This window comes from Oratosquilla oratoria, chromosome 8 (genome assembly GCF_046742065.1).
Source record: "Oratosquilla oratoria isolate Oo_2021 chromosome 8, ASM4674206v1, whole genome shotgun sequence".
Lineage (NCBI taxonomy): Eukaryota > Metazoa > Arthropoda > Malacostraca > Stomatopoda > Squillidae > Oratosquilla > Oratosquilla oratoria.
Window position 1 is genome coordinate 17,313,628 of NC_134784.1, and position 413,269 is coordinate 17,726,896.

The 413,269-nt window shown below is 38.3% G+C and overlaps 3 protein-coding genes across 4 annotated transcripts; 2 read left to right on the top strand and 1 right to left on the bottom strand.

Annotated features, from left to right (window-relative positions):
• The first annotated feature begins 73,402 nt into the window (after positions 1–73,402).
• On the top strand, positions 73,403–362,737 carry LOC143027613 (protein prune homolog 2-like). The gene is made up of 13 exons (XM_076188976.1): positions 73,403–73,449; positions 109,349–109,706; positions 123,778–123,937; positions 142,724–142,891; positions 152,441–152,659; positions 174,650–174,700; positions 177,970–178,091; positions 189,176–189,315; positions 254,197–254,302; positions 284,654–284,766; positions 316,212–316,310; positions 327,725–327,812; positions 362,449–362,737. Exons 1-12 carry the CDS (start codon positions 73,418–73,420, stop codon positions 327,759–327,761), a joined length of 1,605 nt encoding a protein of 534 aa, XP_076045091.1. The 5' UTR covers positions 73,403–73,417; the 3' UTR covers positions 327,762–327,812; positions 362,449–362,737.
• Positions 333,102–341,453, bottom strand: LOC143027605 (uncharacterized). 2 transcript variants are annotated; one of them, XR_012966617.1, is made up of 2 exons: positions 333,406–341,453; positions 333,102–333,249 (listed from the first exon to the last, which is right to left on the bottom strand). XR_012966617.1 is itself a non-coding variant. In XM_076188962.1 (2 exons), the coding sequence occupies exon 2, from the start codon at positions 340,048–340,050 to the stop codon at positions 333,808–333,810; it is 6,243 nt and encodes a 2,080-aa protein (XP_076045077.1). In that variant the 5' UTR covers positions 340,051–340,958; positions 341,115–341,453; the 3' UTR covers positions 333,102–333,807. The 2 variants fall into 2 exon arrangements, 1 of the variants encoding a protein (XP_076045077.1); XM_076188962.1 differs by having other exon boundaries at positions 333,102–340,958; positions 341,115–341,453.
• Positions 362,738–385,854: 23,117 nt separating the features above from the next.
• On the top strand, positions 385,855–392,012 carry LOC143027311 (uncharacterized). The gene is made up of 2 exons (XM_076188581.1): positions 385,855–391,086; positions 391,956–392,012. The coding sequence occupies exons 1-2, from the start codon at positions 385,855–385,857 to the stop codon at positions 392,010–392,012; spliced, it is 5,289 nt and encodes a 1,762-aa protein (XP_076044696.1).
• The last annotated feature ends 21,257 nt before the right edge of the window (positions 392,013–413,269 follow it).

Sequence of the window (413,269 nt, forward strand, 5' to 3'; positions counted from 1 at the left end):
GCCCAAGATATCTCTTTATCAGTTTCATCTTCATTTCCTTCACCTTCAGACACAAGGAGAGCTGGCAACTTGCAACTTCGTCTCTTACTACTTTCAGCTGGTGACATAGGAACATTCCCACACTAATAATATGTAGACATCATCCATGGTTTCTTCCCAGAAGGATCTGTGGGAGGGCCCAAGGAATATTGCCAGTTGCTATGGGGCTGTGGATTTCCAGTCAGTAAAACTTGAAGCAACAACTGAGTTGAATTGATCTTTTAAAGGAAGAAGGAAGTAGTATATGACTAAGATTCCCCCCAAAAGATTTGTATCATACTACAGGTACTCAATCTGAAAACTGAAAAGCTCCAAAATCTGAATGTTTTTTTGTGGAGGGTGGAGAGCATCATAATGATTTTCATTTGGTGGGAAAATAAAGTGATAGCCCCAGAATTTGAATGCCCCAAAACTCGAATAACTTGGAATTCAAACGAAAAATTCAAGAAATTTTGCCCCCCTCCCTCCCCCCAAAATAGATAGATAAAATAAAATAAAAATTCAAATGAATTCTCAACTGCTCCAGAAGTTGCTTGCATGTGTTTGTATTTGCATTGTTCCTCCACCCATGCTGTCTGAGTGCTCAGTTTCATTCTTAAAGTGATAGTGAGGGCATCTGTGTTTTCTTGTGTTATTTTGTGGTATTTTCTTGGAATTTGAATGGGCTTATAGAATGAATTATATTCAAATTCCCAGGCACCACTATAGTCAACCTGACCTGACACCAACATTTGGGTAATGTGACTATGCTTGGCAGGTAGGCTGCTACTTACTGCCAAACATGAAATGTATACAGGAAAGAACCAACACTGTATGTATCTACTGTTCATTTTATTTGTTACCTTTTCTTGCAATTTTCTGTATAGTTTACTGTGAAAATATCAAAAAGAATTTCAGATACCCTTATGAGTAAGAGTAAGAAAAAAGGAAGCATTTATCATTATCAATGGAGTTAATGCAGAAACTTGATTGTGGTGTGTCTGTGAGGCATCTTCCTGAAGAATATGGTGTTGGAACTACCACTGTGTTTGGTTTGAAGAAACAGAAAGACAAGTTACTCGAGTTTTATAGTGACAGTGATGACCATAAACTAATGAAAAGTAGGAAAACACTACATAGCTAAAAGAAATAAAGATTTGACTGTGTTATGGTTGAATGGATTCGGCATTGCAGGAGGGAACATATGCCACTGAATGGTATGTTAGTCATGAAACAAGCTAGAATTTATCATCAATAAATTGAGGGCAAGCATCAATATTCAAAAGGTTGACTGTGGAAATTTAAGAAGCGTCATGGTGTAAAATATCTGAATATCTGTGGAGAAAAAGCGTCTGTTGATCATGAAGCAGATGAAAATTACATTGATGTATTTGCCAAGTTAATAGCTGATAAAAACCTTTCTGAACAAATTTACAATGTTGATGAAATGGCTTTGTACTGGTACTACCTTCCCAGGAAAGCATTAATAATGGTAGATGTGACAGCATCCACAGGCTTTAAAGGTTCATCATACAAGGTGAAGTTAGCAGTGCTAGGGAAAAGCTATTGTCTGAGATGTATGAAAGGTATACATAATTTACGTGTTCATTATAATGCAAGCAAGAAAGTATGGATAACCCAAGAAATGTTTTCAGACTTGTTCAAGAACCACTTTGTACCAGCAATAATAGCTCATTGCAGGTAAGATGGACCAGAAGAAAACTGAAAAATTCTTTTGCTCCTGGAGAACTGCTCCACATATTGCCTTGCCGAACTTCTAGTGAAAAGTAATATTTTTGGTATTTACTTGCCTGTTGATTTGAGATCTTCAACTTTAGGAGAGAGTCAGGGAGGGTAGTGATTTTTGTCCCAACGCAACAAAGGCAATGCAAAGCACTAATTTTGCCAATCTGTCAAAGCCAGATGAAAATAATTGCAAATTGAATAGATAGGAGGAATGCAAAGCTATTCAGGGTCACAATAGAGGCAAAACATTGCTAATTTCAACTTCAGAAGAGAGACAGGGAAGGAAAATAGTAGCCTTTGTCTCTGAAGTCACTCATGATAGAAAACACATGAAGATCAAATTTAATTTCTAGTTTGGTTACATCACAAGTTGTCTTTAATTGCTGTATCTACACTAATAATGATTTCAAAGGCTTCACAACCAAAAAGGTAAGTTCATTGAAAACATTAATCAATATAGTACAGAGAGTGAATTTGAAAAAGAAGATAAGTCACAACTTGGATACACTACCATGGAGGTAAGTGAAATTCTTACAGAGTTGAAAATACAACCACTCCTCATTTAACGATGACAATTCGGACCAGCGTCGCCGTCGTTAACCGAATTGGTTGTTAAGCGAAAGTGTATACATATACGTACATGTACTGTATGTACAATGTCCAGCAATACCTGTATCTTTATTTTCGTGTATTTTCCCTCTTTTATACAGTACATTAAAGCTTTATTTACTGTTTTGATAGTACAGAAAGCCCTCAAATAAAGTGGTGGTTAGGTTCCTGAAATTACCATGTGTGACCAAATCCGCGTATGCTGACATTCCATATTAAATAATGGGGTATTTTTTTAGTTTCGACCATGGGCGCAATATAGCAATAGAAAATTAATTATTGATTTTGTAAATTTGTATCAACGTAATATGCAATTTTGTGGGCGGAAATGAAAATAAAAAATACCTTGCTACAAGCAAATATGCTAATGAACGAAGTTGGTAGCATAGGATCGGGACGCCATCTTGTCTGTCAATTGACGGCCTCGATACTTCCGACAGTACCTCGCCAGGTACATTTTCTTGAAGGAATGTTACGGAGCAGAGATACATGCATTCCTTCAAGCTGCAAGAACTTTGTATACCCCACAAGCTGAGAGAGTGGTTGAAAAGCCTGCCAACGTCTCTCACGACGATGACAGCGAGGACGAGCCGGATGACATTTAATTTGCAGGTAATGATTTATTACACACAGGTTAGGTTAGTTTAGTTTAGGTTAGACGAATTTATCATCCTTTCATTTCTTCGACGTTGGCATCTATCATAACAAACATGGCGTACCATTCGTCTGACACGACTTCGTTACTTACGAAATCTGTTTTAGCACCTTTTTTGTTTTTTATTTCTGCTCACAAAATTGCATATTACGTTGATACATTATAATTTACAAAATTAATAATTAATTTTCTATTGCTATATTGCGCCCATGGTCGAAACTAAAAATTTACCAATAATGGTATATACTGTACCCCAGGTAGTTTTTGCAGCTTGCAGGATGGTAATGTAGACCTAAGCTTCAGAACACTTTACCTCACAGCTAATATCCACCGTACAAGTTCATTTATAACATCATACAAATTTGCCTCAGCCAACTTATCGTACACGACGTCGTAACTTCGGGAGATTTACGTTAAACGAATATTGGTCTGTCATAAAGCCCGTTGTTACTCCGTGTTGTTGTTAACCAAGTAGGTCGTTAAACGAGGAGTGGTTGTATTTAGAAACTTAATTTCCTCACATGAGGCTAGATTGCACAGTCTAAAGAAAAAACTTGAGCAAGAGAAGGAACCAAACCTGGCTTAAAAAACAGAGATTGATGAATTGAGAAGGGAAGATGAAACTTCGATGAATGAAAAAATCTTAACACTAGAGGAAAAAGAGGATAGGTCAACAACAAATGAGGATAAGAGAAATAGAGTAACCTTTAAAGAGATCATGGAGCAGCAGGAATGAGATAGCCCAGAAGAATACAACACCCCATGAAAGTTACATCAAGAAAGAGAAATGCAAATGATTAGGGAAATTACATCAACAACTCTAGGTTAAGCAAGTATAAGAGAATTTGTGCATGTCCAATGAAATAAAAGTTCAAGTCACAAGCCATATGCCCCATCTGGGGTATTGGCTGCATGTTGTTGTGGCAAAGTAGCATGCAGTTGATACTTTAGGGTCTATATGGGGTACCCCTACGGACCAGAGCCATACATCATTTTGTCTGTGATAGAGGAGGACTCTGCTCACAGAGAAATAATGACACTTTTATTATACCGCTACTGTCCCTCCATTATGCTGTCCCCCAACCCCTTGTTGCTGTCCTGTACCATTTCTCTGAATATTCATTTCCTTGTTTCGCCTACCCTGTGGTGAGGGATAGAATACTACTACCAAGTATTCCCACTTGGATTGTAAGAGGCGAGAAAAATGGGACGGGGATTGGGACTAAGCATCCTTCTCCCTGTAGCCCCACAGGGGACATTCCTAAAAAAAGTAAAGGCATAAGAGGGTCCAGGAGTCTTCCAACCAGCACCCTAAGGTTTGAGTCTTTTAATGTGTGTGGATGTGGTACAGATGAGAGTAAAAGGGAAGAGATAGATAATATGTTTGTGAGAAGAAAGATGAATGTGTTGGCTTTAAGTGAAACTAAGTTGAGAGGGAAGAGTGAGTGTGAGTTTGGGAGTGTAGTTGGGAGGTTCTCAGGAGTGAAGAGAGGGCAAGGGAGGGAAGGGGTGGCTATACTAGTAAGTGAAGAGATAGGTAAACATGTAGTGGAAGAAGGTTTCTTCAAGGTTAATGTGGATTAAGGTGAAACTAGGAAAGGAGATGTGGGTTTTTGTAAGTGCATATGGGCCTGGTAGTGAGAAGAGTATAGAAGAAAGGGAGGCTTTTTGGATAGATTTAAATGAGTGCATAGAGGGATTAGGGAGTAACGTCAATGTGATAGTATTGGGAGACCTTAATGCTAGGGTAGGAAATGAACCAGTAGACGTGGTTGGGAAATGTGGAGTTCCAGGAAAGAATTGTAGTGGAGAGTTGATGGTAGAAATGTATCTAGAGAGTTGATGATAGCAAATACAGTGTTTCAGAAGAAATTCAAGTATAAGTACACATGGGAGAGGGTGGTGGATGGAAGGGTGGTAGATAGAGCATTAGTGGACTATGTAGTGGTAGATAGGAGTATAATAGGAAGAGTTAAGGATGTACATGTTGTAAGGGGAGAGAGTGGGAGAATATCAGATAATTTTTTGGTAGATGGTAAGTTGAGAGTGGAGGATAGATGGAGAAAGAGGAAAAGGACAAAAGGTAGGGAGGTGCTTAGAGTGAACTCCTTAAATGAGAAGGAAAAGGAGAAGGAGTACAAGAAGCTGAGAGAGGAGTGGGAGGGAGTGAAGGATAGAGTAGAACTAGGAGTGGAGGAGGAATGGGGATAGTTCAAGGAGGGAGTCACATGGTGTGCAAAGATGGTGTATGGAACAAGGACAGGAGGAAGTAGAAGGAAGGGTAGTGAGTGATGGGATGAGGAAGCAAAGAAGGTTGTAGAAGGGAAGAAGCGACCTTTCACAGATTGGTTACAAAATAGGACGAGGGAGTCATATGAGAGGTACAAACAAAAGAGAAGAGAAGTAAAGCACAAAATAAAGGAGGCAAAGAGGAGAGCAGATGTGAAATGGAGTAAGAGTAAGACAGAAAATTTTGAAAGTAATAAAAAGATGTTTTGGAAAGAAATTAAGAGAGGAAGAAGAGGCAAATCAAGTAGAGAAGAAAAGGTAAAAGGTGCAGATGGAGAGATGATAATGGAAGAGAAGGCAGTGAGAGGAAGGTGGGCAGAGTATTTTAGGGAGTTGCTAAATGTGAAAGAGGATAGGGAGGGAAAGGTAGTTGCAGTGGGAAGCACTAAGAAAATGACCGTGATGAGTGAGGAAAATGGAGGAGAAATAAGGAAGGATGAAGTGAAGGCAGTTGTTAAGATGATGAGAGCAGGTAAGGCACCTGGTCTGGATGGATGTCATGCAGAATATCTGAAAATAGGAGGTGGACTGGCTGGTGAGGCTATCTAATGTTTGTTTAAGAGAGGGTAGAGTGCCGGATGACAGGAGGAGTGCCTATATAGTTCCAATTTACAAGGGAAAAGGGGACAGGTGTGAGTGTAGTTGGGAAGGCTTATGGGAGGATCTTGATTGAGAGGATTGGGAGAGGAACAGAGGGAGTAATTGGTGAGGAACAGTGTGGATTTGGATGGGTGGGGGTTGTGTGGATCAGATTATTGTGGTAAGACAGATATGTGAGAGGGCTGTAGGAAAAGGTAAGGATGTTTTTTTGGCTTTTATGGATCTGGAGGGGGCTTGTGACAGGGAGGCACTATGGGGGTGTCACATCACACCGGGTTCATACTCGTGATGTGACATATTCATTCCTGGAGCATGACTACACTGTGTTTTGCAACCCCTCGGCATGACCTATAACACGGACCAAATATGGAGCGGCGTAAGTCCGACGGTTGTGAAGACGGCGTCCCCTCTCTTGACCACCTTAGCCCTATGGGGTGAGAATGAACAATGACTCCTTGTCCGCTAAGACTGTTGACCTAGAACGCGCGCGAAAGCTCTTGTAGGCAAGCGGCGGAGTGGTACGAAACCAATGCCGCCCGCTAGCTGAGGTCAAGGGGCGCATTAACTAAGAAGAATGAGACGAATTAGCGCCTCCCCTCCTTTTCTACCTCACTGTCTTGTAGGTTAAGGTATAAGCTAGGGAATTATTGTAAACCCTCTCCATGCATAAATAAAGGAAGTAATGGATGTGTGGAGTTGGGTAGATAGGGATAGGAATATATGTATTAAGATAAGTTGGTACTTGGGCAATAGCACCTGTGTTGTGCGGCTGGGGTATAAATTGGGGGGTGCAGATACCCACGCTGCTCCCTCCGCACTCGACCTCTGCACATTGTCGGTACTTTGTAAGTAAGAGATATTCTCACTAGTTGTGTTAGTAAATATTTCAGTGATTTTGTATATCTTCTTTCTTTATCCTGGCGTGTTGGATGTATCTATAAAGGGGCGATTCTTCTCTGAGACTCTGGATTGTATGAATTACTCAAACTCTGTTTTAGAGTTTGATGTAACACACAAAAACTGAGCTTAGGGCATGACGGGGTTTTGCAGATGTGTGGGATAGGAGGAAAGCTTTTGGGAGCTGTCAAGAGTTTTTACAAGAGTAGTAGAGCTTGAGTCAGGATTAGAAATGGAGAGAATGAGTGGTTTGAGGTAAAGGTGGGACTTCGTCAGGGATGTGTTATGGTGCCCTGGCTGTTGAACTTATACATGGATGAGGTGGTGTGAGAGGTAAATGCAAAGGTAGTGGGTCAGGGATTGGAGATGGTTAAAGAAAATGGAGAAAAGTGGGAGGTGAGCCAGCTGTTGTTTGCAGACGACACTGCACTTGTAGCAGGATCAGAGGAGGGATTGAGGAAATTAGTGACAGAGTTTGGGAGAGTGTGTGAAAGAAAGAAGTTAAAGATATATGTGGGTAAAAGTAAGGTGATGAGATGTACAAGGGGGAAAGTGGCAGCAGACTGGAAGTGAGCATTAAGGGAGAGAGACTGGAGGAAGTGGATAATTTTAGATACATGGGTGCAAATGTGGCAGGAAAGGGAGGAGGAGATGGAGGTAGAATGTAGATTGAGAGAATCGAGTAAATGCCTTGGTGGATTAAAAAGTGTAATGAGAAATAGACATTTTGGAATGGATGCTAAGAGAAGATTGTATGAAGGAGTGATTGTGCCAACAGCACTGTATGGGGCAGAAACATGGAACATAGGAGAGGAAGAGAGAAGGAGTTTGAATGTATTTGGGATGAGGTGTCTGAGAAGTATGATAGGGATTACTAGGCTGGATAGAGTGAGAAATGAGGAGAACAGGGGTGGTAAGGGAGTTGGGAGATAAGGTGGATGAAAGAGTATTGGGATGGTTTGGACACATGGAAAGAATGAGCAAAGACAGAATATTAAAAGAGGTGTGGAGGGACTGAACATGAGGGGGCGACCTAGGATGAGATGGATGGATGGGGTAAAAGTGGCTTTGGGGAAGAGGGGAATGTCTTTTGAGGAAGGACAGGAGAGGACAGAAGATGAGTGAATGGAGAATGGTTGTATATGGATGATGTTGTGATGCATGAGGTGGAATGGGTGGGGGATGAGGTAGTATGTGTGAGAAAAATTTGTCACAGCCCAAAGGGATTTCTCCCCGTCTTCTCCTTTTCTGCATGGGAGGACGGAGAGGGGGGGGGGGGTCAATTTAATGAAGCGGCCTTACTGTGGATGTGCTGTGTCTTGTGACACTGGTTCTGACCCAGGGCACTGGACAAGATGCAGGGATGACCCTCATCCAGGAGGTGCCAAGATAAGAGGGAGGGTAGAGGGTGGAGGGGAGTGGAGTGTATTAGGGATGGAATAGGTGGGAATGATTGTCTTTGTTTTTTTTGGCTACTTCCCTTGTAAAGGGGAAAAAGTCTTTGGTATATGAATGTATGTGTATGCAAGCCATGGCATAAGAAGTAATCAGCAAGTCTTAGAAACTGGCACGAGAAGAAAAATTAAAAAATACTTGGATTAGGAAAGATGCTAACAAAGACATAAAAGCTCTTAGAGAAAGCCAAAGCCAAAAATGATAAAAGGACAAAAAAGAAAAAGGGCAGTTTTTGTTTTGGTTTTTGTAAGCACTACAAGGAAATTTAGAATAGCAAATGCTATTGTTGATGATTTACAAGCTAGATTGGAGATAAATGACTACTTAAGGATAAACGAGCACCATCTTGAAGCCATTCCCAGCTTGCTCCTTGTGCATTAAGGATAAAAGACAATTTACTGGGGGGGATCACTGTTAATTGTACCCCTGCATGGTATGCGTACAGTGTATTTACCTAGTTGTATTTACCTAGTTGTATTTTGCGGGAAGGGGAGCTATGCTCGTGATGTCCCGCCTTTGTATCTTGCAGTGTCTAGTTTGTTTTTAAACTCATGAATGGTTTTTGCGCATACTATTCCATTGTCCAGTTTGTTCCAAGTGTCCAAAACTCTATGAGGAAAACTGTTTTTCTTCAGTTCTCTTCTATAGCTATGTTTTTTTATTTTCTTTCCATGTCCTCTTGTGTTTCTTTTGTCCCAGTTAAGTAAGCTCTCACTATCGAGTACCTCTGTGCCTTTCATGATTCTGTAGATGGTCAATAGGTCACCTCTCTCTCTTCTTTGCTCCAGTGTCGGTAACTCCAGTTTAGCCAATCTCTCTTCGTATGATAGGTTTGCAAGTGCAGGTGCCATTTTTGTAGCTGCTCTTTGGATTCTTTCTATTTTCTTTATATTCTTTTTGGTACTGGGGGACCACAATGTCGCTGCATACTCTAATCTAGGCCTTATCAATGTAACCAATATTTTTTTCATCATGTCTTCGTCCAAGTATGTAAACGCCACTTTTATTGATCTTAGCAAGTTGTAAGTCTCCCCGACAACTTTGTTAATCTGTATATCATAGGACAAGTCGTTCGTGATAATTACTCCCAAATCTTTTTCGGATCCTACTTTCTTTACTTCTTTGGTTTCAATTGTATATTTTCCTGATATTCTGTTTTTGCTTTTTCCAAACTCCATTATGCTACACTTCTTAGTATTAAAGTCCACTTCCCATTTCTGACTCCAGTTCCATACCCTATTTAGGTCTTCTTGCAGTGCTTCACAGTCCTCATCAGTTTCTATTTTCCTTAGCAGTTTGGCGTCATCGGCAAAGAAGCTCATGTAGCAGTTCACGTCCTCATCCATGTCATTCATATAGATAGCAAACATTATTGGTGCCAGCACAGATCCTTGCGGTACTCCACTGATCACCTCTTTCCAGTCTGAATATTTTTCTCTGACTGACTCATATGACTGACTGACTGACTCATATGTGTGGCTACGAAAATAATAATAGATAAATTCATGGTTGAAGCACTGGCAAGTGTATCCCTCACAGGATCTAATGTAGTGAGGTGTACATGCTATGAAGAATGATACAGAATCAAAGACAATCTATTGGGGGAAGCCAAAAGTTAAATGCACAAATTATTTTTTTACAGTTAGTGATCGGATAAATGTGGTGGTACCTTGGCTTCTCCAAGCCTTGCTTGTCCTTTAACCCTTGCAGGATCTCTATGCAGTGAGGTATACATGCTGTGAAGAATGATACAGAATCAAAGACAGTATATTGGGGGAAGCTAAAAGTTGTTGTTGTTGTTGTCGTTCCCTAGACTGTCTGTCCGAGCAGTCCCGTCTCCCCAAGGAATGCTACAGCCAAAACTCGGTTTTCCCACAAATCCTTTATAGAGTGTATGTTGTGTTGTTTGCGTGCATGATTGTGTATAATGCAGTCTTCCATTATGTGTTGTATGGTATGGGGTGAAGTGTTACATCCTGGGCAGCTGTTCACAATGCAGTCATCCAGCCTCTTCTGGTAGCTTAGAAGTGCTGGGTGGTGGCCGCACCACAGTCTGGCCAAGTGGACTCTGTCCTTTCATGGGAGATAGGATTCAGAAGGGTGGATATCAGGGGGTCTGGCATGCAGCAGTGTGTTGTCTTTCAGTGTGTTAATGGAGCGGTGATGGTTATGATTATGAATATGTTTCCGGAGGCTGGTATTTGGTGCTTGTGGAGGAAGAGAAGAGAGTATTTGTGTGAATACAGGTCTTTGGGTGTTGTTTTAATGTTTCTTGGTGTGTGTGGGTGTTCTGCTATGTAGTGTAGCGGGTGTGATGTGTTTGTGGTGGCTGCGGCAAGTGTTTGTGTGCCTCTCATGTCGAGGTGGTCCTTGACTTTGAGGACTTTTGTTTCATGGTGTAAATGGTCTGTTGGTGTTGTATTTGTGCAGCCTGTAATTGTTTTTAGGGCTTTGTTTTGTATGATTTGAAGGGTGTTGTGGTGTGTCTCACTGAGATTAGGAGCCCATGCAGGACTCGCATAATTCAACACTGAGTGTATGCATTGTTTGTATATTGTTATATTAGTTTCTTTGTTTTGTCCCAATGTCGTTCCAGTGATTGACTTAAGTGCGTTAAGTCTAGGTGTGCATTTGTTTTTTATGTTTGTGATGTGTTGTTTGAAAGACATGGATGTATCGTATGTTATACCAAGAATTTTTGGTGTGTTTGTGTGTGGTATTAGAGTGTTATTGATGTAGATATGTGGTACGTATCTGTGTTCTTTTTTCCATTTGGTGAGAAGTATTGCTGTAGATTTGGTTGGAGCTATTTTGAGTCTGTTTGTGATGAACCATGTGTTGAGTGTATCAAAATATTTCTGCAGTTTTGTCTGTGTTACGATGTGTGCGTGTGTTTGTTATGTCGTCTGCGTAGGAAGAGATTTGTATTTCTGAGTTGTCTGGTGTGGGTAAGTCATGCATGTATAGATTAAATAGTGTGGGGGATAGAACTGAGCCCTGTGGTACTCCATTCTTAATGTTTCTGATGTGCGATGATTGGCCATTATATGACACGTAAGCATTCCTACCTGCCAGATAATTGGCCAGCCATCTTTTGGTGTTATTGTGCATGTCTGTGTTATATATTTTATTTGTTAGGTTGTGGCGGGGGATAGCATCAAAAGCTTTACTAATGTCTAATGTTATGAGAAATGTTCTGTGGTGGGGCCTATCTGAATTGATGCTATCTAAAATTCTTTGTGTGAGGTTTATCAGAAGAGTGTTTGTGGAGAGTAGTGGACTAAAACCGTGTTGTGAGTCAGCAAGGGGAATATGTGGTGTGACAAGTTTAAGTATTAGGCGTTCAATGACTTTAGAGGGGGTGCAGAGAAGTGTGATTGGGCGGTGCGATGTTGGGATTGTTGGGTCTTTGTTCGGTTTTGGAATGGTGATTATTTTACCATGCTTCCAGATGTCAGGTATAGTGTTGTGTGAACAGCTGTAGTTTGCAATGTTTGTGAGTGCGTGTATACCTTGTGGTCCAATGTGTTTTAGGTGGATGTTGCTTATGTTATCAGGGCCACAGGCAGATGAGTGCTTGAGATTATGTATTATGAGTTTTGTCTGACTGTCTATGAAGGGTGTATAGTCTGAGTCTGTGGGGAAGTCTTTCTTATGTCGAATGGTGCATCGGTCGTCAGGGTGAGAAGTGAGATGGCTTGTCTGTGCAAAATGACGTATGAGTGCGTTTGCTTGTTGTCTGTTTGAGGGTAGATTATCTGTTGTTGTGATTATTGCTGTGTGAGAGCGTGTAGTGTTACTGTTGGATAGTGTAATGCTGTTGAGTGTTTTGTACAATTTGCTGGTGTTTGTTTTGTGATCAAGTGCATTGATAAAGTTTTGCCAATTTTGTGTTTTTTGTTCGTGTATTTTATTAGCAATCACAGTGTTTAGTGTTTGTATTTGGTCTGCTATGTTTTGAGGGATAGGTGTGGGGGTATCGTGTTTAAGTGTGTCACATTGTCTGATGAGGTCTTGGATTTCTGGTGTGAAGTTGGGGTTGTGTGATTTTCTGTTGCCTCTAGGGATGTATCTCTTGTCTGCGTTTTGTATGATTGTATTAAAAGTGTGCACAGCATTGTTTATGTTTGTGATTGGTGTACTGTTAAGTGTTTCAAAATGTTGTTCTGTCTCTTTAGTAAAAGCTTCCCAGTTAGCTCTCTTGTAATTGGTGTATGTGTGTCTGTGGCCAACTGGGGTGCATCTTGTTTTGGTGGTGATGATGATTGGAAGGTGGTCAGAACCAAGGGTTCCGACCACTCTCCATGATGGTGTTGGGGTTAGGCAGTGGGAGCAGAAGGTGATATCAGGAGAGGAGGGAGTGTAGAGGGCTTGGTGTGGGATATGTGTATGATTATGTGTGTTGTTCATGATAGTCAATGTGTCAAACTGAGTCTGTATATCAAGCTCTCTGTCTGTGTCAGGGTTGTCGACATACCAGGCAGACGACTTGGCGTTGAAGTCACCACCCATGATCAGGTTGGGGATTGAGGCTAGTTGGCTAAATTGAGGCCTGAAGGTGTTTGGAACTGTGGGGGATGATTGTGGGGGAATGTACATGTTAACTATTGTCAGTGTTGATTTGTTGCCTGTGCGCCAAAAGTTAAATGCACATGTTATTTTTTTACAGTTAATGATAGGGAAAAAATGTGGTGGTACCTTGGCTTCTCCAAGCCTTGCTTGTCCTTTACCATGGCACTATCACCAGTGGACTACAAGAGGGTGGTCTTAGGCTTGGAGGAACAGAAAATAATGAAAAAGGTTGATGAGGGATGGTCGAGCTCATGCATTATGTGTGAGTAAGATGTGTCAAACCTTGCCTGACATCAAGAAATCCTGCGACAAGCTGTTGCATTACATAGCTGACTTTGGCAAGAAAACCAAATGGAATAGCAATCAGAAGGTCATCTTCAAGCCATCGTTTGCTGAAGTCAACCAATCAACATTAGTCTGGCTTCATCAGCAGCACCCCACCGACCGCTCAGTACTTTGTTGTGGTGGTGGGGCTCGAGTGTTGCAATGATGAACTGGGTGATGGCGGTGGGATGATGTACATCCCGGCAGGTCCAACCATACCGCCAAGGCCAGGTCTGAGCTTCCAGACCAAAACTGAACCACTATTTACCCTCCTGCTCATTTTATTTCTTCTCTCCTTGGGCTATCAGGAACATTAGTGATGACTATTGCAGGAAATACGATCAAGTTTTGAATATCAATTGGAACTGACACCATCACCCTCTGGCAGACCCCATTGGGTGCAGACACTGTCTGTTAAAAGTCGGTCTCCATCGATCTGGTTATAAACCCCTTATATTTGCGGGTAATGGGGGCTGCCAGGCAATGGAGACAATGGTGGGAGGGGGTTTTAACCCCACTGACCAGTGAGCGTCCGCCTTAAGAGAGGCAGCCCCTCTTCAATAGACGACTGGTCCCCGCTAAAGCCCCTTCCCATATTGAGCCGCATGGGATAGGAGGACTAACATCCTCCAATAAGGGGTGGATTCCCTAGGACTCGCAACTTCATTACAAAACAACCCTAGACCTCCTGTTGACGACTCTACTGACATGGAAGTGAACAATGGTACCGGCACATCGGGTTCAAGTATAATAACCCTAGAACCTTATTCTTTTCTTGATAATAAAGCTAAGAATCCTCAGGACAGATAGAAAGACAGAGAAACAAATGTTAGGAATGAAAAGTTTAGAAAGATGGAATTAATACCAGGAGTATATGAAACCGTAAATTATGAAAAATATTAGCTCTTCCCTGTGGTGGGGGAAAAGAATACTGCCACCAAGTATTTCCACTTGGATCGTAAGAGGCAAGAAGAAAGGGACGGGGATTGGGACTAGGCATCTTCTCCTTGTAGCCCCACAGGGGACATTCCTAAACAAAAAAGCAAAGGCATAAGAGGGTCTGGGAGTTTTCGGACCATCACCCGAAGGTTTGGGTCTTTTAATGTGCGTGGATGTGGTACAGATGAGAGTAAAAGGGAAGAGATAGGTAGTATGTTTGTGAGAAGAAAGATGGATGTGTTGGCTTTGAGTGAAACTAGTTGAAAGGGAAGGGCGAGTGTAAGTGGGAGGTTATCAGGAGTGAAGAGAGGGAGAGGGAGGGAAGGGGTAGCTATACTAGTAAGTGAAGAGATAGGTAAACGTGTAGTGGAGTGGAAGGAGGTTTCCTCAAGGATAATGTGGATGAAGGTGAAACTGGGAAAGGAGATGTGGGTCTTTGTAAGTGCTTATGGGCCTGGCAGTGAGAAGAGTGTAGAAGAAAGGGAGGCTTTTTGGATAGATTTAAATGAGTGCATAGAGGATTTAGGGAGAAATGTCAATGTAATAGTACTGGGAGACCTTAATGCTAGGGTAGGAAATGATCCAATTGATGGAGTGGTTGGGAAATGTGGAGTTCCAGGAAAGAATCGTAGTGGAGAGTTGATGGTGGAGATGTGTCTAGAAAGAGAGTTGATGATAGCAAATACAGTGTTTCGGAAGAAAGTCAAGCATAAGTACACATGGGAGAGGGTGGTGGATGGAAGGGTGTAGATAGAGCATTAATGGATTATGTAGTGGTAAATAGGATTATGATAGGAAGAGTTAAGGATGTTCATGTGCTAAGGGGAGAGGGTGGGGGAATATCAGATCATTTTTTGGTGGAAGGTAAGTTAAGAGTGGAGGATAGATGGAGAAAGAGGAAAGGGACAAAAGGTAGGGAGCTGCTTAGAGTGAACTCTTTAAATGAAAAGGAAAAGGAGGAGTACAAGAAGAAGCTGAAGGAGGAGTGGGAGGGAGTGAAGGATAGAGTAGAGATAGGTGTGGAGGAGGAATGGGGATGGTTCAAGGAGGGAGTCACATGGTGTGCAAAGATGGTGTGTGGAACAAGGACAGGAGGAAATAGAAGGAAGGGTAGTGAATGGTGGGATGAGGAAACAAGGTTGTAGAAGAGAAGAAGCGTGCTTTCTCAGATTGGTTACAAAATAGGACGAGGGAGTCATATGAGAGGTACAAAGAAAAGAAAAGAGAAGTGAAGAAAAAGGTAAAGGAGGCAAAGAGGAGAGCAGATGTGAAATGGGGTAAGAGTATGACAGAAAATTTTGAAAGTAATAAAAAGATGTTTTGGAAAGAAATTAAGAGAGGAAGAGGAGGCAAATCAAGTAGAGAAGAAAAGGTAAAAGGTGCAGATGGAGAGATGATAATAGAAGAGAAGGCAGTAAGGGGAAGATGGGCAGAATATTTTAGGGAGTTGCTAAATGTGAAAGAGGATAGGGAGGGAAAGATAGCTGCAGTGGGAAATGTTAAGAAAATGACCCTGATGAGTGAGGAAAATGGAGGAGAAATAAGGAAGAATGACGTGAAGGCAGGTGTTACATACATATACCAAGGCTTTTTCCCCCTTCCAAGGGAGGTAGCCACAAAAAGAAAGGCATAAAAACACTCCCACCCATTTCATCCCTAAAAACACTCCACACCCCTCCCACCCTTCCTCTCATCTGAGCACCTCCTGGATGACGGGTCATCCCTGAACCCTGCCCACCGCCCTGGGTCAGAAGCAGTGTCGCAAGACACAGTACATCCACAGCAAGGCCGCTTCATTTAATCGGCGACCCCCCCTCTCCGTCCCCCCTTGCATATAAGGAGAGGACGGGGAGAAATCCCTTCGGGCTGCGTCAAAATTTACTCACACATACTACCCCACCCCCCACCCCCCGCCTATTCCTCCTCATGTCGTCACAACATCATCCATATACAACCATTCTCCACTCACCTCTGTCTTCCGTCCTCTCCCTTCCTTCCTCAACAGACATTCCCCTCTTCCCCAAAGCCCCCTTCACCCCATCCATCCACCTCATCCTAGGACGTCCCCTCATGTTCACTCCCTCCACATCTGCCTTCCATACCTCTTTTACTAGTCTTTCGTCACTCATTCTTTCCATGTGTCCAAACCATCCTAATATTCTTTCATCAACCCTCTCTCCCAAATCCTTTTTCACCCCTGTTCTCCTCCTCACCTCCTCATTTCTCACTCTATCTAGCCTAGTAACCCCCACCATACTTCTCAGACACCTCATCTCAAACACATTCAAACTCCTTCTCTCTTCTTCTCTTATGTTCCACGTTTCTGCCCCATACAGTGCTGTTGGCACAATCACTCCTTCATACAGTCTCCTCTTCGCATCCATTCCCAAATGTCTATTTCTCATTACACTCTTTAAACCACCAAGGCATTTACTCGCTTCTCTCAATCTACATTCTACCTCCACCTTCACTCCACCTTTTCCTGCTACACTTGCACCCAAGTATCTAAAACTATCCACTTCCTCCAGTCGCTCTCCCTTAATGTTCACTTCCAGTCTACTGCCACTTTCACCCCTTGTACATCTCATCACCTTACTTTTACCCACATTTATCTTTAGCTTTCTTCTATCACATACTCTCCCAAACTCTGCCACCAGCTTCCTCAATCCCTCCTCTGACCCTGCCACAAGCGCAGTGTCGTCCGCAAACAACAGCTGGCTCACCTCCCACTTTTCTCCATTTTCTTTAACCATCTCCAATCCCTGACTCACCACCCTAGCATTCACCTCTCGCACCACCCCATCCATGTATAAGTTGAACAGCCAGGGCGACATAACGCATCCTTGACGAAGTCCCACCTTTACTTCAAACCACTCACTCTCTCCATTTCCAATCCTAACACATGCTCTACTACTCACATAAAAACTCTTGACAGCTCCCAAAAGCTTTCCTCCTATCCCATAAATCTGCATAACCTCCCACAGTGCCTTTCTGTCTACCCTATCATAAGCCTTTTCCAGATCCATAAAAGCCCAAAAAACATCTTTCCCCTTTCCTATAGCTTTTTCACATATCTGTCTTACCACAAAGATCTGATCTACACAACCTCTACCCGTCCTAAATCCACACTGTTCCTCACCAATTACTCCTTCTGTTCCTCTCCTAATCCTCTCAATTAAGATTCTCCCATAAGCCTTCCCTACTACACTCAACAGGCTAATCCCTCTGAAATTACTACATTCACACTTGTCCCCTTTTCCCTTGTAAAGAGGAACTATACAGGCACTACTCCAGTCCTCCGGTACTTTACCCTCTCTCCAGCAAACATTAAATAATCTCACCAACCAGTCCACCATCACTGAACCTCCCTTTTTCAGACATTCTGCATGACATCCATCCAGACCAGGTGCCTTACCTGCTTTCATCATCTTTACAACTGCCTTCACCTCATCCTTCCTTATTTCTCCTCCGTTCTCCTCACTCATCACTCTCATTTTCTTCGTATTTCCCACTGCAGCTATCTTTCCTTCCCTATCCTCCTTCACAGGTGTTAAGATGATGGCAGGTGTTAAGATGATGAAAGCAGGTAAGGCACCTGGTCTGGATGGATGCCATGCAGAATGTCTAAAAAAAAAAAAAAAAGGAGGTACAGTGATGGTGGACTGCCTGGTGAGGTTATTTAATGTTTGTTTAAGAGAGGGTAGAGTGCCAGAGGACTGGAGGAGTGCCTGTATAGTTCCACTTTACAAGGGAAAAGGGGACAAGTGTGAATGTAGTAGTTTCAGAGGGATTAGCTTGTTAAGTGTAGTTGGGAAGGCTTATGGGAGGATCTTGATTGAGAGGATTAGGAGAGGAACAGAGGGAGTAATTGGTGAGGAACAGTGTGGATTTAGGACGGGTAGAGGTTGTGTAGATCAAATTTTTGTGGTAAGACAGCTATGTGAGAAAGCTATAGGAAAGGGGAAGGATGTTTTTTGGGCTTTTATGGATCTGGAAAAGGCTTACAACAGGGTAGACAGAAAGGCACCGTGGGAGGCTTTGCGGATATACAGGATAGGAGGTAAGCTTCTAGGAGCTGTCAAGAGTTTTTATGAGAGTAGTAGAGCTTGTGTTAGGATTAGAAATGGAGAGAGTGAGTGGTTCAAGGTAAAGGTGGGACTTCGTCAAGGATGCGTTATGTCGCCCTGGCTGTTCAACTTATACATGGATGGGGTAGTACGAGAGGTAAATGCAAGGGTAGTGGGCCAGGGCTTGGAGATGGTTAAAGAAAATGGAGAAAAGTGGGAGGTGAGCCAGCTGTTGTTTGCAGATGGCACTGCACTTGTGGCAGGATCGGAGGGGGGACTGAGGAAGTTGGTGACAGAGTTTGGAAGAGTGTGCGATAGAAGAAAGCTGAAGATAAATGTGGGTAAAAATAAGGTGATGAGATGTTTAAGGGATGAAAGTGGTAGTACACTGGAAGTGAGCATTAAGGGAGAGCAACTGGAGGAAGTGGATAGTTTTAGATACTTGGGTGCAAATGTGGCAGGAAAAGGTGGAGTGAAGGTGGAGGTAGAATGTAGATTGAGAGAATCGAGTAAATGCCTTGGTGGATTAAAAAGTGTAATGAGGAATAGACATTTGGGAATGGATGCTAAGAGGAGACTGTATGAAGGAGTGATTGTGCCAACAGCACTGTATGGGGCAGAAACATGGAACATAAGAGAGGAAGAGAGAAAGAGTTTGAATGTGTTTGAGATGAGGTGTCTGAGAAGTATGATGGGGGTTACTAGGCTAGATAGAGTGAGAAATGAGGAGGTGAGGAGGAGAACAGGGGTGGAAAAGGAGTTGGGAGATAGGGTTGATGAAAGAGTATTAGGATGGTTTGGACACTGGAAAGAATGATTTAAGAAAGACTAGTAAAAGAGGTATGGAAGGCAGATGTGGAGGGAGTGAACATGAAGGGACGTCCTAGGATGAGGTGGATGGATGGGGTGAAGGGGGCTTTGGGGAAGAGGGGAATGTCTGTTGAGGAAGGACAGGAGAGGACAGAAGACAGAGGTGAATGGAGAATGGTTGTATATGGATGATGTTGTGATGCATGAGGTGGAATGGGCGGGGGATGGGGGGTGAGGTAGTATGTGTGAGCAAATTTTGATGCAGCCCGAAGGGATTTCTCCCCGTCTTCTCCTTTTATGCATGGGGGGACGGAGAGGGGGGGGTCGCCGATTTAATGAAGCGGCCTTGCTGTGGATGTGCTGTGTCTTGCGACACTGCTTCTGACCCAGGGCAGTGGAGAAGGTGCAGGGATGACCCGTCATTCGGGAGGTGCTAAGATAAGAGGGAGGGTGGAGGGGTGTGGAGTGTATTCAGGGATGGAATGGGTGGGAATGATTTTATGCCTTTTCCTTTTTGGCTACCTCCCTTGTAAGGGGGAAAAAGCCTTGGTATATGTATGTATGTACTTTATACTTGAATTTGAAGAAGGAAAATATGAGAGTCTAAATGTTTTCAGAGCAAATAGAATTTTTTTTAATATCTGTGGCAGTCAGCCCAAAATTCGCCCACAAGGAAATGGAAGTCAATTGATCGAAACCTCATCGCCTGAACAAAGTGAAAAACTCAAAACTATCTCAAGTTTAGATGGTCTTAATGTTAAATGCTTTTCCCATCCAGTTTTTAACCAAAGCAGAGGTGTAGTATATGCACCAGAATTATCACACATTGAAGAAAATTAAATAGAAAAAGAGTTAAAAAATCAAGGAGTAATAAAAGTTGTAAGAATGCAAAAGAAGATTGGCAAACAGCTAGTACCTCTAGGAACAATAATTTTAACCTTCAATCAATGTAGATTACCAAATGCTATATCAGCTGGTTGGTTGTCTCTTAAAGTAAAGCCATATATACCATCTCATTGTCAAATGTTTGGACACTCAAAACAAAAATGTAAAAGTAGAATTAATGAAAAACCTGCAGTATGCTTAAACTGTGGTAAAGAAATGCATGGCAATTGTAATGAAGCTCCATCATATGTTAACTGCAGAGAACAACATCCTTCATCCTCCAAGAGCTGTGTTAAATTTATCTTTGAAAAGGAAGTTCAAGCCATCTGAACCCTCAGGAAAATTACTTTTAAAGAAGCTAGGAATAAGGCCTTGAATAAACAAATTAGACCAGGGGAACTTTTTTCAATGATTCTGAAAAGAAATCAACCCAATTCAGCAAATGAAAAAATTTCTAACACCAAACCAGAAAAATCTGTGAAAACAGTAAAACCAAATGAACAAAAGAGCACAACTTCAGATGTAAAAATATCAGAAAAGCAAGAGAGTAAAGAACAAAATAAAGTCACTGCCCATCATTCAAGAAATGTAATGGAAAACTTTAAACAGATCACCAAGGAATCCACCCACCAAAAAGAAACAACAAGATCTGAAATGAATAATGAAATTAAAACTGAAAAGAGAGAGAGAGAACTCCAGAACAAAATTCTATTGAAAGAATTCTTAAAAAATCCAATAATGTAGCTAACAAAAACTCAACTTTAACTACAAATAGAAATATAACCAAGATATAAAGATAAAACATAAACAGCCACCATGAATAACAAACTCACCCTACTACAATAAAATTGTCAAGGCTTGAGAGCTAAGTACGAATCTTTAGAAATACCAATAAAGGAAAATTTTCCCATCTGCATCTCGTTACAAGAAATAATGCTTAGACAAGATAGAATATGCCCCAAAGAATATCTCTTTTATCGTAATGAACATCAAACAGATGAAGGAAGACATGGTGGAAGTGTGCTACTGATAAGACTAAATATTACACACACAAAAATTCCTTTACAAACATATTTACAAGCTGTAGCTATACAAATATTTACAAAAAAGAAATATACAATTTGTTCAATCTACCTGCCTCCAGACATTATAAATGACCAAAATCTCAAACAAGACCTTGACAACCTGATTAATCAACTTCCTCATCCATTTTTACTCCTCAGAGATTTAAATAGTAGACATCCAATGTGGGGTGACATAAAACCAAATCCTAGGGGAAATTTGATTTTTTTCTTACATTGAAGAAAAAGAACTTAGTATTATGAATACAGGAGCACCTACTCACTTTCATATTCAAACTGTCACGAAATCTAGGCTCTGTATTTGAGTTGGTACGTCGAATCGAGACTATGATTCGAGTAGTTCCTGCAATCCAGAAGTTTAGATTCGAGCACAGCCTCGTTTTGGATATTTCTTCTCTACACGGGGATAAGTAAAGATTACGATGGAACAAAAATATATTATTTTGAGCACAGTACAAGTATAAATTATCTCTTACCAAAATGGAGTATGAGTACAGGGAGCGGCGCTGGAACGGGAGTGGGCCTAAGGACCACTGCTCCCTTCTTATATACACAGACCGCATGGCACCGGTGCCATGGCACAGGTGCCGACATGTAATTTTAATTAACTTATCTTATTTCTACTTTGCCCAACTTCACATCTATCATCATCTTTCTTTATTTTCTGTGTGGAGAGGGCTCACAAGTTTCTACCTAAAATCTTAATTCTACACTACACTGTGAGCAGAAATATATTGGCTCTACGTTGCCATCTTGTTTTGGCGAGCGTGCCCCTTAACCTCGGTCGGTGGGAGGCACCGGTTTCTCGTATTCCTCCGCTGCAGGTCCATTGGCACCTTCGCGCGCACTTCTAGTTGCTAACGTCTTTGCGCACAAGGGGACTATTGTTTCTTTTGGATCCGGGCTCCTTCGCTACAGGTCCGTGAGTACCCTTATGCTCATTAATCACCGTAGGAGGGTCGCGCTTGCACAACGGTTCATTGTTTATGTCGCGTCCTAGGGTTGCGTCGCTCCAAGTATGGGCCTGTGGTATGTGGGGCACGGCAGGGAGGTGCGTAGCCACATACGTAGCACGATACTGCCATGGTCGAGGTATCGTGAACATGAACTATGACCGTGACATGGTCGAGGTATCGTGAACATGAACTATGACCATGACAAAACTGAAACACTTACTTGTATCGATTTATCTATCTGTTTACCTGAGTGCTATTTGGATTTCTCTTGGGAAACCATGGACGACTGTTTAGGAAGTGACCATTTTCCAATCACCATTAATATAGTAGACAAAATAGGTGTACCAAGGTCTCCACAATGGATGATGAATAAAGTAAACTGTGCTCTCTTTACATCTTTAACCTTTATAGAAACTGATGCCGAAAACTTCCCCACAGTGGATGAAGCTCTAGATATTTTGAACAAGGTCATTATGAGTGCTAGTGACAAATCAGTTCCCCACACTAATGGGCAATTTAGCAGAAAACCTGTCCCCTGGTGGAATACCCAATGCCGTTTAACACATAAAGTAATGAGAGCTGCATTCACCCACTATTGATGACATCCTTGTCAATTCTATTTGATTTGTTATAAAAAAGCAAGAGCTAGAGTCCGATATCAGGTAAAACAGGTTAAGCCTATGTTTCTAAAATAAACTGGAGAACTAGCCTCATGAAAGTTTGGACTAAAGTAAGAAAAATATCTGGAAAATACATCCCTACACCATCACCAGTCATACAACTTAATAATCAAACACTTCATAGCCCAGATGACGTAAGTGAAGGCTTTGCAGACCATTTCGCAAATATCTCTTCAAAAAATTAATCTTATAACCTGCCATTCAGCATGAAAGAACTTCTATCTGCTTTATCTTCATGTAATGACTCCTCTTCAGGCAATGATGAAACAACTTACTCTATGATCAAGCACCTCACTGTGGAGACTAAATTTTTTTTACTAGGTATAGTAAGTAGAATATGGAATGGAAAGTCATTCCCTAATATCTGGAACATAGCAATAATATTGGCTTTCTTAAAACCAGGAAAAGGTTATAAAATCATGACCAACTATTGTCCTATAGCACTCACATCTTGTATATGTAAATTAATGGAGAAAATAGTAAATGTACGCCTAGTCTGGTATTTAGAGAAAAATTAACTTTTTAACCCCACACAGAGTGGATTTCGTACGACGCGATTGTGCACAGATGCATTGATAAGATTGGACATCAATTTGCGAGGCTTTTGCTAATAAGAAACACCACATCTTGGTCTTCTTTGATTTAGAAAAAGCTTACGATACCACTTGGAGATTTGGCATCTTGAAAGTTATTCACAAAATTGGACTTGGAGGAGAACTTCCCATTTTTATTAAATCTTTTTTTCAATAACCGAAGGTTCAAGGTCAAAATTGGTAATACAATTTCCTCAGTTCATGTTCAAGAAGAAGGAGTGCCACAGGGCAGTGTTTTAAGCGTAACACTGTTTGCATTATCAATAAATGGCATAAGTTCTATAATCCCATGTGAAGTAATGCATACCCTATTTGCTGATGACTTGTCCATCTCTTTTGCAGCTTCATGAATGGTAATTGCTGAAAGAAAGATACAATTAACTATTAATAGAATAGCAGATTGGGCTTCAAAATGTGGACTCAAGTTTTCAGCTTCAAAAACAGTAGTGATGCATTTCTGCCGAATAAAAAGGTCTGCATCCTGATCCTGACTTGTATTTATATGGACAAAGAATATATTGAAAAGATGAAACACAGTTCTTAGGACTGATTCTTGATAAAACATTAACTTGGATCCCACACATTAAGAATCTAAAGGTAAAATACTCACAAGCTCTTAATTTAATAAAAGTACTCTCTCACACCTCATGGGGAGCTGACAGGAAACATCTGATGATCCTCTATAAAGCACTAGTTGCCTCTAAACTGGCTTATGGATGTGAATTGTATTCATCGGCAACAAAAATGGCACTATCTATTTTGAATTCCATACATAATAGTGGAGTAAGATTAGTCTCAGGAGCTTTTAAATCATCCCCAATACCCAGTTTGTTGGTGGGTGCAAGTGAATTGCCTCTGGACCTTTACCGCCAGTCACTGCTGGTTCGATACTGGCATAGAATCCAGAGAATACCTAAATCTCTTGTATGTGAAGTTGTTTCTAATCAAAAATACTATAAATTTTATCTTGATCATCCCAGATTCCCTAAGCCTTTTGGATATTGAGTTTCAAAATTTTTTGAGGAATTAGAGATCCCGAAAATTAACATTTTACCAGTTAAATACTCAATGGTGCCCCCATGGAAGTTTCCATCTATAGAATTTTGTAAATGTATATTCAGTTCAAAGAAAGAAATGTCCACAGAGATGATGCAACTAACCTTCCTAGAACACATGGAAATTCATGAAAAATCCATTCCAATTTTTACTGATGGCTCCAAGTCCAGTGCAGGCGCTGGATTTGGAGTTGTCTTTCCAAGTCTTACTCAGAGTGTAAGTTTACATGAACAGGCCTATATCTTTACAGCAGAATTGTACGCAATCTTAACTGCACTCAAAGAAATCACTATGCACAACAGAAATAGTTTTATAATTTACAGTGACTCAGAGAGGGTGCTACAGGCAATAGTTCACTTTAACTCAAATCACCCACTGCTAATAGAAATATCAGAATGGTTGTATTTAATAGAAAAAAAGAGGCAAAAACATAACATTTTGTTGGGTCCCTGCTCATGTAGGAGTTAGTGGGAATGAGAAAGTGGATGTCTTAGCAAAACATGCAGCTAGAGTTACTCCCAGGAACAGCCTCACTCTACCAGTCAGAGATATTTATCCTGTCATTCAGTCAAGACTCCAGGAAGTCTGGAACTTTAACTGGGAACTAGAAAACCAGAAAATGAAGGACATAGCTATCACCTCTTGCCCTTGGAAATATTCAGATTTACCGGAAATAGATTCAATTTGGAAGTAGGTAGAAACAACTTTGCCAACCGTGTAGTTAATGAATGGAATAAACTTACTGCACAGGTAGTGTAATGTAGTTCAGTTCGAAGCTTTAAGAATCGTTTAGATAAACACCTTAGCAAGATGCTGTAATGATTATAATTTATTTTATATTATTTGTTTTTGTTTTGTTATCATTTGTCTGTGATTTTCATTTATTATTAGTTATATGTCAATGCATTATTATTTACTTTTTACCTGTTTGTTTATTATTTAACTATACCTATGCATTTATTTATGTATTTTATTTGTTATTTACATTATTACAGTTTTTATTTGTTATTTCATTTTTATGATTTCTTTTTGCATCCGACATAGATATGGACCAAAAGGTCTCCTGTCAGCATGCTCCGCCTTTGTAATCCTTTGAAAAAGAAGTTATATTATCCAGATTAAGAATCGGTCACACTAGACTGACGCACAGCTTCCTAATGAACAGAGTACCTGAACCAATTTGTAATGATTTCATTGTCCCATTGACAATCAAACATATTTTAGTAGAATGCCCAAGTCTAATGGCGGCTAGAGAACATTACTTTTACCATTGTAAAAATAATAATGGCAGATATACTTTGATTAAGATTTTAGGAGCTGAGTGTGATGTAGATCTCCTTTTTAATTTTCTTAAAGAAATTTGCATTCTTGATAAGATTTAGAATGCCAAGTTTTAAATTTCATTTATATATTTTCTCAACTTTAATGCAGCATTAGTTAAAACCTTTTAAATACAGCGTATCAGTTCAAATGATAACTAATTTATAAATTAAGTATAAAAGTTTGAATATATATCTCAGTTAAAATGTTCATTGTTTTTAAGGTATAGTACCTACTCTCTATAACAATATAGAAATAATTTTTTTAATCTAATTAATAGTGGCATCAATGACCATAGATGTTCTGATGCCAAATAATCCCCAATAAATAAATGAAAATAAATCTGCAGCAGCAGTTGTCTGGTAGGCTTATGCAAGGCTCTGAGTTGAAGGATGCTGCTGAGAAGTTTGCTCATCTCCAGAGTCACCCTAAGTTCAAGGCTTCTGAAGGTTGACTCCTCTGTTTCAAGCTTCGCTAAGGTCTTACAAATCAAAAGAATCATGACAAAGCTTTAGACACAAATGAAGAGGGAATAGAGGAATTTCATAAGCAAGAAGGAAAATCTCTCACTCAAATCCACAAAGCTGATTAAATTGGCCTCTTTTACCACTCGGTACACATTAACACCTTGGTCGAGGAAGAAAACAGTGTGCCTGGCCACAAGCTGTCCAATGATCATGTGTCTGCCATTGAATTGGTTCCTGATAATGGTTGTATTCGGGTCCTGTATTTGCCTCCAAATACTACCATTTTGATCCAACCAATGGACCAAGGTGTCATTGTGACAACCAAGAGGCAATAACAGTGGAGGATTTTGGATGAGGTTGTGGTGTCCAAGGATGAGCAAGAGAAGGCGCAGGGAAAAGATACATGAAGCCAAGGGACCAGGGAGAACCTGAAACTTGTAGGAAGAGTAAGGATACTTTTCCAGGCAGTGACAGTATTTTTTATTCCTTATTGAGGCAATTGGGGCCAGCTTAGGAGATAGCATTTCTGGCACTCTTATCAGTGCTTCTTGCAGGGTGGGGCGACTCCTTGTGAACTAGAAAAAGGTGGATGTGGTGCCGATTCCCAAACTCAAAGACACAACTACAGGCCCATTTCCCTCATGTCCTGCATTAGCAAGAATGCTGAACATATGGTTCTCAATCACCCCCTGTGGTGGATGATACTTCCATCACTATATATATATATATATATATATGGATTTACAAATGGATTTCCAGTGACTGACTTTGTGGCAATCCTTCTTGGCCTGGTCAGTAGCCAACCTGCTATTTTAGTGTTTCTGGACTTGGGAAAAAAAATTGAGTTAGCGAATGCTTCTGTTATTCTCTCATTCTTGACTAGCAAGGGGGGTCTAAGGTAAGCTCCTGTCCTAAGTTTCAGAATACCTCACAGACACGAAGCACAAATGCACTCCCAGGGACACCTATCTTCATACTACAGGATGGAAACTGGGAGCCCATAGGGAGACATTTTTAGACCTACCTTCTTTAACATGCTCGGGGAGAACCTGGTTCTCTTCAACTCAGGGAATATGTTTGTCTCCTCTGTTATACAGATGATCTATGCAGGGTATGATTCATATGTTGAAAAATGAAAAGAAATGGACGGTGCAGCTACCAGAGATTTAGTAACCAAGAAAAGCAACAACATGAAGAGCTCCTAAAGAGGAGGAAAAGGCAACCATCTCGAAGCCTGACTGGTCCAATCTGATACAAAATGATCACTTCATAAGGTCCTGATGTAAACACGAATCTAAAAGGAATGCAACATCAAGTATGTGTAGTAGCAATATACTGCAATAGAAATAATTTGTAGCAATAGCCAAAATAAAAATATAGGTACGCTGGTATGGAAGAGGGTTATTGAAAGGATTTGAATATGGTCAGCAAATACATTGCACACATATGTACTTGCATGCAAAAATATACAAATCTACACTAAGGTGAATTTCATCCAGGACATTTTGAGTTCACTGGAAAAAATATAGTGATTCATGTAAAAAAAAAAAAAAAAAAAGGCCATGGTCTTCCCTCCGCGGTGTCTCGCTTGAACTGAGCTGTTCCCTTGAAGCAGAACTGAATAATGTGTGGGTGACACTACCCGGCCAAGTTGCTGGTTAGTCATCTTTGGAGCCTGACAGGGTCCATCTTAGGCTGGTAAAATGCATGTGCATTTCTTCAAAGAAGCTTTGTGTGAGTCACACAGCTGGGCCCACAAACTATTTCTGGGGGGGTGGGGCCTTTTGGGTCAGGACTACACCTTACACACACACATGTATTTACCTAGTTGTATTTTATGGGATGAGAGCTATGCTCATAATGACCTGTTTTTCTATCTCTCCATATCCAGTTTATTCCTAAAATCGTGTATAGTTTTGGCATTCACAGTTTCTCTGTTCAATTTGTTCCAGACAGCAATCACTCTATGTGGGAAGCTATTCTTTTTCAGGTCTCTTTTATAAGTGTCCTTCTTAGTTTCTTTTCATGACCTCTTGTTTCTCTTATGTCCCACTTTAATAAGTCATCTCTATCGAGGATTTCCATCCCTTTCATAATTCTGTAAATGGTCAATAAATCACCTTTTTCTCTTCTCTGTTCCAGTGTTGACAGATGTAGTTTCTCCAATCTTTGTTCATATGTCAGATTTGCCAGTGTAGGTGCCATTTTTGTCACTGCTCTTTGGACTCTTTCTAATTTTCTTACATTCTTCTTTGTGCTGGGTGCCCATAATGTTGTGGCATATTCTAGTTTAGGTCTTATCAGTGTAACCACTATTTTTTTAACCATCTCTTCATCTATGTAGTCGAAGGCCACTTTCATTGATCTTAGTAAGTTAGTATTTACCTAGTTGTATTATACGGGAAGGGAGCTATGCTCGTGGTGACCCGTCTTTGTATCTTTCAGCATCAAGTTTTTTCTTAAAATCTTGAATAGTATTTGCACACACTGTTTCTTTATCTAAGTTATTCCATATATCCAGCACTTTGTGTGGGAAGCTATTCTTTGTCTGATCTCTTCTGTAGTTGTCCTTTTTGAGTTTCTTTTCTTGACCTCTTTTTTTCCATTGTCATTTTTTAGTAAATCTTTTCTGTCAAGAATTTCCATTCCTTTCATGATTCTAAATATAGTCAGCAGATCACCTCTTTCTCTTCTTTGCTCTAGTGCTGGTAGTTCTAATTTCGATAATCTATGTTCGTATGTTAATTTGGAAAGAGCTGGTGCCAACTTTGTTGTTGCTCTCTGTATTCTTTCTAGTTTCCTTATATTCTTTTTAGTACTGGGTGTCCATAGTGTTGCTGCATATTCCAGTTTTGGTCTAATCAATGTGACTAATATTTTTTTAATAATTTCTTCATCCAAGTATTCAAATGCCACTTTCATTGACCTTAGTAGGTTGTAGGTTTCACCAACTATTTTGTTTATATGTCTATCCGGTGTCATGTCTTTGCTGATTATCACTCCAAGGTCCCTTTCCGAGTGCACTTTTTTTATTTCTTTTTCACCAATTTTGTAATTTTTTGAAATTCTGTTTTTGCTTTTTCCAAACTCCATTATGCTACACTTCTTGATATTGAAGTTCACTTCCCACTTTTGAGTCCATTTCCAGATTTTGTCCAGGTCTGATTGTAATGAGTCACAGTCCTCTTCTGTTGATACTTTCTTTAATATTTTTGTGTCATCTGCGAAGAAATTCATATAACCTTCAAATCCACCCATGTTGTTTATGTATATGGCAAACATGATTGGAGACAGCACTGACCCTTGTGGAACACCACTTATCATTTCTTCCCATTTTGAGTATTTGTCTCTAATTACTACCCTCATTTTTCTCCCAGTCAGGAAATCTTTCATCCATTCTAATAAATTACCTGCAATGCCACCTATTGATTCTAATTTTCCTATTAATTTCTTGTGTGGTACTTTGTCAAATGCCTTTTGTAGATCTAGATAGGTACAGTCTGCCCATCCATCTTTCTCATCTATTATATCTATTAGTCTTGAATAGAATCAGATTAGGTTTGTTGTACATGATCTTCCTTGTCTAAATCCAAAAAGCCTCAGGTTTAGTATAGATTTTTCCTCCAGATGTTTAACCCATCTACTTTTGATCACTTTTTTACATTTTTTAGCTACTGTGCTTGTTAGGGAGACCAGTCTGTAATTAGTTGGATTTTCCTTGTTTCCTCCTTTATATATTGGTACAATTTTTTGCATTTTTCCAGTCTTGTGGTACTTTTCCTTCTTTGAGCAAGCATTTGATTATAGTGTGTATTTTATCTGTTAATTCCTCTACGCATTCCTTCAGTATCCAATTTGCAATTCCATCTGGACCATGCGATTTTCTAACATCAAGGTTTTTTATTTGGTCACTGATTTCCTTCTTTGTTACAATTATTTCCTTCATGGGGGGGGGGGGTTTTCTGTCTCTATTCCCTCACAGTTAGGTGTGTTCTCAATTGTGAATACCAATTTGAAGTGGTTACTCATAACTTCTGCCATTTCTTGTTCTTCTGTGTATTCATGAGTTCCTTGGCGCAGTTTTTCTATTTTTTGTTTGTTTTTTAGTTTACCATTCACATATCTATAAAATAGTTTCAGTTGTTGCTTGCATTTTTCTATTATTTCCTTTTCATAATTTCTCTTTTCTTCTCTGCGTATTTTTACATAATCATTTCTTAGTTTGATGTATGTTTGCCATTTGCTCTTTTTTTTCCCATTTATTCCAGGCTTTGTCTCTTTCATCCTTGGCTTCACTACATTTTTTGTTGTACCAGTTCTTTATGTATATACTTTCTGGCTTTTGTTGTGGAACATATTTGATCACACCCTCATTAGAAATTTCTTTTAGCTTCCATCCTTGTTTCTTCATTTAGGAATTTTTCCCAGTTTGCATTGCAAAAGAGTTTTTTAAGTATTTACCTTTTGTATTTACCTAGTTGTATTTTGCGGGAAGGGGAGCTATGCTCGTGTTGTCCCGCCTTTGTATCTTGCAGTGTCTAGTTTGTTTTTAAACTCATGAATGGTTTTTGCGCATACTATTTCATTGTCCAGTTTGTTCCAAGTGTCCAAAACTCTATGAGGAAAACTGTTTTTCTTCAGTTCTCTTCTATAGCTATGTTTTTTTATTTTCTTTCCATGTCCTCTTGTGTTTCTTTTGTCCCAGTTAAGTAAGTTCTCACTATCGAGTACCTCTGTGCCTTTCATGATTCTGTAGATGGTCAATAGGTCACCTCTCTCTCTTCTTTGCTCCAGTGTCGGTAACTCCAGTTTAGCCAATCTCTCTTCGTATGATAGGTTTGCAAGTGCAGGTGCCATTTTTGTAGCTGCTCTTTGGATTCTTTCTATTTTCTTTATATTCTTTTTGGTACTGGGGGACCACAATGTCGCTGCATACTCTAATCTAGGCCTTATCAATGTAACCAATATTTTTTTCATCATGTCTTCGTCCAAGTATGTAAACGCCACTTTTATTGATCTTAGCAAATTGTAAGTCTCCCCGACAATTTTGTTAATCTGTATATCATAGGACAGGTCGTTCGTGATAATTACTCCCAAATCTTTTTCGGATCCTACTTTCTTTACTTCTTTGGTTCCAATTGTATATTTTCCTGATATTCTGTTTTTGCTTTTTCCAAACTCCATTATGCTACACTTCTTAGTATTAAAGTCCACTTCCCATTTCTGACTCCAGTTCCATACCCTATTTAGGTCTTCTTGCAGTGCTTCACAGTCCTCATCAGTTTCTATTTTCCTTAGCAGTTTGGCGTCATCGGCAAAGAAGCTCATGTAGCAGTTCACGTCCTCATCCATGTCATTCATATAGATAGCAAACATTATTGGTGCCAGCACAGATCCTTGCGGTACTCCACTGATCACCTCTTTCCAGTCTGAATATTTTTCTCTGAGCACTACTCTCATCTTTCTACCAGTCAGAAAGTCCTCTATCCATTTTAGTAGGTTTCCCTGTATTCCTCCTATGTGTTCCAGTTTTTTTAGTAGTTTTCTGTGTGGTACTTTGTCAAAGGCTTTTTGCAAGTCTAGGAATGCACAATCAGCCCATCCATTTCTTTCTTGCACTATGTCTATTAGTCTTGAGTAAAAGCATATTAAGTTTGTGGAGCATGATCTTCCTTGTCTGAATCCGAATTGTCTTGGGTTTAATATGTCATTGTCTTCCAGATGTTTTACCCATCTATTCTTGATTATTTTCTCACAAATTTTGGCAATGGTGCTTGTTAGTGATACTGGCCTATAGTTGGTGGGTTCTTCTTTGTTTCCTCCTTTGTGTATTGGTACAATGTTAGCGTTTTTCCAGTCCTCGGGTATCTTTCCTTCTTTGAGTGAGCTGTTTATTAAGATGTGTATTTTGTCTGTTAGTTCTTCTTTGCACTCCTTTAGAATCCAATTTGCAATACCGTCCGGGCCATGTGATTTTCTGACATCCAGCCTTGATAAATGTTCTGATATTTCCTTTAGTGATGCTGTAAACTCATATATATATGTGTGTGTGTGTGCGACTTAATAATAATGGGGAAATAGAGAAGTAAACGAATAAAACAAGTAAATAAAGAAATAAACAAAACAATGATAAAAACAGCAGTTGATTTTATAGCTAAGCAGGTAATGATTGTCATTTTCAAGATATGAAAATAAATTCAACAAAATCAGAAGTGATGACAATAAAAATTTACACAATTCTCAACAGTCAAGAAGTGTCCCAATTTGATGAAATATTTAGGTGCGCAAATTCATGCAGAGCAGAACTAATCATGAACTGACAGTCAAAATTAAGAAATTCTCCTGAAACTTTGGTCTACTTTCCCTACTTTTTGGAAACTTACCATATTTGACACACACACACAAAGTGCAGTATAATTGAATTTGGAAAAAGCAAGAAGAGAATAACAGGACTGTATAAAATTGATGGAAAATAAGTGAAGAAAGTAAATTCTGAAAGGGACCTAGGAGTAATCATCACCAAAGACATGTCTCCAGATAAACATATAGATAAAATAGTTGGAGAAACATACAATTTGTTGAGATCAATAAAGGTGGCCTTTGAATACCTGGATAAGGAAAGGATCAACAAAATATTACAAACACTGATAAGGCCAAAACTGGAATATGCAGCTCTGATATGGTCACCCAGTACAAAAAAGAATATAAGAAAATTAGAAAGAATACAAAGAGCAACGACAAAGTTGGTCCCAATACTTTCAAACCTGACATATGAACAAAGAGTGGCTGAACTGGAATTGCCAACCCTGGAACAAAGAAGAGAATGAGGGGACCTACTAACCATCTACAGAATTATGAAAGGAAAAGAATGCCTTGATAGAGAGGACTTATTAAAGTGGGACAGAGGAAAAACAAGAGGACATGCAATGAAACTTAAAAAAGATAACTACAGAAGAGACCTGAAAAAGAACAGCTTCCCACATAGAGTGATAGATATATGGAACAAAATGGATGAAGAAATAGTGTGTGCAAACACAATACAAAAATTTAAGAACAAACTTGATCTTGCAAGATATAAAGACGGGTCACCACAAGCATAGCTCCCCTTCCCTTATAATACAACTAGGTATAACTAGGTAAATACACACACACAGACAAGGAATATCATGTACCACTAATTGAATTTGTTTCTATTCAAGATTGATAGATATATTGCAAGAAAGGGATGGTTGGGCGGACTGTGCTTTCCTGGACTTACAAAAGGCATTTGATAAGGTACCACACAGAAAATTGCCATATAAACTGGAAACAATAGGAGGCATACATGGAAAACTATTGAATTGGATGGAGGACTTCCTACATGGAAGAAAAATGAGAGTGGTGCTCAGAGACAAATATTCAAAATGGGAAGAAATGAGTAGTGGCATCCCACAGGGGTCAGTACTAGTTCCGATAATGTTTGCTATATATGTAAATGACATGGACAAAGGCATTGAAAGTTACATGAACTGCTTTGTGGATGACGCAAAATTATTAAAGAGAATAAACTCTGAAATAGACTGTGACTCATTACAGAGTGATCTGAACAAAGTCTCAGAGTGGAGCAAGAGATGGGAGGTAGAATTCAACATCAAGAAGTGCAGTATCATTGAATTTGGAAAAAGCAAGAAGAGAATATCAAGACAGTATAAAGTTGATGGAAAAGAAGTAAAGAAAGTAAATTCTGAAAGGGACCTAGGAGTAATCATCACCAGACATGTCACCAGATATACATATCAATAAAATAGTCGGAGAAACATACAATTTGTTGAGATCAACAAAGGCGGCCTGATTAAGAAATTTACCTGATTAAGAAAATATTACAAACACTGATAAGGCCAAAACTGGAATATGCAGTGCTGATATGGTCACCCAGTACAAAAAAAGAATATAAGAAAATTAGAAAGAATACAAAGAGCAACAACAAAAATGGCCCCAATGCTTTCAAACCTGACATATGAACAAAGACTGGCTGAACTGGAATTGTCAACCCTGGAACAAAGAAGAGAATGAGGAGACCTACTAACCATCTACAGAATTATGAAAGGTAAGGAACGCCTTGATAGAGAGAACTTATTAAAGTGGGACAGTGGAAAAAACAAGAGGACATGCAATGAAATTCAAAAAGGATAACTACAGAAGAGACCTGAAAAAGAACAGCTTCCCACACAGAGTGATAGATATATGGAACAAATTGGATGAAAAATAGTGTGTGCAAACACAGTACAAGAATTTAAGAACAAACTTGATCTTGCAAGATACAAAAATGGGTCACCACGAGCATAGCTCCCCTTCCCATATAATACAACTAGGTAAATACATATATATATATATATATATATATATATATATACAGTATATGTGTGTGTGTATTTACCTAGTTGTATTTTACTGGAAGGGGAGCTATGCTCGGGGTGTTATGTCTCCATATCTTGTTTTATCTAGACTGTTTTTAAATTCATGTATTGTTTTTGCACACACCACATTCTCATTTAACCTGTTCCAAACATCTGTTATCCTGTGGGGAAAGCTGTTCTTTTTCAGGTCTCTTCTATAATGTCTTTCATGATTTTCTTTCCATGTCCTCTTGTATCTCTACTATCCCATTTTCTTAGATCCTCTCTATCAATAATTTCCATGCCTTTCATGATTCTATAAATAGTTATTAAGTCTCCTCTCCTCTTTGTTCCAATGTCTGTAGCTCAAGTTTTGCCAGCCTCTCCTCATATGATAGTTCTGAGAGCATTGGTGCCAATTTCATAAATGCTCTTTGTATTCTTTCAAGTTTTGTTATACATTTTTTTGTACTTGGTGACCACATCGTTGCTGCATACTTCAATTTTGGTCTTATCAAAGTGACTAGTATTTTCTTCACCATTTCTTTGTCCAGATATGTAAATGCCACATTGATTGATCATATTAGATTCTAAGTTTCTCCAAAAATTTTGTTTGCATGTTTCTCAGGGGACATATCATTCACAATAATGACTCCTATGTCCTTCTCTTTTTCCACTTTTTTTAATTTCTTCCTCTCCCAATGTATATGATCCCACTATACTCTTTGTTCTTCTTCCAAATTCCATTATACTACACTTCTTAATGTTGAATTCCATCTCCCACTTCATACTCCATTTCCATACTTTATTGAGATCACTACTGCAGAGACTCACATTATTCTTTGGTGTTCACTTTTTTCAACATTTTTGCATCATCTGTGAAGCTCATATAACTTTCAATTCCTTCATCCATATCATTAATATATATAGCAAACATTATTGGGGCCAAAACTGCTCCTTGTGGAACTCCATTAATCACCTCATCCCAATTGGAATGTTTGTCTCTTATCACCACTTTCATTTTCCTTTCATGCAAGAAGTCTTTCATCCACTTAAGTAGTTTGCCCTGTATTCCTCCTACAGTTTCTAATTTCTTTAGCAATTTGTTATGTGGCACCTTATCAAAAGCTTTTTTCAGGTCTAGAAAGGCACAATCAGCCCATCCATCGCTTTCCTGTATTATATCTATTAGTCTTGAATAGAAACACATCAAGTTTGTTGAGAGAAAAATATTCTTGTTGGAAAGAGGTGATCAGTGGAGTTCCGCAAGTATCTGTATTGCCTCCATTAAAGTTTGCTATTTATGTGAATGACATGGATGATGATGTGCAATGTTACATGAGCTTCTTTGCAGACGATGCTAAATTTTTAAGGAAAGTAGAAATTAAAAAGGATTGCGAATCACTACAGAAAGACCTGAATAAGGTATGGAACTCTAGTCAGAAATGGGAAGTGGACTTCAATATCAACAAGTGTAGCATAATGGAGTTTGGAAAAAGTAAAAATAGAATATCAGGACAATATAAAATTGAAACTAAGGAGGTAAAGAAAGTGTGATCCTAAAAAGATTTGGGTGTAATTATCTCAAACTACTTGTCCTATGATAAACAGATAAACAAAATTGTTGGAGAATCCTCTAACTTGCTAAGATCAATAAAAGTCACACTGATAAGGCCTAGACTAGAATATGCGGCAACATTGTGGTCACCCAGTACCAAAAAGAATATAAAAGAAAATAGGAAGTATCCAGAGAGCAGCCACAAAAATGGTCCCTGCACTTGCAAACTTGTCATATGAGGAGAGACTGGCTAAACTGGATTTCCTGACTCTGGAGCAAAGAAGACAGAGAGGCAACCTACTGACTATCTACAGAATCATGAAAGGCACAGAAATAATCAATAGAGAGGACTTGTTAAACTGGGACAATAGAAATACATGAGGAAATGGAAAGAAAATTAAAAAGAATATAGTTATAGAAGAGATCTGAAGAAAATCAGTTTTCCAAATAGAGTGGTGGACACTTGGAACAAACTGGACAAAAAAATAGTGTGTGCAAACACCATTAATGAGTTTAAGAGCAAACTACACACTGCGAGATACAAAGGCGGGACACCACGAGCGTAGCTCCCCTTCCCGTAAAATACAACTAGGTAAATAGATAAATACATGATCTTCCTTGTCCAAATCCAAACTGCCTTGGATTTAGTACATTGTTTTTTTCCAAATACTTTTTACCCATCTAATTTTGATCATTCTTTCACAAATTTTAGCTACTGTACATGTAAGAGAGACTGGTCTATAGTTTGTAGGGTTTTCTTTGTTACCTCCCTTATATATTAGTACTATATTTGCTCTTTTACAATCTTCTGGAACTTTTCCTTCCTTCAATGAACTGCTTATTAGACTATGTATTTTGTCTCTTAGTTCATTCCTGCATTCTCTCAAAATCCAGTTTGCAATTTCATCTGGACCATACGATTTTCTGACATCGAGATTACTCAAGTGATTCATTGTCATTCTTTGTTACTTCTATTTCTTTCATAGGAGGGACTTTCCCCTCCCACTCGACATCTCTTAGTTGTATGTTCTCCCTCGTAAACACTGACTTAAAATGCTTGTTCATAATTTCTGCCATTTCTATTTCCTCTGTGTATTCTATTCCCTCTTGTCGTAGTTTCACTAATTCTTGTTTGTTTTTCAGTTTGTTGTTTACAAATCTATAAAATAGTTTTGGTTGATCTTAACATTTTTCTTTGACATCCTTTTCATATTTTCTCTTTTCTTCTCTATGCACTTGTACATATTCATATATTCATTTCTATAATCAGTATATATATATATATATATATATATATATATATATATATATATATATATATGTCTTTCCTCCATTTTATCCAAGCTTTATCCCTTTTATCTTTTAACTCGCTACATCTTTTGTTGTACCAACATTTTACATATCCTTTTTCTTGTTTTTGTCTTGGAACATACTTTTCCACTCCTTATAATTTTTTGTCAAGATTTTCCATTTCTCTACTGTTGTTTCCTCTTTCCCAGTCTGCTTTTTGAAAAAAAAAAATATATATATATATATAATTTTATAAAAATTTGTTTTTCCATACATCATTCTTCCCTTTCTATATATATATTTTTTTTTCATGTATTTTTCTTCATTTAGTTCCAGTTCAACTAATATGTGGTCACTTTTACTTAGTGGTGTCTTACATTCAATCTTGTCCACTATTTCAGGTTCTGATGTGATTATTAGGTCTAGTCTCGATGGCTCTTCCTCATTTCTATACCTTGTATTCTCTTGTATTCATTATGTCATTGTATGTTCTATAATCATATCAAGTAGTACATTTCCCCATAGGTTGTCTCCACCCTTCACTGTCATCTCTACCCAGCAGATTTCTTTACAATTAAAGTCACCCATTATAACTATTCTTCCTCCATCTTCTATTATCTTATTTAGTATTATCCTTGTGTCTTCTAACATATTCTTGTGTTTTCTTCACTTGAAGCCGTTTTAGGAGGCACATAATTTACCACAAACTTCCTACTCTTCCCATCCCTGTCCTCTATTTCTATCATAATCATTTCCACTCTATTCTTTCCATATGTAACATTCCTCACATTTATATCCTTCTTAGTCAGGAACATAACTCCACCACCTTGTTTTACTTCTCTGTTTCTAATCCAATAATTATATGCACCATGTCCTACACTGTTGGGTGGTAGTGGACCTTTCAATTTTGTCTCCACAATTCCCATTATGTCAGGTTCTTTTTCCTTCAGGTAATCATTCACTTCATTCAAGCCTGTTATTAATCCATCTATATATGTGAAGGACACTTAATTTTCTGTTACCTCCGTCCAGTTTTCTGTTTCCCTTTGCTATGAACCATTTCCTCACTTTCATATCCACTACTCTCCAATAGAATTTCTCTTTGTCTGACTGTTCTGTTCTCGTTTTTTTTTTTTTTCTTAGCTTCGATTCTTTTTGTTTTCTCTTCCAGTCTTTCCTCATTATTCATTTTTTTTTTATCCATACCGGTTTGTACTGATCACTTTCTGCTAGTTTTCCTGTTTTTGATAAGACATTCTCTGCTGTCGTTTGTGACATGAATTTAACCTAAATTGGTCTGGTCTTGCCTATACTGTATTTCCCCAGCCTATATATTTCTCCAATTTTTTTTTCTTATTTCCTGTTCACCTTCTTGAAGTATTTTTAATACCTTGTTCACTCTTTCCTTCTCGTTTCTTACTCTTGTGGTCCTAATTGGATTATGCTTCTCTTCCATTCTTAATATAATTATACATTTCTTTTTATCTGCTAAGTCTCTTACTATAATCTCCTCTCTCATCACTGTGTCCTTATTGTGTTCATTTGTTGTTTCACTATATCTCTAAATTAAATTTTGCTATCCTCCTGAACCTTTTTCCAACCACTTACCTCTTTTGCTATAGACTCTTTATTCTCTTTGTTATTCCTCTTTAATTCCTCATTCTCATCCTTTACTTTTTAACTGCCTTTTTATTTTTTCTATTTCTTTATTTGGGTTTTGGTTCTCCTTCTTTAGTTCCTCAAACTTATCAACTCTTTGTGTAATTGTGTAAGTGCAAGTTGGCTCAACCTAACCTCCCATGATTCGTTTATTTTTGTTAGTTTTTCCTCTAGACTTGCTAATCGGGGGAGGTTGTCATCTCCTCCCTTATTAAGTCCATAGAAATAATTATCTCCACTTTCTATTGCGCTGCTCTTATCTACATTTCTAATTCTACTGCCTTTACTGACTTGTTCTACTTCATCTGTGTCGTCTGTACATATCTTGTTTACATTCCATCTGACGTCCGGGGCCCGTTCGTCCCCTTCCTCATTTTCTTCCATTTTCCTCAATAATCTCTCCCTTTCTCCTTTTTTTCCACCTGCCCACTACACCACGAGCTTTCTCCTTCCCTACTAATACAACACAGGTACTCCCTCGTCGCTGAAATCCACGAAAATTGCGGGGTTTTTTTTTTCCGGAGTTCCAATCATCGCCGTCAATCCGACGTGTGTGTGTGTGTCACGCCCTAGCGTGATTGTGAAAATGATATTGTAATACCATGTAATATTATATGTATACATATAACATATGTGATTAGAATAAATTGAAATTATATGATATTATGGTTAATGCATATTTATAAGTAGTAGTATGCAGGGATGCCGTTTTGTGGGAATTTCCCACAAATTTGTGGGAGAAATTTGCTCACATGGGATGTTTTGTGGGAGGACTTAAACACCTTAATATTTGTGGGATTTTTTGGTGGATATTTTGCATTTTTGTTGGAGGTCTCATGGGAATTTTGTTTTTTGTGGAATTATTACGGGGCTATCAAGTAAATGTTAAAATGATAGCAATAATAATAGTGCAAAAGTACATACACAGCTAAATAAGGCAAGACACCCCGTCAATTTTCAAATATGTATCAGCCAAGTATCAACAGAAACGGTTATAGCTGGCCCGGGCCTTGCGGTGGGGGGTTGGGGTGGCATTGGTGTTCTCATAAATTCGTATTTCGTAAGCAGTGTTGCCACTCCTTGTGTTTTCCTTTTAGATCTAGTATTTTTTGCTTTGATCTTGGAGTCTTGTAGTTTTTTTTTTCTGAAAACACCACAAATCTTGTAGTTTTTTATTAACCAAGATAAAAATGTGACAAGTGACCTAAATTTGTAGATGAATAGGCACTGGTAAAGAATTTAAGACTACCGAATACCGATTATGTTCTGGCTAAGTCTATCCTAATACGAAAAACATCATATTTAATCTTTATTGCTTAATGTCTAGTTATATGATGTATGTATACGTACAGAACCTATAGAGGTAAAGAAGGAGAACGTTTTGCACGTCTCACGGGATCGCAAGCGTGATTTCACATGGAGCGTGTGAGAGCGGACAGTGGAGAGTAGGACCCAAGATCTAAGACTATAAGGTCTAACCACTTCCGACCGAATTTCGAGGGAGTTGGCGCAGCGGGCCCGTGAACGTCACCTGGCTGTTCAAAGTGGGGTTCTCGGGTCCTATAGCTGTCAGTTGAAGCTGGTCCGTCGTTCGGGAATGTTGTTGCCTTCGCTCGCACCGCTCCACGCAATTAGTTATATTCTGACAAATATTATATAAAATATATATATAAATATATATAAAATATTATAGTTCCTGTCTATATATATGAATATATAATATATATGATATATAATATATATATATATATATATATATATAATATATATAATATATATATATATATATATATATATATATATATATATATAATATAAAATATTATAGTTCCTGTCTTCCTTGGCGTTTCACAGTTTTCTTCAGTGTTTCACAAAGAGAAAACGGACCCAGCCTAATGACGTCAGAAGCTGCGCACAATAATTCAAACGGTCTGACCTGTATATTTAGACCTTGAGTAGGACCAACGTACAAAAACAAATTACGAAATTTGAATTGAGTGCGCTGTAAGTCTCGGACGTATACAGTTTACATAAGTAGGTGGACAGGAACAATTAATTGTCAGGACAGTCAGTCTATAGTCCACAGGATTGGTTTTCGTCAACATCCCGGACTTTTTTTTTTTTTAGAGACACACACATGGTTCTCTAATAGCCCAAATAGGATAAACAAATATACAGAGTTGTATAAAGTTCTTGAGGATCGTGTACCCAAGAAAGTGCCTGGGTTAGCTAGCACACGTTGGTTGTCCCGTTTGGAGGCAATCGGTGTTATCCTCGGTCAATGGGACTCCCTAAAACTGCATTTTGAAATGTGAGAAACAAGTGAGCGTTGCTACACAGCAAAACAACTAATCCAAGCATACAATGATCCTCATAATAATTTGTACCGTTTATACGTTCGGAAAGTACTTAAGGAGGTGGTGAGAGTCAACACACTTTTCCAAGGGCAAAATGTTGAGGTAGCTAAACTTACTGAAGACCTGATCGATATGTATCGTAATATTATGCATATGGTGGTAGAATCAGGTCACTTATCAAAACGTGCCAAAGAAGATCTCCCTTCTTTAAAATTTCAGAATTATATTTTGCCCTTGAATGCTATCAATTTTGGTTAAGAATTCACATTTGCAGACTCTTGTAAATTAACCAATAAACAGTTGATTAACGTCAAAGAGAAATGTAAAGAGTTTGTACTTGAGTTGATTAATCAAGTGCAGCTCCGCCTGCCAGATAATGTTGACACCCTACTTTTACAGAAATTGCATCCTCGTGTAGCCACTTCTCAAATCAAGGGTTCTATTGCAACTATTGCTTCCAGGTACAGATCTATAGTCAGAGATATAGATGAACTAGAAAATGAATGGGGTGTACTTAACCTTGAGCAATGGCCAAAATCATGTTTGGAAAGCAGTGTTGCATTTTGGGCAGAGGTATATGAAAAACTAGATTCTGCAGGTAACCGGAAGTTCCCTAATATTTCTGCCTTTGCCGTGGCATTATTGTCTTTGCCTTTCTCAAATGCAAATGTGGAAAGGGTATTTTCGGTTATAAACATCGTGCACTCAAAAGTAAGGAACAAATTTAGTGTACGATCTGTTGAGGCTATTTTGCAAATTAGGTATGGCTTGTCTCCTCAGGGTTCATCTTGTGTTGACTTTATTCCCACTGAAGACTTGTTAAAGAACTTGTTTGCTAAGGCTGAAGAAAAAACACGAGAAAATCAAGACATTGTTTATTTGGAAGTAGACATAGAAAAAATTGTATTTTGAAAACCATTTTTTTTAATAATTTCAATGCAGTTTTAGAAGAAATCATCAAAACTTAATTTCAATTTAAAAGACAATACTTTATTTTTATTCTGAATTTTATCTTTCATACAAAAGTAAACTTTAAGTTACTGTAACTTCCAACCTATCATGTTTAAACTGCTTACCGTTGTTTTTGTGTAGAATTTGATTACATATATGTTGCAATGAACTTATTTGTGTTTATAATAATTCCTTTTTTTGTGGGAAAAATGTGGGAATTCAGATTTCCTTGTGGGAATTTTGTGGGGAAAACTCACTCATTTGTGGGAACCGGCATAGATCACAGTGGCAACACTGGTAGTATGTACAGACGCAGCAAACGTAGAGAAGTACGTTTTACACGTCTCACGGGACCGCGGACGTGAGTCGCCTAGAGGTGTGAAAACGGAAGGAGTATGAATACGTTTCAAACAAAATCACGTAACGTCCCAAACGTATTCTTTTCATGACATCACACGGTCGCTACAATATGAACAGACACCGTATGGCGTGCAAGGGAGTAGATCTGTAGTTCCTTCTATAACGGTTTCTTGCCGATCGTGGTCGAAATTCCTTGCACAACAGAAATCGTTGTGATTTCTTCTGCATCGGCTCCTAGCCGATCGTGGTCGACTGTATGTGACAGATATCCCCCGTCACCTTTCAAATATCTACTCTCCTAGTAGATCGTTGACCCCTTTGGCAGTGGACTCCCCGTTTGTGACTGAAATCTCCGTCACCTTTCAAATATCGATCATCATCGCATCGTAAGTAGGTAATTGTCCTACCTTCTCCAATCTAAAGTGTAACTAAAGATGTATGTATGTATATGTGTACACACACACACACACACACACACACACATATATATATATATATATATATATATATATATATATATATATATATATATATATAAGCCATCCTAAATCCACTGCTAAACAAAGGCCTCCTTCATAGCACTCCATGATTCACACGACTGCGCCAACCACTGCCACGTCACTCCTGCAAACTTCTCAAACTCGTCTCAGCAGATCAAAGTCTTGGACATTAAACAGCATGAAGAAAATGAAGATCTACACTTACAACGTAAGCACTCTCTCAGAAGACCACAGGCTGGAGAGTTTAGTGTAAAAACTAGACAACATCAAGTGGGACATCGTAGGACTGAGCCAAGTCCGAAGAGCAGAAGAAAAGCTGGTACAATTATAAGATGGTCACCACCTGTTCTACTATAGAGGTAAGGGCAAAGATGGATGTATTGGAGTTGGATTCTTGATAAATCGAGAGGTTGCTGGTAGCATAGTCAAGTTTAGTAGTTTATCAGATAGGGTAGCTTGGATTGTGATTAGGCTGTGTAAAAGGTACACTCTAAAAATAGTTCAAGTTTATGCACCAACTTCACAGAGTTCAGACGATGAAAATGAGTCCTATGATTTAAGTCAGGTCATGGATAAAAAATAAGTACACGTTGGTAATAGGCGACTTTAATGCTATAGTGGGGAAGAAGATGGGAGACGAGTCGTGCATTGGAAAGTTTTGAGTAGGTGAAAGAAATGACAGAAGCGAGATGTTAATAAATTTTGAAGAGAACTGCAACATGAGGATAAGGAACAATTTCTTCCAAAATCGTGTAGGTCGTAAATGGACCTGGAGTAGTCCAAATGGAACAACAGAGAACGAAGTAGACTTCATACTAGGAGATGAGAGCAAAAGCGTTAGCAATGTTACAGTCACAAAGTCAAGATAGGCAGTGACCATAGAATGGTAGGTTGCACAACTAAATTCAATTTCAGAGAAGAGAGAAATAAACTAGTTTCAAGAAAGAAAAATAAGTTGCAAAAGTTAAGGATTATAAGAAAATTTAGTTAGAAATTAAAGATAGTTTCAAAGCTCTAAGAACTAAGGAGGAGACCGTCGAATATATGAATTTGAATTTAGTGAATATCATTAGGGAATCGGCAGAGAAAGTAGGAAGTACAAAAAGTATTAGAGAAAACAAATGCACCAAAGCTACAAATGACCTAATTACAAGAAGGACCATACAGGTTAAAAGCAGGAGAGACGAAATAGAAAGAGTAGAACTAAACAAGCTTATCAACAAAAGTCAGAGATCAGAGAAATGAAAGAGAAACATGAATTAAATAGAGGAAACTATTCGGAAAGGTATTAAAGGGACCGAGAAGAGACATGCTTTAGGAAGACGGCAAATGATATGTTTGGAATTAGAAATGGAGAAATCATTAAATGCAGTGACACAATGGTAAAAAGAGTAGAAGAATTTTACCAAGAGCTCTGCCCATTGAAGAACATAGTTGAGTCTGTAAAAGACGTTAGTAATGTACCAGAGAAGGAAGAAGTAGAATTTGCTCTAAAAATATATATGAAACGAGGAAAAGCACCTGGGGAAGATGGTATATCGATAGATCTCTTGAAAGACGCAGGAAAAGAAGTTCATATTAAGTTAGCTCAGTTGTACACCCAGTGCTTGCGTCAAGAAAGAGTTCCTAAATTGTGGTGCAATGCTATAGTGATTTTGCTTCATAAAAAGAAGACCAGAAGGACCTTGGTAACTATCGACCGATTAGCTTGCTATCAAGTGTATATAAAGTATTCTCCAAGATCCTTAGAAATAGACTATGTCAAGTTTTAGATGGAAACCAACCGAGAGAACAGGCAGGCTTTAGGAGCGGATATTCGACTCTAGACCATTTGCAGGAGATGGACCAACTAATTAAGAAAACGACAGAATATAATATACCTCTGTGTTTAGCTTTTGTAGATTACGAGAAGGCCTTTGACTTGGTAGAACAAATAGCAATACTAAACTCGTTACGCGAGCAGGGTACAAACGGACAGATCGCAAGAGTTTTAGAAAAGATTTATGCGAAAGGTACCGCTATAATTTGACTACATAAAGATACAGAAAAGATCAAGATCGAGAAAGAAGTACGCCAAGACGATACAATTTCACCCACATTATTTACAGCTTGCTTGGAAGATATTTTCCGAAGGTTGAATTGTGAAAAGAAAGGTTTGAACCACCTAAGATTTGCGGATGACATTCTTATTTCAGGAAGTGAAGAAGGCTAGCAATACATGCTGAGTGATCTTAACAAGGAAAGTCTCAAAATAGGTTTAAAAATGAATAAGAGTAAAACCAAAGTAATGTTCAACACGAAAGTTCAAAGTAAAGATATTATAATTGATGGTGAGAGTCTTGAAGAAGTTGAGAAGTATAATTATTTAGGCCAGATGGTGAAAGTGACCAAAGATAATGATAATGAAATAAAAAGACGCATTGCAATTGGTTGGAAAGTGTTTGGTAAGCATAATAAAATGCTGAGAGGTTCTCTACCTTTATGTTTGAAACGTAAATTTTACAATCAATGCATTCTGCCAGCAATAATCTACGGTTGTGAGACCTGGAAACTGACGAAGGCGATGGAAACAAAGCTAAGGACTGCACAGAGAATGAAGAGATCAATGATGGGAATAACGCTGAGAGACCGAAAGAGAGCAATTTGGGTGAGAGAGTAGACTAGAGTGAAAGATATTGTGGAGGCGGTAAAGGAAAGGTAGTGGAATTGGGTAGGTAAGTTAGTGCGAACGACTAATGAGCGATGGATCAAGTGTGTTACTGAGTGGACGCCGCGAGATAGGAAGCGTGGAAGAGGGAGACCAGACAGGTGGAGAGACGATACACACACACACACACACACACACACACACACACACACACACACACACACACACACACACACACACACACACACACACACACACACATATATATATATATATATATATATATATATATATATATATATATATATATATATATATATATATATATATATAATGCACACCCGTTGCCGATCTTCGGAAATCAGTATAGTGAATTTTCAGTTGAAGTGTTATCCTCTCCACTTCTCACAATTCCTCAAGTGATATGTTTCTTGTTTAAAAAAAGTGTTTAATAGAGCAGATCATTGATATAATTTTAATGCATGGATAAGATTTTATAATAAAAAAAAAATTAAATGTTCACGATTTTCCTCCTCCCTCTAATTTGATATAGAACCTGAAAATGTGTCACGTTATTCTGGTTAATTTAGGGAAATAATACTAAAGTAAATAAGCTTTCAATTCTCCTGTACAGAAATGAGGCATGGCCTATCACAATTACACGCTCCAAGATACAGGCGACTGCGTGTGTCACAAGACGACATAGCAATGATATCAGGAATGAGTTAAACATCGAAGACCTCAATAATATTATTAGGAGAAGCCATATAAGATGGGATGGCCATCTCAGATGAATGGATTATCATAGGAGGCCTGTGAGGTTTTTTTTTTTTTTTTTTTAATTAATTCAACTAACAAAAGAAGGCTGGGGAAGACCGGGAAAAATATGTGTCTGATAACCATGGGGACACCAAGGACGGAAGTTGAAGAGAATGGAACCATCATAGACAGAAACAGATAGAGAAGGCTTACTAGGCTACGCTGTAAGGCTACATCTGGATACTGTGAGCACTGAGCATAACATAGTTGATATTCTTACAATGTTAGTTAGAGGGGAGAGGGAGGGAGGGGAGAATTCGGGGTTTAGTGGAAGGAAGTGAGAGTTATGACAGATGTGGGGCAGACCCACTTGCTCGGTTAGTTTATAGTCTTTTGGACTTTTTTTTTCAATGTCATTCGTTTGGTTTTCTCGTGTATTTTGTTTACTCCTCGTAATGGAGTCGAGGGCGAAGTAACATTCAATTCCTGTCGCAATCCTTCACTTTATCTCTGTACCCATCATGTTTCTTCCAACGCTATAACTTGATGTCAACTATGTCATAAATTAGATGAACAGTTTCATTCAAAACAAAATATGTTAAATTCGCTCTTATTTCCAACACTGGGTCTCATCGAGGTTGTGTTCTCTCGCCACTGTTATACTACATACAAATTACTTTATTATATTTCTTATTGTCCCACCATAGAATATCTTTATGCTACTGTTCTTGTAGGAACTATCAGAAATAATGATCTAACTTATTTGCCTCAAGTAGATTATTTTGCAAAGTGGTGTGACAATAACTCTATTTTGATAAGAAAGTGGTAAATGATCTCGGAGAAGAGTTATCCAGAACCTGTTGTTAGACAATAGTAGAAGAGATTGTCTAGGCTTACTTAGTAACTTGGAGTTGACTGGTAAAGCAAAAAAATTTTTTTACAGTAAATGCGAACAACTGTTATGTGCCTTCTCCGTATCTTAAGAAACATAAACTATCTCATTGTTATATAAATATGTGAGAATCTCTCTTGTATTTCTCAATGACTGGCAAAGATAGGACAAAATTTGGAAGGTTGTTAAAGCTGTATGTAAAAATGCTACTGACGTAACACCATGATGAATTGTGCAGAAAATATACATTGGTACTACAAATTCATAACACTATGAAGGATAATGGTCACCCACTACAAGCTAACTGATCTCTAAGACGAGGAAGCAAGGTATAACCAAATACATACCAAGATCTAAGAATATGTATATTTAGACCTTGATACATACAAGATTGAAGAAGAAAAAAATCGTACCGAACTGCATTAAATCATTTTTATTTGTTTGCCATGGTGTTTATGAATAACTATAGAAGTGCATAATGCAGTGATTTGTGATTATTAAATAAGGCTATATTACTATATTCTTGTAATTTCAGTACAATACTCGTTGTGTTATGTGATATCAGTCTGACAATAATATTGTTTTACCATTAGACTGAGAAGTACCATGTGTCTATCATATATGTATTGTATACCTTTTATTCTTAATTCTGATTAGTACACAACAATTTATATCACTTGCCAGTGTTGATGAATAACAAATAAGGTGTTATAGTTATTTAATATTGCGAACACCCTAACCTGACCCATAATATATCAGAACTATGCAACTATATTTTTCGTTGTTGCTGTATTGCTATAACTAAACACATGAGAGAATTATAGTATATAGAAATGTATTAAATGCTCAAGAGAAGTAACTTTGCTTAGTTCTAACAATGGTTAGAACAATGCTTAGTTCTAACAATGGTTAGAACTAAGGTTCGGGTGTCGATATGTATTCATGTGTATTTATGCATTTATAAAATCATTAGTCTAGTTCACTTCGGCAACAAAACTACTGTGGCTATTGCATCCCGTATTTTATTTCTTATATATCCAAAATTGTCCACCGGTTGAGTTCTTAGGGTAATCGACCCGATGAATCACCACGTGCGCTCTTTATTCACAGTCGATGAAACAAATGTGATTCAACATTGTTTTGGATCACGTGCTGGTCTCGTGATTAATTTTATTACCTTTCTGAGTGAGAGCTTAGAGTTCATGTGAATGTTGATCTGCAGAAATTACTGGGAAATAAAATTAACAAAACAAAACCCAATTGCTTATTAGGACATCATTATGGAACCCTGAAAATTTCTTAATGGACGAGTAGGTTATGTCTTACTTTATCTTTATTTGAAAAACTGTACATCATATATTTTCTTGGACCTCGTGTCAATCTGTAGCGTATTGTTTTTCCAATTAATATTTTAGGAAATATTTCCGTTGAGACAATGAAATATCTCTCCCTATTTTCAATGTCTCTTAGCAAGTATACACGCATGAGCGCGTAAATATTATTGCCGCTGATCTTATGCACATTTATGAAATTTAACAATTATAACACCATACACGGTTAAATACATACATATATATTATGCCTAATCATGCTATCCGCTTTGTTGAATGTCATATACATTACATTCTCGATAAGTGTCTGATCATTCGAACCGAATGAGATCAAATACATAGATTTATGTACTAGGAAATAGTAGTTTTAATTTTAGCATGGCCTCGATCAAGTGTAAGTCTGTAGTGAGTTTGAAGTCTTAAACTATTTTGATTGGTTGGTATTTTGTAGAATATTTTCATATATCTTTGTCGAATGTGTCCTGAGTCTTTAGCACATTGAACGAAACAAAGTGAAAATGATCAATACATTCCATTTTCTGCTGGGACGAACGCTTTTCTTTTCGTAGCCTCGTTTGGCGTGTTCACTTCTCTCGAGACTAAGATTAGTTCGAATTATATAATAGTGCAGACGCTGTTTGCTTATTCTAAATCAAATCACTTATAGCTGACGTTAGTAAACAGTTTTTTATATAACTTACATTAATTGCCTGCATGGAATACACTGTAATAACAGATTCCAGCGGCAGTCGATTATATCAACAACCAGAATTACTTGCGTTTTTTGATACCATATGTTGCGATACTTGTTATATCTCTCCCCCTCTCCCTTTCTTTTTTATTCTTTGTTTAAAATGAATCAACTAAAGGACCGTCTTGCATTTAGTTTTTTATTTTTATTTTCTAACTGGTAACTAATACGTCTCTGGCACTGCGCATGTGCGCTCGAATGCGTATGAGTCTTCCTTGGCCTGCAGGTCAGTTTTGGAATTGGTGAGCTCCAGAAAGGATTTGTTTATCTAAAAAATATGTCATAGCGATGTTAGGTTTATCTTGAGCATAGCTTGGCGTTTGCACCTGTGCAATGCATACGGAAGTTGTTCAGTTATGCCGAAATGTATTGTTTTTCGCTGTGTCAAAGAAACTGAAATCATCCACTAGAATAGAGATGTGTTCGTGAATATTAGGTGCAATACTTTCGAGACACCACTCCTTACTGCAACATCATTCATTCTACATTTACAAGTGATCAGTTATCTTTCCATGAGTAATATTTACCACACATGAACAAATGTCACCGCCGGTAGGCTAACAGGAGTGTTGATTAACAACTCGCCAAGGAAGCCATTGACTGAATCAGAGTTAAAGGCAGTAGTTGGTTTCTTCGTGACTGTCACCATTCCAGATTTGAATGGTATATGATGTGGTGAGTATTTTGAAACAAACAAGTAAGCAAGCAAACAAGTAGGCAATTTAAATAAGAGATACCATGTTCACTGTCAATAGCTGTGTCCAGAAATGGATATAATTCACTAGTTACCCCTGGCATGAACTTGTACTTAGTCAAAGATTTGTTTCTAACTTTTTGGACCCACGAACGCAACGGTAATATTTTTAGATACTCAATTAGCACAAATGAGCCAATTTAATTAATTTATAAGATTATAATGCATAGGTCAGGAGTGACATGATTACTCACACGAAGAACGTGATAAAAGGAGAGGAAATCAAGTAGAGGGAATTGATTATTATATTGAACAAATGGAAGTACGAATCAGCATTCCATTCATCAGCCACGAATCATACGCCATAGGGCGTTTCCCCGCGTACGTGTGTGTGTGGGTTTGTGGGGAAGGGGGGTAACCTAGTTTTGCATGGGGTTGGCTTGGGTTATATCATCATCTTGTTCCACAACTACACTTCCTTGAAAAGTTATACTTCTTGATATCTGTTCTTTCTTCTCGTACCACTCATTCTTTTCTATCGACTTTCTCGGAACGTGTTTCCAGTTTGAATGTCATTATCATCTTGCCTCATGTTCTTATTCCAGGGTGGAAAGTCTTTTTTCAATATTTCCTCGTATATCATGTAGTTTAGACACGGATCATCTTGGTTGCCGCATTTTGTATTCTCTCAAGTTGTCGTACATCTTTCTGTAAATATGGTGGCCACATCACCAATACATATTCCAGTATGGGCGTAGCAAGCTTCCAATAATTTTCTTCATCAAGTCCTCATTCATGTAGTGAAATGCCACTACAGATTGTAGGTCTCTCCAGTTATTTTCCTAACGTGAGTTTCAGGTGATAGTCTTTGATTTTGATATCAAGAACCTTTTCCTCCATTGCTTTTGATATTCTTTTTTTATTTTGAAATCAACCTTCAGTCTTTTCTTACTGTGGCCCATTTTCCAATATTTTGCATTTCTGTGTGTATGTTTAACTAGTTCAGGGCCTCAAACTTTTTAGACCATTGGCCCCTTCATGTAAATCAACCAAATACATAAATGGATAAAATAAACAAATGATTATACAAATAAATTAATCAATACACAAAAAAGTGAATAAGCAGTTTCTCTGTGCGTTGGTGAAAGGGAGCTGCATACCTAATTTTCTACATGCATCAATAAGGGAAACTGCGTACGAAGCCCTGCAAAACTGTTGCTCTGTACTCCCATCCCCTGTGAATATCTATCGTGTTATAAAAAGTAAACAAATAGGAAAATGTTTACTATGAAATCTTAATAAATGTACAAAATTGTTGGAGATGTGGGTGGAGCAGGAAACTGCTCGAAAGTACGGTTAGAAAACCCCCTCCGAATTGTTTAGTTAGGTATCTATTGAACCCCCCGGGGTTGATCGACCCCTTCGATCGTGGCGTCGACTCCTAATGGTCGATATCGACCACTGCGGAGACCCTTGCCCAATTGTTGTATACAGGAAAGGAGCAACTACCATTGGGACCTGTATCTTATTCTCGTATCATCATTCATGTTTGTGTGTTATTGCTGTAGAATCTGTAGAGTTGTTTCCAGGCCGTGCATCGTCGTGTGATCGACGCTCGTAACCGTCTCCATCAGTCTGTCATTCACACAACAGATGTACAGTAGTTCTGTATTATCGTCAAATCATCCAAATCATAACACACGCCGAATAAGTGTGTCTTTAGTGTTTTCCTGCAGTTTTAAACATGTTAGGAAGTCTTGACCAGGGCTGGCAAGTTATTTTATAGTCGTGGTGTACATTTTGCAGACCCGAAGACCAAGTAACAAATTGTATCTTGGTTCATCAAATTTGTGCACTATAACACTGTGTCGTAGGGTCAGGTCCGAGTCAATATGGAACCGCTTTAATAGTTCACCTATATATTTTGATTTATAAATTTTTTAGCGTTTGATATGTTTGAACACAAACTTTGTATTGTATTCTTGCTTTGGGAACCAATGTAGGTCAGTGAGAGTCTGTTTTTCTCTCTCGGTTAAACCTTTTGATTAGTCTTGCTGCTCTATTCGCAACTAATTGCATTTTCTCAGTAGATAATTGGGTAGATCACAATATAAGGAGCTGCAGTAGTCAAATCTAGTAATAACATAACTATATATATTAGCATTTTTTGTAGTTTCATCAAGATATTTTCTCACTAAGGCTATTTCTCAACTGGTAACCAGATATTCTCACATTTTTGTTTATTTGTTCTTAGGTCCTGTACAAAATTTGTTATTTGCACCGTCTTACTATTAATATTTAATTGAGAAACGTCGAGTCTCCACCTATAACCCTACAATTAAAAAATCAGTTTTATCAACATTTAATTTCAGTTGTTTCATCCGCATCCATCCACTTACGTCCATTAGTATCTCACTTAGTTTCTCTTCAATATAGCTTACATTTCCCATTGGCATATAAGATTTATCTGCAAAAAATTTGAAAGTAATCCCATGTTTGTCAAGAAGATATGATAGAAAGCGCATATGGAAAATAGGATGGGTCCTAGTAGGGTACACTACCTTAGGGGAACACCTCTTTCTAATGTCTTTACTTCAAAAAATTATCTTCCTGTTTGCACACAATAGGTTCTCTCTTGTAAATCACTCCTCAAGTAACACGGTGCATCACCGTCTATGCCTGTTGATCTAGTAGTAAACTGTGTACAGCAGCTGTATCGAATGCAGTACTTAGATCTGACAAAAAGACACCACACTTTCCCTCGTTCATTAATACCAATAAATCATTACAGAACACATATCCGTTCCAGTAGAATAGTCTTCTGTATGCTGATTGATTTTCACATAGTACATTCATTGAATGCATATATTCAAATAATTTATCCAAAATCACATTTTACTTTAGATGAAAGTGATAAATTAGAAATAGGTTTATAAGAACACACACACTGGGTATCCAAAGTGCCCTTTATTATGGGCTTTACAACAGCTCTTCTTTCTGTGGCTGAAAAGATATTTTCAATCGACATAGATATTAACAATTTCATTGAAATTTCCACTGTGTACTATATCATATTGGAAACGGGTCGTTTTCACAATATGTATAATTCACTCGTTTTGTAATTGACTTAACCATGCTAATTGAAAAGGTAGTAGTTTGGAATTCTGATTGCAAAGATTCCAACAGTATTTCTAATTCTCTTGTCAAAGAAGTCTAAAAAAATATCCAATGTTTCATCAGTAAACCCTTCCGGTAATCTATTTTTCATTTGACTGCCCGTTAAATTGTCCAATATCGCGTATACTTCTTTATTTTGTACTCTCTTCATTTGTCTATTGTCTGTAACACCTTTTCCTTTTTACTATGAGGAGCGTCCCTTTTTTTCGCATCTTGATATTCCCTTCTAACATCATTCGTTCTTAGTCTGCGACAATTTTTTTTTTTTGTTTTTTTTCTCTCTCGCTTTTTCCCTTCTTTACTCGTCTGTCATTATTGAGCCGTGGGGCACTATCAACAATAAATAGTATTTTCCACTATGGGACACATCTTGTATTTTTGTTGCATATGATTAAATAATCTAGTAAAACATATTACACATACCTTGTATTTCCTCTGTTCATGATCACAATAAATAGTTCCGGTTTGAAACTTCTCAATCTATATTTATTTGATTATTATTTTCAGTTTTAATTCTTTCACAAACGGGATGACAAATGTTTCTAGCTTATACACCGGTAACAAATGACAAAATTCCTCAGCATGTACCTCTTGTGCTAGGTCACGATCTTTATCAGTGACCTAGGGGAACACCTACAGATGTGATTTATTAACCATATTCTTAAAATTAAATTAATCCAGTGTGTCAATTAATTCCATCACTATTATTGATTAAAGACACTACAAGTCAAAGTATTCACACTCACAGTATCTATTGACTCCAAATATATCCTAATCATTAATGAAAATAATTATGCTTTGATTTGGAGGTCTATACACCACAATGAAAACACTTTCTGTTACTAATTTCACAGCTTACTTGTATCTGTTCAAACCTTTCATATTTCACGGTAGGACACTTTTTAATATTTTTTTTAATTAAATTTAAAGAGAAGTCCCTACTCCCTCCCCCCACCTCTTTTGTCAAGTCGAGGATTGTGTAAAAATGTATGTTATTGGAATTGTCTCTTTAATTTTTGCAGGATCATAATCTTCGGTTAAGGCCAGTAGGTCAAAACTCTCTTCATATATTAAATTCCTAGTTAATGTTGTCTTATCACCCACTGATTGAATCTTCATTAAACCATATTTTATTTTCAATAAATGTCGAACAACATTTGTCACCAACTGAATTGGTTACTTCAGGCTGATTAAATCGTACACAATTTATACATTTTTTTCTCTTGCTTAACAATATTTCAAATCATGATTTTCACTCCATTTAGGACTGTCGCACATCGCAATTTTTCTTGTCATTACAGTCTGATTGTGTATGTCCAAATCTCAGACAAGAACACACACCATTCCAATTTTGCTTTGCCATAGTTCTTATGTATCCTTTCTCTGCCTTGTGGATAGCATTTTACTATATCATGCCGTGTACAACTGGCTGCTGGTTTACTGAAGGATTACAAAGGATTGCAAAGGCGGAGCATGCCGACAGGAGACCTTTTGGTCCATATCTAGGTCGGATGCGAAAAAAATCATCATATTAATAAATTAATAAATAAAAACTATAATCATGTGAATAACAAATAAAAAACATGAATAAATGCATAGGTATAGTTAGATAATAAACAAGCAGGTAAATAGTAAATAATGATAAATTAACATATAACTAATAATAAATGAAAATCAAACAGACAGTTGATAACAAAAATATATATATATAAAATAAATTATAATCATTACAGCATCTTGCTTATGTGTTTATCTAAATGATTTTTAAAGCTTCGAACTGAACTACATTGCACTACCTGTGCAGGAAGTTTATTCCATTCATGAACTACACGGTTGGCAAAGTTGTTTCTACCTACTTCCAAATTGAATCTATTTCCGGACAGTTTGAGATCATTGTTTCTTGTCTGATTCTCATTCAATGTGAAAATTTTGTCACTTTTGGTGTCAATTCCCTTTAGAATTTTAAAGACCTGTATCAAGTCACCTCTGAGTCTACGCTTTTGTAGGGAAAACAGATTCATATGTTTTAGTCGATTTTCGTATGATTTCTTTTTTATATTTGGAATCAGTTTTGTGGCTCGCCGTTGTACTTTTTCCAGTCTGTCAATGTCTTTAATGAGATTCGGTGACTATACGGAAACAGCATATTCCAAATGTGGACGAACTAACGATTTATATAGCTTGTTAATGAGTGATGGACTTTTGAAGTCAAAAGATTGCGCAATCAGTCCTAGAATCTTATTTGCTTTCTCAGAGGCTGAAATACACTGTTTGGATGATTTGAGATCGTTACTGATAATTACGCCGAGATCTTTTTCACTATCCACTTTTGTTAACGAATTTCCAAATAACTTGTAATCATACTTACTGTTATTTTTACCTATGTGCATTACCATGCATTTACTTGTGTTAAATTTCATCAGCCACTTTTCAGACCATTGTTGTAATTTATTTAAATCTTCTTGAATATCTAATTGATTTAAGTGATAATTTGCCATTCCGCACAGTTTTGTATCATCAACAAATTTGGAAACAGTAGATTTTAGTCCATGGTCTATATTATTTATGTATATTATGAATAGCAGTGGCCCAAGAACGGAACCCTGAGCAAATCCACTTGCAACATTTTTCCATCTAGAAGTTTTTCCATTTAAAACAACTCTCTATTTTCGATCATTCAACCAATAGTCCAACTTAATAGGGTACCACTTATCCCGTGCGAAGCTAATTTAGTAAGTACTCTTTCATGTGGGACGGTATCAAAAGCTTTTGCAAAGTCTAGATATATTAAATCTATATTGTTTCTTTTGTCATAATTCGAGATAACTGTGTTGTAGAATTCGAGTAAGTTAGTCACGCAAGAACGTTTCCGTCTGAAACCATGCTGGCTATCATTTATCAAACGGTTACTTTCTAAATGATGTTCGATAGCATCTCTGATGATAGTTTCCATTATTTTTCCTTCGATTGAAGTCAAACTTATAGGCCTATAGTTATTTTTTTTTTGTCACCTTTTTTGAATATGGGAGTAAAGTTAGCTAGCTTCCATTCTCTTGGGACATCTCCGGATATGATGGGTTTCTTGAAAATAATTTCTAATGGAACAACAATCTCATTTTTCATTTACTTTAAGATTCTTGGATGCCAACCGTCAGGCCCTGGTGTTTTATTAACTTTGAGTGTATCTATACACCTTTTAATTTTTTCTTTTGTTATATTTACCGTAGTAAGTTTACCCTAGACTTTTCACAGGTTTCAGTTTGGAGTTCACTTTGAGGTGTTTCGTTTACGAAATCCGAGCTAAAATAATTGTTTAAAATATTACACATTCCTTCATTTGAATATTCAAGTTGACCGTCAGCAGATAATAGTGGACCCATGTGATTCCTAACAACCTTTTTATCTCTAACTATAGAATTCTTTGGGATTCTCTTTGTATTTATCATCGATGTTAATTTCGTGTTGTCGTTTTTTTTATTGTCTTTTTTAAATCTCTCTGTATTGATACATAACTTTCATAGTCATTAGATGCACCCGAGCACTTATATTTCTTATAAGCCTGTCTCTTTTTAGCAATACTTTTTTCAGTTTCTTTGTCGAGCCACTTTGGGCGAGCCTGATTTGGGGGACGTCTGTCCTTAAAAGAAATGTAAGTATGAATCATCTTAGCGAGCGTATTATGAAATATTTCCCACATCTGATCTACAGGTCTTTCGCTTAATTTTGCCTCCCAATCTGTAAGCTGAAGCTCTTGACGTAGTCCTATGAACTGAGCTTTACTGAAATCGGGTATTTTAGAAACACAAGTATCTATTCCAAGTTTTTTTTAGGATTTTGAATCTAACTAAGTTGTAATCGCTATTTGCAACAGTTTCACCGACTTCTACATCAGTCACCATGCTTTCGCGGCTAGTGATCAATAGATCGAGTAAGTTTCCATATCTTGTGGGCTTTTTTACATGCTGAATTAAGTAATTGTCACCGAGAAAATCAATCAAGCGACTCATAGAATATGGCCATGTTCAAGGGTCATTCAATGTCAGTAAAATTGAAATGCTATTAGTAGTTGATTATTCTCATCATTTATGGGTTGTATGTATTAATTTCTATCAATCAGTGTTTCAATAATTGTGACTATTACCTTGTGGACATAATTTATTTTTATTCAGTTTATTTACTGCCTTTGCCGTTACCTCTACACTCTCCAATTGCGCTGCCACCTTTCTAATTTCATAATTAAGATTCAAGATCATTTTCCTAGATTATGTAAAGTTAGTCATTAATAAGAACACCTTTTAATGCCCGGGATATCTCATTCTTTTTGTCGATCAACTTCTAATTCTCTTCTGAAGGTTCAAGTATTATTAATTTCCTCTTTTTTTTTTCAACCCCTGACCACGTGCGCAGATCACCCGGTCAAAGCCTGACTGGGTTGACGCATGCCACCTCTTCCACGGATTCACTCACCCTTGTTAGTTCAGATTTCACTGCCTTATCACTCTTGGTATCCATTTTCCTTGCTTCGAATCCTTGGTGCATTATTTCTTTTAGTTCTTTCAAGTAATTTTTATTACAGACCCAGTCAACCTTTTTATGTTATCATCTTTTTATTCCACTTAAAACGGCTTATTTAATGTGAGCCTAACGTTCACAGTTAATTCATCCAATCCAGGTATGGTATTAACTGAGATTGTTTTCACAAACGTAAAAATCATTTTCGCTATCGTCACAATTTCCGCCATGAACAGCGCTAATTTAACACGAACGATTTAGACACCAAGTCATAGGGTATGTATCAACACTTCTTCCCTGTTATTGGCAAGTAGGCGGATAAATACAAGAAAAGAGTAAAAATAGAACAAGGTTTGTGGAGCCCTTTCCAGCACGTCCACTCACGAACAAAGTCTGTGCATCTTTTATTGTAATATACAGGAAAGTAGCAACGTTCGTGATGTCCTGTCACTAGATCTTAGCTATCATATTTGGCTACAAAGTGTGTGTGTATGATGATGAACGTGCGCGCACGTAACGGTGGTTCTGGAGTATGACTAGATAAGGAGTTTCAGTTTTGATATGTACAACAGTCAACACCTCAGTAAGCAAAAATAACTATATGAAATCTGGGTTGGTACAATTATCTTGAATAATTAATTATGTGTCGAACTTGTCTTCAAATAACACTTGAATAACTCAGTAATGTAACCAATCAGCCAGTCTGGGGATGCATTCCCTATCACTCTTGGATCCATCCCTGCGTGTAGCATTTACATAATTGTATTTACCTAATTGTATACAGAAAAAGAGCAAAACTTTTTGGATACCGTCTCCTACTCTCCAATTTTTTTTATACCTAGCCAATTCATGAACAGTTCCAACTTAGTCTATATCTTTGATTTCCAATTAATTATCATGTTTGAATTTGAATTCATGTGTCCATGAGTATTTGCTGATTTGTATTTACCTAATTAGTATACATATACAGGATTGGAACTACGATCATTCGGTTACGGCAGTGTTCTCAACCTTTTTCCCGTTACGTACCCCGAGTCATCAGACCTCCCTTAACCTGACAGTGAATATAGGATGGTAATATATTAAGACTAATTAGATATACAATGGAGCCACTATGGGTATCATAGGATTACAAAGGAGGAGCATACCCAAAGAAGATTTTTTGTTCCATGACTAGGTCGGATGCGAAAAAATTATAATGATAAATAAATAGACAAATAAGTAAAATCATAATAATATTAATAATGATAAATAGAATAAATAGGTAAAGTTAAATAATAAACAAACAGGTAAATAGTAAATGAAAAAATTACAGTTAAATAATGATTTATAATCAAGCAAATAATAAACAGACAAATAATAAATAAATAAAATAAATGGCAGTCATTACAGCATCTTGCTTAGCTGTTTATCTAAACGAAATTTAAAGCTTCGAACTGAACTACATTGCACTGCATTAACAGGAAGTTTGTTCCATTCATTAACTACACGGCGAAGTTGTTTCAATTTAAATATATTTCCTGACAATTTGAGACCATTATTTTTTGTCGGATTCTCATTCAATGTGAAAATTTTGTCACTTTTGATGTCAATTCCCTTTAGATCAGCCCTGTGCAACCTGCGGCCCAAGGGCCGCATGACCTTGGGCCGCAGGTTGCAAAGGTTTTCATTGCGGCCCTTTCTCCTAAAAATAAATAAGAGAGAGAGAGAGTTACCAACTAGAGCCCACCGAAAGTTTGACTAAATTCATATTCTTGTGTACCAATTTCACCATATTTTTTCTATTTCGTTCACTAAGGTACAGATTTTAATTATATTAAAACAGAAAATAACATATTACTTGATATTGATGAGTTGGTGTCCCAAATGCAACATCAACCATCTCACTAGGGTAGCCTTTCATTTGCAAATTAATGGTCAGGAAAATGTCTTTGTTTGATCATTCTTATGTTAATGATCCCAGTTAACCAATATTAAGTAATTATTTATGTTTGTACATTATAATAATAAGTTACGGTAGTCTCTTATTTGCTCATTTATAGTTAGGAAAATACATTTATTTCGGACAATTCTTATTTTTGTGATCCCAATTTAAATAAAATCAGTAACAAACTAATTATCTATCTTTATCAGTATAATCTCACATATTATGTCTTTGATCGTAGTAAATAACATGAAACAGTAAGGTTATGTGGCCCTCCATACCAACAGAGTTGTGACTAGTGGCCCTTTGAGAAAAAAGGTTGCACACCCCTGCTTTAGAATCTTAAATATTTGTAACAAATCACCTCTGAGTCTAAGCATTTTTAGGGAAAACAGATTCATACGTTTTAGTCGATTTTCGCATAATTTATTTTTTATGTTTGGAATCAGTTTTGTGGGTCGTCGTTGTACTTTTTCCAATCTGTCAATGTCTTTAATGAGATTTGGTGACCATACGGAAACAACGTATTCCAAATGTGGACGAATTAACTATTTATATAGCTAGCCAACGATTTATATAAAATGCAGCAGTTAAGCATTTAACATAAAAATGTAGAATGTTCTCTCTCCAGATTTAGATATTTAAAGGTAAGCTGAGAAGGTTTCAGATTTCTTTATTTTTTATTATATGCATGAAAATATAACTTAGAAGTTGGAACACTAAAATTCACGTTTCTAGCATTTTATAATTTTGATTTTGTGTGATAGAGAAACTCTGTTCATAGAGAAATTATGACACTTTTATACTACGACTATCCCTCCGTTATGCTGTCCCCCAACCCCTTGTTACTGTCCTGTACCATTTCTCTGAATATTCATTTCCTTTTTTCGCCTACCCTGTGATGGGGGAAGAGAATGCTACCACCAAGTCTTTCCACTTGAGTCGTAAAAGGCGACAAAAAAACGGGACGGAGGATGGGATTAGGAGTCCTACAACCTGAAGCCCCAAAAGGGGACATTCCTATAAAAAAAAAAAAAAAAAAAGTAAAGGCAGAGGGTCTAGAAGTTTTTCAACCAGTACCCTAAGGTTTGGGTCTTTTAATGTGCGTTGATGTGGTACATATGAGAGTAAAAGGGAAGAGATAGGCAGTATGTTTGTGAGAAGAAAGATGGATGTGTTAGCTTTGAGTGAAACTAAAATGAAAGGAAAGGGCAACTGTGAGTTTGGGAGTGTAGCTGGGAGGTACTAGGGGTGAAGAGGGGACGAGGGAGAGAAAGGGTGGCTATACTAGTAAGTGAAGAGATAAGTAAGCGGGTAGTGGAGTGGAAGGATGTGTCATCAAGGTTGATGTGGATGAAGGTGAAGCTGGGAAGGGAGATGTGGGTTTTTGTAAGTGCGTATGGGCCTGGTAGTGAGAAGAGCGTAGAGGAAAGGGAGGCTTTTTGGGTATATATGAGTGCATAGAGGGGTTAGGGAGAAATGTCAATGTAGTTGTATTGGGAGGCCTTAATTCTAGGGTAGGAAATGAACCAATAGATGGAGTGATTCGGAAGTATGGAGTTCCAGGTAAAAATCGTAGTGGAGAATTGATGGAGATGTGTCTTGAAAGAAAGTTGATGATAGCAAATACACTATTTAGGAAGAAAGTCAAGCAAAAGTACACATGGGAGAGGGTGGATGGAAGGGTGGCAGATAGAGCGTTAATGGACTATGTAGTGGTGACCAGGAGTATGGTAGGAAGAGTTAAGGATGTACATGTTCTAAGGGGAGAGAGTGGGGGAATATCAGATCATTTTCTGGTGGAAGGTAAATTGAGAGTGGAGAATAGATGGAGAAAGAGGAAAAGGTCAGAAGGTAGGGAGGTACTTAGAGTGAACTGCTAAAATGAGAAGAAGAAAAAAAGGAGAATGAGTATAAGAAGCTGAGAGAGGAGTGGGAGGGAGTAAAGGATAGAGTAGAACTAGGAGTGGAGGAGGAATGGGGATGGTTCAAAGAGGGTGTCCTAAGGTGTGCAAAGATGGTATGTGGAACAAGGAGGACGGGAGGATATAGAAGGAAGGGTAGTGAGCGGTGAGATGAGGAAGAAAAGAAAGGTGAGGAAGAGAAGAAGCAGGCATTCATAGATTGGCTGCAAATTAGGACGAGGGAATCGTATGAGAGGTGCAAAGTAAAGAGAAAGGAAGTTAAGCATAAGATAAAAGAAGCAAAGAGGAGAGCAGATGTGAAATGGGGTAAGAGTATGACAGAAACTTTTGAAAGTAATAAAAAGATGTTTTGGAAGGAAATTAAAAGAGAAAGAGGAGGCAAATCAAGTAGAGAAGAAAAGGTAAAAGGTGCAGATGGAGAGACGATGATGAAAGAGAAGGCAGTGAGAGGAAGGTGGGCAGAGTATTTTAGGGAGTTGCTAAATGTGAAGGAGGACAGGGAAGGAAAGGTAGTTGCAGTGGGAAGAGCTAAGAAAATGACCATGATGAGTGAGGAAAACGGAGGAGAAATAGGGAAGGATGAAGTGAAAGTGGCTGAAGATGATGAGAGCAGGTAAGGCACCTGGGTTGGATGGATGCCATGCAGAATGTCTGAAGAAAGGAGGTACTGTTATGGTGGACTGGCTGGTGAGGTTATTTAATGTTTGGTGGAGAGAGGGTAGAGTGCCAGAGGACTGGAGGAGTGCCTGTATAGTTCCGCTTTACAAAGGAAAGGGGGACAAGTGTGAGTGTAGTAGTTTCAGAGGGATCAGCTTGTTGAGTGTAGTGGAGAAGGCTTATGGGAGGGTCTTGATTGAGAGGATTAGGAGAGGAACAGAGGTAGTAATTGGTGAGGAATAGTGTGGGTTTAGGACAGGTAGGGGCTGTGTAGATCAGATTTTTGTGGTAAGACAGATATGTGAGAAAGCTATAGGAAAAGGTAAGGATATTTTTTTTTTTTTGCTTTTATGGATCTGGAAAAGGCTTATAACAGGGTAGACAGGAAGGCACTGTGGGAGGTACTGCGGATATATGGGATAGGAGGAAAGCTGTAAAGAGCAGTCAAGAGTTTTTACGAGAGTAGTAGAATTTGTGTTAGGATTAGAAATGGAGAGAGTGAATGGTTTGAGGTAAAGGTGGGACTTCGTCAGGGATGTGTTATGTCGCCCTGGCTGTTCAATCTTTACATGGATGGGGTGGTGCGAGAGGTAAATGCAAGGGTAGTGGGTCAGGGGTTGGAGATGATTAAAGAAAATGGAGAAAAGTGGGAGGTGAGCCAGTTGTTGTTTGCTGACGACACTGCGCTTGTAGCAGGATCAGAGGAGGGATTGAGGAAGTTAGTGACAGAGTTTGAGAAGGTGTGTGAAAGAAGGAAGCTGAAGATAAATGTGGGCAAAAGTAAGGTGATGAGATGTACAAGGGGAGAGAGTGACAGCAGGCTGGAAGTGAGCATTAAGAGTGAGAGACTGGAGGAAGTGGATAGTTTTAGATACTTGTGTGCGAATGTGGCAGGAAAGGGAGGAGTGGGGGTGGAGGTAGAATGTAGATTGAGAGAAGCAAGTAAATGCCTTGGTGGATTAAAAAGTGTAATGAGAAATAGACATCTGGTAATGGATGCTAAGAGGAGGTTATATGAAGGAGTGATTGTGCCAACAGCACTGTATGGGGCAGAAACATGGAACATGAGAGAGGAAGAGAGAAGGAGTTTGTGTTTGAGATGAAATGTCTGAGAAGTATGATAGGGGCTACTAGGCTAGATAGAGTGAGAAATGAGGAGGTGAGGAGGAGAACAGGGGTGAAAAGGGAGCTGGGAGATGGGTTGATGAAAGAGTATTAGGATGGTTTGGACACATGGAAAGAATGAGTGAAGAAAGATTAGTAAAAGAGGTGTGGAAGGAGTGAATATGAGGGGGCATCCTAGGATGAGATGGATGGATGGGGTGAAAGGGGCATTACAAAAGAGAGGATTGTCTGTGGAGGAAGGACGGGAGAGGACAGAAGATAGGGGTGAATGGAGAGGGGTTGTGTATAGATGATGCTGTGATGCATGAGGGGGAGTGGGTGGGGGTGAGGAAGTATGTATGAGAAAAAATATGACGCAGCCCAAAGGAATTTCTCCCCGTCTTCTCCTTTTCTGCATGGGGTGACGGAGAGGTGGGGTCGCCGAATTAATTAAGCTGCCTTGCTGTGGACGTGCTGTGTCTTGCGACACTGCATCTGACCCAGGGCAGTGGACAGGATGCAGGGATGACCCGTCATCCATGAGGTGCCAAGATAAGAGGAAGGGAGGAGGGTGGAGGGGAGTGGAATATGTAGGAAATGGAATGGGTGGGAGTGGTTTCTATGCCTTTTTCTTTTTGGCTACCCCCCGTGTAGGGGGAGAAAGCCTTTGGTATATGTATGATTTTATCCAAATATTATGATCTTAAAAGTGGTACCAGACGAACTTGTCAATGTCGTAGTTACATTTTCCACCGCTAGGGCAACTGATGACGTCAATATTGCCAGCGCGCAGCGAGCAACACGATGGGGATTTCAGATCGAGTGAAGAAGATTTATGGGATGTGGATGCCCTCTCGTGTTCCAGTGTGGGCACGGTACAAGGATACATGTACGAACCAATTCGGATATCCAAACAAGACTCAACCGACGAAGAATATGTCGAGAGAGAGGAATCCTCAGAGGATGAACGCCCAGAACGAACAGGAAATAAGGACTGGTGAGTTCGTTGGAATGCATTACTGCATAAATGCACACCAATCACACACCACACCAGACCCATGATTTCGTTGTTTTGTCATGAGACGTGCGGATGAAGGTTTGAAGGCATGAAATAGGTCTAATACCTAGCAGACGTTGATGGACCTGGCCCTATCTATCAGACCCCAGCATGCCCAGCAGGTCTGGTTTTGATTTTTTGTTGGAAAAACATCCACACGACCACCAAGATGACCACGTCCACAGTGCATGGAAGGCCTATGAACAAGAAGAAATTTGATTAAATTTTCTAATATGCTAACCTCCTTGCATGCACTATAGACGTGGTCATCTTGGTGGTCGTGTGGATGCTTTTCCAACAAAATCAAATCAAAACCAGTCCTGCTGGGCATGCTGGGGTCTGATAGATAGGGCCAGGGCCATCAACGTCTGCTAGGTATTAGACCTATTTCATGGCTTCAAACCTTCATCCGCACGTCTCATGACAAAACAACGAAATCATGGGTCTGGTGTGGTGTGTGATTGGTGGTGTTCATTTATGCAGTAATACACTCCAACGAACTCACCAGTCCGTATTTCCTGTTCGTTCTGGGCGTTCATCCTCTGAGGATTCCTCTCTCTCGACATATTCTTCGTCGGTTGAGTCTTGTTTGGATATCCGAATTGGTTCGTACATGTATCCTTGTACCGTGCCCACACTGGAACACGAGAGGGCATCCACATCCCATAAATCTTCTTCACTCGATCTGAAATCCCCATCGTGTTGCTCGCTGCGCGCTGGCAATATTGACGTCATCAGTTGCCCTAGCGGTGGAAAATGTAACTACGACATTGACAAGTTCGTCTGTTACCAGGCAGTTTTAAGATCAAAATATTTGAATAAAATCAAGGCTATAAAATGCTAGAAACGTGCATTTTAGTGTTCTAATTTCTTCCAAGTTATATTTTAATGCATGAAATAAAAAAATAAAGAAATAAAAAACCTTCTCAGTTGACCTTTAAGTAATCTTTCGCTAGTCATCTAATTACCCCCCCCCCCCCCAGGAAACCGTCCCGCGAACCCCTGGCTTATAGTGAAATATTCATATGTACATTTTTTCAACAACTGAACTTCATTCATCCACACTGCTGCGTTATTACATAAAATTAAAGACAAATCCGTTATATGTTAAACTTTATTTCATTCACATTTGGATGATGCATGCTAGAATTAGAAATTATAATGTCAATTACAGCTACATCTCTCTAAATTGGTTGCCATGTCTCATTGTTATTTCATGTATAAAAGCTACGCTGAAAAGGAAAATGAACTCCATCTACTACATAATATCAAAAGTGATGCAAATTGTAATGCCTCAGTGTTCACAATTCCGCCATTGATGGGAAGACAAATATAAATCTGAATTTATTTTATTATAGTTATAAAACTTTACACTCGTTTAATCTAAAATTGCTATTGGTGCCGAATGTCTTGCAATAAAAAGTATTGTGATCAAATGTCGCTCAAGGGGCCGTCTCTTGTTTCTCCGCTTAAACATTGCCTTGAATTGATTGCTGTTGACCACGAATATTTAATGTATATATATTTTTATTCAAATTGAAGACCTATGGTGGGAAGTAACGTTTCCTAACCAGTTTTAAGCAACATATCTTCTTTGAATTTTTATGACCCCGTGTTCTTTTCATACCAGCAAAGCCTCTCTGTGTGTGTGCGCGACACAATTATCATTTCGCCTCTCCTCACTTATCACTCAGGGTCGTCCCATTCCTATGTCAGGTAGCAATTTACATTATCTCTCGTCCATTATTCTACGTGATTTTCCGGCGATAGCTTATAGTTGATTTAAATTATAAAATTCTGTTATTTTTTTTTTTTTTTTGTAATTCGTCTATCATCTTATAACTCCCTGTTTGCAACTCTCTTGTTTGCTTTGCCCCATTTGCAAGATTTTGCTTTTTATTGCATTGGATTTCATGTCCCACTGTTGACAACATCTGTATCCTCATCTGGTGTTGAGTAAATACATAACAGAACTTAAGGCGGCGACACCAAACTCGATGTAACTTCTTTTTCTTTTATTAAAAAAGGTTTACTGGTTCACAATTTCTTCTATGGTTTTACACAATGTCAATCACTTCTTGGTTCTATACCACAATGCACTATTTAATGTCTCTGTACGTATCATCGGACTGACTGCCCTGCTCTCTGGTGCATCTACTTTTTGTTCAACGGAAGTGCTGACACAGTAAAAATAGGAGGTGCTGGTAAATGTATTAATATGGGTTTTAATGGGAATGTTTGGTTTCCCGCAAATAAACTATCATGTTCTTAATTACTAGCTATATGTTATTTACAGTATATAATATTTCCAGGGGGGAAGGGTTCATTATTATTTGGTTGTCGTGTGTTTTGTGAGTTAGAGGTTGACTGCACTTATGAGTGTGTTCGTGTGTGTGTGTGTATCGGTTGCTTGTGGTGGTGCTGGTGACACAGGCAGGAAGTGCTTGGTCGGCAGCCGCCCAGTCAGCGAGAGTGGTGCCGGACAGTCGGGTAGATGTGCTTGGTGGTGGACCAGTGAGTGAGTGAGGGAGTGAGTGAGTGATATTACTCATCATGTATATGGTGGCGTATACACATCCATAAAAAATCTAGGTCTTATTGCAGTAACTTGCGATCCCCCCCCCTTCCCATTCTACTCTTTTTATGATCTTGTCATCATCAGCAAATAAGTGGGTTGTAGGAAAGAGGCCAAAAGCAAAGTATGGGATCCAATGTTTCGCCCAACAGGGCTTCTTCAGAAATAACACAGTAGACAAACATGTGACTCCTTATTTAGCCCGAGCTTGCGGGGAGAAACGAACATGAAATTGGTGTAAACACAACTTGCGAAAATTACTTGTAACTTCGTTATCAGAAGTATTAAAGGTTTATTTATTGTAAAAAATCCATTGTTTTGATTGATATTATAAATGATAGAAACAAAAGTAGATTCAAAACATCTACGTTTCATAGTATGGCTTTCATAGTCAGATGTTTGTCTACTATGTTATTTCTAAAGAAGCCCTGCTGGGCGAAACGATATACCGGATTCCCATACAATGCGTTTGGCCTGTCGTACAGTGCTGTTGCAGTCGTTGCTGCTTTTTACTCGAGTGAATCTATACTTTTTCCATTAATCATATCGCTGATATAGATACAGGAATTTTGTCTGAGGGCTTTTTATTATGAGACATTGATCTAAAGAATATTCGCATACGGAACATAGGTCAAAGGAATATTCGTCTAAGGATTACAAAGGAGCATACCGACAGGAGACCTTTTGGTCCATAATTAGGTCGAATGCGAAAAAAATATAATAATGATAGATAAATAGATAAATAAAAATTATAATGATATAAATGATAATAAAATAAAAAAGAAAATTGATAAAATTATTATATAAATGATAATAAGATAAATAGGTAAAGTTAATAAACAAACAGGTAAATAGTAAATAATAATAAATTGACATAACTAATAATAAATGATGAGCAAGTAATAAACAGACAAATGACGAACAAATCAAATAATATAAAATAAATGGCAGTCATCACAGCATCTTGCTTAGGTGTTTATATAAACGAATCTTGAAGCTTTGAACTGAACTACATTGTACTGCCTCAGCAGGAAGTTTGTTCCATTCATTAACTACAAGGGTGGCGAAGTTGTTTTTTCCCACTTCCAATTTAGATATATTTCCTGACAGTTTGAGACCATTATTTTTTGTCGGATTCTCATTCGGTGTGAAAATTTTGTCACTTTTGACGTAAATTTCCTTTAGAATCCTGAAGACCTGTATCAGGTGACCCCCCGAGTCTACGCTTTTTTAGGGAAAACAGATTCATATGTTTTATTTGATTTTCGTATGGTTTATTTTTTATATTTGGAATCAGTTTTGTAGTTTGCCGTTGTACTTTTTTCCAATCTGTTGGCATATTCCAAATGTGGACGAACTAACGATTTATATAGCTTGTTAATTGTCAAAGGAATATTCGTCTACGGAACAGTGGCCTAATGAATATTCGGATACGGGACACTGATCGAAGTAATATTCTTTACGGAATATTGATCTACGGAACATTGGTTAAGAAACATTTGTAAACATGGTTTCAAGAATGTTCACCTAATGAAAAATGGGCAAAGGACTTTGTCAAAAGTTATTTGGTCCAATTTAAAAATAATATATCAAATACTTTTATGCATAGATATTTCTAAAGTATGTTTGTGTATGTTTATCTGATATAACAAAACAGCTATACATATTCAAACATCTCGAGTTTAATCTGAAAGTTTTGAATCCAGAATAATAAAAAATGAATGATACCATTACCAATTAAATCAAGTGAAAACAGCATTGGCATTCATTAACATTACCGGATCATAATACAGTGAAACTTATTAATTAGCAATACAAAGTGACATTTACAGTATTACTAATGAGAAATGTATGCTCTCCCTCGAAAGGAAGTCTGACGCACTTTGTAGAGACGTTCTTGCAGAACTTTACATTTCCTTTTTGTGGCATTGCCAGGTTATTTTATAATGACAATACTCATTTAGCAATCCCAAGTTGCATTCACCTTTAGCACTATCATGATTAATGAGAAATGTCTTAAGCAATACCCCAACGTGAAGTCTGAACGCACGTTGTCCAGATGATTTTGCAGTTTATCAAGTCCATTTCTTTTTTCGAGGGTGATCTCTGGCCATTTGGAAAATTCTTGTTTCAGTATAGGCTTACACCTTGCGGCGGTCCGGAACAGTTCAAATATTAATTCGGGAGGCGGTCGGTGTCCACGTCGTGTGCTACTCGTGAGTGGCGGTACCCGGCAGGGTTGCCAGATTGGCTTTATTGGCGCCAGATTTTGCAATAGGACCTTTCGCAGTCAGGCTCGTAGATTCTCATTAGCGCTAGAATGTTCAATTGTCTCGGATTTCACGAGGCAAAGGGGTGACTTAGATATTTTGGAAACTGATATTTAAAAAAGATACGCCATAAATTGCTGCATAAATGTATTTAAAATTAAAAACATGACTCTTAATGTAATAATTTTTACTCACTGGTGTGTGATAAGGCTTTGTTAATTTAATGATAAGGTAAAACTAAAAATACGTAATTATTTTTACTGAAGTAACTATGAGCAGTAAAAATAAGAGGATGTTGATTTCGGTTTGTGCATTTTATCTGAGTGTCGAAAAATAATGGATATCACTGTCACGTCCTGTATATGAAGATAATCAGTGAGATAAAAAAAAATAACGACATTTTTGTAAAGAATAGCCTCATAGATCTGCTGGGAACTATTTTCAAACAAATATGACTAATTTTACGTGTGCTGTGGCAAACTCCACGTCAGATTCAAGAAAAAATAAGAGAAAGACAAAGTTTATCGTACCGAAAAAATTAAGTCTTCGATGCAAAATTATATTTTCGATACATTACATGGATTTACGTATTGCTTGGTGCATTCAAATGAAAGTATATATCAGTATACATCCATTGAAGTCGGTAGAAAATTACAAATTGCTTGGCTTGATACAATTATAGGCTGTTTTGCGAATATTATCTGTAATTATAAATAGAGGCTCAAACAGTGCTATATGCCGTTTGCAATCATGAAATTAATTGACTTAAATTTCAAACACAATAATGTACAACGATACACCTCTGTAAGCTTATAAAACTTGCCCCAAAAAGTATTTATTTTCCGGCAAGAATGACAAAATCTGGCGGTGTCTGGTATCAATTTGCTCAATGCGAAAGGTCCCATTCTGGCTTATTTTAAAGCAGTTTGGCGTGGGAAAAATTATTTGGCGTTTTGGTCTTTTCTTGGCTTATTCTGTAGCTTGGGACAGTATTTTTTTTTTACACATTTCTTTATTAAGTAGACAATACTTTTTCTGTTTGGTCTTTTTATGCATATTTACTTTGTTTTGGCTTCTTTTCCCAATTTAGTAGGCAATAAACATTTTTTGCTTGTTTGGTCAACAGTGTTGACCAAAGTTATTGCGATGAAGCTTTGAATTTAGCACAATTGCAGTGACCAGTAGGCCTAATTCTAATAGTTCGTGGTAACACGTGTTTGGGTGTGCGTGCATACGTGAAGCTCGCTCATGGTTTATTGCTTTGTATTTAGTTGTATTAGAGTGGTATTTAGTTAAACTTTTGCAAAATCTATAATAAATTGGAATGTATCATGTACATTTTCTGTGTTATTGCATTAAAAACAATTTTGAGTGTATGATTTTACTATTTGACAGCCATTTTAAACATTAAGCCGAGCGGGACTGACGTTGTGTTTACGGATGATTTAGATTAGTTTTCTTGTGCTTATTTTCTTTGCAACAGTTGATACTTAGTGCACAATGCCTTTGACGTGATAGAAATATAAATGTTATTGTGAAGATACCAATATATCAGTATTTATGCATTGCAAGCAATGTACATGCTTCAAATTAGTGATTCGATTTTAATTTATAGTTGGTCTCCAATCGTGAAAGTGAACATTATGATTATGGAGTGTTTGTACACGAGATTAGAAAACTGTACATGTGAAATGTTCTTTTCAGTATTGTAGTTGTACTTTATAAATTATGTGATACTGATTCTTTTTTGTGGTGTATGTAGATACTTAAGCAACGCCATGTCATCGAAGAAATGGAAAAACCTCTTATGATAGTAACAGGAAATATAACCGCAAATGGGAGAAAACATTTGTGTAGCTTAAAAAAAGCTAGTGATGGCACTGACTCAGCTTACTGCAAATTATGCCATTGTAACATTTCTTCAAGATTGAGTAATTTGCAAAACCATGAAAAGTCTGAAAAACATTAAAAAAAAAGTACCAGTGAAAGGATAGATAAAATGCAACTGAATATCACAACTGTACCAAATCAGAAAAAAGATATAGGTGACAAGATTAAAGCTGCAGAGCTGAAGTTGGCTGTAAGTACAACTTGCCATAGTGTAATGTGCAGCTGACCACAACAGTGAAATAATTGCTGAATTTGGACAAGGTAGTACACTAGAGCACATTAAATTGCATAGAACAAAATATTCATGTTTGATAAGAAATGTTATTCTGCTCTAAAAGCTGAACTAATTAGTTAGTGATTTTCAAAACAAGAAATATGCCCTGATTGTGGATGAGTCTACAGATGTTTCCATACATAAACAACTGAGTATTTTGATTAGATTCTTCAGTGATGTGACAAAGGAAATTGTGACTGGATAGTTAGGTTTATTTCCAATAGTTGATGCTACAGGTGAAAATCTATTCAATTTAATTGATGATGAAATTAAAAATTGTGGTCAGAATCTTGGAAACTGCATTAGGTTTGCATCTGATGGTGCATCTAATACGGTTGAATGCAATAACTCTTTATGGTCTAGGCTTAGAAATGCATCTCCTTCCTGCATACAGCTCAAATGCACATGCCATTCTCTAGCACTATGTGTTCAGTATGCACTGGACAAGCTACCTGGAAATGTTGGCTACATGTTGACAGAAGTACCTAACTGGATTCGTAATAGTGGGTTACGATGAGAAGCATACAAAGAGTTGTTTCAGATAATGAATACGGTTCCAGATTCACAGCCAGCACAGACTGCTCCTCTCCCATTTGAAAAGCCTTCTTCTATTTGATGGCTTGTTCGTGGAAAGGTTTTATTTAACATATTGATGAACTGGAAAGAACATAAGCCATATTTCTTTTGTGTAAACCTTGGCAATGCTACAGTTGGTGCAAAGTTTAAAGTAAGGCAACTTAAAGAAATGTTCATGGACCAAAAAAAAAAAACCAATTATACTTTCAGTTTGCTACACCAATTGTGCAGGAGTTTGAGAGACTGAATTCTTTTTTTTTTTTTTTTTTTTTTTTTTTTTTTTCTTTCTTCAAAAAACAAAAGCTGACCCTCATGACCTCTACAAACAAATCTTTTTACACGAAAAGAGTCTTCAAAGCAGATTATTTGATGACAAAGGGCATAAAAGAAACCTTGAGCAGGTTGATTTTGGTATTAAATTTTTGGTGGAATGTGAAAAATATCTAAAGCAGAAAAACAACAGCACTGAGGCTTGTTTAGAAGTAAAAATTGTTAAAGAAAGATGCATGTCAATGCTAGAAGCTCTCAATCAGTTTACACATAGACTTCCTTCAGCAAAAAATACCTTCAAAAGTTTATCAAACCTGAGCCCTGCTATCATTCTAAACCAATTTTCAAGACCAGCCTTTTCAAAAATGCCTTCCATTCATATAGCAGGAGAAAAAACAAGTATCATTGAAGAACAATATCGAAAACTTCCTTTTGTAAATTGGAAAGAAGCTCCTTTCAATACAAATGGAGTACTTTCAGACACTGAACAATTCTGGGTAGGTGTTCTTGAACATCAGTCATTTAAAGAGCTAGCCACCTTTGCTCTTAGCTGTCTAATAACTCCAGTCAGTAATGTTGTATTTGTAAGAATTCTTTCACTTGTAGCATCTGTTAAAACAAAGGCTCGAAACAGAATGCAGCTAGATCTTCTTGATGGAATTATGTGAGTAAGAGCAAAGTTATTGCTCGGTGGCAAATGCTGCAGACACTTCCAAGCATCTCGAGAAATGCTAAAAAAACTTCATATCTGAGAAGGTTTCTGGAAATCTCTACTCCTGAAAGTGAAAAGGATGTGGATGATCTTAATCTGGAACTTTTTCTATGAGGTATGGATAATATTAAAGTTTACATGTGTTGGCATTTTTTTTTCTTTTTTGTGTGTGTTCTTTAGCATGGTTTGGCATATTTTTTGCTTTTTTTTTTCAATGCTTTTTGGTTTACAGTTAAATTTTCATCTGGCAACCCTGGTACCCGGAGAAGATCAGGAAGAAAGAGAGCGTCCCTACCTTGACACACCCTGGACAGCGCCAGGAGGGGTAGGGTGGGGGTGCCTTCAGGAAGATGAGAGTTGCTTCAGAAGGGAATACAGTGAGGTAAAAATATTATGATAGACAAGGAATGAATGGAACTGAACTGGACAATAGGACTGTGCATTTGTAAGAGAAGATCCATGGACAGACAAGAATAGAAATACATTTTAGGTGGAACGAGGATGTGAAACACGTTGGGAAAGAAAATAATGAAACTTTAAAATAATGCCTGTAGATATGAACAGAGGGAACCAATAAAGCCTATGTACAAGAGCGGAATCGTGCAAAAAAAAAAAAAAAAAAAGAACATCTGAGAAATTAACTTGGGAGGGACTAGGTAGTGAGCTGAACAGAATGACCAGGGCACCAAGTGATCTTGGGCTGGTGGAGTCTCATAAAGGTGTGAATAACTCCATACCAACCAGCATGAAGTCATCAAGTAGTAGAGAACTGGTAAACTCGGAACACTTCCAGACAAAAAGTACGTATCACATTTCAATGTTTCATGTTAGGTAATAGGATACGCATGCTAAACACCTGTTCAACAAATCTGCTACAGCTTGGTGTGTTCCAAACACTTCGTAGAGCTTCAGACTGTTCGATAATAAGTGGGAGTGTGAAAAACAATAGCAAACTACAAAATATAAGAAATGGTAATATGAAATATAAAGTATTGAATATGAAATACAAAAATAACAAACTACAAAATAAGCAGGATAAAGTTATTGCAAAACCATAATGTAAGAAGGGCAATAAAGCAACATTGGTAAATATGAAATTCGAATATTATGTATATATTTGTGTGTGTGTGTGTGTGTATATATATATATATATATATATATATAATGTATATATATATATATACATGTATATATATATACACTATATATGTATATATATAATATATATATATAATATATATATATATACACATGTATATATACATATATATATATACACACGTATATATACATATATATACACACGTATATATACATATATATACACACGTATATATACATATATATATATATATATATATATATATATGTATTTACCTAGTTGTACCTAGTTGTATTTTACGGGAAGGGGAGCTATGCTCGTGGTGTCCTGTTTTCATATCTCGTTTTATCTAAACTATTTTTAGATTCATGTATTGTTTTTGCACACACCACTTTCTCATCTAACTTGTTCCAACTGTCTATTACTCTGTGAGGAAAGCTGTTCTTTTTCAGGTCTCTTCTATAGCTGTCTTTTTTTATTTTTTTTTTCCATGTCCTCTTGTATTTCTGTCATCCCATTTTATCAGATTCTCTCTATCAGTAATTTCTATGCCTTTCATGATTCTGTAAATAGCTATCAAATCTCCTCTCTCTCTTCTTTGCTCTAGTGTCTGTAGTTCAAGTTTTGCTAGTCTCTCTTCATATGATAGTTTTGAGAGTGTTGGTGCCAATTTTGTAATTGCTCTTTGTATTCTTTCAATTTTTTTTTTTATACATTTTTTTGTACTGGGTGACCATATCGTTGCTGCATATTCCAATCTTGGTCTTATCAGGGTGATTAGAATTTTCTTTACCATTTCTTCATCCAGGTATGTAAATGCAACTTTGATTGTTCTTATTAAATCATAGGTTTCTCCAAAAATCTTATTTATATGTTTCTCAGGTGACATATTATTCATAACAATGACTCCCAGGTCCTTTTCATTTTCTACTTTTTTTATTCCTTCTTCTCCCAATTTATATGATCCTGTTATTCTGTTTTTGCTTTTTCCAAATTCCATTATACTACACTTCTTTGTATTGAACTCCATCTCCCACTTTCTACTCCATTCCTGCACTTTATTTAGATCTCTCTGTAGTGATTCACAATCTTCTTCCGTGTTCACTTTTTTCAATAGTTTTGCATCATCTGCAAAGAAGCTCATATAGCTTTCAATTCCTTCATCCATATCATTAATATATATAGCAAACATTATTGGGGCCAGAACTGTTCCTTGTGGAACACCGCTTATTACTTCATCCCATTGTGAGTGTTGGTCTCTTATCACTACTCTCATTTTTCTTTCTTGCAAAAAGTCTTCCATCCAATTTAGCAGTTTGCCCTGTATTCCTCCTTCAGTTTCTAATTTCTTAAGCAACTTCTTATGTGGTACTTTGTCAAAAGCTTTTTTTAGGTCTAGAAATGCACAATCAGCCCATCCATCTCTTTCTTGTATTATATCTATTAGCCTTGAATAGAAACATATTAAATTGGTGACGCATGATCGTCCTTGTCTGAATCCAAATTGTCTTGGATTTAGCACGTTGTTTTTTCTAAATATTTTACCCATCTATTTTTGACAATTCTTTCACAAATTTTTGCTATTGTACTTGTTAGAGAGACTGGCCTATAGTTGTTAGGGTCTTCTTTATTTCCCCCTTTATATATAGGTACTATATTTGCTTTTTTCCAATCTTCTGGAACTTTACCTTCTTTCAAGGAACTGTTTATTATGCTATGTATTATGTCTGCCAGTTCATTCCTGCATTCTTTCAGAATCCAGTTTGCTATTTCATCTGGTCCATGCGATTTTCTGACATCAAGATTACTCAAGTGTTTCAATATTTCATTCTTTGTTACTTCTATTTCTTTCATAGTGGGGACTTTCTCTTTCCATTCAATCTCTTCAGGTTGTATGTTCTCCCTTGTAAACACAGATTTAAAATGTTTGTTCATAATTTCCACCATTTCAATTTCCTCTGTGTATTCAACTCCTCCTTGTCTTAATTTCTCCAAATCTTGTTTGTTTTTCAGTTTGTTGTTTACAAATCTGTAAAATAGTTTTGGTTGATCTTTACATTTTTCTATGACATCTTTTTCATATTTTCTCTTTTCCTCTCTGCACGCTTGTACATATTCATTTCTATAACAAGTATATATTTTCCATTTTTCTGGTCTTTTGTTTTTCTTCCATTTGGCCCAAGCTTTGTCTCTTTTGTCTTTTATCTCCCTACAACTTTTATTGTACCAGCACTTTACATATTCTTTTTCTTGTTTTTTCTTGGGACATACTTTTCTACTCCTTTTTTATAGATTTTTGTCAAAATATTCCATTTCTCTTCTACTGTTGTATCTTCTTTGTGTATTCTTTCCCAGTTTTCATTTTGGAAGAGTGTGTGTGTGTGTATTTACCTAGTTTTACCTAGTTGTATTTTACGGGAAGGGGAGCTATGCTCGTGGGGTCCCGTCTTCATATCTCATTTTATCTAAACTATTTTTAAATTCATGTATTGTTTTTGCACACACCACTTTCTCATCTAATTTGTTCCAACTGTTTATTACTCTGTGAGGAAAGCTGTTCTTTTTCAAGTCTCTTCTATAGCTATCTTTTTTTATTTTCTTTCCATGTCCTCTTGTATTTCTGTTATCCCATTTTATCAGATTCTCTCTATCAGTAATTTCTATGCCTTTCATGATTCTGTAAATAGCTATCAAATCTCCTCTCTCTCTTCTTTGCTCTAGTGTCTGTAGTTCAAGTTTTTCTAGTCTCTCTTCATATGATAGTTTTGAGAGCGTGTGTGTGTATACTTACATATACCAAGGCTTTTTCCCCCTTACAAGGGAGGTAACCAAAAAGGAAAAGCCATAAAATCATTCCCACCCATTCCATCCCTGAATACACAATGCCCCCCTCCACCCTCCCTCTTATCTTAGCACCTCCTGGGTGACGGGTCTTCCCTGCACCTTGTCCACTGCCCTGGTTCAGAAACAATGTCGCAAGACACAGCACATCCACAGCAAGGCCGCTTCATTAAATCGGCGACACCCCCCTCTCTGTCCCCCCCATGCATAAAAGGAGAAGACGGGGAGAAATCCCTTCGGGCTGCGTCAAATTTTGCTCACACATACTACCTCACCCCCATCCCTCGCCCATTCCACCCCATGCATATGTGTATATATATATATATATATATATATATATATATATATATATATATATATATATATATCAAGGACTATTATACAGGACGTGCACACCCAGATTCCTGGCTCCACTAGCGGAGGCCAGTCCAGTGTGTTACGAGCAGTGGTGTAAGGTTGTGTCGCTGCGTCTTTCGCACGCAGCTACATTTAGAAGTGGATAGTGTTTGTTTACATATGTTCTTGCTGATTTTGTTTGGTTCTTCATAGGTTCTTTCTTGCTGATTTTGTGTATTCAAAATGCCGAATAAGTGTGGTGTTGTGAACTGCAATGGTAATTATAACAAAGATCACAGGTGCCGAGTGTTTCAACTGCCAAAAGACCATTATGAAAGACAGAAGTGGCTTGATGTGCTGCCACCACGTTAGAACTTTGTTGTTGATTCTGACCAATTTTTCACTTGCGAGAAACACTGGGGTGCTAACCCTCCTTTCAAATTGCCTGGTGGTTCTACACAACCTGCGATCCCTCCCAGTGTCTTCAATGTGCCTGCTTCATGTCTGCCATCTTCAAAACCTGTAGTTCACCCGGCGAAGGCCAAAGACAAGCAACTGAGGCATTTTCTTCAGAAAGATACGATTACTTCATTTGATGCTTTATGACCTGAACGTGACCTACAGAAGCAGTACAAGAACTTAATTATTTCAAGATCGGAAGAAAGGTTAGTGTGTCTGTTCATGGCAGAAAATTTCAGTGAGTGCAGCCTGTCTGTGATTGTCGAAAACAGACCCATGTTGTGTAGCCCACTGATCTGCCATGCATTCAAGAAGGGCATTAGTGTACCACTGGGTAAGACACTTCATCCCAACAATGGTTTGAGGTTGTATGGTCAGTTCGCCGAAGCTGTGCGCCTAGCAATTAACTATGACATCCCGTTTGACAAAATGATTGAGATTGTTGTCACTCTTCTTCAAATCCACACGTCAGCCTGTGTGAACACCGAGAATGAGAAGCTGGTATTTTTGACATGTCATTTGGAACTGTTATCACAGAAACAGTTTTCCATGAATGATTATTGTTTTGCTCTTGAATCATACCCCAAGTGTAGTTATGAACAGCTCAGAGACTTTTTGGTGCTGCCAAGCAAACGCAAGCTGCAGTACATCACTTCATCTATTGACAAGGATCAGGTGATGAGAGAAACATTTGCCAAAGTGAAGACACTGCACCAGAAGAATGTATTTCTCTTGATAGATGAAGTACAGATTCTGCCATCTGTTGCATTTTCGGGTGGGGTTCTGAGTGGCATGGCAGTGAACAAGCCAGACTGCAAGGCCACTTCTATGCTATATATTATGATAAAGTCGCCTCACAGAGGACCTAGTATTATGATTTCTGTGACACCCGTCCACAAGCTCACAGCAGCATACTAGCTTGAGTGTGTGAAGGAGGCGGCAGCTGCTGTTGAGAGGGCAGGTGGGCGTGTCATCGGGTCTATCACAGACAACCACAAGATAAACCAGTAGTACTGTAAGCTGTTTGATTTTCTGGGTGATTGCCGTGCCACAGCCAAGCTTCCTCTTGACAAAGAGTGTGTCTGGTTTCTTCTTTTTGACACAGTGTTTCTTCTGAAGTGCATCCGCAACAACTGGATCAGTGAGAAGTGCCAGAAGATCAGTCTTGACAATAAAACAGCATCATTTGCTGATGTCAAGGAACTGTATGAGTCAGAGAAAGGCAGTATTCTGAAGACAACTCCCCTCACAAAATTTGCTGTCAACCCATCACGACTTCAACTACAAAATGTGCAGCATGTCTTGAAGGTCTTCAATGAAAAGGTTGTGGCTTCATTGAAGCTCAGAGGATGTCATGACAATGATAAATTCATCCAAATCACCCTCAACTGGTGGAATTTAGTGAATTTATCTGGGAAGGGGCAAGATCAGCGTATGAACGATCCATATCGAGCTGTTCAGGATCCCCAGTCAACCAGCCTGCAGACTTTCCTGTTGATTTTCCAAGAGGCTTCTTCAGGACATGGAGCAAATCGAATCAAATGTTTCACACATGACACCCAGAATGCACTAGTGCAGACTATGCAGGGACTGATTGCCATTTGCCTCTACTTGTTCAGAAACGCTAACTTCCATTATGTCCTGCTGCATGAGATCCAGAGTGACCAGCTTGAGGGGGAGTTCTCAGTCTACTGTCAATCAACTGGTGCAAACTCTTTCATGACCACTGGGGATGTGTTCTCCGCATGGAAGCAGTGCCTCACGAGATATGCTGTCATAAACCTCCAGTCCATCGATGTTACCCTGTGTCGAAGGAACATACCTGCTTGGGGACTGCAATTGACCTAGAGGATACAGCCTCTATTGAGAGGTGCACCACAGATGTGACACTGACTGTGAATGAAGAGATCAGTGCGGCTTATGTGGTGGGGGTGGCTTGAGACGAAGTGCACGGACGATGTGGTCTTCAGCGCCGAGGAACCTCTAGTAACCAGTGACTTTACGGACTTTATTGAGACAGTATCCAGAGGTTCCCGGACAACTCCACATGTGTGCACCTTTGACCTTGTCAGATGTGGACTGTGTTTCATCAAGGAAGTCCGTCACCATTCCTGCTGCCAGAATAGACTGATGGAGATCTTGTCGACACTGGCCAGCTTCAGTGGGATTGACATCGACTGTCCCAAGATGTTCAGTTGTCTGGCAAATGTTCTTCTAAATGGACTCCACAACCTAGAGAAAGACCAGCAGAAGAATGCAGTCCTTCTCCAGACCTCTGTAAAGAAGACCCGGCTCGCTGCAGTCTGGTTAGCTTTTGCTTCAATGTCTATTTATTTGTGTGAATGTTTGTTTGTTTGCAATCACAAAGGTTTAACTATAATCCATTTTGTAAAATGGAAAAATAACAGCAACTTGGGTTCCTTTGAAGTGCCCACTAACCTCATACAATAATACATGTTAAGTCCAGATAAAATTGGTATTTCAAAGCATAACAGTGACTTAAAAATAATTTCTTATTTCACTATAAAAGTTTATATTAACTTATACTGCATTGAATAAGTCAATAGTTGATATATTTGTCCTATATACAATGTTAGGCTTCTAGTTTTGATATATTTGTCCAATATAAAATGTTAGGTTACAAAGAAAGCAATGGCCTCCGCTGTACAATAGTAGTCCTTGATATATATATATATATATATATATATATATATATATATATATATATATATATATATATATATATACATATATATATATATATATATATGTATATATATACATATAATACATGCGCGTGAGGGGAGATAAAAAAAATCGTGGAATACTGTCATTGCTTGAACTCAAGCAGGTGAGGGCAAGAAAAATCATGTTAGGGTTTGCATCACCCAGACCTTAGCTCACTGTCACTTACTTGCAACCAGTTATGCACCGACTGGTACAGACTGAGGATTCTTCTAAAAACTTGCATTCGTGAACTGTGGGCCATGGAAATTAGCCATTTGATGGTGATGATGATCTAAAGAAAACAACTGTTCACAAAGTGGATTCAGTGATTCTGGGAAGACAGAAATATTATTAAATTACTGATGCTGTGAGAAATCTTATTGAAGAATAACAGGTAATCGAATAGTTGTGGGCATGGATATATCGTGTGATTCAGCAAGATAAATTTTGCATGAAGATCTATGACTGAGCAAGCTTTCTGTGCGATGGGTCCCAAAACTTGTGCCCAAACCACCTGGTTCTTCGAACTGATCTTTCATTGGCGATTCAGAGCAAAATTGAGGCTGATGAAGAGCTGTTTTTATGTCGAATTATTACAGGCTATGAAACCTGGATCTATCAGTATGATCCCGAAAGTAAACTGCAGCTCAATGGGTTCTGCATGGATCATATGAACACATAAAGTTAAAATCTGAGACGTCAGTTTAGAAAGTAATGGCCACCATGTTCTGGGATTCGAAGGAGTGATGTTGGTGGACTTACTTAAAAAAAAAAATGCTCACAGACCTTACTATGCAGGAATTTTAAGGAAACTAAAGGTGGCATTGGTTAAAAACAATGAGGAAAGTTGCATGGTGGAATTCTTTTTCACCATGGCAAGGCACCAGCACATTTGCAAGATTTGCGAAGGATGTGATTTGAGAGTTCCGGTAGGAAGTGTTACCTCACCCGCCTTACAATCCAGATCTCGCCCCCATCAGACTTCTTCCTCTTCCCAAAGCTTGAAGAATAGCTAAAAGGAGCCTACTTTGAAAACATGGATGAAGCTTAAAAAAAAAAAGTCCAGAGAGGACTGCTGAGTTCTTCAGAGAAGGCTTACATATGTGGATTTTTTCTTGAGAAGTGTATTGACCATGATGGTAACAGCATTGAAAAATAAGTGCCTTATACTTGTTCAGTTCAGTTGAATATATATTAGATTCCATGAATTTTTTCATTTAGCCTCATGAGTATATATATTATATATATATATATATATATATATATATATTGAAACCTTCTGACATGTTGACGTAAGTGGAGTAGGAAACACAGGAGTCACAGGCCCACAACTTATCTATATGTGTGTGTGTGTATTTACCTAGTTGTATTTTATGGGAAGGGGGAGCTATGCTCGTGGTGTCCCGTCTTCATATCTCATTTTATCTAGACTGTTTATAAATTCATGTATTGTTTTTGCACACACCACTTTCTCGTCTAATTTGTTCCAAATGTCTATCTGTGGGGAAAGCTGTTCTTTTTCAGATCTCTTCTATAACTGTCTTGATTTTCTTTCCATGTCCTCTTGTATTTCTATCATCCCATTTTATTAGATCCTCTCTATCAATAGTTTCTATGCCTTTCATGATTCTATAGATAGCTATCAAGTCTCCTCTCTCTCTTCTTTGCTCTAATGTCCGTAGCTCAAGTTTTGCTAGTCTCTCTTCATATGATAGTTCTGAGAGTGTTGGTGCCAATTTTGTAATAGCTCTTTGTATTCTTTCAAGTTTCGTTATGCATTTGTACTTGGTGACCACATAGTTGCTGCATATTCCAATCTTGGTCTTATCAGGGTGATTAGAATTTTCTTCACCATTTCTTCATCCAGGTATGTAAATGCCACTTTGATTGTTCTTATTAAATTATAAGTTTCTCCAATTTTTTTTTTTTTATATGTTTCTCATGGGACATAATATTCATAATAATGACTCCCAGGTCCTTCTCTCATTTTCTACTTCTTTAATTTCTTCCTCTTCCAATTCATATGATCCCACTATTCTTTTTTTGCTTCTTCCAAATTCCATTACACTACACTTCTTAATATTGAATTCCATCTCCCACTTCCTTCTCCATTTCCGTTCTTTATTGAGATCACTCTGTAGCGACTCACTATCTTCTACAGTGTTCACTTTTTTAAGCAATTTTGCATTGTCCGCAAAGAAGCTCATATATCTTTAAATTCCTTTATCCATATCATTAATATATATAGCAAACATTATTGGGGCCAGAACTGTTCCTTGTGAAACTTCACCAATCACTTCATCCCAATTAGTGTTTGTCTCTTATCTCCACTCATTTTTCTTTCATCCAAGAAGTCTTCCATCCACTTCAGCAGTTTGCCCTGTATTCTTCCCGCTGTTTCTAATTTCTGTAGCAATTTCTCATGTGGCACCTTATCGAAAGCTTTTTTCAGGTCTAGAAATGCACAATCAGCCCATCCATCTCTTTCTTGTATTACATATATTAGCCTTGAATAGAAACACATTTAGTTTGTGACGCATTATTGTCCTTGTCTAAATCCAAATTGCCTTGGATTTAGTATGTCTTTTTTTTTTTCCAAATGCCTTACCCATCTACTTTTGATAATTCTTTCACAAATTTTAGCTATCATACTTGTAAGAGAGACCAGCCTATAGTTAGTAGGGGCTTCCTTGTTTCCCCCTTTATATATTGATACTATATTTGCTCTTTTCCAATCTTCTGGAACTTTTCCTTTTTTCCATTTTATCCAAGCTTTATCCCTTTTGCCTTTTAACTCCCTACATCTTTTGTTGTACGAACATTTTACATATCCTTTTTCTTATTTTTGTCTTGGAACATACTTTTCCACTCCTTTATAAATTTTTTGTCAAAATATTCCATTTCTCTTCTGTTGTTTCCTCCCAGTGTATCCTTTCCCAGTCTGCTTTTTGAAAGAATTCTCTTATTTCATCAAAATTTGTTTTTCCATACATCAATCTTCCCTTTCTATATTCCTTTTTTCCATGTATTTTTCCTCAGTTCCAGTTCAACGAATATGTGGTCACTTTTACTTATTGGCATCTTATACAACCACTCCTCGTTTAACGACCTACTCCGTTAACGACAACGCAGAGTAACGACGGGATTTATGACAGACCAATATTCGTTTAACGTAAATCTCCCGAAGTTACTACGTCGTGTACGATAAGTTGGCTGAGGCAAATTTGTATGATGTTATAAATGAACTTGTACGGTGGATATTAGCTGTGAAGCTGTGTTCTGAAGCTTAGGTCTACATTACCATCCTGCAAGCTGGAAAAACTACCTGGGGTACAGTATATACCGGTATTGGTAAATTTTTTGTTTCGACCATGGGCGCAATATAGCAATAGAAAATTAATTATTAAATTTGTAAATTATAATGTATCAACGTAATATGCAATTTTGTGAGCGGAAATAAAAAAAAATATTTCGTAAGTAACGAAGTCGTGTCGGACGAATGGAACGCCATGTTTGTTATGATAGATGCCGACGTCGAAGAAATGAAAGGATGATAAATTCGTCTAACCTAAACTAAACTAACCTAACCTGTGTTTGATAAATCATTACCTGCAAATTAAATGTCATCCGGCTCGTCCTCGTTGTCGTCGTGAGAGACGTTGGCGGGCTTTTCAACCACTCTCTCAGCTTGCGGGGTATACAAAGTTCTTGCAGCTTGAAGGAATGCATGTATCTCCGCTCCATAACATTCCTTCAAGAAAATGTACCTGGCGAGGTACTATCGGAAGTACCGAGGCCGTCAATTGACAGACGACAAGATGGCGTCCCGATCCTATGCTACCGACTTCGTTCATTAGCATATTTGCTTGTAGCAAGGTATTTTTTATTTTCATTTCCGCCCACAAAATTGCATATTACGTTGATACATTTTAATTTACAAAATTAATCATTAATTTTCTATTGCTATATTGCGCCCATGGTCGAAACTAAAAAATACCCCGGTATTTAATATGGAATGTCAACATACGCGGATTTGGTCATACACAGTAATTTCAGGAACCTAACCACCACATTGAGGGCTTTCTGTACTATCAAAACAGTAAATAAAGCTTTAATGTACTGTATAAAAGAGGGAAAATACATGAAAATAAAGATACGTGTATTGCTGGACATTGTACATACAGTACATGTACGTATATGTATACACTTTCGCTTAACGACCAATTCGGTTAACGACGGCGACGCTGGTCCCAATTGTCGTCGTTAAACGAGGAGTGGTTCTATTCAATCTTGTCCACTATTTCGGGTTCTGATATGGTTTTTAGGTCCAGTCTCGATGGTTCTTCCTCATTTCTATACCTAGTATTCTCTTGTATCCATTGTGTCATTGTATGCTCTATAATCATATCAAGTAGTACATTTCCCCATAGGTTGTCTCCACCCTTCACTGTCATCTCTTCCCAGCAGATTCCTTTACAATTAAAGTCACCCATTATAATTATTCTTCCTCCATCTTCCTTTATGTTATTTAGTGTTATCCTTGTGTTTTCTAACATATTTTGTGTTCTCTCTCTTCCCATGAAGCCGTTTTAGGAGGCACATGATTTACTACAACCTTCCTGCTCTTCCCATCCCTGTCCTCCACTTCCATCATAATCATCTCTATTCTTTCCATATGTGACATTCCTCACATTTATATCCTTCTTAGTCAGGAACATAACTCCACCCCCCTTGTTTTAACTCTGTTTCTAATCCAATAATTTTATGTACCATGTCCTAAACTGTTGGGTGGTAGTGGACCTTTCAATTTGGTCTCTGCAATTCCCATTATGTCTGTTTTTTTTTCCTTCAGGTAATCATTCAGTTCATTTAAGCCTGTTATTAAGCCATCTATGTGTAAGACACTTAATTTTCTGCTACTCCCATTGTGTTTTCTGTTTTCTTTCCGTTTTTCTCAGCTATGAACCATTTCTTTTCATATCCACTATCCAATAGAATATCTCTTTTTCTGACTCTATTCTTTTCTTGTTTTTTCCTTAGCTTCGATTCTTTTTGTTTTCTCATCCTCTCTTTCCTCTTTATTCATTTTTTTTATTTTTATCCATACCTGTTTATATTTCAAGATCATTGTCTGCCAGATTCCCTGATTTGCTAAGATATTCTCTGCTGTCGTTTGTGACATGAACATGATCTTAATTGGTCTGGTCTTATCTGTATTGTATTTCCATTTTCTATATATTTCTTCAATTTCTTTCCCTGTTGTCCATCCTCTTGAACTACTACTAATATCTTGTTTACCTTTTCCTTCTCCTCTTTTACTCTTGTTGTCCCATTTGGATTATGCTTCTCTTCCATCCCTAGTATAATTATACATTTCTTTTTGTCCGTTAAGTCTCTTACTATATTCTCCTTCTCTCTCATCACTTTAATAACTGTGTCCTTTATTTGTTCTTTCATCTGTTGTGTCTCTATATCTCTAAATACAATTTTGTTGTTGTCTTGGACGTTTCTCCAACCCTGTGCTTCTTTTGCTATGGACTCTATTCTCTTTATTCTTCTTTAATTCCTCATTCTCATCTTTTACTTCTTTTAACTGTCTTTTTAATTCTTCTATGTCTTTAGTTATGTTTTGATTCTCCTTTAGTTCTTTGAGTTTATCAACTCTTTGGCTAACTAGTGTTTGGTTAAACCCAACCTCCCATGCTTCGCTTTTTTTTTTTTTTTTTTTTTCCCTAGATTTACTAGTCGGGGGAGGTTGTCACCTCACTCATTAAATCCATAAAAGCATTTATCTTCTCTTTCCATTGAGCTGCTATTATCTATATTTGTGCTTTTGACACCTCTGCTTCCTTGTTCTTCCTTGTCTGTGTGTTCTGCACCTTCTAACATCCGGGGCCCGTTCGTCCCTTTCTGCATTTCCTTCCATTTTCCTCAGTAATCCCTCTCTCCTATTTCTTCACCTTCCCACTACACCACGAGCTTTCCCCTTCCCTACTAATACAACAAAGGTACTCCCTCATTGTTTAGATTGATGAAACTTGAATTTTTCCTAGGGTTCCAAACTTCGTTGTCACTTCGACCGACGTGTGTGTGTGTGTTTATACACCTATATCTTTCCCCCCTTATAAGGGAGGTAGCCAAGTCAAAGGCAAGTACCTGCATCCATCCATTCCACTCCCCTCCACCACCCTTTCCTTTCTCTCATATTAGCTCCTCATGGATGATGGGTCATCCCTGTACCTTGTCCACTGCCCTGGGTCATAGGCAATATAGCAAAATACAGTACATCCACAGCAAGGTCGCTTCATTTAATCGGCGAACCCCCCTCTTCGTTCCCTTCGGGGTGTGCCAAAATATAATTAGCACATAAGCAACCCCTTCCCCCGCCCCACCCTTCCTTGGATAACATTATCATTTATACATAGCCATTTTCCACTTATCCCTATCTCCTACCCTCTCCCTTCCTTGCTCAACAGACATTACCCTCTTGATCAGCACCCCCTTCACCCCATCCATCCATCCACATCCTCGATCGTTCCCTCAAATTCACTCCCTCTACCTTCCACACCTCTTTTACTAATATTTCTTCGTTTATTCTTTCCATGTGTCCAAACCATCCCAATACTCTTTCATCAGCCCTATCTGTCATCTCCTTTTCCACACTTGCTCTCCTTGATTCTCACTCTATCCAACCTAGTACCCTCTACCATACTTCTCAGACATTTCATCTCAAACACATTCAAACATATACTCTCAGCCTCTCTTAAATTACAAGTCTCTGCCTCCATACAAAGCTGTCAGCACGATCACCCATTCATACAATCTCCTCTTTGCATCCAAGGCATTTACTTGCTCATCTCAATCTACAATTTGCCCCTTCCTCTACTCCTCCCTCTCCCACCACATTCACACCCAAGTATCTAAAACTATCCACTTCCTCCAGCCACGATATGCCCCAACACTCCAAGCACATATGGGAAAGGTGACAGTTTCGGCCTCCACTACACACTTCCTAGCGTAGACTCCTAATTCCCTTTATTCTTTTCTTTTAATTTTGGTGTGCTCATTTCTGTCTTGACTATAAATTTCTTTTCTCTCATTTCATCTTATTCTTAATGTACTCCAAGCTTCATCTCTTTCTTTGTATTTCCTATTAAGCCAGCCCTTTCTTTGCACTGGTTTTGCCTTTATTTTTAAGACAATATTTTCCACCCCTGAGTTTTAGTTATGTAGAAAAATGTCCCCACCCCTTTCTCAGTTAATTCCCTCCAGTCAGGGTCTTCTAAGATTTTCTTAGGCCAATGATTTTTCCCCAAAAATGTATCTTCCTTGTTTGTGGGGCTTGTCTCTGGGTTCACTGGAATTCAGACCTGGTGAGCTCAGTTTTACAAGAAGGGCATTCATAATTTGAATTTATTACCTCTGGCCTTGTCTTTAGTAATAGATGCAGTCTTGAGGGAATATCAATGTAATCCCCCCTCCCCCAATAATCAGAACATTGATTTCGTTTTTATTTGTATTTTACTTATTTTTGTTTATTAAGGTTAGGTAGCATAAGTTCGGCTCGAGCTTCTATAAATGCGTGTGGACAGGGAGTTATTTGGAAGGAATTGCATAATCAAAATTCTCTGTACTCGTGAACATGTTTATTTCCTAAGCATTCTCCCTTCCTGCGATGAGACACATATGTCAGATCGACTGTATGCATCTCGCACACATTCCTAACCTGTACATGCACCATGAAACATATGATTATACAATAATCATGTCATAATACATTACCACCCTATACATATCTAGAGATACTGATTGATATTTTCAACCTATAATTGATCACTCTCCCCCAAAACAAACTTATACTAAATTATTCTATTTTCCTGGACTTTGCATTCCATCAATCATAAAATCTAGCAGTAGGGTACCTAAGGATTATACTATTGTGAGGGGTTCAGGACAGACATTAATGGGTATTGAATGATAAAAAAATTAAGCTAGATTGGTAAATGTTTTTGAGTTAGATAATCAGGAGAATGACCATGCATTACTGACAAAATTGTTAGTACAGTTTAATGAAGTATTTACAGAAGGTGAAGGGACGATAGTTTCATAGATGATATTTTGGTAGCAAGCAAACGAATGTCTTGACCTCTCAATTCAACCCTATGCTACAAAGGATTGCATACCCTTGATACTTAGCATCACAAAATATTACATCATATAATACTGCCGTACATAACACCCCTCCTGTATTGTCTCATATTGGTGAGACTGTGGGTAATCCTAAGGGATTTGTTGACATATTCGGAGATCACTTTGCTAGTGTTTCCAAGAAATATCGTAATTCACATATAGCACAACCAACGTCGCCAATCTCGGGGAGGTTACTTTGCTTCCATTAGAGGCCAATCTTATAACGTCTCCTTTTCCATCTCGGAAATAAAGATGGCTCCACCACAGTGCAGTGATTCATCACCAGGTCTTGGTGACACCGCATATTTTTTTTTTTCGCCACATGTCCGATAGAGCATGTTCCTTTTTATTAGACCTATTTACCTTTATTTGGAATACCAGTGATTTTCTCTGCTCTTAGGGGTGTTGCTATAATCATCTCCATCCCAAAACCTGGAAAAGACCATCAGTGAGCAACCAATTGTCGCTTCATTTCCTAACCTCTTGCATTTGTAAGTTGCTGGAAAAGATGGCAAGTTTCAGGCTTTTATGTACTTAGAGAGGCAATTACTTGTCGCCTGTTCAATATGGTTTTCGAAATTTTTTGTCTACCTCTGATGCTCTTTTGTCTCAAGAATATTCTATTTGTGAAGCATTCGCAAGTAAATAGCACTACATTACTTTTTTTTTTGAGAGAGAGAGAGAGCAAGAAAACATATGACACGACTTGATGCCACAGCATTTTCTTACCCTATTTGACTTCTCGGTCTCCGTGACTGATTTTCAAAAGTGGAGAAAAGACAAAAAACAAAGCAAATGACAAATTTATATAAACTATAGAAATGAGTATGTTAAGGTGATAAGAGAGGAAAAAAGGAACCATGAGAAGGATATTATAGATAAATGCAAAGATCAACCCAAGCTATTCTATCGGTATGTGAATGGTAAACTTAAAATCAAACAGGAAATGGTGAAACTACGCCAAAGAAATATAGAATACATAGAAGAATTAGAGATGGCCGAAGTCATGAACAACCACTTTAAATCTGTCTTCACCAGAGATAAAATACAAAATTGGGACGTAGATAATAACAAGCAATCTCCCCACATGAGTGAGTTTACAACATCACAAAAAGAAATATCAGAACATCTATCAAAACTGGATGTCAGAAAATCACATGGTCCGGATGGTATTGCAAATTGGATTCTAAAGGAATGCAAAGGAGAACTAACGGACAAAATACACATCATAATAAATAGCTCACTCAAAGAAGGAAAGATACCTAATGACTGGAAAAATGCTAATGTTGTACCAATATATAAAGGAGGAAACAAGGAAGAACCCACCAACTATAGGCCAGTATCACTAACAAGCACTATAGCCAAAATTTGAGAATATCATCAAGAATAGATGGGTAAAACATCTGGAAGACAACAACGTATTAAACCCAAGACAATTCGGGTTCAGACAAGGAAGATCATGCACCACAAACTTAATATGCTTCTACTCAAGGCTGATAGACATAGTGCAAGAAAGAAATGGATGGGCTGATTGTGCATTCCTAGACTTGCAAAAAGCCTTTGACAAAGTACCACACAGAAAATTACTAAAAAAAAAACTGGAACACATAGGAGGAATACAAAGGAACCAATTAAAATGGATGGAGGACTTCCTGATTGGTAGAAAGATGAGAGTAGTGCTCAGAGAAAAATATTCAGATTGGAAAGAGGTGATCAGTGGAGTACCGCAAGGATCTGTACTGGCACCAATAATGTTTGCTATCTATATGAATGACATGGACGAGGACGTGAACTGTTACATGTGCTTCTTTGCTGGCGATGCCAAACTGTTAAGGAAAGTAGAAACTGATAAGGACTGTGAAGCACTGCAAGAAGACCTGAATAGGGTATGGAACTGGAGTCAGAAATGGGAAGTGGACTTTAATACTAAGAAGTGTAGCATAATGGAGTTTGGAAAAAGCAAAAACAGAATATCAGGAAAATATACAATTGGAACCAAGGAAGTAAAGAAAGTAGGATCCGAAAAAGATTTGGGAGTAATTATCACAAACGACTTGTCCTATGATAAACAGATTAACAAAATTGTCGGGGAGACTTACAACTTGCTAAGATCAATAAAAGTGGCATTTGCATACTTGGACGAAGACATGATAAAAAAGAATATTGGTTACATTGATAAGGCCTAGACTAGAGTATGCGGCGACATTGTGGTCCCCCAATACCAAAAAGAATATAAAGAAAATAGAAAGAATCCAAAGAGCAGCTACAAAAATGGCACCTGCACTTGCAAACCTATCATATGAGGAGAGATTGGCTAAACTGGAGTTACCGACACTGGAGCTAAGAAGAGAGAGAGGTGACCTACTGACCATCTACAGAATCATGAAAGGCACAGAGATACTTGATAGAGAGGACTTCTTAACTGGGACAAGAGAAACACAAGAGGACATGGAAAGAAAATAGAAAAACATGGGTATAGAAGAGAACTGAAGAAAAACAGTTTTCCACATAGAGTTTTGGACACTTGGAACAAACTGGATAATGAAATAGTATGCGAAACCATAAGCATAGCTCCCCTTCCTGCAAAATACAACTAGGTAAATACACACGCACACAACAGTTTTTCTCATATTTTCTTATGGGTGCGAATTTGGGAAGTTCTCTTAGAAGCTTGTCCACTTGAAGAGGTGTGCCGTAGGGAAGTATACTTAGTTTCACACATTTTTCTGTTACTATAAACAGTGTATTGATGTAGTTCCAGGAGTTCGTGGTAGCTTATATGTCGATGTCTTGTCAATCTCTGCAGCGCAGATGCCATTGAGAAGTTGCAGTTATCAATTAATAGAATTTCTCAGTGGGCTGCAACTTGGGGATTTCATTTCTCGACTTCAAAAAATGTGGTCATACACTTCTGCTGCCTTAGTGGTGTTCACACGGTGTTCACACAAAAGAAGAATCTTTTGTGTGGAGGAAACTCGCTCTCTGGAACTTATATTTGACAGCCTGATTGGGTGCCTTAGTGGTGTTCACACGGTGTTCACACAAAAGAAGAATCTTTTGTGTGGAGGAAACTCGCTCTCTGGAACTTATATTTGACAGCCTGATTGGGTACCTCGTTTGTATATTAAGGCTACCTGTATGAAGGCGCTGTCACTCGTCAAAGTTTTGGCTCATACCCCATAGGGTGCTGACAGACAGACCCTCCTATTTCACCAAACAATTATTCTGTCTAAGAGTATAATTGTGAAGTTTACTCATCTGCTACTGAGGCTCGGTTTCGTGCGTTGAACTCGATGCGTTCTGTACTCCCCCAGTACCTAGCAGCCACGGTTACAATAGTCAATGGAATGGTTAGATTTCAACGACACAGGTGGATTTCGTTCAAGGTCGGAGGATTTGGTTTGGAATCAAAGCCTAAAGGATGCCCAACCGAGGGAGAAAAACTAATGATATATGTTAACAGTATTCGTATTTACCAGGGCTGTGGAGTCAGAACACAAAACCTTCAACTCCGGCTCCTCTATTTTTGGCACCTCCAACTTCGACTCCGACTCCTCTACTTTTGGCACCACCGACTCTGACTCTGACTCTGACTCCTCTTCGTGTAATTAATTGATTATGGCCTACATATTTTATAAAGCCTATACAACACACATACACTCCAATCTTGAGTAGATTTATATCATTATGACTGGTTTATATCAAAGAATAAAGATACCTGTAGTTATAGTGTGGCTTTCCTATGACCTCTTCATTAATACTTTATTACTGAAGTAGAGATCTTTTGAAAGGATATTGAAGAAAATTCAATAAAATAAAGATTATATAATGTACTCATTGATTTAACTACATACAGGTACTGCTTTGTGATTATTGCGATGGACATTACTCTGGTTCTGGAAACGATCTTATTGATACGAGTACAATACAAGATACAGCTGAACATGTTTGAAACATGAAACTTTTTTTTCAACTTTAAACATTCTTATTTCAATAATTCAATGTTAAAAAGTATAGAGGGGGCAAAGAAGGGGAAAGGAGAGAAGAGATAGTATTATTGCATTAGTGTACAGTTGAAATCATAATTATCCAACTGTTTGGCAGCACAGCTGTGGGAGAAACCACCAAACTGATGGAGTGATGGAAACGATGCATATGGAACTTGACAGGAATATTACAGCTCCTGTGACTGTGTGTCAACAGAAAGTGTAAAATGGAGGTGTTTATCTAATTTATTCAAGTAATACTTTGGATGTTTATTGGTCTATGTATAAATTTGAAAGCCAGCGTTGCACAAGGACGTTTTGGGGGTTTAATGGAATGACCATGAATATAAGACGATGAGATTTTTTACATTTTATAAAATTATGTTTTTTATATATAATCTACTTATAAGGAGTGTGCACTGCATAACTCTACAGACTAAACGAAAGCATTATAAAGTGTAAATTTAACTGGAGTCGGAGTCGGTATATTTTTACCGACTCCGACTCTGACTCCAGTGACATCGTAATTGCTTCCGACTCTGACTCCAACTCCAGTGACCGTAATTGCTTCTGACTCCACAACTCCAACTCCACAGCCCTGGTATTTATGACGTTTGAAAAATGTATACATACAACTTATTTAGTAACGAGATAACTTATTCTACGATATAGATTTATGTTGAAATAGACAATTTATGGAATGTATATAGTTGCAACAATTAAACAGTAGTTTGACTACTGTAGTGTAACCGTGGCTAGATTTTTTTTTTTCTTTCTTTACGCGCCAAAACTCGTCTCATCATTTGCTTGGTATCTACACGTTTTGCCATGATGGAGTGGAATACTGAGATTACCCATGTTCTAATAGAGTGAGTGGTTTGAAGTAAAGGTGGGACTTCGTCAAGGATGCGTTATGTCGCCCTGGCTGTTCAACTTATACATGGATGGGGTGGTACGAGAGGTGAATGCTAGGGTAGTGAGTCAGGGATTGGAGATGGTTAAAGAAAATGGAGAAAAGTGGGAGGTGAGCCAGCTGTTGTTTGCGGACGACACTGCGCTTGTGGCAGGGTCAGAGGAGGGATTGAGGAAGCTGGTGGCAGAGTTTGGGAGAGTATGTGATAGAAGAAAGCTAAAGATAAATGTGGGTAAAAGTAAGGTGATGAGATGTACAAGGGGTGAAAGTGGCAGTAGACTGGAAGTGAACATTAAGGGAGAGCGACTGGAGGAAGTGGATAGTTTTAGATACTTGGGTGCAAGTGTAGCAGGAAAAGGTGGAGTGAAGGTGGAGGTAGAATGTAGATTGAGAGAAGCGAGTAAATGCCTTGGTGGTTTAAAGAGTGTAATGAGAAATAGACATTTGGAGTGATTGTGCCAACAGCACTGTATGGGGCAGAAACGTGGAACATAAGAGAAGAAGAGAGAAGGAGTTTGAATGTGTTTGAGATGAGGTGTCTGAGAAGTATGGTGGGGGTTACTAGGCTAGATAGAGTGAGAAATGAGGAGGTGAGGAGGAGAACAGGGGTGAAAAAGGATTTGGGAGAGAGGGTTGATGAAAGAATATTAGGATGGTTTGGACACATGGAAAGAATGAGTGAAGAAAGACTAGTAAAAGAGGTATGGAAGGCAGATGTGGAGGGAGTGAACATGAGGGGACGTCCTAGGATGAGGTGGATGGATGGGGTGAAGGGGGCTTTGGGGAAGAGGGGAATGTCTGTTGAGGAAGGAAGGGAGAGGACGGAAGACAGAGGTGAGTGGAGAATGGTTGTATATGGATGATGTTGTGACTGCATGAGGAGGAATGGGTGGGGGGGTGGGGTAGTATGTGTGAGTAAATTTTGACGCAGCCCGAAGGGATTTCTCCCCGTCCTCTCCTTATATGCAAAGGGGGACGGAGAGGGGGGGTCGCCGATTAAATGAAGCGGCCTTGCTGTGGATGTACTGTGTCTTGCGACACTGCTTCTGACCCAGGGCGGTGGGCAGGGTTCAGGGATGACCCGTCATCCAGGAGGTGCTCAGATGGGGGGGAGGGTGGGAGGGGTGTGGAGTGTATTTAGGGATGAAATGGGTGGGAGTGTTTTTATGCCTTTCCCTTTGTGGCTACCTCCCTTGGAAGGGGGAAAAAGCCTTGGTATATGTATGTATGTATGTAATAGAGAAGATACGACCACAAGAGGCACTTTGAGATATGAGGCATCCTGACTATATTAAGAAATAATGATAATATAATCTGTCACTGGGTCAGCCCTTCAGTACCGTTCTCAGTGGATGACAAACAATGCAAATATCGTCAAATATACAATTTTAGAGATCGTGAGTCGTTTAGAGTTATTTGGAGTAAAATATTTGAGAAACTGGCATAATGTAGGCTCTGCCAATGAGAGTTTCTCATTCTGGATAGAGGATAGAGCATGGTGTAGCTCCTTTTACGTGATTGGTGGGAACATCTTGAAACGTGAAGATTGGACTCGCTTCTAACCACTTGTTCAATGATGAACGAGTGCAAATGTTCGACTTTAAGCATTCCATTAACTAGTGTAACCATACTTTCACTTGTGGATGCAGGTGTCCTTCCATTGGACTTGCGTCCCCAGTCTTTATTGTTGAGGTGCTGGTATCAAGTTCAGCGTCTTCATGAGTCAGTATGTTACTTTTCCGGGATTCACGCTCTTATCTAAATGTGTCTCCCCCAAGTTTCCCTAAACTTTTCGGCTTCAGGGTTGGATCCACTATGGTGACATTAGATGTATCGTACATTTCTGTATGTCCCTATCAATTTCCTAGGGTTAATTACTTGCAATTCCCCCAACATGCCTGTCTGCAGCCCCACCATTCCTAACAAGAACCTGTTATCAGATTATTGGTACCATGCATGATTCCTAGAACACTTCCACACATTCCAACTCCATCCCTATATTTACAGATGGTGCACAGTCTGATGCTGGAATCAGATATGTTGTTCTACTCTATTCGCTCGAGGCGGTAGCCTCCCCGGTGTAGCTTCTGCCTTTACACCAGTTATATGTCATTGTCCTGGCTTTAAGAATTATTTTTACTCTTCCCATTTTATCTTTTACCATTTTAATGACTCTTTTAGAGTTCTCTCTGTTGTGGAACATTTTAGTCCTTCCCTTCGTCCTATTGTTTTATCAGTTCTTGAGTTGCTCAATCTACTCCAGCGTAGAGACTACCACTTTGGGTTTCCCCATTGTAGGATTTTTCACAACCTGAGCAAGGAATCCAATAAACACCAGCTATATTGTCCAGCGTTTTGCCTATGTTTATTCTTGTCCTCGTGAGGTCTTTAATTGCCCTACTGGTCTGGCACACTACTTTCAAGTTGGTGGTTTTTAAAATACAAGACAGGTTGGTGAAAAATCTTAAACTGGGGAAACATCACGCGACCTAAAACCCAGATACGAGAACACCGATACGATGATCCCCATTATGTCACCACCAACGCATGTGTTGCATACAAGAGCAGTAGCAACCACTTGATGAACTGGGAAAATGCAGAACCTCTGGTACATGAAGCTGACAAGAACCGTAGATAATTATTATTATTATTATCATTGGAAGCAGGCATCATACAAGGAACCAACACAAATAAAATAGGGCATGTTCAATATCTTACGGTTCATACCATACCTAATTCCTGTAATACCCATTGCCAACAAAATTGTAAGCTATCCCTAGTTGTTCTCCAAAATTGCCTTTTCCTTCTCATAGTCATTGTCCACCCTCAGTTGACAATTGCTCACCCTTCTTAGTTTCTTCTTCCTTTTGTTCCTCGGTTGTGAGCTTATGTCCTTTACCCAGCCAATAGTTCCATCTTATCCCATTCCCTATTCCCGGACATTTGGTCCATATCTTAACCTCTCTCATGGTGAGAGAGATTGATATCAGATAAATTTACCACATCTTCAGTCAGTGAAAATGTGGTAAATAATGACACTGATATGTCTCATTTGTTACCAAAAAAAAAAGAGTAAATTTTATCTTCAATTAACCCAATAATTTGTTCAGTAAAGTTGTCAATGTACAAGAGTAATACAACTGGAGTGTATAAGTTACCTTGTTTAGATTGCAATGATGTATATTAGGGACAAACGGGTAGAGACCTCACCACTAGGATCAAAGAGCTCAAGAACTCTGTTAAATATGGGCAGGAAAATTCTGCCATATTTCAGCATGTCACCAACAAAAAAAAACATCAAATAAATTGGGACGACACTGAAATAATTTACAAATCTAAATGCAGTTTCAGAAGAAAAATAATAGAATCCTCTTTAATTAATAATTTTCCAAATTATAATATTTCCTATGGCCAATGGTCACCAGATTGTATAACTTCCTTAGCAATAAATAAAATGCTACATTCTACATCAGAAGTGGACAAAATCCACCAATGTCCATGCAACGCCAGACACGTGACCTAAGCCCCCATCCCTTCCTGCTTACCTCACTACTTCTGTATAAATACATGTTGTTCTCCACTCTGTAATTCACATCTGCTGAAGAGGATCACAGTTAGTGATTGAAATATACGGATCTTTTTACTTTTGCTTATTCTTCTCCGAAAGGGGGTCATTAGTATTAATCTACTCTATAATAAGTAGTAGCTTCTGTCTGTCCGTTTATCTCCTAGGGTTTAGGAGATAGACCCCTATAACCATATATATTCTGATACCCTATCACTCCAGGTACTTGGATAACTATATTTCATTTACAAAAAAATATTATTTTGGCTAGGGTTAAAGGGTTATGGTGGGGTAACATGCCACTACTGTAGTGTCCCCGTACCACGATTGGCATTTTGTGAAAAAATTACTATGATTAAACAAATCATTGTATATGTTCATAAATATTATTTATATTTGTGAAATTAATGTTGCCACAAACCATGATAGCCATTGTAGGGAGAAAGCACGTAAATGTAAAATGATTGTATCATTTTACTAAATGTTTAAGTATTGGTTATTTTTATTTTACTTTTTCACGGGCGGTAATATGCTCAAGTATCGAGTGCCTGATGAGCGATGGAGCAAGTGTGTTACTGAGTGGAAGCTGCAAAATGGGAAGTGTGAAAGAGGAAGACCAGACCGAAGGTGGAGAGACAAGATCGAGAAGTTTGCAGGAGTGATGTGGCAGAGGATGGCGTGGTCCTGTGAATCATGGAATGCTATGAAGGAGGCCTTTGTTCAGCAGTGGACTCAGGATGGCTGATTGGTCGAGTGCCTAGTCGACAGTCAACAACTCAGCGCTCTCAGAGGTTATACGTCGCTCTCCGTTCCAGCTCACTCAACGGTGCCCATCGACCTTCGCCGGCCGGTGGCAGCGAGGAGACTTGTCTCCTTTGCTGCTGCTGGTCTGGCACAAAGCTGGCCTCTTCGTTAACGTCAGCAAATGGGTTTACACCAAAGACAAATACACACATTTCCTAAGTTACGTAATTCTCTGTTTTCAGAGTTGTTCTTGGAAGAAAAGAGATACACGCACACCTCGCTGGCTTAGCGGGGGACCTTAATCCAACTCTAATTCAGAGCCCTTAACTCTTTGCCGGCTGTTCGTGGGAGAGGAATTGGGGAGCCCCTCCTGTCAACTGGCCTGCACCCACACCTGACCTCTTCGGTGACGCTGGCGAGCGGGTTTACACTTCTGACATTTACACACAATTTCCAAGTCATGTAATTCTCTGCTTTCAGAGTTGTGCTTGGAAGGAGAAAGATGAAACAACACCCGCCTGCCTTCCCCCCTTGCACCGCCATCGGACCCACTCTCCTGACTATGCTTTGGATATCGCTCGCTCGTTGTTCAAGTCCAACCTGGGGCTAAACAGGAATGCTCATGCCCAACCTGGGGCTAATCAAGGACATGCTACCTAGCTGGGGTTAATCAGCATCTCTACATGCGGGAAGTGAACTCTACTCACTTCCCATAAGATACAAACACACACCTCTCACCTCCCACACACAAATATGTACATGCACTTTTTCTTTGACTAAAATTCGCTTCCTTTCTAACTTTCTCTTATACTACATCTCATTTCAGTTTACCTCCCACTAAAGATTTTTCAGTTTTTCCACCTTTACTACTACGCCTCCTACCATTTTCTCAACTTTTGGTGATTCTAATCCCAGGCGTCAGCGCCGCCTTCCTAGTTCCCTGCCCATTTCTCCCGAGCCACGACCAACAATCACCCCTAATCGCTCACGAAAAAGCGCATTGGCAATAACCCTCTTTTATACACTATCTTTTCATTTTCTTACAGATATTCTTCCCCTCACACAAAAATCGATCCAGTGAAGACAACGAAGAATCGTATAGACTGAACAACTTCACATCAGGCTTAATGACCCCCTTATGGGTCGATAGCCTTAAAAAATATATCTAGTTCAAAGATAATAAAAAATTGGTTCAATTCTTCTCTTACGGCCGAATATTATATTTCCAAGGGGCATCTCCCCCCTCATTGATTTTTTTTCTTACTTAACATATGTGTTACCTTTTCCATTGAGTTATGTTGATACGTGTAACTTTTCTCCACAAATTCTATCATCATTTGCCTGCAGCAACACGCAGGTAATTTGGCTGGTACATATAAACTGTGTTTCTCGCTTTATTGCAGATCGTAATTTTGTTAATAACTTAAATGATATCAACAATAAAAGTTTAAAATTTTGCACACTGTGAGAGTACTCCTAAAAAGGTAAGCCACCAAAATATTTTTCAAATCTATACGATATTTTCTAAGTTATAGGCATTTATGTATTTTGGAGTCATATTCACTGTTTCTCGCTTTATTGCAGGTTTGTGAAAATGCCCAGAAATGTACGATTGACTGCTACTGAAAAGCAAAGGATTGTAGCAGGCCTTGCAGAAGGACTGACTCTTCTGGATTAAGCCAAGGAACTGGGAAGGGACAAGAGAACCTTGGCTTCTTTTGTGGAGAAGCCCAGCACCACACCAAGGAAAGATAAGGGCACCAGAAGAAGCATTTCTCCTCGTGATATGCGAAAAATACGCAGGCAAGTAAATAGGGAACCCAATGGCACCAGCGCCTCCATTTTTGCAAAAGCTGGCGTTGATCCGATGTCCAGAAAGACCAGATGCAGTGTCTTGAATGAGATGGCCAGGAACGTGAAGCCCATTTCCAGACCTCCCTTGAACAGAACTCACAAGGAAAAACGTATTGCGTGGGCAGAAAAATACATGAAAACAAACTTCCAACAGGTCTTATTCACAGATGAAGCCAGAGCCACACTTGATGGTCCGGATGGATGGGCTAAAGTTTGGAGTCCTACTGGAGCTGCTATCCCACATCGGGTTCGTCGCCAACAAGGAGGTGGGGGAGTTATGTTTTGGGTGGGTATCATAGGAGATACATTGGTTGGACCTTTCCGAGTGCCAGAAGGTGTGAAGCTCACAAGCCAAGCATACATATCGTTTTTGGATGAGCATTTGTCCCCTTGGTTGTACGACCTGCCTTTACTTCGTCGACGTCAGCTAATTTCTATGCACGACAATGCTCCATCTCATGCAGCAAAGGCCACGACTTCCTCGCATCTCTGGGCATCAAGGGAGAGACTCTCATGACTTGGCCGCCTTGTTCTCCTGACTTAAACCCGATTGAGCAGCTTTGGTCAATTTTGAAGAGGGAGGTTTATGAGGGAGGACAACAGTTTACCTCAAAAGATGCCCTCTGGAATAAAATTGTTGCCGTTGCTAGTACCATAAAACCTTCTCAAATCAAGAGATTGACTTCATCTGTTGATAGCAGACTGCTGAGGGTAATTTCAAGGAATGGGAGTTATGTTGATAAATGATTTGATTTTGTGGAATATATCTAGTGAATTCTTCCTTACATGTCATTAATTTTGTTACTTATGATTTTATTTATTGTATTAAATAAACCTGTTAAGCTAAATTGGGATTTCAATACCTTTATATTGTATTTTTACAAACCTGCAATAAAGCGAGAAACAGTGAATATGACTCCAAAATACATAAATGCCTATAACTTAGAAAATATCGTATAGATTTGAAAAATATTTTGGTGGCTTACCTTTTTAGGAATATTCTCACAGTGTGCAAAATCTCAAACTTTTATTGATTATATCATTCAAGTTATTAACAAAATTACGATCTGCAATAAAGCGAGAAACACAGTTTAGGTACACCTCACCTTACGTCTTTAATTGGTTCCAGGAGACACGACGTAAGTCGAATTTGCTTACAAGTAGGCTAGGTAGGCCTGGTGTAGCCTAGGCTAAACTGCCAATAGCCATTTTTCAGTACTTTATTTTACTTTTGATTGCATTTTTTATTAAACAAGGTTAATAAAAATCTATTTTAAGTTTCCAAACAGAACATTTATTTATCATTTTGTAATAAAGTATAAAAAAAGTACCTGTACTTATTCATCAATACGTACAATTTGCTGTACTTTATGAATGCATTGTCAATTACATACGGTGAACAAAACAAAAAACAAATAAATAAAAACTAGTTTAAGCTTACAATAATTTTGTAATAAGTGAAAAATTGAATAAAGTATTTTTAATTTACCAATGCAGTACATACATTATGTCGATGTTTACGCGTTGCTATTTCGCGGTGCTGTACTCTATGAATGCATTGTCAATAACATACGGTAAAACAAAACAAAAAACAAAGAAATAAAAACTATTTCAAGCTTACATATAATCATATTGTAATAAGTGAAAAACTTTAATGTATTTTCAGTTTACCAAAACAGTAGATACAATATGTTGATGTTTACGTTGTAGACGTAGATGGCTGGGGATTGTCGACATCAACATCAGCTGATTCTCGTCGTTCGACGCGTAAAAACTGGTCAAGAGTGCCTTGAACCGTCTTCTTCTTTTCTTCAAGGATTAGATTATAAGGAGCAAAAGCTTCATAACAAGCCCCCATTATCTTGGAAAAGCGTTGAGCATTTGGATCCATATCCTCAAACATAGCAAGACCTTTTTCGATGTGTGCAAATGCTTCCTCCATTTTCTTAATGGTGAAGTGGCGTGGCTCAGATTCATCATCCTCTTCTTCTTCTTTCTTTTGTTGCTCCTGAAGTTCCATCAAATCCTTGTTCATCAGTAACTCCTTGTCTTTTTCAAATAAATCTGTGAAATCCTCTTCCTCCAAATTCATATCCAGCTCTTCGCTCATTGTAACCAAATCTTTGTTGACAACAACAGTATCGAAGCCCTTAAACTCGTGCACAAATTGCGGGCATAGCTTTTTCCATACACCATTCATAGCAGTGCTCTGAACATCATTCCATGCTGCTGCTACATTCTGTAAAGCTTTGTAGATGTCATATCCCTTCCAAAAGTCGCGAAGTGTGATAGACTCATCCATTTCAATTGCAGCTATTGCTTGCCGTAGCGTACGCTTCATATAATAACGTTTGAAGATAGCAATTATCCCCTGATCCATTGGCTGGAGAATAGACGTAGTGTTTGGGGGGAGGTATATGACGGTAATGTTGGGGTGAAAATCTGCGATGTTTTGTGGGTGGCCAGGAGCATTATCTAAGATAAGTAAAACCTTAAAAGGAATCCCCTTCTCCTTACAATACTTCTCTGCTGCTGGGACAAAATTATTGAAAAAACAATCTTCGAAAATAACAACAGTGACCCAAGCTTTTGAGTTAGCCATCCATATAACAGGGAGAGATGCTTTGGGTATATTCTTCAGGGCACGGGGGTTGTGTGCATGATAAACAAACAGAGGCTTTAATTTAAAATCTCCTGCACAGTTACCTCCCAACATTATGGTCACACGTTCTTTTGAGACCTTGTAACCTGGAATCGTTTTCTCTTCCTTGGAAACAAATGAACGATCTGGTAATTTCTTCCAATATAATCCTGTTTCGTCTACGTTGAAAATTTGCTCAGGAAGAAACCCGTTTTCTTCGATGATTTTCTTCAGTGTAGCAGGAAATTCCGCTGCTGCTTGTTCATCAGCTGATGCGATTTCACCTTGTCTTTTAAGGAAGTGATAATTTCTCCTGTTTTTATATCTCATAAACCATCCAGGACTTGCTTTGAAATCTACATCTTTCTCATCTGGATATTTTTCCTTTAGGTCCTCAAACAAAGACAACGCTTTTTCCTGAATGAGCTCTTGACTAAGATTCGCATTCTGACGATTCCTCCTATCAACCCAAATCGAAAGAAGATTTTCCATTTCTTCAAATATCTTACCTCTTTTCTTGTTGATGATCGTGTTCTTCATCAATGGGGCTTCAGATGTGACATGTGTTAAAATCTTGTCTTTATTATGCACAATCATTGATACAGTTGTCCGACTTACTCCAAAACATCGTGCAATCGATACAACTTTTTCACCATTACAATGACGTTTTATCATCGCCATTTTCTCCTCCAGTGAAATAGCACGACGCTTAGCACTTTCACTAGAACTTTTCTTAGGAGGCATGGGGGCAAATATTACAGTTACAAGTGAATGTTAATGAGAAAATTTACAAAACTTCAGTAAACAGATAATAATCCAAAAGAATTGCGGGAGTCGAGACGCCGCTTACGGTAAATACGTATTGGAAGTACCGTTGCGATTTCATGTTCTAGTGGACTAGGCCATACTACTTTATGGTATATATTTTAGCAGTTACTGAATCTTTATATAATTTTACATGCTTTTATTCTTATTTATTGTAACATGAATTGCTTGAAATACTTGAAACGTTTTTTGGTGTTTATGCGATTCCATTATTGGCTGACCGACGTAAAGTCAAGTAAAACGACAACTTGAATTTTTTTCCATATTATTTTTGAAAACCGACGTATCTTCGAAAACGACGTAAGTCGAAACGACGTAAGTCGAAACGACGTAAGTCGAAACGACGTAAGTCGAAACGACGTAAGTCGAGGTGTGCCTGTATATATAATGTAGAGGCCACCAAATGATGCTCGAATATTTTTGGTTGTGCTTCCGTTCGGTTTACATATATATACACATATATATTATATATACTACAATAAAGTAGCTTCTGCCTGTCTGTTCATGAACTCTTCCTAGGGTTTTGGAGATAGACCCCCATAACCATATATATTCTGATACCCTATCACTGCAGGTACTTGGATAACTATATTTCATTTCCAAAAAAAATATTATTTTGGCTAGGGTTAAATATTAAAAGGGTATGGTGGGGGTAACACGCCCCTACTGTAGTGTCCCCTTACCACGATTGGCATTTTGAGATAAAAATTACCATATTTTTCGGACCATAAGGCGCGGGCAAAATCCTTAAAATCGGCCAAAATCGGTGGTGCGCCTTATGTGTGGCTTCAGTGCAAAAAAAATGCATGGACAGTGACGTACTATTTTGACAAGTTTTGTAGCTAGCCTGCCGATGGCCTAGCAAAAGTTACAACCAAGTTATAACCAAGATGCATGTATCTTGACAAGAAAATTGCGAAAACATCGACAGTTTTCGAGTCCATGCCAACACATTCATTCACGCTGTCATGACTATGACATGATAGTGTCCACTACACAGACAGCCATTTCGTATTGGGCTAGTCTCGCTCCACTCAGACTGTAGTAATTTGGATATTTTTTTAGTTACGACCATGGGCGCTATAGCAATATAAAATTAATTATTAATTTTGTAAATTAAAATGTATCAACGTAATATGCAATTTTGTGGGCGGAAATGAAAATAAAAAATACCTTGCTACAAGCAAATGTGCTAATGAACGAAGTCGGTAGCATAGGATCGGGATGCCAACGTCTCTCACGACGATGACAACTAGGACGAGCCGGATGACATTTAATTTGCAGGTAATGATTTATTAAACACAGGTTAGGTTAGACGAATTTATCACCCTTTCATTTCTTTGACGTCGGCATCTATCATAACAAACATGGCATACCATTCGTCTGACACGGCTTCGTTACTTACGAAATCTGTTTTAGCACCTTTTTTGTTTTTTATTTCCACTCACAAAATTGCATATTACGTTGATACATTATTATTTACAAAATTAATAATTTTCTATTGCTATATTGCGCCCATGGTCAAAACTAAAAATTTACCTTCAGTTGTAATCTTGTTTTTTAAATGAATAGAGAATTCCGGGAATAAAACTGCTAATGTTGGTTTTATTCCCTACAATTCCCGTAACATGTTTATGTTGTTTTTTAGGGGTGTTGGCAGGGCAGACCGTCCATGGAGGTGGTCTGATTTCAGTGACCAAAATAAAAAAATATATAATTTATTTTTGTAATTTGCTAAATCTCAACCGATTTTTCTCATTCAACAACGAAAATGTTCAGTTCTGAATGCACTCACATATGCATGATTATCCGATGACGAGACCAGTTGCGCCTTATGTAAGGATGGGGAATAACAAATTACGGGTGCGCCTTATGGTACGAAGCTCCTTTTGGTCCGAAAAATACGGTACTATGATTAAACAAACCATTGTATGTGTTCATGAATATTATTTATATTTGTGAAATTAATGTTGCCACAAAATATGATAGCCTTTGTAAGGAGAAAGTATGTAAATGTAAAATGATTATATAATTTTACCAAATGTTTGAATATTGGTTATTTTTATTTTACTTTTTCACTGGCGGTAATGTACTCAAGTTCAAAGATAAAAGAAAAAAAAATTATTCAGTCATTCTATTACAGCTGAATATATTTTATTTCCAAAGGGTGTCTCCCTCTAGTTGATTTTTTTCTTACTTAACATCTTATTTGTGTTACCTTTTCCATTGAATTATATTGATACGTGTAACTTTTCTCCACAAATCCTATCAAAATTAAAATGATCATCAATTGGCCGCAATGACGCACGGGTAATTTGACATGTCCTCTTGTCATATGAGGAGAGATTGTCCAAAATGTAATTACATAGTCTGGAACAAAGATGAGAAAGAGGTGACTTGTTAACCATCTATAGAATCATGAAAGGCGTGGAAGTCCTTGATAGAGAAGACTTCTAAACTGGGATAAAAGAAATACAAGGGGACTTGAAAAGAAACTCAACAAGGACAGTTATAGAAGAGACCTGAAAAAAAAAAAAAATGCTTTCCATACAAAGTGGTGGATGTCTGGAATAAATTGGATGAAACAATAGTGTGTGCAAAAACTATATGCGAATTTAAGAGCAAACTAGACACTGGAAGATACAAAGATGGGACACTATGAGCGTAGCTCCCCTTCCTGTAAGATACAACTAGGTAAATATGCACGGAGCCTAGCAGATAAACCTTATGAGGAAAGAACATAAAAATGTGAATTTAACAGCAAACTAGACACTGCAAGATACATAGATGGGACACATGAGTGTAGCTCCCCTTCCTGTAAGATACAACTAGGTAAATATACACGGAGCCTGGCAGATAAACCATATGAGGAAAGAACATAAAAATGAAAGAGACTACAAGAGACCATAAGGCCTACACCAGGCAGTTCCATGTCTATTACCTACTATCATCCCCATCCATAAAGTTGTCTGTTTCTTAAAACAACTGATAGTGTCAGCACTTACTACATGGTTACTAAGTCTATTCCATTCATTGACCACCGTATTAGTAAGCCAGTTCTTTCCTATTTTTTAAATCTATATTTGTCCAATTTAAATCCATTACTGTCAGCCCTGCCCTGTTGTCTTAATATGATGACCTTGTTTGCATCACCCTTGTTAAAGCCTTTGATCCACTTGAACACCTCTATAGATCACCCCACACTCTGCATCTTTTCAGAGAGTACCAACTTTGAAATATCAAAGAGAATGAGGTGACATGATTACAGTATTCTGGTTACTAAAGGGGATAGATTGCAATGACAGATCTCTTGATTAAAGATTGGAGGGATTTAAGGGATCATAAGAGTAAATCAAGAAAGACCATATGTCAAAAGCATGTGAAGAAATGCAGTTTTCCATATAGATGTATGTGTGGAATAGCTTAGGTGATATAGGCCAAGTTCAAACAATACATGAGTTCAAATCTTAATTTGATAATTGGAAATCAAAGGTAGAGATTAAGTTGGAACCGTACATGGATTTGAGTCTAGGCATGTTAGGAAACTAGAGAATAAGTGACAGGACATAACAAGCGTTAGTTTTTACCTGTATACTCAATCAAATCAGCCATCCTGAGTCCACTGCTGAACAAAGACAGCTTTTATAGCATTCCACAATTCACATGACCATGCCAGCCTCTGCCATATCACTCCTGCAAACTTCTCTATCTTGTCTTTCCACCTGTCTGGTCTCCCTCTTCCACACTTCCCATCTTGTGGCATCCACTCAGTAACACACTTGCTCCATCTCTTATCAGGCGTTTGCACTAACCTGCCCAATTCCACTTTCATTCACTGCCTCCACAATATCTTTCACTCTAGTCTGCTCTCTTTTGGTCTCTCAGTGTTATTCCCGTCATTGATCTTTCCATTCTTCAAGTGCATTCCTTAGTTTTATCTCCATTGCCTTTGTCGGTTTCCAAGTCTCACATCCATAGAATATTGCTGGCAGAATTCATTGATTGTAAACTTTACATTTCAAATATAAAGGTAGAGAACCTCTGCTGATTTTATTATACTTTCCAAACACTTTCCAACCAACAGTAATATGCCTTTTTATTTAATTATAATCTTTGGTCACTTTCACAATCTGGTCTAAATAATTATACTCTTCAACTTCTTCAAGACCCTTACCATCAATTATATCTCTTTTCTTTGAACTTCCATGTTGAACATTACTTTGGTTTTACTCTTATTCATTTATAAACCTACTTTGAGACTTTACTTGTTCAGATCACTTAGCATATCTTGCAAGTCTTCTGCTCTTTCTGAAATAAGAATAATGTCATCCACAATTCTTAAGTGGTGAAAATATTTGCCATTAATTTTCAAACGTTTCTCTTCCTAACTGAACCTTCTAAAAATCTCTTATTTACAGCATGGTTTTTGTGCATACTATTTCATTGTCCAGTTTGTTCCAAGTGTCCACTACTATATGTGGAAAACTGTTTTTCTTCAGTTCTCTTCTGTAGCTATGTTTTTTTTTATTTTCTTTCCATGTCCTCTTGTGTTTATCTTGTCCCAGTTTAGTAAGTCCTCTCTATCGAATATCTCTGTGCCTTTCATCATTCTGTAGATGGTCAGTAGTTCACCTCTCTCTCTTCTTTGCTCCAGCATCAGTAACTCCAGTTTAGCCAATCTCTTCTCATATGATAGGTTTGCAAGTGCAAGTGCCATTTTTGTTGCTGCTCTCTGGATTCTTTCTATTTTCTTTATATTCTTTTTGGTACTGGGTGACCGCAATGTTGCCGCATACTCTAGTCTAGGCCTTATCAATTTAACTAATATTTTTTTATCATGTCTTCGTCCAAGAATTTAAATGCCACTTTTATTGATCTTAGCAAGTTGTAAGCCTCCCCAATAATTTTGTTAATCTGTATACCATAGGATAAGTCGTTTGTGATAATTACCCCCAAATGGCAGCGACATCATAAAAATGATCGGTTTGATGTCGCTGCCATTAGCGTATTCCTCTCATAGTTACAATGGTGATAAGCGTGGAAGGGGTTCGTCCCGGTCCTTACCCCACACCACTGGTGGGCTGGTCCTTGAGTAATACAGGAATTCGGATCGCTGTAATAAGTGATCTTCCTTCCCTCGGGAATCAGTTCGATTCCAGGTTTCAAGGATTTTATAGTCTCTGTGGTGTAGTGGTCTAGGGCGCCGTACAGGTAATTTACGGATAGCCGAGTACAGCGGGTTCAAGCCCCGCATGCAACTGTCATAAAAATTATCGGTTTGATGTCCTGCCATTAGCGTATTTCTCTCATAGTTACAATGGCGATAAGCGTGGAAGGGGTTCGTCCCGGTCCTTACCCCACACCAATGGTGGGGTAATACGCCGTAATAAGTGATCTTCCTTCCCTCGGGAATCAGTTCAATTCCAGGTTTCAAGGATTTTATAGTCTCTGTGGTGTAGTGGTCTAGGGCGCCGTACAGGTAATTTACGGATAGCCGAGTACAGCGGGTTCGAGCCCCGCATGCAACTGTCATATATATATATATATATATATATATATATATATATATATATTTAAGTGGCAATTATATTTGAACTTACAACATGAACGGATAGTTTGTTCCAAACATTTACAGCTTGATTAAAGATTTTTTTCATTCATTGGCATTTGATATTTTGTAGACTTTTTTGGAACCCTTATTTCTTGTGACATTACTTCGGTCCACAATATGATAATCATATATCAAAGGTAAACTTATCAGAAAACTAAATCACAGTTTAGTATTGATTCACTTCTACTAATTCATAATCTCTTCAAATAACCCAGCCATCATGAACCTCAATCTGGAATCCATCAGAATGCTAGGCCACCATGCTACTGATTATATCAGTGAGCATACAATAGATACTTGTATTCTGATGAATCCTGGATCAAAGGTCGCAATGGCCACATTATTTATTTGAAAGATTTCACTGTTATGAGTGACTTGTTCCAGGATAATATCTGGTTTATCCCTGTATTGATGCATTCAAATTATGCACAAATGAACTATTTTATGAAGACACAACCACTCCAACTTTATTCATCTCCATTTGCAGTGAGGTCGGTGATGGGAGAGGCGATCCTTCTAGTGATGAGGTGATGATGGAGGTGTCCGAGGCCAGTAGCAACAGCAGTAACGCTACGCTAGGAGAATACAGTTCGCCACTTTCTCCCGACGTACATACCCAATCACCTCAGCATTTCAGTCAGCAACCTCACCATAGTGCTCAGCAAGAACAACAACACATAGCTCTCGAAGAAGAAATGAATAACTTACATATACAGCAACACCCAGAACAGGCAGCACCACATTCTGCCTTAGACATGTGTACAGCCTCATCTGCTACTACTAATCTTAATTCATCTGCAACCAACCATGTCCGTGATCCACTTAGATTTCCCCGACCTCTGCAGGTAATGTATCTCGAAGTGTATATTTTGTTGCACATACACAATCTTTAACACTTACACAGAAAAAAAGACAGACTGACAGATTGCTTATTGACAGACAAGTTTTACAGACCAGTTAAATTATTAGGACCAATGCCCATCGCCATAAAAAGTAGTCAAGCCAAGATATTTGAAAATCAGAAGTCAGAGGGAAATTGGTAGCAAGTAGTTGTTACTGTATGAACTTTAGTTTGATAGCACTTTTGCCCTTATAGACAACCTTGTGCCACTGTCATGCATTATCTTGTAGTTCATGTGTTGGCTTAGTCAAGGGTATTAATAGTTTGGTTAATATTACTGTTTTCTGCAGGAAGGTGTAGCGAGATGATGGAAGTATAGATGCAAGATGTGTAAATTGGGCAGTCTATTAGTATGTGTGATATTGTGAGGGAGCTTTACATTGGCAAATGGAAGAGCCCTTTCTTGTCATTAGGTGGCCATGTGTGAAGCATTTTTCTTTTTTAGATGTATTAGTTCTGTTTCAAAACATCAGTTATGCTGGTGTGAAGATAGCCGTTGATGGTGTCTAATTTTTTTCATGATTGTGTTGAGTGTTGCTCCTAGTGTTCCTGCCACATGTTTAGTATTATGGATTGAAGAACTAAGTAGAGAGGAGTATAAATTCTTTGCTGATTGCTCTGGTTTGTATCATGAAGTGATTCCATTGGAAAATAATACTGGGGAAAGAGAGAAAGGGAACATGAAAGCAGATGAAGAGACAAAAGCTGGAGAGAGATAGAAGAGGGAGATAAATCTGAAGAGAGAGAGATAGAGCAATGGAATAAATCTGGAGAGAGAGGTTGTTATGGAATATTGTTTATCAGCACTTCTGTCCTTGTGGGCAATCTCTTCCCACATGCTGGCATGTATTATCTTATATTACATACATTGTGATGGGGGGTTGGGAGTATGTATGAGAAATAAATTGACACAGCCCGAAGGGATTTCTCCCTGTCTTCTCCTTTTCTGCATGAGGGGATGGAGAGGGGGGTCACCGATTTAATGAAACGGAGGTGGATAAGCCTTGGCACATGTGCAAAACTTGGTACATTAACGACTTTTTCTGGCCTGTGAAACCCAGAGCTCACACACACACGTCAGACTAGCAGCAAAGATTGGAATTCCAGAAAGAAACACAATTTTCGTGGATTACAACAACGAGGGAGTATCTGTGTTGTATTAGTAGGGAAGGGGAAAGCTCGTGGTGTAGTGGGCAGGTGAGGAAGGAGGAGAAGGGGAGACATTATTGAGGAAAATGGAAGAAAATGAGGAAGGGGATGAACAGGCCCTGGACGTCAGAAGGGGCATCAACAAAAGGCGTGCAGATCACACAGATGAGGTAGAACACGGGAGCAGAGGTATTAAGAGTAGAAATATAGTTAATAGCAGCTCAATGGAAAGGGAAGATAATTATTTTTTTTAATTTAATGAAGGAGATGACAACCTCCCCTGACTAGTAAGTCTAGAGGAGAAACTTAAAAAAATAAATGAAGCATGGGAGGTTAGCTGTAACCAATTAACACTAGTTACACAAAGAGTTGATGAACTGGAAGAACTGAAGAAGGAGAACCAAAACCGAACTAAAGAAATAGAAGAATTAAAAAGACAGTTAAAAGAAGTGAAAGTTGATAATGAGGAATTAAAGAAGAAGAATAAAGAGAATAAAGAGTCCATAACAAAAGAGGTACAGGGTTGGAGAAGAGTCCAAGAGAACAACAAAAATCGAATTTAGAGATATAGTAAAACAATGGATCAAAGAACAAATTAAGGACACATTTATTAAAGTGATGAGGGAGTAGGAGAATACAGGTAGTCGTCGACTTACGACCTATGCGACTTACGACTGATCGACTTTACGACCACGAGATGGTGCAATAATATCTAACATTTAATAGAGTAATAGAATTGCAATGTTATGCCTGGCAGTGCAGTACATTACTCCGCACGCTGCGAGACGCGAGTACGATAGTTTTCGCAGGCTGCCGGCAGCGTCAGCATCCCAACCAGCTAAATATTCTTTCATTTTGTTTGTTTGAAGTAAAATGTTTCTTAATTTTGCATTGCATTTTGTATTTTTGTATGTGTTGCAATTAATAAAATATAACAAACTTTTTATACCTAGGCTAGTTTGTTGCCGATAACAATATGTTAGGTACAGTACTTAAACGAAAAGAATGTGTTTTATTGAAATTAAAAAAATCCTAATTTTGCCTTACATTTTGTATTTTTATGTTTTGCAATTAATAAAATGTAACTATTTTTTTATGCCTAGTCTGTTGTCGATGACAAAATGTTCAGCACAGCATTTTGTATTTTTATGTTTTGCGATTAATAAAATGTAACAGTAAACTTTGTTTATGCCTAGTCTGTTGTCGATAACAATATTTTCGGTACAGTACGTAAACGAAAAGAATGCGTTTCGAAATATTTTTTTCCTAATTTTGCTTTACAATGATTTTAATGTAACCAACAAAAAAGGATTTGTAGGTCAAAGATGACAGGACTTTATTCAGTATGCGTAGGCCACGTTTCCTAACGAAAATGATAAAAAGTTAATGAATATTAAACAACGTAGCTCAAAGATAATAAGATTTTATTCAGTATGCATACATTTCCTAAAGAAAGTCTGATGGTAAAATAATACAAAGGTTAACAAATACAGTATTAAATATCATAGGTCAAAGATGATAGGATTTTATTCAATATGCTTAGGCCTAGGCTACGTTTCCCAAAGAAAATCAGATGAAATTATATAAAGGTTAAAAATACTATACAACATAGTTCAAAGATGCTAAGATTATTTCAGTATGCTAAATATACAATATATATATATATATATATATATATATTATATAAAGGGTAATATATACTGTATATATATATAGACCGACTTGCGTCCAGATCGACTTACGACCTGTCTGTCGGAACCGAACTCGGTCGTAAGTCGACGACTACCTGTATAGGAAGAGACTTAGCAGATATAAAGAAATGTATAATTATATTAGGGATGGAAGAGAAGCATAATCTAAATAGAACTACAAGAGTAAAGGAGAAGGGAAAGTAAACAAGGTATTAAAAGTAGTTCAAGAAGATAAGAAATAGGGAAAGAAATTGAAGAAATATATAGACTTGGGAAATACAGTATAAACAAGACTAGACCAATTAAGGTTAAATTCAGGTCACAAACGACAACAGAGAATGTCTTATCAGAAACAGGAAAACTAGCGGAAAGTGATCAGTACAGACAGGTATGGATAAAAAGAGAGATGAATAAAAAGGAGAGAGAGGAAGAGAAAACAAAAAGAACCGAAGCTAGGGAAAAAATGAGAACAGAACAGAGTCAGACAAAGAGAAATTCTATTGGAGAGTAGTGGATATGAAAGTGAAAAAGGGTTCATAGGAGAGAAAAACAGAAGGGAAACCGAAAACAGGATGGCGGTAACAGAAAATTAAAAGTGTCCTTCACAAATATAGATGGATTGATAACAGGATTGAATGAAGTGAATGATTACCTGATGGAAAAGGAACCTAACATTTTTGGAATTGTGGAGACAAAATTGAAAGGTCCATTACCACCCAACAATGTAGGACATGGTGCATATAATTATTGGATTAGAAACAGAGAAGTAAAACAAGGGGGGTGGAGTTATGTTCTTGACTAGGAAGGATATAAATGTGAGGAATGTTACATATGGAAAGAATAGAGTGGAAATAATCATGATGGAAATAGAGGATAGGGACAAGAAGAGCAGGAAGTTTGTAGTAAATTATGTGCCTCCTAAAACAGCTTTGTGGGAAGAGAGAGAACACAAAAATATATTAGAAGACACAAGGATAACACTAAATAAGATAATGAAAGATGGAGGAAGAATAATTATAATGGGTGACTTGAATTGTAAAGAAATCTGCTGGGAAGAAATGACAGTGAAGGGTGGAGACGGCCTATGGGGAAATATACTACTTGATATGATTATAGAACATAAATGACACAATGGATACAAGAGAATACTAGGTATAGAAATGAAGTGCCATCGAGACTAGACCTAATAATCACATCAGAACCTGAAATAGTGGACAAGATTAAATATAAGACACCACTAAGTAAAAGTGACCAGATATTAGTAGAACTGGAACTAAATGAAGAAAAATACATGAGAAAAAATGAACAATATAGAAAAGGAAGATTGATGTATAGAAAAACAAATTTTGATAAAATGAGAAAATTTGGTCAAAAAGCAGACTGGGAAAGAAAAACAGTAGAAGAGAAATGGAATATTTTGACAACAATTTATAAGAAAGGAGTGGAAAAGTATGTTCCAAAACAAAAACAAGAAAAAGGATACGTAAAATGTTGGTACAACAAAAGATGTAGAGTTAAAAGATAAAAGGGATAAAGCTTGGATAAAATGGAGGAAAGACAAAAAAAAAAAACTGAAAAATGGAAAATATATACTGATTATAGAAATGAATATGTACAAGTGCGCAGAGAAGAAAAGAGAAAACATGAAAAGGATGTCATAGAAAAATGTAAAGATCAACCAAAACTATTTTATAGATTTGTAAACATATACATATACCAAGGTTTTTTCCCCCTTACAAGGGAGGTAGCCAAAAAGGAAAAGGCATAAAATCATTCCCACCCATTCCATCCCTGAATACACTCCACACCCCTCCACCCTCCCTCTCAACTTAGCACCTCCTGGATGACAGGTCATCCCTGCACCTTGTCCACTGCCCTGGGTCAGAAGCAGTGTCACAAGACACAGCACATCCACAGCAAGGCCACTTCATTAAATCGGCGACCCCCCCTCTCCATCCCCCCATGCATAAAGGAGAAGATGGGGAGAAATCCTTTCGGGCTGCGTCAAAATTTGCTCACACATACTACCTCACCCCCTATAATGCATCACAACATTATCCTTATACTACCATTCTCCATTCACCCGTCTTCTGTCCTCTCCCGTCCTTCCTCAACAGACATTCCCCTCTTCCCCAAAGCCCCCTTCACCCCATCCATCCACCTCATCCTAGGACGTCCCTTCATGTTCACTCCCTCCACATCTGCCTTCCATACCTCTTTTACTAGTCTTTCTTCACTCATTCTCTCCATGTGTCCAAACCATCCTAATACTCTTTCATCAATCCTATCTCCCAACCCCCTTTCCACCCCTGTTCTCCTCCTCACCTCCTCATTTCTCACTCTATCCAGCCTAGTAACCCCCATCATACTTCTCAGACACCTCATCTCAAACACATTCAAACTCCTTCTCTCTTCCTCTCTTATGTTCCATGTTTCTGCCCCATATAGTGCTGTTGGCACAATCACTCCTTCATAAAGTTTCCTCTTATCATCCATTCCCAAATGTCTATTCCTCATTACACTTTTTAATCCACCAAGGCATTTACTTAGCGGAAATGGTCCGCTAAGTTGACTATTTTCCGCTAGCTGGCCAGATGCGCGTCTATGGAAATAGCTCAATTTAGCGGGAATGGTAAGCTAAGTTGAGCATTTTCCATCAACTGGCCACATGCGTGTCTCAGAGTCCAATGTTACCAGATGTTACCAGATTGTGGTGGTGGAGTCAAGGAAAAATTTATAATTTAGTATTTTGGAGGTATATAAATATACGTACATACATACATACATATACCAAGGCTTTTTCCCCCTTCCAAGGGAGGTAGCCAAAAAGGGAAAGGCATAAAAACACTCCCACCCATTTCATCCCTAAATACACTCCACACCCCTCCTACCCTTCCTCTCATCTGAGCACCTCCTGGATGACGGGTCATCCCTGCACCCTGCCCACCGCCCTGGGTCAGAAGCAGTGTCGCAAGACACAGTACATCCACAGCGAGGCCGCTTCATTTAATCGGCGACCCCCCCTCTCCGTCCTCCTTTGCATATAAGGCGAGGACGGGGAGAAATCCCTTCGGGCTGCGTCAAAATTTACTCACACATACTACCCCACCCCCCACTTCCCCGCCCATTCCTCCTCATGCAGTCACAACATCATCCATATACAACCATTCTCCACTCACCTCTGTCTTCCGTCCTCTCCCTTCCTTCCTCAACCGACATTCCCCTCTTCCCCAAAGCCCCCTTCACCCCATCCATCCACCTCATGTTCACTCCCTCCACATCTGCCTTCCATACCTCTTTTACTAGTCTTTCTTCACTCATTCTCTCCATGTGTCCAAACCATCCTAATATTCTTTCATCAACCCTATCTCCCAAATCCTTTTTCACCCCTGTTCTCCTCCTCACCTCCTCATTTCTCACCCTATCTAGCCTAGTAACCCCCACCATACTTCTCAGACACCTCATCTCAAACACATTCAAACTCCTTCTCTCTTCTTCTCTTATGTTCCAGTTTGCCCGCGTTTTTCTTAGTGTAAACATAAACATGCTGAAAGCTTCTTCCAAGGAAAAGAGAGTAAGGCTCTCTCTAGCTACTAAGCTGGAAATAATTGAAAAGTTAGAAAAAGGCGAGAACCATGCCAAGCTCATGGAAGAATACAACATTAAAAAGATGCAGATGTACGAAATTAGGAAGAAGAAAGAAGAACTAAAGAAGCTGAATGCAAGCAGAGGTTTGTAGTGTAACGGGCAAGTCTAAGATGCTAAGTCTGAAATCTCAGAAGAAGCCAAAGTTTGAAAAGTTGGACCAGGCTGTCTACAAGTGGTACAAGCAGCAAAGGGCTGAGGGCCTTCCAGTGAGGGATCCAGAGCTGCGCAGTGCAGCTATGATGTTTGCTGAGAGGCTAGAAGTTCCGGACTTTAGTGCTAATGACGACTGACCGTCAAGATTTTCACGTCGGCATGGCATCAGACAGAAGAGGATTTTAGGGGAGAGGTGTAGTGCGGACTACGAAAGTGTGAAGCCCTTCGTCGAGAAAATTCAGAACATTAAGAGGGAAGGTGGCCTTGCTTACTGGCAAATATATAATGCGGACGAGACTGGCCTCCCGCTATGTAGGGAGTCAAATACCGAACCAGAGTTAGCGGAAATAAGCTCAAGCTGGCGGAAAATTCCGCTAAATAGGGGGTCGAAAAAGACCTCCAATTTAGCGGAAAATTCACTTTAGCGGACTGGACCTTGGCTGAATTAGTTCATTAAATCGGGCTTCTACTGTATAGCAAACATGATAGGAGCCAGTACCAACACTTATAGAACACCACCTACCATTTCATCCCATTTTGAGTATTTGTCTCTAATTGCTACCCTCATTTTTCTCTCAGTCAGGAAGTCTTCCATCCATTCTAATAGTTTACCTTTGATGCCACCTATTGATTCTAATTTTCTTATTAATTACTGGTGTGGTACTTTGTCAAATGCTTTTTGTAGATCTAGATAGGCACAGTCTGCCCATCCATCCCTCTCTTTTATTATATCTATTAGTCTTGAGTAGAAGTAGATCAGGTTTGTTGTACATGATCTTCCTTGTCTAAATCCAAATTGGTTTGGGTTTAGTAGATTTTTCTTCCAGGTGTTTAACCCATCTACTTTCGATCGCTTTTTCACATATTTTAGCTACTGTGCTTGTTAAGGAGACTGGTCTGTAGTTAGTTGGATTTTCTTTTTTTCCTCCTTTATATATTGGTACAATGTTTGCATTTTTCCAGTCTTGTGGTACCTTTCCTTCTTTGAGCAAGCATTTGATTATGGCGTGTATTTTATATGTTAATTCTTCCACCCATTCTTTCAGTATCCAATTTCCAATTCCATCTGGACCATGCAATTTTCTGACATCAAGGTGTTTTATTTGGTCACGAACTTCCTTCTTTGTTACAGTTATTTCCTTCATTGGAGAGGATTTCTGTCTCTCAATTCCCTCACAGTTAGGTGTGTTCTCAATTGTGAATACTAATTTGAAGTGATTGTTCATAACTTCTGCCATTTTTTTTTCTTTTGTTTATTCATGACTTCCTTGGCACAGCTTTTCTATTTCTTGCTTGTTTTTTACTTTACCGTTCACATATCTGTAAAATAGTTTCAGTTGTTCCTTGCATGTGTGTTGAATTGTACAAGAAGTAGATAAACAACAAATGTTTTGAATTAGTTCAGATTCAGATATGTTTTGAACTCAAAATGCATTGTGTAGATTATAATATTGGTTGTGTGGTCCACTACTTTTATGTACACCAGAATTTGAGTACACTATAAACTGTATTCAGTTTACCAGCATTTATCCAGGTCTGAGGATATGGGTCTCATCCACCATACCAAAAGAGGAGCAGATGTTAAGTGCCCAAAGTAACATAAAGTACTATATATTCCAGGAATTTGGATGTATGAAGAGATACCTGATTGATTTTAGCTTAGATTTAATATGACCGCTCGCTCGGGATGTCTATATAAAGCAAAACATGAATTCAGATGACCATGACAACAGGATTTACTCTGTCACAGCAGGGTCACTAAACACTACATTTCTCCCCTTTTAATAAACATAACTTATAGTTACACATCCAACCCATCAGGGAGTCTATGGATGCGACTGGAACATCGTATCTCTTTTGTCTGTAGTGGATAATCTTGGTTATTACTTACAAGGTCTTCTCTTGGAGGTTCTACATTAACATTATCTTCAGTCACAGGTGAATCCAATATTGGATTACTAGAAACATCTACTTTAACAGAAGAGTTATCTATGGAAGTATCAATTAAATGGTTACTCTTAGGTTGGCCAAAATCACCCACAAATCTAGGCATAATTTGATCTGCATGTCTTTTCCAAATGATATTTCCCAAACTTTGAACCTTCACCTTATAATTTCTTGAACCAAGCACTTCATCAGTCTTTCCTTCCACCCATGGAAAACCTTTACCAAAATTGTGAACAGACACTTCATCATTCAGCCCATATAAGGGCTCTTCCTCATTAAACTCTTCATCATTCAATCTACTGGAAGACATGTCCTGCACTCTAACAGCTTCTACAGTACCCTTGAAAACTCTGTTAAACGTAACTCCACTGGAGACTTACCAGTTGAAGAACTGATGGTACATACATACATATAACAAGGCTTTTTCCCCCATACAAGGGAGGTAGCCAAAAAGGAAAAGGCATAAAATCATTCCCACCCATTCCATTCCTGAATACACTCCACACCCCTCCACCCTCCCTCTCATCTTATCACCTCCTGGATGACGGGTCATCCCTGCACCTTGTCCACTGCCCTGGGTCAGAAGCAGTGTTGCAAGACACAGCACATCCACAGCAAGGCCGCTTCATTAAAACAGCGACCCCCCCCCCTCTCCGTCCCCCCATGCATAAAAGGAGAAGCCAAGGAGAAATCCCTTCGGGCTGCGTCAAAATTTGCTCACACATACTACCTCACCCCCCATCCCCCCGCCCATTCCACCCCATGCATCACAGCATCATCCATATACAACCATTTTCCATTCACCCCTGTCTTCTGTCCTCTCCTGTCCTTCCTCAACAGACATTCCCCTCTTCCCCAAAGCCCCCTTCACCCCATCCATCCACCTCATTCTAGGACATCCCTTCATGTTCACTCCCTCCACATCTGCCTTCCATACCTCTTTTACTAGTCTTTCTTCACTCATTCTTTCCATGTGTCCAAACCATCCTAATACTCTTTCATCAACCCTATCTCCCAGTTCCCTTTCCACCCCTGTTCTCCTCCTCACCTCCTCATTTCTCACTCTATCCAGCATAGTAACTCCCATCATACTTCTCAGACACCTCATCTCAAACACATTCAAACTCCTCTCTTCCTCTCTTATGTTCCATGTTTCTGCCCCATACAGTGCTGTTGGCACAATCACTCTATAACTAGTATATATTTTCCATTTTTCAGGTCTTTTGTCTTTCTTCCATTTTATCCAAGCTTTATCCCTTTTTTCTTTTAACTCCCTACATCTTTTGTTGTACCAACACTTTACATATCCTTTTTCATGTTTTTGTCTTGGAACATAATTTAACCATAATTGGTCTGGTCTTGTCTATATTGTATTTCCCTAATCTATTTCTTCAATTTCTTTCCCTATTTCTTGTTCATCTTCTTGAACTATTTTTGATACCTTGTATATTTTTTCCTTCTTTACTCTTGTAGTCCTATTTGGATTATGCTTATCTTCCATTCCTAATATAATTATACATTTCTTTTTATTTGCTAAGTCTCTTATTACATTCTCCTCTCTCATCACTTTAATAACTGTGTCCTTAGTTTGTTCTTTCATCTGTTGTTTCACTATATCTCTAAATTCAATTTTGTTATTCTCTTGGACATTTTCCAACCACTTACCTCATTTGCTATGGACTCTTTATTCTCTTTATTATTCCTCTTTAATTTCTCATTCTCATCCTTTACTTCTCTTAACTGTCTTTTTAATTCTTCTATTTCTTTAGTTCGATTTTGATTCTCCTTGTTTAGTTCTTCCAGTTTATCAACTCTTTGTGTAACTAGCACTAGTTGGCTAAACCTAACCTCCCGTGCATAATATTTATTATATTGAACCTGAATAACCATTTTACCTAAAACCTCTATGTTTCTATTATCATAAGCATTAAGGTTTTTGTGACAGGGTTTAATGTTCAAATTCAACTTTTTTACCCACTCTTTGGTCAAAGTCAATACAACAGCACCACTCTCCACTTCTGACGGCATTTCAAACAATACTAGTCCCACAGTCAATCTGAAATAAACTTCATTATAATGAAAAGCACCAACATGTTTTCTCACCATTAACAATTTATCATTAAAATCCTCACCATTCAGAACCATAAAATTTTTCTTGCTCTTGCCTGTAATAATTGAAACTTTATATTCAATTTTCTTTCCATTAATCTAGGAGAAAGAGGTTTCTACTCTTTACATACTCTTTGTAAATTACCCTTTTTATGGCACAAATTACACCTAAGGTAAACCTACTATCATGTGAATATTCATGATGTCTACAAACTTTATTCACCAATTTAACATCAGACTTGTTGTGGGCTCACAAACATAAGCTTTTTCCAAATTGTGATTTTTTCCAAAACTTTAACCAAGGTCATGTTCCTAATATCTGTATCCAAGGATACTAAGTTTGAAAAATTCACTTCATTTTCCATTGCCGTAAACAACTGGTCTCTCATTCTAGAATCAAACTGTTCTGCATATAACTCATTTATAGAGTTATCCTTCCTCTTTTTCCTTTGTTGGAATACCAAAAGGCTCCTGTGATAGGAAGGTTTGATTACATAATGTGCTTTCAACAAAGAAACAAGAATATCATAGGACTTGGGTCTGGTAATTATGGTGCACGCAGATTACCTAGAACATTAATTTTTTTTTTATCTCAATGACACTAAAATAATATTCTTCTTTTTAACATCTTCACTGATAGATAAGCTACCATGATTAGCCTCAAATAGGTTAATCCATAGATCCAAAGTAATTTATGATGGATGAAATGGGTAAATTTTTTATTGATTTACTGCCATTTCTAACAATACAAAGAATGAACCAATATCTCAATGCTTAGGCAATGTTCCAAAACAAACATTTAAATCAAACCTCAAATCTGCATTAAGTTTGGATGATTCAATCACACCTGTGGACTGAGTTATAAATTCAACCACAATAGAGTTTTGTCTAATGCCAGGTTATATTATTGAGCTTAAGGTAGAACCCTGTACTGTAGTGATCATGATCATTAAATGGATGGGGTGGTGCGAGAGGTGAATGCAAGGGTAGTGGATCAGGGGTTGGAGATGATTAAAGAAAATGGAGAAAAGTGGGAGGTGAGCCAGTTGTTGTTTGCTGACAACACTGCGCTTGTAGCAGGATCAGAGGAGGGATTAAGGAAGTTAGTGATAGAGTTTGAGAAGGTGTGTGAAAGAAGGAAGCTGAAGAAAAATGTGGGTAAAAGTAAGGTGATGAGATGTACAAGGGGGGAGAGTGACAGCAGGCTGGAAGTGAGCATTAAGAGTGAAAGACTGGAGGAAGTGGATAGTTTCAGATACTTGGGTGTGAATGTGGCAGGAAAGGGAGGAGTGGGGGTGGAGGTAGAATGTAGATTGAGAGAAGCAAGTAAATGCCTTGGTGGATTGAAAAGTGTAATAAGAAATAGACATCTGGGAATGGATGCTAAGAGGAGGTTATATGAAGGAGTGATTGTGCCAACAGCATTGTTCGGGAAAGAAACATAGAACATGAGAGAGGAAGAGAAAAGGAGTTTGAATGTGTTTGAGATGAAATGTCTGAGAAGTATGATAGGGGTTACTAGGCTAGATAGAGTGAGAAATGAGGAGGTGAGGAGGAGAACAGGGGTGGAAAGGGAACTGGGAGATAGGGTTGATGAAAGGGTATTAGGATGGTTTGGACACATGGAAAGAATGAGTGAAGAAAGATTAGTAAAAGAGGTGTGGAAGGAGTGAATATGAGGGGGCATCCTAGGATGAGATGGATGGATGGGGTGAAAGGGGCATTACAAAATAGAGGAATGTCTGTGGAGGAAGGACGGGAGAGGACAGAAGATAGGGACGGATGGAGAGGGGTTGTGTATAGATGATGGTGTGATGCATGAGGGGGAGTGGGTGGGGGGGGTGAGAGAAAAAAAAATTGATGCAGCCCGAAGGGATTTCTCCCTGTCTTCTCCTTTTCTGTATGAGGGGACGGAGAGGGTGGGTCGCCAATTTAATGAAGTGGCCTTGCTGTGGATGTGCTGTGTCTTGCGATGCTGCTTCTGACCCAGGGCAGTGGACAGGATGCAGGGATGACCCTTCATCCAGGTGCCAAGATGAGAGGGAGGGAGGAGGGTGGAGGGGAGTGGAATATATAGGAAATGGAATGAGTGGGAGTGGTTTCTATGCCCTTTTCTTTTTGGCTACCCTCCATGTAGGGGGAAAAAGCCTTTGATATATGTATGTATGTATCTTTATAGCAGAAATGTGAAAGTATTGCATGCTTAACAATGCACTAAATTAAATTGTATTTTATCTTATTCTAATCCTGGTGGGTTCTCTGAGCAGATAAAATTGTCTAGCATTTGTCAGAAGAAAATCGTGAATGTATGTCATCCTAGGAAAAGGGTGAGCTTATTCAGACAATAAGCCCAAAAAAGTGTGTGGCATTTGTCAGAATGTATCAAAGATAGAGGGAAAAGCTGATATTGAAAGGGAGATAATTATGAAAATGAGGTGAGAGCATGAGACTCTTCTTAAGTGTATAAAATTGATAATATCATAGTATAAAATGCATATTAGAATATTTTTAAATGGGGTTTCAGATTGCTTTCATTATTGAAAGCAACATATAAATCTTATACTGTTCACCACCATGTGATACTGCTGAAGGAAACCTACAATATGCAAAGGGTCAACCCTTTGACAGTCAGGGAATACCTATGCATTGTGTTTTGAATGTTTTCACTGTATTTACCTAGTTGTATTTTGCGGGAAGGGGAGCTATGCTCATGGTGTCCCGCCTTTGTATCTCGCAGTGTCTAGTTTACTTTTAAACTCATGAATGGTTTTTGCGCATACTATTTCATTATCCAGTTTGTTCCAAGTGTCCACTACTCTATATGGAAAACTCTTTTTCTTCAGTTCTCTTCTGTAGCTATGTTTTTTGGTTTTCTTTCCATGTCCTCTTGTGTTTCTCTTGTCCCAGTTTAGTAAGTCCTCTCTATCGAGAATCTCTGTGCCTTTCATGATTCTGTAGATGGTCAGTAGGTCACCTCTCTCTTCTTTGCTCCAGTGTCGGTAACTCCATTTTAGCCAATCTCTCCTCATATGATAGGTTTGCAAGTGCAGGTGCCATTTTTGTTGCTTTCTTTCTATTTTCTTTATATTCTTTTTGGGACTGGGTGACCACAGTGTCACCGCATACTAGTCTAGGCCTTATCAATGTAACCAATATTTTTTTTTATTATGTCTTCGTCCAAGTGTGATTGATTTCTTGTTCAATCTCATACATTAAGTAGTAATTATGGTTTTATTTCATAGACTTACACTTTTTTACATTTTTACACTTGCACAGATATATAGTACAATGTGAATAATATTAAATTACTCTGTCCAGAATGGCATACTGGTTGGTGCAGCACTGGAGAATGGCTCGCTAACTGCACCAGGACCTACAGCTCAAGCTTCAGGGACTGCACACCATAGGCCATTGCCTCTCAGCTTTGCAAATTTGGAATACTGCCTGCCTGACAACGAGGAATACCAACCAGAAACTGGTAAGGTCACTGTGGTGCAGAGAAACAACTGATATGACCATATACTTATGTAGTCATTTCAGTTAGAGAGTATAGAACCAAATGAAAATTGGTCCTTTCCTGTATACTACAATTAAGTAAATTAGATCAACACAGTGAAGAAATCACCCAGCTAATAGTGGATAGTGAGGTTTTGAGTAGGTTTCAGCTCAGGCAGAAATAATGACTGAAAGTTACTAATCTGTTATCACAAAGGAGAGTTTTTTGAAAGCCCAATTGTAGTATATAGGAAAAGAGCAGTGCTCCTTAGGTTCTGTCTCCTATTCTTTAATTTTCTATCATAGCTAGCCTCTAATTCATGTACAGTTCCAATTTAATCTATATTCTTCATTTCCAATTATGATATTTAGATTTGAACTCGTGTATTGTTTAAATCTGAACTATATCACCTTCTAAGCTATTCCACGTATCTATGCATCTATATGGAAAACTGTATTTCTTCACACCCTTTATAAATGTAGTTTTTATTTGCTCCCATGATTTCTTAAAGCCCTCCCATCTTTAATCAAATCTCTTCTGTCTATGCAATCTATACCCTTTAGTGTCCTGAATACTGTAATCATATCACTTTTCTCTTTGATCTTTCAAAGTTGGCACACCCAGTACATTTAGTCTTTCCTCATATAGTTTATATGCCAGGCTGGGGACCAGTTTGGTTGCTGCTGAGAAAGAATTTGGGTTTAGAGGATAGCAATATTGAAGTGAGGGAAATTCTCAATCTTTTGAGATTGTTGAATGTGAGAAAACCTTCCTGATGTGATCTCAAACTGGATATTTAAAGAATGTAGAGAACAACTGGTGGACAAGATTCACAGTCTTATGGCATGTCTATGAGGGATATCGGTATGCTGAAAATTAATTTCTTTTTACAATTTTTCAAAAACTTGTGGGAAAATAATTTGAAGTATGCGCAACATTCTGGTGAAGTAATAGTGCTGTTTGCCATTACAGTATTTACTATTATTTACTGGTACTTCTAAAAAAGTGTCTTGAGTGAACAACGTCCCTGTTTAAAGGGACATAAGGCTAGCTTATATGACATTTACATTTGATGTTTTTGGTCTATAAAATTCTAACCGCCTTGTGGAGCTGGTTTGCCACTTCGCATGGCGGTCCCAAGCCCAGATAAAGGAGGAGGGTTGGGAGGACAGGCTTAGCAAGCCGCTCCCGTAAAAATAGCCATTGCTTAAGAATCTCAGAACCAGCCTCGGAATTGACCAAGAGAACTGGAGGAGGCTGGTTGCTGGCAGGTGTAATGGCCTAACGGGAGATGGGTGAGAAGGGTGAGAAGAAAGTATATTTTACATCTGTCAATATATACTGACAGTGAAATGAAAAGGCAATAAATGTAGTTCAAATGGATATGGTCACAATTAGTAAGATATAGTACCATAAACACTATAGACCCACTTCCAAAAACTAGGTCTAGAAAATAATTCATACTCATGATACTCTGTCAATCCACATGGTATGCTGAAGCAATACCCCTGACAAACATTAAGACAAGGGTATGCCTTTGGAGATACAAAGTGAGAGATGTCAAAGAAAGGGAATATTTGACACAATTTAGCAGGAATTGATAGGATTGTTCAGTCATGGCCTTTGGTATATGTATGTATGCATGTATTGTCTTTTTTAAATCTCTGTATTATTACATAACTTTGATAGTCATTAGGTGTACCCGAGCACTTGTATTTCTTATAAACCTGTCTCCTTTTAGCAATACTTTTTTCAGTTTCTTTGTCAAGCCATTTTAGGTGAGCCTGATTTGGGGGGCATCTGTCCTTAAATTGGATGTAAGTATGAATCATCTTAGTAAGCATATTTTGAAACATTTCCCACATCTGATCTAAAGGTCTTTTGCTTAATTTTGCCTACCAACCTCTAAGCTGAAGCTCCTGACATAGTCCTATGAACTAAGCTTTACTGAAATCAGGTATTTTAGAAACACAAGTATCTATTCTAAAATTTCTTAGCAGTTTGAATCTAAGTTTTGATTGCTATTTGCAATAGTTTCACCAACTTTTACATTGGTTATCATGCTTTCACAGCTAGTTATCAATAGATCGAGTAAGTTTTCATGTCTAGTGGGCTCTTTTACATGCTGAACTAAGTAATTGTCCCCAAGAAAATCTATCAAGCAACTACCTATATGGCCATGTTCTGGGGTCATCCAATCAATGTCAGTAAAATTAAAATCGCCCATTATCAATAAGTCCCAGTTGCAGAAACTAGACAGTTCTTGAAACATTTTGTCATCTGCTAATGATAATGTTTTTAGCCTATATATTACACCTACATTCAATTTTGTCCATTTGTTTGTGTTAATTGTACCCACAAACTATCATATACATCCTGTTTCACTTTCTCTAAAACACAGGCTTGGACATTGCTTTTAATGTACAACAGAATGCCCCCACCTCTCTTGTGGTTTCTCTCCTGATGAAAGTGTTTAAATCCCACAATATTAAATTCAGCTTCAAACTCTCCACCATTTAACCATGTTTTGGTTATTCCTATCATATCGAGATTTTTGCTTTTGACATATGCTTGTATTTCTTGAAATTTGTTCCTAATGCTACAAGCATTAAATTACATGGTTTTAAGAAACTTGTGATTATTGACACATTTTGAGTTTCAACATCATGCCTAACATAATTTTGTTCTTTATTGACACCTTGCTCCATGTTGATATTTGGTCCTTCATTGACATTCAATGCCTCATGGACATTTGCCCCATCACAGACATCTGGTCCCTCATGGACATCTGATCACTTTTGTACACCTTGCCCCCCCTACGTCACTGTGTTCCACACTGGCCTCCCGTCATTCATTGATATTCTGTCCGGCATCCCTTCCTAAAATTATATTCTGTCCTCCAATTATATTATATCCTACCATGATATTTTGTCCACTATTATTACACCAGATCATGATATTTTGTCTTCCACTATTATTACATCCCATCGTGATATTTTGTTCTTCAATATCATTACATCCCATCATGATATTTTGTCCTCCACTATAATTACATCCCATCATGATATTTTGTCCTCCACTGTCATTATATCCCATTGTGATATTTTGCCCTTTGACATTACATTCTAATGTAATATTTCATCCTCTGCCGACATTATATCCTAAAATTTTATTTTATCCTACACAGACGTATTGCTCTACATTATTGCTATATCCTATATACCCTACTCTATTTTCCCCAATACACTCTATTTCCCCTTCCCTTTGAGTTTCTATCTCAAAAAAGGAACTAGTTCATTACAAACTCCCACAATGAGGTTTGTAAGAACATCTTTGCCTCTGTGAGTAAGGTGTATCTTATCAGAAGCATAAAGGTCATGACGCTTGGAAAAGAGATACCAAGGATCAAGAAAGGGGTATCCCAGTTGTGTGCACAATTGTGATATCCTCTCATTGATCCCTATGTCTATACTGTTCAAACATGAGCCAGTGTATATCCTCGGAAAGATCCCACAGACTGCGTGATGGCTTCCACGTTCCTTTATCTCCTGAAGGAGGACCTTGTAATTCCAAACAAGTTCCTCTGGTCTAACCCTACCCACATAGTTACTTCCTGTATGAACAATCATAACTGTGTCCGCCTTTGCTCCCTGATGGTCTGGGTACAATCAGTGATCCTATGGCAGCGGTTGACATCCTTCTGCTGCAGGATGTCATCATAGCATCACACCATGGAGTCCCCCACCACCAAGAACTCATGATTTTCAGCCACCTCATCTTCCATCAGAGCAAAACAATTGGCTAGAGCCAGTGGTTGCTCCTCAAGGCACTTGCTTACTGAACATAGGCTCAACAAATGAGACCCCATGGAGTACCACTCGCTCACAACAGTGGCAGAAGTGGAAGAGGTGGAATGCTCTTTGGGTTGTGGGGAGGATTCACTCTTCTCACAGAATGCACTCTTGAGAAGATAAATTTCCTCCTTGTACATCCTGAGATGGTCCTCCAGGTTCACGCAACCTTCACAAGCCATTTTGCTCCTCCTTCAGCAATACAAACAGCAAAGAGAAAATATAAATCAACAAAAGAAACAAAAGTGGTCACTAACTAAACTAAATACACAAAGCTTACTCTGGTTACCTTATACTATTACTCCTACCTATGGAGTACAGTAACAGACTACTGTTTTGATTCTAAATTACTAGAACACTACACTTTATCTTGTACCTGTAACTGTATAGTGCTATATGTACACAATTACAATAGTGCTATATGTACACAATTACAAAAGCACAATACAATCACTTGTCACTATTCAAAGACATAAACTTCACAGGAAGTAATAAACTTAACAAAATGTATTCGCTAGCTGGTGTCTTGGCAGAAAAGAGTTCTCTAGCTGAGGTCACAGAGCAGGCTGATCTAGCTGAGGTCACTAAGCAGACTGCCTTTCAAACCCTGTCTCTTGTTTAAGATTGGCTTCGCTATGCCTTATCCTTTTTGTAATATTTAGTGACCCTGCTGCAACTGTGTGAATCATATTGTCATGGTCACCTGAGATCATGTTTTGTTTTGTATTTACATCCTGAACGAGAAGTCATACTAAAGATAAGCAAAGGACCTATCAGCTGTTATTTATCAACCTCATATAGTACCCCATAGGCATAATAGTGGCAACAAGAAGAAACAGAGAACTAGACATAGTGCTGGTATAGTGGAAATACAAAAGTGTTTTATGTGACTGAGTTGGGGTAATTGGGGAGTGCATGTGGTTTTCAGGGTGATGCTATGAAGCGTGCCATCTATGTATCAATTTGAAGAATTCAAGAACCAGTGAGGATTGATTGTTGTTGCAATTATGCAGTGTGGTGTGTGACTGAATCATCTGGACTTGATGCAGTTTCAAAGTTTGATTTAAATGTTTGTTTTGGAACAGAGCATATGCATAAATGTATTGGTACACTTTTTGTATTGTTAGTAATGGCAGTAAATCAATTTATCTGTGTCATGGACTAGTCTTTGTATTTGAGTTGATGTATCAAACCCCACCTGCAATTTGATAAATGACTTCAATCCAGTAACTAGCATGTCTAATTTGCCTTTTAAAGGATTTTCAATCTTGACTAGGATAAAAAAAAAAGGGTGTGGTGCAAAAACTAGCTATTTAATATAAATTTTAACTTACACTAAATTAGAGGGTATGAGCAGGGCATGAGTGTGGGAGTCTGAGAGATCATGGCCTGCATCCCTTTATTTTGTATGAGGATGCACAACGCAAGTGCAAATGGGAAGTGCCAATTTGTTATATTTATAAAGCTACTCTATTTCTATTTACCTGGCTTCACAAAATCTATCCACTTTATTTTTGAGTGAAGAAGGTTTACAAATGATCAATTTCTGGTTATCTAGATTAATAGAAGAGCCTATCTATTTATACAAGGACGCTACTTCTTCGTGTCATCATTACCTCCAACCTCAGTCATAAAGAGCCCAAGTTGTGTACTCCTCTGCTGCTGGTTGTAAGTCCTGCAACTGGAACACTTATATAAGGGATAGTCTAATCCCATTTAATATCTTATCATCTAATTTAAGATAACCTACTAGTTGATTGGATTTAACATCTATACACATTTTCATTAAGGGTGGTGAGCAAATATGGATCTTGCTAGGTTGTGGCTTACAGTGCCACACCCGTGTCTCTTTGTATTATTACAACATGTCATGACACACCATGAAACTTGACATATGACACATCATGGAACATGAAAATCTGTCAAAGATTACTTTAGATATATGGATCAACCTATAAAGCTAATCTTGGTAGCTTGTCTATCACTGAAGATGTTAAAAAGAAGAACATTCTTTTAGTGTCATTGGGATAAGAAGTTTTTAATGTTCTAGGTAATCAGTGTGCACCAGAATTACCAGATTCCAAGTTATATTGTTTCTTTGTTAAAAGCACACATGTAGTCAAACTTTCCTATCACAGGAGCCTTTTGGTATTCCAACAAAACAAAAAGACGAAGAGTTTGTACATGAGTTATATGAAGAACTAAAAAAGGTAGTCAGTGAATGTGCATTTAGATCATAGTTTGATTCCAAAGGGAGAGACCAATTGTTTATGGAAGTGGAAAATGAAGTGTATTTTTCAAACTTAGTAGCCTTGGATATATATTAAATCTCTTCAATACGAGTCATATTCTTGGTGCAGCATCAGATGTCTGAGGTATGATGATTGATGCATCACAATACTTGTGCTATAAAATATAAAGTCACTGCTGTATTACTCACTCTCATTCACTGAGTAATAATAAATACAGAAAATGATCAAGCCAATTCACAGAATTCGGGGGTCACTCAGTTACAACTACAAAATAGATATAATCAAGATGCTGCCCAGCATCCTCGCATACCCATTCGTACCTCATGACACCTACATAGGCATCATTGTATGGAAAAGGTTAAACAACATGACCTCGGTTAAAGTCTTAGAAAAAAATCACAATTCGGAAAAAGCTTATGTTAGTGAGTCCACAATGTCACTGTCTGAGAATAAATTGGTGACAAAAGTTTTTAGACATTGTAGATATTCACATAATAGTAGGTTTGTTAAGTTTAGAAACATTAGGTATAATTTGTGCCATAATAAGGGTCATTTACAAAATGTGTGTAAAGAGGAAAAAACAGTTTCTCCTAGGTTTAATCGAAAGAAAAATTAATATAAATCTTCAATTAGTAAAGACAAGAGCAAGAAAAAACATTAAGGTTCTGAATGATGGTGAGGAAATTATTGATGATAAATTGTTAACCACTTCCACACGGTGACGCCTACGTAGGCAGCATGAGGAGCGAGTGGGTACGCGATGATGCCGACGTCGGCATCTTGATTATATTTATTGTAGTCGTACCTATGTAACCTCCATTCTATCTAAACTGGCTTCATCATATTTTCTATAGTTATAAAAATTCACGGGTGAAAGAGAACGAATGATTGAGCACTGACTTTATTTTTTATAATGCGATTATTATGACACAACATCGCACGTCGGGCAGCTAATGCTGCCAGACGTGCGATGTGCCCCGGAGTGAAGAGGTTAATGGTGAAAGAACATGTGGGTGCTCTTTGTCACAATGAAGTTTATTTCAGATTGAATATGAGACTAGTACCATTTGAAGTGCTGTTCGAAATGGACAGTAATGCTGGTGAGTTGACTTATGATAATAGAAACATAGAGGATTTAGGGTAAGTAGCAGAACTGGGTGTGTTATTGCCGCACAGGTAGTGCATTACTGAAAAATCTGGGGTGCATTTCCATCAATGCATATTATATACACATGTATGTATATATATATGCATACAAGAGGACATGGAAAGAAAATAAAAAAACATAGCTATAGAAGAGAACTGAAGAAAAACAGTTTTCCTCATAGAGTTTTGGACACTTGGAACAAACTGGACAATGGAATAGTATGCGCAAAAACCATTCATGAGTTTAAAAACAAACTAGACACTGCAAGATACAAAGGCGGGACATCACGAACATAGCTCCCCTTCCCGCAAAATACAACTAGGTAAATACAACTAGGTAAATACATGTGTATTGGCTGCTTGTTATTGTGGCAAAATAGCATGCCGTTGATACTTTAGGGTCTATATGGGGCGCCCCTACAGACCAGAGCCACACATCATTTTGTCTATGATAGAGGAAAACTCTTCATAGAGAAATGATGACACTTTTATACTACGACTATCCCTCCGTTATGCTGTCCCCCAACCCCTTGCTGCTGTCCTGTACCATTTCTCTGAGTATTCATTTTCTGCTGTGGGGGAATTCCCTGTGGTGGGGGAAAAGAATACTGCCACCAAGTATTTCCACTTGGATCGTAAGAGGCAAGAAGAAAGGGACGGGGAGTGGGACTAGGCATCCTTCTCCTTGTAGCCCCACTGGGGACATTCCTAAACGAAAAAGTAAAGGCATAAGAGGGTCTGGGAGTTTTCCGACCAGCACCCTAAGGTTTGGGTCTTTTAATGTGTGTGGATGTGGTACAGATGAGAGTAAAAGGGAAAAGATAGGTAGTATGTTTATGAGAAGATAGATGGATGTGTTGGCTTTGAGTGAAACTAAGTTGAAAGGGAAGGGTGAGTGTAAGTTTGGGAGTGTAAGTGGGAGGTGGTAAACGTGTAGTGGAGTGGAAGGTTTCCTCAAGGATAATGTGGATGAAGGTGAAACTGGGAATGGAGATGTGGGTCTTTGTAAGTGCATATGGGCCTGGCAGTGAGAAGAGTGTAGAAAAAAGGGAGGCATTTTGGATAGATTTAAATGAGTGCATAGAGGATTTAGGGAGAAATGTCAATGTAATAGTACTGGGAGACCTTAATGCTGGGGTAGGAAATGGTCCAATTGATGGAGTGGTTGGGAAATGTGGAGTTCCAGGAAAGAATCGTAGTGGAGAGTTGATGGTGGAAATGTGTCTAGAAAGAGAGTTGATGATAGCAAATACAGTGTTTCGGAAGAAAGTCAAGCATAAGTACACATGATGGATGGAAGGGTGGTAGATAGAGTGTTGCTGGATTATGTAGTGGTAAATAGGATTATGATAGGAAGAGTTAAGGATGTACATGTGCTAAGGGGAGAGGGTGGGGGAATATCAGATAATTTTTTGGTGGAAGGTAAGTTGAGAGTGGAGGATAGATGGAGAAAGAGGAAAGGGGCAAAAGGTAGGGAGGTGCTTAGAGTGAACTCTTTAAATGAAAAGGAAAAGGAGAAGGAGTACAAGAAGCTGAAGGAGGAGTGGGAGGGAGTGAAGGATAGAGTAGAGCTAAGTGTGGAGGAGGAATGGGGATGGTTCAAGGAGGGAGTCACAAAGTGTGCAAGGATGGTGTGTGGAACAAGAAGGACAGGAGGAAATAGAAAGAAGGGTAGTGAATGGTGGGATGAGGAAACAAAGAAGGTTGTAGAAGAGAAGAAGCAAGCTTTCACAGATTGGTTACAAAATAGGACGAGGGAGTCATATGAGAGGTACAAAGAAAAGAAAAGAGAAGTAAAGCAAAAGGTAAAGGAGGCAAAGAGGAGAGCAGATGTGAAATGGGGTAAGAGTATGACAGAAAATTTTGAAAGTAATAAAAAGATGTTTTGGAAAGAAATTAAGAGAGGAAGAGGAGGTGAATCAAGTAGAGAAGAAAAGGTAAAAGGTGCAAATGGAGAGATGATAATGGAAGAGAAGGCAGTAAGGGGAAGATGGGCAGAATATTTTAGGGAGTTGCTAAATGTGAAGGAGGATAGGGAAGGAAAGATAGTTGCAGTGGGAAATGCTAAGAAAATGAGAGTGATGAGTGAGGAAAATGGAGAAATAAGGATGGATGAAGTGAAGGCAGTTGTTAAGATGATGAAAGCAGGTAAGGCACCTGGTCTGGATGGATGCCATGCAGAATGTCTAAAAAAAGGAGGTACAGTGATGGTGGACTGGCTGGTGAGGTTATTTAATGTTTGCTGGAGAGAAGGTAGAGTACCGGAGGACTGGAGGAGTGCCTGTATAGTTCCACTTTACAAGGGAAAAGGGGACAAGTGTGAATGTAGTAGTTTCAGAGGGATTAGCTTGTTAAGTGTAGTTGGGAAGGCTTATGGGAGGATCTTGATTGAGAGGATTAGGAAAGGAACAGAGGGAGTAATTGGTGAGGAACAGTGTGGATTTAGGACAGGTAAAGGTTATGTAGATCAGATCTTTGTGGTAAGACAAATATGTGAGAAAGCTATAGGAAAGGGGAAGGATGTTTTTTGGGCTTTTATGGATCTGGAAAAGGCTTAGGATAGGGTAGACAGAAAGGCACTGTGGGGGGTACTGCAGATATATGGGATAGGAGGAAAGCTTCTAGGAGCTGTCAAGAGTTTTTATGAGAGTAGTAGAGCTTGTGTCATGATTAGAAATGGAGAGAGTGAATGGTTCGAGGTAAAGGTGGGACTTCGTCAAGGATGCGTTATGTCGCCCTGGCTGTTCAACTTATACATGGATGGGGTAGTGCGAGAGGGAAATGCAAGGGTAGTGGGTCAGGGATTGGAGATGGTTAAAGAAAATGGAGAAAAGTGGGAGGTGAGCCAGCTGTTGTTTGCTGACGACACTGGACTTGTGGCAGGATCGGAGGAGGGACTGAGGAAGTTGGTGACAGAGTTTGGGAGAGTATGTGATAGAAGAAAGCTGAAGATAAATGTGGGTAAAAGTAAGGTGATGAGATGTAGAAGGGGTGAAAGTGGCAGTAGACTGGAAGTGAGCATTAAGGGAGAGCGACTGGAGGAAGTGGATAGTTTTAGATACTTGGGTGCAAATGTGGCAGGAAAAGGTGGAGTGAAGGTGGAGGTAGAATGTAGATTGAGAGAAGCGAGTAAATGCCTTGGTGGATTAAAGAGTGTAATGAGGAGTAGACATTTGGGAATGGATGCTAAGAGGTGACTGTATGAAGGAGTGATTGTGCCAACAGCACTGTATGGGGCAGAAACATGGAACATAAGAGAGGAAGAGAGAAGGAGTTTGAATGTGTTTGAGATGAGGTGTCTGAGAAGTATGATGGGGGTTACTAGGCTAGATAGAGTGAGAAATGAGGAGGTGATGAGGAGAACGGGTGGAAAGGGAGTTGGGAGATAGGGTTGATGAAAGAGTATTAGGATGGTTTGGACACATGGAAAGAATGAGTGAAGAAAGACTAGTAAAAGAGGTATGGAAGGCAGATGTGGAGGGAGTGAAGATGAGGGGACGTCCTAGGATGAGGTGGATGGATGGGGTGAAGGGAGCTTTGGGGAAGAGGGAAAAGTCTGTTGAGGAAGGACGGGAGAGGACAGAAGACAGGGGTGAATGGAGAATGGTTGTTGTATATGGATGATGTTGTGATGCATGAGGTGGAATGGGCGGGGGGATGGGGGGTGAGGTAGTATGTGTGAGCAAAATTTGATGCAGCCCGAAGGGATTTCTCCCCATCTCCTTTTATGCATGGGGGGACGGAGAGGGGGGGTCGCCGATTTAATGAAGCAGCCTTGCTGTGGATGTGCTGTGTCTTGCGACACTGCTTCTGACCCAGGGCAGTGGACAAGGTGCAGGGATGACCCGTCATTCGGGAGGTGCTAAGATAAGAGGGAGGGTGGAGGGGTGTGGAGTGTATTCAGGGATGGAATGGGTGGGAATGATTTTATGCCTTTTCCTTTTTGGCTACCTCCCTTGTAAGGGCGAAAAATTCCTTTTTGGCTACCTCCATTGTAAGGGCGAAAAAGCCTTGGTATATGTATGTATGTATATATATATATATATATATATATATATATACACAATGTGTATATGTATACATATATAGATATTTTTTGGTAAGGCACTACCTGCCCAGTGGTAATGCACCTAGCTCTGCTAAGTAGTAGTTCAGGTCAATATAATAAATATTATTCTGTACAAAAATTTTATGCTGTTGATTCTCATAACACAACTTTATGTGGACGTGGCTTGATGAATGATATGGGTATTTATCTGGCTGGTATAGATGATGAATGTAGAGATAAGAGAATGGATGAGGTAAAGGTGGAAGGCATGATTTTACCTATTTACCTAGTTGTATTATATGGGAAGGGAGCTATTTTCATAGTGACCCATGTTTGTATCCTTCAGCATCAAGTTTGTTCTTAAATTCTTGAATATTATTTGCACACACTGTTGCCTTATCTAATTTATTCCAAATATCCACCACTCTGTGTGGGAAGCTATTCTTTTTCAGATATCTTCTATAACTATCCTTTTTGAGTTTCTTTTCATGTCCTCTTTTTTTTTTCTCTTGTTCCACTTTAGTAAATCATCTCTATCTAGGAATTCTATTCCTTTCATGATTCTGTAAATAGTTGGTAGATCTCCTCTTTCTCTTTTTTGTTCCAAAGTTGGTAGTTCCAATTTGAACAATCTTTGTTTGTATGTCAATTTAGAGAGTGTTGGTGCCATCTTTGTTGCTCTTTGTAGTCTTTCTAATTTCTTTATATTCTTTTTAGTACTGGGTGTCTGTAGTCTGGTAGCATACTCCAATTTTGGTCTTATCAGTGTAACTAATGTTTTCTTGACCATTTCTTCATCCAAATAGTCAAAAACCACTTTCATCAACCTTAGTAAGTGGAAGGTTTCTCCAACTATTTTATTGATATGTTTGTCTGGTGACATGTCTTTGCTGATAATTACTCCTAGGTCTCTTTCCAAGCTCGCTTTTTTGACTTCTTCACCAATTTTATTATTCCTCGATACTCTATTTTTGTTTTTTTTCCAAACTCCATTATACTACATTTCTTGATGTTAAAGTTCACTTCCCACTTTTGACTCCATTTCCAGATTTTATCTAAGTCTCTCTGTAGTGATTCACAATCTTCCTCTATACTTACTTTAGTATTTTTGCATCATCTGCGAAGAAGTTCATATAAAATTCCATACCTTCATCCATGTCATTTATATATATGGCAAACATGATTGGAGCCAATACCGAACCTTGTGGGACACCACTTGTCATTTCTTCCCAGGTCGAGTATTTGTCTCTAATTATTATCCTCATTTTTTCCCAGTCAAGAAAACTTCCATCCATTCCAATAATTTTCCTTTAATACCACCTATTGATTCCATTTTTCTTATTGTTTTTTTTTTGTGTGTGTGGTATTTTCTTGTATTATTTTTATTAGTCTTGAGTAGAAGCAAATAGGGTTTGTGGGTACATGATCTTCCTATCTAAATCCAAATTGTTTTGGATTCAGTATATTTTTTTCTTCCAGATGTTTAACCCATCTAATTTTGATAATTTTTTCACATATTTTTGCTATTGTGCTTGTAATGGAGAGTCTGTAGTTAGTTGGATTTTCCTTGTCCCCTCCTTTACTGGTACAATATTTGCATTTTTCCAGTCCTGTGGTACCTTTCCTTCTTTGAGTGAGTATTTAATTATCTTGTATATTTTGTCCATCAACTCAGCTATGCATTCTTTTAATATCCAGTTTGCAATTCCATCCTGACCATGCAATTTTCTGACATCAAGGTTTTTTTTATTTGGTCTCTGATTTCCTTCTGTGTCACGGTTATTTCTTTCATTGGGGGTATCTTTCTGTATTTCCTCACAGTTTTGTGAACTTTCAATTGTGAATACTGATTTGAAATGTTTGTTCATAATTTCAGCCATTTCTACATCTTTATATTCATAATTCCCTTGGCGCAGTCTTACTATTTCTTGTTTGTCTTTTAGTTTACCATTTACATACCTGTAAAATGGTTTAGGTTATTCCTTGCATTTTTCTATTATGTCCCTTTCATAATTTCTCTTTTCATCTCTGCATATTTTTACATAATCATTTCTTAGTTTGATATATGTATTCCACATACTCTTTTTTTTTTTCCCACCTTTTCCAATTTTTGTCTCTTCTATCTTTAGCCTACTAAAATGGAACAGAAGAAATATGAGAGGACATGAGAAGAAACTTAAAAAAGGCAGTTACAGAAGAGATCTGAAAAAGAATAGCTTCCCACACAGAGTGTTAGATATCTGGAACAAATTGAAAGAGAAAACAGTGAGTGCTAAAACCATACATGACCTTAAGAAAAAACTGGATGTGGAAAGTTACAATAGCAGGTCACTACGAGCATAGCTCTCTTCCCGCAAAATGCAACTAGATAAATACAGCTAGGTAGATACATACATATACCAAAGGCTTTATCTCCTTTACAAGGGAGGTAGCCCAAAAAAACAAAGGCATAAAATCACTCTCACCCATTCCATCCCCTTGTACTCCATTTCCATCCACCCTCTTCCCTCTCTCTTTTCTTGGCTCCTCCTGGATGACTGTTCATCCCTGCATCTCCCTCACTGCTCTGGGTCTGAAGCATTGTCACAAGACACAGGACATTCATAGCAAGGCTGCTTCATAAAATCGGCAATCCCACCTTCTCCATCCCCTCATGCAGAAATCGAGAAGATGGGGAGAAATCTCTTAGGGCATGTCAATTTATTTTTCACACATACTCCCTTACCCACCCACCCACTTCCCCTCATGCATCACAGCATCATCCATACACAACCATTCTCCATCTGCCCCTATCTTCTGTTCTCTCCCATCCTTTCTCAACAGACATTTCTCTCTTTCTCAAAGCCCCTTTTACCCCATCCATCCATCTCATCCTAGGTTGCCCCCTCATGTTCACTCCTTTCACATCTGCCTTACATACCTCTTTTACTAATCTTTCTTCACTCATTCTTTCTGTGTGTCCAAACCATCCCAATACCCTTTCATCAATCCTATCTCCCAACTCCCTTTCTACCCCTGTTCTCCTCACCTCCTCATTTTTTACTCTTTCCAGCCTAGTAACCCCTATCATACTTCTCAGGCACCTCAAACACAATCAAACTCCTCTCTTCCTCTCTTATGTTCCATGTTTCTGCCCCATACAGTGCTGTTGGCATACAATCTCCTCTTATCATCTATTCCCAAATGTCTATTTCTCATTACATTTTTTTTAATCCCCCAATGTACTTGCTTCTCTCAATCTACATCCCACCTCCACTCTTCCCTTTCCCACCACATTTGCACCCAAGTATCTAAAACTATCCACTTCCTCCAGTCTCTCTCCCTTAATACTCACTTCCAGTCTGCTGCTACTTTCTCCCCTTGTACATCTCATCACCTTACTTTTACCCACATTTATCTTCAACTTTCTTCTTCCTCACACCCTCCCAAACTCTGAACCTAACTTTCTCAATCCCTCTGATCCTGCTACAAATGCAGTGTCGTCAGCAAACAACAACTGATTTATCTCCCACTTTTCTCCATTTTCTTTAACCATCTCCAATCCCCAACCTACTACCCTTGCATTTCCCTCTCATATCCTCCCCACCCATGCATAAATTGAACAGCCAAGGCGACATGACACATCCCTGTCGAAATTCCACCTTTACCTCAAACCACTCACACTCTTCTACTCTCATATATCTGTAATACCTCCAACAGTGCCTTCCTGTCTACCCTGTCATAAGCCTTTTCCAAATCCATAAAAGCCCAAAATACATCCTTACCTTTACCTAAAGCTTTCTCACATATCTGTCCTACCACAAAAATCTGATCCACACAACCCCTACCTGCCCTAAACCCACACTGTTCTTCATCAATTACTCCCTCTATTCCTCTCCTAATCATCCTAATCAAGACCTTTCCATAAGCCTACCCAACTACAGTTAACCTCTTCACTCCGGGGCACATCATACGTCTGGCAGCATTAGCTGCCCAACGTGTGATGTTGCGTCATAATAATTGCATTATAAAAAATAGTCAGTGCTCAATCGTTCATTCTCTTTCACCCATGTATTTTGATAACCATAGAAAATTGATGAAACCAGTTTAGAGAGAATGGAAATTACGTAGGTACGACTACAATAAATATAATCAAGATGGCGACGTCGGCATCATCGAGTACCCACTTGCTCCTCATGCCGCCTACGTAGGCGTCACCGTATGGAAGTGGTTAACAAACTGATCCCTCTTAAACTACTACACTCATACTTGTCCCCTTTTCCCATGTGAAGTGGAACTATGCAGGCACTCCTCCAGTCCTCTGGCACTCTACCCTCTCTTAAATAAACATTAAATAACCTCACCAGCCAGTCCACCATCACTGTACCTCTTTTTTTTTTTTTTTAACATTCTGCATGACACCCATCAAACCCAGGTGCCTTACCTGCTTTCATCATCTTAACTGCCTTCACCTCATCTTTCCTTATTTCTCCATTTTCCTCATTCATCACTGTCATTTTCTTAGTGTTTCCCACTGCAACTACCTTTCCTTCCCTACCCTCCTTCACATTTAGCAACTCCCTAAAATACTCTGCCCATCTTCCTCCTACTGTCTTCTCTTCCATTATCACTCCATCTGCATCTTTTACCTTTTCTTCTCTACTTGATTCACCTCTTCCTCTCTTAATTTCTTTCCAAAACATATTTTTATTACATTCAAAATTTTCTGTCATACTCTTACCCCATTTCACATCTCTCCTCTTTGCATCATTTATCTTATGCTTTACTTCTCTTTTCTTTGTACCTCCCATATTATTCTCTCATCCAATTTTGTAACCAATCTACTCACTTCTTTTCTACTATAACCTTCATTGCTTCCTCATCCCACCTCTCACTACCCTTCCTTCTAAATCTTCCCATCCTCCTTGTTCCACACGCCATCTTTGCACACCTTGTTACTCCCTCCTTGAACCATCCCCATTCCTCCTCCACTTATAGTTCTACTCTATCCTTCACTTGCTCCCACTCCTCTCTCTGATTTTTCTTGTACTTCTTTTTTTTTCTCATTTAAGCAGTTCACTTTAAGCACCTCCCTAACTTCTGACCTTTTCCTCTTTCTCCATCTATCCTCCACTCTCAACTTATCTTCCACCAAAAAATTATTTCATATTCTCCCACTCTCTTCTTAGAACATGTACATCCTTAACTCTTTCTACTATACTCCTGGTTACCACTATATATTCCATTAACCACTTCCATATGGTGATGCCTACATAGGCGTCATGAGGAGCAAGTGGGTACGCGATGATGCCGACGTCGGCGTCTTGATTATATTTATTGTAGTCGTACCTACATAATTTCCATTCTCTCTAAACTGGCTTCATCATATTTTCTATGGTTATCAAAATTCACGGGTGAAAGAGAACGAATGATTGAGCACTGACTTTATTTTTTATAATGCGATTATTATGATGCAACATCACACGTCGGGCAGCTAATGCTGCCTGACGTGCATGTGCCCCGGAGTGAAGAGGTTAATGCTCTACCTACCACCCCTCCATCCACTACTGTCTCCCATGTTTACTTATGTTTGACTTTTTTCCTAAACAGAGTATGTAGATTCCTATATAATAATTGAAGAACCATAAATTCTTCCACTGGTAAGTCTCCAATGGAGATAATGTTTAATAGATTTTTTGAGGTTACTGTAGTAGCTGTTAGAGTGCAGGACAGATCTTCCAGTGGATTGAATAACGAAGAGTTTAAGGAAGAGCCCGTGTATGGGCTGAATGATGCAGTATTTTTTCACAATTTTGGTAAAGGTTTTCCATGGATGGAAGGAAAGATTGAAGGAGAACTTAGTTCAAGAAATAAGGTGAAGGTTCAAAGTTTGGGAAATATCATTTAGAAAAGACATACAGATTAAATTATGCTTAGATTTGTGGGTGATTTTGGCCAACCTAAGAGTAACTATTTAATTGGTATTTCCATAGATGACTCTTCTGTTAGAGTAGATGTTTCTAGTAATCCAATGTTGGATTCACCTGTAACTGAAGATAACTCTAATATAGAATGTTCAAGAGAAGACCTTGTAATTAATAACCAAGATTGTTTAGTACAGACAAAGAGATACAATGTTCCTGTCGCATCCGTAGACCACCTGATATGTTGGATTTGTAACTATAAGTTATGTGTTCATTAAAAGGTGAGAAATGTATTGCTTAGTGACCCTGCTGTGGCAGGGTGAATCATGTTGTTATGGTCATCTGAGTTCATGTTTTGTTTTGTATTTACATCCCGACCAAGAGGTCATACTAAAGATTAGCTAAGGACCTATCAACTGTTATTTATCACACACCGTAAATCTCATATAGTACCCCATAGATATAATACCTTTCATCTCTACTTTCCTTGCCTATCCTACTTTCATTTCTACTTCTATTTCGGAATTTCTTTTACCTGTGAAAATCTCTCGATATCTACTATCAACATTGTTCATACTGTCTGATCGGTACATCTTTGCTATGGCGGCAAACACACTTTTGTTTTCTGATTGATGACAATTTGATTTCACTCAATGTACTATTCTTTTGGGATTCAGTTATCTACTTTGACCTATCTTCCATAGTTTCAAATATTTTGCACACACCAATCATATTACCCAGTGAAGAAAGAAAATCCCAGACAGACCACCAATTTATATGCCATGAACCTGGAGTGTTTTTGATAGATTGTCCCAAATCTGGCCACGATTTGAACAATCCTATCAATCCACACCCAGTGTGCCAATTTTCCCATTATATCAGTGAATTTCCCTTTCTCTGGGTTGAAGCAAAGGCAAAGTTTGAAAATATAACTATACTTACAGAATGATACAAGAGGGGAGAATGAGGTTGCAAGAGAGAAATATAGCGTACAACCCTCTTTAATGTGGTACTTCCAGGTGCCAGTGGTGTAGCTGCCGCAATATCCAATTTCTTTTATTAAGTATGTTTAATCTATATATTCCTATTTACCTGTCCTCACACATTACCTCTTTATTCATATAAAGATGGCACACAATTTCTCATAAGCTACCTTTACAACATTGCAAGGAACAGAACTGTTTTAACTAAAGGACCCCTTGTACACATATGCAACTGAACATGGGCTCTCCCATATGACTGTCAAGCAAATAATCGAGGAAACCCAGCAAAATTGATTGATGCCGTAAGGAAAAATTTTATGGGTTTAACTAGGGATTCTCAAGAAATTAGAATGATGTTTGAAACTGAAAAGACTGGTGAAGGCAAAGGACCCCACGAACAGTATAGCAGCCTCATGATGTATTGACTTTATGTTTACTATTTGTTTTGATTTTGCTATGCATTAATATTGTGTATGTATTATGATACTGAATCACGTGCATGTGTAACATATACAGTTTTCATAAATTAGATTTATTCTAATACTTCCATGTCACCCCACCTGACCACTATCACCACCACCTTAGTGGATTTCCCAAGCAGCCCAACAGCTCTCAAATGCTGTGAGGATGAGGGCGTTAGGCTGGCTGAGGGTGAACGGGAAGAGCCACAACCCACAACACCCTTAGAGGAGGACCATTCCATGTACAAGGCTGTTTTGTCACCACCCACTGGTCAAGTCACACTAAGGAAGGGTAAGTTTTGTGCAGTTTGATATTGAAGTTAATTTTCTGTTAGGACATTCAAAGTATGCATATTTGTGCATTTATTACATATAAAAATTATATATGACATAATATATAAAAAGGATGAAAAAATCACACGTACACATTAAGCAATGAACACTGACAGACAGACAGTCAATATGGCTTTAGATCAGGAAGGTCGTGTGTTTGAGTTTGTACTTGAGAGTGATAGATGTGCTGCAAGATTGGGAGGGATGGGTGGACTGTGTGTACCACAACTTATGGAGGGATTTAGATAAAGTACCTTGTAGTCAACTTATGTGGAAACTGGAGAATATTGGAGGAATAAGTGGTGAACTATACTTGAATAGATGATGATGATTTTTTTTTTTTTTTTTTTTTTTTTTTTTTTTATTATTATTATTTTTTTAGGAAAATAATAAAGGATAAGCAGTAATAAGGATAAAAAGTGGAGAGCAGTAACTAGCAGGGTTCCACAAAGTTAAGAAGTAGCACCTATAATGTTTTTTTTATGTGAATGATATGATATGCCAGCATGTTTACAGATGATGCAAAGATTTTAAGAATAGTGAGATAAGATGTTGCAACAAGATCTACACTATTTACATGGGTTAAAAAATGGAAGATAAGTTTTAGTACAAAAAAAAGCAAAATATTGGAAATATGCAAATGCTCAGAAAGACTTTTAAACTATTGATTAGGAAGTGAATTCGCTAAAAAGGCAAAAGAGAAGAAAGGTTTGGGAGTGTTGATAAAAAACAACCTGTCACCAGAATGACACATCAACAAGACTGTGGGAGACACTTGCATTGCTGCAGAACATTGAATTTGCTTTTCAGTCTATGGATGAAGAGATGATGGAGAAATTCGTAGAAATCCTAACCCATCTAAGACTGGAATATGCATCAGTGAAATGGTCCCCCACACAGTGTGAAATATGTAAGCAAAATTGAGAGAATACAAAGGGTAGGAATCAAAGTGGTCCCCAGCATGGCTGATAAGCTGTATGAGGAAATACTCAAAGCATTAGAGCTACCAACATTGACATATTGAAGAGAAAGTGGAGATATGATAACTTTGTTCAGAATAATAAAGGGGCTAGACTATTGTGATAAAAGATTTCTTGATTACTGACAGGATGTCTTTAAGAAATCATGGGAACAAAACAAAAAAGACTAAATGTCAAAAGGATGTGAAGAAATACATTTTCCATATGGATGCATAAGTACATGGAATAGGCTAGAAGACAATATAACCCTGGCTGGATTAATACATGAATCTAAATATGATAATTGGAGAATAAGGAGATATAACTTGTGGTGGGTAGAGGTCTTGGCTGCCAGAATCATTCTTGCTGGTGGTACCTTCTTTCTCCACAACATATATCATCCTCATGCAGGTGAATTAGCACCTGGAGAGATGTTCTTAGCTGGTTATGAGCTCACATCAATTGTTGGGGACTTTCATTCCTTCCAATGACCCAATCCAGCAGTGCTTTTTGTGGAGATACCTGAGGTCACTCCAGGGAATTCACTCACTTCTTGGAAGGGTGACTGGACCTCACTCTCCTCTCTATGAGCATGGGTTAGCATGCCCACTGGATGGTTGACCCAGCTCACTAGTGACCACTACACTATTGTCACTTTAGTCATGGACCTTCTCCCTCTTTCCCTTTCTTATCCACCACCTTGATGCTAGAGCACAGGGAAGGCCATATAGACTCTTTTCCAGGAGGAGTTAAACTGCTGGTACCAGTCTTATGTCCTCCCACAGGACATAGATGACCTCTATTGGAACATCGTCACCACTGTCCAAGCCGCTGTGGATGAGCTGTCTCCAAGATGAAGACAGGCTTCAATCAGTATGCTGACCGGTGGCACTACAATGACATCATATAGGAGTAGAATCACTGAATCAACATATTCCATACATTTCTGCAGTGCCATCCATCCCTTTAGGCAAGGGTTCTTTTGTGCTCTACCATTAGGCATGTTTGGGAGGTCACCCACAGGGTCTGGGAAGAAAGTGGCTGGAATGGTGTCCCAATTTCTCTGCCCAAACCACCGCTAGTGCCCTCTTGAGGGAACTACTGCAAGCAATAGGTGCAGTCTACCCTCCCCTCCATTCATCCACAACCCCATTAACTGGCAGACCTGCTGACACACCAATTTGCAGACTGATCCTCCACTACCCTTCCCTATCAGGCAGGAGCTGTACTTCTTAGACAGGATGGAGAGGACATGATACACATTGCCATGGCTAAAGTTGACCTGACGTACTATCCCTTCACAATCTAGGACTTCTGTTGAGCTTGTAAGAAAAGTAAAGATACTGTTCCGGGTAGTGATGGTATTCCGTATTCCTTCTTGAGGCAAACGTGGTCGACATGGGTGCTGGCAGCACTGGCATTCATCAATGCTTCTTGGGAAGCAGGGTAACTCCCTGAGGGCTGAAAAAGGTGATTTAGTGCTGATTCCCAAGCCCAAGTACCCACACAGCTACAGGCCCCTCTCCCCAACCTGCATTGGCAAAACCGCTTAGCGGATGATTCTCAATTGCCTCCTGTGGTGGATGGAACCCTTCCATCACAATATGTATGGTTTTATAAAGGGAATAGTAGCAACTGAACATGTGGCAACCCTTCTTGGCCTGGTCATTGTCAACCTGCCATTGAGGTGTTTGTATTTGGAAAAGTATTTGAATTAGAGAATGTTTTGGCCATTCTTGCATCTTTGACTACCAAAGGGGGTCCAATACAGACTCCTGCCCTGGATTGCAGACTATCCAGGGCAGGAGTTTTAGGAGTGAACTCATGATAATAAAAAATTATATAATAGAAGTTAAATGTGAAAAATGAAAAATGAAGATTAATGATACTACCAATAGTGAGAACTTAAAAAAAAGAGGTAAATAGCAAAATACAAGAAATGATTGCATTGAAGAAAACAGTATGTAAAAGATTAAGAAATGGAATGAAAACAGAGAAAATGAAGAAATCGCCTTTAAAGAAATAATACAACAACATATACAGGAAAATGCAAAAGACACAATCATTCAAGTAATTAAAGAAAAGGCAAATTGGGTTAGAGATCTAGTATTTACCTAGTTGTATTTTGCGGGAGAAGAGCTATGCTCGTAGGGACCCGCAGTTGTATCTTTCTGCATCCAGTTCTTTCTTAAAGTCGTGTATAGTTTTAGCACTCACTGTTTTCTCTTTCAATTTATTCCATGTATATCATTCTATGTGGAAAGCTATTCTTTTTCAGATCTCTTCTGTAACTGTCCTTAAGTTTCTTCTTGTGTCCCCTTGTATTTCTTCTGTCCCATTTAAGTAGATCATCCCTGTCAAGGATTTCCATCCCTTTCATAATTCTATATATGGATATTAAATCGCCTCTTTCTCTTCTTTGCTCCAGAGTTAATAAGTTTAGTTTGTCCAATCTTTGTTCATATGTCAACATGCTGAGTGTTGATGCCATCTTTGTTAGTGCTCTTTGAATTCTTTCTAGTTTCTTTATGTTTTTTATTGTACTGAGTGTCCATAGTGATGCTGCATACTCTAATTTTGGTCTTATCAGTGTAACTAGGATTTTCTTCACCATTTCCTCGTCCATGTAGTCAAAGGCCACTTTCATTGATCTTATTAAGTTGTAGGTTTCTCCAACTATTTTGTTTACATGTTTGTTTGGTGTTATGTCACTTGAAATGATCACTCCTATGTCTCTTTATGAATTTATTTTTGTAACTTCTTTTGTTCCAATTTTGTATTTACCAGATATTCTATTTTTGCTTTTTCCAAATTCTATTATACTACATTTTTTAATGTTGAAATTCACGTTGTTCATTTTACTCCAATTCCAGACTTTGTCCAGATCTCCCTGAAAAGATTTACAGTCTTCTTCGTTACTCTCTTCAATAGTTTTGCATCATCTGCAAAGAAGTTTATGTAACATTTAATTCCTTCATCTATGTCGTTTATATAAATAAACATTATTGGAGCCAATACAGAGCCTTGGGTAACTCCATTTATCATGTCTACCCATTTTGAGTTCTTTTCTCTAAGTATCACTCATTTTTCTTCCTTTCAAGAAGTCTTCCATCCATTCCAATAATTTTCCTTATATTCCACCTATTAGTTCAAGAGTGAAGTCTTTAAATGAAAAGGAAAAGGAGGAGTACACTCCTTCCTGTATGAACTAGTTACGTTCTTGAAAAAACGTTTGTATATCGAATATACTCAAATTGAGCACTTTTTCCCATATAAATCCATTATATTATATATATAAACCCATTATATTATGCGATGTAATTCACTCTCATTCCTTTGTCACTTTTCTTTAGCACAGACTAGTATCTAGAGATATTGCTTTCCTAGCCCTCTTAGGCTTGTCACCATCCTTAATAGGGCTTCCTGGACACTTAGGAGGCATAATTTCACTTGAAATCATGCTAATAATCCATGATTAACCGAGACCGATTGAGTAGACCGAGCAGTACACAGCGTTGTTTTGAAAACAATAACAAACGTACGTACAGGTACACCTCACCTTACGTCGTTAATTGGTTCCAGGAGACACGACGTAAGTCGAATTTGCTTACAAGTAGGCTAGGTAGGCCTGGTGTAGCCTAGGCTAAACTGCCAATAGCCATTTTTCAGTACTTTATTTTACTTTTGATTGCATTTTTTATTAAACAAGGTTAATAAAAATCTATTTTAAGTTTCCAAACAGAACATTTATTTATCATTTTGTAATAAAGTATAAAAAAGTACCTGTACTTATTCATCAATACGTACAATTTGCTGTACTTTATGAATGCATTGTCAATTACATACGGTGAACAAAACAAAAAACAAATAAATAAAAACTAGTTTAAGCTTACAATAATTTTGTAATAAGTGAAAAATTGAATAAAGTATTTTTAATTTACCAATGCAGTACATACATTATGTCGATGTTTACGCGTTGCTATTTCGCGGTGCTGTACTCTATGAATGCATTGTCAATAACATACGGTAAAACAAAACAAAAAACAAAGAAATAAAAACTATTTCAAGCTTACATATAATCATATTGTAATAAGTGAAAAACTTTAATGTATTTTCAGTTTACCAAAACAGTAGATACAATATGTTGATGTTTACGTTGTAGACGTAGATGGCTGGGGATTGTCGACATCAACATCAGCTGATTCTCGTCGTTCGACGCGTAAAAACTGGTCAAGAGTGCCTTGAACCGTCTTCTTCTTTTCTTCAAGGATTAGATTATAAGGAGCAAAAGCTTCATAACAAGCCCCCATTATCTTGGAAAAGCGTTGAGCATTTGGATCCATATCCTCAAACATAGCAAGACCTTTTTCGATGTGTGCAAATGCTTCCTCCATTTTCTTAATGGTGAAGTGGCGTGGCTCAGATTCATCATCCTCTTCTTCTTCTTTCTTTTGTTGCTCCTGAAGTTCCATCAAATCCTTGTTCATCAGTAACTCCTTGTCTTTTTCAAATAAATCTGTGAAATCCTCTTCCTCCAAATTCATATCCAGCTCTTCGCTCATTGTAACCAAATCTTTGTTGACAACAACAGTATCGAAGCCCTTAAACTCGTGCACAAATTGCGGGCATAGCTTTTTCCATACACCATTCATAGCAGTGCTCTGAACATCATTCCATGCTGCTGCTACATTCTGTAAAGCTTTGTAGATGTCATATCCCTTCCAAAAGTCGCGAAGTGTGATAGACTCATCCATTTCAATTGCAGCTATTGCTTGCAGTAGCGTACGCTTCATATAATAACGTTTGAAGATAGCAATTATCCCCTGATCCATTGGCTGGAGAATAGACGTAGTGTTTGGGGGGAGGTATATGACGGTAATGTTGGGGTGAAAATCTGCGATGTTTTGTGGGTGGCCAGGAGCATTATCTAAGATAAGTAAAACCTTAAAAGGAATCCCCTTCTCCTTACAATACTTCTCTGCTGCTGGGACAAAATTATTGAAAAAACAATCTTCGAAAATAACAACAGTGACCCAAGCTTTTGAGTTAGCCATCCATATAACAGGGAGAGATGCTTTGGGTATATTCTTCAGGGCACGGGGGTTGTGTGCATGATAAACAAACAGAGGCTTTAATTTAAAATCTCCTGCACAGTTACCTCCCAACATTATGGTCACACGTTCTTTTGAGACCTTGTAACCTGGAATCGTTTTCTCTTCCTTGGAAACAAATGAACGATCTGGTAATTTCTTCCAATATAATCCTGTTTCGTCTACGTTGAAAATTTGCTCAGGAAGAAACCCGTTTTCTTCGATGATTTTCTTCAGTGTAGCAGGAAATTCCGCTGCTGCTTGTTCATCAGCTGATGCGATTTCACCTTGTCTTTTAAGGAAGTGATAATTTCTCCTGTTTTTATATCTCATAAACCATCCAGGACTTGCTTTGAAATCTACATCTTTCTCATCTGGATATTTTTCCTTTAGGTCCTCAAACAAAGACAACGCTTTTTCCTGAATGAGCTCTTGACTAAGATTCGCATTCTGACGATTCCTCCTATCAACCCAAATCGAAAGAAGATTTTCCATTTCTTCAAATATCTTACCTCTTTTCTTGTTGATGATCGTGTTCTTCATCAATGGGGCTTCAGATGTGACATGTGTTAAAATCTTGTCTTTATTATGCACAATCATTGATACAGTTGTCCGACTTACTCCAAAACATCGTGCAATCGATACAACTTTTTCACCATTACAATGACGTTTTATCATCGCCATTTTCTCCTCCAGTGAAATAGCACGACGCTTAGCACTTTCACTAGAACTTTTCTTAGGAGGCATGGGGGCAAATATTACAGTTACAAGTGAATGTTAATGAGAAAATTTACAAAACTTCAGTAAACAGATAATAATCCAAAAGAATTGCGGGAGTCGAGACGCCGCTTACGGTAAATACGTATTGGAAGTACCGTTGCAATTTCATGTTCTAGTGGACTAGGCCATACTACTTTATGGTATATATTTTAGCAGTTACTGAATCTTTATATAATTTTACATGCTTTTATTCTTATTTATTGTAACATGAATTGTTTGAAACACTTGAAACGTTTTTTGGTGTTTATGCGATTCCATTATTGGCTGACCGACGTAAAGTAAAGTAAAACGACAACTTGAATTTTTTTCCATATTATTTTTGAAAACCGACGTATCTTCGAAAACGACGTAAGTCGAGGTGTGCCTGTATCTATTTTCACTTTAATTCTTTTTTTACCTGAACATATGGCAGTTTTTTTTAATATTTATGATGTAAAAATAATTTTCTTTTTCATATTTATGATTTAGAAATACAGTAATTTTTTCAACAGGATTTTATTCGTTATGGCGAATTTTTAGTTCGTATTTTGATTTTGGGAACAACATTTTTTTGTTCTTTATAGCGAAAATTCATATATGGAGCGTTCTTAAATCGAGGGAGGAGTGTACAAAAAGAAGCTGAGAGATGAGTGGGAGGGAGTGAAGGATAGAGTAGAGCTAGGAGTGGAGGAGGAATGGGGATGGTTCAAGGAGGGAGTCACAAAGTGTGCAAAGATGGTGTGTGGAACAAAAAGGACAGGAGGAAATAGAAGGAAGGGTAGTGAATGGTGGGATGAGGAAACAAAGAAGGTTGTAGAAGAGAAGAAGCGAGCTTTCACAGATTGGTTACAAAAAAGGATGAGGGAGTCATATGAGAGGTACAAAGAAAAGAAAAGAGAAGTAAAGCAAAAGGTAAAGGAGGCAAAGAGGAGAGCAGATGTGAAATGGGGTAAGAGTATGACAGAAAATTTTGGAAGGTAATAAAAAGATGTTTTGGAAAGATATTAAGAGAGGAAGAGGAGGCGAATCAAGTAGAGAAGAAAAGGTAAAAGGTGCAGATGGAGAGATGATAATGGAAGAGAAGGCAGTAAGGGGAAGATGGGCAGAATATTTTAGGGAGTTGCTAAATGTGAAGGAGGATAGGGAGGGAAAGATAGTTGCAGTGGGAAATGCTAAGAAAATGAGAGTGATGAGTGAGGAAAATGGAGGAGAAATAAGGAAGAAGTGAAGGCAGTTGTTAAGATGATGAAAGCAGGTAAGGCACCTGGTCTGGATGGATGCCATACAGAATGTAAAAAAAAAGGAGGTACAGTGATGGTGGACTGGCTGGTGAAGTTATTTAATGTTTGCTGGAGAGAGGGTAGAGTACCGGAGGACTGGAGGAGTGCCTGTATAGTTCCACTTTACAAGGGAAAAGGGGACAAATGTGAGTGTAGTAGTTTCAGAGGGATTAGCTTGCAATGGGGGGACGGAGGGGGTGGTCGCCGATTTAGTGAAGCGGCCTTGTTGTGGATGTGCTGTGTCTTGCGACATTGCTTCTGACCCAGGGCAGTGGACAAGGTGCAGGGATGACCTGTCATCCAGGAGATGCTCAGATAAGAGGGAGGGTGGAGGGGTGTGGAGTGTATTCAGGGATGGAATGGGTGGAAATGATTTTATGCCTTTCCGTTTTTGGCTACCTCCCTTGTAAGGGGGAAAAAGCCTTGGTATATGATGAATGTAGGAAGGCTTATGGTAGGATCTTGATTGAGAGGATTAGGAGAGGAACAGAGGGAGTAATTGGTGAGGAACAGTGTGGATTTAGAATGGGTAGAGGTTGTGTAGATCAGATATTTGTAGTAAGACATATGTGAGAAAGCTATAGGAAAATGTAAGGATGTTTTTTGGGCTTTTATGGATCTAGAAAAGGCTTATGACAGGGTAGACAGGAAGGCACTGTGGGAGGTTTTGCGGATATACGGGATAGGAGGAAAGCTTCTAGGAGCGGTCAAGAGTTTTTATGAGAGTAGTAGAGCATGTGTCAGGATTAGAACTGGAGAGAGTGAGTGGTTCGAGGTAAAGGTGGGACTTCATCAGGGATGCATTATGTCGCCCTGGCTGTTCAACTTGTACATGGATGGGGTGGTGCGAGAGGTAAATGCAAGGGTAGTGGGTCAGGGATTGAAGATGGTTAAAGAAAATGGAGAAAAGTGGGAGGTGAGCCAGCTGTTTGAGGACGACACTGCACTTGTGGCAGGATTGGAGGAGGGATTGAGGAAGTTGGTGACAGAGTTTGGGAGAGTGTGTGAAAGAAGAAAGTTAAAGATAAATGTGGGTAAAAGTAAGGTGATTAGATGTACAAGGGGTGAAAATGGCAGCAGACTGGAAGTGAGCATTAAGGGAGAGTGACTGGAGGAAGTGGATAGTTTTAGATACTTGGGTGCAAATGTGGCAGGATAAGGTGGAGTGGAGGTGGAGGTAGAATGTAGATTGAGAGAAGCGAGTAAATGCCTTGCAGGATTAAAAAGTGTAATGAGGGAAACTGCTCTTTTTCAGGTCTTCTGTAACTGTCTTTCTTTAGTTTCTTTGCGTGTCCTCTTGTTTCTCTTTTGTCCCATTTTAATAGTTCATCTCTATCATGTGCATGTGTGTGTATGTGTGCATGTAAGCATTAGGTTACCATGTATTTATCATGTTTACATGCTCTTCTCTGCTTTGAAGAACGCCCGTCTACCCTGGAGGGGACAAGGAAAAAACGTCTCACAGTCACAGATGAACTACTTAATGTTGCTGTAGATGATGACCAGCATTCCATCTCCTCCTTGAGTCAGCATTCAGAAGATGAGGATGCACAAATGCTGTCTCACGATGAATTCACGGATATGCTCACACCTGATGATATAGACACACCAGATGAATTGGAGGAGTCCATTATGGAGCGTAAGTTAACTAGGTGATTACACACCTACTCTAGTTAATAATGCTACTTTTTTTTTTTTGGGGGGGGGGGTTTGTCTAGAACAATGGCAAGTTTTCTTATTGCAGAAGTAGGTGAGAGAAGGGATATTGTTGGTATGTCCTTTGATGAGGGTTTAGTATAGTTTAAATTGACTTCAGATGGCCCAAAGTTATTTACAGGTAACCACTCTATAATGCCCACTTGATTACATCGGTCAACAAAAAATGGTCCCAAAATTATACTTGTTTTTCACACATTTTTGCATTTGAATATGTATGCATACAAGCATATGTAGTATATGTGTATATATATATATATATATATATATATATATATATGTGTGTGTGTGTGTAAATAAATGTGTTTGTATATATATATATATATATATAATATGTATATATATATGTAAATAAATGTGTTTATATATGTATGTACATATATATATATATATATATATATATGTAAATAAATGTGTATATATATATATAATATATATATATACAGGTAGTCCTCACTTTACGCGCTAGATGCGTTCCAAAAGGCAGCGCGTAATGTGAATTTCGCGTAATGTGAGGAATTAAACTCACTACTTTGCTGTTACAAGTGTTTCCAATACCATAATCCTTCCTGCAGCTGAGCCACGAGCTAAGCATATAACCTCTGACCTGCCTTGTTGTTGTTGATTTACCACCACATATGGGATCACGGGTTAATTGGCCTTTACGCCTTGATAAGTAGCGTCCCGCTGCTGATCTGCACGCTGTTGTTGTTGTTGTAGCGGCAGCTTATTGCGATTCAAGGATGAATAAATTTCTTTCAAGTTTTTTTCTACATTCATTTTTATTTTACTTTTATGAAAATAAAATTACCCTTGGACAATGAAAAAAATCATGGGTCAGGAAACCATCCCGCAAGCTGAGATGTTGCTCTCACACGTTTCCATACTGACAACAACACAACACTCACCGCTCGCTGTGTACTATTGTAGATTCCTAACTAGGCTTCACCCCCTGACGTGTCACTGCGCGCTATATCGGACTCGGTGTGTGTGTGTGATGTTTGTGGTGAGGCAGGGGCGGCAGGGTCATCGGGAGCGTCCATCTCCGAGTCGGTGCCTGTCTCTGATTCGCTGGTTAGCTGACTTGGTGTGCGTTGTCGGAAGAAGTTTGTGATCGGCTGTTGTTTTGTCTTTTGTTGTTTTTCTTTTAACATAGCATTATAGCAAGCCATGTTCTCCATCACACGTCGTATGATGGTGCTGCTCCTCTCGACATTAGGATCATTCTCCTCTATGACCCTCATTGCATGCATCAACGAGTCCATACACTCAGACAAGTTGGCAGCTGTGAGGGCTCGCTGTGGTCCTGGTGATGCTGCTGCTGCTGCTGCTTCCTCTTTCTCCTCCATCATTTTCACTCTCTCTTTCTCGATGTCAAACAAATCTTCATTGGAGAGCTCTTGTGTGTGAGACTGAAGCAAGTTGTCGATGTCCTCCTCTTCCAAATCCTCGAAGCCAACTTGCTGTGCTAGACGCAGACTTTTAACGTTGGCCTTGGCTACATTGTCGTCTATGCTGTATACTTTGAAGTCGTGGACGAATTGAGGACACAATTTTTTCCAGACTCCATTGCAGCATGATGTTGGCACTTCACTCCACGAATCCTTGATGAAGGTTAGAGCATCTTTTACCGTGAACTACCGCCAATAATCACGGACTGAGATGTTTTGTTGCTCCGTCACTTTCACAAGGTTCGCCAATGTTGAACGTAGATAATACGCCTTGAATGTCGAGATTATCCCTTGGTCACAAGGCTGGATGAGCGAGGTCGTGTTTGGCGGTAAAAACACGATCTTGATGTTGTTGCTGATATCGGCCAGGTATGCTGGGTGACTTGGCGCGTTGTCCACAATCAACAAGATCTTGAAGGGGATGTTTTCTTTGTTGCAGTAGACCTCCAGCTCCCTGTGCAGTTTATTCTTGAAATAATCGCCAAACACTGCCCCAGTCATCCAGCCCTTCGAGTTGGCGTACCAGTACACTGGCAGAAAGGCCTTGTCGTAACCCTGGCCAAAAAAAAAGAAACGTAAGATTTTATACGGTCTAAAAAATTCATTCGCACAATCTTTTGCATAGAAAATGGTAACATGGAATAAGGTTAGTTTTACAACTCTTACCTTGAGGGCTCGAGGATTCTCTGAGTGATACACAAGTGCTGGCTTGAGTTTGTAGTCGCCCTCTGCATTGGCCCCCAACAGCAGCGTTAAGCGGTCCTTAGATGCCTTGAATCCGGGGGCAGAAGCTTCCTCTTTGGAGATGTAGGTGCGGTTGGGTAGTTTCTTCCAATAGAGGCCGGTTTCGTCGATGTTGAACACTTGCTTTGATGAATAATTCCCGTCTTCTATAATTTTCTTGAGCTCTTCTGGGAATTCGGCTGCAGCTCGAGCATCAGCTGAAGAAGCTTCCCCAACCAACTTCAAATTATGAAAACTGTGCCTTTTTTGAAATTTATTAAACCACCCGTTGCTGGCAGAAAAAGGCTTCTTGTCCCCTTCAATGCTGTCATAAATAGACAGCGCCTTCACCTTAATCAGCACCAAGCTAACCGGCACACGAGTCTTATTTTGATGCTCAATCCAAGTTGCAAGCATCTTCTCCATCCTTTCCATCTCCATAGGGCGAGAATATGATGACTTGTTAGCTTGTAGAGGCGTTCCTGATTTGGCAGCTTCACGAATCTTGGTGGAGTTTTGTTTTATGGTCCTCACCGTAGACTCGCTGAGGCCCATTGCCGCCACAATCACATTGTTTCTCTGCCCTTTATCTAACCTGTCCAGAACTTCCAGCTTTTGCTCCAATGTCAATGTCTTCCTTGCTTTCTTCTGCCTACCATCACAGGCTGGAAATGTCGCTGGGCGCTTGGGAGCCATGGTAAACAAGAACACTGATGATTTGATGAACACAGAGATGCTGACACAACGAAGCGTTGGTAAACAATGAGCTTGGTGGCGAGAGGGATGCGGAGGCTGGAATCAGCTAGCGTCACCTAGCGGCTGCCTTACGGAACTAAATCGCAGCCCGCGTATTTTAACTTTCCGGATTTCGCGTTACTCTGAGGAATTTGTGTAATGTGAGGAATACCCCCTAGTTTTGGACACCGCTTTAATGTGAAATCGCGTAATGTGAACCCGCGTAAAACGAGGATTACCTGTATATATATATATGTATACACGTAAATAAATGTGTGTATATATATATATATATATATATATATATGTATATATGAATATATATATATATATTATATATATATGAATATATATATATATATTATATATATATATTATATATATGTATATATATATATATATATATATATATATTAAAATATTTATATATATATATATATATATATATATGAATATATATATATATATATATATATATTAAAATATGTATATATATATATATATATTAAAATATGTATATATATATATATATTTACCTAGATGTATTTTGCGGGAAGGGGAGCTATGCTTGTGGTGTCCTCCCTTTGTATCTCACAGTGTCTAGTTTGCTTTTAAACTCATGAATGGTTTTTACGCATACTATTTCATTGTCCATTTTGTTCCAAGTGTCCACTACTCTATGTGGAAAACTGTTCTTCTTCAGTTCTATTCTGTAGCTATGTTGTTTTTGTTTTCTTTCCATGTCCTCTTGTCCCAGTTTAGTAAGTCCCCTCTATCGAGTATCTCTGTGCCTTTCATGATTCTGTAGATGGTCAGTAGGTCACCTCTCTTCTTTGCTCCAGCATCGGTAACTCCAGTTTAGCCAATCTCTCCTCATATGATAGGTATGCAAGTGCAGGTGTCATTTTTGTTGCTGCTCTCTGAATTCTTTCTATTTTCTTTATATTCTTTATGGTACTGGGTGACCACAAAGTTGCTGCATATTCTAGTCTAGGCGTTATTAATGTAACCAATGTTTTTTTTTTTTATCATGTCTTCGTCCAAGTATGCAAATGCCACTTTTATTGATCTAAGCAAGTTGTATGCCTCCCCGACAATTTTGTTAATCTGTTTGTCATAGGACAAGTCGATTGTGATAATTACCCCCAAATCTTTTTCGGATCCTTCCTTCTTTACCTCCTTGGTTCCAATTGTATATTTTCCTGATATTCTGTTTTTGCTTTTTCCAAACTCCATTATGCTACACTTCTTAGTATTAAAGTCCACTTCCCATTTCTGACTCCAGTTCCATACCTTATTCAGGTCTTCCTGCAGTGCTTGACAGTCCTTATCAGTTTCTACTTTCCTTAACAGTTTGGTGTCGTCTGCAAAGAAGCTCATGTAACATTGCACATCCTCGTCCATGTCATTCACATAAATAGCAAACATTATTGGTGCCAATACAGATCCTTGTGGTACTCCACTGATCACATCTTTCCAATCTGAATATTTTTCTCTGAGCACTACTCTCATCTTTCTACCAGTCAGGAAGTCCTCCATCCATTTTAGTAAGTTCCCTTGTATTCCTCCTATGTGTTCCAGATTTTTTTTAGTAATTTTCTGTGTGGCACTTTGTCAAAAGCTTTTTGCAAGTCTAGGAAGGCACAATTAGCCCATCCATTTCTTTCTTGCACTATGTCTATTAGTCTTGAGTAGAGGCATATTAAGTTTGTGGTGCATGATCTTCCTTGTCTGAACCCAAATTGTCTTGGGTTTATTATGTTGTCTTCCAGATGTTTTACCCATCTATTCTTGATGATTTTCTCACAAATTTTGGCTATAGTTCTTGTTAGACTATAGTTGGTGGGTTCTTCCTTGTTTCCTCCTTTATATATTGGTACAATGTTAGCATTTTTCCAGTCTTTAGGTATCTTTCCTTCTTTGAGTGAGCTATTTATTATGTTGTGTATTTTGTCTGTTAGATCTTCTTTGCACCTTTAGAATCCAATTTGCAATTCCATCCGGGCCATGTGATTTTCTGACGTCAAGGTTTGATAGGTGTTCTGATATTTCTTTTTGTGTTGTAAACTCACTCATGGGAGGACATTGCTTGTTATTATCTTCGTCCCAATTTTGTACTTTCTGGTGAAGACAGATTTAAAGTGATTGTTCATGATTTCGGCCATTTTTAATTTTTCTCTGTATTCTATACTCCCTTGGCATAGTTTCACCATTTCCTGTTTGTTTTTAAGTTTACCATTCACATATTGATAGAATAGTTTGGGTTGCTCTTTGCATTTATCTGTAATATCCTTTTCATGGTTCCTTTCCTCCTCTCCTCTCACTTTAACATACTTATTTCTATAGTTTATATAGATTTGCCATTTACTAGGTTTTTTATCTTTTCTCCACCTTTTCCAAGCTTTGTCCCTTCTGTCTTTTGCCTCACTGCGACTTTTGTTGAACCAACATTTAATGTATATTCTCCCTTTTGTCTTGGTACATGCCTGTTTACCCCTTCATTGTAATTTTCCATCAAGATATTCCATTTCTCTTCCACTTTTGTCTCTTCCATGTAGAATTTTTCCCAGTTTGCATTCCGGAAGAATATCTTTAGTTTTGCAAAGTCCGTTTTGTTGTACATCAATCTTCCTTTCCTATGCTTCTCATTTCTCTCAATGTCTATTTCTTCCTTTAGTACAGTTTTGATGAGTATATGGTCACTCTTTCCAATTAGTGTCTTGTAATGGATTTTGTCCACAATTTCAGGTTCTGTTGTAAATATTAAATCTAGTTTTGACGGCTTCATTGCTTCTGTATCTGGTGTTTTCACTGACCCATTGGGTCATTGTGTATTCCATGGTTATGATCCAGCAGTAAATTACCCCACAAGACGTCTCCTCGCACTGTCATGTTTTCCCAACAAATTTCTTTGCAATTGAAGTCCTCCATAATTACCAGATTACCGCTGCCCATTAGTATCATATTTAATGATTTCCTTGTATCTTCTAGCATTTTTGTATTTTTGTTCTTCCAAGCGTTCATTTTGGGGGGCACATAGGTCACCACAAACTTTCTACTTTTCATATTCTTGTCTTCTACTTTTATCATGATCAGTTCAACATTACCAAGTCTTTCTTGGCCAAGAACATGATTCCTCCTCCCTGTTTCTTGTCCCTGTTTTTTATCCAGTAATTATATAGTCCTTGTCCAATATTGATGGATGGTATTTCACCTCTTAGTTTAGTCTCTACAATTCCCATTATGTCTGGTTTTTCTTCTAGCAGGTAATCATTGAGTTTGTTCAGACCTGAAATTAATCCGTCAATGTTAGTATAGGCCACTTTTAATTTTCTTCTTTCTCCATTTTTTTTCTGTCTTTGGTTTGTTCGTTTTGAGGTGCCATTTCCTCAATCTCATGTCGATTACTCTCCAATGGAATTCCTTGCTTTCTGTCTCCGTTCTCTTCGAGTTTTTTTCCTTTGCTTCTTCTCTTAGTGACTTCTTTTTCTAATTCCTCAGTATTCATTTCTCTTTTTATCCATATCTTATTGTACTTTTCACTTCTTACCAAGTTGCCTACTTTTTCAAATATGTCTTCTACTACCATCTATGACCTTAATTTGATCTTGAGAGGTCGATTTCTATCCTTAGAATAGCGACCGATTCTATATGTCTCGTCCAGGTCTTTACCTGCCCTTGGTCTCTCCCCTGAATTTCATTTAGGATTTCTGCTGCTGTCTCTTTTTCTACTTTTTCTCTCATGTACCTCGCCAATCCCTGTTTTTCTTTTAGTCCATATACCACAATACATTATTTCCTATCTACTGTATCTCTGACCCAGTTAGATTTTTCATTAATCACTTTGATAATTGTGTCTTTTGCATTATCCTGCATTTGCTGTTGGATTAATACATACTTGTTTTTCACACATTTTTGCATTCTAAACGTGTATACATACATACACAAGCAAACCTCCAGACTAACAACACGTAAAATTTGAGCTCCCGAGAAACACATTAAAAGTGGAACATCTCAACAGTGTCACATTAGTAAGATACCTAGGTTTTGTTAAACAGGAAGGGGGTGCTTGTGGACACTCAAGATGGTTAAATTACAGTGTAAATAGTAAGTATTGAAGCAAAATAGAAGAAATGATGACAGGCCAGAGAAGCTGAATAATGACAGAATGTCAAATCATAACATAAACACATACCCAGAGCCATCTATCAGTGCAAGAGAGAAGCATGATATGAGCATCAGGTCACCTCTGGGTACGAGAAGATTCCTTTTAGATAGTTGCAATGAGGGACACTTTTCTGGATTCAGTGGGTATGAAAAAGGAGTTTTTGGTACAATTATAGACATAGGGAGATGAGACTTATGAATCATGGAAGCAAGAGTGTGAATCAAGAAAAAAAACAAAGAAGTGAGTGACTTAAAAGAGTAAATACTGAAATAAAAGAAGAGGTAAGTGCATTAAAAAAAGAACTGGGTGAGTTAAAATGCGAAAATGAAAGGTTGAAAAATAATGATAACACCAGTAGTGAGACCATAAAGAAAGAAGTAAATGAGCAGATAAAAACAATGACCATAAAAACTAGAAAAAACTTAGGAGAGGATGACTTACAACAACTTAGGAAGAAATGGAAGAAAGACCAAGAAAAAGATAAGGTAGTTTTTAAAGAAATATTTTATCAACAAATGCAGGAGAAGGTCGAAGATACAGTCATTAAAATAACTAAAGAAAAAAATATATAGTAAAAGATACAGTAGAAAAAAGTGTATATTAGTATATGGTCTAAAGAAAAAAATAAATTGGTTCCTGAGAGATAAAGAAGAGAAAGAATTGGCAGGAAAAGTTCTAAAAGTCGTACAAGATGAAGAAATAGGAAAGGGAACGAGGAAGTGCACAGAATGGGTAAATATGCAGAAGGAAAAAGTCAGCCCCTAAAGATCAAATTAAGGTCACAAATGGTAGCAGAAGAAATTTGAGCAAAAACAGGAAAATTAGCAAAAAATAAACTCTACAAAAGTAGTATGGATAAAAACAGACAGGAATGATAAGGAAATAGGAAGAGATAAGATGGTGAAGCTAAAGAAAACATGAGAAAAATGGAGACCAAGAAAACACAGTTCTATTGAAGAGTGTTAGACATGAGACTGAAAAAATGGGGGTCATGTTCTTGGTTAAGAAAAACCAAAACACAACAAAATTTACATCTGGAGAGAACAGGGTGGAGATGATCACAGTAAGAGAAGATAGTGACATGAAAAGCAGAAAGTTTGCAGTGATTTATGTGCCCCCAAAACAGGGTCTTGGAGAGAGATTATCCCAAAATGTTAGATGATACAAGACTTTCATTAAATGAGATGCTGAAGGGTGGAAATAATGTGGTGCTTATGGGAGATTTCAACTGCAAAGAAATCTGTTGGAAAGAGATGACAGTGAAAGGTGAAGATCGATGGGGGAAATGTATTACTCCACATGATTATAGAACATACAGTGACACAATGGGTAAAAGAAAACCCTAGATTTAGAAATAATGAAGAATCATTGAGACTAGGTTTACTATTTATGTCAGAACCTGAAATTGTAGACAAAATTGAATACAAGACACTAGTTGCAGAGTGACCATACACTACTTGTGGTAGAACTATAAAAGGAAATATATATAGAGAGAAATGAAGAACACAGAAAAGGAAAATTGATGTATAGTAAAACGGACTTTGAGAAACTTAGGACATTTTTTCTCAAAGTGAGATGGGAAAAATTCTACAGTGAAGAAACAAAAGTGGAAGAAAAATGGATGATTCTTATGAAAATCTATAAAGGAGTGGATGAATATGTCCCAAAGCAAAAACAGGAAAAGTTGTATATTAAGTGCTGGTTTAACAAAAGATGCAGCAAAGTGAAAGAAGAAATAAAGCTTGAAAAAGATGGAAAAAAGTGGCAAATATATATTAAAGGAATATGTAGAAATAGGGAACAAAAAATAAACTGTGAAAAAGACAATAGAAAAATGTAAGGATCAGCCAAAACATAGATATGTAAATGGTAAACTAAAAAGCAAACAGGAAATAATGAACTGTGCCAAGGAAATACGGAATACACAGGAGATATAGAAATGACTGAAGTCATGAGCAAACACATCAAGTTGGTTTTCACTAGAGAAAATATACATCAGGATGAAGGGAAAGAAATGAAATCTCCCCCCATGAGGGAAATAATAGTATCATGGAAAGAAATAATGGACCAAATAATGAAACTGGATGTCAGGAAATTGCACAGCCTGGATGGAATAGCAAACTGGATATTAAAAGAATTAAAAATTAACTAATAGACAAAATATACAAAAGTTGCTCACTCAAAAAAGGAAAAATACCAGAAGATTGGAAAAATGCTGTTATAGTACCAATTTATAAAGGAGGAAACATGAAAGACCCAACAAATTACAGACAGGTTTCCTTTACAAGCACAATAGCCAAAACTTGTGAAAAAGTTATAAAAGGTAGATAGATAAATATCTGGAGAACAATATGCAAAATCCGAAACACTTTGGTTTTAGACAGGGAAGATCATGTACCACAAATTTGATCTGTTTTTACTCAAGACAACTAGATATAATACAGGAAAGGGATGGATGGGCTGATTGTGCTTTCCTAGATCTACAAAAAGCTTTAGATAAAGTCCCGCACAAAAAACTATTAAAGAAATCTGGAAACCTTAGGAGGGATACAAGGTAAACTACTGAAATGGATGGAGGACTTTTTGCATGGAAGAAAAATGAGGCTAGTGCTCAGAGAGAAGAGTTCTACTTGGGAAGAGGTGATTAGTAGAGTTCCAGAAGGATCAGTATTGGCTCCAATAATGTATTTTATTTGTGTAAATGACATGAACAAGGGTGTGAGATATTACATGAGCTTTTTTGCAGATGATGTAAAACTGTTAAAGAAAGAGAGTACTGGAACAGAGTGTGACTCACTACAGAGAGATCTGAACAGGGTTTGGGAATGGAGTCAGAAGTGGGAAGTGGACTTCAACATTAAGAAATGTAGCATAATAAAATTTGGGAATAGTAAAAAAAGGATATCGGGACAATATTAAATTGGTTCAAAGGAAGTAAAGAAAGTGGGATCTGAAAAAGACCTGGGAGTAATCATCACAAAGGATATGTCCCCTGACAAACAGATAAACAAAATTGTCAGCAAAACCTATAACTTGCTAAGGTCAATAAAAATGGCTTATACTTGGATGAAGAAATGGTAAAGAAAATACTAGTCACACTGATAAGGCCAAAGTTGGAGTACACAGCAACACTGGTCACTTAGTACTAAAAAGAATAAAAGGAAAATTGAAAGAATCCAAAGAGCAACCACAAAGACAGCCCCAACACTATCAAAACTGTCATATGAGAAAAGATTGTCAAAACTAGAATTACTGACTGGAACAAAGAAGAGAAAGAGGTGACTTGTTGACCACCTACAGAATTATGAGAGGTATAGAAGTCCTTGATAGAGAAGACTTACTAAATTGGGATAAGAAAAATACAAGAGGACATAAAAGGAAGCTCAGAAAGGACAGTTATAGAAGAGACTTGAAAAAGAACAGCTTTCCCCACAGAATAGTGGATGTATGGAACACATTACACAAAACGTGTGTGCAAAAACAATACTCGAATTTAAGAGCAAATTAGGTATATATATATATATATATATATATGTTTGTATGTTATGTATGTATGTATATGTATATATTATATATTGCATGTATTTACCTACTTGTATTTTACGGAAGGGGGAGCTATGATCATGGTGGCCCATCTCCATATTTTGTTTTATCTATACTGTTTTTAAATTCTTGTATCATATTTGCACACACCACATTCTCATCTAACCTGTTCCAAATGTCTATTATCCTTTGGGGAAAGCTGTTCTTTTTCAGGTCTCTTCTATAATTATCTTTCTTGATTTTCTTTCCATGTCCTCTTGTATCTCTACCATCCCATTTTATTAGATCCTCTCTATCAATAATTTCCATGCCTCTCACGATCCTATAAATAGTTATCAAGTCTCCTCTCTTCTGTGCTCCAATGTCTGTAGCTCAAATTTTGTCAGCCTCTCCTCGTATGATTGTTCTGAGAGCATTGGTGCCAACTTCGTAATTGCTCTTTGTATTCTTTCAAGTTTTGTTATACATCACTGCATACATCACTGCATACTCCAATTTTGGTCTTATCAAATTGACTAGTATTTTCTTCACCATTTCTTCATCCAGGTATGTAAATACCACTTTGATTGATCTTATTAAATTATAAGTTTCTCCAAAAACTTTGTTTATATGTTTCTCAGGGGACATATTATTCATAATAATGACTCCTAGGTCCTTCTCTTTTTTCCTCTTTTTTAATTTCTTTCTCTTCCAGTGTATATGATCCCACTATTCTTTTTTTGCTTCTTCTAAATTCCATTACACTACACTTCTTAATATTGAGTTCCATCTTCCTTTTCCTACTCCATTCCCATACTTTATTGAGATCACTCTGCAGAAACTCACAATCTTCTTCAGTGTTCACATTTTCAAAATTTTTGCATCGTCTGCGAAGAAGCTCATATAACTTTCAATTCCTTCATCCATATATATAGCAAACATTATTGGAGCCAAAACTGTTCCTTGTGGAATTCCACTAATCACTTCATCCCAATTGGAATGTTTGTTTCTTATCACCACTCTCCTTTTCCTTTCATGCAAGAAGTCTTCCATCCACTTAAGTAGTTTGCCCTGTATTCCTCCTGCAGTTTATAATTTCTTTAGCAATTTCTTATGTGGCACCTTATCAAAAGCTTTTTTCAGGTCTAGAAAGGCACAATCTGCCCATCCATCTCTTTCCTGTATGATATGTATTAGTTTTGAATAGAAACACATCAAGTTTGTGACACATGATTTTCCTTGTCTAAATCCAAACTGCCTCTGATACATTGTTTTTTCCAAATGCTTTACCCATCTAATTTTGATAATTCTTTCACAAATTTTTACTGTGGTAGTTGTAAGAGAGACTGGTCTCGATATGATAGGGATAACTGAGACATGGTTAAATGGTACAGTGTTCGAAGCTGAATTTAATATTGCGGGATTTAAACACCTTCATCAGGATAGAAACCACAAGAAAGGTGGGGGTGTTCTGTTGTACGTTAAAAACAATGTTCATGCTTGTGTTTTAGAGAAAGTGAAACAGGATGCATATGATAGTTTGTGGGTTGAGTTAACCCAAACAAATGGAAAAAAAAATGAATATAGGTGTAATATATAGGCCAAAGACATTATCATTAGCAGACGACAAACTGTTATTTCAAGAACTGTCTAGTTTCTGCAACCGGGAGTTATTGATAATGGGTGATTTCAATTTTACTGACATTGACTGGATGACCCTTGAACATGGCCATATAGGTAGTCGCTTGATTGATTTTCTTGGTGACAATTACTTAATTCAGCATTTAAGGGGACCGGCTGGTCAAGAATCGATGAAAATTGGGAAAAAAATTAAAGACTGGGAAAAAAATTCTACATCTGCGTATGGCAAACGATAGTCTGTATGTGGAGTATTTAATCAAAATTCGCCTTATATTCGTAGTTATGGCAAATATACCCCCTCCTCCCCCCAACTCGACCCCATCTCGGCCCTATTATACGTATTGGTCACTACAATATATATATTATTGCAATAAATAACAATAATTTGTAATGATTGAGTGCTATTCCTAGTGACTTCTGGCAACTCTGTCTCTGTACCAGAGGTTATATATAGACCCCAGAATGGGTAGATGCCTTAGAAAGCAATAAACAGTAGACAAAAATGGAGTGATACGCTCCACTGCAAGCCACCATCAATCCTTTTGTCATTTGACAAGCTGTTATACTATTTTTGAGATGCCATGTCCTCGCAAGCAAACCAAACACCTTCAGGAAGCTAGGAAAAGGCAAGAATTACAAAGTAACCAAGCTATGACACCCTAATGTAATAACCTGCCTAAAATGCAGGTGGGGACCAGGAGCCAGAAGACAGAGGATTATATGACTGGACATCAACATATATGACTGAATATGAATAAATTTTATTCTAAATATCATCAACATTCAAGCCTAAAAAGCTAAATAAGGAAATGCCATGATATCCCTTATTTATATTAGTATGTAGGGGTTCAAAGTTAGTGAAAACTTTGACGGCCCGTATCTCAAAACCTAAGTTTTATATCTTCAAACTTCTACTCCTCCATAACTTCTTAATCAATTTCAATGAAAATTCACACATAATATGTCTAAATCTGCCTGATTGATGAAATAGAACGTTTTATTAATATCTGAAAGAGTTAATTTTTGCCAAAAAAAAAATTCCCCTATTTGAAGGGGGACGGGGTGGGAAAAGATATAAAAATTAAAATCCCACAAACTAATTACTTAAACTAAACTTTCTCTCTATTAGTTTGAAGTTCTGGATAAGGTCCTTCCACCATATTAATTTCATTCATGTAGAGCAATTATTATAGGAGGAGTAGTCATTTCAAAATTATCAATTTTTTTGAAAGGGAGATGGGGGGGCAAAACATGAAAGGGTTGCAGATTAGTTTTTTTGGGTTAGGAAAGATGTATATGGTGTCCTTAACTCCTGGCATAAATTTCTGTGCAATAACCCAATTAATAAAGATTTTCATCTTTTGATCAGCCGGTCCCCTTAAAAGAGCCCACAAGATATGGAAACTTACTTGATCTATTGATCACTAGCCGCAAAAGTATGGTAACTGATGTAGAAGTCGGTGAATCTGTTGCAAATAGCGATCACAACTTAGATTCAAACTCCTAAACAATTTTAGAATAGATACTTGTGTTTCTAAAATACCCGATTTCAGTAAAGCTCAGTTCATAGGACTACGTCAGGAGCTTCAGCTTACAGATTGGGAGGCAAAACTAAACGAAAGACCTGTAGATCAGATGTGGGAAATATTTCAAAATATGCTAAGATGATTCATACTTACATTCCTTTTAAGGACAGATGTCCCCCAAATCAGGCTCGCCCAAAGTGGCTCGACAAAGAAACTGAAAAAAGTATTGCTAAAAAGAGACAGGCTTATAAGAAATATAAGTGCTTGGGTGCATCTAATGACTATGAAAGTTATGTATCAATACAGAGAGAATTAAAAAAGACAATAAGAAAAAGAAAACGACAATACAAAATTAACATTGCTGATAAATCCAAAGAGAATCCCAAAGAATTCTATAGTTACATTAGAGATAAAAAGGTTGTTAGGAATCACATTGGTCCACTATTATCTGCTGACGGTCAACTTGAATATTCAAATGAAGGAATGTGTAATATCTTAAACAATTATTTTAGCTCGTAAACGAAACACCTCAAAGTGAATTCCAAACTGAAACCTGTGAAAAGTCTAGGGTAAACTTACTATGGTAAATATAACAAAAGAAAAAATTAAAAGGTGTATAGATAAACTCAAAGTTAATAAAACACCAGGGCCTGACGGTTGGCATCCAAGAATCTTAAAAGAAATGAAAAATGAGATTGTTGTTCCATTAGAAATTATTTTCAAGACAAGCATCCGGACCTGGCTTCGCCAGGTGTGCTTGGCCTACGGCGTACCTCGCTTCGCTCGCGAAGGAGTCTTCAAAATCTCCTAAAGGAGCCTTCAGTCTCCAAAAGGAGTCGTCAAAGTCTCCCGACGTTTTCGTCAAATTCTCTCTCTTTCTCTCTCTCTCTTTCTCTCTCTCTCTCCTTCTCTTTTTCGTTAGGTCAATCATAAAGGCAACAAAATTTCGGAAGGTGGTCATAAAAACGCCAGGAAATTTTCAAAACTGATCAACTTTGTCGTTGGACAAAGATTCTTCATAAAAACACCTACAGCTCACGGTCGACGGTTGTAACCCTTTTGGCCGTATTCTGAAATTAGTGGCGCGATTAATTTTTTTTTATTTAGAAATCCATCATATCTGGAGATGTCCCAAGAGAATGGAAGCTAACTAACTTTACTCCCATATTCAAAAAAGGTGACAAAAAGAAGCCAAATAACTATAGGCCTATAAGTTTGACTTCAATCGTAGGAAAAATAATGGAAACTATCATCAGAGATGCTATCGAACATCATTTAGAAAGTAACCGTTTGATAAATGATAGCCAGCATGGTTTCAGACGGAAACGTTCTTGCGTGACTAACCTACTCGAATTCTACAACACAGTTATCTCGAATTATGACAAAAGAAACAATATAGATTTAATATATCTAGACTTTGCAAAAGCTTTTGATACCGTCCCACACGAAAGACTACTTACTAAATTAGCTTTACACAAAATAAGTGGTAGCCTATTAGGTTGGACTAGTAATTGGTTGAATGGTCGAAAACAGAGAGTTGTTTTAAATGGAAAAACTTCTAGATGGAAAAATGTTACAAGTGGAGTTCCTCATGGTTCTGTTCTTGGGCCACTTCTATTCATAGTATATATAAATGATATAGACCATGGACTAAGATCTACTGTTTCCAAATTTGCTGATGATATAAAACTGTGCGGAGTGGCAAATGATCACTCAAACCAATTAGATATTCAAGAAGATTTAGATAAATTACAGCAATGGTCTGAAAAGTGGCTAATGAAATTTAACACAAGTAAATGCAAGGTAATGCACATAAGTAAAAATAACAGTAAGTACGGTTACAAGTTATTTGGAAATCCGTTAACAAAAGTGGATAGTGAAAAAGATCTCGGCGTAATTATCAGTAACGATCTCAAATCATCCAAGCAGTGTATTTCAGTGTCTGAGAAAGCAAATAAGATTCTAGGACTGATTGCGCTATCTTTTGATTTAAAAAATCCATCACTCATTAACAAGCTATATAAATCGTTAGTTCGTCCACATTTGGAATATGCTGTTTCCGTATGGTCACCGAATCTCATTAAAGACATTGACAGACTGGAAAAAGTACAACGGCGAGTCACAAAACTGATTCCAAATATAAAAAATAAATCATACGAAAATCGACTAAAACATATGAATCTGTTTTCCCTAAAAAAGCGTAAACTCAGAGGTGACTTGATACAGGTCTTTAAGATTTTAAAGGGAATTGACAACATCAAAAGTGACAAAATTTTCACATTGAATGAGAATCAGACAAGAAACAATGGTCTCAAACTGTAAGGAAATAGATTCAATTTGGAAGTAGGTAGAAACAACTTTACCAACCATGTAGTTAATGAATGGAATAAACTTCCTGCACAGGTAGTGCAATGTAGTTCAGTTCGAAGCTTTAAGAATCATTTAGATAAATACCTAAGCAAGATGCTGTAATGATTATAATTTATTTTATATTATTTGTTTTTGTTTTGTTATCATTTGTCTGTCTGATTTTCATTTATTATTAGTTATATGTCAATTTATTATTATTTACCTGTTTGTTTATTATTTAACTATACCTATGCATTTATTTATGTATTTTATTTGTTATTTACATTATTATAATTTTTATTTATTATTTTATTATTATTATTTTTTCCGCATCCGACCTAGATATGGACCAAAAGGTCTCCTGGCAACATGCTCCACCTTTGTAATCCTTTGTAGGGTCTTATTTGTTTCCCCCCTTATATATTGGTACTATATTTGCTCTTTTCCAATCTTTTGGAACTTTTCTTTCCTTCAATGAACTGTTTATTAGTCTATGTATTTTGTCTGTTAGTTCATTCCTGTATTCTCTCAAAATTCAGTTTGCCATTTCATCTGGGCCATGCAATTTTCTAACATTGAGATTACTCAAGTGATTTATTATTTCATTCCTTGATACTTCTATCTCCCACTCAACATCTCTAAGTTGTATGTTCTCTCTCGTAAACAATGATTTAAAATGCTTGTTCATAATTTCTGCCATTTCTATTTCCTCTGTGTATTCTATTCCTCTGTGTCTTAGTTTCACTAATTCTTGTTTGTTTTTCAGTTGTTTACAAATCTATAAAGTAGTTTTGGTTGATCTTTACATTTTTCTATGACATCCTTTTTGTATTTTCTCTTTTCTTCTCTGCACACTTGTACATATTGATTTCTATAAGCAGTATATATTTTCCTTTTTCTCATTTTTTTTTCTTTCCTCCATTTTATCCAAGCTTTATCCCTTTTATCTTTTAACTTGCTACATCTTTTGTTGTACCAACATTTTACATATCCTTTTTCTTGTTTTTGTCTTGGAACATACTTTTCCACTCCTTCCTTATAAATTTTTGTCAAGATTTTCCATTTCTATTCTGTTGTTTCCTCCTTGTATATCCTTTCCCAGTCTGCTTTTTGATCAATTTTTCTCATTTTATCAACATTTGTTTTTCCATATATCATTCTTCCCTTTCCATATTGTTAATTTTTTCCCATGTATTTTTCTTCATTTAGTTCCAGTTCATCTGTTGTTTCACTATATCTCTAAATTCAATTATATTATCCTCCTGAACTTTTTCCCGACCACTTGCCTCTTTTGCTATAGACTCTATTCTCTTTATTATTCCTCTTTAATTCCTCATCCTCATCCTTTACTTCTTTTAACTGTCTTTTTAATTCTATTTATTTAGGTTTTGGTTCTCCTTCTTTAGTTCTTCCAATTTATCAACTCTTTGTGTAATTAGCATGAATTTGGCTAAACCTAACCTTCCAAGATTCATTCATTTTTGTTAGTTTTTCCTCTAGACTGCTAATCAGTGGTGCTTTGAAATTTACTTGTGTAATACTTTATAAGAGTTTATAAAGTCTACATACTCCTTCCACCATCACAATGCCAAGAAACTGCACAAACAGCCCAAACTATTTTTGATACACTTCAGGTGAATTAGCATTTAAATCACAAAAGTACAGTGTTACACTGTTGATTAAAAAGTGTTATGAGCATTATTTTGGGCGTAAAGTGGGTGACCAGGATAAAGATTGGGCCCTCGTATATTTTACCTAGTTGTAAATTTGACGCAGCCTGAAGGGATTTCTCCCCGTCTTCTCCTTTTATGCATGGGGGAACGGAGAGGGGTGTTTGCTGATTTAATGAAGCAGCCTTGCTGTGGATGTGCTGTGACTTGCGACACTGCTTCTGACCCAGGGCAGTGGACAAGGTACAGGGATGACCCGTCATCCAGGAGGTGCTAAGATAAGAGGGAGGGTGGAGGGGAGTGGAGTGAATTTGGGGATGGAATGGTTGGGAATGATTTTATGCCTTTTTCTTTTTGGCTACCTCCCTTGAAAGGGGGAAAAAGCCTTGGTATATGTATGTATGTATTATACAGGAAGGGAGCTATTCTCATGGTGACCTGTCTTTGTATCTTTCAGCATCAAGTTTTTTCTTAAAATCTTGTATAGTGTTTGCACACACTGTTTCTTTATCTAAATTATTCCAGGTACAGCGATGGTGGACTGACTGGTGAGGTTATTTAATGTTTGTTTAAGACAGGGTAGAATGCCAGAGGACTGGAAGAAGGCTGTATAGTTCCACTTTACAATTGAAAAGGGGACAAGTGTGATTATAGTAGTTTCAGAGGGATCAGCTTGTTAAGTGTTGTTGGGAAAGCTTATGGGAGGGCCTTATTGGGAGGACTAGGAGAGGAACAGAGGGAGTAATTGGTGAGGAACAGTGATGGGTTTAGGACAGGTAGAGTTGTGTGGATCAGATTTTTGTGGTAAGACAGATATGTGAGAAAGCTTTAGAAATAGGTAAGGATATTTTTTTAGCGTTTATGGATTTGGAAAAGGTTTATGACAGGGTAGACAGGAAGGCACTGTTGGAGGTATTGCAGATGTATGGGATAGGAGGAAAGCTGTTAAGAGCAGTCAAGAGTTTTTATGAGAGTAGTAGAGCTTGTGTTAGAATCAGAAATGGAGAGAATGCATGGTTTGAGGTAAAGGTGGGACTTCACCAGTAATGTGTTATGCCTTGGCTGTTCAATTTATACATGGATGAGGTGGTGCGAGAGGTAAACACAAGGGTAATGGGTCAGGGATTGGAGATGGTTAAAGAAAATGGAGAAAAGTGGGGCATAAGCCAGTTGTTGTTTGCTGATGACACTGCACTTGTAGCAGTATCAGAGGAGGGATTGAGGAAGATAGTGACAGAGTTTGGGAATGTGTGCAAAAGAAGGAAGTTGAAGGTAAATGTGGGTAAAAGGTGATGAGATGTACAAGGGGAGAATGTGGCAGTAGAATGAAAATGAGTATTAAGGGAGACTAGAAGAAGTGGATAGTTTTAGATAATTGGGTACAAATGTGGTGGGAAAGGGAGGAGTGGAGGTGGAGGTAGAATATAGATTGAGAGAAGCAAATAAATGCCTTGGGGAGATTAAAAAGTGTAATCTGAAATAAACATTTAGGAATGGATGTTAAGAGGAGATTGTATGAAGGAGTGATGATGCCAACAGCACTCTATGGGACAGAAACATGGAACATAAAACAGGAAGAGAGGAGTTTGAATGTATTTACCTTGTATTTACCTAGTTGTATTTTATGAGATGAGTGCTATGCTCGTAGTGATCTGTTCTCGTATCTCTCTGCATCCAGCTTATTCTTAAAATTGTGTATAGTTTTGGCACTCACTGTTTCTCCATTTAATTTGTTCCAGACATCAATCACTGTATGTGGGAAGCTATTCTTTTTCAGGTCTCTTCTGTAGCTTTTCATGTCCTCTTGTTTCTCTTCTGTCCCATTTTAGTAAGTCGTCTCTATAGAGAATTTCCATCCCTTTCATAGTTCTGTAAATGGTCAACAAATCACCTCTTTCTCATCTGTTTCAGTATTGATAGATGTAATTTCTCCAGTCTTTGTTCTTATGTCAAATTTGATAGTGTAGATGCCATTTTTGTCACTGCTCTTTGGATTCTTTCTAATTTTATTATGTTCTTTTTTTGTACTAGGTGCCCATTGTGTTGCAGCATACTCTAGTTTAGGTCTTATTAGTGTAACCACTATTTTCTTTACCATTTGTTCATCCATGTAGTCAAAGGCCACTTTCATTGATCTTAATAAGTTAAAAGTCTCTCCAAATAATTTATTGACATGTTTATCAGGTGTCAAGTCACTTGAGATGATCACTCCCAGTTCCCTTTCTGAATTGACTTTTTTGACTTCATTGTTTCCAATTTTGTATTGACCCAATATTCTATTTTTGCTTTTTCCAAATTCCATTATGCTACATTTCTTAATGTTGAAGTTCATTTCACATCTCTGATTCCGTTCCCATATTTTGTCCAGGTCTTCTTGTGGTGATCTGCAATCTTCTTCTGTTCTTACTCTCTTGAGTAATTTGGCATCGTCAGGAAAGAAGTTCATTAACAATTCACTCCCTCATCCTTATCATTTATATATATGGCAAACATTAAAGGAGCCAATACAGAGCCTTGAATTTTGTGTCTAAGTACCACTCTCATTTTTCTCCCATTTAAGAAATCCTTCATCCATTCCAGTAGCTTAACTTGTATTCCTCCTATTATTTCAATTTTTCTTATTAATTTTTTATGTGGTGCTTTGTCAAATGCCTTCTGCAAGTCCAAGAAGGCGCAATCTGCCCAGCCATCTCTTACTTGTATTATCTCAATTAATCTCGAGTAAAAGCATATTAAGTTTGTAGTACATGATCTTCCACTTCTAAAGCCAAATTGTTTAAGATTTACTATTTTATTTTCTTCCAAGTGTTTGGTTAATTTGTTTCTGATAACTTTTTTGCATATTTTTGCTACTGTACTTGTAAGGGATACTGGTCTGAAGTTTGTAGGATCTTCTTTGTTTTCTCCTCTATATATTGGTACTATGTTTGCATCTTTCCAATCTTGCAGTACCTTTCCTTCTTTGAGTGAAAAGTTTATCTTGTATAATTTGTCTGTCTGTTCATCTATACACTCTTTCAGTATCCAATTTGCAATTCCATCCGATCCATGCGATTTCCTAACATCTAGGTTTTTTATTTTGTCACTTATTTCTTTCTGTGTTACCTTTATTTCTTTCATTTTAGGGGATATTTCTCGTTGTCCATCTTCCCAAATTTGTGAGCTCTCAATTGTAAAAACAGACCTGAAATGTCTGATCATAACTTCTGCCATTTCTTTATCTCCTTCACGCAGTTTTACAATCTTGTATTTATCCTTTAATTTGTTATTTATATATCTGTAAAAGAGTTTGAGATGAGGTGCCTGGGAAGTATGATAGGGGTTACTAGACTGGATAGAAGAAATGAGGTGATGTGGAGAACAGGGGTGGAAAGAGAGTTGGGAGATAGGGTTGATGAAAGAGTATTGGGATGGTTTGGACACATGGAAAGAATGAAGAAAGATTAGTAAAAGAGGTTTGTAAGGCAGAAGACGAAGGGGCGACCAAGAATGAGATGGATGGATGGGGTAAAAGGGGCATTGGGAAAGAGTGGAATGTCTGTTGAGAAAGGACAGGAGAGGACAGAAGATAGGGGTGAATGGAGAATGGTTGTGTATGGATGATGCTATGATGCATGAATGGGAGTGGGTGGGGGATGGTGGGGTGAGGGAGTATGTTTGATAAATAAATTGATGCAGCCTGAAGGAATTTCTCCCCCTCTTCTCCTTTTCTGCATGAGGGGATGGAGAGGGGGGTTGTCAATTTAATGAAGCAGCCTTGCTATGGATATACTGTATCTTGCATCACTGCTTCTGACCCAGGGCAGTGGGCTAGATGTAGGGATGACCCATCTTCCAGGAGGAGCCAAGATAAGAGGGAGATAGGAGGGTGGATGAGAGTGGAGTATGTAGGGATGGAATGGGTGGGAGTGGATTTTATGCCTTGTTTTTTGGCTGCCTCCCTTATAAGGGGGAAAAAGCCTTTGGTATATGTATATACCTTTTGTCCATGTAGTAAGAAGTGTCCCACAAGTTACACAACATATATGAGGAGTCCAGTTTTTATCCTGGTCACCCACTTTACATCCAAATTGATGCTCATAATACTTTATAATCTTTACCTTTACCTTTACCTTTACCATACACCAGGTAGGGCCAGTGCCCTGTCAGTTGTGATGCCTCACGAAACTTCTCCACCAGGTACGATCCTCGTAAAGTTCCTCTTCTTCCACACTCTCTATTGTTGATCCTCTCACTTCAATTGCTTCCCTCACTCCATCTCTCCATCTCTTTCTGGGTCTTCCTACCGGCCTCTTCCCTCTTGGATTCCATCGATAATATTTAGCAGGGTACCTTTCTTGACTCATCCTCATGATGTGTCCATACCATCTCAGTTTACTTCTTTCTACAAATTCTAATATTGATTGGATGTCCAGTTCATCTCTGATATCCTCATCTCTTAAACGATCTCTTCTTGTTACTCCCTTTATTAATCGCAACATTCTCATCTCTGCTGCCTGTATCTTGCTCTTTAATCTCATTGTTAGTGTCCAGGTCTCTGAGCCATATGTTAATACTGGTCTTAGTATCGTTTTATATATGATGACTTTAACTTTTGATGGTATGAGTCTGTCTTTTAGTAGTGGATACATTAATCTTAGATTATTTGTATATTTTTCGATTCTGCTTGTTATTTCTTTCTCCATATAACACCTCTCGTGTATTTGAACTCCCAAGTACTGAAAGTCTTCCACTTGTTTCAATTGTATTCCATCTATTTCTATCTCAATATCATCTCTCTCTCTCGCCACCATCATTACTTTAGTTTTATTTGCATTTATTATCATTCTTGACTTTTTCAATTCTTCATTCCATGCATTTAGGGTATCCTGCAATTTTGTACGAGACTTTGTGATTATCGCAATATCATCTGCATATGCCAATGTAGTTACCTCTCCCCCAAGTCTCAACCTCTTCATGCTCCTGTAAAGGAGATATCACACCACCCTGTCTTACACCCTCAGTTACATCAAACCAGTTATCCTCTCTTAGCTGGGTCCTTACCGCACTGACATTATTTCTGTAAAGACTCTTTATAGCTCTAATTAATGAGGGTTCTATCATATATGTTGGGTCTTCCAAAGTATCCCATATTTCATTCCTTGGTAACCTGTCAAATGCTTTTTCCAGATCTACAAAAGCGATGTACACATGTTGGTCCCACTCCCAGTTCCTTTCTATTATCATCTTCAGTGTGAATATTGCATCCGTTGTTCCTCTCTGGGGTCTAAATCCATATTGTCCTTCTTCCAGCTTGTCCTCAACTATTATTCTTAATCTCTTCTCTAGCACTCTTTCATATATCTTCCCCACTTGTGACAGCAGTGATACTCCTCTATAGTTCCTACATTCGGTGCGATCACCTTTCTTAAATTTTTTACAAATAATTGCCTTTCCCCAATCAGCTGGCACTCTACCTTCATTCCAGGCAACATTAAAAACTCTGGTTAGCCACTTAACTATATCATCATTTCCCTTCAGTAGTTTGACTGGTATACTGTCACTTCCAGGGCTTTTTCCATTTTTCATAGCTTTAATAGCATCTTTAATTTCATTTGTTGTTATTATACTATTTTGTTCTGTTCTCTGAATAACTTCTTCATCTGTTGGTCTCTCCACTTCTGCTGGATTTAGAAGCTCTGAGAAGTATTCCTTCCATCTCTCGTCCTCTTTATAATCAATGTTGTAAAATGAAGCTTTTGTGATTTCAATATTAATTCACTACAAGTGTAGCAAAAAGAGTTGGGGTTGTTTGTGCAGTTTCTCAGCATTGTGATGGTTGATGGAGTATGTAGACTTTGTAAAGTCTAGTAAAACATCACACAAGTATATTTCAAAGCTCCACAAAAACAAATGAATTCTATCCACTCGTATATTTCTGTAACAATAAGGTGATAGTGTTGGCATGTACAGTAGTGACTAAGTATGCTATTAACCTTTTAAGTATGTATTGCCTGCACATTTCTACATGTTACATCATGTTCTACCTCTCTCTGTTGACTCAGACTTATGGATTAAGTTCATAGAAAATGGAAATGTGTATTTTTTTCAGTGATTTGTTTCTACAGTACTACAGCTGATCTCTGTAATGAACAACACATAACATTAAATGACATGAGTGTATTGGATCACAAAAACTATGGGCAATACAAACTTTTGGAGATTTTTATTATTTAGAATCCAAAATGTGAAAAACAAGTGTCATTTTTCTTGGGACATTCTTTGTTGAATAGTGTTATCAGAGAAAATTTTGTGTTTTTAAGCAATCCACAAGACCTGAACAATTAGGAGAGTTTCAAATATGATACTCTTTAAAAAAATTTCAAACCATTGTCCAGGCACACATTGCTGCATTTATCCCTTTTGAATCTCAGGTTACATTTACAATAAATACTGGTATATAACCCATATGGAAATGGATAGGTTGTGCTCTGCAATAATGGCACACATCTTATGCTTTGCAAAAGGAACATCTTTTTAAACCTTGATAGGCCTGCATTAGGCTAAAGATGTAAAAACTCAGAAAAAATAACAGACCATTTAAACTTATGATAAACCAGATTCCCACATCAATTTACCAAATTGCTAAGAAATTAAATGAAAGGCACCCTTTGACTCTGTAATTACAGATGTCTTCTGCTGCACATTTTCTCCATCTCAACATCTCTATCATAGAGGGTGTGATTGCTTCCTTCAATGTCATTAGTCTTTTTGCTAATGTCAGTGTTGACATTCAATGCAATTTACCCAGAAGATCCTCATAAGACATCCTGAAAACAGCACTGAAGAGCTTATTGCATATGTCAATCTCTTACCTTTTACTCTTATACGTACTACAACCACACATATTTAATGAGTCAGTTTTTAGTGTTCTAGTTGAAATTCTCCCATACCTTCTTATGTCATGATTTCTCATGGGATGAGCACACAGACAGCAGGATCCCTGGTTGCATCAGTCCCACGTAGTTGCTATTTATGACATACATGGGAAATATGATAGCAGAATTATGTTCCCCCGTACTACAGGAGTTAGGATGAGGTCGAATCATGGAAATGGTAAAGAAAAATTCAAAAGGAACATCATAAAGGAAGAACATTTGTAGTACAAAAGTACCATAATTCCTCTATGACTAGAAATTTTACTCTAACATGGACAAATGATATGTAGCTCCAGTCCATAGGGGTGCCCTTAAACAATCCCTAAAATATTGACTGCATTTTACTATGTATTCAATACTCTAAAGCAGGTAAAAGTTGCTGGTGATTGTTGGACTTCAATGTTTGCAATATGTTTTTACTTCTTAGATGGCAAATGAAAGGTTCCTCAGCCCTAAGCTGAACAGCCATCCTGTATTGGTGTTTCAATAGTCATTCACTCACTTAGCTCACCCTTTCCCCTCATCCAAAAGGTTTGGGACCCCAGCCATCAGTGGAACCCATGCCAGAGTATTCAGCTACACAGGAGACAACAGAGGATCGATCTTGGCGAGCTGTTGTTATCTCAGGGATTGAAAGACGTATTGACATGAAGGTAAGTTTTGAATTTGTATATGTATTTGATTTTACCTAATTCATTTACTTAATTGTAGTATACAGGAAAGGAGCATTGCTTGTGGAGTCTTGTTCCCTACTTTGAAATTGATCATACCTAGCTTCATATTCTTGTATGATTTCAACTTTTTCTACATCTTTATTTTTCCAATTATCATATTTAATTTTGTGTATGTGTGTTTACCTAATTGTAGTATACAAGAAAAGAGAGTACTAGACCTGAGGCTGAGAAAATGGTTTATAAAAAAGAGGAAATGTAATAGACAGAAAAGGACCAGAAAGGAAAAAATTAAAAATAGCTTACACCAACATAGACTGCATGATTTTAGGACTGAATGAATAAAACAACTATCTGGCATTAGAAAAACCAGACATAATGGGAATTGTAGAAATGAAATAAAAAAAGTCCTCTACCACCAAACACTGCGGGGCAAGGTCTACACAACCATTTGATGAAAAATAGAAAGGAGAAACAGGGTGGAGGAGTAATATTTTTGACTAAGGCTTAAATGTGACCAAGATAACAGAAGGAAAAAACAATGTAGAATTGATTATGATAAAAGTTGATAACTGACATAAAAAGTAGAAAATTTGTAGTAATGTACCCCTCAAAACACAGTCTTGGATGGAGAGTGATCATTCCAAACTATTGGAAGAACAAAGAATATACTAACTGATTTACTGAAAGGAGGAAATATAGTAATAAAGGGGGTATGCGACACCTGGAGTCATTTTCTAAATTATTTAGAGTAAAGAGCTGAAACTTCTCAGGTAAATAGGTATCCATGTTCCCTACATTTTAGGTGAAATAGAATGATGTATGTACATATGTACACATGTACGTATACCAGTAGCGACATTTAAAAGTGCACAGCACCATAATACGTGGACCAATTTGTTTTATATTTTGGCTATGATTAGTCAGTATGCACACCTAGGGCCGGTCATTGAGTAATTGAACAATTTCCTTTATACTTTTGCATACAGGCATTTCAATTTTAATGTCTGGCTAAAATCGTGATTTTTTTTTTTTTTTTTTTTTTTTCTTATTTCCATTATTACTCCGAACTCTTTCATCCTATTCAAAATATTCGAACGATCGGCCCTAGCAGTTACTAAAAGTAATATTCCCTGTAAGTTTCATCTAAATCTGATGTATTTTAGATTTTTTATGATTAAACAAAAGTTTAAAAATATCGAACGGAGATATGGCAACTTGAAATATAAATATATCTGTACCTTGCTTATAGTTTCACCAATTTGACTGATTTTTTCATGGCTTAATTCTTATTATATAATGAGTAAGTACAGTAAAAATCATCAACATATGTTAATTATAAGTACTTTAAATACTGAAAAACTAAAGTATAAGTATATCAAAGTAGTGACGACGCACAGATGACACCATCATATAATTTGCTTTTTTGCACCTTTGGCAGTTTCTTCATATGAAACCTCACTGCTGGGGTCTTCAGGGTATCTGAATCATTGGAAAGAGGTTTATTTTCCAGCAGTGGGCGCCTTCTCTTTCCTCATCAGATTCCCCTCACCAATCTATGTTGGTAGGGCACCCCCTCCAGCATCATATGATGTCCCTTCTTCTCTCTTCTTTCTCTCTTCTTCCTGTATAGCCTTGATCTTTTTCCTCTTGCTTTCTTCTTTGGATTTAATCTTCCAGAGGTGCAGGTGAGGGCGGTGGTGGAGTGAGAGGTGGTGAGGTCTTGGCTAGTCGTCTTTGACTGCTTGCCATCTTCAACTGCTGTTTTTTGTCATTGTGGATGTTCTTTTGTCCTTTTTGCTACCCATGATGACTGTACTAAAGAGTAATATGTACTAGCTAAAGTAATAGATTGCAATGAGAGCTCATGAGACATGCGCACTTTTCCTTTCAGAGCTAGCAGGTAACTGACGCTTAGCTTCGCTCAAAGTTGGCAAAACTTCTCCCTCCACCTTCCTCCCTTCCCCTCCACCATCGTACTGGCCGTTGAAGCACTGGGCGAGCGTAAATTCAATCAAATTTCAACGTTATTCGATGCGCCTGAAGGTCCTAAATGGCATGCCTCTCTCTAGTGTGGGTTGCGCCTTTAACTCTGTCCCTTTAAACCTCACCCAAGACCTTTAAATTGCGCGCGGCTGGAAAATTATTTGTCGGGATTTATTTCTAAGTGGTATACGAACATTTTGAACACAGTTTTGAAAAATGCCATATCTTGACCAAATTCACCCCCCCCAGGTGTCGCATACCCCTTTAACCCGCAAAGTGTTTAGTACGTATATATACGTTCGGGAGGGAAAGTGTTTAGTACGTATATATACGGATCATCTTTTCTTTTACTTCACGGCACCTAAACTTGTAGAAATGGTTCAAGATGTCTTTTCTATTCCTAAATATGATTTTGAAAGCTCACTCTGATTTTTATTGTATTGCTGTGGTCTATTTCATTGAATGTATCCATGACCACGAGTGATTTATTGAAGAAATAGGTATTTTTATAGAAATATATCAGTGGTGTCATGATTACTTATCAATATACTCAAAATCCTGTTTAGTAGATCAGCTATTTTTATATTATTCCAACTTGAATAGCAATTTCAAGGTATTTTGTGTTCATGCGTAGAGTCATCGTCGGTTGTGTTGGCACCCCTGCGGCGTGATAAGCCGGCCATGCATGCTATCCAGACGCGCTGTCACATCTTCCCTGCTCGCACGTGTTATTCTGCACCATGCCCCGGGGCTTGACATCGGCGGAAATAGAGAGTGTTCTCTATGACGATAATGTCACAGTTACAGGATTTTTTTCCCCCATGGCCGTTTATAAATAGGTAAACTTGAAAGTTTAGAGGTACAGGAATTTCCCCCCTATGGCCGTTTATAATAAGGAAACCTGAAAGTTTACAGGCACAGGATTTTTTTCCCCTATGGCCATGGGATGCGTATTTGCGTGTTCAACAGTTTACAAAGGATTACAAAGGCGGAGCATGCCGACAGGAGACCTTTTGGTCCATTACTAGGTCGGATGCGGGAAATATATATATATATATATATATGTATCTGAATAAAAAAAAAACTGGTCGGCAGTTGTAGGTACATTAGCCAATACACTTTTCCCTATGTAAGCATCAATTGCCACATTATCTGTGCTGTGTTTCATTCACATGTGCGTTCATATCATTCACTCATTCATTTCTGCCTCGGAACCTGAGTCCTTAGTTTCCCAGCCGTACGGATTTTCATGGGATATGCTACAGTCCAGAGGTAATACACAATTATCTCTTAGATATACTTGTAAAATTGGGATGTTATGTGAACTGTACAGTAGCAGAGCAATACCAAATTGGTCGGCAGCAAATGCAAAGACACGGAAGCTACATAATAAATGGGAAAATGTGTGGGGTGTGGTCAGCAGGCAGGCGAGAGCGGGCGGGCTGTGGTATGCAGGAGTACCAACATAAAAAACATCAAATTGGTATAATGGCTTATTTGAGCAGCTGTGTACAATTTTGTTGTTGTTGGTGTTAGAAAACATGTTATGCTTGTGCAATGAAGGGATAATATTGTGCTACTTATATACACATACAGAAAATATAGTCTGTACGAGCGCGATAAATTTGGTACTATGATATGACTATAGAAAGGCTAGACAAACAATCCTAAGATATATTTTACAAGAAACTCAAACTAAACAATATATAGTCACGGAAGAAGCATTCAAAGTGTGTCGGAAATAATAAATAAGAAGCGGAGATTGCATAGTACTATTCCACATGTTTCGTCTTACGCAGCACCACTCTAGTATTGCAGCCAGGCGTGAAAGGAATCACAGGAAATGACGGCCTACAGGAAACACTCAGATATCGCATTTATATTGTTGAAATCAGCTATTTTTTTCCAATTTTATTAGACAATAATATTATTTGGCCAAAATCCAACCCCACGTGACCTGTTTCACCCCTATAAAGCAACACTGTATGGGTTAAGGGTGACTTTAAGTCAAAAGAAATATGTTGTGAAGAAATGACAGTGAAGGGTGGAGAAGACCTCTGGGAAAACATACTATTGGATATGACTATTGAATACACAATGACTCAATGGGTAAAGGAAAATACCAGATATAGAAACAATGAGGAACCATTGATACTAAATTTAATACTTCTGTCAGAGCCTAAAATTGTGGACAGAATTGATTACAAAACCCAAATTGGGAACAGTGACCACTTACTAATAGAGTTTGAACTAAAAGAACAAATGGATTCGTGAAGAAATGAGAAACATAGAAAAGGAAGACTAATGTACAATAAAACAGATTTTGAGAAATTCAGAAAATTCTTTGAAAATGCAAATTGGGAAAACTTCTTAAATGAAGAAACAAAGATGGAAGAGAAATGGAATATACTAAAAGAAATTTACAATGAAGGAATAATTATGTACCAAAACAGAAGCAAGAAAGGGTATACATTAAGTGCTGGTACAAAAAAAAATGTAATGAGGCTAAAGATAGAGGAGACAAAGCTTGGAAAAGATGGAGAAAAAAAAAAGACAGAAATACGAGTAAGTGGCAAACATATATCAAACTAAGAAATTATTATGTAAAAACATGCAGAAATGAAAAGAGAAACTATGAAAAGGACATAGTAGAAGAATGCAAGGAACAACCTAAACTATTTTACGGGTATGTAAATGGTAAACTAAAAGACAAACAAGAAATAGTAAGACTGCACCAAGGGAATTATGAATATAAGGTGTAGAAATGCCTGAAATTATGAACAAACATTTCAAATCTGTATTCACAATTGAAAGTTCACAAAACTATGAGGAAATACAGAGAGAAAGATACCCCCATTGAAAGAAATAACTGTGACACAGAAAGGATAGTCATAGAAGAAATATGAAAAAGAATAACTTCCCACACAGAGTGGTGGATATCATGAATAAATTAGATAAGGTAACAGTGTGTGCAAATACTATTCAAGAATTTAAAAACAAACTTGATGCTGAAAGATACAAAGACATGTCAATACAAGCATAGCTCCCTTCCTGTATAATACAACTAGGTAAATACTTATTGGGTCCTGTCTCCTATTCTCCAACTCAATCTATGTCCTTGATTTCCAATTATCATATTTAGATTTGAACTCGTGTATTGTTTGAGCTTGGGCTATATCACTTTCTAAGGTATTCCATATATTTATACATGTATATGGTAAACTGTATTTATTCACATCCTTTAGACATTTAGTCTTTCTTAATTTGTTCCCATGACCTCTTAAAGACTTCCCAACTTTAATGAGGAGATTTTTTCTGTCAATACAATCTATCCCCTTTATTGACATGAAAACCATAATCATATTACCACTTTCCTTTCGATCTTTCAAAGTTGGCAGACCCAGTCCTCTTAGTCTTTCCTTGTATGATTTATCTGCCATGCTGGGGACCAGTTTGGTTGCTGCCCTTTATATTTTTTCAATCCTGCTTATATCCTTCACACTGTGGGAACCATACTACTGACGTATATTCAAGTCTTGTGTGGATCAGTGTTTCATTTAGTTTTTTAATCAACTCTTCAACCTTGTAGTGAAATGCCACTTTAATCTTCTGCAGTAGTCCTTATGTCTCTCCCAGTCTTGCTGATATGTCTGTTAGGTGACAGGATGTCTTGTATGAACACTCCCAAATCTTTCTCCTCCTTTGCTTATGCAGTGCTTTGTATTTTTTTGTATTAAACTTCATTTCCCATTCTTGGCTCCATGCACAAATAGTTTCTAGATCCTTTTGCAATAATCTACTGTCCTCATTTTTCACCCTTCTCTTGATTTTTGTGTCATCTACAAACATCTTTGCATAGCTTGTTATAAATTCCATCATGTCATTGACATAGACAAGAAACAGTATGGTGCAAGTACTAAACCTTGTAGAACTCTGCTCATTACTTTTCTCCATCTTGACATCTTATCCTTTACTACTGTCCTCATGTATCTTTCCTTCAAAAAATCTTTCATCCATTCTAGTAGTTTGACTCTCACTCCTCTAATGTTCTCCAATTTCCACATTAGTTAACTATGAGGTACTTTATCAAATGCCTTCTCTGTATCAAGGTACACATAGTACACCCACCTCTCTATCTCATGCAGGGCATCAATCACTCTCAAGTAAAAGCTTAAAAGGTTTGATACACACAACCTTCCAGATCTGAAGCCAAACTGACTGTCAAAATGTTCATCTCTTCAAGATACTTAGTCCATTGATCTCTCACAATCCTTTCACATGATTTTAGTATTGTGCTGGTCAGTGATACTGACCTATAATTTAATGGTGTCTCCTTGTTTCCACCTTTGTGAGTTGGCACCATGTCTGCCCTTTTCCAATCAAGTGGCATAATGCCTTCTCTCAACAAATGTGTAAAGAGACTGTGAATCTTGTCCATAAGTTGTTCATTACATTCTTTAAGTATCCAGTCTGGGGTAACATGCAATGATCCTAAGAGACTGAGCAGTTCCCTCACTTTTACATTTATATCTTCTAAATCTGGATTTTTGCTTCTCTCCCTTTCCTCCAAAAAATTGCTCTCTTTAGTGAAGACTGATTGGAAATATTCATTCATTATTTCTGCCTGAACTGAGGCCTCTCCAAAGACCTCACCACCCATTATGAACTTGGTGATTATTTTCCTGTGTCTCAATTTACCATTTATAAACCTAAAAGCAGTTTGGTTTAACTTTGAATTTATCTACTAAACCTTGTTCTGTCAAAATTACTTTTTTCTTCCCTCTAAATTCTTGATTTTTGTATAGTAATTTTTAGCTTGTTTATAAGCTTCTTCTTTTCCTCCATTTTTCCCACATGTCCATGGCCTTTTTTGAAATCTCACACTTTTTGATAAACCAGTCCTGTTTCTGCTTCTTCCACTAATCTTTGGCACATGTCTGTTTACTCCCTAGTTGTAAATGTCAAGATTTCCCATTTCCTCCCTATTCCTGTGGTATTCATGAATTCCTCCCAGATTTTTCCTTCAAAGAATTTTCTCAACCCTAAGTAATCTGCTTTCCTAAGATTGAGTTTCCCTTGCCTGTGTGATTAATTTATCGGCTCTATTTCCTCATCCTTTAGTTGAAATTCAATTGTAACATGGTCACTTTTTCCTCTTGGGCATAGTTCAAGGAATTGATGATTTGTGGCTCTGGTTAGTAAAAGATCTAATCTTGTGGGAGTGTCATCTTTTACCCATGTCACTTCCTTTACCCACTGAGTCATTGTGTTCTCCATTGCTATACTCAACAGTGTATTTCCCCAGGAATCTACTTTCCTGCTTGCCATTCCTCCCAGTTAACATAACCACAATTAATATCTGCAATGAGGACTATGTTACCACATACCCATACCAAAGGCTTTTTCCCCCGTACAAGGGAGGTAGCCAAAAAACAAAGGCATAAAATCCACTCCCACCCATTCCATCCCCAGATACTCCACTCCTATTCACCCCCCTCCCTCCCTCCCTCTTATCCTGGCTTCTCCTGGATGATGGGACATCCCTGTATCTCTTCTATGCTCTTGTCTTAGGGGGGAACATATGCCACCATAAGTCTCTTTTATTGTGTCCTTTAGTAGTGATCTTTAGGTGAATTGCTTCAGCCCTGCCTTCTCTCAGATTAGCTTCTTCCATCTTTATGTCACTTCTCACCTCAAACACCACCCTTTTTATCTTCGCTGTCTCATCTCCAGGAGATATATCTGTTGTTCCCTAACTGTATATCAACATTTTTGGGGAGTTTACTCTCAACTAGACACAATCTATTAGGCTCATTTATCTTTATCTCCAACCTAGTTGATAGTAAACCATCAACATTAGCATATGCTAGTCTAAGTTTCTTGTTGTGCTTACTTTGCAATACTGCCCTCTTGTTTTCTTAGAAACCATTTTCTCACCCGACTGATAACTCTTAAAAAAATGCTTTTTCTCTTCTTTGGTCCTATCATTTTTGGCTTTGGCTTCCATTAGCTTTCATGTATTTGTTCATTCCTCTTTGTTAGCATCTTTCCTAATCTAAATATCTAATAAGATTTGTTTTTTCATCTTTTTAATATAATATTGACTATTCCATCTTCCAGGCTATCTCTTTCCTGTTGCTCCATGATCTCTTTAAAGGTTACTCTATTTCTCCTATCCTCATTTGTTGTTGGCCTATCCTCTTTTTCCTCCATGGTGTTTAGATTTTTTCTCTCATCAAAGTTTCATTCTCCCTTCTCAATTTATCAATCCCCATTTTTTGTGCCAGGTTTGTTTCCTTTTCCTGCTCAAGTTTATTCTTCAGATCATGTAATCTAGCTTCATGTGAGGAAATTAAGTCTCTAAATCTTTCCAACTCTGTAAGAATTTCACTTACCTCCAAGGCAGAGTATCCAACTTGAGACTTATCATCTTTTTCAAATTTATTTTCTGTACTATATTGATTTTTTTTTCTAATGGACTAACCTTTTTGAGTGTGAAGCCTTCAAAATCATTCATTATTAGTGTAGATATAGCAATGAAAAATAATGGTTTGTGATGTAAACAAAACTAGAAATTAAATTTGGTTTAGTGTTTTCTATTGTGAGCAACTTTGAAGATGAAGGCCACTATTTTCCTTCCCCTTTTCTCTTCAAAAGTTGAAGTCAGTGACATTTTGGCTTTACTGTGACCCTGAATAGCATTGTTTTCCTCCAATGATCCAATAATTTACAAACTTTTTTACCTCATCAGCTATGCAAAGCCAGTAGAATAGTTTATTACCTCCTTTGTTTTTTGTCACTCCAAAGTGAACAAATGTTGCCTCGTACACCATTTTCATAATCCTCTTCCTGGTCTTCTTAGGGATAATTATTTGTGTAGTGATGTTGCTTTGAGTATTTCTCTTCACCTCCTTCCACTCCTATCCTAGCATTTCTCATATATGGAAACCACTCTTGACCAACTTCTGCATCTTCTACTTTACCTAACTTATCTTCACCTACACAGCAATTACTATTAGCCTTGTCCCCCACTACTTTCTTTTCTGTCTTACTCAGGTTTTGTGTGTCCCTCCTGTTTCCATTTACCTTGGGACAATTTACCAAACTATGACCATACCTCCCACAGGTATAACATCTATTTTGATCTGTTTTACTCCTACTTCTTCCCACACACATTATCTCCTGCCTGATGAACCTATTTCCCATTTTTTGCCTATGTCTCCATCCATTTGGCCTAGCATAACAATCCTGAGTTCTTTGCACGAATTTACCGCAGTTAAAGCACTGAGTTGGCCATCTCCAACTATCTCCTACTTGTGGTCTTGTGTCTATGAGTTGGTATCCCAAACACACTTCTGTTCTCACCCCTAGAGATCTGTTTCATACTTCTAGCTTCATCTACCCTAAATATATAATTTTCCACACAACTTGCTGCCTTCATCAATGTCTAACATTTTTTAGTACATACATATACCAAAGGCTACAGGGGGGGGGGGGTTAGCCAAAAAGAAAAAGGCATAGAAATCACTCCCACCCATTTCATTTCCCATATATTCCACTCCCCTCCACCCTCCTCCCTCCCTCCTATCTTGGGATTTTTTAGTAGAAACATATAACCTAGTGTTGGTATTTAGTGTGTCAAGGAAATGCTCAGTTGCGATTGCCTCCATTATTTTCTCCAAGCTCCTATTTAAGTTCCTAATATCCACATCCAATTGCCTTTCAGGTCCTTACATGCCTAAGTTATGCCCTGGGGCAAAGTGCCACCCCGGGGCAAAGTTCTCAGTGATGCCCCCCTCCCCCATCACCACTTCCCATCTCCACCATTCCTTACAGCCTGTGTTAGCTATTGGCTTGCAAAATTATTTAACGGATTTTAAATTTTGTATTTAATGTCTCTATTGCAGAAAGGATAAGGGAAAAATATTTCATATTGACTTTAATGCAAAATTTGTATATTACTAAAATATTCCAGGCTCCTTTGACCTATTTTATTATAGTTATTTTGCCAGCCTTGTGGGCAGCATGTCCAGACTAGAATTGCCGCCCCCTAAATGTGCCGCCCCAGTGGGTGGGGGATGGGAGGTGAGGGAGTATGTGTGAAAAATAAATTGACACAGCCCGAAGGGATTTCTCCCCATCTTCTCCATTTCTGCATGAGGGGATGGAGAGGGAGGGTCACCAATTTAATGAAGAGGCCTTGCTGTGTATGTGCTGTGTCTTGCGACACTGCTTCTGACCCAGGGCAGTGGTCGAGATGCAGGGATGACCTGTCATCCAGGAGGTGCCAAGATAAGAGGGAGGGAGAGGGATGGATGAGAGTGGAGTATATGGGGATGGAATGGGTGGGAGTGGATTTTATGCCTTTGTTTTTGGTTACCTTCCTTGTAAGGGGGAAAAAGCCTTTGGTATATGTATGTATGGATTTATTTCATTATTATATTTTTTCTTTATCTTAATTGCAATAGTTTTTTCTCTATTTTTGCATGAGTGGACAAGGAGGGGGGGTTGTCATGTAAATGAAATGGTTGATCCTGCTGTAGATGTACTGTATCTTGCTGCATTGCCTCTAACTCAGGCAATGGGCAGGGGCCAGGGATGACCCTTCATCTGCAAGGAGCTAAGAAGAAAGAGAAATTGGTGGTAGATAGGAATGAAATGGGTTGCAATGGATGCATACCTTGGCTGGGTACCTCCCATACAAAGGGGAAGAAACCTCTTGGTGTATAGATAGATGGTATAAAGGAGAGGAGCAATGCTTTTGGGGTACCATCTCCTACTCTCCAATAACTAATCTCAAATTCATGTATGGTTTCAATTTGGTCTACATTCTTATTTTCTAGTTATCATATTTTGATTAGAATTCATGTATTGTTCCAGCTGGGACTATATCACCTAAGCTATTCCAGGTATTTATGCATTTATATGAAAAGCTGTATTTTTTTCCACATCCTTTAGACCTGTAGTCTTTCTTAATTTGTTCTTATGACCTCTTAGCCCTTCTATCCCTGTATGTATATGTGTGTGTGTTACTGTACAGTAATTATAACATGTCACTTGAAGATCTCATTTTGTTTTAGGTAATAGAACCCTACAAGAAGGTACTGTCCCATGGTGGCTATTTGAAGGACAGCCATGAGGCTATCATCGTATTCTCCGCCTGTTTTCTTCCCGACAGATCACGAAAAGACTACGATTATGTTATGGATAGCCTGTTCTTGTGAGTAGCAATATTACGTACACTGCAAAAAGCTTATATTTTGGTCATAGGGACAGCATCTCCTCAGGTAGCAAATCAGATGCTCTTTTATAGTGATTACAGTGAATTACAATGACAAGTAATGTCAACCAAAGATATTTCAATCCAAAATAAGGTCAGCTGTGGAATAATAAACAAATACAATGCTGAGGTCATGCTTTCGGCCTTGAGGCCAAGCATTTCAGGGAAGTACAAGGTCTCTGCCAACCATTATCAGAAGACCTCAACACTGAGGGCGAGTCCTATTGAAGCCTTAATAACATTAGATAATATAGATTTCCATTATTACATCTTTGGCAGTACTGTTGTATGTGTAGCATTCATTGTCAGTGTGATCTTAGATAGTCTTATTGATAAATACAGGTCCTTTTCCATTGTAAGAGAGATTACTGTCATTGAAGTAGTAACTTGGCAAGAATACTTCACATACTACCCTTGAGAAAATTTTACATGACACTTTTGTTTTCAGATATACAGTATCTGTTGTACCCTCCTTGTGCTTGGCCTAGAACTTAAATGTATCTCTAACTTTATACACACACGCACACACATGTCAGATGGTGAAGATTGGAACTCCGTAAAAAAAAAAAAAAAAAATTGTGGATTTCAGCAATGAGGGAGTACTTGTTTTGTATTAGTAGGGAAGGGGAAAGCTCGTGGTGTAGTGGGCAGGTGAAGATAAAGGAGAAGGGGAGGAATTATTAAAAAAAAAAAAAATGGAAGAAAATGAGGAAGGGGAGGAACAGGGACTGGAAGTCAGAAGGGGTGTAAACAAAAGATGCGCAGACGACACAGATGAAGTTGAACAAGTCAGCAAAGGGATCAAAAGTAGAAATATAGATAAGAGCAACTCAATAGAAAGTGGAGATAATTATTTCTATGGATTTAATGAGGGAGGAGATGACAACCTCCCCCAATTAGCAAGTCTAGAGGAAAAACTAACAAAAATGAACGAATCATGGGAGGTTAGGTTTAGCCAACTCACGCTAATTACACAGAGAGTTGATAAATTGGAAGAACTAAAGAAGGAGGACCAAAACCTAAATAAAGAAATAGAAGAATTAAAAAGATATTTAAAGAAGTAAAGGATGAGAATGAGGAATTAAAGAGGAATAATAAAGAAAATAATGAGTCCATAGCAAAAGAGGTAAAGGGTTGGAGAAAAGTTCAGGAGGATAATAAAATTGAATTTAAGATATAGTGACACAACAGATGAAGGAACACACTAAGGACACAAATATTAAAGTGATGAGAGAGAAGGAGAATGTAGTAAGAGACTTAGCAGATAAAAAGAAATGCATAATTATATTAGGAATGGAAGAGAAGCATAATCCAAATAGGACTACAAGAGTAAGAGATGAGAAAGAAAAGGTAAACAATTTATTAAGAATATTTCAAGGTGAACAGGAAATAGGGAAAGAAATTGAAGAAATATATATGGGCTAGGGAAATACAGTATAGACAAGACCAGACCAATTAAGGTTGAATTCAGGTCACAGACGACAGCAGAGAATGTCTTATCAAAAACAGGGAAACTAGCAGAAAGTGATCACTACAAACAGGTAGGGATAGAAAGAGATATGAATAAAGAGGAAAGAGAGGAAGAAAAAACAAAAAATCGAAGCTAAAGAAAAAAACAAAACAAGAACAGAACAGAGTCAAAGAGAAATTCTATTGGAGAGTAGTGGACATGAAAGTGAGGAAATGCTTCATAGCAGAGAAAAACAGAAGGGAAACAGAAAACAGGATGGAGGTAAAAAAAAAAAAAAAAAAAAAAAATCACAAATATAGATGGATTAATAACAGGCTTGAATGAACTGAATGATTACCTGATGGAAAAGGAACCTGACTTAATGGGAATTGTAGAGACAAAATTGAAAGGTCCATTACTACCCAACAGTGTAGGACATGGTGTATATAATTATTGGATTGGAAACAGAAGTAAAACAAGGTGGTGGAGTTATTTTCCTGACTAGGAAGGATATAAATGTGAGGAATGTTACATATGGAAAGAATAGAGATGATTATGATGGAAATAAAGGACAGGGATGGGAAGAGCAGGAAGTTTGTGGTAAATTATGTGCCTCGTAAACGGCTTTGTGGGAAGAGAGAGAACACAAAAATATGTAAGAAGACACAAGGATAACACTAATTAAGATGATGGAAGACGGAGAAAGAATAGTTATAATGGGTGACTTTTATTGTAAAAGAAATCTGCTGGGAAGAGATGACAGTGAAGGATGGAGACGACCTATGGGGAAATGTACTACTTGATATGATTACACTGGGTAACAATTTTTTTTTTTTTTTTAAATCGTCCAGGGTTTTCCAGCGGAATTAGACTAATTGTGATGCTCTGAGTCCGAAAATGCCCTTGGTTTTTCTCAATCAGGTCAGGATTGTTCGCTACAGACATTTAAGAAAAAAACAATTTTTCGTCCAAAAACCCAATTTCTGCGGATCATAAAAATTTGGTTTTTCCGTTTTCCTGGGGAAATAAAAGTCAACGTATCCAAATTCATTCATTTTTTATATACTCGATTACATTTGATAAGCTTAATACATGTACATGAGCGTTACGTGACACAAAAGTTCGGAGTTCACGGCGTAAATCCGTGTGTGAGCAGCTGCTGGGTTGTCTCTCTTCAGCGACCAGCAGTAGTCCGCGAGCATGACTGCGTCCCACCTCCCCTGGTACCTCTCCTCCATTTGACGCATGTCCTGATGGAACCTTTCTCCCTGCTCGTCGCTGACCGCACCAAGGTTTTCAGGAAACTTCTCCATGTGTGAGAACAGGAAATGCATCTTTATACTCATCAAACACCCGAGGTTTTGGAAGTTCTTTATCATGCTGTTGATGAGTGTGGCGTGGTTTGCTGCCTTCTTGTTCCCCAGGTTGTTGTTCACCACCTGCACAAACGACCTCCAGGCGGCGCACTCTAGCGTGTTCATGGAGTTTTCGAACTCTGTCTCCTTGATGAGCTGCCGTATCTGTGGGCCATCGAAAATGCCGGCCTTCAGCTTCTCAATGGTCACTCCAGGGAAGGCTCGCCACAGGTAGTTGAAGCACCTCCCATCCTTGTCCAGAGCGCGCGTGAACTATTTCATTAACCCAAGCTTGATGTGAAGCGGTGGGAACAAAATCTTTTCCCGGTTAACAAGAGGTTCGTTTATGATGTTGCTCGCCCCAGGTACTAACTGCTCTCGCGCCGGCCACTCTTTCTTCACATAGTGCTGGGCTCTGTCTCGACTGTCCCACTTACATATAAAGCATGGGTACTTTGTGTACCTGGACTGCTGACCAAGTAGAAAGTTCACCATCTTAAGGTCGACGCAGATGAGCCATTGGTGCTGCTCATATTGGATTTTGTCGAGCACGTACTTGACTGCTTCATATTTCTCTTTGAGAGTTGTGGAGTGCGCAAGAGGAATTGAGGCGAACTCGTTCCCGTTGTGGATGAGCACACTCTTCAAAGAGCGCTTGCTACTGTCTATGAAGAGTCGCCAATCTCTCGGATCATATTGAGGAGCGCCGAGTTTAACAAGAAGACCGGCGACATCTCGGCAGAACACGAGGTCTTCCTCCTGGCAGAAGTAGCCCATGTAGTCCTGATGCCTTCTACGAAAGAACGTGATACGCGCGTCCTCGCCGAGTAGATTTTTCTCTTTGAGTCTGGAGGCCAACAGCTTGGCGGAAGTCTTCGACAAGCTGAGATCCCGAACCAGATCATTAAGCTCACATTGTGAAAAGGGCTGCGGACCATCTTGTGTTTCATACTCTTCTTCTGTATCTCCTCCCTCATATGCAGTGGTGGCCTCGTCGTCGCTGTCAGGAAGCTCTCTGCACGCTGGTACAGGAAGTTCTTCGCAGTGAGCAACTGGACGGCAGGCAGATGGAAGGTCGGGGTACTGGAGGCTGCTCCGATTCTTCCGGTTGATGCCAGTAGTATTGATGGCGCAGAAGTAACAATCCGATTCATGGTCAGACGGCTCCCTCCAGTGAAGTTTTCGTGCCCTTCGTCCACCGCCGGAGGTATTCCACGCACGTCATGCACACCGTGTGCGGTGCCCAGGACTTATCTTGGTCACCCAGCTTGACTTGAAAGTAAGCCTGGTATGCGCGCTTCACAAAGCTTGTGATGCTCTTCCTGTGCATTGACAGCGTGTATTCTCCGCAAATGTAGCAGAAAATGTCAGGATTATTCCTGCATGACCGTCGTGCCGAAGCCATATCAATACCCTGAAAAGAAAGAAATAAGTCAATTAGTCAATTTCAAACAGAAACACACCAGAAGCAACCATTTATATATGAATAATTCGCTATATTCTTCAAGAAAAATAGGATTGAACTCAAAACCCTTCAAATTATCATATGTATAGCTCGTCAGGTAGGCCTATGGCTGTATCTCAAAAAGTTGACCTGATTGAGCAAAACCAATGTGATATTCGGACTCAGAACACCAAAATTAGTCTAAATCAGCTGAGAAACCCCTGACAATTGTTTGGCTGTTACCCAGTGTTATAGAACATACAATGACGCAATGGATACAAGAGAATACTAGGTATAGAAATGAGGATGAGCCATCGAGACTAGATCTAATAATCACATCAGAACCGGAAATAGTGGATGATTGAATATAAGACACCAATAAGTAAAAGTGACCAAAATGAAGAAAAATACATGGGAAAATTAACAATATAGAAAGGGAAGAATGGTGTATGAAAAAACAAGTTTTTATTAAGTGAGAATTTTTTTTCAAAAAGCAGACTGGGAAAGGATATACAAAGAGGAAACAACAGTAGAAGAGAAATGGAAAATCTTGACAAAAATTTATAAGGAAGGAGTGGAAAAGTATGTTCCAAGACAAAAACAAGAAAAAGGATATGTAGAATGTTGGTACAACAAAAGATGTAGCAAGTTAAAAGATAAAAGGGATAAAGCTTGGATAAAATGGAGGAAAGACAAAAAACCTGAAAAATGGAAAATATGTTTGAGTTATAGAAATGAATATGTACAAGTGCACAGAGAAGAAAAGAGAAAATATGAAAAAGATGTCATAGAAAAATGTGAAGATCAGCCAAAACTATTTTATAGATTAGTAAATAACAAACTTAAAAACAAGATTTAGTGAAACTATGACAAGGAGGAATAGAGTACACAGAGGAAATAGAAATGGCAGAAATTATGAACAGTGTTTACGAAAAAGAACATACAACTTAGAGATGTTGAGTGGGAGGGGAAAGTCCCCCTTATGAAAGAGATAGAAGTAACAAGGGATTAAATAATGAATCACTTGAGTAATCTCGATGTTAGAAAATTGCATGGACCAGATGAAATGGCAAACTGGATTTTGAGAGAATGCAGGAACAAACAGACAAAATACATAGTCTAATAAGCAGTTCATTGAAGGATGGAACATTTCCAGAAGATTGGAAAAGAGCAAATATAGTACCAATATTACGAAGGATTACAAAGACGGAGCATGCCACCAGGAGACCTTTTGGTCCATATCTAGGTCGGATGTGAAAAATCATAATAATGATAAATAAATGAATAAAAACAATAATATAAATAACAAATAAGATAATTAAATGCATAGGTATAGTTAGATAATAAACAGGTAAATAGTAAATAATAATAAATTGACATAGCTAATAATGAGAATCAAACAAATAATTATAAACAAATGGACAAATGATAACAAAACAAATAAACAAATATAAAATAAATGATAGTCATTACAGCATCTTGCTTAGGTGTTTATTTAAATGATTCATAAAGCTTCAAACTGAACTACATAACACTGCCTCTGCAGGAAGTTTATTCCATTCATTAACTATACAGTTGGTGAAGTTGTTTCTACCCACTTCCAAATTGAATCTATTGCCGGACCGTTTGAGACCATTGTTTCTTGTCAGATTCTCATTCAGTGTGAAAATTTTGTCACTTTTGATGTCAGTTCCCTACAAACTATAGACCAGTCTCTCTTACAAGTACAGTAGCTAAAATTTGTGAAAGAATTATCAAAATTAGATGGGTAAAGCTTTTGGAAAAAAACAATGTACTAAATCCAAGGCAGTTTGGATTAACACAAGGAAGATGATGTGTGACATACTTTGTGTTTCTATTCAAGACTAATAGATATGATACAAGAAAGAGATGGATGGGCTGATTGTGCCTTTCTAGACCTGAAAAAAGCCTTTGATAAGGTGCCACATAAGAAATTAGAAACTGCAGGAGGAATACAGGGCAAACTACTTAAGTGGAAGGAAGACTTCTTGCATGAAAGGAAAATGAGAGTGGTGATAAGAAACAAACATTCCAATTGGGATGAGGTGATTAGTGGAATTCCACAAGGAACAGTTCTCGCCCCAATAATGTTTGCTCTATATATTAATGATATGGATGAAGGAATTGAAAGTTATATGAGCTTCTTCTCAGACGATGCAAAATGTTGAAAAAAGTGAGCACCAAAGAAGATTGTGAGTCACTGCAGAGTGATCTCAATGAAGTATGGTAATGGAGTAGGAAGTGGGGGATGGAATTCAATATTAAGAAGTGTAGTATAATGGAATTTGGAAGAAGCAAAAAAAGAATAGTGGAATCATATACATTGGGAGTGGAAGAAATTAAAAAAGGTAGAAAAAGAGAAGGACCTAGGAATCATTATTATGAATAATATGTCCCCATAGAAACACATAAACAAACTTTTTGGAGAAACTTATAATTTAATAAGATCAAAGTGGCATTTACATACCTGGATGAAGAAATAGTGAAGAAAATACTAGTCACTTTGATAAGTCCAAAATTGGAATATGCAGTGACGACGTGGACACTAAGTACAAAAAAATGTATAACAAAACTTGAAAGAATACAAAGAACTATTACGAAGAGAGGCTGACAAAACTTGAGCTACAGACATTGGAGCAAAGAAGAGAGAGAGGAGACTTGATAACTATGTATAGAATCATGAAAGGCATGGAAATTATTGATAGAGAGAATCTAATAAAATGGAATGGTAGAGATACAAGAGGACATGGAAAGAAAGTCAAGAACGACAATTATAGAAGAGACCTGAAAATGAACAGCTTTCCACACGTGATAATAGACATTTGGAACAAGTTATATGAAAATGTGGTGTGTGCAAAAACGATACACGAATTTGAGAACAGTCTAGATAAAACGAGATATGAAGACGGGACACCACAAGCACAGCTCCTCTTCCCGTAAAGTACAACTAGGTAAATGCACACGCGCATACACACACAATATGTCACCTGAGAAACAAATAAATAAGATTTTTGGTGAAACTTATAATTTAATAAGAACAATCAAAGTGGCATTTACATACCTGGATGAAGAAATGGTGAAGAAAATACTAATCACTCTGATAAGACCAAGATTGGAATATGCAGCAACGATGTGGTCACCAAGTACAAAAAAATGTATAAAAAAACTTGAAAGAATACAAAGAGCAATTACAAAATTGGCACCAACACTCAAAACTATCATATGAAGAAAGACTAGCAAAACTTGAGCTACAGATACTAGAGCAAAGAAGAGAGAGAGGAGATTTGATAGCTATTTATAGAATCATGAAAGGCATAGAAATTATTGATAGAAAGGATATAATAAAATGGGATGATAGAAATACAAGAGGACACAGAAAGAAAATCAAGAAAGATAGCTATAGAAGAGATCTGAAAAAGAACAGCTTTCCTCACAGAGTAATAGACAGTTGGAACAGGTTAGATGATAAAGTAGTGTGTGCAAAAACAAAACATGAATTTAAAAATAGTTGATAAAATGAGATATGAAGACGGGACACCATGAGCATAGCTCCCCTTTCCGTAAAATACAACTAGGTAAATACACGCACACACACACAGATCTAATAAAAGGGGATGGTAAAGATACAAGAGGGTGTGGAAAGAAAATAGAAAAAGACAATTATAGAAGAGACCTGAAAAAAACAGCTTTCCCCACATTTGGAACAAGTTAGATGAGAATGTGGTGTGTGCAAAAATGATACACAAATTTAAAAACAGTCTAGATAAAACGAGACATGGAGATGGGACATCACAAGCATAGCTCCCCTTCCCTTAAATACAACCAGGTAAATACAACTAGGTAAATACACATGGTCAATACAAAATTGGAACAAAGGAAGTTACAAAAGTAAACTCAGAAAGAGAACTAGGAGTAATTATCTCAAATGACATGTCACCAGACAAACATGTAAACAAAATAGTTGGAGAAACTTACAATTTGATAAGATTAATGAAAGTGACCTTTGACTACATAGATCAGGAAATGGTAAAGAGAATACCAGGTACCCTGATAAGACTAAAATTAGAATATGCAGCATCACTATATGGACACCCAGTACAATAAAAAACATAAACTAGAAAGAATTCAAAGAGCATTGACAAAGATGGCACCATCACTTAGCAAGTTGACTTACGAGCAAAGATTGGACAAACTAAACTTACTAACTCTGGAGCAAAGAAGAGAAAGAGGTGATTTGATAACCATCTACAGAATTATGAAAGGGATGGAAATCCTTAATAGGGATGATCTCCTTAAATGGGACAGAAGTACAAGAGGACACAAGAAGAAACTTAAGGAAGACAGTTACAGAAGAGATTTGAAAAAGAACAGCTTTCCACACAGAGTAATAGATACATGTATTGTGGTTTATGGACTAAAAGAAAAACATAGGCTGGTGAGGTACATGATAGAAAAAGAAGAAAAAGAAACAGCAATAGCAATCCTAAAAGAAATTCAGGATAAGAGCCCAGGATGTACGGAAGGACATTGATGATGTGTATAGGATTAGTCATTATTCTAAGGATAGAAATGGACCCCTAAAGATAAAAGTAATTAAAGATCACAAATGGTAGTAGAAGACATGTTTGAAAAAGGTAATTTGGCAAGGAGTGAACAGTACAATAAGATATGGATAAAAAGAGAAATGAGTATTGAGGAATTAGAAAAAGAGAAGACACTAAGAGAGGAAGCTAAGGAAAAAAACGCAAAGAGAATGGAGACCAAAAGTAAGGAATTCTATTGGAGAGTAATTGACATGAGACTGAGAAAATGGTACATCAGAATGAGTGAACCAAAGACAAAAAAAAAATGGAGAAAGGAAAAAATTAAAAGTGGCCTATACTAACATCGATGGATTAATTTCAGGACTGAACGAACTTAATGATTACCTGTTAGAAGAAAAACCAGACATAATGAGAATTGTGGAGACTAAACTATGTTGGACATGGACTATACAATTACTGGATTAAAAACAGAGACAGGAAACAGGGAGGAGGAATCATGTTCTTGGCCATGAAAAACTTGAATGTGACAAAAATTGCGGAGGACAAAGGTAATGTAGAACTGATCATGATAAAAATCGAAGACAAGGACATGAAAAGTAGAAAGATTGTGGTGACTTATGTGCCCCCAAAAATGAACACTTAGAAAGAGAACAAGCATACAAAAATGCTAGAAGATACAAGGCATTCATTAAATGAGATAATAATAACACAAAAAGAAATAATGGAACATCTATCAAACCTTGAGATCAGGAAATCACATGGCCCAAACAGAATTGTAAATTGGATTCTAAAAGAATGCAAAGATGAACTAATGGACAAAATACATATAATAAGTTGCTCACTTAAGGAAAAATACCAGAAGACTGGAAAAATGCTAACATTGTACCAATATATAAAGGAGGAAACAAGGAAGAACCAGCTAACTAGACCAGTCTCACTAACAAGCACTATAGCCAAAATTTGTGAGATAATCATCAAGGATAGATGGGTAAAATGCCTGAAAGATAATAAACCCAAGACATTTGGGTTCAGACAAGGAAGATCATGTACCACAAACTAAATATGTTTCTACTCAAGATTAATAGACATAGTGCAAGAAAGGAATGGATAGGCTGGTTGTACCTTCCTGGACTTACAAAAAGCTTTTGACAAAATACCACACAAAAAAGTATTTAAAAAAAACTGGAACACATAGGAGGGATACAAGGACACCTACTAAAATGGATGGAGGACTTCCTGATTGGTAGAAAGATGAGAGTAGTGCTTAGAGAAAAATAATCAGATTGGAAAGAGGTGATCAGTGGAGTTCCGCAAGGATCTGTATTGACTCCAATAATGTTTGCTATTTATGTGAATGACATGGATGATGATGTGCAATGTTACATGAGCTTCTTTGCAGATGATGCCAAACTGTTAAGGAAAGTGAAAACTGAAAAGTATTGTGAATCACTACAGGAAGACCTGAATAAGGTATGGAACTGGAGTCAGAAATGGGAAGTAGACTTCAATATTAACAAGTGTAGCATAATGGAGTTCGGAAAAAATGAAAATAGAATATCAGGACAATATAAAATTGGAACTAAGGAGGTAAAGAAGGAGAGATCCAAAAAAGATTTGGGTGTAATTATCTCAAACGACTTGTCCTATGATAAACAGATAAACAAAATTGTCGGAGAATCCTATAACTTGCTAAGATCAATAAAAGTGGCATTTACATATTTGGACGAAGAAATGATTAAAAAACTAGTGGTCACACTGATAAGGCACAAGAATATGCGGCGACATTGTGGTCACCCTGTACCAAAATAAATATAAAGAAAATAGAAAGAATCCAGAGAGCTGCCACAAAAATGACCCCTGCACTTGCAAACTTGTCATATGAGGAGAGATTGGCTAAACTGGAGTTACCGACTCTGGAGCAAAGAAGAGAGGCGACCTACTGAACATCTACAGAATCATGAAGGGTACAGAAATATTTGATAGAGAGGACTTGTTAAACTGGGACAAGAGGAACACAAGAGGACATGGAAAGAAAATAAAAAAACATAGTTATAGAAGAGATCTGAAGAGAAACAGTTTTCCACATAGAGTGGTGGACACTTGGAACAAACTGGACAAAATAATACATACATATACCAAAGGCTCCTTCCCCCTACATGGGGGTAGCCAAAAAGAAAAAGGCATAGAAACCACTCCCACCCATTCCATTTCCTATATATTCCACTCCCCTCCACCCTCCTCCCTCCCTCTTGGCACCTCCTGGATGACAGGCCATCCCTGCATCCTGTCCACTGCCCTGGGTCAGAAGCAGTGTCGCAAGACACAGCACATTCCACAGCAAGGCCGCTTCATAAATTTGGCGACCCTACGACTGACCCTCCATTATGCTGTCCCCCAACCCCTTGCTGCTCTCCTGTACCATTTCTCTGAGTATTCATTTTCTGTTTTTGCCAACCCTGTGGTGGGGGAAGAGAATACTACCACCAAGTCTTTCCACTTGAGTCGTAAAAGGCGACAAAAAATGGGATGGGGATGGGATTAGGAGTCCTACTACCTGTAGCCCCGAAAGGGGACATTCCCAAAAAGAAAAGTAAAGGCACAAAAAAATAGTGTGCACAAAATAGACACTGCGAGATACAAAGGCAGGACACCACGAGCATAGCTCCCCTTCCCACAAAATACAACTAGGTAAATACATGGAACAAATTGAAAGAGGAAACTATGAGTGCTATACATGATTTTAAAAAAGCACTGGATGCGGAAAGATACAACTGCGGGTCACTACGAGCATAGCTCTCCTCTTGCAAAATACAACTAGGTAAATAAATACACAAGACAATTTGGGTTCAGACAGGGAAGATCATGTACCACAAATTTAATCTGTTTTTACTCAAGACTAATAGATATAATACAAGAAAGGGATGAATTCACTGATTGTGCTTTCTTGGACTTACAAAAAGCCTTCAACAAGGTACCTCAAAAAATTATTTAAAAAATTGGAAAACATAGGAGGGATACAACAAAAAGCCTTCAACAAGGTACCACAAAAAATTATTTAAAAAATTGGAAAACATAGGAGGGATACAAGGCAACCTACTAAACTGGATGGAGGACTTCCTGAATGCTAGAAAGATGAGAGTAGTGCTCAGCGAAAAATATTCAGGTTGGAAGGAGGTGATTAATGGAGTTCCGCAAAGATCTGTATTGGCTACAATAATGTTCGCTATTTATGTGAATGACAGGGCTGTGGAGTCGGAGTCGGAAGCAATTACGGTGTCACTGGAGTCTGAGTCTATAAAAATATACTGACTCCTCCAGTTAAATTTACACTTTATAATGCCTTCGTTTAGTCTGTAGAGTTATGCAGTGCACACTCCTTATAAGTAGATTATATAAAAAAATTAGTGCACACTCCTTATAAGTAGATTATATAGAATTTTTTTTTTTTTTTTATAAAATGTAATAAATCTCATCTTATCTTCATGGTCATTCCACTAAACCCCCAAAACGTCCTTGTGCAACGCTGGATTTCAAATTTATACATAGACCGATAAACATCCAAAGTATTACTTGAATAAATTAGATAAACACCTCCATTTTACACCTGTTGACACACAGACACGGGAGCTGTAATATTCCCGTCAAGTTCCATATGCGTTGTTTCCATCACTCCATCAGTTTGGTGGTTTCTTCCACTGCTGTGTTGCCAAACAGTAGGATAATTATGATTTCAACTGTAGACTAATGCAATAATACTATCTCTTCTCACCTTTCCCCTTCTTTGTCCCCTCTATACTTTTTAACATTGAATTATTGAAATAAGGATATTTAAAGTTGAAAAAAAGTTTCATGTTTCAAACATGTTCAGCTGTATCTTGTATTGTACTCGTATTGATAAGATCAGTTCCAGAACCAGAGTAATGTTCATCACAATAATCGCATAGCAGTACCAGTATGTAGTTAAATCAAGAGGTACATTATAGAATCTTTATTTTACTGAATTTTCTTCAATATCCTTTCAAAAAATCTCTACTTCAATAATAAAGTATTAACCCCTTCCATACGGTGCCGCATACGTAGGTGGCATGAGGAGCAAGTGGATATGCGAGGCTGCCATATCGGCGTCTTGATTATATTTATTGTAGTTGCCCCTGCGTAATGACATACTCTCTGAACTGTCTTCATCACATTTTCTATGGTTATCAAAATTCACGGGTGAAAGAGAGAACAATTGATATAAGTGGTGACTATATTTTATGATGCGAGTATTATTACGACACATCGTACGTCTGGCAGATAATGCTGCCCGTGAGATTTTGGCCCGGAGTGAAGAGGTCAAACATAGGAAAGCCACACTATAACATATATTTTTATTCTTTGATATAAACCAGTTATAATGATAAGTCTACTCAAGATTGGAGCATACGTGTGTTGTATAGGCTTTATAAAATATGTAGGCCATAATCAGTTAACCCTTTCCATACGGTGACGCCTACGTAGGCGTCATGAGGAGCAAGTGGGTACGTGAGGCTGCCATATCGGCGTCTTGATTATATTTATTGTAGTTGTACCTGCGTGACCCCCATACTCTTTAAACTGGCTTCATCATATTTTCTATGGTTATCAAAATTCACGGGTGACATAGAACGAGCATTACAGGGGTTACTTTATTTTTTATAATGCGAGTATTATGACGCAACATTGCACGTCTGGCAGCTAATGCTGCCCGTGAGATTTTGGCTCGGAGTGAAGAGGTTTACCACTTCACTCCGGGCCAAAATCTCGCGGGCAGCATGAGCTGCCAGACGTACGATGTTTTCGTCATAATATTCGCATCATAAAAAATAGTCACCGCTTTTATCGATCGTTCTCTCTTTCTCCCGTGAATTTTGATAACCATAGAAAATGTGATGAAGACAGTTTAGAGAGTATGTCATTATGCAGGGGCAACTACAATAAATATAATCAAGACGCCAATATGGCAGCCTCGCATATCCACTTGCTCCTCATGCCGCCTACGTATGCGGCACCGTATGGAAGAGGTTAATGACATGAAGAGGAGTTGGAGTCGGTAGTGCCAAAAATAGAGGAGTTGGAATCGGTGGTGCCAAAAATAGAGGAGTCGAAGTCGGTGGTGCCAAAAATAGAGGAGTCGGAGTCGGTGCTCAAAATAGAGGAGTCAGAGTTGGAGGTTTTGTGTTCCGACTCCACAGCCCTGGTGAATGACATGGATGATGATGTGGAATGTTACATGAGCTTTTTTGCAGATGATGCTTAATTGTTGAGGAAAGCAAAAACTGAAACGGATTGTGAATCATTACAGAGAGACCTGAACAAGGTTTGGAATTGAAGTTAGAAATGGGAAGTGGACTTACAAGAAGTGTAGCATAATGAAGTTCAGAAAAAGTAAAAATAGAATATCAGGACAATATACAATTGGAACTAAGGAAGTAAAGAAAGTGGGATCTGAAAAAGACCTGGGAGTAATTATCTCAAATGACTTGTCCTCTGATAAACAAATAAACAAAATTGTCGGAGAATCCTATAACTTGCTAAGATCAATAAAAATGGCATTTACCTATTTGAATGAAGATATTATTAAAAAAATATTAGTCACACTAATAAGGCCTAGACTGGAATATGTGGTGACATTATGGTCACCAAGTACCAAAAAGAATATAAAGAGAATTGAAAGAATCCAGAGAGCAACCACAAAAATTGGCTCCATCCCTTTCAAACTTGTCATATGAGGAGAGATTGGCTAAATTGTAGTTTCCAACTTTGAAACAAAGAAGAGAGAGGCGACCTACTGACCATCTATAGAATCATGAAAGGCACGGAAATACTTGATAGAGAGGACTTGTTATTTTGGGACAATAAAAACATGAGGGCATGGAAAGAAACTCAAAAAAGTTATAAAAGAGATCTGCAAAAGAACAGTTTTCCACACAGTGGTGAACACTTGGAAAAAACTGGATGAAACAGTAGTGTGTGCAAAAACCATACATGAATTGAAGAGCAAACTAGACACTGTGGGATGCAAAGGTGGGACACCATGAGCATAGCTCCCCTTCCCATAACATACATCTAGGTAAATAGGTAAATACATATATATATATATATACACACGCATGTGTATTTACTTAGTTGTATTTACCTGGTATTATACAGGAAGGGAGCTATGCTCATAGTGACCCATCTTTGTATCTTTCAGCATCAAGTTTCTTCTTAAATTCTTGAATATTATTTGTACACACTGTTGCCTCATCTGATTTATTCCAGATATCCTTCATTCTGTTTGGGAAGCTATTCCTTTTCAGATTCTTCTATAACTATCCTTTTTGCATTTCTTTTCATGGCTTGTTTTTCTCTGTAAATAGTCAGTAGATCTCCTCATTTTTTTTTGTGGAAGGTAAGTTGAGAGTGGAGGATAGATGGAGATAGAGGAAAGGGACAAAAGGTAGGGAGGTTCTTAGAGTGAACTCCTTGAATGAAAAGGAAAAGGAGAAGGAGTACGGAAAGAAGCTGAAGGAGGAATGGGAGGGAGTAAAGGATAGAATAGAGCTGGGTGTTGAGGAGGAATGGGGATGGTTCAAGGAGGGAGTCATAAAGTGTGCAAGGATGGTGTGTGGAACAAGAAGGACAGGAGGAAATAGAAGAAAGGGTAGTGAATGGTGGGATGAGGAAACAAAGAAGGTTGTAGAAGAAGCGAGCTTTCACAGATTGGTTACAAAATAGGACAAGGGAGTCATATGAGAGGTACAAAGAAAAGAGAAGAGAAATAAAACAAAAGGTAAAGGAGGCAAAGAGGAGATCAGATGTGAAATGGGGTAAGAGTATGACAGAAAATTTTGAAAGTAATAAAAAGATGTTTTGGAAAGAAATTAAGAGAGGAAGAGGAGGCGAATCAAGTAGAGAAGAAAAGGTAAAAGGTGCAGATGGAGAGATGATAATGGAAGAGAAGGCAGTAAGGGGAAGATGGGCAGAATATTTTAGGGAGTTGCTAAATGTGAAGGAGGATATGGAGGGAAAGATAGCTGCAGTGGGAAATGCAAAGAAAATGAGAGTGATGAGTGAGGAGAATGGAGGAGAAATAAGGAAGGATTAAGTGAAGGCAGTTGTTAAGATGATGAAAGCAGATAAGGCACCTGGTCTGGATGGATGCCATGCAGAATGTCTGAAAAAGGGAGGTACAGTGATGGTGGACTGGTTGGTGAAGTTATTTAATGTTTGCTGGAGAGAGGGTAGAGTGCCGGAGGACTGGAGGAGTGCCTGTATAGTTCCACTTTACAAGGGAAAAGGGGACAAGTGTGAATGTAGTAGTTTCAGAGGGATTAGCTTGTTAAGTGTAGTTGGTAAGGCTTATGGGAGGATCTTGATTGAGAGGATTAGGAGAGGAACAGAAGGAGTAATTGGTGAGGAACAGTGTGGATTTAGGACGGGTAGAGGTTGTGTAGATCAGATCTTTGTGGTAAGACAGATATGTGAGAAAGCTATAGGAAAGGGGAAGGATGTTTTTTTGGGCTTTTATGGATCTGGAAAAGGCTTATGATAGGGTAGACAGAAAGGCACTGTGGGAGGTTATGCAGATATACGGGATAGGAGGTAAGCTTCTAGGAGTTGTCAAGAGTTTTTATGAGAGTAGTAGAGCTTGTGTCAGGATTAGAAATGCAGAGAGTGAGTGGTTTGTGGTAAAGGTGGGACTTCGTCAAGGATGTGTTATGTCGCCCTGGCTGTTCAACTTATACATGGATGGGGTAGTGCGAGAGGTAAATGCAAGGGTTGGTTCAGGGATTGGAGATGGTTAAAGAAAATGGAGAAAAGTGGGAGGTGAGCCAACTGTTGTTTGCGGACGACACTGCACTTGTGGCAGGATCAGAGGAGGGATTGAGGAAGTTGGTGACAGAGTTTGGGAGAGTATGTGATAGAAGAAAGCTGAAGATAAATGTGGGTAAAAGTAAGGTGATGAGATGTACAAGGGGTGAAAGTGGTAGTAGACTGGAAGTGAGCATTAAAGGAGAGCGACTGGAGGAAGTGGATAGTTTTAGATATTTGGGTGCAAATGTGGCAGGAAAAGGTGGAGTGAAGGTGGAGGTAGAATGTAGATTGAGAGAAGAGTAAATGCCTTGGTGGATTAAAGAGTGTAATGAGGAATAGACATTTGGGAATGGATGCTAAGAGGAGACTGTATGAAGGAGTGATTGTGCCAACAGCACTGTATGGGGCAGAAACATGGAACATAAGAGAGGAAGAGAGGAGTTTGAATGTGTTTGAGATGAGGTGTCTGAGAAGTATGATGGGGGTTACTAGGCTAGATAGAGTGAGAAATGAGGAGCTGAAGAGGAAAACAGGGGTGGAAAAGGAGCTGGGAGATATGGTTGATGAAAGAATTAGGATGGTTTGGACACATGGAAAGAATGAGTGAAGAAAGACTAATAAAAGAGGTATGGAAGGCAGATGTGGAGGGAGTGAACATGAAGGGACGTCCTAGGATGAGGTGGATGGATGGGGTGAAGGGGGCTTTGGGGAAGAGGAGAATGTCTGTTGAGGAAGGACGGGAGAGGACAGAAGACAGGGGTGAATGGAGAATGGTTGTATATGGATGATGTTGTGATTGCATGAGGTGGAATGGGTGGGGGGATGGGGGGTGAGGTAGTATGTGTGAGCAAAATTTGACGCAGCCCGAAGGGATTTCTCCCCGTCCTCTCCTTTTATGCAATGGGGGGACGGAGAGGGGGGGTCGCCGATTTAATGAAGCGGCCTTGCTGTGTATGTGCTGTGTCTGGCGACACTGCTTCTGACCCAGGGCAGTGGACAAGGTGCAGGGATGACCCGTCATCCAGGAGGTGCTCAGATAAGAGGGAGGGTGGAGGGGTGAGGAGTGTATTCAGGGATGGAATGGGTGGAAATGATTTTATGCCTTTCCCTTTTTGGCTACCTCCCTTGTAAGGGGGAAAAAGCCTTGGTATATTGTATGTATGTAGATCTCCTCGTTCTCTTCTTTGTTCCAGGGTTGGTAGTTCCAGTTTAGACAATCTTTGTATGTCAATTTGGAGAGTGTTGGTACCATCTTTGTCATTGTTCTTTGTATTCTTTCTAATTTCTTTATATTCTTTTTAGTATTGGGTGTCCATTATGTCACAGCATACTTCAATCTTGGTCTTATCAGTGTAACTAGTATTTTTATTATTTTTATTTTCTTTACCATTTCTTCATCCCCCACCCCACCTGAGGCCCAGTACTTCGATGTAGTGGGGGGGGCTTCCGTGTAGCAAGGACGGGCTGAGCTGTGCCAGCCAGGTGCAACCATACTGGAGAGGTCAGCCCTAAGGTACCAGGCGAAAACCGAGCCTTTTTTTTTGGGTGGGGGTGGGGTGGGGGGTAGTGAATAGATAGGGGGTCCTTCACCCTTTTCCTTTGTGAATTCCCCTATCCCTACCCTTCATATTTGCTACCCTACTCTCCTTTTTCACCATCATTCCCTAATACTTGTTAGCCTTGACTGTGGGAAGTGCTTATAGGTGAACGTGTCATAAAAGTTGTTCAATTTCTTTGGTGAACTTATGTATACTTACTCTATCGGAAAGTATTATTGCATACTAAATTGTTTTAGTAACATGTATATATTACGTGTAGTTAATTTTTTTTTTATTATTATTTTTTTTTTATGATAGTACTGTATCTGTAATCATTGAAGTATCCATAGGCATAGGTAATCAGCCTACTATGTAGGAAATGAAAGATTACAGTCTTGGGAACAACTTCATTAAATTAGATTTTTTCCTACTCTCTTTTATCTTTTTTTATGATTTTTTTTATTTTGAATAGTAGAAACTTCAGTGAAAATCTGCTATGATAAATTAAACAAAAAAATTAAGTTACAGTTTCCTTTATTTTTTCTAATCAAATTAAAGAATTACTCTTTCTCTTTACAAATTCGAAAGAATGAATGAAATCGGACAAAAAGAAACAGAGATATGGCTATTTAAATATAAAAAACAAACTTTTCAGGAGAGGCATTTAAAGTTTAAAGGAGCGCACCGGCATTTAAAATCCTCCGGCCGCATACTCACTCGTGACATTGTCTATTTTTTTACGTTTCCGTTTAAAACTTTAAAAAAAACTGAACTGGCTATCGAAAATTTGACTTTATTTCAATATACAAAATGTTTTTTCATGCAATGGGGTTGCCAGATGTCACCAATAATTTATCTATTTCATTTTATATATAAGAACAGAAACGGAATTGAGCTGTAATATTTGGTCGAAGTGTTACAATCATCATAGAGAATCTTTTGAATACCTGTTGGTAGAAAAAAAGATAATACGATCGCATGCATGACTGGTAGGCTAACAGATACGCGACAGGGCGACATCCTTTCTCCTTTAGCTTTGAAGAGATACTGCGATCCTTGTGGTGATTGACGATTAGTGTTGGGCAAGTTACCAGATATCTCCATATATATTAATTATAGTAAAAACAGAACTGGGTATCAAAATTTTGACTTTATTTTAATATACAGAATGTTTTTTCATGCAATGGGGTTGCCAGAGGTTGCCAAAAATTTATCTATTTTATTTTATATATAAGAATAGAAACGGAATTGAGCTGTAATATTTAGCCAAAGTGTTACCACCATCATAGAGAATCTTTTTAAATGTTTACCTAAAATTCGTTAATTTTCCAGAATTTTTTGTGTTTTTGCGCCTTACAGTCCCTTAACCCGCACAGTGCCAGCGACGCATATATGCGTCGGCAAGTAGTGTATCCCGTAGTGCCAGCGACGCATATACGTCGGCAACTTCAAAAATTCATAACTCGAAAACTATCAATTTGGAAACAAACTATAAACAGAGACAGAGCCGCCAACTCTTCACATACATGCCCTCAGGCTAGACACCTCCCAAGTCCCCCCCCCGCGTGGGGTGATAACTCAGATAACTCCAGATCGTTCTATGGGCGTATCAGGCGCAGTCGTGATTACCATGCTTGAAAAATACATAGATCGTGGGCACGTGTTGTACACCGACAATTGGTACACTAGTCCAGTGCTGGCCTACTTTCTTTTGGACAAAAATAAAGGTTTATGTGGCACAGTGAAAAGGAACCGAAAACACACACCAAAAATTGCCAAACTGGCAGAACGTGAAGTACGCTTCTACAGCAGCAACAACATACTCCTTACTGCCTGGAGAGACAAGAGGGAGGTGTTTTTGCTGTCCACAAAAAGTGTCGAGTGGAAGGAAGATCAGAAAAAGTACCGATGGAAGCCTGAGCCTGTTCCAGATTATAACCTGTTCATGCGTACGGTTGACCAGTCCGACGCAATGATTTCAAGTATCGAGTGTGCCAGAAAGACGATGAAGTGGTACAAGAAGATGTTCTTCCATCTTCTTGACTTGGCAGTCTATAATGCCCATGCTCTCTACCAGCAAGTACATGGCAAAAGGGAAGTCCTGAATGAGTTCATTCTTGAGGTCATTCGGGAGGTCGTGAATGCCCATAGTACAGACAAACCGACCCAACCTACCAAGAAACCAATGCCAGGTCCCCATGAACCTCGCCTGACAGAGCGCCACTTCCCTAGTCTGATACAAAGCACAGCCACTACGAAAACTAGTCGGCGCCGCTGTAAGGTTTGCTCGTCAAGTGTCAGACGTGCACACGTACGAAAAGAAACACGCTACGAGTGCGAAGAGTGTGACGTTGGACTTTGTGTGGTACCTTGCTTCAAGGAATATCACACAATACAAAACTACTAGTGCACAAGATGACTAAACATGTAAATATAGTGTACAGTATATATAGATTAGTTTTCCCTTCCCTCGGCCAGAGAAAATGAATACGTAAAAAATAGTGTTTTGGCCGTGTGTACTGAAACTTGTTGAAGTATATAATTATACTGAACGTACTCCATACTTGACACAAAACTACACAGAACTGAAGTGACACCCACACTGTGGTTTACAAAGAAATGCACACTTGCTACCGCACGCCATCCAGGAGCGACAAAACATCGCACCGCCTCAAATACAAGAGCCTCTATATCTCCACAACGGCTCATAGGTAAGTCTTAAAATTTTACAGGCATGTTTCTTAGACTGAAATGAAGTGATTTATATAAAAAGAGAAAATTGAAAAATCGCTGGCACTGGGGTGTTATTTTGGGTAAAACCTTCTGGCACTGTGCGGGTTAAGGAAGGTTCTGGTATCTTTGTGCCTCCCAAGCTACATGTCTGAACCCAGTTAAGTGGGGATGTATACCGCGAGGTCACTACACCCTGTGAGGGCCGAAATCCCACCGACTGGGGAATGCATGTTTGTGAGGTAGGTACTAGGCTGCTGACTTCCTTTCTCCCTATCCAGTACACATGCAGAGTGACTACGCTGGACCCATCCTAAATGGGACAAAACAAAAGAGGACAATCCCCAGGTTGACAAAGTCTGTAACTCACCTCCGAGGCCCTGCATGTGTAAATAGTTGTTTCTGGAACTTCCCGACTCTGCAGAGACTTTTCTTTTATTGCTTGAGGCATCAGGCAACTGCAGTATCTTCTATGCATTTATCTTTCTTTCCTAATATATGGTGTGGCCTCATAGATATACACGATCATGGCGTCTGTTCAAACTGAATATTCTAAACCTCCACCACTACCTGATCCTCCTCCTAAACCCCCCAATCCCTCTCCTAATGTTGACGCTATTGATTCAGCAAAAGTGAAACCCCCAGTTGATGACTCCGGCTTGAAAAAGGACTTTGGTAAAACCACTAAGACTTCATTGACAGATAACTCTGTAGCCCAGAAACTTACAACTAGAATGGATTCTGAAGTGATGAAAACATCTTTAGATACTCGGAAACCAATAAATAGCTCAAATACTGCTCCTAATAGTCATAGAATCTTACATCTAAAATGTCTCTTGATAAGAGTTATACAGACTTATATGAAAAGTTCCGTAAATTTGGACAAATTAAAGAGATCAGGGTTAAACTAACTTACAACTTTAAAGCTTGGCTAGTCTGGATCTCATTTCTTTCTAATCAGGAAGCAGCTGCTGCCTGCTTGGATTATAATAATTGCAATGAAAATGAATCTTCGGTCCAACTTGTTGCTAGAGTGCCACCTAACCTGGATATCTTTTATCCAGAAAACCCAGTAGAGGAAAGGAAGGAAAGTGTGCAGAGGCCTCCCAATCCAGCTAAGTGGCTTATTATCACTCTTGCAAAGGAACGTGCTAACTTGTTCGAGTTTAGAAGATTCTTGAAGAGTCACCTTGGCTCTGGTAATTTGACTAACTCGCAGGTATCACGATTTGGAAGAAATTCCTTCTTAATTCATGTAAAATCTTATGAACAAGCTGCCATGGTGCTTAACTTGAAACAGAAATCTGACATTAAGGAAGTTAAACCCCACTATACCTTTAGTTATGCCAAAGGGGTAATTTTTAATAGAGATCTGTATGACTTTGAGGAAGAAGAAATTTTAGAAATGTGCCCAACTAATGTTTGGAAGGTTGCTAAAGTCCCTCGTTCTTCTATGATTATCCTAAGTTTTTCTAGTGAAGATCTACCTCACTATGTAGAGATAGAAAAAGAGATAGTTTATGTGAAGCAGTTTAAGCCCTGTCCCCTTCAGTGCTTTAACTGCTATGGTTTTGGCCATCCTTCCTGCAGATGTGCAAGGGACAAACTATGATATGTGCTCAGCCTGAACATGGGGATTGTTCCCGCCCAACAGTTTGTATAAATTTTAAAGAAGAGCATGATGCCAGAGATAAGAACTGTGTAATTTATAAGAAGGAACAGGAAATACTACCAAAAGCCCATGCAGAACATATAAGTGTAGGACATGCTAAAAGACTATTAACCACTTCAGTACGGAACTTAAATCTCGCGGGCAGCAGCCAATGCCAGCCGTACGACGTGTCGTAATAATACTCGCATCATAAAATATAGTCACCGCTTATATCGATCGTTCTCTCTTTCACCTGCGAATTTTGAAAACCACAGAGAATGGGATTCAGGGCACATTTGAGAGAATGTAAAAACACAGGGGTGACTACAATAAATATAATCAAGACGCCGATATGGCAGCGTCGCGAATCCACTTGCTCCTCATGACGCCTACGTGTGCGGCACCATATGGAAGGGGTTAAGTAATTCCAAAAGATACAGTGATGTTGTTAAAACAAATAGTAAAGTGGATCAGCCAACTGTAGAACACAATAGAAATAAAAATGCCAATATGAATTCTTCTGTTAACACTAAACCCAAGCCTCAGTGTAAAATTGTTACTATGAAATCTAACCGTCTTTCTTCTTCTCAACTAGGAATTTCTAATACTTCTGAACCCTCCTCTGTGGAGGTTCCCTCACCCCTTGTTGAAGGGGTGTCCCCTGCCCCATCTGGAGGGGCACCTAAGGTTTCTATTGTAGAAACCTCACAGGCTTCTTTTAACCCCTTCCATACGGTGCCGCACACGTAGGCGTCATGGACTTAGATCTCGGTGGCAGCAGCCAATGCCAGCCGTACGACGTGTCGTAATAATACTCGCATCATAAAATATAGTCACCGCTTATATCGATCGTTCTCTCTTCACCCGTGAATTTTGATAACCATAGAAAATGCGATTACAAAAGAATTAGAAAGAATGTCAATATGGAGGGGCGACTACAATAAATATAATCAAGACGCCGATATGGCAGCCTCGCGAATACACTCGCTCCCCATGACGCCTACGTGTGCGGCACCGTATGGAAGGGGTTAATGAAGCCTCCTCTCAGGCAATCTCTCTTCCAGACCTGGAGGACTCCCCAGTAGAGGGATTGCTGACTAGTGTGCCTCACTCGGTAGAGGTGCACAGAAGCAATGAGGATCAACCAAATGCTGAACCCAAGCCTCAACGTGAAAGAGTCACTACTAGACCTAATCGTTCTGCTCCACAACTTGGAAATTGTAGTACTCCTGAACCCTCCTCTGCGGAGGTTCTCCCATCCCCAGTTGAGGGAATGTCTCCTGCCCCATCTAGAGGGGCACCTAAAGTTCCCATTGCTGAAACCCCACAGGGTTCCTCTAATAAAGCCTCCTCTCAGTCAACCTTCCAAACTTGTGGGGCTCCCCAATAAAGGGATCACGGACTAATGTGCCTCACTCAGTTGAGGTGCACAGAAGCAAAGCTATGGAGTCTGCAGCTGTGCGCAGTAAAAGACTCCAAAGTCCACCCTCATCTCCATCTTCTTCCCCGAATCGTGATAAGCAATCTAAGAAAGGAACTAATAACCCAGACTCTACATCGTCGGTCAGACCATTGTCAGAGAGAAGGATGCCACCCACGAAAGCAAAGAAATTAGAAAAGAACCCATCTTGTAGACCCTCTCTCTCCCAGACTCCTCTTCCCAGACCAGTAGACCCAAAAAAGAAAAAGAAAACAGTATAATGTCCATAATTCAACGGAATATTCAAGGTTTTAATTCTCATCGAGAGCAGGTTCGGATTCTCTTTAAAGAACATGATGTGTCTGCTATTTGTCTCCAAGAAACTATGCTTGGCGATTTATCCCCTAATGTTGGACTTAATTATAAATTTTACAGATCTCCTATGATTGGGGGCTATGCCCATGGAGGTACTGGTATCATTGTTAAGAAGTCTGTAAACCACAGAAGTGTCTACCTACATTCGGTGTTGCAGGCTTGTGCAGTACAAATCTTTACCACTAAATGGATCACTTTATGTTCTTTGTATTTGGAACCTGAACTGGAAGATCGGCTCGTAGACATATATAAGCACCCCCGTCAGTTTGAGTTAAATGACCTACAATCTTTGGTTGACCAGCTCCCTGAGCCTTTTATTTTAATGGGTGACTTTAACGCCAAGCATCCTCTATGGGGTGAATCAAGGTGTGACCCCTGGGGCAATATAATTGAAGAATTTATTGATAATAATGATGTCATTGTGATGAATGACTTCCAAAACTAGGTTTGATGTCTTTCACAACTCAAGTTCTGCTATGGACCTAACTATTTGTTCATCATCCTTAAGATTAGACTACAGTTGGTCAATAGATGAAGATCTACATGGTAGCGACCACTGGCCTATCCATATCAAATATTTCATGAACACTCCCTCCTCTTGCTTACCTAAATGGAAGACAGGAGAGGCTAATTGGGAATTATTTAGGAGATCCACAGAGATTAATCATAAGACTAGTGGTTTTTGTAGTAACTCTGATGCATATGATTATCTGGTAGACATGATACTTTCTGGTGCTTTCTCTTCCATTCCTAGGACAGCTGGTAAACCTCAACGCCCAGTAGTCCCCTGGTGGAACGATGAATGTGCTTTAAGCAGAAAGATTGCAAGAACTTGCTATAAGAGATATCAGAGATATCCTTGTTTAGTCAATAAGATAACATACAGAAGAGCTCGAGCAAAGCAGAAGAAAATCTTCAAGAAAGCAAGGAGGGAATCCTTCAAATATATTAGCGAATTGAAATATGACTCTTCCCCTACCTTAGTATGGAATAGGATTCGAAAATTACAAGGAAAGTTTACTCCATCTCCTTTACCCATTCTGAAGATAAATGACTCTTTTATATCAGATACAAGAGAAGTAGCAGAGGCTTTTGCAAGACATTATGCTGATATTTCAAGCCCACTACATTATTCACATGATTTCAGAAGAATTAGAGCCAAGACCACGATTATTCCTCCTACCAATACAAACTCGGAGGCATATAATCTTCTTTTCACCTTGGATGAAATGGATCATGCTTTATCTTTATCCTCCCCAACCTCTCCTGGAGAGGATGACATTCTTTATTCTATGGTTGCTCACTTATCCGTATCCTCGAAGAAATTCCTTTTAAATGTGCTGAACGGATTTTGGTCTTCTGGATCTTCTCCTAAATCTTGGAAGACTTCAATCATCATAGGAATCTTAAAGGCAGGAAAAGACTCTCATGACCCACAAAGTTACAGACCTATTGCTCTCACTAGCTGCATTTGTAAGATCTATGAAAGAATGGTTAATATGCCTTTAGTTTGGTTTTTGGAGTCTAAAAATCTCCTATCTAACCGACAGTTTGGATTTAGAAGAAATAAGTGCACTCTGGACCCCTTACTTTTCATCACTCGTGAGATTCAGAATGCTTTCGCAATTCAGAACTCGAGCATTGCTGTGTTTTTTGACTTGAAAAATGCCTACGATACTACCTGGCTGGTAGGCATTCTGAAGCAAGTTGCAGAGTTGGGCATCGGGGGTAATATGTTCAGTTGTTTAAAGGACTTCTTGTCTGACCGTTATCTAAAAGTCAGAGTAGGCTCTTCTTTCTCTTGTGCATATCTTCAAGGTGGAAGGGATTCCCCAAGGAAGTGTTCTGAGTCCTACACTCTTCAGCATAGCCATTAATAGTTAGAACAAGTTCCCACAGGAGTTCATGGATTGGCTTATGCTGATGACTTCGCTATTGTGTGCAGCAAATCGACAACATTAGAAACAGGCCAAAATATTCAAGAAGTTATTAATTTAGCAACAGCATGGGCTAATAGGAGGGGCTTCAGATTCTCTGCTGAAAAAACCAAAACCATAAGGTTTTCCATACTAAGACGCAAGAAAGAGATACCAACACTATTCTTAGAGGGTGTCATACTACCATATGAAGATCAAGTAAAATACTTGGGTCTGGTTTTGGACAAAAGGTTGACATTCACAAATCACATAGAGGTTGTATACACTGTTAAACAGCGACTTAATATACTAAAGGTAGTGTCTCGTTTCAACTGGGGAGCAGGTCGTATAACTTTAGTAAGGCTTTACCAAGCATTGTGCCTTAGCAAAATGGATTACGGTTGACAAATTTATGGATCAGCATGTAAAACTTCATTAAAGAAGCTTGATATAGTCCACAATATGGCTTTACGGATCTGTTCGGGAGCCTATAGAACATCTCCAGTGGATAGCTTGTATGTGGACACAGGAATTCCTCCCCTCTATATTCGCAGGGAGGAATTAACCCTTAGATATATATCTCGTGTCTTGACATCCAAACAGAATCCAAACTTCAAATATGTAAAGCAGCCGGTAGACAGAGCTCCAAGGAAAAGTACTCTGCCGAAACCTTTAGAAGTGAGATGTGAAGTTGGGACAGAGAAGGTAGGACTTGTTCCTAATACAATTGCTGAGATCACGCCTCCCAAATTCCCTCCTTGGAACCGATGCCCCACTGAAATATGTCCTCTTAAAAACAAGAAAAATAGAACTGCTGTAGAGCTAAAAAGTGAATTTTTAGAACATTTATCAGTACATGCTGATTCAATTTTTATTTATACAGATGGATCAAAATCCCAAGATGGTGTTGGTTGTGCTGTTGTATCTGATAGCACAGTTTTAAAGAGAAAGTTGCCTCATTTTAGCTCTGTTTTTACTGCTGAACTGCTGGCAGTCAGCAACGCCCTCAAATTTGTTTTTAATTCTGTTCCATGTAATAAGAACGTTGTTATTTTTACAGATTCCATGAGCATTGTATCCTCTGTAAATACATTATTACCTCGTCATTTTTTAGTCCAAGAAATACAGGACTGGTTGATTCTCATTAACAACAGAAAGAAGATAAAAGTAAACTTTTGCTGGGTGCCGTCCCATGTGGGTATCACTGGAAATGAACAGGCCGATGCTGCAGCCAAAGCCGCCACTAGGCTCAGCCATATAACAGACCGAAAAGTCCCACATACGGACTTAAAACAAGTGATCCATTGTTATACAATGGAGAAGTGGCAAGAACAATGGACAAGGCTGGACGGTAGTTATAAGTTAAAAGAGATTCACCCCTTGGTGAACCCTTGGAAGTGTCCTCCTTTGGACAGAAGGTCAAGTATTGTTTTGACAAGATTGAGAATTGGTCATTCCTACATTACTCATAAATTTTTGATGGCAAGTGGAGCAGAAAGACTGGCCCCCCAGTGTCCCACTTGCCAAGTAGTTTTTACAATAAAACACATTTTAACCCCTTCCATACGGTGCCGCACACGTAGGCGTCATGGACTTAGATCTCGGTGGCAGCAGCCAATGCCAGCCGTACGACGTGTCGTAATAATACTCGCATCATAAAATATAGTCACCGCTTATATCGATCGTTCTCTCTTCACCCGTGAATTTTGATAATCATAGAAAATGCGATTACAAAAGAATTAGAAAGAATGTCATTATGGAGGGGCGACTACAATAAATATAATCAAGACACCGATATGGCAGCCTCGCGAATACACTCGCTCCCCATGACGCCTACGTGTGCGGCACCGTATGGAAGGGGTTAATTCAGTGCCCTGCATTCTCTAATAAGCGCAGGGCAAATTTTTTAACAAATTTATCTTTCAAAAAATTTTAGGGGAGGAAGCTCAAGTGAAGAATGTTTTAAAGTTTTTAAAGACATCAATTTATTTTATGAAATTTAAAATTGTGTATATGAATGCTTGTGAGTATATGTTGTTGTGATGTGTTTTTGTGAATGTTTATTGTTTTAACTGTTTTATTCAATTTTTATCTGTATAAGATAAATATGCGCTGAATGGCCTACCGGCTCCGGCACTTGGCCTTCGAGCCAAAAATTCCATAAATCAAATCATTCCATTTCTTCATCCAAATAGTCAAAAACCTCTTTCATCAACCTTGATAAATTGAAAGGTTCTCCAACTGTTTTGTTGATGTGCTTGTCTGGTAACATGTCTTTGTTGCTAATTACTCCTAGGTTCCTTTCCGTGCTCACTTTTTTTTTTTTACTTCCTCTGCACCAATTTTGTATTTCCTCAATATTGTATTTTTATTTTTTCCAAACTCCATTATACTACACTTCTTGATGTTAAAGCTCACTTCCCATTTTTTACTCCATTTCTAGACTTTAACCACTTCCATACGGTGATGCCTACGTAGGCGGCATGAGGAGCAAGTGGGTACTCGATGATGCCGACGTCGGCATCTTGATTATATTTATTGTAGTCGTACCTACATAATCTCTATTCTCTCTAATCTGGCTTCATCAATTTTCTATGGTTATCAAAATACACGGGTGAAAGAGAACGAACGATTGAGCACTGACTTTAATTTTTATAATGCGATTATTATGACGCAACATCGCATGCCGGGCACCTAATGCTGCCAGACGTGTTATGTGCCCCAGAGTGAAGAGGTTAAGTCCTTCTGTAGTGATTCACAATCTTCCTCTGTACTTTCTTTAGTATTTTTGCATCATCTGCAAAGAAGTTCAAATAATTCCACACCTTCATCCATGTCATTTATATATATGGCAAACATGATCGGAGCCAGTACCAAACAACGTTGCGGGATGCCACTTATCATTTCTTCCCAGTTCAAATATTTGTCTCTAATTACTACCCTCATTTTTCTCCCAGTCAAGAAATCTTCCATCCATTCCAATGATTTTACCACCTATTGATTCCATATTTTTTAATAGCTTTTTGTGTGGTACTTAATCAAATGCTTTCTGTAGATCTAGAAAAGTACAATCCACCTATTCATCCTTTTTCTTATATTATTTCTATTAGTCTCAAGTAAAAGCAAATAAAGTTTGTGATACATGATCTTCCTTGTCTAAATACAAATTGTGTTGGATTCCGTATATTTTTTTCTTTTAAGTATTTAACCCCTCTACTTTTGATAATTTTTTCACATATTTTTGCTGTTGTGCTTGTAAGAGACACCGGTCTATAGTAAGTTGGGTTTTCCTTGTCCTTTCCTTTATATATTGGTACAATATTTGCATTTTTCCAGTCCTGTGGGATCTTTTCCTCTTTAACCACTTCAGTACGGGACTTAAATCTCGCGGGCAGCAGCCAATGCCAGCCGTACGACGTGTCGTAATAATACTCGCATCATGAAATATAGTCACGGCTTATATCGATCGTTCTCTCTTTCACCTGTGAATTTTGAAAACCACAGAGAATGGGATTAAGAGCAGATTAGAGAGAATGTAAAAATACAGGGGGGACTACAATAAATATAATCAAGACGCCGATATGGCAGCGTCGCGAATCCACTTGCTCCTCATGACGCCTACGTAGGCGGCACCGTATGGAAGGGGTTAAGTGAGTAATCAATTATCTTTTATATTTTGTTTGCCAGCTCCTCTATGCATTCTTTTAATATCCAGTTAACAATTCCATCTGTTTTTTTTGTTTTGTTTTGTTTTTTTGGTCTACTTTCCTTCAGTGTCATAGATGTTTCCTTCATTAGGAGGTATCTATATATACATATATATATATATATATATATATATATATACATAATATATATATATATATACATATACAATCGGCGCAAAAAAAATTATACATTTGTTCCGCAAAAAAAAATCTATACACGGGATTTTTATGAATAGATTTCACTTGATTTCCCGCCATATAAAAAAGTGGGCGGAGTTACTGATGACGTGGGTGTGTAGAGCGCTCCTTTTTACACTTCGCCAACACATCACGCTTCAGTGCGCTGCCAGCGCTAGATGAGAGAGGAGTCTATGCATGCTGCTCTTTAGTGCCCTTTTGTTCACTTTTTCACTGATTTTGGTGCCCTCTAACTCTCCCTCTGGTGATCAAAATGGTTCATTCCAAGCTTTCAATGCAAGAAAAGGCCCGCGCCCTAGCTCTGTTAGAGCAGAGAATGTCTGTGATACGTGTTGCCGCAGACCTGCAGGTGACAAGAATGGTCATTTACAGCCTGAAGAAAGCAGCCGCCACACACCCTCCTGGTATGGTACCACCAAGAAAGCCAGGCTCTGGAGCCCCAAAGAAGACATCTACTCGCACTGACAAGATCCTAAAATGAGAAGTGATGTCAGATCCATGTATAACAGCTGTTAGTCTGAAGCAAAAACATCCTGCTCTCCTTAAAAACGTTGCTGTAAGAACGATCCTACATCGGCTGCAGAAGGACCTCAAAATGCCAGCTCGACGTGCTGCCAAGAAGCCCCTGATCACAGAGGCCATGAAGAAGAAACGGATTGATTTCTGTAAGAAATACAAGGACTGGACATCAGAGCAGTGGCAGAAGGTGATGTTCAGTGATGAAAGTACCTTCAGGCTGATCAGGGGCAGCTCCAAGATCGTTCGTCGCCCCAGTGATGTGTCCAGAATCGACCCGCGGTACACAGTTAAAACAGTGAAACACCCAGACAGTGTGATGGTGTGGGGTGCCTTTAGTGGTAACAAGGGCAGGGGTGGACTATATTTCCTCCCCAAGAATGTGACCATGAAAGGGAGCAATTATATCAATGTTTTGAGGGATCACATGCTCGAATTTTGGGACATCCATGAGTGTGATCATTTCATGCATGACGGTGCCCCTGCCCATAGGTCTAAGGAAGTGATAAAGTTCCTTAATGACAACAATATCAGTGTTATGGAGTAGCCAGGCAATTCCCCAGACTTGAACCCAATAGAAAATGCCTGGAATCTGATGAAAAACGAACTGGAGAAATTGCGACCCACCAGTATTCCAGACCTGAAGGAGGTGCTGAAGAAGATCTGGGTCACTATGGACAGCGCCTACTTCACCAAACTCGCCTCTTCAATGCCCAGAAGGATCCAGATGGTACTCAAGAACAAGGGGAACATGACAAAATACTAAATGTAACTGTTAAGTGGAAATAAAGCACATGTTAGTTGTACTTTTGATTTTTATTGTCCAAAAGTCCTTAGTATATAGATTTTTTTTGTGGCGACTGTATGTATATATCTACTATCCCATTTTATTAGATCCTCTCTATCAATAGTTTCTATGCCTTTCATGATTCTATAAATAGTTATCAAGTCTCCTCTCTCACGTCTAGTATTTTCTTCACCATTTCTTCATTCAGGTATGTAAAAGCCACTTTGATTGTTCTTATTAAATTATAAGTTTCTCCAAAAATTTTGTTTATATGCTTCTCAGGGGACATATTCATAATAATGACTCCCAGTTCCTTCACATTTTCTACTTTTTTTATTTCTCCCAATTTATATGATCCCACTATTCTTTTTTTGCTTCTTCCAAATTCCATTATTCTACACTTCTTGATATTGAATTCCATCTCCCACTTATTACTCCATTCCCATACTTTATTGAGATCACTCTGTAGTGACTCAATCTTCTTCAGTGTTCACTTTTTTCAACAATTTTGCATCATCCGCAAAGAAGCTCATATAACTTTCAATTCCTTCATCCATATCATTAATATATATAGCAAACATTATTGGGGCCAAAACTGTTCCTTGTGGAACACCACTTATCACTCCATCCTAATTAGAGTGTTTGTCTCTTATCACCCATTCATTTTTCTTTCATGCAAGAAGTCTTCCATCCACTTCAGTAGTTTGTCCTGTATTCCTCCTGCAGTTTCTAATTTCTTAAGCAACTTCTTATGTGGCACCTTATAAAAAGCCTTTTTCAGGTCTAGAAATGCACAATCAGCCCATCCATCTCTTTCTTGTATTACATCTATTAGCCTTGAATAGAACCACGTTAAGTTTGTGACGCATGATCGTCCTTGTCTAAATCCAAATTGTCTTGGATTTAGTATGTTGTTTTTTCCAAATACCTTACCCATCTTGTTTTGATAATTCATTCACAGATTTTAGCTATCATACTTGTAAGAGAGACCGGTCTATAGTTAGTAAGGTCTTCTTTGTTTCCCCCTTTATATATATGTACTATATTTGTTCTTTTCCAATGTTCTGGAACTTTTCCCTCTTTCAATGAACTGCTCATTAGGCTATGTATGTTGTCTGTTAGTTCATTCCTGCATTCTTTAAAAATCCAGTTTGCCATTTCATCCGGTCCATGCGATTTCCTGATATCGAGATTACTCAAGTGTTTCATTATTTCATTTCTTGATACTTCTATCTCTTTCATAGGGGGAACTCTCTTCTCCCATTCGATATCTCTAGGTGTGTGTGTGTGTGTATTCACCTTGGTCTTTAGATCATGTGTTGGACTCATGATTGACAGCTATTTCCCTCCCGGAAGAGAGCTCAGAGCTCATAGGACCGATCTATGGGTAATGCTATAAATCTGCACACATTTATTAATTAATCAAAATTCATTAATCACTCTAAACAATACATGATGCAATAGGTCTAGCAATGAAAACACAAATTGGACAAAAGTATTCTTAACCTCTTCGGTACGATGACACCTATGTGTTATGAGGTGGGAGTGGGTACACAAGGATGTCGGCATCGGTATATTATATATATATATATTTATATATATATATTTTTATATATATATATATTTTTTTTTTTTGTACATGATTTAGCTCCAGATTCTGTGAACTGGTTTCATCATGTTTTCTGTATTTATTATTACTCAGAGTAAAAGAGAACAAGTAATATGGCAGTGACTTTTTATTTTATAATGTGATTAGTGTGATCCATTGTACATATGGCAGCCAATGCTGCATGCAAGAATTTGACTCACACCGAAGTGGTTAAACTTGAAAATACATACACACACATGAGAAGAGTGAAAAATGAGGATGGTAGAATATTGGAAAAAGGTCTAGGTACTATTTTTGTACTCATATGGAGCCAAGAATGGGAAATGAAGTTCAATACAAAAACATGCAAAGTACTGGAAATGGGCAATAATGGCAAAAGGCCATCCATAAACTATTCCTTGGAAAGTAAACACATTACAAAAGCAAAAGAGGAGAAAGAGTTGGGAGTCTTGATAAAAGACAACCTGTCACCTGACAGACATATCAGCAGGATTATGGGAGAGACATATGGACTACTGCACAAGATTAAAGTGTCATTCCATTATATGGATGAAGAGATGATGAAAAAACTCTGAAACCCTGATACATTCAAGACTGAAATATACATCATTAGTATGGTCCCACATAGAGTGAAGAATGTAAGATTGAGAGAATACAAAGGGCAGTAACCAAACTGGTCCCCAGCCTGGCAGATAAACTATACGAGGAAAAACTAAAGATATTGGGTCTTCCAACCTTGAGAGATCAAAGAGAAAGAGGTGACAAGATTACAGTGTTCAAGCCATTAAAGGGGAGAGATTGCACTGATAGAAGAGATATGATTAACCACTTCCATACGGTGACGCCTACGTACAGGTACTCCTCGTTTAACGACCTACTCGGTTAACGACAACTCGGAGTAACGACGGGCTTTATGACGTCGTTTAACGTAAATCTCCCGAAGTTACGACGTCGTGTACGATAATTAAGTTGGCTGAGGCAAATTTGCATGATGTTATAAATGAACTTGTACGGTGGATATTAGCTGTGAGGTAAAGTGTTCTGAAGCTTAGGTCTACATTACCATCCTGCAAGCTGCAAAAACTACCTGGGGTACAGTGTATACTGGTAGTGGTAAATTTTTAGTTTCGACCATGGGCGCAATATAACAATAGAAAATTAATTATTAATTTTGTAGATTATAATGTATCAACGTAATATGCAATTTTGTGAGCGGAAATGAAAAAAAAAAATGCTAAAACAGATTTTTTAAGTAACGAAGTCATGTCGGATGAATGGTACACCATGTTTGTTATGATAGATGCCGATGTCGAAGAAATGAAAGGATGATAAATTAATTCGTCTAACCTAAACTAAACTAACCTAACCTGTGTTTAATAAATCATTACCTGCAAATCAAATGTCATCCGGCTCGTCGTCGTGAGAGACGTTGGCAGACGACAAGATGGCGTCCCGAGCCTATGCTACCGACTTCGTTCATTAGCATATTTTCTTGTAGCAAGGTATTTTTTACTTTCATTTCCGCCCACAAAATTGCATATTACGTTGATACATTTTAATTTACAAAATTAATAATTAATTTTCTATTGCTATATTGCGCCCATGGTCGAAACTAAAAAATACCCCGGTATTCAATATGGAATGTCAGCATACACGGATTTGGTCATATACGGTAATTTTAGGAATGTAACCACCGTAAATAAACAGTAAATAAAGCTTTAATGTACTGTATAAAAGAGGGAAAATACACGAAAATAAAGATACATGTATTGCTGGACATTGTACATACAGTACATGTACGTATATGTATACACTTTCGCTTAACGACCAATTCAGTTAACGACGGCGCGTTGGTCCCAATTGTCGTCGTTAAACGAGGAGTACCTGTAGGCGGCATGAGGAGCAAGTGGGTACGCGATGATGCCGACGTCGGCATCTTGATTATATTTATTGTAGTCATACCTACGTAACCCCCATTCTCTCTAAACTGGCTTCATCATATTTTCTATGGTTATAAAAATTCATGGGTGAAAGAGAACGAATGATTGAGCACTGACTTTATTTTTTATAATGCTATTATGACGCAACATCGCACGTCAGGCACTTAATGCTGCCAGACGTGCGATGTGCCCCGGAGTGAAGAGGTTAAAGATAGGAGGGCTTTAAGAGTTCATGGAAGTAAATTAAGACCACATGTCAAAAGGATATGAAGAAATACAGTTGTCCATATTGATGTATCAATATGTGGAATAGCTTAGGTGATATAGACCAAGCTCAAACAATACATGAGTTCAAATCTAAATGTCATAATAGGAAATCAAAGATGTAGATTAAGATGGAACCATACATGAATTTGAGTCTAAGTATGTTAGAAAATTAGAGAATAGGAGATGAGACTCAACGACCATTCCCCCTTTCCTGTATATTACAATTAGGTAAACACACACCATGGCAGCGGTGACTCAACTTGATGTGATGCGATGCAACGCTCCTTGAATTGCCTTTAATAGATGAAGCTGGAGTGAAATATTTACTAATTGAGTGAGGGGGAAGCAATGCAATTTCAGGGTCACAGTAGGGGTAACATTGCTGGTTCCAACTCTAGGATAGTCGGAGGAAAAATAGTGATTGATGCACTAACTGCCAATCAAGTAAAACTAGATTAAAATAATTGCAAATTGAATAGATATGAGGAAAACAGCTATTCAGGGTCACAGTAAAGCCAAAACATTGCTGATTTCAACTTTTGCAGAGAGAAAGGGAAGGAAGATAGTGATCTTCATCTCTGAAATCACTCATGATAGAAAACACATGATAAAATTTAATTTCTATTTTTTATCACATCACAAACTGTTGTTTTTCATTGTTATATCTACACTAATAATGAATGATTTTGAAGGCTTCACACCCAAAACGGTGAGTAAGTCCTGTAGTACCACAATTTAGGCACTGTATATTAATCAATATTAAATGCGGTGCCATTTTGGCATTACAGTCCATTAGAAAAATAATATAGTACAGAAAACAAAATTGAAAAAGAAGACAAGTCTCAAGTTGAATACTCTGCCATAGAGGTAAATGAAATTTGTACAGAGTTGGAAAGATTTAGAGACTTAATTTCCTCACATGAAGCTAGATTACATGACCTAGAGGATAAACTTGTGCAGGAAAAGGATAGAAACCTGGCTCAAAAAATGATTGATAAATTGAGAAGGGAGAATGAAACTTTGATAGGAGAAAAAAATCTAAATACCATGGAGGAAAAAGAGGATAGGCCAACAACAAATGAGGATAGGAGAAATAGAACCTTTAAAAAGATCATGGAGCAACAGGAAAGAGATAGTCTGGAAGAAGGAATAGTCAAGGTTATATAAAAAAAGAGAGAATCTCTTGTCAGAGATGATGTAGACAAGTCTAGATGGGTCTTACTCTTTGGATGCCAGGAAAAGTACAACACCTCATGGAAGTTACATTAAGAAAGAGAAATGAAAATAATTAAGGAAAATATATCAACAACTCTAGGGAAGGATTTGGATGTAACAGACCAGATTGATAGCATGTATAGTTTTGGCAAATATAAAAGAACTAGTGAACATCCAATGAAAATAAAGTTCAAGTTGCAAGTCATGAGGAATGAGCAAATACATGAAAGTTCTTAGTGGAAGCCAAAGCCAAAAATTATAGGACCGAAGAAGAATTTTTTTTAGAGTCATCAATGAGAAAGAAAGGAAATGGTTTCTAAGAAAACAAGAAGGCAGTATTGCAAAGTAAGCACTACAAGGATACTTGGAATAGCATATGTTAATGTTGATGGTGTACTACCAACTAGGACGTAAATGACTAAAGATAAATGAGCTTGATATATTATGTCTAGTAGAGACTAAACTCCCCAAAGATGTTGATGTATAGTTGAGGAACAACAGATACACCTTCTGGAGAAGAGAGAGAGAAGATAAAAAGGGTGAAGGAGTAATATTTGCAGTGAGAAGTGACATAAAGGTGGAAGAAGCTAATGTGAGTGAAGGTAGGCCTGAAGCAATTCACCTAAAGATCATTACTAAAGGACATAATAAAAGAAACTTCATGGTGGCATATATTTCCCCCAAGATAAGAGCATGGGATGAATCTGTGTGTGGTTAAAGCATGTACATGTGACAACAAGGACAGCCACAGTAAACCATTTTGCTTGTATAGCAAGACTTATCTAGGACTTGGGTTTACTTGCTATGATGATGAGTTTGGTCCAGAACCAAAATGTGTTTGTGGCATTGTGCTGTCAAATGAATCTATGATCCCTATGAAAATGAAAAGACATTTAACAAAACTTAGTCACCTCTCTTAGAAACCTGTGGATTATTTTAAAAGGCTCTTGAAAAGTAACAAACAACAAAGGCTTGGGTTTTAAAAAAAAGTGAAGGTTTTAAAAAAAAGTGCAGAAAGCAAGCTATTCGGTGGAGGAACAGACAAAACAAATGAAACCTCATTCAATTGCAGAGTCCTAGTTCCTTCCAAACCATTGTGCTGTAGTGAAAACACTCTTTGTTGTTATTGGTAGACAGATCAAGGATATGTGGTCTGACATTGAAAAGACTGTAAACTTGTGAAAGATAAAATGTATGCTCTGCAAGCAGACGAGTCAACAGACATTACTGGTAATGCACTGACTTTTCATACTGTCATTGTGTGCAGCTCCTTGTTTTCCATCTCATCCATACCGTTGTAAGCAGCCAATGGGAGAGCTTCTTTCCTGCATTGTCCTGTTGCACATGAACTGGTCTCCCATCACGTCATTTTTTTGTCTCAGCATTGTCGAGCATGGACTCCACTGTGCTCGTTCAGGTTTGTGAAAATGTGATTAATTGCTATTATTTTCATTATTTTCATATAACTTTGCTTGCAATTTGTTGTACATATGAGACAGACACTTGTGCCTTGTGGTTGGTTGAGATGAGTGCATCTCTGTGTATAAGACAGACTTGCACATGCATGCATGATGCATGAGATATAATCTTCTGATTGACATTTTGAATGTTTATTGTATCATGGATGTATTATACTTGGTTACGTTAGGTTAGGTACCATCATGGTACAAATAGCTTTGCAAACTTACCAATGTTCACTGTGACATTCTACCATCTTGGTACAAATAGCCCTGCAAGTTTTACTATGTGCACTGTGATGGCACCATCAATTATTCTTCCTTGAACAGTTCACACTTTAACAGTGTGGCCAATTATGTGCCACTCGTTATTCGTGCAGGTCAAAGCTCCCACACTCATTACCCTTGGGACCAGCACCAAGCCAAGTAATAGAATTTTCCGGCTTTAAGAAAATAGGTGTTTCTTGATGTTTGGAAGCCATAACAATAATAGGGCTACAGAGGTACTGTAGATACATGAAATAACAGTGGATTCCACACCACAGTACTGTATATAACAAGAATTTTTTCCTTCTTATAATATAAGGAAGGCATCTAAGTCAGAGGCACATACCTATTCCCACCCATTTCACACCCCTCCATCACCCTTTCCACCCCTCCCATCTCAGCTCCTCATGGATGGTGGGAGGAAATGATCATGGTGGCACTAAGCAGCCATACCAGGAATACAATACTGTGTTTTGGGAGTTTTGCTGGGTTTTATAAAGCATGCAATTATAACTGATTTTTAGGTGTTGCCGAGTCTTAGATTGCTGAGTTTGGAAGCTTCAACCTGTACCCTCGGCCTACAGGTAAAGCCAAGTTACTAGTGTTCATGACAGGTCATCCCTACACTCTGTCCACTGCCCTGGGTCAGAAGCAGTGTCGCAAGACACAGCACATCCACAGCAAGGCCGCTTTATTAAATCGGCGACCCCCCCTCTCCGTCCCCCCATATAAAGGAGAGGACGGGGAGAAATCCCTTCGGGCTGCGTCAAAATTTTGCTCACACACACTACCTCACCCCCCATCCCCCCCGTCCATTCCACCTCATGCATCACAACATCTTCCATATACAACCATTCTCCATTCACCCCTGTCTTCTGTCCTCTCCCGTCCTTCCTCAACAGACATTCCCCTCTTCCCCAAAGCCCCCTTCACCCCATCCATCCATCTCATCCTAGGACGTCCCCTCATGTTCACTCCCTCCACATCTGCCTTCCATACCTCCTTTACTAAGATGGGAGGGAGGGTGGAGGGGTATGGAGTGTTTTCAGGGATGGAATGGGTGGGAATGATTTTATGCCTTTTCCTTTTTGGCTACCTCCCTAGTAAGGGGGAAAAAGCCTTGGTATATGTATGTATGTATGTACTACTGTTCATCCATTATCTTGATACTAACAAAATAATTGAACAGTTTTTGTGCTGCAAAGAACTTGTGCAAACTTCAGGACAGGAGATATTCTCTACAGTAGCAGAATATTTGAAAGAAATTGGCTTGACATGGAAATTATTTGTGGGATCAGTAAAGAGTTTTGTCTAGGTACTTGGGCAGGAATTAAAGCTTGTGATTGATAGTGCTGTAAAAATGGTAAACTTCATAAAGAGCAGACTAAACCAATCACAACTGTTTTCTGTTCTTTGTAAAGAAATGGCATCTGCTTATGAAGGTCTTCTCTACACAGAAGTCAGGTGGCTCTCAAGAGGGAAAGTGTTGTTGAGGGTGCATGAACTGAGAGAGGAAATACTGGTTTTCTTTATTCTTGTGAACTGCTGGTTGATGAAATTTGGAGTGCAAAGTTAAGCTACCTGGCATATATGTTTGAGCATCTAAACAAGGTTAATACTAGTATACAAGGGAGAAATAAAAATATGTTAACATCTGACAAAATACAGACCTTAGAGTAAATAAGGCTTTGGTAAGATAGAGTGAATGATTGCAAGACTGATACGTTTCAAAAGACTGCTGAAACTATACAAACATCATTGCACTCATCAAGGAGCACCTCAAAAGTCTAGAAAGGATTATTGAGACATATTTCCTTAATATATCTGTTGAACATTATGATTGGGTAAGAAATCCATTCATTCATGATCCCTCAAGCAAATCACAACATAATATTCTTAAAGAGGAACTAATTAACATCTGTAATGACTGCACACTAAAACTGGAGTACTTGGAAATACCATTAGAGAGCTTTTGGATAGAAATTGAAAAAGAACACCTCACATAGCCATGAAAGCCCAGGAAATGCTCAAGCAATTCTTGACCTCATATCTGTGTGAACTAGAATTCTTGGCAATCACAAATGCCAAAATTAAGAGGTCTAAATTGCTGGGTGTTTAAGAGGAAATGAGAGTCTGACTGTCCAGTGTCTCTCCTAACATGGAGTGTATATGCAAATTCAGACATGCATGTGTCCTATTAATCAGGTATGTTCTTATTCTGCAATGGCAATTTGTCTTGTACATCATTCCCTCATGTTCGTTCATTCATGTTATAATAATAACAATAATAATATTATTATTATTATCTTCATTATTGTTATTAGTATTATTATTACATGCACATGCATACACACCAGACACTGAAGCGAAAGGAAGTGCTGCAATTGAGTGCGCCTATGTAGAGGTTTTGTTGCCGATAACGAAGGAAACCAGTTATTGTATGGGATGGGTAGGCTATGGTACTCATATGACCGGTAAAAGCCTTTCCAGTTCTTAAGTATAGTTTTTGGCAAAATGGAGAAAGAAAAAGAGGAAAGAATGTCAATTGAACCTACAAAGAGAGGACTGGACATAAGTATAATGGAAAGTCCTAGATGTGTCATCCCCAAATGCCATTGTTTAATAGATACTCCAAGAAAAACCAAAGTTGGGAAAGAAACTTTTTTTCAGGGTTTCAAAGAAACCCAGCTGAAATAGGTAAAAGCTTGGACATAGAGAAATTAAATATAGTAATGCATTAAGAAATCGTGAAGTAAATGACTTAATGGAAGAAATTATAGATTTAAATTGGATTACCAAGCTGTACATAGGGAATTTATTACTTTGTGTAAGAGTGATGAGCAAACGATTAAAGAATTAAGTGACCTAAAGAGCAAAATTGAAATCCTTAAAAGAGAAAATGAGAGAATGAAAAATGAGGACAAAAATAAAAATGATGAACTGAAAAAGGAGGTCAAAGAGCAATTACAAGTAAAAAATCAATGGAAACAAGAACAGGAAAATAAAAAAAATACATGTTTTAGAGAAATATTAAAAAAGTAGATGGAGGAAAATACAAAAGAAACAGTTATGAAAGTAATTAAAGAACAGGAAAATTGGGTGAGAGATACAGTTGACAAAGGTAAGTGCATTTTTCTCCATGGTATCCAGGAGAAACATGATATGTGTAGATACCAGAGAGAAAAGGAGAAGGAAATAGCTAAGGAGATTCTGAAAGAAATACAGGATGAGGGACAAAATTATGATAACGAAAACAACGAAATCCATAGGATAGGCTAATAGTTAAAAGAAAAACAACATAGACCTATGAAAATAAAACTAAGAACTCAAATGATAGCTGAGGAGGTATTATCGAAAGTGGTTAAACTGGCAAACATTGAGAAATGCAAACATATATGGATACAAAAGGAAATGAGTGATGAGGAAAAGGAGAAAGATAAAGCTCTCAGAATTGAAGCCAATGATAGAAATGAGAAGAGAACAGAGATGGAAAAAAAACGAGTTTTTTGGAGAGTGCTGGACTTGAGACTGAAAAAATGGTACATAAAAAAAAAAGGAAATTTAAACCAAAAAAGAAGGAAAATATGAAACAAAAAGTGGCATACACAAATGTTGATGGCATGATCTCTGGAATCAATTAACTAAATGACTATCTAGAAACAGAAAAACCTGACATCATTGAAAGGACCTCTATCAACAAGCATAATGGGACATGGTCTATACAACCACTGGGTGAAAAATAGAACAGACAAGCAGGGAGGAGGTGTTATGATATTGACCAAAAAGGGTCTAAATGTGACAAAGATTATTGAAGGCCAAGGCAATGTAGAATTAATTATGATCAAAATTGCAAACAAAAAGATGAAAAGCAGAAAATTTGTAGCAGTGTATGTACCACCAAAAACACATGTGTGGTCGGACAGCGAACATTCTAAATTACTGGAAGACACAATGATTGTGCTAAACGAGTTACTGAAAGAGGGTGGAAACATAGTAATCATGGGTGATTTTAATGCAAAAGACATAATCTGGGAAGAAATGATAGTTAAAGGGGGAGATGAACTTTGGAGCAACATTCTACTGGATATGACCATCAAATACACCCTAACACAATGGGTTAAGGAAAATACTAGATATAGAAACAATGAGGAACTGCAAAACTAGACTTTATCTTAACTTCTGAACCAGATATTGTGAACAAAATGGAGTATAAAACACCAATTGGAAAGAGTGACCATATACTAATAGAGTTTGAATTAAAAGAACAGAACAATGTAGATAGGAATGACAAACAGAGAAGGAAGATTAATGTACAACAAAATGGACTTTGTAAAATTAAGAAAAAAAAAATCCCAAACACAAACTGGGATAAATTCTCCAAAGAGGAAACACAGATGGAAGACAAATGGAACATATTCAAAGAAAAGTACAAGGAAGGAATTAACAAATATGTACCAAAAAAGAAACAAAAAGAGATTTACATAAAGTGTTGGTTTAACAAAAGGTGTAGTGAGGCTAGAGACAGGAGAGACAAAGCCTGGAAAAGATGGGGGAAAAAAACAACAACATCCAAATGGCAAACATATAAAACTTAGGAATGAATATGTGAATATATGCAGGAAAGAAAAAAGAAATCATGAAAAAGATATTATAGACAAATGTAAGGATAAACCTAAACTCTTTTACAGGTATATAAATGAAAAACTAAAGGATAAACATGAAATAGCGAAATTGCGTGAAGGAGATAAAGAATATATAATCAACACAGAGATGGCAGAAGTTATGATCACACATTTCAGGTCTGTTTTTACAATTGAGAGCTCACAATCTTGGGAAGATGGACAACAAGAAAGATCACCCACGATGAAAGAAATAAAGGTAACACGAAAAGAAACAAGAGACCAGATAAAAAACCTAGATGTCAGGAAATGGCATGGACTAGATGGAATTGCAAATTGGATACTGAAAGAGTGTATAGATGAACTGACAGATAAATTATACAAGATAATTCACTCAAAGAGGGAAAGGTGCCACAAGATTGGAAAGATGCAAACATAGTACCAATATGTAAAGGAGGAAATAGGGAAGATCCTACAAACTTCAGACCTGTATCCCTTACAAGCACAGTAGCAAAAATATGCGAAAAGGTTATTAGAAACAAATGGACCAAACACTTGGAAGAAAATAAAATAATAAACCCCAAACAATTTTGCTTTAGAAGTGGAAGATTGTGTAACACATACCTAATCTTCTTTCACTTGAAATTAATTGAGCTAGTACAATAAAGAGATGGCTGGGCAGATTGCACCTTATTGGATTTGCAGAAGGCATTCGACAAAGTGCCACATGAAAAATTGGTAAGAAGAATTTAAATTATAGGAGGAATACAAGGTAAACTGCTGGAATGGATGAAGGACTTCTTAACTGGGAGAGAAATGAGAGTGGTACTTGGAGACAAAAATTCGAACTGGGAAAATGTGAAAAGTGGCATCCCGCAATGCTCTGTATTGGCTCCTTTAATTTTTGACATATATATAAATGATAGATGAGGGAGTAAATTGTTACATGAACTTCTTTGCTGACGATGCCAAATTACTCGAGAGTAAGAACAGAAGATTGCAGATCGCTGCAAGATGACCTAGACAAAATATGGGAATGGAGTCTGAGATGTGAGATGAAATTCAACATTAAGAAATGTAGCATAATGGAATTTGGAAAAAGTAAAGATAGAGTATCAGGACAGTATAAAATTGGAAACAAAGAAGTCAACCCCCCCTGAGGCCCAGTACTTTGATGTAGTGGGGGGGCTTGCATGTAGCAAGGATGGGCTGAGCTGTGCCAGCCAGGTGCAACCATACTGGAGAGGTCAGCCCATAGCTACCAGATGAAATCTGAGCCAACAGATTTTTGTTGACGACCCTAGCTTGTCTTTCACCATGGACTGGAATGCTCATAGGATTTGCTGCCCTCACGCTATGACAGTTGTTTTAAGGTTGAGGTTTTTGGGGGTAGTGAATAGATAGGGGGTCCCTTATCCTTTTCCTTTGTGAATTCCCCTATCCCTATTGTTCATATTTGCTACCTTGCTCTCCTTTTTTCACCATCTTTTTTCTAATAACGGTTAAGGAAGGTTTTGGTATCTTGGTGCCTCCCAAGCTACATGTCTGAACCCAGTCAAGTGGGGATGTATACCGCGAGGTCACTACTCCCTGCGAGGGCCGAAAGCTCACCGACTGGGGAATGCATGTTTGCGAGGTAGGTACTAGGCTGCCGACTTCCTTTCTCCCTATCCAGTGCACATGCAGAGTGACTACGCCAGCCCCATCCTAAATGGGACAAAACAAAAGAGGACAAACTTCCGGGTTGACAAAGTCTCTAACTCACCTCCGAGGCCCTGCATGTGTAAATAGTCATTTCTGGAACTTCCCGACTCTGCAGAGACCTTTCTTTTATTGCTTGAGGCAAAAGGCAACTGCAGTATCTTCTATGTATTGATCTTTCTTAAAGAAAATAAAAGAGAAGTAAAGCAAAAGGTAAAGGAGGCAAAGAGGAGATCAGATGTGAAGTGGGGTAAGAGTATGACAGAAAATTTTGAAAGTAATGAAAAGATGTTTTGGAAAGAAATTAAGAGAGGAAGAGGAGGCGAATCAAGTAGAGAAGAAAAGGTAAAAGGTGCAGATGGAGAGATGATAATGGAAGAGAAGGCAGTAAGGGGAAGATGGGCAGAATATTTTAGGGAGTTGCTAAATGTGAAGGAGGATAGGGAGGGAAAGATAGCTGCAGTGGGAAATGCAAAGAAAATGAGAGTGATGAGTGAGGAAAATGGAGGAGAAATAAGGATGAAGTGAAGGCAGTTGTTAAGATGATGAAAGCAGGTAAGGCACCTGGTCTGGATGGATGCCATGCAGAATGTCTAAAAAAAAAGGAGGTACAGTGATGTGGATTGGTTGGTGAAGTTATTTAATGTTTGCTGGAGAGAGGGTAGAGTGCCGGAGGACTGGAGGAGTGCCTGTATAGTTCCACTTTACAAGGGAAAAGGGGACAAGTGTGAATGTAGTAGTTTCAGAGGGATTAGCTTGTTAAGTGTAGTTGGGAAGGCTTATGGGAGGATCTTGATTGAGAGGATTAGGAGAGGAACAGAGGGAGTAATTGGTGAGGAACAGTGTGGATTTAGGACGGGTAGAGGTGTAGATGAGATCTTTGTGGTAAGACAAATATGTGAGAAAGCTATAGGAAAGGGGAAGGATGTTTTTGGGGCTTTTATGGATCTGGAAAAGGCTTACGATAGGGTAGACAGAAAGGCACTGTGGGAGGTTATGCAGATATATGGGATAGGAGGAAAGCTTCTAGGAGCTGTCAAGAGTTTTTATGAGAGTAGTAGAGCTTGTGTCAGGATTAGAAATGGAGAGAGTGAGTGGTTCGAGGTAAAAGTGGGACTTCGTCAAGGATGAGTTATGTCACCCTGGCTGTTCAACTTATACATGGATGGGGTAGTGCGAGAGGTAAATGCAAGGGTAGTGGGTCAGGGATTGGAGATGGTTAAAGAAAATGGAGAAAAGTGGGAGGTGAGCCAGCTGTTGTTTGCTGACGACACTGCACTTGTGGCAGGATCGGAGGAGGGATTGAGGAAGTTGGTGACAGAGTTTGGGAGAGTATGTGATAGAAGAAAGCTAAAGATAAATGTGGGTAAAAGTAAGGTGATGAGATGTACAAGGGGTGAAAGTGGCAGTAGACTGGAAGTGAGCATTAAAGGAGAGTGACTGGAGGAAGTGGATAGTTTTAGATACTTGGGTGCAAATGTGGCAGGAAAAGATGGAGTGAAGGTGGAGGTAGAATGTAGATTGAGAGAAGCGAGTAAATGCCTTAGTGGATTAAAGAGTGTAATGAGGAATAGACATTTGGGAATGGATGCTAAGAGGAGACTGTATGAAGGAGTGATTGTGCCAACAGCACTGTATGGGGCAGAAACATGGAACATAAGAGAGGAAGAGAGAAGGAGTTTGAATGTATTTACCTAGTTGTATTTTGCGGGAAGGGGAGCTATGCTCGTGATGTCCCGCCATTGTATCTCGCAGTGTCTAGTTTGTTTTTAAACTCATGAATGGTTTTTGCGCATACTATTTCATTATCCAGTTTGTTCCAAGTGTCCAAAACTCTATGTGGAAAACTGTTTTTCTTCATTTCTCTTCTATAGCTATGTTTTTTTATTGTCTATCCATGTCCTCTTGTGTTTCTTTTGTCCCAGTTAAGTAAGTTCTCTCTATCAAGTATCTCTGTGCCTTTCATGATTCTGTAGATGGTCAATAGGTCACCTCTCTCTTCTTTGCTCCAGTGTCGGTAACTCCAGTTTAGCCAATCTCTCCTCATATGATAGGTTTGCAAGTGCAGGTGCCATTTTTGTAGCTGCTCTTTGGATTCTTTCTATTTTCTTTATATTCTTTTTGGTACTGGGGGACCACAATGTCGCCGCATACTCTAATCTAGGCCTTATCAATGTAACCAATATTTTTTTTATCATGTCTTCGTCCAAGTATGTAAATGCCACTTTTATTTATCTTAGCAAGTTGTAAGTCTCCCCGACAATTTTGTTAATCTGTATATCATAGGACAAGTCGTTCGTGATAATTACACCCAAATCTTTTTCGGATCCTACTTTCTTTACTTCCTTGGTTCCAATTGTATATTTTCCTGATATTCTGTTTTTGCTTTTTCCAAACTCCATTATGCTACACTTCTTAGTATTAAAGTCCACTTCCCATTTCTGACTCCAGTTCCATACCCTATTTAGGTCTTCTTGCAGTGCTTCACAGTCCTCATCAGTTTCTACTTTCCTTAACAGTTTGGTGTCATCAGCAAAGAAGCTCATGTAGCAGTTCACGTCCTCGTCCATGTCATTCATATAGATAGCAAACATTATTGGTGCCCGTACAGATCCTTGCGGTACTCCACTGATCACCTCTTTCCAATCTGAATATTTTTCTCTGAGCACTACTCTCATCTTTCTACCAGTCATAAAGTCCTCCATCCATTTTAGGAGGTTTCCTTGTACTCCTTCTATGTGTTCCAGTTTTTTTAGTAATTTTCTGTGAGGTACTTTGTCAAAGGCTTTTTGCAAGTCTAGGAATGCACAATCAGCCCATCCATTTCTTTCTTGCACTATGTCTATTAGTCTTGAGTAAAAGCATATTAAGTTTGTGGTGCAAGATCTTCCTGGTCTGAACCCGAATTGTCTTGGGTTTAATATGTTGTTGTCTTCCAGATGTTTTACCCATCTATTCTTGATTATTTTCTCACAAATTTTGGCTATAGTGCTTGTTAGTGATACTGGCCTATAGTTGGTGGGTTCTTCCTTGTTTCCTCCTTTATATATTGGTACAACATTAGCATTTTTCCAGTCCTTGGGTATCTTTCCTTCTTTGAGTGAGCTGTATATTAAGATGTGTATTTTGTCTGTTAGTTCTTCTTTGCACTCCTTTAGAATCCAATTTGCAATACCATCCGGACCATGTCATTTTCTGACGTCCAGTCTTGATAGATGCTCTGATATTTCTTTTAGTGATGTTGTAAACTCACTCATGTGGGGAGATTGCATGTTATTATCTATGTCCCAATTTTGTATTTTCTCTCTGGTGAAGACAGATTTAAAGTGATTGTTCATGACTTCGGCCATCTCTAAATCTTCTGTGTATTCTATATTTCCTTGGCATAGTTTCACCATTTACTGTTTGGTTTTAAGTTTACCATTCACATACCGATAGAATAGCTTGGGTAGTTCTTTGCATTTGTCTATAATATCCTTCTCATGGTTCCTTTTTTCCTCTCTTCTCACATTAACATACTCATTTCTACAGTTTATATAAATTTGCCATTTGCTTTGTTTTTGTCTTTTCTCCACTTTTTCCAAGCTTTGTCCCTTCTGTCTTTTGCCTCACTGCATCTTTTGTTGAACCAACATTTAATGTACTCACTCTCTCGCTTTTGTCTTGGTACATGCCTGTTTACCCCTTCATTGTAATTATCCATCAATATATTCCATTTCTCTTCCACTGTTGTCTCTTCCCTATAAAAGTGTTCCCAGTTTGCATTCCGGAAGAATGTCTTTAGTTTTGCAAAGTCTGTTTTGTTGTACATAAATTTTTCTTTTCTATGCTTTTCGTTCCTCTCCATGTCTATTTCTTCCTTTAGTACAGTTTCAATGAGTACATGGTCACTCTTTCCAATTGGTGTCTCGTACTGGACTTTATCCACTATTTCAGGTTCTGTTGTATATTAGATCTAGTTTTGATGGCTCTTCATTGTTTCTGTACCTTGTGTTTTCACGGACCCATTGGGTCATTGTGTACTCCATGGTCATGTCTAGCAGTACATTGCCCCACGAGTCATCTCCTCCTTGCACTGTCATGCTGTCCCAACAAATTTCTTTGCAATTGAAGTCCCCCATAATTACCAGATTACCCTTACCCATTAGTTTCTCATTAGTGATTTTCTTGTATCTTCTAGCATTTTTGTATGTTCGTTTTCTTTCCAAGCATTCGTTTTTGGAGGCACATAGGTCACCACAAACTTTCTGCTTTTCATATTCTTGCCTTCGACTTTTATCATGATCAGTTCAACATTACCTTTGCCCTCTGCAATTTTTGTCACCTTTAGTTCTTTCTTGGCCAAGAACATGATTCCCCCTCCCTGTTTCTTGTCCCTGTTTTTTATCCAGTAATTGTATAGACCTGGTCCAATAACGATGGATGGTATTTCACCTAGTTTAGTCTCTACAATTCCCATTATGTCTGATTTTGCTTCTAACAGATAATCATTGAGTTCGTTCAGTCCTGAAATTAGTCCGTCAATGTTGGTATAGGCCACTTTTAATTTTCTTCCTTCTCCCTGGTTTCTTCTGTCCTTGGTTTTTTCGTTTTGATGCGACATTGTCTTAATCTCAAGTCTATTACTCTCCACTGGAATTCTTTGCATTCTGTCTCTGTTCTCATCAAGTTTTTTTCCTTTGCTTCTTCTCTTAGTGCCCTTTTTCTAATTCCTCAGTACTCATTTCTCTTTTTATCCATATCTTATTGTACTTTTCACTTCTAACCAAGTTGCCTACTTTTTCAAATATGTCTTCTACTACCATTTGTGACCTTAGTTTTATCTTTAGAGGTCGAATCCTATCCTTAGTATAGCGACAGATTCTATAAGTCTCTTCCAGGTCTATGCCTGAGTCTCTGTCTCCCCCCTGAATTTCATTTAGGATTTCTACTGCTGTCTCTTTTTCTTCTTTTTCCCTCATGTACCTCGCCAATCCTTGTTTTTCCTTTAGTCCATATACCACAATACATTTCTTCCTATCTACTGTATCCCTGACCCAATTTGCTTTTTCGTTAATCACTTGTATGATTGTGTCTTTTGCATTATCCTGCATTTGCTGCTTGACTATTTCTTTGAAAGCAATTTCCTTATTTTCAATGTTTTCCTTCCACTTAATTTTCTGGATACTATCCCCACCTAGGTTCTCTTCGATCTTTTGTGTCAATTCATGTAATTTATTGTTCACCTCCTGCTTTAGATTTTCGCTATTGTTATTATCATTAGTTTTCTTCTTTTCATTATCATTCTTCAGTTCATATATATCCCTTTTCATTTCTTTAATCTCGTTTGTAAGATCCAAGTTTGTTTTTCTTAGGTCCGAAATTTCGTGGTTCGCCTGAGCTAAGCAATCTGAGATGAGGTGTCTGAGAAGTATGATGGGGATTACTAGGGTAGATAGAGTGAGAAATGAGGAGGTGAGAAGAAGAACGGGGGTGGAAAGGGAGTTGGGAGATAGGGTTGATGAAAGAATATTAGGATGGTTTGGACACATGGAAAGAATGAGTGAAGAAAGACTAGTAAAAGAGGTATGGAAGGCAGATGTGGAGGGAGTGAACATGAGGGGACGTCCTAGGATGAGGTGGATGGATGGGGTGAAGGGGGCTTTGGGGAAGAGAGGAATGTCTGTTGAGGAAGGACGGGAGAGGACAGAAGACAGGGGTGAATGGAGAATGGTTGTATATGGATGATGTTGTGATGCATGAGGTAGTATGTGTGAGCATGGAGAATGGTTGTATATGGATGATGATGTGATGCATGAGGTAGTATGTGTGAGCAAAATTTGATGCAGCCCGAAGGGATTGCTCCCCGTCTTCTCCTTTTATGCATAGGGGGACAGAGAGGGGGGGGGTCGCCGATTTAATGAAGCGGCCTTGCTGTGGATGTGCTGTGTCTTGCGACACTGCTTCTGACCCAGGGCAGTGGACAAGGTGCAGGGATGACCCGTCATCCAGGAGGTGCTAAGATAAGAGGGAGGGTGGAGGGGTGTGGAGTGTATTCAGGGATGGAATGAGTGGGAATGATTTTATGGCTTTTTCTTTTTGGCTACCTCCCTTGTAAGGGGGAAAAAGCCTTGGTATATGTATATGTAAGTGGCCCTAAAAATATACACAATCATGGCGGCTGTTCAAACTGTACATTCTAAACCACCACTACCTGATCCTCCTCCTAAACCCCCCGATCCCTCTCCTAATATTGCTAATCCTAATGTTGATGATATTGACTCGCCAAAAGTAAAACCCTCAGGTGATGACTCCGGCTTGAAAAAGAACTTCGGTAACGATACTAAGACTTCATTGACAAATAATTCTGTTGCCCAGAAACTTACATTGGAATGGATTCTGAAGTGACGTAATCATATATCAGATACTCAGAAACCTATAAATAGCTCAAGTATTGCTCCTAATAGTCATAGTGTCTTACATTTAAAACATGTCTATCTTGATAAGAGTTATATTGACTTACATGAAGAGTTTTGTAAATTTGGACCAATTAAAGAGATCAGGGTTAAACTGACTGACAACTTTAAAGCTTGGCTAGTCTGGATCTCATTTCTTTCTAATCAGGATGCAGCTGCTGCCTGCTTGGATTATAATAATTCCAAAGAAAATGAATCTTCGGCCCAACTTGTTGCTAGAGTGCCACCTAACCTGGATATCTTTTATCCAGAAAACCCGGTAGAGGAAAGGAAGGAAAGTGTGCAGAGGCCTCCCAATCCAGCTAAGTGGCATATTATCACTCCTCCAAAGGAACGTGCTAACTTGTTCGAGTTTAGAAGATTCTTGAAGAGTCATCTTGGCTCTGGTAATTTATCTAACTCACAAGTATCTCGATTTGGAAGAAATTCCTTCTTAATTCATGTAAAATCTTATGAACAAGCTGCCATGGTGCTTAACTTGAAACAGAAATCCGACATTAAGGAAGTTAAACCCCACTATACCTTTAGTTATGCCAAAGGGGTAATTTTTAATAGAGATCTGTATGACTTTGAGGAAGAAGAAATATTAGAAATGTGCCCAACTAATGTTTGGAAGGTTCTTAAAATCCCTCGTTCTTCTATGATTATCCTAACTTTTTCTGGTGAAGATCTACCTCATTATGTAGAGATAGAAAAAGAGATTGTTCATGTGAAGCAGTTTAAGCCCCGTCCCCTTCAGTGCTTTAATTGCTATGGTTTTGGCCATCCTTCCCACCGATGTGCAAGGGACAAACTGTGTTTGATATGTGCTCAGCCTGAACATGGGGATTGTTCCCGCCCAACAGTTTGTATAAATTGTAAAGAAGAGCATAATGCCAGGGATAAGAACTGTGTAATTTATAAGAAGGAACAGGAAACACTACTAAAAGCCCATGCAGAACATATAAGTGTAGGACATGCTAAAAGACTATTAAGTAATTCCAAAAGATACAGTGATGTTGTTAAAACAAATAGTAAAGTGGATCAGCCAACTGTAGAACCCAATAGAAATAAAAATGTCAATATGAATTCTTCTGTTAACACTAAACCCAAGCCTCAATGTAAAATTGTTACTATCAAATCTAATCGCCTTTCTTCTTAACTTGGAATTTTTAATACTTCTCAATCCTCCTCTGCGGAGGTTTCCTCACCTCTTGTTGAAGGGGTGTGTCCTGCCCCATCTGGAGGGGCACCTAAAGTTTCTATTGTTGAAACCTCACAGGCTTCTTCCAATGAAGCCTCCTCTCAGGCAATCTCTCTTCCAGACTTGGGGAACTCCCCAGTAGAGGGATTGCTGACTAGTGTGCCTCACTCAGTAGAGGTGCACAGAAGCAATAAGGATCAACCAACTCTAGAATCTAATAGAAAAACAAATACTAATATGAATTCTTCTGTTAATGCTGAACTCAAGCCTCAGCGTGAAAGAGTCACTATTAGACCTAATCATTCTTCTCCACAACTTGGAAATTCTAGTACTAAATCCTCTTCTGCAAAGGTTCTCTCATCCCCTGAAAGGAACTAATAATTCAGACTCTACATCAACATCTGTTGGACCATTGTCAGAGACGAGGATGCCACCCGCGAAAGCAAAAAAATTAGAAAAGAACCCATCTTGTAAATCCTCTCTCTCCCAACCTTCTCTTCCCAGACTAGGAGACCCAAAAAAGAAAAAGAAAACCGTATAATGTCTATAATTCAATGGAATATTCAAGGTTTTAATTCTCATAGAGAGCAGGTTCGGATTCTCTTTAAAGAACATGATATTCTGCTATTTGTCTCCAAGAGACTATGCTTGCCGATTTATCCCCTAATGTTGGACTTAATTAAAAATTTTGCAGATCTCCTCCTATGGTTGGGGGTTGTGCTCATGGAGGTACTGGTATCATTGTTAACAAGTCTGTAAACCACAGAAGTGTCCACCTACATTCAGTGTTGCAGGCTTGTGCAATATAAATTTTTACCACTAAATGGATCACTTTATGTTCTTTGTATTTGGAACCTGAACTGGAAAATCAACTTCTAGACTCCCATCAGTTTGAGTTAAATGACCTACAATCTTTGGTTGACCAGCTTCCTCAGCCTTTTATTATATTGGGTGCTCTATTGGGTGAATCAAGGTGTGACCCCTGGGGTAATATGATTGAAGAATTTATTGATAATAACGATGTCATTTTGATGAATGACAGTTCCAAAACTAGGTTTGATGTCTTTCACAACTCAAGTTCTGCTATAGACCTATCTATTTGTCCATCATCCAGATTAGACTTTAGTTGTTCAATAGATTAAGATCTACTTGGTAGTGACCACTGGCCTATCCATATCAAATATTTAAAGAACATTCCCTCCTTTTGCTTACCTAAATGGAAGACAGGAGAGGCTAATTGGGAATTATTTAGGAGATCCACAGAGATTGATTATGAGCCTAGTGATTTTTCTAGTAACTCTGATGCATATGATTATCTGGTAGGCATCATACTTTCTGGTTCTTTTTCAACCATTCCTAGGACAGCTGGTAAACCTCTATGCCCAGTAGTCCCCTGGTGGAACGATGAATGTGCTCTAAGCAGAAAGATTACAAGAACTTGCTATAAGAGATATTTTAGATATCCATGTTTAGTCAATAGGATAATGTACAGAAGAGCTCAAGCAAAGCAGAAGAAAATCTTTAAGAAAGCAAGGAGGGAATTCTTGGATGAAATGGATCATGCTTTATCTTTATCCTCCCCAACCTCTCCTGGAGAGGATGACATTTTTTATTCCATGATTGCTCATTTATCCATATCCTCGAAGAAATTCCTTTTAAATGTGCTGAACAAATTTTGGTGTTCTGGGTCTTTCTTGGAAGACTTCAATTATCATAGTAATTTTTAAGGCAGGAAATGACTCCATTCTCTCACAAAGTTACAGACCTATTGCTCTCACTAGCTGCATTTGTAAGACTTATGAAAGAATGGTTAATTTGCATTTAGTTTGGTTTTTAGAATCTAAACATCTCCTATCTAACTGACAGTTTGGATTTAGAAGAAATAAGTGCACTCTGGATCCCTTACTTTTTATCACTCGTGAGATTCAGAATGCCTTTGCAATACAGAATCCGAGCATTGCTGTGGTTTTTTACTTAAAAAATGCCTACGATATTACCTGGCTGGTAGGCATTCTGAAGCAAGTTGCAGAGTGGGGTATCAGGGGTAAAATGTTAGATTGTTTAAAGGATTTCTTGTCTGACCGTTATCTAAAAGACAGAGTGGGCTCTTCTTTCTCTTGTGCATATCTTTAAGAGGAAGGGATTCCTCAAGGAAGTGTTCTGAGTCCAACACTCTTCAGCATAGCCATTAATTGTTTGTTAGAACAAGTTCCTACTGGAATTCATGGATTGGCTTATACTGACGACTTCGCTATTGTGTGCAGCAGATCGACAACAATAGAAACAGGCCAAAAGATTCAAGAGGTTATTAACATAGCAACAACATGGGCTAATTACAGGGGCTTCAGATTCTCTGCTGAAAAAACTAAAGCCATTAGGTTCTCTAGACTAAGACGCAAGGAAGAAATACCAACATTATTCTTAGAGGGTGTCATATTACCACACAAAGATCAAGTAAAATACTTGAGTCTGTTTTTGGACAAAAGGTTGACATTCACTCATCTCGTAAATGAGGTTATATGTACTGTTAAACAGCGACTTCATTTACTAAAGGTAGTGTCTCGCTTCAACTGGGGAGCAGGTCGTATAACTCTAATAAGGCTTTACCAAGCATTGTGCCTTAGCAAAATCGATTATGGATGTCAAATTTATGGATCGGCATGTAAAACTTTATTAAAGAAGCTTGATATAGTCCACAATATGGCTTTGCGGATTTGTTCGGGAGTTTATAGAACATCTCCAGTGGATAGCATGTATGTTGACACAGGAATTCCTCCCCTTTATATTCGCAGGGAGGAATTAAGCCTGAGATATATATATCTCGTGTCTTAACATCAAAACAAAATCCAAACTTCAAATATGTAAAGCAGCCGGTAGACAAAGCTCCAAGAAAAAGTACTCTGCCAAAACCTCTAGAAGTGAGATGTGAAGTTGGGGCAAAGGAGGTAGGACTTGTTCCTGTTACAATTGCTGAGATCACACCTTCCAAATTCCCTCCTTTGGAACCGATATCCCACTGTAATTTGTCCTCTTAAAAACAAGAAAAATAGAACTGCTGTAGAGCTAAAAAGTGAATTTTTAGAACACTTATCAGTACATGCCGATTCAATTTTTATTTATACAGATGGATGAAAATCCCAAGATGGTGTTGGTTGTGCTGTTGTATCTGACAGCACAGTTTTAAAGAGGAAGTTGCCTTATTTTAGCTCTATTTCTACTGCTGAACTGCTGGCAGTCAACCACCCCCTGAATTTTTTTTTAAATTTTATTCCATCTAATAAAAACATTGTTATTTTTACAGACTCTGAGCATTCTATCCTAAATAGATTATTGCCTCTTCACTATTTAGTCCAAGAAATACAGGACTGGTTGATACTCATTAACAACCAGAAGGAAATAAAAGTAAACTTTTGCTGGGTGCTGTCCCATCTGGGTATCGTTGGAAATGAATAGGCTGATGTTGCAGCCAAAGCCACTACTAGGCTCAGCCATATAACAGGCGCAAAAATCCCACATACAGACTTCAAACAAGTAATTCATAATTATGCAATGGAGAAGTGGCAAGAACAATGGACAAGGCTGGATGGTAGTTACAAGTTAAAAGAGATTCACCTCTTGGTGAGCCCTTGAAAGCCTCATTCTTTGGACAGAAGATCAAGTAATGTTTTAACAAGATTAAGAATTAGCCATTCCTATATTACCCATAATTTTTTTTATGGCAAATGGAGCAGAAAGGCTGGCCCCCCAATACCCCACTTGCCAAGTTGTTTTTACAATTAAACACATTTTAATCCAGTGCCCTGCATACTCTAATAAGCGCAGGGCAAACTTTTTAACAAATTTATCTCTTAAAGAAATTTTAGGGGAGGAGGCTCATGTGAAGAATGTTTTAAAGTTTTTAAAAGACATCAATTTATTTTATGAAATTTAAAATGGAGGATTGTGTATATGATTGCTTGTGAGTGTATCTTGTCTTGATGTGTTTTTGTGAGTGGTTATTGTTTTTACTATTTTACTTGAAATTTTGTATATTCATATATGATAGATATGCATTGAATGGCCTACCGGCTCCAGCGCTTGGCCTTCAAGCCAAAAATTCCATAAATCAATCAATCAACCTAATCTTTATTCCACTGTTGATATTCAGCGTATGGGGTGACAGTTCTTCAGGTGGGATCTCATGGGGTGATGATTCTTCATGTGGGTGTTCTGGGGTGACAATTCTTCATGTACTCCATCAATTCTACATTATTTTTTACTTCTGTTATCTCTGTCACATTTAAACCTTTCTTAGTCAAAATCATAACTCCTTCACCCTGTTTCTCCTTTCTATTTTTTGCCCAATGGTTGTATAGACCTTGTGCTACAGTATTTTATGGTAGTGGACCTTTTAATTTTGTTTCCACAGTTCCCATTATGTTTGGTTTCTCTATTAATAGTCAATTAATTCAGTCCTGAAATCATACTATGTTAATATATGTTATTTTTAATTTATTTTTTCTTGTTTGTTGGTTTATGTTTCCTTTTTGAGGTCCACTACTCTCCAAAAAAATTAATACTTTTCAGCCTCCATCTTTCATTTTTTTTTTTCCATTTGCTTCGTTTCTAAGTGCCTTTTCTTTCTCTTTTTCCTCATTACTCATTTCCTCTTATGTACATACATTTTTATAATTTCCACCATTTGCTAGCTTTGTTGCTTTTGATAGTACCTCTTCAGCTGTCATTTGAGACCTTAGTTTGATTTTTAGTGGCATATAGTGTTTTTCTCTAGCATATTGACTCATCCTATGCACTTCTTCAATCTCTTTGTCCAATTTCTGTCCCTCCTCTTGAACCTCTTTCAGAATTGCCTTTGCAATTTCTTTCTCTTCTTTTCATCTTTGGTAATACCATAAACTACAATGCACTTTATTTATCCACAGTGTCTCTTACTCCATTTTCATTTTCTTTAATTACTTTAATTACCATTTCTTCAGCATTTTCCTCTACTTTCTGTTGTACTATTTCTTTAAATGTTATTTTCTGATTTTCTTGTTTTTGTTTCCATTAGTTTTTTATTTCTAGGAGATCCGTCTCCTTAACCCCTTCACTCCAGGCCAAAATCTCACGGGCAGCATTAGCTGCCAGACGTGCCATGTTGCGTCATAATACTCGCATTATAAAAAATAAAGTCACCGCTGTATTGCTTGTTCTCTCTTTCACCCGTGAATTTTGATAACTATAGGAAATATGATGAAGCCAGTTTACAGAGTATGGGGGTCACGCAGGTACAACTACAATAAATATAATCAAGACGCCGACATCGGCATCCTCGCATACCCACTTGCTCATGACGCCTACATAGGCGTCATCATATTGAAGGGGTTAATTGATTCACCAACTTTTTAAGTCACTGCTTGTATTTGTCCTTTGACCTCTTTTTTTCAATGCTTCATTTTTGTTTTTATCTTCATTTTTCATTCTTTTGTTATCACTTCTTTACATATTTGATTAATTTTTTAGATCATTAAGCTCTTTGTTCATCTCTTCATGAACTATTTGTACATAGCTTATCTCTCTGTGCATTGCTCTATAATAAGTTTTTAAATCTATTAGTTCCTCCATCAAGTCGTTAATATCTCAATTTCTTAGTACATTGTAATACCTAGTTTCTCTTTCTACATTACAAAGGATTACAAAGGCGGAGCATGCCGACAGAAGACCTTTTGGTCCATTACTAGGGCAGATGTGAAAAAAATATATATAAATGATAAAAAAAAAAATAGATAAAATAAAACATAAATTATAATAATATAAATACATAAAATAAATAATAGGCATAGTTAAATGATAAACAAACAGGTAAATAGTAAATAAACTTACAAATGAATGATAATAAATGGAAATCAAGCAAATAATAAATAAACAGACAAATAATCAAATAATATAAAATAAATGGCAGTCATTACAGCATCTTTGCTTGAATGTTTATCTAAATGAATCTTAAAGCTTCGAACTGAACTACTACATTGCACTGCCTCTGTAGGAAGTTTATTCCATTCATTAACTACACAGTTGGCAAAGTTGTTTCTACCCACTTCCAAATTAAATCTATTTCCTGACAGTTTGAGACCATTATTTCTTGTTGGATTCTCATTCAGTGTAAGAATTTTGTCACTTTTGATGTCAATCCCCTTTAGAATCTTAAATACCTGTATCAAGTCACCTCTGAGTCTATGCCTTTTTAGAGAAAACAGATTCATATGTTTTAGTAAATTTTTGTATGATTTATTTTTGATATTTGGAATCAGTTTTGTGGCTTTCCTTTGTACTTCTTCCAATGTGTCAATGTCTTTAATGAGATTGGGTGACCGTGCAGAAACAACATGTTCCAAATGTGGACGAACTAACGATTTATATAGCTTGTTAATGAGAAAAGAGCTTTTGAAGTCAGAAGATTGCGCAATCAGTCCTAGAATTTTATTTGCTTTCTTAGAGGCTGAAATACTCTGCTTAGATGATTTGAGATTGTTACTGATAATTACCCCTAGATTCTTCTCTATCCACTTTTGTTAACGAATTTTTAAGTAACTTGTAATCGTACTTACTGTTATTTTTACCTATGTGATAATGGAAGAGAGGGCAGTGAGAGGAAGGTGGGCAGAGTATTTTAGGGAGTTGCTAAATGTGAAGGAGGATAGGGAGGGAGAGGTAGTTGCAGTGGGCAGTGCTAAGAAAATGAGAGTGATGAGTGAGGAAAATGGAGGAGAAATAGGGAAGGATGAAGTGAAAGCAGCTGTTAAGATGATGAAAGCAAGGCACCTGGGTTGGATGGATGCTATGCAGAATGTCTGAAGAAAGGAGGTACAGTTATGGTGGACTGGCTGGTGAGGTTATTTAATGTTTGTTTAACCCCTTCACTCCAAGCCAAATCTCGCGGGCAGCATTAGCTGCCAGACGTGCAATGTTGCGTCATATTATTCGCATTATAAAAAATAAAGTTACCGCTGTATTGCTCATTCTCTTTCACCCATGAATTTTGATAACCATAGAAAATATGATGAAAGCAGTTTACAGAGTATGGGGGTCATGCAGGTACAACTACAATATATATAATCAAGACGCAGACATCGGCATCCTCGCGTACCCACTTGCTCCTCATGACGCCTACGTAGGCGTCATCGTATCGAAGGGGTTAAGAGAGGGTAGAGTGCCAGAGGACTGGAGGAGTGCCTGCATGGTTCCGCTTTACAAGGGAAAGGGGGACAAGTGTGAGTGTAGTAGTTTCAGAGGGATCAGCTTGTTGAGTGTAGTTGGGAAGGCTTATGGGAGGGTCTTGATTGAGAGGAACAGAGGGAGTAATTGGTGAGGAAAAGTGTGGTTTTAGGACAGGTAGGGGTTGTGTAGATCGGATTTTTGTGGCAAGACAGATATGTGAGAAAGCTATAGGAAAAGGTAAGGATGTTTTTTGGGCTTTTATGGATCTGGAAAAGGCTTACGACAGGGTAGACAGGAAGGCACTGTGGGGGGGTATTGCAGATATATGGGATAGGAGGAAATCTGTTAAGAGCAGTCAAGAGTTTTTATGAGAGTAGTAGAGCTTGTATTAGGATTAGAAATGGAGAGAGTGAGTGGTTTGAGGTAAAGGTGGGACTTCGTCAGGGATGTGTTACGTCGCCCTGGCTGTTCAATCTCTACATGGATGGGGTGGTGCGAGAGGTTGCAAGGGTAGTGGGTCAGGTTGGAGATAATTAAAGAAAATGGAGAGGTGGGAGGTGAGCCAGTTGTTGTTTAGTGACGACACTGCACTTGTAGCAGGATCAGAGGAGGGATCGAGGAAGTTAGCGACAGAGTTTGAGAAGGTGTGTGAAAGAAGAAAGCTGAAGATAAATGTGGGCAAAAGTAAGGTGATGAGATGTACAAGGGGAGAGAGTGACAGCAGGCTGGAAGTGAGTATTAAGGGAGAGAGACTGGAGGAAGTGGATAGTTTTAGATATTTGGGTGCGAATGTGGCAGGAAAGGGAGGAGTGGGAGTGGAGGTAGAATGTAGATTGAGAGAAGCGAGTAAATGCCTTGGTGGATTGAAAAGTGTAATGAGATATAGACATCTGGAAATGGATGCTAAGAGAGGTTATATGAAGGAGTGATCATGCCAACAGCATTGTACGGGGCAGAAACATGGAACATGAGAGAGGAAGAGAGGAGTAGTTTGAATGTGTTTTAGATGAAATGTCTAAGAAGTATGATAGGGGTTACTAGGCTGGATAGAGTGAGAAATGAGGAGGTGAGGAGGAGAACAGGGGTGGAAAGAGAACTGGGAGATAGGGTTGATGAAAGAGTATTAGGATGGTTTGGACACATGGAAAGAATGAGTGAAGAAAGATTAGTAAAAGAAGTGTGGAAGGCAGAGGTGGAAGGAGTGAATATGAGGGGGCATCCTAGGATGAGATGGATGGATGGGATGAAAGGGGCATTACAAAAGAGGGGAATGTCTCTGGAGGAAGGACAGGAGAGGACAGAAGATAGGGGTGAATGGAGAGGGGTTGTGTATAGATAATACTGTGATGCATGAGGGGGAGTGGGTGGGGGATGGGTTGTGAGGAAGTGTGTATGAGATAAAATTTGATGCAGCCCGAAGGGATTTCTCCACGTCTTCTCCCTTTCTGCATGGGGGGGACGGAAAGGGGTGGTTGCTGAATTTATGAAGTGGCCTTGCTGTGGATGTGCTGTGTCTTGCGACACTGCTTCTGACTCAGGGCAGTGGACAGGATGCAGGGATGACCCGTCATCCAGGAGGTGCCAAGATAAGAGGGAGGGAGGAGGGTGGAGGGGAGTGGAATATATAGGAAATGGAATGGGTGGGAGTGGTTTCTATGCCTTTTTCTTTTTGGCTACCCCCCATGTTGGGGGAAAAAGCCTTTGGTATTTTACCTAGTTGTATTTACCTAGTTGTATTTTGCGGGAAGGGGAGCTATGCTCGTGTTGTCCCGCCTTTGTATCTTGCAGTGTCTAGTTTGTTTTTAAACTCATGAATGGTTTTTGCGCATACTATTTCATTGTCCAGTTTGTTCCAAGTGTCCAAAACTCTATGAGGAAAACTGTTTTTCTTCAGTTCTCTTCTATAGCTATGTTTTTTTATTTTCTTTCCATGTCCTCTTGTGTTTCTTTTGTCCCAGTTAAGTAAGTTCTCACTATCGAGTACCTCTGTGCCTTTCATGATTCTGTAGATGGTCAATAGGTCACCTCTCTCTCTTCTTTGCTCCAGTGTCGGTAACTCCAGTTTAGCCAATCTCTCTTCGTATGATAGGTTTGCAAGTGCAGGTGCCATTTTTGTAGCTGCTCTTTGGATTCTTTCTATTTTCTTTATATTCTTTTTGGTACTGGGGGACCACAATGTCGCCGCATACTCTAATCTAGGCCTTATCAATGTAACCAATATTTTTTTCATCATGTCTTCGTCCAAGTATGTAAACGCCACTTTTATTGATCTTAGCAAGTTGTAAGTCTCCCCGACAATTTTGTTAATCTGTATATCATAGGACAAGTCGTTCGTGATAATTACTCCCAAATCTTTTTCGGATCCTACTTTCTTTACTTCTTTGGTTCCAATTTTATATTTTCCTGATATTCTGTTTTTGCTTTTTCCAAACTCCATTATGCTACACTTCTTAGTATTAAAGTCCACTTCCCATTTCTGACTCCAGTTCCATACCCTATTTAGGTCTTCTTGCAGTGCTTCACAGTCCTCATCAGTTTCTATTTTCCTTAGCAGTTTGGCGTCATCGGCAAAGAAGCTCATGTAGCAGTTCACGTCCTCATCCATGTCATTCATATAGATAGCAAACATTATTGGTGCCAGCACAGATCCTTGCGGTACTCCACTGATCACCTCTTTCCAGTCTGAATATTTTTCTCTGAGCACTACTCTCATCTTTCTACCAGTCAGAAAGTCCTCTATCCATTTTAGTAGGTTTCCCTGTATTCCTCCTATGTGTTCCAGTTTTTTTAGTAGTTTTCTGTGTGGTACTTTGTCAAAGGCTTTTTGCAAGTCTAGGAATGCACAATCAGCCCATCCATTTCTTTCTTGCACTATGTCTATTAGTCTTGAGTAAAAGCATATTAAGTTTGTGGAGCATGATCTTCCTTGTCTGAATCCGAATTGTCTTGGGTTTAATATGTCATTGTCTTCCAGATGTTTTACCCATCTATTCTTGATTATTTTCTCACAAATTTTGGCAATGGTGCTTGTTAGTGATACTGGCCTATAGTTGGTGGGTTCTTCTTTGTTTCCTCCTTTGTGTATTGGTACAATGTTAGCGTTTTTCCAGTCCTCGGGTATCTTTCCTTCTTTGAGTGAGCTGTTTATTAAGATGTGTATTTTGTCTGTTAGTTCTTCTTTGCACTCCTTTAGAATCCAATTTGCAATACCGTCCGGGCCATGTGATTTTCTGACATCCAGCCTTGATAAATGTTCTGATATTTCCTTTAGTGATGCTGTAAACTCATTCATGAGGGGAGATTTCTTGTTTTTGTCTATGTCACAATTCGGTATTTTCTCTCTGGTGAAAACAGATTTAAAGTGATTGTTCATGACTTCGGCCATCTCTAAATCTTCTGTGTATTCTATGTTTCCTTGGCATAGTTTCACCAATTCCTGTTTGTTTTTAAGTTTACCATTCACATACCGATAGAATAGTTTGGGTTGCTCTTTGCATTTGTCTATAATATCCTTCTCATGGTTCCTTTTCTCCTCTCTTCTCACATTAACATACTCATTTCTATAGTTAACATAAATTTGCCATTTGCTTTGTTTTTTGTCTTTTCTCCACTTTTTCCAAGCTTTGTCCCTTCTGTCTTTTGCCTCACTGCATCTTTTGTTGAACCAACATTTAATGTACTCTCTCTCTCGCTTTTGTCTTGGTACATGCCTGTTTACCCCTTCATTGTAGTTTTCCATCAATATATTCCATTTCTCTTCCACTGCTGTTTCTTCCCTGTAAAATATTTCCCAGTTTGCATTCCGGAAGAATGTCTTTAGCTTTGTAAAGTCTGTTTTGTTGTACCTCAGTCTTCCTTTCCTATGCTTTTCGTTCCTCTCTATGTCTATTTCTTCCTTTAGTATAGTTTCGATGAGTACATGGTCACTCTTTCCAATTGGTGTCTCATACTGGACTTTATGCACTATTTCAGGCTCTGTTGTAAATATTAGATCTAGTTTCGATGGCTCTTCATTATTTCTGTACCTTGTGTTTTCACGGACCCATTGGGTCATTGTGTACTCCATGGTCATATCTAGCAGTACATTGCCCCACGAGTCATCTCCTCCTTGCACTGTCATGCTGTCCCAACAAATTTCTTTGCAATTGAAGTCCCCCATAACTACCAGATTACCCTTACCCATTAGTATCTCATTGAGTGATTTTCTTGTGTCATCTAGCATTTTTGTATGTTCAATTTCTTTCCAAGCGCTTGTTTTTGGAGGCACATAAGTCACCACAAACTTTCTACTTTTCATATTCTTGCCTTCGACTTTTATCATGATCAATTCAGCATTACCTTTGCCCTCTGCAATTTTTGTCACCTTTAGGTCTTTCTTGGCCAAGAACATGATTCCCCCTCCCTGTTTCTTGTCCCTGTTTTTTATCCAGTAGTTGTATAAACCTTGTCCGATAACAGTGGATGGTATTTCACCTCTTAGTTTAGTCTCTACAATTCCCATTATGTCTGGTTTTGCTTCTAACAGATAATCATTGAGTTCGTTCAGTCCCGAAATTAGTCCGTCAATGTTGGTATAGGCCACTTTTAATTTTCTTCCTTCTCCCTGGTTTCTTCTTCCCTTGCATTTACCTGTGTTATATTTCATTAGCCACTTTTCAGACCATTACTGTAATTTATCTAAATCTTCTTGAATATCTAATTGATTGAAGTGATCATTTACCATCCTGCACAATTTTGTATCATCAGCAAATGTGGAGACAATAGATTTTAGTCTGTGGTCCATATCATTTATATATACTATGAATAGAAGTGGCCCAAGAACAGAACCCTGAGGAACTCCACTTATAACACCTTTACCTAATAGTCATCTTTCTCTTGAAAACCCTGAAAAACCATTGTTGTCCCACTTTTGAGTTGACCTTGGGCTATCATTCAAACTTTTTTGCATCACCCCAGTGGTGACTCAATTCTGCTCTTGTCCAATCCTCTTTTCATTGGTTCATTTTTCCTTTTTTCTTTTCCTTCCTCCATTTTGTGCATTAATACACTATATCAAACTGAATACTTATTTCACCATAGCGGTCACTCAAAACACACAACTTCTCTTTTGTAAACACAACTTAGGCATGTGTGTGTGTGTGTATGTATATACATATATATATGTATATATATAATATATGATTATGTATATTAGTTTTTTTTTTTTTTTTTTTCTCAGGCCCTCATGAGCTCCAGCACCTATAAAATTGGCACTACACCCTTGCCAACAGCCCCTTGTCTGGTTATCATTTCCCTTTTTCAACCAGATAGCGATAGAATTTTTTTTATTAAATCCATCTTAGATTTTCTTCAGGCATGTAATTATGTTTTTTTTTTTATGTGCACCCAATATGATTATTTTTTCTAAATACAACTAATATATAAACCACTTTTTTACCCAGATATGTTTTGACGACTTTGGATCAGCTGATTGCAGAAGACTATGTGCTGCTTTACCTACATGGTGCCACCACTAGGGCCAATATGCCATCTTTTGCTTGGTTGAAGGTGAGGAAAAATCTCTGGAGTAATGTGAGAGATCTGCAAGTTTGCATGTCATGTATACAAGAGGAAAGACAAACATTAAAAGAATATATTTAATAAATAAAATGAAAAGTATATTTATATTTGTGCTATATTCAACTGATTTATACATGGTCTATGCTCTTGTGGTCTTGTCTCTGCCTTCGCTTGTCAAACTTTTCTCCTAAGTTCATGTATATTGTTGGTCTGGATTGTATTTTTGGAAGGAAATTTAATGGAAAAAATAGATCTTCAAGAGAGGAAAAAATTATTGTGAACCTTTCAAGTTTTACCATATTTTCATTCAACTTGTTTCACAAATCCATGCACTTGTGTGGAAAGCTATATAATTTCTAAGCATCCTGTACCAGCAATTTTTTTTTTCTTTTTAGTCAGTAATGTGATGAGATGTACAAGGGGAGGGGATGGCAGAAAATTGGAAGTGAGTACAAAGGGAGAAAAGCTGGAGGAAGTTGATAGCTTTAGACACTTGGGGGGTGAATGTGGTGAGAAAGGGAGGATAGGAGGTGGAGATAGAATGTAGATTGAGAGAAGCAAGTAAATGCCTTGGGGGATTAAAAAGTATAATGAGGAATAGACATTCAGGAATAGAGGCTAAGAGGAGATTGTATGAAAGGGTGATTATGCCAACAGTGCTGTATGGGGGCAGAAACATGGAACATAAGGGAGGAAAAATTTAAATGTATTTACCTAGTTGTATTTTACGGGACGGGAGCTATGCTCGTTGTGACCCGTTTTTGTATCTCTCCACATCCAGTTTATTTTTTAACTCATGTATAGTTCTGGCATTCACTGTTCAGTTTATTCCAGACATCGATCACTCTGTGCGGGAAACTGTTCTTTTTCAGGTCTCTTCTGTAACTGTCTTTCTTTAGCTTCTTATCATGTCCTCTTGTTTCTTTCTTGTCCCATTTCAATAGGTCATCTCTATAGAGAATTTCCATCCCTTTCATAATTCTGAAGATGGTCAACAGGTCGCCTCGTTCCCTTCTCTGCTCCAATGTTGACAGCTGTAATTTCTCCAATCTTTGTTCATTTGTGAAATTTGACAGTGCAGGTACCATTTTTGTTGCCGCTCTTTGGATTCTTTCTAATTTCTTTGTGTTTTTCTTTGTGCTTGGTGCCCACATTGATATAGCATATTCTAGTTTCGGTCTTATCAATGTAGTAATTATTTTCTTAACCATCTCTTCATCCATGTAGTCGAAGGCCACTTTCATTGATCTTAATAAGTTGTAAGTCTCTCCGAATAATTTATTTACATGTTTGTCAGGTGTCAAGTCACTTGAGATGATTACTCCTAGGTCCCTCTCTGAGTTTACTTTCTTTACTTCTTTGTTCCCAATCATACATTTTCCCGAAACTCTGTTTTTGCCTCTTCCAAATTCCATTATACTACATTTCTTGATGTTGAAGTTCATCTCGTATTTCTGGCTCCATTCCCATACTTTATCCAGGTCATCTTGTAGCGATCTGCAATCTTCTTCTGTTTTCACTCTCTTGAGTAATTTGGCAGTCAGCAAAAAAGTTAATGTAACAATTTACTCCTTTGTCCATATCATTTATGTATATGGCAAACATTAAAGGAGCCAAAACAGAGCCTTGTGGGATGCCACTTTTTATATCTTCCCATTTCGAACTTTTGTCTCTAAATACCACTCATTTTTCTCCCAGTTAAGAAGTCCTTCACCCATTCTAATAGTTTACCTTGAATTCCTCCTATTTTTTTCAATTTTATTTATTAATTTTTTGTGAGGTACCTTGTCAAAAGCTTTCAGCAAATCCAGGAAGGCGCAGTCTGCCCATCCATCTCTTTCTTGTATTATCTCAATTAGTCTCGAGTAAAAGCAGATTAGATTTGTGGTGCATGATCTTCCACTTCTAAAACCAAATTGTTTGGGGTTTATTATTTTATTTTCTTCCAAGTGTTTGGTCCATCTGTTCCTGATAATCTTTTTGCATATTTTTGTTACTGTGCTTTTGTTTGTAGAATCTTCCCTGTTTCCTCCTTTGTGTACTGGTACTATGTTTGCATCTTTCCAATCTTGCAGTACCTTTCCCTCTTTTAATGAGAAGTCTATTATCATGTGTAGTTTATCTGTCAGTTCGTCTACACACTCTTTCAATATCCAATTTGCAATTTCATCTGGTCCATGTGACTTTCTGACACCTAGGCTTTTTATTTGGTCTCTTATTTCCCTCTGTATTATTTTTATTTCCTTCATCATGGGTGAACTTTCTAGTTGTTCGTCCTCCCGATGTTGTGAGCTCTCAATTGTAAAAACAGACCTGAAATGTCTGATCATAACTTCTGCCATCTCTATGTCGTCTATGTACTCTTTAGCTCCATGCAATTTTACTATATCATGCTTATCCTTTAGTTTGTCATTTATATATCTGTAAAAGAGTTTTGGTTGATCCTTACATTTGTCTATGATATCCCATTCATATTCTCTTTTTTCTTTCCTGCATATGTTTACATATTCGTTTCTAAGTTTTTTATATGTTTGCCATTTAGATGAAGTATGGTAGTGGTTACTAGGCTGGATAGTGTGAGAAATGAGGTGATGAGAGCGGAGTGGAAAAGGAGTTGGCAGATAGGGTTGATGAAAGAATATTGGGATGGTTTGGACACATGGAAAAAATGAAGAAAGATTAGTAAAAGAGGTGTGGAAGGCAGAGGTAGAGTAACCAAGGATGAGATGGATGGATGGGGTAAAAAGGCACAGGGAAAGAGGGGAATGTCTGTTGAGGAAGGAAGGGAAAAGACAGAAGATATGGGTGAGTGGAGAATGGTTGTGTATGGATAAGACTGTGATGCATGCAAGGAAGCGGGTTGGGGAGGGGATTGAGGGAGTATATGTGAATATTTTGACTCAACCAAGAGGGATTTCTCCCCATCTTCACTTTTTCTGCCTGAGGGGATGGAGAGGGAGGGTTGCCAATTAAATGAAGTGGCCTTGCTGTGGATGTGCTGTGTCTTGCTGCATTGCTTCAGACCCAGGGCAGTGGGCAAGATGCAGGAATGCCCTGTCATCAAGAGGAGCCAAGAAAATTGGGAGGGAGGGGGTGGTGAATGGGAGAGGAGTACTTTGGGATGAAATTGGCTACCTCCCTTGCAAAGTAGAATAAGCCTTGGGTGCATGTATGTGCCTTAGTATTATATATGTTTTTCTCATATCTTTCTTTAGGTATGGTAATCCTATCACTACTGCATATTCTAGTCTAGGATGAATCAGGCTTTTGACATATATATTTATATATAAATATTAATATATACTATATATATATATATATATATAATTATATATATACTATATATATATATATATATATATATATATATATATATATATATATATAATTATATATATATATATATATTGTATATATATATGATTATATATATATATATATATATATATATATATATATTGTATATATATATATGATTATATATATATATATATATATATATAATTATATAATTATATATATAACTATATATATCTATATATATATATATATATATATATATATACACTGTATATATGTATATATAATTATATATATATATATATATATATATATATATATATATATATATATATATATATAAAAACATATACCAAAGGCTTTTCCCCCCTTACAATGGAGGTAGTCAAAAGGCATAATTCCACTCTCACCTATTTCATCCCCACCCACTCCCATTCACCGCCCCTCCCTCCTTCCATCTCATATTGGCTCCTCTTACATGAGGATCACATGAAGAATTGTCACCCTAGACTTCAACAGGGTGACAATTCTTCATGTGGGCTATCCTAGGGTGATAATTCTTCATGTTGGCCATCCTGGGTTTACGATTCCTCGGTTGTATAAGTTGATGACAATAAGCATAACCCTCATTCAACCTAATCTAACCTAACTTAACCTAACTTAACCTAGCCCAACCCAACCTAATCTAACCTAACTTAACCTAACCTAACCAAACCTAGCTTAACTTTACCTAACCTAACCTAGCTTAACCCCTTCCATACGGTGCTGCACACGTAGGCGTCATGGGGAGCGAGTGTATTCGCGAGGCTGCCATATCGGCGTCTTGATTATATTTATTGTAGTCACCCCTCCATAATGACATTCTTTCTAATTCTTTTGTAATCGCATTTTCTATGGTTATCAAAATTCACGGGTGAAGAGAGAACGATCGATATAAGCGGTGACTATATTTTATGATGCGAGTATTATTACGACACGTCGTACGGCTGGCATTAGCTGCTGCCACCGAGATCTAAGTCTTTCTTCCACTGTTGATATTCGGCATACTGGGGATGACAATTCTTCAGGTGGGATCTCATGGGGTGACAATTCTTCATGTGACTCCTGGATGATGGGTCATCCCTGCATATTGCCCATCGCCCTGGGTCAAAAGTAATGCAGCAAGACACAACACATCCACAGCAAGGCCACTCCATTTTATCAGTGACACCCCCCCCCCCTGTCCTTTCATGCAGAAAAAGAGAAGACAGGGAGAAATCCCTTTGGGCTATGTCAAAATATCATTCACATATAACCACTCCCTAACCCTCTTATCCCCTACCCACTCACATCTATACATCACAGCATCATCCATACACAACCATTCTCCACTGACCCCTATCGGCCTTCTCCCTTCCTCCCTTCACAGACATTTTCCTACTTCTGGACCTCCTGTTCAGCCCATCCACCTCTGCTTCCACACTTCTTTTACTGGTCTTCACTCATTCTTTCCATGTCTCCAAACCATCTCAATACTCTTTCATCAACCCTATATCTTAACTCTTTTTCTATCCCTGCTCTCCTCACCTCTTTTTTCACTCTGTCCAGCCTAGTAACTCCTCCCATACTTCTCAAATATTTCATCTTGAACACATTTAAACTCTTTCTTATGTTCCATGTCTCTGCCCCTTTATACAATATCCTTTTAGCATCCATTCCCAAATGTCTATTTCTCATTACATTTTTTAATCCCCCAAGGCATTTACTTGCTTCTGTCAGCTTACATTCTACCTCCACTCCTTCCTTTCCTGCCACATGGGTCCCCAAGTATCTAAGGCTATTCGCTTCCTCCAGCCTCTCTCCCTTAATACTCACTTCCAATGTGCTGCCATCCTCTCCCCTTGTACATCTCATCACCTTACTTTTATTCATGTTTACTTTCAACTTCCTCCTTTCACATACTTTCCCAAACTCCATCACTAATTTCCTTAATCCCTCCTCTGATCCTGCTACAAGCGCAGTGTTGTCAGCAAACACAAATGGCTTATCTCCCATTTTTCTCCATTTTCTTTAACCATCTCCAATGCCCGGCCCATTACCCTTGCATTTACCTCCTGCACCACTCTATCCATGTGCACATTGAACAGATATGGCAACATGACACATCCCTGGTAAAGTCCCACCTTTACCTCAAACCACTCACTCTCTCCATTTCTAATTCTAACACAGGTTCTATTACTCTCATAAAAACTCTTGACTACTAACAGCTTTCCTATCCCATATATATGCAAAACCTCCCACAGTACCTTCCTGTCTACTGTCATAAGCCTTTTCCAAATCCATAAAGGCCCCCAAAAAATATCCATACCCTTTACTAAAACTTTCTCACATATCTGCCTTACCCCCACCTTTCCTAAACCACAGTCTTCCTTACCAATTATTCCCTCTGTACGTCTCTTAAACCTCTCAATCAAAACCCTCTCATAAACCTTCCCAACTACACTCAACAAAATGATCCCTCTGAAACTACTGCAGTCACATTTGTACCCTTTGGTTGATTTTCTTCTTAACCACTTCAGTACAAGTTAAATTCTTGCACCCAGAATCGGTTGCCATATGTATGCTGCATCACACTACTTCCACTATAAAATATAAAGTCACTGCGTTATTACTTGTTATCTTTTACTCTGAGTAATAATAAACACAGAAAACATGATCAAACCAGTTCTCAGAATCTGGGGGTAACTTGTGTACAACAACAAAAATATTTATATAATCAAGACACTGACCCCAGCATCCTTGTGTACCCACTCGCACCTCATGATGCCTACATAGGCGTCATCATACCGAAGTGGTTAAAAACTATGCTATCAACTCCATAAATACACCCATAGCAACAACTCTCCTGTACCAGGCAATCCAAACTTCCCTAATTGTCAATATATTGGCTCATTCCCAACTGTAGCATTGAGATCTCCCAACCCCACATAGGCAAATCATGTGTAGCACTAAGCCATAGGGGTGCATTATAACAAAGCACTGTATGTATGCTGCTATGCAATTGATACTGCACAGTAACATGCAGTCACTACCATAGTATGCACAGAACAGGGTATTATTAATATTATTATTGTTATTCTTATTGTTATTATTACCATCATCATTCCAAATGACTTTTTTTCATTACATCATCAGTTTAATGAAATATTACATTTATATTCTCTCCAGTTGTATTAATTTTTATTGTTGTCATGTTCCATGATGCATCACTATGACACAAAGAGATGTGGGTATGGTGCCATAAGCCACATCCTAGCAAGAGCTATAATTGTTCACCATCCTTAATGAAAATGCCAATTTTTGTTGAATCCACCCAACTAGTAGGCTATCTTAAATTAGGTAATAAGATTTAATCATGAATTTAGCTATACCTTACATAAGTTTCATTTACACGAGACTTACAATCCATTGGTGGAGTAATGCACAACTAGGACCTCCTGATGCCAAGGTCAGAGGTCACCAAAACAATGATGACATGAGGAAGTAGTATCTCTCTGTATATATCTTAATACTTTTATTAGTCTAGATAGGTAATAATTGATCATTTGTAAACCTTCTTAACCCCTTCCATACGGTGCCGCATACGTAGGCGGCATGAGGAGCAAGTGGATACGCGAGGCTGCCATATCGGCGTCTTGATTATATTTATTGTAGTTGCCCCTGTGTAATGACAGACTCTCTAAACTGTCTTCATCACATTTTCTATGGTTATCAAAATTCACGGGTGAAAGAGAGAACGATCGATATAAGCGTTGACTATATTTTATGATGCGAGTATTATTACGACACATTGTACGTCTGGCAGCTAATGCTGCCCGCGAGATTTTGGCCCGTACTGAAGAGGTTAACACAAAATTAAAGTGGATGGATTGTGCGAAGCCAGGTAAATAGGAATAGGGTAGGCTCATAGATATACCCTCTGACTTAGTGCAAATTATAACTTATATTTTTATATCATGTAAGTTAAATAGTTTTGCACCTCACCTTTTCTTTTTGTCCTTCTGAAGTGAGAAAATCCCTGTAACCCGTTCAATACAATGACGCCTACGTAGGCGTCATGATGCCGATGTCGGCGTCTTGATTATATATACAGACGCTCCTCAACTTATGTTTTAGTTACGTACCGAAAGGCCGAACGTAAGTTGAAAATGAACGTAAGTTGTTACTGTACTATACATCCGTAAATTCTATTACTGTATCTTATAAAACACCCCTAAATCATTAATTATACACATAACATTGTAAAATAATAACATTAATTTCAATTAAATTAAATTCAAGCAACATAAATTGAGATGGTGAAGGAGGAGGAGGAGGCTAGGCATTATCAGTTTATCGTTTGTGAAATGTAAACAATGGACGCAGCGTCATGCGCAAGTATCATTTGAACTACGGAGAGCGCGCTAAACTAAAAAATTCACTTTTTTTTTTTTTTTTTTTTTTTTTTTTTACAATATTTTTTTACAGTTCAAACATAAAATCGAAAAAACGTAAAACGAATGAACGTAAGTAGAGGAGCGTCTGTATGAGGCCCCGCATGGAGAAGTGTCCCATGCGACACAATGGCCGGTTTTGAGTTACGCACATATAACAGTATTTTGGCCCTTCTACTTCAATCCGAGCATGTCGGAAAGGACAAAACATGACCTGCAATGTGGTCGAAACACTCCTAAAACAAAGTGGTAAAACCTCACACTCGCTTAGCCGGCGCAAAATAGTGTTATATGTGTGTAACTCATAACTGGCCATTGTGTCGCATGGGGCACTTCTCCATGCGGGGCCTCATATTGTAGTTGTACCTGCGTGACCCCATACTCTATAAACTGGCTTCATCATATTTTCTATGGTTATCAAAATTCACGGGTGAAAGAGAACGAGCAATACAGCAGTAACTTTATTTTTTATAATGCGAGTATTATGACGCAACATTGTACGTCTGGCAGCTAATGCTGCCTGCAAGATTTTGGCCCGTATTGAAGGGGTTAAAAGGCAAATAGACATGCTAGCTGCTGGATTGAAGGAACTGATCAAATCATGGCTGAGGTTTGATTCATGAACTCAAACACAATTGTTGCCTTGCGTTTCACTTAGTGGAAAACCTGCAGCCCCACAGTGACTGGCAGTGGTCCTCAGGCCCTTCCACAGATCTCTCCAACTGCCCATCCACGATTTCTCCTAGTAGTTAGAAACATAGAAACCAACACAGGGCCATCACCAATATATACATACATACATACATATACCAAGGCTTTTTCCCCCTTACAAGAGAGGTAGCCAAAAAGGAAAAGGCATAAAATCATTCCCACCCATTCCATCCCTGAATACACTCCACCCCCCTCCACCCTCCCTCTTATCTTAGCACCTCCTGGATGACGGGTCATACCTGCACCTTGTCCACTGTCCTGGGTCAGAAGCAGTGTCGCAAGACACAGCACATCCACAGCAAGGCCGCTTCATTAAATCGGCGACCCCCCCTCTCCGTCCCCCCATGCATAAAAGGAGAAGACGGGGAGAAATCCCTTCGGGCTGCATCAAATTTTGCTCACACATACCACCTCACCCCCCATCCCCCCACCCATTCCACCTCATGCATCACAACATCATCCATATACAACCATTCTCCATTCACCCCTGTCTTCTGTCCTCTCCCGTCCTTCCTCAACAGACATTCCCCTCATCCCCAAAGCCCCCTTCACCCCATCCATCCACCTCATCCTAGGACGTCCCCTCATGTTCACTCCCTCCACATGTGCCTTCCATACCTCTTTTACTAGTCTTTCTTCACTCATTCTTTCCATGTGTCCAAACCATCCTAATACTCTTTCATCAACCCTATCTCCCAACTCCCTTTCCACCTCCGTTCTTCTCCTCACCTCCTCATTTCTCACTCTATCTAGCCTAGTAACCCCCATCATACTTCTCAGAAACCTCATCTCAAACACATTCAAACTCCTTCTCTCTTCCTCTCTTATGTTCCATGTTTCTGCCCCATACAGTGCTGTTGGCACAATCACTCCTTCATACAGTCTCCTCTTAGCATCCATTCCCAAATGTCTATTTCTCATTACACTTTTCAATCCACCAAGGCATTTACTCGCTTCTCTCAGTCTACATTCTACCTCCACCTTCACTCCACCTTTTCCTGCCACATTCGCACCCAAGTATCTAAAACTATCCACTTCCTCCAGTCGCTCTCCCATAATGCTCACTTCCAGTCTACTGCCACTTTCACCCCTTGTACATCTCATCACCACATTTATCTTTATCTTTCTTGTATCACATACTCTCCCAAACTCTGTCACCAACTTCCTCAGTCCCTCCTCCAATCCTGCCACAAGTGCAGTGTCGTCAGCAAACAACAGCTGGCTCACCTCCCACTTTTCTCCATTTTCTTTAACCATCTCCAATCCCTGACCCACTACCCTTGCATTTACCTCTCGCACTACCCCATCCATGTATAAGTTGAACAGCCAGGGCGACATAACGCATCCTTGATGAAGTCCCACCTTTACCTCAAACCACTCACTCTCTCCATTTCTAATCCTGACACAAGCTCTACTACTCTCATAAAAACTCTTGACAGCTCCTAGAAGCTTTCCTCCTATCCCATATATCTGCATAACCTCCCACAGTGCCTTTCTGTCTACCCTATCGTAAGCCTTTTCCAGATCCATAAAAGCACAAAAAACATCCTTCCCCTTTCCTATAGCTTTCTCACATATCTGTCTTACCACAAAGATCTGATCTACACAACCTCTACCTGTCCTAAATCCACACTGTTCCTCACCAATTACTCCTTCTGTTCCTCTCCTAATCCTCTCAATCAAGATCCTCCCATAAGCCTTCCCAACTACACTTAACAAGCTAATCCCTCTGAAACTATTACATTCACACTTGTCCCCTTTTCCCTTGTAAAGTGGAACTATACAGGCACTCTACCCACTCTCCAGCAAACATTAAATAACCTCACCAGCCAGTCCACCATCACTGTACCTCCTTTTTTTAGACATTCTGCATGGCATCCATCCAGACCAGGTGCCTTACCTGCTTTCATCATCTTAACAACTGCCTTCACTTCATCCATCCTTATTTCTCCTCCATTTTCCTCACTCATCACTCTCATTTTCTTAGCATTTCCCACTGTATCTATCTTTCCCTCCCTATCCTCCTTCACATTTAGCAACTCCCTAAAATATTCTGCCCATCTTCCCCTTACTGCCTTCTCTTCCATTATCATCTCTCCATATGCACCTTTTACCTTTTCTTCTCTACTTGATTCGCCTCTTCCTCTCTTAACCACTTCGCTCCGGGCCAAAATCTCGCGGGCAGCATTAGCTGCCAGACGTACGATGTTGCGTCATAATACTTGCACCATAAAAAATAGTCACCGCTTATATCGATCATTCTCTCTTTCACCCGTGAATTTTGATGACCATAGAAAATGTGATGAAGCCAGTTTAGAGAGTATGTCAGTTACGCAGGGACAACTACAATAAATATAATCAAGATGCCGATATGGCAGCCTCACGTATCCACTTGCTCCTCTACCGTATGGAAGAGGTCAATTTCTTTCCAAAACATCTTTTTATTACTTTCAAAATTTTCTGTCATACTCTTACCCCACTTCACATCTGCTCTCCTCTTTGCCTCCTTTACCTTTTGCTTTACTTCTCTTTTCTTTTCTTTGTACCTCTCATATGACTCCCTTGTCCTATTTTGTAACCAATCTGTGAAAGCTTGTTTCTTCTCTTCTACAACCTTCTTTGTTTCCTCATCCCACCATTCACTACCCTTCCTTCTATTTCCTCCTGTCCTTCTTGTTCCATACACCATCCTTGCACACTTTGTGACTCCCTCCTTGAACCATCCCCATTCCTCCTCCACACCTAGCTCTACGCTATCCTTCACACCCTCCCACTCCTCCTTCAGCTTCTTCTTGTACTCCTTCTCCTTTTCCTTTTCATTTAAAGAGTTCACTCTAAGCACCTCCCTACCTTTTGTCCCTTTCCTCTATCTCCATCTATCCTCCACTCTCAACTTACCTTCCACCAAAACATTATCTGATATTCCCCCACCCTCTCCCCTTAGCACATGTACATCCTTAACTCTTCCTATCATAGTCCTATTTACCACTACATAATCCATCAACGCTCTATCTACCACTCTTCCATCCACCACCCTCTCCCATGTGTACTTATGCTTGACTTTCTTCCGAAACACTGTATTTGCTATCATCAACTCTCTAGACACATTTCCACCATCAACTCTCCACTACGATTCTTTCCTGGAACTCCACATTTCCCAACCACTCCATCAATTGGGCCATGTCCTACCCTAGCATTAAGGTCTCCCAGTACTATTACGTTGACATTTCTCCCTAAATCCTCTATGCACTCATTTAAAATCTATCCAAAAGACCTCCCTTTCTTCTACACTCTCCTCACTGCCAGGCCCATATGCACTTACAAAGACCCACATCTTTCCCAGTTTCACCTTCATCCACATTATCCTTGAGGAAACCTCCTTCCACTCCACTACACGTTTACCAATCTCTTCACTTACAAAACCAATAAACTTTTCACACACACCAGTCAAATGTAACTCATGCCACTCATGGTTCTCCCTTACATACAGTGCTCTCACCACTACAAATTGTACACAAAGAATTGGAGCTGCAACCATCACACAATAACACAAATACCCAAAAACATATGGATACAAAACATATACACTAAGCATACTACAAGTAAACAGAAACAGAATCATAAACATATGAAGCTGCTTCAATACCTTCATGAACACACCATACATATATTTCTGTTTTAAGAAACAAAACTAACACCACAATTTATTATGTATACTCACAAAAGCAACGACTGATGGCCAATGGCTGATGCCCTTAGATTTGGCCCTTTACAGGCAAATTCAGATGAAAACGTTTGCCAATTGAGTGGACATGCGGGCAGGGGGTGGAGGAAGCAACACTATCCAGTGTCACAATAGAGGCAAATATTGCTGGAATGAGTTGGTTTTCCTCATTTTTTTTTTTTTTAATTTGCCAACATATTTCACTACTACCACCTTAGGGCTTTGTGCTTCTCTGTGGGTTTTTTCTTGTGTTGTGTTGTTTGCTCTGGGTTTATCTGCCATAGATAATCATACAGCCTCCTTGCCTTCTCACAGATCAACATTTCATAAAGTATATCTCCCATAAACTGCTCCTTTTTAACCCAAACAAGCAGCAGCCTCTCAACTTAGTTGAGCAGTTTTGGATGTAACTTCATCAGGATACTAATAACCCTAGAGACATCTACCTTCTTAAGCTCTTCCTTCTTTAAAATTGTGGCGATGGTAGATGTTTGGCTATAATCACAAGTTAGCTGACTCACACATTCACAATATTCATACTTCTTGATTATTTTCTTCTTGATATACATTCACACATACATATACCAAGGGCTTTTTCCCCTGTACAAGGGAGGTAGTCAAACTCAAAGGCAATCCACGGAAAAAGATTGTGAATCACTACAGAGAGATCTGAACAAGGTCTGGGAATGGAGTCAGAAGTGGGAAGTGGACTTCAACTTTAAGAAATTTAGTATAATGAAATTTGGTAGAAGTAAAAAAAGAATATCAGGACAATATAAAATCGGTGCAAAAGAAGTAAAGAAAGTTGGTTTTCCTTCTTCCTCTGACTGATAGAATAACAAGGCATAAAATTCCTGTATGTACCTAATTGTAGCACACAGGAAAGGAGAAACTCTCTTTGGGTCCCGTCTTTGATTCTCAATTTTTTTTTTATCATACCTAGCATCAAATTTATGTACAGTTCCAACTTAATATATATTCTTGATTTCCAGTTATCATATTTAGATTTGAACTTATGTATTATTTGAGCTTGGGCTATATCACCTTCACATCCTTTAGACGTGTGGTCATTCTTCATTTGCACCCATGATCACTTAAAGCTCTCCCATTTTTAATCAGGAGATCTCTTCAGTGCAATCTATCCCCTTTAGTGATCTGAATACTGTAATCATAGCACTTCTTTCTCTTCGATCTTTCAAAGGTGGCAGACCCAGTACTATTAGTCTTTCCACATATGTTATATCTACCAGGTTGGGGACCAGTTTGGTTGCAGCCCTTTGTATTTTCTCAGTCTTGCTTATATTCTTCACTCTGTGTGGAAACCATACTACTAACACATATTCCAATCTTGGATGGATCAGTGTTTTGATGAGTTTTTCCATCATCTCATCCATACAGTGGAATTCCACTTTAATCTTCTGCAGTAGTCCATATATCTCTCCCACAATTCTGCTGATATGTCTGTCAGATGATGGTTTGTCTTTTATCAAGGCTGTCTTTCTCTTCTTTTGTTTTTGTAATGGGTTCACTTCCAAAGGAATGGTTCAACTTCTTCAATACAAGTCAAATATTTGTGTGCACATCAGGTTGCCTGATGTATGATGCATCACAATACACGTGATACAAAATATAAAGTTACTGCTGTTATACTTATCCTCTTTCATCATGAATGAATATAACATCACAGAAAGTGTAATCCAGCCTGTCCACAGAATATGGGGGTCACTCAGCTACAACTACAAAATAAATATAATCAGGAAGCCAATGCCTGCATCCTCATATACCCCATTTGCAGCTCATGATGCATACATAAGTGTCATTGTATTCAAGTGGTTAAGGATGGTCTTTTCCCATTATTGGCCATTTCCAGTACTTTGCCTTTTTTGGTATTGAACTTCATTTCCCATTCTTGGCTTCATGCAAAAATAGTATCTAGATCTTTTTGCAATAGTCTACCATCCTCATTTTTCACTCTTCTGATAATTTTTGCATCATCAGCAAACATATTGGTATAGCTTGAACCTTGTGGAACTTCACACCTTATTGCTCTCCATCTTGATATCTTATTCTTTACTACTGTCCTCATGTATCTTTCCTTCAAAAGATTTTTCATCCATTTGAGTAGTTTGCCTCTTAATCCTCCAATGTGCTATAATTTCCATACAAGTTGACTGTGAGGTACTTTATCAAATGCCCTCTCTAGGTCGAGGTACACACATTCCATTGACCCTTCTCTCTCTTGCAGAACATCAATCAATCTGGAGTAAAAACTTAAAAGGTTCAGCATACACAACCTCCCAGATCTGAAACAAAACAGTTTGTCAGATTGTTCATCTTATCAAGATATTTGGTCCATTGATCTTTCACAATCCTTTCACATAATTTCACTATTGTGCTGGTCAGTGATAGCAGCCTATGATTTAGTGGTTTCTCATTATTTCCACCTTTGTGAATTGGCACCACATTTGCCCTTTTCCAATCAAGCAGCACAACCTTCTTTCAGTGAACATGTAATAAGAATGTAAAGTTTTTGTTACATCCAGTGATCCCAAGAGTTGGAAAGAGGTGATCGGTGGAGTTCCGCAAGGATCTGTATTGGCTCCAATAATGTTTACTATTTATGTGAATGACATGGATGATGATGTGCAATGTTACATGAGCTTCTTTGCAGACGATGCCAAATTGTTAAGGAAAATAAAAACTGAAAAGGATTGTGAATCACTACAGGAAGACCTGAATAAGGTATGGAACTGGAGTCAGAAATGGGAAGTGGACTTCAATATTAAGAAGTGTAGCATAATAGAGTTTGGAAAAAGTAAAAATAGAATATAAGGACAATATAAAATTGGAACTAAGGAGATAAAGAAAGTGGGATCCGAAAAAGATGTGGGTGTAATTATCTCAAATGACTTGTCCTATGATAAAGAGATATAGTGGAACCTCGCTATTTGTACACAGTCTGTTCCAGGAGGCTGTTCCAATGGCGATTTGTATGAATGGCGAATAATTTTTTCCCTTAAGATATAATGTAAATTGGATTAATCCATTCCAGACCCACAGATGATTGCTTATTTAAACCTTTGTAATAGTAATTTAAACATAAAATACATAAAAACTATGAAAAACAATAAATATACAGTACTGTACATGAAATAAAAATTTAACTGCACTTTACCTGTACTTAGGTGAGCTGATGGCATAAGTGGAAGGTGGAGAGGAGGAGGAGGAGGGATGTTGATGTTACTGTTTGGAAGGGGAGTCACCTTCCATATAAACATCAGGTAACACAGGTGTTTTCTCTCTTTCTGGTGTTCTTTCTTTTTTCTGTCTTTTTGCACTAGAAGAATCTTGGGATTCTTTCTTTAAAAACCTCTCCAATGTTGTCTGCCTTTGACAATTTTTCAGAATTTTTCTAAAATGGTCACTAACATTGTCATTGAACAAATTGATGCTCCTGTTGACCACAGCAGTGTTAGGATGCTATTTTTCCACCACTCTGTGTTTTCTCCCAGTGATAACACAATTCTTTAATTTCTGCAATGGAAATGCTTCCCTTACTACTTTCCTCCTCTGAAGAAGAAAGTTCTTCAACCACTTCTTGCTGCTCCCTGTGCAGTTCTTGGAGTTCTTCAGTTGTCAGCTCATTTCTGTGGTATTCGACCAATTTCTCCACATCATCACTGTCTACATCCAAACCCATGGGTTTCCCCAGGGACACAATATCATCCACCACTACAGTCTCCGTGTCAAAGCCTTCAAAGTCTCTGGCTGCCACACAGTCTTGCCAGGCAGAGTTCAGTGTCCTGAAAGAAACTTCCCCCCAGGCTTTGTTTATTATCCTCAAGCAATGAAGGATATTGAAATGGTTCTTCCAAAAGTCCCTGAGGGTTAGTTCTGTCAGAGGTCACTTCAAAACACCTTTGAAAAAGTGCTTTTGTGTAAAGCTTTTTGAAGTTTGAAATTATCTGCTGATCCATGGGCTGGATTAGAGGAGTGGTATTAGGGGGCAAAAACCTCACTTGGATGAAGCTATATTCACCCACTAGATCTTCCTCCAAGCCTGGAGGGTGATCAGGAGGATTGTCTATTACCAGAAGGGCCTTTAGTGGTAAATTTTTCTTCTAGTTATTTTTTCACACTAGGGGCAAACACTTCATACATCCACTCGGTGAAGAACTGTCTTGTTACCCAAGCCTTACTATTAGCCCTCCACATTACACTGAGTTTACTTTTTATAAAATTTTCCTTGAACACTTGGGTTTTCTGAGTGGTAGACAAGTAAAGGTTTAATTTTGAGGTCCCCACTTGCATTGGCACACAACAAGAGTGTAAGCCTGTCTTTCATAGGCTTGTGTCCTGGCAATGATTTCTCCTCTTTTGTGATGTAAGTCCTCTTAGACATTTTCTTCCAGAAGAGGCCAGTTTTGTCACAATTAAAAACTTGGTGAGGAGTAAATCCCTCACTCTCTACAAAGTTTTTAAATTCCCCAACAAACTTTTAAGCAGCATCTTTGTTTGCACTGGCAGCCTCCCCATGCCTAACACACCTGTGAATGCCACTTTGCTTCTTAAATTGATCAGACCACCCCCTACTTGCTTTAAATTCATCATTTTGTGCACTGGTTCCAGGGCTGTCTCGCTTAAGATCATCATGCAACCACTGCTTTTTCACAGATTATTGTTTCAGAAATGCTGTCACCAGCAAGTTGTTTTTCGTTAATCTAAACTAACAAAAGTTTTTCCACTTGTTCAATTATAGGTGACCTGTTCACAGTAAGAATGGTGACTCCTTTTGCCACATTAGCCTCTTTTATTCTGTCTTTATTTTTCAGTATAGATGATGTGGTTGATTTTGCATGCCATACTGGGTTGCCAGGTCAGAGATACGAGTTCCACTTTCAAACTTCACAATGAGTTCTTTTTTTCAATTCATTTGTCGTTCTCAGTGCTTCCCTTTTAGGCTTGGTTGAATCACTAATCTTTTTTTGGACCCATGGCTGCACTATTTTTAATAAAAATAAAGTAGCACAAAGTTTCACAAAGCTTGTGTGGATGATGTGTAGTGTATGGAAACTACTACAAGACTGAGCTGAAGCGACCGCATGGCACAGCCAGTAACAAGGTGATGCTATCCGAATCACAGTGCAAGCGTACGAATGACGAGTTGAATTTTACCTTGAACAAGTTGGACGAATAACAAGTTGTACAAGTAGAGAGGCAGACGAATGATGGGGTTCCACTGTAAACAAAATTGTCGGAGAATCCTATAACTTGCTAAGATCAATGAAAGTGGCATTTACATATTTGGATGAAGAAATGGTTAAAAAAATATTGGTCACACTGATAAGGCCTAGACTAGAATATGCAGCGACATTGTGGTCACCCAGTACCAAAAAGAATATAAAGAAACTAGAAAGAATCCAGAGAGCAGCCACAAAAATGGCTCCTGCACTTGCAAACTTGTTATATGAGGAGGGACTGGCTAAATTGGAGTTACCAACTCTGGAGCAAAGAAGAGAGATAGGCAACCTACTGACCATCTACAGAATCATGAAGGGCACAGAAATACTCAATAGAGAGGACTTGTTAAACTGGGACAAGAAAAACACAAGAGGACATGGAAAGAAGAAAAAAAAAAACATAGTTATATAAGAGATCTGAAGAAAAACAGTTTTCCACATAGAGTGGTGGACACTTGGAACAAACTGGACGAAAAAATAGTGTGCTCAAAAACCATTCATGAATTAAAGAGCAAACTAGGCACTGCGAGATACAAAGGCAGGATACCACAAGCATAGCTCCCCTTCCCGCAAAATACAACTAGGTAAATATATCTTTAACTTCTATATTTATATCTTATTTTATTTTTTTTTTTTCCTATTGCTTTCCTCCAAAAAATTGCCCTCCTTTGTGAAAACCATTTGGAAACTTTCATAATTTCTGCTTGAGCTGAGGTTTCTTCAAAAACTGCACCACCCACTATGAACATGGTGACTACTTTCCTGTGTCTTAATTTACCATTTATACATATACCAATGGCTATTTTCCCCCTACAAGGGAGGTAGCCAAAAAACAAAGGCATAAAATCCATTCCTACCCATTCCATCTCCACATACTCCACTCCCATTCACCACCCTCCCTCCCTCTTATCTTGGCTCCTGGATGATGGGTCATCCATCTCTGCATCTCGTCACTGCCCTGTGTCAGAAGCAGTGTAGCAAGAGAGCACATCCACAGCAGCCACTTCATTTAATTAATCAGTGACACCCCCCCCCCATCTCAGTCACCTCATATAGAAAAAGAGAAGATGGGGAGAAATCCCTTCAGGCTGCATCAAAATATCATTTACACATACTCCCTCACCCCATCCCCCCCACTCCCTTGCATGCATCATAGCATTATCCATACACATTCTTCATTCACCACCATCTTTTGTCTTCTCCCATCCTTCCTCAACAGACATTCCCCTCTTTCCCAATGCTCCTTTCACCCAATCCATCTCATCCTTGGTCACTCCTTCATGTTCACTCCATCCACCTCTGCCTTCCACACTTCTTTTACTAATATTTCTTCACTCATTTTTTCCATGTGTCCAAACCATCCCAATACTCTTTCATCAACCCATCTCTCAACTCCCTTTCCACCTCCATTCTCAGTCTCACCTTGTTTCTCACTCTGTGCAGCCAAGTAACCCCTGTCATACTTCTCAGGCACCTTATCTCAAACACATTCAAACTCATCTCATCCTCTCTTGTGCTCTATGCCTCTGTCCCATACAGTGCTGTCAGCACAATCACTCCTTCATACAATCTCCTCTTAGCATCCATTCCCAAATGTCTATTTCTCATAACACTTTTTAATCCCCCAAGGCTTTACTTGCATCTCTCAATCTACATTCTACCTCTACCTCCACTCCATTTCCTGGCACAAGTATCTAAAACTATCCACTTCCTCCAGTCTCTCTCCTTTAATACTCACCTCCAATTTGCTGCCACATTTTACCCTTGTAAATCTCATCACCTTACTTTTTCACACGTCTTAAAATTCCTTCTTTCACACACTTTCCCAAATTCTGTTACTAACTTCCTTAACCCTTAACAGGTAAAGGTCTTTTTGACAAACGATTCAGGTAAAGCGGGGTCTGACAGACCCCAAACACAAAAAATAAAAATAAAATACTTCTACTGCATTTATTGACATAGAAATCAAAACATATGTACTTCAACTTATATTCTTCCATTTACATGCTTAAAAGTGACTATAATTGTTAGACATATATTTTAATGAAAATTACAAAAAAAAATGATGAAAAATAAGATATTGTTGATTTAACCCTTAACAGGTAAAGTGGGGTCAGACAGACCCCATACTTTTTTGTTTTTTAATTTTAATATACTAATATATTACATACAGATATGTTCTCCCATATACCTTCTTGATCAGTGGAGTAGTTTAATGGGGTGATAGGGTCATTCCTGAATCTTGCTCTATATAAGCTTTATAGAGCTTTTGAGCCCGTCTGACCCCACTTTACCTTGTGTGTGAGTAGCGTGGGGTCAGTCAGACCCCACTTTACCTGAGGTGTGAGTAGCGTGGGGTTTGTCAGAACCCACTTTACCTGAGGTTTGTTCATGTCATATAAATGTTTTATCATTTATACTTATGGGTAAATAATAATTTCTTCTTTTTTATCAACAGAAAAACATACATCCGATTTTGATTTTATTTATTTATTTAATTAATTTAATTTATTTATTTAATTTATTTAATTAATTTATTTAATTTATTCCATTTTCCCTCTTTTGATTACATTAATTTTTATCACAATGTTTAATTTCTGTTCTGGTAATGTGAGTTTCTTTTCATATCATGGTCACACTATACTCATATTATCATAAAGCATGACATTCCGCCACATTTTATTTGATTGATTTATCCTTCCCTCTTTTGTTCAAATTTAATTTGTATCACATATGAATGCTTAATATTTTCTGTTCTGTTAATATGTTTCTTCTCGCAACAAGATCACACTATTCTCATATCATCATAAAATGTGACATCTCGCCACATTTTAGGGCACCTCAGTCACTCTATTCCCACACATACAGCTGTAATTGATTTCATCCTTCCCCTCTTTTAGTTCAAATTTAATTTGTATCACATATTTTGTATCACATATAAATGTTTGATATTTTCTGTTCAGTTGATAATTATGTTTCTTCTCACACTATTCTCATATCATCATAAGATGTGACATCTCGCCACATTTTAGGACACCTCAGCCACTCTATTCCCACACATGCATCTGGTTCTCATCTATCCCCCTTGTACAAGATCTTTTGAAAAATTATGGGCTCACATATGTAGGCACACTGAGGGACAAGAAGCCACAAGTACCAGCTCTGATGACAGACAAGACGGTCATCAGAAAAGGGTGCATGGCTTTCCTCTTTGACACAACCATGGCACTTGTGTCACATTTACCTGACAAGAAGAAGAAAAAATTTGTGCAGTTGATCTCCTCAATGCACCAACAACCTGTTATGGATGACTGTGGGAAGCCAGAAATCATCTTGTATTATAACAACACAAAAGGAGGGGTTGACGCGTTTGATCAAATGTGTGCCCGATATACGTGCAGCCAAATAACCAAACGGTGGCCTTTGTGCATAATGTACGGACTGGTCAACGCCGCCGGTGTCAACTCCTATATCACCTGCAATGAAATAAGGAAACGTGATGGACAGGCGGAACTTTCATCACGCCGGAATTATCTGATTGAGCTGGCAGAAGAGATGATACGGCCATGGGCAGAGGAGAGGATGAACTTCAAGGGGATGCACAAAAGTACTTTGATGACCATCAGAACGGTCTTTGGCTTGAACATGCCCCATCACCAAGCGGATACCTCTTCTATGAGAAAGCGATGTGCCTTGTGTGACCGGAAGTCTGACAGGAAGACCAAGAACTACTGCCTACACTGCAAAAGACCAGTGTGTCAGGACCATTCAACCCCCATCTGCGATGACTGCAATTAGATTCTTCAGTATCACAAATTCCACTTTCAGTATATCCAATAAAATATGTTCTTCATTATCACTAGCATTATGTATGAATTGCTCGACTCATGTCCTCTCAAGAAAACTCAAAACCCTCTGAGACCACAAACTTCCGTCAACGAAGGATGGGGTTTTGCTGAGTCAGGGTAGGAGTGCTTAGAGCCATAAAAACTTATAGATAATAAACTTAGATACCATTAAAACTTATAGATTGTTTGCTGGACCTAGTATCAACCTTCCCTGAAAATTTAATTAAAACCAGTCCATAATTTTTGCGTAAAATTGGTCAAAGTCAAAATAATCACCTCGTTTTTTTTCTTCAGAGTTCATGGTTTATGAAACACATTTATTATTCATTTGTCATAGCTCTGCTTTTCCTTAAAGATAGTTGGGACATTGGTCTCTACAAAATGATGATGACCAACCGCTTCATGTTTCATGCTTTCAGTCAAGCACCCTCTGAAGTCAACAATATCTTATTTTTCATAATTTTTTTTGTGATTTTCAATAAAATATATGTCTAACAATTATAGTCACTTTTAAGCATGTAAATGGAAGAATATAAGTTGAAGTACATATGTTTTGATTTCTATGTCAATAAATGCAGTAGAAGTATTTTATTTTTATTTTTTGTGTTTGGGGTCTGTCAGACCCCGCTTTACCTGAATCGTTTGTCAAAAAGACCTTTACCTGTTAAGGGTTAAGAGGGTGCTTGACTGAAAACATGAAACATGAAGCGGTTGGTCATCATCATTTTGTAGAGACCAATGTCCCAACTATCTTTAAGGAAAAGCAGAGCTACAACAAAGGAATATTAAAAGTGTTTCATAAACCATGAAATCTGAAGAAAAAAAAACGAGGTGATTATTTTGACTTTGACCAATTTTACGCAAAAATTATGGACTGGTTTTAATGAAATTTTCAGGGAAGGTTGATACTAGGTCCAGCAAACAATCTAAGTTTTTAATGGTATCTAAGGTTATTATTTATGATTTTTTATGGCTCTAAGCACTCCTACCCTGACTCAGCAAAACCCCATCCTTCGTTGACGGAAGGTTGTGGTCTCAGAGGGTTTTGAGTTTTCTTGAGAGGACATGAGTTGAGCAATTCATACATAATGCTAGTGATAATGAAGAATATATTTTATTGGATATACTGAAAGTGGAATTTGTGATACTGAAGAATTTAATTGCAGTCATCGCAGATAGGGGTTGAATGGCCCTGACACACTGGTCTTTTGCAGTGTAGGCAGTAGTTCTTGGTCTTCCTGTCAGACTTCCGGTCACACAAGGCACATCGCTTTCTCATAGAAGAGGTATCCGCTTGCTGATGGGGCATGTTCAAGCCAAAGACCGTTCTGATGGTCATCAAAGTACTTTTGTGCATCCCCTTGAAGTTCATCCTCTCCTCTGCCCATGGCCGTATCATCTCTTCTGCCAGCTCAATCAGATACTTCCGGCGTGATGAAAGTTCCGCCTGTCCATCACGTTTCCTCATTTCATTGCAGGTGATATAGGAGTTGACACCGGCGGCGTTGACCAGTCCGTACATTATGCACAAAGGCCACCGTTTGGTTTTTCGGCTGCACGTATATCGGGCACACATTTGATCAAACGCGTCAACCCCTCCTTTTGTGTTGTTATAATACAAGATGATTTCTGGCTTCCCACAGTCATCCATAACAGGTTGTTGGTGCATTGAGATCAACTGCACAAATTTTTTCTTCTTCTTGTCAGGTAAATGTGACACAAGTGCCATGGTTGTGTCAAAGAGGAAAGCCGTGCACCCTTTTCTGATGACCGTCTTGTCTGTCTTGTCTGGTACTTGTGGCTTCTTGTCCCTCAGTGTGCCTACATATGTGAGCCCATAATTTTTCAAAAGATCTTGTACAAGGGGGATAGATGAGAACCAGATGCATGTCTGGGAATAGAGTGGCTGAGGTGTCCAAAAATGTGGCGAGATGTCACATCTTATGATGATATGAGAAAAATGTGAGAAGAAACATATTATCAACAGAACAGAAAATATCAAACATTTATATGTAATACAAAATATGTGATACAAATTAAATTTGAACTAAAAGAGGGGAAGGATGAAATAAATTACAGCTGTATGTGTGGGAATAGAGTGACTGAGGTGCCCTAAAATGTGGCGAGATGTCACATTTTATGATATGAGAATAGTGTGATCTTGTTGTGAGAAGAAACATATTAACAGAACAGAAAATATTAAGCATTCATATGTGATACAAAATATGTGATACAAATTAAATTTGAACATAAAAGTTCAATCAATCAAATAAAATGTGGCGGAATGTCATGCTTTATGATAATATGAGTATAGTGTGACCATGATATGAAAAGAAACTCACATTACCAGAACAGAAATTAAACATTGTGATAAAAATTAATGTAATCAAAAGAGGGAAAATGGAATAAATTAAATAAATAAATTAAATAAATAAATTAAATAAATTAAATAAATAAATAAAATCAAACTCGGATGTATGTTTTTCTGTTGATAAAAAAGAAGAAATTATTATTTACCCATAAGTATAAATGATAAAACATTTATATGACATGAACAAACCTCAGGTAAAGTGGGGTCTGACAAACCCCACGCTACTCACACCTCAGGTAAAGTGGGGTCTGACTGACCCCACGGTACTCACACCTCAGGTAAAGTGGGGTCAGACGGGCTCAAAAGCTCTATAAAGCTTATATAGAGCAAGATTCAGGAATGACCCTATCACCCCATTAAACTACTCCACTGATCAAGAAGGTATATGGGAGTACATATCTGTATGTAATATATTAGTATATTAAAATTAAAAAACAAAAAAGTATGGGGTCTGTCTGACCCCACTTTACCTGTTAAGGGTTAATCCCTCCTCTGATCGTGCCAAAAGTGCAGTGTCATCAGTAAACAACAACTGGCTTATATCCCATTTTTCTCCATTTTCTTTAACCATATTCAGTCCCCAGCCCATTATCCTTGCATTTACCTCTCGCACCACCTCATCCATGTATAAATTGAATAGCCAAGGTTACATAACACATTCCTGGTAAAGTCCCACAATTACCTCAAACCACTTTCCCATTTTAACACAGGCTCTACTACTCTCATAAAATCTCTTGGCTGCTCTTAACAGCTTTCCTCCTGTCCCGTATATCTGCAATACCTCCCACAGTGCCTTCCTGTCTACCCTGTCATAAGCTTTTTCCAAATCCATAAAAGCTCAAAAAACATCCTTACCTTTTCCTAAAGCTTTCTCACATATCTGTCTTATCACAAAAATCTGATCCACACAACCTCTACCTGTCCTAAACCCACACTGTTCCTCACCAATTACTCCCTCTGTTTCCCTCCTAATCCTCTCAATCAAAACCCTCCCGTAAGCCTTCCCAACTACACTAAAAAAACTGATCCCTCAGAAACAACTATACTCACAATTGTCACCTTTTCCCTTGTAAAATGAAACTATACAGGTACTCCTGTCCTTTGGCGCTCTACCCTCCTTTAAATAAACAAACAACCTCACCAGTCAGTCCACCATCACTGTACCTCCCATTTTTAGACACTCTGCATGACACCCATCCAACCCAGGTGTCTTATCTGCTCTCATTATTTTAACCACTTCAGTACGGGACTTAAATCTCGCGGGCAGCAGCCAATGCCAGCCGTATGCCGTGTCGTAATAATATTCGCATCATAAAATATAGTCACCGTTTATATCGATCGTTCTCTCTTTCACCCGCGAATTTTGCAAACCACAGAGAATGGGAGTCAGGGCGCATTTGGGAGAATGTAAAAACACAAGGGCGACTACAATAAATATAATCAAGACGCCGATATGGCAGCGTCGCGAATCCACTTGCTCCTCATGACGCCTACGTGTGCGGCACCGTATGGAAGGGGTTAACAACTGCTTTCACCTCATCCTTCCTTATTTCTCCTCCATTTTCCTCACTCACCACTTTCATTTTCTTAGTGCTTCCCATTGTAACTACCTTTCCCTCCCTATCGTCCTTCACATTTAGTAACTCCCTAAAATACTCTTATCTTCCTCTTACTGCCGTTTCTTCCATTATCATCTCTCCATTTTCACCTTTTACCTTTTCTTCTCTACTTGATTCGCCACCTCTTCCTCTCTTAATTTCTTTCCAAAACTTTTTAATACGTTCAAAAATTTGTGTCATACTCTTACCCCACTTCACATCTGCTCTCCTCTTTTCCTCCTTTATCTTGTACTTTTCTTCTCTTTTCTTTATACCTCTCATATGATTCTCTCTTATTTTGTAACCAATCTGTGAAAGTTTGCTTCTCTTCTATAACATTCTTCGTTTCCTCATCCCACCACTCACTACCCTTCCTTCTATTTCCTCACATCCCCCTTGTTCCACACACCAACTTTGCACACATTGTGACTCCCTCCTTGAACCATCCCCATTCCTCCTCCACTCCTAGGTCTACTCTATCGTTCACCCCCTCCCACTCCCCTCTCAGCTTCCTCTGGTACTCCTTCTCCTTTTCTTTTTATTTAAGCAATTTACTCTAAAGCACCTCCCTACCTTTTGTCCCTATCCTCTTTCTCCATCTATCCTCCACTCTCAACTTACCTTCCACCAATAAATTATCTGATATTCTCCCACTTAGAACATGTACATCCAAAACTCTTCCTATTATTCTCCTGTTTACCATTATGTAGTCTATTAACACCCTATCTGCCACCCTTCCATCCACCACCCTCTCCCATGTGTACTTAAGCTTGACTGTCTTCTTAAACATTATTTGCTATCATTAGCTCTTTCTAGACACATCTCCACCATCAACTCTCCACTACAATTTTTTCTGGAACTCCACACTTTCCAACCACTCCATCTATTGGTTCATTTCCTACCTTAGCATTAAGTTCTCCCAATAGCACATTGACATTTCTCCCTAAACCCACCTATCCAAAAAGCCTCCCTTTCCTCTACACCTTCTCACTACCAGGCCCATATGCACTTACAAAATCCCATATCTCCTTTCCCAGTTTCACCTTCATCCACATTAACCTTGAAGAAACCTCCTACTCCATCACACATTTACCTATCTCTTCACTTACTAGTATAGCCACCCCTTCTCTCCCTCATCCTCTCTTCACTTCTGACACCCTCCCAACTACACTCCCAAACTCAAACTCGCCCCTCCCTTTCAACTTAGTTTCACTCAATACCAACACATCCAGCTTTCCTTTCACAAACATACTGCCTACCGTTTCCCTTTTACTCTTATCTGTACTACATCCACACACATTAAAAGACCCAAACCTTAGGGTTCTGGTTGGAAAACTCCCCCCAGATCCTCTTATGCCTTTGCTTATTTTAGGAATATCCCCTTTGGGGTTACAGAGAGAAGGATGCCTAGTCCTATCCCGTCCCATTTTGTCGCCTTTTATGACTCAAGTGGAAACACTTTGTGGCATTATTCTTTTCCCCCACCATAGGTTATAAAAAGAGCTGGAAAAGGATTTACTTGACAGGAAGATATCTTACTAAGAGAACAGACAGAAGTGACACTCTCCTTCATACATGATATTGTGGTACTGTTAATGTCTTGAATATGATGACACCTACAAAAATCCCTTGTTTTTGTGGTTTTATTATTCGCAGATTTTTCTAGGTAAAATAAAATTTAGATATTGATAAAATAGTAAAAAATATTTCCACCACTTGTACAGTATGGTGCCACCATCACCTCACTCCACGTATGTCTCTGAACATTCAACATTGCTTCTGCCTCACTCAACCTATGTCTTTTGGTCTGTTCAGATTTGCCCCTGTGCTGATATCATCTGTTCATGCACTCTCGGCATGGCTCCCAGACATAGTTCAGCCTCAGCAAAGACAAATATTAATAGGAAAAATGGCAAAGTGTCCAAGAGTTCCAGAAAAGTGCTGATATTAACAGAAAAATAGTGATAGTGGACAAACTCTGATGTGGCATGAGTTTTGCAGCATGTGACTGTGCTTATGGTATCAACAAATCCACATTGCATTACATGAAAAAAAGTGAGAAAGACATTAGACAAGCAGTGTCTACATGTGCTCCAGTCTCAGCAACAGTTTCTCAGTATGTGTACAATATTGCTATGATAGAAATGGAAAAGTCGCTTAATGTCTGGCTTGAAGATCTGAACCGCCGACATATTCCATTAGAGACAATTCCCATCAGAGAGAAGGCAAAGAAAATGTATGAATATTTCAGTAAGAAATGTGGAGAAAAACAACCTTCTGTAGCCAGCAAGGGATGGTTTGAAAATTTTAAGAAAAGATTCACACTCCACAATCTGTGACTAACAGGTGAGTCCACATCAGCTGATCACATGACGGCAGAAGCGTATCCAGCAGAACTAGAGAAGCTGATAAAGGACCAAGGATATCTGCCAGAATAAGTGTTTAATGCAGATGAAATGGGACTTTGGTGGAAGAAACTGCCACCTAGCAGAACATTCATTTCATCAGAGGAGAGGAAGGCACCTGATTCAAAGCACAGAAAGACAGAATATCCATGTTATTGTGCGGTAATGCCACTGGACACATGATTAAGCTCATATTATTCTACAGAGTGAAGAGGCCCTGTGCACTTACAGGGAAGGATTTGAACCAACTGCCAGTGTTCTATTGAGTCAATAAAAAAGCTTGGGTGACGGCTATTCTGTTATGTGACTGGTTCCGTAACTGCTTCGTTCCTGAAGTAGAAAGATACTTGAGGATAGAGGGGCTAGAACTTAAAGTGTTGCTGCTAGTTGATAGCTACCCAGGCCACCCCGACTTGCTCAAATTTGCAAATCCCAACATACGGCTCGAATTTCTTTCAAAGAACACCACTTCACTAATTCAGCCCATGGATCAGGGCATCATAGTTGTCCTGAAAGCAAAATATGTGTCCCACTTCTTTTCTACATCACTAAAGACCATTGATGAAGATAGGGTGGACATCAGAACATGATAGCAGACTGCATAGCTGTAGTGAATATGTACCATGATGAACTCTTCAAAATGTGTTAACTCTTGCTTGAAAAAACTGTGGCCTTCAGTTGTCAGTGACTCAACTGGCTTCCCAACTGCTGATGCTGAAGTTTTCAAAATAAAAAAACTTGGCTTGGCTTGTCAGCGGTGAAGGGTTTTCTGACATGCAAGATCACAAAACTTATAATGAACTGCTGGGCCATGCAGGGGAAGATTTAATGGAAGAAGAGTTAGAAGAATTACTCAGAGGCAGAGGAAGAAGAACAAACACAAGAGGAGGGAACACCACAAGCGTGGACGTTGGACTAATTAGGAGAAATACAAAGAAGCATGAAGAACACTATCATCCTTATCATGTCTTGAGACCCATCCCTTAACAGGGCTATGAAAAATGAAGAGTGGGTTTGAAGTTGTATTAGCTCCCTACAATGAAATTATGAAAGACCTGAAGTGTGAAAGGGAACAGCTTCCAATACCCATGTATTTCTCCAAGAAGCAACCTGGCACCCCTACTCAGCCACAGCCATCAACATCTAGCAAGTACTAAGTAAAACATATTCACATATGTAATCGCTATATATTTTTGTAATTGACTCCAGATGTGGAGAAAATAAAGTTAATTTTGGTGTCTTCAGTTTTTCCCTTAGTGTATTACATCTTAAACAATGTCATAATGATAATGCAAGTATTAATAGCAACATAATAATACAGTTATTAGAAAGGAGCAAATATCAGCATATTCATGGAATATATCTATATAAAAGAGTATTCATGGATTTGGCCATTCACAGGGATATCAGAAACATAGCCCCTGCAAATAACAAGGGATTGCTGTATGTATGCATCATGAGCCATGAGTGGGATATATGAGGATGCTGGCATTAGCTTCCTGATTATATTTATTTTGTAGCTGTAGCTGAGTGACTCCAGTATTTTGTGAACAGGCTTGATCACATTTTCTGTGAAAATATATTTATTTATGGTTAAAGAAAATGAGTATAACAGCAGTAGCTTTATATTTTGTAATGCACATATTGTGATGCATCATCACACATCAGACAACCTGATGTGCACACGAATATTTGACTCCTATTGAAGAGGATATGGATGATATCCATTTCCTGATTAGAATCCTCTTGATTTCCTCTCAAGACTTCACAACAGTGTGGATTCCTTCTCCAGTCCCTCGGCTGAATAGAGACAACTGCTGTCTCCTTTTCAAGAATTCATGACAATGTGTTGATCCTTTCTCTAGCCCTCTGGTTGAATAGAGACAACTGTCTCCTCTTCAAGACTTAACAACAACTTGTTGGTCCTTTCTCCAGTCCATTGGCTGAATAGATACAACTGTTTACTTTACAAAACTTCATGACAACATGTTGGTCCTTTCTTCAACCCCTCGGCTGAATAGACAACCATTTCCTTTTCAAGACTTCATGACAACATGTTGGTCCTTCTCCAGCCCCTTGGCTAAATAGAGACAACCATCTCCTCTTCAAGATTTCAGGACAATGTGGATATCTTTTTCCAGCCTCCCTGACTAATTCAACTGACTCTTTTCAAGAATACAAGATGCCAGTGTATGTTCCTCTCCTCTCTCATGCCTCATAGGTAACTGTATTCCATGTCTTAACTTGAAGTAATCTTTATAATGTTATATGTAATATTTTGTGTGTAGTGGAGTTAGTAATAAAATGTCTGTTGATAGTTCAGGGTTTTCCTCCTTCCTCTGACTTTTGATAGAATAACAAGGCATAAAATTCTTGTCACTCCCTTTTGGTGCTGGATAAGGATTTTTTTTTTATCAAGTACTGGAAATAGGTGTGTAGTACTGAAGGGAGTATGTGATATGTAGGAAGTATATTTGTTTTATTCATATGAATATAATACAGATGTGTCTGACTTTACAAACTTATTAGAATTTTGAATCTGTGATGTAAACCTATATGCTACCACAGCACTTAAATGTGGAGGCTACTGTATATCTGAAAGAAGGTAGGACCATATGTACCTGTACATGTTTGGTGCACTTTACTATCACATTATGTTATCTTCCTCAGAGATGTTACCAGATGATTGATCGACGATTAAGAAAGAACTTGAAGGGGTTGTACCTCGTCCATCCAACATTTTGGGTGAAGACAGTTGTTGTTATGACCCGTCCCTTCATTAGGTATGTTTTCTACTCTATTGTAATCATTTGATGTCTTAACATTTTATGCATTTTAGTGTTATCCACACATTAAGGAGATAAATATCTTCTTCAGGAATCCATCAAATGAAACTGGTGACATATGTAACTCCTCTGTTTAGAGATGGTGTCTGTATAATTAGCTCAGAATCCCAATCATATTACTTTTCATGCATTTAACTAATAGATCTCTGAACAGTATTAATATATTAGAATTAGAAAAATACTTTGTGTGATTTACCTGAAAGTACATTTACTACTACTGGTATTATATGATTAAGTAATGATTAGAATGTATTTGTTTCCACCTGTAGTGTAATGACCATGATGCAAAGATAAACACTGGGTATTAAATGAAATAGTGATGACTTTCCATTGGCAGGGCATATACTGGGTGCACACACACACACACACACATATAAGAAGAGCAGAAAGTTTGTAATAAACTACGTGCCCCCAAAAACAGCCTCGTGGGAAGAGAGCGAACATAAAAGTATGTTAGAAGACACAAGAATAACACTAAACAAGATAATGGAAGATGGAGGAAGAATAGTTATGATGGGCAACTTTAATTGCAAAGAAATCTGCTGGGAAGAGATGACCGTAAAGGGTGGAGAAGACTCATGGGGAAATGTTCTACTTGAGATGATTATTGACCACACAATGACACAATGGATCCAAGAGAACACTAGGTATAGAAATGAAGAAGAACCATCAAGACTAGACCTAATAATCACATCAGAACCTGAAATAGTGGAAAAGATAGAATACCAGGCACCAATAAGTAAAAGTGACCACATATTGATAGAACTAGAACTAAATGAGAAAAAATACATGAAAAGAAATGAACAATATAGAAAATGAAGATTGATGTACATTATGATTTTTTTTTGATTTTTTATTTTTTATATAAAATAAGAGAATTCTTTCAAAATGAAAACTGGGAAAGAATACACAAAGAAGATACAACAGTAGAAGAGAAATGGAATATTTTGACAAAAATTTATAAAAAAAGGAGTGGAAAAGTATGTCCCAAGACAAAAACAAGAAAAAGAATATGTAAAGTGCTGGTACAACAAAAGTTGTAGAGTGTTAAAAGACAAAAGAGACAAAGCTTGGACTAAATGAAAGGAAGACAAAAGACCTGAAAAATGGAAAATATATACTTGTTATAGAAATGAATATGTACAAGCGTGCAGAGAGGAAAAGAGAAAAAGATGTCATAGAAAAATGTAAAGATCAACCAAAACTATTTTACAGATTTGTAAACAACAAACTGAAAAACAAACAAGACTTGGAGAAATCAAGACAAGGAGGAGTTGAATGCACAGAGGAAATAGAAATGGCCGAAATTATGAACAAGCATTTTAAATCAGTGTTTACAAGGGAGAATATACAACCGGAAGAGATTGAATGGAAAGAGAAAGTCCCCCCTATGAAAGAAATAGAAGTAACAAAGAATGAAATAATGAAACACTTGAGTAATCTTGATGTTAGAAAATCGCATGGACCAGATGAAATAGCAAACTGGATTTTGAAAGAATGCAGAAATGAACTGGCAGACAAAATACATAGCATAATAAATAGTTCCTTGAAAGAAGGAAAAGTTCCAGAAGATTGGAAAAAAGCAAATATAGTACCTATATATAAAGGAGGTAATAAAGAAGACCCTACCAACTATAGACCAGTCTCTCTAACAAGTACAATAGCAAAAATTTATGAAAGAATTATCAAAAGTAAATGGGTAAAATACTTAGAAAAAAACAGCGTGCTAAATCCAAGGCAGTTTGGATTCAGACAAGGACGGTCATGCATCACTAATTTAATATGTTTCTATTCAAGGCTAATAGATATAATACAAGAAAGAGATGGATGGGCTGATTGTGCATTTCTAGACCTAAAAAAAGCTTTTGACAAAGTACCACATAAGTTGCTTAAGAAATTAGAAACTGAAGGAGGAATACAGGGCAAACTGCTTAAATGGATGGAAGACTTTTTGCAAGAAAGAAAAATGATAGTAGTGATAACAGACAAACTCTCAAGATGGGATGAAGTAATAAGCGGCGTTCCACAGGGAACAGTTCTGGCCCCAATAATGTTTGCTATATATATTAATGATATGGATGAAGAAATTGAAAGTTATATGAGCTTCTTTGCAGATGATGCAAAACTATTAAAAAAGGTGAACACGGAAGAAGATTGTGAGTCACTACAGAGTGATCTAAATAAAGTATGGGAATGGAGTAGGAAGTGGAAGATGGAGTTCAACACTAAAAAGTGTAGTATAATGGAATTTGGAAAAAGCAAAAACAGAATAACAGGATCATATAAATTGGGAGAAGAAGGAATAAAAAAAGTAGAAAATGGGAAGGACCTGGGAGTTATTGTTATGAATAATATGTCACCTGAGAAACATATAAATAAGATTTTTGGAGAAACTTATAATTTGATAAGAACAATTAAAGTGGCATTAACATACCTGGATGAAGAAATGGTGAAGAAAATTCTAATCACTCTGATAAGACCAAGATTGGAATATGCTGCAACGATGTGGTCACCAAGTACAAAAAAATGTATAAAAAAACTTGAAAGAATACAAAAAGCAATTACAAAATTGGCACCAACACTGAAAACTATCATATGAAGAGAGACTAGAAAAACTTGAACTACAGACACTAGAGCAAAGAAGAGAGGAGACTTGATAGCTATTTACAGAATCATGAAAGGCATAGAAATTATTGATAGAGAGAATCTGATAAAATGGGATGATAGAAATACAAGAGGGCACGGAAAGAAAATAAAAAAGACAGCTATAGAAGAGATGTGAAAAAGAACAGCTTTCCTCACAGAGTAATAGACAGTTGGAACAAGTTAGATGAGAAAGTAGTGTGTGCAAAAACAATACATGAATTTAAAAATAGTTGATAAAATGAGATATGAAGACGGGACACCATGAGCATAGCTCCCCTTTCCGTAAAATACAACTAGGTAAATACACACACACATGTTCATTGGATTGACAGCGAAGATTGAAACTCCAGAAAAAATGCAATTTTTGTGGATTTCAACAATGAGGGAGTACCTGTGTTGTATTGGTAGAGAAGTTGAGAGCTCATGGTGTAGTGGGCAGGTGAAGAAAAAGGAGAAGGGGAGGAATTAATTATTGAGGAAAATAGGAGAAAATGAGGAAGGAGAGGAACGGGCCCTGGATGTGCAAAGGAGTGCAAACTAAAGGTGTGCAGACGACACAGCTGAAGTTGAACAAGTCAGCAAAGGGATTAAAAGTAGAAATATAGATAAGAGCAGCTCAATAGAAAGTGGAGATAATTATTTCTCTGGATTTAATGAGGAGAGATATAGTGAAACAAGAGATGAAGGAACACACTAAGGACACATTTATTAAAGTGATGAGAGAGGAGAATATAGTAAGAGACTTGGCAGATAAAAAGAAATGTATAATTATATTAGGGATGGAAGAGAAGCATAATCCAAATAGGACTACTAGAGTAAAGGAGAAGGAAAAGTAAACAAGCTATTAAAAGTAGGTAGTTCAAGAAGATAAACAAGAAATAGGGAAAGAAATTGAAGAAATATATAGACTTGGGAAATACAGTATAGACAAGACCAATTAAGTTTAAATTCAGGTCACAAACGACAGCAGATAATGTCTTATCAAAAACAGGGAAACTAGCAGAAAGTGATCACTACAAACAGGTATGGATAAAAAGAGAGATGAATAAAGAGGAAAGAGAGAAAGAGAAAACAAATAGAATCGAAGCTAAGGGAACAACGAGAACAGAGCAGAATCAAAGAGAAATTCTATTGGAAAATAGTGGATATGAAAGTGAGGAAATGGTTCATATGAGAGAAAAACAGAAGGGAAACAGAAAACAGGATGGAGGTAACAGAAAATTGAAAGTGTCCTTCACAAAAATAGATGGATTAATAACAGGCTTGAATGAACTGAATGATTACCTGATGGAAAAGGTACCTGACATAATGGGGATTGTAGAGACAAAATTGAAAGGTCCATTACCAACCAACAATGTAGGACATGGTGTATATAATTATTGGATTAGAAACAGAGAAGTAAAACAAGGTGGTGGAGTTATGTTCTTGACTAGTAAAGATATAAATGTGAGGAATGTTACATATGGAAAGAATAGACTGGAGATGATTATGATGGAAATATAGGACAAGGACAAGAAGAGCAGGAAGTTTGTGGTAAATTATGTGCCTCCTAAAATGGCTTCTAGGGAAGAGAGAGGACACAAGAATATGTAAGAAGACACAAGGATAAAACTAAATAAGATAATGGAAGATGGAGGAAGAATAGTTGTAATGTGTGACTTTAATTGTAAAGAAATCTGCTGGGAAGAGATGACAGTGAAGGGTGGAGATGACCTATGGGAAAATGTACTACTTGGTATGATTATAGAACATACAATGACACGATACAAGAGAATACTAGGTATAGAAATGAAGAAGAGCCATCAAGACTAGACCTAATAATCACATCAGAACCTGAAAAAGTTGACAAGATTGAATGTAAGGCACCATTAAGTAAAAGTGACCACATATTAGTTGAACTTGAACTAAATGAAGAAGAATACATGGAAAAAATTAACAATATAGAAAGGGAAGAATGATGTATAGGAAAAAAAAATTATAAAATGAGAAAAAATAAAAAAAGCAGACTGGGAAAGGATATGCAAAGAGGAAACAACAGTAGAAGAGAAATGGAAATTTTTGACAAAAATTTATAAGGGAGGAGTGGAAAAGTATGTTCAAAGAAAAAGGATATGTAGAATGTTGGTACAAAGTATGTAGTGAGTTAAAAGAAAAAAGGGGTAAACCTTGGAATAAATGGAGTAAAGACAAAAAATAGAAAATGGAAAATATATACTAATTATAGAAATGAATATGTACAAGTGCGCAGAGAAGAAAAGAGAAAATATGAAAAGGATGTCATAAAAAAATGTAAAGATCAACCAAAAATATTTTGTAGATTTGTAAACAACAAACTGAAAAACAAACAAGAATTAGTGAAACTATGACAAGGAGAAAAAGAATACACAGAGGAAATAGAAATGGTAGAAATTATGAAAAAAAAAATTAAATCAGTGTTTATAAGGGAGAACATACAACTTAGAGATGTAGAGTGGGAGGAGAAAGCCCCTCCCCCCTATGAAAGAGATAGAAGTAACAAGGAATGAAATAATGAATCAATTGAGTAATCTCGATGTCAGAAAATCACATGGTCCAGATGAAATGGCAAACTGGATTTTGAAATAATGCAGGAACGAACTAACAGACAAAATACATAGACTAATAAACAGTTCATTGAAGGAAGGAAAAGTTCCAGAAAATTGGAAAAGAGTAAATATATATTCATATACCAAAGGCTTTTTCCCCCTTTTACACGAGGGGGTAGCCAAAAAGAAAAAAGTATAGAAACCACTCCCACCCATTCCATTCCCTAATTATTCCACTCCCCTCCACCCTCCTCCCTCCCTCTTATCTTGGCACCTCCTGGATGACAGGTCATCCCTGCATCCTGTCCACTGCCCTGGGTCAGAAGCAGTGTCGCAAGACACAGCACATCCACAGCAAGGCCACTTCATAAATTTGGTGAACCCCCCTCTCCATCCCCTCATGCAGAAAAGGAGAAGACGGGGAGAAATCTCTTTGGGGTCCTTCAGATTTTTTCTCATACATACTTCCTCACCCCCCATCCCCCACCCACTCCCCCTCATGCATCACAGTATCATCCATACACAACCCTTCTCTATTCACCCCTATCTTCTGTCCTCTCCCGTCCTTCAACCGACATTCCTCTCTTTTGTAATGCCCCTTTCACCTCATTCATCCATCTCATCCTAGGAGGCCCCCTCATATTCCATCCTTCCACCTCTGCCTTCCACACCTCTTTTACTAATCTTTCTTCACTCATTCTTTCCATGTGTCCAAACCAACCCTATCTCCCAGCTCCCTTTCCTCCTCACCTCCTCATTTCTCATTCTATCTATTTCTTAAGGCTGTACATGCTATTGGCATTCATGGAGAAATGGCCTTTTTCATCAAGAACTTTTTAGCAAATCGTGTTTTTAGAGTAAGAGTTGGGAACATCATATCTGAAATAAGACAACAGGAAGAAGGTGTACCTCAGGGGTGTGTTCTCAGTGTCACTCTCTTTAGTTTAGCTATAAATGGGGTGACATCTGTGATTCCTCCTGATATACTTGCCACCCTTTTTGTAGATGACCTCTCCATTTCTTTTAGAGCTAGTAACATGGCAATAGCTGAAAGAAAACTACAACTCTGCATCAATAAAATAGTTTCATGGGCCGATAATAATGGTTTTAAATTTTTACCCAGCAAAACTGTCGTCGTACATTTCTGTCGACTAAGAAGTCTGCATTCTGACCCTACTATTTGGTTAAAGGATGACCAGATTCCTTGTGTTGATGAAACCAGGTTTTTAGGACTTATTTTTGATAAGCACCTTTCTTGGGTACCCTACCTCAAAACCCTGAAGACACGATGTCTAGAGACAATGCAAATTTTAAAAGTTTTAGTACATACCTCATGGGGCGCTGACGGCAGAACAATTTTACGGTTACATCATTCCCTTATTTTATCTTAACTATCGTATGGATGCGAGTTTTACTCATCGACCACTCCATCCAGACTAAAAAGTTTAGATACGATACACCACAGTGGAGTTCGTTTGGCCACAGGTGCTTTCAAGTCTTCCCCAATACCAAGTTTATTAGTTGATGCAGGGGAAATGTCGTTAGATCTTATTCGCCAGACCTCATCTATTAGATACTGGCATAGATTGCAGAGGCTTCCCAACTCTCTCGCTTTTAGAACAGCTCAAGCAGATTTTAACAGCACTTGTTTCAACAATCACCCCAGACTTCCAAAGCCTTTTGGATACCTGATGAAAAGGATTTTAGAGGACATGAATCTTCCCAAGATTCCCATCCACCCTTTTAAATATTCGGTTGTTCCCCCATGGAGACTGCCCACAGTATCTTTCTGTAAATATTTTAACGGTTGTAAGCATGATTTCAAGGATTATGAACTACGCAATGCTTTTTTAGAACAGTCTTTTAGTCACCAACCCTCTGCGTTTGTTTTTACTGATGGCTCCAAAACTAGTGCTGGCGTTGGTTTTGGAATATTCTTAAATTATTTTAATCGTAAGGGCACCTTGCCTGATACAGCATCTAATTTCACTGCCGAACTGATGGGAATACTGTCCGCCATGGAGATTATATCCTCCATGAAAAAGAGAGCCAGATGTTTTACAATTTTTAGTGACTCAAAGAGTGTCTCGCAGTCTAGAACAATTCGACTCAAGGCACCCAATAGTTTTAAAGATCTTAGAATGGCTTTTTTTAATCGAGAGAGGTAATGAAATAAACTTCTGCTGGGTTCCAGCACATGTCGGAGTACCAGGAAATGAACAGGCCGATAAATTGGCCAAGGAAGCTGCTCTCTCACCCTTACCTCGCTTACGGCCTATACCTTATGAAGATTATATCCCTCTAATCAAAGCCGAGATCTCATCTCTTTGGCAGTTCCAATGGGATCTTGAGGCTGGTAACAAGATGAGAGAGATTACTGATACTATTCATCCTTGGTCTTATACATTGCTGAACAGAAAACAGGAAGTAACCCTTTGCCGGTTGAGGATTGGTCACTCTAGATTATCCCATGGCTTTCTTATGGAGGGCAGTCCTCCTCCATTTTGTAATGATTGCCTTGTCCCTATGACCATTAGACACATTATGGTGGAATGCCCCAGTTATGATGAAGAAAGACAACAATATTTATCAAAACACAGAGATGAAGGAGATCTGTCCCTTCGAAATGTTCTGGGATATAACTGCCATATAAATTCTATTTTTGATTTTCTTAGTGCTATTGATCTTCTCAATGATCTTTAGATTTCAATCTTTTTTATTTTATTTATTTCTTAAGCTTTTTACCACTTCCTTTTCTTAATCATAAATACTACGGTGTCAATGACCGTTGATGTTGCGACGCTAGATAAATCCCAATTATTCAATTCAATTCTCATTCTATCTAGCCCAGTAACCCCTATCATACTTCTCAGACATTTCATTTCAAACACATTCAAACTCCTCTCTTCCTCTCTTATGTTCCACGTTTCTGCCGCATGCAGTGCTGTTGTCACAATCACTCCTTCATATCGATAGAATTTATTACAAAACTCTGATAGAAAACAGTGACCATGTACTAATAGAATTTGAGTTGAAAAAGCAAATGGATCAAAGCAGAAAGGATAAACATAGAATAGGAAGACTAATGTACAACAAAACAGATTTTGAAAAACTCAAAAAAATTCTTTCACAATGTGAACTGGGAAAAATTCCTAAATGAAGAAACAGGGATGGAAGAGAAATGGAATATACTAAAAGAAATTTACAATGAGGGAGTAAATAAATACGTACCACAACAAAAAATGGAAAGAACATACATAAAAAGCTGGTACAACAAAAGGTGTAGTGAGGCTAAGGATAAAAGAGACAAAGCTTGGAAGAAATGGAAAAGAGACAAGAAAACAAGCAAATGGCAAATGTACATCAAACTAAGAAATGAGTATGTAAAAATACGCAGAGATGAAAAGAGAAACTATGAAAAAAGATAATAGAAAAAATGCAAGGAAGAACCCAAACTATTTTATAGGTATGTAAATGCCAAACTGAAGAACAAACAAGAAATAGAAAAGCTGTGCCAAGGTAAACATGAATATACAGAAGAACTGGAAATGGCTGAAGTTATGAACAACCATTTCAAATCAGTATTCACAATAGAAAACTCACCTAACTGTGAGGAAATAGAGAGAGATGCCCTCAATGAAAGAAATAATTGTAACACAATAGGAAATCGGCGACCAAATCAAAACCCTTGATGTCAGAAAATCACATGGTCCAGACGGAATTGCAAATTGGATACTGAAAGAACGTATGGAAGAATGAACAGACAAAAATACAATTAAATTCTCACTTGAAGGAAAAGTGCCACAGGACTGGAGGAAGGCAAACATTGTACCAATTTATTAGGGAGGAAACAAGGAAGACCCATCAAATTATAGACCAGTCTCTCTGACAAGCACAGTAGCAAAAATTTGTGAAAAAGTTGTCAAAAATAGATGGGTTAAACATTTGGAAGAAAAAACTATACTGAATTCAAAGCAATTTGGATTCAGACAAGGAAGATCATGTACAACAAACTTGATCTGCTTCTACTCAACATTAATAAACATAATACAAGAGAGAGATGGTTGGGCAGACTGTGCCTTTCTGGACCTACAAAAGGCATTTGATAAGGTACCACACAAAAAACTAATAAGGAAGATAGAATCAATAGGTGGCATCAGAGGAAAATTATTGGAATGGATGAAAGACTTCCTGACTGGAAGAAAAATGAGAGTAGTAATTAGAGACAAATTCTCAAATTGGGAAGAAATGATAAGTGGTGTCCCGCATGGATCAGTACTGGCCCCAATCATGTTTGCTATATACATAAATGACATGGACGGAGTAGAGTGTTATATGAATTTCTTTGCAGATGACTCAAAAATACTAAAGAAAGTAAAAATGGAGGAGGATTGCAACTCATTACAAGACTTGGACAAGATCTAGAAATGGACTAAAAAATGGAAAGTGAAATTCAATATCAAGAAATGTATTATATTGGAATTTGGAAAAAGTAAAAACAGCATTTTGAGAGATTATAAAATTGGTGAAGAAAAGTAAAAAAAGTAAACTCGGAAAAAGACCTTGGAGTGATGATCAGCAAAGACATGACACCGGATAAGCATATTAATAAAATTGTTGTAGAAACCTATAATTTATTGAGGTCAATAAAAGTGGCATTTGCCTATTTGGATGAGGAAATGATAAAAAACTTTTAACTACACTAATAAGACCAAAACTCGAGTACGCAGCAACACTATGGACACCCAGTACCAAAAAGAATATAAAGAAGTTAGAAAGAATACAAAGAGCAACAACAAAGATGGTATCAGCTCTTTCCAAAATGATATATGAACAAAGACTGTCCAAATTAGAATTACCAACTCTGGAACAAAGAAGTGAAAGAGGAGCTTACTAACTATAGAATTATGAAGGGAATGGAAATCTTAGATAAGAATGACTTATTGAAATGGGACAATGTAAAAACAAGACACAAAAAAAAAAAAAAATAATAAAAGATAATAACAGAAGAGATCTGAAAAAAAAATAGCTTCCCACACAGAGTGATAGATACTTGGAACAAATTGGACAAAGAAACAGTGTGTGCAAACACTATTCAAGATTTTAAGAAAAAACTTGGTGCTGAGAGATACAAAGATGGGTCACCACAAGCATAGCTCCCTTCCCATATAACACAACTAGGTAAATATAACTTCTTAGCATCCATTCCCAGATGTCTGTTTCTCGTTACACTTTTTAATCCACCAAGGCATTTATTCACTTCTCTCAATCTACATTCTACCTCCACCCCCACTCCCTTTCCTGCCACATTTGCACCCAAGTATCTAAAATTATCCACTCCCTCCAGTCTCTCACCCTTAATGCTCACTTCTAGCCTGTTATCACTCTCTCCCCTTGTACATCTCATCACCTTACTTTTGCCCACATTAATCTTCAGCCTTCTTTCACACACCTCAAACTCTGTCACTAACTTCCTCAATCCCTCCTCTGATCCTGCTACAAGTGCAGTGTCGTCAGCAAACAACAACTGGCTTATTTCCCACTTTTCTCCATTTTCTCTAACCATCTCCAACGCCTGACCCACTATCCTTGTATTCACCTCTCACACCACCCCATCCATGTATAGATTGAACAGCCAGGGTGACATAACACATCCCTGATGAAGCCCCACCTTTACCTCAAACCATTCACTCTCTCCATTTCTAATCCTAATACAACCTCTACTTCTCTCATAAAAACTCTTGACTGCTCTTAACAGCTTTCCTCCTATCCCATATATCTGCAGTACCTCCCACAGTGCTTTCCTGTCTACCCTGTCATAAGTCTTTTCCAGATCCATAAAAGCCCAAAAAACAACCTTACCTTTTCCTATAGCTTTCTCACATATCTGTCTTACCACAAAAATCTGATCTATACTACCCCTGCCTGTCCTAAAACCACACTGTTCCACACCAATTACTCCCTCTGTTCTTCTCCTAATCCTCTCAATCAAGACCCATAAGCCTTCCCAACTACACCCAACAAGCTGATCCCTCTGAAACTACTACACTCACATTTGTCCCCCTTCCTTTGTAAAGTAGAACTATACAGGCACTCCTCCAGTCCTCCAGCACTCTACCCTCTCTTAAACAAACATCAAATAACCTCACCAGCCAGTCCACCATAACTGTACCTCCTTTCTTCAGACATTCTGCATGGCATCCATCCAACCCAGGTGCTTTACCTGCTCTCATCATCTTAACAGCTGCTTTAACTTCATCCCTCCCTATTTCTCCTCCATTTTCCTCACTCATAACGGTCATTTTCTTAACGCTTCCCACTGCAACTACCTTTCCCTCCCTATCCTCCTTCACATTTAGCAACTTCCTAAAATACTCTGCCCACCTTCCTCTCACTGCCTTCTCTTCCATTATCATCTCTCCATCTGCACCTTTTACCTTTTCTTCTCAACTCCTCAACTTGATTCACCTCCTCTTCCTCTTTTAGTTTCTTTCAAAAACATCTTTTTATTACTTTGAAAATTTTCTGTCATACTCTTACCCCATTTCACATCTGCTCTCGTCTTTGCTTCCTTTATCTTATGCTTAACTTCCCTTGTCTTTACTTTGTACCTCTCATATGGTTTCCTCATCCAAATTTGTAGCCAATCTATGAATGCCTATTTCTTCTCTTCTACACCCTTCTTTGCTTCCTCATCCCACCACTCACTACCCTTCCTTCTATTTCCTCCTGCCCTCCTTGTTCCACACACCATCTTTGCACACCTTATGACTATCTCCTTGAACCATCCCCATTCCTCCTCCACTCCTAGTTCTACTCTATCCTTTACTCCCTCCCACACCTCTCTCAGCTTCTTCTTATACTCATTCTCCTTTTCTTTCACATTTAAGGGGGTACGCGACACCTGGGGGGGTGAATTTGGTCAAGATATAGCATTTTTCAAAACTGTGTTCAAAATGTTTGTATACCATTTAGAAATAAATCCCGACATAATTTTCCAGCGGTGCACAATTTAAATGTCTTGGGCGGGGGTTTAAATGGACGTAGTTAAAGGCGCAACCCACACTAGAGGGGGGCGTGCTACTTAGGACCTTCAGGCGCATCGAATAACGTTGAAATTCGATTGAATTTACGCTCGCCCAATGCTTCAACGGCCAGTATGAGGGTGGAGGGGAAGGGAGGAAGGTGGAGGGATAGCTTTTGCCAACTTAGAGCTCAGCTGGACGTCAGTTACCTACTAGTTTCGACAGAAAAATTACACTTGTCTCATGAGCTCTCCTGGCAATATATTACCTTAGCTAGTACATATTACTCATTAGTACAGTCATCATGGGTAGCAAAAAGAACAACTAAATGACAAAAAAACAACAGTTAAAGATGGCAAACAGTCAAAGACGACTAGCCTAGACCTCACCACCTCTCACTCCACCACTGCCCTCACTTCCACCTCTCTCAACATATGTAGCCAGGTTCTACACCATGAAGTACTTTATTCATCTCGAATGCAGCAAGAAAATTAGATATTAGTTATGAAATTGTACAGAGGGGAGATAAGAATGAATGTGAATTTATGATTGTGGAGAAGAGCAGTTTTTTGCCCAACTTTACCGGTAGTAAAAGTTACTATCGATGGTTCGTGGAGTAAGTGAGGATTCACTTCCAAAGGCACCCACTGCTGGTTAAAATAAACCTCTTTCCAATGATTTAGATACCCCGAAGACCCCCAGCAGTGAGGTTTCATATGAAGAAACCGATAAATGTGCAAAAAAGCAAATTATATGATGGTGTCGTCTGTGCGTCGCCACTACTGTGATATACTTATACTTTAGTTTTTCATTATTTAAAGTACTTATAATTAAAATATGTTGATGATTTTTACTGTACTTATCCATTATATAATAAGAATTAAGCCATGAAAAAATCAGTCAAATTGGTGAAACTATAAGCAAATTACAGATACATTTATATTTCAAGTCGTCATATCTCCGTTTGATATTTTTTTACATTTTTTTAATCATAAAAAATCTAAAATATATCAGATTTAGATGAAACTTACAGGAAATATTACATTTAGTAACTCCTAGGGCCGGTCATTAAAATATTTTGAATAAGATGAAAGAGTTAGGAGTAATAATGGAAACAAGACAAAAAAAATGTCATTTTTCCCGATTTTTGCCGGACATTAAAATTGAAATGCCTGTATGCAAAAGTATAAAGGAAATTGTTCAATTACTCAATGACCGGCCCTAGGTGTGCCTACTGACTAATCATAGCCAAAATATAAAACATTGGTCTACGTATTATGATGCTGTGCACTTTTAAATGTCGCTACTGGTATATGTACATGTGTACATACATCATTCTGTTTCACCTAAAATGTAGGCAACATGGATACCTATTAACCTGAGAAGTTTCAGCTCTTTACTCAAAATAGTTTAGAAAATAACCCCTAGGTGTCGCGTACCCCCTTAAGCAGTTCACTCTAAGTACACCCACTCCTTGTTTAACGACCTACTCGGTTAACGGCAACTCGGAGTAACGACGGGCTTTATGACAGACCAATATTCGTTTAACGTAAATCTCCCGAAGTTACGACGTCGTGTACGATAATTAAGTTGGCTGAGGCAAATTTGTATGATGTTATAAATGAACTTGTACGGTGGATATTAGCTGTCAGGTAAACTGTTCTGAAGCTTAGGTCTACATTACCATCCTGCAAGCTGCAAAAACTACCTGGGGGACAATATATACCCGTAGTGGTAAATTTTTAGTTTCGACCAAGGGCGCAATATAACAATAGAAAATTAATTATTAATTTTGTAAATTATAATGTATCAACGTAATATGCAATTTTGTGAGCGGAAATAAAAGAAAAGGTGCTAAAACAAATTTCGTAAGTAACGAAGTCATGTCGGACGAATGGTACACCATGTTTGTTATGATAGATGCCGATGTCGAATAAATGAAAGGATGATAAATTCGTCTAACCTACACTAAACTAACCTAACCTGTGTTTGATAAATCATTACCTGCAAATTAAATGTCATCCGGCTCGTCCTCGTTGTCGTCGTCGTGAGAGACGTTGGCAGACGACAAGATGGCGTCCCGATCCTATGCTACCGACTTCGTTCATTAGCATATTTTCTTGTAGCATGGTATTTTTTACTTTCATTTCCGCCCACAAAATTGCATATTACGTTGATACATTTTAATTTACAAAATTGATAAAAATTAATTTTCTATTGCTATATTGCGCCCATGGTCAAAACTAAAAAAAATACCCCGGTATTCAATATGGAATGTCAGCATACGCGGATTTGGTCATATATGCTAATTTCGGGAACATAACCACCGTAAATAAACAGTAAATAAAGCTTTAATGTACTGTATAAAAGAGGGAAATACACGAAAATAAAGATACATGTATTGCTGGACATTGTACATACAGTACATGTATGTATATGTATACACTTTCGCTTAACGACCAATTCGGTTAACAATGGAGTGGTTGTATTTAGACTTTGCAAAAGCTTTTGATACCGTCCCCCACGAAAGACTACTTACTAAATTAGCTTCACACGGAGTAAGTGGCAGCCTATTAAGTTGGACTAGAAATTGGTTGAATGATTGAAAACAGTGTTGTTTTAAATGGCAAAACTTCTAGATGCAAAATGTTATGGATTCAGTTCCTCATGGTTCCGTTTTTGGGCCACTTCTATTCATAGTATATATAAATTATATAGACCATGGACTAAAATCTATTGTCTCCAAATTTGCTGATGATACAAAATTGTGTGAGATGGCAAATGATCACTTCAATCAATTAGATATTCAAGAAGATTTAGATTAATTACAGCAAAGGTCTGAAAAGTGGCTAATTAAATTTAACACAAGTAAATGCAAGGTTATGCACATAGGTAAAAATAACAGTAAGTATGGTTACAAGTTATTTGGAAATTCTTTAACAAAAGTGGACAGTGAGAAGGATCTAGGGTTAATTATCAGTAAAAATCTCAAATCATCTAAGCAGTGCATTTCAGCCTCTGAGAAAGCAAATAAGATTCTAGGACTGATTGCACAATTTTTTTACTTCAAAAGTCCATCACTCATTAAAAAGCAATATAAATCATTAGTTCGTCCACATTTGCAATATGCTGTTTCTGTATGGTCACCAAATCTCATTAAAGACATTGACAGATTGGAAAAAGTACGAAGGAGAGCCACAAAACTGATTCCAAATATAGAAAATAAATCATACAAAAATCAACTAAAACATATGAATATGTTTTCCCTAAAAAAGTGTAGACTCAGAGGTGACTTGATACAGGTATTTAAGATTCTAAAGGGGATTGACAATATCAAAAGTGACAAAATTCTTATACTGAATGAGAATCCAACAAGAAATAATAGTTTCAAACTGTCAGGAAATAGATTTAATTTGAAAGTGGGTAGAAACAACTTTGCCAACCATGTAGTTAATGAATGGAATAAACTTCCTGCAGAGGCAGTGCAATGTAGTTCAGTTCGAAGCTTTAAGATTCGTTTAGATAAACATTTAAGCAAGATGCTGTAATGCCTGCCATTTATCTTATATCATTTGATTATTTGTTATTATTTGTCTATTATTTGCTTTATTTCCATTTATTATTATTTATGTCAGTTTATTGTTATTTACTATTTACCTATTTGTTTATCATTTAACTATACCTGTGTATTATTTAATTTATTATATTATTATAGTTTTTATTTTATCTATTTTTTTTATCATTTATATATTTTTTCGCATCTAGTTATGGACCAAAAGGTCTCCTGTCGGTATGCTCCGCCTTTGTAATTCAATGAAAATTATGATGATAATAATAGCAATGAAAATAATGATACATATACCTAGGTTTTCCCCCTTACAAGGGAGGTAGCCAAAAAACAATGGCATAAAAACCATTCCCACCTATTCCATCCCCAATACATTCCACTCACCTCCACCCTCAACCCTTCCTCCTATCTTGGCACCTCCTGGATGATGGGTCATCCCTGTATCTTGTCCATTGCCCTGGGTCAGAAGCAGTGTCACAAGACACAGCACATCCACAGCAAGGCCGCATCATTAAATTGGCGACCCCCCCCCTCTCCGTCCCATCATGCAGAAAAGGAGAAGATAGGAAGAAATCCCTTCAAGCTGCATCAAATTTTTCTCACACATACTACCTCACCCCCCATCCCCCACCCATTTCACCCCATGCATCACATCATCCATATACAACCATTCTCCATTCACCCCTGTCTTCTGTCCTCTCCTGTCCATTCTCAACAGACGCCTCTTCCCCAAAGCCCCTTTTACCCCATCCAGTCGTATCGTAGCTTGACCCCTCATGTTCACACCCATGTTCACATCCGCCTTCCATATCTCTTTTACTAGTCTTTCTTTACTCATTCTTTCCACGTGTCCAAACCATCCCAATACTCTTTCATCCACCCGATCTCCCAACTCCCTTACCACACCCATTCTCCTCCTCACCTCCTCATTTCTCAATCTATCCAGCCTAGTAACCCCCATCATACTTCTCGGACACCTCATCTCAAGCACATTCAAACTCCTTCTCTCTTCCTCTCTTATGTTCCATGTATCTGCCCCATACAGTGCTGTCAGCACAATCACTCCTTCATACAACCTCCTCTTAGGATCCATTCCCAAATGTCTATTTCTAATTACACTTTTCAATTCACCAAGGTATTTACTTGCTTCTCTCAATCTACATTCTACCTCCACTCCACCCTTTCCTGCCACATTCACACCCAAGTATCTAAAACCATCCACATCCTCCAGTCTCTCTCCCTTAATGCTCACTTCCAGTCTGCTGCCACTTTCACCCCTTGTACATCTCATCATATTACTTTTACCCACATTTATCTTCAACATCCTTCTTTTACAAACCTTCCCAAACTCTGTCACTAACTTCCTCAATCCCTCTTCTGATCCTGCCACAAGCGCAGTGTCGTCAGCAAACAACAGCTGGCTTATTTCCCATTTTTCTCCATTTTCTTGAACCATCTCAAATCCCTGACCCACCACCCTTGCATTTACCTCTTGTACCACCCCATCCATGGATGAGTTGAACAGCCAGGGCGACATAACACATCCCTGACAAAGTCCCACCTGTACCTCAAACCACTCACTCTCTCCATTTCTAATCCTGACACACACTCTACTACTCTCGTAAAAACTCTTGGCAGCTCCTAAAACCTTTCCTCCTGTCCCATATATCTGCAAAACCTCCCACAGTTCCTTCCTGTCTACTCTGTCATAAGCCTTTTCCAAATCCATAAAAGCCCAAAGAACATCCTAACCTTTTCTTATAGCTTTCTCACATATCTGTTTTACCACAAAAATCTGATCTATACAAGCTCAAGAAAATAATGACAGACAACCTAATGAAAATGCCTCTCACACAACTCTAACAGAATTTTTCAGTATTTACCTATATGATGAATTCGCCAGGATGATCTATTACTCGGATGTGCCAAAATACTACATGTGGGAAAACAAGAAATGGCAAAGAAGAAAAGCAGGAAGGAGAGTAGTTGATCACCCAGAAGTGTTTGAAGCAAATATTCTTGGTTGTATCTACACAGTCTCACCAAACAATGGTGAATTGTACTATTTGCATATACTGCTTGATCATTTAAAGGACCTTATTCTTTTGAATCATTGCAAACTGCAGAAGGTCAAGTATTTCCATCATTTAAAGCTGCTTGCAAAGAAAGAGGATTACTACTTGATGATAATCACTGGCTACAAACTATAGAGGATGCAGAGAGAACAAGATTGCCAAGAACGATCAGGGAATTGTTCACTGTAACACTCCTAAACACATAAATTTCAAATCCTTCTGAGTTGTGGGAGAGATTTTCCAACTCTATATCAATGTATTACCGAAATGCAATGCAAAAACAAGCCAATGGTCAGAATATGTTGATCAATGAAAATGCCATCAATAACAAAATTGAGGTACATACAGGATAAACTTTGTGCTGCTGGAAAATTACTGCAAGACTTTGAGTTGCCTTTGCCTCAGATTCAGCCTAATGTGATACAGTTAAATAGAGACATAATGGATGATCAAAGCTACAATCTAGCAGAGCAAACAGCATACGTAAATACACACCAAGATAAATTTGTCTCCTGAGTATCTGAAACAGTGGAAAGATAGTATCAGCGAAAAATATCTAATTTTGAGCATTGCAATAATGTAGGTTGTTAATATGTCATATCACAATCTTTTTAAAGCAGGTTATTAGCTTAAGACTTACCAGTTTTGTGCGGTCCTCGTGCTCTCTCGAAGGAAAGTAAACTGGATACAGGCGTTCTCAAGAAATTGAATAAAGAGAGCCTCCTTAATTATGTCTATATTATGTCACATCTCGTCATCCCACTCCCAATCCCACTTCCACTCATTATTATTATCATTGAGGGAGTCCCATGGGACTTGAGCTAGCAACGTTTAAAAATATAACCTTTATGATATACTATGTCACTATCACCGTATAATATAAATCACAGAAAATAAGTTTCTATATCAAATTGAGTATAATTTAGAGTTACCTCTATTCAGAAGTGAAATGCAGAAGATTGTGACGTCATGTCTTCGTTGCTTGGAACACTACACATCATATGAATTATATGGTTCGTAATATTTTGATAAACTCATTATGCCTCATAGATGCTAATTCAGGAGTTGGCTATACTTTTAAATAGTGAATATGTAATCGGAAAATTGGAAATAAAAAAAATTGGCAAATTGGAAAATTAGCAGTTGTGACATCGCGCGCTCAGTGCTGGGGTTCCTTGGGACCCACAGAGCGGATGTTGTGTCGTCATGTCTCTTCTTCTGATAGGCTGGTCCTCAGTCGTGACGTCATATCTCTTCTTCTGATTGGCTGGTCCTCAGTCGTGACATCATATCTCTTCTTCAGTAGATGGTTTCAAGCAAGATAACAAACAAGATGATCAGAATTTTATATATATATATATATGTACACCCACTCCTCGTTTAACGGCCTACTCGGTTAACGACAACTCGGAGTAACGACGGGCTTTATGACAGACCAATATTCGTTTAACGTAAATCTCCCGAAGTTACGACGTCGTGTACGATAATTAAGTTGGCTGAGGCAAATTTGTATGATGTTATAAATGAACTTGTACGGTGGATATTAGCTGTCAGGTAAACTGTTCTGAAGCTTAGGTCTACATTACCATCCTGCAAGCTGCAAAAACTACCTGGGGTACAATATATACCCGTAGTGGTAAATTTTTAGTTTCGACCAAGGGCGCAATATAGCAATAGAAAATTAATTATTAATTTTGTAAATTATAATGTATCAACGTAATATGCAATTTTGTGAGCGGAAATAAAAGAAAAGGTGCTAAAACAAATTTCGTAAGTAACGAAGTCATGTCGGACGAATGGTACACCATGTTTGTTATGATAGATGCCGATGTCGAATAAATGAAAGGATGATAAATTCGTCTAACCTACACTAAACTAACCTAACCTGTGTTTGATAAATCATTACCTGCAAATTAAATGTCATCCGGCTCGTCCTCGTTGTCGTCGTCGTGAGAGACGTTGGCAGACGACAAGATGGCGTCCCGATCCTATGCTACCGACTTCGTTCATTAGCATATTTTCTTGTAGCATGGTATTTTTTACTTTCATTTCCGCCCACAAAATTGCATATTACGTTGATACATTTTAATTTACAAAATTAATAATTAATTTTCTATTGCTATATTGCGTCCATGGTCGAAACTAAAAAAAAATACCCCGGTATTCAATATGGAATGTCAGCATACGCGGATTTGGTCATATACGGTAATTTCAGAAACCTAACCACTGTAAATATACAGTAAATAAAGCTTTAATGTACTGTATAAAAGAGGGAAAATACACGAAAATTAAGATACATGTATTGCTGGACATTGTACATACAGTACATGTACGTATATGTATACACTTTCGCTTAACCACCAATTTGGTTAACGACGGCGCGCTGGTCCCAATTGTCGTCGTTAAACGAGGAGTGGTTGTATATATAAATATGTGTGTGTATATATATATATACATATTTACACACACACATATATATATATATATATATATATATGTGTGTGTGTGTATACATATATGCTTATATATATATATATATATATATATTCATATCGGCGAAGACACAGGAAAACCGTCTCGTGTGTTCAAAATGGTTGCTGAACAAAGTGAAAAATACCCACGAACATGGGATGCTTTGGTTTTTCTCTGACGAAAAAAACTTTGATCAAGATAAGAAAACAAACTGACGGAATGACAGGTGGCTACATGCATCTTCTGAAGTACCCAGGGTGATGCACACCAAATATCTGGCTACTGTGATGGTTTTAGGAGTTGTGAGCAGTGAAGGTCATGTCATGCCACCTTACATTTTCCCACAAGGTCTTAGGGTCAATGCTGCTGGATACATTAATGTTCTTAAAACGGTTGTTAAGCCTTGGATAAATAAAGTATGCAATAGAGGGCCATATGTCTTTCAACAAGGCCCTGCACCTTCTCACAAAGCTATTGTAACCCAGGATTGGTTATCAGAGAATTTTTACGATCATGTGGCCCCCTAACTCGCCACTCGTGGAGTGTCGTTGAAAGGGAGACTAATTGACATCCTCATAGCACCATAGCTGCACCGAAAGCCGCCATTGTCCAGGTGATGTCCAAAACGAATAGGGACCACTTGATTGTAGCTTGTGGATGGTTTCGATCCCAAATAGAAGCAGCCATTGAAGCCAAAGGTGGTTTTATAGAATAATTAAATAAAGAGGTATCATGAAGGATATTTGTGTCAATTTGAATTAAATATATACATTGTTTGCTAAGATATTGCTGTTTATTTAACATACTAAAAATGTCCTCAAATAGCACTTGCACCCTGTATATGGCAAACATTAAAGGAGCCAATACAGAGCCTTGCGGGATGCCACTTTTCACATCTTCCCAGTTCGAATTTTTGTCTCTTAAGTACCACTCTCATTTTTCTCCCACTTAAGAAATCCTTCATCCATTCCAGTAGCTTACCTTGTATTCCTCCTATTATTTCAATTTTTCTTATTAACTTTTTATGTGGTACTTTGTCATGTGGTAATTGTTATTACGGGAATTGCATTGTTTACTTGAGCTACGGCAATTTCCCGAAAGCTTGTTTAATTTTCGAATCGGGAACCTTTCCTGTAACTTTGTACCACACTATTGTTATTTTAATTAATATATTAAACTCCCCTCCCTCTTTATTATTTTTCAAGCCTATGTTGTAATTTGATTAACAAATCGGGAACTTTGAGAATTTACTTAAAGTATCAATTGTCCAGTGGCTTCCAAGCCGTTTTACGAGCTCGTAAGAATCCCTGCCGAACGAGACTAAGTTTAGTCAACTGAACGCCAGACAAGCTTCAACTCTGGTACCAGAAGGACAAACAAACCTCAGCAAGGGATTTCTACAATTACATCGAAGCCTCAAGAATACTTTCAGTTCCGACGATTAGTTAGAGAACTCGACCAGATAAGTTCTCTAACGTTCGCGGTTTGTAATCAATTAATTACACTATACTAAAAGTCTTGTCTAACTAATCAGAATTCTCGGAATTTGAGAATTTACGTAAATATTTAAATTTAACTTTAGTAGTCGATTTCGAGTGTTAACTTATTACCCCTTTGTGTCGTAAGCCGCTATGAAAGCGTTTTTTATTAAGGTTACGATAGTGTGTGGGTACGAAGTCCGGTTTCCTGTTTTTTATACCGAGTTTGTTCGGTTTTATTAATTTCCTCGTTTGAGGACCTTGTTAACTTTCGGGAAATTTGCCGGCTTTGGTACCTTGTTTTTCTCGTGAACATTCGGGAAATTCCGAATAGTTCTCTAATCTTGGTGGCCGCTATTGTTATTTTGTCGTGGTTTCTTTTGATCTGTTGCCTTTATCCAATTTAAGCTAGTATTTATATCAAAATGAATTTTACTTAATTTCTATCTTCGTTGTGCTTAGTCCATAAGACGGTTTTCGGCACGACTATTTTGCTCGTGTATTTGTGACGAATTGTTTGGGTTGGCGTCGTTATGGCTAGCGATTAGACCTGTTTACTTAGACCTTGGTTATGGCTAGCCACGATAAGACATTGTCCGATTCGGAAGTTTTGCAAAAACTCCGAAGACAGAGAGCTCATAAAAAGGGCTTATCTCTAAGGACTTTAAAGCTCTTAATGCTAAATCTGATTCTTTATCTATTTCCGTCCTTGACAATATGTTAATTCAGATTGAGAATTTCCTCTCAAAAATACAAGATTTGGACGAGGAAATTAATGAAATGCTCCCCGAAGAAGAAAAGGACGAGGATATGGAGAAATCCAGAGCTTACTGCCTGTCCGTTCTTCTCGAATTGTCTCCTTATAAGGAACGGAGACAAGAGTTAAGGGGAGTTTTTGAATCTCAAATAGGTGAAAAACTAAGTCCACTGATAATTCTGTAAAACTTCCTCTTCCTCCTATTGTTCTTCAACATTTCGAGAACAATTCCAGCAATCCTTTTGCTTATTTAAACTTTAAAAAGGGTTTTCTGAATGCCTTAGCTGGTATCCCCAATCTGACTAATAGTCAGAAGTTAATTTATTTGAAGGGATACCTCAGAGGGGAGGCTTTCCAGTTAGAGAATTTACCAGTGGATGATTCAAGTTTTGACTCTGCTTTCCTTCTTCTTGATGAGTTGTACTTCAACAAGGAAGAAATTCTTGATAAGGTGTTGATTCCCATCATTAATGCGCCGGAGGTCTCACTCTTGAGACCTTGAAAGTTACATTAGGTCTGTAGATTCCAAGCTACAAGACCTTAAGGGAATTGGGGTAGCTTTCACTAGGCCAGGAGGCGAGGGCCTCCTCTTGATAAGTAAATTAATCTTAATTAAATTGCCTAAATTTTTTCTAATTGAATTGTCTCGGGTGATTAATTCTAATTACCCCAATTTTAATCAACTCAAAGATGTTTACCAGTCAGATTAGGTTAGACTTAAAAAGGGATCAGATGATCTTGGTGTCAAACCTAAACGAAGCCTTACTACCAGCTCCCTTGCTTTCAAGGAAATTTCCTTGAAAAAACCAGTTGATTCCAGTAAGGGAGTTGATGGCTCCTTTAAGGCCAATTCTAATCCCATTAAGAAGTCTATGAGTAGATGTAAATTTTACCCCGCTTCCGACCATGCTAGTTCGAAGTGTACTTCATATAAATCCCTTGAGCACAGGAAAGCTAGAACAGTTCAGTTAGGACTGTGCAATAGATGCCTAAATCATGGACATGGTTCTTTGGAATGCCCTGGGTTAAGGGCTGCTCTGTCTTACAAATGTTTTGTTTGCAAATAACCCGAGCACCATGGAGCTATGTGTCCTATGGCTTATAAGACACCACTTTTTGAAGGGAAAGTGTTTAATTTTCATAATTCAACAGATTACATTGTTCCTTTGGTCTCCCTTCCTATTAGCAGCGGAAAGAGAACTGCCCAATGTCTCTTTTTGTTGGACACTGGAGCCCAGTTTTCTATCATTAACCCATTAAACTCCGATGACAAGATGTCTTGTCATTTGGTCAAATAAAACAAAAAATCATAAAACACCAAAATGTTTGATCAAACACCAGAAAAATATGACGTCAATCCGAGCGAAGCGAGGATTGACGTCATATTTTTCTGGTGTTTGATCAAACATTTTGGTGTTTTATGATTTTTTGTTTTATTTGACCAAATGACAAGACATTCTGTCATCGGAGTTTAATGGGTTCTCTCCCTGCAATGGTCGAGAAGATTAATGAGATCATGCTCAATGGAGGTTTACCTCTCAGGGAGTGGACACGCAATTCGACTTCTGTTCTTTCTGTTCTTGATCAAGAAGTAGTTTGCAATAAAGAGGAAGTTAAAGTCTTGGGTTATATTTATAATAAGGATCATGATACTTTGAGAATCAAGGATGTTTCCCTTGACAAGAATGCCTCGACCAAAAGACAAGTTGTCTTCCTTGTCTTCTGTATTTGATCCTTTAGGGTTTTTCTCTCCTGTGCTCTTGCATAAAAAAATCCTTATTAGAGAGATGTGCCAAAAGATGGTGGATTGGGATTGGAAATTAGATAGAGAGTTACTTGTTAGATGGAACAAGTTATGTGAAAATTTTAGGGAGGTTAATAACCCATCCTTTAAAAGGAAAACCTTTTGTACAGAATTTCCCATTAAATTGTTTGTATTTGCTGATGCTTCCAAGGAAGCCTATGGATGTGCCATATATGTAGGGCAAGAAGGAAGAGAATTAAAGGAGTCTAATACCTCTCTTCTATTTGCCAAAGTCAAGGTGGCTTCTATTAAACAGAGAACTTTACCATCTTTGGAGCTTTTGGCAACTTTTCTATCTTTGAAATGCCTCAACACTATTTTTGAGGAAGGACTGGTGTCTGCCCCACTGGTTGAATCAGTGGTTCTTTTTGTTGATAGTCAAGTTGCCCTTTCTTGGATCCTTACCAACAAGGCTCCTAAGAAAAATATATTTGTCAATAATAGATTGAAGGAAATTTCCAATCTTTTGGAAATTTTCAAGGCCAAGTTCACACCCATTTCTTTTACTTACGTTCCTTCTGAACATATGGCTGATTTCCCAACTAAACCTTGTAGTGCCAAGGTGTTCAAGGAAAAATTTAATTGGTGGGTTTATGGACCTGAATGGTTGTTATTGCCTTCTCATACTTGGCCAAAGGGACACTTGGGATGTATTCCCTCCTGTTTCAAGGGAGACATTGTCAATGCGGCTGTTGTACAAGTTGACACTCCTCCAATAGATATCTCTAAGTTTTCTTCCTATAGCAAACTTCTTCATCACACTTCTTTGATTTTTAAGGCTGTCTTTCTGTTCAAGAAGTCTAATGCTGACCCTGTTAAGGCAGCATCTAATTATTTGATGAGTATTATGCAAAGGGATTCCTTTCCTGCTGAATTGGCTTATTTGCAGAATTCCAACACTAATGACGTACCTCCTTTGGTAAGTCAAATGAACTTGTTCTTGGACAAGAATGGTTTGATTAGGTCCAAGGGCAGAATTGACAAGAACATTAACCTCAAATATGAGGTTGTCAATCCCCTTCTCTTGTCCAAATCTCATCATTTAACTAAGATCCTAATTTTCTTTGCTCATTGTCAAGTTATGCACATGGGACTACAAGCCACACTTAATTTCCTTCATATGCATGGATTCTGGATACTTAAGGCCAGACAAGCTGTTTTAAGCATTTTGAAGGATTGTATAGTTTGTAGGAAATACAATTCCCATGCAGTTAATTATCCTTCTCCTTCCTCTTTACCTGCCTCTAGGGTGAATCTAAGTGTGCCCTTTGCCCATACTAGTGTAGACTACACAGGGCATTTATGGGTTAGAGACAGAATTGGAGAGAAGGTTAAGGCATACATTCTTATCTTCACATGTTTTGATACTAGAGCAGTTCATTTAGAAGTTGTGGATACTATGTCCACTCCTGAGTTCATTTTGGCTTTTGTTAGGTTTGCTAACAGGTATGGAATTCCTTCTGTTTATTCTGACAATGCTAAATCTTTTGTACAAGCGGGAAATGTTATTGAACAACTTTTGTCTTCTGAATTTGAAGAGAAATTTAAAACGTCCCCTGTTCAGCATAGAACCATTCCTGTTTATGCTGCTTGGTATGGTGCCACTTGGGAAAGGTTAATACAGACAGTGAAACAATGTTTGTATAAGGTATTGGGTAGGTCTGTTCCTTCCCTGGCAGAGATTACCACTCTTTTGTCTGATGTTCAAAAAAATTTGAACAATAGACCACTAACTTATCGTTCTTGTGAAAATGAGGTAGATGTTATTACCCCAAATCATTTCCTTATTGGAAGGACCATTCCTTCCTTGATGTTTGGAGACTTGGAACAAGTTCTTGAATGGGAATCAAGAGAAGACTACCCTTCTCTCCTCAACTTGGTTATGGAGTGTAGGGATTATTTTTATGAAGAGTTCAAGAAACAATGGTTGACAGAGTACTTGGTCAGCTTAAGGAAAAGGGATAGAGCTGCATATCACAGTTCTAGAAGCTGGGAAAAGGGTGATATTGCCTTTTTGAAACTCCCCCTTCAAGACCAGACCCTTCTGGCCCTTAGTTCGTATTGTGGAAACTTTTCCTGACCAAGACAAGGTGATACATACAGTCTCTGTCGTAAAGCCTGATGGAAACTCTATTAAAGTGAACATTAAACTTTTAATCCCTCTAGAACTCCATGCTGAGTTGAGTTCCTGTCATGAGGATGAATCCCCTGGGGATCCTAATGTTCAGGCTAGAGAGTCTGAACCCTTTGAAGAGGTCTCAGACTCGGAGGAGGTTAACTCTTTACAAGACGATTGTGTCTCTCTGGAACCTACCTCTGTGAGGCCAACTCGTAAGACTGCGCTGGCCTCTAGAGACCTATTAAGGTCTCTAGCAAGCAAAAACTTGTTATAAATTTTGTTCGAAAGTGTTATATTTCTTAAACACTTTCTTTTTGTTGTCGGGGAGGCTGTGGTAATTGTTATGAGAATTGCATTGTTTACTTGAGCTACGGCAATTTCCCGAAAGCTTGTTTAATTTTCGAATCTGGAACCTTTCCTGTAACTTTGTACCACACTATCGTAATTTTAATTAATATATTATTAAACTCCCCTCCCTCTTTATTATTTTTTAAGCCTATGTTGTAATTTGATTAACAAATCGGGAACTTTGAGAACTTACTTAAAGTATCAGTAGTCCCGTGGCTTTGAAGCCGTTTTATGAGCTCGTAAGAATCCCAGCCAAACGAGACTAAGTTTAGTCAACTGAACGCCAGACAAGCTTCAAATCTGGTACCAGAAGGACAAACAAACCTCGGCAAGGGATTTCTACAATTACATCGAAGCCTCAAGAATACTTTCAGTTCCGACGATAGTTAGAGAACTCAACCAGGTAAGTTCTCTAACGTTCGCGGTTTGTAATCAATTAATTACACTATACTAAGAGTCAAAAGCCTTCTGCAAGTCCAAGAAGGCGCAATCTGCCCAGCCATCTCTTTCTTGTATTATGTCAATTAATCTCAAGTACATACATATACCAAGGCTTTTTCCCCCTTACTAGGGAGGTAGCCAAAAAGGAAAAGGCATAAAATCATTCCCATCCATTCCATCCCTGAAAACACTCCACACCCCTCCACCCTACCTCCCATCTTAGCACCTCCTAGATGACGGGTCATCCCTGCACCCTGTCTACTGCCCTGGGTCAGAAGCAGTGTCGCAAGACACAGCACATCCACAGCAAGGCCGCTTTATTAGATAGGCGACCCCCCCCTCTCCGTCCCCCCATATAAAGGAGAGGACGGGGAGAAATCCCTTCGGGCTGCGTCAAAATTTTGCTCACACACACTACCTCACCCCCCATCCCCCCCGTCCATTTCCACCTCATGCATCACAACATCTTCCATATACAACCATTCTCCATTCACCCCTGTCTTCTGTCCTCTCCCGTCCTACCTCAACAGACATTCCCCTCTTCCCCAAAGCCCCCTTCACCCCATCTCAAGTAAAAGCATATTAAGTTTGTGGTACACGATCTTCCACTTCTAAAACCAAATTGTTTAGGGTTTAATATTTTATTCTCTTCCAAGTGTTTGATCCATTTGTTTCTGATAACCTTTTCACATGTTTTTGCTACTGTGCTTGTAAGGGATACCAGTCTGAAGTTTGTAGGGTCTTCTTTGTTTCCTCCTTTATATATTGGAACTTTGTTTGCATCTTTCCAATCTTGCAGTACCTTTCATTCTTTGAGTGAAAAGTCTATTTTTTATAATATGTCTGTTCATCTCTACACTCGGTATCCAATTTGCAATTCCATCGGGTCTAAGTGATTTCCTAACATCTAGGTTTTTTATTTGATCTCTTATTTCTTTCTGTGTCACCTTTATTTCTTTCATTTTAGAGGATCTTTCTCATTGTCCATCTTTTCCAAATTTGGGAGTTCTCAATTGAAAAACAGGCCTGAAATGTCTGATCATAACTTCTGCCATTTCTGTGTCATCCATATATTCTTTATCTCCACGCAGGTTTACAATTTTGTGTTTGTCTTTAATTTATCATTTACATATCTGTAAAAGAGTTTAGGTTGATCCTTACACTTGTCTATAATATCTTTTTCATAGTTTCTTTTTTCTTTCCTGCGTATATTTACATATTCATTCCTAAGTTTTATATATGTTTGCCATTTGGATGTTTTTGTCTCTTTTTTTCATCTTTTCCAGGCTATGTCTCTTCTGTCTTTAGCCTCACTGTCAGCACTATATAAATATATTTTTGCTTCTTTTTTGGTACATATTTATCAATTCCTTCCTTGTACTTTTCTTTGAATATGTTCCATTTGTCTTCCATCTTTGTTTCCTCTTTGGAGAATTTATCCCAGTTTGTGTTTTGGAATTTTTTTCTAAGTTTGACAAAATTCATTTTATTGTACATTAATCTTCCCTCTCTCTGTTTTTCATTCCTTCTGACATAATTTTGTTCTTTTAATTCAAACTCTACTAGTATATGATCACTCTTTCCAATTGGTGTTTTATACTCCATTTTGTTTATGATATCCGGTTCAGAAGTTAATATCAAGTCTACTTTCAATGGTTCCTCATTGTTTCTATATCTAGTATTTTTGTTGACCCATTGTGTTAAGGTATATTTGATGGTCATATCCAGCAGAATGTGTGTGTGTGTACTTACCTAGTTGTATTATATGGGAAGAGAGCTGTGCTCATAATGACCTGTCTTTGTATCTTTCAATCAAGTTTGTTCTTTGATTCTTGTGTATGTATATATATATTACATATATATATTTTATATATATGTGTGTGTATATATATATATATATATATATATATATATATATATATATATATATTTTATATACATGGTCCCAGTCCTGCCCACGCCTTTCACATCCACCATCCATGTTTTCCCTTTTATTTTAGCTCCTAACAAATGAGGTGTCATCCCTCTCTCTTGCTTAACCCCTTCCATATGGTGCTGCATACGTAGGCGGCATGAGGAGCAAGTGGATACGCGAGGCTGCCATATCGGCGTCTTGAATATATTTATTGTAGTTGCCCCTGCGTAATGACATACTCTCTAAACTGTCTTCATCACATTTTCTATGGTTATCAAAATTCACGGGTGAAAGAGAGAACGATCGATATAAGCGGTGACTATATTTTATGATGCGAGTATTATTACGACACATCATACGTCTGGCAACTAATGCTGCCCGCAAGATTTTGGCCCGTACTGAAGAGGTTAATGCTTTCTGTTCTCCTTTCCCACCATAGTCATTTTCTTAGTGTCAACCACTGCCATAATCAGTCCCTCACTGTTCTCCTTCACAATCAACAACTCTATAGAATATATACTGTACAGTAAACATACAATGCATATGCTCAGTGATTGATTATGTGAGCCCTGCATGGGCCTCTAATCTCACTAAGACACACCACAACACTCTACACACCATACAAAACAAAGCCCTAAAGACAATTGCAGGCAGCACAAATACAACACCTACAAACCATTTACACCATGAAATGAAAGTCCCCAATGTCAAGGATCACCATCACATAAGAGGCACACAAACACTTGTCACAGCCTCCACAAACACAGCACACCTACTACATGACGTAGCAAATCATCCACACATGCCAAGAAACATCAAAACAACACCCACATACCTGATATTCATCCTTCTGAATCTTCTCTTCCACAAAAGGATAGAGTCCACCTGGCCAGACTGTGGTGCAGCCACCATCCAGTCCTAAGCTACCACAAGAGGCTGGATGACTGCATTGCAGACAACTGCCCAGGATGTAACATTTCACCCTGTACTATACAACACAATGTACACTTTATAAAGCATTTGTGGGAAAACCCGGTTCCAGCCATAGCATTCCTCAGGGAGACGGGACTGCTTGGCCAGACAGTCTAGGGAAAAACAACTCTCTAAAATTACTATCCATCTTACCCTTACTGCTTTCACTTCCATTAATTTCTGATCATCTGCACCTCTCTACCTGACTCATCCCCTTCACTCTCTTAACTTCTTCCAAAACATGTTTTTATTCTGTTCAATATTTTCTGTTGTTTTCATACTCATTTTGCATCTGCTCTCCTCTATGCCTCCTTTATTTTACATTTTGCTTCTCTATCTTGTACCTCCCACATACCTCCCAAGTCCTAATTTGCAATCAATCCACATATGTTTGCTTATTCTCATCTAGTACAATCTGCACCTCATCATCCCACTACTCACTACTCTTCCCTCTATTCCCCTCCATCCTCCTTGTTCATCATACCATATTTGCACACCTTGTAACCTCCTCTTTAAAATAAATACATTCCTCTTTTATTACCACTTACTCTATCCTTCAGCACCTACCTCACTTCTCTCATCTGATATTCCATCTCCTTTTCTTTCTCATTCAATATGTTTACTCTAAGCACCTCTCTACCCAATGCTCTTTTGTTCCTTCTCCACCTATCCCCCACTCTCAGTTTTCCTTCCAAAAAATTATCTGACACTCCCCAACTCTTTCCCTTATAAACATGGACATCCAGAACTCTTCCTATCCTTCCTTTAGATACCACTACGTAGTCCATTAATGTTTTATCAAATACCTTTCTATCCACCACCTTTTCCCATGTATTCTTATTGTTGACTCTTCCAAAACACTGATTGCTATCATCATCTCTAAACACATCTTCATCATCAATTCACCATTATGATTTTTACTTGGCATTCCAAATTTCCCCACTACCACACTTCTCTCAGCTTCTGGTATTCTTTCTCCTTTTATTTCTTATTCAAACTGTTTACTCTCGGCTCCTCTTTACCTTCCACTCTTTTCCTCTTCCTCCACCTGACAGCCTGACAGCCAGAGCTGGTTTACCTCCACTACTACATTATATGGTGACCCTCCTCATTTTACCCTACCTAAATATAAACAGTTGTTTGCTGAGGCCTACATATAATTAATAGTTTAATGTAACCTAGTGTTCTTCTTCAACAGCACCAAGTTTTCAAGAAAGCTGCGATTTGTTGCAAGTCTACGAGAACTAGCTGAACTGATACCCATGGACCAGATTTGCATCCCAGATAGAGTCAAACAGTAAGTGGGGACACAGCTTTGTGGCATTAACTTAATTCTTTATTACAAACCATGTTGATTTCAAATTCATGAGTATGAACCATATAGAATATCATATTTCAAGTTGAAAAGTAGTGATGTCTTCATTGCCATGACCCTGCTGTTTGGTGCAACCATTCATACCTATTATTTCTTCAAACATTTACTTTGCCATAAATCAAAATTACATGAGTGTACCAATTGTGACAACTTAGTTTTCATCGTTGTAAAAAGGATTGTGATACTAGCCCAGGTAACTGAAGCTGCTCCCAGGGATTGGTGCCGCCTATGTGAGAGCTGGTGGCAGGGGAATTCTGTGGTTGGTTGCCCCTTAACTCTTGGGGTTGGAAACTGGTCCCACAACAAAGACACGGCTACACCAGACCAAATACAAGCACTAAACACTGAGATTAACAATAAAGTACATGAACAAAAAACACAAATTTGGCAAACATTTGTCAACACAATCATGAAATAAATACCAGAAAACCATACAAGACACTCAACAGCATTACACTATTCAACAGTAACACAACATGTTCTCACACAGCAATAACTACAACAACAGTCAACTTACCCACAAACAGACAACAAGCAAACACACTCATAAATAATTTTGCACTCGCAAGCCATCTCACCCCTCACCCTTATGACCAACACATCATTCAATGTAAGAAAGACTTCCCCACAGACCCAGACTACACACCCTTCATAAACAGCCAGACAAAACATATAATCCATAGCCTCCAGCACTGCCTGTGGACCTTACAATATAAGTAACATCCACCTAAAATACCTTGGACCACATGGCATACATGCACTCACCAACATTGCAAACCACAGCTATTCACACAACACCATACCCAACATCAGGAAGCATGGGAAAATCATCACCTTCCCCAAACCCAACAAATACCCAACAATTCCAGCATCACACCACCCAATCACACTCCTCTGCACCCCTCCAAAGTCATAGAATGCCTCATACTACAACTTGTCACACCAAATAAATAACCCCCTTGCTGAATCACAAGACAGTTTTAGATACCTTCACTAACATTCTTCTGATAAACCTCACACAAAAATTTTGACATATGAACAAAGATTGGTGAAATTACAACTGACAACGTTAGAGTAGAGAAGGGAGAGAGGCGATTTATTTACCATTTTCAGAATTATGAAAGGAATGGAAGTTCTTGATAGAGATGATCTATTAAAATGGGACAAAAGAGAAACAAGAGGACACGCAAAGAAACAAAAGAAAGACAGTTACAGAAGAGATCTGAAAAAGAACAGTTTCCCACACAGAGTGATTGACGTCTGGAACAAATTGAAAAGTGAAACAGTTAATGCCAGAACTATATGCGAATTCAAAAGCAAACTGGATGTGGAGAAATACAAAAACAGGTCAAAACGAGCATAGCTCTAGTCCCGTAAAATGCAGCTAGGTACAACTAGGTAAATCTAAAACTCTCCACTTCCAGTCGCTCTCCCTTAATGCTCACTTCCAGTCTGCTGCCACTTTCACCCCTTGTACATCTCATCACCTTACTACCCACATTTATCTTCAACATTCTTCTTTCACACACACTCCCAAAATATCACCAACTTCCTCAATCCCTCCTCTGATCCTGCTACAAATGCAGTGTCGTCCGCAAACAACAGCTGGCTCACCTCCCACTTTTCTCCATTTTCTTTAAACATCTCCAATCCCTGTCCCATCACCCTTGCATTTACCTCTCGCACCAACCCATCCATGTATAAGTTGAACAGCCAAGGCGACATAACACATCCCTGATGAAGACCTGTACCTCGAACCACTCACTCTCCATTTCTAATACACATGCTTTACTACTCTCATAAAAACTCTTGACAACTCCTAGAAGCTTTCCTCCTATCCCGTATATCTGCAAAACCTCCCACAGTGCCTTCCTGTTTACCCTATCATAAGCCTTTTCCAGATCCATAAAAGCCCAAAAAACATCCTTACGTTTTCCTATAGCTTTCTCACATATGTCTTACCACAAAAATCTGATCTACACAATCTCTACCCGTCTTAAATCCACACTGTTCCTCACCAATTACTCCCTCTGTTCCTCTCCTAATCCTCTCAATCAAGATCCCCCCATAAGCCTTCCCAACTACACTTTACAAGAAACTACTACGCTCACACTTGTCCCCTTTTCACTTGTAAAGTGAAACTATACAGGCACTCCTCCACTCCTCCGGCACTCTACCCTCTCTCCAGCAAACATTAAATAACCTCACCAGCCAGTCCACCATCACTGTACCTCTTTTTTTTTTTTTACATTGTGCATGGCATCCATCCAGACCAGGTGCCTTACCTGCTTTCATCATCTTAACACAACTGCCTTCTCTTGATCCTTCCTTATTTCTCCTCCATTTTCAACACTCATCATGGTCATTTTCTTAGCACTTCCCACTGCAACTATCTTTCCCTCCCTATCCTCCTTCACATTTAGCAAAAGTCCTCAGTCAAGGACCACCTCGACATGAGAGGCACACAAACACTTGCTGCAGCCACCACAAACACATCACACCCGCTACACTACATAGCAGAACACCCGCACACACCAAGAAACATTAAAACTACACCCAAAGACCTTTATTACACACAGATACTCTCTTCTCTTCCTCCACAACCACCAAATACCAGCCTCCGGAAACATATTCATAATCATATCACTCACCGCTCCATTAACACACTGAAAGACAACACACTGCTGCATGCCAGACCCCCTGATATCCACCCTTCTGAATCCTCTCTCCCACGAAAGGACAGAGTCCACTTGGCCAGACTGCGATGCGGTCACCACCCAGCACTTCTAAGCTACCAGAAGAGGCTGGACGACCGTGTTGTGGACAGCTGCCCAGGATGTAACACTTCACCCCATACCATACAACACATAATGGAAGACTGCATTATACACAATCATGCACGCAAACAACACAACATACACTCTATAAAGGATTTGTGGGAAAACCCAGTTTCGGCTGTGGCCTTCCTTGGGGAGACGGGACTGCTCGGACAGACAGTCTAGGGAACGACAACAACAACAACAACAACAACTCCCTAAAATACTGCCCACCTTCCTCTTACCCTTCTCTTCCATTATCATCTCTCCATCTGCACCTTTTACCTTTTCTTCTCTACTTTATTCGCCTCTTCCTCTCTTAATTTATTTCAAAAACATATTTTTATTACTTTCAAAATTTTCTGTCATACTCTTACCCCATTTCACATCTGCTCTTCTCTTCCTCCTTTACCTTGTGCTTTACTTCTCTTCTCTTTTCTTTGTACCTCTCATATGACTCCCTTGTCCTATTTTGTAACCAATCTGTGAAAGCTCGCTTCTTCTCTTCTACAACCTTCTTTGTTTCCTCATCCCACCATTCACTACCCTTTCTTCTATTTCCTCCCGTCCTTCTTGTTCCACACACCATCCTTGCACACTTTGTGACTCCCTCCTTGAACCATCCCCATTCCTCCTCCACTCCTAGCTCTACTCTATCCTTTATTCCCTCCCACTCCTCTCTCAGCTTCATCTTGTACTCCTCCTTTTCCTTTTCATTTAAAGAGTTCGCTCTAAGCACCCCACTACCTTTAGTCCTTTTCCGCTTTCTCCATCTATCCTCCACTCTCAACTTACCTTGCACCAAAAAATGATCTGATTTTCCCCCACTCTCTCCCCATAGCACATCTACATCCTTAACTCTTTCTATTATACTCCTATCTACCACTACATAGTCCATTAATGCTCTATCTACTGCCCTTCCATCCACCACCCTCTCACATGTGTATTTATGCTTGACTTTCTTCCTAAACACTGTATTTGCTATCATCAACTCTCATTCTAGACATATCTCCACCATCAACTCTCCACTACAATTCTTTCCTGGAACTCCACATTTCCCAACCGCTCCATCAATTGGTTCATTTCCTACCCTAGCATTAAGGTCTCCCAGTACTACTACATTGATGTTCCTCCCTAATCCCTCTATCCAAAAAGACTCCCTTTCTTCTATACTCTACTCACTACCAGACCCATATGCACTTACAAAAACCCACATCTCCTTTCCCAATTTCACCTTCATCCACATTATCCTTGAGGAAACCTTCCAATCCACTACCCGTTGACCTATCTCTTAACTTACTAGTGTAGCCACCCCTTCTCTCCCTCACCCTCTCTTCACTCCTGATAACCTCCCAGTTGCATTCCCAAACTCACACTCGCCCTTCCCTCTCAATTTAGTTTCACTCAAAGCCAACACATCCATCTTTCTTCTCACAAACATAGTACCTATCTCTTCCCTTTTACTCTCATCTGTACCATATCCACACACATTAAAGACTTAAACCTTAGGGTGCTGGTAGGAATGTCCCCTGTGGGGCTGCAGGGAGAAGGATGCCTAGTCCCAATCCCCATCCCGTTTTTCTCACCTCTTACAATCCAAGTGGAAATATTTGGAGGCAGTATTCTTTTCTCCCCACCACAGGGTAGGCAAAACAAGATATGAAATTCAGAGAAATGGTACAGGACAGCAACAAGGGGTTGGGGGACAGTATAACAGAGGGACAGTAGCAGTAATAAAAGTTTCATCATTTCTCTGTGAGTGGAGTCGTCCTCTATCACAGACAAAATGTGTGGCTCTGGTCTGTAGGGATGCCCCATATAGACCCTAAAGTATCAACTGCATGCTACTTTGCCATAACAACATGCAGTCAACTAATTTATTGACATGTTTGTCAGGTGTCATGTCACTCAAGATAATCACTCCCAGGTCCCTTTCTGAGTCGACTTTTTTTTACTTCCTTTTTACCAATTTTATATTAACCCGATATTCTATTTTTGCTTTTTCCAAATTCCATTACTACAGTTCTTAATGTTGAAGTTCATTTCACACCTCTGACACCATTCCCATATTTTATCCAGGTCTTCTTGTAATCTGCAATCTTCTTCTGTGCTTACTCTCTTGAGTAATTTGGCATCGTCAACAAAGAAAATAATTTAACACTTCACTCCCTCATCCATACCATTTATATATATGGCAAACATTAAAGGAGCCAATACAGCCCTGTGGGACGCCACTAGCTTACTTTGTATTCCTCCTATTATTTCAATTTTTCTTATTAACTTTTTATGTGGTACTTTGTCAAAAGCCTTCTGCAAGTCCAAGAAGGCGCAATCTGCCCAGCCATCTTTCTTGTATTATGTCAATTAATCTCGAGTAAAAGCACATTAAGTTTGTAGTACACGATATTCCACTTCTAAAGCCAAATTGTATAGGGTTTAATATTTTATTCTCTTCCAAGTGTTTGATCCATTTTTCTTATAACCTTTTTGCATATTTTTGCTACTGTGCTTCTAAGGGATACTGATCTGAAGTTTGTAGGATCTTCTTTGTTTCCTCCTTTATATATTGGTATGATGTTTGCATCTTTCCAATCTTGCAGTACCTTTCATTCTTTGAGTAAAATGTCTATTATCTTGTATAATTTGTCTGTCAGTTCGTCTATACACTCAGTATCCAATTTGCAATTCCATCTGGTCCAAGTGATTTCCTAACATCTAGGTTTTTTATTTGGTCTATTATTTCTTTCTGTTACCTTTATTTCTTTCATTTTAAGGGATCTTTTTTGTTGTCCATCTATTCCCAAATTTGTGAGCTCTCAATTGTAAAGACAGACCTGAAATGTCTAATCATAACTTCTGCCATTTCTGTGTTATCTATATATTCTATATCTCCTTAATGCAGTTTTACAATTTCGTGTTTGTCTTTTAATTTATCATTTACATATCTGTAAAAGAGTTTAGGTTGATCCTTACATTTGTCTATAATATCTTTTTCATAGTTTCTTTTTACTTTCCACCGTATATTCACATATTTGTTCCTAAGATTTATATATGTTTGCCATTTGGATGTTTTTTGTCTCTTTTCCATCTTTTCCAGGCTTTGTCTCTTCTGTCTTTAGCCTCACTGCACCTTTTGTTATACCAACACTTTATATAAATATCTTTTTGCTTCTTCTTTGGTACATATTTATCAATTCCTTCCTTGTACTTTTCTTTGAATATGTTCCATTTGTCTTCCATCTTTGTTTCCTCTTTGGAGAATTTATCCCAGTTTTAGTTTCGGAATTTTTTTTCCAAGTTTTACAAAATCTGTTTTGTTGTACATTAATCTTCCCTCTCGGTTTTTCATTCCTTTTTACATTTTGTTCTTTTAATTCAAACTCTGTTAGTATATGGTCACTCTTCCCAATTGGTATTTTATACTCCATTTTGTTCATGATATCCAGGTCAGAAGTGAATATTAAGTCTAGTTTCAACGGTTCCTCATTGTTTCTATATTTCTTCCCAGATTATATCCTTTGCATTAAAATCGCCCATAATTACTGTTACCACCCTCTTTCAGTAACTCATTTAGCACATTCATCATGTCTTCCAGTAATTTAGAATGATCACTATCAGACCAAGCCTGTGTTTTTGGTGGCACATATACTGCTACAAATTTTCTATTTTTCATATTATTATTTACAACTTTAATTATAATTAATTCCACATTATATTTGCCATTATTTATCTTTGTCACATTTAAACCCTTTTGCTCAATATCATGACACCTCCCTGTTTGGTCTATTTTTCGCTCAGTGGTTGTATAGACCTTGTCCCACTATACTTGTTGATAGAGGTCCTTTCAGTTTTGTCTCCACAATTTCCATAATGTCAGGTTTCTCTATTTCCAGATAGTCATTCAGTTAATTAATTCCAGAGATCATACCATCGATATTTGTATATGCCACTTCTAGTTTCATATTTTCTTCTCCTTTTTTGGTTTAAGTTTCCATTTTTCTGATGTACCATTTTTTCAGTCTGTCTTTATTTTCCGTCTCCATTCTTTTCTCATTTCTATCGTTGGCTTCAATTCTGAGAACCTTTTCTTTCTCTTTCTCTTTCTCCTCATCACCCATTTTCTTTTTTATCCTAATATGTTTGGATTTCTCACTGTTTGCTAGTTTAACTGCTTTCGATAGTATCTCCTCTGCTATCATTTGAGTTCTTAGTTTTATGTTTAGAGGTCTATGTTGTTTTTCTTTTGAGTATTTGCCTATCCTTTGAATCTCGTTAATTTCTTTGTCAAAATTTTGCACTTTGTCCTGAATTTCTTTCAGAATTTCCTTAGCTATTTCCTTTTTCTCATTTTCTCTCTGGTATTTATACACATCATGGTTTTCTTGGGTACCATGGACCACAATACATTTACCTTTGTCGACTCTATCTCTCACCTAATTTTCCTCTTCTTTAATTACTTTCATAGCTGTTTCAGAGGTCTATCTTGTTTTTCTTATGAGTATTTGCCTATCCTGTGAATCTTGTCAATTTCTTTGTCAAAATTTTGCCCTTCGTCCTGAATTTCTTTCTGAATTTCCTTAGCTATTTCCTTTTCTTCTTTTTCTCTCTGGTATTTATACACATCATGTTTTTCTTGGATACCATGGACCACAATGCATTTACCTTTGTCAACTGTATCTCTCACCCAATTTTCCTTTTCTTTAATTACTTTCATTACTGTTTTTGTATTTTCCTTTATCTGTTTTTGTACTATTTCTCTAAAGGATGTTTTTTTTTTTTTTTCCTGTTGTTTCCATTGATTTTTTATTTCAATGAGGTCTGTTTCTTTGATTCACTCTTCATCACTACCTGTAATTGCTCTTTGACCTTTTTCAGTTCTTCATTTTATTTTTGTCCTTTTTCATTCTTTCATTTTCTCTTGTGAGCATATCAATTTTGCTCTTTAGGTCACTTAATTCTCTAATCGTTTGCTCATTACTCTTATGCAAAGTAATCAATTCCCTAAGTACAGCTCAGTAGTCCAATTTTAAGTCTCCGGTTTCTTCCAATAATTTGTTTACTTCACTATTTCTTAATTCATTGCTATATCTAACTTCTCTATCTATAAGCCTTTACCTATTTCTTCTGGATTTCTTTGAAAACCTGAAAAACTGTTCTCCCACCTTTGATTTATTCTTGGTGTGTCCATTGAACACGTCCTCATGGGAATTACTCCTCTTGGCGATTCTACTTTACTTATATCCAGGCCTCTCTTAATTGGTTCATTCAATATTTTTTCGTCTTTTACTTTCTCCATTGTGCCAACTATACTTATTTCAACAACTGGATTTTACCTTATCGGTCACACAAGCAACATAGCCTATACATCCCGCACAATAACAACTAGTCGTTTCCTTCATGTCGGCAACAAAACCGCTAGATTGGCGCTCAATTGCTGCACTTCCTTTTGCTTCGGTGTCTTGTTGTGCCCCTCATGTTCACTCCATCCACCTCTGCCTTCCACATTTTTTTTTATTAATCTATTTCATTCATTCTTTCTGTGTCTCCAAGCAATCCCAATACTCTTTCATCAACCCCGTCTCCCATCCCCTTTTCCATCCCTGATGAGGTACTCAAGTTGGATGGGTGTAATGTGAAGTGTCTGACAAAGGGATTAGCTGATGAGGTTGTTTAATGTGTGCCTAAGTGAAGGCAGGGTGCCAGAAAACTGGAAGATTGCTTGTATAGTTTGTTGAACATAGTTGGAATAGCATATGGGAGGATGTTAATTGAGAGGAATAGGAGAGGAAGAGAGGGAGTAATTGATTAGGAATAGTGTGGGTTAAGGAAAGATAAAGGATGAATGAATCAATTTTTTGTGGTAAGGCAGATACATGAGAAGTTTATTGGCGAATGGTTGTTAATTAACTATGAATTGACATGGCACAAATGGACTTCTCCTTATTTTCTCTAGTTTTGTATGAGGGGAGGAGGGTGGATCACCCTGCTGTGGATGTACTGTGCCTTGCTGCATTTCTTCTTACCCTGGTAGTGGGTGGAAGACGGGGATGATTCTTCATCTATGAGGAGTGAAGATGAAAAGGAAATAAGTGAGTGATGCATGAATGTGTGGAGGTATGCATTCCATGGCTCACTACCTCCTTTATAAGAGGGAAGAAGCCTATGGTATGTAGACAGATAGTTATGTTTGTAATGCTGGGGATTGTAAATAGGTGTAGGTTTAGAGATTTAGGAGCATGTCAGGAATCAGGGTCCTCATGAATCTAAGTATACGTAAACCATAGGTTATATCAACCCCTTGGGGCCCCCTACCTTAGTTAAAGCAGACGTGACTTCTGACACACACAAACCCACCTTTCTCACCCTACTGCTCCTACCCAGCTTGGGTATTTTCCCTTGTCAGAGCCCACAAGTATTGAGATAGGGCTAAATTTTTTACAAAATTTGCATTCTGTGAGTAACTGGGAAAGTGGAATAAACTTATGAAACAGAAATTCTGGATAATTAAGGTCAACCAGGGTGAGAAATTAGCTGGGGTAGGAGACAACATACAAGGGATGGGATAGACAAAACCATTGCCAGGGTTAAGGAATAGGATACAGATCAGAAGGAGGGTGTCCACTATGTAAGCTGGAGTCATTCTAATTAGAGCACTCTGGTTGACAGTTCAATGTTTTCTTTTCTCCTCCTGTACACTGATATATATTGATAATGCAGTATTATAGCTAGTTTGTTATATTTTAGTTGTCAGTAATTTCATTGTTGAGATATTTGGGTGGATAAAAATGTTATTATGATTCTAATTAGAGCACTCCAACTGATGGGTCAGTTACCAAGTAGAATGCCAAACATCCCCAACACAAAACAGATTAATTAGGTTTAGAGTTAGTATAGCTGTGGCCTCTGGTTGCCCACTGGTTAGTTATAGATTAAGATACAGAGGGAAAAGAGTTCCATGTGTGTCATATAAATATATAAAAAAAAAAAATCATTACAGCGGGTGGATCACGCTACAACAAAACCCACATTCTCATGCCAATGCTTAATTCACTTACTCATTTTTATTATTGTTAACATATACCTCTAAATTGTATATTCTCATGCTATTGTTTAATTGACTTACTCATTTTTCTTATTGTCGGGTGAATGATACGCGTGGGAAGCTCGTACACTGTTTATTATTATGTAAGATCAGTCAACATAGGCGTGAACGTCGACATGCGCAATAGCAATGGTAATGATAGTACAAAGCAATAGCAATAATACAACATCCCCCTTCAAGTTTACAAAATCTCAAAATAAACTTATCAGGAAGTAACAGTTAGTAATTCCCCAAAGGGCTGCAAAAGAAAGCATAGTGATGACATATCAACTAGAGTAAACCTTTAGAATTAAGTACAAAATTAGATACTATTATTTGTGATACATAACATACACTTAGTAGTAAACCATTTCTGGTTGTACATTGGGTTTAGGCACTCTGCCGGACCTTCTAACTTCAATTTGTGATGGGCTAGGTACACTAGGTTTAGTGCTAGGACAAACAACAGAAGTAGATGCACCTTTAGGAATATCACTGACATGGATGGAATTATCAGAAGAACCGAGCAGGGTGGGAGTCCCTTCTTTGGGTTCAGTGTTAGGCAATTTACTGTGTTCACCTGTGTGTATGAGAGAGTGTCTGTTTCTATGTCGGGTGAATGATACGCGTGGGAAGCTCGTACACTGTTTATTATTATGTAAGATCAGTCAACATAGGCGTGAACGTCGACATGCGCAATAGCAATGGTAATGATAGTACAAAGCAATAGCAATAATACAACACTTATTATTCACTTATACCTCTTAATTGTATTTTCTCATGCCACTACTTATTTGTTTTTCTTATTATTCACTTGTGTCTCTAAATTGTATATTCTCAGGCCGGTGCTTAACTGACTTACTTATTTTTCACATTATTCACTTATACATCTGAATTGTCAGTGCTAAATGACTTATTTTTCACATTATTCACTTATACCTCTAAATTGTATATTTTCATGCCGGTGCTTTATATCCTTGAACATGCTACCTACTAAATTCTTCCACAAGGGTACTGTATTATCTTATAGGTTTGATTATAATATTGGACTTCATTCCAAGCTTCTGTGTTCAGTTATGATTATACTTCCTTGATTTATTCATGGAAAAATAATAAGATACAAGTGAATAAATAAAAAATCAGATCAAATTTACTTCACATTTTATTCAAATAAAAAAAATCTATTACAATGTTGTTAGTGTTTCAGAAATTGGGGAAGGGACTTGTTGGTAAATAATTCTATTCTTGCCTAGTTTTATTACAAAGAACATCTTAACTTGGTTGTAAGCAATCACTTCCTTAATGTAATGTTCTTTGTTATAACATCAGCCATAACTCTCCTCATTCCCTATTTAGACACCTGCCCACAAGTTCTTTTGTCTCCCAGAAATGTATAATGTAGCCTTTAAATAGAATTACCCTCCTTCATTATTTTGCAGGTATGATGAGATCCGGGAGAGTCTCATTAAAGGTTGAGAGAAACAAATACATAAAAGCAAACAAAAGGGGCTGCTTTCATCTGGACAGGTTGGTGGAAGCTCTTCTGTACAATAAGTCCTAAATTAGGTCAGATCAAATCATTTTTGGTTAGGCTTGGCAAATTATTTGTAAAGAACAAAAATGGAGTGAGTGTATAGATATTATTAAAAAAATATTGCTATTAGTGTTTTTTACAACAATTCTGCATTGGGAAAAAAATCCTTGGGGAAAAAAAATACCCACAAAATTTATCTGTACTGGTTCCAAAGGATCTGAGCTTGTGCCAGTTTTCTAATGCACTTTTCTGTATACAACCACATATTTTATGTTGAAGCCTTCCAGGGTTCCTTTGAATATCTCACTTAAAAAGTTACTGCCCCAGTCACTTTGTCCCAAGGCATACCCATCTTGCTAAAGTAAGACATTAAAGCTTTTGTGATTGTCTTTGCTTTAATGTTTGGCAAGGGTATTACTTCAGCATACTGTGTATACTGACACATGATGGTAAACAGAAATGACTTACCAGACTTAGTTTTTGGTAGGGAGCCTATGCAGTCTATAACTAACCTACTGAAAGGTTCCTAAATAAAAGGAACTTGGCACATTGGCACCTTCTTAGGGGTGTTACTGGGTTTCCCTGTTATCTGACACACAATACACTGCCAAACTATTTTCTAAAAATCTTCAGATAGGTGTGGCCAATAAAATTGACTTATTATAACTCTTCGGTTTTGGCGACTCCAAGGTGGATGCAGGTAGTTTCATGTGCTAATCTTATGATTCTTTCCGTGATCTTCCTTGGGGTCACAGTTTGCATGATAACTGTGGAGAATATTATGACTTTGACAAATTTCCCATCCCTTTTAATAAGTAATGCTGACAGTGTGCATTTAATTTAGGTAACCACTCCACTTAGTTAATTCTGGGATACTCCTGTGAATTTTACAACATTCATAGAAGCAAAAGATTATATACCTGTGATAGGCAGGGACTCATCAAACACTGAAAAGTACAATTGCATCACAAAGCATCATGTCTTTGTGAATATGTAATCATTTCACTTTTTCTGTTTTGTTTGGATATTTCATTAAAACATAGTATTATAACTTACCATAGCCTTATGGGCACTTGGTGATTTTCTTCATCTTTGTTCTGGTGGTGGTGATGTGTGCGTTGATTTTGGGCATGGCATGGGGATGGGTATAGAAATAAAGGGATGGATAAAGGTATGTGTTGAGGGGAGACTGGTTCTCTCATGGAATGTGTCACCTCACTGGTTTAGCACAATGTCTCGTTTACAAAAATGAAAATGGGTCACTATGAGCATAGCTCTTGTTCCGTAAAATACAACTAGGTAAAACTAGGTAAATAAATACAAAAGGCATTCGACAGTACCACACAAAAAGCTACTAAGAAAAAATTAAACAATAGGTGGAATACAAGGAATGGATGAAAGATTTCTTAAACAGGAGAAAAAATGAGGGTGGTACTCAGAGACAAGAACTCAAATTGGGAAGAAATGATAAGAGGAGTCCCACAAGGTTCTGTATTGGCTCCGATAATGTTTGCCATATATATAAATGACATGGATGAAGGTGTGGAATGTTATATGAACTTCTTTGCAGATGATACAAAACTACTAAAGATAGTAAGTACAGAGGAAGATTGCAAATCACTACAAGAAGACCTGGACAAAATCTGGAAATGAAGTCAAAAGTGTGAAGTGAATTTCAACATCAAGAAATGTAGTCTAATGGAATTTTGAAAAAGCAAAAACAGAATATTGGGACAATATAAAATTGGTACAAAGGAAGTTAAAAAAAGTCAACTCGGAAAGGGACCTAGGAGTAACTATCACCAATGACATGGCATCAAACATATCAACAAATTAGACAGAGAAACTTTCAAATTATTAAGATCAATGAAAGTGGCCTTTGACCACATGGATGAAGAAATGGTAAAGAAAATATTAGTTACATTGATAAGACCAAAATTGGAGTATGCTGTGACACTGGACATCTGGTACTGAAAAGAACATAAAGAAATTTGAAAGAATTCAAAGAGCAATAATTACAAAGATGGCACCAACACTCCAAATTAATATATGAACAAAGATTGGAAAAACTTGAACTACCAACCCTGGAACAAAGAAGAGAAAGAGGAGACCTACTAATCATCTACAGAATTATGAAAGGGATGGAAGTCCTTGATAAAGATGACTTACTAAAGTGGGATAGGAGTAAAGTAAGAGTACACAAAAAGAAACTTAAAAAGGGATCATTACAGAAGAGATCTGAAAAAGAATAGCTTCCCACACAGAGTGATAGATATCTGGAACAAACTGAATGAGGAAACATTGAAAAGAAAAAAGAGAAACAGGAGACCTATTAACCATGTACAGAATTATGAAAGGAATGGAAGTCCTTGATAGAGATGACTTACTAAAGTGGGATAGGAGAAAAACAAGAGAACATAAAAAGAAACTTGAAAAGGATGGTTACAGAAGAGACCTGAAAAGGAATAGCTTCTCACACAGTGATAAATACCTGGAGTAAACTGAATGAGGAAACAGTGAGTGTAAAAACTATATAAGAATTTAAGATCAAACTAGATGCTGAAAGATACAAAAGTGGATCACTACGAGCGTAGGTCTCTTCCCTTAAAATACATACATATACCATTAAGAAAATTTGAAATAACAGGAGGAATACAAGGTAAGCTACTGGAATGGATGAAGGATTTCTTAAGTGGGAGAAAAATGAGACAAAAATTCAAACTGGAAAGATGTGAACAGTGGCATCCTGCAAGGATCTGTATTGGGTCCTTTAATGTTTGCCATATATATAAATGATATGGATGAAGGAGTGAATTGTTACATGAACTTCTTTGCTGATGATGCCAAATTACTCAAGAGAGTAAGCACAAGAAGATTACAGATCGCTACAAGAATACCTGGACAAAATATGGGAATGGAGTCAGAAATGTGAGATGAACTTTAACATTAAGAAATGTAGCATAATGGAATTTAGAATAAGCAAAAATAGAATATTGGGTCAATATAAAATTGGTAACAAGGAAGTCAAAAAAGTCCATTCAGAAAGGGACCTGGGAATGATTATCTCGAGTGACTTGACACCTGATAAACATGTCAATGAATTATTTGGAGAGGTCTTTTAACTAAGATCAATGAAAGTGGCCTTCGACTACATGGATGAAGAAATAGTAAAGAAAATAGTGGTTACACTAATAAGACCTAAACAAAAGTGTGCTGCAACACTATGGGCACCTCGCACAAAAAAGAACATAAGAAAATTAGAAAGCATTGAAAGAGCAGCAACAAAATTGGCACCTGCACTATCAAATTTGACATACGAACAAAGATTAGAGAAATTACATCTATCAACACTGGAACAGAGAAGAGAAAGAGGTGATTTGTTGACCATGTACAGAATTATGAAAGGGATGGAAATTCTTGATAGAGATAACTTATTAAAATGGGACAGAAGAGAAGCAAGAGGACACAAAAAGAAGCTAAAGAAGGACAGTTACAGAAGAGACTCAAAAAAGAATAGCTCCCCACATAGTGATTGATGTCTGGAGCAAATTAAATGGAGAAACAGTGAGTGCCAAAACTATACAAGATTTTAAGAATAAACTGGATGCGGAGAGATACAAGAATGGGTCACTACGAGCATAGCTCTTGTCCTGTAAAATACAACTAGGTAAATACAAAGGCTTTTTCCCCCCCTTACAAGGGAGATAGCTAAAAACAAAGGAACAAAAACCACTCCCACCCATTCCAACTCCACCCCCATCCCTCCCATCCCAGCACCTCCCGGATGACGGGCCATCCCCACATCATGTCCACCGCCCCAGGCCAGAAGCAGTGTCACAAGACACAGCACATCCACAGCAAGACCGCTTCATCAAATCGGCGACCCCCCCCTCTCCGTCCCCTCGTGCAGAAAAGGAGAAGACGGGGAGAAATCCCTTTGGGCTGCGTCAAACTTTTCTCACACTCCCTCTCCCCCTACCCCCCACCCATTCCACTTCATGGATCACATCATCCATATACAACCATTCTCCATCCACCCCATCTTCTGTCCTCTCCCGTCCCCCCTCAATAGACACTCTCCTCTTCCCCAAATCCCCCCCTCACCCCATCCATCCACCCCACCCCAGGCTGCTCCCCCCCATGTTCACTCCCTCCACATCTGCCTTCCACACCTCCAGTAGTCCTTCTTCACTAATTCTCTCCATCCGTTCAAACCCCCCCCCCCAACACTCCCTCATCCACCCTATCTCCCAGCTCCCCCTCCACCCCCCTCTGTCCTCCCCACCTCTTCATTTCTCACTCTATCCTGCCTTGTAACCCCCATTGTACCTCTCAGACATATCTCAAACAAGTCCAAATCCCTTCTCTCTTCCTCTCCCATGTTCCACACTTCTGCCCCACACAGTGCTGTCAGCACAACCACTCCTTCATACAATCTCCTCCCAGCATCCATTCCCAAATGTCTATCTCTCATTACACTTTCCAATCCACCAAGCCACTCACTCGCCTCCCCCAATCCACATTCCACCTTCACCTCCCCTTCTTGCCACATTTGCACCCAAATATCCAAAACTATCCACTTCCCCCAACACCCACCCCGAGCCCACCGCCACCCTCATCCCTTGCACATCTCATCACCTTGCTTTCACCCACATCCATCTTCAACTTCCCTCCCTCACACACATTCCCAAACTCTGTCACTAACCTCCTCAATCCCTCCTCTGATCCCGCCATAAGTGCAGTGCCATCCTCAAACAACAGCTGGCCCATCTTCCACTTTTCTCCATTTCCTTCAACCATCTCCAATCCCCAACCCACTACCCCCGCATTCACCTCTCGCACCACCCCATCCATGTACAAATTGAACAGCCAGGGCGACATAACATATCCCTGACGAAGTCCCACCCCTACCTCAAACCACTCACTCCCTTGAAATACAACTAGGTAAATTTACACTTCACACTGTCTGGGTTATATGAGGTCTGTGATTGGGGTAAATTTCATATCACTCCTCAATCATGAATCACTAACACTTGTGGTCAGTTTTAAATCATGTCTTGGGCTACGTAAAAAGGGGTCCAACATTGTGTTGAATGCCTGGGAACCTTTGACCTCTTGTTGCCAAAGGTCTATGGGAGGTACAACATCACCTTAACCGAGGTGAAAATGTTGCATGATATGGCGTCACAGATTACTCTGCGACGCATAGGGGGTTAGCGTAACGAGTGCCCTCTTTTCTGGATTACGTAACGTAAACAACGCGGGGTTAAGGATCCACGGGGTACTCGTCGCTAACATTTATTGGCAATAGAAAACACGACTTTCTCTTCTTCACACAACAGGTGCTTCCGTTGAAACCATGGCAGCACACAGTAATTGGAAGGAAGAGTAGAAGTAGAAGTAGTAGGAGGAGGAGGAGGAGATGAAAAACTGTAAACAAACCAGAGCAACGCTCGTTACTAACAGCTTTTATACAGAATTACAAATAATCTGAACATGAAATACGAGCAGCTTTAAGGCTAAATTCATTATGACATACAAGAAACAATATACCAGATCTAAAACTAAATTCAGCTCAAAACTCACCGAGTAGGCCGCGAAGGGAGCGGGGTATACAACTGAAGGCGTTTCAAACCACACTGGCTGGAGGCGCGACGTAACATCGCACCACCGCAACAGGTTCTTACACACCTTCTTAAGTCTAATTCTTAAAGTGAACATTGTACAAATAATGAGATGCTATCTTGCAGCACAGCTTGCAGACAACTTACAACGATAGTATTCTTAAGCAGACGAAGCTTCTGCTCGCAGCATACTTAAATTAAACATTACAAAAAAAACAAACTTAAAAACCTCTTCCGAGGGGAAACGAGCCTTACGACAAAAAGATATGTAAACATGGGGATACACGGACATATAAAAAAGCCCCGTTACCTCTCGTAACGGCACACTCCCTTCCTAATTTTCTAGGGGGAAAAATTACCAAAACTATTGACCTAGCAACACAAGCTCAGAAATGGGTCTTACATATTCATGGGCTTTGTTGTTTACCACAACTCTTACTTGGACCTTCCTGACTAAATCATCCTTGCCAGGGAATACTTTGTTTACAATACCCAAGGGCCACTGTCCTTGGGGACACTCTTGATTTTTTACCAACACTACATCATCCACCTTTACATTTGGAGAGGAATTGACCCACTTTCTTCTGGGTTGTAAAGAGGAAAGATACTCTTTCTTCCATCTCTTCCAGAATTCCTCAGCAAGGTGATGGACATGCTTCCATTGAGATTTGTATACTGCCTTAATATCTATCTCTTCAGGAAGAGTTACAGGAATATCAGTTTTCTGAGTGAGAAGGATGGACGGAGACAAAATGAAAGGACTACTAGGGTCCGAGGAAACAGGAACTAAAGGTCTGGAATTCACGATCTTACATACTTCTGCAAAGAAGGTTACTAACACCTCATGTGTTAATGCCTTGGGGTGATGGTTAGTCAGTATCACATTCATGATGTTGCGGACTATCCCCACCATACGCTCCCATGCTCCACCCATGTGAGAAGCATGAGGAGGGTTAAACAACCAAGTGCAACCTTGACTTGACAAGAAACTATTGACATCACCACCTTCATCGGTAATGGCAAGCAAGTTCAGTGCTTTGACAGCACCTACAAAGTTCGTGCCTCTGTCAGAACGCATCATCTTAACTGGGCCACGAATACAAATGAATCTCTTTAAGGCATTAATGAAGGAAGAAGTACTCAATTCTTCTACAGTCTCTATGTGGATAGCTCTGGAAACAAGACAGGTGAACAGAACGCCCCATCTTTTACTTTCGAGGAAGGAACTTCTAGTGCGCCGAGTTTTTATATGCCAGGGGCCAAAAAGGTCAACTCCTACATAGGAAAATGGCGGATTGGGAGTAAGTCTATCGACGGGTAAGTCTCCCATCTTCTGAACACACACCTTACCTCTTACCCTTTTACAGGTGACGCATTTGGAAATGACCTTAGAAATGGTACGTTTCCCTCCCAAAATCCAGAAACCACCTGTACGGACGGCTCCTTCTGTAATCACTCTCCCTTGGTGGTGCACTGTCTCATGGTAGTGACGGATCAACAACAAGCCTAAGTGGGATTCCTTTGGAATAATAATAGGCCTTGCAAGCATACCAAGTACATCACTGCCTTGACTCAACCTGCCTCCTACACGAAGTAGGCCCTTCTGGTCTAAATAAGGAGACAGAGATGCAATGGGACTGGAAGGAGGTAAACAAACTTCACCTTGCAATTTAGTCATGGCAGACGAGAAATAATCCTTTTGGTATGTCTGAACAATGAAATCAGCTGCATCTTCTAGTTGATCGGGTGACTTATGTTTGTTGCATATATGCCAACCTGAACAACACTTGTTACCTTGTTTGAAAGAACGGGCTATATGCTTAAGGAGAGCTACCGCTCTTACAAGTCTCCTCCAACAGGAGAAATTAGAGAACCTCTGAGCTAATGACGCAATTGCAGGCTCTACATTGCTTTTGTTTGCACTAACAAGGGGTTCAGACTCAATTGTGTAGTCTGATACCTTTACTTCTTTATCTGTCTCAGGGCTTACAAGAGGAAAACTTCCACTGGTGGATACAACATCCTCAAATAAGCTTGAGGGACCTGACAACCAATCACTCTGATTTAGGTTGGTTATTTCAAGACCACGGGTAGCCAGGTCTGCTGGATTACAATCTGTAGGTACATAATGCCATTGGTTAGGTTCGGTGGACGACCTAATGTGGTCTACTCTGTTACTCACGTAGACCTGAAATCTACGCCTTTCATTATGAATATAGCCCAAGACAATCATGCTGTCAGAATAGAAATGCCTTGCGTCTAAGGGTTTGTCCAAGCAATCCGAGATGGAATTGCTGAGATTAACTGCCATCACTGCAGCACACAACTCTAACCTGGGAATAGTATGACCATGGTTGGGAGCTACTTTAGCTTGTCCCCTCACAAAACACACCTGGTAGCTTTTGGTATCACTGAAAACCTTAAGATATGATACAGCTCCTACTGCTACTCTGGAAGCATCTGAAAAGGTATGAAGCTCTATCCTGTGAGCTTGAGACAAAGAAATACTAGCAAACTGACGATTGATGCTTATATCCTTGAGGTCCCTTAAGGACGTTAGCCATCTGGACCATTTGGTATGGATCTTAGCTGGTATGGGTTCATCCCAACCACACTTTAGATTGGTTATCTCTCTTAGGAGTAGTTTTCCCACTATTATTACTGGAGCTAAGAATCCCATGGGGTCAAACAGACTATTTACAACAGACAGTATCCCTCTTTTTGTCGAAGGCTTGTCTGAATCCATGAACTTATAGACGAAAACGTCTCTTTGGATGTCCCATAAGAGGCCCAGGCTAGACTGCATAGGCATAGAGTCAGAAGTTAGGTTCAGCTCCTGAAGGTTCTCAGCCAGCTCACTGGTGGCAAACTTTTCCAGCACTTCCTTACTGTTGGAAGTGATCTTGTGCAAGCGCAGGCGTCCTCCTTCTTGAAGTGCTGACTTAGAGTCTTGGATTAACTTGTAAGCAGTCTCCGCATCTGGCAGAGATGCTAACCCATCATCCACGTAGAAATTGTTCTCTATGAAATAGCGAACTTCAGGAGAGGCATCTTCTACAGACTTACGCAAGCCATAAGTGGCAATGGCGGGAGATGGCGTGTTCCCAAAAACGTGAACAGTCATTCTATACTCAATCAACCTTTCATCAGGGTCATTATTCTTGTACCAGAAGAATCTGAGATAATCTCTTTGCTCAGTCTTCACTTTGAAATTGTAGAACATCTGTTCTACATCAGCTGCCACTGCTACAGCTTCCTGACGGAAACGTAGAAGAATCCCGAGAATACTGTTTGTCATATCAGGACCTGACATCAGCATATCATTTAGGGAGAACTCTCTGGATTTGGCAGAAGAGTCGAACACAACCCTGATCTTGTCAGGTTTCTTAGGGTGGTACACCCCAAACAATGGAAGATACCAGCACTTCTGATCAGACTTCAATGGTGGTGCAACCTCAGCATGCCCACGATCTAACATCTTTTGCATGAAGGCCATCATATGCTGACGTTTTTCCGGCTTTGTGCTGAGGCTACGATGGAGAGACAGTGTGCGGTGCCACACAAAGTCTCTATTATTACTGGTGGCTACAACATTGGGACGGAAAGGCAGTGGCGCGACCCAATGACCACTTTGATCCTTGCGGAACTCTGAGTTCATAACATCCAAGAACTTCCTGTCTTCAATCGACAGGGCGGCCTTGTCATCATCTTTGGTTACCTTGAACAAATCATCCTTTACTTCAGAAACATGAATCTGGTTACCACATGGTGCGACTATAGAGGGACGTCTATCATGTACAAAGGATGTTTTGAAACTGCTAATGACAGGAGGCCTACAAGTGCCATGGAGACACACTTCCCCAATGATTGCCCAACCCAGACTGGTCTGTTGAGCTAGAGGGGCATTGACAGGTCCAATTCTCTGGTCAAAAATGTAATGAGCTGAAGGCACATCTCGACCAATGATGAGTAGAATCTCAGCTTCAGGAACCAGAGGTGGAATACATTCGGCCAGATCGGACAGATGGGGATAACCACGAGCTATGGCGGGGGTGGGTATCTCTTCTCTTACACTGGGAATGCTGTCGCATTCCACTAACTGAGGGATATGCACCTCTTGTGAGTTATGCCAAGACTCGATGGTGTAATTTTTGGTGGTGCGCCCAGAAGCGCCCGTTACACCTGCACAGGTAGCTAGACGATATGAAACCCGTTTGCTCAGCTTGTCAAACAAATCGAAAAACTCAGACCTTGCTAAAGAGCAATTGCACTGATCGTCTAGGATGGCATAACACCACACTCCGAGCTCTGGCTTACTTTCAGGATAGACCTTTACCAAGAAGGTCTTGGCGCAGGACTTACTCATGGAGGTGGGGTTACTGCATATCAAGGTACATTTGGAATTGACCGCAGCATCCTCCCCTCCCTGAGTCTTTACTATGGGGGTAAGAACATTTGGAAGCGGCACTTGATTGACTACAGGGGAGCGAGGTGTTTTATCTTGAGCAACCTCCCTTCCATGCTGTGTAACCGCTTGAGTCGAACTCCTCTTCGACCTGGGTTCATCGTGATGTAAGGCAGTCACATGAGTATGGGCCTTACAGAGTTTGCAGAAAGTTCTCTCTTTGCAGCTGGAAGGAGGATGGTTACCTTTGCAACATTTGTTGCACACTCCTTTATCGTTTAAGAAAACCTTCCTCTCGCTCACTGACATGGTGCGAAAAGCCCTGCAGAAATCCAAATGGTGTACGTAGGCATCATGGTAGACGCAAAAATCTCCCTTTTCTGCCTTTCTTTGCTCGGTAGGACTAGCGGCGCCAACAGACCTGTCAGCGCCCATGGTCGACTTACTGCCACTGGACAACATGGTGTCAGTCTTCTTCACACGTACTTGAGGAAACTTAGAGGGAGGTGGCTTCTCTGGTTTCACAAAACCATCGGCTCCAAGGCTTTGATAAGAGAAACATGGATCATTCTCGACCCTTGCCATCTCCTTCACAAACTCAATGAAGAAGGAGAAAGGTGGGTACGGCACACCGTGAGCAGTCTTGTAGTTCATGGCTCTGCCAGTCCACGCTTTCTGTATACAGGGTGGAAGTTTTGCGACAATGGGATTGATGCCTGACGAGGCGTCATAATATGCAAACAGTGTACTGTATACAGGGTTAGCCTTCAAGGCTTCTATCTGATACAGAATGTCACACAGGTCGTATAACCTTAAGGTGTCTCTAGGTGAAATCCTAGAGAAGTTGGCGAGCTTCTTTTTAATTGAAGTCTCAATGATCGAAGGGGCAGCAAACCTGTCATCCAAGCGCTCCCAAATTCTACTGCACGCCAGGTTTGGATTCTTGGCATTTGAGTTTCTGGTTGTACGGGCCCATTCTTTAGACTCAGGACCTAGGTACTTAACTAACAGGTCTATTTCCTCCTTACATGAGGTGCCTAACTCTTGCACGACTTCCTTGAAACTCTCTTTCCAAACAGCATAGTCTTCCGCAGTATCATCAAACGTAGACAGCCTGCTAAGAAGTAAATCCTTCCGCAAGAAGAACTTGCTCAAATCGGCAGAATTGGAGGTTGTCCCCAACCTAGGAGATGCACTCCGAGGAGGTTTTACTACAGGTGGTGACACATAAGAAACATGGTTAGCAACAGGTTGCTGCGCAGGTTGCACAGACCTCACCTTTACCTTTTCCATACGAGGTTCAAAACTGAATGGAACATTGTTAGCAGGCTGTGAGTTAACTCTGAAATCAGAACAGGGCTTGAAAACAGGGCTTTCAGGATTCAAGCCTACCAGATCCTTCTGACTAGCGGAAACATCGACTATACCACCCTGTTGCTCCACATATAGTTGGGTGCGGGTAGCGACTGTACCTTTTAATTGGTCCCAGTCACTGCATGTTTCCCAATCATCGTCAGGTCCTAAGTGCCTAAGTTCGGCTTCGGCTTCTTCCAACTCCTTTTGCTGTGTCATAACTTTGAACTTGGCCTGCATTTCAGCCTGCTCTTTCATAAGCTGACCCTCCTGTTCGGCAAACTTGACTCTGATACGAGCGGTCTCCACCTTGGCTCGTTGCTTCCTTGCAACACTAACACTGGTGCTACTGGAACGACCTGACCTAACCGACCTTCTTGAACTGCCCTTCATGGAAGGGGGCATACAACGCTCAGAGTGGTCGACGAGGGATAAAGGAACTTGATTGGACTTCGGGTCATCTTGTAAAAACGGTTCAGTGTGGTGTTCCTCTTCCGTGACTTCAACTGAGGAAGAGGAAGCATAGTTACTGATTACCTGACGAAAAGATGCCTGAAAATCCCTGTCTTCGTGCTTCACTGATTCAGCACGAGCCAGACTTTCTGAAGTACGTTCACGCATTAAGAATTCCAGGTACCTTTTTACAGTATCCTGGTACACAGCGTGGGCCTCATACAACCAAGGACCATGATTCGGTTCTTCCAATAAGGCTTGTACTCCTTCTCTACTCGCCTTTACCCTCTCTTCATGCTGATCAGACGCTCTCTGAAAAGCCTCTTGCCCTTCAGCCGTGAGGACTCTGACCCTACCAGAGACGGGTCCTTCATCTATACTGTGGTTGGAAGACATATTGCCAAGCGAGAGAAACAGTGAGAGACAAGACAGTAATATGATAAAGAAGACAAGGAAACTCGAACTTAATCGAAAACCACGGAGTACGTTACCACACTCCTAACTATACGACTATTGAGGTAGACAACAACAGATTAAACCCTACATTTGGTTCAATCTAAAAATGCACATTAGTCGCATGCTTATATTAACATATGACAGGATTTAGGCAAGGTAGCTTGCCTTCAAAGGAAAAACACATGCTTAACTGCGACGTGGTGTTATGTAAACACTGTTGGGGCTTGGCAACCATACGTTGTTGCCACATCACACTCGCGCGCCGATACGATCACTAAGACTGCCACATCACACTCGCGCGCCGATACGATCACTACACTTTGGCTTGCGCTACACTACACTTTTACTTGCGCTACAAAACCAAGCGCACACACGTAAACTTATGCCAGGAAGGCGACACATCAAGTTCATGTGGTGACGACGAGGGGAATCTAGACGTGGCAACGGCGTGCAGGGCGTGGTCTGGCCGACACCTCAAGATGGACTTGGCATACTGCATGGCTAACTTTTAACTCCTTCGCAGCGGCTCTTTTCATTCACCTCTTCACGAAAGCGATTTTCTTGGCAGAGAGCGCCAATGGCCATCGTTTTTCATTATGGCGTCACAGATTACTCTGCGACGCATAGGGGGTTAGCGTAACGAGTGCCCTCTTTTCTGGATTACGTAACGTAAACAACGCGGGGTTAAGGATCCACGGGGTACTCGTCGCTAACATTTATTGGCAATAGAAAACACGACTTTCTCTTCTTCACACAACAGGTGCTTCCGTTGAAACCATGGCAGCACACAGTAATTGGAAGGAAGAGTAGAAGTAGAAGTAGTAGGAGGAGGAGGAGGAGATGAAAAACTGTAAACAAACCAGAGCAACGCTCGTTACTAACAGCTTTTATACAGAATTACAAATAATCTGAACATGAAATACGAGCAGCTTTAAGGCTAAATTCATTATGACATACAAGAAACAATATACCAGATCTAAAACTAAATTCAGCTCAAAACTCACCGAGTAGGCCGCGAAGGGAGCGGGGTATACAACTGAAGGCGTTTCAAACCACACTGGCTGGAGGCGCGACGTAACATCGCACCACCGCAACAGGTTCTTACACACCTTCTTAAGTCTAATTCTTAAAGTGAACATTGTACAAATAATGAGATGCTATCTTGCAGCACAGCTTGCAGACAACTTACAACGATAGTATTCTTAAGCAGACGAAGCTTCTGCTCGCAGCATACTTAAATTAAACATTACAAAAAAAAACAAACTTAAAAACCTCTTCCGAGGGGAAACGAGCCTTACGACAAAAAGATATGTAAACATGGGGATACACGGACATATAAAAAAGCCCCGTTACCTCTCGTAACGGCACAGCATGATATATATAATGAATAATCCCCATACATGGGAATTAGAGATTGGTAATACACCAGAACCAATACTCAAGATGGAGAATTCACCAGGTTGTAAGTAAAAAGATTAATTATGAAAAGGATATATCATTAACTCAACATTCTTGGAGAGGGTGGCCAACCATACCTATAGCATCAAATCTCTTATATAATACTTCAGATAATGTTTTTGTATATATAAACAAAAAATTATAGGCTACTCTTATCTAAATGAAAAAAGTAATGTTGTATAATTTGTTATATATGCTTTCACATACTAATCACTCTAGAATACAGATTTCATACAGCTCGATATGCTTAATTGCTGTATTTCAATCTTAATTCGACACCTATCACTTCACTAAGTTAACTGATTTCATAACCTCAGATGCCTATATTAATTTGTAATAGTAGCTTATTTACCAAAAAAAATTATTCTGTTGGGATTTATTCCTGAGAATGACATCGCCCCCTGCTTCTTCTGGTATCTTGTATTTTTTGAGGACACCATCTTCCATGATGAACTTGGTCTTGCCATACTCCTCTTCTTACTGCTCCTGCTAATCCCATGGTAAACTGAACAGTATGCTTATCTTCCAATCTTGGTATCACATTTGGCCTTGAAATGGTGCAAGATGCCCTTATGTCTTGCAGAGCCATGACTGCATATTTCCTCTAACATAAGGCAACCACTCTTGGCCTACTAATGTATCTTCCACCCTGTTTAACCTATCTTCACCTACACAGCAATGACTATCATCTTTATCTTCCACTACTTCCTTCTCCTTTGTCATGCTCAGATTTTTTCTTTATCTCCAATCTTGTCTCCCCCTTCCATTTTCCTTAAGGTAATTAACCATCCCATGACTGTTTCACGCAGGTACAACATTGCTATTTTGATCTGTTTCACTCCTATTACCTTCTACACACATTATCTCCTGCCTGGTTTGCTTATTTCCCATTTTCTGACTATACTTCTGTCCAATTTGCCTAGCATAACAATCCTAGATTCTATGCCCTAATTTAGTGCACCTAAAGCTCCGAATTGGTCTTTTCCAACTATCTCCTACTCGTTGTCTTGCATATCTCAGACTTTGTATTGAAAACACACCTCTGCTCTCACTCCTCAGTCTGTTTCACACCTCTCTAGTGTGAATTTTTCCACAAAACTTGCTGTTTGCATCAATGTCTCACATTTTTGTGGTCACGTATAACCGAGCCTCATCATTTAAAGTGTCAAGGAATTTTTCAATTATGAACACCTATTCTCTCAGCAGTTACCATATTTTCCTCACACAACCATTTGTCTAAGTTACTCTTTATATTCTTGGCCTGCTCCATATATGCACATTCAATATCCCTCCTAGCCTCTCTGATTTTCTTTCTAAAATGTTCTGGGGTAATCTCATAATTTTTGTTAATATCTTATCCTTGATTTTGTCATAATCATGCATACACCCTTAAGGCTTTGGTAGATAGATTTGGTTTCATTATTGCTGATCAAAGGTCCCTTTTCCATCCAATTTGATTTGCTATACCCTTGAATGTTGAAAAGAACATTTCAGGTTCCCTTTCATCGAAAGTGGGGGTAAGCTGTTTGGCCTTAATAACGATATCCTCTACATCTTTTTTCCTACTCACTTGAGTTAACTGATAGTTATGCTGTACTATGAGTCTTTCCCTTTCTAGGCTCATTTGAGTTATCTGGAGTAATACTGTCTGATGGGTTTTCAACATATTTTGTATGCATTTCAATGATTTCTGTCTAGTCTAAGATTGACTTCACTACTGTATATTTCCATGTATAAGACGACCCTAAAATCCAAAAATTCACCCCTTAAAATTGGGGGTCGTCTTATACTACCATTATAAAAACCAGACCTTGAATTCTATGTGAGATGACTTGGTAGGCTAGCCTGCTGATAACCACCGATACACAGGAAATGATTCACATTATGATAAGAACTAGTAATAAAGGTAATTAAACCATATTTACCTTATATATTATTGGCATATCTTTATAGTAAATGGCAATTGTTAATAAATTCGAGGAATAATTCTATATTAATGAAATTACGGTACTTTTAACTACTCTATGTAAACACATTTAACACAGCTGAAAAAAATGTAAACATCGAGCACTGGTTGCATTCATAGCAACCTTTTTCTTTCGCTAACTTTTCAGTAATTTTTAAGACTGAAAATAACAATTTTGGATTACAGTACATAAAACATTTATCAATAAAAATATATTACAGTAGTTGCATTTAAAACAGAAAATTTAAAAATTTAAAAATTATAAAACTTAATTTCTAATCATCATCAGTATTACACATCAAACGTATTTCTAAAACCTTTATTTTCAATAAAATTACATTACATTTACAACTTAAAACATTATAAAACTTTATTTATTTATATAAAACCCTTCAAACTCGTCACAATCATCACTCTGTTTCGAAAAGTTGTTCGAACATATCACAAGATTCCTCAAATATGCCGTCATCGTAGGGATCCCAGTCCGGTTCCAGTGAGTCGACTTCGGCCTGTTTGTCCATTTCATTTTTCGACCAAAGGTTGTATAAACCTTGTCCCACAGTACTTGATTGTATAGGACCTTTTAGTTTTGTCTCCATAATTCCCATTATGGCTGGTTTCTCTATTGACAAATAGTCATTCAATTAGTTTATTCCAGAAATCATACCGTCCATGTTTGTATATGCCACATTTAATTTTTTTCTTTTCTCCTCTTTTTTGTTTTGTTTCCATTTTTCTGATGTACCATTTTCTCAGTCTCGGTCCAGCACTAAAAAAAAAATAAATAAATAAAAAAATAATAATAATAATAATAATAATAATTTTTTCAGTCTCCGTTCTTTTCTCTTTTTTTTTCCTCTCTCTCTCTCTCTCTCTCTCTCTCTCTCTCTCTCTCTCTCTCTCTCTCTCTCTCTCTCTCTCTCTCTCTCTCTCTCTCTCTCTCGGCTTCACTTCTAAGTGCCCCATCATTCTCTATTTCCTCTTCATTCATTTCCTTTTTTATCCACACATTTTTGTATTTTTCACTGTGTGCTAGTTTTGCTGCTTTTAATAGTATTTCTTCCACTATCATTTGAGTTCTTAGTTCGATTTTCATTTGTCTGTAGTTTTTTCTTTTGAGTATGTACCCTTCCTATGCATGTCATCGATTTCCTTTTTTCAGATTCTGTCCCTCGTCTTGAACCGCTTTTAGTATCTCCTTCGCAATTTCCTTCTCTTTTTCTCTTTGGTAATTGTGTACATTGTGTTTTTCATTGATACCATAAACTACAATGCATTTCTTTTTGTCCACTGTGTCACTCAATTTTCCTTTTCTTTTATCACTTTGATCACTGTTTCCTTTGCATTCTCTTCTACCTGCTGCTGTACTATTTCTTTGAATGAGAGATTTTGATTTTCACGTTCCTTTGTCACTGATTTTTTATTTTGTTCAGATTGGTCTTTTTGATTCATCTTTTCAGCTACTGCTTGTAATTGTTTTTTAACCTCTTTCTTCAGTTCTTCATTTGTATTTCTAACCTCATTTTTCTTTCTTTCATTTTCTCTTTTGATCGCACTCGGCTCACTTTTTAGATCATTTGTCTTAGTATCACCCCATTAGTTGTGCATAAGTTGGATACCTCTAGTTGTAAAGCTTTACGGGCTAATTCTAAATAAGTCAAATCTTCTGCTAAGTTGTTAATTTCTTGATTCCTCATTGCTCTGCTAATCCTAATATCTCTGTGTCCATAGTTTTATCCATTGATTTCCAATAAATCATCATTGACGTACCTGCTAGTCATCCTTGGAGTAACGTTTAAACACTTTTTTTTATAACTCCTGATGGGGACTTAACTCTGTGTATGTGTGTGTGTTGTTTTGTTTTGGTTGTGCTTTTCATTACGCTGTGAAGGGATTTTGGCAGTAATCTTATATCCCTGGCAACTGGTTTCTAGTGAGATATTTCTCTGGTGTCACCTTATTCATTATATTTGGTGAAGCCCATAAAGATATAGAAAAAATCAAGATTGAGAAAGAAGTATGGCAAGGCAATACAATTTCACCCAAATTATTTACAGCTTGAAAGAGATTTTAGGAAGGGTGAGTTAGGAAGAGAAAGGTTTGAAGATTAATGGTGAATACTTGAACCACTTAAGATTTGGAGATGGCATTCTTATTTCAGAAAGAGCAAAAGACTTGTAAGATGTGCTGAATGATCTGACCAAGGAAAGTCTCGGAGTAGGTTTAGAAATTAGTAAGTATAAAACCAAAGTAATGTTCAACATGAAAGTTCAAAGTAAAGAGATTATAACTGATGGTCTTGAAGAAATTGAAGAGTATAATTATTTAGGCCAGCTGGTGAAAGTGACCAAAGATCATGATAATGAAATAAAAATATGTATTACAATTGAATGGAAAGTGTTTGGTAAGTATAATAAAATGCTGAGAAACTCTTTACCTCTGTGTGAAATGTAAAGCTTACAATCAATACATTCTTCCAGTAATAATCTGTGGGTATGAGACTTGGAAACTGACAGAGGCAATGGAGACAGAGCTAAGGACTGCACAGAGGAGAATGGAGAGATCAATGATGGGAATAATGCTGAGAGACCGAAAGAGAGCAAGTTGAGTGAGAGAACAGACTGGAGTGAAAGATATTGTTGAGGTGGTAAAAAAGAGGAAGAGGAACTGGGCAGGTAAGTTAGTGCAGATGACTGACAAGCAATGGAGCATGTTACTGAGTGGATGCCACAAGATGGGAAGTGTGGAAGAGGGAGACCAGAGAGAAGGTGAAGAGAAGAGATAGAGAAGTTTGTGGGAATGACGTGTCAGAGATTGACGCTGTCATGTGAATCATGGAATGCTAAAATAGGCCTTTGTTCTACTTGTGTGTTTCCCTCTACTCCTAAAGAATAAACTCTTGTTCTACTTGTGTGTTTCCCTCTACTCCAAAAGAATAAACTCTTGTTCCACCTGTGTGTTTCCCTGTACTCCTTAAAGAATAAATTCTTGTTCTACTTGTGTTTCCCTCTACTACATATATATATATATACCGTATTTTTCGGACCATAAGGCGCTTCGTACCAAAGGGCGGACCCGTAATTTGCTATTCCCCATCCTTACATAAGGCGCACCTGACCATAAGGCGCACCTGGTCTCGTCATCGGATAATCATGCATATGTGAGTGCATTCAAAACTGAACATTTTCATTGTTGAATGAGAAAAATCAGTTGGGATTTAGCAAAATTACAAAAATAAATTATATATTTTTATTTTATTTTGGTCAGTGAAATCAGACCACCTCCATGGATGGTCTGCCCTGCCAATACCCCTAAAAAACAACATAAACACGTTACGGGAATTGTGGGGAATTAAATCAACATTAGCAGTTTTATTCCCGGAATTCTCTATTCACTTAAAAACACTAGATTACAAAGAAGGTAATTTTTAGTTTTGACCATGGGCGCAACATAGCAATAGAAAATTAATTATCAATTTTTTGTAAATTATAATGTATCAACGTAATATGCAATTTTGTGAGCGGAAAAAAAAAAACGAAAACTGATTTCGTAAGTAACGAAGTCGTGTCGGACGAATGGTACGCCATGTTTGTTATGATAGATGCCAACGTCGAAGAAATGAAAGGGTGATAAATTCCTCTAACCTAACCTATGTTTAATAAATCATTACCTGCAAATTAAATGCCATCTGGCTCATCCTCGTTGTCGTCGTCATGAGAGACGTTGGTGTCCCGATCCTATGCTACCGACTTCGTTCATTAGCATATTTGCTTGTAGCAAGGTATTTTTTATTTTCATTTCCGCCCACAAAATTGCATATTACGTTGATACATTTAATTTACAAAATTAATAATCAATTTTATATTGCCATATTGCGCCCATGGTCGAGACTAAAAAAAAATACCTATATGACTACATTCTGAGTGGAGCGAGACTAGACCAATGCAAAATGGCTGTCTGTGTTGTGGACGCTATCATATTATAGCCATGATAGCGTGAATGAATGCGGTGGCATGGACTTGAAAACTGTCGAAGTTTTCGCAATTTTCTTGTCAAGATACATGCATTTTGGTTATAACTTGGTTGTAACTTTTGCTAGGCCTATGCACTGTCGCCGTCGGCAGGCTAGCTACGAAACGTGTCAAAATAATTCATCACTGTCCGAGGCATTTTTTTTGCACTGAAGCCACACATAAGGCGCACCACCCGATTTTTAAGGATTTTGCCTGTGCCTTATGGTCCGAAAAATACGGTATATATATATAATATATATCTATATATAATTTTTTTTTGTGTGTATTTACCAAGTTGTATTTTACGGGAAGGGGAGCTATGCTTGTGGTGTCCCGTCTTCATACCTCATTTTATCAACTATTTTTAAATTCATGTATTGTTTTTGCACACACCACTTTCTCATCTAACTTGTTCCAATTGTCTATTACTCTGAGGAAAGCTGTTCTTTTTCAGATCTCTTCTATAGCTGCCTTTCTTGATTTTCTTTCCGTGCCCTCTTGTATTTCTATCATCCCATTTTATCAGATTCTCTCTATCAATAATTTCTATGCCTTTCATGATTCTGTAAATAGCTATCAAATCTCCTCTCTCTCTTCTTTGCTCTAGTGTCTGTAGTTCAAGTTTTGCTAGTCTCTCTTCATATGATAGTTTTGAGAATGTTGGTGCCAATTTTGTAATTGCTCTTTGTATTCTTTCAAGTTTTTTTTATACATTTTTTTGTACTTGGTGACCACATCGTTGCTGCATATTCCAATCTTGGTCTTATCAGGGTGATTAGAATTTTCTTCACCATTTCTTCATCCAGGTATGTAAATGCCACTTTAAATTGTTCTTATTAAATTATAAGTTTCTCCAAAAATCTTATATGGTTCTCAGGTGACATATTATTCATAACAATGACTCCCAGGTCCTTCTCATTTTCTATTGTTTTTTTTATTCCTTCTCCCAATTTATATTTACCTAGTTGTATTTATTTACCTAGTTGTAATATACGGGAGGGGAGTTATGCTCGTGGTGACCCGTCTTTGTATCTCTCCGCATCAAGTTTTATCTTAAAATCTTGTATAGTGTTAGCACATACTGTTTTGTTGTCTAATTTGTTCCATGTATTTATCGCTCTGTGTGGGAAACTGTTCCTTTTCAAGTTTTTTCTATAACTATCCTTTTTCAATTTTTTTCCGTGTCCTCTTGTTTTACCGTTGTCCCACATTAATAGGTCGTTCCTGTCTAAAACTTCCATTCCTTTCATCATTCTGTAGATAGTTAGCAAATCTCCTCTTTCTCTTCTTTGTTCCAGAGTTGGTAGGTTCAATTTGGATAGTCTTTGCTCATATGTTAGTTCGGCAAGTGTCGGTGCTAGTTTTGTTGTCGCTCTTTGTAATCTTTCTAGTTTCTTAATATTCTTTTTGGTACTGGGTGTCCATAGTGATGCTGCGTACTCGAGTTTTGGTCTTATTAGTGTAGTAAGTATTTTCCTTATCATTTCTTCGTCCATATAGGTTAATGCCACTTTGATTGCTCTCAATAAGTTGTAGGTTTCTCCGAACATCTTGTTTATATGCTTATCTGGTTTCATGTCCTTTCCAATCATCACTCCAAGATCTTTTTCATAGTTTGTTTTATTTATTTTTTCTTCCCCAATTCTGTAATCTTTTGATATTCTATTTTTACTCTTTCCAAATTCCATTATGCTGCATTTCTTAATATTGAATTTTACTTCCCTGTTATTCTGTTTTTGCTTTTTCCAAATTCCATTATACTACACTTTTTAGTGTTGAATTCCATCTCCCACTTCCTACTCCATTCCCATACTTTATTTAGATCACTCTGTAGTGACTCACAATCTTCTTCCGTGTTCACTTTTTTTAATAGTTTTGCATCATCTGCAAAGCTCATATAACTTTCAATGTGTGTGTGTATTTACCTAGTTGTATTTTACGGGAAGGGGAGCTATGCTCGTGGGGTCCCGTCTTCATATCTCATTTTATCTAAACTATTTTTAAATTCATGTATTGTTTTTGCACACACCACTTTCTCATCTAACTTGTTCCAACTGTCTATTACTCTGAGGAAAGCTGTTCTTTTTCAAATCTCTTCTATAGCTGTCTTTTTTTATTTTCTTTCCGTGCCCTCTACTATTTCTGTCATCCCATTTTATCAGATTCTCTCTGTCAGTAATTTCTATGCCTTTCATGATTCTGTAAATAGCTATCAAATCTCCTCTCTCTCTTCTTTGCTCTAGTGTCTGTAGTTCAAGTTTTTCTAGTCTCTCTTCATATGATAGTTTTGAGTGTGTTGGTGCCAATTTTGTAATTGCTCTTTGTATTCTTTCAAGTTTTTTTATACATTTTTTGTACTTGGTGACCATATCGTTGCTGCATATTCCAATCTTGGTCTTATCAGGGTGATTAGGATTTTCTTCACCATTTCTTCATCCAGGTATGTAAATGCAACTTTGATTGTTCTTATTAGATTATAAGTTTCTCCAAAAATCTTATTTATATGTTTCTCAGGTGACATATTATTCATAACAATGACTCCCAGGTCCTTCTCATTTTCTACTTTTTTTATTCCTTCTTCTCCCAATTTATATGCTCCTGTTATTCTGTTTTTGCTTTTTCCAAATTCCATTATACTACACTTTTTTGTATTGAACTCCATCTCCCACTTCCTACTCCATTCTTGTACTTTATTTAGATCTCTCTGTAGTGATTCACAATCTTCTTCAGTTTTCACTCTTTTCAGTAGTTTTGCATCGTCTGCAAAGAAGCTCATATAGCTTTCAATTCCTTCATCCATATCATTAATATATATAGCAAACATTATTGGGGCCAGAACTGTTCCCTGCGGAACACCGCTTATTACTTCATCCCATTTTGAGTGCTGGTTTCTTATCACTACTCTCATTTTTCTTTCTTGCAAAAAGTCCTCCATCCAATCTAGTAGTTTGCCCTGTATTCCTCCTTCAGTTTCTAATTTCTTAAGTAACTTCTTATGTGGTACTTTGTCAAAAGCTTTCTTTAGATCTAAAAATGCACAGTCCGCCCATCCATCTCTTTCTTGTATTATATCTATTAGCCTTGAATAGAAACATATTAAATTGGTGACGCATGATCGTCCTTGTCTGAATCCAAATTGCCTTGGATTTAACTTTGTTTTTTTTTTTCTAAATATTTTACCCATCTACTTTTGATAATTATTTCACAAATTTTTGCTATTGTACTTGTTAGAGAGACTGGTCTATAGTTGGTAGGTTCTTCTTTATTTCCTCCTTTATATATAGGTACTATATTTGCTTTTTTCCAATCTTCTGGAACTTTTCCTTCTTTCAAGGAACTATTTAGTATGCTATGTATTTTGTCTGCCAGTTCATTCCTGCATTCTTTCAGTATCCAGTTTGCTATTTCATCTGGTCCATGCGATTTTCTGACATAAAGATTACTCAAGTGTGTTAATATTTCATTCTTTGTTACTTCTATTTCTTCCATAGGGGGGACTTTCTCTTTCCATTCGTTCTCTTCAGGTTGTATGTTCTCCCTTGTAAACACTGATTTAAAATGTTTGTTCATAATTTCCGCCATTTCCATTTCCTCAGTGTATTCAACTCCCTCCTGTCTTAATTTCTCCAAGTCTTGTTTGTTTTTCAGTTTATTGTTTACAAATCTGTAGAATAGTTTTGGTTGATCTTTACACTTTTCTATGATATCTTTTTCATATTTTCTCTTTTCCTCTCTGCACATTTGTACATATTCATTTCTATAACAGGTATATATTTTCCATTTTTCAGGTTTTCTGTCTTTTTTCCATCTGGTCCAGGCTTTGTCTCTTTTGTCTTTTAACTCCCTACAGCTTTTGTTGTACCAGCATTTTACATATTCTTTTTCTTGTTTTTGTCTTGGGACATACTTTTCTACTCCTTTTTTGTAAATTTTTGTCAAAATATTCCATTTCTCTTCTACTGTTGTTTCTTTGTATATTTCTTCCCAGTTTTCCTTTTGAAAGAATTCTCTTATTTTATCAAAGTTTGTTTTTTCATACATCATTCTTCCTTTTCTATATTGTTCATTTCTTTTGATATATTTTTCTTCATTAAGTTCCAGTTCAATCAATATGTGGTCACTTTTACTTATTGGTGTTTTATATTCAATTTTGTCCACTATTCTAGGTTCGGATGTAATTACTAGGTCTAGTCTCGATGGCTCTTCTTCATTTCTATACCTAGTGTTCTCCTGTATCCATTGTATGGTCAGTAACCATCTCAAGTAGAGCGTTTCCCCATGAGCCATCTCCACCCTTTACTGTCATTTCTTCCCAGCAGATTTCTTTGCAATTAAAGTCGCCCATCATAACTATTCTTCCTCCATCTTCCATTATCTTGTTTAATGTTATCTTTGTGTCCTCTAACATACTTTTTTATGTTCACTCTCCTCCCATGAGGCTGTTTTTGGAGGCACATAATTTATCACAAATTTTCTGCTCTTCTTATCTCTTGTCTTCCACTTCTATCATAATCATCTCTACTGTATTCTTTCCATATATAACTCCTTTCACGTTTATATCCTTCTTAGTCAGGAACATAACTCTACCCCCTTGCTTTTTCTGTTTCTAATCCAATAATTGTATGCATCATGTCCTACACTGTTGGGTGGTAGTGGGCCTTTTAATTTTGTTTCTACAATTCCCATTATGTCCGGTTCTTTTTCCTTCAAATAATCATTCAGCTCATTCAATCCTGTTATTAATCCATCTATATTTGTGTAAGACACTCTTAGTTTTCTGCCACTTCCATTGTGTTCTCTGTTTCCCTTATGTTTTTCTTTTGTATGTCGAACTTCCTTAGTTTCATGTTCACTACTCTCCAATAGAATCTCTTTCTCTGACTCCGTTCTGTTCTCGTTTTTTGCCTTAGCTTCCAGTCTTTTCTGCTTTTCTTCCTCTTTCCTCTTTATTCATTTCCCTTTTTATCCATATCTTTTTATATTGTTCACTTGTTGCTAGTTTCCCTGTTTTGGATAAGATATTCTCTGCTGTTGTTTGTGACTTGAATTTAATCTTAATTGGTCTGGTCTTGTCTGTGCTATACTTTCCGAGTCTAAATTTCTCTTCGATTTGTTTCATAATTTCTGGTTCATCTTCCTGAACTGATTCTAGTAATTGGCTTACTTTTTCATTTTCCTCTTTGATTCTTGTGGTTCTATCTGTGTTGTTTCTCTTCCATTCCTAATATAATTATACATTACTTCTTGTCTGCTAAATCTCTTACTATATTCTCCTTCTGTCTCATCACTTTAATAACTGAGTCTTCAGTATGTTTTTTCAATTGCTGTTTGACTATGTCAGTGAATGAAACCTTATTTCCTTCTTGGGTTGTTTTCCAATTCTTAGTTTCTTTAGCTATTGTCTCTGTTTTCTTTACTATTCTTCTTCAATTCCTCATTCTCCACCTTTACTTCTCTTAACTGTCTTTTTAGGTCTTCTATTTCATCAGTTAAGTTTTTATTCGCCTTTTCTAGTTCTTCCAATCTTTCAACCCTTTGTAAAATGGTGTTCATATGACCTAACCTACTCTCCAAGTCCTCGATCACCTTATCAACCTTCTTCTTTAGTCTTGTCAGTCGGGGGGGGTTTGTGTCCCCCCCACCCTCTTTAAATCCCTTGAAAATATTCTCATCACTTTCTACTGTATTGCTCTTATCTATGCTTCTAATCTTTACATTTTTATTAGACATTTCATCATCGCTCAGCTGATCGGGGGGGTCTTTTGTTTACCTTTCGCTTGTCTGCCTGGGCCAAGTCTACTCCCTCCTCATTTCCTTCCATTTCCCTCAGTAATCCCTCCCCTTTTCCTCTTTCCCTACTTTCCCACTACTCCACGAGCAATTTCCCCCCCACCCTGTAAAAACACTAGGCACTTCTCTTTGCGTTGGGATCCACAGACTTCAGTTTTCTTCAGAACGTCTTCTAAGCCGTCCATTCGTTGAAGTGTGTGTGTGTGTGTGTGGAGTGATGGAATGAAAGCATATATCCTCCCTTTATTGCATACCCCTTCAAAACCTATTCATTTTCCCATCCATCTTTACACCATCTGGAGAAAGAATGATCCTTGTACTGCACTCCCTGATTTGTTCTGAGACAATGGTGAAAGACAGAGCACCTGTACAGGAATTTCTAAAAGGGAAGTAATGGTTTATTCTCGCCACTTCTTCACATTGTGACCTTACCCCTTTCATCCACTTCAGAATATACAGAGGGGACAAGAAGAAAGTCTTTCAGGCCACATCAGTTCTTACATTGAAAACCATTCTCCTATCACACTTATCTTTTGCCCTCTTTCTTCCTTGCTTGTCAGGCATCACTATTTCATTAAATGGTTTTCACTAGATTCAGCTGTGTCATTCTCAATCTTTATTTCAATTTTCCTCATTTTGCTAGTCTTATTTTCACCATCCTTGTATTCATTGATCACTCCTGTCTGCCAGTTCTCTTTCCAGTCCTCCTTACTGCCTCTCCTCCACATTTCCCACTGTCCATTGTAATCCCCACCATATTTCTTAAAAACTTCATCTCAAACATATTATGGCTTTATATTTCTGTCTCCTTCAAACTTCAGGTTTCTGCTTCATATTGTCATGGATACAATCATTTCTTTATATAGTTTTTTCTTTCCACTCATCTTCAGGTACTTATTTCTCATAATACTTTTCATCCCTCCCACATTTACTTCCCTTACATTATAATTCAGTTCCACTTTCACTCCATTTTCTGCTATATGTGAACCAAAGAGTTGCTTTCTATTTCCTCTATTTACCTAATTGTATTTACCTAGTTGTATTATATGGGAAGGGAGCTATGCTCGTGGTGACCTGTCTTTGTATCTATCATCATAAAGTTTTCTTAAAATATTGAATAGTGTTTGCATACACTGTCTAATTTGCTCCTGATGGAGAGATGATAATGGAAGAGAAGGCGGTAAGGGGAAGATGGGCAGAGTATTTAAGGGAGTTGCTAAATGTGAAGGAGGATAGTGAGGGAAAGATGATTGCAGTGGGAAGTGCTAAGAAAATGACCGTGATGAGTGAGGAAAATGGAGGAGAATTAAGGAAGGATGAAGTGAAGGCAGTTAAGATGATGAGAGCAGGTAAGGCACCTGGTCTGGATGGATGACATGCAGAATGTCTAAAAAAAGAAAGGAGGTACAGTGATGGTGGACTGGCTGGTGAGGTTATTTAATGTTTACTGGAGAAAGGGTAGAGTGCTGGAGGACTGGAGGAGTGCCTGTATAGTTCCACTTTACAAGGGAAAGGGGGACAAGTGTGAGTGTAGTAGTTTCAGAGGGATTAGCTTGTTAAGTGTAGTTGGGAAGGCCTATGGGAGGATCTTGATTGAGAGGATTAGGATAGGAACAGAGGGAGTAATTGGCAAGGAACATTGTGGATTTAAGACAGGTAGAGGTTGTGTAGATCAGATCTTTGTGGTAAGACATATGAGAAAGCTATAGGAAAAGGTAAGGATGTTTTTTGGGCTTTTATGGATCTGGGAGGTTTTGCAGATATACGGGATAGGAGAAAAGCTTCTAGGAGCTGTCAAGAGTTTTTACAAGAGTAGTAGAGCATGTGTCAGGAGAGAGTGAGTGGTGTGAGGTAAAGATGGGACTTTGTCAGGGATGCATTATGTCACCCTGGCTGTTCAACTTATACATGGATGGGGTGGTGCAAGAGGTAAATGCAAGGTTGGTGGGACAGGGATTGGAGACGTTTAAAGAAAATGGAGAAAGTGGGAGGTGAGCCACCTGTCGTTTGGGGACGACACTGCGCTTGTAGCAGGATCAGAGGATGGATTGAGGAAGTTGGTTACAGAATTTGGGAGAGTGTGTGAAAGAAGAAAGTTGAAGATAAATGTAGGTAAAAGTAAGGTGATGAGATGTACAAGGGGTGAAAGTGGCAGTAGACTGGAAGTGAGCACTAAGGGATAGTGACTGGAGGAAGTGGATAGTTTTAGATACTTGGGTGCAAATGTGGCAGGAAAGGGAGGAGTGGAGGTGGAGGTAGAATGTCGATTGAGAGAAGCGAGTAAATGCCTTGGTGGACTAAAAAGTGTAATGAGGAGTAGACATTTGAGAATGGATGCTAAGAGGAGACTGTATGAAGGAGTGATTGTGCCAACAGCACTGTATGGGGCAGAAACATGGAACATAAGAGAGGAAGAGAGAAGGAGTTTGAATGTGTTTGAGATGAGGAGTCTGAGAAGTATGATAGAGGTTACTAAGCTGGATAAGTGAGAAATGAGGAGGTGAGGAGAACAGGGGTGGCAAGAGAGTTGGGAGATAGGGTTGATGAAAGAGTATTAGGATGGTTTGGACACATGGAAAGAATGAGTGAAGACTAGTAAAAGAGGTATGGAAGGCAGATGTGGAGGAAGTGAACATATTAGGGGGCATCCTAGGATGAGATGGATGGATGGGGTGAAGGGGGCTATGGGGAAGAGGGGAATGTCTGTTGAGGAAGGACGGGAGAGGACAGAAGACGGGTGAATGGAGAATGGTTGTATATGGATGATGTTGTGATGCACGAGATGAAATGGGTGGGGGGATGGGGGGTGAGGTAGTATGTGTGAGGAAAATTTGACGCAGTCCAAAGGGATTTCTCCCCGTCTTCTCCTTTTCTGCATGGGGGGACGGAGAGGGGGGGGGGGTTGCTGATTTAATGAAGCGGCCTTGCAGTGGATGTGCTGTGTCTTGCGACACTGCCTCTGACCCAGGGCAGTGGACAAGGTGCAGGGATGACCCATCATCCAGGAGTTGCCAAGATAAGAGGGAAGGTGGAGGGGTGTGGAGTGTATTTAGTGATGGAATGGGTGGGAATGGTTTTTTTGCCTTTCCCTTTTTGGCTACCTCTCTTGTAAGGGGGAAAAAGCCTTGGTATATGTATCACTGTGTGGGAAGCTTTTTTTTTTCAGATCTCTTCTCTGATTATCTTTTTTGAGTTTCTTTTCATGTCCTCTTGTCCCATTTCAATAAATCATTCTTATCTAAGATTTCCATTCCTTTCATAATTCTATAGATAATAGGTCTTCTCTTTCCCTTCTTTGTTCCAGAGTTGGTAATTCTAATTTGGACAGTCTTTGTTCATATGTCATTTTGGATAGAGTTGATGCCAGTTTTGTTGTTGCTCTTTGTATTCTAATTTTTTTTATTCTTTTTGGTATTCTTTGTTGCTGCATACTCGAGTTTTGGTCTTATTAGTGTAGTTAATTTTTTTTTTTTTTTTTTTTTTATATATAATTTCCTCATGCAAATACAAATGCCACTTTTATTGACCTCAATAAATTGAAAGTTTCTCCGACTATGTTATTAATATGTTTGGTGTCATGTCTTTGCTGATCATCACTCCAAGTTCTTTTTCCGAGTTTACTTTTTTTACCTCTTCTTCACCAATTTTATAATCTCTCGACATTGTTTTTACTTTTTCCAAATTCCATTATACTACATTTCTTGATATTGAATTTCACTTCTCACTTTTGAGTCCAATTCCAGATTTTGTCCAAGTCTTGTTGTAATGAGTTGCAATCCTCCTCCATTTTTACTTTCTTTAGTATTTTTGCATCGTCAGCAAAGAAATTCATATAACACTCTACTCCTTCATCCATGTCATTTATGTATATGGCAAACATGATCGAGGCCAATACTGATCCCTGCAGGACACCACTTACCATTTCTTCCCACTTTGAGAATTTGTCTCTAATTACTACTCTAATTTTCCCCCCAGTAAGGAAGTCTTTCATCCATTCCTATAATTTTCCTCTGCCACCTATTGACTCTATTTTCCTTATTAGTTTATTGTGTGGTACCTTATCAAATGCCTTTTGTAGGTCCAGAAAGGCACAGTCTGCCCAACCATCTCTCTCATGTATTATACCTATTAACCTTGAGTAGAAGCAGATCAAGTTTGTTGTACATGATCTTTCTTGTCTGAATCCAAATTGCTTTGAATTCAGTATAGTTTTTTCTTCGAAATGTTTAACCCATCTATTTTTGATGACCTTTTCACAAATTTTTCTACTGTGCTTGTCAGGGAGACTGGTCTGTAATTTGATGGATCTTCCTTGTTTCCTCCCTTATAAATCAATACAATATTTGCATTCTTCCAGTCCTGTGGCACCTTTCCTTCTTGAAGTGATACTTTAATTATATCGTATATTTTATCTGTTAATTCCTCCATGCATTCTTTCACTATCCAATTTGCAATTCCATCTGGACCATGTGATTTTCTGATGTTAGGGGTTTTGATTTGGTCACTGATTTCCTTCTGTGTTACAATTATTTCTTTCATTGAGGGGGATGTCTCTCTATTTCTTCACAGTTAGGTGAGTTTTCTATTGTGAATACTGATTTGAAGTGGTTGTTCATAATTTCAGCCATTTCCCGTTCTTCTGTATATTCATATTTACCTTGGTACAGCTTTTCTATTTCTTGTTTTCTTGCTTCTCGTTGTGGTACATATTTATTCACTCCCTCATTATAAATTTCTTTTAGTATATTCCATTTCTCTTCCATCCCTGTTTCTTCATATAGGAAATTTTCCCAGTTTGCATTGCGAAAGAATTTTTTTAGTTTCTCAAACTTTTTGTTGTACATTAGTCTTCCTATTCTATGTTAATCATTTCTGCTTTGATCCATTTGCTCTTTCAACTCAAATTCTATTAGTACATGGTCACTCTTTCCTATCAGTGTTTTGTAACCAATTTTTTCAACAATTTCAGGCTTTGTCGTAAGTATTAAATCCAGCCTTGATGGTTCTTCACTACCTCTGTATCTGGTATTTTCATTATCCACTGAGTCCTTGTATATTCGATGGTCATGTCAAGCAGGATGTTGCCCCAGAGTTCCTCTCCACCCTTCACTGTCATTTCCGCCCAACATATTTCTTTTGAATTAAAGTCACCCATAATTACCATATTTCCTTTGTCCTTCATTATATTAGTTAATTCGTATTTTGTATCTTCTAATATTTTGGAATCACTTTCTGTCGAGGACTATGTTTTGGGGGGCACATACACCACTACAAATTTTCTACTTTTCATATATTTGCTTTCAACATGTATCGTAATTGATTCTACATTAATTTCTCCTTCAGTTATTTTTGTTACATTTAAATCTTTATTAGTCGTAAATTAATACTCCGCCACCCTGTTTATCCTTTCTATTCTTTGTCCAACAATTGTATGAACCTTGTCCCACTTTGTTGGGTGGTGGAGTACACTTTGATTTGGTTTCCACTATTCCCATTATGTCTGGTTTTTCTAAGGCCAGGTAATCATTTAATTCATTCATTCCTGAAGTTATTCCATCTATATTGGTATAAGCTATTTGTAATTTCCTTTCTCCTTGTCTTTTTCTGTCTTTGTTTCCTTTTTCCTTATATACCATTTTCTCAGCCTCAGGTCCACCACTCAAAAAAAAAAAATCTTTTCGGTTTCAGTTTTTTTTTTCTTTTCTTTTCTTTTCTTTTCTTTCACTTCGTTTCTAAGTTTTTTCTTTTTCTTCACTCATTTCTTTTTCTATCCATATTTTTTTGTATTCACTATTTGCTAATTTCGTTGTTCAGGATAGTACTTCCTCTGCAATTGTTTGAGATCTAAGCTTTACTTTCAAGCCTCTCGCCTTTTGAGCTTACCTCCAACTCACTGACACCCATTCCGCATGTATATCTCATCACATTATCTTTACCTAAATTTACTTTAAGCATTCTCCTCTCATATACCCTAAAAAACTTGACCACCAACTGCTTCAGTCTTTCCTCTGACTCGTATATAATTGCAGTGTCATCTGCAAATTGGCTCACCTCATTTACTCTCACACTTACTACAATACCACATCTATATAAACATTAAATGACATTACACAACACTGCCACAGCCCCACCTTCACCTAAGAAATAATTATGTGAAAATATGCAGAGATGAAAAGAGAAACTATGAAAGATAAATGATAGAAAAATGCAAGAAACAACATAAACTAATTTACAGGTATGTAAATGGTAAACTAAAAAATAAACAAGAAATAGAAAACCTGTGCCAGGGAAATTATGATTACACAGAAGAACTAGAAATGGCAGAAATTATGAGCAATCATTTCAAATTGATATTCACAATTGAAACCTCACCTAACTGAGGGAAATAGAGAAATCCCCCCACCCCCCAATGAAGGAAATGACTAACACAGAAGGAAATCAGCAACCAAATAAAAAACCTTATGTCAGAAAATTGCATGGTCCAGATGGAATCGCAAATTGGATACTGAAAGAATGCATAGAGGGGTTAACAGATAAAATATACAATGTAATTACTCAAAGAAGGAAAGGTACCACAGGACTGGAAAAATGCAAATATTGTACCAATATATTAAAGAGGAAACAAGCACAGAAGCAAATATATGTGAAAAAGTTATCAAAAGTAGATGGGTTAAAATCTGGAAGAAAAACATATACTGAATCCAAATCAATTTGGATTTAGACAAGGAAGATCATGTACAACAAACTTGATCTGCTTCTATTTGAGACTAATAGAAATAATACAAGAGTGGGATTGATGGGCAGACTGTGCTTTTCTAAACCTACAAAAAGCATTTGATAAGGTACCACACAAGAAACTAATAAGAAAAATAGAATCAATAGGTGGGATCAGAGGAAAATTATTAGAATGGATGGAAGACTTCCTGACTGGGAAGTAATTAGAGATAAATACTTGAATTTGGAAGAAGTGATAAGTGGTGTCCTGCAAGGTTCGGTACTGGCTCCAGTCATGTTTCTCGTACATATAAATGACATGGATGAAGGAGTAGAGCGTTATATGAATTTCTTCGCAGATGATGCAGAAATACTAAAGAAAGTAAGAGGAGGATTGTGAATCATTACAGTTAGACCTGGACAAAATCTGGAAATGGACTCAAAAGTGGGAAGTGAAATTCAATATCAAGAAATGTAGTATAATGGAGTTTGGAAAAAGTGAAAACAGAATATCAAGAAATTATAAAATCGGTGAAGAAGTTAAAAAAGTGAACTCTGAAAAAGACCTTGGAGTAATAATCAGCAAAGACATGACACCGGACAAACATATCAATAAAATAGAGAAACCTTCAACTTATTAAGGTCAATGAAAGTGGCATTTGACTACTTGGATTAGGAAATTATTGAAAAAGAATATCAGTTACACTAATAAGACCAAAACTGGAGTATGCAGCACCATTATGGAGACCCAGTACTAAAAAGAATACAGACGCTCCTCTACTTACGTTCATTCGTTTTGCGTTTTTTCGATTTTACGTTTGAACTAACTCTTTTTTTTTTTTAGTTTAGCGCACTCTCCGTAGTTCAAACGATACTTACGCATGACGCTGCGTCCATTGTTTACATGGCACAAACGACAGACTGAACATGCCTTGCCTCATCCTCCTCCCCCTCCTCCTCCACCATCTCAATTTATGTTGCTTGAATTTAATTTATTTGAAATTAATGTTATTATTTTACAATGTTATGTGTATAATTAATGATTTAGGGGTGTTTTATAAGATACGGTAATAGAATTTACGGATGTATAGTACAGTAACAACTTACATTCATTTTCAACTTACGTTCGGATGTTCGGAACGTAACTAAAACGTAAGTTGAGGAGCGTCTGTATAAAGAAATTGGAAAGAATACAAAGAGCAATGACAAAGTTGGCACCAACTCTTTCCAAATTAACATACAAACAAAGATTGTCCAAATTGGAATTACCAACTATGGAACAAAGAAGAGAAAGGGGAGATCTGCTGACTATAGAATCATGAAAGGAATGGAAATCCAAGATAGGAATGATTTACTAAAATGGGACAATGAAAAAACAAGACACGAAAATAAACTCAAAAAGGATAATTATAGAAGAGATCTGAAAAAATAGCTTACCACTCAGAGTACTGGATACCTGGAATAATTTAGATTAAAAAAGTGTGCAAACATTATTCAAGATATTAAGAAAAAACTTGATGCTGAAAGATACAAAGACGGGTCACCACAACCATAGCTCCCTTCCCATATAACACAACTAGGTAAATACCTCAAAACATTCATTCTTTCCATTCACTCCTGTCACACAAGCTCTACTACTCATGTAAAATCTTTTGACCACCTTCAACAGATTTCTCCTCTATTTTATATATCTGCAGCACATTTCATAATGCCTTTCTCTTAACCCTCTCATGCACTTTTTTCAAACCCATCAAAGCCCAAAGAACATCCTTACCTTTTGCCAAAATTTTCTGGCATATCTGCCTCACTACAAAAATTTAAACTGTGTACCTTCTTCCTTTCCTAAATTCACACAGCTCTTCCCCAAGTACTCATGATCTTTATTAAAGAAAACCTCAATTGTCATCCTAGGAAGTAACATACCTTCCAACCTTGTAGTTAAGGAACTTCACATACCACAGCAATTTTTTAAATATTGATTTTTGAAGCCTCATTTTAGATTATCATGACTGGAACCCACCTATTTACATAGGTGTGTTGCACAACTATCATCTTCAGGGGGTTCTACTTAGAAAATACTGTCAGAAGGGATACATAACCTCTCTGGTAGAGAAACTGTTTATGGGGCAATGATTCTTGACCTTGATGTCTGATGTGTGCTGATTAGTATGTAAAATTCACTTGTGCTTCACATCTGGTTCCATGTTTGAGTCCAACAGCTACCAGTGACTTCAACTTGCTGTGGAAGTCTGAGCACATGAAACAAAATTATGATCTTGGTCATAGCTAAGAGTTTCCTGGTGTGATCTCACCTTTTTGTTTCCCCTTATTCACTTAAGAAGATTTGTAACCTTTCTTCATAAGCCCAATATGTTAACCTTCAGCTTCTTCCCATAGGTGGAGTTTTGTATGATGCAACTTGCTTATGGAACCTGGCACAACTTGTTTATGGAAGATCATCAGACACAATGTAAGCTCATATTCATGAGCTCATGAATTACTCATCCTGTTATCATCGCTGATTGGTGGACAAAGAAATGGCATACTTTATTGGTCTGCCTATGTCTATATTTCCACAATGTATCATAAATAAACCCTGTAAAACCCTACCTTTTATTGTTTTGAAAATATAACTTAAAAGTTTGAAATGTACTATTAGTAGTTGCATAAGTAAATGCTGATGACATTCTATTGTTTCACTTCCTACCCTAAACATTAAAAAATCTATTGAATTAATAAGAATTATAATAATTAGATATAGGTAATGTTGGAATTATTGTCAACTTTTGTACAGATAAGCAGTTTAATACTGGACCTCCAGCATGTAAACAAAATCAAAATAAGGAACTTGATTGGAGTAAAATTCACAATCCTCATAAGTTTGAAAAACTGGGGCCGTATACACACAACTTGTTAGCACTAACAAATAGCTGTTAAGGGTAACAAATTCCTGTTAAGGCTAACATTTAGCTGTTAAGCACTAACAGTGGATACAGAAAACTTGTTAGGGCCTTAAAAGTACTGTTAAGATAAAAGTGCTGAGGAGGACTATTAAGCTCTTAACAAGTTCCTGTTAGTAGAGAAGATGGCGGAGCAACAACAACCAAAAAGATGACTGAGAGTTTATCGACAGCGACGGGACATATTTAACGAGTACAATGACGACGAACTCGTCAAACGCTTCAGAATGAACCGTGCTGGTATAATAAAAATGGCTGATTTAGTGAGGGACAAACTTCAATCCCGAACAGAACGGAATCGACCACCGAGTCCTGAGACGAAGGTGGCAATTACCCTATGATATTTAGCCACAGGTAAAATGCAGCAGTGATGAATTTGGGACCTCGCAAGCATCAATCAGCCGTGTCATTACTCAAACAATTGATGCACTATCAGAACCAGATATTGTAACTCGGTTTGTAAAATTCCCATTGACTCGCAAAGAAGTGCAAGTAAAACAACCAGAGTTCATGGAAGACTGTAGGTTTCCTGGTGTTGTGGGTACCATAGATGGCACAAACATTAGAATTGGGGCTCCAAGTGTCGATGAACATTTATATGTAAACAGAAAACAATACCATAGCATCAACGTGCTTTGCCATGCCTCCCTCTTATCCTTGTGGTTTAAACTTGCCTTGAATCGCCCATTTATAATTATTTTTTCTCCATAATCACGTTGATCAAGAGGAGTGTTTCCTCTTGCGACCAGTTTGGCTTCCTTTTCTTTTTCTGTGTTTCTTCTGCCATGTCTATGTCCTCTGAAATAATTGTTGTCTTCTGTCGGAAGATTTGTCTGTGGCACGGCCGCCTGTACAATGCGCCTTCGTCCAAAAATATCTGTCGTTGGTTAATAAGTACTTCTAAAAACCCATACATACGATATCTATGTGCTATCATGATACTTTATTAATAAATTCTGAACAACTGCATTAATAACACTGTTTTATGTGTGCAATTTTTGATAATACGTCCATTTACATGTTCATAAGCTGCTAACTTCAGCGCTGTTTAGCGGTACTTGACAAACAACTGTTTGCTAGCTAACAGTTCTTAGTTGTTGTTGTTGTTGTTGTCGTTCCCTAGACTGTCTGTCCGAGCAGTCCCGTCTCCCCAAGGAAGGCCACAGCCGAGACTGGGTTTTCCCACAAATCCTTTATAGAGTGTATGTTGTGTTGTTTGCGTGCATGATTGTGTATAATGCAGTCTTCCATTATGTGTTGTATGGTATGGGGTGAAGTGTTACATCCTGGGCAGCTGTTCACAACACGGTCGTCCAGCCTCCTCTGGTAGCTTAGAAGTGCTGGGTGGTGACCGCATCGCAGTCTGGCCAAGTGGACTCTGTCCTTACGTGGGAGAGAGGATTCAGAAGGGTGGATATCAGGGGGTCTGGCATGCAGCAGTGTGTTGTCTTTCAGTGTGTTAATGGAGCGGTGAGTGATATGATTATGAATATGTTTCCGGAGGCTGGTATTTGGTGGTTGTTAGTTAAGCATTGGTGTATAACTTTTAGTGGTTTTCTGTTAGCTAGCAGAGATTGTTAAGGCTAACAAAAAAGTTTTGTGTATACGGCCCCTGATCATCAATTGCAAATGCTTTAGAACATCTCTCAATCCCTGAGGAACCATCCTTTACAAACAATAGAATTGACAATCTCTGGATATCTTCCAGTGATAAATTGCAAGAAACAACCACTAATAGCATAGACACCAGGAGACTGGATCAACCAAAATAACCAGGAAATTCATGACCTGGAGAAAAAGAACAAAGCCCATCAGATGGCTATCAAGCACTCAAAATCACAAACATGTAGGGTCATTTTCCAAAGGCTCTACTAATCACAAAAACCACTGAAAAAAGACTAATGGTTCAACAGTTGCTGAAACTATGCTGATGCCTACAACCAATATCTATACAATACCAAAAAACCAATCTGTGGACCAATCGGAACAACCTGTGCCCCATTAAGACCCAAAGAAGGAACTACAGTAATCAAAGATGACCCTAGCATTCTGGAAAGAGGGACAAAATACCTAACTTCTATACTAAACCACACAAATCCAGTAGATCTTACCTTTGGAGAGCTGTCTGCCCTTCCAACCAATACCAGGTAAATGAGCTGCCAACCAATTAAAAGGCTCACAAAACCTGTCAAAGCTTATAAAACAACAAAACTACTGGACCAGAGAGATTTTTTTTTTTCTTTTTCTTCCAAATATGATTTACTTGTCCTGGTGAGCAAACTCCATAAGTTTATCGCTATTCTGAACCACCAAAATTCTAGCCCAAAGCTAGAAAGAACTATAAGGGTGATTTAGAAATCAAAAGGATGCAAGTTCAAATGTGAAAACTACATAGGAATATCCCTTCATGATATTGCCAGCAAGATCTTGGCAAAATTTATGATTGCTTTCTCATCAACTTTCCTATAATGTTAGTTCTCCCAGAAAAACATGGTTTCCAGAAAGACTGAAGCACATCTGTGGTCAATAAAGGCATGCTATGAACTGTCCTTGACAGGTTTGGGTCTTTGCCAAGATTCTTGACCATCTTAAGAGCCTTTCATGAAGGAGAGTCAGCCAAAGTCTCCATAGGTGGGATCCTCTCAAACTCTTGAGGTATCAGTAAGTGTAAAACAGGAGTAGGGTCAGTAGGTTTTAAACATTTTCTTTCCATCTAGAGATAATTCCAACCTTTTTATATATATTCATATATATATACATACATACATACAGTAAGATTCCTTTTAACTGACCTTCAAACATCCGACTATACCCGTTGCACTGAGAACTGGCCGTTAGGGCGGAGCACTGGGAGTTCCCCTGTGGTGCCACATCTAATTATTTCATAATTTTATTTTATAATTCTATTTTATGATTTTATAATGTTGCCACATATGATTATATTATAATTTTGTCACACACCACCACTGAGGTAAAAATCAAAGCAATGTTTTCTGTACAAAGGTTTCGTTTCTTCGAGTGTAGACATGGCATATGGAAAAGAGAGAGCGACGTTGCCGCTACATCTAATCTCTGGCCCCGCCCCCCTCACACTGCATTCAGAAAACATTGCATCCACACGCACGTTCTCGCCATGGATGCCCATGTGTGGCAACATCGGGAAATCTCCTAGCCCCGCCTTATCGGTCATTTCTCCTTGCGCTGACTATAGTCCAAACATCCAACTTTTTTCTTAAGTGTCCCAAGTCATATAAAAAGTTGAATTTGTCCAAACATCCAACCATAAAGTGGATGTTTAATTGTTGCTATTGCCACTACCTACTCATGGCGCTCAGTTCTGCTGTTATTTTCGCTGGCATTTCAGTATTTGCTTATGTTTGGCCATTGGTGGTTGTTTCTCCTCCACTCTGTTGTGTTGTTTATTATGCTTTATTTTACTTTGAATAAGTGAAAATGTCCCAAACCAATGATTTTTTTTAATCTGTTAGTGTACATCCAAACATCGGACTTTTCCAAACATCTAAGGTAGGTCCCACCAAGGTCGGATAAAAGGAATTTTACTGTATATATATATATATATATACAGACGCTCCTCAACTTACGTTTTAGTCACGATCCGAACAGCCGAACGTAATGTGAAAATGAACGTAAGTTGTTACTGTACGTTCCAGTAATGTATGACCGTTCATACTGCACTATACATCCATAAATTCTATTACCGTATCTTATGAAACACCCCTAAATCATTAGTTATAAACATAACATTGTAAAATAATGACAATTTCAAATAAATTAAGTTCAAGCAACATAATTTCAATTAAATGAGTTTTATTCAAATTTATCTAACTTCAGTTTCACTATCATCGAAGAAAGTTGAGGTTGAGGGTTGAGGGTCAGCTCTTTAAGAGGTTGAAGGTTGAGGTTCATCGTCTTTGGAGGTCGACGTTTGAGACTCAGCGGCTTTGGAGGTCGAGGGTTTAGGCCGAAAAAACTTATCCAAGGATGATGGGATGGTCTTCTTTTTTTCACCATAAATTATACGGTAGCATTGTGTTGCATCGTATATTCTATTGGTGACCTTTGTGTGATGCTCAATGTTTGGGTCCTGTCTCTCAAAAATTGCAAGGGCTTGGTCTATGAGAGAAAACCCTTACGCCAACAATTTGGACTCAAATTTCTTCATCGGAATGGGCACGTTCAGTCTGTCGTTTGTGCCATGTAAACAATGGACACAGCATCATGCGTAAGTATCGTTTGAACGCCTCATACTACGGAGAGCACGCTAAACTAAAAAATTCACTAAAAAAATATATATACAATTTTTTTTTTACAGTCAGTTCAAACGTAGAACGAATGATCGTAAGTAGAGGAGCGTCTGTATATATATATATATATATATATATATATATATGTACAACACTGAATGGGTCCCAGTGACTAGAGAATTTTTATCAACCACAATGCATTTTAGTTCTAAGCCATCAACATAAGAAGAACCGTGGAGGCACATGCAGAAATTGAAATGTGGTACTCCCGAGGACTCAAACTACCAGCTGCAAGCATGTTACCAGTGCTGTATTAACTTAGACCAATACACCATCAAGAGAAATATAAGCTGAGCGCAACTTTTCTTATATGTATGCTCGAGTTACATACACATACACGAAAATTTGCGTTCAACCCATCTCCATTAGGGCATTCCCATCTGCTGAATTAAGCAGGTCTAAATTATAAGATGTTGGTCCTTAAACCTGTTTTATGGCTTGGAAAAAATCATGTGTGTAGTTTTTGTCAGTATAACCCTGTAGTTCATTGGTATTTTCCAGCCACCAGCTGTTATTTAGATATAGCTGTTCTCCACATGTTGGACCTATGACTTGAGCTTATGGAATTTTACCTTCTCTGTAGGTTGTTTGACTACATTAGTTTGGAGGCATTAAGTTAAAGGCATTGGTTGGGTTCTTCTATTTATTGGTAAGTTTGGACAGTAGTGTAGTCAAGCCTAGTCTGCTCTTGCCACTCATGGAGTGACAAAGAGAATGAGTGTCAGTTGCCAACACAGTTACAATTCCATAAATATATTCTTTATGACTAAATTTATATAGAGTATAGAACTGAGTGTGAGCACCCAGTATAGCATATAGATACATGTGTACAGAAAGAAAATACTTATAGAAACATAATCCTATCAATGTAATGAATAATTTGTCGTAAAGCTTGATGCAGGAGGTGCCATAAGGTCATCCTTCCTGACCGAGGATCAGGTCATACAATAGGCAGCCATTGAAAGCTTGCTGATACCAGCAGATCTGATGTCATGTAGCTAATGTGTGCATGAGTGCACACTAGTATAGAATGAATAATTGATATTCAATCTACAGGCTTTCAGCACAGCTACCACTTGCTGACCACAGCGAAGCTAATGCTCAAAGAAGATAAAGATATAATAATTTGACATATAAAATAAATGTACATGGACTTTGAGTGATTTCATTATAGGAAAATACTACTGTTTGAAATAAGATTGACTTAATATTAAGAACATGTGGAAGTAGATATTATTTCCATTCACTGATTGATGGTTCAATGATGCCTTGAGCAATCATGTCTTGAATAAGGTTATCTACAATCATTTGTTTACTGTGGCATTCTGTATGTGGGGATGTAACATGGTTTGGAGTTCTCGCAAAGGGTATGTGATGCTGAATGAGATAAGTAACTCCAAGGTGTTCACCTGGAGTGGCAATAGTTTGTCTGAACTTGTTGTAAAGTGCAATCAAGTCTACTTGTGCATCAGGGAAATCTATTGGGTTGAAATGTGAGGCATCAATGGGTTTTTGTACCAAGGGCATGCTGGAAATTGTGGTACAAACTTGCATTAGAATCAACAGAATATGAAATATTTTTCCCTTATCCTTTCTGTAATAGGGGCATTAAATACAGTTTTTAAAATCCATTTAATTATTTCGCAAGCCAATAGCTAAGATAAGCTGTAAGGGATGGTGGAGATGAGAAATGGTGATGGGGGAGGGGGGGGGATCACTGAGAACTTTGCCCCAGGGTGGCACTTTGCCAGGGAATGGCATTTTGCCCCAGGATGGCACTTAGGCATGTAAGGGCTCTGCTCTTGAAGGAACAGTGTCTTTGGGCTGATGAGCACTGTATGTGTTTAAATGTAGATAATACTTCTGAGGCTGGGGTGGATTTGATGTTGAAATCTTCTATGAGAGGCAAAAAAATTCCTCAGTCAATGAAACACCAACTGTATTTAATGAATGTTTAGTCCTGAGTTTAGCTGATTTGGACATGTGGGAGGAGTTAGTATGTTTGTTACATTTAGAATGCATGTCCACAGCTGTCAGTAAGGTGGAAGAGGTAGAGACTTTGGGGGGGAGGGGGTTGGACTGGTTGAGCACTGGAAACTGTTGTATGGAGGTGGTGGAACAATTAGTACCAGCGGCTGGTGCATCCTTGTCTGATGAAGCGAAATGAATTTGAAAGGAATACAGGTAACTGACAAGGAGTCATGATCTACTTGTACCTGCTCAGTCATGTGAATCATATTTATGGCATAAAGAGTTACTGATGGCATTGCAGGGAGGAAATGGTTCACATAAATTATACCATGTTGAGCAAGTATTGTTTCATCAGTTTTAAGCCTGTGAGGATATCAAGAAAGTGAACGTCCACTACATTGACGGTAACAGGAATTTGTGGTACTGATCTTTGAAGCTAATGTCTAAGGAGAATTTACCAACAATCAGGAATGGTACACCATCTACATTTGAAAGAATAACATCTGGGGGTTCTAGGATGGTGACTCTTGCATTCCATGCAGAATTTATTGAAGCTATAGGTAGACATCATGTTAATGGGAGATCCAGTATCAAGAAATATGGTCACTTTGATGTTCCTAAAAGTTACATTGAATGTCAAGGAAAAGTAGAACATGTCTGGGGTATCCCAAGTTATGTACAGATAGGGATGATGAGGGAACTTTTGGGTATGGAGTGAGTTGAGTTACGCTGAGCCTTGGTAGCCAGGAGTATAGATGCAATTTTTTTTTTTTTTTTTTTTTTTAAATACATAAAGAAATATTTCTCTCTAAACCTTCCAACCTCCTACTCCGGAAATGAGTCATCACCGGAAATACTAACTCCCGGGAACACATCTGACTCAGACTCAGAGAATCTTTACGAAATATTACCAAGAGAATCTTTGCGAAATAACGCTAAGAGAATCTTAACGAAATATTGCCAAGAGAATCTATATACATAAAAACGGAATTACGGAATTCTGACAAAAGAATCTCTACGAAATATTTTTTAGAAAATATTTACGAAATATTGCCAAGAGAATCTTTACCAAATGTTAACAAGAGAATCTTTACGAAATATTACCAAGAGAATCTTTACGAAATATTGCTAAGAGAATCTTTACGAAATATTACCAAGAGAATCTATATACATAAAAAAATAAAGTTTATCAGTTTTGAAAATTTCCTGGCGTTTTTATGACCACCTTCCGAAATTTTATTGCCTTTATGATTGACCTAACGAAAAAGAGAAGGAGCGAGAGAATTTGACGACAACGTCGGGAGACTTTGACGACTCCTTTTGGAGACTGAAGGCTCCTTTAGGAGATTTTGAAGACTCCTTCGCGAGCGAAGCGAGCTACGCCGTAGGCCAAGCACACCTGGCGAAGCCAGGTCCGGGTGCTTGTATATATATATATATATTAATCTCCAATTTTTTCAGATATTAAATATTTAGTATATAAAAACAGGTGCAAGTATGTTATTCATCCCTCCACATATGTGCATCTATCTTATACATGGATGGGGTAGTGCGAGAGGTAAATGCAAGGGTAGTGGGTCAGGGAATGGAGATGGTTAAAGAAAATGGAGAAAAGTGGGAGGTGAGCCAGCTGTTGTTTGCTGACGACACTGCGCTTGTGGCAGGATCGGAGGAGGGACTGAGGAAGTTGGTGACAGAGTTTGGGAGAGTATGTGATAGAAGAAAGCTAAAGATAAATGTGGGTAAAAGTAAGGTGATGAGATGTACAAGGGGTGAAAGTGGCAGTAGACTGGAAGTGAGCATTAAGGGAGAGCGACTGTAGGAAGTGGATAGTTTTAGATACTTGGGTGCAAATGTGGCAGGAAAGGGTGGAGTGAAGGTGGAGGTAGAATGTAGATTGAGAGAAGCGAGTAAATGCCTTAGTGGATTGAAGAGTGTAATGAGGAATAGACATTTGAGAATGGATGCTAAAATGAGACTGTATGAAGGAGTGATTGTGCCAACAGCACTGTATGGGGCAGAAACATGGAACATAAGAGAGGAAGAGAGAAGGAATTTGTGTTTGAGATGAGGTGTCTGAGAAGTATGATGGGGGTTACTAGGCTAGATAGAGAGAGAAATGAGGTGAGGAGAAGAACGGGGGTGGAAAGGGAGTTGGGAGATAGGGTTGATGAAAGAGTATTAGGATGGTTTGGACACATGGAAAGAATGAGTGAAGAAAGACTAGTAAAAGAGGTATGGAAGGCAGATGTGGAGGGAGTGAACATGAGGGGACGTCCTAGGATGAGGTGGATGGATGGGGTGAAGGGGGCTTTGGGGAAGAAGGGAATGTCTGTAGAGGAAGGACGGGAGAGGACAGAAGACAGGGGTGAATGGAGAATGATTGTATATGGATGATGTGATGCATGAGATGGAATGGGCAGGGGGGATGGGGGGTGAGGTAGTATGTGTGAGCAAAATTTGACGCAGCCCGAAGGGATTTCTCCCCGTCTTCTCCTTTTCTGCATGGGGAGACAGAGAGGGGGGGTCGCCGATTTAATGAAGCGGCCTTGCTGTGGATGTGCTGTGTCTTGCGACACTGCTTGTGACCCAGGGCAGTGGGCAAGGTGCAGGGATGACCTGTCATCCAGGAGGTGCTCAGATAAGAGGGAGGGTGGAGGGGTGTGGAGTGTATTCAGGGATGGAATGGGTGGGAATGATTTTATGGCTTTTCCTTTTTGGCTACCTCCCTCGTAAGGGTGAAAAAGCCTTGGTATATGTATGTATGTATTAGACAGTATAAAAATAAACAAGTAATTGACCAATTTAGTCACTGTCAGATGCTGCAAGCCTGCAACAAGTGTAGATACTGTATATGGGCCAGTATGGCTATTGGCTGGCTACCTTACAAAATTTACCTTTTATCTTAGCATACTCTTCAAAGATTAAACACTCCAATTTCCCGTATTGACCCTGGACGTTGCCTAAACACAGATCCGCCACTTAGACAGTGGAAAAGGGGTTAACATAGTAATGGGGGGGAAACTGTTGTACTCCCCGCCACCCATCAAGGCTCAGAGCATACTTTCTACCTGACTTTTTACTCGCTGTCCCTTAACTTTAACCTACAATCATACATAAGTCCTTGAGATGCAAAAAAAAAAAAAAAAAAAAAAAAAAAAAAAATTAAACCTTGAAAAAAAAAAACATGGATATTTTCGTTTTAAGATAACTCAGCAAGGAAAAGAACCATATTACAATATTTTTTCTGTTAGAATATCAAATAAATCAGTATACCCCTCACTTAAGGTTTTCTATGGTGTTAGGGCACCTCCATTTTCTGTAGTTTCATGTTTTGATGCGTTTTATTTATTTTACAATGTACAATTGCCCCACTTAGTTTTGGCATTTTTAAAAATGTTTCGGACAAAGAATGGCAACTCACCCGGTATTCTTTTTTATTTATTTATTTATTTATTTTTTTTTTTTTTGCTAAATAGTAACTACCTTAAAAATGTGACAAACGGAAAAATGGTGTAGCAGACAACACATTTTTCTTGACTTATTAATGACATACATCTATCACTCTTATTTGACAAGTAAAACGATTAATATACGTTGCAGAGGAGAGAGAGAGAACGCAGGAATCCGTTCACGTAGTGGTCGATGGTAGACTAACAACCAGCTTCAAGCTGTGAGTGGTGTTGAGTGCAGTGACAAACTAACCAAAACTAACTCGTATACTTATAGGTTATGTTATAACCCTATTGTTAAATCAATTATTTTCATTTATACAGCAGAGGGCTTGTGATTCAATTATGTTATGTATGATTGTAGGTTAAAGTTAAGGGATAGCGAGTAAAAAGTCAGGTAGAAAGTATGCTCTGAGCCTTGATGGGTGGCGGGGAGTACAACAGTTTCCCCCCCCCCCCATTACTATGTTAACCCCTTTTCCACTGTCCAAGTGGCGGATCTGTGTTTAGGCAACGTCCAGGGTCAATACGGGAAATTGGAGTGTTTAATCTTTGAAGAGTATGCTAAGATAAAAGGTAAATTTTGTAAGGTAGCCAGCCAATAGCCATACTGGCCCATATACAGTATCTACACTTGTTGCAGGCTTGCAGCATCTGACAGTGACTTTATATGGTCAATTACTTGTTTATTTTTATACTCTGTCTAAAGCCTCTTTGAATAAGATAGATGCACATATGTGAAGGGATGAATAGCATACTTGCACCAGTTTTTATATATCAAATATTTAATATCTGAACAAATTTGGACGAGATTAAAAAAAAAAAGAATTTTAAAGAAAAAACGCGATTAATTTTTTTTTTTTTTTGCATCACAATTAACATAACATAATTGGATCACAAGCCCTCTGCTGAATAAATCAATGAAAATAATTGTTTTACTAGTAGGGTTATAACATAACTTATAAGTATACGAGTTAGTTTTGGTTAGTTTGTCACTGCACTCAACACCACTCACAGCTTGAAGGTGGTTGTTAGTCTACCATCGACCACTACGTGAACGGATTCCTGCGTTCTCTCTCCTCTGCAACGTATATTAATCGTATTACTTGTCAAATAAGAATGATAGATGTCATTAATAAGTCAAGAAAAATGTGTTGTCTGCTACAGCATTTTGAGTATTTCGCTGTTTGTCACATTTTTTAAGGTTACTATTTAGCAAAGAAAAAAAGAAAAAACAAAGCATGTAAATGAACAGACACGAAAATGTAATAAAAAAGAATACCGGGCGAGTTGTTATTCTTGTCCGAAACATTTTTAAAACTGTGCCATAACTAACTGGGGCAACTGTACATTGTACAATAAATAAAACGCATCAAAACATGAAACCACAGAAAATGGAAGTGCCCTAACACTATAGAAAACCTGTGAGGGGTATACTGATTTATTTGATATTCTAACATAGACAAATTAATGTAATATGGCTCTTTTCCTTGCTGAGTTGTTTTAAAACAATTTTTTTTTTTTTTTTTTTTTTTTTTTTTTAGTTGCATCTCTAGCCAGGAGTCATAATGGAGATGTGCTACATGATTGTCTTGAGAGAGAGTGTTCTAGGGAGTTTTGTCTGTTGCCTTTGTGATAACAGCACATGACAACAATCACTGGTGTGGTAATAGGTTCTGTGGTAATCGCAATGGAGGTTTCGTTGTGAAGGTTGTCTGTGGTAACATCAGTTTGTAAGGTATCCTGGTTTGTGACAGTATGTACAAACCAGTTGTGTTCTTAATGGAGAGCGTCGGCGTGAGCGATGTCGAGTGCAAGGATGTATGTCTTGACATCGTGTTATGTGGTGTGGACCACGTGACCTGGGCTATTGTGTGGGTTGGTGTGATGGGTACTGACTGCTTTTTCAATATCAGAGAATTTCCTTGGGAATTTTGCCTAGTGTGATACCTGGTGTGAATGGGATAATACCTGCTTTCTGGAGTGCGTCTGGGTGTAATTGTGATAGTAGTCGAAAGTATGCCATGAGTGATACTATATGTATGTATGAGATTTTGTTATCTGTGACCCAGTTAGAATTTTTGAGTCCCTCTCTTAAATTCACTTTTAAATGTTGAAGCAATCTTAACAGCTTTTTCCTTTGTGTGATGTGGTCCACAGCGGTGGCGCCAGGAATTTTTAGTTGGGGAGGCTAAGGGTGGTTGAGCAAATTTTTGGGGTGGCTTATAGTACTATAATTTCCGCGTTAGTGGCAATCCGAAAGGCGTAGTCCAAGGTTCGACATGGGGTCAAAGGGGCCGGCCTGGGTGCTTGGTGGGGTCCAGGTGCACCGCCCTGATGGGAGCTCTGCTAGAATTTTTTGTTGGGCGCTGAGGAGGGACTCGACATGTTGACGAGGGGATGTTCTCAGAAAATAAACTCAGATGATGATCATTCACGAACATCTGAACATGGGAGGCATACCATTCTGTTTTGATCCCAGTAAAAAAGTTGATTTTCTAACCTCACTTATCTATTGTTCGAGTTAGGTATATCGAATTTCCAAACCCACTGCTGGAGGTCCATTATTATCACTTCACCGAGCAGCTATTCCACTTAGGTTGCAAAAAATTACATAGTACTTTGGGCAGGATTGTAATCAAAACCCCCTCTACATGCTCTGCATGCTGTGACTAGGGTTTCTTGAGCTGGATTATATGTCTATGAATGGGGTATTATTGTCTGTCAATCATCAAATTGTGTAATTGGGTAAGGAAGGAAATCAAGTGTATATTTTTACCGTGACCAATTCATCATGCAGTACATGCCATAGGAATAGGGTTGCCAACTCTGTTAGGCTACAATAAAGGACATAAAAACTCTATTGATATTTATTTTAGTGGCTATAGATCATAATAGATGCCAATATTAAATGCAGTTCAAAATTACATTTCTCTTACCTAAATGAAAATACAAAAACAAGAATGAGAAGACATTTATTTTACTTTGATCAAAGGATTCTAATCTTTAAAACTATATTTGCCCTGGCTTTTTGCTGCCTTCAGAAAATTTGTATCATTTTTGCTGTTTTTAGCGAATTCCAAATAACTAACTTTTATGTTAAAATGTATGAGAAGTTCATTCTTAATTAATTCAACAGAGCATCAGTTTCTTTCATCTCGCCATTTAGATGACATTAAACTAAAAACTCTCTCACAATAAGATGATATTCCTGGTATTGATTGTACAAAAGAAACTATTTTGAAAACATTGATACAATTAAAGTACATAGATTTGAAAATAAAATACCACTTTCTGATTGTTGTTTTTGAGCTTATGAGGAGTTCAGAACGTGTCGAAGATTCTTTGAATTAATACTTCTTTATCAAAAAGTTCATCCATCTTTAATTTAAGCTTTCCTTCTAGCTTCAAATGTTCTACTACAAATTTCTGAAACTTTGGGAAATGAGTGGCCTACGAAGCTTAGGTTTGATAATTTGCCGAATGTTGAATTTCATCGAAATCTATTCAGTTTTTCCAAATATCTGTTAATAACATGAAATATTGGCACTATTATTACAAGTTTTCTCACATAGATTTCACTGTTCTAGTATTTATAACAAATTACGGCTCGATTTTGTGAAGGGTCTCATCAGTACATTGTTGTATAATACGCCATATTTGTTTTGGTTCTTCATGAGTTCAGTTGATAGGCGGAAGTATTGCCTTTCCAAACGTCCAACGGCACCTCCTTTCTTTCTCTATTGTTTTTATTTTATTTTTTCTTGGTGGTGGTTCTCATATTTAGTAACAGTTTACGATTTTCTGGTTTTCCCAAAATTAGTGCCTTTTCTTTTTAATGGAAAATTGAGTTATACATAAAATGAGGCTAATTTTACACCCTGGTCTGCGGTCTGCCGCTCTGTACGTCTGGTATTGTGCAGAATGCAGAGTTGGTTGTCTGCAGTCTTACAAGAAGTAAACGCTTTTGCAATCATCACATTTTGAGAGTAGGAAATTGAACTTCAAGTCAAAACGATTTCAAAATAAAGGACAAATAGTGTCATTTCATATTTCAATAAAGGACAAGGACAAATAGAGCTGAATAAAGGACTGTCCTTTGAAATAAAGGACGGTTGGCAACCCTACATAGGAAATTCGGGGCTAATGTGGAAATTCAAAAGCTTCTTATATAGTATTGTGGGCCCTGGCATCTAATCACCCTTTTAACCCATGTAGCATATACATCTGTGTAAATTGCTTCATGAAACATTACTTGAAGTAGGCTAGATTTCTTCAATTGTCGAATAAACAAAAATTGAAATAAAACAAAAACAAAAAGGTTTTATGGTTTGTAAAACATTTATATGAATGAAAATGAAATTCATATATAGTTGAACAAACACTTTTGAAACATAAGCACTTCCCTAGAAACTATTTACATATTTCGATAACAAAAATGTAATACTCTTGCTAAACTTAATTGCAAGTTGTTCCAGAATAGTTAAAAAAAAAAAAACAGATAGAAATACATGTTTTCTTCATTCAGTGTCCTTCATATGAAAAAGCCAGTAAACCCTTGATGCTTTGACATTTCATGGATTTCAACCATAAACAGACAAAGCTAAAAAAAAAAAAAAAAAAAAAAAAAAAAAAGAGAGAAACTCACGATGATATATCTCGGGAAATACATCGTTCCACCTACTTTAAAATGATACGCCTATTCCTATGGTTGGCAGAAAATGCATCGATAATCATATCCCTGTCTAACATCTTTGCTCTTTGGGAATTGATATTTAATACTCCAAGATTACTGGTACGTTTGTCACCGCTACTGTTACACAAGTAGGTTTTCAGTTGTTTTAGGCACGAAAAGCTTCTTTCACATGATGCTGAGTTAACTGGACGAGTAACACTAATACGCACTAGCTTATACAAATCTATGAATGCATCTTTGTACGGTTGGAGCATGATGACCTTCTTAGTTGGTGCAGCTCTACGGATAAATCTTTGTCCTCCACCCCGTAATTTGCAGCCATTCCTGATAGCTTTTCCTTGTTCAAAAAGGTTGGATGATTGGGGTTGAGGGCAGATACTCCAATAAGTACCTGACATGCATTGCTGGAAAACCCTCTCAACTCACTGAGAAACTTGTCTATCACGGAGTAGTAAATCCGTCTCTTGGTAACATCGGAGTCATTCGAATCATCATCTTGTCCTATGCCGGATGTTATGCGAACCCCTACAGTATGGCACAATTCTTCAGCATGATTTCGTAGTTGCTTCCAGCTCTCTTCGTTTCTCATCTCTGTGAGACTAGACATCACTGCTTCAACCAAATCAACTGCTGAGGCAAGCTGGAGATCGGGGGATTGGAGTTGATCCGATAAGGTTTTCGTCAAATACAGCAAACTCTCCATGAACACCAGATTCGTCACAAAATGGTGATCCAGAAGGGCAGTGAGTAACCTCGCACCACTGGCCCTGTCCACATTTTCCCCTTCCATTAAATGTTTTAGGGTTGCAACGATGGCAGCTTAAGGTCCTCTTAACAGCTTGGCAGGCTGTGTGTTGGCATGCCCATCTGGTGTCTGATAACCGTTTTGAGTTCTATGTGGTCTTTCTGGGTTCAGCTCCTTTTGGAATTTTAGAAATTCCTGATACACCACCGACAAGGAGAAAAAATGTACAGCGATTGGATTGTGACGAAAAACTCAGAGATTGACCTTATATTGTTTACACATTCAACTAAAACGAGGTTTAGCCTATGAGCATAGCAGTGGATGTATACAGCCTGTGAAACATCTCTTCTGAATCTTTCTTGGACCCCATTGGTGCAACCCGACATAACTGCCGCTCAATCATAGCACTGACCGACACAGGTATTGTGGTCAATTTTACATTTGGCTAAGGTTTCTTTTATCTTCTGGAGTAACGATTCTGCATCAAGGCCTTCAGCCGGTGTGAAATCCCAGAATTCTTCATGAAGCTCCTGATCATGGAGATACCTCACAACAATAGAGATCTGCTCCTTCTTCGCTATATCCTTCGTTTCGTCCACCATGATGGCAGAGTGCACTGCTTGTTTCACCTCATCATTTATCTCCTTTCTGATCATACTTGCCATTATTTCAAATAATTCATTCTGTATATCGTGGTGAGTATATTTTGCATTCCCTGGACCGTTAAATTTTTTTGCAACTGTATGATCATACTTGGCTAGTGATGCAAATTCCTGGACAGTGGAAGAAGGTGGTAGATGAGGTGGTGTGGGTAACACGTACCTTAAGTGATTGATGAAGGGAGGGGGAAGATAGCTGCAGTTGGGGAACCGAAGTCCAGGCGATTTGTATCACATCTCGGGACCACTCGCCTTCCCTCCAAGGCAAGCGTGAGAGTAAATCAAAGAGGGGGAGGGGTATGATGGGACAACTCATTAAGTGAACCGTCCTAGGCTAATGAAACCCAGAACTCCTATTGTGAGTTTTAATGAATTAAATAATTAAACACTAGAAATATATCTTGACATTAAATAAGGGTTTTAACAGTTGGATTTCATACATACATCCTATCTATTCCCTGCGCGCGTTCCTAGCTTAAGAAATTGTTAAAGTATTAGTACTTAATAAGTGTCTTGCTTGTGGAGACGTCTTCAATTAGCGTGGTCTCCTGCTGAGCTCCGACCGGCGCCGCTTCGTTTTGGTGGGGGCGGGGGGTGACGGCCTGGGCGGGCGCTGTGATGGGCTTGTAAGTCACTTCATCGACGTATTCCCGGTCAATCGCACTACACTCAGAGTTTTTGCTTGAGGGGTTTATACCCAAATAATCGACACTCGATTTGCTCACAAGGATGTAAATCCCCAACAGTCACATGAGGGAGGAAAGGACACGATTGGACTTCCGAGAACGAGCGGTCTGACCTCTTTTGATGAACTCGATGCTTGGACTGCCTGTGTCCTGCGGCAGGTCAGGTCAAGATGTCCGCTAGCCGGCTTCCGACGTTGCCAATAGTTCTACGTCTCCGTCCCTAGTTGTGAAGGGTACTACGAATAATGTTCATGTGGGAGGTGACACAGTTGCAATTGTTCCTTGAGGTAGACACTGTTCACGAGCGGGTTAGACACAATCCTAATTATTCTAATTGCCTAGCTTAAACAAATATGTGGCAGCGCGCAGGGGGGGGGGAGGGTGTGTGTTTGGGCGCTTTGTTTGGGCGCGAAAACCGTTGAGCTTGGCTCTGAGAACACAAATCAAAAGGGGGGGGGGGTTTCTAGATAATTAGAAGTCTCTCCCTTCGTTAAGGCACTGAAATTGATTGTCAAAAATGACATGACAGATGAAGAGGATAACGAGGAGGAGAAAGGACAGGATGTAGCTACTAGAAGTCTTAAGGACTCTGGAAATTCCCCCGAGTATAGGGAACGAAGGGCTGAAACGGTGAGAAAACAGACGAGAAAATGGGAAGGGGGGACAGCGAGCCGGGTGTCACAAGTTCAAAAATTGTGACAGCTAGCACATTAAGTAATTCTAAAAAGTTTCCTCGATTGTCGGATTCATACCCTTCTCTGTGCCCTCTCTGGGCAACATTTTGACATGCTGTATAGAGAAGCACATCAATAACTGCTTTAATGTACCGCCGATTATCTACCACTGTCTTGGCATGCCCGGCATCAATGGCTTGATAAATTGTTGTCCCTGTAACTTTCTACAATTTGAATTCTCCCCAAGCTTACATCGCAAATTTATGACAAGCTCAAGTATCATGAGCCTTCAGAGCCATGGTTGCCTTCTTCCAATTCTTGAATCCGTTGTGGGTGAATGATTGTTCAGCTCGACCAAGATGGGAAGTTGTAAAATGATGACACGCAAAACAGTAAGCTGCATCTTTGACCACGGAATATTCAAGCCAAGAATATTGTTGGTGCCATCTTTTATTGAATGATCTTGTCTGACCACCTTGCATGTGTGAAGGATATTTCTTCAAATCAGGACAGGTAGGCCCACTATCTGGTAGCAGGCTGCGAGAGGGACTTGGGAGTTCTGGTGAGTCCGGACCTTAAAACCAGGAAGCAGTGCATTAGTGCCAGAAATAAAGCTAACAGTGCATTAGGCTTCATTGCTAGGACGGTAACGAATAGAAGTGCAGAGGTAATTATTAAACTCTATCTAGCGATAGTTAGACCCATCCTTGACTATGCGGTACTATTTTGGTCTCCGTCCTACAGAATGGACATCAATTCACTAGAATCAGCACAGAGAGGAATGACCAAAATGATACATGGACTCAGAAATTTGCCTTAGGAAGAGAGGCTTAGGCACCTTAACTTACATTCTCTGGAAATACGCAGAGTGCGGGGTGATCTAATAGAAGTGTTCAAGTGGATCAAAGGCTATAACAAGGGTGATGCAAACAAGGTCATCATAATAAAACAACAGGGCAAGACTCGCAGTAATGAGTATAAACTGGACAAATTTAGATTTAAGAAGGATATAGGCAAGAATTGGCTTACTAATAGAGTGGTCGATGAATGGAATAAACTCAGTAACCATGTAGTAAGCGCTGAAACTATCAGTTGCTTTAAAAAACGATTAGACAACTTTATGGATGGGGATGACAGGTGATGATAGATACGGAGCTGTCTAGTGTAGGCCTTATGATCTCTTGCAGTCTCCTTTATTCTTATGTTCTTATAGGAATCTTTTGTCCACGCCAAAAAGGACAAAATGAGGAGTGTTGGAGGGGGTTTTGGTGGAAAACGCGGATAGGTTTCTTCCGGTTTATTGGGGTGAGCCTGATCTGATACAATCTTGGCCTGGCAGCTCCGAAGTCAACTTTAGAGGTGCCAGATTTTCCTAGCTAAACTTAATCTAATTAAGAAATGGGCGTGCCCATAAGAAGGCAGCCAATTAAATGAAAAAGGGGCGTACCCCCCGAGAAGGGTAGCCAATAGAATGTCTTGAGGTGCAAGAGGGGAGCCAGAGCCGTAGGTGTGAACTCTGACCCTGGATTGAGCGCAAAGTCTTGTTGTTTGGGTGATTTGACAGATGTATGGAGAAGGAGGTCACTAGGTGACCTCTGATAGCGCAGCTGAGGTCCACGCGGTGAATGGGTCGTTCTTCGATGGACCTCTCGTGATGAAAGGCCTCTCTTCTTGGAAGAGGAGGTAAGTCCACGCGATGAATGGGTCGTTCTTCGATGGGCCCTTCGTGAAAGAAATCATCTGCCGCTAACAGGAGATTCTGATATTGACCTGTTATGAATCTATTTATACAAGCTTGAATCATGGGGACATGTTCATCCCAAGAAGGGTGAAGATCAGAACCAAGGGGTCTAAGAACTTTGAGAATCTTTCTCCTCTGGCGTTCAACTAAGTCATTTGAACTAGGGTGATAAACACTAGTGTTGCATTTCTTGATTTGAAAGTAATTACAAATGTGCGAAAAAATCTCAGAGTTGAATTCAGTTCCGTTGTCAGAAATCAAGGTTTTGGATGTAGTAAAGGGATACGAGTTGTACTGTTTTGTCTGGTAGGGGGAAAGAATACAGAATCATGAAAAATGGTCAACGCAGACAAGGAGGTATTGGTTTACAATATGTGTAAGTGGTACTTTAAGAAGATCAACAGCGACTGCGTCGAATGGTTTAGGTGTAGGGTAAGTTAGAATTGGAACATGACCGCTGATATGACCTTTGTGAATCGCGCAAGGATCGCAAGCGTCAATGTAAGCGTGTATATCCTTCCAGAAGTTGTGCAATTTGGCCTGTGTTACGCATTTCTCCTTCCCAGGGTATGCAGCAATGGGGGGATCGTGTATAAGCTTTAAAACTTCTGGAATGAAATCCGTAGGGACTGCTTGTACGAAGGAGTGAAGCAATGCAGCGGTGCTTCGTAGTAGGATTCCGGATGAAAAGTAGGGTGGTGAGTTGGGAAGTGGCTATGTTCAACCGGAGCCGCTGTCGTAGAGTTGTTGCTTCGGAGGAATGGTAGAGTTGTTGCTTGGGATCCCTCGCTGCTGGCCAGAATATAGATTTGTAGTTGCGTATCTACATTTAAGGTAATGGTGTTTGGGGAGGCAAACTCGTATAGGTCTGTTAATATCCTAGTATTCTTTAGTCTATACATACATGCAACCTCCGAAGAAGCCTTTTTTCCATAATCTTCATACATATACATATATACAAGGGTTGTCATATTCACATTTTGGTACAAAAAAAATCGTCGCGTCTGTTGGGCGACGCACCTATTGTAGTCGGGAAGCGCAAGATCTTTTTGTCTGCGCAGGTTTCTTGGGCATTGTCTGGAAAACCTAGTCCTCTGGTCACTGGGGACAATAGAATGTCCATTGGGTGATTCGAGACAATAGAGAATATCTCTCGAGAATTGACTTCAACATGTTGAGGTACTGCACTGGACATCGAAAGAGTTGACAGCATGAGTACAATTCCTCAAGTTACATATATATACATGATTTTTATACTTGTATATACGCAAGTGGGAGAGTATTACCACAGTAATATTCCATTCGTGTACATACTATCAATGGCTAATCATAGCAGGGGTGGGTTGAGTATAGAATTCGTGTATAGATAACTCGAGAGGCGTATATAAGAAATTGCATCTATTTCCTATTTTTCTTGATAGCACACTTGAATAAGTCATCGTCCAATTGTTACGTATCCGCTAGGTTCTAGTCCTCAGTCCGCCAGCGTATCAGTTTCCGAATATGCTCCCATCGAGCTTCTGTTAGTCTCGATCGTGTTTGTAAGGAATTAAAAAGAATTAATGTGGTTGATAAGATGATAACATGTGTACTGGGGACTATTCATTGTGCAGTACATACTACCGATGGCTAATCATGGCGGGGTTGAGTATAAGATTCGTGTATATGTAACTCGAGTATACATATATAAAATATTGTACTCATCTTACATTTTCTTGACAGTGCAGAAGTTAAATCATTGTCCATTTGATACGTATCGGCTAGGTTAGAGTCCTCAGCGCATCAATTTCTGAATATACTGTTAAAAGTTATGGGTTTTATGTAAAAGCTTGGAAAAGCACAACTGTTTATTGTTCTACCAAGGCACAATATACTTGTCACAAATAAGTTTATGTTCAGAAAAAAATATATTTATCAACCTCTCTTCCCTGTGGCTCCACCATGACTGAATTGTAATGGCGTGGCGTCTCCCTTAGCGCGGGAAAAAATTCTCAGGCCTAGCAACTGAACTTTGTTACACGGCATGCAAATAAGTACAGATCATACAATAAATCAAATGAAAAAATCTTACTATATATTGTATATTCAATCAAAAACAACACAAGATGCATAATAACAAATATTTATATTTCAACATATACTTCCATCGAACTCCTGTTCTCGATGGAAAAAGTAATGTCGTTGATAAGATGAAAATCTGCGTACTGGAGACCATTCATTGTGTGATAACACACACACACACACACACACACACACACACACACACACACACACACACACACACACACACACACACACACACACACACACACACGGCCCGGTGGCGGATTGGTAAGGCACTGGCCTCACAAGCCGGAGAACCGGGGTTCGATTCCCCGGCCGGGCGGAGACAAGTTGGGTTTGTCTCCTTTCACGTGTAGCCCCTGTTCACCTAGCAGCGAGTAGGTACGGGACGTTAGTCAAGGAGTTGTGACCTTGCTTTCCCGGTGTGTGGAGTGTGAGTGGTCTCAGACCTACCCAGAGATCTGCTAATAATGAGCTCTGAGCTCACTGCCGTAGGGTGGTGTCTGGCTGTCTCGAAAAAGAGGCTGCAGCAGATCCGAGGTGAATACACACACACACACACACACACACACACACACACACACACACACACACACACACACACACACACACACACACACACACACACACACACACACAAGCCAGAGAACCGGGGTTCGATTCCCCGGCCGGGCGGAGATAAGTTGGGTTTGTCTCCTTTCACATGTAACCCCTGTTCACCTAGCAGTGAGTAGGTACGGGACGTTAGTCAAGGAGTTGTGACCTTGCTGTCCCGGTGTGTGGTGTCTGAGTGGTCTCAGACCTACCCAGAGATCGGCAAATAATGAGCTCTGAGCTCACTGCCGTAGGGTGGTGTCTGGCTGTCTCGACAGAGACTGCAGCAGATCCGAGGTGAATACACACACACACACACACACACACACACACACACACACACACACACACACACACACACACGACTCGGTGGCGCGTGTATCATCACTATACGATGATATTGGTTCAAGTTGTTTGTACGAACCATTTAGGATGACTTGTGCATTTGTACGTTTATTTTGTATTAATTAAAGTTATTTGTATCTATTTAATGTACTGTAATTATTGAATAAATGCATCACATGTTTATTCCTTTGGGATCTTGTATACTGTATTTGTGTAGGGAACCGTTTCTGCGCGTAGCGCTGTGCGTTTGTTCGCGTGGATATTACTAGGGAGGTGACGCTCATTACACCGACATTCTCGTCGGTGATTTCGAGGTGTGAGGCGGGCAGCGGTGAGGAACCAGCGTCCGAGGTGAAAATGTAAGGACCTAGGTCCCTGCCCGGGTGATGGTTTGATTTTCACACTAGAAGGCTTGGAGCACTAATGTGAGTTATGATTTCTAAATTTTGTAACATGTGATAGGAGCGTTGTATTACGGTTAACAGATTGTTTGCGTAAAGTAATACTGATTTCAATATATTGCTTGTATAGAATATGATTTAGATGAGTACTTACAATAGCTTAAGTTGTGAATTTTATAATCGTGTAATTAGCCATAGAGGAATGTTGGACTTCTTATTTGTTACTAATGTCTATATATTTCATACTATTGTAACTGTCATTGTAGTTACGTTTATTCAAAAGATTTATTGATGGTTATTTAGAGGATTATCCTCGTTTAATTCCAATGTAAATTTGTACAAGTGTTTTTTTTGTTGATGGTTTCAACACTTTTCACGTTATGTATACTGTGGATTTATGTAAGGATATTTGTAATATACTCGCAGGTTGAAATACATGATTACGACAGTCCACGGAGTTTTAGTGTGAAACATTTCAACATTATCCAAGATGGGGCTGGACGAGGAGCTGGACGAATTGAAGAAGAAACGGGCAGCTGCTAAGAGCAAATTCACCCGGAAACTCAACAGCTTTACCACGGCGCGTGACCAGGAAGCACCCCTTGCTGTACTAGACGGTATTTATCACGAAGTCGAACTGGTGTTCAACAGTGTCGAAGAATTGAACGATAAAGTGGTAAGTTCACTGTACAGAACAGAAAAGGGAACATTAGTTGAGGAGGCAGAAGGTTATATATCGGATTTGGAAATACGGAAAGTGAACTTAAAAATCGAATTAGAAAAGATTAGGGGTGCTCATAAACAAGTTGTACAAAATAATATACCCCGGGTTTCAGTTAAGAAACTTGATCCCCCTTCTTTCTCAGGTAACATGAGGGAATTCCCTAGTTTTAAAGATGACTATGAGAGACTAATTGTGCCTACTTTTGGACGGGACCCTTATGCATTACGACAGTGTTTGTCAGGCGAAGCGTTACACTCTATCAAAGGCCTAGAGAATGATTATGAGAGTATGTTTGACAGACTGAATAAAAAATATGGTAACGAAAGAAAAATCGTAGATTTGATAATCGGTGATTTACGTGCTCTTAAACCGATAGCAGATGGCGATGACAAGGGACTTATTGAAATGGTAGATACGGTTGAAAGGTGTTATTTGGATTTGAAGAAGATGAAACTACAAGCAGAAATGAACTCTACTAATGTTTTAGGCATGGTGGAAAGAGTTTTACCACTTGCACAGAAAAGAGAATGGGTGGCAATAATGGATGATAGTGGATGTAGTTTGGAATTTGACAAGTTATTGAAATATTTGTTAACCCAGAAACGCAGGATTGAGTACATGGGGTCTGCTGTTAGAACCACCTGTAATCGGAGGTCAAACATAAATATAGTGAGCACGGAATCTCAAAATAATGATCTTAGCACACTAGTGAAAGACTTGCAGGGTAATCAAGCTAATATAGAAAGACAGTTATTAAATATAACTAAGGTACTTAATAATTTAACTGACAGCAATAGGTATAAACATGATAATTCAACTCGGTCCACATACCGATGTTGGTTTCATGAGAGCAGTACCCATGATACTCAAGATTGTTATGTGTTTAAATCATTAAGTGATAAAGAAAGGTTAGAAATTGTCAAAAGTAATAATTTATGCTTTAACTGTTTGTCTAATCAACACCGGGCGAGGAATTGTACAAGGAGGGAAACTTGTGATGTGATCTTTAACAACAAGAAGTGTGGCATGTGGCACCATCCATTATTGCATAGATCTCCACTGAATGGAACAATGTATCATATAAATGACCACAAAACGTCAAAGGTTTTGTTAATGGTTAGCTCAATATACCACAATGGTGTACCCATAAATACAATGTGGGATAGTGGATCAGACGTAACTGTTATAACTCACTCAATGGCAAAAAGGTTAGGGTTAATAGGAAAGGATGTTCAGATGACCATCACAAAGGTGGGTAATGTCGTGGAGTCATGCATGAGTAAGGAGTACACCATTCCTTTGGTAGATCAACAAGGCAAAATTTGGAAAATTAAGGCATATGGTCTTGATGAGATAACATCGAATGTGTACGAGGTTGATGCTAACGAATTAAGTAGAATACTACAAGTGAATCCAATGTTGCTAGTGAGACCGGTTGGTAAGGTAGATATGCTGATTGGATCAGATTGTTGTCAGTTATTACCCAAAGTAATAAAAACGGTAGGTAGCCTCCAGTTGCTAGAAAACCAATTTGGCTATTGTGTTAGAGGTAGCATGGGTACCGGTACGAAGAGAGGAGGCGACAGTGCTTGTGTTAGGGTGAATCATATTCTATTTGATGTTAGCACTCGGAAAATAGAAGTGTGTAAACTACCTGACTTGAAGGTATCCTTGGATAATGTGTTTGGAAACGATACAGATTATGATGATATACCTTGTTTTTGCAGGAGTATACCTGATGAGTGGACATTAAAGGAAACTAGAGAACTGAAATTAATTGAACAGGGTCTTACATTTGATGAGGTCAATAGGGTTTGGGTTGTTAAATATCCCTGGATAGAGAATCCCGCAAATCTACCCAACAATTATGCTAGTGCCGTTGCTCGTATGAAGGCGACAGAGAAAAGATTGCTCAGCCGTGGCTCGGAACATTGTAAATTGTATCAAAATCAGATTGATGAGATGATCGCTGGAGGTATAGCACGGAAAATTACAAGGGCTGAAAGAGTATCTTATACTGGTCCCGTTCATTACATCCATCACCACGAGGTAATGAAGCCAAATTCCCAATCTACACCTATGAGAATCGTGTTTGATTCATCGGCTTCCTATCGCGGTCATCAACTAAATGCATATTGGGCGAAAGGTCCAGACATTTTGAATTCATTGTTGGGAGTATTACTAAGGATGAGACAGGAGAAAGTAGTTGTAATGGGTGACATATCTAGGATGTACCATACTATTAGGCTAGATGAAAAGGATCAGCATACGCATAGATTCATTTGGAGAGATTTTAATGTGTTAGAATTCCCTGAACATTATATCATGACAAGGGTTACATTTGGGGATAGGCCAAGCTGTATTATAGCAACATTGGCACTAAGGCACACCGCGGAGAAGTATGCGAGTGAATACCCGGCTGCTGCTAAAATGATAATGAGAAATACTTATGTTGATGACATGGTACAGTCAGTGAACAGCGAAGAAAAGGCTACTGAGCTTATCAAGGAGGCAGAACATATTCTAGCCAGCGGAGGATTTGTAGTGAAGCACTGGGTGACTTCTGCGAATAATCATAATTTCGCGGGCATAAAATTGTTGGAAACTGAAACGGAAAAGGTCTTGGTGATGTCATGGGACATAAAGAGTGATCAATTTTACTACTCTGTCAGGATAAACTTTTCCCCTAAGCAAAATAAGATTCACTCTAGACCCAATTTATTGAATGAAGAATTAGAATCTAAATTTCCCCAAGACCTTACTAGACGCATGGTTCTTAGTCAGATAGCTTCAGTATTCGATCCATTGGGTTTGGTGCAACCATTTTTGTTGTCAGCTAAGTTACTAATGAGAGAGATGATAATGGATAGCAAGAATGAGGGATGGGACGATCCTATGGTTCAGGAGTACAGAAGGAGATGGCTACATTTCTTCAAGGAATTGTACAATCTCGAGAACCTTAGGATTGAACGCTCGATTAGACCTGAGAACGCGACTGGCAACCCGATTTTGATTTTATTTTCTGATGGATCAAGACTTGCTTATGGAGCTGTGGCATACTGCCGATTCTTTACGCAGTTGGGAGAATATAGATCATCCATTATCATGGCTAAGAGTAGAATGGCACCTGCCAAACAAACAAGTATTCCAAGGATTGAGCTATGTGCCGCGGTGCTCTCATGTCGACTACGTATGAAAATTGAGCAAGAGCTGGAGTGGCATTTTGAGAGAGTAATTCATATAGTTGACTCGGAAATAGTGAGGGCTCAGATACAAAAGGATTCTCATAAATTCAAATCATTCGTTGGAACTAGAATTGCAGAGATCCAAAGCAAGTCTGATCCTAAGGAATGGTGGTGGACTACATCAAAACACAATCCCGCTGATATGCTGACTCGTTCAACAGAGATTAAATTTCTGACGGGTGAATCAACCTGGCAGAAGGGACCAGAATTTTTAAAATTGCCCCTTGAATCCTGGCCAATTAGTCAAACTGATAAAACAGACTTGCCAGATAGAATTGATGAGGGTGAGAATAACAAGTGTACATCTATAATTAATAACGTCACTCACGGAGGGCTCTCACAACCGAATCTAACTACTATTATTCAGTTGCAAAGATTTAGTAGTTATGTAAAGCTACTCAGGGTAACGAGTAGGGTATTGGCGTCAATAAGGTCTAAATCTTTCAGGGCAATAGGTAACCATGTTAATAGCAGCGATATGCAGGTCGCAGAGAAATTATGGGTGAGAGAAGTTCAAAAGGAGTTTTCAAAAAATTGGCAGACTAGATTTAGCAGACTGGGACCTACGATCAACAATGAAGGCATAATTATTGTAGGTAGCCGTATGAAGCATTGGCTGAAACAAAATTGGAATTCTGAAGTGTATATGCTATTACCACCAACTAATATATTCACTTATTTATATTTGTCACATCTGCATGGTATAGATCACTCGGGAGTAGATACCACGATTTCAAAATTACAAAGGAAATTTTGGGTTCCTGGAGCACGGAGAATTGTGAAATCATTGAAGAATAAATGTGTAATCTGTAAGAAATTATCTCATAAAGTCGAAGGGCAAAAAATGGGTGAACTTGTAGAGGAGAGACTCAGACCATCACCACCATTTTGTCATACTGCTTGTGATATGTTCGGTCCGTTCAAAATACGTGACGCAGTTAAGCGTAGGACGTTTGGTAAAGCCTTTGGTATTATCTTTAATTGCATGTCCACCCGAAGTGTGTACATAGATCTGGTTGACGGGTATGATACACAGAGCCTGTTGCTGACTTTCAGGCGATTTGTATCAATTAGAGGTTACCCATGCAGTATGTATTCTGATAGAGGCCCACAACTTGTATCTGCGAGCAAAGAATTGAAGCAAGTATTTAACCAGTTTGATTGGAATGTGTGTAAATTTGGAAGAGATGAAGGTATGGAATGGCAGTTCACCAAGTCAGCTGATGCCCCATGGCAAAATGGGGTAAGTGAAGCATTAATCAGAAGTGTGAAGCGTTCATTGAAAGTCATGATAGGCGAAAACACGCTCACATTCGGGGAATTGCAGACTGTATTCTTTGAAGTAGCTAATCTCCTGAATGAACGGCCAATCGGCCTCAAACGTGGGTCTGATGTGAATGCTGGATGTTATTTATGTCCTAATGAACTGCTGTTGGGTCGTGCTTCCAATCACGCACCAGTGGGAACATGGGCTCGGTGTAACATGAATCGCCGATTGGAATTCCTAAATAGTATAGTAACTGGATTTTGGCGTAAATGGCAAAGGGATTTCTTCCCTACTCTTCTAGTGCAGCAAAGGTGGCATGTTGTCAAGAGGAATCTACGAGTGGATGATTTAGTACTTGTACAGGATAATAATGCCTTAAGGGGACGCTGGAGGTTAGCTGGACGAGATGGGCTTGTAAGGGATGTAATAATTAGATACAAGAACCAGAGCTCAGGATCGAAGTATGAAGGACTAGAGGACGTGCAGGTTAAACGTTCAGTACACCGGCTCGTAGTAATCCTTCCCATAGAGGAACAATAACTTCAAGGCGGGGTGGGGAGTGTATCATCACTATACGATGATATTGGTTCAAGTTGTTTGTACGAACCATTTAGGATGACTTGTGCATTTGTACGTTTATTTTGTATTAATTAAAGTTATTTGTATCTATTTAATGTACTGTAATTATTGAATAAATGCATCACATGTTTATTCCTTTGGGATCTTGTATACTGTATTTGTGTAGGGAACCGTTTCTGCGCGTAGCGCTGTGCGTTTGTTCGCGTGGATATTACTAGGGAGGTGACGCTCATTACACCGACATTCTCGTCGGTGATTTCGAGGTGTGAGGCGGGCAGCGGTGAGGAACCAGCGTCCGAGGTGAAAATGTAAGGACCTAGGTCCCTGCCCGGGTGATGGTTTGATTTTCACACTAGAAGGCTTGGAGCACTAATGTGAGTTATGATTTCTAAATTTTGTAACATGTGATAGGAGCGTTGTATTACGGTTAACAGATTGTTTGCGTAAAGTAATACTGATTTCAATATATTGCTTGTATAGAATATGATTTAGATGAGTACTTACAATAGCTTAAGTTGTGAATTTTATAATCGTGTAATTAGCCATAGAGGAATGTTGGACTTCTTATTTGTTACTAATGTCTATATATTTCATACTATTGTAACTGTCATTGTAGTTACGTTTATTCAAAAGATTTATTGATGGTTATTTAGAGGATTATCCTCGTTTAATTCCAATGTAAATTTGTACAAGTGTTATTTTTGTTGATGGTTTCAACACTTTTCACGTTATGTATACTGTGGATTTATGTAAGGATATTTGTAATATACTCGCAGGTTGAAATACATGATTACGACAGTCCACGGAGTTTTAGTGTGAAACAGCGCGGTTGATAGAGTACTGGACTGTCAGCATGGAGGTGCGTCAGCACCTGGTTCAAATCCTGCCCAAGGCCGAAATTATTTCGGTATCGCTGCGCTTCGGGTCGTTACTCCGACTCTCGTGGGCGGGGAGTTGTGTGTGTGTGTGTGTGTGTGTGTGTGTGTGTGTGTGTGTGTGTGTGTGTGTGTGTGTGTGTGTGTGTGCAAGGTCATAGCATTACCCATAGATCGGTCATACGAGCTCTGAGCTCTCTTCCGGGAGATAAATCCAAAGAGAATCCCAAAGAATTCTATAGTTACATTAGAGATAAAAAGGTTGTTAGGAATCACATTGGTCCACTATTATCTGCTGACGGTCAACTTGAATATTCAAATGAAGGAATGTGTAATATCTTAAACAATTATTTTAGCTCGGTATTCGTAAACGAAACACCTCAAAGTGAATTCCAAACTGAAACCTGTGAAAAGTCTAGGGTAAACTTACTCACTACGGTAAATATAACAAAAGAAAAAATTAAAAGGTGTATAGATAAGCTCAAAGTTAATAAAACACCAGGGCCTGACGGTTGGCATCCAAGAATCTTAAAGGAAATGAAAAATGAGATTGTTGTACCATTAGAAATTATTTTCAAGAAATCCATCATATCCGGAGATGTCCCAAGAGAATGGAAGCTAGCTAACGTTACTCCCATATTCAAAAAAGGTGACAAAAATAAACCAAATAACTATAGGCCTATAAGTTTGACTTCAATCGTAGGAAAAATAATGGAAACTATCATCAGAGATGCTATCGAACATCGTTTAGAAAGTAACCGTTTGATAAATGATAGCCAGCATGGTTTCAGACGGAAACGTTCTTCCGTGACTAACTTACTCGAATTCTACAACACAGTTATCTCGAATTATGACAAAAGAAACAATATAGATTTAATATATCTAGACTTTGCAAAAGCTTTTGATACCGTCCCACACGAAAGACTACTTACTAAATTAGCTTTACACAAAATAAGTGGTAGCCTATTAAATTGGACTAGTAATTGGTTGAATGGTCGAAAACAGTTGTTTTAAATGGAAAAACTTTTGGATGGAAAAATGTTACAAGTGGAGTTCCTCAGGGTTCCATTCTTGGGCCACTTCTATTCATAGTATATATAGATGATATAGACCATGGACTAAAATCTACTGTTTCCAAATTTGTTGATGATACAAAACTGTGCGGAATGGCAAATGATCACTTGAACCAATTAGATATTCAAGAAGATTTAGATAAATTGTAGCAATGGTCTGAAAAGTGGCTAATGAAATTTAACACAAGTAAATGCAAAGTAATGCACATAGGTAAACATAACAGTAAGTACGATTACAAGTTATTTGGAAATTCGTTAACAAAAGTGGATAGTGAAAAAGATCTCGGTGTAATTATCAGTAACGACCTCAAATCATCCAAGCAGTGTATTTCAGCCTCTGAGAAAGCAAATAAGATTCTAGGACTAATTGCGCGATCTTTTGATTTCAAAAGTCCAACACTCATTAACAAGCTATATAAATCGTTAGTTCGTCCACATTTGAAATATGCTGTTTCCGTATGGTCACCGAATCTCATTAAAGACATTGACAGACTGGAAAAAGTACAATGGCGAGCCACAAAACTGATTCCAAATATAAAAAATATATCATACGAAAATCGACTAAAACATATGAATCTGTTTTCCCTAAAAAAGCGTAGACTCAGAAGTGGCTTGATACAGGTCTTTAAAATTCTAAAGGGAATTGACATCAAAAGTGACAAAATTTTCACATTGATCAGAAAAGAAACAATGGTCTCAAACTGTCCGGAAATAAATTCAATTTGGAAGTAGGTAGAAACAACTTTGCGAACCGTGTAGTTAATGAATGGAATAAACTTCCTGCACAGGTAGTGTAATGTAGTTCAGTTCGAAGCTTTAAGAATCATTTAGATAAACACCTAAGCAAGATGTTGTAATGATTATAATTTATTCTATATTATTTGTTTTTGTTTTGTTATCATTTGTCTGTTTGATTTTCATTTATTATTAGTTATATGTTAATTTATCATTATTTACTATTTACCTGAGAAGTATCAGGTATGAGGTGTCTGAGAAGTATGAGGTGTCTGAGAAGAATGATGGGGGGTTACTAGGCTAGATAGAGTGAGAAATGAGGAGGTGAGGATGAGAAAAGGGGTGGAAAAGGAGCTGGGAGATATGGTTGATGAAAGAATATTAGGATGGTTTGGACACATGGAAAGAATGAGTGAAGACTAGTAAAAGAGGTATGGAAGGCAGATGTGGAGGGAGTGAACATGAGGGGACGTCCTAGGATGAGGTGGATGGATGGGGTGAAGGGGGCTTTGGGGAAGAGGGGAATGTCTGTTGAGGAAGGACGGGAGAGGACAGAAGACAGGGGTGAATGGAGAATGGTTGTATATGGATGATGTTGTGATTGCATGAGGTGGAATGGGCGGGGGTATGGGGGTGAGGTAGTATGTGTGAGCAAAATTTGACGCAGCCCGAAGGGATTTCTCCCAGTCTTCTCCTTTTATGCAATGGGGGGACGGAGAGGGGGGGTCGCCGATTTAATGAAGCGGCCTTGCTGTGGATGTGCTGTGTCTTGCGACACTGCTTCTGACCCAGGGCAGTGGACAAGGTGCAGGGATGACCCGTCATCCAGGAGGTGCTCAGATAAGAGGGAGGGTGGAGGGGTGTGGAGTGTATTCAGGAATGGAATGGGTGGAAATGATTTTATGCCTTTCCCTTTTTGGCTACCCCCCTTGTAAGGGGGAAAAAAGACTTGGTATATGTATGTATGTACTATTTACCTGTTTGTTTATTATTTAACTATACCTATGCATTTATTTATGTATTTTATTTGTTATTTACATTATTATAGTTTTTATTTATTATTTTATTATTATTGTGATTTTTTTCGCATCCGACCTAGATATGGAACAAAAGGTCTCCTGTCGACATGCTCCGCCTTTGTAATCCTTTGGAAATAGCTGTCGATCACGAGTCCAACACGTGATCCAAAAAAGACCAAGGTGAATACACACAAACACACACACGCACACGCACACACACACACACACACACACACACACACACACACACACACACACACACCAGGAAAAAAAAAAAAATCCAGTCATTTTTTTTTTTTTTCACCAGAGCCATTCTTTTTAATTACCAGAGCCATTTTTGATACTTCCAGAGCCATGTTTTTGCAGGTTCGATTACCTTCAAACTATTGGAAGGATAACTCATTACTCATGTGTTGATATATATATATATATATATATATATATATATATATATGTATATATTTTAAACAAATCAACCTTTAATTTTAGGGGGAGGGGAGGGGTGAAACTGATCGGCAGACACAGCGCCTCTGTTTCCACTGGCAGTGGTTGGGGGTGGAAATGCACGACAAGCCTTGCAATACACCGTTAGAGTACCATCACTGCCCCGATCCACTTCAAGCTAATCTAGGTTCCACGAGCGTATAGTAGATTCATACTTTAATGGTTTTCGTTTTCCTTGGCCCTTGCCCGTAGAGTTTGAATTAGGCTTTGCTGGTCCAGAAGTGGTTCCTGCCGTCAAAACACTCTCCCTCGATTCTGAAAAGACTGAATCTGAGGGCAAACCATCTTCACTCATCTTCACTCGCTTCACTAGAAATCGCTCCATGATGTACGATCATCGAAAGTTTGGCATAGACGTGACATACAAACGTAGACCTAGCTACCGTAAACCTAAGCTAGCTAACGAATAATTTTTTTTTTATTCTCCCTCCAAAGATCCATATTTATGAACTAAATATATCATTATCAAATGTTCATATTTATACTTAAATCTATTTACTTTCAATTACTAACCAAACATATGATTCTATTTTGTTTTCTCATAAATACGCGAACGAGGTTATAAATGGGATTTCCCAGTTTCCCTCCTAGGCCTCGAGCGAGTTTGCATATGTACACTGTATGTATGCATGCGGTGATGTGGTATTGGGTATGGTGCATTGTACATGTAGTCAGCGCGTTGATTGGGCAGCTAGCTGCATGCAACCAATGAACTTCCTTGCATACAGGTACCATACATTTCCCAATTAGCGACATTGTGTAGTACGATAGTTGTGTAGAGTCTAGTCAATATGTACTATAGTATACGCGCGCATGCAGCTGATACGAAGCTAGGCTAGGTAAGCCATTGAACTCTAGCAGCTATACCGCGTAAACATACGTACGTACATCAACAAATTAAAGTTGATTGATGCGTTGCGTTTATGATATCGATTGATAATGCAATGATTGATCACGGGTAAGTTGTGTTTGCTCTGATCCTTTCATCAATGATAATGGGATTCAGGGATTGCCAAATGATGGATAATGCATGAAAAACGTTGAATCTTACCGCGGGAGCGATTTTTTGTGGGGGATCGCTCCCACTATTGGATTTGCGAGAGCGACATTGGAACTTTCCCGAGCGAAATCGCTCGTCGCTCCCGTGTATTTTTTTCGCTGACACACACACACACACACACACACACACACACACACACACACACACACACACACACACACACACACACACACACACGTCGGTCGTGGTGACAGCGAAGTTCGGACTCCAGAGTTATCCAAGGATTTCAAGGATCACAACGACAAGGAAATACCTGTGTTGTATTTATAGGGAAGGAGAAAGCTTGTGGTGTAGTGGGAAGGTGATGAAAAAGGAGAAGGGGAGGGATTACTGAGGGAAATGGAAGGAAATGAGGAAGGGGAGGATTTGGTCCAGGAGGCCAGGCGTCTTGTAAACAAGCGAAGGACCGATGATGATTTTGGATTAGAAATATAGATAAGAGCAGCACAATGGAAGGTGAAGATAATAATTTCCAGGGGGTATACCAACCTCCCCCGATAAGCAAGACTAGAGAAAAAACTTGAGAAAATGACCGAACATTGGGAGAGTAGGTTCGGTAAAATAACAAAGATTGCGCAGAGAGTTGAAAAATTAGAAGAACTAGAGAAGGTGAACAAAAACCTAACTAAAGAAATAGAAGAATTAAAAAGACAGTTAAAAGAAGTAAAATATGAGAATGAGGAGTTAAAGAGGAATAATAAAGAGAATAAAGAGTCCATAGTAAAAGAAGCACAGGGTTGGAAAAAAATCCAAGAGAACAGTAAAGTTGCATTTACTGACATAATAAAACAGCAAATGAAAGACCAAACTGAAGACTCAGTTATTAAAGTGATGAGACAGAAGGAGAATATAGTAAGAGACTTAGCAGATAAAAAGAAATGTATAATTATATTAGGAATGGAAGAGAAATATAATCTAAATAGAACCACAAGAATCAAAGAGGAAAAAGAAAAAGTAATCAGTTTACTAGAATTAGTTCAGGAAGATGAACCTGAAATCATGAGACAAATTGAAGAGATGTGTAGACTCGGGAAGTATAGTACAGATAAGACCAGACCAATTAAGATTAAATTCAGGTCACAAACAACAGCAGAGAATATCTTAGGAAAAACAGGGAAACTAGCAAACAGTGAACAATATAAAAATATATGGATAAAAAGAGAAATGAATAAAGAGGAAAGAGAGGAGGAAAAAATGAAAAGATAAGAAGCTAAGGGAAAAAAAAAAAAACGAGAACAGAACAGTCAGAAAAAGAGAAATTCTATAGCAGAGTAGTGAATATGAAAGTGAGGAAATGGGTCATACCAGAGAAAAACAAAAGCGAAACAGAAAATACAATGGAAGTAGCAGAAAATTCAAAGTGTCTTACACAAATATAGATGGATTAATAACAGGATTGAATGAGCTGAATGATTATCTGAAGGAAAAAGAACCGGACATAATGGGAATTGTAGAAACAAAATTGAAAGGTCCACTACCACCCAACAGTGTAGGACATGATGCATTTAATTATTGGATTAGAAACAGAGAGACAAAGCAAGGGGGTGGAGTTATGTTCCTGACTAAGAAGGATATAAACGTGAGGTGTGTCACATATGGAAAGAATACAGTAGAGATGATTATGATCGAAGTGGAAGACAGAGATAAGAAGAGCAGAATGTTTGTAATAAACTATGTGCCTCCAAAAACAGCCTCGTGGGAAGAGAGTGAACATAAAAGTATGTTAGAAGACACAAAGATAACAATAAGATGATGGAAGATGGAGGAAGAATAGTAATGATGGGCGACTTTAATTGCAAAGAAGTCTGTTGGGAAGAGATGACAGTAAAGGGTGGAGACGACTCATGGGGAAATGTTCTACTCGAGATGATTATTGACCATACAATGACACAATGGATACAAGAGAACACTAGGTATAGAAATGAAGAAGAACCATCGAGACTAGACCTAATAATCACATCTGAACCTAGAATAGTGGAAAAGATTGAATATAAAACACCAATAAGTAAAAGTGACCACATATTGATTGAACTGGAACTAAATGAGGAAAAATACATGAAAAGAAATGAACAATATAGAAAAGGAAGAATGATGTATGATTTTTTTTTTTTTTTATAAAATAAGAGAATTCTTTCAAAAAGAAAACTGGGAAAGAATATACAAAGAAGAAACAACAGTGGAAGAGAAATGGAATATTTTGACAACAATTTATAAAAAAAGGAGTGGAAAAGTATTTCCCAAGACAAAAACAAGAAAAAGAATAAGTAAAGTGCCGGAACAACAAAAGTTGTAAGGAGTTAAAAGACAAAAGAGATAAAGCTTGGACCAAATTAAAGAAATACAAAATACCTGAAAATGGAAAATATATACTTGTTATAGAAATGAATACGTACAAGTGTGCAGAGAAGAAAAGAGAAAATATGAAAACGATGTCATAGAAAAATGCAAAGATCAACCAAAACTATTTTACAGATTTGTAAACAACAAACTGAAAAACAAACAAGATTTAGAGAAATTAAGACAAGGAGGAGTTGAATACACAGGAAATAGAAATGGCAGAAATTATGAACAGGCATTTTAAATCAGTGTTTACAAGGGAGAACATACAACCTGAAGAGATCGAATGGAAAGAGAAAGTCCCCCCTATGAAAGAAATAAAAGTAACAAAGAATGAAATAATGAAACACTTTAGTAATCTTGATGTCAGAAAATCGCATGGACCAGATGAAATAGCAAACTGGATTTTGAAAGAATGCAGGAATGAACTAGCAGACAAAATACATTGAAAGAAGGAAAAGTTCCAGAAGATTTGAAAAAAGCAAATATAGTACCTATATATAAAGGGAAAAATAAAGAAGACCCTACCAACTATAGACCAGTCTCTCTAACAAGTACAATAGCAAAAAAAAATTGTGAAAGAATTTTCAAAAGTAGATGGGTAAAGTAGTTAGAAAAACAAAACAAAACAAAAAACAACGTGCTAAATCCAAGGTAATTTGGATTTAGACAAGGACGATCATGCGTCACCAATTTAATATGGTTCTATTCAAGGCTAATAAATATAATACAAGAAAGAGATGGATGGGCTGATTGTGCATTTCTAGACCTGAAAAAAAAAGCTCTTGAAAAAGTCCCACATAAGAAGTTGCTTAAGAAATTAGAAACTGAAGGAGGAATACAGGGCAAACTGCTTAAATGGATGGAAGACTTTTTGCAAGGAAGAAAAATGAGAGTAGTGATAAGAGACAAACACTCAAATTGGGATGAAGTAATAAGTGGTGTTCCACAAGGAACAGTTCTGGCCCCAATAATGTTTGCTATATATATTAATGATATGGATGAAGAAATTGAAAGTTATATGAGCTTCTTTACAGATGATGCAAAACTATAAAAAAAAAGTGAACACGGAAGAAGATTGTGAGTCACTACAGAGTGATCTCAATAAAGTATGGGATTGGAGTAGGAAGTGGGAGATGGAGTTCAATACTAAAAAGTGTAGTATAATGGAATTTGGAAAAAAAAAGAATAATAGGATCATATAAATTGGGAGAAGAAAGAATAAAAAAAGTTGAAAATGAGAAGGACCTGGGAGTCATTATTATGAATAATATGTCCCATGAGAAACATATAAATACGATTTTTGGAGAAACTTATAATTTAATAAGAACAATCAAAGTGGCATTTACATACCTGGATGAAGGAATGGTGAAGAAAATACTAATCACTTTGATAAGACCAAGATTGGAATATGCAGCAACGATGTGGTCACCAAGTACAAAAAAAAAACAAAAAAAATGTATATCAAAACTTGAAAGAATACAAAGAGGAATTACAAAATTGGCACCAACACTCTCAAAACTATCATATCAAGAGACACTAGCAAAACTTGAGCTACAGACACTAGAGCAAAGAAGAGAGAAAGGTGATTTGATAACTATTTACAGAATCATGAAAGGCATAGAAATCATTTATAGAGAGGATCTAATAAAATGGGATGCTAGAAATACAAGAGGACACGGAAAGAAAATTAAGAAAGACAGCTATAAAAGAGATCTGAAAAAGAACAGCTTTCCCCACAGAGTAATAGACATTTGGAACAAGTTAGATGAGAAAATGGTGTGCAAACACAATACATGACTTTAAAAATAGTTGAGATAAAATGAGATATGAAGACGGGACCCCACGAGTATAGCTCCCCTTCCCGTAAAATACAACTAGGTAAATACACACACACACACACACACACACACACACACACACACACACACACACACACACACACACACACACACACACACACACACACACACACACACACACACACACAAGAGAAACACAAGAGGACGTGGAAAGAAACTAAAAAAACATAGTTATAGAAGAGATCTGAAGAACAGATTCCCACATAGAGTGGTGGACACTTGGAATAAACTGGACGAAAAAATAGTATGTGCAAAACCATTCTTGAATCTAAGAGCAAAATAAACACTGCGAGATACAAAGGCAGGACACTACGAGCGTAGCTCCCCTTCCCGTAAAATGCAACTAGGTAAACACACACACACACACACACACACACACACACACACACACACACACACACACACACACACACACACACACACACACACACACACATCGGTCGAAGTGACAACGAAGTTTGGAACTCTAGAAAAACTTCAAGTTTCATCGATCTCAACAACGAGGGAGTACCTTTGTTGTATTAATAGGGAAGGGGAAAGCTCGTGGTGTAATGGGAAGGTGAAGAAAAAGGAGAAAGAGAGGGACTACTGAGGAAAATGTAAGGAAATGAGGAAGGGGACGAACGGGCCCCGGATGTTAGAAAATGTGTAAACAAGAGGGATGCAGAACACACAGACGAGGAAGAACAAGGAAGTAGAAGTGTCAAAAGCAGAAATATAGGTAATAGTAGATCAATGGAAAGAGAAGGTAACTGCTTTTATAGATTTAAGGAGGGAGGAGGTGACAACCTCCCCCGACTAGTAAATCTAGTGGAGAAACTAATAGTTGGTAAGGACCCAGTAGTTTGCTTAAATGCCGGAGGAAATGATATAGGTAAGTTAGGGAGTGAGGAATTATTTGCGCGGTACCGGGATGCGCTAGACAAGATCAGAAATAGGGGAGGTGTTCCTGTAGTATGTGGAATCCTTCCGAGGCGTAGAGTTGGAGGCATGTGGCATTCCAGGGCTATTGCAATGAATTGCAGGCTGGCAAAACATTGTAAGGCCAATGGATGGGCATTTGTCGACAACTGGGACCGCTTTTATGGTAAGAATCACCTATACACAAGGGACGGAGTGCACTTGTCTCCCAGAGGATTTCGGCTCCTTGCTGAATCCCTTGAGCGAGAAGTAGGCATCCTACAGGGTTTTTTCGGGTAGATTATGTGGGAGTAGGGGGGGGGGAAGTATCGGAATATAGTTTAGGCAATAGAAACAACTTAGAGGACTGTGTAAAAAATCACCAAAGCAGGTGGAGGGAAGATATACTTAAAGTTTACTATACAAATAGCAGGAGCATAATTAACAAAATTGATTTGCTGCGAGGTAAAGCATGCGTAGAAAATTTCGATATTATAGCTATTACTGAATCCTGGATCAACATGGCTGATAAACATTTCCTTCCGGAAATCGAAATAGAAGGATATAAGTTTTTTCATAAGGATAGGGTCGGCAGGAATGGGGGAGGTGTAGCACTTTTCGTTAAAAATACATTAAACTGTATTATCAACAATTCGATTAAGGAAGAGGACTGTACGGAATCTATTTGGGTAGAGATTATAGGCAAGAATAAGAAAGTTATTATTGGCGTCTTGTATAGACCTCCTAGCCTCAGCATTGAGCAGACTGATTCCCTGATTCATGAAATTCACAGAGCGTCCCAGTACAAAAACGTTGTAATCATGGGAGATTTTAACTATAGAAACATTGACTGGGAAACTTTAATAGGAGATCATGAAGCGAAGAAATTCCTAGATGTGGTGCAGGATAATTTCCTAAAACAAATGATTACCGATCCTACGAGGGGACAAAATACCCTGGACTTAATTCTAACAAATAATGAACACCAAATTAGCAGCGTAATAGTGGGAGATAGTCTAGGCTTTAGCGATCATCAAGAAATAAGATTTAATGTTATTTGGGAAAAAAATAAAAAGTACGAATAACGTTCAAGTACCAGACTTCAGGAAAGCAAACTTTGACAATATAAAAACCTATTTGAAATTGAATACGAAAAGCCAGGCGGACGTTTCAGACATTCTTGATTCTCGTTGCGGGGCTAGTCAGGTGTGGGTCATGGAGAGTAATAAGCATACCTTAGGTCAGGTCTGGGTCAAAGAGGGTAATACGCATACCTTAGGTCAGGTCAATTGGGGGCGAGGGCCCAGCAGTCAGGTCAGTAATTTAAATGAAATGTATAACAATCTAACTGATCTAATTATTAATGCACAAAATACATTTATCCCCCTAAAGTCAATACGGAAAAATAGTAATACTCCCAAATGGATGACGGACAGATTGAAACATGAGATCGGAATGAAAAGAGGACTTTACGTAAAAATGAAAAACGGGGAATCACACCTTAGATCAAGATATAACGAAATGGCAAAGCTGGTTAAAAGGAATACACGTTCAGCGAAACGTAATTATGAAATCAAGGTTGCCAGTCAAGCAAAATCCAACCCAAAGGGTTTCTTTCACCTCTATAGAACAAAAAATAAAGAAAGAATAGGACCAATTAAAAACGATGAAAATGTCATGATTGAATCGGAAGAAAAAATGAGTGAGGAGTTTAACAATTATTTTCTATCGGTGTTTACTAATGAGAGGTTAGATAAAGTACCTGACTGCGATCCGATTTTCAGAGGGGATGAAGAAAATAGTCTAACTAATATCAGCATTAGTAAAGAGGAAGTAGTCAAGCAGATTGAAAGACTTAAAGCTACAAAATCTCCGGGTCCAGACGAAATTTTTCCAAGAATGCTTAAAGAGTGTAAATTTGAAATCTGCGACCAGTTAACTGAAATATTCAATAAATCGGTAGACACTGGTTCTGTTCCTACTGCTTGGAGGCAGGCAAACGTTGTTCCTGTTTTTAAGAAGGGAGATAGATCGTCTATATGCAACTACAGGCCAATCAGTTTGACATCGGTTATAGGAAAAATGCTTGAATCAATAATAGTAAATAGACTCAGAGAACACATTGAAGGGCATAATTTAATTCGTGTTTCACAGCATGGTTTCTCCAAGGGTAAGTCATGTGTGACTAATCTTCTATCCTTTTACACTAAGGTATATAAGGCGGCAGACAACAATGAAAATTACGATGTTATTTACCTTGACTTTAGCAAAGCGTTCGACAAAGTGCCACACCAGAGACTACTAAATAAAATCAAAGCCCATGGCATAGGAGGAATTGTGTTAGAATGGATTAGAGCTTGGATTAGTAACAGAAAACAGCGGGTCACCATAAATGGAATAAAATCTAGGTGGGGCAATGTTACTAGCGGGGTCCCCCAGGGCTCGGTTTTGGGTCCCTTGTTGTTCATTATGTATATAAACGACTTAGACGAAGGTTTAAATAGTGATGTTAGTAAGTTTGCGGACGACACTAAAATAGGACGCCTAATTAGGTCAGGAGACGACGCCCAGATTCTGCAGGATGACCTTAATAAGCTGTTAACATGGTCGGTGAAATGGCAAATGAACTTCAATATCTCTAAGTGTAGCGTGTTAAACGTAGGGCTACACAACCCCGAAAATAGATACAACTTAGATAACACGTTTTTAGAAAAATCTGAGTGCGAGAGGGACTTGGGAGTTCTGGTGAGTCCGGACCTTAAAACAAGGAAGCAGTGTATTAGCGCCAGAAATAAAGCTAACAGTGCATTAGGCTTCATTGCTAGGACGGTAACGAATAGAAGTGCAGAGGTAATTATTAAACTCTATCTAGCGATAGTTAGACCCATCCTTGACTATGCGGTACAGTTTTGGTCTCCGTCCTACAGAATGGACGTAAATTCACTAGAATCAATACAGAGAAGAATGACCAAAATGATACAAGGACTCGGAAAATTGCCTTACGAAGAGAGGCTTAGGCACCTAAACTTACACTCTCTGGAAAGACGCAGAGTGCGGGGTGATCTAATAGAAGTGTTCAAGTGGATCAAAGGCTATAACAAGGGTGATGCAAGCAAGGTCATCATAATAAAACAACAGGGCAGGACTCGCAGTAATGGGTATAAACTGGACAAATTTAGATTTAAGAAGGAAATAGGCAAGAATTGGTTTACTAATAGGGTGGTCGATAAATGGAATAAACTTAGTAACCATGTAGTAAGCGCTGAAACTATCAGTTGTTTTAAAAAACGATTAGACAACTTTATGGATGGGGATGACAGGTGGTGATGGATACGGAGCTGCCTAGTGTAGGCCTTATGGTCTTTTGCAGTCTCCTTTATTTCTTATGTTCTTCTTATGTTCTTAATAGCTAAAATAAACAAATAAATAAATAAATAAATATGGGAGATTAGGTTTAACCAACTAACACTAGTCACCCAAAGAGTTGGTATACTGAAAGAACTAAATAAGGAGAATCAAAACCTAACTAAAGAAATAGAAAAACTAAAAAGACAGTTAAGAGAAGTAAAGGAAGAGAATGAGGAATTGAAGAGGAATAATAAAGAGAATAAAGAGTCCATAGCAAAAGAGGTAAGTGGTTGGAAAAAGTACAAGAGAACAATAAAATTGAATTTAGAGATATAGTGGAACAGCAGATGAAAGAATAAACTAAGGATACAGTTATTAAAGTAATGAGGGAGAAAGAGAATATAATAAGAGACTTGCGGATAAAAAGAAATGTACATTTATATTAGGGATGGAAGAGAAGTATAATCAAAATACACAAGACCACAAGAATAAAGGAGGAAAATGAAAAAGTTAATGAGATATTAGAAGTAGTTCAAGAAGATGAACCAGAAACAGGGAAAGAAATAGAAGAAATATATAGAATAGGGAAATACAATACAGATAAGACCAGACCAATTAAGGTTAAATTCAGGTCACAAACAACAGCAGAGAATATCCTAGCAAAAACAGGGAAACTAGCAGACAGTGATCAATATAAACAGATATGGATAAGAAGACAAATGAATGAAGAGGAAAGACAGGATGAGAAAACAAAAATAATAGAAGCAAAGGAAAAAAAAACGAGAAACGAACAGAAAAAAAATTCTATTGGAGAGTAGTGAATATGCAAGTGAGGAAGATGTTCATAGCAGAGAAAAACAGAAGGGAAACAGAAAACACGATGGAAGTAGCAGAAAATGAAAAGTGTCTTACACAAATATAGATGGCTTAATAACAGTCTTGAACGAACTGAATGATTACCCGAAGGAAGAAGAACCGGACATAATGGGAATTGTAAAGAGAAAATGGAAAGGTCCACTACCTCCCAACAGTGTAGGATTAAGAAGGATATAAATGTGAGGAATGTTACATATGGAAGGAATAGAGTAGAGATGATTCTAATGGAAGTGGAGGACAAGGATGGGAAGAGCAGGAAGTTTCTAGTAAATCATGTGCCTCCTAAAACGGCTTCGTGAGAAGAGAGAGAACATAAAAATATGTTAGAAGACACAAGGATAACACTAAATAAGATAATGGAAGATGGAGGAAGAATAGTTATAATGGGTGACTTTAATTGTAAAGAAATCTGATGGGAAGAAATGACAGTGAAGGGTGGAGACGACCTATGAGGAAATGTACTACTGTCACGGCGAACCGCGACAGAAAAAAAAAAGTGAAATATATATATCAACAATTCAGATGCTACAGATTGCCACCCATCTTCTGGAGGAAGCGATCATTTTTCCGCTACTCCTTGACTTCCGATGACACAAACCGAAGGATGAGGGGTTGGACTGGTCTGCAGGTTAGTCTTATGGTAGGACCTGGGACATGGGGTAGGTGGGTCCTAGTCCGCTTTCCATTCTTGGTTGAAAGGAAACTCGACCGTCATTGGTTCGTTTATTCTTCTAACCTCATCCAAAAGTTTCCCAAACCGGGGAAGGGAGGGAATTGAGAACTTGCGTCCCATTCAGTCTCCTACTAGTTCCAAGACTAGTTTCTGAGACCAGACTCGTTCTGTTCTCCAATACTGGTTCCCTTTTAAAAGGGACAATTTGAAGAAATCATTAATATCTTTCTTAGGCCGTCTGGCAGTGTTTACGTGACATCTCTCTCTCTCAGACCACGTGAGTGTGATCAAAACATCGAAAACGTTTTTGATCCCTTCTTTCCGATAGAGAGTAGGAATATAAGTGACATAGTAACATTTTTACATGTGTTTGTTGACGAATACAGTCCTTTTTATGGATTTCATTATAATTAATTTTAATGATTACAATAGTAATTTAAAGATATTAGAGCTGGATGATGAATCAATTTCTAAGTACATCCAAAATTTTTAGAGGGATAGCTTTTCACTCTGACACTACTTGATATGATTATAGATCATACAATGACACAATGGATACAAGAGAATACTAGGTATAGAAATGAGGAAGAACCATAGAGACTGGACCTAATTATCACAGCAGAACCTGAAATAGTGGACAAGATTGAATATAAGACACCAATAAGAAAAAGTGACCATATATTGGTTGAACGGGAACTTAATGAGGAAAAATACGCAAAAAAACGAACAATATGGAAAGGGAAGATTGATGTATGAAAAAACATATTTTGAGCAAATAAAAGAATTCTTTCAAAAGGAGTGGAAAAGTATGTTCCAAGACAAAAGCAAGAAAAGGAATATGTAAAGTGTTGGTACAGCAAAAAAAGTAGGGAGTTAAAAGACATAAGAGATAAATCTTGGATAAAATGAAAAAAAAGACAAAAGACCTGAGAAATGGAAAATATACACTAGTTATAGAAATGAATATGTACAAGTGTGCAGAGAGGAAAAGAGAAAATACGAAAAATATGTCATAGAAAAATGTAAAGATCAACCAATTGTATTTTACAGATTTGTAAACAACAAACTGAAAAACAAACAAGATTTAGAGAAACTACGACAATGGCGGTGGGCAGGGTGCAGGGATGACCCGTCATCCAGGAGGTGCTCAGATGAGAGGGAGGGTGGGAGGGGTGTGGAGTGTATCTAGGGATGAAATGGGTGGGAGTGTTTTTATGCCTTTCCCTTTTTGGCTACCTCCCTTGGAAGGGGGAAAAAGCCTTGGTATATGTATGTATGTATGTACGACAATGAGGAGTTGAATACATAGAGGAAATAGAAATGGCAGAAATTATGAACAAGCATTTTAAATCGGTGTTTACGAGAGAGAACATACAACCTAGACATATCGAGTGGGAGGAGAAAGTCCCCACTATGAAAGAGTTAGAAGTATCAAGGAATGAAATAATGAATCACTTGAGTAATCTCGATGTCAGAAAATCGCATGAACCAGATGAAATGGCAAACTGGATTTTGAGAGAATGCAGGAATGAACTAACAGACAAAATACATAGTCTAATAAACAGTTCCTTGAAAGAAGGAAAAGTTCCAGAAGATTGAAAAAGAACAAATATAGTACCAGTACATAAAGGGGGAAACAAAGAAGACCCTACTAACTATAGACCGGTCTCTGTTACAAGTACGATAGCTAAAATTTGTGAAAGAATTTTTAAAGATTAGATGGGTAAGGCATTTGAAAAAAACAACAACAACAACGTACAAATCCAAGGCAATTTGGATTTAGACCAGGACGATCATGCGTCACAAACTTAATGTGTTTCTATTCAAGGCTGATAGATGTAATACAAGAAAGAGATGGATGGGCTGATTGTGCATTTCTAGACCTGAAAAAAGCTTTTGATAAGGTGCCACATATGAAGTTGCTAAATAAATTAGAAACTGCAGGAGGAATACAGGGCAAACTGCTGAAGTGGATGGAAGACTTCTTGCGTGAAAGAAAAATGAGAGTGGTGATAAGAGACAAACACTCCAATTGGGATGAAATGATAAGTGGAGTTCCACAAGGAACAGTTCTGGCCCCAATAATGTTTGCTATATATATTAATGATATGGATAAAGGAATTTAAAGCAATATGAGCTTCTTTGCAGACGATGCAAAATTGTTGAAAAAAAAATGAACTCTGAATATTGTGAATCGCTACAGAGTGATCTCAATAAAGCATGGGAATGGAGTAGGAAGTGGGAGGTGGAATTCAATATGAACAAGAGTAGTATGATGGAATTTGGAAAAAGCGAAAAAAGAATAGTGGGATCATATAAACTGGGAGAAGAAGACATTAAAAAAGTAGAAAATGAGAAGGACCTGGGAGTCATTATTATGAATAATATGTCCCATGAGAAACATATACACAAGATTTTTGGAGAAACTTATAATTTAATAAGAACAATCACAGTGGCATTTACGTACCTGGACGAAGAAATGGTGAAGAAAATACTAGTCACTTTGATAAGACCAAGATTGGAATATGCAGCGACGACGTGGTCAACAAGTACAAAAAATGTATAACAAAACTTGAAAGAATGCAAAGAGCACTTACGAAATTGGCAAACACTCAGAACTATCATATGAAGAGAGACTAGCAAAACTTGAGCTACAGACATTAGAGCAAAGAAGAGAGAGAGGAGACTTGATAACTATTTATAGAATCATGAAAGTCATAGAAACTATTGATAGAGAGGATCTAATAAAATGGAATAGTAGAGTTACAAGAGGACACGGAAAGAAAATCAAGAGAGACAGTTATAGAAGAGACCTAAAATAGAACAGCATTCCCCACAGGGTAATAGACGTTTGAAACAAGTTAGATGAGAAAGTGGTGTGTGCAAAAACACTACACGCATTTAATAACAACCTAGATAAAAAGAGATATGAAGACGGGGCAACACGAGCATAGCTCCCCTTCCCGTAAAATATAACTAGGTAAATACAACTAGGTAAATACACACAAACTTTCAAAATTCCTGTTGGGAAAATTTTACAAATGATGAAACAAAGACGGAGGAGAAATGGAACATTTTCAAAGAAATGTATAAAGAGGGAACAGACAAATGTGTGCCTCAGCAGAAACAGAAAAGGGAGTACATAAAGTGCTGGTATGATAAAAAGCGTAGCGATGCTAAGGATAGAAGAGACAAAGCTTGGGAAAAAATGGAAAAGAGACAAAAAAAGACTAAATGGCAAACATACATCAAACTGAGAAATGATTACGTAGATATACGAAGAGAGGAAAAAAGAAACTATGAAAAAGATATAATAGCAAAATGCAAAGATCAACCTAAACTGTTTTACAAATATGTAAACGACAAACTAAAAGACAGACATGAAATAGTGAAACTGCGTGAAGGAAATCAAGAATACACAGATGTAGAAACAGCTGAAGTAATGACCAGACACTTTAAGTCTGTATTTACAATTGAAAGCTCAAAATTGTGGGATGATAGTCACCAGGAAGGATCCCCTAAAATGAAAGAAATAATGGTGACACAGAAAGAAATAAGCGACCAAATAAGGAAACTCGATGCAGAAAGTCACATGGGCCAGACAGAATAGCGAACTGGATATTAAAAGAATGCATAGACGAACTCACAGATAAAATACACAAGATAATTGACTTCTCACTCAAAGAAGGAAAAGTACCACAACACTGGAAAAATGCTAATATTGTACCAATATCTAAGGGAGGGGAAAAAAAAAAAAATCCAACAAATTATAGACCGGTATCCCTAACAAGCACAATTGCAAAAATATGCGAAAGAGTTATCAAAAATAAATGGACTAAACACTTGGAAGAGTACAAAATATTAAGCCCCAACCAATTTGGATTTAGAAGTGGAAGATCATGTACTACAAACTTAATATGCTTTTACTCAAGATTGCTAGACATAATACAAGAAAGAGATGGCTGGGCAGATTGTGCCTTCCTGGACCTACAAAAAGCTTTTGACAAAGTACCACACAAAAAAGCTACTAACAAAAATTGAAATAATAGCTGGAATACAAGGAAAATGGTTAGAATGGATGAAAAGACTCTTGGAAGGAAGAAAAATGAGAGTGATACTTAGAGAAAATAATTCAAAATGGGTAAACATGATAAGTGGAGTACCCCAATGCTCTGCGGTGGCTCCGATAATGTTTGCTATTTATATAAACGACACGGATGAAGGAATTGAATGCTATATAAACTTCTTTGCAGATGATGCGAAACTATTGAAGAGAATGAGTAACGAAGAAGATTGCAAATCTTTTCAGGGAGATCTGGACAAAGTCTGGAATTGGAGTAAAAAGAACGAAGTGAATTTCAACATTAGAAAATATAGTATAATAGAATTTGGAAAAAACAAAAAAGAAATATCCGGTCAATACAAAATTGGAACAAAAGAAGCTACAAAAGTAAACTCAGAAAGAGACCTAGGAGTAGTCATTTCAAATGACATGACACCAGACAAACACGTAAACAAAATAGTTGGGGAAACCTACAACTTAATAAGATAAATGAAAGTGGCCTTTGACTACATGGACGAGGAAATGGTGAAGAAAATACTAGTTTCACTGATAAGACCAAAATTAGAGTATACAGCGTTACTATGGACACCCAGTTAAAAAAAAAAAAAAAAAAAAAAAAAAATAGGAACTAGAAAGTAATCAAAGAATTCAAAGAATACTGACAAAGATGGCATCTACTTAAATGGGACAGAAGAAATACAAAGGGACACAAGAAGAAACTTAAGGACAGTTACAGAAGAGATTTGAAAAAGAATAGCTTTCCACACAGAATGATAGATACATGGAATAAATTGAAAGAGAAAACAGTGAGTGCTAAAACTATACATGACTTAAAAAAAAAAAAAACTGGATGCGGAAAGATACAACTGCGGGCTCTACGATCATAGCTCTTCTCCCACAAAATGCAATTAGGTAAATACACAGACACACACAAACACACACACACTCACACACACATGTATATATATATATATATATATATATATATATATATATATATATATATATATATATATATCACAGGTGAGAAATGTAGTAACACATTTGTAAATCACAACTAACACCACAGTCGGACGAAAGAAAAAGTTGCGTAAGCGGAACTATATTTCGATTGCTACCTGCAATCCTCTTCAGTAGTACCTCTGAAGAGGATTGCAGGTAGCAATCGAAATATATAGTTCCGCTTACGCAACTTTTTCTTTCGTCCGACTGTGGTGTTAGTTGTGATATATATATATATATATATATATATATATATATATATATATAAATTTATATATATGTTTATATATGTCTATTTATATATATATATATATTCAACATTTTTAGAAGCTCTGCCAAGGTATTCGAACCCTGACCTGTTCGTGAATAATCACGAGGTCAAGACGCTAGCGACTGAGCTACATGCGATGGTTCAAAAGGACTGTACAAGTCCCCGACCACACATCACGTAGCTGCAGGAGACGTAGTCTCATTTTCATCCAATCCCCATATAAGATGAGACTGCGTCTTCTTCAGCTACGTGATGTGTGGTCGGGGACTTGTACAGTCCTTTTGAACCATCGCACGTAGCTCAGTCGCTAGCGCCTTGACTTCGTGATTATGCACGCACAGGTCAGAGTTCGAATCCCTTGGCAGAGCTTCTGAAAATATTCAATCTGTCTTAAATACACACACACACACACACACACACACACACACACACACACACACACACACACACACACACACACACACACACACACACACACATATATATATATATATATATATATATATATATATATATATATGTGTGTGTGTGTGTGTGTGCGTGCGTGTGTGTGCTTTATGCATATAAATGCACACACACACACACACACACACACACATATATATATATATATATATATATATATATATATATATATATATATATATACATATGCATCAACAAATCACTAAAACGCATGAATGTAAGAATTCGCAGAAAACCACTTAGGAAATGAGACACTGTGATCTGAACGTTTTCGTTTATTCAGACATTTTCAAGGAATATAGAATGATAAAAGGTGATAAAAGGTGGGAACATATATACAAAAAATAAGTAGGCAAGACAAGAATATTTGAAGTCACACAAGATAATTTTTACGAGTGTTTCAAGGTGGGGACACACCCTGAACTGCTACATAATCAACAATTTTCTTAACAATAAAATGATCAAATTCATATAAACCCAAGCTTACGTTCATAATATTATTATAGGAATGTTTAATCAAACTGGATTCAATAATGTTTCTATCTAGCAGAGAACTACAAGAGACAATTTCTTTAGAATTATTCCAATCAATGGGATGGTTGTGGTCTCTAACGTGTACAAAAATCCCACTGGACAATTGACCCGATCTCACACTATACCTGTGTTGATTGATTCTGGTACCTAACTCTTTTCCAGTTTGACCAATGTAGTATTTATCGCATTTGTGACAAGGAATGCTATAAACACAGCCTACCCCATCACCTGGGGAATTTTTAATAAGAATGTTTTTAATAGAACTTGTGTTCTTAAATACCACATTGATGTCAAACTGTCTAAGAATTTTAGGAAGACTTATCAAGTTCTCGTGGAAAGGAAGAACTAAAAGATTTTTGTTACAAAAGTTATTCCTTTCCCGAGTGATGTCAAAGTAGGACCTCTTAGCCATTTTATGAGCCTTATCAATTAAATGTTTTGGATATCTCAAGTCCGATGCAATGTCACAAATTTTCCTCAGCTCATCCTCCAA

Bases quoted from the DNA above. Each gene is read 5' to 3' on its own strand.
- LOC143027311 (XM_076188581.1), top strand. From the start codon at position 385,855: ATGGGGCTGGACGAGGAGCTGGACGAATTGAAGAAGAAACGGGCAGCT. The intron at 391,087-391,955 runs GTTAAACGTTCA...ATATACTCGCAG, and splicing joins AAGGACTAGAGGACGTGCAG to GTTGAAATACATGATTACGA.
- LOC143027613 (XM_076188976.1), top strand. From the start codon at position 73,418: ATGAGAGTTGCTTCAGAAGGGAATACAGTGAG. The intron at 123,938-142,723 runs GTAAGGTCACTG...CCACCACCTTAG, and splicing joins GGAATACCAACCAGAAACTG to TGGATTTCCCAAGCAGCCCA. The intron at 254,303-284,653 runs GTGAGGAAAAAT...TATCTTCCTCAG, and splicing joins CATCTTTTGCTTGGTTGAAG to AGATGTTACCAGATGATTGA.
- LOC143027605 (XM_076188962.1), bottom strand. From the start codon at position 340,050: ATGTCTTCCAACCACAGTATAGATGAAGGACCCGTCTCTGGTAGGGTC.